The 576,716-nt window shown below is 39.8% G+C and overlaps 6 protein-coding genes and 1 long non-coding RNA gene across 13 annotated transcripts; 6 read left to right on the forward strand and 1 right to left on the reverse strand.

Annotated features, from left to right (window-relative positions):
- The first annotated feature begins 10,956 nt into the window (after positions 1–10,956).
- Positions 10,957–99,670, forward strand: LOC148122129 (protein crumbs homolog 1-like). The gene is made up of 9 exons (XM_087906650.1): positions 10,957–11,068; positions 11,389–11,448; positions 20,118–20,693; positions 21,389–21,587; positions 24,399–24,517; positions 27,109–27,304; positions 30,547–30,686; positions 34,962–35,144; positions 98,586–99,670. The coding sequence occupies exons 1-9, from the start codon at positions 10,957–10,959 to the stop codon at positions 99,668–99,670; spliced, it is 2,670 nt and encodes an 889-aa protein (XP_087762776.1).
- Positions 99,671–100,750: 1,080 nt separating this feature from the next.
- LOC125398242 (protein crumbs homolog 1) lies at positions 100,751–144,515 on the forward strand. The gene is made up of 7 exons (XM_087906651.1): positions 100,751–100,861; positions 103,650–104,321; positions 106,046–106,211; positions 109,206–110,112; positions 112,289–112,417; positions 115,763–115,889; positions 142,935–144,515. The coding sequence occupies exons 1-7, from the start codon at positions 100,751–100,753 to the stop codon at positions 143,148–143,150; spliced, it is 2,328 nt and encodes a 775-aa protein (XP_087762777.1). The 3' UTR covers positions 143,151–144,515.
- A 2,782-nt stretch (positions 144,516–147,297) lies between these two features.
- LOC125398329 (uncharacterized) lies at positions 147,298–149,535 on the forward strand. The gene is made up of 3 exons (XR_007231357.2): positions 147,298–147,542; positions 148,665–148,903; positions 149,315–149,535. It is a non-coding gene; the product is annotated as an uncharacterized LOC125398329 (long non-coding RNA).
- A 21,234-nt stretch (positions 149,536–170,769) lies between these two features.
- On the reverse strand, positions 170,770–387,237 carry Dennd1b (DENN domain containing 1B). Of its 4 annotated transcripts, none has more exons than XM_085688160.2 (23): positions 387,104–387,237; positions 380,784–380,848; positions 327,649–327,692; positions 308,716–308,765; positions 306,713–306,832; positions 295,428–295,497; positions 294,580–294,660; positions 289,177–289,236; positions 287,826–287,879; positions 284,551–284,661; positions 261,012–261,112; positions 255,366–255,411; positions 250,519–250,620; positions 239,164–239,289; positions 235,194–235,295; positions 204,637–204,727; positions 199,711–199,751; positions 198,666–198,734; positions 195,762–195,818; positions 194,808–194,915; positions 178,803–178,879; positions 177,523–177,739; positions 170,770–176,802 (listed from the first exon to the last, which is right to left on the reverse strand). In XM_085688160.2, the coding sequence occupies exons 1-23, from the start codon at positions 387,157–387,159 to the stop codon at positions 176,281–176,283; spliced, it is 2,370 nt and encodes a 789-aa protein (XP_085544286.2). In that variant the 5' UTR covers positions 387,160–387,237; the 3' UTR covers positions 170,770–176,280. The 4 variants fall into 4 exon arrangements, with proteins under 4 accessions (XP_085544286.2, XP_085544287.2, XP_085544288.2 ...); XM_085688161.2 differs by lacking the exon at positions 387,104–387,237 and adding an exon at positions 382,859–382,981; XM_085688162.2 differs by lacking the exon at positions 289,177–289,236 and having other exon boundaries at positions 387,104–387,235.
- Positions 382,882–390,434, forward strand: LOC125398328 (uncharacterized). Its single transcript, XM_087906461.1, has 4 exons — positions 382,882–383,567; positions 384,735–384,854; positions 385,578–385,694; positions 390,052–390,434. The coding sequence occupies exon 1, from the start codon at positions 382,882–382,884 to the stop codon at positions 383,377–383,379; it is 498 nt and encodes a 165-aa protein (XP_087762587.1). The 3' UTR covers positions 383,380–383,567; positions 384,735–384,854; positions 385,578–385,694; positions 390,052–390,434.
- Positions 390,435–495,933: 105,499 nt separating this feature from the next.
- Positions 495,934–500,830, forward strand: C5H1orf53 (chromosome 5 C1orf53 homolog). The gene is made up of 3 exons (XM_048430962.3): positions 495,934–496,194; positions 499,123–499,224; positions 500,693–500,830. Exons 1-3 carry the CDS (start codon positions 495,958–495,960, stop codon positions 500,762–500,764), a joined length of 411 nt encoding a protein of 136 aa, XP_048286919.1. The 5' UTR covers positions 495,934–495,957; the 3' UTR covers positions 500,765–500,830.
- A 4,221-nt stretch (positions 500,831–505,051) lies between these two features.
- Positions 505,052–527,559, forward strand: Lhx9 (LIM homeobox 9). Of its 4 annotated transcripts, none has more exons than XM_087906462.1 (7): positions 505,052–505,188; positions 505,430–505,501; positions 510,925–511,043; positions 512,822–513,024; positions 514,104–514,459; positions 519,909–520,111; positions 521,166–523,622. In XM_087906462.1, exons 2-7 carry the CDS (start codon positions 505,474–505,476, stop codon positions 521,421–521,423), a joined length of 1,167 nt encoding a protein of 388 aa, XP_087762588.1. In that variant the 5' UTR covers positions 505,052–505,188; positions 505,430–505,473; the 3' UTR covers positions 521,424–523,622. The 4 variants fall into 4 exon arrangements, with proteins under 4 accessions (XP_087762588.1, XP_087762589.1, XP_048286918.1 ...); XM_087906463.1 differs by lacking the exon at positions 521,166–523,622 and adding an exon at positions 524,062–527,559 and having other exon boundaries at positions 505,054–505,188; XM_048430961.3 differs by lacking the exons at positions 505,052–505,188; positions 505,430–505,501; positions 521,166–523,622 and adding an exon at positions 524,062–527,559 and having other exon boundaries at positions 510,382–511,043.
- Positions 527,560–576,716: the final 49,157 nt, after the last annotated feature.

Raw genomic sequence — 576,716 nt, forward strand, 5'->3', positions numbered from 1 at the left:
GCTCTCCTCCTCTCTGCCACAGGACAACAACTAGGATAATGCATGGGAACCTCATGTTCATTTCAGCCCCTTCTATCTCTGTGTTACTTGGTAATCTACTTTTCTTCACTTACACTTTTCAAAAATTTCATTTGTTTTATTCTATATAACTAAAAGTTAGATCTTTTACATCACACCATGTTATAAAAATACTTTTGTATTTTTGAGAACTTTGTAAATTAACATTATTTGTGTCACTCCTACCCAATTCCTCTACCTCCTCTTCTGCCCTCCTTGCTTGCTAAATTCATGATCTCATCTATAATTATTATTGTTACAAGTATACGCGCACAACATGCAAACACACATACACACACTTGCGCGCACACACAAAATCTACTAAATTAATTTAGCGTTGTTTGCATGTACAAGTGTCCAGATTGAGATTATGACAAAGGAACAGGATTGGTTAAGAAACACAGCTGCAGAGAATCAGTGACTGTGGAGTGTTGAACACTGACTGATACACCTGAAATGCAACCCCTACACTTAAAGTGCAGGGAAAGTTATGGAATTGTTGGAATAGTGAACAAAAGATTGTAAGAACCAGAAGCTAGTTGGTATCCCTTAGGACATGACAAGAAAATATACATATGAGCTTAAATATAAATATAGCATATAGTCTCCATGCTAGACTCACCTGAACAAAACCAGCATAGTGACATCACTTATTGACATACCAACATACAGGGGGATATTCCACATGGTCTCTCCTAACATGTTGAAAAAGCAACAGGTGGTCAATGGCTCTTTTTTTTAGAATAATTACAAATAAGATTTTTTGTAATGATTTTTATTGAGCTCTATATTTTTCTCTGAACCCCCTCCCTTTCAACCCTCTCCCAAGGTCCCCATGCTCCCAATTTACTCAGGAGATCTTGTCTTTTTCTACTTCCCATGTGGATTAGATCTATGAATGTCTCTCTTAGGGTCCTCATTGTTGTCTAGATTCTCTGAGATTGTTATTTGTGAGCTAGTTTTCTTTGCTTTATGCTTAAAAACCACTTATGAGTGAGTACATGTGAAAATTGACTTTCTGTGTCTGGGTTACCTCACTCAAAATGATGTTTTCTAGCTCCATCCATTTGCCTGCAAAATTCAAGATGTCGTTATTTTTTTTTCTGCTGTGTAGTACTCCATTGTGTAAATGTACCACATTTTCCTTATCCATTCTTCTGTCGAGGGGCATTTAGGTTACTTCCAATGGCTCATGAGAAAGGAAGAGTCCTGTTCCTTTGAAGCAAAGGCTCCCACGTAGGTTGTCAAATTCCATGGGACCCCTTTGGCCAAGAACTCAATTAGATGCAACTTAGTCCCAGCACTGGAAGCTTTGTTTGGTGACTAGAGATGGCCAGTTGGGACTCCACGTCACCCATTACTTGGAGTCTTTATTAGGATCACCTTCATACACTTTAGGAGGTTTCTACTGCAGTAGGTTTCCATACCACCCCTCAAATTCTAGCTGTCTCTCCCTGAATTCCCTCCCTCAACTCCGTCTTCCCTCCGCCTCCCTTTCTGTTTGTGGAGACAGTGTCTCTTGCTGACCTGGAACTCACTAACTCATTTGTCTGATTGGCCAGCAAGTCCGTATGTCCTCCTGGCTTTTTTGTGTGGTTTCTGGTGGCAGAACTTATGTTCTTCTGCGTGAACAGCAAGCAGTTTACATCTGAGTCATCTTTCCAGACCCTACATCTTTTACTTTCGATAATACCCAGTAGTCTCTTCACTCTTTAAATTACAATCTGCTGCTTCTTTAACACACATTATTACATACTTGACACCTACACACTAAGTCCAACAAGGATAATTTTTGGCTAAAATATGTTGCATTAAAAATAGATCGTCTATGGAAAGAGACTCAAATTACTCAAGAAATTAAGGTAAATTACAGATTCTGTGTTCAGAGCTACGTACGGAAAAGGCATTCATGACTTAAAGAACATCAGATCATAAAATGAACTTAGATGTTGTATGTTAGCTCAGGAAATAAGATTGGCAAATTGTTACCATTGCTAGGTGGAGGATGCTTAAGGAACAAAACCCAAAGTTTTGTTTTGGCCTGTACAAATATGCACACATTCACAAATAAATAAAATCAGCTCACATTTCAAGATATGTGTGTAATTATATGGTAAATTATGACGTCTGGAAATTTTAAGACTAGATAATAATTATTGGCGTTAGGGTAATGACATACATTGTATATAAACTAAAAGAGAAAGTTGGAGACTGGGAGAAGAACAGCTCTATTAGATATGTAATAGAATACAGTACTCTTCAAGGGCTTCCTGTGTCCTTTAACAGCCTTTCTCTTGCATTAACCATTGCCATTTTCAAAGGACTACTGCTGGATGTTTGCCATAACCCCCTTACTGTCTTTGAAAATCAGTATTAATTGTATGGAGAAACACTGCATTCTTCTTAAAATTAAAATGTTCAAATACAAGGCTAAAGAAAGCATTTAGTATATCAAAGCTTTGCTGTGCAAACATGAAGATCTGAATTCAGATCCCAGCACCCAAGCTTTAGAAAAACAAAAGATAAAGGCCAGGCATGGCTTGTGTGTCTCTCACCCTAGCACTGTTGCTCTGGGAAGAGGAGGACAGCTGGGGCTTGCTCGCCATTGTTTAGCTTCAGGGTCCTTTAAAGATCCTGTCTCAAAGGAATAAGGTGAAGCGTGACAACAGGATACCTGATGCCTTCCTCTCACCTCTGTATACACAGTCACACAGTAGTAAGAATACACACACACACACACACACACACACACACACACACACACATCACATGTACAAATGTTCAAGAATCTCTGCCTCTCGTAAATATTCTTATTTGTAAATACCTTGTTAAAATTTCAATTTAAATATTCAGTTTTTATAACATGGAAAAAGCTACACAATGCAAGTAGCGAGTTCACTCATCTTAGAAAGTAATGCTTGCTACGTAGCTTCTTAAACTGAGCAACAGTAGAGTAAGAACTGATAGCGCTCTCAGTAGTTTAAGGCTCATTGCTGACACCTTTGAAACTGAGTTACATAAAGCAAGGCCAACGGTGGCTAGAAGTGAACCATACAGTGCCCATTCTGAACACTAGTAAAGCGTGCTAAGAATCTCCAACTTCAGGGAATCAAAGTAGAGGGTGCGGCAGAGAATAAAATTCAGCTGAATTCAAGGTATAACCTTCAGCTGCTCAGCTAAAATCCTTTCATTTTAGTTGTTTTGTCTTGACAGAAGCTCAGACAGCTAAAGAAGATCCTTGCAGCATTATTTGCCCCAGTAAAGATATGGAAACAAGCTAAGAGTTCACAGATGGGTAACGATGAATGGTGAGAAGAAACCTGGCAAACACACAGGGTAGGGTATTATTGTCCAGTCATGAGAGAGGAAACCTTGGGAACAATGTTAAGGCGTTATGCTATGCAGAAGAAGTTCTTCAGGGAAATTAAGATAATGTCTGATCTCACCTGCATGTGGAATCTGAAAAAGCTGAACCCCAAAGCAGAGTTCTAGGAATTATCTGTTAGTTAAAAGATTCATGTATTTTGCGTGAGGTAACCCAGGCCCAGAAAGTCAATTATCACATTTACTCACTCATAAGTGGTTTTAAAACATAAAGCAAAGAAAACCAGCTTACAAACCACAATCCCAGAGAACCTAGACAACAATGAGGACCCTAAGAGAGACATATATAGATCTAACCTACATGGGAAGTAGAAAAAGACAAGATCTCCTGAGTAAATTGGGAGGAGCATGTCGGACCTTGGGAGAGGATTAAAGGGGAGGGGAGAGGCAGGGAGGGGAGCAGAGAAATATGTAGAGCTCAATAAAAATCAATAAAAAACTGTTCAAAAAAAGATTCATGTTCTAAGTTAGATAAATAACTTTGGGACCAAATGCATAGCATAGTAACTTCAGTTGGTACTATTGGATTATTATTTGAAATTTTTTATAGAATAAAATGTAAATGTTCTTGCCACCTACCTACACACACACCTAAACACATACACACACATGTACTCTAATGTGCATGCACAGACATTACTAACTAGATTGTAATAATCATTTCATGGTAAATTCATATATCAAAAATTATAGTATTCGCCTTAGATACATGTAATTTGTTTATTAATTATACCTAAACAAAATTGAAAAGAGCCACATGAATATCTAAAATTATATATGTTTTTAAATAAAATATGTGACTATTTTGAATAAATTTGGGAAAAAAGGCATTTTCTTAAGCAAGACAGCACACTCTGAATTCACAAGAGAAAACTACTATCAAAATATTAACTTGCAGGCTCTTTTCCCCAAAAGTGACCAAAAAACAACTCAAATTTCCTTTGGCAGAAAAAGGTAGATGGTAGGTGGAGACAGAAGTACGTTGCTTGTTCAGTGCCAATGATTAATTTCCGAGGATTATTCATTCTATGGGAAATGTTTACTTTATAACATTTCAATAGAACAAATGCCATTTCCTATCAGTTCTCTAACTCTAATTTTATAAAAATCTAAGTTAAATAATATGCATAGAGTAATAAATGCTTCAAATATTCCTTACTATTCACCAAGGAATGCAGCTCTTAGCCTAAAGCTACACCTCAGTGTCTGCAAGATCTAAGACATACATCCTTCATGCTGGCACCAAGAACTTTTCATACCATCTGTATATGATTCTTTCCACCAATAATACTTGGAATTTAGCTCATAATCACTTCTGCACAATGTCAGACCTTAAAAGTACTACATGCCTGTGAACATCAGAAGTTATAATGAAAAAATCCATACATTCGTTCTTTTGGCTTTTGGTTTTAATATACAGACTCTATGCTGAGAATCAGGACCAAGAGATTGTGAGGTGCGCTTGCTGTATGTCAGTTAACAGGAGAGTGAACTACAGGCACAACAATGCCAGGCCAGGGGCCTGGAATTCCCTCCCAGTAACAGGCAGGTCCCTTGTGTTTCCCCAACTATCTGCTCTTTTTTAGTTCTGCGTTCCTTAAGTCTGTGCTAGCTCAGTCTGTAGAGGGCTTTGCTCTTTGTGATGGATAGTAAAGACAGCTCCTTGCTATTCCAAGCTCATCATGGTCTTTATGACTTTTGACTTTAAGGGCTCTGGGGGCATCCTTTTCTGTAGCAACTGTTTATGGGGTTCTTGGTTGAGTAGTGTTTCTACGGTTGTTTTTAGAGTGAGACAACATCATTTATTTAAAAAGATTATAAAACAATGACTCTACTAAGTGATATGAAGAAAAATCATAACATGACCACAATGTCCTGTTGTGTTTCCCTCTCACCTCAATATTGTTTTTATCTAAATCCTGCAAATTAAATAGCTCAGTCAAACATGATGAGGGGGAGCTCTCATGAATTAACTAGCCTAGAAACTTGGGGAAGCACTTTTCACAATCTCACTAATTCTGTCCTTATACTAATCCCTAGAAAACTGTGTTTATTTCCAGTTTACATATTTGCTCAGCAGAGTTCGAACACAAAACCAAGTCTGCCTGGCATAAAAATGTGTTAACAACTGCTGAGAGAAGAAGAAGCTGTCCTCCCAATGCCAAGAGATCAGTCCTAAAAACAGACACATTTGAGCAACGCTAAGTGGATTCAGCAGTTCATCTATATGTCATGGGCTTATATACATATGTGAGGGGAGGCCTGTGATCCAGGGTCACAGCAGGTATGGTTATTTACATTGTTTGGAGCTATTACAGAAAAACATATCACCCAGGTGATGTAATCAAAATGGACAAAAATGTTTTGTTCACACACAAAATGGTGTGCAGCACTTGCCCAAGTTTATTGTTGATTATTTGATCATAGTAGCTACTTTGAAATAATCACAGAGGTGATTGTAAACACAATGTTAACACAGTTCAAGAAAAGCCAGTTTTAGAGAATTTCCTTAAAGCGATGCAAAATAAGCAGATAGGAATAAAAATGTTCTGAGATGTACAAAACCCACACATGTGAAGATGAATATCAGAAGGAATATTTAATTTATTTCCTCATTTAGGTCCTCAGTATGAAATATAATATGTGAATACAAATATCCAGACAAAGGCAGCGGCCAAATTTTTAGATTTTCAAAAAGAATGGAGTTAATAAAAATGATTTTCATATGCAGTGAGTCAAGTTGCCCAGTTCACTCCAAGTACCTCCCTCTTATTTCAGATACATTTTCATTCTAATTTGAGTAATCTAGGTTATTCCTCCTTAAATAAAATACTTGGAAAATGAGAACAGCTATATCTTTCTGTAAATATTCTATAATGATTATCTTGTAGGTAAGCTGGAACTAAAAGGTAATTTTTTATTCAGGGATCAAGTATTTGAATATTAGCCTTTGGTCTGCAACAGTGCTTTCCATCCAATGTACCAACTCGGCAGGTTTTCATTTACACCGGAACAATGTCTTTGACCTTTACTAAGCTAATGTCTTACACTGTTGTTATCATTGCATTATCTTCTCCTCAAATTGATTTTAAACTTTTTAAAAGTCAGTCAGAATTGTGCATACGCCTACAAATAAAAGATTTGCTGCTTAGTAACATATAAGGCAATCCATATAAAGAGATGAAGTCCAAAGTAGAGAAGTGAGGGGTGGGGAAGTGTGAGAGGGTGGGGGAGTGTGAGGGGGTGGGGGTGTGTGAATGCATGGATAGATAGATAGATAGATAGATAGATAGATAGATAGATAGATAGACAAATAAGTAGATAGATAGATATAGATAGATAGATAGACAAATAAGTAGATAGATATAGATAGATAGATAGATAGATAGATAGATAGATAGATAGATAGATAGATAGATAGATGGGGTGGGTGGAGGTGGGGGGAGTGTGAGGGGGTGGGGGTGGGTGGGTGTGTGGATGGATAGATAGATAGATAGATAGATAGATAGATAGATAGATAGATAGATAGATGGATGGATGGATGGATGGGGTGGGTGTGGGTGGGGGAGTGTGAGGGGCTGGGGGTGGATGGGTGTGTGAATTGATGGATGGATTGATAGAGAGACAGATAAGTAGATAGATAGATGTATAAATGATAGAAAAGATGGGCATATGTTTGCTTTAATCTGCATAAATCATTTTTATACAAGATTGCCAAAATTCAGCAGTTTATTAGTTTCAAACCTTGCATTTTTTGAGAAAGAGATGAATTAATTCAGTGTTTGTCAGAAGTTGACTTTCAACATGATACCATATTAGATTAATATTTTATGAGAGATAATCTTATGCATTTAACTTGACAAATTGAATACATGAGAAGAGACTATAAGGCATATTATTGGGAAATTTTCGATAATTTTGAATGATGACTTTAAAATGAAGGATATTTTATATTCAATTTTTAAAATACTCTAAATTTAAACTCAAATAAATGAAATGAGTCAGTATGCAAGTTACTGGGTGAACAATTTAAAAGTTCATTTCAAGAAACGTAGCTTTTCTCTGAAGAGTACAGAGCAACTCCACTGTTCTAGTGATGGCTCAGAGTGAGCCTTTCTCTCAATTTCCATCCTCATTAAATTTACTCTTTTTTTCTGTTTCCAGCAATATGTAGAAACAAAACCATCTTGGAGAGGGGATGATGGCAAATGGATGAAAGACTAGCTTCTTGTCATTTAGTGGTTACTATAGCAATAATCATGATGGGGGATTTCCAGCTGCAAGTGGTTTCTATAACAACGTGATAGGGTGCTTTTGAAAAGGACCAGAGGCAAATGGATTCTTCGTGAGTCTTTTAACCCTTTTATGTCACGAATTAGTATCCTCTTGGAAGACCTGGCTTATTTGATAAGACATAAAACTATCTCTTTAATTTTTGAGGATTAAACAATCAACGGTTTTATACAATCCTGGCTTGAGCTGATGCGATTTTAGGCTCCTTCACTTCTGGATACCAATAGCACCCATACAAAAGAAATCGAAATAAAACATAGACACTATGATTAAGCCGTACAGAATATTTGTGACAGATACAAATTTTCACTGGATTTTAATTTATTTATTTATAATTAATGTGAGTGTTGCACACAGTTATAGAGATCAGAAGCCAACTTGTAGAAGTCAGTCTTCTCCTTTCACGTGAGGGTTCTCGACATTGAACTAAAGGTCAGGCTTGGATGCAAACACCTTTACCCACTGAGCCATGTCACCAGCACAAAAAAGATACATATTTTATAATATTCACTAAACACGTGGAAAACTTCAAATAGCCTTCATAAAACAAGTTCTTAACCTTCACGTAGATTGTCCAAAGGTTGTGGGTGTAGTGAATAATACACGCTAGCATGGTGGCCGCACCATGATGCTCTGCCTTATGTGGAGATACTTCTGCTCTATGCAACTTAACTTCGCATATCTTATCACACCGTTCAGCATGCTCTAAATTATGGATGGTCCCTATCTGACTTACAATTCAGTAAAGTGTTGTGAAAGGGAATTTAGTACCTTCACTGAACTTACTGAACTTTAATATGGAAAAATAAGACAGAACAAAACAAAGGCACCCACCCATCTCATTTAGAAGCACTGTTTAAGAGATTCTAAGTGCAAGATCAAAGGATAGACAATAGACATAGGACACAGGAGTGGTTGGTAGTGGGCTGGATACAAATTTTGAGAGATATAATGATATAAGGTTTAAAGGTAATAATATAATCTGTTAAAGAAGATGAGAATGGCTTGTTTCTTTCAGTTCAGTGAGTCAGCTAATACTGGAGGTATTCACGGTGATGACTAAAATACAAGTTTCATTTAAAATACCATCATGTTAAATACTATTATTAGACAAAACTTCAACTAGAATATTCAATTTACAGATATCAATTTCGTAAATTATTTGCTTGCCTTCACCTTTCTTTTCCCATTAGCTTGCAAAACACTTTAAGCACAAAGGCAAATCATGGCCGTGGTTAAGATCGGGTACTTCTGGGGTGTGACTCCTTGTGCACTGTTTTACAACAGAGCCATTCCATGCCTCTATGTTTTTCTCTGTAGTTAGGCTGCCAATTCCACATATGATATGCTCTCTTCCAGCTCTCAGAAGGATGTCAACAGCCCCTGCATCTCCCTGGGAGCTCTCAAGCATCAGTTTTGCCTTTTCCCTTGAGTTTCATGCTAAGCAATGCAGTCTCGGAATTCATTACATATGCGTTTGCCTTTCCCTTCTAGGGGGAGTTTGCCAAATGGGTCCTTGTGAGATCAAGACCTGCTTTGCATGTGCGCTGTGCAGTTGTGCAGATGAGCGGAGGCATATTTGTGAGCACCAAGGCCCTGTTCAGACAGCATGTGCCAGAACTCGCCAGGCAGGGAGCCACTCAAACCCCTCCGAATCCTAACCAAACCAGAGGCACAGTGGCTTCGCAGCTGCTGTGCTCGGTGCCACGGAGCTTTTAGCTGAACAAAGAAAATGAACTCTGTTCAGAGTAGCTCCCAAGTTTGCTGGTAGCCACAGTAACCTGGGTTTCCCCCAGATTCCATCCACAACTTAGAGAGAGACCTGGCAGAAGCAGACCAGTCTCCCTCTGTTCAAGTGTAGTGAGCCATAGAGTGAGCAAAACCAATTTCCCCAGGGAAACCAATTAACCAGAAAAACAACAATCAGCGTGTATTCTCCGAACTATTCAGGACTCATAGGAGTATTCAGAGTGTATAATCAAGGACCAGAGAGAAAGCACAGTTTTCAAAGCACTTTTGGCCCAAACAGTGAGCTTAAGGACTGGAGTCTAGATCCCCAGAACCCACGTAGAAATCTGGAGGGCCACTTCAGGCTTCCGTAAGTACATATGCACATGTATGCATACATCCTTCCACACAGATGCTCACACAACTGTGGATATGAATGCATGCACTCATGTGCCACACATGCCCCCACACACAGAAGAATAAAATAAGGAGTGCAGTCATAACTGAATACATAGATCATATACACAGACACATTAAAAAAACCTAGTTCTTGAACTTAAAAAGTTAATTTTTTAACAGCCATGAAATAAAGAACCACTGAGGAAATACAAGATGACTGTTATGTGCCTTAGCAACCAAAGTCTTATGGCTGCTCAGGTTGGAAATACGCAAGACTGCAGTGACGTGGGAGATGTGATGCCTTGCATGCCATGCTCAGAGCTTCTGAGGATACCCACTATTTGAAGATATCTTACAAATGATTCTCATAGAACATGGGTTTCTGTTACTTCTTATACCTTTTGGAAGTCACTTGATTGCGCTTCTGCTTACTTGTATAACATGATTTTCCTTCTCAAGTCTTTGATGGGGTTAAAGACTAGACAGTCACGATGACTTTCCTTTCATAACTTAGCTAAGATATTTTAGGTACAAGGCTTTGACTCATCAGGATAGGACAGCTATTGCATTGATCTCTGTTAGTTGCCTATTCACCTATAGCCTGGACATTCAGTATGTGTTTCATACTTGATTGCTGTAGTTCTGTTTTGTGTTTGTTAGTCCCGTTTCCTTCTACTGGACAATACTTAATATTTGTCCTAGATTTAAAACCCTTTAGTTTAGACAAAACGGAGAAGTGCTGTGGGAATTCATTCAGCCAATAACTTTTGGTTGTACTGGACTTAAGAGCATGGTCTTCTGTTTGGGTTGTGATTGCTTTTAAGAGCAAAGGAACGGTTCTCTCTCTGTCTTGGGTGGTGGTGGGAGATCTGACCACAACTCCCATGGCTCGCAGAGCAGAGTACCATGGTGGCTCACTACCTTGTTGCTTATGAGTGTTCTCCAATAAATATTTATTACCCCCCTTTATTTCGGGCTCTCGTGGATTCACTTACCCACAATTACACCAAGATGTCTTATTTGTAGTTACAACAATAATAAAATAAAACATTTTAAATTAGAGAAATTTATGTCATGCACAGTCACCACTCGCGCATGATTCTTCTAGGCCTTCTACAAACACATGAGAACATCAAGAGCCACACTCTCTGGGTTATCAGTTCCTGGTCACATGTGGTTACATGTGGCTTTGAAAACACATCAAAGTGTAAGGTATGTATCAGATTTCAAAAAGAATACAAATGGCAACATTTTATCTCACTCATTTTTATAGTGATTATATACAGAAATGATTATATTTTTGGTATACTTGATTAAACTAAATAAGTTAAAATTAATTTTCTCCATTTTTATCTTTATATTTACTATTTATTTGTATGCGTGTGCACACACACATGTGTGCCGTGGCTTATGGGTTTGGGGACTTGGTCCTCTCATTCCACCGTGCAAGCTCCAGAGACTAAACTCAGGTACAGCAAGTGCCTTCATCGGCTGAGCCCTTTCCATGGTCCTGTGTTTTGTTTTCAGTGGAGTCCGCAGAGCTCTCACTGTATGCGGCCCCCGTTCACCCGCTGAGAGGCCGAGCCGGTACAAATACATGTTATTTTCGTGTACTCCTGGGCCAACAGCAGCAGCTGGGAGCTCCCTAGGAAAGCAAATGTCAGGCTTCAACCCACACATGCCGACGCTACGGCTTAACAACGTTTGCTGAGCTTCAGATGAACACTGATGCTTGGGAAGAACAGGTTAAAATAACCTTTTCAGTGCTTCTCCTCGTGGTTTTTTCTTCTTTACCAGACTTCTTTATTTTTAGATAAATGTCTTGAAGTCCCTTAGCATTCTGTTCTGTTACATATTAGATGCACAAAACCAGTGAGGTTATTTGACATTCCACATTTATAAGATGAATATACTATTTCTTCATTCCATAATCTTTTCATAGAAATTAAATGAAATTATAGGGAGACATATTAATCCCAAGGAAACCAAAATTTAGAGACATTTTATGTCAATAATAACATTAAATTTTTTATTATTTTGACTTTATTTTTCAGGATTTTTATGCATGGATACAGTGTGTTTTGATCAAGTACACCTTTGTTTCCTCCCTCCCCTCTAATTCATGTCCTCACTACCATTTTTTTTCACCTATGCTCTCTCTTTAAAAAAAAAAACCTACTCTGTTCACTTAGTGCTGTCTTATATGCATAGGTACAGAACCATCTACTAGAGCATAAGTAGTTTTTCTAAGGCCATAAACCTGTATAAGATTACCACTCCTTCCCCAAAGCCATCTATTACCTATAACTTTCCTGTTAGGGATGAGACTACAGAACTCCACGCTTGGCCATGTGCTGGTTTTACCTACGCAGATAGAGCTGTTGTGAGTTCACATGGGCACCGGCCCTGTCATGCCCATCAAACACTCTTTTGTTGTAGATGTCCACTGCTTCTGGCCCTTAAGTCTTTCATTCCCCATTTAAACACGATCCCTGTGCCATGTGTGTGTGTGTGTGTGTGTGTGTGTGTGTGTGTGTGTGTTGGGGGCTATGATACCTGATTTATATAGAGCAGATCACAGTGTCTTGTTCTTTGCACAACAACCAATTGTGAGTCTCAGTGTTAATCTACCTTCTCTACAAAAAAAAAAAAAGTTTTCTGATGAAGATTGAGAGATGCAGTAGTCTATTATAAAGATAATAGCTTGGGACCTGTTTAATACTATTTAACAGAATAATAGTATTAGACTCTTCTCTGGTGTCTGTGGCATAGTGAGTTGCAAACTTAGGGCCCAGTTAGAGCACTAGACATGAATTCTATATTGTGGGTGGTTTTAATAGAATGAAAACACCTTTCTTTCTTTTTTCTTTCTTTCCGTCCTTCCTTCCTTTCTTCCTTCTTTCCTTTCTTCCTTTATTCCTTCCTTTCTCTTGTCACTATTGCTGTAGTGGGCATATCTTGACAGGTCAATCATTTGTGCAGCTCACAGTGTTCACAAAGGAGTTACATTGGTGAACACCCCCCACCTCCGTAGTGTAAGTATAATCCTCTGGCATTATAAATGCCACCTGGTAGAGACGAAACATTGAGGTTAATACCAGCTTGTTCTCTCCATGTTCCATGTCTTCAATATGTGCTGTCTTCAGCAATGGGGTCTTACTATCAAATCCGGGAGGGTAAGCAAGAGGAACACAATGGATTGTAGTGTTGGCAGTCTATGGGTCCCCACTGACAAGAACTTAAAGAGAGGTAATCTATTCTAGGCACTGGGTTTTTATTTGATAGCTAAGGTGTCTAGGAAAGTCATTGCCCCACTACAGAGTGTCTTTGTTAACATTCCATATATACATTTCTGATGACTGTCTATACAATTTTAGTGTTTAGAAGGAATTCTTAGACTTCAAAGGGCTGATTTCAATGTATTGTATCAATTATGACTAGTGTTTTCTTTGGCCTTAATTATATACAGTAAATTTACTTAGCACATGGATAAGACTATAACAGTAAAGTAAAAACTGTTCATCTCTTTCAAGAGCCGAGGCAGTGTCTCTAAGCTTTTCTGATTATTGCTTTGCAATGGAAAATGATTTGCAGCTGTGTTTGCAGATCACTTTTTAAAACATGGTCTTATATACTGTAGAACGTTTGTTCCTTTTTATTAAGGATATTTTTAGTTATACAGAGAGAATCTCCACTTTTGGTCTACTAGAAGCAATGGCTATAATAAAGTGCAAGTCTATTCTATGAAGTATAATTCTATCATTATTAAAGTATAAACTGGTTATAATAATATCAGAACCTGGGACTGATTGGTTATAGATGGCAAAGACACATGAAGGAACCCTATTCAAATATTCATTGACTAACATTTACTAAAAAGTGATCTTCACAATTTGCATTACTTCGTCATTTCCTGAGGTTGGCAGAAGAAGAAAGGCACCTCCTATACAGTGTGCATGATTGTAGCCCAGGGTAGAAACCATGTGATGTATCGCCCAAACCATAATGACCAAGACCCAACCCAACCATATTCCTAGGTGTGCAGACTATAGATTGTGGAGCGGAGATACTTTTATTACACAGGGAAACTTACATCTTTGGATGGGAAGGAACGTAATTTCATTAGCAATCAGAAGATACATGTGAAAGCATATAGCAAAATGTTTATTTTCTTCAAGATATTCAAGATGTAGCCACAGGAAAGTTTCTCAAAAAAGCCATGAACTTTTTAAGGAAGTAATATTAGATTACAGACTTTGAGGTATGAGTGGCATCAGTGAACTGTGGCCACAGTTTCCTCAGCTGGAGCAAGGAAGCTGCACATGAGGGTTTGTCTGAGAGGTAACTGTAAACATGGAGGTGTTGGCCTCTACCTAGAGAGAGTATGGCATTTGCTTTCCCGAGGATATTGATGGCAATAAACCTGTACGTCTTAGAACTCTAAAAACACAAAATGTTCTTTTCGATATCATAAGTCACATTTCCTGAATTTATTTACTGGAGAGTGTTTTTATCAAGCACCAACTCTGTAAATTGACCTTCCCTAGTTAACAGAGGGCTGCTACAGCACTTGGGTTTGGGACTGTCCAGAGAAAGCAAATGGGATTGATTAAAAACTTTTTAATGCTTGACTTTTTCCAAGGAATGTTATGTATATCATTAATTCTGTTCCTGGTGATGAAAGCAGCAAAACTACCTAGAACTGGCATTGCGCATTTGTGCCAAGCACTGTTAGGTGTTTGATAATTAACCATTGCAGTGATTCTACAGAAGAGTACAATTTTTATGACAATGAGACTTAAGGCACAATTGTAACTACATGACAGAACCCATAGAGATTCAGTAAGTCGCTGAACCAAATTGTAAACCTAGGATCCAAAACCTGTGTGCTCACCTGTTGTACACATGACTGTGAGTTATCCCCATTAAAAGGACACCGAGGCACTGTGATAATTGTTCTCCTAGAGTCACAGAGGCGGAAGTTAGTTGAACCAAAATTTAAATCTAGCTAGCGAGTCATGTACCCATACTCTTCCCATGGCATTGTACTGGCCTCGATTTGGTATCTGAGACCACATGCTCAGAAATAACTGCATATATGACACTGATTGCCTAGCTTTCGGGGTGCAGCAGAAATGCCAGGGGAAGAGATTGTCTAAAAAGAATCCATCTCCATCTCAGTTTAACCATTCCTTGTGGATTCTGTCATACTATGGGTCAAAGCAAATGCTCTAACTGATGACTCGTTCTGCTTGATCTTACCAAAGGAGGCCAAAGTAAGAATTTCCTAGCAAGCCTTACATGAGAATTCAGCTGGTTTTGCTCCCTCATTCATTATTCAACAGTTTTCTGCTCCCCACCTACCATGTGCAAGTCATTTAGACTATGTCCTGAATAAAGATACACTTCCACCCCCATCCAGCCCAGACTCAGAATAGAATTTCATTTTCTGCAGAAAGTCAGGCTAAGGAGAATTCAGCAAGTACCCTCATTTTCATAAGTTAAAATTCTTAGACCTGTTGATTCTGGCTTGACTCTGCCAACACACTTCTGTCTCCCAGTCCGTTTAAACAGCATCTCATCAGTAAATGTTTAATCTTCTCTCTACACACATCAGAAAGCATTCATTACAGCCTGGTCATGCTTTCAAAGTTACTCTGTGCCAAACCTAGCACATCCCTTAGAAATGGGTTCTTTAAGTCCTTGGCCATATCCCATTAGTCTGAGAAAAACAAAAATAAATAAATAAATTCAGGAAAATTCATGCCTCTGAGCAATGTGAACCCAAATAAGTGTGCATATACTTACTACTGGGTAGTGTTTAGTTTGGCTAAATATGGGCACATTAAAATTGCTATTTTTGACCCAGATATGATATGTACATAATAGTTCCATCCATTTCCCCAACCGTCTTTCTGATGACAGAGAGTGAATTTGATGCTTAAACTCAGTATCAATAAAAATGAATGGCAGACATGATTAGAGAGCCCTACATCCTCAGAAAAGATCGAGAAAGTGATAACAACAGAATATTTATGTGAGCATGTTTTTTAATGAGTATTAATCATTACTTCTTTACATATGGGTAATGTGTGGTGATTATAGTTGGTGTTCACATACATGTGCATGTTTTTTATAAAGACTCATTAAAGAGGCATGGCTTGCATAATTCATACTCAGGAAATAACTGTAGAGCATGTTTTAGAATAAACAGATGCCAAGCACAACACAACTTGTTCTCGGTATAGTTAGTTAGATCATTATCACAACCTCATATATAGATAGCATTTATTTAGTGCTCAGTATGTTTGCCAAGGATTAAAGTCTAATTATGTAATCTCCATAAAGTTCCCTGAAACACAATGCCCTGCTCTGGTTTCGCAGAGGAGCAGACAGAGGCTGCTCAGGCAGACACAGGCTTGGGTTGTCCCATTGGCCCCTCTGCTTCGCTCTCTCTTTGTTGGTTAAGGGGAAAGTTAACAAAGAGGAGATAGTAAACAGTAAGCTGATAATTTTTTAGATAATTGAATATTCAAAAAGCATTTGGTTATCTGCTTCTTGTAAGAGGAGGAAAACCAGAACGAACTAAAGAGTAAATGTGTCAAAAGCAACCTCTGAAAAGATTAAACTGCTCCCCTGGAAAGAGTCATTCCTGTTTCACCAGGTGAATAAATAGGGTCCACATCACAATTCACTAAATTGCCAGTGTGCCTGGTTTTCATCTGAATTTAGTTACAGGATAAACATGCTGACACATACATGCAAAGAAATATGAGTCTTTAGTATCTTTAAAACTGATAAAATTCCTGTTTTTCTTTTTTTCCTATTTTTCAACAAACAGAATCATTTCATTTTAAGATGGAAATGGGAGCTGCAAAGATAGTTACTTATAAAAAATTACGGGAAATCGGGAAATGCTTTTTTTTTCCTTCTGCCACTGTTTTCAGCCTTTCCGACTACTCAGAGGAGTCTCCAGGAAGATGGGGAAAGTCTGTTGCATTCGCAGCAAGGGCCCCTTTGGTGCTTCAATTGGACCAGGTCTCCTGCTGATGTGTTCTTTGGGATCACTCAGGATGTCCTCTTTGAAGGAATTCTGCTGCTCTGAGAGAGACAAGGAAGGAAGGGCAAGTTTTAAAGCTCTCTAACAAAGAATTTTTTAAGAGCGCCAGTAGATGGCGAACTTTACTGCGAGGAAAACGTGCTGTAGCCTGCGGATTGTTCTGAACATTAACCACCCAGTGAAAATTTCTACTCGGTTAGAAAGCTAATATGAAAGTTAAACTCTTCACGCCCTTTTTCTTGGGAACTACATCCCAATGATCAATTTAAATCTTGTCAATGAGTCTGTTTCTAAAGCATAACAATTATTAAAATGACTTATTTTCACTGAGAGAATGTAGTGTGCCAGGTATATAAGAACACGTGTGACTTTTTTACTTCAAGTATCGTGGAGAAGTTGGAATGGCCATGATCCTTAGGTCACGGACAGCCATCCTAGGTTTTTGTCCTCACTCTGTTTCCTTAGCTGCTTATTTACTTACTCAATTTGTTCATCTCAATAAAGCATTAAATTAGCCAGACAGTGTGGCACATGCCTCTAATCCCAACATTTTGGAAGCAAAGACAGAAAGAGTTCAAGTCAAATCAAATGGAGTGAACTGAAGTTAATAATTTGAAAAATGGAATTCTCTTTCTGACAGATAATTGTTCTCATTAGTTCGTGTGTATATGCTGACTGCTTTTGTAGGAAAACCTGTTAGCATCTAGGGACACATCACAAACCTACACAGTAGACAGTATCAGTGGTACCTTACACAAGGAGAGGAAAGGGTGAGGCTCGGACCCCCACTGAAAGCATATCACGGTGTGCGCGGAAACAGAACAATGGGGGACAGGGTGTGGACTGTAGTTAGATCCACCTGGTTTGCTTTGCAAACATTCTATTGAATTTATTTCGGTAAGCCTTTCAGAATCTCCAGGGCTATGAGGAAGCACATATCTGCTTCATGTGCCAGAGGGGCACTCCAGGACAAATTCCTTGAAGTACACTGAGCAATTTTTTCTTGATTTTACTTATATTTCCTGAATGTTTCTTTCATCTTTAGATACATAAAGTACTGGTATTCTAGTTGGGCATGGTTGCACACACCTTTAAGAAGCAGGCAGATCTCTGTGAGGCCAGTGTGGTCTATATAATGAGTTCCTGAAAGGCCAGGACTCTGTAGATATAGAGACCCTGTCTCAAAGCAAAGCAAAGCAGTGCAAAACAAAATAAAAATTTTGGCATCCTACTGTGACAAAAGATGACTTAATTCTTCGAGAAGACACACACACACACACACACACACACACACACACACACACACCACTAAACTCTGTCGCTCCCGATATCCGTCACAGCTTTTTGTCATTTTGTAGCAGAGTGCTATTCTCATAAGTTGTAATTTACTTTTCTCTTCAGTCTGTGTGTTGATTTTACTTACCGACCTTTAATGATTTGATTTCCTTTCTTTTCTAGCTTTTAGCATTTCCCCTCAAATAAGCAGCGATGAAAGTTATTTTGTGTTTTAGGCTTGGTCTGTTTATTTGCTGTTGCCTCATACACAGAACGCTGCATTTTTCTTTTCTGACACATCCCTCATGAGGCTCCACTCTCCGGTCTGCTTAATGTTGATACTGATGGCACGTCTGGGGTGCTGGGATTTCTTTTTTAGTAAAATCTTCTCGTTTTTGTCTTGTTAGATTCCTGACAGGGTTTCCTAGAATGAATGTCTTCTTTCTTGGTTTCCCTGTCATTTTCATTCATGTTCCCCCAGAATCTTCCTGAAATTTCAAAAGAGTACATTTTGAATCTGTGAGTACTTAAATGTTTTCCTCTCATCAAACTAAATTACGAGTATACTTGGGCATATAACTCTGATTTGCAAATGACTTCCTCGTGTGTATGTGTGTGTGTGCGCGCGCGCACGCGCACGCGCACATGCACCAGCGTGAGTTTCTCACTACATACCTCAGGCTGGTATCAAATAGAGACCTGCCTCTGTTTACCAAGTACTAGGGTTATAGGCATCATAACACATGGCCTTCTCAGGAGTTCTAAAATGTTCTATATCCTCGAGCATGCAATGCTTCAGATGATAAACTAGAAGTGTATCCAATCAATTTAGACAGAGTCGCAAAATTATTGCTTTTCTTGGGGCTATTACTTCAGCTGTATTTTCAAAAATGGATTCTTAGAACAGAAAAGCTTTCAGGAAAATGAAGTTTGTACCCTTGGCTTCAATATAGTTTCAGTGGGACATTATCTCTTTTGGTCTGTGAAATGTATGTAGCTATTTTGTGTTGCTGTGTGATGGAGAAATGCTATGTGTGAAGACCTGGAATGTTTAATGCAGTGTATCACATTAGACAACCAGGATTTTTTTCAGTTTTTATTTTTCTATGTTTTGTTTCTTAGAGCGTAAAAGAGTGATGCTGATTAAACAGCTAGTGATAAACCAAGAAACAGAATTCTTTTAAGTATGTATTTCTGTTAAGCAACTAATTTGCAGATGATTTTGTAAGTGATCTAGTATTTCCTAAGTCTTCCATAAGAGAAGGCAGGCATCAGAATTCCGAATAGCTGGAGGGATTAGCAGTGTTTGGTTCTCATTATTCATCTGCACTTAGACCTGAGGAAAGGAAGACACAGAAGAAATGTGGTGAAGTCGTTTTTCTTCCTGTTCATGTGTGCATGTGTGCGTGCATGCATGCATGTGCGTGTGTGTGTTTGCAATGTGTACTTACGCATGTGCATGTGCACAAGTGTGAATGTGGGCACCAATGTGTAGGTCAAAGACAACCTCAGATGTTTCTCCTTAGGTATCGTCTACCCCTTTTGAGACAGGGTCTCTCATTGGCCTGCTACTCATTGATTAGACTAGGTTTACTAGCCAGTGAGTCCCAACGACCCACCTCTCAAGTGATAGAATTGTGTCTGCTATCAAACCTTGATTTTTAAATATGGAATCTGGGGGTTGAACTTGGGTCTTCATGCTTGCAAGCCAAGTACTCTACTGACTGAGGCATCTCCCTAGCCCCATCTTAGTTTCTTATTACAAACTATAGAAAACTTCTAGATGAATGAAAAATTAAAACTCAACATTAGAACATATCCAGTGATATGTTTCGATAACGAATATGTTTGAAAGGGTGCTCTTTAATTTTACTCTCAACCATTTGTAAATTTAATCTTGATATTTTATATTTCCCTTTAGATTCGTCTTGCAATAAAAACAATACCAAGTGCCTCTTGAATTCTTGCCCAGACAATTCTACATGCAAGGGTTTTCCACAAGACAACTGTTGCTCAGACATAGACAATGATTTGGACAAAGGCTGTGAAGATGTGAAGGACCCTTGTTTGTCCAGTCCCTGCCAAGGAAATGCCACTTGTGTGACTACTGCGGGAGAAAGGAGCTTTCTGTGTCAATGCCCTCCTGGGTACAGCGGGCTGACCTGTGACGCTGCCACCAATGCCTGTGGAGGAAACTCCTGCCAACACGGAGGCACATGCCATGAAGACCCTGAGAACCCTGTCTGTATCTGCCCTGCTGGATATGCTGGAAAGTTCTGTGAGACAGACCACAATGAGTGTGCTTCTAACCCTTGCCACAATGGGGCTGTGTGCCAGGATGGGATCAATGGTTACTCCTGCTTCTGTGTGCCTGGATACCAAGGCAGGCACTGTGACCTGGAAGTAGATGAATGTGTTTCTGATCCCTGCATGAATGAGGCTGTGTGCCTTAATGAGATAGGAAGATACACTTGTGTCTGCCCTCAAGAGTATTCTGGTAAGTGCAATGACATCAGTACCCTGAATATGTGGTTGGTTTTCCTTTTATATTCAATAATATGCATGTCTAATCACTTATGAAAATGGTCAAAATCTAGAAGGTACTAATAACTAGATAGAAAGCTTACTAAATCCTGAAAAACCTAGTGAATTTGCTGAGCTTGTAAGCATGTATCAATTTTTCAGTAGAAGCTCTACACAGCCGCAAATTTAGATTCAGTTTTCACAAATGTTAAGTAGTCTTGTTTTGTGTATAGATGCCATATTTAAATAAAACCTCACTATCAATTGAGGGATACTTAGGTTGCTACCATATCTTGAATATTGTAAATAGTGTGTCAGTGAATGAAAGAAGACAATGCATATTTATATATTACATATTATACATATTTTAAGCTATATATTCAGTAGTGGTATAACTAGATCACATGGTAAACTAATTTTCAGGGTTTTTTTTTTGAGGATCTTCAATACTGTTTTCTAAAATTCATAACATTCCAATAAAATAGAGGTCTCTTTTCCCAAAAGCTTCCCCAGCATTTACTTTTATGCATTATTTTGAACACTGCCAATATCACAGTTGTAAGATAATGTCACAGTTGGTACTCCTCTGTGATCAGAAATGTTGGAAATCTTTTCATGTATCTCTCAGTCACTTGTCTTCTGCTTCTGCCATATTTTGGATGAAACTAGAAGATATTATGTTAAGTGAAGTCATCCAGGCACGAAGGGCCAGATCTAGGCATGAAGGGCCAGTCTCCTATGTGGAATCTGAAACAGTGGACACAAAGAATAGGGTATTGAGCGGTGGCTGCCATCGGCTGGCAGAGGCTGGAGCATGGCTAAGGAAAGGGAAGATGTTGGTAAATGAATACCAGGTGACAGCTGTGGAGTAAGTGTTAGGGTTCTATTGCTTGAGAACTATATTTGGCTATTGTGTGTATTTCAAACAACCATAGGAAGAATTCTAAGTATTCTTATCACAGAACGGAAAACAGTAAATGCTTGTACTGATTGGCTTGATTTGGTCAATCCACAATACCTACACATATTTCAACATTATGTCCATAAAAATCTACAATTATTTCAATTGAAAATAAGTTAAAACTTTAAAAACAACAAGAATGACAAGTACCTTTGGATTCAGTCCATGGGCTTCATGGAGTCACTTTCAGGATCAGACAGTTCTAAATTTCTATCCCTTTTATTTCTTCAGTCCTGTCTTAGCCATAGGATCAGGAAGAGCATGAGCCATTGTTTTCATTTGTATACCCACTAGTAACCCCACCAGGTTCTAATGAATAGGCCACCTGCAGAAGTAGAGTAGCTATGTTCTGGTAGCCTATCTTGGCTCTCATCCCTGAATACCAATTATCCAGAAATGTGGAAGAGAAATGTTCAGATCCTATCTTCGGAGGGTCAAATTTAATTGATAATATCTAAGAATATCAAAGGGTGGGAGTCAGAAATTAAGTTCATGTGAACTTAACATAGAGACTTTGGTTGTTGGTTAACCTCAGAGCTGTCCCGTCAATACTGATGTTTGTGGCAGTCTGGACCAATTACCAGAAATCCCAGAGAAGGCGGGTAGAATCAAGAGAAAGTCAAACTTGATGAGGGAGAAAGAAGAGCATGAACACTCGACATGGATGCTCTTGTGTTCCCTGACTCTACCTAGATTTCCTAATGAATCTTGGAAACTGTTCCAGTGACCCAGCTGCTGAGTGCTGTATCTGAGTTTAGAGTGAGCATAAAGAACTAGGTTTACAGAGTGGAAAAAAAACACTGTGTGCTTGTGAGCTGCAAAGCAAGAAAAGGACGTAAATTTTAAAAGACAGAGAGGTAGGATAGGGGAAAAGAGCCACAGCATGTGGAGAGGGTTCACGCTGCATGAATCCTCTGTGCACTCTATTGCACTTCACGAGCTGTGATTCATTGGCTGTGAAAATGAGCTGAGCCTGAGCCAAACTGAAGCCTTAGGTGAGAGTCTGTTTGCATAAGCATCAGCTACAGTTCAAGCTCAAAGTAAGTGTTTAAAGGTTTCTTTAGCAAAAAGGACTTTGACCTGGAGCATTTGTCTAATTTTAGCTCAAGTTTATGCACCAAATCCTTATGTAATTGAGGTCCTCCTTATGTTGGTGAAATTAATAGTGTATACCTTTTACATTAAGATGCTTGCAGTATTAGAAAACAGTTTTGTAGTAGGGTAGGGAAAAGCCGATTGGATAATAAAACAATTGGATAATAAAAATCAAGTGAAAACATGTATTGAAATTCTCAGTGAAAGAAACCTATAGAAAAATATTCCATTCTTTCATTATAAGATAAATATTTGAGGGGCTATGGAGATGGCTCAGTTGGTAAAGTGCCTGACAGAGCAAGCATGAAAACCTGATTCAGGGCACCCAGGTAAACAAGTCTGTGCAATTCATAGATCTTGTCTGTAACCCCAACCTCCCTAGAGCTCCTTGGCTAGCCAAGTCAGCCAATCAGTGAGTTTTAGGTTCAGAGAGATCCTGTCTCAAAAAAAAAAAAAATGTGAAAAGGCATTCAGGAAGACACACTGTGTTGGCTTCTGGTCCCTATAAACCTATGCATATGTGTACATACATAATATATATAAAAACCACCTACATACACACAAAAAATAAATTATGAAATGATGATGAATGAATAAATTAAAAATAAATCATTAGTATATGAATTATTCTAAATTATTTTAAAATAAGAATGACATAATTTTAAGTTTTACATATAAGGTACACATTAAACTTACTTTTAAGCATAAGGCATATATTTATTTCGTAAATATAAATATTTCATATTTATTTTATTTCATAAATAGAAATGTTATATTTTAAGAATGAATGTTAGTTCACAGTTTAGAAAGTGTAATTTTAAGGTCTCACCTGGAAGAGTTATCGTGCTGATAAAGGACAGCCTTGACAGTGCCCAGGAAGAAGGCTCACTTACCGTTTTTCAAAGAAAGAATATTTTCACCTAGGGAAACGATATCTCTAACAAAAACATGCACTGAAATTTCCAGTGATACTTCCAACATAATGAACATATAATGTGTACCAACATCTCTCAAGCTTTAGCATGCATTCCACTCGCCTGAGGAATTCACTGTGGAAATACAGTATTTGATTTCACAGATCTGAGAAGAGGCTCAGATCATGCAATGATCATCAGAACCATGCAATGCTAATGTTGTTGGTACAGTGTCATTGTGACAGGATCTGGGCTCACCTAGGAGACAAGCTTCCAGGCACATATGTCATGGATTGTTTTGATAAAGATTGTCTTCTGACCATGCTTGTGAGGGAATATATTGATCAAGGAAATTGAGGTGGAAAGATCGATGATAAAGTGGGTGACACCATTTTGTGGGTTTGGGTCCTGGATGACAAAAAAAAAAGTTAGCTGAACTCAATATGTTCAATATGTTACCACTCTTTGCTTCCTGACTTCATATATAATGTGTCTAGTCATCTCAAGCTTCTGCTGCCATGATGGACTGTACCCTTGAACCGCAAGCCACATGCGCCATCCTTCTTTAAGTTGCTTTGGTCAGGGTAACTTGCCACAGAAACAAGAAAAATAGCTAAGTCAGCCACGCAAAAGCAAGTGATTACTCCCATGCCATCCACACCACTGTTGTACCAGTGGGTATGTCTTACCTGGCCACTCGTTACTGTAGCTCGCAGAGATCTTCGCTGGGTATGACTGTGACTGATGCTAATCACTATGAAAGCTGGACATTAGAAATGAAGCTCTCAGGTCACTTACAGCTCGATTTCCTCGTTTTCTATGACTCGGGTATGTGGTGTCCTCAGCAATAGGGTCTTACCGTCATTACTACTTATGAGATTTCTGACCTCCGTGGATACTCCACATGAAACATGTTAATCTGAGTATCCAAAAGTAATATCAATAAATGAGAGGAAACATTCAGCCTGTGTTGCTCTGGGTCTCAGCTAGCTCAGAATGATGGTTTCTAGTTCTCTCCATTTACCTGGGAATTTCATGCTGCCTTTTTTTCATGGCCGGATGATACCCTATTATGTAAACGCACTACATTTTTTATTATCCATTCATCAGTTGATGGGAGTCTAAGCTGTTCTCATTCCCGACTGTTATGAGCATAACAACAATAAGCATGGATGAGATGATATTTCTCTACTAGAATTTGGACCACTTTTTAATTAGTGTGTGTAGGTGAAATCTCAAGGAAGTTTTAATTTGAATTTTCCTGATAGCTCAAGACATTAAATATTTGAGATTTTTTTCTTGGCCATTTTATTTCATCCTTTTAGAACTCTCTGATGCCCACTTCTACTCTCTTGTTCAACATATTACTTGAAATCTTACCTAGGACAATAAGACAAGTGAAGGAAACGAAGGAGCTGTAACTAAGAAAGAAAGAAGTCCAAGTAAGCTTTATTGGCATTCTGGTTAAAATTTTGTTGTTGCTTGCATGTGTGAGGGTGGCCCAGAGTGTTCACAGCAGCAATAGAACTGAGATCTACCTGCACTCTGTGCATAGACACTCATGTCACAGACAAGCCTTAATAACTGTATAGTGGATTTACACAAGGAGCCCGTAACTAGAAAACATAATTCTTATTCTGAAGAAGCATAGAATGCATTAGGATCACATATATTGCATGGAATCTGAAATTTAGCATAATTAACCTGGAGCACAGCGATTTTCAAAGCATGGGCTCTGCAGATAATGGGCAAGGTGTTGAGGGTGCTTTGTCATGGCCATCCTTCCCTTGTCACATGCTCTCTGCCTGCTGCGGTGAGTGATGCGGTCAGCCTGTTGTGTGAGACCTGCTCCACACTGATAGCGTATGATGTGTGTTATCTAGTGGTGCAGAAATGTTCACACACTTCTCCAGTTGTCAAAAGGTTCACAATAAGGGACAAACATCTCCAAATGTGTATCATAAGTTTAGGACAGTCCTTGAGAACACATGATTTGTTTTAAATATTTGTCAAAGCCATAAATTGTCTTCCCTGCTTCTGTGGGACAGTACATCTCGCTTTACTGAAGCACCTAGAAATTCTGCCCTGGTTCACCAGCTCATTGTTCAGGGAGAAAGAAAATGATATCCATGCAGTTGCAACAAATATTCATTGAAAATTAGTTGATCATATCCTTTGTTCAAAAATATATACCAAATACCACAGAAAATAAGAGACTCTGTCACTGAAGAGTTCACCATTCTGTAGGCAGAGGAGTAAGAAATATGATAAGTACATTCATATTTTAGGGCATTTTGAGCGGATGGTGAGGCAGCACCAGAGGTTTTAATAGGCAGCTAAGTGTAATTTCCAGACTCTTGCTCCACTCAACCCAACTCTTGGGAAGTAGAGGGTAATGAATGAGGCATTACTAGTAAGGGCACATCCATGTAGGGACAGATCCATTCATTGCAAGCACACACAGCAGGGAGTGTGGCTTCCATCTGTTAGAAGCTGTAATTGAATTTTAAAGAAAACTTCACTTTTCTGAAAATGTTAGGAGAAGCTATTAAAAAACTTTCTGAAAATATTGACATAATATTATTTGTAGTTTTTAGGGATTGCATATTAAGTGGTGAGGAGGTAGGATGGTTAGGGACACCAGATAATGAATGCTGAGGGTCACAGAAGAAATAGTAAATGAGGGTGGACCTAATGCTATTGGACAATTCTCCATTTTTACTGATAGAATGTTTTTATTCTCAACAAAATAAAAGTAAAAAAAACCAACACAAGACATTACTGGAACATTTCTACTGAATTTTAGATCAAGGAAAGAGAACAAAATCAAGCCAAGCACTACCTCGGAGCCACTGTGGAGTCTCGCAAGTCTCTCAATGTTTCAATGCATGATTTGTTATCCTGGATTAGAGGCACAGTCGTACAGAGTGGGTAAGCACAGACAGTCCGTTTCTGTGCTTTTAAAGTTTCTATACAAATCAACCAGAACTCACAACTAGTGACTGCCTGTGCTCAGACACCAGTCCAGCCTGCCTGAGCTTTTACCCACTCTTCTGTATGCGGCCTAACCAAACCAAGTGTTTCAAAATAATGAAAGAAAATAAAACCAACAGTACATTTTAGTATTCCAACAAAAGTACAGTTACCAATAATTTTGCCCTAAAAATACCTTATTTGTTTCTACAGACAAAACCGCCACAAGCTGTTGTAGGCAGCAGTTCTCTCAGGCGACAGCTGCTCTGCTCTCGGCAGCTTCCCACAAGCACACAGAGTTAAGAGCAATTAGAGTAGAGGAGGAAAATTATTTTGGGTAACATAGCATTTGACAAGTGCTTTAGTAAATAAAGTATTGCCAAGCAGCTAAAATATTTTCACTTTGCTAAAACTTTTCTGGCTTCGTGCGCTGGCTTTTCTCAAAGGTGTGAACTGTGAGTTGGAAATTGATGAATGTGGATCCCAGCCCTGCCAACATGGTGCCACATGTCAGGATGCTCTCGGGGCTTACTCCTGTGACTGTGCACCTGGATTCCTTGGAGACCACTGTGAGTTCAACTTTGATGAATGCGCCAGTCAGCCATGTCTCCATGGAGGTCTATGCGTGGATGGAGGAAACAGGTAAGTGTTCTATGGATGAGTGATGGACTTCTAGAGACCAAGCACTATTCTACAACTGTTGCAGATTTCAAGTTCTCACAGCCTGCATTTGAGTTGCCAGTTACACCAAGTAATGAAAAGTTGCAGCATTTTGATTTACTAAATACATATATTTAGTAAATGTGTATGTGTGTGTGTGTGTGTGTGTGTGTGTGTGTGTGTGTGTGTGTATTTAGTGGACATCTGTCCTGAGTGAAGTTTTCCAAGACACTCTTCTAATGGTTGAGAGCTACATACATCATAGCAAAGTACCAACACCTAAACTCTATGTAATAAACCTGTTACAGACAAGGAAGATGCAAAAGCAAGGCTATCAATTGTTAAAATTGTGAACATAAGGTTTATATTTATGAAAATAAGCAAATAAATCAAATGGAAAAATAAATCCTTCCGAATTCTGCTGCAAGAGCACCAATATTAAATTGGTCTATCTCAGCTTTCCAGGTGTTTGGGGAATTGAATGAATTTATTAGAGAAAGCATAATTATCAAAAAGTATAACTCAATTCTCCTCCAGATATGAGTCTCTCTTTGGATTTGTGGAAAGGGCAACACTACATTATATCTTTGTGTGATAAATATAATTAATTTGTATAGTGATAGCTGAGTTCACATCAAATAATGTAGTCTTATAAAGAAATTCTTGTACTTGCTTAAGCTATGAATACAGACTTATTAAGTGCAGAACAATGTTTGATAGCATCGGACTAGGAATTCTCTCATTTGATAGCAGCCCTGTGGGAAGCATGGTTCCCAAATTGTAATATATGCCATTTCTTAATTTTAATAAGGAGTCTGGAGTAGAGAGATGTTAGACGCTCCCATGAGTTCATATCATTAATTTCTTGTAAAAGTAGAAATAAAATCATTTTTCCTCCTATTAATAAATCAGATATGGGGCTGAGGATTTAGTTCAGTGGTAAAGTACATGCCTAGTGTGTGCAAGGCCTTGGGTTCAATTCCCAAGAGCACACAAAAAAAGAAAGCCATAACTTACTTCAAATCTAATTTCAAAATGACTAGAACTCAAAATGTATGTAATGAAAGGCATGTGTGCTTCAAATATGTCCATAAGTTAGTCAATAAGATAATACAATTTTTGAATAGAGCAGAGAAGAGTGAAAAATTCCTTTTAAAAATATGAAGCACAATTTAAATCATATTCTATGTCTTGATTTGACTTTTCCTTGCAAACAATTAATGAATCTATGGAGGTTGTCTATACTCCTGGCGGCAGATAATTGGACACCATTGGGACAGGAACATTAGAATGACTGAAACTTCAAGGGAAAGAAAGCTCTCTGCCATGCGTACTGTTTTCTCTAGAACGCATCAACGCAGAAAACACAGGGGTTTTGGTTCTGATGGGAAGGCTGACAGGCTGGAAACCTTCACCCTTTATTCTCTGCTTTTTATTTTTTGAGACAGGGTTTCTCTGTAGCTTTGGAGCCTATCCTGGAACTCACTCTGTAGACCATGCTGAACTCAAACTCACAGAGACCCACCTGTCTCTACCTCCAATGTGCTGGGATTAAAGGTGGGCGCCACCACCACCCAGCTTATTGGTGGCATGATTCATTGATTTGTTTTACTGTTATGTCTCCTAATATCTAATTTTTGTGAGGATCAACCAATGTGGTTTGAGTTTATTTTTACACAATAAAATTAATATCATTCCTATAATTCACAAGGGAAAATTGATTCTTGCATACCAAAGGAGTTTTCAAATGCGATCTCCATTTCTGGAGACTTGGATGTACTCCTTTGATATAGAACATGTGTCTCTAATGTCTCACATAGAGTAGATTAGTACTTTTTAACAGCTTATTTATCATTAGCCTTCAAGTGCCATTTTTCTTTTAAGTATTTATTTATTTGTTTTCCAATTATGTGTATGTACATGTGTGTTGGTGAAATGTGAACGTAAGTGCAGGTATATAAGGAGGTCACAGGTATCAGATTCCCTGAAGCTGGAGTTACAGGTGGTTGTGAACCGCCTCACATGAGTACTGAGAATCGAACTCAGTTCCTTTGGATGCTCTTAACAACTGAGCCAACTTTCCAGTTAGTAGTAGTAGTAGTAGTAGTAGTAGTAGTAGTAGTAATAGTAGTAGTAGTAGTGTGTGTGTGTGTGTGTGTGTGTGTGTGTGTGTGTGTGTGTAAGAAAGGGGGTGAGCTAGGTGCCTGGGTTACAGGACACACGTGGAGATTCTGGAATGACAACTCCATGAAGTTCATTCCCTCGTTCGTCATTATGTAGGTTTGGGAATTGAACTCAGACACCCAGGCTTGCACAGCTAGCACCTTCATGTGCTGGGACATCTTCCTGGCCTTATTTTTTTTCTTAGTATTTTTAATCAAACAAAATCATGAACAAACTTTTACCTTGCAAGCTGCCATTTCTAGAGTCTTAAGTAGCCCAGTATATCTGCTTGTTGATAAATAAACACAGCTGTAGGGAATGGCTTACAAGTGTTCTATGATTAAATCATCCCCTCAAAACCCCCTTCTTTTTCACCTAAGTATGCAGATACATTTTTAATTTTCATAACACTAAATCCTTGAGAAGACATCACCTATATTAAGAGCTTACTATTTATAAAATTTCAACAACTCATGCCATCAAACTGAACTTTGAGATAGTTTTAGTCCATAATATTGGAAATAGGAAAACTAAAATATTCATGTAATTAAACAGCAAAATACACCATAATCACAATATACTTAAGAGCAGTTATATTAAGAAAAAAGTTTAATTTTTATAATAGACCTTATTTGGTGCAAATCATTACCTGCTAACTTAAAAAATGCTAATAATTATATTTACTATACCATTTAATAGTAACCTAGTACCCTGATATATAATTATATATATATATAAGAATTATATATATATATAATTCTTTTATATATATTTCATTATCACTATGATCTGATGACCTGAGTCTTCAGCTTATGTATGGTGAAACTGGCTTCCAAATAATGCTACATGAAGTTTTACTGTCATTTTTAAATCAATAATGACAAGGCGTTGTTATGGAAACACACAACCATTCAGATCTTCAGAGATAACTCCATTGTACTTTTGAGGTGAGTATGAAGCTATGCCATTGGGGTCAGGTTAATGAGCAAATAGAAACAGAATAAAGAGGGTTTATTTCAAGGTGAGCCAGAGTTGACATGATATTTTCGTCTACTATCTAGCTACCACTGCGACTGCACAGGTAGTGGATTCACGGGGATGCATTGTGAGACCTTGATGCCTCTTTGTTGGTCAAAGCCTTGTCATAATAATGCTACCTGTGAAGACACTGTTAACAGCCACGTTTGTCACTGCTGGCCTGGTAAGTGACAAATACTTTATCTTTTTTTTTTATTTTTACTCAGACTAGAAACACGTTGCTAATAGAAATTAAACTAAAAATTCTTTCCACCAAAGGCATTAAGCCAACACTTTATTCAGCTTTGCATATTATGTTGAATTCTTCATTGCTTACATAGTATTGATAATATACTCTAAACTGTGTTAGACAAGGGACCACAGTACCAGTGACGAGAACACTCTGGGTTCAGAACACAGCAATGGAAGGTTGAATATCACATAGCTTTTGTGAAGAAACTTTCACTAGGATGGTTTCTTTTTATCTACTTATTTCTAGACACCAGAATTACAAAAAAAAAAAAATACTTCAATGTGTTGACTCTCTAAGAGTTTGTCTTGTCTCTTGGACAATTCATGCAGTTAGTCAATCTCATAATTCATGTAGTTAGTCAATCTCTCATAATCTGGGGGAAAAAGACAGTAGTTGTGGGATGTGGAAGAGAGGGTGGGTCACTGTTATGGTTTGAAAGTAAAATGTCCCCCACAACACAAACTCAGGAGGATATTTGAGAAGTGGAGCCCAGCTGGTAGAAGTGGGGCTCAAGAAGTAGTTCTTCAAAGATCATTCCTAATCTTAAGTCTTTACCACCACATGTTCTCATGACCCCTGACTGAGACACTTTCCCCCTGCCTTCCCCTACTGTGATGGATTGAAAGCCTCCGATTCATCCAAAAGAACTCCTAGGTCTGTTACGTTACTCCTTCAAGTATTTTCATCACATCTATGAAGAAGTAACTAACACAGTGGCCAGGAAGGTCATGTGGGAGGTAAATGACATAGGAAGATTCAGCATGTTAAGAATATGGGTTTCCATCTGAAGTCACTGTGTAAATGGTGGGTTACCCTAGATAGAAAAGAATGTCTTTATACTGTATGCTTACTGTTGGATAGAATGAGATTTAATACTAGAAGTTACTTTATAAGTTAGAAAGGACTGTAAAAGTTGTGCTAAAAAACACATTGGCAAGCATCATGGCTGCATTTGTCTATAGCCCTTATTTCAAAAGTAAATAATTTGCAGAAGTATCCATCAACTTAACTGTTTATCACAGAAGTTTTCCTGAAACTCAGATATTATCGAATATGTGGAAAAAACAAAAACAAAAAAATAAAAATCACAATCCCAGAGGGCCTGATTTGGTATCATGTTGTTTCTTTGTACAGAGATTTATAGGGAAACTTGTTAAAAATATTGACCATGATCTTGACTGAAGGAATCTATTTATATCTGGTTAAAGAGAACAGCAACTAAAATCCCCCCAGAGTCTTGGCGGTGTGGACAGGACTGGCAAACACATAAATCAGCACCCCCCACACCCCACTCCCAATTGAATGAGATAATGCATGAGCCGGAAAAGCAGGGAAGGATTTATTATAGTTCTAAATCTCTTCCTAACTTGGCTGATGTGTGAGCTTGAGTCTTAGAATGCAAAGAATATTACAAACAGCCATGTTCTTTTTTTCAGAAAGTCCTGATGCATGGCAACCTATTGTGAGAACTACTGTTTAGGAACAGTTGAAAAGCATGTAAGCATGAAGCAGAAATATTTCAAAAGTGGGCATTCTTGATGAAGAGCTTCGGAGGGCTCTTTAAGGTGCTCTCCGTTAGAATTGTGAGGTCTCTATTTGACATGTTTCTTACTTCCTTGATCCAATGCTCAAGTTCCTTCTTCAGATTGTTGGGAAGGGTCCCAAGGGTTACATGAAATAAATATATTAGACTGTGATGCAAGAGGATTTATATTGTGGCTATTATTTGAAATAGGATCCACTCAGGTTTTTATTAGAGCTACAAAATGAGCAATAACATTGCATTCTCATTACTGGCTCATCAATAGTTAATTCTCTAGCTATGCACTGAGCCGGTTATAATTTAAGTTGTTGTCATTTTAACCATTAATTAGTACTATTTATTCTCACTCAGTCATTGATTGAAGGTCAACTATTTCTGTATTGCTGGGTAGCGGAGTGTTGAATAAAATACACACAGTCCTGTTTATGCGGAGCCGACAATCTGTTGAGGCAGTCAACTATACATGCAAGTAAACACATCGTTAAATGTTGTCAAAAGAGCAATGGAAGAAAAAGACTGAGGAACATGACAGGAAACGAGGCAGCTTATTGTGTGGTGATCTGAACAAGATAGAAAAGTATTGTGAGGTAAAGTCTGAAAACAGAGGAAGAGTTGACCAAGTAAAGGCATGGGAGAGAATTTCCCAGAAGGGAAGGGAGCCTTGTTAAGGCTGTGGGGTAGAAAGCATCCTCCGGGAGGAAGTGCCAGAGCTGGATGTGGAGGGGTGCTGGGATGGAAAGAGCCCATATACCGAGGGAGTGCTTAGTTGTGTTAAGGATCTTGAATTTTATCCTGTGTGAAAACAAGAAGTCAATGTTGTTAAAGTGAAAAAACGCGATGGTTTGGTTTTCAAATGTTGTGATTTAGGATAAAGATAAGGTTCTCAGTGAACTTACGGTGACATTACGGACGTCTCTTGTCTTGTGGGTTGGTGTCCCTGGAAAGACTCCATACATTTGTCTCACCAGCTTACAAAGTGGCTGATGCTATTTCCGTAGCCACCAACATCATGTCGGGTAGTGGCACACGCCTTTAATTCCAGCACTTGGGAGACAGAGACAGGTGGATCTTTGTGAGTTAGAGGTCAGCCTGGTCTACAAGACGTAGTTCCAGGACAGGCTCCAAAGCTACGGAGAAACTTTGTCTCAAAAAAAAAAAAAAATAAAATAAATCATGTCAAAGCAAAACAAAACTCCATCAGCGTAAATCACTCAATGTCAAGTATCTGGGATGCACTCATGACCTGTCACTTCTTTGGCTCTGCTTGCTGCAAAACACATACTGTCTCCTAGGCTCTGGCTGGCTTCACTGCACACCTCCTGCTGTCCTCCCTTGTCACACCACAGTACTGACATCTCCAGAATGCTGGATCTGATGCAAGAGTGCGACTCTCTCCCTAGTAGCCTCTCCTGGGCTTTCTTTGAGTACTCCCAGCCATGCCACACAGTGTCAAGCCTCAGCTGCTCTCTATGACCCTTGATGACCTTAAAACCAGTACCACCTGGGTGACTCTTAAACTGCCAAGTTCGGCTGCAGGCATAAGGTATAATCTTAGTCACCTCTGGAGCACAGCTTGAGTGTGTTGCCTCTCCGGAAACACTTCCCAGAGGATGTCACTTCCCATGATGCTCCTCTCTTGTTAGTCACCGCTAAGGTCTCAGTTCCAGCTGACCACCAGCACTGACTGTCCCAGAAAAGCAAAGATTTGACTTCAGTTGTTCTGGTATCTTGCTAACCTTCAGCCTTCAGTTAACCAGAACCACGGAGTATTAAAATAGCAAGCAGTCATTAAGAGACTTGAAAACTTCCCTCTGAAACTTCACAAGACAGGCTCTGTGGTCTGCATTTCGCTCAATACTCTAATATTCCAAGCTTACCCAGAACAGCCCACCAAGATTTGAATACTAAACAGCTCAGAGTTTCAAAGTCCTCCCATAATCCTCCCCAAAACAATGGAGTCAGGTCTGTCACAGAGATATACCAGTACCATTTATTCTACTTCAGTTACTTTGACCTTTAAGGAATACCTTAGGGTTTCTAAGGCTGGAATGAAACATGACCAAAGCAAGTTAGAGGAGGAAAAGGTTTGTTTGGCTTACACACCCCCATCTCGTCCATCACTGAAGGAAGAAGGCAGGAACCTGGGGGCAGGAGCTGATGCAGAGGCCATGCTGGAGTGCTGCTCACTGGCCTGCTCCTTCCTCTCTGATGAGTCTTAGTCTAGCTTGCCACAAATCTGGCCAGCGCAAGGGACTTAGGGTTGGCTCTGTGGATGCTGCTGACTTTTCAGAGATAACACTCTCTTTAAAAGGTTCGTTTATAATAGGACTATTTGCTAAATTGGTATAAATGGTTTTTCATGCGGTGTTCAGATTAAATCGTAGTTATCTTGAAACTCCCTTTTATTTCAAGTCTTACTAATGAAATCTTTCTAAAAATACTGAACAAAACCATACAATTTCTCGAATTTATTATGGATCTCTTATCCATTGCTACTAGGATCTATTTCCATGAGGCATCCTCTTATCGGCTTTCCCCGCTAGCTTTTTGAGGGTGGGCATCTTGCTAATTGGCACCAGCACAGTGGTCAGTCTCCTCTCAGACATGTGCCTGGCATTTCCCAAGCTTTGGCTCAGCAGTTTCTCTGAACTTTCACCCTGCAGGATACACAGGTGCCCTGTGTGAGACGGACATAAATGAATGCAGCAGCAACCCCTGCCAGTTCGGGGGTGAATGTGCCGAACTGTCCTCAGAGGCTCTGTACGGACACATTGCTGGCCTGCCTTCCTCCTTCAGCTACCTTGGAGCCTCGGGCTATGTTTGTATCTGTCAGCCTGGATTCACAGGTGAGACAAATGAAATAAATAATGACTCCTGGGCTTAATGACAGGAACGGATGTAGCTAAACAGTTAATGAGAAGACTTGGGCTGTCCCCTTCATGGTCTTGGCCCCTTTGCTGGTATTCTCACTCCTCCCACTCTTCAGCTGGACTTTGGGAGCTCAGCCCAGTGCTCCACTGCGGGTCTCTACCCCTGTCTCCATCAGTTGCTGGATGAAGGTTCTATAGTGACATTTAAGATAGTCATCAATCGAATTACAGGGCAAGGCAAGTTCGGGCACCCTCTCCACTATTGCTTAGAGTCTTACCTGGGGACATCCTTGTGGATTCCTAGGAATTTCTCTAATGCCAGGTTGTAGTAGGAGGCCGCTTGTTCATTCCAGGCTGCACAGGCCACGAAATAATCACTCGGAAACTATAGTATTTAAATCACTGCTAGGCCAATCACTTAAACACATTGCTAGCTAGCTCTTATATCTTTGGTTAACCCATCTCTATTATATTTTACCATGAGGCTAGTGGCTTACTGGCAAGGTTACAGCCGGCAGCTCACATCTTTCCCTTCTGGTAGCTCCATGACATCTTTTTGACTCTGCCTACTCTCTCTCTCTCTCCAATATATATATATATATATATATATATATATATATATATATATATATATGTATGTATGTATGTATGTATGTATGTATGTATCTTCCAGCCTAGCTATATTCTGTTAAGCAATTAGCTGAAAGCAGCTTCTTTATTCATTAATCAATAAAAGCAACACATATATAGAAGGACTTCCCACACCACCAGGTTTCTTGATAGCCCCATAATGGCTCTCTCAAACAAAATATCTCTTTCTCTGCTTTCCATATCTATCCTTGCCCCATCTCAACTATCCCATTACCTGAACTAATGGGAATTCACCAACTCCATGCTGGAAGGAACCAGCATGGAATCAAGCCAGACCCTCTGAATATGGGTGACAGTTGTATGGCTGGGGCAGACTATAAGGCCACTGGCAGTGGCACCAAGATTTGTCCCTGCTGCTTTTACTGGCTTTTTGAAACCCATTCTCTTTTAATGAATACCTTGCTCAGCCTGTATATAGTGGGGAGAGCCTTGCTCCTTCCTTGGAGCAATGTGCCTTACCCTCTCTGGAAAGTGTATGTGGGTGGGGTAGGGGGAAGGTAAAGGGAATGGGAGGAGAAAGAAGTGGGAACTGGGATTGGTATATTATTTTTAAAAAATAAAATAAAAAATAATATGAAAAAGGAGAAGAAGAAAGAAGGAAGAAGAAGAAGAAGAAGAAGAAGAAGAAGAAGAAGAAGAAGAAGAAGAAGAAGAAGAAGAAGAAGAAGAAGAAGAAGAAGAAGGAAAGAAAGACCTGGGCTGTGTAAACTTTGGTGCCATGGCACAAAGGGTCCACCTTGTGGGCATGAAAAATATCTTGGACCACGTGTAACTCTTTAACTCATGGGGGAAAATGTAAAGAAAGGGGATAGAAATGAATAAAATGGGAACCATTTCACAGAGAACTGCTGTCCATCTCAAATTCTTCACTCCAGAGGTGACTGAATTTGAGAATGTTTTATGGTTTCTTTATATTTTCTAGCAAAGTTATTCTTATGTATATGTGCATGAAGAACAATTATCTAGTTTCAAACAATCTTGCTTAACTGCTCTGCAGCTAAAGTCAGTTCACCCATCAAGCTTCAGTGGCAGCTCTGCCTCTGGAATCACCCACTAAACCCTGCGTGTCTGTTTTCCATTGAAAGAGGCACCTGTTTCTACTGTGCATCCTGGAACCTTCAGAACTTTTGGAACATCCCCTCGAATTGTTAATAAGTAGTGATTCACCCACAACTGCTAGATATTAAAGAAAAAGATAATCACAATCTAGATGTCTACCCATCTTTTCCTCCATAGATTAAATAGGTGCTTCAGGAAATCCTTTTAGCTGCTGTTGAAGATGTCTGGGAAAAGCTAATTTCTCGCTGATTTCTTTCTTTGTCTTTAGTTTTAGTCTTGCTTTATTTTTCCTTTTTTCTTTAGTTTTCAGAAGTTAATTTATTATGTACTTTCATGTTTTTCCTACCTTTGATATACTTAGTATGCCAATGAAATTCTTATTGCTATGACAACAAGCTGTGATTAGTTCATTCTATTAAAAATTATTTTGGTTCATGGTTTCAGTCTATGATGACTTAATGCCATTGTCTTTGTTACAATGAGGGAAGGCGTGGTAGGCACTGTGTGACAGAAGAGACTGCCTCACTTTATGGTAGCAAAAAATTAAAAAGGAAGGGAAGATCAGAAAGGAAAATCCTAGTGTTGTGTTCAAGGCAGTGTCCCTAATGACCAAACTTAGCTTCACTACGCCCCACCCTCTAAGATTTCCCCCACATCCCAGTGGGCCAATAGGTCATTGAACAGTGGTTATTATTTTAATATGCAGGTCTTTTGGAAATTGGATGCTCATCCAAACCATAGCACTCACATTTTCAAATCTTTGAGTTTTGGTTTTTTTGCCAGCTTTTGTAAAAATTTTAGCCAGTTTTTCATTGAATTTTCTATCAATTCCACATTCTTTCTTACTCTTAGAAAAATAATTTTGTATCTTTTAGTATTAACAAATTTTATATCTTTCATTGTTTTTATGAAGTTCCTAAATTTCCTCCCTGCCTCAACTGTTTTCACTCTCTTGTTCATACTGGGCAAATTCTGTTGTTTTTGTAAAACATCAAAGTAATTGCCCTCTCATCTCCTATTTATTAATCTTTCCATCCAAAGAATTCTTTCTTCCATTGTCTTTTGTGACTATTCAGTTCCACTTATGAGTGGCATGTTTTTAATAGTTTTTAATAGTCAGTTACATTCTTGTTATCTCATACTGTGGAACTCCAAATGATCCCTGCTGGTGGTCCTTGAGTGGCTTGTCATTGTTTCTTCACTGATGATTGGTGGGGTTAGAAAACGTGTGTGTGTGTGTGTGTGTGTGTGTGTGTGTACAAACACATACCATAAAATAGCAGGTTTCTATATCGCTTTCTCAAAGGTCTTTAGTGTTATTTCTGTCCTAATCAAATGCTGTGATAAGCATTCCCATGACACAATCATGTGGAACATATCTCTTGAGGAGACTCACGGTTACTGAGGTAGCAAAAAAAAAAAAAAATTACCCATCTGCTAGTCAGATTTCCCTACCCTACCAGAAACATTCTGTATCCAGGAGCCCATGGAAAGGATATTTACCATAGCACTGGAAGACAAAGATCATGGAACTGTGCCATAGTTCCTTTTGCTGAGGTCTTCCAGGTCTGATGCAAGTAAGGGAATTTCATCGGTTGTTGAGATAGAAAAAAGAAACAATCAGACAAGCAGTAGAGAAAATATTTGTGTTGATGAGGCCTAAAAGGTTTTAATGGGAATTACAAGAGCCCAAATGGCTCAGTATGTCAGTGTTTTATGTGAGAGCACTGTGCTGTATGAAAAATGGAAGAGGTTCTGTTGATTCGTGCTCGGTCCTTGAACTATCTTCTCCAACGTGAATTTGAAACTCATGACTTATATGTTAAGTGTTAATGGTTAATTTTGGTTCCTCAAAATATAGTTGCATGAATAGCTTCAACAATTCCCAAACCATCTCATAATGAAATCCCACCTTCAGCTGTAACTCTGGCTCACCAACTCCAATTAACATCTATTCCAACGAACAGGAACAGCATCAGTGTCTCTGGAAATCTACATCGTCGCTTCTGAGGCTGCTCCACCCATCTGCTCTCTGTGCAGAAAGAACTGAAGCAGGCAGCAGGGGATCCTGAACATCCTGGCTTCAAAACAATACTCAGGGTTCTTTACAAAACACCCGATGAGAGCCACCTGGCAGCGTGACTGCACACCGAGCACTGGCTCGCAGGTTCAACTGCTTTAGGCACGCTGTTGCTAAAAATGTATTCTTTTTCATTAAAAATTGAAGGCTGTGCCCATGTAAAAATCAATTTGTGTTCCTTTACCTAAGTCCAATTAAAACAGTCTTATAGGAACAAGCACCATCAAGAGCTTCACATAGCCATGAAGCAATAGGTTTATGACATAGTCAATATTTCCTGGTGAGTTCAAATTTCCAATAGAATTTGCTCATCTTCTGATGATATCTTAGGCTCATTGTTCTCAGAAATAGTTTTTTTTTTCTTAAAACTTGAACTTGGGAATATAGATTCTAAGTGACTTGAGTAGATTTATTTATTTATTTATTTGTATATTTATTTGAGTTAGGGACTGACTATGCAGCCCTGGCTGAACTAAAATTCACTATACAGCTTTATAGAGCAGGTAGGTCTAAAACTCATAGAGATATGCTTCCTGCTGCCTCCCAGTTGCTGGGATTAAATTGTGAGCCACCACAACTGGTCCTACAGTACCAATATGTTATACATGTATAAAAACCTAACTCAAAATTTCAGACCTTGCAGGCAAAAGTATAATCAAGTCATAAAAGAAGACCTAAAGTTATTTTTTCTAGTTTCAATTCTGTCACAATTTTTCTTTCTTTTAACTTTACTTAGTGTGTGTGATAAACATGTAAGTGTTAGTAAAAGCATACAACTCCGTATAAGTAATGCTCCGTGGCTTCAGCATGGACATTCTAACTGTGCAGAAGGTCACTGAGATGGATAAAGTTTGGAGCTGGGCAAGGGAATGGCTACCTTGATGTAGCTGTGTTATATCTTGAGTTCACTACAATCAAGTGACTATATTTAATTAGAGAATTTGAGAACAACCTTTGTTTCACTACCCTTATTTACTTAATAAAGACTTTCACTAGCTCTACCTACTCCATTTGCTTTGTCCTGTATCATGAAAGTTAATTTTATAAGCAAAATTTCTGACAGTATGTACCTTACATTTGTTCTTGTAAAAAAAAAATTTATCTTCCTATGTTTTCTGTGAAAATCAGAATGAGTGTACCAACTCTTTGTACACAGATTAATTGTGAAAAGTATACGTACTGAATGATTACAGTCACCTATAAAAATCTCAAAGCATAGGGAGAGAGAAATTCTGTGGGCATAATTTAGAAAACTAAATACATGGAGGTAGGGAATAGATCTCTTGGTGAGACCAGATGACAGAATCTGTAAACATGTTGTTGAACACCTTAGCCAACTTAATCAGGTGAGAATTCTAATGTCGTCTTGAAGCCAGTCCAGATAGGGGAAAGCTGGCGAGTAAATAATCAGCAGGCAGATGTCAACTCTGAGATCCATGTGTTGACCATCAGATCTGGGAAAATAATTATTTTTCTAAAACAGAAGAACACAACCACGACAATGCTTCTGCAGGAAGTTATGGCTGAAGTCTCGGCCATCCACACCGTGATACCACAGGCACTGCCTTCAAGGCTGAAAACCTGAACTGTGGACACTTCACACAGAGGTTTGCTTGGGGTTGCACACAACTTTAAAGAGCTTGAAGGAAGATGGTATTTTCAAACTACAACCAGGTGCTTCTTAGCGTGAAAAACTGAAGAAACTTTTCGAAGTCCGAGGATGCTGGGGGTCGTACTTTCAGATCGTCCTGCAAGCCCTCGTTAACCAGGCTTATTGCTCAGGACCTAGCTTGACATCTCTTAAAGCTGTCTTTAAGCATGTTAGTTATTTACAGAAACAGGCTTAGTGGCTACTGTTTGGCTTCACCTTCAGTTCTAAATAACCATTCTGCAGCACCTGCAGAATATTTTTTTTCCTAACATTTAACGCAGGACAAATCCTAGAAGCACCTGCTTTATATTGCATCCTCTCCATACTGCAATAAATGTAGTCATCAGGTCTCTATTCAAGGATAAGTTTGCAAAACCTTGGAGTGGCCGATTCGCTTATTGAGCTCTTGAATATCTCTTTCCGAAAACGTGTTTTGTTAGACCTCATGCTAGTTAGCTTTAGTAGGAATACTGCTACTGTTGATGCTGTGAAAGAAAAAATAGGGAAGAAAGGGAAAGGAAGGAAGGAAGAGGGAGGGAGGGAGGGAGGAAGGGAGGGAAAGAGAAAAGAAGGGAAGTAGGAAAAGAGGAAGGGAGGGAGGGAGGAAGGAAAAGAAATACTGAAAATAAACAACTTGTAATAGAAAAGGTTTATTTCATCTTCCAATTTGAGAGGTTTCAGTTCATGATTGATTGGTTTTATTGTGTTGGTCCTTGGTCAAGCCGCATGTCATAACTGTAGCATTCCTCAAAACTACTCTCCTCAGGATCAGGACATGAACAGCAGCAAAAGAGAAAGGCATGTGTCCAACCTGTAAGAATTTCTTTGTGTCTGCAGCCAGCTCACATAGATTTGCCTCGCTAATGTGTTAACCTAGCAGGACAATTGTGGTTAATCTCATTCTTGCAACTTCTCTATACCTATAAGCAATTTGAATGTGACTAAAGAAAAATTCACAGGGTGTCCACTGAGCCAAGTATCACTCTAAATGTATGACCCCCAAAACACAAAGGGACTTTTGTCACCAGAGCACGGACTTTTGAGAGTTCTGGTTTAAAGATGTCCCTTAGAAGCACTCAAGTTTCTGACATCTCTTCCCTCTTTGTTACTCGAAACAGATTATTGTTTCTTTTCTTCTTTCTTTGTTTTTTTTTTTATTCCCCCCAAGTGAGGTGAAGTTCAAGACAGCGTTTCTCTGTGCAGCTCTGGAACTCACAGAGATCCACCCCGCCTCTGCCTTCTGAGTGCTGGGATTACAGCATATGCCACCACATGTAAACCATAGCTCAGATTGGTTATTGTTTGTAATCTGAGAGAAGAAAACCACCCGTTTTTGTGTCCCTCCAACAAATGCAGCAGTCACTTCTTTTATTCTCCTTACACGCCTGGTGTCATTCTGTCACTGCTCTGTGAACGCTGGCAAAGCAACTAAGACTTAGATCAGAAAAACCAGGCTTAGCCTGGAACATGGGTGCTGCATTAGCTGCTCTTCTCCTTGTGTGGCAACTAACTGATCCAGTCAGCGACTGGGAAGACAGCCTTATTTCAGTTCACACTTCATGTTTATGGACCATCGCGTCAGAGCAGGCATGGTGACCGCCGCCTCTCTTGTGACACCTGGAACAGTCAGCGTGGCTTGTTGCATACCCAGCCTAGGCAGCATAGAGCACTTCCCCGGAACTGAGTTTGGGAGATGAAATCCTCAGGGCCTATGCATCAGGAAGCCACTGCTCCGAGTTAGATTCCACCTCCTGAAGCATCCCAAAATAGCGCCACCAACTGGAGGACTTCCGGTTCAAATCTGTGAGCCTGGGCGACATTTCATAGTCAATCTATAGCATGCACCACATTTGTGACAATTACTCCGGTACTCAATTTCCACAGAACTGACACTATACGTGCTTGGTAAATTTGGGTCCAAACCAAAGAAAACTGAACTGAGGAGTTTGGTTTCAGCGAGGCAACCTCCTTGTTGACCCACACAGAGACACAAACCACCCCTCAAATTGACTTGACAACCCCAACAAAACCAATCTCAACAAACTGCCTAGGTAAACAGTAGTCAAAAATTGCATTTTGGAATTCCCAGCAAGACTTACAGAGTTGTACAAAGCCTGTAATAAAGATTGCCTCTTCTTGCAATGCATCCCTTGATCCCCACATCCTATGACAATAATGTTCCTTGTGATACCCTCCTTAATCTGACTGGCAAAAGGCTATTCAATTTGACTAATGCTATTATTTAAATAAGTATATTAACAGATAACTATAAGCAACACAATTAGGTTAGCTTGTAGGGTTGATTTCAACTGTTTCCCACAGGACCCTGAACTCAGAAAATTAAAATCACACCAAACACAATAGTTGGTCTTATTTCAGATAACCAGAATGTAGTTCAAAGCCAGTGATACCCACTGGAGAATAAGGACAGTATCAGTAATCTCAGAGGCCATAATATATAAGCAATCCTAACTAATAGATTTTCTGTAGTCCAGTAATGGTTTCTCTGTCGACACAGTAAGCTAGATCAAGCCAAATTGAAAAGTAAAAGAATAGGTATATTTGAGCAAAGCAATTCCTGGGTGAGTTCTCCTGGCCCAAAGATTGAGGCTGGAGAAGGCACATGCCCAAACTAAAGCAGGGAGGTTATATAGCCTACAGGCAAGGGGTATAATGTGTCTGCTACAAGACGGGTTTGTGCTCAGATAGAGTCAAAAGCTGAGCACTTGAAGCAGGGACTTGGACTGCTGACAACTTCAGGTCAAGAGCTGCCAGAGCTGCCAGAGCCGCCAAGAAAGTGGAACTGAGCTTTATGGCACCTTTGTTGGAGATTCTCTGAGAGGGTGGGGTTGGGAGGGAGGGAGGGAGAGAGAGAGATGGAACTTCTCAGACCTTGCAAGAGTGAGTGGAGGTTCCAATCAAACAATATCATGCAAAGTAGAGCTGCTCTGCAGAGGGCACAAAGCTCTCCTGCTCACAGATAGCACTAGGGAAACCAGAAATGTTGATTAAACTCACGGGCTTTTGTCTTCCATGGAAGGGGTTTATTTAAAAAATCTGGTAATCTTTGCTATCTGTTTGGCCAGCCTTCACCTGAATTTCCCAGACTGTTATGTTTATCTCAGACTCCTGAGCATTGCTTCTCAGACAATAGAACCCATTCTTATGAAAGAGGTCTTGTGTACTTTGCAAAAAGAGTTTATTATTATGCTTATCCAAGACCTGCCCTCCTAGACCTTTATTCCTGAGCATTGTCTCTCAGTCAGATCAGTCAAATAGAATCTATCTTTTTTCTTTTTTTTTTCTTTTGTCTTGTTTTGTTGTTGTTTTGGGGTTTTTGTTTTGCTTTGTTTTATTTTTGATTTTTGAGACAGGGTTTCCTCTGTGTAGTCCCAGCTGTCTTGGAACTTGCTTTTTAGACCAGGCTGGCTTTGAACTCACAGAGGTCCTCCTGCCTCCGCCTCCATGGGATTATAGGCACATGCTACTACCACTGCCTGGCCAATAGAATCTATTCTTATGGAAAAGGTCACAGGTACTTTTCAAAAGGACATGTACTTTGCAAAGGAGTTTCAAAGTAGTTATGCCTTAAACTTTGCTGTGGTAACTGTCATGATGAAACCATTTTCCAAAGTTGTACTGCGTTTAAATATGTCAGAAAATAACTACTCAGGCCAGACTCTAGAACTATGACCCAATATTGGCTAAGTCTGGTGAACTGTATTTCCTTCTTGCCTCTCCTGTAGATTGCTACCCTGCCAGTCATGGTGTTTGTAAGGATACCCCTACCTCAAAGAAGAGCTGCTACCCTCTCCAACCCCTCACCAAGACAAAGGGGGAACACTTTACTTCAGGTTAGATAGAATTTGTTAGGCTCAGTTTAGCTTACTGCTATATTGGTTTGGTTAGTTTGATGCATTGAATAGTGGGACCAACTTTTATATGTGCATCCAAAGCTGCTCAGGCACCAGGAGTTGTGGATTCATTACGTTATTAAGACCGACATGAGCTTTCAGGGATCTGTTTGCACATGCACACAGTCGACAGGGAGGCAGATTCAGGACCAACTGTAGATGGAGTTTGGCTTGGAAGCATATTTTAGGATCAGCCAGTTTTTAAAAAGCTGCTCTGTTCATTTAGGCAAGGAAGGCAAGGAAGTCCACAGCAGTAATGGCAAATTTGACAGCTTCAGCTGCTGCCAGATTTACCTAGACGGTGCCATTGTGTAGCCGGTATACAGTGCTGAACCTGAGCAACAAAATGAAGCTAACTGTCCTTCCTAAAATGTCTGGGTTCTAAAGTGTTTGATCCTCTATTGCTGGGACAGTTGTTTTCCTTCCAATGCTATAAACTCAGTATGTTCTAGTTTCTTTAATTTTGTCTTTTTGCCAATCATTTTCTCTGCACTAGGTCTTTCAGCCAGAAAAGACAAATGCCAGTGAGAAAGCATTTGCAGGGCCTGGGGTATATCTTCTATTGTAGATCACTTGACTACATATGTGAGGCATTGCAAAAATTAAAACATGCCAACCAAAGATAAAGTAGAGATGCATTATATTTTTCACTTTAGTAAGTTGGGTCACATGGTAAAAGTATATCCGAAAATGTTCTTTCTTTTTTATTAACTTTCTTTTTATTTATCCTTTGTGTCTTTCACATCACGTCTCTATATCATATCTCCTGATCTTACCCATCTCCCTCCCCCACACAAAGTAAAACAAAATAAAATTTAAGAGTAGAAAGGGAAGAAAGGGAGAATCTTGTTATGGAAGCAACAGGGTGATATGATACAGTCGGGCACACTGTAAACCCTTTTCTCCATAGATTTTTACATGCAGGCTTCATCCCAAAGAATCATTGGTCTGGTTGGAGGCCCCGGGTCTCTGCTACAGCATGGAGGCTGAGCCCTCCCTAGCACTCTTTCTGGATATCCTGTTGCTGCCCTGTGGTGGAGATCTTACACCCCTGGGTTTACAGGACTGACCCCCTCCCCTCTATCCCCAGCTCTCCTGCTCTTATGACCTCAAGGCCTGCTCTTCCACCTGGTTGGTTGTTGATAGGGGTGATAGGGTAGGCATCGCACCTCTGCCCGTGCCACCAAGTGACAGATGAGAAATGGGGACAGCTCACCCATACTCACAAAGATGGGGCTGACTCACCCACACCTCTGCTAACAGGGTTGGTTCTATTGTTTTGTCCAGATGAAGTGCAGGGCCTGTTCTCCCAAGTGTTGCAGCTGATGGTGGTGGGGTTGTTCTTTATTTGTGTGAAGCAGAGTCAATCATGTGGACTCAACAGTAACTTCCAGGTAGCAAAGTCATAATTAAGTTTGTTTCTCTTAATCTCTACACACTGTGGGATTTCTGGATCAAATTGCTGTCATCCTTTAGGGAGAAAAAAAAAAAACCTTTCAGGCCTATGACTAGGCAAAACAGAATAATATATGTTCAAAATAAATGTGTATAATCCCTTGCCCTTTGCCCTTCTCATCTTGGTCATTTATTGGTTTTGGGGGTTGGAAAATAGGAGGTAAATCATTCCTGGCAATGGCCACATTGAATGTGATCTCTCAGCAGTTTGGGTCTATCTAAAATTCTATAGTGCATAGAATCCCTTCATTATCAGCACCATCTGTTGCACTCTGAATGCTTCCTGATTCAACCAGTGCAGAAATGTTGTCTGCTGGACGAAGCCCCAGGGATTGTTGCCTAATTCTACCATCATGACCCTCCCATGGACAGCAGAGTGAACAAAACCAATAAGCCTGGAATCTTACCCTCTGTCCATCAGTTTCATTCAGATTGACAAGTAGTGCAATGATGCGGGAGAATTGTCAGTATTCTGTCAGTCATATTTTAATAAAATGCTGATTGGCCAGGCAGGCAGTATAGGCAGGAAAACCAGACAGGAAGTAGAGGTGATGCAATGAGAACAGGAGAATTCTGGGAAGCAGAGAAGTTCCTCTGCCACTCCTGTGCAGACCACTGAAGAGGCAGCATGTAACTTGCCCAGCTGAGAAAGGTATGGAGCCTTGTGCTAACATAGATAAGAATAATGGGTTAATATAAGTTATAACAGCTAATAAGTAGCCTGACCTAATGGGCCAATCAGTTTATAACCTTATGGAGTCCTATGTGTGATTTTCTCTTTGGGATTTGCCGGCTGCGGGGTACTGGGCGGGACAGAAACCCCAACACGCCAGCCCCTCATGTTACAGTGCAATGGGAGTCCCTTGCTTCCCTCACTGTCACACACCTTCAGGAAAGGGGCGTAGCTTGAATTAGAGTCCAGAGCGTCTTGTTTTGTCTATAAAACCATCCTGAAAGTTGTCTTTGTTTGCTTGTTTGTTTAAAAAAGCCATGTCTCCATCAGCATGTCATCTTTGTCGCTAAAGCTTTTGGCCTGAGATTGATTTTTTTCTCATCTATAAGCAAATCAGTTAACCTACTGCTCTTGCTGGATGTTTGGTCAGAGACAAAGGACACCATTAGTTTAGTATTGCTGAGAGCATGAGCATCACATCTGAGGGGTTTCTTATTGTGTGCAGAGGTACAGGCAGGAGGATATGAAATTCAAGGCCATCCTTGGTTACATGGTGAGTCTAAGGCTATTCTGAACTACAGGAGACCTTGACTAAAGGGGGAGGGGCATATAGCCTCTAATAATTTGTGCACACCTTAATAAATGTTCCCATACTCATGACCACATGGACAGCACTAATTGGCCTCTACGTTATTAATATCAACAGCAATAAAATATGAAACTAGAAGGGAGGTAGAGTGGGTAGTAGGTGAATCTGGAAAAGGGTAGTTGTGTGTGGATATGATCAAAACACAAGTTATAAATGCAGGACCTTTTCAAAGATTATACTTAAACTACTGAATGGAAGCTTCAGGTAAGCCTCAGGACTCTTGAAGGCAATAGTAACCAAGCTTATAATGTTAGCAAAGCTTTTGCCCTTAGCAGTTAAAACTTTACTATGTCTTAGAAAGAGTCCTTCATCCTTCTAAGTCATATAATTAGTTGGAACTCAGAATTCTTGCTCCAATTATAGTCTATGCTAATTTTGATAAATTAAATTCTCTATTCCAGTTGACACGTCACAATTTGAAAAATGTGTTCTTTTTATATCTGATTGATCCTCGATTTTCAGAAGTGTGTAACACCTTAAGTTTCCCAGATTTCTTTCTTCCAATCAAGAACTTAAAGATTTACAAAGAGAAAACTCAAATATAATATAAATGCTTCTATTTTTGTGGAAAAGTCTTAGGTTAAAAAGAAATTTCTAAAATCTCAATTGGACCATTTTTATGATATTATGATTGTATTTTAATTGAATATTTTACAGGTGCTGTATTTATTCCTGGGAATATGATTCATATCATTTATATAAATTTTGTAGCCTATCTCTAAGTATGCTGCTACCTTCTGGCAGAAACTTTGAGTCAAGTATATATTTTTAGTTCATGGCTGACATTTGTCTTGGGTTGGCCTAGTGAATGTGTGCTGGCAGGTGATTCTGTCTACAATGGTTGAATGGTTAGCAGTCTCCTTTGGATGGTCTGTTCCTGGGTGGTGCCTGGGTGATCTCAGTTTGTGGTCCTTCCTGCAACCAGGTATTGCACAGGGTAAACTACTGAGACTCAGACCTCTATTAAGCTTATTATGGCTGGGTCCTAAAACACACACACACACACACACACACACACACACACACACTATAACACCAACAAACACCAACAAAATAACAGGAATTAACAATCATTGGTCTTTAATATCTCTCAATATCAATGGAATCAATCCCTCAATTAAAAGACACAGGCTAACAGAATGGATACAAAAACAGGATTGATCCTTCTGCTGCATACAAGAAACACACATCAACATCAAGGACAGACATTCACTCAGAACAAAGAGTTGGAAAAGATATTCCAAGCAAATGGACCCAAGAAACAAGTGCTTGTGGCTACTCTAACATCTAACAAAACAGACTTTCAATGAAAATTAATCAAAAGAGCAACTTTTTAAAATTAATCATACCCATCAAAGGAAAAATCCATCAAGATCATGTCTCAATTCTGAAGATCTATGTCCCAAACACAGAGGTACGCTTATTGGTAAAAGAAATGCTACTAAAGCTTAAATTACATATTCGACCCCATGATTAATAGTGGGAGACTTCAATTTCCCCAAATTAAAAGATACCCAGGTTTAATGGATGCCAGCACTCCCAGGTGGACCAGGGAAACCATGGAGAGAAAAAAGGGGAGACCATGTGTTCATTTTCTGGGGGGCAATTTAGATAGCCTGTGAGAGTGGTCTTGACCTTCCTTGGGGAGGGGTCACCATCGGGCAGGCTTTCTCAATGCTCCCTGGGGAGGAGTTACCATTTGGTGGACTTTCTTGGAGGTGGAGCTTGGATTGAGGCAACTCCCAGGGGAGGGAGCCTTGAAATGGAACATTTCATCCAACATTCCAAAAATGGATGCCAGGAGTATGGGGTGAAGCCCCCTAACTAAACAATCCAGACTCTTTGTATAAAGGGGTGCCAGGGAGCTGAGGTGGTGCTTTTAACCAAACATTTTAGACTTTCTTAGGCTACTTCCTGTGGGCATCGGGCGATGTGGGAGAGGGGAAGAGCTTGGAATTTGTGGGCTCATGCTCAGAGAGAGGTGTGCCTGGAGAGGCATCTGGTTTACTGCCATTCTGGAGATGTTAGGCAGATGGGAGATGAGAAAAAATATATTGTTATTATTGGCCCTATGAATGGGGTTAGCCATCGGAATGGTCATTAACTGCCAGAAAGAATAGGACAGAGAAGTGTCCTGGTTGTACATGTGAGGCTCGGGTGTATAAGCGAGATATACAGATATGCCCTTTTAAAACCAGATTTTAGTTGGTTGGTGTCCTTGAGCCAGGAGAGTTGGTACCAATGGTGAAGCCCCAGGAGCTGGTACAGGTGTTGGTGTTGTCTGAAGGGTCGTTTGTGAGTTGGTCTTGGCCCAGACAGCAGGAGTGACCTGTAAAATATGCTTTAAAATGGGTGGGGTTAAATTACGCTCTGGAGACTGTTAGTTTTTATCAGACCAGATTTCTTGATTAAGCAGCAAAACTTTTTAGGAACCTGAGGTATCTGTAAGACAACTGGAACAGAAACATTTTAGAAGACAATTAAAGGGAACTGGTAATCCTGAATCTCTGAAGATACACCTGAAACCTGTTAATCCTGAACCATGAAGCCTGTGAAAAAGGCACACCTGTTTGTATTTTTAGCAGGAAACTTAACAAAAGAAGTAATGAGCTACCAGTACCTTAAGTCATCAAACGCCATTAAACACATCTAAGAGGGATAAATGAGCAGAAATGAGACAGCTTTTTTTGTGACTCAGGCAATCCCAAGTCTCTCCATAATCCTTGGAGAACACCAGCCTTAGAAGCAGTGATTGCCATTAGCTGCTGAGTACAAGAGGCCCAAAGATTTTCCTGTGTGTGTGTGGAGGGGGGGTGGGGAGATTTAATCTACCTGTCTTGGCAATAAGAGATGACCGATTTCTGGGGTAGCATCCAGGAAGCTGAAGAGGTCATAGACAGGCTTTTGCTGTGTGGGTGGCTTTGCCATACCCAAAGGCAAGGCTCGAGGCAGAAGGTCTTTTGTAACCATGCATCTTCTTGGAGGAGCTACAGGTTGCTGTGGTAGTTTGCATGTCTCTGTGTTAAAAGTTTTTGTTAAATGCCATACTCCCAGATCTGTCAAGGCACTTGAGAATTGGGTACCATTATCTGTTAGTTATATTTAAACTAAAAATGTAAGTTAAATTTAGACATGTACTTTACCCAGTTACGTTACAGCTTACCAGTGGTAATAAATGTAAGAAGATTAAAAGGAATATTTTAATAAGTCAAAGAATACCAGCACACATGGGCACCCTTATCCAAGATGGCAGTGAGGTCAAAATGGAGGTTACCCATGTGTTTGTACTTTTCCAGAGCTGTTGTAATCTGGAGTTATAAGTTTTACAGATCTAAGAAACACGCACACACATACACACAGAGAAATAAAACAAGCATACTGTGGAAACACATCCACATACCCAGACATAAAACAAGCATACTGTGGAAACAATCACACACTCACACACACACACACACACACACACACACACACACACGTAAGCATGCTGTGGCTACATTATTTTAACAGACAGACAAAACTATTCTAGGAACCTGTGTCAGCTGATCAACTTAAAAATCCTGGTGTAGGCAAGTGGCAGAAGCCAGGGAAGCACAGAGGTGGTCCCATTAAGGACTGGATTAGCAGACATTGTAAGAGCGAACAAAAACAAAGGATGGAACACAGAGTGAAAGGATGGGGAAGATGGATCCGTTGTAGAAAACAAACAGTATAGAGTAACAGCTAGAGAAGCCGGAAGGGGAGCAGGGAATGGGCTTTTGGAGCCTTGTTTGTTTTTATGTTAGATGTTAGCCCCAATTTAAAAGGATTTTTGTAAAAGGCAGCCCAAGGGCGTTTGAAGATCAGGCTTTGAGTCACAAAAGCCTATTTTTTACACGTGTATGCCAAATTTTGGGACTCAAGATTTGCACAATTTTACAAATTTACACAATGCATCTACCGTGACAGGACTCTTGAATCAAAAGCAGGGGTCGTGAGAAATTAGTGACCAGACGCCTCTATCCACACAATCCCACCTCAGCGAGAACTGTCTCGCTGCTTGTGTCGGGTGCCTAGCACGGCCAGTGTCTAAGAAAGGACAGCCTGAAAATCGTATGGGTCCTGGGCCCTAGAGGCATGTACTCAAAAAGGGGAACTCACCAAGACAAAGCCGGTCTTAGCCTGGCGGAAAGCATGAGCAAGAAGGGCGTTTCCTAACCCGTAGCACTGGGCCAGTGGGAAAAACAGCCCTCCACCCCGGTGGAACCTCCAAATGTTAAGTATCTTTCCTGGTCAACAAACTTCTCCATCAACGCAAATAATCCAAATCAGACCAAATCAGAACGAACTAAAAGATACCCAGGTTTAATGACTGCTAGCACTCCCAAAGAAAGTCTGGAATGATTGGTTAAAAAAAAAATCACCTCAGCTCCCTGGCATCCCTTTATACAAAGAGTCTGATTGTTTAGTTAGTTATTTAAACTGCCCCCCACAATGAACAAATGGTCTCGCCTTTCCACTCTCCATGTTTTCCTGAGTCTACCTGGGAGTGCTGGCAGCCATTAAACCTGGGTATCTTTTAATGTGGTCTGATTTGGTCTGATTGGGATTATTTACATCACCGGAGAGGTTTGATAGCTAGGAAAAATACTTAACAGACAGGTCATCTAGACAAAAACTAAACAGAGAAATAATAAAACCAACAAATGTTACGAATCAAATGGACCTAACAGATAATTTCAGAACATTTCACCAAAGCACAAAAGAACATTCCTTCTTCTCAGCACCTCACAGAATTTTCTCTGAAACTAACCACATAATTGGTCTCATTAGATAAGTGAAAACTGAAATAACCCACTGTATTCTATCAGATCGCCATGGGTTAAAGCAGGATATCAACAACAGAAACAATAGAAAACCTATAAACTTCTGGAAACTGAACCAGTCTCTACTAAATTACTCCGGTAACAAAGCAGAAATAGAGAAATTGAAGACTTCCTAGAATTTAATGAAAAGAAATGCACAACATCCCTAAATTTGTGGGACACTATGAAGGTGCTACTAAGAAGAACGTTCATAGCACTAAGAGCCTTCACGAAAAATTTGAAGAAATTTCATACTAGTTATTTAACAGCACACCTGAAACTTCTAGAGGAAACCAGACCCAAGAGGAGTCAATGGCAGGAAATAATCAAACTCTGGGCTGAAATCAATAAAGTAGAAACACAGAAAACAATGCAAAGAATCACTGAAACAAAGGGTTGGTTCTTTGAGAAAATCAACAAGATAGACAAACCCTTATCTGTACCTTTTCTCACCTGGTCTGAGTGAAAATGGTTTCCAGGTTATCTATTGTTCAGGAAGGCATAGGATAACAAAATCAATTAAATAAATGAAGTTTAATGCAAGCTGATTTTAATGGAGAGGTGTGGATAGGTATGGCTGGAGTGGTGCCGTCTCGAATGGAGAGTGTGCTTCAACAGCAGTTCAGTCATAAGATGGTGCCCCAAGTGTTTGCGGGGTTTTCAGATCAGCCAGTGCTGCTTGCCTGATATCCTTCAGCTTAAGGCAAGCCAGGGCACTAAGGAAAGACCTCACAGGTGGCAATTAAGAAGTCAAACTGACTTGTCCCCCAATATCTTAGCCTACAGGAAAAATACATGTTAAAAGCAATGTTTACAATAAAAACAATATTAGCAGTGATTTAGCAGTTTTCTGATAATGTCAAATTCCTGCCACAGTGACACAGGGACTCCTATCTGCCTCACATGTGCTACAGACTTGGTCTCTAGCAGAGACTGGAGTGATAGAAACCCTAAGGGGAGGGAGCAGGTACTAGGATATCTTCCAGTCATTTGGAGGGGTACACTGGACACTTCTTACACCTTTCTTCTTCCTGACCATAAAGGAAATGGTATGCTTGGTGATGTGACCCAGTCATGATGTGTCATTGCAGGACCAGGACAGTGGCCAGACAATTATGGGCTGGAGCATCGGGACAGACAGGGAACAGCTCTCCTCTTTGTAAGTTGGCTATGTAAGGTTTTTGTTGCAGTGAGCGGAAAGCTGACTTACCCAGGATCCTGGAGGTAGCATCAAGGCAACTATATTCATACCCAGTGGAATTCTATTCTCCGTTAGCCAGTGGAAATGAGACTTATCCCAGGAAGTGATTTCTAAGCTCCCAGAGTAAAACCATTCAGATAGTGCTAGATCAGGCTGTCTGTTTCTACTTGTTCTTATGTTATTTTTATAAAGTATAGAATGAAGAGTCAGAGTAAGTGCTACGTGATAGAAATGTAAATCCAAGCCTGTTCTTCAGTGAAGGGTGGCAATTTGTAAAGTCTTTTGTGTCTTCCCTCTTTGTGAAAGCATATTGTTTTAACAAAGATGTGCCCTGGTGGTGATGAGAACACAATCTAGAACTATGAATGCCAGGTTCAGCCACAGAATTATTACTTCATTTGCATGTACATTTTCATGGGAACGTTCCCTTCATTTTTTTCCATATACAACAATCTCATTTTGTGATTTAGTTGTCTTAATTATGTCAATGATTTAATAACTAGAAAAAGAAACAACTAAACTGGCCCAATTTTCTTCTTAACAGCTTAGTTTGACGGGGCCTAGGGTGATTAAATTGGGGGGCAGCATCCACTTTGAGTCACCTATGAAACAAATATTCTGGAATATCATCAAAAGATTTTGAGGAGAATTGTTTTCTGAGCACCAAGGTGGGAGTTTGAACAGTGGCCAGGACCTTCCATTTATCTATTTCTGTGAGTGAGTTTTAACACCATTGACCTGGCCAAACTCCAATCCCATTCATTAAATCTTGCCTGTCTCAATCATCCTTGAAACTTTAATAAGGCCCTACATTTCTTATCCTAACCTACTTTCAAAACATCGCTTGGAGCAGCAATCCAGCTGTGGTCTTTCACTTAAGCACTAGACTTATCTAGCAGCTAAGGGCATCCCCCTGTTCTCATTCTCCCCCAGAAACAAGAAGAAGCTCAGTGATTTGTTCCAGTAATAAAGATTTAAATGTCTTAGATATACAGGTAAGAAAATCAAAATACTACCATCAATTTCGCAAGCATTTCTCATAGTACATTCGCTAGGGAAAATTGTCGAAGTACACCCTGAGCGCTTAACTTCAACCAGAGTTAAATTCCACAAAGCCTCCCAGAGTAAAATGTTACAAGAAATTAAAACCGGGAAGCATTCCACCAAGATGCTCTCTCCTGATCCTCTGAAGCCTTTCTGCTTTTGAATTCTAACTGTGGCTCTGGCATGCTTTGATGTCTGAACGCATCACCATATCAAGCTACACAAAGCAACCCAGCAGGGCTGATGAGGGCCCCTGAACCAGCACAAGTGTGTGTCTAGCACATCCATTCTCTCCTCCTGAACTCTCCTTGTTGGTGAGAATTCTTTAACACACAAAGACTGTTCCTAAAAACAGTGGGAAAGAGGAGCGATTCCTCAGCTCCTCCCTGTGTGGCGAAGACTGCTTCTCTCCCTGACCTCAATAACTCCCTGGAACATACTCCATTTTACAGTTTCTGCTGGTCGCAACTGATAACCAGATTCATTTACTATGTCAGACAGGAAACACAAAGATGCATCCCTGAAAAACATCTTGCCATTATAGAATATTCACCTCGGTACCTTTTCTGAGATCTACCCTCACACTCTAGTAGGAAAAAAATGACTAAAGAAATCGATAGCACTGATATTTGAAACATCACTTAGATGCTGGAGAGTCATTAGTTAATATAAGTTTTGTGAACGTTCATGTAAGGTATGCGAGCCACTCTGACAGACTCGGCTAATTTCTCATAGCTCGGTGCCTCCGTCTGGTGTATTCCCATCTTCTGTCTTTTAAGATGTTAACCTTTCCTGGCACTGTATACAGGAGAGGCAAGAGCAGTTTCTTGGGATTTAACAAAGAAATCAGGGGAGACAAAACTACGACTACACGGACCTCAGGCCCTGACTCTGTCTTTGCCAACACTGCCTGTCCTGCATCTTACAAGTCTTTTAGGTCATACTAAACACACTGGCATTAATGTCAACAACAGTATTCTGCTTTAAGCTACATGGTATTGTTTTAGTTTCCCCAATGGCAGCTTAGAAAAGTCTCACCACCATGGGAAATGCAGGCAGAATTTAATCTGTACACAACTGACAGTGTTTCCTTCATGAGATTTCCTTCATACTCTTGTCCTTTGTAGTAAATTCACTGCAATGGACTATTTCTTTTGGTCAAACCAACAACCTACAGAAAATGAATAAAGATGTAAGAGGATGTAGATACACTTTGATTTTTCAGGTGACAGCATAACTCACTGCAATGGGAATAAGGAATATTTGTTTTTAAACATAGAAACTGTCCACAGCCGCTTAGACAACTTTAGAAATTTACACCCTAATAGACAAAGTCCACACATACCAGCCAGTGAGATAATTGAACTCCTTAAAAATGTTCTCTTTAATGTGAAGAAACCAAATAATTTATGGGCTTTGGGGAGGACTCCATGGCAGATGTGTTTGATGCTTCCCAACTGGTCTTTCCTCCTGTGGCCATAAGAGGTTTGGTTTAATATCTAATTTGTAGTATGCTTAGTACTGGGCATACGAAGGCAAAGCAAATGGATATAGATGTAAGCTATGGGTGGCTGCCAAGAGAGTAAATGAGTCAATATATCTAAACACCTAGAGCAGCACCTGGTGTAGAGAAAGTGCACTGTAATCACCGGGATTATGGATGCCCTTTGAGGGAAGGTACGAGGGGTTCACGACTGTGCTTTCAATACCTTTTAACAACCTGGAACAGGCTTGGTAAGCAATACAATTTGGGATACCTAAGTGAAGAATTAATGGATGGATGATGTTAGTAGAAAAAAAAAGCAATGCATTCAACAATACTTATTCATTTAATTTACTGATTTGTTTAGTTTATGTTCTTAATGGAATAAGAAGATAAATGTTAGGAGAGATATGACAGTCCTACAAAGATTATTCAAAAATGGCCAGACCGTCTCAGAGAAACATCTTTAGGTAGACTGTCGTTAATGCTAAATGAGCGTGTTTATCAATTATTTCCAGCAGAAACTCTAAAATGGAGAATATTTCAAACTAAAATTGTCATTGGAAAAAAATAAAAACATTTATCCACTAAGCTGTGTAGTAACCAAAATGTCTGGACATGAACTCACAAATAGCATGGGAAGAAGAGTTTGTATTGGTCACTGTTCATGGCCTAGAAATGATTTACAGACAATGATTACTGCCCTTGGGAATGCACATTCTTTGGAGGAAAAACAAGAAGTACGTTCACAAGGACGTTGATCAGAGTACAGCTTACGGCTCTTCAGGCTGTAGGAGTCACTCAGTATACAGACCTACTCCAGTGACCCTAAAGGGAAAGTAGAATTTCCCTAGCAGAAGAACAAACTCGGAAGCTGTCCTGAAATCTGGGAAGACTAAGATGTTAGTTTTGATATCTAAATGGAGAGGTTGGTTCCAAATTTCAATAGGTCCAAAGTTAATGAATTTCCTTTAGTCAATGCCTAAGGTGGCAATGATAGCTATAGGAATTCCATATGAAACAATGCTAGTCTTGCTGCCCTTGGGGACAGATAATCTAGATGTATACTAACAAGTGCTTTCAGGAAGTTTTCCAAGCTTCTTATTTTGATCTTCACCAAAAAACATCAGACAAGAAGCACCCAAAACTAGCACCCTCTCCACTGCCTGCCTCTTGAAAATACCTTTCTAGGACTTGGTCCTGAAAGATTATTAAAATATGTGGACACTACATGCATATATACATACATACATACATACATACATACATGCATGCATCTCTACATATACATAAAATATGTATTTAATATGGTTAGTATATATTTCTACTTTCCAATAGAATTTTTCACTTAGCATGCTCTATTAAATTGCCAAAAAATACCTGTTATGCAAATATTCCTTTTACAAATTCTAGAGTTCAAAGTTGGCAAAAAACCACGGCCTGAGTAAGTGTTGTTTTTTGTTCTACTTTGTAGTGTTTGTCGGTTTCCTGAGCTTTGTTATTTTGTAAAATGTACTCTTTCTCTATGACTTCATGCTAACAAGTTGTCCTTATGTTTTTCAGTTTTCCTATTACTACTCACACTGAGGCTGTGCCTTTTCATATAAGCCTCCAAAAGTCCTTTATGCAAATAGAAAGTGAGTATACCAGATAAGCGGATGAATCATGAGCACTGGCTATTGGGCTTTTAAACCAATAAAAATCACAGCAGTCTCAAGTAAGCTCAATGAAGAAGCCACAAACAAAGTCTTTGGGCCAGACTCATCTGTTTAGTCGACCCAATAATTTTTAAAAACCAATATGCATGTTTAGAATTTGTAATATTTCAAATGCACACGTAGCCTCCTGACTCTATCATAAATGATGAGAATGGCTTACAGTAATGAAGTTCCCTGACAGGCTTTCATCTAATATTTAGTCTTCTAGAAAGCATATGAAGTACCCGAATTCTCACCACTTGAGCTTCTCCAGGGAGGAAGCTAAAGCTGAGAGAGAAGCAACAGTCGGATTTCTAGAATCAGACCCCTGGCTGAGGGCAAAGCTGATGCTGAACTTGGACTTCCAGGTTCCAAGAACTGTCTTCTAGGCAGTCACATTATCTGAAAAGCTCATCTGAAGGCCTAGATAGAGTTTCATTCCTGGCATCGATGGGCGTGCACTCCCCTGGGTGTTGGTGTGACCCGAAACTCCTGAGATAGCTACCTGCTATAGGCATTTCAGTTCATGACTCCTGCCCTAAATCTGAGGTTAGAACACCCTGTCTTGAGATAGGAACTGCGCACTAAATATCTCTTTCACATTCCATAGTTTTCATCTTTACTTGAAGTTAATTAACTCTTCGAGTCCCATAAGCCTACATAGCATCTTATGAAGTCCTCAGTGCTGACCGCAAAATGAACAAGCGAGAACTGAAGTCTACAAGCTGCTGGACTGCTCCTAACAGCAGGTTTCTATATATCATTCCCAATGCATTTCTCGCTTGACCGTTTGCATTTCTGGCTAATCACTCACAAGAACACCTTGAGTCTTTTTCATTAGAAGGTGGAGAGACTTTTAATAAAATGAACTTTATTCTGCACCTCAGAGGATAAGCAGGCTTTGAGGGATTTTCTGAGGAGTTTCCTTAGAGGAGAAGCTGTGATCTCGTCAACTAGTCGGCCCCGCTCATTAATTCAGGTAACTCACTTCTCGAAAGGAAATTCTCTCGAATGCCTGCCGCTGTGGCAACCCTTCCTTTTGCTCTCCCCTACATCACATCTTCAGGCCCCTGAGGCAGGCCTGGCACTTCTAAGGAGGTGAACTAGTTTTACAAGTGTGTGCTGCCATTTGATTCAATCATGGTACTGTTTCTCAAATTGCAATTTTTTTAAAAGCTGAATTTTTTTTCCCTACAATAGTATTTAAGTTGTAGATAGGCAGATGGACAGACAGACGGGCACTCATTGGAACTTCCTTCTCCTGCTTTCTTTGAGATTCTCTCAGGAAGCATGTTTATGACTTAAGTCATTTCACTGTGGAGCAGAAAGGACGTTTTCACATTTTCTTCTCCGTCACTGAAAACCAGAGAACAAGTTCTGTCAGTTCTGAGTGATAAGAATGTACAAGAACATGCATGTTACACATATGTCCTTGCTGGCATCTGTTGTCTAGTTTAGGGAGGCTTTCATTTTCTGGGATTGCCACCAACAATAGGAATTAAAATACCGAGAGCTGGCATGGACTGCCTGGAGTTTGTGGAGCCCCGTTGACCACCACCACCCATGAGCTGATATGTAAAATAGCTACTTCAAGTACTAAAAAAAATTAATTTCCTGTTAAGTAACCCAAAGAAGAGATCAAGACTTTTTAGAAAGGTATTATTAGAATCACTAATGTTTGGGAAACTAAAAGCTTCAGGAATTGAAATTGTAATTAAATTGGGTTTAATAATCTTGAAATTTTTTTGAAGGAAACTATGTCCCAAATACCTTTGTATGAGGATAGATTATCATTTTTGTGCTACATTATCTCCAAGTCAGGGAATGTTTTCAGAGCACAGATTACTCTAAGATGTCAAATTCTGGTTTTAAATACCAAGCTAGCAACTCCACCATACCCCACTGTGTAATCGAAAACAAGTAATTTCACTGCCTTGTGCTAACAGTATTTCTAATGACAAAGGGTCAAATGCTATGACACCTGCTAAACTCCTAGAACCCTTCTGGAATGTAGTAGGGGCATAGTAAATGTTTGTTATTGTGACTCAATGGATTTGTTCTCCTCTTCTCCTCTTCAAGGTGTACATACTACTGTTACCTTATCTATGAGGCTCAGTTACCAAGTTTGTATCAGTTACTTCTATGTTACTAGGACTACCACACAAGACAGAGACAACTTAAGCAAGTAAAGATTTATTTGGGCTCACAGTTTCATCATTTTTCAGTATGCTAGTGGGGAAGACATGAGAAAATGGGCCTGTCTGTGGTGAGGGTAGGCCATATAATGGAGGTTTATTCACATGGCTGTGGAACAGGAAGAAGAATGCTGCAGACACTAAGGGTGACAAGAACCTTCAAATGCCCACTCCTCGATGGAAACACTGAAATGACAATGCCCTGATGTAATGTTGCTTTTATTTGTCAGTTGTCCTCTCCCTGGATCTTTGGCAGCAGAGTCACCAAGAACACCAAGTCTATGTTCTTGCTCCAAACATGATAGCTAAAGCACCAGGTATAAGAAATGCTAACAAATTACAATCGTGGTCTTAATTTTTTGGATACTCACTTCATAGCTCTGTAGCTTTTTACTTCTCTTTATTAGTCTCCTCTTCCTATATTTTAATGTCTTTTTTTCTGAATTTAACAGCGAGATCTAATGTAATGCAGTTCTTGACATTTCTGTGCATTGTTTGTGGAGTTCCATTTGATTTTGGCATCTCGTACTGTAAAAATAGCTTTCCCTAAGACATGCTATGAATGATTTAGTAATGTTTCCAATAACCTTCAGCTAAGGAAAATTAGCAATTGTTTTATTTCTGTTAATTTCATTCGTTTTTTTTTAGAGGACTTAAAATTATCTAAAATGTATTTCCATAAATTTGAAAGTCCTAGTTATTTAAATTTTTATTATAAAAAGAATGCAAACTTCTTGAGCAAAACTTTGAAGACATCTTAACAATATGATATAAAAGACCTTGCCAATGAGGTGACCAGTCATTCATTGTAGGTTTATATATTTTAGAACAAAAATAAAACCTTTGAAAATTGTGTAAATACTTTCTCAAGAAACTATTTCCCCAGACAGGAATTAGAGAGAATAGTTTCATAGCAGACAAACACAAAGCAGCAGACACCAATTGCAATTAGAACAAGAAAATTCACCTGGCGACTAGACACACAATTCCTTTTATGGCATATTAGGAACATCCTGGTCTTTTTCTGTGGTAGTATTCCTCAAACAGCTAACATTCCAAAATTCCCATAAGAGCATGCTGGGGTCCAAACAAATGTGTTCTTGTTGTAGTGTCTTCAAAAAAGAAGTCTTATAAAATCCCTTGCCTTGTCTGCCAGTCCACCTGCTCTAAGGACTATTGATCCCATGGGCTGACTTCAACCCACCCTGAGTGCAGGGCAAAGGGTCTAGAGCCAGACTGAGCCTCATAAATTTCTATGGCTTCATATCATCCCTTCAGAGAAGCTTTTAATGATATCATTTTGAAGAATCTAAAAAAATCTCAAACCAAGTTTCTGCTATGAAGTTGTCACTGTAATGGAGGATGATTACATCAGAAGAGGCTCAAATGGGAAAAAAAAATGACTGTGGTCGCCTTGCAGTATCCTGTTAAAAAGCGAAGAGAGCACCATACATAACTCCACAGAGTGGTGGGCACCTTTGCCTCTGGCAGCTGCACCCAGAAAGTTTCTAATAAATCCCACTCCTGGGTTTTGCACATCTATCATGACCAACTTTTTCTCGGAGTTGAACTTCACCAGTTTTCAGAAGTGTGTTGCACTAATTGAAAGGCTTTCTGAGAGCTGTTGGTGAATCAGACTGCAGTAGAAAAAACAGGAAATCAGAAAAATGTCATGAAGGAAGAAGTAGCTCTTTGTATAACCATCCTGGGTTGGCAATTCAGGTGTGAATATACAATGCTGTTATCGCAGAAAGGAGTCCAGGTCTCTGTCTGAGAGGCACTAACCTATAGAGTTTGCAAGCCAAACTTGAAATCCTAATGTAGACATGGGTTTTAGTCGGCCGAAGTTGTGTGTTTTGTTTTGGCTTTTTACGTATGTGTTTATTTTGTAGGTTGTTTAGTTGTTTTTGATTTAGACAGTATCATGATATATAGCCCAGGCTTACAAAAAACTCATCATATAGGTTAGCCAAGACTTAAACATATAATGCCTTTGCCCTGCAGATGTGGGAATGACAGACATCAACCACACGTGCTGGAATGTATATAAAGAGCAAAGAAAGAGAATACAGTACCTGATCGTGCCAGAACACCAAATAAAAGATTCTTATCAAATGCAATTGGAGGTGCGCATGGGCTGCTGCTGCTAGTTCCTGTCTCCTTTCTCTACTATCCGTCTATACCCCAGGGGCTAATTTTTCAACATAGTGACAAAGTCAATACTCCAAACTACACGTACACAGTCATCTCTCCCTATCTCCAGACCATTGGTTCTAAGATATTTGCAGATACTCAAATCCTGACACAGTACTTACATACATCCTACATAAATCTATCTGTATGATTAAACAGTTTCTATGTCATCTTATAATAACAATCACAGTTGTGATTGTTACATAAATAGTTGCTATCCTATATTGTAAGGGAGTGATACAAAAGACATGTACTTATTAAATTCAGACCTCTCAGCGTATTATTGATCTGAGGTTGTTGAATCAGGAATGTGGAAATCACAAATATTAAGGACCAAATGTATGTGTGTGTGTTCGCACACACGCATTATATGACACAGAGATGTATACCTAACACTTATAAACAACTCACACATGCTTACATCTATACAACATATGGACATAAACACATCTCTAATTTCCTACTCTCAAGTGAGAAAACTCCCTCCAAATATCATTGTGTAGCCACAGCCTTTCTAGGTAAGAAAGTTAAGACAATTGCAATCAGAGGCAGCTGGGATAGCCTGGTACTGGGTAGCAACTGATTCTTTGACAGTAACTCTTTTTCCCAGTCAATTACCTGTGATACTCTGATTGCTAAAGAAATGGGGTGTTCAGAAAATAACAGAATTATTTACTTGCATGACAAAAATGTATTAACACTGAGAACTGGATAGGTTAGAAATGTACGTTGAATTTTTGGAAAAGTTCAAATGAAAACAAGTATATTTTCTCCTGCATTTGGAATTATGGTTTGGTGTACTCAGCTAAAACAATGATTTCTCTCATTACTGATACTGAAAGTTCGCTTCCAAAACTCTGACATCAGTGTTGTTTGCCAAGAAAGGACCACAGGCACTGTAAGAGGAAAGAGGAATGAAATGGAGCATTGTTTGATGAACCTGTTATTTTATAAAACATGAAGCTACACTGAATGAATCCATACAATCACAGAGAGCTGGTAATGAACTATAACTCAAGTACTCCATGACTCAATGAGACATACACAACTAGATAGAAAATGCGGGCATCTTCGGTGAACCACAGAAGCTGTCCTTGCAAAGAAATTGAATTCTGTAGGAAATAAAAAGACGAAATTAGAGATTTGGTATTCCATTCTCTGAAGCTGGCTCAGCAGCAGCCACTTAGGGAACTGTGCAACAAACGCAGGGTGTTTTTAGCCTTAGCCCCTGGTGGAAGAACAGACAGTGAATGGCAGCTATTGTTTCTCACACATCACATGTAGACTCAAAGCAGCTCACAGGTCACCAAATTGTGTGTCTATTCTACAGTATCCCCTTAGTTCTCTGAATATATCAAGAAAGGAAGTTTTCCACGAACTTAAAAGTATGGGCAGATTAAAAAATAGATTTAAAATTACAATTCAAATAAAAAAGAGGAGGGGTATGATCTCTGCCTTCAAACTTTGTTCTTTCTTCTAGAAGTAGTCATGAAAACTAATATTTGTATTATAAATATATGCTTGAGAAAGATGTTTCCTTCAAGTCAATTCTGCTGCCTCTGAGTTAATTCAGGATCCCAGTCTGAACTGCACTCTCTCATGGACCACACACACACAGAGAGACACACACGCGCGCGCACACACACACACACACACACACACACACACACACACACACACACAACCACCACCAGCAGCAGCAGCAGTGGAACCTAGCAACAGTATTAACTTTGTTCTCTATATTCTTTTTCTTCTCTCCCCCAAGCCTACATACACCCATCCAATACTGTGACCCATTTAGAGGTCTTTTATGTCTGAATCTGTCCTATTGTGAATCTGTAATTCTTTACTATCCAGGAGCACTTCTTAAAATGCTAAGCACTTCTTAAAAACTTAAGTTGTGCCATGTAGGGGTAATACAGTACCACCTGTTTTTTGCCCAGTCTAAACCTTAACTGCGCTGTTATTATGATAATTACGATAGTTCCTGCCTGAGATCAGCACAGTTCAGCATGGAGGAGCTGCTCCTGTCTCAGAGCCATTTGGTGCCCTGAGCCACAGCAGTTCCAGGCACACAGCGAGTCCACATTGCCATCAAGCAAACTGTAGCACTTTACTCACAAACCCCATTGAAAAGCTCTGTCTCCTGCAGGAGCCAGACAGTGATCACGATGGTGGCACAGCCCAGAAACTGGTATTTCAAAATCGCCACTTTCTAGTAGACCTGATCCCGCTGCCTACCTAGGCAGGAAGAGCGAGCCACGGGCATGGTCTCAGCTACTTTGTTCCTGACCCCGAGTGGGCACAGAAACATCCGAGCACACAAATGCTCCATAGCCGGAGTTTGCACTGGTGGCAGGGCCCAGGAAGCCTTGTTTTAAAATGGTGTGACTTTTTTCCTGCTGTTAATGCTAAGTCGGGAAAATTTCTCTGCGGCACCCCACCAGCAGCCAGCACACAGCAAAAAGCTGTGTTAAACTCTATATTTGTGTCTAGAATTCCTTTTAAAGCCCTCTCAGGCTTTATGTGGAGTTAGTCGACCACATTGCGGTGCCAAACTGTAGTGTTGAAGGAGGAACAGGAGTGGAGGGCTGCTTCCCACCGTCCCACCGCCTAGCTATCTTAGCCCCAAAATAATACACAGAAACTGTATTCATTTAAACACTGCCTGGCCCATTATATCCAGCCTCTTCTTGGCCAACTCTCACATCTTGCTTTAAGCCATATCTAGTAATCCATGTGTTACCATGAGGTTGTGGCTTACCGGGAAAGATTCAGTATGTCTGACTCTGGTGACTCCATGGAGGCTTTCCCTGCCTGCCACACTTCCCTTCTTCCCAGCATCCTGTTCTGTCTACTACACCCACCTAAGGGCTGCCCTATCAAAAGGCCAAGGCGATCTTTTTATTTAACCAATGAAAGCAACAGAAATACAGAAGGACCTCCTACACCACTCAGTAGCTGCAACAATTGTCTCAACACCAACTTCTAAACCCCACTGCACTAATCTTTACTTAGATAGTAAAAACTTCCACAAGATTTATGGTGGTTTGATTCTTATAAATCTATAATATCTTGTATACTACAAATATGATTGTTGTTGTTTAATGTTGGCATGTTCCCAGAGCGGCCTGCAAACCAGGCAGAGGCTGCCACCAGAGGGGTGTAGGTTCCCTGCGGAAGCGGCAGAGCTGGTCCCGCCATGTGGCTGGGAGAGTCAGGCTGTCGGGTGTGGCGGATAATAGTAAATAGACGTAAGGCTAAACATAAAGGTAAACATTTACTACTTAAAGAAGAGGGAGACAGAGAAACATAAAAACAGACATAGAGACACACAAAAGACACATGTGCACACGCCGAGAAAAAGGGACAGAAAAGGAAGAGTTAAGATGGTGACCAGGAGGTCAGAGGTGGCTGGGAGTGGGCGTGGCTTACCCTTAAAGGGACCAAAGCAAAAGAATAACAATGATGAAAATAATTACATCCATATTGACTAATAAGTTACAAAGTTACAATGTTCTAAATGTTCTATTATTTATATAATTATAAGGCAAACCCGTTTATTTTATCAGAAAATTCTTATGACTTTGATATTTTTAAAGTAGTTTTCTTTTCATTTCTATTTGTGGGTCTGAGTGAATGTGGCCACACACATATGACCGTCCATGCTGGCTACTAGCAAGCATGAGACCTCCTTAAACAGCAGCTAGTGACCCTTGTCGGTCAGCTGATATGAGGGCTGTGGACTGAACTCTGAATCTCTAGAAGAGCAGCGAGCAACTCATAACTGCTGCTCCAACCCCAACTCCTGCCCCAGCATTAATGACTCATTTGGCTTTTGCCCTTTCCTTTCAAGAAATATTTTCTATTCAGTTTTATTACAGCCATTTTAACACAGGGATACTATTTCTGAGACACTCCAAAAGTAGCTGTCGATCTCTATTTCTCCCGAATGGAGATGATATTCTCATGCAGCAGGAGTCTAAGCCGTTCAGAGAAATCCCATTTTACACCAGAGAGGTAAATGTAATTGGCTGAAAGGAGATTGATTTCCTCCAAGTCATACTTCCGTGTTGCCTGTCTGGGCTAATTCCCAAGGTTCCTAGAGAAATAAACAACACTTACGAGGTCATCAAGGAACCCTGCTGCTCCACTTAGTTTTCTGTCGGCCCTAGGATGGCGGTGCAAATACCAGTCTCATAAGGAGCAGGAAAATTGTCTCCCAGAGTGACCTAGGGTTCCAGTTTCCAAGTGAGGCTGGAATTGAAACACAGCTGTTAATGGGCATCTCCAGAACACGTGTAGCAGAAAAGAATATTTGAAAAGAAATTCTGTTCTTTCGTTGAAAATTACCTGATAATGTTATGTAATCCAACATTTTTCAAAGCAATGGGTGAATGAGATAACTCCCACAGGAAATTCTGCGGCCTTGAAAGCAATGCACATCAAATCTGAAACTATCTGAGGTAAAGAAAGAAAGAAATTCACAAACAGACACATTTTCTCACTTTGCATGCATGCATTTAGTGGGCTGCCTAGATGACCACATGGTACACACTGAAGAAATAGAAAAAAATTGTTTAGAGTTATCTGAAAACAAAAGTTATAAGCAGGAAAATGAAGAAATACTGTATAAAAAGTTAAACAGAGATTTTATATCACGTCTGTTATATATTGACAATTATTGTACATATGAGTAGGGTACAATGTGATTGTCAGCCTGTGTAAATAGTATATAATGATCAATTTAAGGGAAGTAGTGTTTAAACTTCTTAAATACATCATTTGTGCTGGAACACTTTGTACTTCTTTTTCTTTTGAGAAGGGTGGGGAGGGATGCAAGACAGAGTTTCTCTGTAGCTTTGGAGCCTGTTCTGGAAACTAGCTCTTGTAGCCCAGGATAGTCTCGAACTCACAGTGATCTGCCTGCCTCTGCCTCCCGAGTGCTGGTATTAAAGGCATGCACCACCACCACCTGACTTCTTTGCACTGACACAGCATCATTGTTATGTATAAAATACATGATAAATCGAACCCCTCCCCATGCTTAATTGCCAAGGAACCCAGGATTCCTTTGTGTTCCAAGTCTCCTTTCTTTGACCCTTTTCTCTTATGGCATCAACCCATTGGGTTCTACACACATTCATACACTGACATATACACATACAGGCACACACACATAGAGAGAGACAGAGAGAGCTGGTATGAACTGTTTATTTTGTGAATAATACCAAATCATTGCCTTGGGTAAAACGGGACATTGTTGCTCCATTGTAAAGGAATCTTGTGTGTCTGATTTCTCCAGGTGGCAGGTGGGAACCAATTCAGAAAAAGAAATAACTTGAGTGTTTCTTACTTTCCCATTGTTTTTCTAGGCTGAGGAGACAGAATTAAGTTTTGAAGTATAGTCAAGAAGCCACAGAGAACTAGTAAAATAGAATGACTCAAGAAAGGTTAACAAATCAGGTAAAAGTTGAGGGTTCAGAAATTATTTCAGAGGAGTACTTAGGAGCCAAGTTGGATGCTCAGAATGGTAATCTAAGAAGTTAGATACAGATAGGTGGGTTGAATGAGTGAATGATCTTGCACCAGCATTTTGTCAGGAAGAGTTATCCTCTCAACTTCCTTAGCTTGTAATACCCCAGAGCATTTTCCTAGAGTAGCCTTCCTGATGTCCATTCTCTTAGATTTCATTAGAGGGCTGTGTATATCTTGATATCTAAATGTGCCTATGTATTTCAGGAGAGAAGTTAAGAACATATTCAGATTATAGAACGTCTATGACCTAGGGTCAGCCAAGTTTCAAGATAACTGTGTGTTTCTGGGACTGATTTATTGTTACTAGAGCCCCTAATATTTAGCAAACATACTAAGGAGCTTGATCAGAGAGTACTGAAAGATCATCATCTTTACATCTGGAATGTTTGAGTAAATGGTTAATAAAGAGACAATCACCTCTGTGTTAATCACTTAACCAAAAATTTACTATACAATTAAACTTGGTTACTTAATAAAGAGTGTATAAATAGGACTGAGGCTTATTTCCCTTCTTAAAAAGGCTATACTTTTCAGAAAGATAAGGCTTAGGTATAGGAAATGATCATCACAAGGGAAGGCAATATGTGATATACTTTGCCCTACCATGTCAAGGTCCTTCTGAAAGTGAGACCACAGAACACAAGGCAGACAGATCTGAGGTCAAACTGAGATGATTCATTGGAGACTCAATGACTGAAGTGTGTCCATGAGGCAGCAAGGATAAGTGCAGTAAGTCACAAAGGGTGCTAAGGCAGTTTGAGCAAGAACGATCCTCTAGGTCTATCTATTTGAATGCTTGGTCCCAAGTGTGTAGAACTGTTTGGGAAGGATTAGGAGGTATGGCCTTGTTGGAGAAAGTATGTCACCAGGGTTGGACTTGGAGGTGTCAAAAGATTACCAGCATTTTCTCTCTGTCTACTTGGTTGTAGATGATGTCCTCTCAGTCATTCTTTGCTTCCCATCACGAGCTTTAGCCCTCTGAAACTATAAGACAAATTAAATGCTTTCTTTTAGAAGTTATCTTGGTTGTGGTGTCTTATCACAGCAATAGAAAACTGACTATGACAAGCATATCAATGGGTTAATTCAAAAAATTACTTCTTGGGTATGTAAGTATAAAAATTACTTCAGTGGGCAAGAGTGTTTTCTCTGCAGTGTAAGGATCCTAGTTAAATTTCCATAATCTATGTAAAATATTGGACATGGCTGCTCATGTCTGTAATCCCAGAATTGGGGAATAGACATAGGCAAACCCTAAGAGCTCACTGGTCAGCTATGCATAATTTTCATATCTGATAGAGACGTAAGAAACAGTCTAGCTTATACGCATGGGTGGGATTTGGCTGCCATGGTAAGGACAGAGATGTTAGGAAAACCCACTCCTAAGTGAGCACAGAAAGCCTCCTCTTAGGAATGAGATAGCATCAGGGATAATCGCTGGCATAGAAAATCAAGGAAGAGAGACCAACACAGAGATGAATTCCACGATGTTGGATCTGTTAAGCAGCACCATTATAATGATTATCAATGTTAGAAGATGCAGCAGTTTGATTTTGTTAGGCCACATGCATATGTAAACTAATACATTTATTTTAGATTTTACAATTTAGTGAAACAGAAGCTTTAGAATTTGTCACTATGATTTTCTTAATCCTATTGGTATCTGTTATACTATCACCCTTTCTGTCTATACTTTTATTAATTTGGTGTTGTTCTATCTTTCTTTTAGTTAGTTCGGTTATCAATCTCATTTGTCTTTTAAAAAATTAACTCAGTTCACTAGTTTTTTTCTGTAATTTCTTCTCCTTTTTCATTAATTTCTGTCCCAATCTTATTTTTTTTTCTGTTTGCTACTATGAGATTTGGTTTGCTCTTATTTTTGCAGTGCCTTAAGGTGCATCATTAACTTATTTGTTTGAGTTCTCTCTGATTGTGTGTGTGTGTATGTGTGTGTGTGTAGGCAGTATAAATGTTTTTCTAAGGACTGTCTCAGTTGTACACTGTAGGTTTTAAAGTCTTGTGTTTTCATTTTTTTCAGTTCTAGAAATTTTTGCATTTTCCTCTTGATTTTTTTTTTCACTGATTCACCCCTCATTTGATTCTGCTGTTTAATTTCTGTGGGTTTATATGCTTTCTACAATTTTCCCTGTTGGCATGTATCTTTATTCAAAGTCAGAAAGAGCAGGAACATCATTTCAGTATGTCTATATTTGCTGAAATTTGTTTTGTGTCCCAATAAGAGGTCTATTTTGGAAATTTTCCTATAGGATATGGTAAAAATCATGTATTTTTTTTTTTTTTTTTTTTAGTGTTTGGACAGACTGCTCCATAGATGTCTGTTAGAGCCATTTGATTTATGCTGTCACTTGTCTCCAGTGTTTCTCAGTTTAGGTTTTTTCCAGGTGGCCTGTGTTGGGGCTTACCTACAGTTTTGTATGCCCCAGGGTTTATTTGTGAAGCTCTGCTCCTTGCAGCGGGGCCCAGGAGTGAAGGGGTCTAATGAAAAAGTCAGGCTCAGCTCTTTGCCTTTGCCTCTTCCTGTGTGTGTGTGTGTGTGTGTGTGTGTGTGTGTGTGTGTGTGTGTGCTGATGCTGACACCTTCGTCAGCATCAGACTCCAGCTTCTACAGTCTTCCAGTGCGGACTTAGTATCAATCACGGTCCAGGGAGCACCACTCGTTCAGTGCTAGCCTGGCACTACTGAGGCATCTGGCCCCCACAACTGAGCATCTGTCAAGTTCCAAGCCTTTAACACATTCAGACGGCATTTCTTGGAGTGCCTAACTTCTACCTTGGGAGTCAGTTTAACAAACACCCCTTTTGCTGTTTATATTATATTGGTCATGGTTCTCTAGAGAATAGGCCTGATGCAATGAGATACTGCTACATGATAATAAATGTATTACCAATCTTTATACCAATGGTCAGTTGTAGTCAGTTATAGGATGATTGACAGCACCCGGGGCTGCTGATGTTGAGGATGTTGAACAGTCTTCTTTGGTGGTAGTGATGTGAACCAGAAAACTGTGTCACAGATTTTTAAAAACCAAAGTCACATGTTAAACCTAAAAGTCTATTCTTATTTTCTAGATATTTACTCAAAATAATAATAATAATAATAATAACAATAATAAACTGTGTACCTCAAACCTGTAGCTACATTGTTATCACTATTTACTCAAAAGTTTAGAACTCTGGTAGCAATTTTCTTCGAGAGGTAAGTGAGTCAGCAAATCACCTCACATTCTTACACAGTCTGCTGTCAATGGTGTGACATCTGAGCGAGTGACATGTGGGATGATAATGATAATTTTTGATGTTCTGGGAATAGTAAAGCAGGGAATGAAACCTGAAATTAGAGTCATACCTTTATGACCAAGGGAATGAGAACATCTAAGGGACCGGAAGAAGAAATTTTACAAATCTTAACTGTGATGGTAATAGTTTTACAGTGTCTACTTGTTTACACTGACCAAAAATTAATTGTATGTGCATTATATGTCAACAAGCTTGACTTTGGAGAGTATAATCTGGGCCTATGCTGTCTTGACAATGTTCATTCTCATTTCAGGATCTTGCCTTGACCTCATCCCAGTTCAGTTTCTGTCTCCATTCCTTTAAAATCAATTTCCCCCCAAGATCAAAGAAGACATCCTGATTGCAAAATTCTTTTCAGCTCTTAAGTTTGAGTTCTGATAACATTTGTCCCCATTGATAAGACCCTATTTTCAATACTCTTCTTTTGTCTTCCACAATACTAGTCTCTTGTTTCTCAGGCTACAAAGCTCCAGGACCCCTTGTATATTTCTATTTTTAGAAGTTCTTTTTTAGTCCAATTTTATTATCTATTGGTCATCTATGAGTCATTTGTTTTATAATTGTTTTTAAGGTAAGTCGAACATTTGAGTTTTTATTTCAGTCAAGTATCTAGACATGGTTTTGTGGAAGGATGCTTAAAAGAAATCCCACAGTAGCTCAGAATTGAGAAATAGACAGTTATTTATTTAGAGGTAGACTCACAAATCAGAATCTTCTGCTGAAATGGACATCAGAAACCAAACCCTGCAGCTGGAAAAGAGGCCGGACGCATGCTCTTCATAGGCATAAATAGCATAAGAGACCATGCCCCAGTGGGCAGGTAACCACTGGCTGTAAGACTTCCTACAGCACCTTCCCCTTTTGTTTAAATAAGAGAATTCTAAAACTAATACAGTAAGAACAAATATATTCAATAATTATCCTATCCTAACTAGGTTAAGTCTTATATAATAAATAACTTGGCCACATCATGAGAGGAAAGTAACCACAACTATCTAGTCTTCAACCCCATCAAAGATCTGAAAAGGGAAATAATATTACTTGAGTAAGCAGGAAGTGCAATCAAGAAACTTCCAAAATGTGCAACAAAGGACAGAGACAACTGGCTACCTGAACAATCACCCAAAGACTCATTTGTAACTTTGAAGTAACCAATTTTGGCTAAGGCCTAGAATAACTAACAGACCATTTTCAGAGACAGGATTTTTTTATAAAAACATCTTACCCTGTCTTGGCAATATTTGACAGTCCTGCTTATCCATTTCTGAATACCACGTGCCTTGTCAGTGGTTGAGGCATGGGTAGTTATTACTGAAGACCAGTTTTGGCAAGAAGAAAACAAACTCTAAGTGAAATGTCTTCAGTGCTCAGCATTCTCTCAGGAATAGATCGTTGCTGCCAGGAGCAATCATGTCTCACTTCAACAAAACCCTAAGTTATTTAAATGCCATATTCTACAGCTCTTTGAAGTGGTTGAAGATTACCTATCTATACAGAATATAATCTCTATATATCTAAAGAACCTGACTATTCTAACTATAAGTATGACAAACATAGATGACTATTGATCTATAATTCTTAATACCTATATAACTTAAAGACTAAGACTTCATATTAGAATATTATACAATAAACAAATGTGTTTATACAATAAACAATTGTATAATAGAGAATATTATACAATAAACAAATGAGGACAATGACCTCAAAATGTAAACAATGTATAAGTATCTTGACCAGAGGTAGAAAAGTACATTGCAATATGATAAATATATATATAAATATATAAAAATGTTTTAAGCAGAGGTAGAATTACAATATTCAATGTAATTTAACTTTATATCAATATACGAGAATCTATACCAATGTAATTGGTTATAAATAATAACTCACAAGTATTCACTGTATTTCTCACTATTATTATTAGTGTGAATAAGCTCATACTAATCTATTATCACATTCAATCCCCCTCCTTTTGTTTTCCTATGTAAACCAAGCTGACCTGGAATATTCAATTCTCCTGCATCAACCTACCAGTTGCTGGAGTCTCAGATGTGTGCCATGATAGCCAGCTAAAGCCGAACAATTTAAACAGGATGTTGCATTTGAATGTTTACTTAGCATCAGTTAAAGATTTAGAAAAGGAAAACTGAAGGAAGGGTTTGGAGATTATATGGAGAAATTACCAGACTCTAAACTAAATCCCAGTGGTGTTGGGAAGAAATTTGAAGAAGAGAACACATGCATGGAGCCAGAGAGAGGGAAGAAGAATTCCTGAATGAATGATGAGAATGTATGGCCAACTTAAAAAAATCTGAATAACAAAAAAGTCAGTCAAGAACTCAGTGCTGTGAAATATTAGTGTAAGATGTGATACATTTATTTATGCTGTAGAACATTTGTTTAATGATGCAAAGATGTGTTACATTCTTTTGTGTTGCATTTGTTTAACTCTGTGAAGCTGTGTTACTTTGCTGCCTAAAACACCGGATTGATCTAATAAAGAGCGGAATGACCAATAGCTAGACAAGAGAGAGGTTAGTTAGGGCTGTCAGGCAGAAAGAATAAGCAGGAGGAGAAATCTGGGAAGAGAATATCAAGGAGCAAAAAAAGGAAAATAGGAGGACTCCAGGGGCCAGCCACTCCAATACAAGGCAAGCCACAGAGTAAGAAGGAAAGACAGGCATATAGAAAGATAAACGCCCAGAGGCAAACAATTCTGGAATAATTGAAGTCAAGAAAAGCTGACTAGAAACAAACCAAGCTAAGGCTGGGCGTTTACAAGGAAAAAATGAGATTCCGTGTATTTGGGAGCTAGGTGGCAGGCCTCCAAATAGCTGGAGAATTAAAAAAAAAAAAAAAAAGCAACCAAAATCAGCATGAAAGGAGGGACATATTTTTAGGATAAGGTGAGGATTTCAGAATGCAAAAGAACTCAACTTGATAAACTTACCTTGAAAATGGGCAATTCTTTACCCCAAGGAAGGAACTGAGGTATTTTATACATTTTATATATATTTATATATATTTTATATATATTTATAAGACATATCAAAACAGCAAACATTCATGGACAATAAAAAAATAAAAATGTGCTAAGAACTAGGGTTAGGACCTGATAATGGTGAGAGTGTCTGTCTGTCTGTCTGTCTGTGTGTGTCATAAATATCTATAATTATCATTAGTGCATCAGTTAGTTTCTCTTTTTGTGATAAAACGCCACAACCAAGACAACCTATAAAGACTTTATTTGGTCTTATGGTTCTAGAGGGATGTGAGTCCATTACTATCACAGTGGAGGATGGCAGTGAGTAGCAAGCAGCTGAGAGTCACATCTTCAAACTGCAAGCATGAAGCAGAGACACTAAAAGCAGCATGAGTCTTTGGGCTCTTACAGCCGGACTCCAGTAACACACTTCTTCCAACAGAGCCACACATCCCTATAACTACCCCAAATAGTACCACCCACTGGGAACCAAGTTCTCAAATGCCTGATCGAATGAAGGCCATTTCTCACTCAAACAACTACAAAGTCTCAGGATTTCTCATGTCTGGGTGTACTTCAGAATGGCATTTTCTCCTCTTCACCCTCCCATGAAGGACTCACTTGTCCTGTCCTGATGGGAAATCTTGCTGGATTTCTCCAGTCCATCTTCAGCCCCTCCGCTGAGGCTCCTGGATGGATGCATAGCCTATGGCTTGTTCACCCCACTCCAGGGGACGCACAACTTCACATCCCCTTTGTTTCTTTCCTCTTTGTAGCCTTAATGCTTGTTCAGTGTTTGGCTCGCTGTAAATGTTTAAACAAGGTAAAAGATTTGCAGAGATAGTAAGAACACAGTTTTGGAAACCAAACATCTGAGTTTAAATTCTGACCCTTCTACCTACTATTCTGTATTTTTTTATTCAATTATTAATGTTTCTAATAACATGGAGGTTACAAAGCCATTGTCTTTATACCTACTACTATATGTGGGTTGCTTCATAACAGTGTCTTCCAGACTCTTCAGCTTAAAATAGCAGCTAACTGGTGTCTCTCTCACAGTCTTGTGAGACTTGGCTTAGCTGGGTCCTCCACCTCAGAGTCTTTAGAATTGCTGAGATAAAGGAGTTAGCCATGGCTGCAGGCTCCTCTGAAGACTTCACCAGCATGTTCCACTTCAAAGCACTGTGGTGGCGCTTCAGGCAGATTTGAATTCCTTAAGAACAGTTGGACTGAGGGCTTCAGTTCCTCCAGTAGGGAATGTTTTTTACAATAAGCAATGCCAAAAACAAGCCACCAGGGTGTCTGCTAAAGCAATGGAAGTCATGGTCTGTGTGGCACAAATCCAAGGGTCATATCTGTTTGTCTTTGTCATACCCTACTGAATAGAAGCATGTTGTCAGTTCCTTACTGATTAGAAGCATGTTGTCAGTTCTAGCAGATTCTAGTGTGAATATCAGGAAATAGGGAACATTAGCAGCTGATTAAAATTTCCCCATTGTGGGTGAATAGGAAGTAAATAAGACAAGAGGTTTAGTAAAACTCCTGTTATATAATTAGTATTCAAACAGCTATTGCTAACCCAGCTAACAGGGTGAAAGTTATGCAGTTAACCAGGTTTACCACTAGATGGTGGTAGATCCTTCAGAGCCTTCTCTTAGTAAATTAGGGTCAGAGAATTTGAGCATTTTTGAACCCAGCGTAAACCAGAATCAAAAGAGGATGTTCGTAATGATGAAATAAACAAAGGTACGTAGCACTCAAGCACCTAAATGAAACACTTTTAAAATTCCAATGTTTTTAAGGTGTAGTCTGCCTTTTCACTCCAAGATAGAGTAAACTAGGAAAACAATAAAACTACTGCTCACTTTGATATACAAGGTTTCTCAGCACCCAGCATTGACTTGTTTTTTATCCAAGAAAATAAGAAACTTTATATTTGCGTTTTACATATATTACATAATTTTGTTTGTTTGTTCGTTTTCGGTTTTCTTTCGTGGGTTTTCTTTCTCTTTGTAATAGTCCTGGCTGTCCTGAAACTCACTTTGTAGATCAGATTGGCCTGGAACTCATAGATCTGCCTGTCTCTGCTTCTCAAGTGCTGGGATTGAAGTCTTGACCCACCATCACTCAGTTATCTGTTGTATTTTTGTAAAACTCTCTGTTGAACATTGAGATTCTTCAGAAAGCATCAATACAAGTAATACTATTAGGAGTCCCTAGAATTACAATGTGTCCTTCTGCCTTTGTCTGCCCCTTGCCTCAAGACTCTCTCTGAATCTCCTTCCCCACTTTCCCACAACACATGGGCATACTGAAACTGAAATTTTGTTGTTCATAAGCTTGACCTCGTGCTTTTATAACATAGCATCCTATGACTGTTTATACATTCCATACAATGATTTATAAAGTATAATTTCTCTTACCGAAGCTTCTCAGTTTCAGGAGGTCCCATTTATTGATTGTTGCTCTCAGTGTCTGTGCTACTGGAGGTATATTTAGGAAGGGGCCTCCTGTGCTAATGTATTCAAGGCTACTTCTCACTTTTTCTTTTATCAGGTTTAATGAAACTGGCTTTATATTGAGACCCTTGATGCACTTGGACTTGAGTTTTGTGCAAGGCGAAAGATACAGATCAATTTGCAATCTTCTACATGTTGACATCCAGTTATGCCAGTCCAATTGTTGAAGATGTTTACCTTTTGTCAAAAATCAGGTGTTCATATATATATATGGATCAATGTCAGGGTCTTCCGTTCAATTCCATTGATCCTGTCTCTTTTTAAGTCAATACCAAGTTGTTACTATAGCTCTATAGCAGAGCTTTTAGATCAGGAATGGTGATGCCTCTAGAAGTTTCTTTATTGCACAGGATTGCTTTAGCTATTCTGGGTTTTTTCTGTTTTTCCATATGAAGTTGAGAAATGTTCTTTCAAGGTCTGTAAAGAATTGTGTGGGATTTTGATGGGGATTGCAGTGAATCCGTAGATTGCTTTTGGCGAGATTGCCATTTTTGTTATGTTGATCCTACCTATCCAAAAGCATGATTGATCTTTCCATTTTTCTGATGTCTTCTTCAATTTCTTTCTTTAGAGACTTAAAGTTCTTGTCTTGCAGGTCTTTCATTAGGTTTGTTAGTGTTACCCCAAGATATTTTATTTTGTGACTATTGTAAAGGGTGATGTTTCTCTGATTTCTTTCTCAACCCATTCATCATTTGTGTATAGGAGGGTTACTGATTTTTTTTTTAGTTAATCTTATATCCTGTTACATTATTGAAGGTGCTTATCAGTTGTAGGAGTTCCCAGGTAGAATTTCTGGGCCACTTATTATGCTATCATATCATCTTCAAAAAGTGATAGTTTGATGTCTTCTTTTCCAATTTGTATCCCCTTGATCTCCTTTTGTTGTCTTGTTGCTCTAGTTAGAACTTCAAGTACTATATTGAACAGATATGGAGAGAGAGGACAGTCTTGTCTTGTTCCTGATTTTAGTGGAATCACTTTGAGTTTCTTTCCATTTAATTTGATGTTGGCTGTTGGCTTGCTGAAAATTGCTTTAATTATGTTTAGAAGTGTTCCTTGTATCCTTGATCTCTCCAAGACTGTTATCATGAAGGGATATTGGATTTTGTTAAAGGCTTTTTCAGCATCTAATGAGATGATCATGTAATTTTTTTTCTTTCAGTTTGTTTATATGGTGGATTAAATTGACAGATTTCTGTATGTTGACCCAACTGTGCATCTCTGTGATGAAGCCTACTCAGTCATGGTGGATGGTTTTTTAATGTATTCTTGGATTCGGTTTGCCAGTATTTTGTTCAGTATTTTTGCATCAGTGTACATGAGGGAAACTTATAGTTCTCATCTTTGTGTGGTTGGGGTATCAGGGTAACTGTAGCCCCATAAAAGGAGTTTGGCAATGTTCCTTCTGTTTCTATTGTGTGGAATTCTTTGAGGAGTGTTGGTACTGGCTCTTCTTTGAAGCTCTGGTAACATTCTGTGCTGAAGTCATCTGGTCCTGGGCTTTATTGGACGGGAGATTTTTAATGGCTATTTCCATTTCCTTAGGGGTTATAGGTCTATTTAAATTGTTTATCTGGTTTTGGTTTAATTTTGGGATGTGGTATCTTTGCAGGAAATTGTCCATTTCTTTTAAATTTTCTAAATTTGTAGAATACAGGTTTTTGTAGTATGACCTGATGATTCTCTGGATTTCCTCAGTGTCTGTTGTTATATCCCCCTTTTCATTTCTAATTTTGTTAATTTGGATATTCTCTTTCTGCCTTTTGATTAGTTTGGATAAAGGTTTGTCTATCTTACTGATTTTCTCAAAGAACCACCTCTTTGTTGTTTTTTGTATTGTTCTCTTTGTTTCTATTTTATTGATTTCAGTTCTCAATTTGATTATTTACTGGAGTCTGCTTCTCCTGGGTGAGTTTGTTTCTTTTTGTTCTAGGTGTTCTATTTATTTGCTTGGATGGAATTTCTTCGGTTTCTTTATTAAGGCATTTAATACTATAAACTTTCCTCTTAGTACTGCTTTTATAGTGTCCCTTAAGTTTGGGTGTGTTGTACATTCATTTTCATTGAATTCTAGGAAGTCTTTAATTTCCTTTTTTATTTCTTCCTTGGCCCAGGGGTGGTTCAGTTGGGCAATATTTAGTTTCCACAAGTTTGTAGGCTTTCTAGAATTGGTGTTGTTATTGGATTCTAACTTTAAGCCATGGTGATCTGGTAATATACAGGGGGTTATTCCCATTTTTTTTGTATCTGTTGACGTTTGCTTTGTTACCAAGTATACGGTCAATTTTAGAGAAGGTTCCATGAGGTGCTGAGAAGAAGATATAATCTTTTATGTTTGGGTGGAATGTTCTAGAGATTTCTGTTAAGTCCATTTGAGTCCTGGCATCTGTTAGTTCTGTTATTTATCTGTTAAGTTTCTGCCTGACAGACCTGTCCAGTGGTGAGAGTGAGGTGTTGAAGTCTCCTACTACTGGTGTGTGGGTTTTGACGTGTGATTTAAGTTTTAGCATTGTTTCTTTTACAAATGTGAATGCTCTTATAGTTGGTGCATAGATGTTCAGAACTGAGCCTTTATCTTGATGGATTTTTCCTGCTACAAATATGAAATGACCTTCTTTATCTCTTTTACCTTTAGTTTGAAGTCTATTTTGTTAGATATTAGGATAGCTACACCAGCTTGTTTCTTAGGTTCATTTGCTTGGAAAATCCTTTCCCAATCCTTTACTCTGAGGTAATGCCTTTGAAGTTGAGGTGTGTTTTTTTTTATGCAGCAGAAGGATGGATTCTGTTTTTGTATCCAATCTGTTAGCTTGTGTCTTTTTTATAGAAGAATTGAGTCCATTGATATTAATGGATATTAATGACCAGTGATTGCTAGTTTCTGATATTTTTGCTTTTGTTGGTGGTGGTAGTAGTAGTAGTAGTAGTAGTGTGTGTGTGTGTGTGTGTGTGTGTGTGTGTGTGTGTGTTCTTTGGGATTTGCTCTGTTGGAATTATCTATTGCCTGTGTTTTTGTGGGTGTATCTAACTTCATTGGGTTGAAGTTTTCCTTCTAGTACTTTCTGTAGGGCTGGATTCATGGATAGGTATTGTTTAAATCTGGTTTTGTCTTGGAATATCTTGTTCTCTCCATCTATGCTGATTGAAAGCTTTGCTGGATATAGTAGTCTGGGCTGGCATCTGTGATCTCTTTGTTTCTGCATAATGCCTGTCCAGGACCTTCTGGCTTTCATTGGTTCCATTGAGAAGTTGGGTGTAACTCTGATAGATCTGTCTTTATGTGGTACTTGGCCTTTTTCCTTTGCAGCTTTTAATATTCTTTCTTTATTCTGTATGTTTAGTGTTTTGGCTACTATGTGGTGGGGGACCGTTTCCTTCACCTATTTGATTGCTTTTCCTTGGTTTTCCTTAAGGGATTTTTTTTTTTTTTTACTTCTTACAATTTTTTGTTTGCCTTTTTCTCCATTTCTTTAAGGGAATTCTTTGTTTATTCTTTAAGAGCCTCAATCATCTTCATAAAATTATTTTTAATGTCGTTTTCTTCTGCTTCGTCTGCATTGAGACGTTCAGGTCTTGCTGTTGAAGAATCACTGTTTTCTGCTGGTGCCGTATTGCTCTTTATGTTATTGAATGTATTCTTGTACTGTTGTCCACCCATCTCTTCCTCCAATCAGTACAGGTGGAGCCTGTGTCTAGGGTTCCCTCTTCCCCCAGTTGGTGCTGTTGGTGGCTGTGGCTCTGTTGATAGCTCCTCCAGGAGCAAACGGGACAGAATCTCAGGCGATCACTCCTCCAGGTGCAGGTGGGCCTGGGGCTCAGGTGGTTGGTCCTCCAGATGGAGTTGGAGTCACAGCTCTGGTGATCACTCCTCTTGGTGCAGGGGAGTCTATAACTCCAGCAGTTGCTGATGAAATGGGGCATCTCATAGAGAAGATGGCACTGTATGCTGGTTGGGACACAGGTGCTCTTTCCCAGAGGTACTTCTTAATATAGTTTCTAGAAGCCGCTGCCGTCAATGCTTCCAGGTTGCTACAGTACCTGCCACACTCCCTCTCTGACACTGCAGGGTCATGGTTGGGGCCACAGCCTCTCACTCTCTCTCTACTTAAAAGTTTTCCTTAATGGGGCCTTGGCTTCTGCCTGGCTACCTCTCTCTGATGCTTCTGGGTCAGGGCAGGGACTGGGGCCTTGCTACCTGTCTGTTTCACGCATTTACTGATTAAGTTCATATGTATGGTCATTAAATTTATGTGTATACCAATTAGTAAATAATATATTCATGTTATAATGCACTATTAATTTTGTTAATTAAACTTGTATATATTCAAACCTTTTGGCTTTTTTTTTCTAACTGCCAAGATGTTAATATTCTGGACTCCTTGTATGCTATTGCATAACTACTGGTAACTTTTTCTATACAAATAAAAATTTCTATGTTTTCTCCCCTTAAGACGTTTAAGTATTTCCTCAGTAAAGATTATACCCAGTGTGCCTTTTATCTTACTGGGGATTTATTTCTTTCTAAGTCTAAAACTTTGATGTTCATCACTATTGGGAAATTCTCAGCCATTTTATCTTTCAAAATCTCCTTCAGGATACACCTTATTTTCTTTATTGGCTGCTCTTGTAGCTGGTTAGATGGTAATGTTCTTTGCACCTTTATCTCCTGTGACTCAGAGCTGCTCTTTCTTCCCTGTCTCTGCATGCCATATCTGGAGGGCAGTCCAGGTCCCCCTATGCAGTACCTCTGTGTTGTCTGTGTCCAGACCATTATATACCTCACAGTTGGCCTCTTACACCAGTATTTCTGTTTCCAGAAGATTTTGCCCTCTCAACTTTTAAAATGATCTCTTCTACTTTACGATCCATTTATATTTTTAAATTTCTTAACTAAATAATCCACTGTCATTGTACATTTTTACATCTCTTGTTCGGGATTCATAATCACAATTTTGCTTCCTTATTTGTTCACTCGTTTTTACTGTGATCTCTTTTTCCTTAGAATTTCTTTCCTTTTTTTGAGTCTTATTTACTGCCTGGGCGTAAAGTATTTTTCCCAGAGTTTTGTGTTTCTTTGGTGGATACCTTAGACCCATGCCCAGTTTTTGAATGTGGTTTTGGTTTATGTTTCACAGCAGTGTGAATTCAGGATACACACAGAAAAAGCAGATTAGTAATTTGGAATCCTCAGGAAAATTTACGTTTCAGTTGACCAAAGGCAAGACTAACCTATGACCGCATACTTGTCCCTTCTGCTAAATTCAAAATATGTGCTTCCTCTCTGCCTCAAACTGGATATACTATATCAGCAAGGATTGTATTCATTTTCATCCTAGCAAGAGTCCATTCAATTGTCAGAAATCACATGATTTTATCTTAAAGATTTTTTCAACGTAAAAGTTTCCTTCTTATTTGATATTTTTTCATAGTCTAATTTGCTTAAGATGATTATTTTCTATCCTACATTTTTGTTTTTGCCAAACAGATGATCACATCCTAGTATTTTTAAATCCTCTCCTTTTGAAATGTATTTTAAACCCCTCCCCGTTGCCGGTGAGTTTAACCTTTCTTATCTAATTTCTTTCTCTGCCTTATTGGATTTTATTGTTTGCTGTATATCTTTTTTTTTATCAGCTTGTGGATTTTTAGCTCTACTGATGCTTTAGATAGTCCATGTTTTAGTCCCCATTAACTAATTTGTACATTTAAGTTTTAAAATGTTTTGACTTGCATTTCTTTCACTAGCAAAATGAAAACAAAATTATGTTGTTTGTGGTTTTCAGGCTGGGAGATGGAAGCCTCATAGTGTTTTTCCTAAGTTCTCAGCTCTTTGGGGACCACATGGTCTCTGTTAACAGAACCATCACTTGGAGACTGATTGATGCTTCAAAACTCTTGTTTCTTATATTTTTAAAGAATGACTGTCATAGCTGCGTGCTTTACTCTATTTTGTGGAATGATTTAAACAAAACTTCACATTGAACTGATCATAATGCTTATGCCTAGTTGTTTCATAATCTATGTACCATTATTAGATTACATAATGTCTTATATTCTAAACTAATATTCTGCCATTGATATGTTAGTTGTGATATGTTTTGATATTAACTTGTCTAATATAAGTATTTTAGACTTAGAATGTTAATTTTAGATACTAAGCTATGATTTTGCATTATTACTTATTAATAATAAGTCTAAATGAGTGTCATCCTTCGTTGATGAAACATGGGCACCCATATTCATGTGGGAGCTTCAGGTTAATTCAGAAAAAAAAATTCTGTTTTTTTTTTTTTTTTACCATTATTACATTCAACCCTTCTCATTTCTCATGGAAACATTCCCACTTTTAAAGTCCAATTTCTGTACTCTAATCTTCCTGTTCTCTAGATTAAACTTTGGAACAATTTTCAATCTTGTTTTCAAACTCAGATATAATTCTAAAATTTATAATTGAAATGTATCCTGGAAAAGAACATCGAGTACACTATAGCATTTAGCTTGTGGGGTCTCCTCAACTAAGCACGTGGTATACCCAGATCCCAGGTGGCAGCTTTCATAGTTGCATAATGCTTGCACCTCCAGCATAGCTTGCCTGGGTGGACTCTCATCAAACATCTCCTCTCTCCCACCATCTTTAATCTCAGCCTGTTATCTTTTATCCCACCATTTTATACATCTTTTCACATTATTTTCCAAGAACCAAATTTTCATGCCTTCTAAAATTTTCCGTGTGTTCCTTTGCAAATTTACTTTTAGCTTTTTTCCCTTTGGCTTTTTGGAGTTCTATTTCCTTTCTTTCATGGTGCACCTGGGATGGGCAGTGGAGACATGTCTTTCTACCAGAAATACTCCAACTATGCAAGTTCACACAGACCCACATATTTGTTTATCCAACCATTATGGACCTTGTCTTTCTATCTTGTAACAAACAAAGCAAAACAGAAAAAAAATGGTTTCTTTGATATGTCCTTCCTTCTAGAAACCAGGAAGTTGACTCTCCCCTCCATCCAAAGGAGTAGCTCTTCTTTGTTCTCTGTCACTGATTCATGTGACAGCCTATTTGACTTTAGGTTTGCTGATAGCCTTTGGAAAGTTCTTTGCTCCTAAGAAAAAGAAGTGTAAGTGAAGAAGCAAGTGGTACAGACTGTCTCTTTCAGTCATTCCATTCCATTTCACAGGGTGATGCTGAAACTCTGGTTAGTGTGGCAGAGGGTGATGGATAGCTATGGCCATATTCCTGATGTTGATTTCAAGGTCAAACATATCCTTCCTTGGACTTCTTCCTTATAAGAAACAATAAATGCTGTTATTATATAACCAGATTACATTTCACTTTTTTATTGGTTGATCTCAGATCATCCTAAAAATTGGATCTGGATCTGGTGAGGTTCTCCCTAGTCATTGCCAGGTGAATAAGTGATCATTGACCCTGTGCACATCACAAGCTAAGCAATGATCAGATCCCACGTGGCTCTATGAAGAAGAAGAAGAAATTTATGAGTTCTTCACAAATTTCTGGTAACTGGTGACCATCTGTCTGAATGTTGCTTGTCTGAAGTGGGAGCTCACATCTTTCACAGCTACTTCAAGCCAGTCCCACATTAACAAATCCCAACTCCACCTGGTTCAAGCCAATCCTACGCTAACAAATCCTAACTCTACCTATTCCAAGCCAGTCCTACACTAACAAATCCCAGCTCCAGCTAGCATTTTTTCCCTTGGTCTGGTATCTTCTTTAGCACTGCCTTACACTTCATAGAATACTCTGTCTTTTCTCCTGTTATTCCCACAGTTGACATTTCTAAGGGCACATAGGAAGAGGGAAATAATCCTCTACTGACCTCTAACCAGCAGCCACTAGCAGTTGGCCCTGTCTCTCATCCAAACTTCTGGGACTCTGAGCTTAGCTGAAGACTATTGAATGTGGCTATGGCTCAGTGCTGTCCCTAAGAGTGGAGGAAAGGTACTTCAGTCAATTATACATAAAAGGCTACTTTTAATATCATTGGCAGACTTTTGTCAGTTGTCATTTTTTGTGTCTTCAAATGTGTTTTAAAGAATGTAGACAGAGGATACTGAATAGACAATAAAAGCCAGTTATTGCTATTCACACTATTCATCCTTTATTCCTATTAACAATAAACAGATGTTTCTAAGACAACTACAAGTATTAATAAATGGTTTGGGGACATTACCACATCTGGCTCTGCCACTTTCTGATGGGCTTTTGGAAGGGTTTTGTGTGTGTGTGTGTGTGTGTGTGTGTGTTGCATGTGTTTGTGTGTATAGTCTATGTGTGTTAATGAGGATGTGAAACGTCTGGGAAGCAGAAAGCTGACAATGGATATGTTCTTCAATCAGTCTTCTTCATCTTCTTCTTTTTTGAGACAGAGTCTCTCACTGAGCCTGAACTTGTTGATTAACCTAGTCTTACTGCGATGACCTCCAGGCATCCGCCTGCCTCTACTCTTCCAGCTCTGGGGTTGCAGACACAAGCCTGGTACCCAGCTTTTACATGATATCTAAATTCAGGTCTTCAAGCTTGTACAGCAGTCATTTTACAGATGAGCCATCCGAGTCCCATAGAAAGTTTTATAAACCTTATCAGACCCAGCTTATTTGGGTTACCATCTACCTCACCATCAAGGTTATAAGAAACAAATGATGTAATATTGTGTACAAGATCTACTTAATAGCTGAAGCTATCACAAATGTGTTCATATATTTTGTATATTTTGGTAATATTAAGAACAAAATAAAGGTTTCATGAATATTCATATATCCATGTTTATATATTCTGTATATTTTAATGGGAGAGAAGTTAGAATTCCTGACAGACACGCTTCTAACAAATGAACATTGCAAGTGGTTCTTGCAGTGAGTGCGTTCTAGCGGAATTTTAAACTTTTTTAAACAATAGTAAAAGTTTCAAAACATTAAGAGAAATACATTACTTTGTAGAACTTTATATTTTCCAAAAACATTTGCAAATTGCCATATCCAGGTGTCACAGTACCACAAATAGATAGAGCTAAAGTATTTACTCTCATTTTTACACTGATAAAAATAAAATTAATGAGAAGTAAAGGCTTCTGGAAGGACCACATATTTTCTTGGAGTCATTGCTGGAACATTTCAGCTTAGAAACTCTTCTTCAACTTCTATTACTGAATATTTTTGTAAATTAATATATAGAATATTGTAAGTATCAAGTCAGTCTACATTATCAACAATATATCCAATATATTCTTGTCAATATAATAAGGATAAGATTATAATGAAGATAAAATGTGTAGAGGAAAATCCCTTGTTGCATTTTGATAGGTTCTGTTTATTATATGAAGGACACTCTAACTATTACTATGTTAATGGGCAATGCAGGATCAATGATATGCTGGAAGGCTGGGCTAGTCCAGTAATTTTAAACACATAGCTTGGTGAAACAGTTCCAGATTTTTATCAAGAAACATGTGTCTACTAGTTGTTTTTTAAAAATATCTCTGCCACAGTTAGGAATAGTTTAAATGCCAGCCCAGAGTCTGTTTTCATGAACCAGTACACTTAAGCACAAAGATAAAATTTGTGTCTCTTCTGACAGTTGTTTTTTTCTCCAATTGCATCTTCTTTGGTAATTTCCGAGTTGTGTATATCTTTGAAAACAAATCCATTGAAATTCTAAACCACATCCCTCTGAAGAATCACTTGGAAGCAATTGTGAGCATGCAGTGTCTAGGGCTGGAGTTGGCTTGGGGGGTTAGATCACTAATTGCTCTTCCAAAGGACTTGAGTTTTTGATTCTCAGCACCCACGTGCTGGCTCATACTCGTCTGTAGCTCTAGTCTCTCATCAGGAATTAGGCACACACATGGTGCACTTACCTATATAGTTAAAACAATCATAGACACAAAATCATAAAATAAATAAACCTATTTTTAAAATAAAATATCTGGGTTCAATCCATATTTACAACTATAGATTTCTAGGAAAGTGTCCTGAGAATCTGTAGTCTTAAATATAATACACATCAAACAATTCTTATTTTAAAAATATAAAGGTTCACTAATATAAATCATCTCCTCAAATAAGACAATATCACAAAATGAAACTTGAATCTTCAGGTGATTTATAATCTTGCAATGTCCCTTTATAGTTACAGTAGCCATCTATGGTTACCACATTTATAGGCCTTACACTGAAAACTGACTAACAGTTTCTTCTAGTGTATTTATATCCTGAAAAATAGTGGATACATTTTGTTTTAACTTTGGAAAATAATGACATTACTATGAGCATCCTACCAAAAATATAAAGATTATATGGTATTCTTGTATATTGTATAGCATGATATGCAATACCATATAGAGTAATACTATATAGAAGAAATTTAAGACAGAATTATTCATTCTTATAAGATTTATGGATAACCTCTGGTATTTTGTGTGTTTGTTTGGTTGATTAGGGTTTTTTTTTAGGAGAAAAACTCTTCTAGCAAACTACAAAAAGCATTATGATATAGTCTGTGCCGGGCTTATAGCTTTGCCTGTTCTACAACAAAGGCGGACATTCCTATAAGGATAGACATGAGCTGAGCCTGCCTTGAAAGGAATGTGGGATTTTGAGTAGTTTGAGACACAGAAAATTTTAAATATGTTTTAATTTTTATTCTACTGAAAAAAAATGTATATAGACCATCCCCATAGTAGACAGCAGAAAGTAAAGCTGAGATATAAATAAGAGCCAGGCCGTAGAAAGCCATGAGCATCCAGACTGTAGAAGGCTGTGAGCATCCAGACTGTAGAAGGCCATGAGCATCCAGGAGGTCCTACCAGGCCAACAATTCACGTGGCCTTTGACATGATTTTCCCGGCTTTGCAGAACAAAACCATGAATACATTTTTGAGAAATGACAAAGAGCGCTGCTGAAGAGTGTAAAGGCAGTTCCTGCTCTGGCCGAGAGGAAGCAAACAGCACTAGAAACTGCAGTACATACAACCCATACAAAGCGCGTTTTTGTAATCCACCAGAACGGTGTGTTTAATCATCCTCTTGACAAGGAGGGGGATAAAGGCCTCAGCAATGGCAGGGCTATCCATGATGACTTACTGATCAAAGCCCTTTAAGACAGCTCTGGTTGAACTGGGTTGAGTTTCTCGGAAATTACCTTTCGAAGTAACATCAACAGGAGTGAGCAGGGGCCTCGCTGAACTTCCTACATGTTAGTTCATAAAGTAACTAAAATCCCTTACCTGTTATCCACTGATTGGCACAATAACTTTTGAGGCATACAATCAAGAGCCATGTAGAAGTAAAACTCAAAGCTTTCGGCTCTTTTACCTTCCACCTGAAGGTAGCAGATTTTCACACAATGGATTGAATAAAATCTTTCCCTGGGTTCGGTATATTTTGTCTGAGCATCAATAGCATCAATATAGATCTGAACAAATATCTGTCCGAGAGAATGTATTTGTGTGTATCGTACCTTCAAATAGTGTGGCGACAAAGGCAAATATAGGAAAGGACACAAATGCTTCCTGCTCTGTCTGTACACAAAATAGAACCTGACACAGAGTAAATCACCAATAATAGCGGCACATTCCCCTGGAATCCTTACGGTTTTAGTGACCCACAGGAAAGAACCTTTGACATAACATTTTTAAAAAATGTTTTACTTTAACCATTTCATATTAAAATATTATATATATAAAGGATATATATATATATATATATATATATATATATATATATATAACTTTGCGTTTCTGGCTTAAAATGTAGCCGTCAATGATTAGTGTCCTATGCTATTCAGATAGTGGTTTGAACTTTTTTATTTTTTCCCTTTTAATTCATTTATTATTTCACTCCTTTCTTTTTCTTTTTTTGTGAGTGTGTGTAGGGGTGTTGTTATTACAGGCATTCAACTGTTGGGGAATGAGTTTGGGGGCCATATAAAAACTTTTAGTAGGTCTCCCACCATCCACCGTAGATCCGCGTAGAGTAGTAGGCAAAAAAAATCAAAAAACAAAAAAAACAAAAAACAAACAAACAAACAAACAAAAAAACTTTTGGGAGTCAGTTTTCTCCATCTACTGCCAGCCCCAGGGATTGAACTCAGATCAACAGGCTAGTGCAGCACACTCTTTTACCCACTGTGCCATCTCGCCATCCTCTGCCCTATTCCCAATATCCCTAACCTGCTGTGGGTGCTGGGAACTAAGCCCTGGTCCTCTGCAAGAACAGCTAGTGCTGTTAACAACTGACTCATCTCTCCAACCTCTAAATGTCTATAATTTTTAAAATATCGTTGATGCCAACACATCAATTTATTCTCCTGAAGATGTTTCACAATAGAGAACAAAAGACTCAGACTAGGAGCTAGGCTGACTGTGAACCCATTGGATCTGGCTCAGTGCTAGCTACTGGGAGTGGATGGTTCCTGTATTTCCTTCAGCATTTACAGCAAGAAGCACACATTAACGCTATCCATGACCCATGATCCAGAACCGGTTCCTTTCTTTAAACCTTATAGCAGCCTGCTATATAAATCATAACTTGTCCCTTCTTACGCACTTCAAAAACTATAGCGTGCATAACTATAATCGTGTTTTAGGATCTTAATATATTCAGCACATTTTCCACCTATATGTTAATCTTCATACAGAAATTATGACAGAATCCAAGGACAGGAAGAATTAATAGAAGCCACTGAACTCCATTTCTGCCCCCCTCTTATATCTCTACTATTACATCCATGCTGAATGACTTTCCTTTCTGATTCTGCACAACTTTGCCAGGAAACCTGCTCTCTCTCTAGACACCTGGCAATGCTTGGTTTCCTTCAACTCCTAGAAAATTACACCTAGAAACATAATTATAGCATCCTATGGTATCATTCCATTAGTGCCATGTTCTCACATGGAACCAAATAAATCATCAAATTCCATCAGGTGTACATTTGGCAGCAAAATGAAGATGCTCTGACTTGCTCTGGGATCAGCTTCTTTCAGGTTAACCATCCCCATTTTTGCAAATATTCCTCTAACTATGTGCATCTTAGAAAATTTACTATTCATATGTCATTCCTAGTGGATTATGTGTATTTCAATAGTTTGGATTCAAAATTGGCTCTAGAGTTAGGGAGATACTGACATTTCCCTTCCTTTGTCCCAGACACTGCCCATTTCTTGAATATCCTCACATAAAACACTCAAGACTCTGCTCAAGAGATAAAAAACATTTTATTTCCCAACAGATTCAGACAGAAACTGTTCATAAAATAATGTCCCAGAAGAGAGACTAGAAAAGAATCAAGCTGTGTGCATAAGTAATTGCATATGAGATGTATATATGTGGTTACATTATTTCAAAGCCACTTTACAGAGCTACATGTCACACTGAAAATACCACCACTGTCAGGACATTCGGATACCTTTTGAGTCTGAATTTTCTCTGTGTGTGCGCAGGCACCTGTTGCCTAGCTCAATAATAAATGCACAAAATCTCTATTTGCAAGAAAAACAGGTAACTGTTCCCTGCGGCTTGTGGAGAATGTCTACAATTAGCTACTACAATGGGCATGTTTTGTCTGCCTTGTATCCATCCCGGACTATCCCATAACCTTCTATTCTCTTCAACTGTCTTGTGCCCATTCATTGGTCTCTCCATATGTGTACTATACAGAGTAATTGGCATAGGTTCATATGAAAGATTAAGGTTTAACGTGCCTTAGTGACTTCTTCCACTACTGTGAGAAAATTCCCTGACTAGAGCAGTTTAATCGGTAGACGGTTAGTTTTGCTGCCGGCTCAAGGAAGAGCCCTTATAGTCGGGGCACCAAGGCAGCAGGCACTTGAGGCAGTGGTCTCATTGAATCCACAATCAGGAAAGTGCATGAATGTGTGTGCTGAGGTCACTTTCTCCTTTTCACACAATCCGAGATCCTAACCCAGTGAACAGTGCCACCCTAGTGGGCATATCTTTCAGTCTCAGTTAACTCGATCCTAACAATCTCCACAGGCATGCCCAGAGGTCCTTCTCCAGGCGATTCTGGATTTCATCAAGGTGACAATTGAGATTAACCACTACAGCATGCTTGGGTATTCTGTGTCACTTTTTCTGCCTTTATCCCTTTGTCATCATTTGGTTTATCTCTGTGCATGGTATCAAGTATACACAAGGACTTATTTGGATGTGTGAGTGCGTGTGTGTGCATGTACATGTGTGTGTCTGTCCAGGAAAAAAAATCTGCTTTTTCTTTTATAAATCTCTGATCTTTGTCTTTGTTAGATTTTTTGGTTTGGGGGGGTCTAAGGGCTGTTCTTTGATTTTTGATTGTTTTTATTGCTACAACAAGAAGCCTGAGAATGAATAGTAAACGAAGAGGTTTATCTCTTTCACTTCTGGAGCCTGGGAAGCCAAGACCACAACACTAGCACATTCTGGGCCTTGCTTATTGCATCATAACATGGTGATGTCATCTTATAATGACACAGAGCAAGCATGATAGTTTAGGTTTCTCCCTCTTAGGAAAGTCATCAAGAATAGGCTAGCCTCAGACATCATCTAATGCTAATTACTTCCCAAGATCCCACTTTGAATACCATTAACATGTGCCTGAAGATTAAATTTCACCATGTGATATTTAAGGAGATACAGCCAAATGATAAACAAGCCCGATCAGAGTTGGATCTTTTGTTTGTTTGTTTCAGTTTTTTAAAAATTTGATAGTCAGTAAGAATGTATTTGCTTTGTGCTGTTAAATTTATTTAAGAGTACGTTATTCAGAATTGGGTGGGGTAATTCAGTCCAAAACATACCAACTGCAGGTGCATGAGAACCTGAGTTTGCGTTTCCAGCACCCAAGCTACCACTGGGCACAGCTGTGCATCTGAAACCCGAGCACGCGGGCATAGTGCCAGCAGATCCCCAGAGATCTCTGGCCAGCCAGTCTACCTCGTCAGTGAAATGCAGCTTCAGTGATAAATTGTCTCAAAATATGATGAAAAGTTGTATAAGAAGACATTAAACATTGCTCTCTGGCCTCCACATGTACACACATGTGCAAACACAAGCATAACCGCACACACATACACAAAATTGTTTTTAATGCCATAATTGATACCTGTTAAGTTCTTCCCCAGCCATAAGACAGAATGGTTTGAGTCACAGAGAAAGTAGTCCGAGTGTGGATGCCTGTTTACCTTTCTCCTGAACCACAAACGTGGCTGAACAAGTACCCCATGAAGTCAGAATGTGTTCATTTCACTCACCAACACCTCTGCACCATGACAGTGACAGACAAGTTATACGGCTGATCTTTAAGCCCATTCAGTAAATCCCCTGCCTCAGGATATCATTACTGCCTTTGCTTTGCCAGCACAGCCTATAAGAAGAATCCATCCGTCTTTATGTCTGTACTGTGAGAAATGCACACAAAAAGGACCCCAAGAACCAGTGACTCTAGTATTTGTCAGTATCACATACATTTAAGTGATCCTGTCTCAGTAGGTTAGGTGACCTTGCATCTGTGAGGAGAGCTGTTCACTCACAGTGATAACTCAAATCTGAGAGTGCCACTCAAGTACAGTCATCCCTAGCACTCGCAGACCATTGCTTCTACACCCAATCGTGATCCCCAATCCATGGAGGCTCCAGTCACTGACTTGAGTTGGTGTGGTGCTTGCATACCTGCCAGCAGCCTGATGTCCTGCATGCTTTAAACCAGCTGTAGATTACTGATAATGATTACTGCTGTGTAAATGCTGGGTAGATGGGTGCTGCACAGTATCCTTGGTCAACAAGAATACAAGTCTACAGATATTCAGAACAGATCTCATATTTGTTCTGATCCCGTAGGACTGGGGTGAAGCTGGGAGAATTCCCAGAGGCGGCACTCAGGGCAAGCTACTTCCGCTAGTCTTGGGGAAAGTCTCCACTGCTTCCCTTCATCTTTCTCTCCTTTCCATTCTCTACCAGCGTCAACAGATTTGGGGTTGGCACGAATTTCTTCATCATACTCTGTTGTCTTGAGGGGATTGGTTTTGTTTCAGTGGTAGGGATTGAACCAAACCCCCAAAGCAAGAGGTGTAACAGAAGCTGATGACAGGAGTATTCCTAAGTTGGGAGCCAGCCAGGGCTACATAACAAGGCCCCAGTCTCCCAAAGAAATGAAACAAACAAAAGACGGACACAGCACTGTCTTCATTGGGAAGAAAAATAAAGTCAGGTAATGATTTTTCATAATCAGAATTTCTCTGCATCATAGTTTGTATGGAGCTCACCCATTTTCCAGAATAATGTTGCTTAATGTGGAGCACATACAAATTGACTAAAGAGATGTACAGGAGGGAGGCACTGTGCATCTTGCGAGGATCAGACCTAAAAATACAACAGTGCTGCTTTGGTAAGTGGCACAACAGAGTCTTACGTTAAGCCCCACTGATCCAGCTCAAGGGGAGCGAGGCAAAGCTGAGCCCTCACCTTCTCCTCCAGAAGCACACGTCCACACTTTTGGAAAGAGCTTAAAGACATCAGAAACAGTTTCGGTCAACCTAGTAGACTTGGGTTGGCTAGCTGTTTCCACATTTTATAGAAACATGTTTGGAGACAGGACACGACGTTTTCACATTTTCATGGCGATGCTTATAGGTAATTTGCTTTCTTCTTTTTATTTAGATAAGATAATTGGTATTGTTGCTACAGTTCTTAAGGCATTTATTTAACCAGTAATATTTAGTGCTATAACAGATACTATTGCTATATAAATGTAGAACTTTTGAGCAAGGGAAAGTGGATTTATTCATACCTCAACCCTTTGATTTTTTTATTTAATTACTTCTTGAATTAAAATACTAAGTAATTAAAATAGATTAAAGTGCATTTATTTTTGCTTTTATAAAAACAATTTTTCTACCATGTATTTCATCAGCAACATGACATACAGTGCAAATTATGGCAAAAGTCACTTTATAGACCAATATAAACAGGGTTTCACAATGTAGCCCACACTGTCCTTAAGGTCAGGATCCTCCTAATTCAGCTTTCCAAGGGTTTGGGTTACAGGTGTGTGCCACCATGTCTGACTCCCTTTCTATACATAAATGTTATGTATTTAGTTAATATTTACAATAAACCAGGTGGTGGGTATTTTTCTATCATGATTATTTTCAAATGAGACATAATATGCTACATTAGAATTTTATGTAAAATAAATAGTAAGATTTTAGTTAACTGAATTGATTTCAAACTATGCTAAACTTTAAGCAACTGCATTATTCATCAACACTTTTACATGATCAACCAAATAACTACTAAAACACCCCCAATGGAAAGATTGACTGGCAGGTGAACTCCCAGAAATATCACCCAATCCTTTTATTTTGATAGACAGCAGACCTTATCTTTGCCCAGTCAGTGAGTTAACCAGCAAAGGAATTTTCTATTTCTTTTTCTTTAATTTTTTGTTATCTTTTATTTTACTTTTACTGTATGAAATGGTTTGCCTTGCATGTATGCCTATTCACCATATGTGTACTTGATCCCTGTGAAGGTCAGAAGAAGGCATTAGATCCACTGAAACAGCAGTTATAGGCAGATAGGAGCCACCATGTGGTTGTTGGGAATCGAACATGGGGCCTCAGCAAGAGCAGCCAGCGCTGTTAACCACAGAACCATCTCTCAAGTCCAGAGAGAGAATTTTCATTGCGTTTTTCCCCACTTTTAGTTGACCAACCCCATCAGATAATCTGACCTTACTTGGTGTGATGTTTGTAGAACTGATCTTAAACAGACAGGAGCACACGTCCCTGTAACCATTCTGTTTTCCTATGTATCCTTCAGACTTTTAATGTCAAGACAGACTTTCTCTTCCTTTCTAGTTAAACAATGGCAAGATCTAATTTTTTATATATAGGAGAAATATTTTGGCAAGTTATTGGTATTTTGTGAAAGATCATACCTATATATTCTAAGTGCAATGAGAACTACAGTAACATCTATAAAGAAAGCACTGTCATTGGTATGCATATGCCGAACAGATGCAAATTAAGGCAACTCAGAATTTAGGGAAATAAGCATTCTATTTCGGGCCTAGAGGGTCTTGCTTGCCGAGTTTTAACGACTCCTGGCACATCTTCCTGTCTCTAGTTTCTTTCTCTTCCCTCATCCCTGTGGGACTGACCTTTGGAAGGGACCACATTGGTCTTCTAGCCCACATTTACCCCACTGCTTCCCACTGCCAAAAGTAAATAAGTAAATAAATAAAACAATAAAAGCCTTGTGAGCTCCAGCTCTGTGATCTGACTGCACTGGCCTAAGCGTTCTGACGTGATCTTCCTCCATGAACCTTCCATGGCTGCGAGTTTGCCAAACACCATCGCCGCTTAGGAATGTCTTCAAATTTTCCATCCAGGGTGTTTTGTTTCTTTGCTAGCTTGTGCACACAATAATTTTTTTTTTTATTTTGGTCACTCTGATTTATATTTGAAGTGTGGATTCCACCTTAGTTCCCTAAAACTTTCCAGGCCATCCTGAAGTGAGGCTGCTGTCACTTTTGCCTGTGTAGTTTCCTGGGATCTCCCCATGGCTGCCACTCTGGTGTGCAATGGCTCACACTGCCAGTTTGTTTTCATACATTTGTTCTACCTTCACTAAGCTCAGAAAGACCTCGTTGTCATTTCACGCTATCTACATGACTTCATGCAAGGTCTATATGACATCGCCATATCTTTATTTGTTTATTTGTTCACTGTCTGTGGTTCAAAGCCTTTACTAGAGCTTTTCTAAACACGGTCTGGTGGTGCCTGAGTTTGCTCTTTACAGAGTCTGAAACCACTGGGAGCCTGCTGTGTACGATGTGTTTTCATAAATGCCGTATTATTATACTGCAATGCCAGCAAAGCGTGGCCTTCGGCTTCCACATCCATCCACTTCCTGCAATGTTCTGTGAGAGTAAGGCACAGAACAGCACTTTGTAAATTTTAAAGAACTGAAAATTGAATGTTTCATTAATTGTTAAGATATTTTATGGTAGGTGCTAAACTAATTTCTAGGAGAAACTAAAATGCAGACTATTGTAATAATCAGCTTCAGGCTTTTCAGAGTCTAGATGAATTTCTAGGATAGATAAAGGTTCTTGGGAGCTAATCTGAAGTTGTGTGTCCATAAAGAAATTTCTTGTTTGTGTCTATTGTCTGTGTAGGGTCTTTTTGTGTAGCTGAGACTGTCCTGGCCCTCACTGTGTAACCCAAGCTTGCCTCAACCTCCTAAAAGCTAAGATTAGGAGTATATCCTACCAAGCCTGACAGAAATTTCTCTTGAAGAAATACTTGCTGGTTTCTATCTCAAATGTGTAGAAATCAAATTTGTGGAAAATTTCTTCTAATACAAAAATTCAGACCCCTGATGGAGTTAAATTTTTTTTAGAATACTCGTTGATAGTTCATCTTTGCTTTTAATGTACCATTCATCCTCTGAACCCATAAAACAGATCAGTTCCATCCAGCTCCGCTCTTTCTATCCATGGAGCATTTGTCAGAGGTGCCCTCAACACTGTGCTGGCATGGTGGGAGATTTTAAATAAAATTATAGTACCTCACCATTCTCACAGTACTTAAAATATTTTTTAATTAACAGAGCCTCTGTGAAAGCTTTCTGAGTAAGATAAAATATAAGTATGCTGGAAACCTTCCAGTCAAGGACCTAAATGTCTGGTGCATAAGTGCTGGTGAGTCGTGAAGAACTGTCATTTCCTAAATTAGTAAGCATACATAAAAGTATACTTTAGGTTTTGGACAAGATTTAATCCTTTATAAGATATTTGTTACTTTAGGAAAATCATTAATTCATTTAAAAGATCTATTGTCAAATGAATCTTTAGTTTTAAGGATTCTTGGGAATTTCAAAGTCAAGTATTAAAATAAGGCTTAGACTCTGATTAATGAATAAAACACACTTTCTTTCCTAGTGGAATTTAGAGTCTAATGAGATTCTACACTATTACCTGATATTTCTCATATTTACTTTATATTATTATTTCAAGACCTTTCCATTTGAAGAACAGAACAAATAACCATACTTTGTAAATTATCTTTCAGTGATCAAGTACTATTTGAACTTTGTCAGTAAGTGTAATTTTTTTTTTGGTTATTACTTTTCAGCAATGGCCAACACATACTGAGAACTTAGACAGCAGGCAGATTTGCAGTCATTTACAAGACTTAAATCAGCCTGTGAAAATCTTTGTCATGCAAATGCAATTTTTAAATTCCCATTTTATTGATGAGGAAAGTAAGATTTTCAAAGCAAAAGGAAGCAACCTGCTGAAGATCACACAGCCTAGCTGTGGTTTTCACCCAACCCTATTAAGATGGGAACCCTTGGACGACAAGTTCGTAATGAAGTAAAACCACAGGGAGGACAGTACCTAAGGAATGAGCCCACATTTGTATCTAGGGTCATTGCCAAAAGAAGACTTTTTCTCTTTTTGTTTTATTTTTATTATATATATATATATATATATATGTGTGTGTGTGTGTGTGTGTATGTGTAATAAGTATAAGTCTAACTGTACATATATGTAATATGTACATATACATGTGTAATAAGTCTAACTGTAAATATATGTAATATGTACATATATATGTAATAAGTATAAGTCTAACTATCCATATATGTAATATGTACATATATATGTAATAAGTATAAGTCTAACTGGGAAAATAACATATACTCATTAGTACCCAAAATGTCTAGAAACATACAATTAGCAGTTAAGATAGTTTCAGACTGAATTTAAAAGCATTATTTGGGGTCAGGCTGTAGAAATATTTTAGAACTTTGACGTTGGACTTGCTAAACATCAACTTCTTCTGCAAAAAAGAGCTAAGAACGTGTGCCTAGCAAACTGCAGATGATTGTGAACAGAAACCCAATGTGGATGAAGGTACTGGGGAGAACCATACAGTGCTCTACATGTGTCATTTTGGTTTTGCCCATTTGTATTTACAGCCACTCCTAAACATGGTCTGTCCTAGCTTGATGTCTGCAACAGAGATAAAATACTCACCAAAAGCACAGTCTGGGAGGAAAAGGTTTATTTTGACTTATAGATCATTGTCCCTCGTTGAGGGAAGTCAGGGCAGGAGCTCAAAGCAGGAACCTGGAGGCAGGAACCCAAGCAGAGACCCTGGGGGGAAAAGCTGCTTGCTGATTGCTCTTCATGGCTTGCTCAGCCTGCTTCCTTATAGCACCGAGGAGCACCTGCCAAGGAATGGGACAATTTAAATGGTACTGGGCCCTCCTGCATGAACTGTTAATCAAGAAAACGCCCCCACAAACTTGCCTACAGGCCATTCTGATGGAGGCAATTCCTCAAATGGAATTCCTTCTTTCCATGTGACCCTAGCTTGTACCACATTGACAAAAACCGATAAACATGATGTCCTGTTAGCTTGATTAAAATAGATCTAATAATTCTTTTATGGATAGTGTTCTATTTTTCTTGAAGTCAAGAACAAGATTTCAGGAAAGTGAAATAAAAGTTATCAAAGGGAACTTGCTGTAGAATAGGCATCTTGTTTTATATAAGAATGCAGAACAAAGAAGAAAAAAAAAGAATGCAAGAAGAAGAATGGGCCCTTTCATCTGCCTGAGGAACTTCATTGTGAAAGATGTCTGTGTGTGTGTGTGTGTGTGTGTGTGTGTGTGTGTGTGTGTGTGTATACATATATATCTGGTAAACTTTGGTTCTAGGGGTTATAGGATGGAACAACAAGAGAAAAAGCAATCATTATTTCCACATCAAGGAGAGGAAACTAACAGGATAAACAGGAACTGAAAAAAAAAATCCAGGAATTAACCATTTTTAACTCTAGGATCATTGCCAAAGCCGGAGTTTCCCTCTCTTTGTTTTGCTTTCACGCTAGTGCCATATGTATATTGACAATGGTAACTTGACTGCTGAAACTGACAAATGTTCTATTTCTAGAAGAATTCTAGTCTGTCGTGACTGCTCTTTTCACAGCATGGGTAGAATCATAGCACAGAATTTTAGTTTTCCTCAAGAATTACATTTTACTCCGTCACAGTTATAACCCTGAACTTGATCTGAACTTCTTGATTATATACAAAATGTATACGAAACTTTCATTGATGATTAGATTATATGTGTCTATGTGAGTGTGCATACATTTAACCTATTTATTAATGATGTGATTATATGTGTCTCTGTGAGCGTGTATACTTTTAACCTATTGTTTCTTATTGAACAGGAATCCACTGTGAAGAAGACATAGATGAATGTCTGCCAAACCCTTGCCAAAATGGTGGTATTTGTGAGAATCTGCCTGGGAATTACACCTGTCATTGCCCCTTTGATGACCTTTCTGGGACATTTTATGGAGGAGATGACTGTTCTGAAGTTCTCCTAGGCTGCTACCATCACCAGTGTCTCAACAACGGAAAATGCATCCCTCACTTTGAAAATGACCAGCATGGATTCAGCTGCCAGTGTCCTCCTGGCTATGCTGGGCCACTGTGTGAAACGCCCACCACACTTTCTTTTGAGAACAACAGTTTCCTGTGGCTCCCAAGGGGCTCCCACGCAACCAGACAGCCGGAATGTAACATATCCTTGCGGTTTCAGACTGTTCAACCAAACACACTTCTTCTTTTCCGAGGCAACATGGATATGTCTATGAAGCTGGAGTTGCTAAATGGCCGTGTTCACTTATCAGTCCAAGTTCAGAACCAGACAAAGGTGCTGCTATATATTTCCCACAACACTAGTGATGGAGAATGGCATTTGGTAGAAGCAACATTTGCAGAAACTATAACCCTAGCCCTGATTGGCAGCTCCTGCAAGGGGAAATGCACCACTAAGACTTCTTTTCCAGGAGAGAATCATCGATCACTATGCGCTTTTCAGAACGCTTTTTTGGGGGGCTTACCAGTGGGAGCAACCAGCAACAGTGTGTCTGTGCTTAGCATCTATAATGTGCCATCCACACCTTCCTTTATAGGCTGTCTCCAAGATATTAAATTTGATTGGAACCACATTACTCTGGAGAACATTTCGTCTAGCTTGTCACTAAACGTCAAAGCAGGCTGCATGAGGAAGGACTGGTGTGAAATTCAACCTTGTCAAAACAGAGGACGCTGCATCAACTTGTGGCAGGGTTATCGGTGTGAATGTGACAGGCCCTATGCAGGCTCCAACTGCCTGAGAGGTGAGAGGGTTGGGGTGCCCTGGAGCACTGTGCGTCGGAGCAGAGCCAGCTCAGAAACGCCCAGGCAGCGACATCTTGTTACGAAACATAAGGAGCCCTCAGGACCTATTCTGATGCTTGCTCACTAAGAGACAAAAGGAGACAGCAGTGACATGTAATGATTAGGAGGTTTCAGGGGACAGCTAAGCTTTACTTGGGCTGAAAAGTAAAATAGTAACAATAGTAATAATAATTTACAATAAGCTAATAGCTCCTGTTGAAATGGCGTTTCATCCAGTTGGTTAAAATGCCCTTAGAGCTTTGCCATTTGTTGTATATCACAAATGTATGGGAAATCTTGTTTGAATAAGATGTAATCTTTCTGGAGAAATGGGAGCTTGAGACACAAAATATTAGAGTCGCATAGTAGTCCTGTATCCTGTGCTTGGCAGCGTCTCGCGGAACATCCATTTCCTTGATTTCTCTCTGTGCAGTTTGTATTCTTTAAGAATTGTTCTTATGATTAGCAGGTTGACAAACCTCCACTTCTACGCAACAGTGCCTCTTCCAAGATCTTACTGTACAAAGCAGATAGATGTCTTCAGGAGAGACAGAAAGAAGGCATGAAATGTAATATCAGTAAAATCCGGGAGTTGGAATACACAAGTCGACCCTATTCCTCTAGCATATCAGTTTGAAGTGTATTTCAAATCCTTTACTTCCAGCCCCACTCCAAAGTCTGCCATGGATAGTAATCAATACATATCTGCTCACTTTTATTATTATTATTATCATCATCGTCATGCATTGAGAGGTCTGAGGGGGAGCCCTAACAAACTGCTTTGAAGTTCAGCTGCAATTTACTCCAACATTTCAGAATAAGTCCAAGTAGGACAGCATCTGGTAAATAGTCTTCTCTGTGTTAGATGAAGTCAAATGAAAACCAGCCGGAGCCTATCCCCTACTCCATGTTCAATGGCTAAAAGTTATTAGAAACCCTTCGCGGGTTTACCCCTCACCACAATATTCATTACAATCACGGAGCTGTCAGACAATGAGGCATGGCATGTGCCGCTCTACGTAATATTTTAAACGGCGTGGCAAGTTGTTTTGTGATTCTTTTTCAAGGAGAAAAGGTAAAATTATGCCGAGGAAATGATCCACTTTTTGAAGAAAAATCTAATTGACCCAAGGCAATATTTTTACTACATATACAAAATAACAAACAGATGCGGACTCATTTTGACTGGCTTCCAGATGCGGTGACCCGTGAGGTTAAGGCTGACCGTGGGCATGCTGACTGTCCTAGGAAACAGGCTCGAGAGATGCCAATCCAGTGGGTTCTGGTTTTCTTTATCTGTTTATTCTAACTTGGAAAATAATGAACTTTTAAAACCAAATTCCTGATTTGGCTACACTCTCCATGTTTCCCATAGTCTGATTATACCCCTATACTCACACTGAATGTGACTATATTCTCTATTCTCGTACTATTTGAAACTGTTTAACCCTATGTTTGGCATCAAAAGATTATAGTGCAGGAATTTCATAAAACCAATTCTTTCTGGAAGTTTTTGAGAAAAGTTTAAAGGGAAGTATATTTTTCATATCATCTCTGAACCATGAAGTTAAAATATTTTTTATTTGCTAGAATCTATGAGGGAATGTTTTCTGCATTTTATTTCTTTCGCACAGATACACAAAAATGCTTAAGAGCACAAATGACAACTTAGAGTCTGTCTGCTATATGAGACACACTAAAAATCTGGAGAGCGAGCCACCCAAATAATGAATTTTAAAGATTTATTTTATTGTTTTATTTTCTGTGTAAGTGTGTGGGTCTGGGTGTGTACTTATAGGTACCACATTAGTGCAGGTGCCTGCTGAGGTCTGAAGATTCCACTGGAACAGGAGTTAAAGATGGTTTTGAACTGCCTGATGTGGGTACTGGGGACCAAACATGGGTCCTCTACAAGGGCAACAAGTGTTCTTAACCATGTGAGCCACCTCTCTACTCTCCAAATAATGATTTTGGAATAATGTTTACCACTGGCAAATACAATGAAAGAAGACAGGCTGGGTAGAGGGTTTGCTTCTCTGAGTAACACAGAAGGTGGAACAATTGACAATATCTTGAAGCTGATCTCAAAAATCTTTTATGCCCCACTAGAGAGTATTGGGAAGGTTTGCATGGGTCCCTGATCTGCCGGAAGTGGTAACATCATATGTATTGCGTTATGTGTCAGAACAGGGATTCTGGGATGTTGTTCCGAAGGAGTGTATCACACACCTCCTGCTTTATTTGGAAAGTATCTATTTTTAAAAAGCAATACGTAGATATTCCCCTTCCTCTTTCAGGTTTGACAGGGCTTCATTCAGTAGCTGAATTTCTTATGCAAACCTCTGCTTTGAACCAACTTCAGGAATACAGAATTCACCATTCTATCTTGCCCCAAATTTCCAAGCAGGTCTTTCTTTCCATTTATCTGGGCTGTGATTTACCCAACGCTTTAATTTTCTCACACAGTTTTCAGGGGGGTGCTCTCACTTAAGGATTATAATCTCTTTTTGGAGATTCCCAAATATTTGAAGAAAACTATTTCATACCCAGCCACCACCCCCATCATCCAACATATATTGCTTTTCTCTAGTGCCTCTATGTGACATGGCCTTGAGACTTCATCAGCTGCCTACTCTTTTTGCCATTCCTTTGCTTCTTTCTAAATAATATGTGATCGTTGGTCATATTAACATCATATTAACTGTGTGGCACATTGTTTACACATTGTATTTTGTCAGTCATTGTCATTTGTGAGGCTACAGAGTTCTTTTTTTTCACCCTAAACTGATGAGTCACATTTAAGCACCAATGGTTCCTCTTTACTCATTAAATTTCATCTTACAGTCGTCAGTCATTAAGATTTATCAAATCATTTTTTCATCCATACATCTGTAGAACATGTCAGCAAAATGTATTAGAATCACATCCTCCATGCCCATGGTCAAGTCCTTCCTATGTGGCTTGTGGTATTTCTAAAATCCTGTAGCACATCACACACTCTGACTACCTGCGTGTGATTTCGGAAGAATAGGATTACTGGAGAGTCAAGTTTCTAAGGAAAAAAAGAAACCCATTTCTGCATCCTGTCTTTTATTCTGACCGACAAAGTGATGCTGCAGGCATCCTAGGATGACCAGCAGGGGCCCGGCCCCCTGAGTTTGAGGGATTTTTGTGCCTAGCCTCAAAACTCAAGGGCTTCAAGAGCCCAATTTTCTTATTAAGCATTTTATCCTATACAAAAGTGCCACAGTGTGTTCAGAGATGTTAACCTTTTCAAAGAGGTTATTTTATCTGACAGTACCTTTGAAAGCTACCTGTAGTTGCCTGAAGCAGGTGGTGTCCAAATGCAGATTCACAATGCAACGCTCCTATAGGAATCAAGTCAGAGTTCTGAAAATGTAGCCTTTTATGCAGAAGATCTTCAAACACAGATGGTTGTCTAAGCAAGATTCACTGTGGTTCAGCGAAAGTAAAATATGTCTTACTTTCGCACAAACCTCAATTTGTGATGCTATCTAACCATGATGGGCTATGATCTTTTTTTTCCTGGTTACAACTGAGATATGAAAACCCAAAGCAGCAATGTCTTTATGACAGTATTGTTGTCAAGCTCAGCAATAATTTCTGCATTGCAAATTCAATAGTCAACTCTCAGCCCTTCTCATACTTGACCTCAGTTAGTTACCCCAACTGCCTTGTCTCTCACTACTTGGGGTACCTTCCCCAAACTGAGCTTGCCAATCGTGTTGTTGATCTTTGTCATTAAACAGAGAAGTTCATGACACGTCTGCTTCAGCAGCAATCGCCTGGACAGTGTAGCATGCAGGTGCATGACATGCTCATGACCACATCTTTCTCTTACCCAGATGAAGCTCAGTGGTGTCTAATGTTTCATTGATTGGATTTAGAGAGGTGATGGGAATCCTTTTTAGGTGATCATTGCAGAAACTTTATTTCTTTTCCTTTGTAACTGATGGGCCTCTATGATAACCCAAAATGTAGTGATTTTTAGTATGAACTTAGAAGCTCACAAAATGAGGCAACCTTGCCATCCTATTGTATCATAGCCTGTCCGGAACTTGAGGAAGCGTCTCGTTGTGTATGCCTGTGACAGTTTCGTCTCCTTATCCCTTTTTACATTTAAATGTAAAGAGTTTTCTTTCTTTCTCTTCACCTATTTTGACACTGAAGCGTATGTAGCAGGCAGATTTGGTCAGGATGACTCCCCTGGATATGCCATCTTCAATCTTGATGAAAATTATGGACAGAACGTCAGCCTCTCCATGTTTGTGAGAACACGTCAACCATCAGGCTTCCTGCTAGCTTTGGGGAACAGGACTTACCAGTATGTGAGTGTCTGGCTAGAACATGGCAGCCTAGTACTGCAGACTCCAGGCCTTCCCAAGTTAGTACCGACATTTTTACTCAGTGACGGAAATGCCCACTTAATAGCCTTGAAAATCAAACCAGATGAAATCCAACTGTATCAGTCTTCACAAAACCTAGGATTCATTTCTGTTCCTGCACGGACAATTCAAAGAGGAGACGTCATCTTCATTGGTGGCCTACCTGACAGACAGAAGACTGAAGTGTATGGTGGCTTCTTCAAAGGCTGCATTCAAGATATAAGATTAAACAACCAACATCTGGAATTCTTCCCCAATTCAACAAACAACGGATACCGTGATCCAGTTCTTGTCAATGTGACTCAAGGCTGTCCTGGAGACAATAACTGTAAGGTAGGTCATTCATATTGGCTATACACATAGTGCATACTAAAATTATACTTATTAAATAATTTATTGTAACCATTCTGCTTTTGTTCTTGGTTTTGGGGACAGAAAACTCACAAAGTAGCTCAGGATGGTCTTGAAGTCACAGCCTTCCTTCTTCAACTTCCCAAATGATGGTGGGGATTACAGGGATATGGCACCGCACCCCACGGATGGTGGGGATTACAGGGATATGGCACCACACCCTGCGGATGGTGGGGATTACAGGGATATGGCACCATACCCCGCGGCACCATGTTATACATGAACAAAATGCTGATCACCCACCAGTCATGGAATATTTTTCATCTACGTTTCTCCAGAATGATTGGTAGAATTACAACAAACCATAAAAATGTGACATCGATTTTTATTGACATCATGAATATGTTATAGCCAACACAACTCCAGTCACATGCTTTTCCCTCTCCCCAAACGATCGACTTCCCTGATAATAATAGTATTTTAAGCTACAAATTCTTAATGGTATTCTATTAATTCTTTTAGCTAAACCAATTCTTTTTAGAAGATCCCACTAAATTTAATGTCACTGCCCAGCTTCTTCCATTAATTAACAACAAAGTCTCAGTTTCCCCTTGACAGTTCGTTTTAAAAGCCTTTGATATATGATTTCTCAGAGCCAATGCTGTCCTTCAAACACTTTTCATGTCTTCTAAATAGTTTTACACATGTGAGATGTTTAGCTCTTCATGGCCTTTTGATAGAAAAGAAGGAACCACACCAACATAACATGAGCGTCCATGAGTCCCAACAATTACAGTGTACAACATTCAATTTTAAGTATACATAAATGGACCACCATAATGCTCTTATAGTAATACTTTTCTCATAATTGAAATGATTTCATATGAATTAATCTGTTTAGTTATATTGAAAGACTACTATATGAAAGGGACATTGTTATCTCATTTATATTTACAGATGAAGAAATTAAGGTTTATAAAATTATGTAATATTCTGCGGTGTGGCTCAGTGGTAGAGTACATGCTTAGCAAGATTAGGGACTGTGTTCTATCTCCAAGAGTGTAAAGAAAGACCGGCGGGTAAACAATTAGGCAAAACCATTAAATAATAGATCTTGGATAAATGCAGAGCAGAAGGTAAACAATGACTTTAAACATGTTTGTGCTTTGACTCCTCTCTGAGTGGCTTTGAGAACTGAAATAAGACTGTTGCTGATGCAGAGGCAAGGCTAATGGGGAGGGAGGTGTTAACTGGGACATATAGGGTTAAGGACCAGTTCTCACTACTTCACTTGGTTATAGGATCTTGGGCAACTAGAGGCATCCAGGTATAACAATCTTCATAATCAGTGATAATAAATGTGTGCAAAGTGCCTAGTAACTCATACATTATGGAGAACATCATTCTATTTCAATAATCATCCGGTGCCATAGATCAGTTTATTATTTCTCCTCCTCTGTCATTCTGTTGTCTTTCCCTTTTATCTCGCCCCCACCTCTGTCTACTGCTCTTTCCTCTGCTCTTTTAGTAAGCAATTGGAAATGGTAGTATTCAGCTTTATTCTGCGTTATTAACAATGTGCAAAACGTTTAAAATGCAAAGATGTAGGGGCATTGGCATTTTAAAGTAACCGATGATCTCACCTTTAACATTTCCATATTTCATTGCCGTTGCTTTTTATCCCTTTGATTTTCTTCTTTTCTCAGTCCAACCCCTGTCATAATGGAGGTGTCTGCTATTCCCTGTGGGATGACTTCTCCTGTTCCTGCCCTACACACACGGCGGGGAAAGCCTGCGAGGAAGTTCAATGGTGTCAACTCAGCCCATGTCCCCCCGGCGCCCAGTGCCAGCTGGTTCCTCAAGGGTTTGAATGTAGGTAGCAGTCACAGCTGTTGTCCATCCAATTTACTTGGTACATTTCAATTGTCCAAGCCAGAGACAGTGAAAAAAACGAATTCAGGTTTAGACAACTTAGAGAAGCATGTGTGAGAAGTTTACAAAGCCAGGTGTGACCAATATCATGACCAGGATGATCTCTTCAATTCATCCTGGCCCGAGTTTCTGAGCGATAAAGCGGGCCATTGCAGCAACAAACCCAGGTCTTTGATTATTTCCATCTAATTTGTGAAGAACTAAGCAAATGATACCTGCCACCCTATGGTTCCTGGATTGTGTACATGGCCGCCAAAACCTAAAGCTTCCTCACATCTAAACAGGGAGAACAAGGCCTACCCTGAGTGTTTCTTTGTTTATGCCTTATGTGTATGGTGTATGCATTAGGTACAGATTCACTATTTGTAGTAACTGGTCCCCTCTTTCTGAATGTTTTCCAATCTAAAAATCACAGTCAAGACTTTGAACTAAGTACTGTGGTTTATGTATTGTCTTCTCTCTTAGGTCAAATAATTCACAGTCCAGATATAGACAATGCTCTGTGTTCAAATTAAATTTAAATCTCTTCTTGTTATTCAAAAATTGTGCTTTTAAAGATATGTTCTAAGGTCTTATGGTCTCCTATAGCAACAGAAAAGTGCACTGGGAAGATGGAACCCAGTAAAGCAGTCTGAATAAGGATCATAGTTTACCCTGAGTTTGCTTGATCTCCTGGTCATATGCAATGAGTGTTAAAACAAGATTTGAAATTTTAAAACTCTCTCTAGGTATTAGCATTATTTATTGAAGCAAAGTTCCCCAAAGAAAAAACAAGATCTAAAAGTATACTGAGCATTTTCCCCAAATCACGAGAAGTGGTTTCACCTTCACCAGCAGACTTGTTAAATAGATTTACAAAATGTGATAGACAGCAAAGAGATAATGAGATTGGTTGTTTAACCACTGGCTTTAAAAATACATGATAAGATATTTGTTTATGTTCCTTCCCTCCCAAATTCCTTCCCCAAATCTGGTAAGGAAAAAAAATAATTAACAGGGAAATTAAATGAGATATTTTTAAAATCTAGCCAAACCCTATATTCAAATTACAACACTTGAATTATTTGTTTTTTTCTCCTGATGTGATTTTTTTTGATCACTGTTGCACTTTCCAAAGTAAAAGGTAATGTTACTCCTTAGATCATTCACTTACTAATGCTCAGTGGACACTTACTGAAGGCCAAGCTCAGGGAACAACTGAGTGAACACTTCTATAGAAAGGATACCTGGTCCCATACAGCTCATGCACTGGAGCAGAGTTAAGAAACAAATTAAAAACCCAGTTTCAAAGGGCAACAGGAGTTACGAAGTAAATCAGGAATAGACTAGAAGGATGAGACAAGGAAGACCCATTTTAACATGCGTAGCCAGGGAAGCTGACATGCCAGCAGACCGCAACACTAGGGAGGTACTGAGCATGGGGACGTCTGGAGAAAGAAAATTCCAAGTTTAAGTTACAGAGAGTATAAAGGGCCTGGGCTGGGACAAGCTCCTTCATTCTGTGACCGTGTCACGTGAACGAGGAAGAGAATGTTATGAACTAGAAGTAGTTAAACAGGGGTCAGCTCCCACAGGCTTGGAGGGGGGTGTTTAGAACTTCCGTCCTGAACTAAGAAGCATTTTGTAGAGTCCTCTGCAACAACCACAGAAGTAGGGAAACTAAGCAGCCATATTTCGTAGGACCAATGATGGTGGCTGGTATAGAGCATGGCAAGAAAGGTCCCAACCGAGTTTTCAAGTCCCTGCTACTGAAAAGGGAGAACAGAAAATTGATCACTGGACTGAAACTGCAGAAGTCATTGGGACCTTGCCAGGAGCAATAGAGAAAACGGGAGATGAGAAAGTTGGAAGGCGTATACAAAGTACTAAGTTTTTATGGTAACAGAAACAGAGAAATGTGAGAGGGCAGTCAGGGTAGCAGCGCTATGGGGTCCTGTGGGTCTCTGCTTTAAATTTTCAGCAGATTTTACTTTCATGGGGGAAAATGGCAAAAAGCGAAGGGAAATGTTAGTGCAGGGGTAAAAATTGGGTGCACACAGGAAAATGAATGGTAGCGAAAATGAATGGTACCCTGCATGGGACTTGAAAGTCTGACCTCTTAAAGGAATATGGACAGGGTGTCAGTCCTAATGCTGAAAGAGGGTTGGCCCGGACACGGTTAATTAGGCTAACATGGTTGGTAGAAACCTGAAGCACTTCTGTGTCTTCTTTTGCCTCAAGGGTATATATAGAAGACTATAAACAGACATAGGGCTAGGTATTTTAAGAGCTAGAACAAACTGTGAATTAATCATGCTGTAGCAATTCTAAAAGAGAAATGCAGTAAGATTTTCAAAAGTGCTGTCTTTGGTGTAATACATGAATACAAAGTGCTATTGTTTTCTACTTTTTTCCCCAGCCACACGAAGTTACTTGGTTATAGGTAGCAAGTTGATATCTGGGCATGTAATTGGAGGGGTTTTTTTTTTCAGCATAAATCAATCCATCATTGTGAATGTTTCTGTTAACTGCATGTGGGTGCACTTAATCAGAAGCCAGGGTCCATTGTTAACTAATTAACGTGTCACCAAAACTAAATGTGTGATGTCTGTGTGTTTAGCTGTCTATTTTTAAAATGAAAATGAAGGCTTCCTTTATATAAGCCAATGGAAAAATAATAATTGACATTCCAGATTTTAAATGAAAACAAAATGGTACGGGTTGAGTTTTAGTATTCTCATTGGCGGGTTTCACACTCAAGCTTTATATTTTAGTGACCAAACTACTCACGTTCAGGGAATCTGCAGTTCTTCTCTTGTAAAGCAATGACAGCAAACATCTATAACGGGCACACTAGACAGCAACGAGCACAACACCTAACGTGTCAGTCATACAGACCTCCGCGATGTGAGGAGAAATACGAAGGAAGGTAACCGTTTCCCCTTCCCGCTCTAGGTATTGCAAACGCTGTTTTCAGTGGCTTGAGACAAGAAATACTGTTCCGAAGCAACGGGAACATTTCCAGAGAACTCACCAACATCACATTTGGCTTCAGAACACGGGATACAAATGCAATGATACTGCATGCGGAAAAAGAGCCTGGGTTTCTTAATATCAGCATTCAAGACTCCAGATTATTGTTCCAATTGCAAAGTGGCAACAGTTTTCATATGCTACGTCTGATGAGTGTGCAGTTGGTGAGTGACGGCACGTGGCACCAAGTGAAGGTTTCCATGGTAGACCCCCGGGCCCAGACCTCCCGATGGCAAATGGAGGTGGATAACCAAACACCTCATGTGACCAGCGCAATTGCTACCGGAAACCTGAACTTTTTGAAGGACAGTACAGACATCTATGTGGGTGACCAAGCTACTGACCCTACTAAAGGCCTGCAGGGCTGTCTGAGCACAATAGACATTGGAGGCATATATCTCTCTTACTTTGAAACTCTTCGCGGTCTCATTAATAAGCCTCAGGAAGAGCAGTTTCTCAAAGTCTCTACAGATGTGGTCCTCACTGGCTGCTTGCCATTGAATGCCTGCCACTCCAGCCCCTGTTTGCACGGAGGAAGCTGCGAAGACAGCTACACCTCTTACCGGTGTTCCTGTCTCTTGGGATGGTCAGGGACGCACTGTGAGATCAACATTGATGAATGCTTTTCGAATCCCTGTATCCATGGCAACTGCTCTGACGGAGTTGCGGCCTACCGCTGCAGGTGTGAGCCTGGCCACACTGGTGTGAACTGTGAAGCGGACGTGGACAACTGCGAGAGTCATCAGTGTGCAAACGGGGCCACGTGTGTCAGCGGGACTCACGGCTATTCTTGTCTCTGTTTTGGAAATTTTACGGGCAGATTTTGCAGGTGAGCGCAAAGTCTATGCAGAGTTCAGTCTTTTGGGAGCTCTGCTCCGGATTTTCCTTGTCAGGCCAGAAATATCTCCCCTTTAAATATCCACATGTGCTAAACAAGGCTGACTTGGAGCACTTGTGTCACAATTTGATCATGTGAAAATGTGATTATATTGTGAAATATTCTACAACCATGAATAACAGATTTTTAACCAGATAGTAAACACAATGTTTATGTTGCGATTTATAATACAACTTAGTAAAGGAAATTTAGGACATACACCAACATACAATCAGATGTTCTAGTGGCCTTTAAATAATGCTCAGCATGTCACTGATAGCACATTCATTCAGTTCACCTATTTAAAAAATCCCCCCCTTTTTTCTAAAATCGCATTCGTAGTTGATTGTTCTTGTGATCACTTTTTGCAGAAATTAAAAAAATAAGTTTTTCTTTCTAAGTCACATTGCTTTGGTGTCATTATTTTTACAACGTACACTGCCTTACATTTATCAAATAATTGAGTCATTGTAGGGAGGCAAGAAGGTTGTTATTAACAAATAATATATTCCAGGAGTTGGGCGAAAATAGCTGGAGTGGAGCAGCCTGTAGACATCACTTGAATTCAGAGGCAGAGTCTCCTGGCAGACGTTACAGGCAGCCATAACTATAAAAAGTTGTGTTATCTCCACAACACCTATTATTGTTCAGAGCTCTTAATGGCAAGGAACAGTGGGAAGTACTAAGTGCTTCAATAACAGCATTCAATAGAGGCTGTTTCCTGTGAGTCAACAGATTCATTTGCCAATAAACAGCATACCTGGTTAAAAGCAAGAGAAATTTGAGATCAAAATTAGGAGTCTTACACAGTGACCATGAATAAGAAAACATGTATGTCCTCCTAACAAGTTCTCTGAATTTTTTTCCTGTCTGATTCATCAAAGTCAAGTGTAAAGAATAAAGTTCTCCAGAGTCCCTTCTGATGAATGCCTCAGAAGCTGTTTACTAAGCTAAGGTGTGTATGAAACGGGAGGTTTGCATTGCTAATGACCTCTTTTAGAGCTATTGACATCCGTGACACTTTTGAAACATTCTTATGATATTTTCTTTTTGAAGTAGAATTAATTAGCTCTTTTGAAAAGACACGCCCTTACACCATCTTTCAGCTGGTTTCTCTGTGTTAGCTGCAGTACATGGCAGAACAAAAGTGAAGTTTCTTTCCATTCATTTCCCAGATAATTATTCTCTATCTGATCACACACACACAAACACATGCGTACGCGTGCACACACATGCACGGACACACACGCATGCATGCACAGACAGACATGCACACACACAAATATATAGAATACACATCCATGCATATACACACACACATCCACGCATGCATGCACACATACACACTCATGCGTACACACACGTGTGCGTGCACACACACACACACACACACACAGCCAAAGAACCTGAGCAACACTCTTAAAATCTGTATAAAAATCAGCTCTTTCAAGCCTAAGTAAGGATTTTTTTGTTTGGCAGTGTTTTCTTAGCTTTTAACAAGCTGTTCTTCCTTTTATGTGGATTCTTCAGCCCATTCAGCCTTGCTGCCATACAAGGACTCGCACGCTGAACTCACACGCAGTTACATTGAATCCTATACACAAACCTTCTGGACAGCACTTGGCTTGCACTATGCAAAGCTATGAGTTATGAGAGCGGGAGCAGGCAAGTCTTGGCAGGGCAACTGTAGTTCAGCTCTGAAAGCCAACGGAGACACCGCACGAGTGCCCGAGCACCAGCGTGTTCGCCTTGCTTTCCCGGCCTTTGTAGAGATGCAATTTTCCTGTGGCCTCCGTTGATTTATTAGAAAAGCAGCTGCAGACCTAGCTATGTGAGCTAGCCCCAAATTTACTGCCACCCCATGCCATAGATCTTATCTTCTGCAGGACCGGCGGTGGAGAACAGAAGATGGATGGCCATGATGGTTGCAGAAGCCTCCAGCAGGGGTTTTTCTGCTGGAGAACCTGGTGTTTGTACAATGCAGCAGCACGTGTGAGCGTTTCTTGTTGCTCCAGCCTCGGGACTTAATTAGCCTAACACTGACTACATATACAAACTTTTCCAAAAGCATTTTCTTGAATGAAATGAATGAGATAAACAGCTGTGGCCATTACTTTTATCTCTCTAGACACAGCCGATTACCCTCAGCAGTCTGTGGGAACAAGGAGGCAAATCTCACTTGCTACAACGGAGGCAACTGCACTCAGGTCCAGGAGGACTGGAAATGTGTGTGCCGGCCAGGTTTCACTGGAGAGGGGTGAGTCACACGAGAACTTCATGCGCAGGAGTTCTGAGCTAAAGAACAGTGGGATTGCCCAGAGTTCATTTGCTCCTCCAATTTTTCATTGCAGTTCCCACAGAAAATCTATGTTGAAATATAGGTCCAGACAGAATTTAAGCAACAGAAAAGAAGAAAAATGACAGTGTAGGTCAAAGTATAGAATATTTTACCAGCCGAGACTTCAAATAGGAAAATATGATTTTTAAATATATATAGTGTTTTATTATTCTTTCCTATAAGTACCTTCTGGATTCCCGGAGTCCTCCCCTCCCCTGACTAACTCTAACATATGATTTCAAAATATGATGATTTTTAAAGTAAAATAAAGCACACCTAAAAGATACCTCATATGATAAACTACACCCTAAAGTGTATGTACCCCTTCCAAGGAACTATTCCTTCCACAGAGAATCCTTCAACTCCTCACTTAGGGTCCGCCATTGGAATCGGACTATCTGTGACCAGCCTGGATGCAAGCCAAGTTGTGTATGCATTTGACTGGTTGGAGTGTGGGCAAGGGGAAGAGAGAGCATTCCCCCTGCTTTGATTAGATCTCCAAAGAGGCAGGGGTGGTGGTGGCATACACCTTTAATCCCAGCACTCAGGAGGCAGAGGAAGGTGGATCTCTGTGAGTTCAAGGCCAACCTGGTCTACAAGAGCTAGTTCCAGCTACGGCTGTTACACAGAGAAACCCTGTCCCAAAAAGCAAACAACAACAACAAAACAAAAACAACATTAACAAAAGATCTTCTAAGAGATATCCATCCCTCAGACAGATACAAACCAGGAGTCTACGGGCATAGGTATTATGTACGCAGATAAAACATAGCCCCTAGTTTTTAAGACTAATCCACTTACCTTACAATATTATCCCCACTTCTTAGATCTCTGTAAGCAAGATTTTATTATTTTCAGTGTGTGTGTGTGTGTGTGTGTGTGTGTGTGTGTGTGTGTGTATGTGTGAGTGAAGGTAAGTGACAGATTGATTGATGCTGAAATAAATATACGCAACGGTGAAGTTGAGCTGTCATCTAAGCATGGACTTCTCTTGGGAACGCTGCCATGAGGTCATGAGTAAGTAAGTGTTTGCTCAGCACAATTAAAATAAAATATAAAATGTGTTCCTCCATCTCCTACAGACTAGAGTAAGATACAACCAAGATATACATGTGTGTGTAAAAGGAAGTAGAGAAGTCACGTCCACTTTCCAGTCTGTTGCACTATGATGTCAGCTATTAAGTCAGCATTTGGTTGACCTCTGCTTCCACATCTTCAGCATATTATAAATATATCTTTGTCCCAAATGTAGAAAAGTCTTTACTATATTTAAATGCTGGTTGCTTCCTGGTTTAATATTAGGCCCACTAACAGCACCATGAATAGGGTTCATCCAATACCTTGAATTTGTTGCTGTTAATATTTCTATCTCCTCTAATACCTATCACTTTTCAAATTCATACTTGTCATTTAAAGACGGGGAAAGGGTTGCTAATTTTCATTTCTTTCCTGGGAGGACTTTCATCCAACTAAACCTTACTGATGAAAAATGGATTCAAACAGTGAATGTGTGTTTAATATATTCTGATTTCCCAAACACGTTGAGCAACATTCAAGAGCATGTAATGACTTTCCATATATTAGTTATCATCTTCTTTGTTTTGCTCTGTTTTTTTTCTTTGGGGACAGGGTCTCGTTTTTGCTCTGGTTTGTCTAGAACTTGCTACCTACATCTTAAACTTGCTGTCATCCTTCTGCCTGTCTTCCCCCATTGTTGGGATTTGGGGGGTGAGGCACTACATTCAGTATATTATTTTCTAGTAGTCGCTTCCCTGGCATTTCTCATGCATATGAAAGCATCAACTCTTTTGCTCAAAACAGAAATTAGTAAGGAAATGAAAGAGTGACAGAAAGAACTGGGAACGTTCAGATTAGTCCCCCAGGGCCTAGGGCAGCGAGACCTCCACACAGCCGAGGACACGAAGAAGCCTCCAGCTTCATAGTGTCATTTCATCGGGTCCAGATGACGGATGGTGTGAGCGCCGGCCACCCAGGACACAGAGTGCTTGGCGAGCTCCTGAGAGTTGTCAAGTCTGGCTGGGATCTAATCAGAGAAGCCTCTTCCAGCCCAGAAGCCAGGACCATAAAAGGCAAATAGGGTCTCAGCTATGCTCGGTATCCTGCTGGAGTAAGGAGCTGTTTTCCTTGGAAGGAATCGCCGGTTCCCTCACACCCGGGATCTCACAGCTCCTCCACCTCAGCCCTTGCATTCGAGCCCAGGGAGAAGTCTCGGGCACACACGGAAGTTTTACTTTGGGGGAAGTGGAGATTAAAATCAGTTTACATCATAAGCTGTTCCGCAGAGATCCTGGGGCTAAGATTTCACTAGTTTCCTAAAGTAATACAAATGTCATCACCACTGCTCTGCCCCCAGGCCTTAGCAGAGTGTTTGGCACAGGATTGGCAAGAACTATCGAATTAATCCATGGGTGTCCAGATCAAGGACTTGTTTACTATATATAATAATATTCCAAAAACCTAGGAGAACTGATTTGAAAGTGTCAGTAGACGAATGTGTTGTTTGATATATTCAACCTGATTTGAACATTACAATAATGAATACAAAGTATCAGCGTAACACACACACACACACACACACACATTTATCCCACAAATGTGTGTCGCTTTTGTGTCCGTGTGTCAGTTCAGAAAAAAATGTTCTTAGGAAAGGAGGCAGGCAGTGTCCCCGTAGTCACGTACTAGAATGGATGCTACTTCTTTGGGAAAAGTCTTATTGGAAAGCTGTTACTAGAACACTGAGTTCCGTGTTACTACTAGAACACAGTTTATTAGCAGGTTTCTTATTTTTATTCAGGTTGAAAAAGGTGGCATTTCAAAGGAAAGTAATTCAGTATCTCCCAGAATTAACCAAGTCTATCCTAAGGCAGAGATAGAACCTTCACCATCAGGGTTCCCTCTGCCCTGGAGATTCCAGGTTAGCAAAGTCACCCTGCCAGTGTCCTCCTAAGAAAGCTGACAATCATAAGGTAGCAAACTCAATAGCGTCCTTAAGGGACAAACAGGGCTTCGAAATATTTGCAGGCCTTTTATTTGAATTGATTCAATGTGTGTGCCCATGTCTGTCCATCTCTGTCCACAAAACTCAAAATGTATTCAAGGGTTCTGAAGGAATCTTTGAAATTTATCCAGTAATTTTGGTAAATACTCTGTGTGATGCTAGGAAGAGAAACAAACCATTTGCTCCACCTTACAGCTCCCTTGTTCACCCAGCCCTGGGCTTCTGCTCCTCCATTCATTTTAAAGGTGTGAAGAGGACATCAATGAGTGTGCTTCTGATCCCTGCCTGCATGGAGGCCTGTGCAGGGACTTGCTCAACCGGTTCCAGTGCATCTGTGACGTGGCCTTCGCGGGTGAGCGCTGCGAACTGGATGTAAGCGGCCTTTCCTTTTATGTGTCTCTCTTACTGTGGCAAAACCTCTTTCAGCTCCTGTCCTACCTCGTTCTGCGCATGAACGATGAGCCAGTCGTAGAGTGGGGTGCTCAGGACAATTATTAGCATGTACGCAAGCATCCCCGGGGATTAAAACACTGACTCACAAGAAATGCGGTCTCAGTATGGGTCTCCAGGAAATGAGGGACTAGAACCCATCTGGAGGATGAAACTGCATTTAAGCCTTTTTAAAAAGCACACTGCAGGCATTCTAGGTCTTTCTAAAGTGTTTTCCTTTTTAAAATGAAAAGTGTGCTCTTAATATAGCCAGATATATCTCATTATTCAGTGTACTGAGTCCTAAGGCCCTGTCATACTAAACACGTCCCTGTTGAATGGTTTTTATTGCGATTAGAAAATCTTCTCTCTACACTCCAGTTTCACGTGTCCCTATTTTCCTGGCTACAGTTTACCTCGTTCTAATTTGGTGTGTGCTCTTCCCTCTCATCGGTTGTATGTAACATGAAAATTTGAAAATATCTATGAACATTTTTATAGTCATGTGCGTCTTTATGCAAAGCTATTCTAATGAACTGTGGCCAGTTCTTTTCTACATGAAGAGGGGAGATTTTTTTTCCCCCAATAATGTGGGGGAAATGGTCACACTATCCTTCACTAGTATCGGGTCTGATTCCATGGGCCATCCTCCCTATCAGAAAAGAGCAGATAGACTTTTTCTCTATTTCCTTCTCTTAAAATTCCCCCTTTCCGTTATAATTGAAAACTTTCTGTTAGTGGCTGATAGATTTGTGGGGGTCTTGACTTTTCCATCATGTTTTCCCTGGCCAATTATTTATGCTAAACATCTTTGGAGGAGCATCATTCCAAAGGAGATGTTATGAGTGCTCGTTGAGGGGGAATTACGTTGACCCAGTGAAGAAACTCATGACACCACCAAAATAGCAGTGGCCCACAGGATGCCCTTCTGTAAGTGTGCCTTGGTTTGAAAGCATGAGGGGGACTTTTCCTATTAATACTATCAGTGCTCACTGACTCATGCCATGATTACTTGAAGGAAGTCCTTTGGCTGTGGAAATACCAAGGTGAATCTTATGCACAAGAAAAGAACAAGATAATGTCCTATGAAAGTAAAGAAACTACGTTCTTGCTCCATTGCTCACGAGCTATAAGGTAGCGGCCCTCACCCTGCGGCAATCGTCTCAAACTAGGAGAAATGTTGAGGTCTTTCATCCATTCCCATCATTTTCCTCATGGCTAAGTCTCTGTGTCCGTAACTCTGCTTCAGACAGCTTCCTGCAACATGAGATTTTGTGACCAGGAAGTTAGGCAAACTTTTCCAAAAAGCATTTGCATTCCTAAGTATTCGCAATAAGTGTTCAGTAGATTATAGTCAGAGACCAGATGTAGAGTTCATGTTCCCTCCCCTATACATATCTTCAACTGTGTGCTTACAGATCATTCAGAATGTGATTTCTTCCTCAGAGAATATAGGTAAGGAGTATTTATCCACAATGTCTTTCCCTGTACAGTTCTAATGCTTCCGTTGTCATTGTGATTGTCAATTGTTCTATTTTCCAACTGTCTTATCATTTGATAGCTTTTTACTTGATTCTCTCTGTTATCCTTATTTCTCTGTAGCTCACTATGTTTGTGTGACTTATGATTTCACACTTTTTCACAGAAAAATAAAGTCTTTTCTTCTGCATGTTCTATTTGTGATTCTCTGGTGACACATGTCTTTGTTTGCGTGGACTGTGGGTTCCACAGTAAGAGATCCACAAGCAGACACACTCACACAGGCACACAGACACACAAACAGAGACATACACAGACATATGCACAAACATACACACAGAGACGCGTACACAGAGACACACCAGGAACACATATGAATACTCATTTCTTTACTACTCTTCCGGCATACATGTCATTGCAAGTAAACACCATGATACCAGGGGCCAGGTTCCATGGACTCTCCCTATCAGCAAGGGATTCTAGAACACAGTAAAACCTCATTGGTTCTTACAGTTGCCTTACACAAGCTGGTCTTAGTTTTGCCTGGTCATGGGGAAGGATCATCTCACCTAAGGAACAAAATTTCAAACATTTGGTTATTCACACATTCACACATGTTCTTGTGGATCATATTTCCATGACAGATTGCATTTACTTTTATAGAAACTCATTTCATTTTTCTGATGTTTCATCTTTAACATGTGCCCCACTGGATTGTGATGGGCATTGACCATCTTCCTCCTTCGCGAGTGTATAAACAGGTAGCGGACTTAACTACCTCTTTCCAATGAAGAAAAGAAAAGTAGAGAAAACAGAAATTTAGAGAAATGCCATGTTTTGATTGTAAAGAGAAAAATAAATTCAAGTAGCATTGCTTCAGAAATCTGGGGCAGGACTGTGAAAAGACATTTATAACTACATCATTTATTTTCTCAACTACACTTTTTCAACACTGCATCAATGAAAGTCTTTTCCATTCCAAATTGTTCACTAAATTTTGTAGGAAAATCACTGACGTAGAAGTCATTTTAATTCTTCAAAATTAAAGCTCTTCTGGAAGTAGTACTACATACAATTTGAATTTAATAATTTAGAGAAGAATTCTGTTTCAACTGTTAATGTCAATTCCAACACATATTGTTTTATTGCACTTCATAACCGTTTTACCTACTCAATAAATGATTTTGAATATTTATGATATGCTAATCCTTGGCAATTCTGGGTAAACAACCATGAATTAGACATGATGCTTGTCCCAATATAGCCAAAAGGAAGAGAAAGTAGGGAAGGCGATAAATCACGAAGGACAATTCTTCAGCCAGTGTTGCAGTGTAAGTGGGTGCCTACCTGGGGCCTGTGCAGCAAGGGATTATGTCCAAAATTAAAGCTGGTTGTAGAAGATCAACAAGGCAAGCTTGACAAAGATTATGGTGAGATTTGAAGTAGGAACCTGGTAGGGAAGGAAAGATGGGGCAGACAGCAATAGTCCAGGAAGAAAGGTCTGGAAAGGTTTTCCAGCATTGCTGGAAAACAGAAGAAGAACATGGGAAGACTAAGCTGTGGAAGGAAGTGGAATCATGCTTAGAAGTCATGGAAAAATGATGGCTTTTCATCCTGAGGTTGTTGTGGAGTCTTTGAAATGCTTCAATCAGAAAAGTGACAATTATGCTTACATTCTCAAATTTCCCTTGAACTTCTATATAGAAATAGATTAAAGGACAGACAAGAGTTCACTAATAAACACACAGTGACAAGGCTACCGTAGTAACATGGACACACGGAAGGAGATTGTTGAATTAGCAAGTTTAGTATCAAATGAAGAGACGAGTTTCCAAGAACAAAGTCTGAAGCCACCTGACCTAATGATTGTTCGTGACAAAGTGCAGTTCTGTAGGGGTGGTTAGTTCAATATGATAAAAGCCATTTGGAAGATTAATCCACTGAATAAATGAATGACTATAAAGTTTTGGCAGACAACTGCAATATAATTGTATGTATCACCATTCCAGACTTGATTAAATCTGGGATTAATATGTAAACTTGAGATTCATACTGTAGGTATACTGAAGTTATGATTCCATGGACACCTATGCACAGCCCTTTGTGGTATTTGTTGTTCTGCAGTGGTACTACCTTAAACTGAAAGCAGTTCAACCTTGTCACCTGGATCCAATGCTTAGGGTCTCATCCCCTGCATGAACTTTATTAAATTCCATGGACTGGAGAAGCTATACAAGGAGGTGGAGCACTGGGTCTACTCAAGAATTTATCTGTCATGTTCTCACTCATCACTGGTCTCTTCACTCTGAGATATAGTCTGCACATTTTTCTGTGCACATTGATCACCCATTTGTAAAGAAATCACTGGTGGTTTCCTACATTCCATTACCACTGCAGTTTTTAGACATTTTGCTTTCTTACAAACCAATCTCTTCTTTTGTAAAGGCTGTCATTTTCACTGTATGACTATTTTCTACTTTACCTTCATATGAACCTGTGTCAGGACCTCTACAGGCTCTTCTGACATGACGAGAACTTGTGGGACTCATCCACCCATTTTTGTTGCTGCTGAACTTTACACAAAGCAGATTTTTTTTCGTCCTGTGATTTATTATTGCTGTTGGTGAACACAGCTGATGAGGGCTCCTTTCACCCCTGCCCTGGAGTGAGACTTTGTACAAAAAGTATACAAATGTATTGGTTTGAACCTTTGACTAAGGAGCTTGAATTTCATTGCTCTCATTTAGCCTCTGTTCATATTTTCAGTGTGGATATTCACAGCACAGGGGACGTGAACTGGTGTTCATAACTGAGTTTAGTGGGGACTCTTCATGGATTATTCCCTAGCTGCCTCTCCAGCCTCGGTTCTTCAACTTCCTGCCATTTGAATGACTCTCTCTCTTTACACTCCTAGTTCCTTCTCTTTCTTTCTCTGGAAAATTCCTACCTTCTCTGAAATCCAGGGTCTAAGAGAACTCCTCTAGGCCTCTGCCTCAGCAAAGGTTACTGTATTCTTTCTTCTTTTTATTTCTTTTTATTGCCTATGATGGGATCTTCTAAGCATATACCCCCACCAACAACATTCAACACTAAATTTCTCTAGGTCAAGGACCACCTAACACATCTGACACAATGATAAGAGAATTATCACTTTACAATAATACGAGGATCTTGAGAAGTAATATCACTTTATTTTCTCAGTAGTTTGGTGTTTAATGTGGATCAGTGGCTTTTCTTGGATGAAGCTTGCTATCGTAGCAAGTGAAGACATGTGAAATCTTTGAGAATGTAAGTGAGGAGCTATTCTTAGAAGCTTAACAATGTCACCAGGGTGGTAACTTTGTCCGTTTGTGTTTGTTTATCCTTTAGTTGTACATTATAATAGCTGGCTCAAATTTTGGCTAATTCCTGCACCTTGGCTGTTTTCCCAGAAAGCACACGATGAAGGGAAGCACAAACACCTGTTGCAGAATATTGACTTACACTGTGAAGGTGTGTCTTTGCCAAGGTGCCTTCTGATTGGTTTAATAAAGAACTGAATGGCCAATAGCGAGGCAGGAAGTAGTTAGGCAGGACTTCCAGGGACAAAGAGGACTCTGGGAAGTAGAAAGGCAGAGACGCTAACAAGATACAGAGGGAGTCAGACATACAGAATGAAAGGTTAAAAAACCACATTTCAAAATGTAGATTAATAGAATCAGATTAATTTAAGTTTTAAGAGCAAGTGGGACAAGCCTAAGGCTGAGCTTTCATAATTAAGAATCAGTCTCTGTGTTGTTGTTTGGAGTTTGGCAATCTACAGATAGTCCTACAAGAAAGCTTATTACAAATACCACTTCACAGCTCCCAGTGGTTACCATTGAAGTGTGAATAATAAGCTTGTTGTACATCAAAACAAAGAAAAGAAATAAGTCATCATAAGCAAAATTGAGCCAACATTAGAACTCTTCAGCAATGTTCCTGATTTATTTGCACCAAAGTAAAGTCCCATTCAAGAAACCTCCAAATAGAATCTGAGTAACAGTGCAGGAATCTTGATGAGAAAACTGTGCACTGACTGTGAGGAGCTGCATAGATGCGGCAGGTTTATAAGCACCGACCATAAACCAATTCAGCGTAATTATTAATATGGCTACACCTCAAAAATCTGGTAAGGTTTTGGTGTGTGTTACTTATAAGAGCAGAATGATGGGGTTGAATGAGAACAGAAATTTTTGCTCAACTGAAACTTGAGCCAAATAGCTGACCCAAATCGCCTGACGCTTAAGAAAAGTGTAAGATTGGGAAAGATACATTTGTGAATTTCAGATCACTAACACACTTGATCATTCAGTAGTGAGGAAATGTTTGAGAATGCAGAATCTCTTTAAGAATGTATTTTTAGGTACACTGATTTATTGTGCTAGTTTTTTGAAATCAAAACCCTACAGCTCTGTGCAATTTAGACCTCCAAATAAACCTTTATTCAGAGAAAAGCCAGCTAAGTTTCATATGCACACAGGAAGTCTGCATTGCCCCACAATCTATCATTTTCAGGCTTGAGTGGTAGGATCAGAACATGGGGGCAGGAAAGGATAGAGCCATTGGGAAAGTTTGTTTGGATGTTCTTTCTTTTTTTTCTTTATTAAATCATGTGGTAAAATAATGCTGTTAGAAAGATATTTCATTGTAAATTGCAAGAGAGTTCTTTTTGGAAGATTAAGTTAATGCTCATTCATCCTTTGTTGAAATCCATATTATATTATAAATATATTACAGGATCATTTTGTATGACTCAGTCCATTGTATGATACATGTCTAATATCTGCCAAGATGCTGCGTCTCCTGGGTTTTGAGTTATTGTAAAACAATGTATTAAAGAGTTTAAAGGGATTTTAGGAACCATCAAATCCAACTTATTTTTATGTAAAAGAGCAAAAAACTAATAATGGAGAGGGAATGCCTGAATTAAGTTATAAAATATTAAATCTCAGTGTTCAGAGATAGCAGAGCAGTTAAAAAAAACTTGTTCCACTTTCAGAAGGCAGTTCAGCCCTGTCACATCTATCTGGTGGCTCACAGCTTTAACTATAGCTCCAAGGTTGCCTCCACCAGCATCTCCGCATGTGGGCATATGCGTGTGAGCATGCACACACACACACACACACACACACACACACACACACATCTTTAAAATATTAGGTCTCCCAACCTTGCCTTCCATACACTGACATAGTAAATCATTTCTTCACCTTCCAGGCAGGTTGCAAATGAGGCTCTCCCAGTAGCCTAGAACACTGCACCACCTCTACAGATGAAACTAATTTTAAAGAATGAAAATAAAGTCCAGTCAACACTGGACTGAAAACATAGTCATTGTAAGGATGTTAAAACATCTTGAAGACAGATTCCATGAAAACATCAATCATCATTGTTTAATGTTTTTGGAGGGCAATTTTAAATTATATTTATGTACAGAAAACTTAGCAGTGTACATTTAACCCACTTTTGTAGCAAGTTCTTTGACCTTTGCCTTTTCCAACTTGGCAGTGCAAGCCACAGATTTAGGACCCAGAATGCTGCCTTCCCAGTGGGGACAGATCTCATCGTATCTGCGGTTATTGGTCCTGAGAGTTCCCACCAGTTTACCTAGAGCACCCTTGTCTTCTAAGTAAACCTGTGGGAAGACAACCATGGTGCATGTCTTACTGCAGACCAGTCACTCCAGCCTGGCCTATCCCCTGATGATGCAGTAGGGCACCCCACCCTGTGACACGGGGCAGGCCCGACACCACAGCTCAGTGGGGTCTGCATTGTGGACGATCACCACCATCTGAGCCTGCTTGTTTCCCACCAAAGGTGGCGACTGTATTGACCTCTGCTCAGAGGACAGGTGGTCTCTTCGTGGGGACAAACCCTTTGCCACCAATTGTTTTCTCAACTTGGACCAGCAGCCTCTGTTCTTTCTTCAGCTTTGTCTCTGGAGTGTAATTGTGGGCAAGATTAAGCAGTTGGATAGCTGTTCTGGCCCAGGGTCTGGGTGAACTGATCAATGGCAGGAGGTTCTTTGAACATCTTGTGAAGGATGGGCCTTTGCCAACTGTTGGCTGGTGTAACAGTCATCTGATGAAGTGAATGGAGTCTCTTTAGTGCTGGATGTCCTGTCCAATACTGAATTTGTTAGACCTTTTCTCAAACAGAGGAGGCACCCACATTTTGGCCTCTGGCTTCTTCACAACAGCAGGCCTACGGCCACCTTCTTCCCCTGGCCCTTATTTCCTCTGGGCATCTTTTTTGACTGTAGGAGAAAGGTCATTTTTTTTTAATTTTAATATCCTAGAATGTGAAAAATCATAAAGTTAAATCCAGCTTGATGTTATAAGAGAAAGGTTAAAAGACGCAAGAGATACAGGAATTCATCTCATTCATTTAATAACCATGATGAGATGCAGGTTATAATATCCATCCGTGAGGACAGTGAGATTTAGAAGGGTGAAGACTCTGGATTGAGGTTACACAGCAAGCAGATATCAGAGCAAGGCTTAGCATCTGGGAATGATTGGGAACAAGATACATAGCATCCTAGTATGCACCATTACTTGCGGTTTGGGGTACTGAACCTAAGGCCCCACACCTGTGAAGCAAGTACTCACACACTGGGATATATCCTACAGTATCTTTTCAGTTTGGATTGATTTTGAAAGAGTGTCTCAGTAAATTTCTCATATGGGCCTTGCTCAGACAAACCTCCTGCCATTCGGTTTGCTATCCTCCTGACCATTAAGCATCTGGGATCATAGACCTAAACTACTAGCTGGCTTCGCTGCACAGCCCCATAGACTGATTTCTAGGTAAGTTACTTTTCTAACCTTGTTTATTTACCATTTATTTGTATGAAATAAAAATATTTATATGAAATAAATGAAGCATACAATAAGAAAGCATACTTGGCTGAGAACTTTCACATTTGGAATTTAGAAAGGCGTGAACAGGGTTTGTAGAGAGCGATTTCTGAAAGCGGCCCTCTTTCCCCCACTAAAACACGCTGTGAAAATGTAGAAATGGGAGAGAAATGGGAGAGTTGAATAATCCATATATTCAACTACCCTAAACTGTTTTCAACTTAAGAAAGACTGAATTGATAACTCCAGATTTTTTCATCCTTATTTTAAATGAACAAATGGAAACACAAAGGAGGTACATTAATTACTCAAGTCTGTGCAGTGGGGGAGCATCATTCCTGGAGCTTTTCATTTCCAAATCTCATGCTCAAGAAAGAGTTGTGATCTCTGAAGTGAGACTCAGGAAGGGACATAGAGTGATGAGCACGGGTTTCCGTGATGTTGCCAACCAGACTGGGTGGCAGTGCTCACTCCTTTTCAGTTCAGCCCAAAAACTTTGTTCCTGTAGTATTAGTTGCCTAATTTCCAAAAGATACAAATAAAAACTATAGAGAAGAGAGGGACGAGAGAAACCAAATAGAAGAGACTTGAGGAATGAACAGACACATTTAATGACAGAGTCCACCTTTATCCCGGCTGCACAAACAACAGAGCATACTTAGAAATTGATTGATGGGTCAATCAAAGGAAACTTTTGAAGCCCCAGGATCTGAGGAGGTGGGCATTCATTGGTACCCAGTACGTACAGTAAGATGTGGGAAAATCTCCTTCACACCGTAAAGGATAAGCTTGCAGAAGATAGTAATTCAAGAGAATGAAGCAGAAAATAAAAATAAATGCAACAAGGACTTGGAATAATTTATGAATGACAGAATCATAAATCGCTTTTGAGAGGATAGAGTTGCGCTTAATTGCAAAGGCTGATGTCAAGGACAATGCCCACTGGCCCACATCCTCAGGCTCTTGCTGCAAACAGAGCCCTGGCCAGTGGCGCAGCAGTCTTGGGCTGTTTGGCAAAGTCTTGTGATCTGAATTTGACCCGCAGAAACAAACACCCAGAATGACATTCTCTTCAAATTATAGTTTAAAACAGCACTGTCACTTATCACAGAGTTTTCACTAATTAGTATTCAGGAACAAGTAAATATAGCACTGTATATTTGTCCAGGGAAGATAAATGGCCAGCAGGTATATGACAAGATGCTTAGGATCAGTAGTCATAAGAAGAGTGTAAATCAGTACCACAGCGAGAGATAGATGTACTTTGAGCACTAAAAATGTGTAGCCCTTCAGTCCACCTGCTCTAAACCAGTAAGAGCCAAGTAGTGTGACACCTTTGAAAACATGGTGTTTACTGTTTATAAAATCCTTGTCTCAGTCTTCTCTGCCTAGTGGAAGAATTTTATCGTCAAGATCTTCCAATAAAGGATTCTTCACTCAGTTCCTGCCATCCCCATTTGTGGTGTCTGTTTCCGAATTAGCTTCAACATGGCTCTGTTGTGCGTTTTACAGTACCAGTGATGCCTCAGGCCGGAATGGGGTCTCCTCAGAGCCGTTAAGTACATTTATCTTATTATCTACAATAGCCTTAGGAATTAGCCACCCCCTTTTCCTGATGGGAACCCAAAGACAGGGCAACATGGCTTCCTTATCCTTACAAACTCGGGCAAATCAATCGTGCCTGCAAAATGGCATGTCAGTGTGTGTTGGAGGATTGGATGGATGGATGATGGGAATGTGGTAGCAGTGTAGCTTTGCTGGGGTGGGAGGGCAGAACCACCTCACCAAGAGCATATTCAGCCCAGGACTTAAAAAATGAAGAGGTGTTTTCTTCACAAATATTCCTTGGATAAATATTTTTATGTTGTATGACTCTGTTTTCAAAGTGTGAATTTAAATTGTTTTTCACTGGAGAAATTAATTTGCAAATAAAATTCCGCGTCTATTATTAGAGAGAACTCAAGCGCATGCAGCGCCGGAGGCTCGTTAGATTGATAATGGCCTCTATTGATGATTTCGTTCTCTATATCTACTATTTCTGAGCACAGAGAAGGAAGAACCTGTGGGGCCACCATTAAAGCCATGGGCTTCCTTAGGGACCATGGAGCAGGCTTTATAGGAGGAGCGAGGAACCGGACTTTACAGTATAAGGCTGGAGCCCCTTGGCAACGGGACCGAGCAGCGTGCCAAGGAAAAGCGAGTGGTTGTGGGACACAAAGGAGGATCCAAAAAAGGCTGCTTGTGTTCATGCGTGGAAAGAGCCCCAGAGTCTCAAGATCTGGGGGCTGTGGATGGGGGTTTCTGCTCTTGCACCGAATGTGCTGTCAGTAAGCCCCAGCTGACCGCGTTTCACAAGTCTCACGGTCAGAAAAGACCCATACAACCTTTTTCCAAGTGCTCTCTCCCTTCTCCTCATTGCTAGCTCTAGGCCATCTTTGTCAACATCCACCACTCCCTGTGGGACTTGCTGACTTCCGGGCTGCAAGGCAGGAAGTCCAATGCCCTGTCCTTTCATATGGCTCAGACTTCAACCATTCCCAGCACTGTCACGGGCAAGGCAGAGAGTGAAGCCTCTTCCCAAAGTAACCATTTCATGGCGTTTCTTCAAGCTCTCTGGTAATGGGAATGGCGCCGGGAGACAGGAAGAGAAGCAGTGAAATAAAATGTGTAACCCTTACCATAGCAGTTTCAAGGAAACTATAATCTCGTAGAGAAAAAAGTAAGTAACTATACAATATATTCCCCCAAACTATCAATCCCTAAATTATGTTTCTGAGTCAAAGCACAATATAAGTTCGCAAAAACCTAACCAGTAAGAGTGATTGCATCAGACCTTTTCATGGAGGATATGGGAATTGAATTAGAGCATGAAATATAAGAAAGGTTTTTTGTTGTTGTTGTTTGTTTGTTTGTTGTTTTTTGTTTTTTTTACAGGACAAAAAGTAGAATCACTTTCAGGAGAGGAAAAAATGCCCTAAGTGAAGAGGTAGCGGGAACACTGTTTCCGCGGAAAGAGGAGCAGCGGGTGGACAGGCGTGAGTGGAATAGCACAGCTGGGAAACAAGAGGATGTAAATTCAAATAAACGAAGGGCAGGGCTAGATTATGACTGTAACCACTTAACCTTCGGTGACCATCAAGTCAGAAAAGGACGTTCTCACACCCCTGTAATCTAAGGTGGTGCTGTGTCTTCCTGCAAATATCCCTTTAGCTTGTGATTTGTGCTGGCTACCAATCACTTTCTAGTTAGAAGGGATCCCTGTGGGCTGGGATTCATCAGTTAAAGAGCATTGACTGCTCTTCCAGGGGACCTGAGTTTGAGTCCCAGCAGCCACACTGGTGGTCCCTAACCATCTGTGACTGCAGTTCCAGGGGATCTGGCTTTTTTTTTTTTTCCGGCTTTCACTGACAAAACGGCACAGATAACCCCAGAAAACACCCATAAGGCCTTAAATAAACAAGTAAATGTTTTAGAAGGGATCTCTTGGTCTGTGCCATCTACTGGATTACTTATTAGCGAGAGACATTGCCTTGAGTTCTGGAAGACAGACAGTCCAACATCAGTGCCTCAGAAGCTTGGGCATCTGGTGAAGTCGTGCTTCGGTGTCAGCAGACATTGTCTGCCCCTGTGGTGTCACAGCAGGAAAGGGGTCTCTATGCCGGCGGCACCCAGAAGCTTAACTGACATCAAAGGCCCCACCTAATATCATAACCCTAGGCTTTATGTAGGCTTCAGCCAGAAGCTTTAAAGGGAAGTGAGCACACATCACAACAGGATGTCTCTAGCCCAGATTTTAATTTTGCTAAAAAGATTTTCTCTTGGCATAGTTTTCTTACTAAGTCTTGCTTTAAATCTTTTTAAAAAAAAAGAGTTCCACTTGAATACTTTGTGAAGTTATTATTCATGACGTTTTCTATTTTTCTCAAAGGACCAAAACCAGTTTTGGCCTGGGAAGGTTTAGATATAATCAGATTAAGCCTCCCTTCAGGAAAGAATGAGCACATTTCCTGGATCAAACCAGCAAACAGAGTCTCAGGAGTAATAAACTAAGGCACTTTTCACTCATCATCCTGAAGAAGACAACAGTGAGAAACTACGCCTACTCTCTTGAGAAAATGGCTCCGCTGGATACCAAGTGAAGGATGGTTTGAACACATCTATTTTCAGAGCTAAGAGAGCCACAGATTATGAAGCAGAAGCCTTAGCTGCCCTAGCAGAGTTAGCCAGGCACAGAGTTCTGGTCCAGAATGAGAGGACTGGGGTTCTTCAGGTTTCTTTTCCTGCAAAGAGATGTGCATGATTCCAGGAAACATCTGCTACCCAGTCCTTCCTTTAATATCAACTATGAGTGGCCCTTTCCTTTCAGTTTCGCAACAACCAAGGATCAAAAAACGTCAACAGTATTCTCAAACTCATGCAGTACATCTACCCCTAAACTCCCTTACATTTTCTCCACTATGTAACTCTGGGCATCTAAGTTATACAGTGAAACATGTAGAGGTTGTTCCAAGTAAAAGTACCCTAGAACATTCTAGAAGAGTTGACATTTCTTAAGTGCAAAGTGCATTTTTAAATAGATACCCTTACATATACAAAAACATGTGTACGCCATGAGGCCAACAATGTGCAGGGAACTCTTCAAGCATTTCTGAAAAACAGTTCCCAAGGCAAATAAGCAACATAAATGGAAAGAGACTGCAAAATTTGCTCTATGCCTTCCTGGGATCTGGTAACTCTGTTCTACCATCAACTTCTGTGTATACAAAAACTAATCACCATTGGCAGTATGCAAATTATCCTAATTTGCTATTTTTTAAGGTTGAAGGTTGTGTTTGTTTGGCTGTTTAACTGCTTTGTCACTTAATTAAAAATATAAATACTCCCGAATTATAGAAACTAATATAGGCCCCTTAATTTAAAATTTTACTTTCCGAATCCTAAGTAATGCCACTGCATACATATCACACTCACCTTGGGAAGTGAGCTAAAAAAAAATTGTGTGCAGTTGTTTAATTAATGCCCAGCTTTGAGGCAGAAGCATTTGAAGCATTACACGCGATCCTACTCTGGCTGGGGAGGACAGTCAGCCTTCTTCTGATGGAAAAATGGCTTGCATTGAAGTGGCATTCTGAGATGGGTGGAAAGAGGGTCACGTATATAGATGCTGCTTACACGTATGAGTTTTCTGAGTAACTGGTCCATGTCTGAGGATCAGTACACACAGTACTATCGGTGAGCCCAGAGAATAGCAAAGATACCATCATCCATCCTGCTCCCTTGCCACATTTGTTCACCTCCGGAGTTCAGATTTTAGTCATAATCAGTCTTGGTTCAGACGTAGCGCTGATCCGGCCTTGTTCAAAGATCCAACAAGCCCTCTCCTCTGCCTGGCAAGCACAGAGAACTTCTCCCAGGGTATGGGGCTCAGATCTTTGTGTATGCTGGGAAGTGCCACTTGGGTTTGCAAAGCCATCTCATTTTTTAGTTCAGTTCAGAGCAATCTGAAAGACTGTGAGGCAGCACGAGGAGCCCGACCTCAAAGTGACGTGAACAGAAAGCTAGAAAATAGGCTAGTCAGGCAGGCAGCATGTCTACAACCTCGCATTTAAGAGGCTGAATGTGGAGGGCCAAGAATTCAAGGCCAGCCTGGGTGTCGAAGCAATTATTTCCTTCAAGACTGTGTTGTTTGTTATAGCTTTCCAAATATAGCTGCATATGGATTTTGAAAATATCAAGAGTGTTCTGTGACACAAATTTAGAAAACCAGAAGAGAGGAGAATTCAATTTTTCCTAAAGAAATTTAATTGTTTTCTTATATCTAAACAGTTAGATCCATAACATATTTTATGCATCTGATACTGTCTTCCTTGAGTCAATACAGGATAACTTTTTAAAAAGTCTTTCCATGGCAACAACTTAGTATTGCAATAGGCTGTTTAAGTGTGCTGTATGGAGCAGTGTGCTCGCCTCCTTATCCAATCAATTCACATTTTACATTCTTTATATACTTGATGAATGATACTGCTTCTAGTATCATTCATGCATAGTTATGCTCAACAACACTTGTATACTTTACATATTTTATAAATAATAAGACTTATCTACTTCACATGTAATGCAATGTATGTGTGTTTCCCCATAAATAATATTCCAGTCTTCCTTTTAACATTCCAGTTATAAAAAAAAATGGGAGCTACTATATAATGGTTTTGAAACCCAGTAGTGTCTCAAAGGGAATATAACAACATTGCCCTTCTCCCATGATCTTGGAAACCTTAAATCTTTTCCATAATGGGTCAAGTGTCAAAGGCACTTTTAGTATTCCCTAAATGTACCTCTTTGTACTGAAACCATAGTAAAGCACTGTAGGCAATCAGAGGCAAAGGAACCATGTGTTTTGAGGAACCAGAAATGAATGCTATGACATCCAAGAGGATTAATTACCTTTCTTGGGAAATTAGGAAATAGATGTATAATTTTTAATTATGCATACATTTCAAACTTTCCATCAAAGTCAAATTATGCTGATGGTAGTCAAACCTACCATCGGCATGGATTCAGGAACCTGCTGATGGAGTGAAAACACACAGTAACTTGTTAACAAGACGTACAATTATCTGCAGCTCCGCAAATAGAGCCAGAGTGGCATGTAATCTGCTGAGCTCAGGCAGCCATGGCGGGTGAAGATCTCTTTCTAGGCTTCCCAGTTAGTATTTACAGTTGGAAGCAATATATGGCTGCAATCTGAGTGCTGCACCTAAAAAAGGGAGCTGATGGCTTGATACTTTGTTTCCTGACACTGTGAAACACTGAAACAGCTACCTTCCTAATCACCGCCTGCTGTACCGTGTTAAGACTGGAGAGTAGCACATGGCTGCCGTCTACACGCTGCAACCCTAGGAGGTTTCTCTGCATTGTTTAGCTGTTTTGTTTCTTGATAGACGTGCTGGGTGTTAAAAGCATAGCACTGAAAGTTGTGAATTATGGGTCCCTTTCTTTATTCTGCTGCTAATATTTCAGCTTTTGTGCACACACACACACACACACACACACACACACACACATACACACACACTGTGAACTCCTTACTTCTCAGCCACCCACCGTGCACTAGGCACCTTCCTAGAACTCACCAACAAAACCCTCCCACCCCCCAGCCTGTTCTACTGAAGCTTGTTCTCACCTGTAAATCCCTAAAAGAATTGAGTAAAAACTGACAAGTCAGGAAGCATGACCAACTAAAAAAGTACTCAACAGAAGAGAAACTTGAAATATAAAGCAACCCTGCCACCGGGTAACCATGCCAAGCACTGCTAACAGTTGAAATTACAGGGTAGCTTTAGGTTGCATTCACTTAGTTTCCTACAGAGGATGCAGCTGCATGTGATTGAACGCATTCTGTGATTTGAATAAGACAATTTTCAGATTGCCAGCTGTGTAACTCTGGATAGACTGTTTAAATCACCTTTTAAACAGTCTGTATATTACTAAATTGTGAAAATTCAAATGAGATGGAATATATTCAAAAATGCCGGAATATATTAAGTGCTTAGTGTGTAATTAATGTCCCCTCCCCCGATTTACCACCTTCTGAAGTACTTCACAGGTAATTCCACAGTCAAAAATGTGCTGTGTGTTGGAAAGATGAATCATCTGGCTCAAATGCACTGGTAACCAAAGATGTAGCTGTGATTTTTATAGTAAAGATGGCATGCGTATCCTAGGCTCCTGAAGCTAAGAAAATAACCCTTAAAGTAGTAGCAGGTATCAGTAAAAGTGGACGATGAACTGAGTGAGAGAGGAGCAGCTACTAAAATCACTGAAGAGTAAAAACTTCTCTTCCATCTTGATGGTGTCTGCTCAGGTCCACCGCGCGAAGAAGAGGGGCTTGAGCTGAGCCGTTCTGTGACTCACTTTCTCCTGTGGAAGCTGCAGCTACGCCCCTGTTGCTAAAGCACAGCAGATGGCTTCCTTTTACACCCAGCGCCGTCAGTGGAATGTCAATGTGCCTCCTCCCCACACTGACAACACCAAGGCTGTGTGTTTAATCTGTGCTGTGCAGGCAGAATGACCCTGAAAAGAACACGAACTCCCAGCACGTTCCGAGAATTGGCATGTGTCCTGGTAAACAGGACTGGGAAGGATTTTTCAAACCCGGTGACTAATCACGGATTTCTTCCTGGGGTTCCTAGCTCAGCCACATCCCCTAGATGCACAATCTAAACGGTAATCAAATAGAAAAGTTACAGACCCAAGGGAAACACTTTCTAAAGGGGTAAAGAGGTGTGATCTAAGCTATGGGAATTTCTCAGAGCATGAATTGATTCTAAGTCCCTTTGGGGGAGTTAAGAATACAAAAAAAAAAAAACAAAAAAAAACCTCCCTTCAGATTTCAGATTATTTAACAACAGAAGGGAAATATTCTTTTTTTTAACAATTATTTTAAAATTCTGGGTGGGGGGGAGGACACAAAATGTTGGCATACCACAAATGAGAGAAAATGCTTTTAGCGATAAACTTATCCCAAAAGAAAATCCTATGTTTTGAGACTATTTCTAGCAAACTGTATCAGCAACATATGATGAAGGGCTTAGGTGCATTATTTAATCCCCTTAAATAGATCTCAGCTGAGTAGGAAACAGGGCCTGTGATCTTCATTTTATTCAAGCAGCCCTTGAAAATTAATCAGCGGTGAAGAGGTGTTTCCTTGGGTTTGTCCTTGACATGCTGTCTCAGAGGAATAGGGATCGTCTGTGTTCTGGCCCTTATTGACCAAGCCTCAGAGATAACATCTCAAAAGTGATGGAGACATTTTGAATATTCTAACTGCTGTACATATCTTGTAGTCTTGAAGACCCATAAATGTCAAATAATAATTTCAGCTACATTATAAGATCTAATTTCATAATAGGCTATTATATTATGTTTTAAACTTACAGATAAAGAAAGACCAGTTGTGATTTGGCAGTATTTTTAAGCTCATAGGAAATACTGTTAGATTTCGCCTTTGGTCCCCTCCAAGAAGAAATGCTTCCGATTCCTCGGTGCTTATGTAAACAGTGTATGTTCTCCACTGTGCGTTTGGACATTGAGGCCAACTGTTAGTAAGACAAACATAACTTTTTTAAAAAATTCTGCTAATTTTAGACTTTACCACCTTGATATTCCAACTTTGAGAAATTATTCTTTAGTTCCGGAACTAAATACAATTTTTCTTAAAATTAAAATCCTCATAATGTGAAGATTTCTATTCTTGCTGACTGGAAATGCAGGCCTACCCCACCTCTCTGCCCCACAGTGTCCTCCATGTAGATGCAAGTCTCGAACTTGGAAAAATAATGCCTGTGCTGTGAAAAGCTTCCCATTACAGCATCGTGCACATCCTTCGTCTTCCACACGACAGAGCTTAGAACTAGAAGTCTTATAATTGGATGGAAGTCGGCAGTGACAATGGAAATCGCCACCCCCAAGGTTATTTAAGGGAAGGTACAATGTATAGACATCCATCAATGAAACCCGAGCAGAATGGATTTTAGTTCTCTGTCTGCTCTTTAAAATAAGAATAGACTAAATGGCACAATAGATTATATAAACAAGGACTTCAATGACAGGCTGTCAAAGCTAAAGTTATACATTTTACATGGGTGACTTGACGCCATACTTTATCACCTACACCAGGGGAAGCCAATTTGATTCTGGTCAATAAAATACAACCTCTAGAGCTGAGCCTGGGGCAAAGCTGACACGGTGTGGCAGATTCCGACTATTTGACATCCACTTACTCTAGGAGGGGACACACAGGAATTGACACTTGCTACCATCTGGGGTGCGTCCCATATTTAGGTTCGATTTGATTAACAAACACTTAGAGAGATCTGCCAAGGGGGCAGCTGGCTGTCCTCCAGTGCTGTTCATGCCGTGGTAATTTACAGCGGGTCTGAGCGTAAGTGGGACTCGTACTTCAAGAGCCGGATTTACTGCAGTCTCACAACTGTTGAAAATTAAGCGACATGTGCTGCAAGTTAGGGCTTACTGGGCTATCTCATTAGAGGAGGCTTTTCCTAAGGCTTGGAATCTTTGCTGAATTACTGAGAGACTTATTTGAATGTAGACTTGGACCAAATAATTTTCTGATAAGTTGGTCATAAATCCTCAGTAAAATAAGCTTGGTGTTCTCAGCATATCTATTGGCTTTTTTGATCATTTTTATGGCTTTCCCTTTACTGGTCAAATTATCCTTATAGGCTTCTACAGCTCCTCTGACATGGATTAAGTCAACACAAACCAATAGACCTTCATTACTTTGGCAACTGGTTTTGATTTTGGGGCAATAAATACAATGACACAGACTAGACTACCTTTGCGGAAGGAATATGTGATAAGCCACGAGGATGCCAGAGATTTGGGCCCTTTTGTTGTTGTTCTGCACAAAGTAAAAAGAATGAATTAACAGCAGCTTTCAGCCTGCTGAAGAGAGTTGGGAGAAAGAAAGAGAGAAGAATGGAAGGAAGGAAGGAAGGAAGGAAGGAAGGAAGGAAGGAAGGAAGGAAGGAAGGAAGGAAGGAAGGAAGAGAGAGAGCAGGAAGGTATGAGAAAAAGAACAAGGCATAGGTTTTAGACTAAGACAGCAACTACTGTGTGATGTGATCCACACCTGCCTGCCCAGAAGAGGATTGGCCATCTGTGGGAGTGAGATTCATTGTGTAACGAAAGCACAGAGGGGTAGACAATCAAGCACGATCTAGAACAGCCAAGGACAGGGCAATGGAAGCAATTAGAACTGATTTGGAGAAACAATCTCCATTTTAAAATTAATTTTTAAAACATCACATTTCCAGTTTTGGGGTCTGTGCAGAAATGAAGCCTAAAGAAAATCAGAAGGAAATGGGATGGCAGGGACAGATTAGTTTTCACAATGATTAACCAAGCTTTTGAGAGTTTGCTGCCTTTGTTTAGCTCCCTCTGCATTTTTCCAAGTCAGTGTAGGTTTCGGGCTTCACACTTTTTCACCTAGAATTTCAACAAGTATCTTCTATGAAAATCAAATTCCTTCTTCAACTACACTGGTATCACACCTAGGAAATTTAAGTCTTCATATAGTCTTCCTATTTTGGTTTTAACAGTCATCCTAATAACGGCCTTAATTAGCCTCCCCCCACCATAATCCAGGCTACAATCAATTGAGCTATGTGCTGTCTTGTTCTGCAGACAGGGGCTCTGCCTTTCAAATTCACTCGCCACTGAGTATGTCCTTGCTCTTGAGCTTATATAGGAAATAAATCAACCCAATTATTGACCACTTTCTAAAATTTACATACTATGGCAGAGATAATCTATGAGGAAAATCAATTTTTAGAGAAGATTTCTTGGCACACGCACACACACACACACTCACACAAAACCAACAGGTATGAATCTGATGTTTCAAATAACTGGTACAGATCATTTACACCAGGAAAGAGCCAGCAGAGAATGTACATGAAGCTACCTTCCACCTCAGGAGGAAGAGGAAATAGAGCTGCCTGTGAAGTTTGTGAGATGTTCCACACTTAGGGTGGGTAAATACTTTCTAGCCAATAAGGTGCCGCTCCACTCCACTTCCGCATTTGTGGCTCTGCAGAGGGCCTCGTCTAACTTCAGTCTAGTTTCACAGACAAGGAAGAAACACCCCAGTACGATAGCCCACGCTTTTTGTTCTTTTTAAAAGAACAGGGTCATGCTGCTGCTTTCTGCTTCAAGTGCTTTACCTCATTCTCCACCTTCTTCCCCAATTCCCTTCACACCTGCCTCCAGCCTAACCTTCACCGCACAGACCCACCGGCATGCACACATACCCACTGCTACTGCACAGTGAGGATGTTTTCCTGACAGTGGTCACAGTTTAGTTCTATATCACCAGTGTCTTCTACGATTTCTGCAACTGAAGAGACAATCAGTAAAAAGCGTGAAAGAGTGAATGAATACATGAGGGACCCCACCATTAAATATTCTGAATTCTGGAGAACTCTTCTTGCGTGTGAAAATAATGTAGGAATGTATCAAACAGAGCATGGAGCGTTGCAAGTGTGTGAGTCAAGAGTGACTGATCAACCACTTTGTGCAAAGGGCTGCATTTTGTATTATTGGAAAGTTCCCGAGTAAATAAATAGACCGTTTCCTTACGGTTGTCACGGGAAGGCTAGAGCTTTGCCTAACTCACAAAGAGCGGCAGAACAAACGAGTGGTGTTCTAAAAGGGGAGGGCTGATGGACATCATGTCCTGCCCTCTGATAAAGCGGTAATGGCAGGAGCTGAGGATTCCTGGTGCTGAGGTGTCAGGTAAAGAGAGTTGCTTTGCTGTGAAGGTCGGTGCCAGCTAGGCTGTGGCCAGGCGCAGTGACCCTCACAACGCTAACCGGGACTCATGAATGGAGAAATTAGGTTTTAGGTGTGATGTGCGTTAACTCCCACGGGTGTCTGGGCTCTGAAAAAGTCTGCTTTTGTCATTTGTGTGTGTGTGTTTGTTTCTGTTTGGTTTTCTTTTTTCTTTCTTTGGAGATATACAGATATCAATTTGAGTGGAAGAGAAGGCGACTGGGGGATAAATTACTCAGCCCGGTTAGAGAGAGCCTTGACTAAGGCAGCTTTATGGCTGCGGGAATGAGGAAGAGCGCCAAGGTGGCAGAGGACTTGGTTGTGGGCGGGTCTGACCACAGAGTACCAGCGAGACGAAGTCGGGGTGGACACCTCTCAGTGTGGCAGCTCATAATGTGCCAAGCACACACTCCGGAGCGTGAGTCAGCAGAAGCGGTTTCTAAAAGGGAGCGTCGAGACCAGCAAAAGAGAGAGAAAGCTTTTCTGAGCCCTATACGGACCAAGGTACATGGTTTGATCGCTCGCCAAACGGAGATGAAAAGAAAAATGCACATCTCGGAAATCGTTGCTTCTTTATTTTTTAATCTTCAATAACAGTTCCTGCTAGTGTCACCTGGGATGTGAGGGGCAGGAACAATAAAGCTAAATCGAGAGCCTGTCTCTGCTGAAAGGCGACTCTCTTCATGTCCTCTGGGCAACTTAGTCACCTCTGTCATCTCCACCAGCACCACAGGGATTAATTACGGCTCTTCCTCATTGGGAGCCACAAAGCAAACTCTCCTTCTCTGTCGAGTGCATGTCGAGGTTTTGGTTAGATTTAAATCTCCAGAGGAGAAAGTTGGATGTTTGGCAAGTCAGTAGCTCGTGATGGGCAAGTACTTTATTCCTTCCTGTCACACGGCCATCATCAGAACCGTGTCGGTTCCGGTACTGAGGAGCAGAAGGGAAGAAGGAGGAGAAGGAGACCAAAGTAAGGCGAGCATTTCTACCTCGGCAGAGTTCCAAGGCAGCAGGAAAAATGGAGGGTGGACAGATGCCACAGCACTGTGCACTCAGAGTTAAAGCCAACTGCAAGTAAAAAGGGTGCCCCCTGGGAAGGACTCCTAAGAAAGTAACAAAATAGTCTCACCTCCCTCAGCAGCTCATTGGGAGATTTAAAGCTGTTTTTCTGTGAGAAACATCGGGCCAGCCCCCAACCAAGGTCAGAAGAAATGGTGAGCTAGTATCTTCAGCCAATAAATATGTAAAGCAGACTGTAAACTGAGTTTGCAGGGTTGGGACTATGTTTGTGCAGAAGAGAGATAATGTTTATTCACCAGGTCTTGTGTTCCAAGGCAAACAAGGATATTGTTCACACCACCAGTTTCCAGAGAGCAAAATATGAAAGCCATGTTCTTCAGACTTCTAGTTGCTTTAAGATTTTGCTTAAAATCTGGTTTTTGAAGGAGAAAAGAGGCAGGGAGCAACACAAGAGCTTCCGTCATAGTGCTCATCTCTGTACCTCCAGACAGTCCCAAGCACACGGCAAGCCCATACACAATCTTGCTTCGCTGAGTTCAGGAAGAAATGTGGGCTCTTTTCCTGAAAGTGAACAAGACAAAACAAGCCATAGTTGGGCTAATGGATGTGTAAGGCTACTGTAATTTTATGCTAGATCAGCTCTTGTTTTCGCATTTAATTCCCGTGTTTCCATACGGCTCCATTACAGACCCTTCTGCAGAGCCTGGCCTGAACACGCGTGGGAAGGCTTCTACCTTGCAGCTTGTGTCTCTCTCCCCTGTCCCATCTCAACCTTGTGGGGCTTTTTCTCCTGGATAGTCTTGATTTCAAACAGAGGAACTGGGAAGAATTGTGATGCGGTGGGAGTTAATGAGAAAGACTTGAAATTTTCGGGAGGGACTTCGAAGACTGCCAATTCCATTCTCACACAGTGCTGTGGGGATGGGGACCCTCACCACTTAGACGTTCTCAACAATCCCAGGGAGAGCTCTGAGTTTTAAGGACCCTAATGAAGGTGTGGGCACAGTTTAAGTCTCGGCCCTCTTCTACTGCCTGTTGTCCACCGTAGACTGCTCCTGGGGAGAGGGGTGCAGGGTCTCTGAGGCCGCTGTTTCTACTATTTCTTGAGTCTTCTATTCTGTAAAAGGGACATCAGGCTGAACCCCCTCCACGCTGTTCAAGGACAGTTCCCAAGTCTCCTCCTTTAAACTTTAAGCACATTCTCCCCATTCCGCTCCCCCCCCCCACCCCGCCAAACTGTAAAATGAACAGTATAATTATGGTTAAAAATTGGCAGCTGTCACAATAATAATTTAAAAAACAAAGTTCTGGCACACAGTCAGCATTGCTATGGAAACGCCTGTCTCTAGCAACTCGTGGATAAGATACAGTTCAAGGACTTGGGTCTGCGTGGGAGTGTTTGACCATCCATAGAGTGAGGATCTAATTGTTGCAAGAGGGATTCCCAAGAACTGCTCTCTCTTGAGTCTTAAAGCTGGATTCTCATCTCTTTATTTTAATTTGGCAAGAGAGTTGAGGCGATGCCTTCCTATTGCCTTTGATAAGAAGATACAGATAAATATTCTGACTGGTGTTTGGAAACACATGTTGAAAATAATTTTTATATTAATCACCAATTCTCATAATATTTTCTAGTTATTCATGCAACATTTAAATACACACATCACACACACCAAAACTCATGGCTAGGAACTGTAACATCATCTTTGATCAAGTGATGTTTTAACTTCCCCTCTTCAGCTCTTTCTGTGTGCTCCCACCTAGCTGACATGTAACTGAATTTCAAGAATAATTTGAAGGACTCCATAAGTCTCAGCCCTCTTCTGTTGCCTGTTGTCCACCATAGACTGCTCCTGGGGAGCATTCTGTAACATTTTCTAGAAGCCAAATAATGCAACCCCTTTTAACTATAGCACCTATTAAAAAAAAACCCTCACTATTCACTGGCTATGCAAGGCGAAAGGGGCAAACCCACAAGCCATCACTGCCCTACATGGCAAATCTCAGGTGAGAGGTGAGGGTAAAGTTGGGCCAAGGAAGAAGGGAGGATTCCTGGCATCATTTTCATATGATCCAGTTTGAGAGAATGACCTTTGTGGTGGCAACATCCATTTATGAATCTCCTCACTTGAAATTAAAGTTTGCAAGTTTTTCCCTCCAGAGCCTTAGAAGTATGAGATTAAGTTTTCATACAAATCCTTTATGGCTTCATAAGTTTTCAAGGCTCCGTCTAACATGTGCTGTTTCATGTTCTCCAAGGTGCTTTGGTCATAACTAAGCCAAAAAATTCAGGATGAAATGAAACATCTGTCTATTTTGTTCTGAAGGTAGAGAGTGCAATATAATCAGAGTTTAGTCATATATAATATGCACACTCTAAAGATATTAACTTGAGAATTGAATATAGATTGATAAAAATCTTTTAGAAAAATAATCTTATGTAGTTGACTTCTCTTAACCTGGATATACCATTTCTAGGAAATGTTGACAAGCAGTGTTAGAACATGCCCTGTCTCTGGGATTCTAGTCCAGTCCTTCGACTGTTCCATCATGCGTTCACACGCTATTGCAATTTGAGTTATCAGAAGATCCACTCGGGATCTTTATTTGTAAAGAATGATTGGAGAATAACAGAGCAAAGGGTAGCCTTTCAATCACGGAAACTAAAAAGTAGAAAGCCTTTGAGGCAACTTAAAAATGCCATTCACTTCGGCCCCATGCTAAATGTTGCTATTTGACAGAGTCAGGGGGATTCTTTCATCAGAAAATTTACAGGAGGCCTAGAATGACAACTCAGCTTTCTAGATGGTCTTCTCGGTCAAGGGGTATGGCACTCACGTTTATTTTTTATGTCACTAGAACTGGAGATTGTGGTCTGTAGTTTATTAACGCCTCCTGACAATATTACGTGTTAAGAACACATACCCATGCTTTGTAGAGTTTAGACTCTTTGCATTTCACTTAATCCCATCATTTTAAGTAGATAGCAATGCCCAGCTTTAGTGGCGAATAAGTAACTCTCCAGCTGTGAGATTAATGGCTGATAGTCACACAAATAAGAGGCTGAGCCAGGAATCAAACCCTGACTTCTTTCTCCAAACTCTTAACCATATCAGTGTTCAGCCAAGAGTGGCAGAGGGGGAGCCAGGGTTCAGCTCTTGACACCCTCACCTCATTTCTCAGGCTGCTGAGAGAACTACAGGCAAGGCTCTGATTCCTCACAGATCCCAAGGTAAGGGAAGCAGAAGTGCAGGCACTAAGAGGTCTCAGCATTGTTTCCTGCGGCCTCTCCCTATAATGTGTTAGGTCTAGGTGATCTTCTTTCAGTGTAAACCAGTCTCCATCATGACACAAAAGGATCTAGAGACATTCAGAAAACTGAAGAAACCCAAGCCAACCGATTTGCCTGCAACCTGAGTGGGAATGAGCACTCCTGTGGCGTTCATCCAGAACAACGACCATTTACTCCCCTAAAAGACACAACTGGGTGCAGACCCTCACTCAACAGCTTAGAACAAGGGCGCTTTGTCTTACCGCTGCAGAAAATACTGCCAATGCTTGCACGCTGGGGAGTGCTTCTGATTTTACCTCCTTGGCTCCCCTCTCTCATCCTTTTACCTCACCTCTTATTTTTTCACTAAGCTTACAGCAGGGTCACGTGCTGCCATTACTAATGGAATCTTTCCTTCCATGTTGTGTCTTCCCTTCCTTTACTCTCTCTCCCATGTCCCCTCCTTCATTATGGGAGTCAAGCAGACACAATGCGGCCTGACCCAGAGAAGCCAAGGTCATTCATTGGTGCTTCTGCTGTGACCCCAGGACAAACCCTGAATTTGGGTGACATTTGGATTGCTTGAGAGGATTTATCTTTGTAGTTTCATCTTTCACCAATTCTGACGTACCTTTATGTACAACTTTTGCTCTCACTGGAGGCTCTTCAATTCTAAAGAGTTTTTAAGTTTCCCTTTTAAAAATTTATTCAAATGGTTTCATTTGAGTGAATTTGAGTGAATTCCTTGCTTAAATAGCTGGATACTCCCTCACCCTTCAGAGAACAATCATATGCTTCACTTCACATTTACTCCATAGAGGATATACTCAATAGTCATGACACTTGTAATACACATTTGCAACATTCTGCAATTATATGTATATATGTGTGAACATGGTTCTCTTCTCCTGTCCACAGAAACTGAGATCTAGATTCAGCTTCGATATCTTTTTCTTTTTTATATTCTAGCTCCACAGAAGCCCACATAACTGATATATGCTAATGAGTGAATAGAAAACTATTAAGACAAAACAACTCCCTCCTCCTTTTGTGCTATCAGAAATATTGCTCTGAGCACATCATTTAAACAATCTGCAGAGTACTGCCGCTCTCCTTGGTGTCTCTCTGCGGCTCAATTGCAGATTCCTGTTACCTAGTGCTAAATCAATAGGTTGCAGCTTTGTCGAAGAGACAAACACTGCGATGGACATTATACCAACTTCTGAGTATAATAAAGCTGTGGGAGGTCTCGGGGTTCCACTGCTTCCTGAGAGGGCTCTTCCTGTGGAGGACACCAGGCTCCATTGCTTCCCAAGAGGGCTCTTCCTGTGGAGGACACCAGGCTCCATTGCTTCCCAAGAGGGCTCTTACTGTGGAGGACACTAGGCTCCATTGCTTCCAGAGAAGGCTCTACCGGATGCTTTCTGTTGCTTAGTGTCTGGGTTCAGCATGGACCGCAGTTGATTATACAAACATCACTTGTTACATCACATCAGAATCAAAATGACTGTGGAAGCTGCCTTTGGAAGTAGCCCACCAATCTTCCTTCTCTAGGGATCTGTTTCACGAGACCCAGATAATTTAATCTGCTTTCTTTTCCCCCCAAAAACTTTAAAGCAATTATATAAGTTTGGACAAAGAAAGGAACAAATCCTGAATGATGGTGTCCTATAAATTTAGGATGACTTTGCATGTATATGGGTTCATCTTTTTCCCTTTAAATGCAGGACTTTAGTCACTGAGATGACAAGGCTGAGTAAATACAGATATTTCACACACATTTTCTCGAAGCAGACCTTGGAGGCTAGGTAGGTCACCATTTGCGCATGATTTAGGAATAAGAAAAGTCTGGAATGCCTTGGTCTTGTTACACTAGTGAGAGGCACCAGCTCCATCGCCTTGGTCTTCGTCCCAGGGTGGTCCCACTGTCCTCATGTGCACCTTTGCTCTGGAACTCATACCATCATCCCTTCGATCTTGCAGCTGGCTGACAACTGGCTCGTGGGCATTTTCACTGCCGTCGGCTCAGGGACCTTGGCCCTGTTATTCATCCTCTTTCTCGCAGTTGTTGCTTCTCTGATGGCCTCCAACAAAAGGGCAACTCAAGGAACCTACAGCCCCAGCCGTCATGAGAAGGCTGGCCCTCGAGTGGAAATGTGGAGCCGGATGCCGCCCCCAGCCCTGGAAAGACTCATCTAAGGGCCTGCCTGCCGCTCCTCTGAGGAAGGAGCAGAACAAGATGAGCAACCACGTGGCCCTGTGTGGGCGACAGTTTTACATTGCTAGAGTTACTAACTTACAGCTCGGAGCCCACAGGGACTGTGGAAAGGATTTCCCTCATCGCCTTATAGACCTTCACAGGGGTTTCCCCTGCATCACGGTTTGCTTCTGTGAGCCATTCACAGAAATGTGTCTCTGTGCCACGGGTGACAGCCTCGGGATTAGCAAAGCATCTTCCAGACAGAGAACACTGTGTTGTAGAAAAACTCCCGAAGCTACCTTCGCCTTAAACTCTTTCCTGTACAATGCAGAGAAAATACTTAGTAGCCAGTACAATTTTCACCTTCCTCTTTTTATTTCACAGAAAAGGTGGGTTTTGTTTGTTTTTGTTGTTTTGTTTTGTTTTGTTTTTAGACAGTGTCTCAGGAGACCAAGCTGGCCTCAAAAATCACATGGACTTCCTCCCTCAGTCTCCTGAACTCTGGGTTTCCGTGTGTCTGATCATGGTCAGCTCAGTTTTGATTCCTTTATCATACAGTGAAAGATTCTAATGGGGCCTTGAGAGACAGATGCTCCCTAGGTAAGCATTACTGGATGGGTGTGAGAAATGGAGTTTGGGCACCCATTACTCTCATAAGTGCCAGGGGAGTGTGGCGCCTGCCTGCAGTCCTAGGTCTCAGAAGTAGACGTAGCATTGGTCACGGAGCCAGATGACTAAATCGCTAGGGTCGGTGAGTTCTGGCTTCAAGTGAGAGACCTTGACTCATTATAAAAAGTAAATAGTGAAAAAGACACTGTATGCCAATCTCTTGCTTATATATGTATGTGCGCACATTTATATGTGCACCCAAACATGGGAACATATGTACATACACACCATACACTAAAGCACCCCATACACACACATACACCCACATACCACACACACATATACACCCAACCCCCATAACCACGCACCCCCACACACACCCCAAGTACCCCAGGGCACACACACATGCACACACACACACCACTCTCTCTCACACACACACACCGCTCACACACACACACACACACACACACACCGCTGACACACACCGCTCAAACACACACACACTGCTCACACACACACACACACCGCTCACACACACACACACACACACCACTCAAACACACACACACACTGCTCACACACACACACACACACACTGCTCACACACACACACACACACACATGGATCTAATTGTGTGCGACAATGAGAAGTAAACTTTGGTCCTTCAGTTATGGATTTAGAGAAATCATGTGATGAATGCTTGTTTAAAACATGACCCAACCATAACAAATAAAATTGAAATACGCTTGTTCTCCTGTCTGAGATTGACTTTGTTGTTGTTTGGTTGCTTGGTGGTTTTTTGTCTGTTTTGTTTTACTGTGATTTTACAGGTAACTGAAGTAACTTGTAAGCACAGTTGGAGAACTTTGTGATGAATTACATCTTTTGCCTGAATCATTTAGCGTCACTACTTTTTATGAAGATATGCTTCAAGTCAAGACATTTCCTAGACAGAACCTAAGATAGTAAGAAAATTGTTCTTCGAGCCTGAAAGAAGAAGCACTTTCCTTCCAGGACTTGTGGTGACATCCAACAGTGATGATGCCTAAATGTAAGGACCCCCACAGTGAGATGGACCTGTGTGCAAAAGCATCTATGAGGTGAAAACATTGCATCTTTTATTTGTACAGTGCCTATGCTGTGGTGGCTGTATCTTATGTATGTTTTTAAATATGCATAATGATATTAGAGTATAATATAAATAAAATATATGTATTAACAACATAAGCTAAAAATGTAGAGATAAACTTTAAATCTAGAAGAAATCTGTCCTTCCCAAGTACCATTATTCCAGAAAAATCCCCCTGTCTTTTCATGTTAGCAGTTTTTCCACAATACTGTGCTGTCTGTCATACGACCAATCATTGGATTCTCTCCCATGAACCATTGCTTCCTCTAGTCCCCCCAGATCCCCAGTCTCAGGTGTCAGCCATGTATCTACAGAAGGGTTTTCCCTGTTTCCTGCCTCCTCTCTCTTCCCTGCTCCTTCCTAAGCTCAATCTCTTGCTTCTCCTTCCCCTCTGCTCAGACGCATCCACGTTGCCAGCACAGCAACAGATTAGAGTTTGAGCCAGCCTTCTACTTTTACTATTTATCCTGGCCTTCATCTCTCCTCAGTTCTCAGCCCCACAGTCCCTTTCCTGCTTTGTCCCCGTCGGTCTCAGCCCTGCTGTTCCTCCCACACATCATTTCTCTGCTCTCTGTTTCCTCTCTTTGGAATGTAATCAGTTGGTGAAATACCTTTTTCTCTTTTTAGGAATTTTGCTTTCACAACATGCGCCACCTTGAATAGACTTAGCGAAGGGGTGAGCAGTGTTCCCTGGATAAGGGAATGAGGGGCATGTCACTGCTGTTCAGCTGGCACTTGTCATGAGCAGAGTCCCATTTTACTCAAGATACACACCTTCCAGCTCTCCAGCTGACCTAGTCTTAATCTCTGGCTTCCTCTCAATATTCAAGGTTGCGTTCAGCAAAAATTCCAGATGATAGATTTCTGTATGTGGAGCACACAAACAGACACCTTTCTTTTTGCATCTCAATGAGATGACAACGTCTTCAAAGAGATTTTTGTATAAAGGACAATAGGAACTCCTAAAGAAAAAAAATTAAGCTTCTGAGTTTCTAAAGCTACAGACTATAAGCTGGTCTGGGGAGGTAACCCCAAAGGTACTAGCGTATGTTTAGGGAAAATATTTAAACAACCCAGCTATTGACCTTCCTTAAGAATAGTTTAATGTTCTGCAGTGATACATGTACATAGGTGCATACACACAAATCCATGTACAAGCAAGATAGTCAAAATACTTAACGCTGGATGATCTAAAGATTTAGCCTTATAAATTGCTCCAAATGATTTCTGGAAGGCAACTCTCACCTTATATGGAAAGTCTAACATCGTCGTCACAAGTAGTGCACCTTTCCGTTTAGATTGCCTGTTTTGCAGTTCACGTTAGGATGAAGGGTTTCATGCATTGACTGGCCTGCTGCTCAGCTGCAGTCACTCCCCGAGGGGTGGAGTCTCTCTTCCTCTTGAATTTGTGCTGGGCTTGTGATCTGCCCTACCCAACAGAACACCATGAACACGATGTTGTACCACCTTCAGGTTAGACACCAGAGCCTTGCAGCTCCGAGAAGGCGGCTCAAAGCCTGCCATAAAGCAAAGAAGTCTGTAGTAAAATTAGCACGTGAGAGAGAGAGAGAGAGAGAGAGAGAGATGCATAACCATGCTGGCTGAGCCTGGCCTCCAGTCGCCTTGCCTGCTGGGTTCAGTCAGATAATGACCCAAGTGAAACCAAGAAAGGAGCCACCAATCTTTACAAACTCCTAAAGCAACAACCTAAGGGTTCCCAGGGTTTTGCTGTGTGGTAATAGGCAACTGAGACACAACCACTCACCTCACAGAAAAATGGAAGACAAATGGGAACACTTCTGGGATTTGTTCCCAGCAGTTCATATTTATTTGCATAGAAACAACAATTAGTAAATTATTAAAGTACCACACATTTAAGCTCAATTTCACTCAGAGTGGTGAGTTTCTATTAAATCTAGTCTCAGGGCCACGTGGCGCTAAGGGTCACAGTGTCTCCAGCACAGCTGTGTGCAGACATTGGGCTCTGGTATAAAGAGAACGCAGCCAGCCCACTTTCAGCCCAGAGGAATTGCGGCCCTGGGACAGCGCATGTGAAAAACACATCTGGTCTGTGTTTACAAGGAGCGACAGAAAAGCTCCTGCAAGCGGCCTCTCATGTGGCTCCTGTGGTCACCAAGAGGACAAAGGGCATCCGGAAATGACAAGCGACTGTCACTTAAATCAGCTGTCAAACCTGCCCCTACTTAACTCCTTATGAGACTGCTGTGCAGTGGGTCCTCTTTCCTCTTGAGCAGAGAAGGAAAGAGCCCCAGAAGGCAGCTCCGTGCAGCCATGTTGTCATTATTAGAATTAGTATCAGCTGCGGTGATTGAGGAGCACCGGTCAAGGTGCACAGAGACAGAACTAGAGGGCGTTGAAGTCATTAGGATTCTGAGGACAGGGAGAGATCCTGACTGAGGTCTCGCTGCGGTGCCAGGTCGGTACTACGAATAAATGAAATGCATTATGTCGTGTCTAGGCAGGAACCTGAACTTCGAAAGAAGACTTCGACTTTTATTTTGTACAATTTAGGGCTTCAGCTGATGATTTGTTCTACCCAGGAGGCTTGAACTAATCTGTAAAATGAGAGCTTGTCTCTATCCTACAGGCTCATGGTGAAGATTACAGCTGAAATGTGCCTAGCGCCAGGTAAGTACCTGCTATTATTAGTTAATGGGCCATGTGACAAGACGAAATAAAGTCTGACTTTCATACTCTCTGTTTGCCAAGCAAGCATGCAACTCCTTCTTGCCATCTTCCAAACCACCATAGGAAGATGTGCCCACAAATTAGGCAGGCTTCAAGCTGTTCTAAACCTTCTATTGTTCCCTGGTAGAAGCAAGCCTATTAAAAGAAAGCACTTCTGTAAGACTGAAATCCCCCGTAAGTACCACATGCACAGGCTTCACAAAAATAGCCCAAAATAAACCAAAGGCCTCTGGTCTCCCAAGCCACACAAATAACTGCTGATAGCACACTTTAAAAAAAAATATTAATTAAAACTTTACTATAAAGAACTAACAAGCAGAAATTACACACCAAAATTAAACAGATCCAAAGTCTGCATACCTCAGTGGCCTTCTAAATGGTCAGAATAGCCATTCTGAAGCTGCAGAACTTCACATTGGATTTTATACTTTCAATATCAAATACATTTTTCTGCATGTATCCACTACTAAAGGAATAAAAATGGAAAAGTTATGACAGAAAACTAGAAAAACAATTGTTTTATATCTGCTTTTGTTATCTGGGTGCTCATCACTTGCATTCAATCCTTCCTCATCACCCAATATTTACCCTCCATTGTTCTCCTTTCTCCATGCTATAGTACATCCACATGCATACTGGTTATATACATGTATATGTATAAAATACATGTAGTCACATGCATATGTGGAGATACATACATGTGCTAGGATCCCCATGTGATCACACCACACGTATACTCTTACACACAGTAGTCACCTTTCTTTCCATGGCATATCACATGTGTTCTTTCACCCTCCCACCCCCTGCTCTCAAGTCTTTGTATCCCTTTCCGGGTCCCTTTCTAGTTTCCTGACCTCTAGCCCCACTCATGACCCACCAGTACACATACATAACAATTAAAAGCTAGGAGCCACACATGAGAGAGAGCATGCAGCGTTTCTCTTTCTGGGCCTAAAGTTACTTTGCTTGATCCAATACTCTTCAGTTCCATCCATTTTCCTGTGAATGGCACGACTCCAGTTTTCTTTGTCGTTGGGTAAAATTGCATTGCTTTTATTACAGCGTTTTCATAATTCATTCATCACCGGAAGGGCATCGAGGCTGGCTTCATTTCCAATTCATTTCCAGTGGATGTGCAAGTGTTTCTCTGGCAGGATGCAGAGTCTCCCTGCCAGAGTGGAGCACTAGGGTAATTCTGTTTCATTTGTGAGAAGCCTCTACACTGGTTTCCACAGTGGCTGCGCCAGTCCACACTTTGACCAGCAGGGAATAATGCCCTCTTTTCTGCATCCTTGACTGTGGTAAGATGGAATCTCAAAGTAGTTTCAGTTCACATTTTCCCTGTGGCTAAGGGTATGGAACACTTTTAAACATATTTAATTACCATTTGTGATTGTTCTTTGGAGAACTTTCAGGTAAGTTCATTCATTTATTTGTTGGCTGTGGGGTCTTTTGGACTTTAATCTTTGTAGCTATTTATAGTTCTGGATATTAATACATGTCTGGTGTAGATGCTAGATTTCTCCCACTCTGGGGGTTCTTCATTCATGCTTCCTGTGCTGTAAAGAGCTTTTCAATTTGTATAATTTCAGTTGTCCACAGTTGTGGTTATTTCTCCAGCTCTGGGAGTCCTTTCCAGAAAAATAACCTTGCCTATTGTTACGTTTTGAGCTGTTTTCCTGTGAACACTGGTTTCTGTTGTTGTTTTATAGAGTTGATGGCGGTGATGCTGCAGCTGATGACAGGGACTGTTGGGACTTCTTGGGTTTCTAGCAGCATCAACAGAAAGTATTGATTCACCTGTCCTACTTTCCTGATCCTCCCAGTGACTGATTAGTCAATTTCCCGCTGGATTTATGCTCTGTAGTGTTTGATTCACACCATGAAAATTTTGATTCTGAAGTAAATATGATTTTCCTAATCTCAGCCTACTTCCAATAAAAGTGAAACTCTCACTGCTTTGAACTGCATTGAGCGGTGATGACAAAAACGCGTGTTTCCCATTGTCGCCCATTCTTCTGTGATTTGGTACCCAGGCTTTGCTTTACGTGGTTCCAGAAGCCTGGGAACAACAACCGTCGAATGTACTTGGCAGGGCTCACCCAAGGACAGCTGCTTTTGGGCCCAGCCACAGGGACATTCCCTATGTTAGGCAACAGTCTCCCTTCAAAACCTGCCTCTCAGCCTACACATTCTTGAACGAGCAGGACTCGGAGTTGTTCATGGTTTGCAGAGTGAGCCTCCTCACTCAGAATGATTGAAATAAGGCAGACCTTAAATGCAAACATTCCTGTGGCTTTAAGTGTCTCTGAAATACATTTCCCAGAACTCTGTTTCCATCCATCCCTTTCTGTCACACATTTGCATATAACACAGCTCCATGGCTCGGCTTCCTGCTCACTGGCAACTCTCAGACAGCTGCAAAGGCTTTTGTTATGAGAGTAAACGTTTAGGAGAACATCTAGGTTAGCTTTACTACAACAGAGCTAACAGATAAAAGTGCCCTGTACTTGATTTATTGAGGGATGTTTGGTCTTTCTTCAAAAGGAAGCCATAGGTAATTTTAACTCCAGGATCAAGAAAAAAATGTTCTTTGAACCATTCACCTACAGAGTATAAAACCCTGTGAATGTATTTGTTTATTTCTGTTGTCATTATTATTTTAAGAGTATAATTATGTAAGGTCATTTTATGAAACTGTATTATAAAAGGAGCGGTGGGCTGCTTCCCACCACCCAGCTCCCAGCTAGCTTTACCCGAAATAATCACACAGAAACTGTATTCATTTAAACACTGCCTGGCCCATTATATCTAGCCTCTTCTTGGCTAACTCTCACATCTTAATTAACCCATTTCTAATAATCTGTATATCACCACGTGACTGTGGCTCAACGGGATGAGTCTAACCTACATCCTTCTCAGAGAGGAAAGCCATGGCATCTGCCTGACTCTGCTTCTTTCTCCCAGCATTCAGTTCTGGCTATTCCACCAACCTAAGGGCTAGCCTATCAAAAGGCTAAAGCAGCTTCTTTATTTAACCAATGAAAGTAACACATAGACAGAAGACCCTCCTACACCACTGTATAGTACTTTCCCCCCAGTTTTTTAAAAAGATCTTTACTTTCAAATGATGAGGGCACATTTATAACTACCATGTTAAATCTGATTTTTTTTTAAAAATAAATCCCCAATTAATCTTAATTTAAGTTTATTAGGGAATAAAACCCTTAATGAAGGATTTTTAGGTCAGGAACATAGATATCGACATCTCCATGCGAACCCAGGCTCAATTTTTCCTAAAAGCACTTATTTTTATAATTCATTGATGTTTACTACTATAGAAAAAAAAGATGGAAATCTATTTTGGTTAGTGATTGGAATAATATGTGAGTTTCAATTCATTGCCTTTCACTGCCAGATACTAATTGAATTTAACTGAGTCTGAAGTAACAGGATTTTAGTGTCTCAAAGAAAACAGAGGAAATGATAAAAGCTTTACAGATATTTTATCTCAAGTGCCCAGTGACCAGACTCACTCATAGAAATTGCAATTATGGTGTCTTGATAACATATTATATGTTTAGAATGAGAGGGCAGAAAGTTAACCTAAATTAATGGCATATGAAAAAGCCATAAGAAAATCTGATGCTTCATAAAGTAAAACTTAAAAACTAAGCTAATAACCTAAACCTACAATTCCTTTTTTTTTAAAGGAGTTTGAATGGAGTTATACTGTATGGATGGATAAAGATGGTTCTAGAAACCATAGGTAATTAAACAAAAATCCCAGTGCCAGGAGTGGGATACCTCTGTGTTTGTTGGCTAAAGAGACCTTTTACGGCCCACAAAATAATACAGACAAATGAAATAGAAAAATCAAGCTAAAACTGAAATGAGAGCTTCCAACCTGCAGGCTGGACCTCATCAGTGACAGAAGGCATTATGTCTGCTGCTGCAAGAGAATTGTTATCTCACTGGTCTTACTATCTGCGGACACAACAATACTGACTGGCCAGGTAAAATGAGCCCAGTGATGCAATAATGGTTATTGGACTAACCATTTATTTTTTTTTAAAAAAAAACATGGATTTGATGCCTACTCAATATGAAGAGAATTCTCATCTGGTACTGTTAACTGGTTGAAAGTCCATGCCTTGGGAGGTCACAGACTGCAGTGGGGGAAGCTGCTATTAGTATTTTGATAAGCAAACATGATGTGATAGTCAAATTCTAAATAATGACAGTGCTGTTGTAAGAGAATCTTCTTTTTGCAGTGGTCATTGGTGACTCTGATACTCATAACTGGTCAAAGGACAGACAGAAAATGACTGTTGAAAGGCCAGACATAAATAGGATGTCCATAACATTCCAAGGCTCTGGAAATGTCACAGACCTATCAGGAAGCACATAAAATCTAGAGTAATGATTCTCGACATATAGGTCATGACTCCCACAGGTGTCTGAAAGGAATAACAAAACACCCTACAGGTCAGATATTTACACTGTGATTCACAGCAGTACCAAATTATGCTTATGAAGTAAAAATGAAGTAATGTTATGGTTGAGGGTCACCACAACATGAGGAACTGTATTAAAGAGTCACAGCATTAGGAAGGTTGGGAACCACTGAACTAGAGGAATAGGCATGGGGATCGATGTGGAAAGGTGACATCCAGGAAAAACATGGTTGTAGCACTCTTGACCTCATAGCAGCTGATTATCTGCACAAGATCATGACCAACGTGAACCCGCTGACACCCTGTCATGAAAGAAGAGGCTCATAGGGTCCTACTCCTTTCTATGAGTTGAGAAGTAGCTAATGGTAGGTGGAGAGGGAGGGTCATTTTCTCTAGGAGTGTAGCTACTAATAAGGTCACATGGTCCTGTAACCAAACCCCCATCTATATTCCTGTAAAAAGTCCTGATGAAAATTATTGGGTCACTAAAAAGAGAGAAAAGTAGAATGGGGCTTGCCAAGAAGAAGAGAATGAAGGAGAGCATCCGCCAAAAGAAGGGGACAAGAAAGGCAGCAGGGGGATGTGAATGAAATATGTACTTGCGTGTCACAATGAAACCAGTTGTTATGAATAGAAACTAGCTTAAATCACTTGACAAGAGACATAAATAATTCTACCATCTCTCCTTCGAAGAAACAAGAGAAATACACACATATAATAAAAATCACATTTATTTATATTTACTGGGATTCTAGTGGCTTGTGGGAAGGTCATTTGCTCTTCCTAAATTCATATATTTAACACCTACCTCAAGAGATATCAGCCCTGACCACTAAAACAGAATCAGAGCTATCATAAAAATGTGTTGCCTAATAAATAATCTAAACTAACTTTAGAAAGGATGATTGGGTCCCTTTTCATACTGGCATTTGGTTTTCCTGGTTTTGGATCAAGAAATAAAAACCAGCAACAATAAAACCAAAAGAAAATTTTTCTAGATGGCAGATTGATATAGATTTCAAAATTCAAAGCAGGTCCCATCATGTTTAGAAACAAATTTGGTCAAAATTAATCCTCTTCCACAAAAGGGCTTGCTAAGAAGAGGCTAGATAGAAGAGTTCTCAAGGTTATGTCAACTGTTTCCATGAAGTACAAACTAGGTGTGAGGGATGCTGATGTAGTTTTCATTACCAATACAGGTTAGATATAAAAAGCTCAGTTTTTTTCTATGGTTTGGTGTGATCTGAGTGCTCACCAATGGCCCATTGTGATTTAAGATCTGCAGGGGGGCCACTTTGGAAAGGCAGCAGATATACGTGGGATAGTGCCTGGTGGGAGATACTTAGCTCACCAGGGCCATTCCCTGGGAGGGTTATGGAAGCCTGGTGGTGGAAGCTCTTCCTCTGAACAGTATACGGTGCAGCTCTCCGTATGGCTAAACTAGGGTTTCCCAGTTATAGATTTTGAAGCTCCAAAAGCGTGTGCTGATTAAACCAAAATTTCACTTCTTATATTAAGTTAGCTGCCACATTGCAGGAGTGCAAAAAATTAACTAATACAGTTCTTAATGTTAGCTTCTTTACACCCAAATTCAAGTATTTGCGATAATTAACTATTTAAAGCAATAATTGAGGAAATAGGGTAGGCATAAATGTGAACTTTCTGAATAACTATATTTAATTATTGTGAAATTTAATCCAACTGGGTTTTACAATTTATATGATAAGGGTTCCACATAGCTTATTTCCAAGGTCAAGGTTACTGGCAGCAAGGTCCCTACATGGCTGTACTGAGACTTTGGAAACATAACAGGTTAGTAGGTGGGGTTAATGTACATACTACAAAGTTGGTCCTTTTTGCCTTATTCTAAATAAGGTCTCACTCTGTAACCCTGAGTGGTTTGGAATTCTGGCTTCATACTCATAGAGATCCATCTGCCTCTGCCTTTCAAGTTCTGGGATTAAGGGGGTGTACTACTATGCCCAGCGAAGGCAAGCGAGATCTTATAAAAGACTTGTTTGAGCCTTGGATTCCTCAAGGCTTTATATCTCTCCACATGATACCTTCTGCTTGCATTCTTACCATTTGAATGCCATCTACCATGAGTTTTCCCCAAAACCAAGATACTTGTGCCGTAGTCTTCTGCTCATTGAGCACTGATTGCATAGCTGAGCTTCTCCTTTGATCCTTCACCATGAGAAAGAGGTTTCCGTGTCACAGGATTGTCCCTTTCGTCACACTCACTCTCCTCAGACGCTCTTTGGTCCAAAGCCCTTCCCATTGACAGTCAAAGACATGAAAGATTCCAGAAAAGTTCTCTACCTGTTCTTACACACTGAGCTTGCTGCCCCAGGAGTCCGCGGGGTGGCTAAGCAAACAACCCTCTAACTGGTGGCTTACGTGGGATGTGGATGCTGGAAGCTTAGCAAGAAGCTGTTCTTTGTGAGACTGTCTATAGGCCCTTCCAGCTACGTGTCTGGGAAGGGGTTAAGTGTCTCCATTAATTATCTCTTATTTTAACAGTCACCACTTGCCATCTCTAAAGAGGATGTGTCCTAAAGTTGTCTTGCTAATTACTTACTCTTAGATTCTTTTTGAAGTTTTGTTTTGCTCTATATACTTATTAAAATATTTTTTCACATAATATATTTTGATTGTGGTTTTCCCTCCCCTAACTCTTCCCTACCTCCTGACTCATCCAACTCTACAACCTTTCTTTCTTTGTTTAGAAAACAAACACAGACAAACAAATAAACAAAAATATAAACCACAGTGAAAACAAAGAAAGAAAAAGCTCAAAATATAAACACACACAAAGAGATACACACACACACACACACACACATAAAACCCATTAAAAAAAACACACAAAATAAGAAACAACAAAAACTGCCCAAACAAATCAATATTAGACAAAGCCTACAAAAATATCATTAAATTTGCTTTGTGTTATTCCTCTCCAGCTGAGCATGGGGCCCTGGGCCTTCCCTTAAGGGTGATTTGTATACATAGGGAAACCCCACTGGAGAAAACCAAATGTTTGCTTTGCAAACAGTTGCCAATTGGAGATAGCTTCTTGGTGAAGGATGGGAGCCAGTGTCAATTTTCTCCTGCTCAGCGCTCGGACCCCATTCCTGCTTGAACCTGTGCAGGCCCTGTGTGTGCTGTGAGTTCATATACCTGCCAGCTCTGCGGTGTCTGGAAAACAGTGGCATTGGTGTCGTTCTAGTGCTTACAACCTTTCTGCCTCCTCTTCTGCATAGTTTCTGGGTTCTGAGGAGAGAGGATTGAAGAAGACATTCCATTTAGGACTGAGTGCTCTGAAGTCTACTCTCTGCACACTGGCCACCTGTGGGTCTCTGTGTAAATTCTCACCTATTGTAAGATGAAGCTTCTCCGATGGTGGCTGAACAAGCGAGGCACTAATCTCCTGGCAAAGCAGATGGTCACTAGGAGTCACTTTATGGCTATGTTCTTTTAGCAACAGTAAATTTGGCTTTCCCCTGGGCCCAGGGTTTCTCTAGTCTCAGGTTCTTGGCCACCTTAAAAGTATCAGGTAAATTTAATGCTTGGTCATCTTTCTACCTCTTCAACCTAAAACAAGAAAGCAAACCAAACTATCTGGCAAACCTTGCTTTCTTAACTCCTGACCTCACTTTCCATGTATCAGATTGCTGACACGAAATCACCTGTGGGTGGGGCCTTGATAATCTAGGAAAACGTTCCCAAGCCACTCCTTAAACAATGCATAACTCCTAAGATGCCAGACCCTGGAGACTTAAAAAGTATGCTTGTCCTAAAATGATACTCAAGATGTACATCTTTAACAAGTCATATTTGGAATATAAAATATGTCAAATACAATATTGCCCCAATTCATTCTGAGCAGCAAAACTGTTTGCTTCACCCGTTTATGTGTATTTGCCAATCTCAAAACCATCAGAATGAGAAACAAACACAAAATGTCTTGCATTTTATCCCAAGCATAATACAATTGATTGATATCGAATTGATCAAAATCTTGCCTTAGAGGAAAAGATTGCACAAGCCATAAAGGCAGGTGTTTCTGAATGAAGTTGAATGGTTAATTGTCTTGAAAGGTTTTTGTTTTGTTTCTTACTGTCCAGAGAAAAAGAAAGGCTCTCATGTTAAGAGAGGGTATAATAAATTGAAAAGAAAGAGAAGGGAGAAGCCAATTATATAAATACTAGCCTGTTGACATTTAGAATGTGACAAGCGTAGAAATGTTTTTTAAAAAGTTCAATCTGCAACATAGGGCAGTGAAGACAAACAAGAAAATAAGATGCAGGTAATGAGGTTGAAATTTCAGCACTGCTGAAGACACCACTCAGAACACATCTGCCTTCCTGAGACAATATCACAATCTGATTTACAATGTACTTAGGGTCATTTGTAGAGAATTCTATCAAATAATTTAAATATAAATAAGTTTTAAATGACCTCAAATTTCTTTCCTGCCGTTAACATTTTCGAAATCATTAAAGAAATGTGTGAACAATCACTAGAACAAACCAAATGTCAGTTGCTTTCTCCATATTATTCCACTTAAAAATCACAATACATAATGATGTTTAGTGTAAGTACGGAGTTTCCTTAGGGTACCTTGCATAAAATAAGAGAAATTTTGTGTTGGGCGATGATAGTGCACGCCTTAAATCCCAGCATTTGGAAGGCAGAGGCAGGTGGATCTCTGTGAGTTTGAGACCAGCCTGGTCTACACAGCAACTTCCATCACAGCCAGGTATGTACAATGAAATCCTGTCTCATAAAACCAGCCAAACAAACAAACAAACAAAAAAGTGAGGCTTTGCATGGATACAGTGGTCCACATTTAGAAGACTTAGACCAGGGAAAAGGATGGACCAGATGGTGGTTTGATTCACAGTTTCTAGATCTTTTAAAACTACATGTCATAGAACCTTCCCAAGTTCTGAGAATCTTGCCCATGGTTAAGTGTCAGAATGAGTACAGAATTGGCTTCTTCTAGGGTTTGTTTAGAAATCAATCTTTGGCTTCTTGCTTGAGCTTTTCCCTCACATTTCCCCTGTAACTTCAGAGCTGAGGTTTACTGAGCTATTAGGAGAGCAACCACTCTCTTTTCATTTTCATTCATGATCTCTAAGGTAATGTGATCGATGCAATGTAATGTGGGGCTTTGCCAAAAGAAGAGGCAGTTCATTGATTGTACCTATGGGTTGTTAACCTAGAGGTATAAGAGCCTTCGGAAGATCCACCATCTGGAACTGAAGATGATCTATTTAATTCCACTTAAGACAAGGCTATTACATGAGTCTGATCCATTAAAAGCCAGAGATTCCAAGATGAATAAAACAAGATTTGGGTTTCCAAGGGAATACGGTGGGCTGAGTATCAACGTGAAAATCAATTTCGTGTCTGTGAAAATTCATCATGAACTCCATTTCCCCTCTCGTTTTTAACATAACAACTAGAAACACTAATACAGCATTTGCTCACTAGTATAGGGAAGGAACAAATAGAGCAATCCCAAGCAATGGGGTAATTTAGGTAAGGAGCTCTGGGGCTTCCTCAAAAATACATGAGTTAAAGTGAAGTTATAGTTGCCTGGACCTTAACCAGAAAGTGTTTGTCAATGTTGTCATCATGAATTCTCTCTTGTGTAAACAGTATACTTTTCTTTCAATCTTTAAATATGTTTAATATTTTAATCAAAATCTTAAATTGCTTAGCTTTCTTCCCACTTCTTAAAAGAGTAAAAAATGTTTTTAGTTCTTCTAAATCATCTCCACTTGGATATTTTTTTTCAAGCAGTCACATGTCCTTGAAAACCAAGCACAGAATGACTTTACTCCTGAGGGGTCCTAGAATCTCCACTTGGGAACTGTCTTTTCTAACATTTGTAAGTCTGGAGGCTTGCACTGTGTCCAGAACACCCCATCCACAGGAAGAGAAGAGTGGAATTTTTCTAGACCCAGCAATTCTTTTGAGGGTCTTGATCCGGGGTATAGAGTTGTCACACAGAACTGTCATTTATCAGGGCTGTATCTACAAAGCTCAGAAATATCCATAGTAAGGTTCAACTCATATTAAGTCTGCCAATACGTTTCACATGCACGCTGCTAGCACCATCTCACTGAACTGCCTTAAGTCTACTTGTCTGCTTGTCTCAAGCCTCGGTTACTTATTTTGGAAGTATTAAGGAAATATTTGGTTTTTCTTTTTTTAAAAGATGTTCTGTCTGTCTGCTTGCTGGCCAGAAGAGGGCACCAGATCTCATTACAGATGGCTGTGAGCCACCATATGGTTGCTGGGAATTGAACTCAGGACCTCTGGAAGAGCAGTCAGTGCTCTTAACCTCTGAGCCATCTCTCCAGTCCACTTGGTTTTTCTTGTTGTTGTTTGTTTGCTTGTTTTTAAGACAGGTCTCACAGTGTAGCCCTAGCTGGCCTCAGACTTGCTCTGTAGACTAGGATGGCCTTTATCTTACAAAGATCTGTCTGCCTCTGTCTTCCAAATGTGCAGATTAAAGATATGCCTGGATCTTGATTATAGTTTATTTAACAATATTATTTATGCTGATGAAAGTAATCAGTGCCTACTATACTTTTATTGAAATTAAATAGACTTACCTAGAAATAAGTAACTAAACGAGAAAATAATAACATAAAACTTAAATCAAAATAATGATATACTGGTACCTTCAGGACTGTAACTTATCAGGAGTTTGAATGGACTGAAAGAAAACATGGTTCACAAGCAGAAACATTGATATTAGTATGAGCCTTCTGAGAAAAGTACCTACCAGCAGAATGCTAAGTACTAGACTACATATAAATAGATATAAAGGATACCCCTACTGAAAAAAATCTAAATACATAATCATCTTTTAAAATGTGGACAGAAGTTATCTTAGAAAAGACTCACTCTAGCTTGTTCACTCCCTGCCATTATAACCAAGAAATTTGAACAGAAACCATAAAATATCAGGTTCTCTGCTTTCATGTGTCTTCTATCTCATTATTGAACCTGACATTTTATGCCTGGAGCATACTGCAGCCATGACTCAGCAACAAGTGACATCCTCTCTGAGTCGATGAAGGAAGGATGGAATCTGAAGAGGCCAAAGAATGAAACTACAATTTGTAGAGAAGAGATTGGGAGAGAGGAGACTTATGGAAATATTCAGAGAGGACCTATTAAATCTTTGCTGAAGAACTGCACGTGTATATAAAATATATTCTCCTAGGTAAAGAACTACAAGAGAAATGTAAACAGATCAATTCCCAGGTCTCATAAAAGGACATTAGCTTAGAAAGGTCTCCACGCAGAGACCTGGTGGGGGGAGAAGGGGATTGTCCGAAAGGCATAAGAAGGCCTACTCAAAAGAAGGCCTATATTGGATCTACAGTTGAGAACAACTAAACCCCTAATCACACAGATGAACAGCAAATTTTAATGAGCTAATGTTTTGTAAAGACCTTAGCTGCATCCCAGAATAAAATTCAAAACTACTTAACAGAATATAATGAAATCCATGATTGAAAACTATTGACATCTAACCATACATTGCCAGTTAAAAGGAAAATTTACTCTTGACAATATAATCCGTAGAAAAAGTCCTGAAATGACAGAGCTGATACAGTTTGCAGACAAAAACCAAAAATGACCCAGCTACTGTAAATATTTAAAAAAACAATATAATGCAAAAATATAAAATACGCAGATATGTTATAGAATATTTAATTATGTAAAGATGTGTTACATTTGCTTATGCTGCATTTGCTTAATTATGTAAAGATGTGTTGCTATTTTACCTTGCCTTTCTAAAGTACCAGATTGGTCTAATAAATTACTGAACAGTCACTAGGCAGGAGAGAGCTAAGTGGAACTGGTGGTGGGCAGAGAGATTAAGTAGGAGGAGAAATCTGGGCTCAAGAGAAAAGGAGAGGGAGAGATCAAGGGAGAAAGAGAGGACTGTAGTAAGGAGGTCGCTTGTTTGTTCCCGATTGCTTAGTCCAGAAATAATCACACAGAAACTATATTAGTTAAATCACTGCTCAGCCCATTCGCTCTAGCTTCTTATTCGCTAACTCTTACATATTAATTTAACCCATCTCCATTAATCTGTGCATCACCATGAGGTCATGGCCTACCAGCAAAGTTTCAGCACGTCTGTTTCCGGCAGCAGCTCCATGGCTTCTCTCTGTCTCCGCCCTTCTTTTTCCCAGGGTTCAGTTTAGTTTTCCCCACCTAGCTCTGTTTTTCCCTAAAAGGCCAAGCAAGTTTTCTTATTCATTAATGGTAATCACAGCATACAGAAGTGAATCCCACATCAGAGGAACATACCCAGGGCCAGCCAGGCAGCCGCCAACCAGCTAGATAGAATATGATGTACAGTGGAAAGAAAGGTAAAAAGCCCAAGGCAAAATGTGGATGAAGAGAAATAGATTAAATTATAAGAACTAGCAAGAAATAAGTATAAGATAAGGCCAAACATTCATAACTAACATTAAATCTTCATGCCATGATTTGGGAGCTGGTTGATGGCCCAAAAGAAAAAAATCTGTTATGCAAATTGAATTTATGAACAAAAGCAGAATATCCGAAACTAAAAAGATACTAGATATGATTACCCAATAATCACGAGAAAGCCTTGAATATGCTCAGTGGTCAAAGACTACAAAGTATGGTGGCAGTAGACTCTATGTCAACCTATGCAGGCTATAAGTCTGCGAAGTAACAGTAGTAAAGTACTAGAAAAAGATGCTAATCTGTAGGGAAAAAACTCTCAAAATGCATGGGAAAGTAAGAGAGACCAATGAAGAAAAAAATGAACTTTTGTTAGAGAAGGTGAGATCTTTTTATTGTCACCAAACCTGACCTCGGAAGAATGATGCAGAACTGCAGAAAGTTGCAAATGACCTGGAGAAAGGATCCTACGAGTGTCAGAGACGGTGGCCATGTATGCAAATATAGAAACACTATTCTGATTTATTAATAACTTCATGAGAAATTGTTTCAAGCAACAATAACAATAGCATTTTAAAAGTTTGCGAAATGATTAGATGAGTATGAAGGGACTGGATGACTTACTGTTAAAAACTCAAAATTTATTTTAAGTCCGAGAGTTCCTTCTGTGTTTTACACAGGGAGAGGATTGTGCTGGCCTATCCAAGTGCTGGAAGAATTAGATTCTTTTCTAATTTCCATGACCTGACCAGCCCCAGAAGATTGCTTAGGTTTCTAGTACCAGTCATGATTTCTCCCTGTTGAGTGGGCCTACAGTCCAATTACATGGCTGCTGGTTGCCACTGGTGTGTGAACACCACTTACTGCTCCTTTATAGATAGATATCTTTGCCACGCTGGTCTATGTCATGGGCCATAGGTGGTGTCCTTTGCATATTTTCTGGGGCTACAGAAGCAAAACACAGGAAAAGACTTTCATGTCAAACCCAGCTCAAATCATTCGGATCTTATGTCCTAAGTATGAGGCATCTTCAGCAATAGGGGCCCACCCTCAACCATTGAGAGGCAACCAAAGACTACATAGAGAGTACCTGGTATTTCCTTATTGCATTGTAAACCTTACCCTGTGTCTGCCAACAAGTGCAACTACAACCTGTCATTAACGAGGCCACTTTTTATAGCAAGAGGAGACCATCCCAGAAAAAGACAATTGGACAAAACGCAGAAATCAAGAGATCATGGGGAGCCTAGCCCCAGCAGATATGTGTATATATATATATATATATATATATATATATATATATATATATATATATACACACCACAGTTCCTGCATCTATGGCTCAGGAAACATTTTGGAAGAGGAGAGATAAGGATTGTAAGACTTCCTAGAATGCCAGGAAGTCTTCTATGAAACAGTGTCTCCTAGAAATGGCCACATAGACAAGAACATAACAGTGGCAATATCAATGGGCACGCTAAAGTGGAAGGGGAAAATTTTCAAAGGGCCCCACTCCTAGACAACAAACTACAGGCACCTAACAACTGCTGGCAAAAGGAACAGTAGTCGTTTCTAGAGATGAATTCCTCACTGGATGTCCAGTGCAAAGTTGTTATCCCTGAAACAATACACACAAAAACAACAAAAATGGACTGAGCAGGTTATATTTTTTATATCTGTGCATATGCATACATATGCATATATGTTACATATATATGTATGTAACAATGATCAAAGAAAAAGAGGTTATCAACTTGAGAGTGAGGGGAATATGGGAAGGTGAAGGAAAAGGACCTGGGAAAGACTGGAAGGAAGAAAGGGGGAGAAATAATGTCATTCTATTTCAATTAGAAATATTTTAAAAGAAGAAAAGAATATGATGAACCATAAGTTATGATAAATGCAATATAAAACAATCCAAGTTCAGACAAAAATAAGAAAATTAAATAATGGAGCAAAAAGAAAAACCAAATATGCCACTCTTACACTCATTCCCATCAGTAATTAAATCATGTAAAATATCTAACCACTAAATGGAAGACAAAGACCACTGAATTGAATATGAATAGATAACTCAGTGAAACTCATTATTAAAGGAAAACGGAAAAATGGGGTCTGCATTGGTCAGCATTCTATTGCTGTGAAGAGATACCATGACCATAGTAACTCCTATAAAAGAACGTGTTTCCTTGGGGATTGCTCAGAGTTTCAGAAGTTTAAGTCATCATGGCAGGGATCATTGGCAACATCGAGGTGGACATTTTGCTGGAGAAGTAGCTGAGAGTTCCACATCTGAATCTGTAGGGAGCAGGAAGAGAGAGAACCACTGGTCCTGGCTTAGGCCTCTGGATACCTCCAAACCCACCCCAAGTGACAGCTTCCTCCAACAAGGGCACCACTTCCTAATCTTTTCAAATAGTGCCACTTCCTGGTGACTAAGCATTCAAATGTGAGCCTATGTGGGCATTCTTATTCAAGGCACAGGGTCAGGGAGACTTGGCTAGGGAGAAAGAGGAAAGGCAACAGAGGAAGTGGAAGGGAGAAGGAATAAGCAACGTTAAAATTGTTTTTAAAGCCACAGGGAATTATTTTATTCTTACTTTAAATTACACACACACACACACACACACACACACAGAGAGAGAGAGAGAGAGAGAGAGAGAGAGAGAGAGAGAGACAGACAGACACACAGACAGACAGACAGACAGACAAGGCATGGGAAACCTCCCTTCCAGTTGTTGGTCAGGGAAGTTACACACACACACAAACACACACACACACATATCACAATATAGGTTATTGCCACTGCCCTTGGTTGCCTGCCAAAAATTAAGGATGAAATTGTACCTCAGAAGACCACACATTTGAACACAGGAACTGGAGCAACTGAGCTGGAACTGATTCAGAAGCCTCTTTAGATCTCACAGCACCAGAGGAGCTATGCAAACTGACAGGGAAGGAAAGCAATCTGTAGTCCTACCCTGCTGGAAAGCCGACAAGCCACATCAAAGATCAGAACAGCAAGCTATCGCAAAAAGATGTAACAGTGGCATTCATATCCCAGGGGTAACCAACAGGCATTTAATTTAAGAATCATTCTAAGATGTGACTCATGCCTGGTGCTGTAAACCTCACTATTGCATGGTTGGTGAGGCCATGAACTCTAGAGGAAAACCTGAAGTTCCCTAAACGGGCACAATTCCTAACTGCATTCTAAATACTTCATCCTATAGTCACATGAGAGTAGCTCTCATCCCTCATCAAAGAAGCTTCTTTTCACAGTAGATGGGGACAATTATAGAAGGCCATAACTAGTCAACATGCAGAGGACAACTGACTGTGGGGTACCTCGCCCCAACTGATTCTTCTACAACATAGCACCTACCCCTAAGGCTAAGAGAACATTGTGGAAGATGTGGCAGAAATATTGTTACAGGCAGAGGACCAGGATTTCCGCAGTGAGATAGTTCCTTCCTACCCATGACAGGGAAGTTGTACCCATGAAATCTCAACAACAGGACTGCCCAGACAGGGCCTGAGAAAATGACAATGCAACATGGTTGAGGGCAATCTCACAAGGCACCACCCTCCAATGAGGAGCTACAGGCAATGAATGGCTCCTGAGGGAGGGAGATTCAGTCTTCTCCAGAGACAACAGGGACGGCACCCCTAGAAGGCTATCCAGTTTCATCTGGAAAGATCAGTTCAGCCCAAAATAATATACACATGAGCAAAACTAAACAGATTTAGCAGGTTGTATTTATTAATTTGTGTATGTGTGTGCGTGTGTGTATGCGTGCGTGTGTGTGTGTATGTGTGTGTGCGCGTGCGTGTGTGTGCGTATGTGTGCGTGCGTGTGTGTGCATGCGTGTGTGCGTGCGTGTGTGCACACACAACAATTAGAGAGCCAGAGGCTATGAATTTGAAAAGGAATGAATGAGGAGCACAGACGTAGTTGGAGATGAGGAAATGATATAAACAGTGCCCATACATGAAACTCTCAATAAATGAATAAAATAAAACATTTATAAGAATTTGAAGTCTTTAAATAGAAAGACATAAATAACTTGAACATAAAAGGTCAGAATGTTATACATTGTTCTGACAAGAAGCAAACTAAGAGCAAGTGTTGGCTGTGATTATATCATATAAAATAAATTTTCAGAAAAAAGTATTACCTACATATTCAGAGAAATTTTTTTGGTGATACCAAATAGGGCAATTTGTCAAGATGAGATAAAACCCCAGGTATAAGGGATTTCTAACAGCTTGGTGATACACAAAGCAAAAATTGACAGAATTCAGAGGAGAGATTAAACAGTCTATAAGTTTCACCTGGACATTTCAACATTTCTTTCAATAACAAATAGACCAAATAAGACAGACAGACAGACAGACAGACAGACACACACACACACACACACACACACACACACACACACACAGAATATAAGAGATTTAAAGCTGGATGTATCGTGTATGTGTCGGTAGCCCCAGCTGTTCAGAAGGTTGAGGTTGGAGAGAAGATTGCTTAAGCCAAAGAGTTCAAGAATAGCCTGGGCAACACAGTAAGATTAATCAGTAAAGAAACAAAATTAAACATCACTGTTGACCAAAAGGACTTCACAAGACTTATAGAACACAGAATAATACACATTTTAAGCATACAAAGCATTCAATATGAAAAAAGCCACTATACATAAAAGTACTTAAATTATGTATACTATTTTATCTTATATAGTAGGATTCATTGAAAATTCAGTAACAAAGATATTTGGAGTAATCTTCAAATAATATGAATCTTACACATTTGTGAACCAGATGTAAGTTAGAAAATAGTATATTTTCAGTTAATAAAAGAAGCAGTGCGAAATGTCAATGTGCCAGGCTCTAGTTTAAGAGACAAAAATACACTATTAAACCTAAAATAAGCAAAGGGAAAGCTATCAAAGATATATTGATAAGTCTCTGGAAAAGGAGCAAGAGTCAGTCTCCTGAGCTTTCTATGGGGTGAGAGATACTTTGAAAATACAAGTACAGACCTATATACAGGCAAGCACACAGAAGGCACACAATTTTTATCTGCAAGCTCTCCTCTGACCTGCAAATGTGTGCTGTCACATACTCACTGGTATACCCATTCACACATATAAACAATAAATAAATGTACAAAAGAGATTTAAAATAGAAGAAAGACTCTCAGTTTCCATAGGCACTAAAAGAATAGTGAGCACATATATTTTTAGTAGTCTGATGTAAATAATTTTAAAAGTAGACACATTTCTTGAGAGGAACAGGTAATCAAAGTTCACTGAAAATCAGATGATCTAAAGGGCTGAATGTCTCCTAAGGAAACTGAATTCATAGTTTTAATCATTTTTCTCACAACTTGTCTTATAGTTACTACAGCAACTCCTATTAAGGAAACATTTCATTGGGGCTGGCTTACAGTTCCTAGGTTTAGTTCATTATCTTCATGGTGGGAAGCATGGAGGCATGCAGGCAGACATGGTGCTGGAGAGCTATCTGAGAGTTCTACAGTGGGATCAGCAGGCAGCAGACAGAGACTGCCACGCTGAGTGTGGCTTGAGTATCTGAGACCTCAAAGCCTGTCTCTAGTGACACACTTTCTCCAACAAAGGCACACCTCCTAAAAATGCCACTCCTATAGGGCCATTTTCTTTCAAATCACCACACAACTCTACCCTTAGATAGTTTTGCTGCTACTACTGCCGAGCCAAACCAAACATTCACTAATGAAACACAACCAATTCCACTCAACATGTTTCAGAAACTAGGGAGGAAAAATAAAACCCCAACACATTCTATGGTTCCTATGCTAACACTGATACTGAAACTGTGTATACACTGATAAAGTGGCAGAGACATCTCTCGTGGATGTCAGCACCAAAAGTCTTAAACAGATAATTAATACACTGAATCTAGTGAAGCATGTTTAAAGACAAGGGATTAAGTGCAATTTAATCTAGGGATTCACTGTTACGTTACTTTGAAAAAGAAGCATGTGCTTAATAATATTGATTAGTTAAAAGAGAGGAAATCTCAACCAATATGGAAAAAAAACTAGTTGACAATATTCAAATATTCACCATGTGTTGTTGCAAAGACTTCTCAATAGATGAAGACTATAAAGAATGTCTACAAACTAAGTCTAACAGCATTCTTAAAATATAAGGCTGAATATACACATATAAGAAAAAACATGCTAACTTTTACACTTTTCATTTGTGGACTTCAACTAGAATAACTAGAAAGGTTAGGTACCTAGTAAGAAACCAGGAGGAAAGAGGGGATCTTCCAAAGAAAGGAAAGTATAGAGTTATAGAGAAAAAAGGGAAACCAGAATAGGATTAAATGGAGAGTTGGTGGGTGTGAAACAAGAGAGAATATGGAGAGGGAGGACTCACACTGTAGACCTTTTAAATAGTCACACATGAAAGCCCACTACCACTGCTGTAGAGAGGACTTTGCACTCAATTGGAGGAGCAAGTAGTCCTCACCCGGGTACAAAACCTGCTTCCTAAGCCAGTGATCTGGCCGCAAGATACCCTGGGGTAGTAGCAGCACAAATTCAAAGTGAGAAACTACTGCACACCTAGTCGCGTTGCTAAAAGTCGAGTGAGCCTGGGGTGGTGATGCATACCTGTAAGCCCAGCATTCAGCAGGCTGAGACAGGAGGATCACAAGTTTGAGAACCTGTCTCAAAAAAGACCAAAAGGAAAAAAAAATGTGACATTCTTAAAAAGCTAAAGGAGAGTGAGAACAAATCAGTAGTCCCAGGCAAACTTAAACCTTCCAGAATATTCTGACCAAACATCCAGAGTCCTGGCTCACATCATATGCCAAAAAATTCACAATGGACACCTAAACACAATCCCCACGCACCCATGCCCAGAGCTCCAGCTTTCGTGAATGAGTCTTTGCAGTATGCACGAGGTCAGCGATCTTAACAGCGCTTTTCGTTGTTGTTTTATAAACAATAGCTTCTGAATATTTTTTATTAAGGATCTTAAAAACACAACAATTTCAAGTTTCAGTTGTCACTGGCTTGGAATTTCAAACGCTTTTCTGACGGTCTGTTAACAAGCACATCGCTTCTAAGGGAAGCTTGCAGAGAAAGGACAGCTATGACATCTGTTTCCAATGCTGGGGATTGCCTAATGGTTGCATACAATTTGGATATTTACCAAGTCTCAGGAAGCTTGTCTTGTATTTAAATATATTTTAAGTATTACGTTTGGGGAGGAAGGGTTGCCATATAAAGTGAATACTATTAGCGTATTTAAATATTTCAAAGTTAACATTTCAAATATTTCAAAAGTCCTAAAATTAAAAACTAGTTATTAAATATAATTGAAAATCACAATGTTTAAATGGTGATACACTATCATAGATAAGAGACACTCTCCATAGTTAAAGAAGATATGACTATAAAATAACAAAATAGAAGTGTAGAGGCTTGTGAGAGCTGTTGCCTGAACATTTTAAAAAAAAAAATCACGTGATAGATAACATCTGTGGGTATTCCGAAAGACAAGCTCAGATGTTCTTGACAGCTGTACACGGCAATAACCAGCTCCATATTATGCAACTTACAAATCAGACTTTTGCTCGTCTTCAAAATGATGTCCGCAAACCTGCTCCAGCAGGTATCCACATATTCTAGGAAGGGCTCCCTCTTCCATTTTTCAACACATGCAAGTAAAATCAAGCTTTTGGGAAAAGGGTGAAAGATCTCTCTCTCTCTCTCTCTCTCTCTCTCTCTCTCTCTCTCTAACACACACACACACACACACACACACACCAGATTAAGGTAGAATTAGTCACTGATCCAGGGAGTGTGAGAAAAGGAAAACCACCAGTAAGCCAAATAAAACTGTCTTCATACGTGTGTGTGTGTGTAGGAGTGTTGAGACAGGGAAGGAGCTGGGCAGGAAGGTCCCTGAAGCAGGATCCTGTGTTCTGTCCAACATGGCAATGCAATTTTTGTTTCCTGAGGCTTGTTTCAACTCACAGCTCCATCATGGCAGGGAACTCTTGGCAGCAGGAACATAAGGGATCTGGTCACAGCATGTCCAGAGTCAGAAGAACAGCAGCAATGAATGAGATTAATGCTCATTTGGCTTTCTGGACTTGCATGCAGCCCAAGATTTTCTAAGGAATGGTGCCCCACCCCTTAGCGCTTCCCATCTGTAATCATGATATGCCCAAAGAACCTTCTCCAAAGAGAATCTATCTTTTGTAGATTGACAGCACTGACCATCACAGGGCTGAAACCACATAGTGGGATTCACCAGCTTGGTTACTTAGTGCTATAGCACTTCAAGGATGTTGTTGATATATTTGTGCCTTAATTACTACATCTCTTTAGGACACCACCTATAGCATCTATGTCAGAAATTGCAGAGTCATATGTACTTTGTTTTATTTTAAGGTCTCCTAATAATACTGTTGGAAAAGGTTTGGGAGTTACTGAGTTCTTAAAATCTATGATTTCACAGTTATATTTTATACTTGAATATTCCAAATGATCGGAAATTTGAACTTAAATAGATACTCAGGAATATTTTTAATGCCCCAAATCACCTATCAATAGCCAAACACATATGGTTCTAGTAAATATTAAATAATTATAAGAACAGGCACTCCTGTACTAAGTAGAGAAATAAAGCTTCAGGATGAATAGGCCCAAATCAGTAGTAAAACTGCAAAGTTCTAATTTTGCCTTGCATGATATACTATACTGTTTTTATGTTACCAATGTCTCATGCTTCATGCGCGCACTTTTAATAGCCTGTCGTTCATGTTATCACTGGGCTTTGACTTTCTCAAGCCCATTATAAAGTACTTTGAGAGTACTTCCATTTCTCTACAATGACAGTGAAGACCTATATAGACTATATGACCATCTTCCATATGAAGACACAATTAAGTCCTGAGGATCATCTTGCCTTGCCAAGGTAGCCAGGGTTAGCATCAAAGTCTCTAACAGATAGAAGAGCTCCAGGCTTGCAAGTTATGTCCCTTTCCTCTCAGAACTTTGCTTTTCATGTTGAAACAAGAGAAGTTCTACATATTGTTCCTAGAAATTCTGAGCCTAAAGGGATGCATGCCTCTATTCCCACAAATGCCACCTCTGCTCTGTTGGTAGACTCATCTCAGCTCTCAGATGAGAGGTGCATCTTCTGGTTCCTGGAGCTCTGCTCTAGTGTGTTTCGATCTCATCTCTGGCCTTGGACCTTGAACTTGTGTCAGTCAACAAAACTCAGGCCCCCTGCCCTGAGGACATGGTGGCCTGAGTGTTGGGATTGAGTCCTGGCCTTCAGCTGCTCTTTCCTCCTAGAACCTTCTAATTAAGGTTACTAGAAACTGTGCCTAGTTTAGAGGATCTGAGGATGGGATTATCACCTGTTGGCCATTGACTGCGGTGTACTTAAGCCTACATGGTGTTAATCAAGGGGGCTTTCTGAACCAGCGTTTGGAGGTCCATGTGTTGGTCTGTCTCTCCGTGTGTATTCTCAACCTCCAGTCCCTTGCCCGAAGCTCATGAACTGGGTTCTAGTGCACAGAGTGCAGACAGGGGAGCGCAGTGTGCGGCACCTGAGGGCCTTTCAAGCCTGCAAGGATCCTCCTGATTGCTAACCTGGTGAGAATGGCCCAGGTCTGCAAGGCATATAAAGTGTGCCTGTGAGAGCCTTTCCACCAATGATCTGTCTTAACAACTCTGATAAAATCCCTTCCATTCAAAGTTTGAATAAATTATTATGCAAAGTGGAGAGTTTTGTAAGGAACCAGGTCACTGGAGGTGCATCCTTTGGGGTTACATCCTGCATTGGTCCCTTCCTACCACTACTGTGCTGTGCTCCTTGCCCTGGGGTGACCAGCCCCCACCATTCTGTGCCCACCATCACAACCCTAAGCCTTATCACAGATCAAGGTCCCACAAAGCTGAGGAATGCACGCTGAGATCCCTGAACCCAAGGGCTAAAGTAACCGTTCATCTCATCCTTTCAAGTTATTACATCAGTCCTCCTGCTGCAGCAACAAGAACTAATAAATGGTTCAAATCAGAACAGGTACCACTCACACAGGACAATCACAAAGATTTACATGGCAGCACTTAAAGATTGGAGATGGAGATGGCTGGGTCCGCAAAGCCGCTCTCCTGTTTCAGCATGGAGGACACTAGCAAGTAGAAGCGTCGTCACCACCACACAATGTTTGATTGTGACCAATTTTATTTTCAACTACATTGTTGGGTACTTTATGGCAATGCAGAGTTCATTTGACATTTAATTTTGCATATTTAAAAAAATTCCCAAAGCAATACTTTTATACAGAACATCTTCCCAATAGTAGTCAAGTTTAGAGATGATCTCCTGTAGCCTCAAGGATGGAAGAACAATGAAGTATACCTCAATGCTCAGTGTTTTTTTTTTTCTTCCCATATTGGTTACATGTTGAGCCAACAACTCTTCAGCTAAAGCATTAAACACAAACTTTGGAAACATTCAATTCAGAATCCGCCATGTGTGTGGCCTTTATGTCCAAAGGTTTCATGTATTTGTTGTTTTCGGCACAGTTAAGTTATAACTGATTTTAGTCTTTTAATTTTTGGTATATGATTATTAAAGAGTTCCCCAAGTTATCTATGAAAGCTACTCTATCTAAAACATAGTGGTTTACCACAGGCAATGCATCCAATACGCACAATGTAGTTGATTTGTTCTGTCTTAAACATCATGTACTCAGAGGTGGGGTCATGGATGGTCCTCATCTAAGGACTGAAAGAGAAGTTATAAAGGACTTACAGCCTTGACACATCAGAGAGGTAATCATTTGTGACTATACCGTGTGGATAAAAGAGTGCACATCTTCAATTACTTCATTTAACTAAAAATGCATCTTGAGAAACACTGACTCCGGGATTATAAAGCATTCCGTCAGCGTTGCTGTTCGGTACCTTGTTTTATTTTTGGTATATTTGCATATTGCATCCAGAGTTACAAATTTCCCACAGTGCTTTCTGCCTCATTCAAGTATAATAAAAGTAGAAATCTATAGAAGCTCTCAGGCTAAACAAACTGTACACCATACAAAAAATTAATTTACAGTCAAAAAGTATTGGCAATGCCCTTTATAAGCCTCAACAAAGACTCATCACAAAGGATGTCAGAATCTACATACATGGTTATCACATAAATATACCGTTTAGATTCACGTGGTGCAAAGTGGAGTTAAATGTGTACACAGAGAATCAGCACTTTGTACCACAACAGTTCTGTTATACTGTCAATACTAATCAAAGGTACATGATTTTCTTATTGCATATTTATTGTGGCTGAGGAAGTTAGTTATGATACAATAATGCAATCCCCACAATTATTTTAAATAAACAAAAACACTTCAGCTAACAATAGAAAAAGTATTTTTTTCTGAAATCACACAGAACATTGCTACATACAGCTTTAGGCAAATACTGAAAGCTATGACCTTAAGGCACCTGCCAGAAAGGCAGATGTGCATATTTATATGAACCAAATTATGCAAGAAAAATATTGCACAAAATCCTATATTTCAAAATAAAACGTTTCTGTCTCAATATACACAATTCCCTATTTCTTAACTAAATCATAACACCAACTGGCTGCTGCAAAGCCTCTCTGGTCCTTGAAGCTTTAAGAAACAGACAGTGACGGGGCTCTGGGCTGGACATGGGAAAGATGCTCACGGAGAACTGGGTTTCTAAACACGACTGCCTACATTAAGCAACGCTTGGGGAGTGACTACATTTAGGGGTTCATTTTACATTCCTGACCTTCAAATACAGTCTCAGACTCGAGAATCGCTGACACCAAAGAGTGGAGTTCTCATGAGAAAATTTACTCACGAAAGTGATGAACTTGTCCTGGAACTCTGAGGGGAGGTTGAATGGCTGTTGATTCCAAGCATGCTCAAAGCTGTCTGCGGCTGACTGGGAGTCTTCCCTTTGCTTACCAACCACTTGGTGGGTATTCCTGGGTCACATTAGACAGCAGCATAGGATCCCAACAACACTGTCACTTATGGCTTCAACTAAAATGAACAGGGCTGTTTCTAGAAAATGCTATTACCAAGGTTTCTTTTTTTAATGTAAAAACTGGACTCCCATCAACACGCATGACTGGGTCCCAGTCTATATATACCCTAAGTTATTGCTCAACTGGGGAAGTGACCACCCACCCTGCAAAGGGACACCATGTCATGTGAATCGTCAAAGCAAGGGATCAACCTTGCAGTGTCTCCAAATCTGTCCTTTAAAAGTGGGATCTTAGCAGCGTTCCAGTAACTCATGCAGTTTCCAGAAAAGTTACTGACTCTGTACTTAGAGCACACTTTAAAAGAGCAGCTGTTCCTGAAGGTGTCCTGGGTGTCAGCCCTTGAGCTAGGACCATCTAAGCAAGTACACCTCACTCTAGTCTATTATTATTATTATTATTATCATTATTATTATTATTAAAGTCACTATTATTATTTTAACATCTGCAGTTCCTTGCCCTTTTCAATGATTTCCCAGGGTAATTGCTTCTTCCCATACCCTGATATCCTTAGATAGTATACCTTCCTCCCGACTGGCACAAAAAGTCAATAAATATTTTCTCAACGAAGGAGCTATTAATTTTGAATCTGAAAAATAATCATGTAAGATAAGCTAAATTAAGTAATCACCAATATACGCCACTCAGAGCATCTTCACTGTAGCCAGCTGCAGCTCCTAGGTTTACCCCTCTACCTTTAGCCCCCTGAACCACCGTGGGTGCAAAGCCTACGTAGTACTAAAGACAACTTGTGGCTTGATTTAGAGGCATATAAAACGCAAGACGCTGAAGCCGGGGCAATGAGTTGTTCAAGTCTCTTGTAGACAAACAGCAGCTTGTTCGAAAAGTCTATTGGGGAGCTCCAGTTGGTTGGTGCTCAGCATTTAAAATGACAGCGCAGGCAGAAAGGTTGACTTTGAATAGCAGGGAACTTATAAATACTTGGTTTGCTTTGGGTAAAACAAAATATACTACTCATTTTTTTTTTTTTTGGTTTGGGTTTTTGAGACAGAGTTTCTCTGTGTAGATTTGGAGCCTGTCCTGGAACTCACTCTGTAGACAAGGCTGGCCCTAAACTCACAGAGATCCACCTGCCTCAGGCTCCCAAGGGCCAGGATTAATGGCGTGTACCAATACTGCCCAGCAGAAAACACTATTTTTGCTTTTTTCAGAACTCAGTCTATTGCCCCTTACTTCTTAATGCACCCACCATAACACTGGGGAGCTGCGATTAAAAGCTGACATCAAATACTTGAGGTTATAATGGTGTGAAACACCAACATGCAGACTTTTTAAAGAATAATGTGTACGATTTTGTTTCTTCTTTTTGACATGAGTCACTGCTTTGATTGCTACAGTAAGGCACAGATTGCTTTAAAGGGTCTTAAGACAGTATTTGTGAGTGGCTAAATGTTTCCAAATAGCCTAGTGTTATAGCGGACCATCTCATGGGCTGACTCAAAGCACAGATTCGGGAATCTGTGGCCATGGGTTTATCAAGGACATGGACCAGAAACCAGTGTTCTCTGTCATCCTTTAGACAATGCATTCCAAAGCAGAAAAAGAGACCTCACTTCACAATTCATGTTACAGGCTGTGCATTCTGTTCAGGGATTATGTAGGAATGCTTGCCCAGGAGTGGAGTCACTGCTCTGACTCCTCCTCTTCTTACTAAAAACAGCCCTGTGACAATGTGGGTGCCTCTCTTGATTATTTCAGTAAACTGGGATTAATGAAGGACATACACAGGCAAACCTGACAACCTTGAGCCACATGACTGTAAACTGAGGATCACACACACCTCTCTACGAAGAGCCTATCTCATAAGGATAAGCTGATCTCACTATAGTTGAGTGAACAATTACCACAAGGAAAACTACCTACATAGATTTTGGAATACAGTTCTTTTTTTAAATGACTTGTATAAATATGCACAATGTTAAACAAATCTAAAATTTTAGGTGAAATTATATTCCTTAAGTAAATACTTTAGAGTATGGCCTTGTTGAGGTTAAGTGGTTTTGCAACCTTTTTTTTTTTTAAAATCTAAAAACAGACAATTTTTGAAAAGCAACCATCGTGTTTGGGGATGGACAGAACACAGGCAGGGAGGGCACAACCAAGCTACCCCACACCATCAGACTGGTGTGAGAGATCTGTGTATGTTTTCAGATGTGCTCCAAAGTTAAGCAGTAACCGTGAGGAAGGAACTCTTCTGCCCGAAATAATTCCTTTGCGCCGGCCCTCCCTCCCTTCCTCCTGTCTGCCCGTAAGAGAACAGAAGGTATGGGGGAACAAGTTTACAGTGCAGAAACCCAGCAGGTGTTCAAAGTCAGCACTGCATGGAACAGGCTTGCAGCACACACTCTGTAAGACACTGTGAAAATGGCACTTCATTTCTCTGAGACTCTCCTTCCACCTCTAATCCCAGTGTAATAAAGAGAAAAATAACAGACAAATTCTAGGAGCCGGCCACTGGGCAATACATCTGACCAGTATTCCTGACATTTTCAAGGTTATCAAAATCAAAAAAAGTGAAGCCAGCAAGGAGAGGAACCCCAGCAGACACGATACTGTAATCTAGGACTCTGTGGGGATATTGGGAGAGAAAGGGGACGTCAGGGAAAAGCCACACTGTGGCAAACGTAGCACACTAACCTAAGATGCTAACAAGAGCAGAAACAGGGTCCAGGGTAGATGGGAACTTAGTACCACCTTTGCAGTTTTCTATAAACCTAGAACATTTCAAATATAAAGTTAATTATTTAAAAAAGCCAACACAGATAAGGCTATGGGCATCTTCATGGGGACTCAGATGCGAGAAAAACAGGGACAACTGCTTATTTGGACTCCGCAGGGCACCTGGCTTTCTTGAGGTGGACCACAGTCAGCACGGCAGACAGAGACCGGACACTGTCTGAGGGGCTTCTCTGTAAACAGAGACTTCAACTTCACATTGTAACTCAGCACTTCATGGGTTTCACTGAGTGGAAGGTAAATATACACATTTACATTGTTCGGAAAACATGGCTGCAGTGTCTTTATAAAAGCAAGTTAGTTCCACTAGAGAGCATTTAAACTTGAAAAAAAATGGTGAGCTTAATTCCACAATAGAAAAAGGCATTATTGCTCTGAAAGATAACTGCTCTTTCAAGGTCTGCATACGTGATCTGTATGTTTAACATAAGTGGAAGATTAAGGCAATTAGTGGGTTAACAGTTTTAACAGTTTCAGGCTATTTCCTTTTTATCAGTTTTGACATCTTGATCAGTTCATGCTCAACCAAATTAGTACAGTAACTACTGGTTATATGTATGGATTACATATGCACACTTAGTTTAAATAAAATGAACGGCATTAAGCACCAAATACTGGGAAAGCTTATGTCCAAAACACACTTTCAGGCTATATACAAATTAGTACCTGATTTAACAGCACAGTAGAATTCATTTTACGCTGGAAAATCAACAGATAACACAGCTCCATGAGATGAACAGACGGGGAAACATTCCAAAGGAAAACAATTAAACAGTAGTAAGAGTTTTCATTCCTATGAGTGATTCTGTTTACTGTACGCATCACAGGGAATTAATTCCACGTGTCTCTGGAGAAGCCAAGAGGCAAGGGACAAGTGACTGACCCTTTACTGGTACCTTAAGTTTGGTCTTCACTTCTATTTCCTTCTGAAATGTTTAAACCTTGTTGGAAGTGACACAATGACACAACCTCTTGGAGCAGTCCACCGCCTTCTGAAGGCGCCTCAGGCTCTTTTCCTGCTTTCTCCCAGGGAACAAAAGTCGACTGGCGGCTCCCTGCGCTGGGCAGCAGCAGACTCTCTGACGCCTGACTTAGTGTTTCCTTCACCTCGGCTTCTCCTTCACCCACTTGAGAAGCCTCGGGGGAAGCTGGCTGGAAACCCAAGCCTGAAGTAGAAGCTGGCTTTTCCACCACAGCGGGGTCACACATACTGTCGGCACAGAAGGGCTTTTCAGTGTTCTCCTCTTTCAGGATAAACAGAGACTCTGTGAACCCACTGGAGGAAACTCTCTTCCTAGGGGATGGAGGGAGGTGCTTGCCATGGAGCGCGCTGTCGTCCTGCCCAAGATTCCACTCTCCTTGATCACCAGAAGCACATAGTAGGGCCAGGTCATTCTCACTGGGAGCATTGGACTTGTTCTGGAAAGGAAAATAACACCTTCAGAATACTTTTAATAAATTACATTGATTCTTCAGTAATTTGATTTTTGCTTTGAAAGTAAGGCTCCTAGGATTCAGTCAGGAGTGTGAGTATGGCCCAGAGGGGAGCATTGGCCGCCTTCTGATTTGGATTCACAGATTCTTTCCAGCTCCATGAACAGGCATGCAGGGGAGTGGGTGGGCCATGAAGAACTGGTTTCTGCGTGTTAAAGCTGTCACTTGTCACATTCAGAGTGTGCACAGAGTGCACACTCACGGCTCTGTGCAGTCACAGTGGGGTCCTGCTCAAGCACTTCTACCTCACGCTTTTTAAAAGCACTTAATTCAGTACTTTTTTCTGTTCACTCTTAAAGCAGGAAAATAGAAAAAGAAAAATATTTTAACAGTCACATCCTTTACAGTTTTTCTTTAAATCTCTGGAATGTTTTTAACGCAAAAAGTCTTCACAAGGATAACTATGAGCAGCTGGCTGGAAAAGGGCATCAGCTAGTAGCCCCATAGAACAGTGGGTGAACACAGGGCAGTGAATACTGTGGCAATTTGAGCAGCTGAAATAATTCATAAGGATGGAATTTTTACCAGAGTTTGAAGTTGGTGTACCTTCCAACCTAGGTTCAATGCTTCTATAAACTAAGGTCTTGCAACCACAGCACAGGCAAGAGTGTTTTCATTTAACCCTGTAAGTTAAACTCAACTAACCGTAGGTTTGTAATCGATGTCATCCATGGACCTGAAGAAGTCCAGGCTCTTTGCAGCGGCCAGCTTGCCTTGATCGGAGCTGTGTGTGCTCAGCGTGTCCAGGATCTCCCCCAGCAAGTCCATCTCACCTGAATAAGGCGCCTTCACTTGAGCTCCAATGGAGTCGTCGCTCTCGTAAAAATAAGCAGATGATTCCTCGCCGTCTTCAGAAGACACCCTGGAAGGAGACAGGGGAGGTCTGCCTTTACCCACAACCCACACAGTCCAAGACCTAACAGCTCGCTGACTCCATGCAGTATTTTAGCAGAACAGTAACAAAGTCAGAACTGAAGGTGAGGGAGAGGTGCAAGCTTTTAACTAGAGGTTGAGGCAGGAGGATTGCAAGAGTGAGGCTAGTGTGGGCTACAGAGGGAAAATAGGAAGAGAAAGGAGAGAAGGGAGAAGTAGTGGAAAAGAGGAAATAAAAATGGAAATGAAAAAGAAAGAGGTGAGGAGAGGTTTGAGGACAGGGAAGGACAAAGAACAGAAATAGAAATTATAATTAGTCCATGGTCAATCTGTCCACAGTTATGCATATATCTGTTTCAAATACTGAAAAAACTTGGTATATGCATTAAGAACAAGTAAATACAAAGTCAAGGCTCATTAACCCGAAGCCAGACTATTCATCAGTCTCACCCTATGGAATTTGGGAATTTACTAGAAGCATTAGATTGAACACTTGGAAAGTTTGCAACACTCCAGGTTTACTTTCATATTTTCTATGGTTTTCCTTTTCTCATTTGTCTTAGATAAGGATAAATGCTCTTATACAAGCACATTTATTTCATGTGGAGAATGTCTAATTTATTACTAAAATTTAAAATTGCTAAAAACTGAAGTTTATATAATTTCCCTATTTCATATTAAGTAACACAGTTCCACATTTCTCTCCTGTGATGGTACCTTCACCTTAGGCCCTCCCTTAGCCCAATTTGTTTCAGAATGACTGTCATCACTGTCCCTCTGTTGCCGGCTGCTTTCAGTGTGGGAGTGAGAACTTGTGCTCCTGTGTCACCTTTTCACTCCTTGGACAGCTCCGTAAAACACTCTGCTTCCCAAGAATAAGACATTTAATGTCTGTCTTGCCTGCCCCTCTCCCAAGCCCCACCTTTCTCGGTGCTGCAAGGAGCACCATTTCGGTTTGCTGATGATCACTGTGAGGGAGCAAACCCGAAGTTTAGTACCTAACCTCCTGCCAGTGATCTGCACCAGACAGGACAGCCCAGAGCTGGACTCACTTGCTTGCTCGTTCAATGTCATCATCATCATCATACAGGGTACCATCGAGGCTCTTATGAGGCCTTCTCAAGTGTGCCTGGAGAGAAAAATTGACAACAAATTGAGCTAGTGATTTAAAATATGTCTCCCTAATAATTTAAAAGGACAGTGAGATTTTATAAGAAATACTTACAAAAGAAAAATGCTTTCAGAGCTCTGGAATGTCATTCACTAACATGACAAATTAGAATAAGGAGAAATGGAGGCACAGTCGTATGTTTTTAAAAAAAGAAAACTCAACACTTACCAAGTAATAACTAGAAATAGATACACACGGACAGTCACAGTTTCTGATGCCAGCCTGTCTGATTTAGTATCAGTCATACATCCAAATGGTAACTATCACATAATTTTAAGAACTACCAAGATTTTCCAATTTTATTACCCTACCACATCCCCCACAAGTCCTAAGTGCTTTAGAGAGTGCTTTCAATTCTAAATATGTATATGTTTAAAACTCCAGGTGGTTTATAATGTCACAAAAATGTAGGCTCTGGTTTTTCAGTGGTTCTGGAGTGTTAGGGCCCGAACTCCTGCATCTGTGACAAGTGCTCAGATGACACCAGTGTGGGGTCCGAGGAACAAGACCTTCAGAGCAGCAGCTTATCCTCTGTGCCTCAAGGCGCTGTACAAGCGGTTATTAGATGCTCTACAATGTAAGATGTTTCTGCTGATCGGTTGACTTGTGTGTATGCACATGCATGCCATAGTAAGCATGTGGGAATAGAAAGCCATCTGTGGGAGTCAGTTCTGTCCTTCTACCATATAGGTCTTGGAACAGAACTCAGATCTCAGGCTTGGTAGCAAGCGCCTTTCCCTGCTGAGCTGTTTTGCCAGTCCTAGCTATGTGTTTTTAACAAATACTTGATTTTACATATTTAGTTTATCTTATGTGTATGAGTATTTGTTGTGTGTATATGCACCACTGCATGCCTGGTGCCTGTAGAAGTCACAAGAAGGTGTCTGATCGCTGGGAACTGGAGTTACGAACTGTTGGAAGCCACCACGATGTTTTGGGGATTCGAACCAGAACCCTCCATGAAAGCAAGAAATGCTTTTACCTGCTGAACCACCTTTCTGGATCAAAGATTTCTTTTTAACACAACTAAAAATTGTGGTATCTACATATTTACAATTATTATTCAATCTTTTACATCATACAAACCATATCCGTATTTGATTTCATGGGTGAGAATCACAGAAGACAGTGCTGGCTGTGGTTGTCATGTCTCCAGTCTCCTGGAGGGCTATTTCCCCCACTTTCCTTTGTGCCAGCTATGTCTTAGAACATGCTATCTCAGCTCATTTCCTGGAATCTGGCATTTCATGTGGTGGCTTAGATTCCATTTCTGGCTAACTGGTGTTTGTCTCTGGCAAGCATAAGCCATGGTGGTGAGGTGCATTTTTATAGTGCACATTGGTAGACATGTGATGTCCAATTGTGTTAACACTAAGACACGCCTTTTGTGTGCCTGTCTTGTCCACTCATTTCAATTCCCTCCCTAAGTTTCCAGCTGCTGTTCCATCACCTATCAGAACCACTTTTCAATAAGGGTTGTATGATTACTATTTTATGGAATATTCCTGTTTTATTTGTTAGCATTTTATGAAGAACTTTACTATTTAGCACTATACCAACATGCAACGTAGACACACACACACACACACACACACACACACACACACACACACACACAGCAGAAAAAGTTCCAAATCTGCTCTTTTCTTTGCAGAGTAATGAGCCACTGCCCCAGAGGACTCTAAAGGGATGACAACATAAGGTTATTTTTAATATTGTCATGACTTCTAAATATTTGGTACATTTTAACCCACCATAGTTATTACTTGTGTTCAAAATAGACCATCTTTGAATTTTGACTTAAAAAGTCCTTGACTTCAAGATACACATCTTAAAAGAGTCACAGGTTAAAAGATACACTGTTGAGTTTTCCCTGAGAATAATCTGGTACAGGGCGACTGGCCTTGAGATAATTACTGTTAAAGCTATAAAGGGATATCTGAGGATTTCTAAAATGTTCTCTTTATTATTATACGTCTGAAATGTTTCAAATATAAACTTCATGATTTTTAAACTATTTGCCCTTTGACTCTTTGAAGCTGGCCCATGGCTTTTCTGACACGATCTCAGGAAAGAACTTTGGATTCTCCAAGAGGACCATGGCATCCGAAGATCGGAAGGTGGTGCGAGGGTGCTCTAGATCATTCAGCATCCTCAGGATGGTGAACGGTAACCAGGAATTTGGAGGCCTTGGTCACCCATTTAGAGAAGGAACTTCCTGTCTTTCTGTTTCATCTCCTCCAGAACTGAGCCCACCTGCTCATAAATGGCGGCACCAAGGGAACACACATAGAATAAGCAGTCATGACCTGCGATGTGGAGATGTGTGACAATAAACCTGAAAGTACGCCCAGAGATGTTTGATAATTTGTCCAAGTCACATACATCATCCCAAACAGGACCAGCAACAACACAGGAAGTGATGTGGCCTGCTGCCTTGCAGAGTCTGCTTACACCAAGATGCTCTCTCTAACCCTGGAGCTGCCTGCCTGGACCATAGCTCTCAAGGCACTCCAATCATTCCTTGTACAAACGCTGTACACTTGAGTGCCGTGACATCAACTTCAAGCGCAAATCTGAGGCTATTTCACATTTCCTACCTAGACAGTTTCCACAGAGATATTACTAACCAGTGTACTTTACAAAAGTTACTCATAAGAGTTAGAAACACATGAGAAACCAATTAATAACAATGTTCCTTTTTGCGGCTGTTAACCTCCGTCCACCGAACACACTGCGCTACTGCGGGCGCCTGCGCTGTCAGTGCCTGTGCTTCTGGTGGTCTATGTGCTGTCCTCTGGATGGTTTCTGTCTCGTCCAATTGGCACCTTCATGACTAACCTTGGCTGTCAACATAAGACAGGTGGGAAGAGGGAACAGAAGAATTCCCTACATCAGATTGGCCTGTGGGCACTTTGGGAGAGGGGTCTTAATTGCTTACTGATGCAGGAGGGCTCAGCCCACTGTGGGCAATGCTAGCCCTGGGAAAGTGGACTTGAACTGCTTAGGAAAGGTAACTGAATGCTGTGGAATATTACTTTAACTACACAAAGATATGTTAGTTTATGTTGTGGAATATTGCTTTAACTATGTAAAGGTGTGTTACATTTGTTTATGCTGCCTTTGTTTTACCCTGACTACTTGATTGGTCTAATAAAAAGTGGAACAGTCAATAACTAGTCAGAAGAGGAAAAGGTGGGGCTGGTGGGCAGAGGATAAACACGGGGAGAAATCTAGGCTCAGCAGAAGAGAATGAGAGAGAAAAAGAGTGAGACACCCAGAGCCAGGCAACCGCTGGACAGACAGACATAGAGTAGGACATACAGAATGAAAGAAAGGTAAAAAGCCCCAAGGCAAATACAGATGAAGAGAAACAGGTTAAGTTATAAGAGCTAGTGGGAAAAGCGTAAGACAAAACTGAGCATTCAGAACTAATAAGATGTCTCTGTGTCATGATTTGGGAGTTGGTTGGTGGCCGATAAGAAAGTCTGTTGCAACTGAATGTCTGCCTGGGAACAGCCAGGAGGCAGCATTGCTTTGGAATTATGCTCCGAGCTCCTGCCTTGGCTTCCTCCATTATAGACTGTTACCTGTGAGTGGAAATAAACCCTCGGCACCGCAACTTGTTTTTGGTTTACCATAGCAACTGAAATCAAACTAGAACACTTAATTATCTCAGTAAAATATGCCATAATTTTACCTTTTAATATTGGCTTATCCTTTGGAGCATGCAGTTGCTACACCCTGAACAAATGAGCATCTGTGTACATATAGCAGTTAGGGTCTTGTCTTAGTTATGGTTACTGGTGCTGTAATGAAACACCATGACCAAAGCAACTTGGGAGGAAAGGGTTTATCTAGCTTACACTTCCATATTTCTGTTCATTATTGAAGGAAGTCAGGAAGGAAATCAAGCAGGGCCAGAACCTGGAAGCAGGTGGTGATACAGAGGCCATGAAGGAGTGCAGCTAACTGGCTTGTTCCTCATGGCTTTCTCAGCTGCTGTCTGAGAGCAAGCAGGACCACCAGCCCAGGGATGGCCCTACTCACGATGGGCTGGCCTCCTGTCAATCACTCATTAACAAGTGCTCTGCAGGCCTGCCTGTGGCCTGGTCTCATGGAGGCGTCCCCTTAGTTGAGTTCCCTCCTATCCGATGGGCTTAGTGTCTATCAGGCTGACATCAGCCATCCAGCGCAGTTCTGTTGAGTATTTACCTGGCCGACACTAATCTCTTCAGTGTGCATAGTGCCCATTCACTCCCTCGATGAAGATTAAAGAATCTTTCTGTGCCAGCTATTAGGTTACATGCTGGGGCATAACAATGAGCAAGAACAGGGCTTGGGTCCTTGTGGATGTTAGTCTAGTAAATACAAACTAAACCAACTCTAATACACCGATAAGCATAACAGGTATGACTCCAGTAGCTTCTGCTAAGTTATCTATGCCATGGAAGAACTTAATAAGAACTGACCTAGTCCGAGAGCAAAAGAACCGTTTCCCCTGGGCTCCGGAAGGTCACAGGTGTTAAGCAGATGATGGGAAGAGACAAACACACACACCAAGTCCCTCCGTTGGGACAATTAGGAGAACCGTGAGAAAGTGCGCCATAACTTCTTCAGAACTTGCTTTGGTGCTCATGCTGGTTTCTGGGGCCATTAAAGCTTTCTGTTATGCTTTTGCTCACTAGGTGGCACACACACACTAAAAGACCACAGTATATATGGGCCTCAAGGGGTTACACAGAGGCCCAATACCTTTAGCAGGGAATGTGGGAGATGGGAACACAGGCAAGGGAGGCAGGAAAGAACCAATGCCAGATCACAGTCCCAGGTAATGTGAAGCAACAGAAAGCCACTGTCTCAAATGTTTTCTGAGTATGTATTAAAAGTTGGTACTGTACACTGGCTCTTCGAGTTCAGGCAGTAGATATAGGTTTTCTTTCCATTCTTAGCATTTCTTCATCTCACAGATATGCATCAGGCACCACTATATGCATTTTACTGCTTCCAGAGCATATATACAATCAAGGAAAAAGTATTTTCTCCACATGAGGAGCTACACACAAGTGGGCAACAGCGTCTCTCCTAGGATCCAAGTGTTCCACTGGACAGGTGCAGAGCAGGGGACGGGTGGCTCAGGGGTTCAGAGCAGCACTGTTCTCACAGAGGATCTGCATTCAGTTCTCAGGACTCACGCTGGGTGGCACAAAACTGCCAGTCATTCTAGAGGCAACCAACGCTCTGGCCTCCTTCACATGCACGTGCACACACACACACACACACACACACACACAATTAAAAACAGGAAATAAATAGTTTCAAAAGAATATAAGCAGGCAAAGCTTCCACTGCTTAAAAACAAATTAAAAATGAGATTTAGAACTGAACATCACAAATCTTAAACTTCTAGATTCTGAACAAATGAAACTGTAAAATATAATTTTGTTTCCACACAAATGTAAAGTACACATTTAGTGTATGGGAAAATTCACAAATTCAGAACTCATGAGGAGGGTTACTTGTTGTGACTGGGGAAATGTTAAAATATTGGAAAAGTAAGTCTACCAGTATGGAATGGAAACTGTTAGTGTTTCTCTTCCTAAAGCTGAGCCTACAGGTAGACTGGACAAAATACAGAAGACTGATGGAGACAGGAAATGCTTACATGGAAAAAACACAGTCTCAGAGAGAAGGCTTAAGTCACAACACCACAGAAATGAATGTCTGAAGAGAATGTCTAGTTGTACTAGCACCTTCGGGAAAACTTCCCAGACTGTAAACTGGCCCCAACCAAGGAGCCTGGTAAACGTGCAGTTACCCTTGTGACCGCTAGATGGCAAGCAATGCTAAAGAGGCTAAATGCAGCTTGATCTTACAATCTTAGGTGGGTGGGGGTGGGAGAGTTTGGAGTGATAGGATGGATATAAGCAGATGAAACAGAAAACAACTTGTCTGGCCTTCACAGAATTGAGATTCTGATAACACATGAAACATTTCTGAGACAGACACATCATGAAGCTCAGACTGGCCTTGGCTTCGCAGTCCTGTCTCTGCCTCCACAACAGGTGTGTGCCGACTTGCCTGGCTTACTACATAAATTTTTTTCTTTCTTTTTGACATGGCCTACTCTTTTTAAAAAGACTTATGAGTGTTTCTCCTGCCTGTATGCACATTACCTGCTGCCTGGCGCCTAAGGAGGTCAGAAGAAGACTTCTGATACCCTAGAAATAGAGGTCGGTGTTGTTAACTGCTAGGTAGGTGCTGGGAACAGAACCCAGATCTTCTGCAAGAGCAGCAGGTGCTCTAAACCACTGAACCATCTCTCCAGCCTTTAAAAGCAAGTATAATTTTTGATACTACCCCACTTTGTAATTGAGGCAACCAAAATCCAGAAATACAGTTTTGCTGTCCCAAAGTCTATACAAACACCTGATCACAACCCACTAGTGGAATAAAAATGTCACGGCACAGAATTAAAATGGCAGAGCCCTGAACACGCGCAGCAGTTTGATTATTTGCAAAGAGCTTTAACACACACTTTAAAAACCGTTTCCAGACAGTAACTGAAGTGCTGTTAAAGACTTACCGAGGGTTTGCTTCAGTGGTAGGCATTTCACATATGCTCGCTCCTTGACAAGCTTACTTTACCACACGATGCGCTGAACGCTTTCCCAGTTAGCATATGAGGAGAGCAAATGCTAGCAAGCAGTGACTTAGTAAGTTGTGGAATCAGAAAGGTGCACGGCTCAGGCTCTATTCCAAGCACATAGACTCCACAAAAATTTCTATTATAACTGTGCTGGGTGAGAGTAATCTGGGTGCCCAGCAAGAGAGAAAGACCTGCTACAAATGGCAGATCTCAACCTCATTTCAAAGTAGGAATTGTGCCAGCAAGATGGAGACACTAGTGCTCCAAGAAGGGAGGACACAGTGAGGCCTGCGGACCTAGAGCCTCCTGTTGGTGCACTTGGGAACTGGAAGAACTCACAAGAGAGTGAATGGATTGAGCTGGAAATTCCTGTTATTACCAGGTAAAAAGCCAAGGCCTGAGACAGAGAGTCTTACACTTGAATTCTTCCTCCATCAGGATGCAGAGAACTTCAGAAGAATGCTGACCCCATCCCAACAATGACAAAGACTAGATAACCTACAAGGTAAATCCTAATTCCTTTGGAATTCATGAAAGAGACCAGATCCACAGTAACCAAGTAAACATAGCTTCATGTATCAGAGCTGCCACAGAAGGGGGTTATAGGTGCTGAAAACTTAGTAAGTCATTAAATAAAGGACAAGTATGAGCTAACGTGTCAATTTCGAGTAGCTAGGAATCTCCAGGACTGGGAAGAAAGAAGTATTTGCAGTCCCTGGCTCCCCCACCCCCCAATCCTGTAAGGGGAAAGACAGGCCCTCTGTGGTCATTCAGTGGAGCAGAGAGCCTGCTGCACCATGCAGTTGTGATACTCACACACTTTTCTGTATCTTTAGTCTATATAAAACTACAGTCTTTCCAAGACTGATAGAGGAAGTGGAGAAGTAAACTCTCTACCAGTGGGAAGGAGCCCACACTGACACCAAGCTCAAGCCTGCTGCACTGGAGAGAGAGCAGGCAACTCCCTCCAGGAAAGTGATGTGCACCACAGGGAAGGGGGGGGGGTGGTGGCTCTAGTCTGAACAGGAATGTCCTCTACAGGCCCCTGTGTTGTAGACTTGGCTAGGTCGTGGGTGCTTTGTTGGGAGGTGCTGGAAATCTCAGTTGGTGAGGGCTGCAGGGAGGAAGTAAGCAAGGATGTGTGCCCTGGGAAAAGAGGGTTTATCTTTCGCCCCTTCTTTACTCTAAAGTTCCGGGGCTGCCATGAGGTGAGCAACCTCTGCCAGACCAACTGTACCTCAGCTGACAATTTATGACAGGCTCTACAAATTACCTTTTAAGGACTCTTGCACACAACTTCCACTAGAGGGCATGCTTGTAATCCAGAACCCACTGGATTCTTTTTGAAACAATTTTAATTATAACCAAATAGGAAGTTTGTAAGTAATACTGTTCCGACAGAAAAAAAAATAACATTTTTCCTAATTAACAATATGGTACCTGTATATTTCACATAAAACCAACTACAGAATAAACTAGGTTAAATCCAATGTGAAGAAAGCCTGCAACACACACTGCTATCATGTGTTTTTATTTAGGCAATACTTCTATGGTCACGTTCACTTAACTTTTTACAAAAAAGTTTTATCATTTGAAGTTTCTGAAAAGATTTTTTCTATTGTTTCAATCTAACAAGTTAGTTTAACAGTGTCTTCAACACTGAGCCAAATTAAACATAAAATTAGAAACGTTTGTTTATTGTGGTTTGCTATTTGTTGCCTTAAGAGCTGTTGGGCAAGAGGGGTGGCCGGCCCTGGAAAGCCAGTCACCTACCCAGGACTAATGAACTCATGAATCCTGGAGGGGAATCTACAAGTGACACTTTTACATCAGTGTAAACTCTAACTACACTCTACATATTTGTCCCTCAGTTCAAATCAAGGAAACTTCTCTTGGCAAAAGATAAAAACCACAACCAATCAAATTGTAGATTGTGGAGTCCAGTTCCTATGGACACATCTACAAAAGAGCTCCAGCACCCAAGGTTCAGGGAACACTGTGGAAACGGGGGCCGGAAGACTCTGGCAGTCACAGGTTCTGGGAGTTGGCTGTGGGACTGTGTCTCCCACTAATGTCAGAAGCTACACCCGTAAAGTCTCACCAACCTATCCACCTAAACATGAGTCGAACAAGGACAATGAGACCAGACATGACAAAAAGGTCAGGAAAACCATGAAGTCTCAACCCCACACCAAGAACTATGGGTAACTAAAGAACGCTGAGTGGAAGAATAGTCTTCTCCAGGGAAAAGCATATTGATTGGTTATCAATACCAAGTGGTCAGCACTGAAATCCTGAGTAACATCATACAGACTGAGCAGGTTGTATTTAGGAGAACACACGCACGTACGCACACACACGAAACATTGAGTAAAGGAGACAACAACTCTGAAGGAAGGTGGGCAGGGGTGTGTGGGAAGATCTGAAAGAAATAGGTAGTTAATTTGTCTTATGTGAAACTTATTTTACAAAACTAAGTATTCTGAATACTTATTGGCATATCGCTCCCCAACCCACACCATCACAATTGACTTTCTTGCCTTGCTGTTTACTTGGGAAGAAGCAAGTGGTTACTTCCCTCTGTGTAACTCTCTCCCTTTTTTAGAAAGAAAAATCTTGCTGTGTAATTTATGCTGGCTTTGAACTTGTGATTCTCCTGGTGTGTGTCATTACAAATGGCAGCTCTACCACTTCTTGACACTTCCTGTGTCAGCTGAATAGAAAGTGCTACCATTTATTACAGAGTTCACTGAATTCTTATAGAGGAAACTTTGTCATTAATACATTAGCAAATATTACACACAATTTCATATGTGTATCTGTTTTTTTTCTGGTTTTCTTATTAGCTACATCATTTAAGAACATCTAGTTTTTGTATTTTAGGTTATACTTAAATTATATCTGTGGTACGTAAAATATACATTTTACTATCTGCAAATATAAACTATCTGATTATCATATTCGGTAAAGAGGCAAACATGGTGGGATTTCTTTTACATTCCCATACACACAACCGTGACTGTGAAATGATTGGCTTACAGTCTCTGTGAGCCAAAAATCTATATGTATATGTACAGGTGTACATCTTAGGGCACATTTTTTAAAACAAAAAGTGTACTGCTTATCAATTATAAACTTGTCATAGATATTCAAATATGATAAAGATGGTTTGTAGAGCTGGGAGATGGGGGCGCACACCTGTAATCACAGAGCTTAGGAGGCAAAGGCCAGAGGATCTCTGTGAGTTCAAGGTCAACCTGGTCTACAAGAACTAGTTCCAGAACAGGCTCCAAAGCTACAGAGAAACCCCATCAAGAGCTAATGATCAGGCAGTAATTTAATTAATACGAGAAGAAAAGAAAAGAAAAGAAAGAAATGGTTTGTAAAACGTAAAAATTTAACATATAATGAAACACAGAAATACCAAAATTTCATTTTAAGTGAGCCTAATAGTAGAGAAAACATCTTATCAATCCCATTTTATAATGAAAACATCCTCACTACTTTTTTTAAGGAAGAACTATAAGTATGCCCACCAGTTTCACAGCATGTGGCAGTAACAGGACAGCAGACCCTGTTCCCTTTGGAAGCAGTGTGCTTGGGTGGAAGTCCTGACTCTGCTTATTGTCAAGCACACCGTGTGACACTACCCTCGGTGACGTCACACCGCAGAGGACAGGTCGGCCTGTGACGTCACACCGCAGAGGACAGGCCGGCCTTTCTCGGAAAGATTTATACAAACGATCTAGATGGGAGAAAGGGAGAAACTCAAGTGGACTAGCACTTGTCCCAGGCATGAAACAGTTAAAAGCGATACATGTGCCAAGGTTTTAATCAGGCTTTGCAACAAAAAGCTTCTTCAGTCCTCCACTTCCACAAGATTTTGTCACAGTGAAATGCCTTGCTTAGGGCCATCCATCTGTTAACAGTGACTCATGGTGTGGCTAAGTGCTTACGTTTGTCCACTAGTACAGTTAGCTGTGTGTGTGTGTGTGTGTGTGTGTGTGTGTGTGTGTTTAATTGTTAAACTAAGCAAAGAAAGGTTAATGTTTAAAGTGGAGCCTTGCTCAGGTTTATAGACTGGAAAGCATTATTGAAAGGGATTTCTCTATTATTCTTAAAGATTTCTACTGCATTTTAGACAATTTCATATGACAGACTTAGAATTAATGGTCTGATATTGTTCCCCAACTCTTCAGGATTCCATTTATATAAAATTGACAAAAGAAGGGAAGTACATGGGATTAAAACCGCTCTGCACCATGACCGATAGCAGTATTCTCACTGGACCAAACTGGCCCGATTTTCAATAAAATCAGAGAAGGCTCCTTTCCCTGGAGTCCTGTTAGGCTAGGGCGGCTGTTAGAACTGTCATCTCCGCACAAAAGGGAAAGGCCTGGGCTTTACAAATGTGAAGCCTAATTGGGAGATCTTCATGGCTGTACCCTTGACATTTATTTAAGCCTCATCAACAAAACAGAAAATAGCCATACTAATTAGCAGACCAGCACACAAATTACTATTTGTTGGAGGTGGATTATAGATTCACTGTCTATTCCAAAGACAAGCAAAGGAACGGGACAGAAATATCTAAATTCCTCTCCATGGTATCCAGATTATAAACTTTGTTTATGTTAAATAAGGATACATTCTTAGAATTCAAATGATCACAATTCATTTCATATTCTGAAAAAGAAAACAAGGTATTTCACTGGCAAGCCTTGGCGGGACCTGGAAAAGCTGCATTCTTCCCACACCTGGGTCCATGTCGGATAATTAAATGGATTCAGACTGGAATGAGACAAGTCTATCCCGAGTCATTTCTTAATGTAGCTGACAATAAAACAAACATCTTACAAAGTTATAGATAAGAGACTTATTCATAAAACGAGATGTATATTGCTTCTCAAATCGTATGCCAAAGTCAGCAGTCAGCACCCTACTTAGGATGAAGATGAATACCTTCTACTTTGGGGACCACAGTATTGTTAAGGGCTAAAGACAGGAATTTCACAAGAAAGCCAAATAGGGCCATTGTTACAAAGGACATGGCCCTCAGAACACATGTGTACATATGAACAGCTACCAATTGGAGTACCTATTATACTTTATTTATTAATGAAGATATTGTATTCAGTTATCTGCAATTTCTACAGCATACTAGGAAAATGATGTGAAATATTATTAAAAATGCAGAAAGCAAGAAAGAGGGATATGTTATTTTACTAAATGTCAAGAGCAAGTTCCTTTTTCAAATCACATTCAGTCTAGCTTTGCACTAATTTTTTCCATCATACGCACTAGGGAAAGATCACTGGGTTAATGGCAATGTATTGTATTTTGGAAATTGCTAAGTGTGGGTCTAATCTACTCTTACGCACCACACAAAGTTACCTGTGAAAGCAGTAGATATGGGAGCTTGTTTAAATGCAATAATTTTGCCATGATTCTGAATCATCACTGCAGGTCTGTGAGGCATTTTCTAGATTGACCGGGCCAACTGGCATAGAAGGATCCACATGACATGGTGGCAGCACCACTCCATGGTCTGGGGTCCCACACTGAATAAAAATAGCTCTGTAGCATCCCTCTCCCTCCCTTCCTGACTGTGGGTGTGACCAGCTGCCTGAAATCCCACAGCATTCTCTCCATACGGTCGGTAACTGCAAACCACGAGCAAAAAAAAACCCTCTTCCTTAAACTGATTTTTTGGGTGTTTACTCCTAGAAACAGAAAAGTCACTACTAATAAACTGGTACAAGTAGCGGTGTCATTGCTGTGATAAACCTGAGTATGTGGCTCACAGGGCTTTGGAACAGTTTTATAGGAAGAATGTGGAACTTGGGGCAGAACAGCCCTCGAAGGCTGTAAGCAGAGACTACCAGGCCGTTCTGGTTAGACACTGGAAGAGGAGTGCTGAAAAAATGTGGACATGGAGGATCAGCTCATGAAATTTCAGAAAGAAGCAAGGGCTCTGCTGGGGTTTGGGCTAGCGTCCATTCATGTGGTAACGACAGCAAGAGTCTGGCCACATTCTGCCTGTTTTCTGAAAACCTGAGTGTGGCTGGATTCAGAAGAAACAGACTAATTTGTGTGGTGGAGGAGGAAAGACCAAGGTAGAGTAGCATTCAGGCTGTGAGCCGCTCTTCCCTCATCTAGTGAAGATGAACGATACAGAAAATGAGCGGTGTGTTAAGAAAAGAGCATCAGCCAGTTTCATATCACAGAGAAGGCGAAAATTGCTTCAGATATCAATGACATAAAGAGAAACCTGGATTCTACACTGGGATAATGGAACTATTTTAAGGGTAAAACCTAATCTATCAAGATTCCTTGAGAAAATGCAAGTTCATTCGAAAGTAGAGAGACTAAACTAAGAATATCAACGAAGGGATTCTGTGCCCTAAAGGAACTACCTGGGGGTTCGCTTTCCCAGGGTCAGCAATGTGATGCTGATACCACTGGGATCCAAGGGAGCCAGGCTCCACACACGAATGCCCTCTGAACTTGGCAACTTTGCTCACTTGGTACTGGTTTTGCAGGAATAAAAGATGGAAGCATAAGGGTGTCAGGATGGTCTCACACCAGAGTTCTAGAGAGTTGCTGAAGAGAGGCATGTGTGGGGATTGAAGTTCCTGTAAAAATATCCTAAGGAGTCACTTTATAAACTAAGAAAGTATGAAATGCAGAGGATACCCCAGGATTTTGAAGATGCCAAGAGCTTGAGAAATTCACTGAAGAAGTGTGAAGATCAATATTGCAGTTGGTCCAATGCTATGTGTGCTCTAGATTACAGAGCTGGAGGGAAGGGGCTACTCAAATCTTTACCCAGATGATTCTATCATGAGCCCCAGATGCTGGACTTGAAGCTGCAGGATTTAGTGTCTGCTTACTACTAGGTTACAGCCTTGCTTCAGCCAGGTCATTACTATCCTGCCAGACTTCCTTTACGAATAGGTTGGATATTCTGTACCATTGCATATTGGAAGTACATTAGTTAAGAGATGGCCTGGAGTCTCAGATGAGAGTTGGATTTTGGAGTTTTAAATATCATGAGGCTGCTAAGATTTTATGGATATTTGAAGCTGTACTGAATGTATTTTGGATTATGGGACAGCCATAGGTCTATGGAGTCAAAAGGTGGAAAATTATGTTTTAAAATGACATGTTTGGGTGTCAAGATGACAAAATTTGGAGATGAAATGGTTCATATTGATTTCTCGAATGATGGTACCTAGAATCCCATGAAGATAAATTCTGAACATGTCTGTGAGGATTCTCTATACTGGTTAGCTTTTCTAGAATGGAACCATGCAATGGGCTGTGATCCCAGAGTGAACTAGATTAAAAAAAAAAAAAAAAAACCCGAGTAACAGGATTCTGTTGTCAAATATTTGTACACTGTGTTAATGTGTATTGCTGTGATTGGTGTAGTAAAAAAGCAGAATGGCCAATAGGCAGGAAGGATAGGTGGGACTTCTTGAAGAGTGAGGAAGGAGGGAGAGGAAGAATCTAGAGGTGTGAGGAGAGGAAACAGGAGTGCAAGATGAAAGAAAGGTAAAAAGCCACATGGTAAAATGTAGATTAATAAAACCAGGCTAATTACATTATAAGAGCGAGTGGGACAAGCCTAAGCTAAAGACAAGCTTTCATAATTCATAAGACGTCTCCATGTTATTATTTGTGAACTGACGGTCCAAAGAAAAATCCAACTCCAGCATTCCTTTCATTCTGTTTCCTTGCAATGCATGGAATGTGATCAGCCTCACACACCTGCCATCCAGAATTTCCTGCCACAGTAAACAGAACCCTCAGACTGTAAGGCAAAGGAAGCACTCCTTTCTTAAGGTGCAAGTCCTTGTCTGCCACTGATCTCTCATGAGCCCCAGATAAATGCTGCGACCATCCTGGCTGTGAACCTTGGCGGCTGTCATAAAAGAAATTTTGCAGGAACTCTGGATTTGACTCTAAGGCTGATTTCTAAAGGTGCCTAATAGACTGAAATTTGATATGCACGGTTCAGTTGGTCAAAACCTTCAGAGGCGCAGGGTGGTAGTGGCGCATGCCTTTAATCCCAACACTTGGGAGGCAGAGGTAGGTGGATCTGTCAGTTTGATGCCAGCTTGATCTACAAAGCTAGTGCCAGGACAGGCTCCAAAGCTACACAGAGAAACTCTGTCTCAAAATAAAAATAAAATAAAAAAAACCCTTCAGTAGCCTATTCTAAATACAAAATATGATATTACATTGCTATTTTTTTAGACACTTTGCCACTTTGGACAATATTTTTAGTAATATCAGCATTTGAACAGAAGTTTTAAATAACAACAGCAAATAAAATATCTAAATCTAGAGAAAACAGACATACAGTCCCAAGTTTGGCTTCATGACCTTTTAGGTTTACTATGGAGAAACGCAATGCACTTTAAGTAAAAGTGATCTTTCAACCTGTGAGTTTTTTCTAACTGGTGACAAATGATGCAGTACTCTTCCTCGGTCCTGGGCAGGGGAGGGACTTCCTGTCGCACAAGCTAATAAGAAGGTTCACTCCAGCGTGTTTTCAGACACAGTTCTGACAGCTCCTGATAGGTCCCATAAGTTGAGAATTATCTGTAGAGTAATTCACCCTTGTCTTTCCACACATTGTTTTAATGACTGGACGTCGGGGCTTCATTTTATGTTTGCAGTAAGCAGAATCTATTAATGTCCCTTGTCACATTCATACTCCACATAATCACACACTTAACTGTCTCTCGGACTCACCGGGCTATGAAATCTTTGAAGACATGACAAAAAAGAAGTTAGGTATTCTTTATGCAAAAGGCTTGGGAACGGCAGTGTTTTATATTTTGGACCTTTTGGGGGCTACAATATCTGTACATATATACTGAGATACCTTATAGACATGAACTTTCCTAACACCATATTCTTTGGACAGCTTCACACAAAGTCCAATGGTAAATTTAGCTCACATTTTAAGAATATTATGATAAGCCTATGCTTTGAATATGACCTGGTACATGAGATTATGTGTAGGGCATTCCATGTCTGTATCAAGATGGAATTTTCATATTAGAGAGATCTAGTTCTCCATTGCCAGCCATTGAGAGTACATTGCACTCCCTTGATCAATAATGCTAATTTTCTAATAAGAGAAATATTAATGGTTCAAGTTACTCCTAAAAAGTTTGTTAAAATGATGTGACCTGAGACTGGGGACACAAAGGGCATCCTTACCTGGGAAAGCTTATGCTTCTCTCTGTCTCCTCCCTTTTCACTGTGTAATGTGTAAACTGGTGTATACTGTACCAAATCAGAACAGGTCCCATAGTCTTCCTCATTGTCCTACACATGAAGAAAAGCAAAATTATTTTGCAATAATCCACTCTTAACTAAGGTTATCTGATTAATAAAGTATCTGTTAAACATGCAAAGAAAAAAATAAAACTTTAGCCATAATTTTAAAAAATCTTCTAAAGAAGAAATAACGATTTTTCAATAGTGTGATTTAATAACTTAAAAAATAATCCATACTTTGACTTGAAATGAAATTTATAAAGATAAATGTTTACCATTACTACAATGGAAGATTTTAAGTAGTTTGTTCTCAATTCAAAACACAATTGTTAATAAAACTGCAAGCATGTAATGTGTAACCAAAGCAAACACACAAATATGAAAATAGAAACATTTGTATGATACCTTCAATACTCATGGGTTCAAAATCCAATTACTGTATGTGACCTTTTATAAATTAGGAACATTCTTCAATGTAGTAACTACCATTGGAATGAACCTATAAAACCAAAGGGTGGCATTTCCTGATTAATTCCAACCCAAAGACTTTCTTAAAAATAGCTTGAAGCAAGATCTTCAGTAGTACTTTAAAGGCAATCACTTTTATGAAAACATATATCCTGTTAAAAGTATCTTTGAAGATCTTCACATTCTGTGATAAAATATGCAAACAATAAAGAGATTATTCACTGGATTTATATAGAATATCACAGAGTTAGTTGCCAGAGGGCTTGTTATAAAAATACATTCTTGAACAAAAGGAAAAGCATATTTCAAAATATGCTTTTAAAACACAAATAAGCCATTAAAACATAAATCTCACACGGTTTGTAGAGTAGGGACTGCAAAGTCATAAAATCAGGGTGAGGTAAGTAGCCCGAGAAGATGACGCACCTTGTGTTTCAGCCTACTCTTCACCTCGCGTAGTCCCAGTCGGGCGTGACTCTTTGCCTAGAGATGAGAGCAACCGCATTTAGCTTCACAGGCTTCTATTAGTGTTTACTAGATAAATATAAGTATATTTACTAGATATATCTCAAATATATCTAGGTTTTTATATTTTACTTTTTTGCTATCTCAAATAAGCATTACTAGTTATCCATATTTGTTAGAAAAGAAACAAATTACACCTCAACATTATTTTCAAGGATGCCATCTGGTTACTATTTTATTAAGCCTAAATTGTTGGTAAAAACAGGCCAATATGTGGAACACAGAAGACCCTGCAGCAGGAGCTGGGAAGGGGGTGTGCTCTCTTCCGGGACAATCTGCCCCGGGATAGCACACACTCACCCCTCCGGATGGAACTCCTCAGCACTGAAACAGCTATAAAATGCAATTTTTAAAAGGATTTATTTACCACACAATGGGTGACTACATTTATAACACAATTTTAAGCCAAGATTACTAGTACTAAACATTTATTAAAGTTTATTATTATGTGAGCAATGCAAATATTTACTGAGAAAGTAACTAAAGATGAATTCTTATAAAATCACACTGCCCCATAAGCTTCAGAAGCACAGAATATACATAACCATTAACTTTGAAAAGTCATTATTTTGAAGTCATCGTCTTGAGATCAGTATGTTCAAACGATGAAAATGGCAAAGCAAATACTAGAGTTCTTATGGGAGCAAAGGAAGGACTTTACCTTTTGGGGGATTAGAAAGAAAAGTGGGTAAAAAATGATCTGAACTAAGTTTATGTGGGAAGTCCTTCTGCATATGTACTTTTATTGGTTACTGAATAAAGAAACTGCTTTGACCCTATAGCAGGGCAGAACAGAGCTAGGTGGGGAAAACTAAACTGAATGCTGGGAGGAAGAAGGCAGAGACAGGGAGAAGCCATGTAGCCCCACCAGAGACAGACGCCAGACAGAACCTTGCCAGTAAACCACAGCCACATGGTACTATACAGATTAAAAGAAATTGGTTAAATTAATATGTAAGAACTAGCCAATAAGAAGCTAGAACTAATAGCCCAAGCAGTGATTTAACTAATACAGTTTCTGTGTGTTTATTTTGGGGCTGAGCAGCCAGGAACAAACAAGCTGTCTCCTACTACACCAAGTCTTAAAGGTGAAGTGGTGTCACTAGCACAGTAGTCGGACAGCATGAGAAAGGACAGAAAGTCAGAGCGTAACAGTGTGAACTCAAGGTATAAGGAACAGCTAACGGGCTTTAGAGACATGCTAGCCTGTAAGGGATGGGAGAAAACGCAGCAGGACACAGGCGAGGCTGTTCTCCCTGTGTCTTAGTTGTTGCACTGAAGAACATATTTCATTCCTGGGTCATTGCTGCTATTGTCACTGTTATCCTCCAAGCCGAGAGGAGTCTCTGAAGAAATATGGAGATGTAAAGCATCTTTTAGGAAACAGATGTTACCACACACAGTTCTGCTTATTTTCTCCTCAAACAAACAAGGAACGTCTAAAATATACTGCAGGAATTAATGCAGTTTTCAAGCTAGTATCTCATTGTGAACTGCTTCAAAATTTGCTAAACATTTTGGTGATAACTTTTAAATAAAAGGAGGAAATATTTTTAGATTATATAAAGGAAATACTTTTCTGTACAATATTATTTTAATAACAAACTTTATTTTGCTCAATATGCACTCTAAATATTTTGTTAAACATATTCTAAAAATAGAAAGCACAGTTGTAGCAATAGCCCAGAAGCTAGAGTGCTTGTCACACTGTCTTGAAGACCTGCATTAAATCACTAGACCCAAGTAAAAGAAATGAGGCTGCAGACTCGTGAAGACAGAGACAGGCAGATTCATAAGGCTCCCTGGACAGACACCTGACCTAGCCCATTGGTGGGCTCCAGGTTCCAGTAAGAGACCTGATTTAAATTACAAAGCCACAACTGGTCAAAACATTCAGACTGTGCTCAGTCCCACTGATAAATCTACAACACACCCGCTATGGCCAAGGGTCATGGAACATCCTGGAAATATTGTAAGGGTCAGAGAACCAAGACAGAAAGTCTGCTATATGACAATTTCTTCTATACATGATAGGGAAGATGCACCCCAAAAATTTCAACAGTTGCTAAACAAGATCTAAATAATAACTACACAAGTTGATATGGCATGTGGATGCGGAAACTTTCACAGGGTTTCACTCCAAGCAATTCCCAGCAACTGAGAGGGAGAGCATCTGTCTTCTCCAGGAATGAGATGCCTGATAGGTTAGCTGACCTCAGATGGTCATCCCTAAACACAGGAGCAACGCGGAATGAACACAGAAGTTGTATTAATAACACATATATGTTAATATATATAAATATTATATATATGTTAATATATAAATATATATATTTACACACACATAATAATTATAATTCAGAATCAGGAGGACATCAATTTGAGGGGAGTGACACCAGAGAAACTAGATGGAGGAAGTGATGTGACTACGTCAATTACATATGAAATTCTCTAAAAAAGAGCATAGAAAGTAATTATAGACTAACCTTAAGAAAATTCCATTAAAAAAGAAAACAGAAACATGCACAAGCACACACAAGCATCTGCACGCATGTGTGCGAGCGCGTGCCTACACCCATCCACACCCACACCCACACACGGCTCCTGATGATAGAGAATTGGAACTGACACTTGTCTATGGACATGTGCACACACAAGCTGGAGAACCTTGGTCACTGGCACTCATGGAGACATCCTCCCTCCCACACATGGATAAATAGAAAACACTTTGAATTTACATGTCTACCTTCTAGACATACGTGTAACTGTACTAGCAAAAGTTTGAAATTCAGAGAGGAAACTTACGAATTTGTAGGCGGTCCGTACAGCAGGGGTGGCTTTGGTCACCGCTGTGTTGAACAATGCACCTCCTTTCTGAAAGAAGAGAAATGTTTTTAAAGACTTGTATGAAAAGCATTGCCAGGAGTACAGAAAAATACTTTTAAGTTGAAAACCTGTACAATTATTTCCAGTCCTTATAAGAGTTTGTATTTTATATTAATTTAAAACAGGGTCTAAATATGCTACTGTGTTCTTTTAGTTGGTGTAAAGCATCAGTTAAGAGTCCGGTCATTTTATCACTGAAGTCTGGCTAGAAGAGTAATGTGGACAATACTGAATATAGATTTAAAGTTTTCAGTAAAAAGAATATCATGTTTATCAGCTGGTTTGATGTGGGGCAATAAAGAGTTTTCCTGTTTAAAAAAACATGAAAGAAAACTATGTTACCCAATAATCCTCATCTCCTCCCGTCACTGCACCTTAGTGCGCTGTCGGCACTCTGTTGCTGTGACACCAACAAATGTCGACTTCTAGAGGACAGGATTTATTACATCATACAGGCTGGAGCCCGTCATCAAAGGAAGCAGGAATCTGAGGGGAGGAAGCAGCTCACTGGCTCCCTCCCAAGCTTATATTCAGCTGCCTTTCTTAAACCTTCCAAGATCACAGTGACCAGGGTGGCTCTGCCAACAGTAGTCAATCGCTAATCAAGAAAATGTCAGACAAATGTGGCCAATATAAAAGTGGCCCTTGCACCATTGAGTTTCCCTCCTCCTAGGTGTGTCAAGCTGTTAGAAACTAGCCAGCACACTGGTGTTTGGAAGGATAATACAAAAAGAAAGGCAGATGTTTAAATAAACTAACATTTTATTTATCTGAACTAAACATTTTCATTTTAAAATTTCCTTTACAATTATCAACAAACTACAAACAAAAAATATACTCAAAGTATGATAAAATATACACATTTCAAGTTAAATGGTGTTAAGTGTAGCCAGAGTACTTTCTCTGAACTTTTCTCCACACTTCCTAGAGAAGAAAACCGATATAACCAAAGGCTGACGCTTACCTTGACTGTATGCATCCACTGTTGATACGACCTCGGGCTCCCTAGAACATATAAAGTTAGATGCCAGGAATCATTGCTGAAACGTGAACCTAGAAAGCAGAGTTGGCGCCGCTGGCCCTGCTGTGAAGGCAGCACGGGGTTCTAGGACTGAGTGGGCAGTAACAGAGCAGTCAGGACTCACACCACAAAAGCACTGTTCCTAACTCACACTTGAAACTAAGGCTTTGCTATGTTCTCTTTTTTATATTTGCTTTTCGACAGATAATAGAACCTTAAAATTCAGCATGTCTATACTTTTAAAAATAATTTTTTAATGTTTTATGTCCATTGTTTTAAAATATATCTGTTTTATACAGATAGGTTCACTTAAAACATTTCAAATGTGAAGAAGAATGAAGAAAAACACTGAAATGTAGAAAATTAGGACAAAAAAATTGTTTTGTATTTCTTAAATAGTAAAGTACACTAAAAGGCACTTGTATTTCAACATAACTAAATGGCACTTTTATTTTCAAAAATATTCTCTAACTTTCTGAAGAAAAAAGAAATCACTAGAAGAAAACATGAAGAGAGCAAACATCATAATTAAGAAAAACCTGACCTGACAGAATTACTTCCGACAAAATCTGACAATTCAGGCTGGGAGATACTCAGTGGGCAAAATACCTGCTGTGCAAATACAAGGACCTGAGTTTGATCCAAATACAAAAAGCCAGGTGTGGTGACACACACATAACCCTAGTGCTGGGGTGGTAGACACAGCACATGCCTCTGCAAGACCCAGGCCACTTAACCACAGTACATGGTGAGTGACAGATAATGCACCAGAATGTCCTTCGGCTTCCTCATCCACATGTGGGACCCACCCAGACCACTGAGACACACAAACATGCACCCAAACTCTGTCAATAAACATATTTGCTTGTGTATAACATTAATCATTTGGTCAATGAGGTGAAATTATTAGTCAGAAGAGAAAGGCATATCTGGTGCAGGAGAGATGGCTCAGCAGTTAATAACACATGATTCTTGCAGAGGACCCAGGTCAATTCCCAGCACCCACATGGACTCACAACTGTCTATACTCTAGATCCAGGTATCTATCACCCTCTCCTGTCCTCTACAGGCATCAAGCATGAATGTGGTGCACATAACCACATGCAGTCAAAACACTCATACAAATAAATAAATACAAATAAATTAATTACCCCCAAAAAAACTTAGAAGAAGAAATACACATCTGACACTCTTTCAAACCAACTGACTACAGTTAGATTTTTAACTACCTTCTTAATTTTTACAAATTTTTACAACTCTTAATTTTCTAATCTCAAAAATTATAAGGGTAAAAGTCATTATTAAAAATAAAGTCTCAATGGCTACTCAGTCACTCTTGCACAAAGGACCCTCAAGACACAATGTGTTCTTTTTATATGGTTGTATCTCTGTTTTAAAAAGAAAATACACCAAGAGCTAGAGAGATGTTAAAGGCACCTGTCTCTAGAGAGATGTTAAAGGCACCAGTCTGGTTATAGCTAAGACTGAAAAGCCAAGTTTGATCCCCAGAACCCACACAGTAGTTGGTGAGAACTGAATCCTACAACTTGTCCTCTGACCTACACATATGCATGCACACACATGCACGACTGGTAAATAAATGTAAAAATTGCCATCATCTTACTGCTATGTTCAGCAGTGCTAGAACAGCTGCTACCTGCCTGCTGCAGTGGTATCAGCTCAAAGTTGGGTAGTGTGATCTCAGCCTGGGGGTTTCTTGCTATTTTTGAAACATTAACAAAAAATGAACACTGAAAAGTGTCTGGTTCTAGATTAATTTTATTCTTCAAATCTCTCCCGAACTTAAAAGGAAAATAAAGAATGAACTTATAATTTGTTTTTTTTATTACAAATTGTTATAAAGAGCGCTTGCTGCATTTGTTCCTTTTTATTGAGAAGGCAATCCAGGTCACACAATAGCATGGCTTGACCCCACAGATTTAGATATATAATTTCCCTTGTAAAATGGTGAAAAACTTTCAAGTTATCCTGCCAATCTATTTTTCAAATAAATTTTAATTTTTTAGCAATAAAAGCATATCTTTCACCCAGATGATCTTCACTTTTTTTTTTAAACTTTTGAGACAGGGTCTCATCTAGCCCAAACTGATCTCAAATTCTTTATAAACTGAGAAAGGCCTGTGGCTCCCAATCCTTCTACTTCCATCTTCAAGTGTAGAATCACAGGTGTGTACCATAGTCTCATTAGTTCATATATCCCTTACTTCTTTCTCACAAATGACTGCATGAATATTCATTTAGGACCTGTACATTATTTATAATTGTAATGTATGGTGTTTATTTTCCCAAAATGAACTCAAAAAAGTAGAAGGAAAACAGAATAGTATGATAACAACTTAAGAGTCAAGAGTAATTGCCAACCTAGAAAAAAATACTCATGTATCAGCTACAAAGAAAACAGCTGTGGTAAAACCTCATCGTAGTTACAGGAGGAAATTAAATGTCTTCCTTAAAATTCTACGGTTACGTTCACATTCAGCTCTTTATAGGTTGTGAGATGTTTTCATCTACTGTACATTGTCTGAGTTGCATTTCTCTACTGTAAAGCATGCAAAACAGGCAGTCCCATGAGAACGATGGGATCTCTGGTTGTGGCCTGGACCTCTAGAGTGCAGGGCTACCCATGGAAGACGCCACTGGGACTAGTTCCATTAGCAACCAACAAAATTAAGAATCAGGTATTTTAAAACCTGGTTCGTTGTTTCTTCAACTTTGAAACACTGCCTCTAGGATTGCTTAATAAAAAACAGAACAGACCACTTAAACAGAGGCTCCCTCTGGTTTCAAGTGATGATTATCTTCTAAAGGAAAGGGGGTGTTGAAAGTCAGGACTGTGCAAAGAATACAAGTCAGGAAAGTAGTAAAGGCTGGATTGATGGACGTCACGGTAGCAGGTTAGACCTCAGGCAGCAAGGAGAGGGAAAAGGGAATGAAGGGGCTAGAAAGGTTAAGGGGGAACTGGAGAGCAGGAAAGAAGGAGCATGGGGAGGGACAACTAACAAGACTTCTGGCTAGGAATGCCACAGTGAAACCCTCTACCATAAATGATTCCTAAAATATACTTAAACAGAAAAGTTTAAATAGAGTCACTTTATAAAGGGGCACAACATCTTTACTAAACAACACCAAATAAAAAGAAAAAAATGAGTAAGTCCTATTGCTTATCTTTGCTATTTGAAATCTCAATGAATCAAGCATTTTTTCTAAGAACAATATCTAGGTATTTCTAAGGCAATTTAAAATACAAACAAAAATAACACTTGACTGACATTTTTATTTTTAAAAATACTTTCACATTCACTCAAATTAATAACTATAGAAATGAATTTTCCTTTCGATAAACATTGCTCCCTCAGATTAGAAAGTGGGAGCTGGAAATCATTTTAATCATAATAAAAACCAATAAACAACAGGAATTAAGTAGATCACTAAGTCAGATGCTGACCAAGATCATCTCCTCCTGTCCATATTTAAGCACTATGGATTTTAGTTAAAATAATATTAACAATAAAATGAAGTAATTCTTCTTTCTACTAGTGGCCACCTTTATCCTTTATTCCTACAGGTTCTGGACTAGCAGATATGACTACAGAAGTTAAGTGTACGAAAGGATCACAGTTCTACCCATTACTGTCACAAGATGTCATCTTCAGTTCTACAAAAGCTGCCAGCCTCGCAGTCATAAAGATAACGAGGCAGCAGCTATGTAAATACTGAGTAGATGCCTCAAGCAATTTGTCCATAAGCTGACAATATTTTGCTTGTCTGAGTTGAAAAGTGAAAAAGCATCATTTTAACTCAAAAGTTCCATTGAAGCTAAATTTCTGCCCATGAGCTGAGAAGTGGGAGCTGAATGAATACACAGTCAGCTCTTGCTGAGTCAGTGAATCCTGTGAGGGGCTGCACTTCTGCCAGGAGAAAGTCTATGGCCACCAAGTTCATTTGCTCTCTTCTAAATGAGCAAATTCTCTTCATCCATTTATTTTAAGTTTTATAGCTGACAATACGTATCATATAAGGATAAAGTTAAGGTGTAAAACTTGAAGCTATGTACATATTATTTTTATCTTTTCAAATTTAGTAACTATTTATTCAAACATAGACTAAAAACCTGTCTATCAAAGCAACCAACAAAGAGGTCAAAACAAACACCAAGCCAGAGAGAGAAGACGTGGTATTCAAGTGGGTCTCAAAAATAATACAGAGAAGGGTACTCAGCAATCCTGTTTGGAAGAATCACGGAGGCACTGGAGGAAAGTCCTCTGATGCTAGGACTACACAGTACATCTGCCGACAACGTGTCAACACATGGATCATTCCTTGCCTAGATGATGGTAACACTGGATATTTACACTTGGAAACTATTCTATGCTTGGAATGGTAAAAGTAGAACTTTGCAGACTAGAATTCGCAGTGACTCCCACACAGCATGTGCTGAAACAGGAAGTAAGCACGAGGCAGTCCAGTGCTTTCTCTCCACCACACTGCAGAGCTCTACCCCAACCAGTCCCAGGTCCAAATCCAGACTCAGCCACAGCCACAAGCACTACTAGAGAAACTACTATTGGTGGGAAAGGAAAAAGGATGGAAATTAATTGGAATTCTGTTGTTTATTCTCAATAATACTAAGAGATTATTAGAGCCAATAATTACCAAATTATGAGGTAATCTTCCTGCCTTGATCAAGAAAATAAGCCCATAGCACAGCTCATATAAGACAAAAATTGTACATAAAACATTGTGTGTTTGGGAGAAAATGATTATTTATAAAAATACAAATATCAGAGATAGACACAAAGATCAGATGTTATCTAGAAAATGAATAATCATACTCAAAATTGTCTTTACCTCCGGAGAAGCCACCCGCAGTGATCTCTTCTTCGAATATATCAGAGAAACCCCTTCCTGCATTAAGCTTTGCCAATCGACCATCAATAAACTGAAATTTAAAAGTTTCAAATGTTAATTTTCATTACAAATTAGAATTACTTATAAATACAGAAAAGTGAGGGATATGGATATAATAAAAATAAGGATGTCAATAACAATCACAGGAATCATAATATTAACAGTTTATATAAAAGAAAACCATATAATACATGTATTTTGTGTATAGATAGACATATACAGTTTTAATGAACTTTTCTCATTTGGGCTGACAATGTTCCCTCCAAGAGCCACAGACCACATAACAAAAAAACTACACTACCAGTCATGAGAAGCCATCTTTTGAGTTGTTGACGAGGCTTGTGCAAGAGACTCCCAGAACATACAGCCTAACAGAATTGCCTTTCACTGCCTCCAAAGTTGGAAGGTAAGTGCTTATTGCTGAAGACACCATGCACTTCAGACACAGGGCAAAGAGATCCCTGAGGTGGAACCGACTTGAACTTATCTTCCCTCTCACAGTATCAGAGGATGCCATGTAAACTTCCAGAGGAGAGAGATGACCAACACTCTGCACAGCTATGATGCATATGGACCACATTAACAAGAAGCAAGGCATAATAAGGGTGCACTAATAGCACACAGATCATGCAAATAACAGCTCTCTCACGGTTAAGATCCACTCAATAGAAGGGAAATCTTGCCTAGTACTGAAAACTTAGCTAACTACCAGTGCTAGTAAAGTCATGGATATTGGAGGAGACTCTACAACCACTAAGCTACTAAACCAACATGATTCTAACAAGTCTATAAACATCTGTCCTTATACCCACAAATAAGCATAGTTCTCCTCATTTAGGAAACTTCTCTTTGCAACAGATGGAGACCACTGAAAAAAAACTACAACCAAATAAAATGAAGAGTTGTGGAGACCAGTTACAACCGATACATCTTACAAAACAAGTCCCACACCTAAGGCTCACATAATATTACAGAAGATGGGGATGGGAAGGTTTACAAGCCAGAGGATTAGTAAATTTTCTGTGAGACTGTGTCTCTTAGTAATATCAGAAGCTACACCCATACACTTTCACAAACATGACTGCCCAAACATGAGCTGAACAACAACAATAAGAATGGACATGCCATAGCAGGTGGGGAAAATCCCAAGAAGTCCCAACTCTACACAAAGAACTACAGGCAATGAAGTAAAGCTGGGAGTAGGGAAGGTGGTCTTCTCAAGGGATGAGAATACCAATTCTTTGTTCAGTGCCAAAAGATCAACCCTGAAAACATTCTGTGATGGTCTGAATAGGCCACTACCTATACTCACCCCATAGACTCCTGCGTTTGAATGCTTGGCCTATAGAGAGTAGTAGCACTATTAGGAGGTGTAGCCTTGTTGGAGGAGGTGTGTCACTATGGGGGTGTGCTTTGAGGTCTCATATGCTCAAGCCACACCCAGTACAGGACACAGTGCACTTCCTATTACCTGGGAATCAAGATGTAGAACTCTCAGTTACTTCTTCAGCACATGTCCGCCTGCATGTCACCATGAAGGTAATGGACTACATTTCTGAAACTAAGTCAGCCCTAATTAAATGTTTTCCTTTATGAAAGTTGCTGTGGTCATGGTGCCTCTTCACAGCAACAGAAACCCTAACTATGACACATTCATATAAGTAACATTATCAAGACTTATATTTACATTTATGTGTGTGTGTGTATATATATATATATATATATATATATATATGCCATGAATTTAAAGGAAAGTGGGTAAGGGTGTATGGGAATGTTGGAAGGAGAAAAGGGAAAGGAGAAATAGAATTATAATACAATCTCAAAATAAAATTTTTTAAATGTTACTCATAAAAATACTAATAGCATATTTTATTGCAGAAATATGCACATACATGTCATACACATACACAGAGACACTCAGATACACACACACAAGAACATTCTCAAGCAATACAAAGAGTAGGCACTTGGTGAACAGCCATTTTTACTTCAGTCACAAGTGCTTAGCTCAGGCTCTCACTGTCCTAAAGCCAAGTGCAGCAGTGGACACACGCTTGGTACAGTCAGTATCCCCTAATATTACCCTAATAATATCAATATTCACCAAAAAACATTCCTTGTCTAAACTATGGGGTCCTTAACAATAACCAAGTATCAAGAAATTCTAACCACTCAATAATAAAACAAATATAGTTTTGGTGACACACAACATAATTGTGGCTGAAGGATCAGTTTTAGGATTATTAGCTTAAATATCAAGGAAAGCGCACACTGCTATGATTTGTTTAAGGTCCCTTTAGATAATAGTTTTCAGTGTTCTTAAAGAAGAGACTTGAGTGAGAAGTGCAACTTCCAAAGGCCCCTGCACCACCTTTTTAATATGCAATTGCCCTAGATAGTGCACATCTGTTCAAGTGAGGGCAATAAATATATGAAGGCCTTCAAGTATTGACAGTATTGAAAACACTACAGATACTGACAGATGACCAGAGCAGGGAAATATCAATAACATATATTAAACACACACACACACACACACACACACACACACACACACACACACAGTTGTCACTTGTTTCATTCTGCTTGTTTATTTATAGTTTGTTGTGCTAATAATGACAGTGAAGGGTCTCTAAGGCTGTCCTGTATCTTTCATGCAAGGGCATATCATGAAATATTTTAGTTTCTTTTTTGAAGATGTAAATGGTAATAGTGAGTTTTAATATTTATTCCAAAGTTAACTCTCACTGCAATTTTAATCTCAGAAATTAAAATTTGTTTGTTTTGTTTTTTCAAGACAGGGTTTCTCTGTGTAGCCCTGACTGTCCTGAAACTCAATTTGTAGACCAGGCTGACCTCAAACTCACAGAGATCTACTTGCCTCTGCCTCTGCCTCTGCCTCCTGAGTGCTGGGACTAAAGGCATACACCACCACCTCCTATAGAAATTTAAATTTTAACTGAATTAAAATTAAATAACCCGACTTTAAAAAATAATCTCACATGATGCACAATTATTCTATTTGTGGAGGTAAAACAGGAACTTCACTGAGAGGAGCAGCACAGAGCAATGCAGTTTTCCCCAGGCAACAGTTGGCAATAATGCTTTAGGTTTCCCAGCTACAATATACAACTTTCAAGAAAAACTTTTAAAGAGAAATTAAGCAACAATGGCAAATAAGTTAATGCATGATGTTAAAAATAAAGTGTAGCCATTTTTATTATACAATCGTTTTTATCACAAGTGTGAGATGACAGGTCCAAACAGACACAGACTAAAATAGTAGTTTTGGCTTTTTATATCTTGAGTTATTCTTAAAATCTAATACTTTGAAACAGAGACGAAAGATTACCCATTTTATGCCTTCATAAGTAGAGCATGCAGAAGGTTTCCTATGGTGTAGATGCACAGAGTGGGCATGTGAAAGCCAGCATCAGAACTCAGCTGCACAAGCAGCTTTATAATCTTTGCCTACCTTTTTTACCACTAAGATTCTCCTTTTCCAACAATTAAACATCACTAAGTTTTGTGAGGGTTAACTAACATAGTACTCAGGAAAAATACTAAGTAATAAAGTTTTTTCTTCCTATTACCAGTGTGTTTCCAAAGTTAATTCACCATGGGTTTCCTGAGAAACAGGCTATTGTGTTGCCCATGTATGCATCTTCAATACCAGAGTACTGCAAAACCGCCCAGCATACAATTATAATTATGCTTTAGTTTGCTGCTAGTTGGAAAAACATAGTGTCTTGCTCTGCTACTGAGCTATGGAAACAGACTCAGACACACAGTTTAAATGGAATAAAGCTGAAGGGATAAAGAATACTAAAAAATGTTAAAGGTCATATATTTTACTTGGCTTTAAAGGTCCATAATTACATCTATATGGAGAATCAACATTTTATCTTGGGATCAAAGTCAGTAATATAATGTTGATGTCTTCACTGTATACAATAAGTGATTAATTTGAAAATAAGACAGTTAAAGACACATTTAAATTTTCACTTGCACGTGTTTTATCACAGAAGTATAAATCAAATTAAAGTGACATAATTCCAGAGACTAAGAATTGTCTTTTAAAGGATAGGGTGAAAGGAAAGTGATAAATTTAAGGTAATACATTACTGGCAAGGAGAATCCACTAAGGCATCCTTTTAAAGGACTTAATTTGTCCTAAAAGATTAAAAGTATAAGACTTTTAAAAAGGCTTTTCCTTTTTGTTTATGGGACAGAATCCATTCATTTTATTAAATGAGTGGAATAGTTTGAGTAAAAAAAAAAAAGACAGAGAGAATCCCAAAAATATCTAGGGATTGTGAACTTCTGGGCATAAGTACCTCGTTTATGTAAGTAAACTGGTGAATTAAGCCAGCAGAAATGAATGACTTGGTACAATGTCATGTGCTATCACTGGCCATGCAAACATCCTGCCATCGACAATCCAACACTTCTCTAAGTACAGAGTAGACATTTCACACACACATACACATTATAGATATAGATACACAGATGCTGGCAGCAGGCACGGGTAGAGCCTGGTATTAAGGAAGGGGAGCGCTCAATGCGACAGCTGCCCAGACTTCTTTATTAATGTGTATTTCAACAGCAGCTCTTCCTTCTTCCTGACTTGATGTGACTTGTGGTCACCCTACTGGGCTATCTCTACATGTTCACAAGGCAAGAAAAGGAACAGTTTTAGGTACTGCTGCATACAATTATGAACTTAAAGAAAAGAAAAAGAACTAATTTCTGTTGAAAAGATGAGTTCATAATCCATTGTTTGAGTTACATTGATTAGTTTATTTAGCAAACATGTATTTTCAGATAACTGGAAAACAGTTTTGAGAGTTGTTTTTGATTTTGTTTTCCTGCTCATAATGAAAGACAAGTAACACTATCCACAATAGTGACAGACGGAGCATGAAATAAGGAATGAGTACATCTGTAGAACAATTTGAAAGCCTTTTATATCACGGCACTCTGAACTGTATCTCTTTAAAAAGTAAATTGTAAAGTGCTAAACTGACACGGGGCTAAGGAGACAGCCTGGCAAGAAAAGTGTTCTCTAAACGTCACACACCTGCACTTAGGAGGCAGGCGGATCGCTCAGAGTTCCAGAGTGACCTGAGCCACAAAGCGAGTTCCTGGATAGCCAGGGCTACACAGAGAAAACCTGTCTTAAAAAACAAAGAGGAAAAAAAAAAAACCACTACACATGCAGGAACACACATGACCACCACCACCACCACTAAACAATAACATCAAAGAAAGTTGGTTTCTGAGAAGCAATGTCTTTAGCTGATGTCTGGCCTGCATACACACCCACCCCTGCATAAGAACTCATAGATGCCCAGTTCTCAAGACAAGCGAGACTATGTATAAGATAAGAACAGTTTCTATCTAAAGCCACAACAATGGCAAGAACTGGATTTTGTTAACCTTCCTAACATGACATGAAATAGTGAGGCAGGTTTGAAGAGAAACAAACATTCTTCAGCAGCAAACGAGCTTCTTGCCCTCCTTTTGAAGCTGATGTCACTAAAACCGTCTAAACCTTTATAATCTTCACACACCTGTTTTATAGAAAACTGGTTCAAAGAAATCACTGCTTAAAAGTCACTTCAGCAAGTCATCCTACTCATGAAAACCCAGCAGGGAGAAAGAGGTCATAAATTTGCAAAAGAACAAGGTAGGTATTTGAGAAGGCTTGGGCAGAGGGAAAGTTAGAGAAAGTAATTATGTTATGATCTAAAAAAAATAAAATAACCCAGAACTAGAACTTCAAAATACAATTAAACGTCCAATGAATTGAAAATGTAATTCACTTCAGAAATTAGATATCATGGCAAACTTTTTCCGCAAAACTGTTTTGAAAATACTGTTCTGGTCACATTTCAGATTGCACCTGAAACAAGGATGCGCTGCTGAGCTGAGCAGCTCCCAGAGGTGCACACACACTCTCTACTACCAAATTCTCACTTGGGGAAGTTCCAGAACAAAATCCAAAAGCAAATCATTACTAACATTCCATTGCATTTACTGTCTACACAGTAGAAATATTTAATTGCAATATTGCAAACTATCTATAAAAACTGTAAGGTAGTCAATAATTTAGACTTTATGATTTTGATATTTAAAATATAGCATTTGATTTGGGTGGGGGATTATAAAAAATCTTTGTGTTAGGGATAGCAGTTACCAGTGCAGTTATTTAGAAAGTGTGGTGGTTTGAGTAAGAATGGCCCCAAAAGGCTCATACAGTTGAATGCTTAGTCACCAGAGTATGGAACTCTTTGATAGGATTAGAAAGATTTCTAGTGACCTAGTTGGAGAAAGTGCATCACTTGGGGTGGGCTCTGAGGTTTCAAAAGCCTATGCCAGGCTCACTCTCTCTCTGCCTACAGACCAGTTACTGCTCCAGTGCCTGCTGTGTTTTGCCATGTTCCCTGCCAGAACAATAAGGACTCAACATCTGGAACTGTAAGTCAGCCTTAGTTAAATGCTTTCTTTTATGAGAGTTGTCATGTCATGGTATCTCTTCATAGCAACAGAACAATGACTAAGACAGCCGATCAAGGTGGATAGAAGGTGTTGCTTTTTGGTGCTGATGTGATCATCCTGATTTTGAATCTGGGCCACAGACATTGAAGCCCCAGAGGAAACAGATCCACATATCCTCATTCATTTGCCTGTTGTGGGAGCTCCTTCTGCTTCTTCAGCCTTTAAGAGACCATGCCCAAATGGGCCAGGCAGTGATTTAAATAAAATACTTTCTGTGTGATTATTTTGGGAGTCTGGGCGGCTGGGAAACGAACAAGTGGCCTCTTACAACATTTGCCCTGGAAGAAAATTACCATACGTCAAACTTTTACCTCTTTGTAGATACCTCTCAGGTACCAAGACAACTAATCTAGCACAACTAAGGCCTTGAGAGCTGGAGAAAAACAGTGTTTCAGATGAATCAGAAGTTCTTAGTAATGAATAAAAGCTGGTTTTGTGAACCTACCCTAGGGACAAACTCTCAGATCGATAATGGTGTCCTGCCTGCAAGATACGCTAGTGCAATGCAGGCACAAAGCTTGAGGGAGTCACCACCAATATCTGACGTGATGTAAGGCGCACTCCACATGACTGACCCTATACTCATCACTGCTTGGGTGACCAAGAACTTGAGACTACATAGTCAAATACTGATCAAAAACAAAAACAAAAACAAACAAACAAACAACAACAACAACAAAAACAATGGAATGACACCCAGTGACATTCTGCTATACTCATAGTTCAGGACCATGTTCAGTGACCATCAGAGAAGCTTCCTCCTGAAGTAGATGAGAATAATTGAGACCCATAGTCAGATATTACATAGTGAATGAGAGACCTTGCAACACTCAGTCCTAAATGGGATGTCTCCATCAAATCCCTCCTCTCAGAAGTCAGGAAATGCCACAAAAGAAGAAGTAGGAAGAGTGTAACAGCCAGAAAGAATGGAGGACACTGCTGTGGGATAAAGTTTTTGTACACTGTAAAGACTTTGCCACTCATATTGGTTTAATAAAATGCATACTGGCCAGCAGACATGCAGGGAATATATCTCCTAGGTGAAGCAACAAGGTTAGAAGAATTCTAGGACAAGAAAAGGCAGAAATACAGCTGCAAGCCCGAAGCAGAGGAAGCAAGATGAGAATGCCTTACTGGGAAAAGGTACCAAGACATGTGACTAAACACAGATAAGAATTGTGGGTTAAATTAAGTTGTAAGAGCTTGTTAGTAATAAGCCTGAGCAATAGCCAAACACTTTTAAATTAAACACAAGCCTCTATGTGTTTATTTGGGATTAAATGGCTATAAGACCACAAGGGACAGAAACTTCCATGTACAGGACACCAAGAAAACAAGGTCCTCTACATGAACATGATCAAAGTGCACATGAACACACAGAGACTAAGGCAGCAGTAGAGGGTCTGCATGGGTCTGCCCAGTATTTTCACTGGAATTCCTGAGCATGTAAATGAGTAGATCTCTGGTTCTTTTGCCTTCTCTTGGACTCTTTCCCTTTTACTGGCTTTGTTGTCCAACTCTGAGATGAGAGCTTATTTTATCTCATCATATTTATATAAACTGAGGATATAACCACACCAAGGTACAGTTAAGAGGAAGGCTTTTACTGTAGATATAAGGGAGAGTACAACCAGAGGCATCTGAAAGAGTTCAGAGCAGACAGAAAGTAGTAAACTGAACATGGCGCCCAGACTGGACTGTGCCATGAGAGAAAAGAAAGAGTTGGGGGGGGGGGTACTTGAGCAAGAGGAATAGACAAGGAGAGTGATGACAAATTAGAGAAAAGGGCAAGAGAGGAAAGGAGACCAAAAGAGGAAGACAAGAAAGGAAGTGACATAGCCAAAATACCAGGGTTATAATGGAACTGGAGGGAAGGGACGGCCATGAACAGGAGAAGTTTAGGGTATGGGGTACTTGTGACAGTAAGAAAACCTGGAGGCTAGCATGTGCTTTGGTGCTGACAGGCACCACAGACAGCCTTTGGATCGTGATAAGGAAATGGCTCCTTTGACACAAGGAAATGGAGCCAGAATTTGGAGAAGTAGAATTTCCTTTGGACCTGACAATATTTTACCTTTTTTGTATTTTATTATTATTATCTCTTAGAAACTTGATATTTTCTAATGGGAGACAGAAAGGAAGTGAGTGGATCTGAGCGGAGGGAAGAGGATCTGTGAGGAGAAACTATAATCAGGATACACTGCATGTGAAAAGAGCCTATTTTCAATAAAAAAAGGAAAATTAATATATACTAAAATCTTGGGGTTGAAGAGATGGCTCAATGGTTAAGTTCACTTGCTGCTCTTGCAAGCACATGGTGGCTCACAGACATATGCAATTTCAGTTCCAGGGGATCTTATGACCTTTTTTAAACTCAATGGGCACCACGGTCATACATGGTGTATATACATATGTGCAGGCAAAAATTCACACACCTAAAATGAATTTTTTAAAAAAATTTAAAAATATTAATTATTTAACTAATCTGGAATAGTCATCTTTCCATATAAAGCTTTGGGCTAAAATGTTAATGAGTAGTACAATTTAGATATTTCTTCCTACAAATGCTTAGTAAACCTTGACAGGTTACTGACAATGACACATGCTACAATAAGTTAAATTAGCAGATATTTAGAGATAACCACTAAACAGAAAGTGGTAATTTAGTGTCTGCTAATATAAGCACCAACATAAGTTGATCACATCAGCACCAACATAAGTTGCATTTACATAAGGGATAAGGCAGACCAGCTTAGAGCACAGAGCAAAGAAAGAAAACGTGGGGAAAAACGGGAAAAACTCTTAAGTTTATGATATAGTAAAGCTTGGCTAATGAAGTCACTGCACTGTTCCTTCGATACCATGGCATGGGTGGACAACACTGGAAGAGAATAAAGACCCTGACTATAAGCTAACAGGACTAATAACTGAAAAGAAGTTACAGAACAACCAAACTACCCCCACAGTACACACGCCAGCTGACAGGCAATTCAATGGTCTCTAGAAGTTAGTTTGTCAAGGTTTGTATTAACTAAAGCATGAACAATCAGTTTATCCACTCATTTAAGAACTATGAGTGTTTACTATAGCCCTCGCACTTTGCCAGATGTCTGCTCTGCTGTAATCAGAGAATTAAAAAAAAAAAAAAAAACAGAACCGTTGTGATGTTTCAGTATCTCAAGGCAGTAGGCAACAACAGGGTACAAGACACAGTGAGTTGCCTACAGTGTTACAGGTGGTGGGTACTGAAAGAAACAGGCTGGAGGAGGCTGGAGAGGAGAAGGATGTGAATGCTAGATGCCGGCTGGTCAGGGTAGGGTATCTGGACAGTGAGCAAGTCTGATGGGGAGGTGGACTTCAGGCAGGTGGAGAGGTAAATCAGTATGAGGAACAAGCATGATGCAGTAGGGCAGGGATGTACAAGGGTCAGTCTGAGGCTCCCCCATCTGAAGTATGAATAACCTATGGCTACCCAGGCAACACTCAGACTCTCCAAATCAAACAGGGTCTCAATATTGTCAAATCGTCTATTTTTCCCTGATATTTTTTCACCATCTATTTTTGTAAGTTGTGTATCTTCTTTCTACTTCAATGTCCAGACATTTCCCCATTTCCTCTAGGCTGATGATTTTAGTTGCTATTTCACCAAAAGGAAAAAAGAGATCTGGTAGAGAAAGACAGTGAGTCCAGGAGACAGGAGCAGTTGTTATGAATCTCCTGATTTTACCCACATCCCCATGTCCATCTGGGCTGCTCCTTACAGAAAAATGCAGAGCTGGCACGCTTGCCTCCATGTCGTCTCCCTTTGGGCCACTATCTTTACCTCCATAGCAGCAAAACCTCTGTGGTTCCAACCCTAGTCCTCAGCTTTATTTGATTAACACTATGAGCACTGACAGTTTGGCTCCCGTTGAAATTCTTTACTTGCCTATGAAGCCAAGATCTCTCCTGATTTCTGCCCTACATCACTGCCTGCCTGCTCTTCTTTTGCTTCCTTTGATACTTTTCTTGTCCTTTGCTCATCTCTCAGTCTGATGGCTAGAAAAGCACTGCTATTTGTTGATGACTCCCAATTCTCTATCTCCAGTCCAATTTCTCATGTGCTATGTTCATCTGTTTGCCTACTCAATACCTTATTTGCATTTCTAATCACACCGAACCTAACATTTCTGAAACATAATTTTTGTTAAAAAACTTTTAACCACTATCTCCTGCAGCTCAGTTAAGTGAGCTGTCCTGTCCAGTTTCTCAACGCAGAAAGCATACGATGAGCATTCTCGAATACTTAATATTTAATACTATGTCTTCTGGGATCTCTGCTGGTCTCCTCATCAAAACAGATGCAGCATCTGGCCAGGTCTCATTATAAATTCTACTGTCTGTTCCCCACTGCAGTCACGTGTCGGATGGATTATACAAACACCCGGAACCTTTTGTGCTTCTGCCTTTGGTTACCCCACAGAGAGGACGCTGCTTAGATACCACATTTTCCAGCAGGCATGCCCAGATGACACCATTTCCAATGATGCAGACACGGATGTGTATGTAAACACTTGTGTACACACCCACCACCCTCACTTCTGCCAGTCCTATTGCCCTGTCTCGTACTGAGCTGTTTATTTTCTACAGAACTTACCACTTTTAAAGTTCCGCACATTTAGTAATTTTGCTGCCTCTCTCCTCTCTTGAGGAGTGGAATAGGTTCATCCCTAATTTGCTTTCTGAGAAGTCCCACCCAGAACACTACCTAACATACAGGGACCATTCAAATTACACAGCGGAATGGGGGAATGAAGAGACTTAGGTGGCTGTGTGTCTTTAAGAGTACAAGTCTCAATTCATTAGAGATGAGCTTTAAAAGAGGAAGGCATTTGAATTAGTAATTTTGAACACAAGATTCAATAACTTGCCTGTTTCACAGACTCTCTATGGCTTTGATGGAGGAAGACTGAGAACATTTTGAGGAACACATTTTGAGTGCTACTTGAAATCAGCCAGAAAAAGATGCTAAAACTGTACCCTTGTTCCTGATACGCTGCTTGCCCCTGCAAATTCTTCTGCACCCAAGTCAGTATCTCTCTTTGTCTCATTTGCTGTTTTATTCTTTTAAACACTGTTGAATACATGCTTGGTGTAGCTACTGTCTCTCATGCACTCACATGTCCAATGTCACCTGGCGCTGCTCCTGGTTGTGAATCACACACCAGGAATAGCTGGCATGGAGAGTTAGGACCATTCACTGTGTAGGTTAAAAGCTTTTAAAATCTCCCCAAATCTCTAGCTAACATAAAAGGAAACTATTTGGCTTCTGACCCATCCCTTCTATCAGACAGCTTACCAAGTCAGGAGAAGAGATCACAATATACAGAAAGCTAAGATTCTCACAGACTTTCCATTTCAACACACTACAGAAGAGACTTCAAGCTTGAAACTGCAGGCAACTCTCAATTTATAATACTATAGTAGTTCTACTATATTCAACTTCACAGATGTCTTTCTTATATACTAAAATGCCACAATATTTTCAGGCCTATTCCATATAGTAGGCAGTTTTAGTTTCATTACTACTAAATACATATTACAATATTAGATATAAGGATACAGAAGTACTTAACATAAACCATACATAATCCATATCATTAAAGAGTCTATAACTCAAAAAAGTCAAACAAAAGAAGAAATGTGATATGGCACAAATCCAAAACTGCTAAGAGGAGAAGGATTTATGAAAGAATGGGAGGCCCAAACAGAAAGAGGCACTAAATCTTAAAGAGTGATCTGGGTAGTATCGACTAGACACAGTGTATTTGGAGTAGAAGAGACAATACAAGCATTCATCATTGGTTTGTTACTAGCATCCATGGTTTCATAGACCCACGACATGTAATTCACAGTCACAAGCACTGACAAGTTATTTAGCTGCTGGATTTTGCTTTAACCTCATAAGTGTAGCCAGATTACACATGGTTATCTTGAATACTAAAGAAGATTGAAAGAAGTACTCAAACCCCATGGTGGTGGTGGCACACGCCTTTAACCCCAGCACTTGGGAGGCAGAGGCAATCAGATCTCTGTGAAGTTGAGGCCAGCCTTGTCTATAAAGCGAGTTTATGACAGCCAAGACTGTTACACAGAGAAACTAAAATCCTTCTCTTCTGAAACCTCTTGAGCCAGCCCCTCCCCAGTTCAAATCACCCTAGGTACCAAGGTCTTCCATGATTGAACTAATATGGTCCATTAAGCGTGCTTAAAGCATTCCACTGCTTTCCTAACGCAAAGTATCAAAGTCCAAATTTTGGCAGGCTCCAAAACTACAAGGAAAAAAAATCAATGAGACAAAGAGTTGGTTCTTTGAGAAAATAAACATAATAGAAAAAAATGCTATCTAAATTAACTAAAAGACAGAAAGAATATCGAAATTAACAAAACAGAAACTAAAAGGGGAACCTAATAACAGACACTGAGGAAATTCAAAGAATCATTATATCATACTTCAAAAACTTATACTTCATAAATTTGGAAAATCTAAAAGAAATGGACAATTTTCTTGACAGAGATTACTTACTAAAGTTATATCAAGATCAGAGAACTATGACACATAAGGAAATAGAAGCAGTAATTAAAAGTGTCTCAACAACAACAATAACAACAAAAGTCCATGGCCAGACAGTTTTAGTACAAAATTCTACCAGACTTCCAGGAAAAGCTAACACCAATACTCAAACTATTCAACAAAATAGAAACCAAAAGAACACTGCCCAATTATTTGATGAGACCAAAGTCATGCAGATACCTAAACCATACAAAGACTCACCAAAGAAAAATAATTATAGTCCAGACTCCATTATGAACACAGATGAGAAAATACTCAATAAAATACTTGCAAACTAAATCAAAGAACACATCAAAAAATAATTCACCATAATCAAGGAGGCTTCATGCCAGAGATGTGGGGGAAGGTTCAATATAATTTACCAAATAATCTGTCAATGTAATCAACCACATAAGCCTGAACAGGAAAAAAACCCACATATTCATCAAATTAGATGAAGAAAAGGCCTTTTTGGAAAATCCAATACCTCTAAAAGTCCTGACAAGAACAGGGATACAAAGGACATATACAAACATCATAAAGCCAATACACAGGAAGCTGATAGCCAACATTAAATTTAATGGAGAGAAACTTAAAGCAATTCCATTAAAATCAGGAACAAGACTAGTTTACCCACACTTTCCATATCTATTCAATATAGTACTTAAAGTTTTAGTGAGGGCAATGAGACAATTGAGAGAGATCAACGGGATATAAACTGGAAAAGAAAAAGCCAAAAAAATCACTATTTGCAGAAGATATGGTAGTATATATAAGTGACCCTAAAAGTTCCACCAGGGAAACCCTATATCTGATAAAAAGTTTCAGTGAAGTGGCTGTATACAAGCTTAACTCAAAAAAAAAATAATAATCAGTAACCCTTCTGTATAACGACAAATAGACTAAGAAAGAAATCAGGGAAATAACACTTTCACAAGAACCGCAAATATAAAATATCTTGAGGTAACTCTAACCAACCAAGTGAAAGACTCATAGGACAAAAACCTCAAGTCTTTGAAGAAAGAAATTCAAGAAGATACAAGAAAATGGAAAGATCTTTTATGTTCATTTATCAATAGGATGAAAATAGTGAATATCCACAGAGTCAATGCAATCAGCCTCAAAATTCCAACACAATTCTTTAGAATTTAAAGGAACAATTCTCAAATTCATATGAAAAAAACTCAGTTAGTTAGTTAACACAGTTATGTACAATGAAAGTAGAGTTGAAGGGATCAGCCCTGATTTCAAGCTGTACTCCAGAGCTGTAGTAATAAAACCACATGGCACTGGTGTAAAACCAGACATGTTGATCAATGGAATTAAACTGTAGATCCAGACATAAATTCACACACCTATGGACACCTAATTTTTGGTAAAGAAGCCAGAAATACACACTAGGTAAAACAAAACAAAATAAACAAACAAAAAAAGACAGCATCGTCAACAAATGTGCTGATCAAACTGGATATCTGCACGAAGAAGAATGCAAATAGATCGTTCCTATCACCCTGCACAAAACTCAAGTTCAAGTGGATCAAAAACCTTAGCAACAACAACAAGAAAAACCAGATAGACTGAACCTAATAGAAAAGAAAGTGGAAAATAGTCCACAGTCACCCTGATACTTAAACCAAACAAAACCTCAATAAAGAGAAGTACAGAGCAATTTCTTTTATGAATATTGATGCAAAAATACTCAGATACCTACAAACTGAATCTAGGAACACATCAAAAAGATCATCCACCATAATCATTCCCAGAGATGAAGGGATGGTTCAACACATGAAAATCTGTCAATATAATCACAATATACACAAACTGAAAGGGAAAAAACCCCATATAATCATCTCATCAGATTCTGAAAAGCCTTCAACAAAATCCAACACCCCTTCATGATAAAAGTCCTGGAGAGATCAGGAATACAAGGGGCATGCCTAAACAATAAAGGTAATATACAGCAAGCCGATAGCTAACACCAAATTAAATGGAGAGAAACTCAAAGCATTTCCCCTAAAATCAGAAACAAGACAAAGCTGTTCACTCTCTATATATCTACTCAATATGGTACTTGAAATTCTAGCTGGAGCAATAAGACAACTAAAGGATATCCAAGGGATACAAAATAGAAAGGAAGAAGTCAAACTTTCACTAGTTGCAGATGATATGATAGTATACATAAATGATGCCAAAAATTCTACCAGGAAATCCCTATACGAAATAAGCACCCTCAGTGAAATGGTTGGATACAATATTAATTTTAAAAAAATCGGCAGCCTTCCTATAATCAAATGATAAAGAGGCTAAGAAAGAAATCAGGGAAACAACACCCTTCACAATAGCCACAAATAATAAAAAAATCTTGGTGTAACTGTACTCAAGTAAATGAAAAAACCTGTATGACAAGAACTTCCAGTCTTTGAGGAAAGAAACTGGAGAAGATAACAGAAGACAGAAAGATCTCCCATCCTCATGTATCTGTAGTATTAACATAGTAAAATGGCCATCTTACCAATAGCAATCTATTGATTCAAAGCAATCTCCATCGAAATCTCAACACAGTTCTTTACAGATTCAAAAGAAAAATAACTTCACAAGGAAAAATAAAAAAAAAAACCTCAGAATAGCTAAAGCGATCCTGTACAATAATAGAACTTCTGGAGGTATCACCATCCCTTATTTCAAGCTCTAATATAGAGCTATAGTAATAAAAACTACAAGATATTGGCATAAAAACAGACATGTGAACCCATGAAATCGAAACAAAGACCCAGATGTAAATCCACACCCCTATGGGCATCCAATTTTTGATTAAGAAGCTAAAATTATACAATGGAAAAAAGAAAGCATCTTCAACAAACAGTGCTGGTACAATTGGATGTCTAGATGCAGAAGAATGCAAACAGATCTGTATCTATCACTCTACACAAAACTCAAGCCCAAGTGAATCAAAGACTTCAAAATAAATCCAGATACACTGGACTTGATGGAAAAGAAAGTGGGAAATAGCCTTGAAAAAATTGGCACAGGAGACAACTTCCTGAACAGAACATCAATAGCACAGGCACTACGATTGGAAATTAATAAGTGGGTCCTCATGAAACTGAAAAGTTTCTATGAGGCAAAAGATACCATCAATATGACAAAACTATAATCTACAGAATGGGAAAAGACCTTCATTAACCCTACATCTGACAAAAGGCTAATTTCCAAAATATAAAAGGAATTCAAGAAACTAGACATCCACACACAATTAATGCAAATGAAAACAGGGTGCAGATCTAAACAGAATTCTCAACAGAGGACTCTCAAATGGCCAGGAAGCATTCAACACACTTAGTTATCAGGAAAATGAAAATCAAAATGACTCGAAGATTCCATCTTACACCTATCAGAACGGCTAACATCAAAAACACAAGTGACAGCTAATGCTGGCAAGAATGTAGAGCAAGTGAATACTCCTCCATTGCTGGTGGGAGTACAAATTTGTACAGTCACTTTGGAAATCAATAAGGATGATTCTCAGAAAACTGGGACTCGATCTACCTCACAACCCAGCTATGGCACTCTTGAACATGTACCCAAAGGCTATGATAGCACAGGACACTTACTCAACTATGGTCACAGTTACTTTATTTCTAACTGCCAGACAGTGGAAATAATCTAGATGTCCCTCAACCAAAGAATGGATAAAGAAAATGTGGCGCATCTACACAATGGAGTATTACTTGATTAAAAGAAAGTGAAAGTATGGAATTTGCAGGCAGATGGTTGGAACTAGAAAAAAAACCATCCCTAGTGAAGTAACCCAGATCCAGAAAGACATGTATGGTATATAATCACTTATAAGTGGATATTAGCCACAAAGTACAGGCTAACTAAGCTACAATCCATAGACACAGAGAAGCTAAGTAACGATGAGGGCTTGTGTGGGAAGGAGTGCATGAACCTCCCTGAGAAGGGGAAATAGAATATACAGTGCAGGGGGACGGGACAGGTGGGGGAACAGGAACAGGAAGGATCAGGTGGGAGAAGGATGGAGGGAGAGAATACCTGGAGAGACAACTGGAATTGGGCTGTACCTTGGGGACAAGTTAGAAACTTAGTGCAATGGAAATTCCCAGCAATCTATGTGAGTGACCCTAGCTGAGACTCCTAGCAATGTGTCTACAGAGCCTGAACTGGTCATCACTGGAACCAGGCAAGACTTCCAGCGTCTGCTCTGTGTCTTAGTTAGGGTTTTCTATTGCTGTGAAGAGACACCATGACCATGGCAACTCTAATAAAGAAAAACATTTAATTGGATGGCTTATAGTCTAGAGGATCAGCTCATTATCATCATGCTGGGACATGGTGGCATACAGACAGACGTGGTGTTGGAAAGGTAGCTGTGAGTTCTACATCTTGCACAAGCAACAGGAAGTGATCAGTCTCATTGGATGTGACCTGAAAGATATATGAGACTTCGCCTCCACAGTGAAACACTTCCTCCATCAAGGCCACACCTACTCCAGCAAGGCCATACTTCCTAATTGCGTCACTCACTTTGGGAGCCATTTTCTTTCAACCCACCACAAACTAGAACACACCAACCCAGCCATAAATCCTTTGCCCTACAATTTGTCCTATCTGCAAGTTGTGTTGGGGTTAAGATGGCACAGAAATTGAGGGAGTTTACAATGACCTGTCCAGATTGAGACCCATTCCATGACACTGCCTAGAGGGCCAGGACCCAGAGGCTAGAGAGCTTAGAGATTTAGGATAGAACCCAACACGACTGGCAAAAACAAAGAAAAAAAATGTCAATGATGATTCCTAATAATATTCTCCTATTCTCAAAGGTTTGGTGCCTACTCCAACTGTCATCAGAAAGGCTTCTTCAATCAACTGATGGAAACAGATGCAGACCCACAGTCAGACATTAGGTGGAGCTCGGGGAATCCTGCACAAAAGGGGGTAGAAGGACTAAAGGAGCCAGAGCCACAAGAAAACCCATAGAATCAACTAACCTGCTGCACAGGAGCATACAGAGACTGAGCTAGCAACCAGAGAGCTTGTAGAGGTCTGACCTAGGCCCTCTACATGTATATGAGAGTTGTGTAGCATGGTCTTCTTGTGGGACTCCTAATGGTGGGAGCAGGGCCTGTCTTGGACTGTTTTGCTTGCTTTTGGGATCCTTTTTCTCATACCGAGTTGTTTCATTCAGCAACTTAATACAAAGGAAAATACCTAGAATTACTGTAACTAGATATAACATATTTGGTTGATATATAATAATAATAGTAGGCCTGCCCTTTTCTGAACAGAGACAGAGAAAGAATGGAAGGGGAGAGAGGTTAGCAGAAGATGGGTGAGGAACTGAGGTCAGGATGTAGTATATGAGAGAATAAAAAAATATACAATGTTGTATTTTATAGGTGTTTTAAAAAAATACAGTAGACATTAGATAGTGACCTCCACACTCTTTAAAAAAGTACACAGTTTCTTGCACTAGGCCCACACAATACTGGCCCTGTAAACAATCTGCCATGGAAGAGGAAGGGACTCCTGTGGCCCCACCCTCTACACACTGTTGATGGTTTTGGGAGAGCTATGAATATATGACTGAGCCCACTGGGCTCCAACAGATAGCTTGAAATGCATCACCATACAAATTACCCTGGTTAACCTCGGTGAGTCACAAACGAACAGATGTGAACACAGGAGAGGTTTGTGGACAGAAGGGGTGGGCCAAAGTGACAGACAGATGAAAGAGAGCTGTCGTGACAGTGGCCAGTATGTGTGTGTGAACTTGTCTAAGAAAAAATTGAATAAAAAATGAACTCTATTTGGCAATAGGCAGGTACTTGTTATATAAAAAAGTTGAGTAAAATACATGTTTATATTAGCTTATAAAAGATAATAATTTCAGATGAGTGATAAAGGACAAGTTCTCAACTGAAACCTTCCCTGCTGTCTTCTTGCTCAGGTGAACTAGCAATGGCATTAGCCAATTGGGGGGTGGGAGGGGGTGTCTATATAAATTAGGGATCCTTTTCTAGTAGTCAGATTTCTTAACAGCAACGTACACTGCCAGTCAAGAGGGGCTACAATCATGGAGAGGCCTTAAAGTAAAAGAATAAACTTAGATTTTCAGATTTAATATGCTAAAAACCAGCCATGATCCTAACCTTGGAAAGCACATAAAGAAAAGAACTTTTTTACCACTAAATTTAGTAGTAAATAATACACAAAAAAATTCCTTATTAGTAGAGTATTAAATAAAGACAAGAGACTTAAGGTAAGGCTTACTCCTCATAAATCTGTAACGTACAAAAAAAAGATGGTTATGTTAAAACTGTAGATTTGAAGAATTATTTCTGGGATTCCATCCAAATCTATTATCTAAACAGGAATTAATCCAAATGGAGCCCACTGTCGTCTATCTAAGCTATGTGTTTATTCCATAGTACCATGAAATATAAGATACAAAAAGCATCTGAGGCTTAGAATTCAAGTTTAATTTGCCTCACAGATGGGGAACCAGAGGCCCAGAGGGATTTACAAGTCATAGGTCAGTGAAAACACAGCCCATTAGAACCTAGGTTGGAGACATGACACAAAAAAAAAAAATGCCTTCATAAGATGCTTAGCAAAACTAATATTGAATTTAAATAGTCAATATCAATGCTAATGATAAAGTAAAGCAGGTAGCAATTGATGCTTTGTTTTAGAAACTGCTTAGCTGTAAGCTAGAAGTGCAAGGATGCAGATGCACACAGGGTGTTTCTGAGAACTACTTTACAACATAGTTACCACAGTTCATGACAATTCAGTACTTATTTCCAACTTGCTGAGTAAATTTTGTGTGTGCTCACTACCAAAAACTATATTGGATTATAGTTAGCTACAGAATGTGGTCATCCCCCACATTCTGCATATGGTTACCATTATGTGTCAAACCATCATAGGAATCCCTTCAACATTTAGTCACAGTAATTGTAGTTCCAAATCAAATATAAAATACTAAGAAGTTGATGAAAAGGTTATCTGTGGCTCTGTTTCAGCTAGGGATTCTTTTGCTGTGATAAAATACAATGGCTAAGAGCAACTTGAGGAAAGGCTTTATTGCATCTTACAATTTGTAGCCCATTATCTGGGAAGTACGACAGGAGTCTTTTTCCGAGAACACCGAGGACCAAGCCCAGAGGTGGCTCCACTCACAGTGTGATGAGGCCTCCCACAGCAATCACTCATTGAGAAAATACCTATAGACTTGCGTACAGCCCAATCTCATGGAGGCATTTTCTCAAGTGAGGCTCTCTCCTCTAACATGTTTGTATTTGACCAAAAAAAAAAAAATTAAATTGAGCAGAACAGCCTCTTACGGATAAATCTGTTTCCTTTAAGTTTAACAACTATATTCTTCTTTAATGGGATTTAGTTATACCGCTGTAATAGACTTTGCATTCTTTAAGGTTGCTATTCCTAAATATTTTCAAAGCTCATTTTCCTTATTCTAAATACATAAATGTGGATATATTTTATTCTATTTCTGATGCTGATAACACTAAGACCCTCCGAGTCAGTGTCTACTCCTGAACCTGCTGTCATTCATGCCTTGTTTTCTTGTCTGTCCAATGATGTTAAGAGTGAACTTACCTTAAAACTTTATGAAACAGACAAGGGCAGCCCTGTCTTTTATTTCAGGTCAACTTTTTATCTAGTACCCCACCCAGATTTCCCGGGAAGATGAATGCTGGTCTTTATGTTTTAGCTGCTGCTTTTTAGATTCCTTCAGTAAATCAGTTTTCTGGCTCTATATCGCCATATTGCCAGAAATAAGTTCACATTAATTATTTCATTAAAACTGCATGTTACTGCTGTTCATACAAGTAGTGTTAATATAGAAACATAATTACTGCTAAGAGAGGCCCTGAATATTTTTAGATTCCTAACAGATACAAATTTCTTATGATGGCAACAATCCCCATACCAAGGACATACTGTTCTGTTCTCTTCACCCTGACATTAATTTTTTTCTGTGTGTGTGTGTGTGTGTGTGTGTGTGTGTGTGTGTGTGTGTGTCTGTCTGTCTGTCTGTCTCTCTCTCTCTCTCTCTCTCTCTGTGTGTGTGTGTGTGTGTGTGTGTGTGTGTGTGTGTGTGTTTGTTTTTCAAGACTGAGTTTCTCTGTGAAACAGTCCTCGCTGTCCTGAAGCTCGCTCCATAGATCAGGCTGGCCTCAAACTCAAGAGATCAACTGCCTCTGCCTACCAAGTACTGGAATTAAAGATGTGTGCCACCAAAGACCAGTCAAGTATTGTATTTTTAAGAGACAAAACATGATACAATTTCTAAACAACATATCTGTCAATGTTACTTTATAAGACATAAAATGGTATAAATTTAGATGATGGTACATTTATCTGTATACAGTTAGTCAAGTTGTCTTTATGATGGTTCTGCTGTCAATGACCATTTTCATTTCCATGAGCATTTTTAAAGCTCTTACTACCTTTCTTTTATGAATTTATGTCTGTGTGAGGTGTGCCACATGTGTGGGCTGTCTGAGGAGTTCAGAGGGCTTCAGATCCCAGGAGCTGAGGTTACAGGCAGTTAGGAGAGCTGACTAGCCTGATGCTGTATGAGCCTTCTCTTCAGACTCACAAACACAGGATTTCTAACCAAACTATAGTTTCATGACAATAATACATATATTTGTATTTTGTAAATGTAAGTTCTTTAAGAATGAGGCTGGTAATAAAATTTGCTGAGCAGTTAGCAAGTTGTTCTCATAAACTTCTTCACAATTCTGTAAAATTCATGGTAACATTTCTATTTTCTAGAAAAGGAAATATGTACTTATGACAAGATTAAGATTAAACCAACTAAACATGACTATTAAAACAGAATGCTTTTAAAATAAAACAGAATGCTTTAAAACAAAATTTATTATGCTATATTAACTTTGATGAATCTACAGACCCTCATAGTCAAAAGGAAGCACCAGTAAGAGACCGTCAGGGAGGGAACTCTTGCTGAACCCCGAGTCAGATAAAATCTGACCCTTACAACTCATTTGGATTATATTCTACTGTATGTCACAGAGCATACTCTAGTTACAGATTATTTTTTAATTTGTCAAACTATAAATAGCAATAATTCATCATCACACAGCTTTCTTAATTTGAAGGTAATTTTAAATTCTATGCCATTTTCTCCACAGTTTTCTTAGTTTATCTTCTCAAAGGCATTGCATGTTTGGATCCTAGCCTTGAACTGTTTACAACATGGTGTAGGTGAGAGTAAATGCTACAATCACAGAGCTAGCATTATTCTTAAAATTGTGTGTGGAATAAGAAAATCAATTAGTAATAATTAAATTTATATCATGTAACTAGAAATGAAGACAACCTAATGTAAGAGACTTGTGACCACACAGGACAAACAAAAACCACTGCCCAAGGCTGTCGAGATGGTTCAGCATTTAGAAGCACTTTCTGCTCTTGCAGGGGATCAGGGTTCAGTACCTTGAATCCACAGGGAATCTGACCACCCTTGGCTTCCAAGAGCTCCTTTAATACATAAACTAACATAACCATACACGTATTTAGGAGATCCTTCTTTCTATGTGTTGCTTTCATTGGTTGAATAAAGAAGCTGCCTTCGCCTTTTGATAGGGCAGAAACTTGGGTAGACAGGGAGACAGAACAGAATGCTGGGAGAAAGAAGGTGGGCAGAGAGAGCAAACATGGAGTCACCAGAGTCAGACAAGGAGAATCTTTCCTGGTAAGCCACGACCTCGTGGTGATACACTGATTGGGTTAGATTAGGATGTGAGAGTTGGCCAAAAAGAGGCTAGATATAATGGGCCAGGCAGTGTTTAAATAAATACAGTTTCTGTGTAATTATTTTGGGTGTAAGCTAGCTGGGCTGCCAGGATGCGGCCCGCCGCACGTCTTACTACAACATATAAACATTGAGAGAGGGGAAGGGTGGTAGAAAGAGGGAGAGAGAGAGAGAGAAAGAGAGGAGGCATGTGCCTGTAATCCCAGCACTTGGAAGTTATGGGCAAGCAGATCTGTGTGAGTTCAAGGACAACCCGGTTTGCTTACCATGCTCCAGGCCAGCAAAGGCTACAAAGTGAGACCCTGTCACAAAAAACAAAAGACTCCCTCCTACCCCATCCCCGCTTTCAGCCAGGAACCCCTTCCCTTCCTCTCTCCCTTTTTCGGGGCATAAAATCCTCCAACTCAGCCTGTGTGGGTGCCACCAGGACGGGGCAGTGAGTGCAAATGGGAGGGAGTTCCTTTGTTTTAATAGCCTGCCTGCAGCAAGGTAGGACTGCAGGCAAAGTGATTCCTGGCCAGCAAGGGGCACTAATCCTGGAGCAGAAGACCCAGCGGAGGGAAGAGCCATTGGAGAGCATCTGAAGGAAGAGATGGGCAGGCTCCAAGACAAGAATTCCTCCAACAATCTGAAAAGCAACATGAAAACACCAGATCCCAGCGATCCTACGACAGAAGGACTTGAACACCCTATTCCGGAAGAAGTGGAAAACAGTGTCATTATGAAAGCAATAGTCTCTTAAACAGGGTATGAATAACTCACTTAAAGAAATATAAGAGAAATATAACAAAAAGATTGAAGAAATGAGTAAATTTGTAAATGATACCCTGGGAAACCAAGAAAAAAACAATCAAACAGGTAATGGAATCAGTTCAAGAATTGAAAACTGAAATGGAGGCAATGAAGAAAACGCAAACCGAGGGCGGGCTGGATATGGAAAATCTAGGTGAACAAACAGAGACTTCAGGAACAAGCATAACCAATAGAATACAAGAGATAGAAGAACGAATCTCAGATTATGAAGACACCATAGAGAAAATAAATGCTCTGACCAAAGAAGACAGCAAATCTAACAAATTCTCATCACAAAACATTCAGGAAATCTGGGACATAATAAAAAAAACAAATCTAAGAATAATAGGGGTAGAAGAAGGAGAAGATTTGCAGATCAAAGGTCCAGAAAATATATTCAACAAAATTATAGAAGAAAACTTTACCAATCTAAAGAACGATATTCCTATGAAGGTTCAAGAAGCATACCAAGAAGAACAGCGAATAGACTGGATCAGAAAAAAACATCCCCTCGCCATATAATAATCAAAACACAAAGCATTCAGATTAAAGAAAGGATATTAAGAGCTGCAAAGGAAAAAGGTCAAGTAACTTATAAAGGTAAACCTATCAGACTTATACCAGACTTCTCTATGGAAACGATGAAAGCCAGAAGGTCCTGGATAGACGTACTGCAGAAACTAAGAGACCATGAATGCAAGCCCAGACTACTATACCCAGCCAAGCTATTGTTCACTATCAACGGAGAAAACAAATTATTCCAGGATAAAAAGAAATTTAAACAATACGTAGCTACAAATCAAGCCTTACAGAGAATATTAGAAGGAAAATCACAACCCAAGGAATTCACCATTCCCAACACTGCCCACAATAACTCAGACATCTAGCGACCCTTCACAAGCACAACTCAAAGAAGGAAAACACATACATTCTACTACCAAAAAAAAAAAAATGACCGGAGTCAACAACCACTGGTCATTAATATCACTTAATATCAATGGACTTGATTCACCTATAAAGAGGCACAGACTTAGATATTGGATACGAAAACAGGATCCAACATTCTGCTGTTTACAAAAAAACACACCTCAACCACAAAGACAGACACCTACTCAGAGTAAAGGGTTGGGAAAAGGTTTTCCAAGCAAATGGACCTAAGAATCAAGTGGGTGTGGCCATTCTAATATCTAACAAAATCGACTTCAAACTAAAATCAATCAGAAGAGATGGAGATGGACATTTCATACTCATAACAGGAACAATTCATCAGGAAGAAGTCTCAATCCTAAATATCTATGCCTCTAATATAAAGGCACCCACATATGTAAAAGAAACTCTTCTAGAATTCAAGGCAGTCATCAAACCACATACACTAATAGTAGGAGACTTCAACACACCTCTCTCACCAATGGACAGGTCAATCAGACAGAAACCTAACAGAGAAATAAGAGAATTATGGGAGGTATTGAATCAAATGGACTTAATAGACATCTATAGAACACTCCACCCAAATAGGAAAGAATATACCTTCTTCTCTGCAGCTCATGGAACCTTCTCGAAAATTGACCACATACTCGGTAACAAAGCAAACTTCCACAGATACAAAAAAATATTAGTAACCACCTGTGTTTTGTCAGATCACCATGGATTAAAGTTAGAATTCAATAACAATGCTACCCCCCAGGAAGCCAACAAACTCATGGAAGTTGAACAGTAAACTACTAAATCACCCCTGGGTCAAGGAAGAAATAAAGAAAGAAATTAAAGTCTTCCTTGAATTTAATGAAAATAAAGACACAACATACTCAAACCTATGGGAAACTATAAAAGCAGTGCTAAGAGGAAAAATCATAGCACTAAGTGCCCAATTAAAGAAAACAGAGAAAGCACACATTGGAGACTTAACAGCACACTTGAAAGCTCTAGAAAAAAAAAGAAGCTGATTCACCCAGGAGGAGTAGAAGACTGGAAATAATCAAACTGAGGGCTGAAATCAACAAAATAGAAACACAGAAACAATCCAAAGAATCAATGAATCAAAAAGCTGGTTCTTGGAGAAAATCAACAAGATTGACAAACCCCTATCCAAATTAATCAAACGGCAGAGAGAGAACATGCAAATTAATAAGATCAGAAATGAAAAGGGGGTCATAACCACAGACACAGAGGAAAATCAGAGAATCATTAGATCTTACTACGAAAGTTTATATGCCACAAAGTTGGAAAATGTAAAAGAAATGGACATTTTTTTAGATAAGTACGATATACCAAAGTTGAACCAAGGACAGGTGAACAATCTAAATCGACCAGTTAGTCGCAAAGAATTAGAAGCTGTTATCAAAAATCTCTCTAGCAAAAAAAGCCCAGAACCAGATGGTTTCAATGCAGAATTCTACCAGAACTTCCAGGAAGAGGTACTACTTATACTCCTTAATATATTCCACAATATAGAAACAGAAGAGTCATTGCCAAACTCCTTTTATGAAGCTACAGTTACTCTGATACCTAAACCACACAAAGACACAACCAAGAAAGAGAATTCAAGGCCAATCTCACTCATGAACATCGACGCAAAAATTCTCAATAAAATACTGGCAAACCGAATCCAAGAACACATTAGAAAAATTATCCATTATGATCAAGTAGGCTTCATCCCAGAGATGCAGGGCTGGTTCAACATACGCAAATCTATCAATGTAATCATCATATAAATAAACTGAAAGAAAAAAACCATATGATCATTTCATTGGATGCTGAAAAAGCATTTGACAAAATTGAACACCCATTTATGATAAAGATGTTGGAGAGATTGGGGATACAAGGATCATACCTAAATATAATAAAAGCAATATACAGCAAGCCGACAGCTAACATCAAATTGAATGGAGAGAAACTCAAAGCCTTTCCACTAAAATCAGGAACGCGACAAGGCTGTCCACTCTCTCCATACCTCTTCAATATAGTGCTTGAAGTTCTAGCAATAGCAATAAGACAACATAAGGGGATCACGGGGATTCGAATTGGAAAGTATGAAGTTAAACTTTCGTTATTTGCTGACGATATGATAGTGTACATAAGCGACCCCAAAAACTCTACCAAAGAACTTCTACAGCTGATAAACACCTTTAGTAACGTGGCAGGATACAAGATCAACTCCAAAAAATCAGTGGCCCTCCTATACACAAAGGATAAAGAAGCAGAGAGGGAAATCAGAGAAGCATCACCTTTCATGACAGCCACAAATAGCATAAAATATCTTGGGGTTACTCTAACCAAGGAAGTGAAAGACCTATTTGACAAGAACTTTAAGTCTTTGAAGAAAGAAATTGAGGAGGATACCAGAAAAAGGAAAGACCTCCCCTGGTCTTCGATTGGGAGAATCAACATAGTAAAAATGGCAATTCTACCAAAAGCAATCTATAGATTCAATGCAATCCCCATCAAAATCCCATCAAACTTCTTCACAGACCTTGAGAGAACAACAATCAAGTTTATATGGCAAATCAAAAACCCAGGAGAGCCAAAACAATCTTATACAACAAAGGACCTTCTGGAGGCATTACCATCCCTGACTTCAAACTCTATTACAGAGCTACAGTATTGAAAACAGCTTGGTATTGGCACAAGAACAGAGAAGTCAACCTATGGAATCAAATAGAAGACCCGGATATTAACCCACAAACCTATGAACACCTAATTTTCGACAAGGGAGCTAAAGGTATACAATGGAAGAAGGAAAGCATCTTTAACAAATGGTGCTGGCATAACTGGATGTCAACCTGTAGAAGAATGAAAGTAGATCCATATCTATCACCATGCACAAAACTCAACTCCAAATGGATTAAAGACATCAACATTAATCCGTCCACTTTGAACATGACAGAAGAGAAAGTGGGAAGTAGTCTACAAGATATAGGCACAGGAGACCACTTCCTAAGTAGAACTCCAGTAGCACAGACAATAAGAGAAACAATGAATAAATAGAACCTACTGAAACTGAGAAGATTCTGTAAAGCAAAGGACACTGTCAGTAAGACAAAAAGGCTACCTTCGGACTGGGAGAAGATCTTCACCAACCCCTCATCAGACAAAGGTCTGGTCTCCAAAATATACAAAGAACTCAAGAAACTAGACACTAAAACTCTAATTAACCCAATTAAAAAATGGGGTACTGAACTGAACAGAGAATTCACAACAGATGAACTTTGAATGGCCAAAAGACACTTAAGGTCATGCTCAACCTCCTTAGCGATCAGGGAAATGCAAATCAAAACAACTTTGAGATACCATCTTACATCTGTCAGAATAGCTAAACTCAAAAATACCAATGATAGCCAATGCTGGAGAGGATGCGGAGTGAGGGGAACACTCATCCATTGTTGGTGGGAATGCAAACTTGTGCAGCCACTGTGGAAATCAGTGTGGCGATTTCTCAGGAAACTGGGAGTCAACCTCCTTCAGGACCCAGCAATTCCACTCTTGGGAATATACCCAAGAGATGCCCTATCATACTACAAAAGTTTTTGTTCAACTATGCTCATAGCTGCACTATTTGTAATAGCCAGTACCTGGAAACAACCTAGGTGCCCCTCAATAGAAGAATGGTTAAAAAAGGTGTGGAACATATACACATTAGAGTTTTACTCAGCGGTAAAAAACAATGACATCTTGAATTTTGTATGCAAATGGATGGAAATAGAAAACGCTTTACTGAGTGAGGTAACCCAGACCCAAAAAGAGGAATATGGTATGTACTCACTCATAAGTGTATTCTAGCCATAGTTAAAGGTATTTGAGTGTATAATTCGTGATCCTAGAGAAGCTAAATAAGAAGGTGAACCTGAATAAAATCATATAGTTATCCTCCTAGATATTAGAAGTAGATAAGATTGTCAGGCAAACTTGGGTGCACGGGGGGTGAGGGGGTGGAAGGAAGGGGAGATGGTTAGGGAGAGGGGAGAGGGAGAGGATTGGGGATGTCTTGGGGGAATGGGAGGGGGGAGGGAGGAAGGATGGTTATGGGAGCAGGGAAGTTTATATCTCAACTAAGGGAGCCATTTTAGGGTTTACAAGAGACTTGATTCTGGAGGGGTTCCCAGGCCCAAGGAGAGGTCCCCAGATTGTTCCCTGGGCAGCAGAGGAGAGGGTGCTTGAACTGGCCTTGGCCCATAACCACACTGAGGAATATTTTGCATGTCACCACAGAACCTTCATATGGAGATGGATGGAGATAGAGACAGAGACACATATTGGAACACTGGACTTAACTCCCTAGGTCCAAATGAGAAGCAGAGGGAGGGAGATCGTGAGCAAGGAAAGCAGAACCAAAGGGAGCCTTCATCCGATGATGGATGGAGATAGAGATGGAGACCAACATTGGAGCACTGGACTGAGCCCCCAAGGTCCAAATGAAGAGCAAAAGGAAGGAGAACATGAAAAAGGAAGTCAGGACCGCGAAGGGTGCATTCACCAACTGATGCAAGGGGACTGATCTGATGAGAGCTCACCAAGGCCAGCTGGACTGTGACTGAACAAGCATGTGATCAAACCGGATTCTCTGAATGTGGCTGACATGGGGGCTGACTGAGAAGCCATTGACAATGGCACTGGGTCTTGTTTCGTCTGCATGGACTGGTTTTTTGGGATCCTGGTCTGTTTGAATGCTCACCTTCCTGGACCTGGAGGGACGGGGGAGGAACTTGGATTTCCCACAGGGCAGGAAACCCTGACTGTTCTTGGGAATGGTAAGAGAGGAGGAGAGGGAGTGAGAGGAGCGGGAGGAAGTGGAAATTATTTAAATAAATAAATAAGGAAAAAAAAAGACCCAGTTTCCCTGAACTAAAATATCTGAATTTTGATGTTAATCTTTGCTATTCTGAAATAGCAATTAGATCCCCTGAACAAAACGCAAGATATAGACTATAATTATAAACTGGATTACACTGTTCTAATCTCGGTCTGTTCAGCAGATCCACTTCTGTGGAAGTATAGCCTTCTTTAATGCATCGTGAGTTTATCAGCTTTTCCTGAGACATCTGAAACATTTTCCTTTCATTTTTGAGATCATAATATACTTACATCATTTCTCCTTCCCTTTCCTTCTTCCAAACCCTCCCATATGCTCCAAATAATTATACCATTTCTCCCTTCCCTTTCCTACCCTCAGACCCTCCCATAGGCCCCTCCTTGCCCTCTTTCAAATTCACAGCCTCTTTTTTCATTAGCTATTGTTGCATATATATGTGTGTATGAAGATACACATATCCTGTTCAATATGTCCAGTGTGACTCATATATGACCTCAGGGATGACCTTTGGCACTGGATACAATTGTGCTCATCCCCTGAGAAGACCATTCTCCCCTCTCAGCAGTCCTCAGCATTTCAACAGCATGCAGTACTTCCAGAGTGCTCCGCCTTCTGTTTACCACACAAAGAGAACTTCCTGATTCAGAAAAGGCTTCTTTCAGGACACAGAAATTTTTACTTGGATGCAGTTTCAGGGTGGTAGAAGTGTGTTGAATGACTGTGTTCTCTGTACAGTTCACTGTGTTGTACTGTGCTGTGCTGTGTTGTGCTGTGTTGTATTGTGCTGTGCTATGTTGTGTTGTACTGTGCTGTGTTGTGCTGTGTTGTGCTGTGCTGTGCTATGTTGTATTGTGCTATGTTGTGTTGTGCTGTGCTGTGCTGTGCTGTGCTGTGCTGTCCGGGCCCACTCTCACCTGTTTAAATAGCTGAAGGTTGACTGCAGTCTCCAGGAACTGTCTCATCACACTGGAGCGGTGCCTCACAAAGCTCTCCTCACAGAAGGTGATGGGCTCACCCTAGACAGAGGCAAAGATTGTTGGGACATCAATAAAAGGTCACAGAGCATTAGTCTTTTTAGCAGACACATTGAGGGTCACGGGGGGGATATGAGATACAAAATCAACAAACCAACCCTACACAGTGGCCCTGGCTAATATATATATTTCATGATCATTGGCTAGTTTTCAAATAATGGAAGTTTTTTAAAAATTGTCTTCTCCTAATGATTGCAAATGCAATTTGACTCAATATTCTGTGGTCAGTGCACTTGGTAATGGTCTTCATGCTAAGCGAACATCTGAGAAGAGTCTAATGGGTACTCTACAGAGGCCTCCTTCTCTCCATCTACCAGGACTTACACTCCACAGCCGAAGACTGCACTAGCTCCAGTTACTTCATAGGGCTACAGTCATCACTTGTTGGTTGATTTCTCCCGGTGCTGATCCCCCAACACTTCAGAAGGCTACTGGTCTACTTGAGATATATACAGATAAGTGGTGATACCTCATGGTCAAAATGAAAGTGGAGACTAATGACAATTTATTCACTAGAATAAGATTTGTGCAATCCTTATGCTGTAGTACAGAGTTAAAAGCAGGCTGGAATTCTGAAAAGCTATCAACTGTAATTCAATTGTTAAAGGGACTCAGAGCTCTTATTATAGGATTCTGGAAGTAAAATGCTCGAAACTGGCCCTGGCATAGATAAAAGGATGAGTTCTTTAACATCAAGCTTGAACTGAACGGCATGAAAAAAGGAACTTTGGTTGGGATCTTTCTGTAAAATTTTACTTGTGTGTTCTATGTGTGCACCTGTGAGGTGAGAGAGATGCTGGGCTGTCAGGGGTCTTCATCTATTGCTTTTCACCTTGTTTTGGAGACAGACTCTCTCACTGAACCTGGAGATCACTGATCTCCATGTGCCCCAAGTCTTCTACCCAAGCTATCATGATAGGTGGAGCACACCCAAATTTTGACGGAATGCTGAGGATCTGAACTCAGGTCCTTCTGCTTGTACAGAAAACCCTTTACCCTCAAGCCATCTTCAACCGTAATGTGCTTGCCTTGTCAGAGTTCATAAGTAATAGGAATAATCATGATAGTCTGGAATCTTCAAAATGATAAGCCAAAATACAAACATTTTGATTTTGACATTATTTTATGTGTATAGATGTACCTGCATGTATGTATGGCTACTATTGTGAATAGTGCCTGCTGAGAGCAACAGAATGCATTTAAGGCCCAGGAGTTGAAGGTGCAGGTGGCTGTAAGCCACCATGTGAGTATCTGGAACCAAACCCTGGTCCTCTGCAAGAGAAGAAGTGCGCTTAGTTGTTGAGCCATCTCAACAGCCCCTAAGATGCTTTCCTTCAGAGGCTGTCATCTGTCTGCGCATCACCACTGTGAGGAAGTCATCACCGAAAGAATTGGCTGCACTCCTGTCACTCTTCTGAGCACGGTAAGTCACATGTAGTTTACAAAGAGTTTCAATGTGATCATGTCTTCAGCTTTGGTGTGTACATAGAATTGAGTTGATTAACACCAGGAAACTTTTCACCAAACTGCGTTTTGATTAAATATGCCTAATTTAAACTACTCAGGGTCAAACTCCCCAAGTCCAAACCAGTACTAGCTGTTAAGTCAAGATGAGCCAAGCTGCCTTCTTGCTTCCTGCGGATCATTACTGTGATGGCTATGGAGGTTACAAAGACACACATACCATTCTCCACCCCTCAGCCCCTAGCCCCACTGCATGGTATCATCTTTGGCTATGTATTGATTTTTGAGGCCAGGCTGGACTGAGAAGCCTTTCTTGAGGAGAGATGAGAGGGAAGGATAGAAGAGGGCAGGGTAGGGAAGGGCAAGGGAGATGAGGCAAGAAATAAGAGCAAGTGCATGCTGCGCATAGGGACATTGAGAATATGACTTCACCTATCAAAGGATACAAACTCATTTGAAAAACTTTCATTTAGGAAGAGAGTGTCTGAAAATCAAATGCCTAAACACAAAATGCTCCTATAGGGCATCATGCCCAAAGTCACCTAGGAAATTGTTTGCCAGGTTCAGTCAGATGGGCACTCAGTGATCACTGTACCAACGGCTCATACGACCCCAGACATCTCTTATGCTGGTAGGAGAACTGGTGTCAGACACAAGGTGCCGAGTATAAAGACGGGAGAAATGTAAAAACTATGGAGGCTTGCACCACTCACTGCAGGACGACACTCAGTAAAGGCAGACAATTTGCAGCCTAGTAGAAGGTTTCTGTTCATCTGGACATAGAGATCCCATCCCCTTCATCCTTTTCTCATTTTCATGTCCTGTCAATGTGTGTGTAGCTTTACTCCCCACCTAGGTCCCTGTCACCTGGCACTGCCATAACAGGTTCCCAAAAGCAACAGGACCACCCTCCACCTTCCATTACCTTTTCTTTTTGGGGGGTTAGGGGTGGGGATGGGAGTGGGTTTCACAGCAGGGTTTCTCTGTAGCTCTGCAGCCTGTCCTGACACTCACTCTGTACACCAGACTGGCCTGGAACTCACACAGATCTGCCTGCCTCTGCCTTCTGTGTGCTGGGATTAAAGACGTGCACTGCTAACACCACCTGGCTTTTTTGTTTCATTTTATTTTCATAATTGATTTTGCTCAGGTATTTTGTTTAAGTGAAACAAAGCAGGCAGATGAATTATAAATACTAGATATATGTATTTATCTAGAGATAAGAGGTAAATTATCCACTTAAAAACTTCTCCTAGTAGCTCAGAGACCCTTGAAATGCATGAGAACTACATGGTGGGAACCACTAAGACTGGTTAGAAAGCATATTGCATATCTGTATTTGTTATTTCTCATAATGTTCAAGAGCTCCATAAATAAATTTTGAAAAACAGGCCAGGATGGTATAAAAATTCTCACTTTTTAAATATTCTACAGAGTAAGGGTTAAAGGTAGCCTAGCAATGGAATTATGTCAATGGCAGGCCTCTGTGTAACTTCTTATTAACCCAATGTTAATAATGTTTAACCCTTAAAATGTATATATCTGGAACAGAGATAGGAGCTTGACACCAAACCCAAGAACCTGAAGCCAACTCTTCAGGACTCACACAGTGGAAGGAAAGAAGCAATACCCTGAAGGTCCCTCTGACTCCTACATGTGTACTATGGCACATGCATGCCTAGACACACACACAAAACACAAATGTAAAAATACATTATAAGCTTAGTCATTTGGTCATGGAATGGTCTCATAAAAATTGTTTGTAAAACCTGTCAAACAGCTTTTAATGACTACTGCAGAGAGAAACAAATGCACTTCACTTGTGCCATTTTGGACCAGCTAAATTCTTAAATATAATTCAATAATCTTTTTAGGGAAGTAGAATAAATGGCAAGATGGACTAAGACATGTTAAATAGGCAAGCACATTTCAGAAACTGTTATAAACCAGGAAGAAAAAAATATTCAAATATGGCCAAGATTTAAAGTGCTCATTTTCTTTCCTTCCACATTCTATCTGCCATAACTAAGCTATTAATTATGTTCTCCTATCCCATGAGTTTCTTGGTGATTATAAGATCAGTTAAGTGATTGTAAGTGCTTGAATATAATTTATCAATTCACTCAAAAATAAATAACCCACTTCTAGAACTTTCAATAGGTGACAGGCCAAAGATCATGGGGAATACCAGCTACGAGTAATGATGAGAGCTAAAGCGGAAGCTGATGAACTGGAGCAAGAATACGCACTGAGGCGCTTTTTGCTGACTTTTAAACAGCAACCATGATACTTCCTTCACTTATAATATAAAGATGCTTCCTTTTCCTTGCTTCATTCAAAGGGGCCATAGAAAATCAGTTACAACACAGATTAAACGAATGCTTACAGGCTTGTATCTCAGAGCATCCCTATAGGATCCGAACAAAGCCGCCTGTGCCCTCAGAAAGGCCCGAGCCACTCCATCTCCTGTAGCCGTGGACTGCTTCTTCAGCTTATTTTTCAAGGCCGAGACCTGCATGGCAGAGAGGAACAGTTAAATTAACACCTCAGAAATTGGTACAGCAAGGTACGAACCCAATCAGCAGGCAAAGCGCAATGTCTGCAGGTCAGCCAAAATTCATCCTCCTCCCTGAGAGCTTATCTTTTTAGCTGCACCAAGCACCTGCTGCTCTGCTAATTGAAAGGAGAGCTGGAGAGGATAGTAATGTGCTAATGCAAATTGGTTTATGCTCTCTTTTTTCCCAAGGCCTCTTGACATAAATAAGCTTTAATTATTTACAGTAAACTGCTTGTGCGGCACTTTCCTGCAGATTTTTAGCAATTATAACGTGTGTCTACTTGTTTAGAGATAAAGCTGGTTCAGTTGCATTCGTTTCTGTTGGGCATTGTTATTTGTTAGGAGTCCTTCAAGATTATTTACAATTTTATTTTCTGTTTGGAAGCGTCATTTGCATAAGTAATTTTCTCTTTTTATCATTATCAGAAGGAAAGAAAGAAAAGATAAAGTCATACCGGCCCCATCACGAATGGGAACTTATATAACGTAAATGTTATTTATTGTCTCATTTCAATTTCACCACATTCTAAGAAAAACATTCATTTTATCGCTTATAAAAAAAAATTGGGACAAAAGATAGGAACAAGTTTGCTTTCATTGTGTGGCTACTCAGAGCAAAGCTGTGATACAAATGCAGGGTCCAGGATGTCCCGTTGCCATATGCTAGACGGCAGCTCCGGATCACTGCCACACCAACCAGCAAGCAGAACAAAATATTCATGTTCTGCAAACACAGAAATTTTATACGATAACATGAAAAGTTTGAAAAGCTGTTCAATTGCTACACTATTTCATGCCTAGTCTAATTTCGGGTGCTATGCATTTTAGAAGTGGAGTGTAAGAAGCTAGTGGACTCAGAGATGTAAATGACCTCATACTCAGGATGCTATCTTTTTATTCATTTCATTAACTACTTTCAATCAAAATAGAAAACCATAGTCCATACATTTTAAAACAGCAAATTTCATACACATTTTTTATTGATACATTTTAAATAGGAAGATGTGAGGTTACATTCTATTTTCTTATGGAAATAAAAATTAATTTATAGACAAGTTTTAACTAGACTGCTCCCTGAACACAACAATATTACCTATATAAACTAGTAGATAATAAAATAATGCCAATTATCCTTTAAATATGTGCAATGGGGAATATTTTTATTTCTTTGTTCAAGCAGTCCTGACTACTCTTGTAGATGATGATTGTAATTGAAGTGTGAACCTAATTAACAACTAAACTTTGAATAATGCTAATGAGAAATGAACACAGCATCAGAGGAAAGACCAGCTCTACAGGTGATAAACCTTCACAGTAGTGACATTTTCCAGTGTAAAGTCACAGTTACTGTGATCTCATCAAAGAAACAGACCCCCATTGGGTCCAATTATAACTATAGTTTTGAAAAATTATTGAGTTATGGTATTCATAATCTATGCAGAAAGGCCTTTGTGGTATAGGTCTTCTCCCCATAGCTGTGATCTTTTCAATTTATATCCAAGCTCCACAGATTCAGATAAAAGTTTAGAGCCTAATTCATTTGACCAAAAAGAACTAAACCAGATTCATTTCAGAGAAAGTTTTATTATTAAAATCTAAACTCAGTTTATGTAATACAAATATCCAAACAATAATGCAGTTCAAACACACTTCAGATTTAATGTCCTTTATTCCGATTTGAAACAGTACTTTTCTAGATTTAAAAAAAATAGAAAAAAATAACAAAATATATATTCTTACTGTTCTTCCAATAAAGATTATGATATAAGGTATATGCATCGAACGGTTAAGAACATTAGAAGAACTAAAAGAATGAGTTTTTTCCATCTTTTCTACAAAAAAATGAAACAAAAACTTTGCTTATTTACAAAAGTTATGCCTTGTATCTTTGCCAAATAAAGTTCTTCAAGTTGTACTTTCAAAGACAACAAATGGAACTGTCTGGACAGTCAGCACACGCTCACGGAATGGGGAGCGTTACAGACTCCCCAGCCTTCCCTTCACCATGCCCTGGACAGAGCAGCCTTTATCTGAGCTATTCCAGAGAATTAGTCCCAGCAATGAGCCCTTCCCGACCAAAGGAAGACAGCACCTTCACTTCTACAGATAGTCACATGGTGATCGTCTAGAAACTCTTTTAGTATTCAGAATACAAGAAAGAAAAGAGATAGCTCCTGTTCTGTAAGTATGCTTTCCAAAACGGCAGCCATTAGGGACACAAGCCAAAGAACGTCCCCATCCGAGTTCACACCTGCTCCAAGTATAAAGAAAGCCTCACATCTACAAGATTCCTTACACAAAGAAACTCATAACGAATTTTATGATGACTAGATTTTAAAGCACTGTTCTGAGCAGAGAAGATAAAACACATCATCACACCAATTTTGCCTATTCTTTGAATTTATGAATGAGGTTTCTAGGCAACTTGTGATGACCTATATGGATCTCAATGTGTTTCTCTAACCTTATATAAATGTATTAGACACAAAACTTCCTAGTAAGAAATGTGCTTTTTCTTTGCTTGTTTCTATATTATTTCATGTAGTTTCTTGGCTAGCTCTAGATTGACACAACTGTCACTAGATCTGATTTCCAGAAGCCAGAAGGGCAACTGAATTCAAGACTTCTAAGTGTGAATATGAGTGCTCAATAATAATCTATCAAAATGAAATTGCTTTTAAAAATCCATTTTAGGAATAAGTGTATTAAACTAATATAAACTGACTGTGTCAAACCTTGTTTTCACTGGCCTTTAGATCACTGCCGTAAATCGGCAATGGTTACCATTGCCCTTTGGTGCTAATTAGCTTTTAGCAGTTTTTAATCTATAATCTGATCGTGTCTCTTCTGCACCCTTTTCAGTACTTGCTCTTTGAAATAATATTTTCTACTTCTGTTCCAACCTTTGGTCATGGGTTGTTATCAGAAATCCTGTTACACTGAAAAAACGCAAATCACTTTTATCCTTAAGAAAGTGAGCTATACTGACCCTTCACTTGCTAAAGATTATGTCACAGCTTTTATCAAACTTTAATTTTAGATCATTTTCTGCCTCTAAATATATTTTCCATCTAGTTATATATACATAGGTCAAAAAATCATTAATGAAAAAAACTTTCAGAAATAGACACTTTCTCTCCTTGTACAAGGACAATTTGAGCATTCACACAGTCATTCACAGCATTAGAAGCAGGAAATTTTTAAATTTTATTTATATATCTGTTTGTTGTTTATTTTTCGAGACAGGATTTTGTTGTAACTTTGGAGCCTGTCCTGGAACTAGCTCTTGTATTCCAGGTTGGCTTCAAACTCACTTAGAACCACCTGCTTCTGCCTCCCAAGTGCTGAGATTAAAGGAGTGCACTATCACCGTCCTGCTTCAGTGACCGGGTTCTTATAGCAAGAACTTAAAAAGAGCAGAAGACCTGGTCTTATCAACTAGTGCACAAAATAGTGTGTGAATCCATGGCCAAGGAGCAGGCTGTTCACATTCTCCTCTTAGCAAAGAAGTGACTATGACTAAGAAAAATCCACAAATAAACAGAGCAAGTGGGCACAAGTCGAGTGCAAGAGTGTGTGTGTATGATAATGATGCTGATGGATACATCTGCAGGGTGTTTTGCAGAGAAACAGTATTTTTCTTCATTTCGACAGTATCATTGCAATAAAGAAAAATAACTACCTTACCTAGAATTTCTGATTTTATTTTTAGAATCATGGTAAACAGCAAGAATAAAAGTGTTCTGCTACAACAGTGATCAGCATGACATGGAGGCCCTAAAAAAGCAACAGTGACCAGCTCAACATGTTGACCCTAAGGGAACAACGGTGATCAGCAAGGCATGGTACCTTAAGGGAGCATAAATGCCATGCATACTATGGCTAACTACCAGGGATAGTTAAGTTACAGATAGTATAACCCACACCTCACTAAAACAGCAGAACACCTAACTACATTCTAACTACTAGTTATAAGTGTTATTCTCACCTATCAACAAGGAAACCATTACAGAAAACCACATTTCATCAAAATACAGAATTGTGGGGCCCATTCCCAACTGACACATCTACTAGACAACTCTTGCACCTAAGGCTCAGGAATCACTCCATAAGAGAGGACAGAGCGATTGTAAGAGCCAAAGGAACAGGGAGTTTCCTGTAAGATTCAGACTCCTACAAATATTAGAAGCTACAGCAATAAAGTCTTGTCAACATGAATGCGTAAACAGAAGTCGAGTAAGAATAATACCAATAGGCATGCTAACATGGACAGAGGAAATCCCAAGCCCTCGACCCTAGACAAAGAACTCTAGGTGATTAAGTAATGCTAAGTGGGAAGAACATCATTAATTATCCAATAGCAAGTAGTCACCTAGGAAACACACAAGTAACACTATATGGACTGAGAAGGTTATATTTACATATACAGAAGTACATACACACACGTATATAAATGGAACCATAATTTTAAAAAGAGGCATACTTAGACACACTAAGCAGGCCACCGTTATAGGACATGATGAATTTAGCTGTGCAATGAAAGCCTTATCTAAGTTTTCGTGCTGATAAAAATGGTATGTAAGCTTGATCAAAGTCATGTCCACTTCAGCTGTGTCAGCCCACATATCTTGTTAATGTTAGTCCCAACTTTTGAATAATACATGAATAACCTAGTTATTTCCCTTGTGACTTGGTGTAAGAGCAGGCAAATGGAATATGAACTGGGTTGTGTGTACCTTACCTGGATTTCTCCTTTCTTAGGAAGTAGAGAACAAATAATGAACAGGTACCTTAACCCTGGAATTGATGCCATGCCTTAAAGATGGAAGTTCCCTAAAGTTCTCGACCGTTTTCTTTTGAGTTATTATACAATAAATATTTTTTAACATTTTGTAAGTATTTTTTCTTAATTTTGGATACTTAATTACAATATTATGCCCTTTCCTCCCCTCCCTTCACATGCTCTCCCAAATACTTTTCCTTGCTCTTTTTAACCCATGGCCTCCTTTTTTATTAATAGTTGGTATATGCATACATGTTTATGTGCATATATAATGTACGTAATAATATATGGAATGTATATACACATTCCAATTAATAACCTGCTCAGTCTATACAATATTTCTTATATCTGTACTTTCAGATATGGCCATTTGGTAATGAATAAAACAAATAAAAAGTTTGGATCAAAACTGCTGAATTTTTGTTGTGGTATTTTAAGCTGTGCCCTAATTGATTTATCACTTAAAGTAGAAACAAGAAGTATACAAAAGAATGTATGAGTCATATAAAATGAAAACAAAGAATAAACCCTGGCTTCTATAGTTGCTTATGCTGGTGAACCTGAATTTCAGCACTCAATTGAGCTAACATATTATAAGGTTCCTGCCAGGCCAAAAGGGAACAGTCATATTAATCCAGAGAAGAACATTGAGCTCTTAAAACTCTGCATTACTATAAAAAGGCAATTTCTGGGGGACTACAGAGGTCAACACTTTACTTTTCCTGCATCTAAGCCTAGAACAGGCCTATCTCCCCGACTCAATGAACTAGGGCTGTCATGTCAATCTCTTCAAATGCAACTGTTCCTTTTCTTTATAACATCTGTTGACATCTATAATAATACCAGACCAGATGAACCAGTCAAATAATGTGTGCCTTTAAACTGAAATATGTGTTTTCTTATTTGCCATTATATTATCAGCTCTCAGTATGATATGGGTACACAGTATGTGCTTGATAAATACATGCTGAACCAATGAATGCCTCAAAGAGCAAAACCACCTGTTCCGGACATGATTTCCCTTAACTCTAGGCTGCTCAAGCAGGGCATCTGCAATGGGCGTCAGGATCATAATTCACTTCAAAGTTCACGAGTCCTTCTGACACAAGCAAAGTTTAGAACAGTTCTGAGGACAAGGCACTCAGTATTGCATACCACACCACTGTCTTGAGTATGGGAGCGGCAAGGCTTTCCAGGAGTAGAATAAACGGTAGACAACATTAAAAGATGAAAAGGAAAACGCACCATTTCATGCCACTCCTAATTAGCAGATCAGGAAACAGAAAAGTATGCTGCTAATACAGCACATGGGGAGAGTGCAAGAGAGAGAGGCGGCATCTCTGAAAAATGGAAGGCTGGAGGAAGCCCATGGAACTCATGAGCTCTTACAGACAGTAAAACGGAGCAATAAATTAACTTTATTAAGGACAAAATAGATATAAAGAGGAGAGTCCCAAAAGCTTGGGCTAGCTCTTATTCAAGTGAGAGAAAAGTAGAGTTTTGAGATATTCTCAAGCACATCTAAATTTGGGGTGTATTTCCTTTTCCCTTTTTTCATATCTAACTCTTGTATACTGAAAATATACCATAAGAGAAAGTAGGGAAACAGTAAAATAGCAAACCAAAAATTTACTTTAGAAATGATCATATCTATGAAAATAGTCATTTAAAATGACAATGAGTTTTCACAGAAATTAGAATACCATCGCAGCGAGGGCTTTTCCAGTGAGGTGGGAAATGAAATGTTACATTGTAGGAAAAAAGTACAGAATATTTTGGGTTTCTTTTGTTTTTCCATGATGAGAATCAAATAAAAGTATCCTTGCATAATATTCTGGATGATAACTACACAGAGATTTGTAAAAGCAAACTTCTGCGTCAAGATATTAAGACGGCGTAACTGTTCCTCTGCACTCACTCATCCAGTGCATACCACTCTCAAAGCACATTACAGAGCCTGGCGAGGCAGAGGTGTGGAGAATGGATGCCAGAATGAGGATGGGCATCATAGCCGTCTGCAAGGACAAACTGAAAGCAGATTCGGTTCCTCAAGTCTGCTCTATACGTTAAAGGTTCTCCATGCTGTGCTGTGGTGTGAAGAGTGACAGCACGGCCCATCCACACCATCAGGACCACAGCAGAGCTGGACACGCCTGGAATAGAAACCATAGTCTCCAGGCACTACCTTCCTATAACACACACTCTGACATTTAACTCGCTAAAGCCTTCACGTTAAATTAGAGAATCGAGTCAGTTAATTAAACATTTATTGATAAAATCCATGGCCACAAGAAATTAGTTTATATACTTTATAATTTTAAAATCCTCTAAAATAGTCAATTCTTTTCTAAACTGATTTCCAAATACATAAACTCTCTTACGTGTAGCTACTTAAAAATTTAATTTCAAGTTTTTGTTTTGGAAGTTTTCTCTATTTCCTTAGGTTCCTTGTGAGTTTGGTGACTATCCCCTTTATATAACAATTAAATCATTAGCATATTCCTTCAAAGGATATTTCAAAATGTCAGTGTAACAAGTGTAAGGGTTTACAAAAGACCATTTATAAAAAGTGTTTCCTAATACTTTAGAATTTACAAGATTTTATACCAAAACCTAGCTATTCTATCACAGTGTGGCCCTAAGCAGTCATGGAAAGGTCCACAGGAGATGTTTGACAACTGTACTTAACTATACTGATTATAACACAGAATAACATGTAAAGGTGGTAGGCACTTTCACTAACTTTAATCATACAAAACAATTATTTTCTAACAGGAGTATTTGCAAGATAAAAATATCTTTAAAAACTGAAAGATTTTAAATCAAATATAACATGTTGCTATTCCTCTAATAAGACAAGAACAGCAAGCTGCTTGAGAATGAAACTGTAGATATGTCTACCCATTACTCATAAATGTGTATCCCACTTCCTGTGAGGAACTATGGTCTTCTCTTTGGGGCATAAAAACAAAGATCAGCCTTATCCACTAAAGCTCTAGCTATCAACAGTATACTTCCTGTGCCTCCGTTTGTCTACCAAAATAAGAACAAGTTCTTTAATAAGAATTATCAAAAGATGGTTTTGCAAACACCACTTGCCTGTTGTAATGAATATTCTAATACAAGGAGCTTTATCAGATGTCAGTCAACTCTCAGCAAGTTTCTTCTGTAAGACTTGGTTTATAACTGCTTCTCTTAACATTCTTATGAGAGCATACTTCCGAAATCATACTATAATTCTAATTATTAGCCTAATTTTCCAGCAAGTAAATAGGTTACCTTCTTACTTTATGAATAGTAACATTTCCCAAATTATTGTAAAGTATTAATAATGACAAAAATCAAAATGAGTGGTAAAAGTAAGAAATACAAAGTTTTAAGTTGCTACATAATTAAACTAAATCTGTCTATAAATATATGGAATGAGGGATTTCAATAGCTCATTTTCTGAAAATAAATGAAATCATCTGAAATTTACCATTATATATAATTTAACTTTCCTTCCCGTTCTCATAAACACACAACCAGAACAGTAACTTTGATTGATGATTACTTGGCCCTAAAGTTTACTCTTTTATTTCAAAGTATTCCAACTACATATGTTTGAAAATATCTACATGGCATATTACTAAAACAAAATCACAATACTTCCACACACAAGCTGCAAAAGAGTTTCAATGTGTCAGTGTCTTACAAAAGTTTTTCTATGAAATAATACCCTTAAAATCATTCCCAATAAAACATCTAGATTTTGTTTTGTTTTGATGATCCAAATCTACAGTGAAATGATGAAATCAAAAGCCAAGTGTTTCTGTCAGAAAACAGGAAGAAAGGTGTTTTTTTTTTCCCTCCCAAAAGGAAAACAAAGGATTCCTGAAGCATGCCCTGATTTATTTTTCCAATTTTAAATACCTTAAGAGCAGCGGAAGTGCTACTGGCGTGGTAGTATTTCTAACAGTCAATAAATCTAAAATATTATGTGTGAATATTGGAATGAAGCCATTAAGAAGATTACAGCATGCAACGCACCAGAGGGTCCACAGGAAAAAAGAGCTAGTAATTCAGGACAACTGTGACCACTGACCTCTGGGCGGCCGCGGCCACTGGGCAATGTGACACAGTAATAGAGTGCACATGCACACAGTCACCCAGCCCGTGAGCATAATTTAAATGTTATGGGGGATGCTTTCAAAAGAGCCTCCTTTTAAATCTCAGTTAACTTACTAACTAATCAAACAATGCCAATAGTAATACCTTTCAAGCTTCAAAAATATGTATTAATGTAAATCACACATAAAAATTCAGTTATCATTCAGGATTTTATCAAATCTTATTTAAAACATTTGCCATTTTAAACTATGTAGTGCTCTAAAAAGCAGCCTTGAAAAACTGATGAAAATGAGAACTTTATTAGAGATGAGATGAACAATTGTCTAAAATATTTTAGAAAATCACCACGACTTGAAAAGACCTCTTATTTTCAACACACAGCCCTTGCTCTATCTCAGATCTTTGACTCGCCGAGTCTTCAGCTGTCGGCAGCACCTTTGCAATCCCCTGCACTAGCTGCCAATGCTCCTTTCCCTACATGCACACAATGGCAGTTAGTTTAATGTAGTGCTAAAAAAGAGCACGCTGATTCTTCTGTGCCCTTCTCTATGTGTATCCATACATATGTGAACGTCGCTTAGCATTCCTATACATTTAAATCAATATCTTAATTACAAAAGAAAAAAAAAACTACAAGCAAAGTATTTCTCAGTTAAAAGTGATTCCCACTATGTTGAGACTTCAAAGGCTCAATCCAGGAGCTTGGTGCAACTAATCAGATTTTAATATCATGTAGAGAAAAGCGGAGTTCCTCTCACTCTTTTAGTAAACATAACAGTAGGAAATGTGTATGCCATAATTAAAATGTTTGGAAAAGCTGGAATTCTATTTTCGTAAGGATTTCTCCACCCATTGAAAACTACTGGGATGGATTTCTAAATACATAGTATATCCTTAATAGCAGTCCAGTCTCTGCAGAATTCATGACAAAGCCCCTGGCTGCATTAAGCTGAGAGAAAAACAGTGTCTGCTGGTATGAGTTTGGATGGTTTACACACGATTTCATTGCAGAAAATACACAGCTCAGTCTAATGAGCTTAAAGGTCAGGGACTGATCTGGTTATTGATAAGCATAAGCATTCTGGCTTTGATATTAAATTCCCATTTTCCTATCATTATCCATAGGAACAATCTAGGCTAGTACTGATGTATTATTTAAAGTTGAGAGTTTTAAATTCACCTTCTAAAACTCCTTAATAATGAAGAAAATAGAGAAAAATATATTGCAAAGTTTATTTTCAATTCTCAAATTTTAATAATGTTGAGAAGAATGAACACTTTGAGGGTTTCTTTTAAAGAAGGGAGCTATTTTAAACTTATAACTATGTTATAAAGACATATAAATAGTCATCAAACATGTACAGAAATAGCGCAAGTTTGCAATTTTGCTCTTTATTAGAGAACACAAAAGTCAACAACGGCAATTTTACATAATTATTTAATATGAAATACAGAATATATCCCATTAACACACACACACACACACACACACACACACACACACACACACACACACACCATCCACAAGATCAAAGACCCGAAGAGAATTGGCACTTAATTTATCAGCTTTACAGACAAAAGACAGTTTTCATCGTTTCAAAAGGATCAGATGTCTTTTATGACAAACTGGGTTTGCAGTTTAATTTACAAATAGAATTAGAAGTAAGCATTCTTTGCTCTGCCAAAGAAGATGACAAACTGTAGGTTTTCATTCTCGTGGCCCTCAGCAGGACAGGAAAGATTAAAATAAAACTGAAATAATTTAGAGAAAACAAATAAATGTTTCAGAAAGTTGAGAGAGATCAAAGTCAGAATTTTCTGACCCCAACTGTACAAGCATTTCTTATTATATTGACCAGTGCCATCAGATCATTAATTAAAAGGAAAAGCGCTGGCAGGTGGCAGGGAAGCAAAAGCCGATAATTGGACCCTTCTTCTTCTTGCCTTCAAAAACTCTCTCGTTCTTTTGCAAGACATGCCACCAGGCAGACAGAATGCCTACTTTGTAATACAATGATTAAGACGAGATGAAGGGATTCAATGTTAAAGAAACTGTGTAATGAATGCATCTAGCTTTTTAATTATGATCCTGTTTTTACAATAAGGAATATGGCATTCTATTTAAAATCTCCACTGCCAAAAGGTAAAATTTTAAAAATAGAATCTACATTGATTCTTCTTAAAACCCTTGTACAGACCAACTTTAAAGGTTCAGATCCAAAGTGGAAAACAGTAACTTGAGGGTCCACCAACAAACATTCTTGCTCACCACAGATATCCCTTGGACTTACCACATCACTGGGTAGGTTGCTCAAGTCATTAAATGGTGATTCTAAAGTGTTTGTATCAACATTTAACACAACCACATCTTCCAATGATTTATTTTTCACTCTCTGTTTAAAAAACACAATTATGAAAAGATCTCATTATATTTTTTGTACAAATTTATGATGAGTTTGGAAACAAAAAATTATCTTAGTGCATTAACCTTGGAAAAATTAAAGAGAGAAATTCAATATTATAAAATAATATAAATAACTTTGCTTTCTGAGAAAGGAAATTTAACTATAATTCATCCAAAATTATTTTATTATTATGCTTGAAGTAAAAAATTTCCTCATCTAATATTAATTAACATGTCTGCCAAACATTTAGCACAACATTTATAAAATAAGCAGAGGTACTTAAAAATATAAAAGCTGTAGCTTTTATCATTTGAATATCAATCTTATAATATGGAAAATTGTTTCCAGGGTCAAACCCATATTAGCATAAATACATTGAAGAGAGAGATAAACTAATAACAATGACTATAGTACTGAACTATATTTTATGTAAATAAATGTTCCTATTTGGCCATGCCAATATGCAGGAGTGGAAGTGAAACAAGTAGATGATGCAGAGACTGCTAATATGTGAATTCGTATGTAAAGGGCAACATTTATAATGCCAGCATTGGGAGGCAGAGGCCATCCTGCTCTCGATACTGAGTTCCAAGACAGGCAGCGCTACAAAGAGAAACCCTGCCTCTGAAAAAAATCCAAAAACAACAAAACAACAAAAAAGAACAAAATTTAACAGTTCATCAGATTGACTTATCTTTCCATGTTGTTGGAAATTTAGTAAAATGGTATCTTAATAGTTTTACAAATAGGTAAGTTATAAAAATGGTATCAAAATTGTCATAGCTGAGAGAATAGTTTATTTTCTGTTTCACATACCTACTTAAAACACCAAGCTCTACTGTGGCAACATTCCCCAGGGTAATGATGTACTCAAGCAATAAAATCCAGCCATGAAATCCAGAATTCCCCGTTCGGACAGCTCAACTGGCAGAACCGGAAGGTGGTAATTTCGGTTCAGCACTTTTAGTTAAGTGCATCAGTATAGTTCTGAAAGGGGGGAGGTCTCTCTAAGTATCTTTGGCTGTCTAGGAATATTATTTAGGCCAGGCCAATCTTGAACTCACAGAGATCCTCCTGTCTCTGCCTCCCAAATGTTGTGATTAAAGACAAGCTCCACTGGCTAAATGTTTCAATTTTAAAAAAGTTTAACCAATTATTTTCTTACAAGTTGATTTGATTAAAGTGCCCCTGATCCATTTTGGATTTCAAATCTTTTGAGTATTCAGATAAATGTTAAATTTCCTACAGAAATGGTGACTGAAGATGAGGAATTTCTATGGGTTTAAAAATCCAAAACATAGGCTATATATTTTCAAGTGATACTGAACCTAAAACCCTTCTTGTAAAAAAGATTATAATGAGTAAAAATTCAGAATTAAAATATGGCTACCTCTAAGTTATCAAGAAATCATTCTGGTGATATAAATGACATTCTAAAGAGATGTCTAAAATTAAGGTCATTTTCTTACTTTTTCATGCACATGTTTAAAAGGTCTAAATGCATAACTCTATCATCATGCATATTATCTATAATTTTAATAACAATTTATAAGCAAAACATATAATGCCATTTGCTTAGAAAAAGTATGTATATGATGAGCATTTAACTTTCTGTGATGTTCTCATGCTGGAAAAATTGATATAATTCAGAAGACTAAAGCTTGTTTTTTCTGATGGAAACGATTTGTTCAAATACTTTCAGATAAGGACTATTTGCCACCAAGATATTTTTGATGACATTAGAACAAAAGACTGAATAATGGTATTAAAACGATATGTAGACCTTTTGAATCGCTTTTCATTTAAGGCAGATAATGACTGAATATGAAATTTTGTTCAAGGGACCACTCAATAAAAGTTAAAAGATTTTGTTAATTATCAGTAAATAAACTGAAACTGAAATAAAATAAATCTGTATAAGCAAAAGGGGGGAGTAGGTTACAACTTAACTATCTGAAAATACTGATATTAGCACTCTATTTCTTCTGTCTAAATCAAGTGTCAGCTGTGTCTTCCTGACCGAGGCATGCAAGTCAGAAATAGAATTCTTTCTCAATCTTTTATTTTTAGATCTCATATGTTTATGGGGTAAAATTTAAAAGAAAACATGAAAATAAAAATGTTTTTACAGAAAACAAGAACGTAATACTGGACACACGGTGCTGAGTGTGGAAGTGTCTCACCCTTGTACACACTGTACATACAGTATGCACACTAATGGATTGGAATGGCTCAGGGCAGCAAGCAGAGAACCTTACGAAAGGGGAACAACACTGCAAATTAGTCTTGTATGGATGAAAACAAACAAGTCCACCCTTGTGTCTGCAGCTTCCAAGTTCAGTTACAGATCAGCCAGCACTAACTTCACCCTGAAGACTGGGAAAATAAAACTAGTTTTCCTTATTTCAGAAATAAATTTTTACTTTGAAAAGACAGGTTTTCATCATTCTTTACTCACAATTATGTAAAAAGAAGTGAAAGAAAACTTCAAAGAACATTAATTTCATGCTTTAGAACTTGGAGGATTTTATATAATTAATAATATTAGCAGAGACTGTAATGACCAAAAAGAAAACAGGACTTCTTTATTTTTCTCCAAAAATAGCTGCAATTGCTAGACAAGGGCAAAAAGTTACTCAGCGCTGTCTCATATATTAACTATAGAAAGATCTAAATTCCCTTTGAAATATATCTTAAAAATAAAATGGAAAAGATAAAAATTTTAATTTGAAACTGTTAGACAGTGACATAATGAAGAATGAATTATCATCTGAGGTCAGATGAGATCAGGCGCCTTCAGGGTAGTATGGCCGTAGACCATTGAATTATAAATTTTCTAAGAATTATTTTAAATTTAAAATTTCCTTTTAAGTGGTTAATAAGTATGTGATAAATTAAATGATATAGCTAATGTACTTTCTCAATCATCATAATTTGAAAAAACCTAATTTATTCATTTTAAAGATTGTAGAAACATTCTACACAACCAAAATAAATGTAAAACTACTAGGTACTCTGTCCAATTTTAAATTATTTTCATCTCTATAAGTAAATACATTATAAAATTCTGTGTGATATTAATGCATTTAATATGGAAGTCATGAAAATCAAAGTTTGTTACTTTTAAGAAAAAATACAAACAAATAATTTCATGAAAGTCAACCTGAGAAACTCAGGTTCTCTACTTCCTGATCTAATCACAGGGTAAATACCGGTATGCTCGCGCCTCATTTCATACACTGTGTCCTTGGCTTATAATAGTTTCTTAAAATTCATAAGATAGAAGGAGTCACCAATTTATCCCAGAGACTTCAATATTAAAAACCTTTTAAACGTACTAAAATGCATTAAAATCTTTACTTCAGTAATAATGGAACAAGAGTTATTGCTATTGCCCTAGAATTTTGCAAAAAAGGGGGGAGCCCCAAACTTGAGAACAGGTAGAATTCTATAATCAAAGCTCTCTCAGGGATAGGGCTCTATCTTAGTAAGAATCTTCTCTAACCATAGGAAAGATTAGTGTTGGCAACTAGCAGGAAAATCATGCCCAGTTCATCAGTGTGTTCATTTGCAACAGTACTGCACTGTTCACATTACTCTGTACAATCAGCAAAAGATAAATGTGTTTGCTTGAAACGGACATCAGCAAGCATACCACCACTCAGTTGGCTCGACTATCACGTTTTAGCCTTTTGGTAACTTATACGTCGTCATTTTTTTCCTTTTTTTTTCTCTCCTTCCTTCCTTCCTTCCTTCCTTCCTTCCTTCCTTCCTTCCTTCCTTCCTTCCTTCCTTCCTTCCTTTTGGTTTTTATTTGTTTTGGTTTTGAATTTAGTTTTTTGAGACAGGGTTTCTCTTTGTAGCCCTAGCTTTCCTGAAACTTGTTTTGTAGACCTGGCTGGCCTCCAACTCACTGAGATCAACCTACCTCTGTCTCCTGAGTGCTGAGATAAAAGGTATACACCACCGCACACACATGCCAATCATACATGACATGCTTTCTGAAAAGCTTATTGACTGCAACCCAAGTGTTTAAAGTTTAAGAAGTTTCAGTTTATGGATAAATGAAGCAATAAAACTCATTTTGAAATGAGATAACAGTATAAAACAACAACAACAACAAAAAAAACTACTAAATTCATCTCCGACAGCAGGATGGAAACTTTGAACTGAGAAAGTCTACACCTGATCTTCTCTTTAGTTCTACTGGGCACGGAAGTCCCTGCTGCCTAGCACTGTGGGACTCCTTTCTTAGTCTCTTACAGACTAGCACCACAGAAATGAGCCACCACACTCTGGTCAATAAGTTTATCACTAGTATGTTAAACTCACATTTTGCAAATCAGCTGACAAACTGGATATAATGAAGTAGTGTAAAAGAAAACTGACTTGGTGACTCATAAGCACACAAAGTTTAATTACAAAATATTGTACTAAATGTGAAATACAAAAAAATCTCAAGTTGCAAAAAATCAGTGGTTCATTGGGGAACAATTTTAATACTGAAAACTGACCACATGACTTGAAATACAACCATTTCCACAGGTTTCATGCCACCACATGACAAACAAGTAGACTGCACAAAGTGAAGGGATTTCATTGGCACCTTCTGAAGATGACCCCCTGAATACATCCATTATCTCAGCATTAGTCAAGTAAGCTTTAAATAAAACTTTTATCTATTATTTCTAAAAAATTAGTTTCATAACTATCTTACTGAGAAAGATACTCACCTCTATGAGACTGGAGTGTATTCCAATCAGGTATGGCATTGGGGCACTAAATTAAAAATATATATGTATGTATAGATTCACATTGTTCATTAAAACTGAAACAACACAAAAGCAATTCAAATGCTTAAAAACTAACTTCAAGTGCTCAGCTCCATCATTAGATGTTACAGATACTCAAAACCAGTCAATACATAAAAGTTATATTTCATCTTCTAGACCATTATTATTTAATGTTTCTTTATATAAAAATCTTAAAATCATTTATTATTAAATCAAAAGTTCTATACCTAAATAAGATGTTTTATTTAAGAAGATTATCAAGGTGTTGGTCATACTGAATCATTTCCATGTAACTGATAGCAAATGTATTCTAAAAATTCACCAAATGAATTTACATTTCTTTTATACATACTCCTGTTCAATTTGACTATCTGTTATTTTAATGAATCGTCATGGTTTCGTACCTAACGAGTCACTCACTGATTACTGTGTCAGTCTATCCTGTTGTCACTATTCTAGAACCAGTGACGTAGACATAGCAGGTCCCCTCTGTGCTCCTGTCCTCGTGCACCTGCAGGTTCATTTCACTTTCATTCTTACTAGGACAATAATTTTTTTTTTCAAGGCAGGGTTTTTCTGAGTATCCTTGGCTGTTCTAGAACTCAATTTGTAGACCAGGCTGGCCTCAAACTCACAGAAATCTGTCTGCCTCTGCCTCTGCCTACTAAGTACTGGGATTAAAGATGTGACCACCTTTGTCACTAATATAAGAACTTTAATAAAAAAAATTTCAAATCTAAGAATAGGTTTGAATTAAGTATTTAAGGCCACTATTTTTGGAGCATATCAGATCCAGGCTCTTGGACAGAAACTTAAATATGGTAATAAACAATGAATTGGGATATATTTCCTCCTGGACCTTATGCTCCAGCAGAAAATAAAGATACTGAATCATTTTAGTATATAACATAAGAATTAGGAAAGTGTTAGAAATAGTTGTTAGTAAATACAGAAAGAAAAGTATTCATCTTGAAATCTGAAACAAAATAATCAACAGAAAAATATGAGGAGAGACAGACGTCTATGAAAATGATAAACAATATGAAAACACATAACTATTTTTAGAAACACATTTTAGGGGATCCTTCCATAGCTACCTCTTACATTTAACACCAACCTTTCCTGCTAAATCACATCCTGTGTCTCAAAGGTGTACGTAATGCTCTGAACAGTACTGTCATTAAACAGAACTGCTCAGGCTCCCGGACATGAACTTCACTGCAGAGAAGCAGTGATAGACAATACTAATAGATACCCTGACTGGTCCAGAGGTCTCAAAGCATTTCAGAAAGTTCCAAGTACTGTTAGTTAAGGATGACTTAAAATAGTCTATATATCCAGAATCCCAGAAACCACGAGTCATGTTGTTTCTCATTACTGTGTACATGCAGTATTTCATTCCTGTGTTAATTCTCACTCCTAGTTGTCTTTGCTTATTGTAGCCTTGTTCTTTTACATTCTTTTACAATGTCTATACAACTGACCATCTGGGTGGCATTGGTGTGATAGCTTGTAAGCTTCACTTGACTACTCACATGCCTTGATTTCCTTAGGAACTAACCGATTTTCCACCTTAAGAAGGAAACAAACAAGTGTGGACTGGTGCACTCTTGTAGGCTATTGCCTTAGTCTAAGGTCTTGTCCCTGGGTTCCTTCTACAATTCCACAGAGAACATAAAATGCACATCACTTCCCAGGGCTCCAAGCATAACTTTGGACAACGGTCACAAAACAGCCCGCCAACTCTCAGTATCTTAAATATACCACGTCCATGAAACATCAAAGATAGTATGTGCGAACACTGTGCGAACTTTCAGATCCTCTGAGGTTTACAATATTTTACCAATGAGGTTTATAATGCCAAAAAGTTCACAGTATCTTAAATTCTAAAGAATATTTTAGTAAGAATGCTAATCAAAATATTCAAGCCTTGTAAAACTAAGAAGTATATCCATCTTACAAATGATGGACAAACACTGAGGAAACCAGCATTTCATAAAGCAAAAGTCTAAACTAACAAATAATTAAAAAAAACACTTTGAAATGTTTCTGAAAGCTACTTGCAATCTGAGATACAAATAATATGCTCATATAAATTAGTCTAGAATTCAAATTATGTAGTAGCAGACTTCTATGACAAATTTAACAATGTATCAACTGAAAAGTCTTTCATGGTATCATTGAGCATGGCTGTATAGTCAATTTTTTTTCTACTTAATTTGTAGCAAAATCCTAAACTTACAAATGTTTAAACTGAAAATACTAGAAAATAATTTTCTAAAATCATTATGATATCTGACAGAATACAGTGTTTATAGATTCAAATGGGTAAGTGTTTCTTTCCCACAGAACTTTACGTATCCTATTGTGGCATAAGCCAATCTCAGGAAAAGTCACTCTGCAATCCCAGCTGGGCTATCTATTCCACTTTGATGAGGGTGCTGGTACATCAGTAAGTGCTTAATGGTGATAAAAAATGCTCCATTATCCATGTATACGGTTGTCTTCAAGCCCTACTGTCTGTGATATTATTTTAAATAGGCAGTACAGACGGCTCTAAACAATTTCTTCTTTGTGGTAGAATCTTTAAGTAAAATCACCTCATTTGTTCCTTCTTAAGCTACCTACAAAGACGCTTACCTAACATATACTGCATTACATCAATCACAGTAGTCTGAAAGAATATCATTTTTATTTAATTTTTTAGAACCTAGTGTTATAGTTTCAAAGACATAATCTAGACTAAATGACTTACTTAAGCCCTGCCTGAACAGATAATAATCTATGATAACCTTGGTGGCCTTATAGCCACACTTACTCCTACATGCTTATTTATGTTCAGACAGTTTTGAAGTGTCTGACAATAGATGGACCATACTCGAGTACTGCTGCTTTGCTTGAGTAAGAGGAAAACACAGATGCTATCACTTCCACCTAACAGCTTTCCTGAACTTAGCAAGAGCGCTGTCCACCCATATCTCTCTGAGTGATTCTGCTATAGCAATTATGATTAGTATAATTATACTATACTCAGATGTGTGCATGAAGGTGTGCAGAGGTGTGTGTGTGTGTGTGTGTGTGTGTTTATTTCAGGAAATAAATAAGTAAAAAAGCCTATTTACTGAATTACACAGCATAGCTTTCCAAAAGGTGGCCACTAAATAATGGAAGGGTGGGTGGGTGGGTGGGTGGATGGATGGATGGATGGATGGATGGATGGATGGATGGATGGATGGATGGACCAACCAAAAAAGTAATAAGAGTGTCAAAGGACCAAGATGTGATATTCATCTATGGTCACAAGAGGGCATTATGGTTCTCCAAAGTCTATGGCACATCACTAATATGAGGTGCAAACACAGAAATGTTTTCTTGATCCATGAATGGTTCTGGATTTGCAACATCCCAATCACTCTGAAAAGTTAACCAAGATAAATGCAATCCCCCCAAAAATGTGGCCCCGTTTGGAACTAAAGTAAGTTTTTTGTTCAATGATTTTGAGACTGTAGGTTTAAATTACATTTTTTTTTCTTCAGCATGGATCAATATGATCCTAATATCAAGGACATAAATTGAGGAGAATGGTTTTCCCTAGGAAACTGCTTAATCTATCATATTTTCTGACAATAGGATGAAGTCACATAGATGGATGGAGATCCTTTAACAAAAACTGAGCCAATCATATGACTTTAAGGTTCAGAAAGTTTTCAAACAATTCCTTGTTTAGACACCACTGCTCTACTCTGAACCAGGGAATACTGGCACGGAAGCCATTGGAACTTGACCTAAACACTATTTCTAGCATTAGAATCAAGCAAGCAATAAGAAAGAAAGGAACGGAGTGAGAAGTTTCTTTACTTAGAGTGGAAGTAGAAATAAAGACTTGATAGCAGGGTCAAAAACTATTTCTGGAAATAATAATACTACATGGAATTGAACTTAAAGGTATGTTATTACAAGAGGTCAGAACATTTTAACAGAAAAAATATGATGCAAGTAATATTGCAAAATGTGATTCTAATCATATAATTAGTTCTCAAAATGACTTTAATTGTATAATGCTTTTAGAAAAGAGAACTTTAAAATAAATATCTAGTTACAGAACACTGTATACAGAAATCTATGCCTTCGTCAACATAAACAAACTGCATTCTCTGCCTTAAAATATGAAAAATATTTAAAATATGCTGGTCAAAAGGAAAACTCTACAAAGATAACAGAAAAACTTACTTATTGATACGGCTTTATATTTATATTTGTACACATTACAGTTCATAATATAATGAAAGTACATCCTGAAGTCTACAAAACTATTTTTCCTTTCGAAGTTCTCCAAGGCAAGAACAGCAGTGGTGAGTCACTGCCCACCTACTTCACAGCATGGGCAATACTGTTACTACACTATGGAAATACACAGTACAGCAGTGTAATCAATCTGGACAAGTACAAGCATTGTTCTGAAAAGGGCTAGTTCCAGAAACTTAATAAAACACTTACCACCCCTTTGTATAAGCATTGCATATTTAAATAATCACAATCTTTAAAGAAATAATGAAAATTTAATAAATACATTAATTCAAAAGGACTTTAATTTTTTACTAATACCAGCTTTGATATAAGAAAATCATCGATGCAAAATGATCTCTGTGTCTGTGTGTGTGTTTGTATCTATGTATGTGTATCTGTGTGTGTGTGTGTGTAAAACATGAATTTATACAAAGGCATGATTCAGATAAAGAAATCTCAACAAATTTCTTAAAAAGTAACTATGCCTGAAGGTTATTACATGGTGAAAACAATTCTTTAGCCTCGAATATCAAAACTACAGCATTGGGGAATCTAGTTCTTGAGTGGCTTCTCTATACACAATCAAAGCTTCTTCTTTGGAGTCTCCTCCTTGTCTCGCCTTACTATATAGGAGCCTTGCTAAATTCCAGTCAGAGAGAACAAGGAGGCCATTGGCCATTGTTCTAGTTTCTAGTGGCCTGATTGAACTCAGATTACTGAGCTCACTGGGAGCTGTTTCTAAAGCCAGCCAGTTCTCACAATTGCTCTCACACTTTCCATGCTGGTTTTCTTGGTTGCTTTAGGCTGACACTTTGCCTCATACCAGACTCTCAAAATTTCTTGTACTAGAAGCAATCACTTCCACAATACTGTTTTCAGGGTGCTGCTGAGAAGAGAGGAGGTGAAGGAAAAGGGTGTCTATCCCAGCCAAAGGTATGAAAGCTTGTCCTCAAAGAGCCAATAGGATTATGGGTAGATTTGACAGATAAACTCTGATACCTAGGTTATTGTTCTCTGACACTAGAGCCATTGTATAATCTTTGAGCTACAAAATAAAATTATATTTAATACTTACACATCATTTTCCTAAATGACCACAAAAGAAATTTGCAAAATTTAAAGAAATACATCTGCCAAATCTAAATTTTTATTATCTTTAGAATGAACTATTTTGATGCATATAAAAATGTTCTTTTATACTTAAAACTTATCTGAGAGTCAAGTTTCTATGGTTTCTTTAATCTATACAAGACTCTATTGGTAAAACCCAGATTGAGGGGTCTGGCAAGGCCGGCTTACCAGCAGTAGTCCAGCAGGTGTGGAGGAAGCACGGGGATGTAGATATGCTGCCAGTACATCGGGTATAGCAGAGCGGCAGAGCCGTGGAGACAGGCAGTTAACTGAAATTCACAGAGAGGGAACAATAATGAGCAGCTGCTGACCCTCTAAAGAAAAAGGCATGTTCAAGGTATCAGAGATGAGTGATCATCATAGGACAATTGACGCAGTGACATAGCACACACTGTTTTTACCAACTCCACATGTAAAAGCCTGTGTCTCTATGGTCCTTCGGAAAAACACACAAATAGCAAAATAAGTTTCTTGGGAATCGTATGCAGATTTTATATTCAAATTGAAAATATAGTTAAGGTAAAATTTTGTACCATAAATAAAAGTTGAAGTGAACAAAATTAGTGAGTCTCTTAGAATATCTTGTAGGAAGTGACAACTTGTGCGGCACAGTTTGCAATCACTCAGATTAATACAGCACGGTTAAATATGGAGAGAAGAGAGGCTGAAAGCTCCTGAGGGATATCATTAGGGCAAATTGCCAAAGAATGAAACATGAGCCAGTCAGGAGAGTCTGGAAGCTGCAATAATACCAGGGGACTTGAATGTTCGACAGTTGGAGCTTCAGTAATGTGTGAACTGTGGGTTATGGTATCAGGAGACTCTGTTCACTGACACATAGAATGTCACTATTGACCAGCGAGCTGCCCAAGCTTGACAGCTGTACTACAGGAAGCCAAGTATATCATAATTTCATATTTAAACTGCTCATTCCAGATTAACATTTTGTTTCCTAGCTTTAGATCACAGCGGATGCAATTACACTGTTGCTACTTTAGAGGTAATTGCCATTTTAATTGTTGTGTTTGGGCAAGCAGTTAATTAAAATTTTTTAATGCCTAACAAAGGGTACCACTTTTTTCTCCCTCCTAACTAATCCTCATTCATATTTCTTTCTGTGTGGCTTCTTTCTTAAAAATTAATATAGTATAGTTTTTACTGATTGAAGTAGTAATTAAATCAGTGTTCTTTTTCATTAAAGTTTCACTATCATCTCTATTTCAAGGTTCTCAAGCCATTTTATTTAACTTCAAAGTAAGAATTTTTTCAAAAAGTGTACGAAAACACACTACAGACTTCCCATAAAGAAATAGCTCCATTTTTTTAAAAAAGAGGTTAAAATATAAACATAATAACTACATGGAAAACAATACATGTGCACAGAGTAATCAAAGTCTCACTAACAGCATCATTTTTCTACTTGTAAGTGCAAACAGGCTGCATTCAACCAAAAATTAATTAAGAATTAAGGTAATGTAATCAAAAATAAAAACACTCCAATTTTCAATCATCTTTTTCATGTATATTATGTATTTTCCAGTCAGGATTTTTTGTCAAGGTTAAGTGACAGACAATGCAGTTTGACTCACATTTCCTATCTGGTACTGACACAGGATCTCAGTGCCCTGCATACAAGCTCTTTTAGTCTATCACAGCACTCTTTCAATGAATATTTTTAATTCCTTAATTACAGCAAACATTATGGTACTAGAAAACTTTAAATCCGTGCATTTAAAAAGTACAGACCAAGCATCTGATGAGGGCACAAAGCAAGCTGGAGCCTCTCCAGTTCTCCAAGAGCTTTCAGACACTGTTCAGAACGAGGCATTTCAAGGTTTTCTAGGTTAAGAAGTTATGTCCCTTTGAAAGACATAGTTATGTACTTTCTCCACAAGAGAACAAGTGACTTTGTAGCATTTCATTTAAAACTTTAGAAGGGGAAGCTTTCCTTTCTTAACTGGAGAAAGCCATGTGAAGCAAAAGGAAACACTCATCTCAAAATGAGGACTGCCAGGAGGGCAAGATTTCACTGAGTTCGCAGTGCAAGGCAGTCACCAGATGCCCTGGAGCCATGACTACTCACGAGCTGGGCATCCCTGAACATGTTCCTTGACATTCTCCAAAAGCAGCGGCATTAGGTGGCAGGGGATGGACTGGCTTCATGGAAGATGGCTTCTAAGACCATAAACAGCTGAGTCACAAATCTCTGCACTGCCTAGTATTAGGCAAGTGATACCTTTGCTAATCAATCCTACCAGAGGAGAATTAAACCATACAATCCTTGGAAACTTTCAAGATACACAGATGGAGAAGAGGAAAAGGAGAGAATATAGGACAACCCCTTTTTCACTACTGCCTGCCTTAAGAAACCATCCTGGGTGAATAACCTACCATGAGGCTTATTCATTCATGATACATCAAGTTCAGATTTAGGTGGGTCGCTAAGAAATTAGACTTTCATAATAATCACAATTTTGATTGGAAAATTAAACTTATATTTATGAAAAAAGAAAACTAAAGAAGACCCAGTATTCAGTATTCACCCAATGGTACCCAAGAGCTATGAAATTTAAAAGACTGAGCAATTAATATAGCATGAAGTTGAAGAAAAATAGCAAAGTTACAAGTAAAGAAAATCAATTATTAAAAAATAACTGTGACTAAGAAACTAAACAGACATGTTGTATGAAATCTAACACCCAGTTTACCAGTCACAGTCAAAGCTCTGAGACTAGCAAGCTGCGTGGCCTGATACCTGCTCACATCACTTGGTCTCAGGTTCCTGATCTTTAACATAAGAAGTGTACAGTAGATCATATGTAAGCACTGTATGTACAAGTTAAACACTCGACTTTTAGATGACATCAATTCTAGTATTTCATATTCTTAGTAAAAGATTTTTATCCAACCCAGATGGTTCATAGTATATATAGTCTACCAAATCCAAAGATTAAATATAAATGTCTTAAAGCCTATTACTAACTATGAAATCAGAAAAATCATAATATTTATTTGCTTATGTACCTTTTACATGCTATCCCACATCCCACTAGACAACAAGAACACAACTCTGAGCACACGGACACCCTGTTTTCATTAAGCTTACATATCTTGGGAAAAGCTAACAATAAGAATATCATACCTTGCATGTTGGGCATCTTTTTCTAAAATACCCAAACCCCAAAGTCCTCCCATACTCTTTTATTTTTTTAAATGTCAATATGGTACTAAGTGGAAAACTCCACAGCTGATCTCACATGGCAGGTTCCAGTCAAAATGCACGTGAACAAAAAATAGTTTAAAATTACCTTCAGGTTACATGTCCAAGGAACATATGAAGCTTCAATGAATTCTGTTTTGATTCTGATCCCATACTCAAAATATTTCATAACATACATATAAATATTTCAAAAATCAAAATAATCCAAAACACTTCTGGTTGCAAGAATTTCAGACAAAGGATCATCAAGCTGTCAGTCAGAATGCTATAAAGAAACCTACAGCAGAGTAAGGGCAAAAAACAGAAGCTTTTGTAGACAGAGGACTGTAGAATAACTCTGATAGGACTGAACTGAACTCAGATGAAGTAAGAGAACAGACTATTGTGGAACTGGGGAGAACATCCTCAGCAAATGAGACACGGCGATCAAAACCTTGCCACAGAAGGGTACATAGTCTCTCCGCAGAGCAATGGGGGCTGCTCAGGGCAGACAGAACAAGTGCAGGTGGCAAGAAACGACATCAGGCAGGAAGTGCAGTCTGCTGGAAGTACAGCAAAGATACCAGGTCTTTCCACAACTTTAAGAAGAGTGGGAATCATATAAATACAGCACTAAAAATGTGAAAAATAAGAAAAGAGCACTGTTACAAGTTTTCTACCAGGAACACTGTGTGAATTAAGAAAATGAAGAGGAATACACACACACACACACACACACACACACACACACACACACACACTAATAATATATGTGTGAGTCCCCAATGACTCACATTCTCCATTATACTACCAGAAAACATTTATTAAATACTTAGACATAAACCTACAAAGTATGCGGAAGAAGTATAGAAGGAAAACACTGTAAATCAACTATGAAAGAAAGACAATAACTAAATAAATTGGAGTATTAGCCCATGCTTATGAATAGAAGGCAGTATTTTCAAGATGTGCACTCTTACAAAATTGATCTAGAGTCAATGCAACCAAAATCCCAGAACATTGCTTCCTGTATTTCAATAAGCTGACTAATATCTACATGAAAAAGCAAAATCCAGAATAGTAAGCATATTCTTGAAAGAGAAAGGCAAAACTGGAGGGTGGGTACTTGTAGTCAGAAGCCACTTGTTCATTCCCGGCCACTCAGTCCCGAAATAATCACACAGAAACTGTATTAATTAAAACACTGCTTGGCCTATTAGCTTAGGCATATTTCTAGCTAGTTCTTACATCTTGAATTAACCCATTTCTATTATTTTATATTTTACCACGAAGCTCGTGGCTTGCCGGTACAACTTTGTGTGGGCATCTTTCTCCTCTAGCGGCTACTTGTTGTCTTCCTGACTGCCTACTCTCTTCTCCTCTATCCACTTGGAATTCCCACCTTGCCCTATTCTGTGCTTCAATAGGTCCAAAGCAGCTTCTTTATTAGCCAATAGTAATAAAATGTATTATTCATAGCATACAGAGGGGAATTCCAGATCAGATACTATTTGGTTTCATAATGTGGGTGTAAGGCTGCAGTCACGAAGACAGGCTAACACTAGTGAAAGCATAGACACATCTACAGCACAGATGTTCCAGAAAAAGACCCACAAAATAACATATAAACATAAAATAAACATAAACTTTAACAAAGAACAAAGAACCAAAGACATTCAAATTAAGTAAGGGAGGTATTTTCAACAGATATTGTTAGAACAACTAGACATTGGAACACAAGAGAGCTGACAGAGAAGCCAAGGACAATGGCACTGGGTTTTGATTCTACTGCATGGACTGGCTTTGTGGAAGCCTAGTCTGTTTGGAAGCTCACCTTCCTAGACCTGGATGGAGTGGGGAGGACCTTGGACTTTCCACAGGGCAGGGAACCCTGACTGCTCTTTGGACTGGAGATGGAGGGGGAGGGGTATGGAGAAGGGGGAAAGAAATGGGAGCAGGTGAAAATTTTTAATAAAAAAAATTTGCTGGAAAAAAAACGTAAATTGAGGTAAGTCTTACATCCTTTACAAAATGTAACTCAAACAGATCACAGACCTAAATATAAAATGCCAAGTTATAAATATCAGAAAGATAATAGAGGAAAAATCTATATGCCCTGGGGCTTGACTTTTAGACATGACACCAAAGACATGATACATTTCAGAGACTTGAGAAGGTAAAATTAAAAATAAATGTATGTTCTAGGAGTTGAGGATACAGCCTGATGGCAGAATACTTTACCCATATGTGCAAGGTCCTTGGATCAATCATTAGCACCGTAAGAAACAAACGTATAAACAAAAAGATAGAAACTTATTCTGTAAAATATTAATGGAGTGGAAGGAAGAAATGGAAGGGGTGGAAGAGAGGAAGGGAGAAAGAAAGCGAGGACTAGGGCTTACTGACTAGTAAACAGTAGTGAAAGACATGCCTGAAAAAGGGCTGTTGTCACACTTAAGCAGAGTTCTAGACCTCAGCAATAAGAAAACCTAGTTAAACATAGGCTTAAGACCTCAACACACTTCACCAATAATATACGCAGATGGCAAGTGAGCTTACACTGTCACACATCACCAGGGAAATACAGACTCAAACAATTCACCACTATCTCTACTGATGGCCAAAGACCCCAGCACTGACAATGCTGAAAACAGGTGCCGCCACAGCAGCTTCCAGTCATTTCTAGTGTGGATGCAAATGAAATGGCCACTCCAAAGGACAGTTTCCTTTTCTAAAATCCTTGTTAAATTAAAATAACTATTTTACATTTCATTCTCTTCTCTATTGTTCTAGGATGGCATGACAGTTTATTAGAACTACAATAAGAAAATATTTTAGTATAGACAATTTAGAGGCATTCATTATCAGAAGTCTGGAGGCTGAAAAACCAAGCCCAAGAGCTGGCAGGTTCACTGTCTGGTGCTAAGTGGGTCTCTGCTCCACAGGTGGCACCTCTGTTGCAACTATACACAAAGGCAGTGAACAGACAGCTCCCCTGCACCTCTTGCAGGGTACTAATCCCATTCAGTTTCTAACAAAAGTACTGTTTCACTGACAAGGTCTATGTATGAAAGTGGGGAGGGATCCCATTCAGATACATAGGACAAACTTTGATAGCTCGTTTCTGAAAATCCATTCTCCCCTTTTTCCATCACAACTAAGTTCGTGGAAAGCTTTAACCATGTCACAGCTGGTCACTGTGCTAGCTAGCTTCTCTTACATAGCCAAACGACTAAACTTTTCTTGTTTTCAACCTTTAGATTTTGTTTTGTTTTGTTTTGTTTTTTGTCTATCAAGAAGCTGGAGAAATTCTTTTCATCCACATACTTCACTGGAACCGGAGCCACAGTAATGCATCAAACATAAATCTCTACCTTCAAGATGCTAATGTTTTCATTTTCTTCTACAATCCATACTTACTGTAACATTCATCTCTGCCCAACTCTTGGCTTTTTCGATCTGAGAAAAGTCAGATCAGGAACTAAGATAGAGACCACAGAGAAACATCATTTACTGGCTTGCTTAACCAGCTTTCTTACACAGCCCAGGTCCCCCAACCTACGGATGGATGGTACTGACCTCAGCAGACCGAGCACTCCTACATCAATTAACAATATGCCAACAAGCCAATCTGATGGAGGCAATCCCTAATTGAGACTCCATCAGAAAATTGGCAGCTGAAGCTAACTAGGAGAATAAGGAGTTGTGTCTGCATTGGCAGATGAAATGGCTCCAGGCCTTTAAAAGACCCAAATGTCACTAAATCTAAATGTTAAGAAGGGTTGATCACTGGGTGCAATGACTAGACTCAGCAGACAAAAAGAAGAGGAGGCACAGAGGACTAGAAGAGGAGCCAGCAGTGTCTCTCTGTATCTCCTGATACTTGTCTCATAAGGAAATTGAGGGCTGGAGAGATGGCTCAGTGGTTAAGAGCAATGGCTGCTTTTCCAGAGGATCTGGGTTCAGTTCCCAGCAGTGACATGACAGCTCACAACTGTCTGTAACTCCAGTTCCAGGGGATCTGACACTCTCAAGGAAACAAACATGCAGGCAGAATATCAATGAATATAAAATAAAAATAAGCTAAAAAAAGGAAAATATCTCTATAAGGAAATTGAATGAAAACAATCAGGAACAAAACAACAAAACTCCACATCACAAACATGGATATCCTTAATAAATGAGTTTGTATCATTCTACCAACAAAAAACTCGACCATCTTAGGTTCTAGCTGAGTATGAAAATAGATGATGTTCCATTGATGGAACAGATGGAAATGGATAGAGAATAGAGAACAGTTTTCATTGAGGGACAGTCCTACACTTTCTATTTAAAACTACATGAAAGCCAAAAGAATCCCAAACCAGACCAGCTCATATATTGAACGAGAAACAATATTGCAATATAAGTTAACAGAACTCAAGGGGTTCAAGATTTACTAATACTTTTTCCTCAAGTCATTAACACTGAGATCAACTTGCTTAAAAATTAAAATCCTGTAGCAGGAAACAGATACACAAAACTCATTTGTTTAAAAAGACAGTCTACATAGAACTCAGCCCCTCACTCATAAAACACAATTTTTAAGTTAAAAATTGTAGCTTAATTTTTAAAAACTCAAGCATTTTATTGATGATCTCAACATCAGACATGTGGTCAGGGTCACAGGTGTTTGGGAATAAAGTGATGGAAGTAGCTGAAAAAGCAAAACAGATTTTTTTTAAAAAAAAAAGTATTCAGAGTCTCGCAGATGGAAACACTGAAAACACACTTGGGGAAGAAGTGAAAGGTACCATTTTATGTATTCACTCAAATTTCCTTTTGTTAAAAGCCTGCTGTGTATTATTACCGCCAAAGAGCCAGTCTCATGAGAGTGATCACACCTAACGAGAAGCCAGCCTCACAGTTGCTCAGGAAGCTTAGACTAGATCTGCTGCAAGATCCAGCTAACCACTCTTGGGAATACACCCAAGACTATAGAGACAACAGTTCAACCATGCTCACTGCTGCTCTGTTCAAAGTAGCCAGAAGATGAAAACAGCATAGATGTTCATCAACAGATGAATGGATTAAAAAATGTGTACATTTACACAATGAATATTGTTCAGCTGTTAAAATCATGTAATTCTCAGGTAAATGAATAAAGCTAGAAAGAAAACCATTCTGAACGAGGTAGCCCAGACCCAAAAAGACAAATATGATACTTACACGCTTATATGTGGACGTTAGGTGTTATGTCTGTGATAAGCAAGCTACAATCCATAGAACCACAAAGATTAGGTATAAAAGAAGAAACAGAAAAGGGAAACAAAATAGATAGTTATAGAGGGATGGAGGGAATGGAATGAGAGGATAAAGTGGGTAGGAGGAATGTTAGGAGGAGGAGGAAAGAAGACAGGGAGAGATAGCTAAAATTAAGGACCACTTGAGGGGTAATGTGAAATTATATACAGAAGCAGCTTTGTAAATTATATAAATATATGAAGGCTATCTAAATGAAATTGCCAAATAATGGAGAAGATGGAGTCCCAAGTGGATATCTCTTGTCACCAAATGAAACTTCCAGTACCAGAATTGGGTTACATGCAATTGAACTCTTGGCCAAAGGGGTCCTTTTGGAACCCCCAAATAACCCAGGTTGTTGCTAAAGCTATGGGTTATTCTGTACTAACTGATGGCAAGGCCCCATTGCTGAAGACAACACTTACACAACTCACTGAACATGGAGAATTGAAGCTGGTACCCACATAGAGCCTTCATCCCTATGGACTAGTGTTTATGGCACTGGGAAGTACTCTAGGCAATACCAAAGGAAATAGGTAGGTACTAACCTAGCTACAAACGCTTTGATCTGCAAGAGTGACCTGACTCTAAGATACATTGGCGCAATAGTGGCATAAAACCTGTGGGAGTAAGCAACCAATATGTGATTTGACATGAGGCCCACTCCATGAGATGGAACCCATTCAGACACTGCTCACGTGGCCAAGAACCTGAGATCAGATAGGCCAGGGACCTAGGGGAAAAGGAACTACTACTGTTTGCTAAAGAAATGTAGCAATAAAATGACTCCTAATGACATTCTTCTATATTCAGCAATCATCAAAGAAGCTTCCTCTTGCAGTATGTTGGAAGAAATACAGAGGCCCAACCAGATAATGTGCAGAGTGAAAGACTTTGAAACATTCTATCCTAATTGGGATTTCTCAAATCCCTCACCTCAGGGCTCAGGGAACCCTGCAGAAGAAGGGACAGAAGAGTGAAAGAGGCAGAGGGATGGAGGATACCAGGGAAACAAAACCTTATAAATACAGCAGGATTGACACACGCATGAACTCACAGACTGCGGCAGCATGCAAAGGGCCTGCACAGGTCTGCACCAGATGGGGTCCCAGTGATGCGAAGAGAAGTGGATACATGTCCCAAACCTAATCCAGAAGCTATCTCCAACAGATAACCACTTGCAAATGAAAAATTAGTTCTATCCAATAGACTCACGCTGGAACGCTACTACTCTTAAGGGAAGTACCAATGTCCAGCAGTAGATGGCCAACACAAAGCAAACTCAATGGCATCTTTGGAGGCTCTTTGTCTCATAATGTTCTGTCAGGGCTTTGTGTGTGTGTGTGTGTGTGTGTGTGTGTGTGTCTGTCTGTCTGTCTGTCTGTCTGTCTGTTTTTTCTTATTTATTTATTTATTTATTAAAAACTTCCACCTCCTCCCCTCATCCCATTTCCATTCCCCTCCCCCTACTCCCTCTCCCCCTCCTTCTCCAGGCCTAAGAGCAGTCAGGGTTTCCTGCCCTGTGGGAACTCCAAGATCCTCCCCCCTCCATCCAGGTCTAGGAAGGTGAGCATTCAGACAGACTAGGCTCCCACAAAGCCAGTCCATGCAGTAGAATCAAAACCCAGTGCCATTGTCCTTGGCTTCTCAGTCAGCCCTCATTGTCAGCCACATTCAGAGAGTCCAGTTTGATCACATGCTCCATCAGTCCCAGTCCAGCTGGCCTTGGTGAGCTCCCATTCAATCAGTCCCACCGTCTCTACGGGTGGATGCACCCTTCGTGGTCCTGACTTTCTTGCTCATGTTCTCCCTCCTTCTGCTCTTCATTTGAACCTTAGGAGTTCAGTCCAGTGCTCCAATGCGGGTCTCTGTCTCTATCGCCGGATGAAGCTGTCTGTCTGTCTTACAGTTCCTCTGAATATTTACTATGGCTTCCTGTTTTGTTTTGTTTTTTATGAAATTCCTATGTGGACAAAATTGTGTTTCTTGTGGTTTTTCTTTGGCTCTTTTTCTTCTGTCCTATTCTGGTTTGGTTTTTTTTTTGTTTTGTTTTATATTAATTATTATTCTTTAGATATTGGTTTTCTAAGGAGAGAAAGAGAATGTGTAGATTCTGATGGGGTGGAATGAGAAGATCTCAAGGATTTGGAAGAGGGAAAACCATAATTAGAATACACTGCATGAAGAAGTCTATTTTCAGTAAAATAAAAGTAGAGGAAAAAAAATAGAGTCCGCCTTAAGGATTTTGCTGTCAAGAGACTGGGTAGGAGAGGGTGGGTGGCATTTAATGCCAATTATGGGCATGGGAAATAGGCAATGAATGTTATTTTTTAATCTAAAATATTAAGTAGCTATCTATAACAGGCTTAGCCTCGAGATGAATGACATTAGTAGTCTACGCAGAAGAAGAATGTGATCACTCAAACGAGCATGAGAACGAGCAGAGGAAAGAAACTGAAACTTTCAAGGAAGTCAGACAGAGCTCGAGAAGAGAAATGCAGTTCAGTACTAGGGATGATGCTGTACTAGAAAAACAAAGATTTATTTGGTTTTATAAGACCGTCATGGGAGAAGGACAAAAGTGCATGAAGATTGAAAATACATAGAGAGTCAGAAAGATTGATTTAACTATACACTAGCTTCATGAGGTTGGAAAGTCTGCCCTATGTTTCAAAGATCCCTTTTTATCTGTCCACTTAGATACCAACAGCACTTACCACATAATAATTAAATCATTTTAAATTATTTGTTCATAAAGCAGACTAAGAATATGCACTGTTACAGAGATGATATTGATAACATCATATGCAGATTAAGAGAATATCATCGTTCACTACATACTGTTAAAGGCAATGTTTGTGGGTAGTGACAGTTTCCTTAACTAACACGATGGGCAGCTAGAATGGAGAGCAGGGGAGAAAAAGAATTACAGAAGCAGAATCTATTTAGGTCTGTGCTGGGAAAGATGCATGAGTGGATAAGGCCATTTGCCAAATCAGTCCTAAATAGTGTAAGTGATTAAGGAAAAAAATCTGAGTTCTCTTTGAAAATGTGAGCGCAATATCTACAGTCAGTTGCATGGAAGTTTAGAACCTGAAGGCACACATCAAAACTGAAATGCTGCCAAACTTCAAAATGTGTGTGTGTGTGTGTGTGTGTGTGTGTGTGTGTGTGTGATCAATAGCACAAAATTAAACCACTGTTCTATATATAAAATAATTCAGTTAAGAGAAATAATCCAAAATCAATTTTGTGGTGACCAAGCACTGTAGGAACAAAGCTGAGAGAGCCTGCATGGCAACTAAACACATTTCTAACAGTTCCACGGCCGTCACACTAACCTTCTGCTGTGGGAAGACACTTTCAAAGGCAAATGGGCTAAACTCTCAGCCAGAAAAACTTGCATACTTCCCTGGGAAAGGGGTAATTCAGAGAGGGAAAATGAGGTACTGGTATTTAAAGGCCTCAACCTCATGCAACCTGCACATATGCCTTCCTGCAAAGTATTTCACAACCTCCACACAGCCGTTTCTACACTTAGTCACAGTCATGTAACGATGACTGGAAATACACTGACAAGAATGGCAGTATACATGTGTCAGATAATACCTGCTAAGCACAGACATTATCCAGTTTTGGGGAACTGACTTGGATTCTATTGATTGTAGGATTTAAAATTTTTTTAAATTGTTCTTAGAAGACCTTTAAAAGGAAGTCCAGATAAAAATTTTTAACTGTATTTCTCTGCTGCTGTCTTAAAAGCACAAGGCAAAGCCACTTCAATAACTTCAGTCAAGAATCAAACCACTGGACACTTTGTTCTCGCAGCAACTGTTCAATCTTAACCTCCTAAAAGAGTTTCTGCGCTTTAAGTTTCAGTGAAATAAAGATACACATGACTCCACTAAGAGACAAAAATAAATATGCACAATGCAGATGAGGATGTTAAAATGCATTGGACTCCCTTTAGTCAGAGCCTAGAAAACCACTGTTTAATAGCTGGTTTTCTGGGGATCACAAGATGCGTTTCTGCATATGCCCTTGATGGAATTAATGAGAAGGTGAGAGAAAAGCATATGCTTAAACGCCTGGGGGCAGCTATCACAAAGAAGAACATACAGTTTATTAACACAATTCCAGCACTCGCAGCACACCGCTTGCTCTAAATAGTCCAGAAATAATATGCATATATAATCAATTCTCTGTAAATGATGTGCATACATCATTAAGAGGATGATACTTTCCAACTCTATGTTGGTCAAAATAGTGCTAACATTTAGATATCTGCTTTAAAGAGATACACCCCCTTTTACCTGCTTCTACAAACCATAAACGTACACCCTAGTTAACATATTACTGACAGGATGATGAGAATGCTCCTGTCAGATACTGGCCAGCTGGGTGTTTGAGACAAAATGCACAGCCCCAGCTGACTAGTTAGAGGAACTCTGGCGAGGTACAATTACAGAGGCATATGACAAGGCTTCACGCCTGGCTGATTTGAGAATCCATGACATGGCTTTTAAACAGTGGTCCTCTGGATCTACGGTCACAAAACAGCAATAAGTCAACTAATACAATTGTGTAGCATCATGGCGTATTCCTCTGCTTTGAATATATGAGACTGTGCTATGATGTGGTGCCACTCTACTAGGATTCACTCAGGCTTAAAACATGAGGTCTGCCTGCAGCATGCATAAAATCAACTAGCTTGTTAGTTTAGGACTGGCAGAAGTCATCCTGTGTACTTGGCAATGTACACATATAAGAATTCAAGCAAAACCGATGATGTCTTAACTCATTTAAGTTAAAAATGTAAAAATATAAGAATACTAACACTATACCATGCTTCCACAAATGGGAAAGGGCTCATTAAAAGTACTTAAACACAAAAAAAATGGCAATTTGTTTACATAACCTAAAACTAAGTATAAAGTTTATACTTTGAAGGCGTAAGTCACAGACAATCCCACACCAGTTTGGAATTATGATTAATATAATGGTTATTTATTCAAAGGGGAAAAAACTTACAGATTACCGTCCCAGACAACAGCCCCTCCGCGCGAACAGGAAAGGAGTCCAGGGGCCGGAAACAGAGCCGGAAGACAAAAAGAGAGTGGAGGACAGCCGCTGCTTTTTTTAAAGGGAGAGACCACGCCCCAATGGGCTGGTAACTCAGCGGCGATTGGCTGAAGGAACTCCCACAGCATCTCCCCCTTTTGTTTAAGTAAGAGAGTTCTAAGCCTACTACGCAATTATATACAATAAGTACAAACCTACGAAATTATATACAATAAATACAAATATCCTATTCTAACTAGCTTAAGTCTTGTATAACAAATAACTTGGCCAAGTCATGAAAGGAAAGTAACTACATTTATATAATCTTCAATCCCATCGAAGATCTGAGAAGGGAAATAATGTTATCTGAGTAATTAGGAAGTGCAATCAAACAACTTCCAGAACATGTAACAAATCGCAGAGACAACTGGCTACCTGGACAAACACCCAAAGTCACATTTGCAGCGTTGAAGCAACCAACTTTGGCTAAGGCCTGATGTAACTGACATACCATTTTCAAAGGCAAGAAACTTCAAAACTATCTTACCCTGTCTTGGCAGGATATGACAGTCTTGTTTTATCCATTTACGGATATTCTGTAACTCTGTCAGTAGTTGAGGTATGAGCATTTCTTTACCCAAAGGCCAGTTCTGCCAAGAAGGCTCCAGGTGGAGTGTCTTTGGTGCTTAACATTCTCTCGGGCATAGATCAGTGTTGCCAGGAGTGATTGTGTCTCCCTACCATAGAACTCTGAATTAGATTAAAGGCCATTTTCTACAGCTCTTTGAAGAGGTTGAAGATTATCTATCTATACTGAATATAATCTCTATATATCTAAAGAACCTGATTAGTCTAATTATAAATGACAAACTTAGATGACTGTTGATCTATATAATTCTCAATATCTATCTAACTTAAAGACTGAGATAATAAACAAGTGTGCAATAAATGAGGACAATGAGACCTCCAAATATAAACAATGTGCAAGTATACATTGCAATATGGTAAATATATATCAATACATAAACAATATATAAGTATCTTAATCAGAGGTAGAAGTGTACAATGCAATATGGTAAATATACATATATCAATACAATATATATATACAAATACATAAAAATGTTTTAAACAGAGGTAGAAGCATGAAGCATGCATGCATAAAATAGTCAACATAATTTAACTTTGTATCAATATATAAGAATCGATACCAATATGTTTGTCTAAAAGCAATAACTCACAAGTACAAATCTATTTATCCCATAATCCAATTATCCCTCCTTTTTTTTTTTTTTTTTTTTTTTTTTTTTTTTTTTTTTTTTTTTAGGATTCCTGTGCTTATAAAATTCCTCCCCCAACCCTCAACCGTATACTAATTATAACCAACCCCTAAATGATGTCCCTAAACCCAAGGACAAACTTTATTGGGAGAGGGGACGTCGTTCTCTAGAATTACTTCCAGCTGTCATGGGGGCGACGTTCTTTCTGGGGGATCCTGTGAAAGTAAAATGATGGTTAAATTTCAAGATCAATGTCTTTTAAAATTGCAAATAGTCTCTGAGTATTTTGTGGAGGTCTGGCCAGAATGTTGTACAAGATGTGCACCATTTCAGCACGTTGGAACCGTCTTGTGCAGCTGGTACCCAAAACAGGTCTTGTAGTAGCGCTATCAGTATCATGACGTCATATCAACCAGGTGGAGTTGTTGTTATGGGGCCCCATCTTCTTCCTGGAAACTTCAAATGTCACTGTAGGAAAAACTCATTGTTCATTGTGGAAAACTTAAACATTAATTATATAGACATATACATGAATACCTATATTCAATGAGAGACATGATAGATATATTTAATGAAGGTATGATAGATATGAAGAAAAGTAAAGATGTTTTCTAAACTCATATTTCTTTCTGTCCCATATCATGGCTCTTGACATGAGACAGAAACTCCAGAAACTCTGGGTTTTTCTTTAAACAACAGGCTTGGAATTAGAGAGGGACTGAGCCAGAGTCCAACTCTAAAACCAGCTCTATAAATTTTGAAATATGATTTAGTATATGGTACTTACAGAACCTATTCAGTTTTCTTGATAGTCCCTATTGGGCCGTTATTTTCCATCTGTCAGTATTCAAATATCCAGGGTCCCTTGAACTTTTCAAAGATCAGTGTTTTCCTGTGGAGATAAGAACAGAACCCTGCCCCCATTCTATATGCTTTTCTTACCACCTGTATGGTTATCATCATTGTAGATGCTGTCATTTCTCCTTTCCAAGAGGTTTCTCCTCTTCAAATCGAACCTTTATTAATTTTGATGGTATCCACAATTTTTCTTCTCCTGTGGAAACAAGAGCAAAACCCCTTCCCCAACGTAGCACATCTCCTGGCTTCCATTGAGAGGTCAGCACGTCTTTGAAATAAACAGGTTGGTTTAGTTCAGAAGTTTTTTCCATTATCCAATGCCTCTCTGCTGCTGTTGTTCCTTTCTCATTAGCATTAAGAAAATTCAAGGTTAATAAAGCATTATGCAATCTATTTCTGGGGGTATCTTTCGTCCCTTTCTGTTTGTTTAGCATATCCTTTATAGTACGATTTGATCTTTCTATAACTGCCTGACCTGTAGGATTATTTGGTATACCTGTAACGTGTTTTATATTATAATAAGCAAAGAAGCGTTTCATTTTCTTAGATACATATGCTGGACCATTGTCTGTCTTTATTTGTGCAGGTATACCCATGATGGCCATAACTTCCAATAAATGTGTGATTACCGAATCAGCCTTTTCTGAGCTCAGGGCAGTTGCCCATTGAAAACCTGAATACGTGTCTATGGTGTGGTGTACATATTTTAATTTACCAAATTCCATAAAGTGGAACACATCCATCTGCCAGATCTCATTCCTTTGAGTACCCTTTGGGTTACTCCCTGCAGGCAACGGTGTTTGATTATAGAAAGAACAAGTAGGACATCTCTTTATAATGTCCTTAGCTTGTTGCCATGTAATGGAAAACTCTTTCTTTAAGCCTTTACTATTGACATGATGTTTTTTATGAAATTCTGAGGCCTGCAGAACGCTTCCAATCAATAATTGGTCAATTTCAGCGTTACCTTGTGCTAGAGGCCCAGGCAGACCGGTATGGGACCGGATGTGTGTTATGTACATTGGACAAAGCCTATTCCTAATTATGTCCTGTACCTCGATAAACAATGAAGTCAACTCTGTGTCATCTGGTATGAATTCAGCGGTTTCAATATGCAAGATAACTCTTTCTGCATATTGTGAATCTGTAACTATATTAAGAGGTTCTTTAAAATCCCTTAGCACCATAAGAATGGCATATAATTCTGCCTTCTGGACAGAATTATAAGGGCTTTGTTCCACCTTACTCAATTCTTCCAATTTATAACCTGCTTTCCCTGATTTATTTGCATCGGTATAAAATGTCCGAGCTCCAGTTATTGGAGCATCACGTACAATTCTAGGAAGAATCCAAGAAGTTCTCTTTATGAGGTTAAGTCTATCACTTTTGGGATAGTTGCTGCTAATTTCTCCCAAAAAATTAGCACAAGCTCTTTGCCATGGTTCATTATCTTCCCATAACTTTCTTATTTCCTCAGTAGTAAAAGGCACTATAATTTCTGCTGGGTCTATACCTGCTAGTTGACGAAGTCTCAGTTTACCTTTTATAATTAATTCTGAAACCTTTTCTACATAAGTTTTTAATTTTTTACTTGGTTTATGAGGTATAAATATCCACTCTAAAATAATATCTTCCCTCTGCATTAAAATCCCTGTAGGAGAAATTCTGGAAGGCAGTATGACTAGGATGGAACTAAGATTCGGGTTGACCCTATCCACATGTGCCTCCTGTAATTTTTCCTCAATCATTGTCAGTTCCTTTTCTGCTTCAACTGTCAATTTTCTGGGACTATTGAAATCCTTATCACCATCTAAGGTTTTGTTTAAATGAACTATTAGATCAGGTGTTATCCCAACAGCTGGTCGTAGACTGGAAATATCTCCTAACAATCTTTGGAAGTCATTAAGAGTCCGTAACCGGTCTCTCCTAATTTGTGCCTTTTGTGTTCGAATTTTCTCTAACCCTATTCTGTAGCCTAGGTAATTAATAGAATCTCCTCTTTGAATCTTTTCAGGGGCAATTTGTAATCCCCACCTAGGCAAAACTTTCTTTACTTCTTCAAACATACTTTCCAAAGTATCTTTATTTGAATCAGATAATAAAATGTCATCCATGTAATGATAAATTATGGACTTGGGAAATTGCTTACGAATTATTTCCAGTGGCTTATTAACAAAATATTGACACAATGTGGGACTATTGAGCATCCCCTGTGGGAGGACAGTCCATTGATATCTCCTAGTAGGCTGAGAATTATTATAAGTAGGCACTGTGAAGGCAAATTTTTCTCTATCCTTTTTTTGCAAAGGTATAGTGAAAAAACAATCTTTCAAATCAATAACTATAAGAGGCCATCCTCTTGGTAATAGAGAAGGCAAAGGAATTCCAGATTGTAGCGGACCCATAGGCTGAATTACCTTGTTGACAGCTCTTAGATCTGTCACCATTCTCCATTTACCAGATTTCTTTTTTACAACAAACACAGGAGAATTCCAAGGGCTGGTTGATTCTTCAATATGGTTAGCATCTAGTTGCTCTTGTACCAGCTGTTCCAAAGCCTGTAACTTATCTTCAGCTAGAGGCCACTGCTTGATCCATATTGGCTTCTCAGTTAGCCATTTTAAAGGTAGGGCTGTTGGTACCTCTAAAGGTTTGCTATTGGCTGTGTGTTCTTGTACAGCCTGAATGGCTGGTGACCTTTTTCCATAATACCTCATTATATCCTTCCCAGAATTGTGAGTTCCTGGAACTACAGGAATGTTAATCTGGGTATTCCATTGCTGTAGCAGGTCACGGCCCCATAAATTTATTGCAATATTTGCTATATATGGCCTTAATCTTCCTATTTGCCCTTCAGGCCCTATGCATTCCACCCATCTTGTGCTTTGTTTTACACGAGATAGGGTTCCAATTCCCAGGAACTGAACATCTACCTCATGAAGAGGCCAATTCGGATGCCAGGATTCTGGAGTAATTATACTTACATCCGCACCTGTGTCTAATAAGCCTTCAATAAAAATGCCATTTATACAGACTCTTAGCTTTGGTCTTTGATCGTTAATATACGTTTGCCAAAATATACGTTTACTCTGTCCTCCTGAATTTTTTGACTCATTCTCCACATGTAATTCATCATTTAGACCAGTATTACTTTTTACGGCAGACATTGGAGTTTTTAATTTTCTTGGTGAGACACATTTTCGACTGTAACTGGGAATGACTGGGCCACTTTTGGCTTGGGGGCCTGCGAGAGGCCCCTCAAGGAGTTTCCCGATGGTATCGGGTTGCCTTGTCTGTCTGTTGTTGACCTGCATTCGTTGGACCAATGTCGGCCTTTACCACATCTTCTGCATATACCTGAAGGCTGAGATCTCCTACTTTTGTCATTCCCAGAGGAGATATTATTCCTAGGATTTCTTTGCCTGCAATCCCTTTTCAGATGTCCTAATTTACCACAATTAAAACACCTGGTAGTTTGATGTCTCCTCATAGCTTTGGAAATCGCTTCTCCTACCCAGGATTCATCGTTATAGCTAAACATCTCAACATTCATTGTATGCTGTATCCATTCTTCCATTGGTGCTGATCTAGATCTTAAAGGCCCAATTATCTTTTTACATTCAGTATTTGCATTTTCAAAAGCTAGAGATTCAAGAAGTATTCGTCTAGCTTCTGGGTCTGTTACCCCTATGTCCAGAGCCTTAATTAATCTTTGCACAAAGTCAGTAAAGGGTTCTCTCTGTCCCTGCCTAACCCTGGTATATGATTCGACCCTTTTTGCTGGATCTTGTATTCTATTCAAAGCATTCAAGGCTGCTTTGTGACATAAGGACAGCACTTCTTCATCATAAAGAGCTTGGACCTGTGGATCAGCATATGCTCCTACACCAAGAATTTGATCTTGGGAAACCTCCACACCTTTTGCTCTTCCTTGCTGTTCCATATGTTTGGATTCTTCTCTGAAATAAATTCCAAACATCAAGGAAGGCCCATCATCTAAAACTGCAGACACTAGCTGAGAGAAATCATGGGGGGTAGCTCTGACATTAGAAGCCCAAGTCCTTATCATTTCCTTAACAAATGCAGAGTGCAAGCCAAAGTTAACGACAGCTTGCTTAATTTCTTTTAAATCATTCATTGCTATTGGTGTCCATCTAGCTTCTTTAACTCCCTTTGAGCCTTTGGAAGTTAACCCTTTGTCAGAATAAATTACAGGGTATGTTGTTAGGACCCTGGGTAAGCCAGTTCTAACAGCTGGTGGTGGCATTGTATCCTGTCCTTGTGCCTTCTTACTCTGTTCACCAGCTCCAATAGTTTCTTCAATCATTTCTAATCTTTTTATCATTGTATCCCTTAAATCCTGAATCTCCTGACCTACCCGTGTTTCTAGTAATTTCACTAAGGTATCAGTTTTTTGGTTCCCATTCTGGAGGTTCATTCTATCTGTTACCTTATCAAAACTTTGTGGTAACATCTGAACGTCAAATTCAACAGCCTGTACCCTTTCAGGTAACTTCCTAGTACCCTTGGACATGGAGTCAATTTTGTCTATCATAGTATCCACTTGTTCAGATAACCCCTGATTTTCAATAATTTGGCGTAAGTCACAGACAATCCCACACCAGTTTGGAATTATGATTAATATAATGGTTATTTATTCAAAGGGGAAAAAACTTACAGATTACCGTCCCAGACAACAGCCCCTCCGCGCGAACAGGAAAGGAGTCCAGGGGCCGGAAACGGAGCCGGAAGACAAAAAGAGAGTGGAGGACAGCCGCTGCTTTTTTTAAAGGGAGAGACCACGCCCCAATGGGCTGGTAACTCAGCGGCGATTGGCTGAAGGAACTCCCACAGCAATACTTCATGAAAAGTATAAATTATTTTAACTGAAAACAGTGTGTGGAGGGAGTCATCGCAGGCTGGCTGATTAGCTACCACAGGAGAGCATGAGGTACACCAGCAACATCCAAGGTTGACGTCCATTTTAATCATGGAAAATTATGATTGACAAAGATAACCAAAGCAAACAAATTTCACAAAACAACAATAAAATTATGAGTGTTAAGTTGCTTTATCATATATATATATATATGTAAAATCTAATCAGGAGTTATGAAACACAGATTCATGCATTAATGTCAACTATAACAAAGTATCTATGGCATATGAAAATTCAAACATGTAAAATGAACCAAGGCAATTATTATTCTTCCTTTGTGTGTTTTAGTGATTTCATTAAACTCTTTTTAAAAATAGTTTTCTTCTAATTTATGTTATAAGACCTTGACCTTAAATGTTACTATGCATGTAATTTATTGCAGTAATATCTATTCAGACTGCATCTATAAGAAAATTGTTTAAGGTATCAAAGCCATTTCCCCATTTAAGGGATTGTGAAAGCAAATTTGAAATATGTTTATTTTATCAGTCCCACAGTCCCCGCAGTAAGCCAAACAACAGCTGTAACTTACAGATGGTACCTCTAGTTTTCATGGGTTGCCATAAACAATTCAGGAAAGCATTCTGTTTAACAACAAACTTTATTACAATCCACTCCTTTTTGTTTGTTTGTTTGTTTTGTTTTGTTTTTCAAGACAGGGTTTCTCTGTAGTTTTGGAGTCCATCCTGGAACTAGTTCTGTAGACAAGGTTGGCCTTGAACTCAGAGAATCTCCTGTCTCTGCCTCCCAAGTGCTAGAATTAAAGGCTTATGCCACCATTGCCCAGTTACAAATCACTTCTTAAAAATCACAAATCTTGACTGTCAATAAAGCTGTCTGAATAGTCACTGAAAATGTATCCAGTGCAAATATCAATCATTTCCTATATGTGTGTCTCAACAGCAAACATAGCAGATCAAGATAGCTTTTCTCAAAAAAAAAAAAAAGCTTTTCTCATTTCACATGTGAAGAAGAAGCTAAGTTAAAGAAAGGTTACTGCATCATTAAGAGAGGGCAATAAATTAAAACCAAGAAAGATAACAGTATTTTCATGAACCTATATTGGGATTTGCTTTGTTTCCTTAAACAGCAGTTTCTCTTCCCTCACACACTCACTACCAGCTTTACTCCAGTCTGTTTGACTTCCTCTTCCTCAGAGAGGCATTCATTCCATCCACACACACTTTACACAAAACACACACCAGCCATTCACCTCCCAGACTGTACACACACATTTTATCTTTTACACAGTACTACACATTCCATATGACATAAGAAATGCTTATTTGTCCAACTGTTTATCTATTTCATCCAGTTAAACATAAGCACACAAGCTGGTCTTGGTTGTCTTATTAATGGATTCACAGTGCCTAGGAAAGTGCCACACACAAAAACATTATACACATGAATTACTTCCTATAAAAGAGCTCATATTATAATCTTTGTCATGAGAATAATTTCCATTAGAAATACTGTAAAATCTTGAAAATTTTTAGGAGGAACAGCAGGAAGGGGATAAAGATAAAGAATGAAATGGTTGCACACCAATGGCAAACCCTGCGTGGAAGACTAAAACATTAAAACCCCACCCAAATCATTCAGGTGGATTCTTCAACAGCTCTTTAAAACTCGTGAGATAAAATAATTACTGGAACCAGTCACTAGTACTTATACTGTGGTTTATCTCCTCTTATCTATCTTTAAATATCTTTAAAATCATATAATATCTTTAAAATCTAATTATTCTCAAGATAAACATTTTCAATTTGGAAAACATAACAATATTATATACTTGATATCTCAAATTTGTATGAGTTCAAGTCTAGGGTGATGGGTGTGGCCCCATACAAAGAGTCAGGACCTATTTTGTCTCACACTGTGGCTCTCCAACAGCTTTTTGGTCTTGGGTTGGTGATTTCACTTCTCTGAAAACTCTTGTTTCTTGGGTTATTTTTTGCTTTTTTTATATTTTATGTTTATGAAGTTTGCATGCATGCCTGTGTGTGTACTACATGTGTGCCTTATGCCCATAGAGGCCAAAAGAGGGCATCAGAGACCCTAAATCTGATGTTACATACCACTGTAAGCCACCATACAGATGCTAAGACCAAACCCCAACCCTCTGTATGTATAGGAAGTGCTCTTAACCACTGAGCCATCTCTCCAGACCAACAAAATACCTTCCTTATGACTAAACACTAAGTTGAAAACCTGGAGGAATCTTAGAACTCTATCTAGTCTAAAATGCTACAATATTTTAAAAGAATTTTATTCTTATTATAAGAGAATAAAACATTAACAGTAGATTTTTATTTTATATGGAGTAAATTTATGAAGAAACAATTTAACATGGTTTTAATATATCACAGATTACTCAAATCACCTAATTTATTTTACACATTTTGAATCTGAAAATACTTAAATTTTATATTTAATAAAGAAAATTAGGAACTCTAGCAAAATACTTCTGAATATTCTTCTATGACCTAAGAACAGTCCTTTCTAGTCCTGCCTTTCCCACAGTAATGAAGAGCTTCCAGAAGAACACTGAAGTGGCTGCCATAAAACCTGTGATTTATAAAAATGCTACTTTGATTTTTAAGTTATTAGCAGTCTGAAGAGCTCCTCCAAACCAGAATTATTATAGAATCTACTTCTAAGCCCCATAAGGCAACAAAGATGAATCTGCTATTACCAGGTTAAGAGAGCAGCTATTATCACGGGCCCGCAGTTTCCTTCAAGTAGCTCCAATGGAAAAAGCCACAAGTGAATAATAAAGACCTCATAATAGCTCTGAAGAGTTCTCTGTGTGATGAAGGCACTAAAATGAACTCCAGAGACTTTAAAGGGGGGGGGGCACCTCATCTCCTGATAAGGGAAAATAATTAACCTGACTTAATGCATCTGCAAAGGCTTCTATAAATCAGACTTTTATACTTCAAGAGCCAGAATAAGACCATATATCAAAAATATGTAGATATTGTCTTTTAAGTCCATGTAGCACAGCTCTAAACCTGCAGGCGTTTTCAGGTCTTTTTGTGAAGCACTCAATATGTGTTAGTCACAGGAGGAAGTGTGAAGACTTACAGTGCTTAATTTGCTGGAGGTAATAATGATGCGCCTCTCGTGCAACATGCTGGCGTACAACCGCAGCATGTTGTTCACGTCCACAGCAACGAAGTACTCTGTCAGGTTTCTCTGCACAAGAGAAAAGAACTGTTTGAGCTACAGTTCACAGAAATATGAGACAAAATGTTTTATAGGTGTACCCGTCATAAAGTTCAAAAGAAGATATTGTTAAAAGTGGCATTCATTAATGATAGTTAAAAGTGATACTTGTTGGCTGCCACATAACATGCCACATTCTACCATCATCTAAAACATCGCCTTCTCTATACAAGTATTTCTCAAAGATGACCACAGGATGGATCCCACACTTCAGTCTCCCTCGGCACACCACCATTTTCCCAGCTCCAGCCGAAGCCTACTTAACCATTATCTTTCGAGCACGTATCCAGGGACCCAGTTTTAACCAAATACTACTGGTGATTCACATATATACTGATGTTTGTAAAACTGCTACTCTGGAAAAATATATTTGAATTACTTCAAGTTTATCATTGCCTCTCCAGTGCCTAGGCACCCATTGGAGGAGAAGGATTTATAAACCATCCTTTGTTTCCTTATTAAAGAAAATCTCTAGGTTTTACCCCTCTTCAGGCTTCCTTTTTGTTACTATAATCAAATATAACTGTGATGCTCTATATTGATTCCTCAATTGAATACACGTTAGACTTCCACTATAAAACAAAGCAGGGTGAGCTACATTAACAGTGCTACTTACTACCTGTCCTCAGGAATTACTTTCAACTTACTGTTTAAAAAAAAAAATAAAAACCTTAAGCATTTTAGAAAGCAAATATTCCAAAGCACAGAAAGTATAGAGTATGGTGGGCAAAGATCTGAAAGGCTGAATTGGGGTGTGGGGGTAAGAAAGTAAGAAATCTGCCTGTTTCTTCAACTTGTAAAAAGCAGGGATCTTACAAGACAAACTGTCAATCATAGCATCTCAAATGAGTAAAATCTGAAGTTTCAGCGAGTGGTATTCAGCCTGGTGGGAAGAGGCTCACTTCCCACTGTCTCTGAAGCTCCCTTTACCTCCCAACTCCACTCCACTACACCATTACCTTTAGAACATGAAACAGAGCTACTTTTGTCATCACAAAAACATCCCAAGTGGAGAACTGCCACCCAGTACCCAGCACTGCCAGATGCTTCTATTCTGTTTCTCTCAACAGGACAACGGGAAGTATGTCAGTGATAACACAAAATTTTATTCTACTATGTTCTCGGTGTTTAATGGAATATTAGCTTCTTTAAATATTGGAAAATGATAGTCTCTAAAGATCAAACTTGAGCTCTCAAGATAGCTTAGCAGGTAACGGCGCTTGCCTTGAAGCCTGACGACCTATTTCAATCACTGGGACCCAGATGGTAGAAGAAGAGGGTTAAATCTCATAAACTGACAACTAACCTGCACAAATTCATTCATTCATATTCTCTCTCTATCTCGCCCTCTGTCTGTCAGTCTTCTTCTCTATCACTCCCTGTCTCCCCTTCTCCCCACTTCTCGATGTGTTAAAAATTAAAAACTAAAATGGAAACTAGTAGTCATTTGCTAGTGAATTAACGAGAAAGAAAAAAGAGAGTAACTCTGTATGAGACTTCTGAGTGACAAGGTCATGGACATCTGAGTCAGGATCCCAGGTCCATCAGGTACAAAGGTCAGGGATTCATCATGAGACCTGAGAGCTGGGATGTACAAGCTCTATCCTGAGCCACAGTGTACAATCAAGTTTATGCAAAATCTTTTGATAGAACTTATCTGAAAAACCCTTTCAGTCGAATTCATGTCATTGGATGTTTATAGAGTTTTAATTTGATAGTCTTGATTTGATCAGAAAGTTTACAACTGGGGGCTTGGGAGATGGTTGAACTTGTAAACACTTGCCACCCAAGCATGAAGACCTGACATGAGATCCCCAGTTCCCGAAATCCTAGCGCTTGAGAGGTGAGCCAGATAGACTTCAGGAAAGACTGGTAAGCTCCAGCGCAAGCCTTTCTCACAAAACAAGGTGGAGAATGACAGAACACCACTGTTGACCTCCATTCTCCTCATGTACTCATGTGTGTGCATACACATGTATACATACACATGGCTACTCATACATATGAAAACACAAGGAAAATTTACATTTTTTGAGCTATACTTTTTTCTCTGTTCCTCTCCCTTCCTCTCCCTTCCCCTTCAACCCTTTCCCATGGTCCCTATGCTCCCAATTTACTTAGGAGATCTTATCTTTTTCTACTTCCCATGTAGATTAGATCTATATATGTCTCTCTTAGGGTCCTCATTGTTGTCTAAGTTCTCTGGGATTGTGAATTGTTTTTTTTTTTCTTTTAAGTCTAAAAAGCCAATTATGAGTGAGTACATATGATATTGGTCTTTCTGGGTTACCTCACTCAATATGATGTTTTCTAGATCCATCCATTTGCCCGCAAATTTCAAGATGTCATTATGGGAAATTTACATATTTATAATTGCCAATCACTCACTATTCATGTTTGAGAAAGTAAATGTTATAATGATTTGAAAACTATACGGAAAAATAGTGCACATCTCAAATACATACACCTGAAGGAAATCTTCTAGTGATTTTCCGTTGATTTGATAGTTTATAACTGATTTATTTTAATGTTCTAAGAGAAACTGAAGCGGGTATTTTCCTTTCCCTACAGTTATCAAATGGCATGGCAGTACATCCACCATTTCCACTTATCCATGAAAGCTTAGACAGGAAGTACTAACTTAGATAACGCTCAAGAAAAACAAAGTATTTCCAGTATAGCATTATTACTTTTTACAATATCTTCAATTCTAATAAAATGCCTACTGCATTAAATTAAAACCAGGAAATCAACAACCGAGACACTAAGATTTAAACAAAGCTACAAAGAGGACATCTAAAACTCAATGATCCATTTACTAAAATAACTATAAAGGTGGAACATTTTCCTGAAATCTTTGTTCCCCACTGGGAGAAGCCACACCTCTACACCGCCTCACATTCAGATAGCCAAGGTCAAGAACTACCTGTGTGTGGAGGCCCTACCCAAACATCCCAGTGGCAGACATTCTTTTCTCCAAATCAGCACAGGCAATACAGAAGGAATAGTAGGGAAAGAAAAGGAGAAGTCACCATGGTTCCTTACTCTTTCCTAATTTCTCTGCAGAGAAACAGTGGGAACAAAGCTAACATTTGTAAGATGAAGACATTTTAGAAGAATTCACAGACACTTACACTCTCCGGGATCGTCGGGAGTCCAGTTATGTCAGGGGCAATGAAACAGGAGTGCTAGGAAGCAATGATAAAGCACAGAAGGACAGAAAATTAAATTTTCATATTCCATATAATTTGCAATAAGGAACAAAAAGAACACTGACAGATGAATGTCACTGATGAATAACCTGAACTTGAACGTGACAGAATCTCACAGGAAATGGCAAATACAAACAACTGTACTGTCCCATGCCAAAAGCAATGGTCAAAATCAGAGGCTCTGAAATTGGACATTAGCAGAAGAAGAATCTGCGTAAGTAATAAAACCAAAAAAAAAAAAAGAATATATTTCCAAAAGGTTACACATATAGAAATATACCTATGAACATGTACTTCAAAACATATTTAGGTAGGTTAAAAAAGATAAAGGTATGCTAATTAAGAGTTCGTAAAAATCTACTGACTCCTGGGTTTCTGTGATAAACGATAACAAAACTTTTGTAGCAAGTGCCTTATTTAAAAAAACAGCAGTAAAAGTAATCTTTATAAGATGGTGGCACATGCTTTTAATCCCAGCAGTCTGGAGGCAGAGGTAGGTGGATCTCTGTGAGTTCAAGACCAGCCTGGTCTACAAAGCAGGTTCCAGAACAGCCAGGGTTACTGATACACAGAGAAACCCTGTCTTAGGGAGAGAAAAAAGCATTTGCTATCCAAAACTACAAACTTTTTTATACACCAATAAATAAATATTAACTTCCAGAATAAATAAAGCAATATTATAAAAATGTCTACATGAAAAGAATGAGTCTCTAACCCCCAGTGTCCCCAAAAATGGTCCCCCATTTTATTCACCCAAATCAAAGTGCAATCATCAATCTGCTTTACTTTTTATTCATACTTTTATTTTCTGTTCATATTATGCTCCAAAATCATTTTAATATCTTTATCACATAGGAATATATTTAATCTTGTCTTATATCTAAAGATTAGAACAGAAACTTTCAGCATTTCAGTATTTAAACAGAGCTGAACAAGCACGATGCTGTTTCACACAGTCATAATTTTCCAGGGTGAAGAACAGTAAGTCTCAAGATGACCTGGTGACAAAGGAGAGAAGTGACAGGGCCGTGAGCACGGCATGCACTGCAGCACACTGCTGAGAGGGAACATGCAAGCTTATGCCTATTAAACCCTTTATCTGGATGTGCTTTTCACGTTATCTCCTTTCATAAAATTAAGGAAAAAAAGAAAGGACAAACAGAAAACATTCTAAGTGATTATTTTTAAATAGTCCATTTTCCAAAGAACCAGAGTGAATAAATCAGAAAAAAATCAAACAGTGATTTGAGAAGCCAGGGTCCTGGTCACTCACCGGCATCAGTGAGGGCTGATCTTTCAGAACTTGCTCACTGGCAATAAATAGCTCTTGGTTCTTATGAGAGAAAAATGAGCATTTTACTTTCATGGGGAAGCTTACCTGTGTGCTGAGACAAACCCATGTTGCTACATTACACAATGAAAGCACTAGAGTGACATTCATTCTGCAAGACAGTCTACATTCTGACCTGCTAATCTATTCTGGAAATGTCCTGTACAAAGTTTTGCACTGTGAGTACAAAGGCAGTGGATATTTAATGATTTTTTAAGTACAGTTTTTAAAAAAACAAAAATATATACATATTAACTTTTCATAAAATCTGCAGTATTCCAGGGATCAATAATCACTTCTAAGACTTCCAATAAAGACTTCAATAAAGATTATCAATTTTAATCTGTGAGATAAAATTATCTCTAAGTCTAGTTCAATACAACTGCTCTAGTTTTCAAACTTCCAATCAGTAATAGACAGAACTAGGTACATAGTAATCTGCTGTTGACTACAAAATAAATTATTATTGAACTTCACACAAAAGCGATAAATAGATTCTACTAGTATATTAGATAACTATACCTTGGAAACAGCTTCATAAGATTTGAAAGCTATTATAGACTATCAATTCATAACTGGCCAACAGGTATATAGAAAGGTTTTTCACATCACCAAGAACTAGAGAAATGCAAATAAACGCTCCAATATGCTACTTTATTCCTGCTGTAGAATAACCCCTCTGTATGCTGTGAAAATGTTTTATTACCATTGGTTAAAAAAGAAGCCAGGCAGAACAGAAGCAAGCGAGAAATCTAAGCAAAGATAAGGGAGAAGAAGGGTGGAGTCAGAGAGATGTCAGCAGCAGCTGGAGAAGCAAGACGTGAGGTGAGGTAGCAAGCCATGAGCGTTGTGGTAAAATATAAACTAAAAGAAAGGGGTTAATTTAGTTGTAACAGCTAGTTAATAATAAGACTCAGCTAATAAGACAAACCGTTTGTAATTAATATTAAGCCTCTGAGTTCTAGTTTTAAAAGGGCCTCGGGACCAGACAGGACAGAAGAAGCCTCTGTTTACACACTCCAGTGCAGCAAACATGATCAAGTAGATGAAAAGTAGAAAGCACCAAAGCAGCTGTAAAGAGAACACTAATACATTGCTGGTGGAAATGGAAACATGGGAAACTAAATGGAAGCACCTCCAAAAGGTAAAATTTAAACTGTCCTACTGATGCAGCAACCCCACTCTTGAGTGTGCACTTGAAAAAAAGAACACGAGTAAATCTGCATAACATCTTCACTACAGAGGCACTGCCCCCTTGTTTATGGAAGCACTGCTCACAGTAGCCAGGAAATGGAATCGACCTTGCATTCCACCATTACATATACATTCTAAAGGTAATTTTATTTATACCCATGCACAAACATGGCAACTACTATGTAGCTATTAAAGTGAAATTTTGTCATTTGTGATAATATGGTTAGGTTGGAAAATGTTACACTAATTAAAACAATAAAAATAGACACATGATTCCACTCATATATGCAATAAAAAAATTTGAACTCATAGAATTAGAGAGATATCATAGCATACTCCATCAACAAATAGTTATTCTATTAAAAATAAAATAAAAGCTTGGAGCACAGCTCAGTGGTGGATGGCAGAGTCCTGGGTACCATATCAAAACAAACAACACTACATAAATAAGAGCTGAATGGAGTACATTTTGTGAAGAGTTATTTAAATTCATATGATGATGTGTGTTTGTGTATATATACACATGTGTGAGGGTGCCTGTAGAGTTCAAAGGAGGGTATCAAATCCCCTGGTACCAGAGTTACAGGCAGCTGTGAGGCACTGATTTGGATGCTGGGTACAAAATTAATCCTCTATAAAAGGGCTGTTACCTGCTGAGCCATCTCTCCAACTCCAGAGTACATTTTTACTGCTTTGTAATACCCTATGACACTGGCTTCCATTTCTTTATTAAGTATGTATATTTTAATTGAGCACGTAAGTCTTGAACTAAGTATTTGTATTGCTTTATAAATATAATAGATTTTTTTAAAAAAAAATGTCTTCTTTTCATAAAATCCAGGCCTCTTTTGATGTCTTCCACTTCTCCTACCTCTCTATTACATTCCGACTAACCATGACAGTTTCTGCATTATTTGGAATTCAATGACCTGTGAGTCTTGAGTTCCTCCTTACCTGAACTTTTCTCTAGTTCTCACCTGATTTCCTTTCTTTTTCGTAATAGTCTGTCTGGGGGAGCAGATCAGACCTTTTTCTTTATGCCCCCAATAAACTATTTAGATAGCAACAGCTATGCCTGCTGAAGACTTCTCAATCTGAGTTCAAAATTCCATGTTCTCCTGGGCTTTTCATTCCATAGTTTCCAGTGAAAAATTGATTCTATGCACTGTGTAGTTTGCAGCAAAGAAAACATGCAAAGAAGGCAGCAAAATTTGAGGCAAAAACAAACATGGTCAACTGTGTGGTGAGAACTTCATAAACAGAAACAGGACAGCTTCTAAAGCCAGCCAAACTCCAAACAGGCTTTGGAGTGAAAAGAAAGGTTTGCGTTCACTTAAGATTCTAACCAAAACAGTAAGAACAGAGTGTGCTGGGGAATATTATTTTCAGGTGTGTGACTTTTTTTTTATACAGCATTTGTTTAACTCTGTGAAGCTGTGATTCTTTGCCTGTCTAAAACACCTGATGTGCTACTAAAGAGATGAACTGCCAATAGTGAGGCGAGAGCAAGAATAGCTGGGGCTAGCAGGCAGAGAGTGTAAACAGATGGAGACCGATGACGAAGAGAACAAGGAGAGGAGGACATCAGAGGTCAGCTACCCAGCCAGTCACAGAGTAAGAAGGAAAGAAAGGGATATAGAAATAGGGAAAGTTGGATGGTGGTGGTGCACCCTTTAATCCCAGTACTCAGAAGGCAGAGGCAGGTGAATCTCTGTGAGTTCGAGGCCAGCCTGGTCTACCTGCCTCAAACAAACAAACAAAAAACCCAGAGGCAAAAGGTAATCGGGATAATTTAAGATAAGGAAAGCTAGCAAAACACAAGCCAAACTAATGCTGGGCATTCATTACTAAGAATAAGCCTCCGCGTGTGTGATTTATTTGGGAGCTAGGTGGCAGGCCTCCCCAAAAAACAAAAGAATAAAATGTCACACAACAAGAGTGGAATAAAATAGTAAAACAGGAAAGCAAAACTTGAAGTAAATCTAAGAGGATGACCCTGAAAATCTAACCCAAATACTTGGAAACTGTATAAAATGAGGAGTTACAGGCAGATATGGTAGCTACTTAGGAGGCTGAGACAGAAGCATTGCAAATTGGATGCCAGCCAAAGCAACACAGTAAGGCTCACAGTCAGAAAGCACTACTCTGTCTCAAAAAAATTTTTAAAGGTTCTTGGCTACTTTAGAAGTGTCAGGAAGGGATCCATCTCATGGCATGGTTTTCCTTAGGGAAAACTTAAAACTATTATTTTGCAAAAAGATCTTAGCAATAAAATAATTCCTAATGACATATTGATATAACCATAAATCAAAACCTCGCTCGACCCTCACCAGGGAAGATTCTTCTTGCAATAAATGAGAAGTGACACAGAGACCTACAACTGGACAATGTACACAGAATGAGAGACTTTGGAACACTCAGTCCTAAATGGAATGCAGTTGTCAGAGCCCTCCCCTCAATGTTCAGGGGTCTATACAGCAGAGGAAGCAGAAAGATTGTAGAGTAAGACATGATGGATGGATGACTCCGAGGAAACACTGTCTTCCATACCCAGCATGACTGATGTACACATGAACTCAGAGACTGTGTCAGCATGCACAAGGCCTGCACAGGTTCAAGCCAAATAAGACCCAGCACTGAGAGAGGGAAATGGACTCGAAGTCCCACCTCTAACCAAGAAGCTATTTGCAACTGACATCTACCAGGAAAAAGAAAATTAGTTTTCTCCAATGGAGTGACACTGGGTACACCAACCGCCCTTTAGGGTGGTCCTCATGCCTAGCTGTAGTTGGCAAACATAAATGAACTCCACGGATTTCTTTTGGGTGTGTTTTGTTTTGTTTGGGGTTTGTTGTGGTTGTTATACTTGTGCTGTTTGGTGGTTAGTTGGTCCAGGTTTTGTTGTTGTTATTGCTTCTGACAAAAAGAACATGAAATTGGACATGTAGGAAGGCGGGAGAGGATCTGGGAGGAGTTGGGAAGAAGGAAAAATTTGATCAGATACATGTATGAAAAATGTAAATGAAAACAAAATTTTAAGGGCAGGGGTCTCCATGATGGAATGGTAACCTAGAATACCTAATGCCTAGGGGACCACTAATTTTTTTTAAGTTACAAAGTGAAGAGTTACAATTTTTTAAACAGAGAATTAATAAGAGTTTAAGGAAGTTTTTACTCTGACGGCTTTAGAAGACAGAACTAGAAGGAAAGACTCATTTAGGTAGAACTGCCAAGAAACTGAATGGGAGTACAAACACTGGGACTTCAGAAATGGAATAAGAGAGCACAGCTAACCATGTAGTGCAGGGCATAACAGGCAAGAAGACAGTTATTTCCAAAGAAAGAATATGAGAATATAATTTCATTATCACTCAAAACTTCAAAAAGCCTCATGTGAACAAAGATTAAAGCTGAATTTCCTCAGTTTTCTTCCCCTATTAATTTTTCTTCTCTTTTGAAAAAGAAAAAAACACAACATATTTGCAAGAAACAATGAAAGTATCATTAAATAAATCTATTTTATTAAAAAATTAACAAAAGGTATGAATGAAACCTCCACAGTTATCTACAACTTTGGATATTTAAAAGTTCCCACGGTACAAATCCTGGCATATCAACCTAAGCATATAAAAGGGGCAAAGTTCACTGAAAGTCTCCACAGAAAATTGGCACCATAAGCTTGTTGTTCACACAAATGCTGGTCACATTCCAGGGTTTCATAACTAACCTGGAAGGTATGTTCACATGTAAGAAAAGACAGGACATTTTAGCTGGAATCTTCATTTTTCATGTTACCATGCAACTTTCTCTTCTGAAGCATGCCTCATTTCAGGAGAGGTATTGAGTATATGTGCATGTATGTGTGTATACATGTGGGTATGTGATTTTATTATGTATGGATTTCATTTTGAAATCCAATGTTCCTTACAACCAAAATACTCCCACAGATTTGCCTACTGTCAGCACATAATAGCTTTTCTTCAATTTAACAGCTATAATAATATGCAATACAAGTTATATGAATCAAACCATGTCACAAGTCGACATTAGCACTAAGCCAGGCTAACATAAACATTAAAATTTTCCTGGAAATAGGGTGACTTGGCAAATGCCTCCTGGATTGTCTCCAAAAAGAAGGTATAAAGTACATACCACACTCAAGTTGACAGGCATGTTTGCCTTCGGTACTGGGTGATTATAGAGTGATTTGAGAGTTTCATTCAAATCATCTTCCTGAAACAAAGAAAGAATCATTTACTAATTAAAATACATAGGAAGCAAATAATTAAAAGTATCCTTGTGCATTACTACTAGGAATGTAAAATGATTTAAAAAATAGAATGTATGATCTTTTCTTAAATAATGAAACACAGAATTATCCCAATATTCAGTATTTATACCTCCAGACATATCTTAAAAACAACTGAATGTAACTACCAGAATAGGATGTTTTGTTTGAACTTGGAGCTTTATATATGCCTGGTAAAGCTCTCTACCACTTACTACGAATGGGTTTAATGAGAGAGGAAGCTGAGCAACCATCTATGTTCAGATGTCTTACAATACATACAAGGTAGATGCAGCTTAAATATCTACTAAAAGATGAATGAGTAAATAACTTGTAGTATAACTCATGCAATGAACGATCCACCAGCTTTTAAAAGGTAGAGGATTCTAGGAGGTGGCACATCAGTGGAACCTTGAACATATTACATTAAAAGAAATAAGCAAGGATAAACATTAGTGGGTCCACCTGTGTGGGACCCTTCTGCTAAGAAGGCAAATATAGATATCATGGCAGGTGCCAAGGAAGAGAAGAAAAGTAAATAGCAAACTATGGTTTAATGAGTGAAGCATTTGGGTTTGTTCAGGTATGTTGTATTGGTGATTAAAAACAATGTGTGTGATAAAAAATTATAATCTTTGAAATGACAACACTGCTTCTTCTATGCTATGTATATTTAAACACAATAAAGCAATAGAAAAAAAGGTCAGCTTACCAGTTCCTTCGCCAAGTAATCTGCCAGAGTGTTGAGAAGCTTATAGTACACTTCAAACCACGGCAAGTAACTGGAAGGAGAATTTACAGGTATGTAAAACACCTGGGGTTTATAACTAATAAATAAGCCGGGAAATGAAAACTGAACTGATATTCCTTGAAACACATTGATCCTGGAGAAGAGAAAAGAACTAACCCCATGTTTTCTTTACTAATTCCAGAAAATGTGTAACTATTATTATAGTAATATTAGCTATATATGCTTCCATCTTAAGTCAGTGGCATCTGCAAAAGAACTTAATCCTATGTCAAAGCAAGCACTGCATAAGGGTATCAACAAGCTAACTATAAATCTATGTCCAACTGCAGCCACATGTCACTTTATTGGAGAGAAGTGAGACCTTAAGAAATGTGCCCTTCATATGAGTGTCACAAAGTGCATTTGAATAAATTAAGATGTTGGCAATGTCACAAGGCCACCACTGTACAGTGGTCTATTACTACTGACTTGTACAGTATACAGCACATACTTGAATCGCTTTAAAAATACTTCCCAGTTGATACATAATGCAACAGAACCACTTACACAATTAATTCTTCAGAAACTATGTAACCATCATTAAAAATAAGGCCTTAAAAATAGCATACAAAACATTTTCAATGACAAAACCAATTATGATTTAAAATTCATTTTGATATGTAAAACTACTCTTTACTTACGTATTTGCGTATTATTTGCTTTCATTATTTATTTACTTATTTATTTTCAAGCAGAGTCTTACTATTTAGACCACACTTATTTTCTAATTCAGTTTACTACTTTCTATTTCAATACAAATGAACAGCCTAGGGCCAATGAGATAGCTCAGTGCCCAGACAGAGCGCTTTCCATGCAAGCATGAGAGTATGAGCTCAACTCCTGGAACCCACATAAGAAGGAGCAGAAGTGACTCCCCAGAAAGTGCCCTCTGATGACAGGCACATGCCCACACTCCTGCACTTATACACGGTAATGGTGGTTTTTAACTAAATAAAGCATGAGATACATGACGGCAATGTATGTTTATAATGAACAAATGGAAAAAACAGACTATGCCACAGAAGACAACTTTAAAGAGCCTTTGTCCCCTCCGGCGATGAATAAAGAGTGTGCTAACAAGCTAAACTTGAAAAGATGACTATTGGAAAACAAGAAAGAGGGAAGGCAGGATAGCCTGGGGGACCCTTAGCTCAATTCCTGGGATCACACACTGTTGGCTGGAGAGAACTGAATCCACAAAGCTATCCTATGACCTCCACACACACTGAGAGCCACCACCACCACCACAGGAAAAACATTTTGGGTGGGGGAGAAGAGTTTTCAGAAATTATAAAAGATGAGGGGGGAAAAATCTCAAAACATGGAAAGACAGAGAACAGCATAAGAAAATTTCCTGGAAACTAGAATAAAAAAACAAATGAAGAGCTGAAGAGGAAAAGTACCACAACACCAGCCTGGGTCAGGCCACTGAACAACAAACAGCAGCTCCCAAAAGAAAGAAAAGGGAACATTTCTTACAATATTAGCAAAATAGCCCCCTTCTGCAGACCTGAGTCTTCTGACTGAAGGTGTGATGACGTGGGAGATGAGGAAGCCACACTTCAGTTTCCCATGAAACTCAAGGATAGGAATAAAAAAAAAATGGGTGTTTCCAAGAAGACAAAGAGATGAGAGACAATAGGACCGAACTCCTCAATACAGACCCTGCAAGTGAGATGGTAAAGGCTTTCCAAGCAGAAGGAAGGAGGCCAAGTATAAGGGCAGAGTAACAGCATGCTCAGCCATTCCAGGATTTACGAATCCTCCTCCTGGCTTCAGATAATATGGGAAGCCATGAAAGAATGCAGGGGCATGGGAAACACAATAGAGATCGCAAAGAACAAAGGAGTCCAGAACCTAGGGTGTTCAAAGGTTTAGGACCCAGTTTGACAGGGAATGCGCCTTCGAGCAAACGTTGGACAGGCTCACAGTAGGCATGTTGATGCTTTGTGTGGGAACCTAGAAAACTCTTCATATATGATACCTCTGAAATCAATTTTGGATGTGAAAATCAGAAATATTAATTAAATTATTTAATGCCTCAAGCCCTAGTTTTCAGATAGCAATTCAACCATGCCTTATTAAAAAAAATACAATAATAATTCTTCATATTACAGCTTTTAAACAACTCAGTATAACATGTATTATCCCGCCATGATTTTTCTACTCACTATTCGTCTAAAGTCACTTGTTCCTCAGGTGACACCTGACAGAGAAGCAAGTGTGCCAACTACAAATCTCCTCTACTCCCTGCCCCCTCCTCCAAATCCAGTCACAAAACACCCAGGAATCCTGGGACACAATGAAAAGATGAAATCTTCAAATAATAGGAAGAGAGGAAGGGGAAGAAATCCAGGTCAAAGACACACACACACACAAACCTTTTTTTAAAATAAAATCATAGAAGAAAATTTCCTAACCACAAGAAAGACAAGCCTATCAAGGTACAAGAAGCATACAGAACACTAAATAGACTGGACCAGAAAAAAAATTCTCATCAGCATTTACTTGAAACAAAAAACATACAAACCAAACAAAAACAACTGGGTGGAAAGGGCTATTAAAAGTTGCAAGGGGTGGCCTTTCTCTTTCTCTTCTGGTCCCAGGAACCATGGGTTACCCTACAGACATGGCCAAGACTAAGAACCACACCACATAAAACCAGTCCCAAAACGCATCAAGAAACCCTGCCACAAAGACAGGATTCTCTTAAGGTGCATGCTGATTGGTGCTTATTTACGTTTTTCTGATCATGTCTTTCTGAACGCAAGCAACCTTCCTTAGGTTGTCATTTTCTTCGTTTTCATTCATGTAAATAAAGTGCACTGACACAAATGAAAGGCTGTCGACAGCATTAGACTGGCAGCCACCCCATTCTTTCAGGTCCTCAGATCCCAGGTCCAGCAGGCAAGATCTGCTGAGGTCAGCTGAAAAATCGAAAGGGTTTTGACCCCAAGATCCTGAGGAACATGTGCTTTACCAAGAAGCACAACAGGAAAGGAAACAATACAAAGGCACTGAGTGCACATGCAAAGGCCATTAAGGCCCTTGTGAAGCCCAAGGTGGTTAAGTACAACCACACACTTAGCCTTCTTGCTTTCATTGCTCACCTCAAGTTTGGGAAGCAGATTCTTAAATACATGGCCAAGGGTCATAGACTCTGTCAAACAAAGCCCAGGGCTCCAACCAAGACAGTGGCCTCAGCTCCAGCTCAGGCTCACAAAGGTGTCTGAGTTCTCTGTGAAGGCCCCATAGAAAGATTTCCATCTGCCAGTGTGAAGACAGACAGACTGATGTGACACACCTACACACTATTTCAGAAGGCCAGTGCCCTATGCTGTTTTTGCAAATAAACTTGAGGCAAGATCTGTATAATAATTTTAAAAGGGTGCAAGGGAAAAGGAGCAAGCCAAATATAAAGACCTATTAGGATAATACCTGACTTCCCTGGTGAGACTCCAAAAGTCAGAAGGGTCTGCGTAAATGGAGACTATTCACTAGTTTCCTGGCCACCCAGACCCAAATAATCACACAGAAACTATATTAACTACAACACTGTTTGGCCAATAGCTTAAGTGTATTCCTAGCTAGCTACTACATCTTAAATTAACCTATTTCTATTAATTGTGTATTACCACGAAGCTGTGGCCTACCAGTAAATTTCTGGCATCTGTTTCCTTTGGCAGCTACATGGTGTCTCCTTGACTCTGCCTATTCTCTCTATATATTTCTATTTGGATATCCCACCTGGCTTTACTCTGCTAAATCACGGGCAAAAACAGCTATATTCATCAACTAATAAAAGCAACATATATACAGTAGGATATCCCACATCATTTCCCTTTTTCTCTTTAAATAAAAAGGAAGGATTTAACTTTAACATACTAAGATTACATATTACAAAATAGATACCAAGCAAGAATTACAGTTACAATATTTCTTTGTGAGTCTAAAGTTGTATATCTAATTTACCTTTTATCATAACTGAGGAAAACTGCAGAGGCAAAAGGATCTCTGTGAATTCAAGGCCAGTCTGGTCTACAAGAGTTAGTTCTAGGAGAGGCTCCAAAACTACAGAGAAAAGAAAAAAAGAAAAGGAAAATTGTAACTAAAACTATTTGTATTCAACTCTTCAAAGACCCCAGAAGGATATATTATTACCTAAGATAATGGGACGTGCATTGTAAGCAACTTCCAAAGTTCTAAAATTGACAGAAACATCTCAGTTCCTTCTGGACAGATGTTCTATACTTTAAGAGACCGCAGAGATCAGATAAGATCATTATAGTCAACAAAAATGTTCACTCACAATAGATAGAGAAAGAAAGGCATTCCAAGATAAAACCAAATTTAAGCAGTATCTATCTATAAATCCAGTCCTACAGAAGGAGCTAGAAGTAAAACTTCAGCCTAAGGAAGGTAACCAAACCCAAAAGAACATAGGAATAATCTCAGAATAGCAAATCAAAAGGTGGGGGAGACACATCACAACAAATAACGGGAAGCAACAAACACTGCTCTTTAAAAACTCTCCATATCAATGGTTTCAAACCACCTCTACCCCACCTTTTACCAAAAGACACAGACTAATGGAACAGATAGACAAACAGGACCCATTCTCCTGTTATGTCCAACAAATACGCCTTAACCCTAAGGGCAGACATCACTTCAGGGTAAAAAGATGAAAAAAAGTATTTCAACCAAATGAACCTACAAAGTAAACAGGTGTAGTCATTTTAGTATCTAAAAAAAAAAAACAGACTTCAAACCATAAATACCCAGAAAATATAGGGAAGGACATTACTAACAATCAAGGGGAAAACCCACCAATATGAGATATCAATTCTTAACATCTATGCCCTAAACACAAGAACACCCAAGTTTATAAACGAAATACTACTACATCTTAAATCACATATTTATCAACATACTGAGAGTTGATATCACATTCTCACCAACTGACAGGGCATATGGACAGAAACTAGGCAGAGAAATATGGAGCTACTTTATGTAATAAAACAAATGGGCCCAACAGGTTTTTATGGAACATTTCACCCAAACACAAAAGAATATCCCTTTTGGAAAGTGGGGGGAAAGGTACAGCTCAATTAAAAACAATAAAGTATAAAATTAAAAAAAAAAGAATATCCCTCCTCAGCACCTCATGGAACTCTTATCTAAAATACACAAACTCAGATAAATTCAATAGATACATAATAATACCCTGTGTTCTATCTGATCACTACAGATTAAAACTGAATAAAACAGAAATCTTAGAAATTCATAGAAAATCAACAACTCACTACTGAATGAAAACTGAGTAAATAAAAAATTAAGAAAAACATCCTCGAATTGAGTGAAAATGAAGACATAAAAAAAAACCCAAACATTTGAGACATGATGAAGGCAGTTTTAAGAGGCAAGTTCATAGCACTAAGTGCCTACATAAAAAATCTGGAGCAATCTCATAGCAAAAAAGAAGGAGTAGACAGAAAAAAATAATTGAACTCTGGGCTGAAATTAATAAAACAGAAACAAATAAAATAACAACAACAACAAAAATGCAAAGAATCAATGAAACAGAAGTGGCTCTTTAAGAAAAATCAAAAAGATTGACAAACTTAGCCAAATTAAATAGAAGGCAGAAAAAGAATATTCAAACTAATAGATGAAAAGGGGACATAATAACAGACTACCAAAGAAATTCAGAGAATAATAAGAACATACTTTAAAAACCTGTACTGCACCAAATAGGAAATCTAAAAGAAATGGGTAAGTTTCCTGATATATAACACGTAAAAAAGTTAAAGCAAGATCAGATAAACAATTTAAAATGACCTATAACCACTATTAAAATCGAAACAGTATTAAAAGTCTCCCAATCAAAAAGAGACCAGGGTCAGTAGTGCAGAATCCTACCAGAGTTTCAAAGAAAAGTTAAAGTTAATAATCCTCAATTTATTGCCCAAAAGATAAACAGAAGAACATGGCCCAAATTTGCTTCAAGACCACGGTTACCATGATACCTAAAACACATAAAGGCCCCACAAATTTCACTTATGAACATAAATGCAAAAATACTCAATAAAATACTTGCAAGACAAATCTGAATAAAATACTTGCAAGAACACACCAAGAAGATCATCCATGATCAAGTGATCATATCGTAGAAATTCAGGGATGGTTCAACATACATAAATTAATAAATGTAAATTCATCATACAAACAAACCAAAAGAGAAAAACCACATGATCATCTCATTAGATGCAGAAAAGGTCTTTGACAAACTCCAACACCCTTTCAATTCAATCCCCAAAGCAATTCCAACACAAGTCTTCACTATTTTTAAAGGACAATTTTCTGCTTTATATGAAGAAGAAGAAAAAATAGGATAGCTAAAATAACCCGGAATAAAAAAAGAGCTGCAGATGGCACCACCATTCCCTACTTCAAGTTCTACAGAGTTATAATAATAAAAGCAGCATGGTACTGGCACAGAAATAGGCAAGTTGATCAAAGGAGTCAAACTGCAGAATTGAAGACCCAGGAATGAATCCACACACCTATGCACACCTTATTTTTTTTTAAATAAAGAAGCCAGAAATACACACTGAACAAAAGACAGCATCATCAACAAATGGTGCTAGTCAAAGTAGATGGCTGCAGCTAGATCCATACTTATCACCCTGCACAAAACTCAACTCCAAAGTTCTCTTTGTTCACAATGTACTTCTGAAATAAAAAGACACTCAGACTTCTGCAAGATCATTCCCTGACACATCAGTAAGTACTATAACAACAAAGCACAAAGTGAGGACATGTGTGGGTTCTCAGTGATGAGCTGCTCATTACAATAAATCATTCATACTTTTTAATAAAAACAGCACTCCTATCTAAGTGGAATTGGTCTGTAAAGATCCAGACATGCTCCTAAGAACAGTAAAGGCATTTCTGCTGCAAACCCACAGCCATGCAGAGCAGAGACTGCAGACTGGCTATCTGCAGCTGCAGCCAACCAACCCAGGGCTCTGTTTTCTACACCAGCAGTTTTGTGGTTGTGCTTAATCTAATACACTGCTAGTTTCTAAATCTCAGATAATACATTTGAAAAATCTTGTTTCTCTAGCAATGTTAAGGACTGGACTCTAGCCACACATTTCTCTAACAGAGCCTGGGGCCAAGAGGTGTTCCCATGCTTTCAAGGGTAAGAAATACTCTCGTGGGTTTTAATTTGTGGGTTGTTTGGTTTTTTTGTATTTTCTTGGCTAATTTCTAAGCAATATTTATTCAAAGCAATCTTCACAAACATATAAAATCTAAATAATTACCAGTAACTTAAATTTTCCCCTATTTTTGTACTTCCAAACATACTTAAAATATATTTTCTTGCATTTTTTTGATAACCAACCACAAGAATGCCAACCAAAAGAGGAAAATGAATCTGCTTTCTCATATGAACGTTTTAAAAGTAAAAATGTAACCTGATCAACAAACGATGTGACTGTTATGAATTTGTAAATATATAAATGTAAAACAAATTACTCCTCAAAAAGCCAGTAGTCTAAGATTTTAAGACTATGTCCTAAATTCCAAAGAAGACAAGAGGCAAAAGACAGATGCATACACCCAATCAGAAGCTCATCTGGTGGCGTCAGAAGACTCTGCCACATTTGGACTTCCACTATAGTGCTAATAAAATTTTTACATTCAAAAGGCAAAGGTTAAATAAAGGAAAGGAAATGCTTTTTGTCGAACAGTCAAACCACCACTACCAGCCTGAGTGATCAGCAGGAATAGGAATCAAATAAAAGGAGGGAGCCGGCCTTTCCTTAGGAAAATCTCTCAAGACTAGAGGCTGCTTGTCCGCTAGAAAATTGACACAAAATGTGCAAAATTGAAACATTCTGCTTCTAAGGGGTTTGTCTAAAGGAAGAGTGTGAAGCCTTCAAGTTTGGTATGAGTTACAGGTAGCAAAGAGGGCTACAAAAGCCTTAACCATAAATCTGCCTTCCTCATTAGAGTATTTCATTTTGAACCCTTGGCGACATTTTTATAGTTGTAAAATTACGGTAATGAAATTAGAGAGGAAGAGTATGTCTTGAATCTTTGCTAGCATATGAAAGCAATTTTAAACATAGGTAATAAGGACAAGTTAGTGATCTAAGAACAGCTTTGAAATCTTGCTAAACCAGGACAGACACTTCAGAGAAAGAACTCTAACACCACAAGCCTCAAATTAAATGTCATTTTAATATTACACTGGACTAAATTTTAACTGTTCTTAAATAAGATAAATAGCAGTAAAAAAACATATTAACTGCCAAATAATACGATAAGATAATTCTAGGAGAAAAGCAACACATGGTTTTAGTAGCATGTGTGCAGTACCAACTTATCAGGAAAATAAAAATAAAAGTGATCATTGATTAATCATGTATGGTATTTCTGCATAGGAGAATATTACAGTCATCAGAGCTCTTATGAACTACTTTATCCAAGTATCTTTCAAATTATAAATACTGCTAATAGTCATCCCTTAATTTGATAAACTGGACAACAATATGTTGTATATGAGGAAATAGAGGGAGGGATGACTGATACTAAAGAGCCCTAACTTTGAAGGACAAAGATGGAGACACCTCAGCAAGCCTGAGACATTTTTCTAATCCCAGAGGAAAGCAAGGCTATTTTAATAAAAAAAAAATCCAATAACCAATGATGCTCACTACGAAAGGCTATCTTATTAACATGTTTTTTACTTCTAATTTATTATATTCACAGGTAAAAGTACTTCTAACTCAGGAGTCAAAAAAACATTCAGCTGTTCTGCCAAATGCACAAGTTTGAGTCAACATTATACTACAAATTAATGACAAGTGGCTTACAGATACATATATATACATACATATATATACATAATTTAACAAGAAGCATATTTCATGCTTTATATTAATATTTTTAAATAATGATAGCTTTCCCAAATTTTAAAAATATAAGAAATGTATATCAACTATGGTAAGCATATAATAATTACTTTGGCTTACTAACAGGTTCAATATATTCAAAATATTTGAGATTAAAAACAGGACACATTTCAAACTCTTTGATTATAAATAGTATCATGAAACAAATTTAAATAGAATAAATTTGAAGGACACAGATTCAAATCTAAACAATGAAGTCTATAACTTGTTCTCAAATGGATCATTAAAATAATGGGTCATTAAAAATAATAGGGAAGACAGAAAGAGAAAGTATGAGGAGAGAGAGGATGGAACTGATGGCTCTGGGGATGCACACACAGCAGCTCACTGTACTACCGGAACTCTCTGTAAATTTTGATTTTTAGTGGAAATTTTCAAAAATTCGTAGAAAACAATTAGAAAATACATATTGTCATCGGGAAAAATCTAACCTTGTAAGAATACATAAAAAAATATTCGCTCCTTTAAACTTTAGCTTAGAAACAAGGATAAAAGAGACTCTATTAAAACTCTCCATCCAACTCCATCCAGCTATCTAAACAATCTTCCTCAGCTAAAGCTTTCAACATATGGACAAGTTGTGGCATTGCATGTCTTCAATTCCAACACTCAGAGACAGAAGCACGCTCATTGTGAGTTTGAAGCCAGCCTATTCTACATAAGGAGTTCCATGTCATACATGGCTTGCGGGGGGGGGGGGGGGGGGATCAATCTATACTTTGAAACATAAGGTTCCTTTGGGCAAAACATAAGTTTTAAGTAATATTATTACCAAGAATAAAAAAGTGATATCTCAATGAAAAGGACACATATTCTAAAATAGTTATCCATTTTGAATAAAGAAAAAGTTATTCAGCTCCAACATTTGTTTTATTAAACAACAGAACTCACTATATAGCAGAGACTAACTTCAAATTTGCAACCCTCCTGCTCCTGCTTCGAGTACTGCTAATACAGACATGTACTGCATGTCTCTCAGTGACTGACAGATACAGCTCAGTAGAAGTCACACATTTTATACCAAGGTACTCTGGTTTGAATGACATGTCCCCCATGGTTCAGGCGTTTGAACACTTCATCTCCAGTTGGTGCCTGTCTTAGTAGTTTTAAGAGGGATGGCCTTGCTGAAGAAAGTATTTCACTAACCCACCAGCATTCGTAGTTAAAACTGCTGACACCATTCTGAGTTGGCTCTCTTATCTCCTGGCTATGGTTTGAAATGTGAACTTCCAACTGTCCCTGCCATCACGCCTGCTGCCTGCGGCCATGTTCCCTGCCATGAGGATGAAGAGCTCTTATCTCTCCAAAACCATAAGCACAAGATAAACCACAGCAATAGAAAAGTAATAATATGAAAGGCTTCTTTTATATGTTCATCTGAAAATTGAATACTATCTTTCTATAATCATTTCTACTGAGTCTAGAATTGACAGTTTCTATAATATACATATACATATGTATGTATGTATATATGGACAAAGAATTCTACTTTTTTTATAGGCTATATCCAGATTCTTTGTTCACCACAACATCTTACAGGAACTCTGAGTTTAAGCACTTCTTTTTCAACTTCCAACAAATCACAGTCCTTTGCAGGAGGGGACTATGAAATCATCACATAACTAAAGCCCTATTATTTCCAGCTTATTGTTTCCACTGGGATAGGTAGGAGCTGCAATTAGCAGATATCGCCATTTCTTAAAAAAATTAGGAATATAAATTTTATAAAAAAATCCCTAAAGCACATAAGGTTAACTAACATCTTTTAAACTTTTATAAATGCACAGTGGCTTAACAAAACTCTATAATTTCTTCTACAATCACAAGTTTGCAACCTTTGCCTTAAAACAGAAATTCATTCACTGAAAAAAAAAATCACATGAGCATCAATGGCAGAAAAGAGCATTATGCTAACTTTATTAAGTGTTATCCTGTTTACACAAATCACAACTCACATATAAATATTTAATTTTCAGTGATAAATCTACAACACCTTATCTGTAAAAGATATAGTTCTTTTAAGAAAGTTCTAATGTTATTAGTAAACAATTTGCTCTGTCTGTGGAAATTATTTCTCACTTACTTGGATTTAGACTGAACAAGTACAGAAAATAAATAATTATAAAAAGTTACTTTGTTTTGATTTTTTGAAATCCCAAGCATGATAAAGCAAAAGAGAAAGATAATTTATTTTATAGCCAAGTTTTGATTATAATTACTCACCTAAGAATACATAAACAAATTCTTCCTCCTGATGTGAGTCTGCAGAACCCAAATCTCTGCTTACTTTCAATATCTGTCAGTACGAAGGTAAAGTGCTGTCCGACTTGATTCTGAGATGCCCTAAAATAAAACAACATCACAGCATTAAATCTGTGCTGATTTTTTTTTAAGATAAAAAGCCTGACTAGTATTTACATTGGTTCCCCTCCCAACACTGGGTTCTAGATGCTGCCCTGATGAGAACTACAGGTGCAAGAATCATAATCAACTCAACCAGCTCATGAGTCAGGAGTCCAGCACTGCAGTAAGCTCTAACGGCTCATGGTTGGAGCAGATCAACAAATCAAATGCCTCACTCGGAAGTCAATGCTCATCTCACATTTTCAAAAGAATAAGTTACCCATAAAATACATCATGAAGTTGGAGCCATGGTTACTCATGCTGCAGAAAAATCAATAAATTTAGTCTCTACACTTATCTCTAGCATCTCTCTCATCTAAGGTATTCTGCTTTTCCCAAATTGTAGCTGCTTGGACAGCAAACCATATTGCCTCATCATCTGATGGTAATTGCCATCATGTTGAATTGTCTCTTCTGTTGACATTCTTACCCAATGTAGTACCATCTCAACAAGCACGACTAGTATTTTTCTTAGTATTATCTTTTAGAACTATCAATACGCTACAGAATCGAACACCAACTCAAAAGAATACACTTCCTACTAAAGAAGCCTATCTGGGTTTTACCTGATTTTGAAATAAATAGGCTAGAACTCAATAGCATGTGCCACTTCAGCATAAGGAATGATATAAAGTCACTAGACAAAATGTTTATCTCTGCTGAAAATGTATCAACAGACTTCCAGATACTGGCTCATAAAACCAGAATAAAACTTGAGGTTCTTTGTCCCAAAATAAAATACTGATGACATATAAATTTGGTTTTAAAATAAACATATGGATTTTTAAAAGCTGAAATGTTACTGCTAGTATTCTAAAACTGCAAATTATTTGTCACAAATGCCAGCTACTAAACAAGTACACATCTAAAGGACCAGGGCAAGTAGAAATCTAAATGGACAGGGAGTTTTCTAATTTTATAAATTTCAAATAAATCCTCTAGTGATTAACATATGTTCTAGTGTTCAAGATACCCTCTTGTAGTTTTTCTCCCTTTATTTTGTTTTTACTAATTTTGGAGTAAGACAGAAGAACTAATACTCCAGAAAAAAGTTAAGAAAATATTTTTTCATCAGCAATATTTATTAGTAGTAACTAGCATATACTATTAGATCACTTTACAATCTATACACTAAAATTTCAATCTCAGTCCCACTAATCCTTGGCAAAATGTCTCCCTAAAATAAATTTTCTTTTAAAAATTTTGTATGTTACACTCAAATAAAACTAATAATAGTGATAAATCACATGAAATACAATAAATATCATTATGTCCAGGGATAGCTATTATACTAAATTCCAACTACAAACAAGAAGTTCACTTAGTATTTGCAGTGAAATATAAACACAATGAAATTGTCAAAGTTACTGGGGAAGTTTCCCACAGCTACCGCAGTAACACCCTGTTCTATGTTGCTGTTCTTGGGAGACAACTGAGTTCACAACATCACATAGATGCTTTTCCAATTAGGGTGAACTGGAAGTGAAAGCAGGGTACAGATATCTAGTTTTAAAAGACTATCCGAAGGTCCTCATCAATGACATTTTTTTCTGCTAGTTCTTATAATCTATACCTGAAGAACAAAAAGAAAGAACGAAAGAAAAAAAAAAGAAATATAACCTGTGGCCACCACTGCTTTAAGACCTCCTCACTGGCCACGGCAGAGGAAGGAAAAGAATAATCTGAAACACATTATCTAACTATCTAATTCTGAACCTCTCCTCTTCAGTGTGTGAACAGAAAACAATGAAGATATGTGTTATTTTCTTACCATGTGTGCAATGGAAGCATAAAGTCATCTTAATTATGAACTTATACTATACCTTTCCACATCAAAGGGAAAACAGAACTTGGGCACACTCTGCAGTACTTCCTACAAATGCAAATTCAAAAAGAGGATGCTTTAGAATGTTTTTAAATGCAGTTCAAACTTTTTTGAGACATTTTCAAGGAGTGGATGAAGTATTTTTAAGACAAAGGCACAGGTTCTCAGACTGCAATAATTGATTATTAAAAAGGAATTAAGTGTGTGCTTTGGCAGATTGCACTGACAATGCCCGGAAGCCCCAGGAGGGAAAGGCCTGGCCTGAAGGGTATTAACACCCTTGGCATCCCCGCTGGGATCCCCTTCAACAAGGCCATATGGATCTCACAAGAAGCACTGCACCATATGGGCAAGCTGTGTCTGCTGCTACTTGTACCACAGGCTAGCCACAGGGACTTTTCACAGATTCTGGCTCAAAAATATAAACGTTGTTTCATTTAAAATGCAGGCAGAGAAAAGGGAATGGATTTGGCAGCGGAATGAATTACTGAGAAGTATAACAACTCTGCATGTCCCAAACTCAAATGTTTTTCTTAATTAAAAACCTCTGTATAAATTCTAAAATATACATTTGCATGTTTAAACACTTTCTACTAAATTTATCACAAATAGTCCTCTTAAATGTGTATCTTAAAATAAGTATCTATTATAATATAGTTAAATAGTAAAATATTAATTAAATATTAAAAATGAATGTTTTATGAAAACAGGCACAATCTCATTAAAAATCTAGAGATAATATTTATTAAATTACAATAAAATGCAAACAATTATTAGACAGTAGGAAAAATAAGAAAAAAAATGTTCTTCGATGTAGCTGAACAACACATTAAAATTTAATTTTGAATCTAAAATTCATCTATAATTACAGACATCATAAAAATTAAAGTTAAGTGATCTCATAAAGAAGCAGAAACTAAAAACAATGCCTGTTAAGAAACAAAGGAGCAAGTATCTTAACAAAGCAGTCACTTCCACAATTACATTTTACCAGTAAAATCAGACAGACCCAACAACATAAACCTTCTATAGAAATACATTACTAAGTATTTTTAAGTGAATTTCTTAATTTTAAATACACACACACACACACACACACACAGAGCAATTATCAGTTTAAAATAAAATCTTGTAGAAATTCAATAGCAATACCTAAGAAAGCTTCCCGAGAGCTAACCCACAGAAGCGTAAAGAAAAGCACTGTATTAAAGGAAAAGCATCCCAGCCTTATGGCAAGTGTGCAAGCTTGATCAATGTACTATTCAAAGTCTTAGCTCAGGTCTGTGTGGAGAGAAAGTTATCTTACTCTTTATAATATTCTGCTAAATGAAATTACAGAAGTCATTAGACATGAAATAAATGACTGAAAACAGCTTACTACAAATAAGTACAGTTGTTTTCATTTGACTGTTGCTTAATTGTTACCTTGTGTTTGTGTTATATAACAGGAAGTCATTTACCGTATGTACTACACCTATACAGAGTTGTAAGATAAACTCTTGCAAAATTACCCACATAAACCAGAAACAGTAAAAAGCATTCAAAGTCATTGTCTACCTCTGAATATATGTAAATTAGCTGTATATTTCACATTCATTTTAATGCTCAAATTAAGGAGGAAGCCTCTCACTTCGTTGCTTAATCTTTCACAAACACCCCCTCTTTTCCATAAGCAACATGCATGCAACACACTTCTGCAAAACAGCCTCAGCTCGCTTCCCAACTGGCAGCAGCATCCCTCAGGGGACAAGTCTTTAAACCTCTTCACTCTTTAAAATTCAACCAGCCAGCAGGTCTATAGACAAGTGTATAAACAGTATAGGGAAAAGCCTCCTCTCAGCCTCTGTCAGTGACAGAGCGGCTGTGCTGCTGACTGTTCTCCCCTGGCAGTGTAAGCAGGGGGCACAAAGACCAACAGCTCAAATCCTCCGAGTTCCTAGAACTTAGTGTCTTCCCTAATTGTAGGTGCAATATAAACTAAAGTGACTTTAAACAGAGGAGGGTGACGAGAGGGAAAAGCATTCAGACAGCTTTTGCTCTCTGAGTCACTTTAGTAATAGTGAAAATATCTCTACATATATTAGAACTAAATGTGAGGTTGTATATTCCCATTCTCTGTCACACGCAGCTCCTTCTAGACATGTTAGACAGGATAGTTAGATTTGCCATTCTGCTGACCGCAAACAAGTTGACTGTTTCTACAGAAACTTCCTTAACCAAGAAAAATTTGAGTTTCAAAATATTTCTAATTAAAATATGTTATCCTCACACAAAACATCATAATTGCTAACATATGTCAAAGATAAAATCAAAATAACAAACAGAATGAACTAGAATATAAAATTTTCCAGAGCAAAGTACCAATGGGCAATAATGGACATTTTATACATGTTCCAAAATAAGACATCATATTAATGACTGGAAATAGCTCATGGAAACTTTTCTTGGGTGTTTGTCCCCCAGAATGTAGCTCACCTATACCAGTGGTTCTCAACCTTTTCTAATGCTGCGACCCTTTAATATAGCTCCTCATGTTGTGGTAACTACAAACCATAAAATTATTTTCGTTGCTACTTCATAAATAATTTTGCTACTGTTATGAATTCTAATGAAAATGTCTGATATGCACAATATCTGATATGCAACCCCCATAAAAGGATCATTGACCCAAAGGGGTCATAACCCATGAGTTGAGAACTGACCTATGGGCTTGCAAAGAAGCCATCTTTGTGAGAGAGAAGAGTAAATGCTAGTATCAGATGAACAGTCTACTCAGCCCAGAAAGCTGCCATGCAGCATCTAAGATGAAATAGGCTCTTAAGAAACAATCTGAAACAATCTACTCCTTTTGTTGTTGTTGTTTTGTTGTTCTTTTGTTTTGTTTTGTTTTTCGAGACAGGGTTTCTTTGCAGCTTTGGAGTCTATCCTGGAACTAGCTCTTGTAAACCAGGCTGGCCTCAGACTCACAGAGATCTGCCTGCCTCTGCCTCCTGAGTGTTGGGATTAAAGGTGTGTGCCACCACCACCTGGAAAGAAACAATCTACTTTTAAAAAATCTAAAATCTACAATGACAACGGTCTTAGAACTGTTTTAGAAAGACTGTAAGACAAAACACACCACTTCTGCAACCTATTTCCCCTTCCACTTTCCCCAGCACTTCCTCCTGAGCAAATGCAAGAGCTTACTGAAGCTCCACACTTCCTTCTTTCCTGTTCTGCTTAGGAAATCTAATATCTACACCATGACTTCAACTTTATGTATTCTAACTTCTTACAGCTTAGGCAGTTTTATGAAGTCCACAGTGTTCTTTCTCTCTCTCTCCCTTTCTCCCTCCCTCCTCTCCCCTCCCCCTCTATACACACACACACACACACACACACATATAATTTACTTTCCTACATCACTTTCGGAACAGCCCAACACCTCACATTTAGGATGTTTACAACTGAAGTTACAGTGACACCATCCTCTCCAAAGACACAAAAACCAGAAATACAGCAATCATTTATACCCTTCCCCCGAGATGCTCATTTATAATCAATCATTCACCAAGATCATTAATTAAATTTCATAATTATCTTGCTTTCCATAGCTGCATTTGACAATGTGCCTCTTTCAGTAAACCTCCAAGCCTCCACTCCTGAGACTTTATCCAGCAGGAACAGAAATACCCTCAACTGGAAGAGATGCAGGATGGAATGGTTGGGTCTCCTCCTCTGAGAGTCAGCACGCCCAATCTTGAAGCTTTACTGTGGGTAATCACTGCTCCTCCAATTAACACTGTAATAAGTGAGCCTAGAGCAGAGTTCTACAGCAGGTTGCAAGATAATAAAGAACAGCTGAACTCCCAAAAGCAGAGATGACGTAGATTCAGTGAGGGACTATTAACTCAGCATCTCCCTCCAGGAAACAGGATTGTCTTTCCTGGTCTACTCTAAGCATGCTGACTTTTGTCCTTTCCATGCAGTCGTGGAAGGAGCCATGAGCATTCAGAATGCACATTACACAAGGACACAGCAGCAGTAGCCAGCACCCAGTGAAGAAAGCAACTCAACTCTCACTTTTCCATAAGCCCACCATGTGGCATCTAGTTAGGCTCTGAGCCACAGCCCCCTTCCGAATTAATCATGGAAGGCAGACCAGAGACAAGCTAAGAACAACCAGAATCCAGACTCATTTGCTTTCAAATAAAATCTTAACACAAGTAATTATAAAGATTTTAGTGAACTAATGTTCATAAGGCTCTCCACAATAATAGTATACAAATAATAAATTCACGCTAAAGTTTTAATGTACATGTAAACACAGTATTAAATGAGAATAGATCTCAAATATCCATAATTGTATTTTATTAAAAAAAAAAACTTCCAGAATTATTTTTACAACAAAGTTCTACCTAGCAATTTTAACTCAAATTTTTCAAAATTGAAAGTTTTCTAAAGATAATATTTGAATATAATCTCAAGAAAATAAGAAATAATAACATGTAGGCATTCAATCTATCTGTGCTTTATATAAGGGAGCAATAAATTCTACCAAAATTTATTTAAAAAATCAAGCACTACTCAGCCGCAACAGTTTGGGTAACAGAACTGAGCTCAAGCCCCACAATGTGCACTGAGATGTGGCAGGGCATCTCCGAGACGGCCAGAGAAACTGTGGGACACACTTCATCCTCCATCTTCCAAGGGAAGACAGGCACACACTACCTGGGGACTCAATCAGGGATATACCTTATTACCAAAGAGGCTAGAGGAAATTACAGAGAGCCTCCGAGTCTTTTTAAGAAGTTTTCAACATACACATTCTATTTTCTATTTAAAACCTGAGAAAAATATAATAAACAGGATAACTGAGCCCAGTATGATATTTTTCCTCTTGGTTTTCACTTTTTTTTCTGTTTGGCTATTTTAATTAGAAATTAAACTCATCTTTACCCCTCCTCAAATCAGAGAAGACACACCAAATCTGCTTTCATATTAATATTGTTTAGATAGTTAATTCGAATTAACTTCACTCTCAAAACTTCAAAATAAATTTTTATCATTAGAAGACATGAGAAAGTTCATGAAGCAGATGAAGCCAGTGAGGAGAGAGCTATGTGGAATGTATTTAGAGAGTCTGCTTGTGAGATTCTGTCAAATTGACACAAGCTGGGGCCATCTGGAAAAAGGAACTGGAACTGAGAAAATGCTTGTGTAAGCCTGGCCTGTAGGCAAGCCTGTAGGAGTGTTTTTTTCTCCCTTAGTGATTGATACGGAAAGAACCAGTCCACTGTTGGCAGTGCCATGCCTGGGCTATATATTTAAGAGCAAGCCCAAGTCAAGCCAACCACAGGGAGCAAGGAAGTAAACAACACTCCCCAGTGGTTTCTGCTTCAGTGTCTGCCCTGACCTCCCTTCACGGTGGACAACAAGCTGTAAAATAAAGCCTTTCCTCCCCAAGTAGCTTAGGGCATGGTATTTATCACAGCAACAGAAAGCAAATGAGAACAGATATTGGATGGGTGTCATTCGTATACAATGACACCTCTGCAGACTCCTGTCACTTTAGATTGATCTAATATGCAACCCAAAACATGTTCACTCACAAAAGGAGATGGGTACTGTACCTGCCAATAAAAGGTATAATTACCTCACAGGCATTTAATAAGAGAAGCTTTCAAAAAGTATGACAGTATACGGAAAACAAATGAGGATCTAGATATTTTATCAAAAAAATCTGTTAGAAAATAATCTTTCATGTTTGGAGTTTTTTTTAACTTTTCATAAAAGTATATACTGAGTTTCTTAAACTTAGTCACCCCATTCTGGCCACCCTCATTTTCATCCTCTCCCCTCCTTTGTTCTCCTACAGTTTCATTTTTGCAGTCATGAAGATTGGCTTTATTCACTTAGTACAATTTCCTCCAGTCTAGTCTACCAGCCTGAATTGAACATTATTATTCTTCTCAATGACTGACAAAAATCCATTGTGTATCTATACCATGTTCTCTTTATCCAGTCCTCTGCTGATGCATGCATAGGCTGGTTCCATACTTAGCTACTGTGATATTGCTGCAGTATATACTGATACATGTTACCACCACCGCCTGGCTTATTTAAACGTTTTTGAAAAGCTGCCATACTGAGTTCCTGAGTGTCTACCAACATTCCATTCCATGAACAGAGTGTAAAGGCTTTCCTTCTGTCCGCACCCCCACACCCTCAACACGCGTTGTCATTTGTTTCCTTATTGAGTACAGTTCTGACTTGGGTGAGATGGAATTTCAGAGAAGTTTTGACGTCTGACTCGAGTGAATGCAGCATCCTCATGGATTTACTAGGCATCTGTATCTATGGACTCTGCATATTTCATTTGTCAAGGTATTGAGCTGTCCTCTTAATGTTTCGCCATTCTCTATATATTCTGGTGCTAATTTTCTCTCATATGTATATCCTGAAGAGACAGTTTCCCATTCTATAGACTGTCTCTTCACTGGATTAACAAGTTCCGTTGCTGGATAGATTTCTAATTTCATGAGGTCCCATTTGTTGACAGTTGTCTTGACTAGAGATCAACTGGAGTTTGTTCCAGAAAGTTAAGCTCCTGGTTTATACCTAGAGCTTGAAATATTTTTCCTTTTCACTAATAATTTAAGAGTTTTAGGTCTTACACTAGTATCTTTGATCCATTTGGACTTCATTTTTGGAGAGAACCAAAGATAAGACTTTAGTTCCATTCTTTGTGTGAACATCAAATTTTCCCAGTGCCATTTGCTGAAGAGACTGTCTTTCAACTATTGTGTCTTTCTGACATCTTTGTAAAATTCAGGCAGTTATAAATGTGTGAATTTACATTTGAACATCCTATTGAATTCTACTGGTATGTGTGGTCTGTGACAATATCACTGTTTTGTTGTATGGCTCTGTCGTTTCACGTGAGGTCCCACCAGCACCATCATTTTGTCAAGATTGTTTAAGCTTCTGGGGGTCTCTGTGCTTCTGTACAAATTTAAATATTGTTTTATTTCTGAGTAAAATGGGGTGTGCATTGAATCTCTAAATTATTTCTGTTGAGATATCTGTTTTCATCATATTGTCTTTCCCAATTCAGGAGCATAATAGGTCTTTCTATCTTCTAGTATCTTCCTCAATTTTTTCTTAGATGTTCTAAAGGTTTTTATTGCTGTTGCTGCTGCTGTGGTTGTTGTTGTTTTGTATGTGTTTTAAGACAAGGTCTCAACTATGTAGATCAGGCTGGCATCAAACTCCACCTGCCACTGCCTCCAGAGTACTGGTACTGAAGGCATGTGTCAACAGGTCCAGCTAGGTATTGTAAAGTTTTAATTACAAATGTCTTTCACTTCATAGGGTAGGTATATGCCAAGATATTTTATCTCCCGGGTATAACTACTGCAAAGGGAGCATGTCCCTGGGCTCTTAGCATGCTTGTTATTGGTATAAAGGAGACTATTGGTTTTTCTTTATTTTTGCCCTGTTATTTTGCTGAAAGTATTTATCAGGATTTCCTGGTGTAGTCTCTTTGGTCTCTGATGTAGATGTTAATCACTTGCATATAAGGACACATTCTGCCTTTCATACCTGCATTACTTTACTTCCTTCTCTTGTCTTCTTACTCTTGCTAAGACTGAGCAATATATTGCAAAGTAAAGTGAACTCCACCCTTGTCTTGTTCAATTTTCCATGATTGCAGATCAGGTATAAAGAACTGGTAGGTAAATCCCTCACATATTCAGTGGTGACTCCAGAGTGGAAGAAAGGGGTGACTACAATTCAGTGTTAAAAGAGAAAGCATGACAAGGGTCCAAAAAGCTGGATCTGCCTGGGTCAATGTGAAAGCTGTGCTAGTCGAGCTATGCTGGAGAGTGTGAGGACTGCGTGGACGTGCACCCCGTTCCTCCAGTCCAAAATCAGTACTGAGCATGGGGGAAGATTGGCCAAGAAAACACAAACATAAGCTGAATAAGGACAATCCAGGATCTGAAAACTGAATTCAGAAGAGACAGAATTATTGAAGAGAACTCAACCAGAAATGAAGATAGAATTGAAAAAAATCAATAGCCCAACTCTAAACTCAGGGGGAAAACCTTACAAGTAGAATGGATCAAGTAGAAGAAATAGCATCAAGACTTGGAAATAAAGTAGAGGCATCTGAGCACATAAGCAAAGAATATGAAAAATTTTAAGCACAAGAAAGGAACATGCAACAACTGCGAGACATCATTAAAGAATCCAAACCTTCAAATTACAGGAAAAAAATGAAGAATCTCGAGTTATTATAGAAAGCCACAACTGGTCAAAATGCAGAGAATAACTAACTACGGGTGCCTAGCCCCAAATGATACACTTACAACACACTGCCGACACCCAAGGCTCAGGGGATAACATAGAATAGAGGGCAGAATGATAATAAGACCCAGAGGACCTGTTTCCTATATAAGACAGAAAAGTAGAACCCAGAAGATTCTAGCCCTGAACAATGGTAACAACAGGGACATGCCAGCATGGATGAGGGAAGTCCCACATAGCCCTATGCCTAGATGAAGCGCAACATGCAAAGAATAACTTCTGAGAACTGACCAGTCAGTCTTCCCCACAGGCAAACCCTCAGATTTGTTATGCAATATTGAGTGGTCAGACTTAAAAATCTAACATATCCTCCATACTACCTGAACTCAGCAAACTGTATTTACAAATTTATATTAATATATGGAAAAAGAATTACAGAAAAAGAAGCCACGACTTTGTGAGGTAGTTGGGGAAGGGGTAGAGAAAGAAGAGGAAAGTGGAAAATGATTTAAAGACAGTGACTCAAATATGAAGTTCTCAAAAATATAAGTAAATATTTAAGATAAAAAGAAATTTCTAATATCTTCTTGATGGAGTGGTCCCATAATAAGCATGCCATCTGACTGTCTAGGTTGGAAGTGTTTTGTCAGGGAGCTGATCATTTCTACCTAACCCGCCTGCTACTTTCACTGACAGTCTTGGGATAAGCTTTTACACCTCTTAGTCCTAAGGCAGCCTCGCAATGATGGTAAGGCACATTTCTTAGAGACAACAGAAAGACAAGTCCTATCTTCTCGACCAATCTGCTAGCTTAGGCCTTTTAACATAGGAGTTGAGACTGTTAATATTCACTTATTAAAAGGTATATACTACTGTCTCATAAACTATTGATTTTATAGAGTTTTGTGTTTTTCTTTTCCTCATTATTTAACTACTATTCCAGCACACTTTACTCTTCCTCTAGCCTCTGAGTATGTTTATCTTCTCAGTCTGAAGACGTACTTCAGGTATTTTCTGAAGATCAGGCTTAGTACTCATGAATTCATAGTTTACTATTATCATGGAAAATCAATTCCTCTACAAGTATAACAGAAAGGGCTTTTGGGGGGGATGGGGTAGTCTTGGTTAGCAGTTTCTTTTAGAATTTGGAATATATCCTTTCAAGACCTCTTGTATTTCAGATTTTCTGCACCTAAATCTAGGGTTGCTGTGCTGGGTATGTTATGTGAGTTGGTTTTACTTGAAGCTATCAATATACTTCCTTTGTACACATTTAGTATTTTAACTATAATACAATACGGGGAGTTTGTTTATCCAGTCTCCTCTATATGTTGATTTGAAATGCCTCCTGTACCTAATTTGGGAAACATTCTGCTCTGATTTTACTTAAAATATTTTCTATTTAGCATTAAAACTTTTTTTTGTAAGCTCACAACTCCTAGATTTGTTATTTCTAAAAGTGACAACATGTCAAATGTGATCAGTTCATACTTTATTATGTTTTTTGTTATCTGAATGCTGTAATTCCTCTACTTGGTCTTCAAGTTCTAATATTCTGTGCTCAGCCTGATCTATTCTACTGTTGAAGTTTTCCACTGACTTACTGAATTTTTCATTTCCAGATTTTCAGTTTGGTTTTCTTCCATATTTCTATTGCTTTACTGAATTCTACTTTCATATCCTGTAGTGACTTCCATTGTTGTTTTCTTTGTTGTCACACAGAAATCATTTTTTGTGTCTTCTTTGATTCTCTGCGGGTGTGTGTGTGTGTGTGTGTGTGTGTGTGTGTGTGTGTGTTGGCCCATGTTTCATGCACTCTCTTTGATTTCTTGTGAATGATTTGCCTGAGATTTCATCTGACATTCACATTGGAGGCCATTACTGTGTGATTAGTAAGCTTTGGAGGGGCTGGACTGCCTGGAGTTTTCACACTTCCTGTGTTATTCTCACTGAGATGTGCTCCCGTGGGATTATGCCACAGAATAAATTGGTTTTAATCACCTTTATTTAACGGAGATGTTGGCAGTGTTCAAGAGAATCAAGGTTGTAGTAGGGCTGAGATATTATTCTGTTCTGCTACACTATGGTAGAACATCAGCATTATCATGAGAGAATATTGTCTTCGAAAACAACCAGTATCAACGGGTAGATCATTATGGAAACATAGTCATAACCAAAAAATAAGCATACTTAAGTGCTCGTCATTTAAGAAATAAAGGAACACTGATCACAATGTAGCATACAATAATATTCGTTACTATGAATGAGTGGGAAGCAAAAAGGGAAAAAAATCAGAGCAAGACCAGTAATTAGTATTGTATTGACAAAAAAAGGTACAGAAGTCTATGGCTATAGTACCCTGATCTCTTTCATCTGATCTCAGAAACTACCTATGGCCAAGTCTCAACAATATTTGGAGGAGAGAAAATGCAGGAGGAAAGTGAAGGGGAGAGGTACTGGCAAGTGATGACGGACACGTGGCAGTTTTGCCTAAAGGTAGAGTGAAAGGACTAGTCAGAAAAGAAATGCAAACTAAAAATAACTGGAGAGTTGGTACAGTGCACGTGAAATAAAAGAAGGGAGTTACAGCATTAATTAGGAATGGGCAAGAGGAAAAGACAGTAAGTGTGTCAACCAAAAGTAAGAATGTATAACAAAAACCTTTGAAAATAAGGTAGTTGGAAACTACAACTTTAGACAAGCTCCAGCACACCAGGAGACGTCTCTTTGTTTCCTGCTTTCATGGTGCAGGGAAGAGCTATGGACCCTGCTGGAAGAGAGAAAACACCGCAGGTCTTAGCAAGTACTGGACTTGCATAGCACAATACTGACCTGTCAAATACCACGCGCTCACTGATACAATGCTGTACACTGTTATAGGGTAACTAAATGCTTTCTGATTGGAAATGAGGCCTGCTCCACAGAAGGAAATTTCATGGCTGGTACTATAATATAAATAAGTATTTATATTCACAGTCTAGGGCTGTTCTCAACCTTTTCTAAAGAGCTTCTTTTTGCAGTGGGTAGAAAGTAATGATCAGAGTTCTGAGCATAAGAACTGAGCATGAGTGCTCAGTGCTAAATGGGACAGCCAGCTGTACACACACGCGTGCACCAGCGTGTGCACACACACAAACACACACACACACACACGCACGCACACACACACACGTTCAGAGAACATTGTGGGAAAAGAAACAGAAAGAACATAAGAGTCAGAGGAAAAAATGCTATGAAGTGCTGTCTTCTGGACATGACACAACTGTCACTCTCAGGAATTCACAGCAGCTGTGCCCACCCCAGGCCCCACCTTTTACTGAGAAGCTATTGGCAATAGCTTGTTTGGAGGAAAGGAGAATCACTTTTTTTTCCTGAGGATGTGACCACTGACCAGTAGGTTTCCCATGCTCTAGTCGATGGCCTCATGCATTCGCAAATGGGCAGCTCAACTTGACTAAGTGAGCTAGCCAAAAAAAGCAAACAAACAAACAAACAACAACAAAAAAAAAAAAACATGAGGTTAGAGGTTCGGGCATGCTACAGGAGATATGAGGGAAGCTGGAGGGAGGAGAGGAGATTACATACATATTTCATTGTCATCGTACACATACATGAGACTGTTTAACTGGGTATTAAATAAAAGATGAAAGTAAAGAGAGGGCTGGAAAAGAGCATAAACTACGAATACAGTGCAGCTTGCATGCCAATTCCTGTCTCCAGTCTTCAGGAATTCCTTTCTGAGGTTTACAGGTGTCTGTCACACACCTGGGCATTCCTTTGTAAGGCTGTGTCACAGATACTGGTAGTCCTTCAATGTTATTTGGTGATCCTTCCGAAATAAGTTAGTGAATGCTGGCTGGCCCTGACCTCAGAAAAGTTCCCTGGGGGTTGCCACACATAGGGTTCCATCTTCATGGGTCAGATGGTGAATGTTGGCGCTAGCCCAGTGTGGTCCTTCCCAGTGTCCACCTATGCTCTTCCTGGTCTCCAGTACTAACTGGGTCTTTACCTGACTGAATATTGTGTTTCTTACTCTAAGATTGCGCTGTCTGAGGACAATCACGCTAAGTGAAATAAAATGAAGTATCTGAAACAGCAAAATTTACCAAAGCAGAAAGTGGAATGGTGTTCACCAGACTTGGGATAACGTCCACGTGCATGAGCTGACTAAGTTCTAGAGACACCCCTATACATTGTGCTCATGCACACAATAGGTGTAAAGTACTTCTTCCTACACAACAGAGACACTAGAGAAGACTGCAGATACACCCTTCACCTTATCTATTTGATTTTTCCTTAGTGCAGTTTGAACAAACAGAAGAAAGTCACCATGTCTCAAGCAAGTTCCTAGCCTTCAGTTATCATCCTAGTGCACAGGCGAACATGTGGAAACACCTGATTTAAATACCCTTTCTCATTATTTGCTTCTTATATACCAAGCGCAAGAAGCACGGGCACGAAGTTCTACATCGTCTGGCTCAATTACCTATGTATCTGTTCCTCAACACCATGTTTACACACTTCACGGTAACTTTCCACAGTTCTTCAGAGCAAGGCTTGTGCTTTAGATTTGTGTTACTTCTCCATGCCTAAATCTCAAAACGTGGGGTTTATTCCCTAGCTGATTAATAATCTAGTCAAAGTGTTTTGCTGTTAACTCCAAAGAAGCTTTCTAAATTTTTGCAATTTACAATGCAAACCATTAAATGGTCCTAGATAGTCAGCAGGAGTCTCTAAAATATAAAAGAGGAAGGAAGTTAGATATACATTACCCATCACCTACAGAACAAAACAGTTAGAAAAAGTCATAGCACATAAGGTTATCAAACTAACTTTCTCATTATGGAATCACAAAAATAGGACGGGTCTGTAGAATCAGATATCCTTGTTGTTAAACCTCACCTCCCAGACTCTTTTGCATTAGTGAATTCTGTGTCACCACCTTACCTGGAGCACACAGTTAGACCCCCCCCCATAATACTTGAAGGGTACATACACTAGAAAACCTAGCACAGTCAAACTGGAAGCACACAGCCTAGATGCTGTGGTCTTCTTCCCAGAGTCTCCTTTCTACACTTGAATGCTAACTCTTCACTAGTATTGAGTTTCAAACTGCACACGCTTGATTTTCTTTGTACACAAGTGTATCAAAAACTAACTAAAGCTGTATGAATGCCTGTGTCTATGTTTTGTGAAAATGACTGCTATACTTCATTGTTGTCTTATTCTAGGCAAATAGGTTTAAGATAAAAGTATTATTATCAATCAGTACAAATCAAAAAAAGTTATAATCACTATGGAAAAAACACAATGGAACAACAATTTAATGGGACATTAAATTGTATAATATTTGGATAGCTGTTTAAATAAAACTGAATAATTTATATTTTAAATAATATATTCAGTAGTACAATTGTTAAAGAAAATATATAAGAACCAGGAAGCTGATTTTTGCAAATAGGTTTATAAAAAAAGGGCCAGAATTAGTGTTCTCCTTAGTATTTATACTGAACATCCTAACATTATATTTCTCAAGATTTAAAGTGTCTAGCATATGTAAAGTCTATTAAAATGCACATAACTTATCTGAATCAACATGAAAATATACCTAATAAATATTTCTATTCATCTGGCTCTTTTAGTTCTCTCTTAATATACAAATGCATTTCTTTTCTCCAAAATACAGCAGCTGGGAATGAAAGAAAGATTTCAAGTGATCATTTTTACATCATATTCCATCATCTTTCATTGGTTTCTCTGAGCTTTCCTTTGAGGGAGCCCCTTTCTTTAAAAAGAGGTTTCTTTTTAGATCAATCTATATTTCCATAATCCACACTGCAGTTTCCTCCTCTTCTCCCCAGGGTGGACTAACCCCCACACCCCCAACTATGGCTTACAACTGTCATTAAGCCCTACAACAATAACAAGACAACAAAAGAGAGGGTGGGTATGAGGCTAGCTAGTACCATATGCTGACCAAGCTCAGCATTTTTAGCTGCTATAGAGAAGTTTGAAACTTAAATTTTTTAGTAGTGAAGTGTCTTCACACCACTTGTTTACAGAACTATTTCAGGCAAGAACTTTAAACACTGAGAAGCAACAATACTTCATTTTAAAAGCCTGTCTGCTGAGGATGTGTTGAGAAAGGAGCGAGCAGTCCCAAAATACAGAAGGGTACAATCAATGAGTACTCATTCTGCTCCTCCCAGGCCCCATTCTGCTTAAATCTGAAGAACTGTTTAAGACTCATTTTTAAAGTGGCATGCAGATATGAGCAGGGCTGATTCCACACAGCCTTGTGAGCCCAGGGCTTTATAGCAATTTTAACAGGCATTATTTCCATAAAGTAAGATCTAGATAGATTACTGTATCCATCTTTTGTTTCATACTCAACTAACTTCGACTTCTTTTTTTTTTTTTTTAAGTGAAACAAACTTACATGTAGAGTTCTGACCTGCCAGAGCAACAAACTCTTCAACTAAGACTCCACACTGTTAAGTCTGTTTGGGAGAGCCTATATGACATCACTATGGAAAAGTCATTGGTCCATTCTGCTTCCCTCAAACACTGTGTAGAACTTTACTTTTGTCAATAAAAAAGCTTCTGTAAAAGACTTGGATTTATTTTGACTGCATCACATATGACTTTACTTCTCCAGGCCACCAGAGTAGGGTCATGTCTGCCTATCTGGACTAAATCATTTGTAGAGTTAGAGCAATTTCATTAATATAAAAATAAATATAATTACCCTACCTCTAGAAGCTCACTAAAGTAAAAATTTTCATCCTTCAGCAGAACAGTTATGTCATTTTTAATAGGGTTTCAAATACAAAGTTAATGTTAAATGCATTGTAATATTCAAATACAATGCCAAATGTTTCTTAAATACTTTTTCACTACAAACTTGTGAGAGCATGTTAGTTCCACTGCCAGCAAAGACCCATTCCATAGAACAAAATTTAGAAAATATCGCTGTTTTTTCAAATTAGCTTCCTACTGTTGGCAATGAAAAATTTAAGTTCAACAATTCAAATATAAAACACATTTACAGTAACTTAAGAGTGTAGTTATGTTTTATATTTAATTTTCCAACACTGTACCTGCAAAGGAACTAAATCACATCTTTATAGTAATAGTTGACAATCTGATTCTCTTCTTGATACATATGAAAAACATAGCCCTGTATATTCCTACCAACCTGACAAGACAGAACTGGTATTCTAACGCTACCAAGATAGTTGCAAAATGTTTGGAATATGAAACAAAGTAAGCAACTAAATATAATTATAATTTTTATATTAACCTATTCTCTTTATAAAATCTTATATTTTTAAAAATTAATCATGTTGTCATAGAAATGGGCTTGTACAAACACATGCATGTGTATGCACACACATCCTCATAAGAGCAGTGAAATAAAATTGACTTTCACATAAAAAATCAGCTTGTGACTGTACCAAGCACAGAAATTTTTAAACATTAATTTCTGAATAGTCCATAGCTGCTCATAATTATTTTGTTATGCTAAAATCATTAAGTTATTGCCAAATAACTTAGGTCGTCATAAGTGACATACTAAATAAAACTACAAAATACCCATATATCAATACTGCTCAGTTTTAAATCATGAAAATCTTTGCATTATCCAAATTTCTTTTTAAGTCAGTCAGGGAGAGAAAAATGAATGAATATATAAAACTCTAAGTGGTCACATGTTTAAGAGACATTCCTTCTAAACCGCACAGTGAGACAGCTACACTTGGTTGAACATAAAAGACAGTGTGAAATGCCGAGTCTGACTGTCAGGCAGCTAGCTGGCAGCCTCTACAAAGGAAAGCCCTAAAAGGACACAGCTGAAATGCACACGTGAAAATGTCTTTCCGATGACACACTTAGATTATAATTTAAACTTTCCAGATACTTCCTACATGATTTGCTACTGAACGGCACGTTGCTAACGCGGCTGCAGTAACTGAGGCATGTGGCCTTTTCCAGCAGCCTTCTCAGTACTTTTATCTATGGAAACGAAAGGGAGGAGGAGGAACCGTGGTCAGGAACTCATCAGGAGGCAGTGGCGAGGGCTCTAAACTTCAAGCTGCAAACTCCTCATCAAAGCCATATCTTTCATTCATACTTTAATGAAACCCCATTATATTTGGCATAGCCCTTGAGCTCTTTCTAAACAGAGCTTTATACAGAGCTCTCGGACCAGACTTCCTAGAACATTAATTGCCTGTTTTTCCCACTGTGGTCAAAATACCTTATCATGTGTTTACTCAACTTTATTTAATATGTCACTCACTCAACTAAATAAACATCTATACACACTTTATTATGTGACAGCCACAGTGGTATGTGGAAACTAAACAGAAAAAAAATGAGAGGGGGGGAGATGACAAAGAGGAAGGAGGATGGCTCTTGAGATACAAAAAAATAAGCCATGGAATTACACACAGGTTGTTATAGAAGCTCAAGAAAGTCTCAAAAGAATTCATTTTCAAGTTGGGGTTTAAGATTAAGGTGAAACTCAGCAATGTAGTAGCCTAAATAAGACCTGGTCCATAACAATAAAGTCAACACGCCAATGAGAAAGAGGGAAGTCTTATAAAGCCCCACTACTAGATTAAGAGCTATAGGCAATTAATGACTGCTAAGAGAGAGAATCCATCTTCCCCAGGGATGAGCCCCTGATATGTTATCCAATCCCAAGTGGTCAGCACTAAGAACATACATATAAGCAATGCTAAACTGACTTGGTAGGTTGATACTGTCATATTTATATGCATATATATTAATAATAGTAATTAAAGAAAACAAATAATATATGAAAGCAGAAGGAAGGTTTGGGGGTACAGCCAGGGAAAGTGGAAGAGGGGAGCAGAATGAAGCAGGGAACTGAAGATGATCAAAGTGTACTATATATATTATGAAATGTCATAATGAAACCTATCATTTTGTACAATTACTAAATGCTAATAAAAATCTTAAAAGACTGTGAGGATGCTGTCTTGGTGGCACGAGCCTGTAGTCCCAGCACTCTGGAGGCAGAGGAGAGGTGATCTGTTCCAGGCCAGCCAGGGCCACACAGGGAAACTGTACTTGAAAAGACAAAACCAAAGAAGGTGAGGACTAAAGTGCACGGGATCCTGGGGTTCATGGGCATCACCGCCACTTACACGGTGAATTGCTCCTGCTTTAGACTAAATACAGGAACACTGGCAGATGCATTTTATCAAAATACACAAAAAGCATTTTATTAACCAAGAGGGACAGCAACAAGTGATCACACTAAAGTCTGCTCAGGTGGACAGGCAAGTATGCGTCTTCATCTGTGATCCCACAGTTAGGCCTCCCTAGGGTCCAAGGATTCTAAGGAACAGTTTTTAAAGGGAGAAATAAAAATAATGTGTTGAAAGGGGACATGAGGATGCTTGTAGGGCAGTAGACAAAAGACAACTGAGGAGATAAAGAAACAAGCATTTCAGACCGGTACAAAGAGTCCAGAATCACTGGAGAACAGAAACACACTTAGCTTAGCTGCTTATGTCAAAGTCATCCCCTCACTGAAGGGACTTACTTAAGAATATTTACGATATTTATAAATCCATCATTCACTAAAGACTAAAAGCAACTTAAGAATAAATACCTTTTTTCTTTCAAGTCATGGTCAAGGGCAACAGACATGATCAGTACCTAACATGCCCATTTAATTAGTTCATTCAAGTTAACTCCCAATTTCCCATCTTTCAGGTTGACACTCTAATCTCAAAAATTATCCTTTCACAATATTCAAAATCATGCATACTATTTCTGAATGAATACTTGTAATGATATACTTTTATGAGATTGACTTTTTGCAAATTGTGGGAATCATACCTGAGAGCTGAAGGGATGAGTTGGTGAAATTACTTTAACAGTGATACAACTGTTATCTCACTTCTTTTTAGGCAAAAGAATGGAACTTATTTATTAGGTATCTGGGGAATTGCACCAAAACAAATTAGTGCAAACTAAAATTCAATCTCAAAATGATATTCCCATAACAAAAAATTTAAAATATTTTTCTATGCACTTACATCAAACTAGTTGGGTTTTGGTCATAGTAAGTATTAAAGGAGCTACAGAAGACTAAAAAATGCCAACCAAGAAATTCGTCCTGTAGTTTCCTTCTGACGTTTTAGCTTTCTAAGAAAATAAAGTGATAAAAATTATTCAGAAATAAGGAAATATTCCTAATTCAATTTCTAAATGTAAGCGATTCCAGAATCACTGTGACAAAAAATGATTTATATCATTACACTTCTTTCTAAGTATACAGAAATAATGTGTATATCCAACCAAAAATTAATAGGGTTAAGTTTTTATGACTGGGAGCTTTTATTGTACCCAAATGTATATCCCCTAGATGAAAATGTAGAACTATGTTGAGACCATAGACACCCAGCTGCTATGGTTCTCACTGTAAGTACTTTGTAAATCACCTGCAAGGTCACTAAAAACTCTTCTGTATATTCTCCACACTTTGTCTTTCTCAAATTTTATCAAGAAAAATAATTGCAGCTATTCATATACAATATCAGGAGTTCACAGTAATAATATAGTATTTCAATTTAAAAAGTTTTCAAATTATGTTCCCAACCTGGTCTCCAAAGTCCTCTGGGAATTTCCACAATATCACAGGACCTGAAAACAATTGACACACGTCGTTAGAGGAAACACAGGAAGATGCCAACATTCTTAAAGTGATCAATTTTGATATTTTAACAAATTTTAAGGTTAATTTCTCTATATTTTATAAGATTAAGTATCTTGACATTTAGGCTTAAATAATTTTAGCAACAGAATCAAATTAAATTCATAACTTAAATTCAAGCTACTAAAAATCATTCCTTTTAGCAATCTACCTGCATGCCTTGGGGTCTAATGTAATACAATACATTTTCAATTTAAATACTTATAAAAACACAAGTTATGGCTTGAAATAAAACATAAAAGTAGTAATTAGTAATAATAATCAAACACAGTCTCAGAGACTGGACCATGAAGAATATACGATGTCAATAATTAGCTTTGCTTTATTCAGTTTTAAATGTTCATATTTAAACTCTTATTCTGAGTAGTAGGTAAGCTACTAGGTAGATTTAAGACAGTCTTTTAAAAATAAGTTTGATTTTGCAATCTATTTCAGGAAATAAATGTGATTTCTATGTGTGTGGATTTCTAGATACAGTATCAACAGCCTTAGAAACATTCATACACCTTGCTTACTTTCACATTTCTCAAACTCCTTTTTTAAATGTGGTAAAGGATAGTGTTGTTGGCTTTGATTAGTACTAGTAAATCTTTAGGTCATGTATGTATTTCTGTCAAAAACAAAGCTGAATATTTCCAATGAGTTTTTAAAGAGTAATTAAGAATGGATTAATAATATCTCTGGAAAAGTGCTGCTGAAACCCATGATAGAGCCAACACACCAAGTGCTGTCAGTCTCAACTCCACCCCAAGTAAAGAGCCTCAGGAGCCAGAGACTTGATTTTGTGTATCCAGTCAGTGGGCAACTACAGCTCAATTGCACAACTGCCACCATCTTATGGTGCATTTTTAAAACTAAAAATCAGGGTGTAAAATTTCTTAAACGTTAATTCCAAATTCCAAAAGACGTCTAGCAGCATTTTAAACATGAGCTGGCTACTCTAGTACTTCCACATGGAGTTCAAATAAGATTGTTTTTCACTTGTAAGCAAAACATGCTTTCCACAAAAATTTTAATTAAATAATAATTAAGGAATTAAAGCTTTCCACATAAATCAACACAAATAAGCAATGCAGAACATCTTACATAAAACAAATCATTAGAAATTTATCAAGGGCAACATCAGATGCTTTGTCTTCATTCATAAAAAACAAAAGTTTACATTTTGGAAATTAATATGAAAAACATCAAAGATCAAGTGAAAATCCTCAGAAGAATTACCTTGCAGATCCTATAGATAATTACATCCCAAATTGTTTAGGTTAGTGTGGCACTTTTACCAAAACTGAGAGATCATAAGACAAAAGTACACAGGACAATCTTCAGGAAGAAAGTATGACAGTAAATTAGTGGTAATAAAAACAAATCATCACAAAGAGGCAGGCAAGTCACACAGCATGGGATGTGCTTCAAGGCAGATATTTAACTATCCCTTTTCATCAACCGCAACTTTAGAGTCAGTTGCTGTTTCAGAATATGAGCAGTTTCTTAGGCCTATGTCTGACCTCGGGATATTTACCAGTTGCACAGCCCTACGGTTTGGTTTTACTGCTGGCTGCAGACAGCTAAATACGCTTTGGCTGCCTCGCTTTTCACGCACCCCTTGCTCATTCATTCATTTTTTTCTATACACTACATTTTCACAGAAGGAAAACAAATGACTATATGAAAGGTTTATTGGATTAAACATCTAGTGGAAAATATCCTATTTATTTTCATTAAATAAACCTCATCCTTCAGCAGCATGCAAAACTGCATTAGACTCATGTGCACCCACATTCTGAAATGGATTAACTTAGTTACTGCTTATGTGGTTATATTTCAACTACATGTTTGTAGCAACCTTTCAGAGTACCACAAAGGAACAAAAGACCTGAGAAAAATAATCTGATTTTGTCATTTCAAACAAAGCCTGAATTTTCTCTTCCCTGAGGATTATTCCAGATCCTCATCTGATCTGTCAGGGCCGATTTTATGCTGCTCTTAAGGGAGAAAGGATAGGAGCTGCTGGTGGGGCTGCGAAGCTGTGACAGGGACCCTGTGCTCGTCCCACCAGTCAGAGTCCATGGAGACTCCATATCCTCCCTACCCAGAAGTACCGCTGCTGACGGGAAAATGTGTCACTTCATCCTCAATAGTTACAGCATAAGTACACAAATGCTTGTTAAATCAGCAATCCTGCAGAGTCAAAATTACTCTTTGCACATAAGCACAAATGCTTTTAAATTCTGATTTTTAAATATAAAGAAAAATCCTTTAATTTGATAGTTCATACTTTCTAGCCCTTAATATGAAGCAAAAATTAAAATAAAAATACTAGTGTGGATTATATTAAACAAAAAAATCACAGGATAAAAACAATACTTCCTAATTCCCATCAATTAATAAAATCTCTTTGATTCTTGGGAATTCAAAGATGAGTTAAATATATAGTTTCTTTACTATTATGCATCTAGAAAACCAGAGTTCCGACACTATTTACTTCAGGAAAAAAAAATAGAACATACAATCTTTGTATTTTGCTTGAGTACATATTTGTTTTGTTAAATATACATCTATTTTTATTTTATGTGCATAAGTGTTTTGCCTGGATGTGTGGATGTGTACCACAAATGTGCCTGGTGCCCAAGGAGGTCAGAAGAGAGCAATGACTTCCCTGAAACTGGAATTACAGACAGTTGTGAACTACCAGGTGAGGGTTGGGAACCAAGAAGGGTCCTCTGCAAGAGCAGCCAGTGCTCTTAACTGCTGAGCCATTTCTCCAGATCTCTGATTATAGCTTTCTCCAAGCTTGAGTCATTCACATTATAGAATGATGTTTATGTCCAAAGAAACTATGGCCAAAGCATGAGACATTCTTAGCCTCCTCAAATAGCTGGCTAAGTAAGACTGGCGCTTTCCTGGCTCCAGAGAGCTTAACTTGGAATATTTCCCAAAAATAAATACTTCTGTGGACCATCTAACTAAGTTCCACCTATTTAGTTCAGAACTAAACCCACTGTTTCCTTACTCTTCATAGCACTCATGGGAAGAATGTCAAAGACTGGGTTTGTGCAAAGCATTCTTCCAAGCAAGGTTACTACTTGACAGTTCAATTCAACTTGAAGAATCCTTCACTTGGTAAATTCAAGAAATGCTGCTAATGAAGGAATGTCTTTTGAAAATAAATTAATAGACATTATTAAATAAAAATTAGTAGCTTTTTTGAAAATGTATGATTTTTTTAACTTGTTCGCCTATGGAGATACCATAGCAAAGTTAAACAGGATCCCTACCATTTACAGAAAAAGAAGCATTAAACGAAAAGCATATATAGACAGGGTATGGTAGTGTACACTTTTTAATCCCAGCACTTAAGAAACAGAGGCAGGTGGAGCTCTATGAGTTCAAGGCCAGCCTGGTCTATGTAGTGAGTTCGGGGACAGAGAGACCCTGTCTCAAAAAAAGAAAAAGAAAAGAAAGTGTGTGTGTGTGTGGGTGTGTGTGTGTGTGTGCGCGCGCGCGCGCGCGCCTGGAGAAAGAAAATACATGATAATATCTTGAATAAAAGAAAAGAGGGTATCCTTTCTAAAAAGTAAGCAAAATTTAACATAGCAAGAATATAATGTAGCAGGGAGATATCCTAAAGAGAGGGCTGGGTTGGCAAGAGGAGAAGTGGCAGCAACCAAAGGAGAAAGAATAGCCAAATTGGAGGGCAGCACAACTGCCATCTTGGGCATCAAGGGAAGTGACATTCCCTTAGAGATGAATAAAGAAAACAAAAACTCACAAGTGCTGCAAGTCATTGAGAAGTGATGGCTGCAGAACAACCACCGTTTAAAGGTGCACAGCCATAGAAAGACCAGCAGGGCAGAGAAAAGAGGCAGACAGAACCTGGGCTACGCACTGGGCAAGAGGTCTGTGTCCAAGAGAAGGAACGAAACAAGGCTGTACACGCTGAGAGCAGAGACAGAAGATTCAGCTAGATGCCCTTTTCTTGGATAACAGTATGTATCTGTGCAAGCTTACAGGAACAAATGACCTAATGGAAATCCAGGAGAGAAGAGACCCAAGATCACTACGAAGGCAGGAGGAGTGGGGCCCTCATCAAGACAATGGCCTAGGGCTTAAGCAAGAGCAGAAGTGTCTTCCCTCCTCACAGAAAAATGATGCGGGGAAGCATGGTTCTGAGAGAATCTGAGGAATTGATGTGGAGGGTTGTATAAAACCTGCTGCTTCCTCCCCTCACTCTCATGCTATAGGAAGCTCTCTGAAGTCAGCTGAACAAGGAAGCAGGAATCTACTGTTCAAGTAATAAGTATTTGGTGTAGATAATGATTTATTTTCACATGGAAGGCCAACAAAGTAGGATTTTCCATCATAATCCAACAGCCAATGTTGGAAGGACATCTGGTAGATTCAGTCAACACAAGGTTTCTGTCAGCCACAACTGATGAAAAGAGAACTTAAATGTATGAGTAATTATTAACGATAAATTAGTCATCCCATACTAGCTTTAAAAGGTGAACTTTTTCAGTAAAATCCATCAATATTGCATATTATTACCAAAGCATACAAAAACATTTGAAAAGGTGTCTTTTCATACTAGTGACTATTTGAAAATTGCAAAACCGAGAATATGAGTAATGGAAGCATATGTGAAATAACAAGGTGGGGTGCAGTGCTACTTCTGCTCACAGGTAACGTGAACCCTTGCGTCACGCTCAGTGAGGGGACTGAAATCCACCTGCTCAGTCCATCTTCCCCCACTCTGAGTTAAAATGAAGAGCAGCCTCATCTGCCTACCTAGGTGTATCACATAAATATCCTTCATGTGCAAGTAAGACATACTTAAAAGCATAAAATTAGATAACCAAAGTTAAAATTATAAATTTAGTCATATCTGCCAAATATATTTCAAATTCATAATCATTGCAATTTATATCCAACCTGATGAGAGAGGATTTAAGAACACTTTCTATACAGTTATTTAGATCCTTGTTGAAGCTGCCAGAGGCCAGAACAATCAGTATCTTACATTTTCCCAGCATGCACCACAGCAAAGCATAACTTACAGCACTAGTGAGGAGCTAGCACTCATTCTGATAGTTCAGTAATGCAAAGCTGTGATTCACGCACCACACACCCACTCAAAAAAACAGTATTATGAACTATATAATATCACACATTTTAAGAACATAACCAATATTGGAAAAAAGAAATTGATTTCTGAGAATTCAAATTAGAGAATATTCAATCTTAACAAAACACTTAGTCAGATGTTTGTACAAATTATTTAAGTTAACACATGAGAGGTGACAGACAAGCCACTTACCAATGTGTTGTGTCTGAGCATAACACATTGAATACATCCATTGAAATTCACAGGTAAACAGGCAAAAATACTATGACAATTAAAATTCATATTTCAAAATAGATCATTAATACAAACTTTTATTAACTTCTTAAAGGTCTAGTGAGCAGTTCTCTCAACATAAGTGTGCAACAGAAGTGTCATGAAAGCTCTTCTTACAAGTCAGATTGCTGGATCTCACACACACAGAACCTCTAATCCAGCATATGTGGGTCTAACAAGCCCCATATGCTGCTGTCTCTGCACATCCCGTAAGGACCACACCTGAAGAACTAACAACAGACCACATCCATCTCACAAAGACTAGCATTAAGAAATTTAATATTTGTTAACCATAGATACTCTAGGCTGTGTCAGTACTTTGGAATCCCTTTCCTTTTAAAGAATGACTTATGTGTGTCTATGATGTGTCTATATGAGTGTATACAAACACACGCACACAAAGGCCAGAAGATGGCGTCAGATCCCACAGAGCTAGAGTTACTGATGTTTACAGAATGCTCAGCTTGTTATTTGTTACAAAGGTGATGATCTCCAAACTCCAACACTCCTGATTGGGCAGCAGGCGCCTGGTGTGGGAGAATTGTCTGTAATCTGTCAATCATATTTTAAATAAATGCTGATTGGCCAGGCAGGAAGTATAGGTGGGAAAACAGGACAGGAAGTAGAGGTGATGCAATGAGAACAGGAGAATTCTGGGAAGCAGGAAGCTCCCTCCATCATTCCTGCCCAGACCACCGAAGAAGCAACATGTGAGCTGACAGCTGAAAAAGGTATCAAGCCATATGGCTAACATAGACAAGAATTATGGGTTACTGTAAGATGTAAGAATTAGTTAACAAGAAGCCAGAGCTAATGGGCCAATCAGTTTATAATCTTATGGAGTCCTGTGTGTGATTTTCTTTGGGGTATGCCAGCTGTGGGGTACCGGGTGGGACAGAAACCCCAACAAGCAAGCAGGCCCCCTCATGTTACAGGCGCCCTTAGTCCTAGAGCTGTCTGTCTAGCTGTTAGAGTCCCTTTTAGTATGTGCAGATACACAATATACATGTGTCTTCACAGAGCTAGGAAAATCACCATCAATCACAAGTAGACCAGGAGATGATTCAGTAAGAAAAACACTACCAAATGTTTGGAAAAGCCTATCATGATAATAAATACTAACATCATAATTCTATTTCCAGGCCCCAGTGAAAAGAATCCCATCAAAATTGTTGAATTGTTTAATGGTATTTGGGGCTATGTAGTTTTAGCAGCAACCATGGAGGACTACAATCTTACAGGTATACATCTACATGCATATGCTAACAATCCCTCTATCCCTAATGTATATGTACAGGTATTCCACTAGAGCAGTGGTTCTCAACCTAATGCTTCAACACTAATACAGTTCCTCATGTTGTAGTGACCTCAACCATGAAATTATTTTTATTTCTAATTCACAACTGTAATTTTGCTATTATTATGTATTGTAATGTAAATATCTGTATTTTCTGGTGGTCTTAGTTGATCCCTGTTGAACGGGTTGTTCAACAGTTGCCCCCAAAGGGGTCATGACCCACAGGTTGAGAACCGCTGATCTAGATACTCAAGAGGGATCTTTCTGTACCTCAAAGTCTCAGTTCTGTGAGGAAATACTTTTTGATATATTTTCTTATGATGATTTATTTCAAGCAATTTAAATGAACAGCTCTATTTCAATAACCTATAGGATAAATGAACAGAGAAGATAACTGTAGACATGAAAACCTGTTTTCATTATTTATTTATATTTTCAAGAAAAGTTCATGCTCTATAGACAGTTTTCTGAAGGAAAGATAGTCTTTTTCCGCATGTAGACTTAGAGTTGTGTGTCCTTTGTCTCTGCAGTCAGACACTATTGCCGGGAGGACCAGAGTACAGGTGTCTTTGCTTCCCCTGCTGCCCTGCTGCACTCTACAAAACACAGCTCTTTGCTCACTCACAGGCCGTGGCTTAAAATACACTCACAAGGTGGGATTACTTTATTTTTGCCTATGATAAGATATTTTGAACAAACCAAATCTTAAATTGTTAATGCAATGAAAAAGTCTAAACCCTACAGACTTCCTATAGCGAGTACCTGAATATAAAGAAACCTAGAAAAGGACATTAATTACCAGTAGTACTCAAACACTATTTCACTATCATTAATATAATTCTTCACTTAATAATATGTTTAAATTATGTATATAGGATTTGAAAAGAAATGAAAACCTTGTTTTAGTATGTTTCATACAGCCACTTGTAAAAACAGACACACTTGTATTTATCACTTTACGTACCTGATATACATATGTTAGAGCAATTTTAAAACGTGTTCAATTTTTCACCTTCTTAAAAATGTACATGAGCAACTGTCACAAGAAGTCTAGTTCAATGTCCCCTTGCTGATGATCTATTCTAAACAGTCACATTGATAACCAATCTACTTTTGTAAAATATTTTGGGTGGTTTTGAAACTCCAACCATACAAACCAAAGTTTAATTTTTCTAAATGTTTCTTCTAGAATGATCTAAAATTTGTATCACAATTTGAAATGGGGATGCTCTTTTTGCTTATATATTAGCAAATTCCAACTGGGCAAAGGAAAGAGGACTTCAAAGAACCTTAAGAAAATATAATCCACCATATAACACATTACCTACATCATTTTGCTTCCTCCATTCTTTTTAAACAAGCCCTATTATGATAAAAAGAGAACCCTCATCAATCACCTGATAGAGTAATTCCAAACTTAACCAAACAGGGCTAATGGGTGAGAATTGAATTGAAAACACCTTGACAAAGAAAGCAATTTCTTTTCTTCGCACTCCTCTGAAGCTGTGGGTGATCATGGTAATCGAACCATCAACAGTGAGGGGCCATCTGTCCCAAGGGCCCTACAGGAGAAGATTTTTTTAAAAAAAACCAACAAACAAAAAGGGAAAGAAATGCTGTACCACAGATGTTCAGTCTTGATTAAGCTATGACAAGGAGCTTACAACCGAGAATCAATGTTTTGACGTTTTTCAGATACCAATCATTAAAAGCCAACACAAAAGTTTTTATAAGAACACAGAAGAAAAGGTGAAAGATGCTTTGTGTTATGACCTGGACAGCCGCAGCTAACAGTACAGCAAGGCCTTATCACCTACTTTCCTGACTTCCTCAAAGGTGAGAAGCAACACTTTAAGTTAGAGCGTTAGTTCTTTGTGATTCTTTGTACACAATATGACTTTAAAAGGTACATTTTACTAACAATATTGAGTATACTTAATTCTCTGAACTAGTGAGAAAAAATAACTTGATCATTCAGAAATACAAACTTAACATATCATAAGGCACTTTCATTTTATTCATAATTATTTTAAATAATGTTAATATTACACCAAAATATTATGAGTTGAAGCACAACCTTGGTCAAGGGCTTTCATATTTATCACAAAGGTTACAAAGTATAACACACTCTCACACTATTAGACATAACAGAGTTTTAGTCATTTTAAAATAAGCAAAAGTTCATGATTAGAATAATTAATTATAAAAATGAATTTAAAAGTTATCAATCTGAATATATGTTTAATATGCAGAGAATAATTAGGGTAGAAACCGCACCCATAATACAATATCACCAGATTAAACACTCTGTACATTTTTGTCTCGAATACTTTCAAGTTAGAATCACACTAAATGGAGAATCAATTTAACAGTGAGATTCAATAACAAAGTTACTCTAAATGAATTAATTTTTCACGTCCTTTATCTTTGTATTTGTCAAACCTGGGCCTATGCTCTGTGACCTCAGGCACGTGGCAAATCAGGAACAAATGCCTCTGGAAAGAGTCAATTTAGATCTTGCCAAATGCCACACCTCATCAAAGGCTTAAGATACTAAAATAATTGAAACATCATGTACAATAAACACAGGATCAATTTTTATACAATAAGAATGATTCAAAACAAAATACATGCAAACAGTAAGGTTTTTTTTTTGAAAGGTGAGCTTTAAAAATCAGAACTTTAAGAAATATGACCTCAATGACTAGACTGCAAACTGGCCTGGCACGATGACTCTGGGGAAAAGAGACGGCCACCAAGACTAACAACCTGCGTTTAAACACCCACATTGTGGAAAGAGGAAACTGCCTCACACAAGCTGTCCTCTGATCTCTGCACATGTGTGATGGATGTATACACCCACACACAAGGCAGGCAGGGGGACTAAACAGATCATATATATATATGTATGGTATGCAGAAGAGAGATACAGTGAACCAAGACAGACATCAATGAGAGCAAAGTTAAACAAGCACAGGGAGGTGAAAGGAAGAGACAGAAGAGGAGGAGAGAGAGAAAGAAAGGGATAAGAAAGAGGGAAAAGAGGAAGAGGGGGAAGGAAGAAAGAAAGGCAGGGATAAGAGTACGGAGGGGAAGGAAGAGAAAGACTGAGAGGAAGATGGACAGAAGGAAGGGGAAAGAGCTATGAAACAGAGGAGAACAGGAGGGAGATGGAAGGGGTTATGTTAACTGTCCTAGTCAGCACTGTCGCTGTGATAAAACACTGACCAGAAGCAACTTGGAGAGGAAAGGGTTTATTAAGTCTTCCAGGTTATTGTCCAACATTATGAAAATCCGGGGTAGAGCTAGAGAAAGGAACCTGGAGACAGAAACAAAAGCAAAGATGCTGGAGGAACAAACAATGATGACTAGTGCTCTGACTTGCTCAGTTATTTTCTTATACATTACAGACCCAAATGGCCAGGAGTAGCTCTGCTCACAATGGGCTGGGCCCCAGCCCTTCCACATCAATCAGTTATCGGGGGAAAATACCTCCTCCCCACACACACAAGACAGTTAGATGGAGGTGATCTCTCACGAGGTGGCTCTAGTTTGTGTAAAGATGACAAAAGAGAGTCAGCACAGGGACAAATCCACTTCAAATTCTAAAGAACTAGACCAAAAGAGAGGGATGTGTACAATGGAAAGGAAGAAAATAATATGAGAAGGATTAAAGATTACCAAAACTAATGAGAGACACAATATTCAGAGTGAGGAACCACAAAAGTCAAGTAGGATTTCCAGAAACAGCTAAAGACATCACAATGAAATTACAAACATAAAAAGCTACTTCCAAAATCTTCCTAGAAAAGAAAAAAAAGATTTTATTTATAGGTCTGACAGCATACTTCTTAGCAGCAGCAATGAAAGACAAAAAAATGGAATAAAATACTCAAAAGCTCTAAGAAAGCATGTTTTGCATGTTGTACAAAAACTATATGAACAGGAATACAGCCAAAATATACTTTCAGAACAACTGAAAGGGATAAGCATTGCTAATAGATATAAGCAAAAGTCAACAATATGGCAGGATACAGAAGCAATTTGCACAAATGAAGAGTTTTCTATGTACCAACAACACACAGAGTAAGAGACTGTGGAAATACTACCATTCACAATAGCCTCAAAGAATCTCTAGGAATAAACCTAGCTAAGAATATGAAATACCTCTAAAATGAAAATGTCAAACCTCTCAAGAAAGAAACCAGATCATGGAAAGGCATCCCATGCTCACGGGTTGAGAGAAGTAACTTTATGAAAATGACCTTTTACCAAAAGCCTCTTACAGATTCAACGCAATCTCTACCAAAATCTAAATGCACATCTCATTCATCACAGAAATCGAAAAACTAATCCTAAAATTTATGTGCAACCACAAAAGACCCCAGAGAGTCAAACAATTCTGAGCAAAAAGAACAATGCTGGAGGCATTACCATCCATATCTTAAGATATATTACAGAGCCATAATTAAAAAAAAAATATGGTACTGGCACAAATGGTGATGCAGACCAATGAACAAAATCAAAGACCCAAACTGAGTACACATAACTTTAGCTATTAAATGTGGACAAAAAGAAGTATCTACAACAAATAGTCCTGAGAAAACTGGATATCCATATGCAGAAAAAATGAAATTAGACCCTTATCTATCACCATGCACAAAACCTAACTCCAATTTCCATCTGTTGAAAAGAGAAGTTTCCTTGAAAAAGAAAGTTTGTAAGAGCCAGAGATAGTGATGGCTCCAAGGAAACAGTGTCTTCCAGGCACAACATAACTGCTGCACATAAGACCCCAGAGACTGTGACATCACACACAATACCTGCACAACTTCAAGCCAGACAAACAGTTCACTGTGGAGAAGGAAAAGCAGGCACAAAGCCCACCCCGAACCAAAAAGCTATTTATAATCGATGCCTGCTAGGACTGGGAAAAAGTTTTCCCCACTGAAGTGACAGTGAATATATATACCAACCACACTACTGGAGCAGCTGGCCAACACAAAAGGGACTGCATGCTTTTTTGTGTGCTCTTGTTTTGGTTATAGTTTGCTGTATTTTGTTTGTTTATTTTCTTGGGTTTTAATTAGTATTTATTTGTTTGGGAAGAGAAAGAAACAAGACTTTGAGTGGGTAAGGAGGTAGGGAAGATCTGGGTGAAGTTGAGGGAGGGAAAGGAAAATGGTCAAAATATGTTGCATAGAAATTTTTTAAAAATTAATAAATAGTGTCATCTCTCAATCCTCATCATAGATGTTTCTTTTTGCAGCAGATGGCAATTAACACAGAGAACCACAACTGGCCAAGCTGCAGAGAACAAGAGTCTGTGGAGTACTCAGCCCTAAAAGTAACATTCATATCACGGCCTCTCCTCCCAAGGCTCAGGGGTAATGGCAGAGAGAAAACAGAAAGACCCTAAGAGTGGAGGCCTTAAGTGTCTACAAGGAAACAGTGTTCTCCAGACACAACAGAACACATATGAACTCCTGGCAACTGTGACAGCACACACAAGACCTGGGAAGGCTCAAACAAGTCAAATCCTGCATGGAGAGGAGAAATGAACACCAAGTTCCATGCCCTAGCTAAGGAGCAATTAACAACTGGTAGCTACCGAGAGAGGGAAAGTTGGTTTTCTTTAAGGGTGTGGCCCTGGCAGGTCTATGACACTCCAGCAGAAGGCCACACACCCAAAAGTGCATGGGCAGCAGGAACAGTGCTTGATGGTTTAAAAATCTAAAGGAAGTCCCAAAGGTGGGTAGGTAGGGAAGAGGGTGTGGATCTGAGAGGAGTCGGGGTGATTATAAGAAAAACGCATTGTATGAAATTTTCAAAAAACCTATTTCTAAAATGAGGAAAAGATAACTTTGGGGAAAACATCTTCCTAGAGGGTATTCAGAATTGTCTTGAACTGAAAGTGGGTATATATCTTTAACCCTTGAGGTCAGCATTATGACTGTTAAGCATAATGCCAATACTTACAACAGGATAATTTCCTAAAAGTGGGGGAAAAACTAATAGTCTGAATATGCTTACTAATAATTAAATCCTAGGACAATTTTTACCCATTTCCTTAAAATATAATTATTAGTTATTGGGGTTATAATTTAGGAGTCAATTGTGCATTCAAATAGAAAACAGCCATGGCTTGGAGGCAACTGGACCAGTTCTACCAATTCCAGGATGTCTACCAATGACATCCTGTTTAGGAGGTCAGCTGACCACGTAAGATGAACAGATAATCAGACATCATTGGAGACAGAAGACCCTTCCCATGTGTGCCAGGCTCCATTATGTTCCACTGAAGCAGGCATGTCTGCATAGCTCTCCCACATACAGAGGGACTGCTCCAGGTCTGCCAATCTCCCTCATAATGGTCCACTCCACATGACAATAGAGCTAAATCTCTCTTGTAAGAATACAATCCTTTGTTTCTCTGCCTAAAATGGTAAAATGAAGAATGAGTACTTCCTGTGGGTAATTTAAAACAAACATAGCGGTCTACAGCTATTTCCCTCACCAATCATTTCCTATATGTAATGTAGTGTTCTCAGCTCTTGTCTGAAAAACTACCCAAAAGACATCACTTTTAAAATGTGACCCCTTGGCTCCAGTGCATAATTAGTAGGCACCAGGTTTTTAGTTTTTCTAAAACTTTCTTCTCCAAGAAAGTTTTGGTTGTTTTATGTTTTGTTTTGTTGTTGTTGTTTTAATTTACAAAATGATCCCTTGACTCCCATGCATACATTGTTAGGCATCTGTAATTTTTTTTAACTTCCCCAAAATGAGAGTTTGCACTTAGAATCACTGCCCTAATCTTTCTGTAAAGAAAATTTCTCAAGGCTGAAGAGATAGTTCCCTCTAGAGCATTTGTTGCCCTTGAGAGACTCCCGGTTCAGTTCCCAGAACCCACGTACCATCTGTAACTCCAGTTCCAGGGGATACAACACCTGTCCTCCATGGACATAAGGCACATACATGTTGCAATTACATGCACACAATCAAACACTCATCCACATAAAATGAATCTAAAAATAATGTTTTAAAGAAAGGAAAATATGTTCTCAAACCATTTGAGAACTGCATCCTCTTCATATTTCAAGTACTTACTGATACCGATACTCAAAACCGAAGTGATACACAGACACCACCGGTGCCGCACTCCACCGGCTTCAGAATGGACAGACAGCATTTGAGCTTTCAACTGTTCTGGTTAGCAATGCTAAATTGTCTAGTCTATGCAGATATGCAAAAATGTGAAAATCTCCCAAATCTGAAACACTTCTAGCCCCACAGAAAGCAGAGTGCTTCCACAGACGCTCTGTGCACAAGCAAGCATCTTCATCCCAAGCTGGCATTTGCCCCACTTTAGGACTCAGGGGCCTCTTAGTATCTGAAACTGTATCACGTTCACCTCACTTGAGGAATGGAAGCAGGCACCAAAACCTGTAAGCCCAGAATCAGCTTTGCTGTGCCTTCCTGCCTTCTTTATCCTCCATATCTAATCAGCCCCTAATCACATTAGTCCTCTTTGGAAACACAGCTCCCATCCATGCCTTCTCTTCTGCTCACCCCACTCTAAAGCCATATTACCTGACTAGTCTTCCAGACACTTGGCTCCTCTCACCCAGCTGCAATGAAGTCAACCTTAAGAGTATAATATGCTCTCTACAGAAAAAATATTCAGAGGCTCCCTACTGCTAACCTGAACAAAAGATCCTTAAGGACCAAGTCATTGATGACTCAGTAAGATATTCAATTTTTAACAATAAATAGATCCATATATTAAGACCAATTAATTGGTCTTAAGACTCTACACTTTCTGATTCCATCCTTCCTATCTAAATGCATTTCACCACACTCCAATAAAATGTCTTATCTTTCATACATTATTCCCAATTCTGAGGATTTATTTATACTCCTACAGACAGTGAAACCCTTTCTGGAAATGTTATGTTCCTTTTTGCACATTTCCCTGAGTCCTATCATTACTCTGGGTTTAGGCCATGAGGCCTTCCCAAGCCCTAAAAGGCAGCCTGTATCATTTGCAGGCATGTTCATGGCCTGAGCCAGCCAATGTAAAATACTATACTGCTTTATACAACTAAACGTCCTGAAGACAAAAATCATGTTTTATATTCCAAATGTTTGCCTCATAAGAGTAATCTTTTCAGTTTCTTAATTGAAGGTTTTCTTCCTCATTATCTTTTCAATGGATTTATATAATTCCTCCATAAATATCTATTGATTTAGCAGAAATTTCATCATTTTATTTTAATAATACTCAGACTGATCTAATATAAAATCTGATTATGATTTAAATGGAATCAAGAATAGTGGTATGCTGAATGGTTTCTCTCATCTCAACACCAATTTAGATATCTCTAGGAAGACAAAGCTCAGCTGAGAAAAATATCACTATCAGAATGACTGTAGACAAGTCTGGAGGGTGTTTTCTTGATTAATGATTGATGTGGGATGGTGCCTCCTCTGAGCAGGGGGTCCTAAGGTGCACAAGAAAGCTAGCTGATCAGGCCATGAGGAGAAAGACAGTAAATAGCGTTCCCCCAAGGCTTCAGCTTCAGATCCTACCTGGAGGTGCTACCCTGCTTTCTTTCAATGATGAACTGGAATGTGGAGGTCCAAGCCAAATAAACGCATATTGTCTTTGGCTGTGGATGCTCATAGCAGTGATAAACAGGTGGGTAGCAGAGAGAATGTTTTGCATATCTTCAGGGCATCATCTAAAGGTAACAAGTACATCGGCAAGGGAACGCCACGTTACCAGTTGAGAAGGCACCACACTTCATGAAAGAAATGGGAAATAAATAGTACCTAAAAAGAAAGTGTCCCTTGAACTTGTCCCAAAGTGTTTTAGTTAGCCTTGCAACACATATCACAGTAGGATCAGAATCAATTGTAAGATCTTGAATATCACTGAGGTTACCAAAGAACTTTACTCAGTGTAAAACAGAACAAATGTGTACCATGCTAAAATTTAAAACTTATAAATTAGCAAAATAGAAATAAAAAAGAAGGAAAGAAAAAAGAAAACCCAAACATATATTTTACTGCACCACTTCCTGTGCTGTAATGTTTAACACTCCGGACTCTGAAGCCAGCAATCCGCGCTCCTATCTCGGTGGAACCTGTTCCTGGAGGAAGAGACCTGATCAGTCATCCTCATCAACGCAGACCATGAAACCCAATATAACAGCCCATGCTGCTGCTGCATTGCCGGGGGCATGTTTCTTTTCATGTTTCATACATTTTTCTAATCATCAAAGTAATAACTTTATGTGAAAGAGACTCTAAAAGAATGGAAGTACAAAACAATGTTTCAGCATCATTATAAAAATAGTTTTGACCTCAAGAACTGAAGAACTGTACCTCACAGAACCTATATGATGCACTTTGAGAAGCCCAGAGGATGTAAAATCTCCTGAAACTCAAGTTGTAGGTAGTTGGGAGCCACATGATGGAGATGCTGATAACTGAACCTGTGTCCTCTGCAAAACCAGTGAGTAGCTCTTAATCACTTAGCCACCTCTCCAACCCTAATAATTTACTACAAAAATATATTCTTTCACCCGGTAGTGGTAGCACAAGCTTTAAACCCTAGCACTCAGGAGGCAGAGAAAGGCAGAGCTCTGTGAGTTCAAGGTCACCCTGGTCTACAAAGTGAGTTGCAGGACAGCCTGCACTACACAGAGAAACCCTGTCTTCAAAAAACATAGAGACAGATCGATAGATTGATAAATAGATCAATCGATAGATAGATAGATTGATAGATGATAGAGATGAGATATATAGATACATATATTTTATAGGCAGAAAAAGTAAATGGCCTATTTCAAGGTTAAATATATTTAGATTATTTTTATGTTCCAACATGTTTAGATAATGTGAATAAATAAAGTAAATCTACAGAAAAGGCAAAAATGTGGCAGAAGACAGAGCCCATGCCATTTCTCAAAGCAACAGGTATTATATATTCTACTCAAATGAATTGTGGGTTCATTCGTGAAAAAAATAAATTAGAAGAAAGACATTTTTATTTGAGTATTTTTATTATCTTTCAGTTTTGTGTGTGTGTGCGTGTGTGCGTGTGTGCATGTTGGCATATGCACAAAGAGCCTTCAAAGTTCAGAAGACAGTGTCAGGGGTTGGAGAGATGGCTCAGCGGTTAAGAGCACTGACTGCTCTTCCAGAGGACCCGGGTTCAATTCCCAGCACCCACATGGCAGCTCACAACTATCTGAAAATCCAGTTCCAGGGGATCTGACACCTTCACACCAATGGACATAAAAAAATAAAAATAAATAAATCATTAAAAAAAGAATTTAAACAGAAAAAGAGGAAGAAGAAGAGAGTGTCAGCTCCTGGCGCTGGAGTTACAGGCTACTGTGAGCCACCCACCACAATTGCTGCAAGAGCTTGAGGGACTCCACAGTTGAGTCACCTTTCTAACCATGAAAACATTCTTTAAGATTAGCCAAAAAGGAACTCAAAAGACTACAGCCCTTTCAAGCTTTGACTGTTTGCAGACCTAAGTTCAGTTCCCTATACCAAGATGGCTACGTGCAACGATCTGTAATTTCAGTTCCAGGGGATCTGACAGCTTTTTTCCTTCTTTCAGCCTCCTCAAGTACCAGTCATGCACCAAGTACACATATATACATGCAGACAAAATACTCACATAAAATAAAAATAAATATTTTTAGAAGCTAATCAAAAAGGAACCACACATTTCATTTTTTTGTAATCTGTTCTAATGGCTCTTAGAATCAAAATAAGGAGAATGCCTACAATTCTTGCTGATTCTAAGGTTATACTTTAAAATTAAACGAATAGGCATGATGCACATGCTTATAACCCTAACACTCGTGAGACTGATACAGGAGGATTGCTGCAAGTCCATTTCTACCCAGACTACATAAAGTATTCCATCCAGGTCAGCATGGAATATGCAATTAAATTCTCTCTCAAAACCTCAGAAAAAAATATATAACAGATGATAACAAACCATTTTCTTTCAACTTAATATTTTTAAAGTTAGAAACAAGTTGTTTAATTATAGTTGCTATATATGTATTTTAGTTACCTGACAATTTGAGAAGTCTGAATTTAATAGACCTTTATATTTATGAAAATAAAATATCTCCAAAAAGATTAAAATTGACTACCCTTAAGGAGCATACTGCTCTCACAAATGGTAATGATCTTATATGGTAACATTGTGTGGTGGCTGGAATCAGAATGGTCACCACAGGCTCGTATATTTGAATGTTTAGTCATTAGAAAATGGTACTACTTGACAGGTGTGGCCTTGTTGGAGGAAGTGAGTCACGAGGGGTGGGCTTTGGGTTTCAAATGCTCAAGCTAGGCTCACTGTCTCTCACTTCCTGCTGCCTGCAGATGCAGATGCAGAACTCTCCAGCTACATCTCCAGCATCAGTCTGCCTGTGTGCCACCATAATGACAATTAAGCAAACCCCACTTAAATGTTTTCCTTTGTAAGAGCTGCCATGAAAAAGAAAAGAAAAGAAGTAAATAAATAAGTAAAAGAGCCACCATGATCATAGTGTGTCTCCACAACAACAGACCACTATGACACCTGACAATCAATGGAATGGGCGATTCATATCTCACAGGACACTGGCCACTGGGGAGTCTGAGAAATAGCAAATTCTGCTTTATTCAATGGACTTCCTCAGGGTGGTCACAGTCAAAGGATAAAATGATTAATAAAAGAATCAGAATGAGAAGAATCTGTCATTTGGAGCAGCAAAGGTAATTACACACTCATTAAAAACAAGCAAGTAAGCTAAAAATTATGGAAGAACATAATACAAAGAAAATTCATTGAGATGGAATTTTAAAAATCCTTCAACTCAGTTGTTTGCTGATTTTTCTCCACAAAAGAGAACAATAAGCTGCTATTTGAGCAAGATGATCTAAAGAAGTGAAATTATGAAGAATAAACCGTTTAAAGTTTAACACTTTAGGTCGTGTTTAATTATACCATCAAAGAATTCCTTAAGAATTCACAGCATGGTAGGAAGAAGGCTGAGATCCAAAGTCTGACTCCATCTGCACACATCACACTCTACTTCAGCAGCAGCGTGGGATCGTCCTCACATGACTTCATCTCTTGGCCTTGATTTCCATCGTATAAAGTACTTGCAATAATAGCACCCTCCTTGAAGGATGTAGGACGAGGAAGGAGGACAAGTATGAGTGCATGCACGGCTCAGAACAGTCACCAACACCAAAGAAGTCTGGAAACCATGTTAACCATCATTAGCAGGTGTAGTAGGAGGCAGCTTGTTGGCTCCCAGCTGCTCAGGCCCGAAATAACCACACAGAAACTGTATTAATTACATCACTGTTTGGCCCATTAGCTCTAGCTTCTTAATGGCTAAGTCTTAAATCTTCATGCAACCCATTTCTAGTAATCTGTGTATTGCGATGTGGCTGTGGCTTACCGGGTAAAATTCCATCTGGTTTCACAGGGGCAATATGGCCTCTCTCTATACTCCGCCTTCCTTCTCCCAGCACTCAGTTTAGTTTTCCCTGCCTAGGTCTATTCTTTTGCCCAATCACAGGCCAAGACAGTTTCTTTATTAACCAATGGTATTCATGCATACAGAAGGGAATCAAGAAGGCACTATTGCAAGTCAAGAATTACGATAAGAGGTAAGTACACTAACCTGACCATGGTGAATGGAAAACAATGCACTGACCAAAATGATAGGGCCTGCCATTTCCATCTCTGCACACATACACTCTTCCCCTCATCAAGGGCCTGACAAAGTCCGGCCATTTGTTTTGTACAGTACCATAATTTCATATTTGTTTTATATAATAATCCCCTAAAAAAACTGGAGGGTGGGGGTTGAGCAGAGAACAACAGATTATAGCCCAGACTAACCTGAAATTTGTATCTTCCTGCCTCAGTCTAAGTGCTAGGATTGCAGGTACATGCCACCAGATCCAGCTCCCCTAATGAATCTTTGTTATTTACAGCTTTTGGCTCTGATTCAAACTGAGAGCATTACACTGTGGCTTTACCAGTTGGCCCCTAACTTGCCCACTTTAATATCACTCCTTTCCCTTTCTCCTGTATTCACCCTTGTCATTACTAACAGCCAGCACCATCTCTCTCCTCCTACCCTCCCCTACAGCCTTTATCTCATTTTTGTTAGCATATACTCAAAACTGCTTAACCTGTAATCTACAAGCAGCTATTATCAGGAATAATTTACACACTTTAGTGTTGCCAAGCACAGAGCCCAACTGTATGAAGCCTTAATTATTGGCAATACTCCTATCTATGAAGGACCTATATTGTCAGGATTATAGGAAACAATTAGTTCATATTGGTCTAGTCATAAAAACAGGGATTAGCATTTAAATTATAGCAAATACAACTTACATATAACTACATTTACTAGTATGCAGAATATTAATATAAGTTCAAAAATAAGTCTCCAGATCCTTCCATGGTAAAGTTACAATTAGTTTCTCCTTTGAACTATACAATAATGGTGACCTCTAGGAGACTTTTGTATTAACAAAGTAAATGCCAAAGGGATACAGACCAATTCGGGGGCCTAGTAATATGACCAAATGTATTTCTGTGAACACAAACCATCATATTAAGCAAAGCAAGGTACACAATGAAGAAAATGGGTAACAGGGCTTTCCTCCACCACAGCAAGCAGTAAATAAACAGAACCTGACCAAGGTCAGCAATGGGCCTTCTCGGAAAAGAGCCAGAGAATGATTCCACATCCAGTTCTGTGCATCATACTGCACTCTGCTGCCCATAGTCCTCCAGGTAAGAAGGTAAATGACTGCTTTAGAATACTGAGTCAAAAGTCACACTTGGCAATCTGCATTTCTTTTAAGATTCAAGTGCCCATCTCTGACAGTCACCCACTTGACCTGCTTTTAGGAGCTCAACACACAGACTTGCAACAATGTCTCTCCTCCTTCTCTGCCCTACTAGCATATTCCTGCTTTCTGCGAGATTTGATGGTCAGAGGTTAAACTGCTAAGCCTTCACCTTCCAAGAGACACTTTTCCCTTCCCATAATGGGTTTTCACAGTGCACTGCAGTCAGATTAGCTCCTCTCCCAAGAACAAAAGCTCCTCCTTTGTCCCTGTTGTTTGGGCATGGAGTCCCTACATCAGAGGAGGCTGCTCCTACTCAACATTCAAGATAATGAAATTGCGAAGTCCAGGAAGTGCCAAGCCTCTCCTTGTCTAGACTCTCATCCAAACAGCTAGCCAAAGAGAAAATCCTGTCAAGCACTCATCTGAAAATTAACTAAGGTACCCTGTTGAGAAGCTGATGAAGATGTTATTTGACCACAGGGTAAAACTTTCCATTGTTTAACACAGAGATAAGAGAAAAATTTGAGTTCAAGACTTTAGCAGTCTCAGTTGCCAATACCCACATTGGTCAGGCAACATATTTTCTAACACACAGAGCCCTAAAACACAGGCTTATTATGTCATTCCTATGCATTTAAAATTCTGCCTAACCAAAGGTACATTCAAGAATTACAGTACATTATCTTTTACTTGCAGGTTTTACAATAGATATTTCTCGACCAATTTTTTTATTACAATATTTATCACTGAAGGGATTATGGTCAAAATGCAGGTCAAAAAATGTGTTTTTTAGATAAATATTAATTTATAAAAGCTAAACAATGGTAAAATAATTAAACAAACACAGGAATTTAATTAAAACTTAGAATTTGAAATGAAATACTGGGCAACCCATAATTACAAAAACAATTTATAGATTACTTTTAACTAAGATAAGAACACATTAAACAAATCAGGTCAAAGGAGGTAGTAAAAGAAGAATTCACTTAAGTATGTCAAATCATAAATGAATTCAGGAAAATCTACTATACAGTGAGAAGGATTGCCCTTCTTCAGATATGATCATACAAATTACATCCACAGCAATAAACAGTATTTAAAATTAAGTCATGACTGCATCCATAAAAGATACTATTTGAAAGTAAATGTTCTAAATGTGGTTAAATAATCTTTTACCTGATTTCAAAATTGTCAAACACAGTATGTTAATTTAAAAACTAAGCGTTATGAAATAATAAGGACAGCTTAAAAGAATGCACATGAATAGTAATTTAAGGATGACATGAATGCAAATTAATTATAAATTAAGAATCAAACCATGGCATATACAGTTATATAAACTGATTCCCCAAGTCTTAGGAAAAGAGAAACTTTTACTGTAATTATTTCAGGAGGTAATGAACATCATAATTAACACAAGAAACAAATGTATTCTTAGGAAATCATTAATGTTTATACACAATGTATGTCTGTCTTATAGAAGCAAGTCTTCATTTTGGGGTCATATGCAAACCTAAACCTAGAAAAGAAAAGCATTAAATTTGAAGATTACACAACCAAGCGTGCACACAATGGTGAGCAAGAAATATTAAATATTTCAGTTCTGCTGCAAGAAAAGGAGTCTATAAAAACTGAATATAATCCGTAAGAAAATATTTAACAAAACATAATTAAATTTGGTTAAGACTATGATACATGAATAATATAAAAGCTAACAAAATCAGTGGCTGGAGAGATGACTCAGCGGTTAAGAGCACTGGCTGCTCTTGCAGAAGACCAAGGTTTGATTCCCAGCACCCACTGGGTGGCTTACAACAATCTGTAACTCTAACTCCAGGAACTCTGACAATCTCTTCTGGACTTTTGCAATCACAGCATACCTATGGCACACAAACATACATGCAGGCAATCATCCATTCACATTAAAAATAAATGTTTAAGTTACCAGAATGATACAACTCTTACAACTGTAAAATTGAATGAGTCTATACATACATACATAATACATATGTATATCATTAAATATCTTCTCTTTCCATGAATTATCTCACCTACGGAAGATGAAGAAAGATAACCAACTGACTTGACTTCTCCATCGACACCACTCTAGACACACTGCTGCATTCCTATCATCTCAGCTACGAGACACTGAAGTAGGATCATCACTTGAGTCTAGCAATTTGGAAAACAACACAACCAAGATTCCATATCTTTAAAAAGAAATCTACATATTCATTAAAAGCATAATGTTGTTAAGGACCTTAAGTAAAAGGAATTTTTAAACACTGCCAGTGGGAGTGTAAATTAGTACAGTCAATATGAAGAACAGTGTGAAAGTTTCTCAAAAAAAAAAAAAACAAAAATTAGGCTGAGAATGGATCTCAATTTAACAAGCACAAGACCTTGAAGTCAATCCCTTGTAGCCCTCCTACCACATCAATAATGTCTAAAAGTTTACTATATGATCCAAAGGAAATAATATCAACATAGTAATAAAATCAATATAGAAGAGGTACCATGTCTATTGCTGCACCATTCATGGTAGCTAAGATATATTATCAACTTAAATGTCTGTCCGCAGATGAATAGATAAATAAAATGGAAAAAATAACAAAATATAATTCATTCAGAAGAACAGATGGAACTAGAGGATACTTTATTAAATGAACTAAGGCATACAGAAACAAAAATACAGTATGTTATCTTTCATAGATAGAAGCTGGAAAATCCAAGTGTAGATTATTGCTTACTAGAGGCTCAGAAGGGAAGGGTTCAGGTTACACGGATGGAGGATGGATAAGATGTACCTAAATACTGTTAGAATGATGCCTTCTGGTTCTCTGCAGAATAGTAAGGGATCGGTTCTTCACAGTAATCTATCATATATTTTACGAATAATTACAAGAAGCTCTAAACAAAATAATCATAAAGAGACAGACATGTTTATGGCCTTGATTTGATTAATGCATATTATATACATGAATTAATATTCCAGGTTTTAAAATTTATGTTTGCTGTTAAACATAAGTCATTCTGAGAATAAACAAAGAATTAATGCAGAAAGTGGACTAGTGAGAGGAGAAATGCAAGATGAAGGAGGTCTACAACAGAAACTGCAATAGCTTGATAGTGACCAGCAGTTCACATCCCTGTGGACATACGAGAATGCAATAGCGTGATGGTGGCCAGTCCATATTTCAACAATGGTGGCCAGCAGTGCACATCATAGCGGACATTAGAGAAAGCAACAGCATGGTAGTGGCCAGCAGTGCACATGGCCATGGACATCTGGCATTTGTTAAAGCTTCATCATAGTTTTATAGTTTATCTACTATAAGTGTAACTGAACATTTTTAATGAGTTGAACTAGAATCTGAAGAGCTAGCCCCACCACTCTTTCCTTGGTAATTTTTTAATTAATTATTTAGAGTGTGTGTGTGTGTGTGTGTGTGTGTGTGTGTGTGTGTGTGAGTTCCTGCAGGTATGTCTGTAACCACTTTCATGCAATGCCTGTGAAGGCCAGATGAAGGTGTTGGGTTCCTTGGGACTGGAGTTACAGATAGTTTAAGGAATGTTTGTGAATGCATTCAAACCCAGGTCCTCTACAAGAGCAGTCAATCCTCTTAGAGATTAAGCCATCTCTCCACACCCACTCCTTTTTAATGTTTTTAAACTACTGAAATATGCAGCAACTTACATTTTGAAATCAGATGTAGAGTTTGCATGGGAAGTGAAGGATGACAAATGAAAGTAAGGGCTAGTGAGATAGATGCTCAGCACATAAAAGCAAGACTGAGAATCCCCAGGACCCACATGGTGGAAAGAGAGAACCACTGAGTTGCCCTTTAACCTCTACATGTATTCCATGAACACACACACGATTAGACAGACAGACAGACAGGGAAAAATTTTTAAGCAAAAAACAATTAAAAAAAGGACAACAAAGGACTACTTAGAGCCAAGAATGAGCTATAGATGAGTGCTCAGATACCTGGACCTAGAGTGAGCTACTAAAGGCATGTGACGCCTCAGTTCAACACTACAGACATGAGTGGCCAAACGTATGTTGACCTTCCTAAGGTCCTTTCCCTTCTTCCTCAGCACTTGATCAATGAGTAAAAGCTGCAGTTTCCAAACTCCTTCACGGACCAAGATTATCACGGACCAAGTCCTTAACAAAGGAAGTAATATATCAAAGCTGCCCCTGTCTAGCCTTAAAAGAAATTTCTTGTCTGAAGTACTCCTCTTGCCTGTCATGTGACTTCAACTTAGACAGAGTTAGTGCCTTGGCTTTGACTCTGCAGACAAGAATCAAAGCCTAGATAATAACAGAAAGGAAAGAAACATGGAGCCTTGGACAACTTCACAGAACAGCACCCTCCAGCCAGACCATCTGCTTTCCAATCCCCACATTCTCTCAGGTCTCTATTTGGAGGATTTCCATTCCCAGCAGATTGGCCATTATTCTTTAGAACACAGATTAAAAATGAATAGAAAATTTTGAAAGCTGATTTAGAAAAACAGCTTTAGGGATTATCCTCGAACACACAGAAGAGGAAAAAGGACCAGAAAAAAAAAATCAAGCTTCAAAGCTTACTCTCGAAACTAGCATAACTTGGATTCTAAAGTTACGGTGTGTCCTGGTACTTTCAGAACAAATGTTTCAAGTTCGTACAGATGAAGGGATGGGTGGATGGATGGATAGGTGGGTGGGTGGGTGGATCGGTGGGTCGGTGGGTGGGTGGGTGGATGAATGGATGGGGGTGGGGAGTGGGTGAATGGATGAATGGATGGGTGGGTGTGATCGACAGACTTTCCTCTCCAATAAAGTGACATGGGGTAGAAAATACACAAGATACAGATAGCACTCTCCTTAAAAGCATAACCTTGATAGTGTGTCAAATGGAAATATCACTTCTTCATATCAAAACTGAAAGATAAACTTCAGCATTTTTGTATGTATTCATGCACATGTGTTCACATGTACGTAGAAGGTACAAGTTGATTTAAAGTGTCTTACATGATCACTGATCACTCTCCACGATAGATAGATAGATAGATAGATAGATAGATAGATAGATAGATAGATAGATAGATAGAGATCGATAGATCTTGACAGGGTCTCTCCATGAACCTGCAGCTCTCTGATTCACACAGACGGGCTATCCAGCAAGCCCTCAGCATTCTCCTGTCTCCACTTCCCCTGCACTGTGGTATCAGGCGCGCACACCACTACACTGGGTTTAGCTTTGTTGTTTTTACATAGGTTCTAGACATGGAATTGAGGTCCTTAGGTTTGTGACACAAACACATTAATGTCAGCCATCTCCCCAGCCCAAACCCAGTTTCTTATCCCTACTTACACAAGATTCAAACTTTAAACTATCAGACTTTATCCAGGTAGGGTGGCACACAGGAAGCAGAGACAGGCAGATCTCTGTGAGTTCCAGGCAAAACTGGCCTACACAGGGAGTTCTAGCCAGCCAAGGCTAAATACTTGACCCTGTCTCAAACAAACAAAGTTTAGGGGCAGATTTGACTCTTATCTGTTAGTCACTCTATCTCTCCAAATGCAAGGAGGCAGAGTGGCCCCACCCTCTCACGTGTTCTGCAAAAAGACTGCTTCAGTGTTTCTCTTAAAAGATAACCTGGCTTTCAAGGTAGGAAAGTAAAAACACAAAGTTCAGTCCAAGCTCAGTTTTTTTCTCAGTCTTACTATCAACCCTACAAAAAAAAAAAAGAAAGAAAGAAAAGAAAAAGAAAAAGAAAAACCCATTAGTGTATTAGTGTAAGTTACTTTTCATAGAGTAGGCACACCTCAGGTTAGAAGCAGTGATCAGAAGCACTGCCCAGCAGCTCACATTCACTTTAGCACAGACTATGTCACGTTCACTTATCAATGGATATTAGACTTCTACTAATAGAAATGTACATCAGAAACTGAAAGATAGGTGAGCTATCAATCCCTCTCTCTAGAATTCAAAAACATTTTTGAAATAGCTTAAAGAGTCAAATTTTGCATCAAAGAGAAACTAAAATATCTATCCAATCTATTTTGAGAGTCAAAGTCATGAAACGGTTTGCACTATTACTATACTTTATCATGAAATGGTAAGTCCTACACATGTCATACAAATGATCCTTGGTACTGAGAAGTTTACTGCTGTGACCTTTGTCTATAGATGTGCTTACTGAATTCCGCCCAAGGCTCTACTGCTCTTGTGTACTTCTTTTTGTCACTGCCATATTTGTGCTGTGTTCCTCATCCTGAAAACAGTTTCCTCATTTAATGGTGCCAAGCACACACCCAGCCCTCCATTCTTTATCCCCTTGAAACTACTGCACAAATGAAATGTCTTAATATAGTAATTCCTCGTTATTTGTGGCATTATTTCCAGAATATCCCACAGATAGCCATGGATGCTCAAGTCTCTCTTATTAAATGACATAGATTATCATTCTGCCAGTCACCTACCTTGGAGACAAGGTATACTATTAGATTGAATTTTATGTCATCACACTAATTACTAGATCCCTGAATTTGTACCTGGGTCTTGACCTAACCAAGTCTGAAGACTGGCGCTGTAAAGCACTTCTGGAAAATAGGTAAGTGATAATCATCTTCACTTGCCTATATGATCTCCAAAAACTATTCCCTGCAGTTCTGAAGGAAAGGAAAGCTCATGTCTAGGTTAATACATAAACCCAGTGGATGGAAAGATAAAGAGCCTCTGTAATCTGGAAACAAAAGAAGCCAAAGCTTTATACATAAAGACAGTTTTCTCTTTAACAAAAAGCCTCTGTTTCCTGAAATTTCTCAAAGCTACAAAGAAAAAAGGATAAGGGAAGTCAATCACTATCCTATGTTTGGATAGAGCTAGCTTCTTTCAATCAAGACCAAACATCATTGGCTGATACTAAATAACATCTGCCATGTCCTCTTGCTGAAGCACTAGCACTCCTTACAAATGCTGAGCTAGACCAGCCAACATGATTCAGGTGTATACTCCTTATGACTCAAGGAGTACATAAAGTGATTATAATACTGCCTTCTATAGGATACCTATAGCTATTGATAAACCTACCAATAAGATAAATAATCATTAAATCAGACTTGAGGAATGTAATTTCTTTTTTAATATTCATTTATTATGTATACAGTGTTCTGTCTGCATGTATGCCTGCAGGACAGAAGAGGGCTCCAGATCTATTACAGGTGGTGGTAAACCACATGTGATTGCTAGGAATTGAACTCAGGACCTCTGGAAGAGCAGTCAGTGCTCTTAACTGCTGAGCCATCTCTCCAGCCCGAGGAATGTAATTTCAAGTAGATGCTAATGTTAAAGCATTAAAATCAGTATGAAAATAAACTCCATATAAAAATGTGTTAATGAATAATCTTCAACAATAATTTTTATTGTATATGTGGCTCTTTTCCCCACATGTAACATGTAAATTACAAGCATACCTCAGTGAAGGTGAGAAGATAATATTAAAGTTGGAGTATTATTACTGGAGGTAGCATTGCTTGTGAGCCACAGTGGGATGCTGGAAACCACACTCATGTCCTCTGGAAGAACCGTAGGTAGCCTTAATCCCCAAGCCATCTCTCCAGACCTTTAATTAGTTGGAGGAATTTTTTTTATTTGCTTATTTTCTTATTTTTTGGATTTTTAAAACAAGGTCTCGCAATGCAGCCCTGGCTATCCTTGAACTCACTACACAGACTAGGCAGCCTCTAAAACACAGAGATTTACCTTTTTCTGCCTCCCAAGTGCTGGAATAAAAGGCATGCACCACCAGGTTGCTGTGGGACAATGATTTTACCCTGTAAACATTTGTTTCTTGTACTTGTTCAATAAAATGCTGATTGGCCAGTAGCCAGACAGGAAGTGTAGGTGGGGCAACCATGCAGAAAGTAGAGGTGGGGCAATGAGAAGAGGAGAATTCTGGGAAGAGAATTCTGCAGTTGGCAGAGGCAGTCACATCTTGCTTCCTCTGCAGCTGCAATCAGTTTATAACTAATGTAGACCTCTGTGTGGTTTCTTTGGGACTTAACGGCTGCAGGACAGGGCAGGACAGAAAACCTCAGTCTACACTGGGTTTAGCTTTTAATAAGTTTTTATATAGTAGTTTAAACCTAATTATCCAACTGAAAGTTAAAAATACAAATCATAGACCAGAAATTTATCTAAAAGTACCTTAACTAAAACAAATTAGGCAATCTGTACAGATAAGAGATAGCACACTGTTTTAGTCCTGGCTCTTCTATTCCATAATCCTGAGACCTTGGCATCAAAGAACAAGGAGCTTTACTTTCTCAACAGTAAAAGCCTATAGCTGCAGAAACTGACATAGAGTTATTGAAAGGTTCAAAATTAACTTAAGATTTTGTATGTAAAATCCCATTTTGCTCTGCAAGCTACATTTAAATTACAAAAATAAATATGATATAATGCAATACAGTGGCATTATTTCAAGTAGACAAAGAACATGAAACATGGCTGTCTTCTACTTGTAAGGTAAGCTTTATTCTTTCAAAACACAATTCATATAAGGTTATAGTATCCACAGTAGAGGGTATGCTTGGCAGCGGTCAAGCATTTGCTTAGCATGTGCAAGGCCTTGCATTCTACCCCACAAACAAACACATGGCTCCGTGTCCATCAGGCTGCACTGCAGTAACTGGAGCCAGTGTCTCCTACAGCCGCCTTAGTCTGCATCACCTGGACAGTTACAAGAGTCTTTGGACTCTGGTTCATCACTTATGCTTCATCCTCAGATCTCATTTTCTGGAATACTACCCATTTCCAAAGTATCTATTGTATACTATTCTGAAGAATTTAAAAAGTGATCTCTAATTTTAGGACTATTCGAATCTAGATAGCACAATAGTGTGCATTCACTTTTGGTATAAACTAGCCAACCCACTCACTATAAGCAATATAAAGAAAAACTAAACAAACTTTTACAATACATGATTCAAAATATTTCTAATGAATCAAAGGAAAAGTTCAGAAGAATGAATAAACAGATTAAGATTCAGTGAAAAAATACAAACTAATCAAAAGAACCAAAAAGAATATCTAGCTCTTAAAACACACACACACACTATTTGAATCAAACAAGTCATTCTACATGACAGCTACAGAGTAGATCAGAGAAGCTGAATACTGACTACCAGAAGTTACACAAACTAAAGAACAGAGCAAAGGGACACTGAATAAACAAAGAACCTTTGGGATTTGTGAGAGTACAACAAATAATCTGATGAACAAGAGCTGTGTATGGTCCTAAAGACAAAAAAGAGAGGATGAACAGAAAAATGGTTGGAAAACTAATAATGATCTATACATTTACAGATCCAAGAGCCCCACTCAGAAGAGATAAAAGAAACTTAAACAAGCACACAACAATAACTGTACTGAAAAATTCCAGCGAAGGCAAAAACATTGAAGGCAGCAGGGGGTACACATTATCACACAAGGTCATACTGACTGACATTTCTACCAAGGCACCAGTTGAATTATGGCAGACATGGTGACACACACTGTAAACCCAGCGCTTAGGAGGCAGAGGTAGGAGGACCATGAGTTTCTAAGGAATGCAAGATGGACTCCCCAGTGAGGCCTTTCTCCTATTCCGACCAAAAATCAACTGGTACATTCTTTTAAACTTGTAATAGATGACAAAATGGCAAATTTCACTCTAACCATATCAATATTGGCACCAAATATAAATGTACTAAATAGTCACTAGCTGTCAGGCTAGGAAGAAAAGCAAGACAAATATATGTTAACTCATACATGAAAATAGTTCAGATAATTTTATAACAGAAATAGAAAAAGAATTTCATGTGAACACTAATCACAAGAAAGCAGTACTATTTATATAAAGTAAACAGAGACCAAATATATTACTAAAGACAGACAACAGCATATATTAAGAGCCAGTTCATAAAGAAAATACAACAGGTGCTAGGGCAATCCTCAGCTACCTACTACTACTCGGGAGGCAACGACAAAAGGATCAAATTTTGCACGCACCTTGGCTACAAAGTAAGTTCAAGGCCAGTCTGGGAACTTAGTGAGAGCCTGAAATGAAAAGGTGGCAAGGCAGCTAGGAATATAGCTCAGTGGCAGATCACCTCACCAGCACCCACAAGAAGAGAGGATAACAATCGTAAGTGTGCATCTCACAAAACAGCTTCAAAGTACGTGGAACAAAACTAAGACATCTGAAAGATGGCAATCAAATTCACAATCACATATGAAATTCTAACATTCTTCTCTGGGTTATCGAAAGATACTAAAATATCAGAAAAGTCATAAAAGATCTGAAGAATACTACCAATCAACTTTACCTAACTAACATTTATACACTAGTGTATCTCCACAACTGTGAGATATAAATCCGACTTATGACTTCACCAAGAAGAGCCACATTATAAAGACATAAAATGAAACAAACATTTCCAAGCAGTAATGACAGAATATATGCTCTGACTTAAATTAAAAGAGAATTTACAATCAATAATAACAATATATCTGAAAAAATTAAAAGTTAAATGCTACATTTCTAAATAATGCATCTATTAAAAGTAAGTCACAGAAGAAATTAGATAATATTTGTAAGCATATAATTATAAAAGCAAATATCCAAAATATTGATCACAGTTGAAGCACTGACTATATGACTGTAGTTAGATTACTGGTTCTCAACCAATAGGTTGCAACCCTTTGGGTCAATTGACTGTTTCATGGGGGTTGCCTAAGACCATCAGAAAACTCAGACACTTACATTACAGTTCATAACAGTAGCAAAATTATTATCATGAAGTAGTGATGAAATAATTTTTTGACTAAGGGTCACCACAACAGGAGGAATTATATGAAAGGATCACTATATTTGGAAGATTGGGAACCAGTGTATTAGACAAAAGAAGACTTAAAGGTGGTGTGGGAGGTCCTTCTGTCTACGTGTTGCTTTGATTGGTTAATGAATAAAGGAACAGAGCTAGGTGGGGAAAGCTAAACTGAATGCTGGAAGGAAGAAGGTGGAGTCAGGGGACGCCATGGATTCACCACCAGAGATAGATGTGCTGGAACTTTGCTGGTAGGCCACGACCTCGTGGTGATATGCAGATTAATAAAAATGTGTTAAATTAAGATAGAAGAGTTAGCCGATAAAAAACTACAGCTAATGGGACAATCAATGATTTAATTAATAAAGTTTCTGTATGATTATTTCAGGGCTAGGCTAGCTGGATGGCCGGGAACAAACAAGCAGGCCCTCCTCCTACATAAATGTCAGTGTGCTCAGTTTCCAAAGCAAAAAGCCTAAAAAAACTAAACTCAATATGAGTAAATATGAGAAAAAATGAGCAGAAGTCAGTTAAGCAAATAAAACAATTACATATAAATAAACCAAATCTTTACTTGGTTACCTAAAAATATTGATAAAGCTGGTTAGCACCTAGGACATACTATTTCTTTTAAAGAAAGAGATAATATACAAATTATCAATCTTAGAAGAAAACTGGAGCTTTCCAGTCTCTACAAAAATTAAAAATAGGAAATAATACTAACAGCTTTGTCCCTGCTAATTTTAGAATTAAGTGAAGAAGAAACTCCTTAATGAATGTAAATGATCCAAAATGACACAGGAAAATTACAAAAAAAATGAATTTTCTATTTCTCTGTTTAAGAAATTGAATTCATAATTAAGATTATTCAGAAGAATTGTGTTTTAGTCTTAAATGTTATATCAATTTAATTCAATTAATCTGAATTTCTCTTCATACTTAAGGTGTAATTGTAATGAGACAATTTTATCAAGAAACACACAAAACATCTTCTGATTTCTTTCCTGTGTTCAATAAATCTTTGGTAAAATGCAAGAAAAATATGAATCTAAAAAATTAACTTAGGGCTAGAAAAATGTTTCAATAAGTGAAGCACACGTTATGCAGCTTGGCTGTGGGGTGCATACTCACAACACTGTAGACCCAGTGCTGGAGAAGAGGGACAAGTGGGTCTCTGGGCTTGCTGCCAGAGGGCCTAGCCTACAGTGGGGTCCAGGACAGGAAGAACTGTAGTCACACAAAACCAAAAAGCAAAGCTGAAGAAATGACACTGGTGGTAGTCATCTTGCCTTCACAAACACCCACACACAGGTACACTAATACATATGAACACACATATAAATACACACACAAAGATCAACTTGGCTGAAAAAAATTAAACTTAAAAAAAACACAAAATCAAAAAATGTTGAGAAATCATTGGTTGGTAGATACACAAGGCTGTAATATATCAAATGACCAGAGGACAAAAACACAAATGTATCAAAAATATCAAGAGAAAAATGGTCAACTTTTACAATCAGCAAAATTTTCAAGAGGGTAATATCTTTGAAAAAGGCCAAATTCTACAAACTATAAAAATATTCCAAGTTGAGAGAGAAAGCTAAACAGAAGAAGCCCATACAATTGTTTGGCCCATGTCTTTAATCCCAGTACTAGGGAGCCAGAAGCAAGTGGATCTCTGAGTTTGAGGCCAGCCTGGTCTACAGAGTTAGTTCCAAGAAAAAAACAAAAACAAAACAAAAAAAAAATTGTTAGGCCATGATTTGATATTCTTATGTGTGATACTATAATAGTTCAGTTCATTGCAAAAATTGTCAAAACACAAAGAACAACAAACAATATCAAGATTGACTCTTCAAGCACCTAGGGAACTTTATATGACAGTGATGTCTCAATAGGAATGGCCAGACAGCATTTTAAGTCTGTTAAAGCCACAGAACACATCAGGAAGAGTCTGTATGGACACTGGATGACAATGCTTCTCCTAATGACTCTCTGGGACAGGACACTGAGTGAGTAAACCCATGTGTCTGTGGGAAAGGCAGGCATGGAAACTGACTTTCCATAAGTTTCAAACTCAGCCTATGAAACATCCAGTCATCGTTTCCTGAGGAATGTTAAACTGCTCTAGAAAGGAACAATGAAACGGTTTGGCAGGCACAGGTGCTACCGCAGCCTGATGACCTGAGAGTTTGATCCCCAGGACCCACATGACATAAAGAGAAAACCAACTCCCACTGGATGGCTTTCGAACTCCACGCATTCTATAACACAATCCATGCATGTAACGCATACACATAAGTGTAATTTGTTTTTAAAGTAATATTTTCCATTTAAATTTTTATGGTTTATGATAGTTATCCAACTAGACTTTAATTAATAAAAGTATATTTAAAAATAATGTAAACATACAACAGTTCTTTAAAAGAATTCATGCCCTTTCTTTATTCATAAATATAACCTGTTCAGTCCATATAATTAAAAGTACTATTTTTTAAAATAATTCAAAAACTGTCACTATCAAATAGTCTAAGCTGCTTTAATACCGATTGACTACTGAAGCATTTTTACATTACTGAATTAAACTATTTCTCTAATAATATCTTAAAACCAGTGGATGAAACTTCATGAGTTGAGAGCACAAATTCACTGGGCTCTAATGAACTGCTGAACTGCCTTGTTAATGTACAAAATAGTAAAGTCACTCCTAGTAAATTCTTGTCACAGCTAATCTCAATGCATCTCTCAACCCTCATCCAAGAAGCATCTTTTGCAGCAGATGATGATCAACACAGCGACCCACACTGGCCACAGTGCAGCAAGTCAGAGAATGCAGAGTGCTAAGTCAGAAAGAAATGACTATAACTTACCTGCCCCTCCCCAAGGGCTCACTGAGTATAAGAGCCTGAGGCAGTGGCTGACCCGTGTACAAAACCTGTGCAAGCCCAAACCAGACCAAATCCCAGCATGGAAGGGAGAGGAGAACTGGCATACAATCCTACTATGGAGCTAAAGGCAACTGTTAGCTGCTATGGAGAGGAGAGACCGTTTTCTCTAAGTATAGTCCCTGGTAAATCAACCACTCTCCAGTGGAAGACCACACATCCATAATGAGCAACACAGACTGGTCTTGAAAGGGTTAAAAAAAAAAACCAGGTAAAGTTGGTAAATGAGAGGGCTTGGATCTGGGAAAAGGTGGGGGAGGGGTTGAGTATGAGATCTAAACATATTATAAGAAACTCTCAAAGAACACATAAAATAAGTAAAGGGGCATACCTTTGTGGAAGATAAGCAGACTTTCAATGACATTCCTAAGAATTTATTTAAATAACAATATATATGCAGTGAGATGTGTGAATGCTCAAACAACAGGGTTCTAAGAGCAATTCAATCCCAAATGCATTCTTTTTTCCATAGCCAGACAGGGCCTGGCACAGTGCTGCAGGCTTTTAATCCCAACTCGCAGAAAACAGAGACAGGCAGATCTCTCAGGCTGAAAACAACCTGATCTACATAGAGTTCTAAGCCAGCCAGGGCCATATAGTGAGACCCTGTGTCAAAACATACAAACCAGAACTGGAAAGATGTCTACACAAACCTGTCAGTGAAGATGAAGTCAATTCATGGAGAGACGAGTCAATCTATGACAATAGGCAAGATTAAAGCACATTTATTCAGAGATTTTTATATAAAGGTTTAGCAAGGTATTAGCAATGACAGTCTCAGTGTGAAGAAATTTAAAGTGATTTCTAGTCTCTTCTTATTATCCTCCTCTTTTGTTTGAATTGTGTATCATGGACCTAGATAGGTTTCCTTATATTGGAAGCATTTACACACACAGATCAACATAGACACATACCAGCACCAAAAGGTCTCTGACCGACCTTAGTAAGAACAAGTTCGTTCTACTTAAACTCATTCAAATGACTCATTTGGGCCATTCATAATTTACTCAATTTTTTGATATAAAAATCTATGTGTTCAAATTAGAGTAATCTTAGAATTTAAGCTTCCCAGTTATCTATGTGAGTCTAGTCACTTCATGTTTATATACTTCAGTTTCCTCAAGAGATTAATATCTACCACATAGTTTACATGAAAATCAAGTGAATTATTACTATGAACAATATTTATAAATTTTAGCAGTAATAAGTAGTATACACTTATGAGCAGCATACTGCAAAATAGGGGGATGTGGAATTAGATAGGATGTCAAAGCAATGAAGAGAGAAAATATTTGACTTTTGAAATCGGGCAGAGGTATTAGTAAGAGATAAGCATTACCATGCATTAACACACACCCATACATATGACTTCAAAGAACAGAGCATCAAACCAAGCAAAGAAAATTCAGATGCACAGACATTATTTACTGAAGTTGAAAATCTGACTTCAAGAATTAGAACTAGAACACCAACACAAATACAATTACAATACAGAACTGGAGCTTCCAGGGAGCAGCATGGCCAAGCAATGCTACATCCCAGGAACAAGAGAAAGCCTGACCCTACTGCTGCCACAGGTCATCTGCATTACTGCCCCGCCCTAGGGCTTGGCCACTCATCTGTGCGCTCCTAGAGCTCACTAACACTGGCTGTCGGGAGAGACATGTCTGCATGGGGAAGCTCCTGACTACCACCAGACTCACTCACTGGAAATTCCAGCTCGATCCAGATTTTCCTAAGCATCCTACTTTCTGGATGAGAAGCTCATGCAGAGTAATGCAATCTTCAGCTACACCATTGGTAAGCACAACACGCAGACAGATACTAAAGAGTGGACATCATGGAAAACCAAACCATGGACTTCCATTTACAACTCGAATGGCTCTACTACAGTTGAGAACGCGAAAGCCTGACACCTCAGTGCTTGAAACAGCTACCTAAATACTGCATTCTCCTGGGGGAATTCTCACCATTTACAGGAGGAAAACGCACCTCTGTGCTCTTTCTCACCTAAGACATCTAACACTAGAACCCTATGTTTGAGTCCAAGTGCCTGGAAGAGTTCCCAAATCTGAAAGCTTTTGGTGCTACTTTTCACTTTTTTAGAGAAGACAACCGTGTGTCTTCTGTCTGACCACTTCTACAAGATGCCCATCAATAACAAACAAGCCAGCCAAGTGGGTCCGCAAGTGATTTGTCACACAAGAGACACTTGCATTGTTTGTTTTGCTCCATCCGGTTCCTGGGACCTACACTCTGTCTTTTCTGCTCCTCTTAATAAACAGCACTTGCATTGTGGGGGAGGGTGATTTGAGTCATCACAACTGTATCAGAGTTGTGTCTGCAACAAAAGCAAAGTGAAGCTCCAGCACAGATTGACTGTGGGAATGGAGCTGGCTGTGTGCCTCCTGCTGTCAGTCACAACCGGATGGGAGAATTCGGCCTTTGTAGCTACTAGACGCAATGATGCTAGCACAAACATATTAAACATAAAATAGTCAATTGAGGTACCACTTCCTCAATGTTGAGTTTATTGAAATTGTGCCAAAAGTGAGAGAGTGAGAGGAAAAGAAGTGACAGGAGATAAATCTTCCATCACCTCCCTTATCTAGCATTAATTAAAAAATAAAGCTGAAGGCATTTTTTTTAAATCTGAAAACCCCCCAAAACACATGTAGTAAAACCAAAGGCAAAGGCTAGTTCTGATCCCGCATTTTCACTGTTTGAGAACAGCTCTTCTACATTACTTGCTTGGTAATAAGTAAGTATTCAAATAAGAAATGGTCAAGTTCAGCAAGCCTATTAATAGCTTCAATCAATTAAAAAAAGGTACCATCTAGTTGCAATTACTTGTTTCTCAGGTACTCTGTCTTTAATGAGAGAAGAAGTTTCATATAGTGCTTTAAAGAAATATAACTGGCTGGTAGTGGTGGCACACACCTTTAATCCCAGCACTCCAGAGGCAGAGGCAGATGGAATCTGAGGTCAGTCTGGCCTACAGAGTGGATTCCAGGACAAGGGATACACAGTGAAACCCTGTCTCGAAAATGAAACAAAACTACAATGAAAAATCTAACTAATTTAGTAAGCACTAAATTTATTTCTATCTCATAAGGTGCACACTTTCTTTGGTAGCTGGGCATACAATTATCTATACATTCCCTTTAGCATCCAGTGACAATTTAAAAGATGACCTGAAAATAAGAGAGGAAACATAAGGAAAAGGTAAGGGGACTCTGGGGAGGTGGAGGAATGGTGGGAAAATAGTAAAAGGTGATACAGACAGGATCAAAACATGATATATGCATTGCAGAACCAACACAGTAAAACCAATATATTTGTGTAATTAAAATGAGTTATCAAAAATAGAAGCATTTTTATGTTCAGGTAGATGAACAATCAATGGAATAAACATTCCACTGAATCCAAGATAATGATTTGAATGTCTCAAAATGAATTGGTCATTGAAGACAAGACACACGCCAATAATGGGAGAAATGACAGGGAACGGGTGATCATTACAATGTGTCCTCCCAGCAAACTGACAGAAGAAAACCAGCCTTTGAGAGCTGGCACACAGTCCAACCAGGAAGCAGAGGAGCAGATGGAGTCAAAAGAGGAAAGTGGACAAGAAGGAGAAAGCGAAAGCAAACTGAGCAGTATTGAGAAGCCCACACACCATCAGCAGCAGCCCAGAGCCTCTGCAGGCCAGATATGCTTTGTTGAATTATACTTGAGGAAACAATAATAGCTCTTCCAAAAAAAAAATGCTCTGTTCACATATGTATACAGGAAGCTTTCTTGTCAAATTATCTTTGAATCACCAGCCCCCAAATAATGACACTGAGACTAATTATTAATTATGAAAGTTGGGCCTTTGGCTTAAGTTTGTTTCCAACTAGCTCTTATAACTCGATTAACAGGTATTTTTAATCTATGGTCTTCCATGTGGCTCAGTTACCTCTTTTAGTCTGGCACATCAGATTTGCACTGAGTCTGCTGGTGAAATTCACATACCTGCTTCTTCTTCTTCCTCTCTCCCCCCAGAAATCTCACCTATCCTCTCCTGCCTAGCTCTTGGTCATTCAGCTCTGTATTAAACCAATCAGAGGTGTCTTTGGTAAAGTCACATCATTACTGTGTAAACAAATACTTCACCGCACATGTGAATGAGAAGTGGTGTTGCCAAAAGGATAAACAGAGGATACAGTACCAGCCACCTTACCAAAGACCTCAACACATAAGAATCACTGTACTACACTGTCTATTAACATGGGAAAAGGGCAAGGTCCCGACCATAAAACTTTCAGAATGCAGTTAGGATGAAAGTACAGCTTGTAATGTGCATGTGTGCTTGGAATTCCAGTACAATAGATGCGGAGATGTGGCTCCCTTAGACTCCAATGTCAGCCAGTTAGCCTAATCTGTGAGCCCTGGGCACCACAGAGAGAACAAGATGGATGACTCCTGTGACATAACACCCAACGTGAACCTTAGGCCCTTACATACACACACACACACACGAACACACACACACACAGTAGACCAATTATTTGAGTGGAAAGAAATGCGGGGCAATGCAATGATGTCTCAAATAGTTATCTGGTTCCAATCATAGAGACTCTAGAATACTGGATTAAATTTGGATTTTATTCTGGATCAATGTCTCTTAGCCATAAAATCTTCCATACTCTGCTTAGAATAAAACTGTAACTACTAGTAGACACTGGAAGGCCCTGGGCTAGACAAGACTGCCACATACTTGGTCTGCATATTTACAATAGTCAGTTCCATCTATGACAAGCTGTTAGGTTCCACAACAGCAACACAGATGTCTAGGGAAACCAGAAAACTCCTCTTCACAAATGGCATCAGACTAGTTCTCTTACTAAAAAATAAAGGATTATCTGAACTAAGCAGCTACATGACTGAGAAATAGAATCTTCTGTCAATCATGATTAACAAATTTAATCATCTATCTTTTTGTAGATTTTAATGTCAAGGCCAGGGCTTTCTTATTGCTAGATTTGTTTTCAACTATTAGAATATGCTCCCTTTACACTGACAGCTTTATTAATGAGAAAAAGTGGTATTAGTGGCCATATTTACATGTGTAATTATTACTAAATTTTATTAATTATCTTATATTTTAAAAAATCACTAAAAACAAATAATTATAAAATTCTTATGTATTTCACTGAATATTCTAGGCCTTAGCTTAACATAATAAGACATAATTAAATAAATGTAATGCACCATTATAATTCCTAATTTTTATTGTCATTGCTAAATCCTGCAATTCTCCTCTGTACAACACTTGGAATCAAAAGCCTTCACTGATGTACTGTGATGATGTGGAACTTCCCTCTGTATGCTGTGAATATGTTTTATTACCATTGGTTAATAAAGAAGCTGCCTTGGCCTGTGGCATGGCAGAATATAGCCAGTTGGGAAGAGAGAGGAAGAGAGAGAGAGAGAGAGAGAGAGAGAGAGAGAGAGAGAGAGAGAAAGCAGAGTCAGAGAGACGCCAAGAAGCTGCCGAAGGAGACAGACACCAAAGCCTTACTGGTAATCCACAGCCTCATGGCAATACATAGATTAATAGAGATGGGTTACTTTAAGATGTAAGAGTTAATTAATAAGAAGCCTGAGCTAAAAGACCAAGCAGTGTTGTAATTAATAAAGTTTTTGTGTGATTATTCGGGTCTAGGTGGTTGGGAAATGAACAACCAGTCTCATTCTATACTGTGACATTAGATCATTTTATATTAAATATGTATCTATATATATATATAATACAGAAAGGGAATTATAAAAGAAATGCATCTGTTTATATTATGATGAAAATCCGTGTTTGAAACTGTGTGTGTGTCGTGTGTTTGTGTTGCTGCTACTCCTATCATTCCTCACAGCTTTCTGATAAAAAAGAGAAAGGGCTTTAACTGCTCTCATTTTAAGAACTCATTTTAAGGCTCAAAAAGCTTATTAAGCCAGAAATCTAGCCCAAATTCTTCCAACTCCATTCTCACTGTGGAGTTCTGCCATCCTAAATTAGAATAAAATGGCAGCGTAAGAAAAACTAGGTTCTCGCCAAAGTGACTGTGAAGGAAACAGTCCAGTGTGTGCCACTCAGGGGACAAAGACTGCGAACAGAAGGAGCGGACAGCCCTGCCCCAGGCCATTGGAGAAGTTCTCTTTCCCAGATGTGACAGAACTACTGCTCTTTTCTATGGCACAGACAAAGAAAATTAAGAAACCTACAACTGAGACATAAGGATACAGTCTCAAGCAAATTAAATTTGTTTGGCAAATATAAGCTCCATGAACTTTTACTAAATTACCCACAGAAGAGTGTATATCAATGATTTAACAGAATCTTACTGCAAAGATAATTCCTAGACCCCAATTAAATATTCAAGGAATATTCAAGAAAGTTGTAAACAAATCCAGAGGAGTAGAGGTTGATGCCACGAGGGGACAGGCTTGAATTTACTGTCTTCCTTACTACAAACCACAGTGCAGACTGAACATTCCCAGTCCAAAACCCTGACACCAGAAATCCTCAGAAGTTTGACACCATGATCATCAACATGACATTACAAATGGAAAATTCTCATGCCTCTAATCCCAGCACTTTCAGGACTAAAACAGGATTGCCATAAATTTGATTCCATACCAATTCAGGCTACAGTGTGAGTCACTGTCTCAAAAAAAAAAAAAAGGTATAAACAACAAGGTTTATGTGTGTGTATACATACACATATATATATAACTTCTATCACTTATATATGAATATATTAATTTATTATGAATTAATTTCAGTTATAAATAAATTAAATCTCATTTTAGATCTTGGCCCCATTCCCAGATACTGCATAAGTATGTATGAATATATAGACACACAAGATATTGCACGTGGATAAATATATGTATATCTAAAATCTAAAATGAGGCTTAGTTGCTTTATACATAGCCCAAGTTTACACACATACACATGAAAATACTCCAAAATTTGAAAAACTCCAAAACACAAAACAGTCCTTCCCAAGTATTTCAGATAAGGAATATCAACCTCATTAGTGTTTATTTTCATAGAACTCAGCCAATTACATCAGACCTTTCAACTGAAACCCTCTGAGAACCCTATACTTGTATTATGTCTTGAATCTCAATTTATCATCATTCATAAAAACTTCCTAGCTTCTCAATATTAACTCTTGGAAGCCTGAAAACTTACATGTATATGGAACTCCCATTTTGCTGCTAGGATTTATACCTGTGAATTTTTTTTTTTTTCTTTTTGGCCAGGTGTAGAGGAAATAAAGGAAAGGTATGCCCTGATGGAGGCATAGCATTGGCAAACACATACTAGCATGCTGTATGCACAAGGCCTACTGTATCAAGTGCTAGCAAAGGAAGGAAAGGGGGAGGAAAGAAGAGGAAGCACAGAAGGGCAGGGCAGGGCAAAGCCACGCGGTAACTTCCCAGTTACATTTGTTCCATCTGAACACAGTTAAGTGGCAATATCAAATATGATGATGGCAACTTCTTGCCTCTGGCAAATTCCCCTTGCAGCAAGAAATAATTAACTTCTTAGCCCGGAACAGATTAGAGTCTTCACCAGCCTTTTCCTGATGCTCCCCAACACTAGATGGAGGACAAGGAAAAAGCCAGTTAGACTTCCATTAAGCCGATCCTTCTTCCAAGTTGGCAGTTTCCACTCAAGTGACTACACTCTGTCACACAGATAACCACCATAGAGCTTAAAAACAAAATAAAATTTCTCTTACTATAATGTTTAATGGTACAATTTACAAGACTCTTCTTCGCCACTATATACTTGAAGTTCATAAAAACTGAAGATATGCCATGAAAGGTCTTAGAAACACACACACACATTTTAAAAAAATGAAAGTAAAACAAGTTAAAGGACTTGGCCAATGTCATGCACTAGCCACTAGTGCAGTCAGAATCAAAGGTATGGTGCTACAGTGGATTCTGGGGAGCCACACCTGTATTGCAGACCTTACTCGGCAAATGATGCACTTTATGTAGAATATCATGGATTCAATTATGCTCCCCAACTATTAGACTAAAATCAGACAAACATTTACAGATTCAAATCCTGTGTCCAGACAAGTAGGGAATTTTAACATTACTAATTTTAGAATAAGCAGTCAAAGTCACTACCAATACTATAATTGCCATTAAACACTTGGATGTTATAATTTTTTCCTCACAGTTCCCATCCTCCATCTCTTCTTTAACACATAATCTTGATGAAAGTACTATCCAAGAATATACTGCAGATATTCATCATGAAGTCACACAGCAGCAACACAGCAAGGTCCGAAAATTCAGTGTTAAATCCTTTGTGGTAACAAGTGTGTGTGTGTGTGTGTGTGTGTGTGTGTGTGTGTGTGTGTAAAACATAGTTTACTAAGTCAAGTAAATTAAGTTCATTAGTTGCTTTACAACTATTATAAGGACTATTTTGATTTACAGAAAAAATATGTAATTATTCAGGATCTTTCTTTTTAAACTCCCCAAATAATTATACAATTTTCTCTTCTAAAACGGGACCTGAAATATTTGGATTCTAACAAGAACTGTTTATAATTCCTTCTACACCATTCTTATGCATATTATCTCAGGAGCAACCATACACAGACCCTGAAAATACCTGGTGCTCCTGAGCACTCAAACACACCTGGGGGCTGGACAGATTGCTCAGCCGAAGGAGGGAAGCTCAGGTAACAGAGTGGCTCAGGTGCCACCTCAAGCACCTGCATTCCTGTGTGCATGCCCACATACAGGCATATACATGCACATAGTTAAAAATAATAAACCTTTACAAGCACACATACACCTGAACTGAGGAAGCCTAAATCCAACTAATGTTAGGGGCACAGGTTAGTTTTAAACACCCATAAAATAACAGTCAACTATGTTTTACAGCTGCTCAGGTAACAGAATCTTAGCCCGCCTAACTGTAATTACTTGTAAATTTGAAGACCAAGCACACCCTTACACTAGTGCATTTCTTCTACCAACCCCAGAGCTATCTACTTCTGAGATGACTAATTTCTGGAAGCTTGCACATGTAACAGAACACCACTGGATGTACTGCACTGATAGCTGCGTGCTCTTTTACAGGTTCAAGTGATAACTAAGAAGGAACTGAAAGAGGAAGGGCCCCATCTGATCTTTATCATCTCTGCCTACCAAGTCAGCCTGCGGTTTATCAACAGTTCGACTTTAAAGCATCTTCCACAGAGCACCCATTTGATGTGATGATAAAAATCCACAACCTTTCCGTCCTTTACATTGACATTTTCTAAAAGATTTAAAAATCTCCACCAGGCTTGAAGTATAGGACAACCTTTTCCTAATTTCACCTTAATAACAGGAAACAATTTAACAAGTATTGATGGACACCGTTCATGACATCTTCCCAGAGTCTCAAGAGAGGCAGGCCCTAGACCTCAAAAGCTGAAAACCCAGTGGACAAGATTCAGGACATCAGTGACCTAGTGTAAAACAGACACTGAAAGATTATTCAAGTACCTGTTTTCATTGCTTTTTAGTTCTGTAGCTTCATTCTTCAAAACTATGTTTCTAAAGAAGTTTAATGATCAAACACTATTAAATTCTCAATATCAGGTGAGGATTTCCATTCCTTTACCAGCCCAGAGGCTGAGGAAGTGGCTCAGTGTAGGGTTCAACCCAGTGCAGCTACAAAAATGCACTAAATAATAATAATAATTTTAAGAGACAGTTGCCTGGTGCTTTCCTCAGTGGTATCACACACACTGAGTCAGAATGTAAGCACGGGGCATCTGGACCAAGGCAGGTTACACTGCTTTAGCAGGGGCCATTCCTTAATCTTCCCTTTAGATGCAAGGGCTAATGTCAAATGCAATCTGTCTCCTCACTCAGAATCATTCACCAAAGTTTAAATATGAAGGAAAGCTCAAAATAATTTGAGGAAAAGATAATCACCTGACATGCAGCTGATGGCTGGGAAATGTCTATGGCCACACCCTCCCTCACCTGGCAGCTCCACTGCCCTCTCTCACACACATGGCGTCAGAGCCCTTTCCCACAGGAGAGCTGCACATCACAGCCTTGACTGCACCACTACAATTTAGAAGTGACGCACCCCATTCAGCAATGCCATCTGCTTTTCATCGGGGCCTGACTGACATCTAGGGCCTGGAAAACGCACTGAAATGAATGAGAAGACCAAACAAGTGTGGTGCTTAGGCACATCTTCCTATGACCTTGCTAACGTCATAACAGCACTCTGGGACAGTGAGATGGCTCGACCAGCGAAGGTGTCTGCAGGTTGTGCTGTGAGCTCCCCTGTGTGCCACAGGACATGCATTCATGCGCACACGCACTCCAAATGATAAATGGGGTAATTTTAAATTTCAATAATAATAATAATTCGAGCCACACCTAGAATTTATTAGGGATTTTCCAAAACGCGTGGCTTTCTAAATATCACTGTAAAATATCTCACTAGTGTTAAAGAACTGCTTTAAGAGAAGCCCAAGAGCTTAGGCTCCATGTCACAGAAATAAGTCCGAATCCCAGTTCTACCTCTGGACAATGTGCATCTTAGGGAAATGATTTAGCCTTGCTGGGCCTCCATTTCTTTATCTTTCTAAAAGAAAACAGTCTCTACCTCCTATAATTATAGTACAGACAATATGGATACACAGACACTTGTGATATTTCCTAACATAACATGAACGCCAAGTATGGTTTTTAATCACTATTTCTATAAAACATCTACCTTGAAGTCTAACCAGGTAAATGAAAATATAATTAAGGGTCTTTATGACGCTACAGCTTTGTTTTATTAGCTGGGAATGTTATGTATATAACAAAATGTAATAAATTTACTGCACAAATATTCTTAATATACTTACATACTTAATAAAGCCATTAACTGAAAATTAATACAGTAAGACCAAACTAGAATGCTCCCTTATGGCAAACCACATCTATTCTATTTTTATTGTGTTTTATTTCATTGTTTGACTGTGCTAAGATCAACCCAGGGCATCACACATCCTAGTAAAGTACTTACCACTGAGTTACATCTGCAGCTCCAAACTGCATCCTTTTAATTAATCTGAGTTTACAATGCTTTCTTTAGAATTAAAATGGTCCCTTGAGAGCTATCTATCAATTGTTCACACCTCACTGTGAATTTAATCATTTAAGACCTTTACACAACACGTGCCCACTTGGTGTGTTATTTGAAAAGTGGGAAGAAGAGAGGTAATTTTATAACAAAGTTGCTCAGAACTGACTCAGTCCTAGGCAGCAGGTAACTACCCAACAGCCCCACGGGAAGAGAGTAGCCGATTCAATCCTGGGCAGCAGGTAACTAACTGCCCAACAGCCCCACAGGAAGAGAGGAGCCGACTCAATCCTGGGGAGCAGGTAACTACCCCACAGCCCCACCGGAAGAGTAGGCGACTCAATCCTGGGGAGCAGGTAACCACCCCACAGCCCCACGGGAAGAGAGTGGCTCAGACTGTTTAGACAGTAAAGTCGCGGTCTCTCTGGAAGCTTCAACTTCTCTTATTCATTCTGCTGTCCTGAGCATTAATATCACCCAAAGCCTCACACATGCTAGTAGAACACTTACGGCTGAGTGTTTACCTCTCAGAGCTCAATTCAGGGCCACCATGGACAAGTTTCTCCACCAGGTAAATGACTGGTGCATCACACAAGGAAGAACTAATACACATTCTTCTATAGATAAATTCAAATTGATACCTAAAATAAATCAACTTATCATTAATCTATATACAATTAAGACTCTAACTTTGCCTGAAACATCATCCAACCTTACAACACAGGAACACCCCGTATCTTAAGAACTTCTCAAAACTATCTTGAATCATTTCTAAATTGTAAACAACAGGCAACAAACAAGATGGTCTGAGCATTCATAATGTTCCTTGAGCACAGAGCCAAGACCTGAAGTTGTGAAAAGCTTTGGAATGTTAAGCACTCATTGCAGTGGGAGAGTCTATTAGAACTGACGATCTCATTGTTACCTAAAACAACTAGACCACTTGCTTAAAGTAGCCCCCAAATAAACTGCCAATAATATCCACATAGTTAAAATGTATACCACAGTAGGTAAAGTATTGCCTCTAACTCACAAATCAAACACACATATTTTCAGGGAAGACAGGAAACAGCATGAAAACATAAGAAAAGTCCCCCAGTTATAGACTATTGTCACAAGTATTAAAAGGACACATTACCTTGAAAATCTAGGGGAAAACATTCCAAGGAAAAGCCTGAAAAAAATTGCTGTGCTGTGCCAGCTCAGCAATGGTCATGGCAGCCCCACAGCACAGCACAGCACAGCACAGCACAGCACTGTAAATACAAGAGCACCAGGGGCCCTGGGCCCCCCATCACAGTGCAACCCATAAAAGTTCAAAGACAAGGAGCCACCTCAGACTGCAGTAGCAGCAAAAGACATTTAAAAAAAAAAAAAAAAAAAAAAAACGCAGGTAGTAAGACTAGGCCATGGAGTATGAAATGCAACTGAACACTGTCCAAGTAACAAGGAACACATGCACAACAGTGCTATTTACCTCTGGGAAGAAACCACAAAGACCCACACAAATATAAAAGAACACCCTTAACTATTTGCTACTGGGGGGAAAATGGCATATTCCAAGAATATGATTCTAAAGAATCACACTAAATTTTGTTCCTAGTTAGTATCTATGGGAAAATGAAGCAGTTTCATTTTCTTGAGCGATGTAGTATATAAATATTTCCAGTACAAGTGGCCCTCATTTCTCCTAGATCATCTGGTGGAAAGGGCCTTGAACAGCACATGCTAACCAACATAAACCAAGTATGCAAGACGAATGTGCCGAGTACATTTTACTACGAACTTTCTGCTACTGGGCAACAGTGTCGAACCTCCTACAGCACCCTAGTGTGTCTGTTACTCACCAGCATCCTACTTCCTGCTGACCAGATTCTGGGATGTGAGAAGAGGAAGGAAAACATGAGTATTTAATATGAGAAACCTAAGCCCAGGGTATACCAGAGCAGCTCAGTCAGCGTTCGTGCGTGTGTGTGTGTGTGTGTGTGTACGGTAGAGTGCCAGGATGCAGGATATAGCGCTATGCCCACTATATACATACATTTCAAATGTCCCTGCTACTGTCACACCAGGTTGTGTTTGAAATCACTTCCACAAGAAGTCCTCTGAATTGGCATCTGCTTACCCACTGCCACCACACATTCAATTTCCATACCTTTTCATTCGGTATTTATCAAGGATGTCAGACTCCCGTGAGCCCTCTCCTAAGGAAAATAACTAATGTGGTTCACGAAACTACCTTTATAACTAGACATGACAATATTAAGCTCTTTACAAACACTCTAAGTGACAAAAAGCTGTTCTTAGCAAACTACATCACATTATAAAGAAAAAATAATCAAATGCAGGTTAATAAATGTCTCCTTATACAGGGCATGGGGAAGACTAAATTATTTGATTTAAGATTATGATTTAAGAAAATTCATGCTTTCAACTGTTAACATGAGTTAGAGATTTAAGACGTAGATGATTAAAAGAATAGTAATTCAATAGCAACTTGGATGATCTCATCAAAGGAAAAAAACTATAACAAAGGGACTTGATCCTAAGAGAAATAATCAGATAATGATATGGGAATAGAGTAAGCAAGGTTTGCTAAAGATGAGCTTGAACTGTAATAACTAGACGTGTAGATCCAAGAGTCATTTAGTATGGAAACATACGCCTCATAAGTGAAGAGGGCCCCAGTCTAGTCAATCTATAAGGAACTATACAAGGAAAAGCTTAGTATCATTTAAGAGAAATTATAATGGTTTCTTTAACTTCAGAAAACACTGTATTTTTTGTTTAAAATGACCTGCTGCACATGTCATTAGTACTCTATGCCCTCCTGTTAGAACACAGGCCACAATGAGTTTACAAATGGCATTATGCAATGGGAGGCAAGACAGAAGTGATTAACCTCAGAACATAGGGATACCACTGTAGACAAACTTGCTAATTTCTCTGTGCTTTTGGTTTCTTCATGAGAGTAGCACTTCCTATCCCATAAGATTTTTGTGAGACTTAAAGACCTAGTACATTTGCTAAAGCCCCCAGGAGGCTTGTGCCTGCCTCCAAGTAAACACAGCACAAATATGAGCTGCGGCTGCTGTTACTTCTTACCACCAGTTAGCAACAGGGAAAAAAGAGAGGACAGAGTCCCAAAGCCACCACCCAAAACAGAAGCCCATAGTGAAGGCATCTTGTACTAAGGAACAGTTAGTTTTCATTTCCTTGAAGTGTCCAATCTTGTTGGAGAAAGCAGAGCAAGCAGAGTAACGTAAGTTTTGTTATTAGAACTGAGGCTAGGCCAGCTGCCGTCTGTACTTTCCGGCCTCTGTGGAATGTGGGCGAGCAGGAGGGTGGCAAAGGCAATGAGTCTGGCGATCCACCAAGAACAACATTAAGTTCTAAACTGTGGCACTGTGCTCTGGAAAGCTGGTCTACAAGCTACTGGAAGACTGTCTTGCCAGGAAAATCTTCTTTAAAAAAGAGGCAACAGCCAACATGAAGACATGGCCAGAAACAATTCTATTAACAAACAGGGGACAGACTAGAGAAACATCACCAGTTCCTCTCACAGTACACATCAAATCTGTAGGGGACTCCAAACAAAACTTATTTTTCAGTATGCTAAATGTGTTATAGGGGACTGGAGAGACAGCTCAGCGGTTAGAAGCACTGGCTGCTCTTCCAGAGGACCGGGGTTCAATTCTCAGCATCCACACGGCAGCTCACAATTATCTAGAACTGCAGTTCCAGGGGATCTGGCACCGTCACACCAATGCACACAAAATCAACAAATTAGATAAATTTTAAAAATGATGTTATGTTCAGAAACAGTAATGAAATGCCTTGAAATAAGTCCAGACAGCAAGCAACTAGATGAATATCTGCCATGTCAAGTTGTAGTTCCCCAGTTAATTCATTTCCAAATGAACTAAAACAGTTAATAACTTGCTTCTGGGGACTGGGGAGATGGCTCAGTAACTAAAGGCTCTTACTGCTCTTTCAGAGGACTCAAGCTCAGTTCCTAGCTCCCCGGTTAAGGGGCTCACCATTACCTGGAACTCCAGCTCCAGGGCATATATCACCCTCTTCTAGCCTCTACTGGCATCAAATACACACACACACATACACTGATATGAAGAAATACACATTTTAATTTTATTTCTTATTATACATGATACTTATGAAAGATTTAAGTTCTCCATAAAAAATGAGTGAAAATCATGTTAAATATTTTAACATGAAAATTAAAGGCGCATTTTCTGTATGATAAAATAAGCAATCAAAAAAAAAATAAAATGACATTCTGAACAACCCTTTACAAAGAATACTTCAACTAATCTTCTAATATCTATTCCTTTACAATTAATTATTAGGCCGATCACAATACCCACTCCACAGTCCTCCATCTCTACAGGGTCAACGATGTCCTTCTAAGCAATGGTCACAGCCACGACAACTCTGGCCACTGAGGTTCAAGAAGACATTTTTTGAGAAAAGTTCTGCCTCTAAAGAGAGAGTCAAGAAAAGCCAAAGGTTTCTCCTCTTCCAGCTGCAGTCATATTCAAGAAAGCAGGCTTCCGAGGTCTAGGGATAGACATCTCGAAACCACAAGATATCTAGGCCTTTGAATGACAAGATCTGTAATTTCATAATTGAGAGCTGATGACTCACCCCATGGATTTTCTCTTTATCAGACTTAAGAAATGTCCTTTTAATCTTAGGGCCAGTTTTATACTTGTAATTCCTAATTTATAAGGTTGGCTCTCTTATAAGGATACTCCCAGACAAGACGCAATCCAGCCCAGAGTCTATCCCAGTGGTAGAACACACCCCATAGACAAGTCGAAATCCAGCCCAGTCTTCTTAAAACAAACCAGCTATTGACAATTACAAGGAAATGCTCCAATACTTTTCAAAGAACTTCCATATTTGTTCTTTTACTATTTAGCAATAAAAGAGGTAATTAATAAGATATTATAGAAACACCAAGCAACTTGGCACAAAATTTTACTTTTAGATCCCACTTAGTTATATGTGCCATGACTTCTTAGGGTACAAAAGGTTATAACTTCATGGAACCTAAAATATTCATCATGTTTAAATGATGCAAGGCATCGCTGAAGCAAAAAAAAAAAATGGTAATGTTTGGATGTGGCTGAATTTAGCTTTAAAAAGCCTTCAAGCCAGGTGCAGTGGCACACCCCAGTCCCAGCGCTAAAAGGCCAACTGCAAAGCCCGCAGACCTGAGGCCGGCCTGAGCTGTAGCAGTGAGAAACAGTCCCAGAAAAAAAGCGGGGGGGGGGGGGGAGGAACAATTTTAAATCTTTAGAATTTGCTGCCAGGTAGTAAGCTAGTGTGGACACGCTAAAACTGAGGCTCCAGCTCAGTGGTTCAGACTTTTGTAAATTAACACGTGGTACTAATTCAGTCCCCAGCACTGTCCAAACTGTGGATAAGGGGCGGGGGCACAAAAAGGAACCTTGATCTGAGGTAGTCTTGACAATTCTCTGAGACAGGCAGATGGTTCAGTGGGTAAGGTGCTTGCCTCACAAATGTTAAGACCTAAGTTCAGAACCAAAGTTCAGCGAGGTGGTACACATATGTAATCCCAGAGCCAAGGGGAGATAGGAGGTAGAGTCAGGCAAGGCCTCCAGAACACGAGTGCCAGCTAGCCTGGTAACCAGAGTACCTGTGAACAACAAAGAAACCCCGTCTCAAACAAAGTAGACAGTAAAGGCCAACATTTGAAATCCTCATCTGACTTCTACATACACACCAGGCCAAGTGTGTGCTGGCATTCACACACTAATGCACACATATCACATATACAAAGAATGGACTGACCAGCTTGAAGAGAAGCCAAAATTGCTTGTCTTGTCCACTTACGATATTCTCAACTTTGCCAGACTGTGTAAACTGTAAAACACAAACGAAGATGTCTCTGGAAAGCAGTGATTTCACAGCAGCAGTAAGGTGAGATGGCAAGAAAAGAAGTCAGTAACAGCTGTGCACTGGAACAACCAGTCAGAAAACGCAGACAGCAGACGGAGGAAGCAAGGATGACACCAAGAAGGCCTTACGTGAACCACAGTTTAACACATGCGCAGACCAGCTGTTACATGAAGCACTTTTATACTTTTATAAGACTGCTTTGAAGAACACACATTTAAAATGAAAAAGCTCCCGTGTTTCCCAAAAGAATTTACCCTGCTGTATAACACATCAGATGAGAGCTGCTTCACACACCTTAGCTTAACAGTGAAGCAGGTCTTCTAAGGTCAACTCATTTCAAAAGCGCGCTATCAATTCAAGCAGAGTCTGGAAAATTAACATACGCATGTGTGTGTGCACAAGAGACACAAGTCCAAGCTGCACAGAGGACTTGGCTGTGACTGGGGGACCCAAATGTGCAAGCTCTACCACGTGGAGGACAATCATGGACGACGACTTCTCTACTTGGAAGACGTTACTTGGAACCTAGGATTTCTTCTTGCTAACTGGCAAACTTGATCAGAGCTGTAGTTCCAGGAGACCAGAAACAAAGCTCACAGAAGGTCTGGGGCCAAGAATGTATGTGATTTCCTACCTAAAATTAGCCATACCCATTTCACCACAGCTGGGCTGGGCTCCTCTATTTTAAGGTGTGCAGCACCAAATTACTTAAGAGTATGTAATTGCTGACTAATCTTAGGACTAAGAGTGTCAGCGACTTCCCACCCAGGCTTCAGGATGGCTAACTGGTCTCCACAAAGCCCCACACTTAATGGCCTTGCCATCTAGGGCCTAAGTATACCGCTAATGAGCCATGTACTAAAAACGTATAGTATGTACAAAAATTAGCAAAAAGAGATGTTCCTTTGCCTTTGACTGACTATGCTTCCAAAGACACACATGCTATAGGAAATGAGATTTTAAAAAAAAATGGACAAAAGTCACAATACTTTAAAAAGTAAATATTTGTTTTCTGGAAAATTGTATAGAACCTTCCAAGTTATGTTACACGTGTTTACCTTCCCAAGTTCTGTGCAACTGGAATAAATCCAACAGAAGGAGCTATTCAGTACATTCCAGAATGTATTCCAGTACATTCCAGAAACACCAGAAGGAACTGGTGAAGGTACCATTAGTACTTGCAGAAAAATTTACAGTATTTTTTTTAATAAAGCTGACTTTCCAAACACAGATGAAAGCAAATGAAATGAAATGCCTTCTTACCATGAACAAGGCCAGTTTTGTCAACAGAGAGCAAAACTGAGCTGTAAGTTAAAACCCAAGCTGCCCAGATAACAACCCTGATTTCTACAAGCCGAAAGCCAAGACCTCGCATCTATTTTATTACCAGCAATTTGAGATCCTGGAACAGACTTCTGGCACTATCAAGTTCCCGATACAATCATGCAGCGCAAGAACACAGCATTAACACTTGTTTTGACACACTTGATTACAGGAGGAGGTAAAAGAACACATACCTTCATTTTCAGAGGCATGACACTTCACTTTCAACACCAAATCAAAAGTTCTTTCTGGATTTTCCCTAAAATAGAAAGACTCTGGTTATATTTTACTTTACACAGCATGTAAGCATTATCTATATGGCTTCTGTACAAGCATGCCTCTGTACCTGAGGGCTTTTGTGATACTAAGAATTAAACACAGAGTCTGTTCACGCTAAGGAAGATCACCATCCCGATATTTACTGAGTTCTAAATCTAATCCTGTTCCTGCTGCAATGGCTTCTATGAGGCTCCCTGACTGTGTAACAGAAATATAAATGAAAATGTTTTATCAGTTTATTAAGAGTTAAAGTTCAGACTTTGGAGCTCTGGAGCTGGGAGCAAAGTATTTCATTGACCTCTGAGATTGCTTCTTCTCCTATAATGTACCCCGTCTGCATCACAGAGGAACTGTGACGATGAGACATCAATTAATATGAGAATGTTCGTTAGAGAGTAGTAGATTTCATCCTATTGACTCAAAACCGGAAAACCAGTGCACTCCTACTAAGCATGTTCTCACACTGGCATAATTCTAAAGCCAACTCTTGGCTTTCCTCCAAAGAACCTGCCGTAGGGAGAAAGATGAGATCCTAATCCCACCTGCATGTTCTAAAGACGATCACAGAAGAGTGCCCCGTAGACAGGATATTTTCCTGGGGTGTTCTTTATTGTTCCTAGGCATGTTTAAAGTAAGAAGCTGTTCACACACTCCAAGCTAACCAAACCTAACAAATTATTTTCTTTATATCAACTATCTTGATAAAATTTGGACATTTGCCTCCTCATTAAATTTCCCCACCTTTAAAAGTTACTAGTTTGGTTTCTTTTTCTCCCTAATTTCTTACGCATTTAACCTATTTATTAAATTCCAAAAAGTGGACTGAAATCTACTGAGGTATTTAAAGTAAACAAAAATATGCTGCTGTAACGTCTCTTTCCATGAGAAAGTGTAAGATTAAGTTTGGGAATATGGCTCAACAGCACAAGCCCTAGAGTGCCTGAAGCCTTGGGTTTGATCATGATGGGAGGGGGAGAGAAGGGAGAGCTGTTGAAGTAAAAGACATCACAATGCAAAAAAGTGATGACATATATTTCAACTACTCCTGCTACGACTGGTACCGTTCTTAATATCTACTTTCTTCAATATGTTATTAATGTAACATTAATAATTATTAATTACTTCTCACGTCTAAATAAACATTGATTTTAAATATCAACCAGAGAAAAAGACAAGCCATATAAATTAATTTACAAATATACACTTCCTCATCATCCCCACTGTTAACTTGTTTCATGGGCATAAAATGGGCTCCCGTAAACTTTTTTAATATCCCTTCATAATACAATTAATTGTCCAAAAAGTATGCTTTAAAAAAAAAAAAGACTCACACTGCACTTCATGGTGCCTAACACCAGAGGAAATATTCTAAAATGCATAAGGCTTCTATTTCCATTAGACGTTTAAAATTGGTCTTAGGTAGAAAAATTCGTGACTTAGTTATACTTCTCTGCGATCTAAGGGGCCTCACGGTAGCACAACAAATACAGAGTGAGGTAGAACGGAATGGGATGGGGCGGTAAAAGACGGCATTTCTTCCCAAAGTAAAGTTTCAGGAGACCGGATCACCCTTCTATGAGACATCTCAAAGCAGAGCCACCACCGTTATTCAAATTGCTTTTCACCTACTCCCCAGAAGTAAAATGGCCAATGATAAAGAGCCACCTTGGTGCATCTACCACTCCGCAAGCGGCGCACAAGGAGCGGTTGTATAAACAAACGCCGCTTTCATTTTACGTGAAGGAAAAGCATCAGAAAGCATCCCAGGCCACCCTGGAAAATCACCCTGAAGGGAGCAACGGCGACCTGGGTCGCCGGGCGAGCGGTTTCATAACAACCGCTCGCAGAGCCGCCCGCCCGCTGACCGGGCCCGGGGAAGCAGGGTCGCGGACCCGGCAGGCTTTGCGGCCTAGCGCCGACCGCCGCGCAGCCAGCCGTCCCGGGCAGGCCGCACCCGAGACGGCTGACGCCGGGCTCCGCCGCCGCTCACCTGGTCCTGCGGTCCATGGTCACATGTCGCTGCGGGGCCGCCGTCGCCCCGCGCCCGCACGCCCGCACCCCGCCTGGGACGCGCTGCTCAGAGCGGCGGCCGGCCCACGGCGCCCTCCGCGGCCTCGCGGGGACAGCACCGCGGCGACGCCGCCCCCGCCCCCGCCCCCGCCTCCCGGTTCTCGCGACCCGGCCCGCGGCGGCGGCGGCTCGGCCACTTTCCGCGAACCAGGAAGTCGTCGGGAGGGGGAAGGGGCGCACGGGGACGCGCCCTGCGGCTGCACCTGGCCGCGCGGCCCGCGGGCGGGACCTGCCCTCCTGCTGTCCTGGGCACCGGCTCCCGCTGCAGCCGTCCTGGAAAAGCACTTCTGTCCCCGGGTTCCCACATCACGACTTCCATTCATTCCAAGTTCAGAGCTCAAGTGGGTGCTACCGCTTCTGCCTCCCTCCAGCTGTGGCCCGGCTAGTGCTCTCGGAAAGCCAGAGCCGCCCCCTCCTGATTCAGGAATGTTCAGACTTTAGGCACCTGCTAAACAGCTCTGCCAAGTAGCTCAAGGATAGGCTCCAGTTGCCTGCCTGCACAGATGGGAAACACATTCCAGCCGCAGTCACTGACGCACAGCCAAAGACTTAACTTTTGAACACACAGTGGCAGCCCCCCTCGAGTGTCGTTCTAGGGAGTTGAGAAGGCACCATGAAGGAAGGAGGAGGTGAGTGAACCCCAGGAGTCCAAAGCATGTATTCTGTAAGCAGTGATAATAAACATTGGCTCGGTAAGCCCCACACCTGGTACAGGTACCTAAATCACACCTCACAGAGCAAGAGACTGGGTCTAAGATAAGCAGTGAGCAGTGGCAAAGCTGGAATCAAATCAAGCCCGTCTCTTGTTGAGCCTTTACTGTAGCTTCTTATTGCTTCTTCTGCCGTTCTTGGGATCTGCTAAGAAGACATTTAGAAAGATGTATGGTGAACATTCAAAACGTTGTCCACGGCTAGAGACTCGCTAGGGTCTGGGAAAGGCCTTCTCTCAGCTAGCATTCACTCTTGACAAGGCTGGAGTGACTGTCATCCAATGGGGGTTGCTTCGGACTGGGTCCACATAGAAGGTACAAGAATGAGGAAATCGAATGTGGTATGAGTCATGAGACATAAAAGTCAGACAAGCCTTGGCAAAGAAATAGGTTTGATCTTAAACTTTCCTGTCAAAAGTGATGTTACCACCAGCATAGCGAGACACAAATTTAAGAATAAGATCGAGATCCCAATGTTTCTGACACACAAAACAAAACGGCACTGTATTTGTGCATAGGGTGTTGTCATAACTTGACTTGGTGTGGGATGTTTGACTTCAGTTTCTCGCTTCCTACATTTGTAAAATGGGGATTGTTCCTTCCATGGCGTGTGTCATGTGTTGTTCAAGTATAAAAGCGCTGTGCCACTTGTGGAACATTTGGAGGAGTCGCTCCATGAGTTTCAGTTTCACAATTAGGCCAACTACACCATGTAATTTTGATTTTCCCATATAAAGTTCTTTCCTGCCTAACAAGTTAGCATACTCCAAAGACTTGAAATAAATCCTGTAAACTAAAATCCACTTCTGCCACAAGTGTGACTGAATTGCGTGTCTCTCCTTTTGTTATAATTAATTCTTCTCCAAAGAAAAGAACCCTGCCTAGGGGACCCGTCTCATGAGTTTTTAGTCTGCGGTGAGAAAACAGTAGCAAGGATTTTCACCATCCGCTGTTGGGATTGTGTAAAGTGACAGTCATGCCACCAGATAACATAAGAGTGTTGCTTATGCAAACTACACAAAGTGTATGAAAACAAAATGCCACACATATATAACCCATGCCAATCCTTTTTTAATCACATTTCAGGTCAACTACCACAAGGAGTTTGATATTATTGGATTTAGCAAATAAACACAGGTGGATACGATTGATGTGCACAATTTGTCAAAAATTACTGAAGCAAGAAGTTAGGAGAAACCTATCATGGTATGTTGATTGAAATCAGTGATATAATTTTGGTAATGCTTGCTTCATATAACACAGTGTTATTAATAGAGAAAAAATGCTTAGAGTACACAAACTTTCAAATTGGCCACTACATTTTCCCATGATCATATTTAAGCAATATTATTTCCTACTTGACAATAACATTTTTTAGATTATAACAATTCAAGAACAAGGTATATAATAGTATTGTCAAGGAGCACATACCAGGACCGGGCTATAGATCAGTGGTAGAGCACCGGCTTGCCACCTATAAGGTCCTGGTTTGATCCCCAGCACAGGAAGGGGAGAAAAAAGAGAAATATGTTTTTCAGCTCATGGATGTGACCTTGATGATGAGTGTGTTGATGTCTAGTGAGTTTGTTTCTGCATCACACAATTCAATAATGGGAAAGATGAGTTACCTATTAATTAGATGCCCTAATATGTTGATAGGACTGTCTACTTCAACTTACAGTTCTGTTGTGTTTGCTTTATATACCTTGTGACCATTTTATAATAGATATTCCAGTTTATGAGTACTGAGTCTATCTAGAAGAGTGAACCAGTTCTCATATTTTATGTCTCTCTTGCCCTCGATGTTTGTTTGTTTGTTCGAAATTGTGGTTTCCTGGCATTTTTCATCCTTTTAAAACACAGCTGCTTTCTAAACCATTATGTTTGAACAACTTTTCTTCAATAACTGATTGTGTCCGCTTTCCTCAGGCTACACCCAAATGCTCTCTGCTTCGTAGTTACTACCTACTCGTGACATGAAAGAACCCAAGTCTGGGTCACCTAGTGAGCCAGTACTCTGATTCCCAAAGTACCATAACCACAGAGGTAAGCACTTATGTTTTATCCATGTAGCAGTGAGCCTTAGAAGAAAAACTTCTAGTACGCTGGAGTACTCCCTGCCAGTCCCTTCCCTCTGGAAAGAAAAGAGAGGGAAACTGCTATGAACTCTCAAAGGTCTTCAGAGAATAATTCCATCCCGAAAGCTTCAGGTATAAAGTAGTCCAATCATCTTGGCTCTTAGGATAAGTATCTACTACATCTGCTGATAAACTGTGTTTGTCTCAGCCGTTTAATGTGCTTTCTGCTCGTTCCTCCTGTTCTAGGCCCCTTCTTCTTCAGCTTCTTTAGAAGCAATGACATTCTTTCTGTTTTCCTTTCTGGCCTCCTACTGTAACTTACAGCTGGGAATTAATAGACTCTATTCATTAACTAGACACATACTGTCCGTGGGCCTCCTCTGTGTGTATCAGAGTTTAAGGTTTCAAAGAACTAACTTAGAATCCAGGTTTTAGAGGTGCCCTGCTCATCGACTGTGTTTGGCACATTTCCAACCAGTCATTCCCTAGAATCTAACTCTCCATGGCTTCCTATTATTATTCTTAGGTTAAATTTAATTAGTGGCATTCAGATATTCATTTATGATGAAGAAAATTACTTTCAATAAACTACTCAACAAGTCAAATTTCTTTTTAAAATTTCCTTAAAAATGTTATTTGTTGTCTGGACATGAAGACCTAGCCCTTTAATCTTAACACTAGAGAGGAAAAGACAGGTGGATCTCTATGAGTATGAGGCCAAACAGACTACATAGTGAGATCCTGTTTCAATTTTTTTTTAATTTCCTAACTTGAGTTTTACTGTTAAATGAGACAGTGTTGACAAGAAAAACATTCTCCTACTGTTCCCTTCATACTCTACAGGAGTATCATACATTTAAATCTAAAGGTAAAGTCTCCTTCAACAAACATATGTACTATTAAAATAGAAGCCAGAGGGGAGAATGAAGAAGCAGTATCTTTGCCAAAACCATTCTTTTCTGTGTTGATTCAAAAGTCACGTTCAAAAGTACCTTCCAATTTGTAGACAAAAAATACCACAGGCAAATTCTGATGTCTTTATTACCAAACCTGAACATAAGCAAATAATTATAAAATTCAAATGATAAATTATATTCATTTAGCTGTTAAACATTTAATAAAAATATTCTTGCTGGACAGTGGTGGTACATGCCTTTAATCTCAGCACTTGGGAACCAGAGGCAGGTGGATCTCTGTGAGTTCGAGGCCAGCCTGGTCTACAAAGCAAGTTCCAGGACAGCCAAGAATATTACATAGAGAAACCCTGTCTCAAAAAAACAAAAACAAAACAAAGAAATCTCAAAAACCATTTAACAAAACATCTTCTTTCCCCTTCTCCAAGCAATGTGTCCCCAGCTGTAAAATAAATGATCCTACCTCTGACCAGCTTCTGCTAGTTCACGTTCATCTTCATTCCTCGGCCTGCCAGACATTGGGAAACTTGCTCTGAATTAGGAGCCGAAGGAAAGAGAGTAGGACCGGTAGATGGTAATCAGAGGACTTGATTTCTCCCGGCACTCTGAAAAGTCTTGCTTGCCTTCAAGAAGCAGTACAATGAATGTTTTGGTAACCCTGTGCACTGCATGGGCAGCAAGCTCCTGACCCCACCCACGAGCTACTCCACATAAATAAAACATCATCATTGTGTGACAGCCCAGCTCACACCCATTGAATGTTTCAATGGAATGAGTAATCACATCCAAAGAGCAATGTCATTAGAATTTACTGGAAGGATTCAGAAAAGGCTATCTAATATGATACTGATGATGCAGCAAAATCAGTGACCTCTATAAACAACCATAATCCTTATGTAAAAGAAAAGTTCCTGCTGGCCAAGGTCTACTTTCCTAAAATTTAATCACTAGACAAACATGACATGCATATCAACACACGGGAGGGCTCGGGGCGTGGGGAGCTGCAGTGTGTCAGCCCACAGACCTCAAACAAATAAACAGCAGGGCAAAAATGCCATTCTACAGCACAAGGCCCCTTGACAACAAAAGAGATTCACAATCCCATCATATTTAACAATCCCATCATCTCCTTCTACTACAAATTAGACATGATAAAAAGCAAATAAAGTCAGGGGTGCTCCTGTGTGTCAAAAGTATGGGCATCCCCTTATCTCCCTACTGTTGTCTGGAGTCATAGACCCACGACCTAGACAATATCTCGTAAGGTAGGAAAACTGCTTGTAACCTTCTGTGGGAAGACAGGAAGGCAGGAAGGCAGGTACAAGATCTTAATTCCACGGGGAAGCATTTCTTTTCTGTGTGAAAAGGCACTGTCTCGCACACTTTCCTTCATTCTCTGTTTACATGGAGAAGTTTCTTGCCATCTTCTTGGGATGGCCAGCAGGGACAGCTAAGCTTGCCTAGAATGGGAAGGAGGTTTGTAGGATTCATGATTCAGCCTGACCATCCCTGGTTTCAATAGTGTCCTTGCATCAGTGAGAACAAACAGCACTTTCTGCCTGCTCCATGGATGCTTCCCCAGGCTGCCCTTTACTTCCCTCTTGGGTAGGGTTATGTATCAGGAACAGTCCACACAGCATGTGCTGTGTCCTCAATTCTGTGGTGACATAAAGCCATCGATTGCTACATGATCCTTTCATTATCTGTGAGTTCTAATACAAATATGTTGTACTTCTTCTTTGAATAAGCAGGTAGGTATTAATTCTTAAGTAACGTACACATGGACTTCTGTGGCAAACCCCACCATTAGGATTGGAAGGGAAGCTTTAAATCTAGTGGTCTTCTGCGGAGTGACTCACGCTAGCAAGCCAACTGGTAAAACCACTTCCAATCTGGGGAAACAAAAAGGCAGACGTTTTGTTGTAATAGTTGAGTCACCGGACCAATTCACGCACAAAGACTTCATGCACACACCAGAAGGACAGGCTTTACCACATTTGCCTTTAGGCTTGCCAAGGGCTTGGTGATCATTTTATAGGCCGAGTCCCTCCACAGTCCTGTGAGGTGAGGCAGGTTGTGGAGAGAGCAGGTGGCATCAAGATGAAGCAGGAAGCTCACTCTCCCGCGACTTTTTTATTTCTAAGAACACCTGCGTGGAGGAGTGTACGCTCCCATCCACCAGAGGCACCCGGAAGAAGGAGTTAGTCCACGTTATACCAACAGAACCATCTTTGAAGAGCCGTTTCCTTCATAAAGACACTCACTGCTTATGCAGTAAAACCTTTTGTTTCTGTTTTTGCAGTTCTCAGTCCAAGTAGCAGGGTTTAAAAAGCATTTATGTAAGAAACTAAAAGATGCATTAATCTGCTGTTGTTACTACTCCATCCTTATATTACAGAAATTAATGCTTAATTCCAAAGAAACTTTCTTTGTTAATCCATAGAGAAGCTGATTGTTAGGGGAAAACTTTACTTAGAAACTTGAAGATTTCCTGGTTCTTAAGGATGAAAAGGAAAAAAATAAAGAAGACTCATGAACACTCTTAAAAATTGAAAATAAACTTTGTGGCTATCTTTTTAATGTTCATGTTGATACATATTCTTGATCTGAAACTATTGAACATATAAATTTTAACAATTAGACTGCAATCACATGTTGGCGGAATTATGTTAATGGATGTTTTTGCTTGTTTGTGGAGAGCGGAGCCTACTCAGAAGGAACAGCAGCCTGCATAATCAGGTGCGCGTTACTGGTTATGTGCAGTGTCAGGGTAATGATCCGAACTGACTGACGGGCACAGTCACTAGCCAAACCTTGGCTGTTACTCTTCGCATATTTTGCTGTCTACTTTTGTTCCATGTTTCCTGGTCTGGCTTGGGCTATACTGTGTAGTTGTCTTTTCCCTCCCATGAGTGAGCAAAGACTCCAAAGATATTTCTCCTTTTGTTGTAAACTACCTTCTGGTTTTCCTGAATTCTGTCACCTCTCCCAGGAGACTTCCTGAGTCCTGGCTCCCATCAGTTTGTTTTGCCTTGACTGAATAGCACATACTGGGTAATTTATAATAGAGCTTGGCATAGAGGATGGTTCTGGAAGCTGGAAAGTCCAAGAGACTGATGCTGATATTATGGACCTTGAGGGTCATTGCCTGTGCTCCAAGAAGTCGTATTCAGTCACCTGTCCTCTATAAATTAAAGGAGCCAAATTAGTAGTGGAAAGCAGGGAGGGAGGGGAAGATTTTTTTTCAAGGTCGAATTGAAAAAGGGGTCTAAGAGGTCAGCAATCCACACACACACAAGTTTGTGGCAGGAGGGTGGTGTTCACGTAGAAAGCAAGAGCTATGCATACCTAATGTGGCCAAGGTGTGGTCCCCAGTCTGACCTTGTCTCACCTCCTGGTCTCTCTTTTCAGGTTAATCTCTGCTGCAGTGTAATCTGACAACTGTAAATTTTTTCCTGGAGACAAGTGACTTTTCTTGGGGACAAATTCCTCTTCTGAATGCCTTTGGACTCTTCTTCTTCCTGCAGGAGGTTCTTAGGAAAATCCTGTTTTCTTGAGTGCTTCCTATAGTCTGTTCACCAAAGAGTGGTTCAAAGTGTCTCCTTAGGATGTGTCCATATCCGCCAAACAGGCTGGTTACATTGTCGTCTGGTAACAGCCATCTTGATGCTTCATAACCTGGTGGTAGCCACCACCTATTGAGAAAGAGCAAATTGTGTCCTCTAAACTATTGCCAGTTTTGTCCCTAAGGACTTACTTTATAAGGGTTTACAATCTATAAGCAGAGACCAATGGTAACCATGTAAATGAATATATAATAAAAATGTCTTACAGTAAAAAAAAAAGTCTTACAGTAACAAGTACTAACTACTAAAGAAACCAATGAATCAGCAAGATGGGCAGCAGGCTCCTTTGCCTATAATACATGAGGCAACATCTCTAAGGTATGGACATTTGAACTGCCACTTGAAAGATAAAACAACTGGCAGTTACATGAAATGATACAGAATGAGGCTTCCTGGCAAAGAGAACAGATATGCATGTTCTAGAGGCTCAAGCAAGACTGGTACATTTAAGAAACGCCCAAGTGTCTAGTAACAGTTGTATGGTACAGTGTAGGAGGTGAGAAGGGTCCAGACGGCACGCGGGTTTTATATGCTGTCATAAAAGCTGCTTTTTACTTGACACTCCGGGAGAAACTGCTAAGCATGCGGCAAAGCGTGGAACTCAGAAAGATATTTAGGAAACTACTATGGAAGAAGAATAACTAGTCTGCCTTGTCGGTCGGTTGCAGGGAAGAGAAGTAGTCTAATACTAACCAGAAGAGGCATCGGCCAGATGAATTACCTAAGAAATAGGTGCCCATAGGTGTAGACCTAAGAGAGCCATGGCTAGCTCTGTGGCCGTTTACTAAGGGGCAGAGGTGAGGGTATATGACGGTTAGGTGATGAGTGAATCAGCCCAAAGTTTACTTTAAGCACTAGAAGACCGATATGCCTTAGACACCCCAGTAGCTATGGCAAGTTGTCAAGGAAACCAGCCTGCATCCTCCCAACCTGTGAACCCTGGCTATTTCCATCCTAACCACCTACATTGCAGGCAAATATCTGAAATATTTTTGACTGGCACGCTTTTAGCTCAAGGACATACTGGGAACGTGACTGGAAATTCTCAAGCTTGGGTGATTACAAATTTCACCAATCCCCTTGAGTTTGTAATTCATTGCCTCCCTCCCCCCGAAAAAAAAAAAAAACATGGAAGAATGAAAAATAAAACAACGTGTACCCTAAAGCCTAAATCACAAAGCAAGAATGCATGCAGAAATTCAGAAGTGAAGAGTACGTTACTTGGACCATAAAGGTACTGAGCGGCTGTCTGATGCCTGGTCAGCATGTGGGAGGCTGAGCAGGAGGACCCCAAGTTTGAGACCAGCCTAAGTTGCAAAGCAAAGCTATCTGGAACAGGAAAACTGGCTTTGCTTGTCTTGCTCTCGAGAACACTGATGTATAGACACTGTAGAAGGAAGCATGGCTTGGAGGCCAGGAAGAGATCTATAGGATTACTAAAAGGATTTAACAGAAAGCTCCCAATTTATCGTGAAAATGGACATGCTATCTTGTGAGCATGAGGAGAGAAGGCCCACAGCACGTATGCCGACTGCTGCAGTCAGTGTCTGTAAGGAGTAAAATGCAGAGGCAGTTACAGCACAGCCTTGGCTGACACACTTTGCGCTTGACTGGCCAGTCAGACGCTGGCAGGTGCCAATTAATTAATAAGACAGAAGCTCCTTGGATTGAGGGCCTCCATTAGTTCGTTTGGCAATCATAGAATCAAGTTCAAGGGTAAGTACACAAAACACAATATTAACGCCACCAAGTACTAAGGTAAAGGTAGATGACGAGTCACCCTGAAAGAAGGAAGTGGGAGTTTCTATTCCTTCCCCTTTTCGATGTTCTGCAGGCTTTGGGAGCGGGGTAGTTGTTACTGTTGTGTAGCCAGGACTTCACTCTACAGCTTAGGCTGACCTGGAACTCATTGTGTATCTGAAGCTGGCCTCAGGCTTGCTGCAGACATTCCAACCAACTCGTAAGTTAAAAAAAGAAAAACACTTTCAATGTTAAAGGTGCTTAGTTCACTGGATCTGTGACATTCCTGCTTAGCAAGATAGGTCACGGAACTGGTCAGTTTTATGCCTGCAACTGGGTGGCTGACTGAAGCTGCAGCTGGCTGCTCCTGCCGGGTGTAGGAAGAGAAGATTGTACCACGCACAGCTAGGCAGGAAGCTGTCGATATTCAAATGCTGACACGTGGTTTCTACTGAAAGCATTTTTTATTTCATACCACAGTAAAATCAGAACTCACACATCAAACCATCTTAAGGCAAGGGATTGTCTCTATTTCACATCACGAACCTTTGAAGCCCTGCTGATTCATCTCCCTCACCTCCCAGAGTGGTCAGAACGCAGCCACCAGAGAGCTGACGAAAGGAGAGACTAGGTAGTAGAGGCAGCACGGTGGGCAGAATGAGGGTTTCCAGGACTTCCCTTCCCATAGAAGGCTCAGTCTGAACTGACTCCTGCACATCCATGACCTCACAGCAGCTACAGTAAGAGACTATAGGTGGGGCACGGACGGAAGAAAGCGACCGTCATAGTTCCTGTGTCTCCCCACCCCCCAGCCCACAGAGGACAGTGTAGCCACAAACGCCTTCTCTGGGGAGAATGACCAAGGAAGCGGCCACTCTGCTGTTCTCTCCTGCACCTGGACTGTCCCCCCTGAACTTGACACCATCCAGCATGGAGTCAGGCACCAGGCTTCCTTGTTGATCCAAGTCCCATGCTTACCCGAACACCAACCAGGTTTCTGTTTCTTGGAGTTAAAGAAAAGCCACAGTTATAAGCCTGCCACCACATCCCCAAACACCAGGCTCCAAAACCACTTCACACACTGAGCCTCCGCGCCCACCCCAGGGTCTGGCCACCTCTCACTGTCCTGGGCTTTGCCACTTATACAGATGCAGGCCCACCCCCAGTCTCCAGGACCTCCCAGAGCCAAGTCAGCCCAACAATAGGTGTCACCTCTCCTCCAGTGCCAGTTGGTACACCTGGTGTCAAACAACACACCAACACCCATGAACAAACAGACCTCAGGGCTGCCAGCTGACAGTTCAGTTCCTAATGCCCTAGACCTCGGTCCAGGCCAATAACCGAATCCATGGTCCCAAGCTCTAGAAAAGCCCTCAGAGACTCAGGATGAATGCCTGTTCTTACACCACATCGACCCCCACCCCAGCTCCAATGGACATAGGGTCCACTAAGGGAATTCTAGGCTCCTTCCCTGCTGGTCTCCGTGGTGATAGACTCCAGGCTAGTTCCCATGACTCTGCAAGACCCATCAAAGCCTGCTCCAGCAGACCTGCAATCCAGTCCCAGTCTTTTGAAACTTGGCAAGCACTGGGCCTAAAGTTCCAGGAAGAACCTGCAGGCCTGGCTTCCAGGCTAGCCACCTTTGTCCACAGTGTCACAGCTTACCCTGTGAAGTCACCACAGCAACAGATCAGCCCTCGGACATCCAAGTACCCATACTGGCCTAGTAGACCCAGATTTCTGGCCTTCTGGGCAATCCTAGTGTCTGCCTGCCCCCGTGGACTGAGGTATGTGGTCCCTCCAGTAGACCAAGGTTTCCGACTGACTGTCACAAATCTAGGCTTCAGCTTGACTCTAGTGAATTCAGTTACCAGGCCTACCTACCTGGTGACCTTGGTGCCATAGCAAGCTTTCTTGGGGAATCTTCCAGTAGGCCTACCCAGCAACTATACCAGATAAGTTTGGATGGACCAGAGTGTGAGCCTCCACTTTTTTCTTCAAATAGGCTTACGGTTGTATCACAGACTGCTAACAAGAAGAAAGGGGTGATATGCTTTCTTTTCTAAGGCTAAATGAGTGATCAAATTACTAATTACTGTCTCTTAAAACTAGAGATTTGCATGTCAGACATTGTGGGAGGAGCTTGTATTCTCAACTATTCTGAGGTTGAAATAAAACCCTGAGTTCAAAACTAGCCTAGTCTACACAGGGAAAGAAAATAAATATTTATAAATTCCTTACATTGTGCTGGATATTAAGTTGCCAGAAATTATTCATTTTATAATTGAAATTTTGAATTCTTCAACCAAAAGTTCTTATTGCAAGTGTCAGCTTTTACTTCATTTAAAGGTTAAATAACATTCCATTGTTTAATACTCCAGAGTTTCTTTTCTCCATGGTTGTTGATGCAGGATTAGACCAGCTCCTTATCATGGTGCAGATGTCTCTTTGATAAACCAGTTTTATCTCCTTCGGATATAGCATGTGATTATATTGCTGGATTATATAGTAGTTCTAGCTTGATAATTTTTTAAAGCTCCAAACTACTTTCCAAAATGTGTATACTAATATATGTCCCCAGAGGTGCTCAGGGGTTCCCTTTGCTCTGCCTCTCCATCAACAGTTGCTACCTTTTGGGGTTTCTTTAACAGCCTATCTGATAGGTGTCTTGCTGTTCAAAAATGCTAATATCTACACATTTTACAAAATAATGTTTCATCATGATACTGCCATACATGCATAATTGCGTTTTAATATGGTCATTCCTCCCTATTACCCTGACTTCCCATTCTTCCTTGCGGCTCACCAACCCCCTTCCCCTTACCAAACAGTCTCTGCTTTACTTGGATGCTTCGCTTTTTCAGATTTCATTATGAAAGAAAGCTGTGCATTCATTACTTTTCCTAGTCTGTCTTTTTTCAGTTAATATGATCTCCATTTCTACACATCTTCCATCAAGATACATGGTTTTATTCTTTGTGGCTGAACAATATCCTATTGTGTATATTGTGCGTATCCTTTCATCTACTGATGGGTGATGGGATTGACCTGACCACTCAGCTATTGGGAATGTCTCAGTAAAAAAGAGGATGCAGGGATCTCTGCTGTTTGCTATCTTTGATTGATTCATTGTGGTTTTGACTTGTATTTTCATGACGGTTAGTGGTGTTGAGCAATAGTTATTGTTGGCTATGAAAGTATGGTTTTTGTGTGTAGGTTGTTTTATCAGCTTAAAGAAGACATTCATAGCCATATGGTGCTTTATATAAGCCTCATGATAACCACAAAGGAAAATCCTGCCGTAAGGCACTATGCAAGTTTCCAAATGAGGGAAGCAACCAATATCCCTACCCAACTATGATGCCTATCAACCATAACGATGACCAGCATGGCACCATAACACTAAGAATGCAGTAGTGGCCTGAAAACCTTGGCACTCACCAATAGCTCTCTAATTGAACTTAATATTCAATCAAAAGAGGAAAATCATGTTTAATGCTAGTAACCTAGCTAACCACACAGCACTAAAGAAGTAATGGATCTCAGAATTAAGCCTACAATCCCACTTTACTAAACCAGCATAATCCCTAACTACATCCTAAACTTTTGTCCTTCTACCCATAGGTAAGTATAGGTCTCACCTCCTGTCAAGGAGATGTCTTATCAACAGACAGAGACCATTACAGAAAACCACAACCAATCAAAATGTTGAGTTTTGGAGCCCAGCCACATTGGGCTCCAAAGACCAGGGGAATATAGTAGAAGACAAGACACAAAGATTTTTAAGAGGAACAGAGAGTTTGCTGTGAGGTTGTGTCTCTTAGAAGTGTCAGAAGCTACAACTATAATGCCCTCTCAACTTGACTGACTGCCTGCCTAAACATGACCTAAACAAGATGATGCTAACGGCTGTGCTAATATGGATGGGAAATGCTCATGAGCATTCAGCCCCACACAGAGAGCTAAGCAACTAAAGAATGCTGCAAACAGATGGGCTGTCTTCCCCTGAGAAGAACACATCAAGTGGCTGTCCAATACCAAAGGTCAGCCTTGAAAACATATACATACAAGTAACATTACACAGACTGAGCAGGTAGTATTTATGTTTTGAGGAATGTGTTTATGTGTGTAATAGCAATTAATGAAAAGGTGGTGATGAATTTGAAACAGAAGAATCGGTATATGGGCAGGTTTCAACAGGGAAAGAGAAGGGAGAAATTAACTAACTATAATCTCAGAAAGCTAAAAATATACTACAGAAGATATATAAGTGATGAAGAAAAAGGAATGAAGCTTTTTACATAGAAATCATCATTAATGAGCCAGTCAGTAGGCAAGTTTCCTGCAGGTAGGCTGTTCCAATACCCCCATCCCATCTAGCAGACCCTTTAAACTACAAGTCCCACTCTGTCCCTAAGTGCTTCTATAGCCTGCAACCTCAGAGGAACTCTGAAACACATGCTGCAAATTCACAAAGAGGACCAAGAGAAGAGTGACTACCCACCCAGCGGGACATCCCACTCTCTAGACACTCCACTTTGGACAAAACCCCAGGCCCCTCCCCAACCTGCCTCAGCTTCTTTAACCAGCCAGCAAGCAAGCTTCCTGCGGGCTGCAAAAGCACAGAGAGAGCCAAGAGAGAGGACCAAGAGAGGAACCCTGAAGCACAGGCTGTGATTGCAGAGTAGACCAAGAGAGCAGGCTGAGACCTCAGCGGCTCCCTGAGACACAGAGAGTAGCAGTACACAGCAGACCAAGAACAATTCCCAAAGACACAGAAGCCACTGGAAGGATTGGACAAAGAGGTAAAGACACTGCTGGCATCAATTGGAGGAATAGATGGGTAGGCTCCAATGCAAGAATTCTTCCAACAACCTCAAAAGCAACACAGGAACACCAGAACCCAGTGGTCATACAGCAGGAAGGCTTGATCTTCCTAACCCAAAAGAAGTAGAAGAAAACAATTTTAAATACAATTTTTTTGAAGATGATAGAGACCTTTAAATAGAAAATGAAAAATTTCCTTAAAGAAATGGAGGGAAAAATGAACAAAAATGAGAAGGAATCAATAAATCAAGAAACCCAAGAAAATCAAGAAAAAACAATCAAACAGGTGAAGCAAACAGTTCAAGACTGAAATAGAGGCAATAAAGAAAACACAAACCAAGGAAGTAGTGGAAATGAAAAATCTGGGTAAAAGCGGGAACTACAGAGGCAAGCATATCCAACAGAATACAAGAGATGGAAAAGAGAATCTCAGGTGTTGGAGATAGAGGAAATAGAGTCATTGGTCAAAGAAAACATTAAATCCAACAAATTCTTAACACAAAACATCCAGAAAATCTGTGATACCATGAAAAGACCAAACCTAAGAATAATAGGGGTTGGAGAAGGAGAAGAACTTCAGCTCAAAGGCACAGAAAATATATTCAAGAAAAATCATAGAAGAAGAAAACTTTTCCAACCTAAAGAAGGATATCTTTGTGAAGGTACAAGAAGCTTACCGAACACCAAAAAGACCAGACCAAAAAAAAAAAAAAAGTCTGCTCACCATGTAGTAATCAAAACGCAAAACATACAGAATAAAGAAAGAATATTAAGAGATGCAAAGGAAAAAGGTCAAGTAACATATAAAGGCAGACCTACTAGAATTACACCTGACTTCTCAGTGGAAACCATGAAAGCCTTGAGGTCCTGGACAGATGTGCTGCAGACACTTAGGAGACCACAGATGCAAGCGCAGACTACTATACCCAGCAAAGTTTTCAATCACCAGCGATGTAAAAAACAAGATATTCCATGACAAAACCAGTTTTAAACAATACCTATCCACAAATCCAGCCCTACAGAAAGTATTAGAAGGAAAACCCCAACCCAAGGAAGCTAACTGCACCCACAAAAACACAGGCAACAGATAACCTCACAACAGCAAACCCCTAAAAAGGTAAACACATAAACACTACCACCAAAAACTAATAGGAATTAACAATCACTGGTCATTAATATATCTTTTTATCAATGGACTCAATTCACCTATAGAAAAACACAGGCCTTAGAAAATGGATACAAAAACAGGATCCAGCCTTTTAGTGTATACAAAAAACCACTCCTCGACCTCAAAGACAGACATTACCTCAGAGTAAAAGGTTAGGAAAAGATTTTCCAATCAAATGGACCTAAGAAATAAGAGGGTGTAGTTATCTTAATATCTAACAAAATAGATTTCAAACAAAAATCAATCAGAAGAGATGGAGAAAGACAACTTACGCTTATAAAAAGAACGACCCATCAAGCTGAAGTCTCAATCCTAAACATCTATGCCCCAAATATAAGAGCACCAAATATGTGAAAGAAACATTACTAAAACTTAAATCGCACATCAAACCCCACAGACTAATAATAGGGGTCCTCAACACCCCACTCTCCACAATGAACAGGTCAACCAGACAGAAACTTAACAGAGAAATAAGAGAAGTATCAGATGTCATAACTCAAATAGACTTAACAAACACTTAAAGAACATTCATTCCACCCAAACACAAAAGACTATACCTACTTCTCACCACCGCATGGAAACTTCTCTAAAATTGACCACATACTCGGTAACAAAGCAAACCTTAACAGATACCAAAAAAGTTGGAATAACCCCCTGTATCTTATCATGGTTTAAAGTTAGAATATAACAACAACACTAATTGCAGAAATCCCATAAACTCATGAAAATTAAACAGTGCTCAGAACCACCCCTGGGTCAAAAAAATTAAAGACTTCCTAGAATTCAACAAAAATGAAGGTACAACATATCCAAACCTATGGGACACTATGAAATCTGTGCTAAGAGGAGGTTCATAGCACTAAGTGTCCACATAAAGTGAAGAAATCTCACACCAGACTTAACAGCACACCTGCAAGCTCTAGAACAAAAAGAAGCAGACTCACCCAGGAGGAGTAGAGGACAGGAAATAATCAAATTGAGGGCTGAAATCAATCGAATAGAAACAAAGAAAACAATACAAAGAATCAGTGAAACAAAGAGCTAGTTCTTTGAGAAAATCAACACACTAGAAAAACTCTTATCCAAACTAATCAAAAGGCAGAGAGAAAACATCCAAATTAACAAAATCAAAAATGATAATGGGGACATAACAACAGACACTGAGGAAATCTGGAGAATTATTAGGACATACTACAAAAACCTGTATGCCACAAAATTGGAAAATGTAAAAGAAATGGACAAGTTTCTGGATACATAGCACATACCAAAACTAAATCAAGACCAGATGAACAATTTAAGTAAACCTGCAAAGAAATAGAAGCAGTCATCAAAAGCCTCTGCCCCCCCCCCCCAAAAAAAGCCCAGGGCAGGATGATTTCAGTGCAGAATTAATACCTATACTCCTCAAAGTGTTCCACATAATAGAAACAGAAGTAACATTGCCAAGCACTTTATAAGTTTCTATAGCTACCCTGATACATAAGCCACACAAAGACTCAACCAAGAAAGAGAATTACAAACCAATCTCACTCATGAACATAGATGCAAAAATACTCAATAAAATATGGCAAACTTCATCCAAAAAAAATCATCCATAATGAGATCAAGTCAGCTTCATCCCAGAGATGCAGGGATGGTCCAACATACAAAAATCTATCAATGTAATCCAGCATATAAATAAAGAAAAAAGGCATATGGTCATCTCATTAGATGCTGAAAAAGAATTTGACAAAACCCAACACCTCTTCATGGTAAAGGTCTTGAAGAGATCAGGGATACAAGGCACATATCTAAACATACTAAAAGCAATATACAGCAAGCCAACAGCCAGCATCAAATTAAGTGAAGAGAAACTCAAGCAATCCCACTAAAATCAGGAACAAGACAAGGCTGCCCACTCTCTCCATATCTATTCAACATAGTTCTTGAAGCTCTGGCTAGAGCGATGAGACAACAAAAGGAGATGAAGGGGATACAAATCGGAAGGGAAGAAAGTCAAACTTTCACTATTTGCAGATGATACGATAGTATACATAAGTGAGCCCAAAAATTCTATGAGTGAATTTCTACAGCTGATAAATCCCTTCAGTCATATGGCAGGATACACAGTAGCCCTCCTATATACAGAACATAAAGAAACTGAGAAAGAAATCAGAGAAACATCACCCTTCACAATAGCCACAAATAACAAAATATCTTGGGGTAACACTGACCAAAGAAACAAAAGACCTGTTAGACAAGAACTTTAAGTCTTTGAAGAAATTAAAGAAGATACCAAAAAAATGGAAAGATCTCCCATGCTCTTGGATCGGTTGGATCAACATAATAAAAATGACAATCCTTGTTAGAACGCGCCTTCCTGTGGATATCCACACCTGATTCAGGCACACGCCTTCCCGAAATCGGGCCCACGAGAATGGACGATTGTCCTGAGGGTTAAAAACAGACACACACAAAAAAGAGACCTTTGCTCATTTACCAAGAGTAAATGGCAACTTTATTAAACTCAAGTCGGGTATTTATAGAAGTGGGCAAGCGAGATCAGAAAGGGCAAGGCCTCCTCCCAACAAAAGCAGGAAGGAGAATAAAGGCCCCAGTAAATGAAAACTCCTCCCACCCAGAGGGTGCTGGGGAAACTGGCCTCTGTGGGAGTTTTTCCCCAGGCAGGTGGTCGAGGGTTCAAGGCAATGTCAGACAGGTTAGATGGGCTTAGTGCCTGAGCTTCTTTGAGGCAGGTTTCAGAAATTACCATTTTAAAGTAAAATAGATCCCTCAGGCTAATGTACCAATCTGTAGCAGAACCAAGGACAGAACTAGCAGGAAGCTTAGCTGGTTAGCGTAAACATTATTTGCATCCAGTATTTTGGTCTCAAGGATCAGGGAGGACAGGGTCCCACAAATCCTTCCAAAAGCAATCTATAGATTAATGCAAAAAAATTCATCAAAATCCCAAAACAATTATTCACAAAAATTGTAAGAACAATAATCAACTTCATATGGAAAAACACAAAACTCAGGAGAGCCAAAACAATTTTATTGTACAATTCCTGTACAATAAAGGAACTTCTGGAAGCATCACCATCCCTGACATTAAGCTCTATTATAGAGCTACAGTAACGAAAACAGCTTGGTATTGGCATAAAAACAAACAGGTTGACCAATGGAATCAAATCAAAGGCCTGGATATTAATCCACACACCTATGAACAAATGATTTTTGACAAAGAAGCTAAAATTACACAATGTAAAAAAGAAAGCATCTTCAACAAATGGTGCTGGCATAACTGAATGTCAACATGTAGAAGAGTGCAAATAGATCCATATCTATCCCCATGCACAAAACTCAAGGCCAAATGGATTAAAGACCTCAATATGAATCTGACCACACTGAACCTGACAGAAGAGAAACTGGAAAGTAGTCTTCAATGCATGAGCACAGGAGACCACTGTAGAGGACCGCAACCACATTCGCCATTGCAAGATGGCGCTGACATCCGGTTCCCCCGCCCGGTGAACAGGAAATTTGCGCATGTGTTGGCAAATTTCCAATGCTGTAGTCCCTGCCTCTCCCGAGGCGTCATCTGGGATGATGGGCAGCTGACCAATCTGAGAGTGACACGTCCGAGGCGGGGACTGTTTCCTATAAAAGGGCTGGGTTCGCCTCACTCTGGGTCTCCGCCATGTTGGCTTATGCTCTCACTCTCAAGAAGCATTAAAAGCTGTTCTGCAGAAGGATCCTACGTGCCCTGCGTCGTTCTTGCTGGCGAGACAGTAGCGCGGGACAGACCACTTCCTAAATAAAACACCAGTAGCACAGACACTGAGAGCAACAATAAATAAATAAATAAATAAATGGGACCTCCTGAAACTGAGAAACTTCTGTAAAGCAAAGAACACAGTCAGTAAGACAAAAAGGCAGCCTACTGACTGGGAAAAGATCTCCACCTGAAGAATCCAAGAATAAGACTATAAAAAAGTAGACTCCAGAAATAAGAATGTAGGAATAAAGAAATATAAAAAAACCGTAAGCCTAGGAGAATGGGAGCAGATTGTCAGCAGCTTTCTCAGCAGCTTAATGATTAACTATTAACAGTGGGTTACTCAGCTTTACAGAAGGGGCTCTCTGCAAACTTAGGGGCTCTCTGCAAACTTAGGGTCTCTCTGCAAACTGAGGGTCAGCTTTTACATAAGCCACCTGGCCACTCATGACCAGAAAATGATGTGAGATGAGCTAACTTTTAAATGACGGGATGTACATGACTTTTAACTTTTTGGTTTTATATTGTCCCATACTATTCCCTGCTATGCGAAACTGGCATTGTCAGGAGAGGTGCAGAGCCTGGGTAAACACTATCAAGGAAGGCCAGGGGAAACAATGGACTAAATACAGCCACTAATTTAACTGAAAAACTCTGGTAATGTCAATTGCAAAGAAAGGCAGTTTGTATCTGAGTTTTACCTTGAGATTGTAAAAATTCTTTTGTTATTGCCTAAAGCTAGGTATAAGAGGAGGAGTTCAAAAGCTGGCCTTTGCCACAGCCTCACAAATCTACCCATGGCTGTGGTCTCAGCTAGCTGGTAAGCTTTTTGTGCCCCAAGGAGAGTCTTTTTTAATTTTTTATTTTTTTCCTGAAATAAAGTTTGCTTCTGGTTTATTAGACTTTGGTGGTTTGTTCCCATCTTTGCATGAGCCCCGTGGACCCAACACACCAAGCCCACATCAGACAGGGGACTGATCTCCAAAATATATAAAGAACTAAAGAAGTTAGACATCAAAATTCCAAATAATCCAATTAAAAAGGGGTACAGAACTAAACAGAGAATTCTCAACAGAGGAATCTCAAATGGCCAAAGGACACTTAAGGAAATGTTCAACATCCTTAGCCACCAGAGAAATGCCAAAAAAAAAAAACAGACTCTGAGATTTCATCTTATATCTGTCAGAATGGTGAAGATGAAAAATACCAAAGATAGCTTATGCTGGAGAGGATGCGGAGTAAGGGGAGCATTCCTCCATTGCTGGTGGGAATGTAAACTTGTACAACCACTCTGAAAATCAATATGGTGGTTTCTCAGAAAGTTGGGAATCAACCTACCTCAGGACCCAACAATACCACTCTTGGGCATATACCCAAAGGATGCTCAGTCATACTACAGAGACATTTGTTCAACTATGTTCATAGGAGCCTTATTTGTAATAGCCAGATCCTAGAAATAACCTAGATGCCTCTCAACTTAAGAATGGATAAAGAAAATGTGGTACATTTACACAATGGAGTACTACTCAGAAGTAAATGCCTTTAAGGCATTTTCTTAATTAGTGATTGATGGGCGAAGGCCCAACCCATTTTGAGTCGTGCCATCTCAGTGCTGGTGGGCTTGGGCTCTATAAAAAGGGAGATTGAGCAAGTCCTGAAGAACAAATAAGTAAGCAGCACCCCTCTATGATCTTGCCATCATCTCCTGCATTTAAGGTGCCTTCCCTGCTTGAGTTCCTGTCCTGGCTTCCTTCGGTGATGGACGATGATGTGAAATGTAAGTGAACCCTCCCCGACTTGCTTTTGGTCATGGTATTTTATCACAGCAATTGTAACCTTTCTAAGACAGCCAGTCAAATATTCCTTATTAAACAGACATAATTTAATTTACAAAAGAAAATTCTACTGAAGAAAAATAAGTAAACTAAATGAAAAATTTTACATATTAAGTTCTATTTATTTTTTTAAGTGCTGCTTAACCTTTGTGTAAGCTATTCCCCATCTCTACTTAAACTTGCTAATTACCCCTACCTTCCAGCATGCTCTCAAATTCTTTTCTGAGGCATTATAAGGATCTGGCTTTACCTGTGTGAAGGACCCTAAGGGGGAAATTCCTCAAGCTACTGGTGGCAGTGCTGGGCCACACCTCCCTGACACCACTAACCAAACTATCAAGTTTCAAGAACAGATGAAAAATCAGTAGACTGCAGCACCATCACAATATAAAACCCAAAAGATAAACAGAAACCCTTCTGCCAAGAGCAAAGTACACACATCCTTCAGCATCTACTGGTCATTCTCCAGGGAAGCTCAGGGAGTATCACAAAGCATGTGTGAATAATTCAAGAAGATTGAGGTCATGTAAACTATCTTTTCCACATGGGAAAGTCTGGAGAGAAGAAAGGGAAAAGGGAAATGATGTAATTGTAGTTCTCAAAAAAAGAAATAATTAATAAGATAAACATCTCTACATATTTTAAGCATATTGTATCTACTGATCTGTCCATACAAACTCCTACATAACCAGCTTTTGCAGTAGAATCCCTCTGAGTTTAAACAATTTTTGAGGTTGGAGAAAACAGATGTTTTTGCAGTTTTGCTAGTCTGTCCTGATACACTCCAAATCTGGCAACGTGCTTTTTACAGAATGTCTTTTCAAACTGGTCTTTGAAAGCTTGCACAAATTTTCCATAGGTCAATCAAAGCGCTATACCTCGTGACTTGACAAGAATGTGGCGTCTATCTACATGTTGAACAGTCTTCCTTCCTTGTAACTTTTCTTTTGGAGAAGTTTTGTTTTCTTTTGAGACATTATAAGAATTGATAGAGGGGTTAAAAAACAAAACAACAAAATGAAAAAACAGTGAGGGAAGGCGGTGGGGAGACAGCTCAGTCTTAATCAGTTAGTTGAGTGTTGTCATTTCAAGCGAGAGGACCTGAATTCAATCCCCAGAGTCCATAAGAAAATCCCAGATGTGGCATTTGTAATCGTAGGTTATTTTGAACCACATGTGTGTGGCCGCTGGACCTTAGGTTGGTTCTTTGTGTCACAGCATTTGTAGCTGGTTTTAGTATCAATATAAAAGCTAGCATCGTAAAATGATTCTGAAAATACTCCGCCCTTTTTGATTTTGCTGGAAGATTATGAGGAAAAATTATGTTAACTCTTAAGTGTTTTGTAGAGTTCTCAGGTGATGCTATCAGATATCTGGCTTTTCATTAATGGTAGATATTCGATTGTTGATCCTATCTCCTTGCTCTGGCCTATTTAAATGTTATTTACTGACTCTGTCTTCAGAGGTGCAATCTTTACATCTCTGTGATCTCGGTTGTAATTTTTCCTTTTTTATATTATTTATTTGACTGTTCTTTAGTTAGTCTAGATAAAGACTGTTTATTTTGTTTTATCTTTCAGAAAACTATTAATTTCACCCATCTTTTCTGTTGTGTTTATACTCTTTATTTCATTCATTTGTATTTTAGTCTTTATTATTTACTTATTTCTGCTAATTTTTGGATATAGTTTTCTATTCTGTTTTTTGCCCCTTGAAGTATGAAGTTAAGCTGTTTATTTGACATTCCTTCTAACTCTAAGATAGGCATTTATGGGCATCAACATCCCTCAAAATTACCTTCATTACATTCCATAAATTTTGATGTTTCTATTTTTATTTGTTGCAAGATTTTAATCCTTTTTTTAAAAAAATTTCTCCTCTGATGCAGTGATATTTTGGGGATGGTATTAAATTTTTATACATTTGTAAAATTTCCAATTTTCTTGTTGTTTTTTTAGTTTTATATCACTGCAGTTGGAAAAGATAGTTTACATGACCTCAATCTTCTTGAATTATTCACACATGCTTTGTGTTGCATCCTGAGCTTCCCTGGAGAATGACCAGTGGATGCTGGAGGATGGTCTGTGTTTTGCTCTTAATGGAAGGGTCTCTGTTTATCTCTGGGGTCCATTAATTTTGTGTGTGTTAAAACAACATTCTTTGTTGTCAGAATATATATAATGTAATTACTGATGGTGTCCTATCCATAGTAGGGAAAATAGACTTATAAAATTGACAGATAATGGAAGGGTAACCCAAACCTCTCATAGAAGGAGGCAGAACTATACAGTGTATCAAGGAAGTTTGGGGGTAAAAGCATTAAAAAGGGATAATGGCATCAAATAGTTAAGATCTTGAAGTCTGAATCTGTGAGATGGCTCAGCAGATAGAGGGACCTGACACCAAACCCGATGACCTGAATTCAATCCTTAGAATTGACTCCCAAACAAATTGGTCTATGATCTCCACACATGGACAGTGGCATATCCACTCCCTCTCATATGCACATAATAAATAAATAAATATATGTAGAGTCCTTTAAATATTTTTTTAAAAAGACTATGAAGGTCATGAGGAGCAAGGGACTGATTCATCACCACTTCCAAAAACCCTGAAAAGTGTTGATGCAGATGATGGTGAAATCCTTTATGTTTTGAAAGGAAGTCAAGGCCAAGGGTGGAAAATATTTTATGAGTCATGGCATATTATCAGGACGCTTATGCTTTCAAAAAAATTTGTGCCAGAACTTGACTATGAGCTAGGGCAAAATTTTTAATACATTTTTAATACATTTCAACATGTATTCTACGAACAGCAAAATCTATGTAGCCTTGATTTTCAAATTGATATAAGAAATTAAAGACAGAATACTTTAATTTCTGGGGAAATGATAGTTTGATATGTTTTTAACTCTACTTTCAATCCATGTAAATATTTTACTGCCAGTTTTCAAATGGACACATAGTCCTGCAACCTGACATTGACTTACAGGAAATTTTCTTATGTCTCTTTATGAGATTTTCCCTGTGTTTGTATAAATATCTCTCAGTTCACTACCACACCCTATCAACATAATTATTGTATATAGTTATTGTACTTATTGTATATAGTTTTTCTTATATTAATTATAGCCCTCTTTTTTATTTTACACAAAAAGGGGAAGTGTAGTGGCATTTCATTTGTATTTTAATAAATAAAGCTTGCCTGAAGATCAGAGAATAAAACAGCCCCACTGGTCAGCCTTACAGACCAGGCAGTGGTGACACACACCTTTAATCCCAGTCCTAGAGAAGATTATAAAACGACTCTCAGACACAGTCTTATTCTGAGATTCCTAGAGGCAGGAGCATTATTTTTTGACTAATGTCAAGGTAAAAGCCAGTAACTAACTGCTTTGTTCTTCAGATCTTCAGGTTGAACCCCAATTTCTCTGTCTGAGTTTTTAACCAAATATGCATCACATCATAGCTTCCTTGTTGTCCCTACATCATGAGTAAATAAAATGAAACACACACAGAGTAATCAGAACCAAAATATCTGAGAAGCACCTTGAGCACTCTCTGAGAACTGCAGCTATGTCTGTGGAGCCAGATACTAGTACATGAGTTTCTCAAATACAATGTAAAATACCTCAGTAATTTTATGATGTCTTCTTTTCTTTTATAATAAAAATATCAAAAATGAAGGTTTTTTCCACTGAAAATAGGCATGTTCTTTATTAGCGATCTCAATTTGGGACCTGCTCTCACACTTTAACAGTCTCCTTAAACGGGATGCCATATAACTAGGATTACTTTATGAGCATAGTTTTTTTTCTTACCCATAGAGGCAGAACATGAAAAATATATACTACCATTAGTGATGATGTATTTAGTGTATGTATGGTGTGACAAGAATATTCCTGAGAAAACACAACACACACATCTACTCATGCCAGAAAGGGAGCCCACAATCAACCAAAGTGTAGATACCACCAAAGTCCAACTTGGTGACCCAATGAGTTTTACTGGCATTACTTACAGGAGTATGGGAGAGGGATTACTTAGAGGAGTAGAAAAGACTCTAAGGCAGCTACATCACCAAAGCCTGTCCCAGAATGGGGAACAGTTCACAAAAACTGGGTATCAGAGCATACTGCACAGCCTGAAGGCCACTCAACAGGTTGAAGAGTGTCTTTTCCAAACGACTCAGTTGATCAAAACCTCTTTCAAGCAGTTCTGCTGGATTCTGCGTCTTCCAGGCAGTTAGTCTGATCTTCGCCTCTTCTTTTCATCTTATCTTCTCCGAGTGTAATTCTCAGCTGTCTTTATTGCTTACTCTTGGGAGGGAGGAACCTAGTAAATCTAGTCGGTTCAGCAACTTCTGAAGCTTTGAATTGCTTAACTTCTGACTTAAGGAATGTAACTTGAAGATAGAATGTTACAACTTTAAATGTTTCAATCTGAGAGGAGAGTGCTATACAAGAGTGTGGCCTAAAATAATTTGTCTTCCTCCAGTGAGGCCCAAAGAAACGGAAAGTTTAGAGTCTTTGTAAAAGATCAGTACCCTTGATGAACTTTAATGCAAAATTCCCCAACAAGCCTGGCAGTAGTGGTACCTGCCTTTAATCCTAGCACTTGGGAGGCAGAGACAGGCTGATCTCTATGAGTTCGAGGCCAGCCTGGTCTTCAGAGCTCCAGGACAGGCACCAAAGCGACAGAGAAAAAACAAAAAACACACAAAAATAAAAAACAACAACAACAAAATAATGTAAACCAAATTTAAAAGGCTACTAAAATCCTTATATGCCACAATCAAAAGAGTTTTCTCCCTGGGATTCCAGAGTAACTGATATGCTATTCAATAAATGTTATATACCACAGTACATAATCCTATATATCATATTACAATTCATAAAACCATATCAGTAGATGGAAAATCGTCTTTGATAAAATTCATTACTCTTTCATGGTTAAAAATTTTTAATGGCTGGGCAGTGATGGTGCATGCCTTTAATCCCATAACTGTGGAAGCAGAGGCAAGCAGAGGCAAGCAGATCTCTGTGAGTTCGAGACCAGCCTGGTCAACAGTGCAAATTTTAGGACAGTCAGTGCTACACAGAGAAGCCCTGTCTCAAAAAAACTGAAAACAAAAACAAACAAACAAAAAACTAAGAAAATTCTTAGTGAATTAAGAATATAAAAAAAGTACCCCAGCATAATAAAAGTGTAGCTGACAAGCCCATCATTAACACTATACCAAACAAAAGTGTTGAGGAATTTTTTTCTCTAAGGTCAGAAACAAAGCAAGGGTGCCCATATTTTCCTCTTCTATTCAAGATATTGATGGAAGTCCTAGTTAGAGCAAATTTATGAAAATAAATAATCACATAAATAAAAAAACACAGAATAAAAAAGAATAAAATTGACTATTAACAGATTCTTATGAAAAACTCTCGAGATTCTGCTGTGTCTGTCCATTTTGGCTGTTATAACCAAGTATCTTGTCCTGGGTAGTTTCTGAGTGATGGGTATGTGTTTCTCTTAGCTCTGGAAACTAGAGAGTTGATTAACAAAATGTAGTGTATTGGACAGTTTGCTTTCTGTAACCAACACAGAACCTCGTTGCTATAGATTCATCAGGTAGAAAACAGGAAGGAGAATGTACCAGGGCAGTCCCTTCTGTCTCTTCTGTTCATGTATGTGTAGCCTTTGTTAAAATGTTTTATCTTGACATATATTCACATGTGTATGGTCCAATATGGTAATTTTATACATCTGTAATAAACAGCAAGGCAATTAACACTTCCTTCTTTTCCCTTGCCATCTTTATATATTGAAAACCTTTGAGTTCTTTGGGTTACTGCCAAATGCGGAACAAACTGTTACAGACCATAAAATCTTGTCAACGACACTTGCTGTAAACTGTAGTGACCCTCTTGTTTTAGAACATGCGCTCACATATCTGCCTGAACTCTATAGCTCTCACAGTCTTGCTTTTCCCTGTTCTCCCCAGTCTCTGGTCACCACTGTTTGTCTGTTCACTTCTGTGACTTCAGCTTCTTTTTCCATCACAAATGAGTGAGAATACATACTATTTGTCATCTGTGTGTGGTGCATTTTACATAACACAATGGTCTCCAATTCCACATGTCACCACAAACCCAAAGACACTTCAAAGAAGGCTAAGCCAGGACATGAAGAACTGTACCTTTGTAAGTTAATCAGCTCAGCAAGTGCCACCTCTTGCTATTTACTATCCCGTTGATGGTTAATTTTCAACATGTGAATTAAGGAACTACATTGTGAGTGTTCTATACCTGTGGCTCTCAGCCTGTGGGTTACAGTCCCTTTGGAGTCAAATGACCCTTTAATCAGAGTTGCCTAACACCATCCTGCATATCAAATTTTACATTATGACTTGCTGGGCGCTTCCTTCTCAGGGTCCCCCGGCGTAGTTGTCAGGGTCCCTCAGCGTCCCGGGGTTTTGAGCACCAGTTGCGACGCGCATCCTGACCAGCAGGAATAAACGCCACTAAAAACGAGAATTCCTTCCCTGGTCACGTCTTTATTCGGAGCATTTGATTGAGGAAAATTGGGGGAAGGGAAGATAGAGCAGGGACAAAGAAAAGCTTAGAGAGAGCAAGTAGAGCCCAGAGGCAGCTGCTTTTAAACGGTGGAGAGGCTTGAACGCTGTCCTGATTGGTTAATGCCATTCTGCTGGACTGAGCATGTGCAAGCAAGGGTGCAGGCAAGGGTGCTCAGCCCCACGTGGCTAAGCCAGGTATGGGCTTGTATATCTCCAAACTGCAGGACCACCTGTGCCTCCAGGTGGCTTCCTACAATGACTCATGAAAGTAGCAAATTTACACTTATGACCTAATGATTGAAACAAGTTTATGGGTGGGGGTCACCACAACATGAGAAATTGTATTAAAGGGTCGTAGCATTAGGAAGATTGAGAGCCACTGTTCTATACCAAAAACTGTTAGAATTAGTGAACAAATTCAGCTATAAAATCATCATATAAAGCCACTATCATTTCTATATAGTAATAATGAAATACTTAAAAATAAGAAAAAAATCCTATAAAGAATGGAATTAAAAATAATCTGTAAATAATAAATTTGGCCAATGAGATGGAACAATCTGTATACTGAATATTGTAAAACACTGATATAAATGGAAGCAAGCACAAGCAGAGGCTTCTTTTAGAACCAGAGAGAGGCCATTACAGAGATCTGCAATTGTTCAAAAGGCAGAGACTAAGTGACCTGTGTGGCACCTAGCCCTACCTAACTAGTACATTTACAATGAGATCCCTAGACCTAAGGCTTCAGAGCAATCATGGAAGATATGGTCGAAAGATGTTAAGAGTCAGAGGACCAAATGCTTGTGGCTAGGTAGTGTCTTCTAGACATGACTGGGAAGCTGCACCAATGAACCCTCAAAAATACGATTGCCTAAATAAGACTTGCACAATGACAATATCAGTTGATATATGTCTTAGTGTTTCTACTGCTGTGAAGAGACACCATGACCATGGCAACTCTTATAAAGGAAAACATTTCATTGTGGTGGCTCTCTTATACTTCAGAGGTTTATCCATTATTGTCATGGTGGGAAGCAAGGCAGGACACAGATAGATATGGTGCTAGAGAAGGAGCTGCGAGTTCTTACACTTTGACTCACAAGCAATAGGAAGTGGTCTGTCTTGCTGAGAGCAGCTTGAGCATATGAGACCTCAGTGCCCACCCCCACACTTCCTCCATCAAGACCACACCTCCTCTAACAAGGCCACACCTCCCAATAGTGTCACTTTATTTGGTAGCCATTTTCTTTCAAACTACCACATTCTACTAGCTGGCCCACAATGGCATATAGCCATATCATAATGCAGAAATGCATTTAGTCCAACTTCAAAAATCCCCATAGTCTATAACAGTCTCAAACATATTTAAAAGTCTAAATTCAAAGTCTCTTCTGAGATTCATTCAGTCTCTTCACTGTAATCTCCTAGAAAATCAAAATTTTAATTATAAAAAAAGATAACATGCTTCCAACATATAATGGTATAGTATATACATTACTATTCTAAAACATGGGAAAGGGGCATAGTGAGGAAATACCAGACCAAAGCAAGATCAAAACCAGCTGGGCAAACTTCAAACTCTGCATCTCCATGTCTGACGTTCAAACATTCTTCAGATCTCCAACTCCTTGTAGTTTTGTTGACTGCAGCACATTTCCTTCTCTTGTGCTGATTCTACTTACTCTCTATTAGCAGCTTTCCTCAGCAGGTAACACATGGCTCTGGCATCTCCAATGTCTTGGGGTCTCCAAGGCAACCCAGGCTTTACCTTCACAGCTTAGCATGATGGCCTCTCTAGGCCTCCATTCAGAAGTACCCCTGACACACGCCTGGCCTCAGTGGCTTTCCTTAGTCATGGAGAAAGATTTTATAACACCTTTTTTCTATCCTTGATGCTCAAACCATGTGACCAAAGCTGCCAAGTTATGTTGCTTACTGGGGCTAGAACATAGCCCCTTGTTCTATTACATCTTTACCATCTTTCTGTTTTCAATAGTTTCCTTCACTGCCTAAGCTTGGCTGTCTGAAACTTGCTCTGTAGATCAGGCTGGCCTTGAACTCAGAGATCTTTCAATTGCATCTTCACCAGCTTTTTCTTTCCAACGATTTACTTCACTGGCTAAGCTTTGCTGCTCTGGAACTTGCTCTGTAGACCTGGCTGACCTCAAACTCAGAGATCTGCCAACCCCTGCCCTCTCCCTGCTGGGATTAAAGGCCTACACCACCACACCTGGCTCTAAACTTTTCCTTACTTCCTTTTCAAGTTGGAAATTCAGCTGGGTGGGATCTTGGCCTAAGGTCATCACTCCCTTTATTCTATTTCTTAATCTGTTTGTGTCTTTGAACACAGGACTTAGCTCCAGTACACTTCATTCCTGGTACAGCTTTTCTCCTCAAATTGTTCTACATCTTGTATTTTTTTTCTTGCTCAATTTGCTCCTTTTCATTATAAATCATATTAGAGTTACATGACAGGATCTCTACTAAACTATTTTGACATTTCCTTGGTGACAGGATTAATCCAAAACTGTTCACTTCAGTCTCAGGCAGACTCTTTGGACAAGGGCAAAAATCACATTTGTCACCAAACTATCACAAGAATAATCTCTAGGCAATTCTTGGAAAGCTCTTGAGCCAGTCCCCCACAGTTCAAAAATCACTCGTAGCACCACTGTCTTCTATGTTCCTACTAGTATAACCTATCATACAATGACTAAAGAATTCTACTGCTTTCTAAACCAAAGGACAGAAGTACAAATTCTTCCAAACCAAAACATTACCCAGCCTATCAGAGACATACCCCAGTTCCTGGTAACAACTTCTGTCTTAGTTAGGGTTTCTATTACTGTGAAGAGACACCATGACCACAGTAACTTTCATAAAGGAAAATATTTAATTGTGGTGGCTCTCTTCCAATTCAGAGGTTTAGTCCATTATTATCATGATAGGAAGTGAGGCAGTATTCAGGCACACATGGTGCAAGAGAAGGAACTGAGGGATTTTACATCTTGACTCACAAGCAACAGGAAGTGATCTGTTTCACTGAGTGGGTCTGAGCGCATGTGAGACCTCAAAGTCCACCTTTACAGTGACAAACTTCCTCCAATAAGACCAAACCTAGTCCAACAAAGCAGTACTTCCTAATAGTGCCACTCCCTTTGGGGGCCATTTTCTTTCAAACCACCACAATATGGCAACAAGGATGAGGGGATTTTATCAAGGCAAACCTATAGGAGCTATAGGCAATCAACAGCTGCTGAGAAATGGAGAATCAGTTTTCTCTATGGTGACTTATGGGATAGGTTATTCCATAGGTTCTCAAACTTCCTAATAATTGCAATTCTTTAGTATAGTTCCCCATACTGTGACCTGCGGCCATAAAGTTATTATCATTCCAATTCCATAACTGTTCTTTTTTGCTACTTTTATGAGTGTAATGTAATCTTGCATATCTAATATGAGGATAGTCTTTAGTGACCCCATGAAAGGGTCATTCAACCTCATGACCTGCAAGCTGAAAATCATTCTCATCTATTCTATTCAATCCCAAATGGTCAGCCCTGAATATACGCACATTTTACCAACACTTAAGGGACTCAGTAGGACGTGTGTGTGTGTGTGTGTGTGTGTGTGTGTGTGTGTGTGTGTGTAAGAATAATAAAGAAGAGGTTATGACATTGAAAGGGAATAGAATGAGACCAAAGAGGGCTAACTAAGGGGAGTGAATGCAGTCCAGAAAAGTCATAAATATTCCCAAGAAACTATGCCTGCCCTGGTCAAAATGACCCACCAGGGCATCCAAACAACATCTACTTGCTTTAAACGCACTTGTAGGTATCTGATTAACCTCTGTTTTAAAATTCTTGTCTGCTAACAGTCACTGTTTTAAAATTCCCTTATACCCCAACTAACGAATTCAAAAGTTGTATACTTTTACCCAATTTTGAATCATCAAGCCTTGTGCCACCCGCTTGCAATTTTTCCCTTTAAAAATCCCTTACCCTGAATCCTGGGGCCATTCTCCTCCACCCACTGTGGCATAGTGTTGGATTACAATCCCAGTTAGCTAACTTGTAATCAATAAACCCCAGTGTGTTTCCATTGGATACCGGCTTTGTGATGCTTTTGTTTGGGGGTCCCATGACATGGGCATAACACTAGCAAGAAGCCAAACACAATAGATCAAATGGACAGAACAGAGGGTTCATAATAAGTTTACACATTTAACAGATAACTAACTAATAGTAAACAGAAAATCCAACAATACTCAATGGATGTGTTGGTCAGGGTTATTTAGGTGTACAGAACTGAGGGAGTGGCTCTCTCTGTATAAGGGCAGCTTATTAAAGTGGTTTATAGGTTGTGGTCCAGCTAGTTCAGCAAGGGCTCTCTTCCCATGGAAAGTGGACGAGGCTTGATGTCTCAGCTGGGCTTCAGTATACAACTGAGTCCTGAAGTAGACTCTAACCCGAGTGAAGGAAGAGTGAGGACAGGTGGGCAAAGAACGATTTTATTTCTTCCCTTGTCCTGTGTTTAGGCTGCCATGCCATGAAAAGGTGTGGCCCAGATTTAGGATGGGTCTTCCCTCAAGTGATCTGGAATTTTGGTAGGTCTTCCTACCTCACATGATCTAATTAACTAAAAATTCCTCTTAGGTGTGTCCAGTGACTTGAATTTTGAGTTAATTCCAGATTTAGTCAAGTTGACAATGAAGAATAACTGTCACAATAGGAGATGGAAAATAATATTTGCATGTGAAGAATGAAGTAAGGTATTTATCTCATGTCACATCAGGACAATGACTAAGTAGCATACATGAAACTAGAAGTTAGACATTCCTTGAAGGAAATGTAGGGAGAAATACTATAAACATGAATCTGGGCGATATTTTCTGGATATAACCCCAAAAGTGTAGGAACCAAGGCAAAATGACAAACTTCTGTGTAAGCAGACATTTTCTGTCCTGACCACTGTTCCCAAATACCCAGTAGCTGCTTCCCCAATTACCACACAGAAGCTTATATTAACTATAAATGCTCAGCTGATAACTCAGACTTGTTACTATTTGGCTCTTGCAACTTAAATTAACCCATTTCTATTAATCAATGTATTGCCACATAACCAGTGGCTTTACCTGTCCTCTAGCATATCTTGTTTCCTGGGTGATTGGCTGGCAGCTCCTGACTCCACCCTCTTCCACCCTTCAGTCTCAGTTTATTTTTTCTGCCCAGCTACCAGCTTGTCAGCTTTTTATTAACCAATGAAAGTAATACATATTCATGGTGTAGGAAAGAATTGTTCCACACCACTTCTGCAAAGCAAAAGGACACCCAACAACATGAAGAGACAACTAGGAAATAAAAACTATTTGCATGACAAACGTTTTTTAGGTATTTATGTAAGAAGTACATTGATTTACCAAGTAGCTCATTAGACAAAAACAAGGAAAGCCAACTGAAAATGGACAAAGGGCTTAGATTGCTCTTTCTCCAAATAAGATGTATGGCCAAGAAGTATATGAAAAAAAATACTCAACATGATTAATCATGAAGAAAATATTAATAGAAATGACTGTGAGATGTCACCTCACATCTAATGGGTATCATCAAAAAGACCAAAGATAGTGCTACTGTTTGCTATTATTTGAATCTGAAACATCTCCCACAGGCTCCAATGTTTGCACACTTGGTTCCAAAGATGATATCACTGGTTTATGAGGGTGACATATGGAAGACATATGAGGGTGACATATGGAAGACACATGGGGAGACTGCATGATTTCTGTCTCTGGTTCCAGCGGAGTGTTCTCTTTCTTGGTTTATTCTGGGCACACCTATAAGGGATCATTTAAAGTAGGAAGACTCATCTAAATTCCAGATCATTCAAGGAAAGACCCACCCTAAATCTAGGCAGCCTAGATAAAGGACAAGGAAGAAAGAAATATTTGTTTTTTGCTTTCCTGTACTCACTCTGACTTTACTGAAGCTAGAGCCTACTTCTCTGGGTTTCTGACAGGTACTGAAGACCAGCTAAGGCATCCAGCTTTGTTGACTTTCTATTGGGAGAAACTCATGCACCATGCCTTCTCTGCCATGGTGGACGGTGAGCCAAAACAAACCTCTTCACTCTTAGGTTGCATCAGGCGGGGTTGTTCACAGAGTGAACAAATTAACACATACTTGTCAACTGTTGAGGAGAGTATGAAGAATGTGAATTGATACAGGGAATATACAAAATAATATGGCGATTTCTCAAAAAAAACATAGATCTACTTACAGTTGTGGGTATAGCTCAGTGGTAAAATTAATGACTAGCACGTCTCACCTATATTCATCACTAACACACCGACCATGACAATACAACAGAAAAATCCACCATATAACTCAGCAATATTACTTCAAGGTGTACGTCCAAAGAAAATAACGTTAATATGTCATAGAGATATTTTCATTCCTACATTCACTACAGCATTATTAAGACTAGCTAAGGTACAGAATCAATCTGTGTCCCTTAGCAAATGAATAAAAATAAAGAAAATATTATATACGTACTGGGATGCTGTTCAGCCTTAAAAGTGCAATCTGGCAAGTTAGGATAAAATGGCAGAACCTGAAGTACAATATGAAAAACAAAAAGGGGAATAGCGCTTGAGTCTACCACGTTTGGATAGTGGAGGGAATTGGTTCATGTTGGTCAGTTACATAGAATGGGTGATTTCTGTAGGTCAATTGGACAGTATGGTGGCCACAGTTCATAGTACTATATGTTTGACAGTGGCTAGTAGAGCAGACCTCACATATTCTTGCCACACTTGATATTTTGACTTCATTGTGGCTGTCACTTCCAAAATGTATAGGTTTACCAACACATCACATTGGACCCTTCAGATAAATTCTATGGTTGTATGCCAGTTCCAGGTCAGCAAAGCCAGAAGGGGAGAGGGTAGGAGAGAGAACTGTGTTATAAGAGGACAGGAATAAGAGTTTGCAGTTATGAGCATATTCATTGCCACCTTTAATATAGCTGCCAGTCGTGACCCAGTGAGACTTTGACTTCAAAATATAAGAATATATGTCACCTCTTATGACAGGAAGCTTTTAGTCAATGGGTTATATTCTTGTTCATTTTTTTCTTTTTCTTTCAGTAAGAAATATAGTAAGATTCTTCTCGGTTTCCCACTGTGTCCCAGTATAATTTGTAATAATATTTTCTTTTAGCATTTCAGGGTTGGATGTAACAAGTGAGTATCACTGCCAATGAGAAAGAGAAGGAGAAAGGAAAGTATCCCAAGAGCCAATCGTGGTGTCAAGTGACTTACTAGATATTCATATTTCATCTTCCCAATCATTAGATGAGTTCATGTTTTCCTTCATTACAGGTGAGTTTCAGAAAAGTAGCTTTCATGAAGTCACACATGGGCTGCAAACCTAAGTCTTCTGAATCCTAAGCCATCAGAGCACATTTTCCTATGTTGTCTTTGTCAGGGTTTCTAGTGCTGTGAAGAGACCACAGCAACTCTTATAAAGAAAAACATTACATTGGGGATGGCTTAAAGTTCATGGATTTTGTCCATTGTTATCATGGCAGGAAGCAAGAGAGCATACAGGACGAGCTGGAGAATGAGCTGAGAGGTCTTACATCTTGACTCACGGGCAACAGGAAGTGGTGTGTCTCACTGGGCATGACTTGAGAATCCATGAGACCTCAAAGTCCTCTTCCACAGTGACGCACTTCCTCCAACAGGGCCTCATCTATTTTCAACAAGGCCACACCTCCTAACAGTGCCACTCCCTATGAGCCTATGGGAGCCATTTTCTTTCAAACCACCGAGCATGTTCAGCACCGACTGACTATGTGAATCAAAGTGAAGCAAAAGTAAAGAAAAAAATTTAAACAACTCTGAAACGCTAACCAGAACTGTTAATTTATTCACATTTTTCGAAGCCACAAACATATAAATTGTCCGGTTAAAGCATTTTCAGCACAAAACAATGAGATTCAAAACCAGTTTTCAAACAATAACGCCACTGTCGATTCTCACTGCAGTGTTCCCAAGTCCCCAGAGCGCTGTCCGCAGAGTCTCTTGGTGCTGTGAGATTCATGCTTCCCTTTGGTTTCTAATACAGGATTTGAAAGCATCAACTTCATTTTCTCAGTTTCCATGTCTGTGTCCTAGCAGACAACCCCACCTCTACCCCATTATAAACCCTTTCCTCTCTTCCTCCCCATCCCGCAAGTTCCGCCCCAGCCTCTTTGGCCTGGTATTGGTGTGCAGTAACTCTCTGTTCCCTGTTTTGTTTTGTTGTTTTTTTTTTAAACCCAGTTTCCAATTGCTTACGGCATAGCTAGTCTTTGCTTTATTTTAAACATATAACAATTTCAACAATCCCATCGATAAGCACATTAAATAAAATAACTATACTTTCTGTTTATTTAGATATGTTCCCTGTGTAGTATCCAAGGAAATTTTGGAACCATTTAATATTCGATATTTACTAACTGAATCTCACAATGGTGTGATGACCGCTAGACAGAAATAAGAGAAAAGGGTAGATTGTCTGTTGTTGTTACTCTGGATTTTGTTTGTTTGTTTTGTTTTATTGAGACAGGGTTTACTTTGTGCAATAGTCCTGGTTGTCCTGGAACTCACTCTGTAGACCAGGCTGGCCTCGAACTCACAGAGCTCCACGTGCCTCTGCCTCCAAGTGCTGGGAGTAAAGGCGTGCACCACCATTGCCTGGCTCATTTTGGAATTCTCAAGACTAGATTTTAGTGGTAGAGATGTGGTTCAGTGGCAGATTTTGCCTAGCGCATGCAAGACCCCAGATTAAGTTACTGCCACACCCTGTGCTGTCATACATTTATTTATGTTGGGGAACATTTGTTTAATAATGCAAAGATGTGTTGCGTTCTTTTATGTTACATTTGTTTAACTCTATGAAGCTGTGTTACTTTACCTGTCTAAAACACCTGATGTGTATAATAAAGAGCTGAACGGCCAATTGCAGGGCAGGAAAAAGGATAGGTGGAGTTGGCAGGCAGAAAAAATAAATAGAAAGAGAACACGAGAGAAAGGAAGAGAGATCAAGGAGAGGAAAAAAAAAAAGAGGCCAGACACCCAGCCACAAAGCCAGCCATGGAGTAAGAGTAAAAGTGAAATATACAGAAGTAAGAAAAGGAAAAAGACCAGAGGCAACAGGCAGATGGGATAATTTAAGTTAAGAAAAACAGGATAATTTAAGAAACAAGCAAAGCTAAAGCCAGGCATTTATAAGAAAGAATAAGACCCCGTGTATGATTTATTTGGGAACTGGGTGGCGCACCCCTCAAAAATCCAAAAGAGTAAAACAACCAACAACACCGTTCCAAAAAATAAAAAAATATACTTAGGTACTTTAATAATTTGAAAATTATATATATATATATATATATATATATATATTCATATCTGTAAGCAAGAGGTATATATTATCAGTCAGCTAGTTTAGATATTTACCACTGGAATGTCAGATTACCTACGTATATCCCCAGAGCAAGGTTCTCTACCTTTACCTTCCAGACACTTCCCCAAACTTAGCACGTCATTTGTTCATCTATTCAACAATATTTCTGAGTACTTACTTTCCTAGCTTTTTTTAAATTTTTTTTTTGAGATAGAGTTTGTCTATGTAGCCTTGGCTGTCCTAGGTATCACTCTGTAGATCAGATTGGCCTTGACTTCCTGTAGTCCCCTCTGCCTCTGTCTGTAGTGCCATTACTAAATGAGTGTGCCACCATACCCAGCGTGTCTCTGCACTACGGGCTGTGCTGACTGAACCATGTGACTTGGTGGCGTGTGTTCGTTTGGTTTAGTAAACATGCGGTCGCATAGTGCTGTGGGTTGTACCCCTCCCACAGCTGCAGATCACCTTGCCCTCGCTCACACCTACAGCCTTCTGGCTGGCGCATTATCTCGCAGCAGCTGTGGCTAGGGTAGAGGAAGAGCTGTCAGGAGCCTTTTCTGTGTTAAGTGGTGGGGATTCCCCCCACTGTTCGCTCTGAGCTTCTCCCAGGGTGTCGTTAATGAAATTTAGTCTCTTGTCACATGGGCTTCTGAACTGCGCAGCAGCTACTCCCTCGTGGTTTTCACGGGTGGTCATGAGTTCACGGACACAGTAGCTAAACTGTGATGTTGAAGACTTAGTTAACTGGCATTCCTCAATAGCGCTTTGACCAATGCAACCAACAGGAATCAGATTTGCCTTGACCTGGTGCTTATAGGAAGCCAATCTTTCTCTTACCAACTAATGTATCAAACAGCTACTTTTCCTCAGATTTTCACAACGCTGGACTTTTCCCTCCACTTGTACTTGCATGCAAGCCTAAATTCCCCATGCAACAGCACACGAGGAGTCCAGCAATCACGATTTCTCAGCATGCATCTACACTGGCAGGCCTATCAATTAGCACATGCCCGGCACACCTGTTACCTACAGAGATTCAGACCTACATTTAGAGTCTTCCTGAATGCATTTTTCCCCCACTGGACAGGCTCCTTGTACCTAGCCAGAGATTTCTATTCTATCAGCTGGAAAAGTAACTATGCAAGAGTAAATATATAAAGTACTGGATATGACAGTCATGGTATTTCCTAAAGATAAAAATAGTTCTGTTGGCACTGACACCATTTCTGGACTGAAAAATCAGAATTCCAATGCTAATTTTTACTCCAAAATGATTTTTGTTGTTGTTGCTAGGGTCTAAAATACTTCTGTGGAAGATATTATCCATTTAATACTTTTAAAAATAGCTCTGATAGTAAAGAGCTAAGACACAAAATAGCAAATCATATTAAGGACTGGGATAACTTTGGAAATTGATTTAAATATTTTTTGAAACATAAAAACTTTACCATACTCAGGCTGTCTTGGGTCGTTTTGCTCCACGGATCCTTTATTTTGCATCTCTATCAAGCCTCTGTCTAAGCCCCAATTAGCTGCTGTATCCCGCATAATCATCCTATCAGCATCCTGAGCTACACAATGTAATGTATGCAACCCAGTACAGATTCAGCTTCCCTCTGAGCCCCTAGAATGGCACAGTCTAAGGAAACATCTGGAATCCTATCCCCCTCACAAAGAAAGGTTTCTCCTCCTTCAAGTTCAGTCACATCAATCCACATCAATCAATGTAAAATCATTAGTATTGGTCAGTACCAACTAATTAGAAGAGGTTCTTAGTTGACTTGCTAGGCACAAAAATGTGAAAGAAGAGTTATTAAAATATACTCATTAAATGTCAGTACTAGGACCTTAGATGGATTCCTTCCTTAGTCATATACCCAGAGGTAACAAGAGGATAACAAAACAGAGCTCGTCAGTCCGTGCTACCTTGTGGTTTATAATCCCAAAGCAAGCAGTTCGCACCATTTACAACTGTCCAGGGGCTCCACATTATGCATCTGGTTTCAAAGTTTAAGGGTCATCATAGTTAGTGTGGAGTAAGAGGGGATCTCAGCTATATGTGAGGATGGGAAGAGGAGAGTTGACCTTGATTCACTTTGAGAAGAGCAGCCGGCTTTGGTGAAAGGGGAAAGGTGAAGAAGTAAAAGGAGACAGTAAAGGGAAGAAATGCTCTGAATCCCTTTTCTTTCCTTCTACTTCTTTTACAGTTAGAATAAATACAAAATCAAAAATAGGTGGCACAAGAGCACGTCCAACACACAGAAATCAGTGACACTGGTTCTGGCCGGGAAGCTTCTTTTCTGGCTAGATTTCCTCATGCTCAAAGTGCTATGCATACTACCAGGGGAGAAGGGTGGTTATCAGCCTTACCCAGATGTAAACCCTGAGAGCTGAAGTAAGAACTGGTCAGACAAAGTGTGCCTACTAGTGCAATGGTGGCACAAAATGTTACAGGCATAACCAACCACTGTCTGATTGAATTTAAAGCCCTCTCCACTCGATGTCTGGTATCATTAACTGAGCCCCAAACCTATGTCTAGGTAGGTTATAAGCCTTAAGGGAGAATTTGCTGTTGTTCTGATAAATGGATGTAATATTAAACTGCCCCCAACTTCTTATCTTTATACTCTTTATATGAGTGCATCTTTCAATCCTCATAAGAGAAACTTCTTTTTGTGGTAGATGGTGATTAATACAGAGAACTGTAAAGGGTCAACATACAGAGAATAAACTCTCTGGAGCGTTCAGACCTAAATGGTACATCTATATCACACTTTCCCCTCTTCCCAAGGCTTGGGAATGGTCATGGAAAGAAAAAACAGAGAAGTTGTGTGAGGTGGAGGTAGTGGATGACTATAATGAAACAAAGGTTTCTATACATGACAAGGTCATGTCACTCACAATGGCTGTGACTGCATAACAAACTCACCCAAGATGAAAGCAGGCAAAAGTTTCACTATGGAAGAGGGAGGGACTCCTGAAATCTCACTCATAGATGAGGAAGTATTGGCAACTGCTGGCTGCTGGCAGAGGTAAAGTCTATTTTCTTCAGGCATGTAGACCCTAACAGGCTACCCATGCTCCACAGAGAGACCTACAAGGATGCTGGCAGTACTAAGTGGAATCAGTGTTTTGTTTTTTTTTTTAAACAGAGCACATGAAGTTGGGAGGGGAGAGTAGTAGAGGGGATAGGAAAGATATTGGAGGGAAGTGAATTGGGGATGAGTTTGATCAAAACACATTATATATAGGTGTATAATTCTCAGTCAATTGAATGAAAAAAAGTAGTCCAAGTCAGAAGTTCAGGGCAAAGAGCAGACTGGGACAGGATAGAGAAGTGATAGAGAAGGGTAAAGGAGATAATTCTATGGGATAATGTTTTTGTACACTGTAAAGATTTGTCACTTATATTGGTTCTATACAAAGTTCATTGACCAGTAGCCAGGCAGGAAGTATAGGCAGAGTGACCAGACAAGGAGAATTCTGGGAGAAGGAAAGGCAGAAGCACAATCACAAGCCAGACACAGAGAAAGCGAGATGAGAATGTATTACTGAGAAAAGGTAGCAAGCCATGTGACTAAACTTAGATAAGAATTATGGGTTAATTTAAGTTGTAAGAGCTAGTTAATAATAAGCCTGAGGTAATAGACCAAACAGTTTATAATTAATATAAACCTTCATGTTTTTTTGTTGTGTGTGTGTGTGTATGTGTGTGTGTGTGTGCGTGTGGTGTGCGTGTGTGTGTGTGTGTGTGTGTGACTGAAAGCTGCGGAACCAGGTGGGACAGAAACTTCTGTCTATAATTTTGCCTGTTGACCTTGTTGAACTTTAAAATTTTACCTCATATCCTTTGGAAGAAACTAAGTCAAAAAAAAAACCTGAAACCTCAAACATATTAAAACAAAAACAGGTGATATTTGTTTATTTCTTTTATTCTCTCTTAGAAAGAGCAGTAGCCCAGTATTTGAAAGGAAAGGGGAATGGTGTGCTGGCTGCTTACCCACTGTTGTCCGTCAGATTTCCAGAACAGTTAAGTCCAAGGCCCACCTTTCCTATGTCTGTATCTTTATCTCCATTACACTCATATGAGTTATGCACATGCACAAAGTCAAGTACCCCGCCCTCTTCCATCTGTCCCCTGCTCACTGGGACTTACTGAGTCCCAGTGTGTAACCCCAAATCACACTGCTGACCTCTAGCTCTCAGGGTTGAAGCAGTTAGAGGAATTGTTCTCTCTAAAAAGTCCCGTGAATGCGGCAGAAGAAAACAGTTTCTCAGTCACATGGCCCCTCAAATTGGCGTTTAAAATGGAAGAAACAGAGAACTAAAGAATACTGTCACTTAAACATAGAATAGACAGTAAAAACATATCCTCCTTTCATCACCAAATTCTGCTACAGTAGATTACTCAGGAAAGGAGAAAAATGTATGCCATCCTTCAAAAGAACAGTGCTAGAAACAGAAAGGGCAACTGACAAAGTCCACTGGAGAAAGCTGCTGTTCTCCATCCCATCTCCCGACAGGACACTGCATGTCAGTCTCTTTATGTAGTATTTGCTTCACTTTGCTTTGCTGCATTAAATAAGATTCAACTAAACTGTGTCTCTTTACTGAATTCTTCCATTCAAGATGACAAGAATCAAGGTTAAATGTCTACCTCGTAACACATGAAACAAGACAAATAGGAATTCCTATCTGAAAAATTCATTGACTCCCTGGAGCAGTCAGCCCTAAGGACTGAAGCACACCAGTCCTGGGTGATCATCAGCTCAGTGGTTCTCAGCCTCCCTAATGCTCTGACCCAGTAATTGAGTTTCTCGTGTTGTAATGACCCCTGACCATAAAATTATTTTTGTTGCTACTTCATAACTGTAATCTTGCTACTGTTATTAATCATAATGTAAATATCTGACATGCAGGATATCTGATATGTGACCCCCCACCAAGGGAGTCATGACCCACAGGATAAAAACTGCTGATGTAGGGGGAATAGACTTGAAGGGTGGGGAAGACATTCCAAACTTAACAGGGAAATCACTAAAAGTTGTCATACTGAATGCTGCAACCTCTGGCTCCATTTCCCTACAGCAACAGCTACCGGAAGAACTACCCTCTAGGCAGAAAAGGAAAGATTGTTCTCTAGGAAAAAAATTGATTAGCTCAAAGCAAAAAAACTACAGACAGACATGGTCTATTTGGACACTCAGAGAATGACCTCATGGTAAAATCCAAATGTGGATGACTCACATCTGAGTATATAGAGCTTCTAATTGGCTTGGTAGTGTCTAATTCATATCATCCCCATTATCAGATTGCTAAGGATCATCCAATTAAAAAAAAACTCTCTAGCACAAAATGTGAAATGAGGGGACCAATTTTGAAAAGGACTGGCTAGATGATGCACAGGACAGAAGCCCTGATCCACAGAAGCAGGCATTCCAGGGGGACATGCCCCAGATACTGACTCTTGATGGCGGTCAGCATTCTGGAAGCTTATTAGCGAATGTTATTTTGGAAGGAAACATGAGCTGTAATGGGGTCTCAGTAAAGGTGTTAGGGCTTACACAAGGTTCATGGGCTGGAAGCTTAGGCTGTGAATAGCAAAAACAAGAAATGGTGGATTCTGTAGGAGGTGGAACCTCCTGGGATATAATTAGATCAATTGGTTTCACCCTCAGAAAGGATTAAAGATCATGCTATAAGAGTGAGTTGATTTTCAGGGACTTGATTAAGTTCAATGAGAGTAGCTTGCTATAAAGCGAGACTATCTTATGCTTGGTCTCTCCTGCACATGCCTCGTGCCCCTGGCTGTTGGTCCTCCTATGTGATGTCATTCACTATGTTATAATACATACAGAGCATGAAAGTCATGCCAGATGGGTTACCTTAACTTGAATTTCTTCAGCTTCTATAAGGAAAAAAAAAAACTTCCTTACCTAGTCTCAAGGATTTGTTCTAACAACACAGATCTCTTAGTCAATCCTATGAGGAGCTCTGACTGTGGCCACAGCTCCAGCTGTGGGAAAACTTGGTGGTGCTGGGGGTGACATCTGGTTTTGAAAGCAGGAAAGATGCAAGAATGAGGGCTCCCTGAAGAGCAGTTGAGGCCAGGCACTGTAGAGCAAGGTTGGAGTCCGTGAAGAGAAGTTCTGGAAGAACCACCACAAGAATTGGCAAATGTGAAGTGTAAGCTAGAGTGTAGACCTTTGCGTTGACAGAGGTTTCTGTCACAACCGGTCTCGCAGCCATTCAGTCTCAACAAAACACACAGAGGTCTACATTAATCATAGACTAGTTGGCCTAGTAGCTCAGGCTTCTTATTAACTAATTCTTACATCTAACAGCAACCCATTATTCTTGTCTGTGTTAGCCACGTGACTTGGTACCTTCATCAGTGAGGTATTCTCATTTTGTGTCCTCTACATCTGGGTGATGACCACAGACTGCATCTTTCCTCTTCCCAAGAGTTCTCCTGTTCTCATTGGTCTGCTTCTATTTCCTGCCTGGTTGCCCTGCCTCTAGTTCCTGCCTGGCTATTGGCCCATCAGCGTTTTATTAAAATACAAACAACAGGGTACAAACCATTGTCCCACAGCACCCTTGAGTGTTGATGAAGATGCCAGGACCAGGAGTCATGGTAGAGATCCTCAGATGTGGAGTGGAGCCAGCCTGTGCAAGAGATAGAAGCTATGTGCATTGTAGATTGCAGGACTAGAGGAATGGAGACACCTGGGCCTTGGAACTCATGATTACATTAGGTAGATGAGATGCCAGACATAGAGTATCAAAGAAAACATGATGTTTTTCTCTACTTTATCTTTTTTTTTTCTGTTACAGTTTTTCCCCTTTGGAGTGAGATTCTTTATTCTGCACTGTTGTCGAATCCTTACTCTTTGCTATCATCTGTTGGAAGTATGCAACTTGTTTTTGATTTTGTAGAAGTTCGCAGTTAGAGTCTTAGGTCTTTTAAAGACTTGGAACTGTCAATGACTGGAAACTTTTAAGGTTCGTCTATAGTAGTGGTTCTTAACTCATGGGTTGCGACCCACTTGGGGGTGTCAAATGACCCTTTCACAAGGACAGCCCAAGACCATCATCAGAAAACACAAATATTTAGATTATGATTCATAATAGTAGCAAAATTTCAGTTTTGATTTTATGGTTGAAGATTACCACAATATGAGGAACTATATATATTAAAGGGCTGCAGGATTAGGAAGGTTGAGAACCAGTGGTCTATAAGAACTTGAAAAATTGGACTGATTTTATTTTTTTAATAAGGTGGCCATGAGTTTATGGGACAGGGTTTAGGACTTAAAGTTATATTTTTGGGTGCAAGTTGATAAGAAGTGGAGTTGTGATTTAGTTTTAGTTGTCAACCTGACACAATACAGTCAATCAATTGGGAGAAAGACTTCAAAGAACATCTGTGTATGACTATCTTACTTATATTAATTGAGATGAGAGGACCCTCACACTGTGAACCTCCCTATCCCCTGGGCTTGGAATCCTGAACATTATAAGACTAGAAAAACATAAGCTAAAACCTAAGAAAACATAATGCATTGCTCTCGACTCTGAATGTGACTTCACTGGACTGGGCTTTGTAGCTTCTGAAGAGACCTGTAATTGCAGACTGACTCTGTCATTGCTAGGAGGCACAACCATTTCCATATGAAATGTCCCCCCACTTGTCATTGATAGGAGGTGTAAGGGTCTCCATATGAAACGCCCCATGGGCTCCCGAGTTTCCTTCTTGAAATCCAGCTCCTGGTGTTACTTTAGGAGGTGATGGAAATTTCAGGAGGTGATCCTTGCTTCAGGAAGTACTTCACTGGGAATGTTCCTGGTCCATTCCCGGCTCTCTACTTCCTGTCTGCTGTGACATAAAGCAGCAGCCTCCTGTCTCCTCCACACACTCCCCTTTGCCATGGCAGCCAGCTTGCCTCAGGCGCCATATAGTGGAGCCAGCTGATTTCAGACTCAACACGGATGAAACTGTCAAGCAAAATAACCTGCTGCTTCCTCCTCCTCCTTGAAGTTGTTTGGGTCAAGTAGTCTATCAACAAGAAAAGAAACCAATGCCAGAGGAGAGAGAGCCCTTTGTTCCTGAAGGCACAGTTCACCCAAGTGTCCACCATGGAGATGTCAAAGCATTAAAATTAAGACATTTCAGACTAAACCCTAGAATCTGGGAAATACATAAAATACAAGAGGTGAAAGGAGATACTTAGTAGGGTGGGAAAGGGGTCTGAGGGAATGGGGCGGGTTCTGCTGTTATTGCTAAAGGCTTGAAGTTCTACAGCACATTGAAACACAGCGCTTTAAAGCAAACCTTGTCCCCCCCACACACACTTTTTCCCTGAAATTTTGTTTTGTTTTGTTGGGAGGTGAATGGGTGAGATGGGCGAGATCAGGAGGCATGGTGTGAATGACACAAAGGATAAATGAAAAGAGAGAAAAATAAAGTAATCATGAGGAGGTCGCTCTGTAGCTGTTTGATGAAGTAGTATTTTCTGAAAAATAACAAAACCATGTGATTCTTACTTTATAAAAAAGGGCCACTAAAGATAATTTCATCCTGGAGGGGGGGGAGTTAAAACTTGGGCACTTTTGAATTTTAAATACACCTAAGGAAGTGACCCTAAGATGTGTATCACTATAACAGCCACAATCCTGAATCCTACTAAGACCAGCAGTCACAAAGTAGAAAGGGGCAGAGATAAAGTTTCCTGAAAGGACAAAAATGAATTCTTACAAACATGAGGCACAGTAAGGTGGGCAAGGAGCTCCACCGCAGGCCAGGGTGATGGCTTCACAGATGGAAGCAGGAGGTGACTCCATAGGCTGGGGATGTGAAAAATCTCAGTACCCTGGGTGGATCCCCAGCACTCAGCAGAGGGGTCCCTGCCTTTTTCTTCAAGATAAGGGGCTGAAACAGTGGATCCTATGTTCTGCTCCAATCTGACTTTGTGATGAGAACCAGGGAAACAAAGCCTGCCCTGGAAGTTATCCTAAAAATTGGGACTGGAGAGAAGGCTCAGCTGTTATGAGTCAAAGGCTAAAAGAAATGGGGTTCAGTTCCCAGCACCCACCCAGTAGCTTACAACCTTCTGTAACTCCGGTTCCAGGGGATTCAGTGCCCTCTTTTGACCTCCCCCAGCAGCATGACTGCATGTGGTGCCCATACATCCATATAAACAGCGAGTACTCTTCCCCACTGAGCTATCTCCATGGCCCCTAATGCCGCTGTTAGTCCTTTTCGTTTCTCGAAGCCATAAAACTTTGCACACTTAATCCTGGGGAAAACTGTGATCTCTATCATCATTACTACATCATGGACCACAAGTCTCCGGGATCTCTGCAGCCTTCCTATGGAATGAGGCATCCGAAGTAATCAGGAGCCACCACTAAGGTTAAGCTCTCGAGCTGGTTTACTGTGGCGTGGTTGAGTACAGCAGGCTAGGAAGGCAACGTGCTGAACTATCCGCAACTCAGCTGACTGCCCCGCCCATGTCTTAGAAGCTCCACCTCCTCTCCAGAAGATCCTGGGAACCGTTCTCCTGAGAGGATTCAGCAATATCAGTCACCAAAATGAGTGTCAGTGTTTCAAACAGGGAGCAGCATTCACAAACTGGGATAAAATCCAAAGGAGGGCTTATTTACAAAGTGACTCACTGTAACAGTACGGCGGTGTTGTGCAGCCGCAGAGAATAGCACAGTACCCAGTTGTAGAAGAAAGCTCCAAGCTCCAGGGCAAAGGGGATGAAGGGGGAGATTATCAAAACACAGGGGAGAAAGTTATTCTGAATAGAGCAGTGACCTTCAGAAGAGGGTCCCCACAGGGAAGGACGAAGGTTATCAATAGTGAAGCCCTTATTTTCCTGTGAAGACTTAACCACTGATTAACCGTGCTGGCACCCAGAGGGCAAAGGTGCCTGTGATTTGATGCTTTTAAAGTTCAGCCTCCCAGGGTAAGAGGCAGGGTGAAAGGTGGTGAGTGGTACGAACAGGCAGATGGATGGTACCCCGCACACCTCACAGCACCCAGAATTCTGACAACTGGCCCCTGTAATGAAGTAGTTACTCTCATGGTTCCTATCTCATTAAGGCTTCTCAAACTGAAGTGTTTGGATGCTTTCCAAGGGTAGTCGAAGTGATTTAACAGCTCTTTTGTTGACTTCTGTTCTGTACCTAGATCTCCAAAGTCCAGTGTGATGATGAACCTCCCACTTAGCAAAGATAAGCTCATCTTGCCAACCCTCAATTTCTTGTTTGTTTGTTTTTGTTTTTTGAGACAGGGTTTCTCTGTGTATCCCTGGCTCTCCTGGAATTTGCTCTGTGGACCAGGCTGAACTCAAACACAAAGATTTGCCTGCTTCTGCCTCCTAAGGGCTGGTGTTAAAGGGGTGAGCCACTACCACCCTGTTCCCAAATCTTAATGATAAAGCACAATAAATTTCTTTCCTCTCTGTCTTTTCTTGCATGTATCTCTGTTAAGATGAAGCCCATTAGAAACAAGATATTGTGCACAATGTTGTGATGTTACTATTAGTTAAAAAAAATGGTTGGTGGAAGGGTGACAAGGTTTGTCTTTTGATAATGAATTATTCTCCTACTCAAAATCAATACCTATGTTTTACTTTCTTCTTTGTGTGTGTATATATGTGTGTGTGTGTGTGTGGGTGTGTGGGTGGGTGGGTGGGTGTGTGTGTGTGAGAGAGAGAGAGAGAGAGAGAGAGAGAGAGAGAGAGAGACAGAGACAGAGACAGAGAGAGAGAGAGAGAGAGAGAGAGAGAGAGAGGAAACCAAACTTTAGGCTTCATACATGCTAATAAAGTGAAGTGCTATACCATTGAGTTATATCTCCATTCTTAAAAAACACTTTTAAAAATGATTTATTCTTACTTTTGTGTGCATGTGAAGGTTCTTTTGTGAGTATATGTGCACCATGAGCAATGCAGGTGCCCTTGGAGACCGAAGAGGGCATTGTCTCCCTGGAGCTGGAGCTACAGGTGGTTGTACACTCTCAGGTTCTGGGAACTGAGCTAGGGTCCTCTGCAAAAGAAGCACCTCTTTTTAACTGCCGAGATGTATCTTCAGCCTAGGTATATTTTAGATGACAGTCACATACTGGCAGTGACTGTATTTTGAGAAATGTGTCCTTGGGGATCTTATTCATCCTGTAAACACCACAGATCCCACTTGCATAAACCAAGAGGCTATGACATCACTAGGTGGTTTGTTCTTCTGAGTCTACTGTAGCAGAGGCTGCCATCGGCTAAAACTATTATGAGATGCATGACTTCCTATTGTTGCATACTAAATGATGAAGAAGCACATTTTCATTATCACCTTAGCTCCTGACAAAAGCAACAAGTTACAGGAAGTCTAAATTTCCATTTAATCCTGACTGCTTTACATGCACAATTGCCTCTTCATAAAAATGTGTATTTTTATGAAAGTGCATATTAAATTTGGATTTTTTTCTGACATATTTTATGCTCTTGCTGTAAGATCTTGGTTTACCAACTCTACATGAAAGGAGCTTTTTATAAACTTAATGAGCCAAATATGTAACTATAATTTTCTGATGAAAATATAAAATGAAAAACAGAAGTACAAGGAAATTGCATGTATTTCTATTTTTCCACATTTTTCTTATAAAACAAGAGGTTGCATCAGTGAAACACTGAGACTAGAAGGAAAGGAAATTCACGTCTTGCTAAGACCTTCTTGGTATCACCCACAAAATAGAAAAGGGTCTTTAATAATTGTACCAAGGTTCCGGGAGCATTGGGGTGCTTTTCAGTACTTTACATCTAACATAGGGGAAAGAATCAATACAACTATTGGCTAATATCTTAGACATACTTATTTTTCAAGTTACAAAAGTGATCTAAACTTATAGTATATAACATGATCATGGTCTCAATACATTCATCAGATTGTGGAATGGCTAAATCAAGCTATCGGAAGAATGCATTACATCAAAACTCATTTATTTGTTAGCACACTTAAAATATATTCTTTTTGCAATGTTTGAATATGCAGTTGTGAAAGTAGTTTTCAATGATAAGTCAGTTTTTACTTTGTCGTGAGGTTTACAATATGTAAAAGGATTAATAGATATTGTTGATAACAAAATTTCATTTTTCATATACTTGATCAAGTAGGCAATGTCTCAGCACTTCCATCAACAAAAACAGGTTAGACTGAAACTGACAAGTTCAGGTTAAACTTTGTTTCATTCCAGGGAAATATTATATTTACACAAAGACACATCCAATATTAAAGTGTCTATTTCTCACTAAGAACACTATTTCTATATTGGTACCTGATGGCAAAGGCCTGTAATCCCAGATCTTCAGGGGTTGAGACAAGAGAATCCAGAGTTGAGGTCTAACCCCAGCTATAACATAACCATCACCATAGTGAGTTTGAGGCCAGCCTTGACTACATGAGATTATGTAAAGCAAAACAAAACAAAGCAAAGGTTTATTTTCATTTAAAAATTCACTCTTTATCTTTAATAACATAATTGCAAAATCTGAAAAAGTAAAATATAGCTATGTTCCCACTTAAAATATCACCAGTCATAATATATATTTAAAATATTTTTACTTTGAATCTGAAAAATTCTAGGTACAAAATCTAGATAGAATTTCAATACCAAACAAATACTCGCTACTTAAATGCCAGATTATACAAATCTTGCCACAAAGCAGCATAGTGTGTCCAGCAAACTTGCTCTGAAGCATAAGATACATTGCACTATGGGAAAATTGTAAATTTGAATTTAATGAGAGCAAAGCAAAGAAGTTCATTCCAAATACAGAAGAAAGGCTTATTTGTATCTTTATTAGATGATGGTGGGGATCAAACTGTCACGTACTTATTTAAATTCCATTGTGCTCATCTTTGAACACCTGATATTTGACAAAAAGGCAAAATATATCAAATGGAAAAAGGAAAGCATATTTACTGGATATCAACATATAGAAGAATGAAAATAGACCCATATCTATCACCATACACAAAAGTCAAGTCCAAATGGATCAAAGACCTCAACATACAGCCAGCAACACTGACCCTCATAGAAGAGAAAGTGGGAAGTACACTTGAACGTATTGGCACAGGGAACAACTTCCTAAATATAACCCCAGCAGCACACACACTGAGAGAAACAATTAATAAATGGGACCTCCTGAAACTGAAAAGCTTCTATAAAGCAAAGGACACGGTTAACAAGACAAAATGACAGCCTACAGAAAGGGAAAAGATCTTTACTAACCTCACATCAGACAGAGGGCTGATCTCCAAAATATACAAAGAACTCAAGAAATTGGACACCAAAAGATCACATAATCCAATTAAAAAAAAATGGAGTACAGTCCTAAACAGAGAACTCTCAACAGAGGAGTCTAAAATGGCTGAAAGACACTTAAAGAAATGTTCAACATCCTTAGTCATCAGAGAAATGCAAATCAAAACAACTCTGAGATTCCTTCTTACACCTGTAAGAGTGGCCAAGATCAAAAACACTGATGACAACTTATGCTGGAGAGGTTGTGGAGAAAAGGGAACACTTCTGCATTGCTTGTGGGAATCCAAGCTGGTACAACCCCTTTGGATGTCAATGTGCCGATTTCTCAGAAAGTTAGGAAACAACCTTCCTCAAGACCCAGCAATACCACTTTTGGGTATATATCTAAAGGATGCTCAATCGTTCCACAAGGACATGTGCTCAACTATATTCATAGCATCTTTGTTATAGCCAGAACCTGGAAATAACCTAAATGCCCCTCGATCAAAGAATGCATAAGTAAAATGTGGTACATTTATACAATGGAGTACTACATAGCAGAAAAAAATAACAACAGCTTCAATTTTGCAGGAAAATGGATGGAGCTAGAAAACATTATTTTCAGTGAGGTAACCCAGAAACAGAAAGACAATTATCACATGTACTCACTCATAGGTATTTTTTAAACATAAAGCAAAGAAAGTCAGCCTACAAACCACAATCCCAGAGAACTTAGACAACAATGCAGACACTAAGAGAGACTTACATAGATCTAATCTACATGGGTAGTAGAAAGTAGAAAAAGACAAGATCCCCTGAGTAAAGTGGGAGCATGGGGACCTTGGGGGAGAGTTGAAGGGGGAGAGGAGAGGCGAGGGGTGGGAGCAGAGAAAAATGTAGAGCTCAATAAATATCAATAAAAAAAGAAAAAAATTCCAGTGTGCTATTTTTATGAGCATGAGGTAAACACTTTCAAAGGATCCTTAATTTCAGTATGCCAGCTGGCATCTGCTGCTGTCTTTTAGTTATGTTGAAAAGTTTAGTTACCAACAGAAGAATGATATAAAGATGTTGGTGTTTTGGAAACTCTCTCTGAGTAAGAAAACAAAGGCAAGTGAAGTATTTTGCCTCACAGCAGTGATTCTCAACCTCCCTCATGTGGCGACCCTTTAATACAGTCCCTTGTGTTGTGGTGACCCCCCCCAACTATAACATTATTTTCCTTGCAACTTCATAACTGTAACTCAGCCACTGTTATGAATCGTAATGTAAATATCTGTGTTTTCCGATGGTCTTAGGCGACCCCCGTGAAAGGGTCCTTTGAGACCCGGCGAGAACCACTGGCTCACAGCTTTACATGGTGGTCTGAGTGAGTTCGGCAGCAAGAATGCAGGAGATGTTTCCCACTCTCTCATCCCTTGCAGGCCTATGCAGCAGGACTCAGCGAGTAACAGCAATTCTCCATGGGAGAGGGTGTAATTCCCCGGCTCCAAGCCATAGAAACCTAAGCAGAGCGAAGGAAGTCAGGGGTAAGGCTTGAAGAAGGCTTCGCAGAGCATCGGTGAGCCTGACTTGTCCATCCCTAATACTGAGGAATACATGATGAACAGCTAAAAAAAAAAAGCCAAGTCTTGGATTACATATTAAAAAATTAGGCAAAGTTTTGAAGTTAATTATGCTGACAATGCTTTCTCTTCAACATTCTGTCTGGCTCCTACCCAATGTGATGTGAGGGAAGTAAAAAAAAAAAAAAAGGAAGTGAAATTTAAAAAATTAGAAACTGAAAAGAAAAAGTTAATCTGTCATTATTCACAGATGGTGATTGCGGACTTTAAAAATCCCAAAGATCCTTCAAAACAATGAGAAAGAAAAAGTACCTTGCTGGATACAGATTACTATACAAATGTGTTTGAGGATATACATCAATGATTGGGTGAGATTTTTTATTAGGCTTCTTTACAGAGGCTAAGGGAAGAGATACTTCTAGGAATGTGGGCACTCCTTCTCCAATCTGCCACCCCTGCAAGCCTTACCCAACACCGAAGATGACTTCCCCATTACCGCATAGATGGAGCATCATCTCAGTGCTCCCTGGTCTCTATTCTCTAACCTCTCCCTCCCTCCGGCAGCGAGCAGCTGGATATCCAGGCAAGAATCTCGTGCTCTATTCCACCTGTCTATGCAGGGCTGTAAACCATGGACCAGCCGAGCTGGGATGATCCTAAGCTGGACTCTGCAAGATGGCCGACACTTGACTCAGAGGATAGTCACTTACGATAAGTAGCAATAAAGAAATAAATCTAAAAATAGACATTAAAGGATATGATATTGAACACTACAAAAATATGATGGGAAGAAAAATTTAGTACCCAAACCATAAAGAATGTATTTTTATTGAGAGACGCACTATTATTAAAATGTCAGTTGTACTCAAAATTATACAGTCAATAGAAAAATAGTGAGATGCCTGAAAAAGTTCCATTTTATGGTATTTGGCAAGTTGAGTCTTTAGCAAAGACTCTAAAGAGTAATTGAGAAATTTTGTAAACAGGTACAGATTGGGCTGGGGAGATGGCTCAGCGGGTAAAGTGCTTGCTGGACAAGCATGAGAGGCTGAGTCTAGACGCCCACTACCCACAAATATACTCTGTACAGTAGTTCGGTTCTGCAACCCAGTGCTCAGTGGTGAGAGATGTGTGGATCATGGAAGACAGGGCTTTCTAGCCGGTTAGTCTTGCTAAGAGAGTGAGCACCAGGTTCAACAAAAGACACTGCCAATAAATAAAGAAAGTGACTTGGGAGGCAGAAGCAGGTAGGTAAATGCAAATCTAGGGCTAGCCTTGTCTACACAGCAAGTTCCAGGCCTGTCTCAGGAAAGGATTTATAGTTCTATGCCTCAATGTTTACCATAAAGTTACGGTTCTTAAGATATTGTGGTATTGATTCGAAACAAAATAGCCAAAATAGAGAAGCCCAAAACTGACACATTTGTATGGTCATTTGATTGTAAGCATTTTCCAGCAATGCAGTAAGAAAATGTAGAAGTCTCTTTTTAATGATGATGCTTAAAAAGACGGAAGGAAATGAACTTTGCCCTACTTCGTTACCATGAATAAAAATAAACTGATTCTTATAGCGTTAAACCTACACAGCGGAACAATGATGCTTCTAGTAAATGTAAATGTCTGATTTATTTGGTATTGATAACTTCTGAAGAGAAGAAAAAAGATACTAGGTAAAAAAGAGAAAGGTAAAAATTAAAATCGAGAATTCTGAATCAGGTTATTAATCCCAGCACCAGGAAACAGAGGTAGGAGGATCTCCGTGAGTTCAAGGTCAACGAAGTCTACAGAGTAAGTTCCAGGAGAGCCAGTGCTATCAGAGAAGCCCTGTCTCAAAAAACCCAAAAACAAAGCAAAAAAATTTTTGAAAAACCCAAAAAACAACAAAAAAGTCAGTAGTTCTCCTTTATTAGAAGGCTTAAAAAAATAGATCTAAATGCACATTGAGGAAGATATACACATGTGCATATTCACTGGATATGTAACATAACTATATTTGATATAAATACATATTTATGGCTAGCATACATTTTATATACATACATATTTATGGCTAGCATATATATGCATATCTATGTGCATCTCTATGAGGTATGTATGTCTATATCTAACAAATGATTCAATAATCAAAACACTTAAAGCTTTAGACTCATTAATTAGTAAAATAAACACAAAAGGTAAAAGAAGGCATTTAGCCAGATGGTAGTGGCACATGGCTTTAATTCCAGTACTTGAGAGGCAGGTGCAGGAGGATGTCTTTGAGTTTGAGACCAACATTGTCTACAGAGCAAGGTTCAGAATAGCCAAGGCTACACAGAGGAAAAGTGTTTTAAAAAACCAAGAGGAGAGAGAGAGAGAGAGAGAGACCTTTAAATAAATGGTCCTTCTCAGAAGAAGTCCAAACAGATAATAAGCACATGAAAAAGTGCAAATTAAAAACAGAAAGTCACCATATGCATATTATAAATCTAAAATTATAAAAATACTAACCTTACTAAGTGTGTTAGTGTGCTTGATGTTACTGTGGCAAAATACCTACAAAGTCTTAAAAGGATGTCAGGTTTCCTTTGACTGACAGTTGCAGAGGTTTGGGTGATCAGTTTCACCCATGTCTAGGGGCCTCTGGTGAGACAAAATCATGACAAGGAGCATGTGGTAAAGTAAAGTTCTCCATCTTGCAGAGGCCTAGGAACAAAATTACTAAAAGGAAGTGGTTGAGGTCCAGCGTTCTGATCCCACTTCCTCCTCTATGCCCTCCCCTTTTAAAGACTCCGCCACTTCCCTGTCAACTTGTGGCTGGTGGCCCAGTCTTCTAACACAAGGCCTTTTGGGGGGCATTTCAGATCTAAACTGTAGCAGTATGGGTTGGTAAAGGTTTGTATCTGGGGTTTCCACACATTTTGTGTGAGACCAACTTTAAATGAGTACTATGGAAAACATCGTTAGCAACATTGACTGGAGCAAAACCTGCCCAGTCTCCTCCAACTTCAAAAATCTACAGCTAGCATGCTGTACTCTCGGGACAGCAAATGTGCACGAAAGTCACACCTTTCATCAGAGCCAAAATCCAGAAACATTCCAAAATCCATCAGTAAGAATCTGTGTAAATAACCTTCTGTGTCCTGTAGGAGAATGTTACTCAGCAGTACAAAAAAATAAGCATTCTGTATGCAATATAGATGATCCCATAAACGATGACTGAGCAGAAGAAGACAGGCACAAAGAGCTCATTCCGTATGGTTCCCTGTGGAGGGAAAGATGACTGGGAGAAAAACACAGAAGGCCTTGGATTACTGAGAATGGTCCAGCCTAGAGCTAAGTGGAGGTAACTTGGTTGTGCGCCAGGGTGAATTCATGAAGCTATCCTGTTAATATCTATGCTCTTCATGGCATTAATAGCTGAGATGAAAGATTTTAAAGTACCAGTGCTTGTTTCTGATTTCTGCAATTTATTTTTTTTATTTTTGTTTATGTATGTCTGTTTTTGTCTGTGTGAGCACTAGTCACGTGTGTGTAGGTGTCCACTGTGGACTGCCCAGCCTGCGTGTTGGAACTGAATTCACGTCCCCTGGAAGAAGAGCAAGCATTCTTAACCCCTGAGCGATCTCTCTGGTCCTCTTTCTGTTTCCTAAGTGCCGCAAAGTCATCATACACGGGGCCACTGCTTGAGATGACAGAGGGCTCAATCTGCAATGACAGGTGTGCTCCAAAAAAGCATAGCCTTTTAAATATGCAAGAGTGCTGAGTTACTTACGGACAACAATGTGCAAGCCAGTGTGGAACAAACTTCCATTCACAACACACACACGGTCTGCTTGACATTTTCAGGCCTAGTCTTAACTCATGGAAAAGGAAATTCTAAGTATGGGATAGGGAACGGAAGGGAATATCTCCAGAACAGTTCATTAGGGTTGAGGGACTAACCTGCTTTAGAATTTCTCTTGACTATGCACAGCTCAGAGAACATCACTGAAGAGGAAGTAGACTATAAGAGCAAGAGGATGGGGGGAGAACGGAGCACCGACAAAGTCTACCGGGCATGACACAGCATTGTCCTTAACGACTCACTGCACGTCCTTGTAGGAATCTGGCCAGTCAGAATTTCCCTATGGAGATCTCATCCCTCTCAGAGGGAATATTGACAGCTAATGGCTGCTAGAGGCAAGGGTGGCTTTCTTTGCTGAAGAAGCACTGCTAAGTTGTCCACACTTCAGGGAATTCCCTCCCACCCAAGCTCGTGCACACAGCTTTTGTAAGCAGAGGCCCCCAAACAAAGGGAAGACATGGGAACAGTAAAGAGGCTTGCTAGGAAGGGTGTCGTCAGGACGGGACGGGGGGTGGTTATGAGAAAGGGAAGTGGGGTATATACTGAAATAGTGTATATACACATATGAAATTGTCAAAGAAAACAGGGTTAAGAGAAGTGCTCACTTCAAAGAGTGGGCTCACACGGCCAAACTGTGCGAAGATCAGTGAATAGTAGAGAGAACCTTTCCATCTTTCCAAGATGGTGAAACACACAACGTGACCACATGGACAGAGCAATTGTGGCTTCAGGATAGATTTCTATACCACCACTCCGACATATTTCACAAGCTTCCAAGTAATGAGTTTCTACAACTTTCCAGGCTGGTCCTACTTTCAAGCCACCATGAAGATCTTGCATCAGAGAAGACACATTCAACCATTAGGGTTACCTTAGATGCACACATTTCTCCAACATCTCATGAACACTTGAGCATCCAGACATCGTTTTACCTGTTCATCCACGACTTGAATTCTCTTTCATGAGTCAATCATCTGCCTTTGGTGTCAACCTCTCCCAGATGTCATAAGTACCTATAACAGCTTTCTCCCAGCAGGAACCTGACTAGACCCTGGGTCATTGAGCTGATGATTATGATTGACTTCATGTGCACATAGCTTTCTTTCATTTGAGTGAGTTTGATACAGAGAGGCAGTTTTTAAAAAGAATGCAAAATTTAAAACTCAAGCCCTTACTGAAATGTTAGTTTACTTGGGGACTTGGCTCACCTCATCTCTCTTTTCAAAGCAAGTAAATACTTTATAGTTTCTGCTCCTGACTTTCCCTCTCTTACTAACCTATTTATATTCCCTTGAATTCGCACATTTTCCTTCTAGCAATTAACCCTGATACGCTGTCCTCTCCTGTTACTTCTGACCGAGACAAGCAAGTCAACAAAGGGCACCTGCAACAGCCTGTCTAGCATCTCAGAGCTCTGAACTAGGGAACAGCAGTACCTGGCAGAGTTCACCTCTGGCCATCTTGTAAGGAGGATACTGTGGCAGTCCTGTGAAGGGGGGACGTCAAAGGGGCTGTTAAGATATTATCCACCAGTGTGGATATGTAAGAATCATGTACTAAATGGATCAGCTACTTTCTGCAGCTCTTTTGTAAAACTGTGCATTTATGCACACACATCCTACTTCTGTCTTTTACAAAGCTTCCACTATTGTCACTCATGTGAGCAATAGATAGGTGTTATCTAGAATCAATGATTCTATCGTGGCCCAGGGTTAGAACACCTCCCACTTCAAGACAAAGTTTAAACATTTCTGTTTACTGTGTCTAGAGAAGAAGACAGTGTTTACCCTCCTGGAAAGTCTTCTTAGATGAGTCTTTGCCGACTTATTCATTTTGCTTCAGAGGCCCCAAGAGGCCCTTACATCATGGAGATTGATTTCAACACAAAACCCTAGAATCAGATAATCCTCAGTCAGATGCCACCAGGCTGCTGCACCGGGGTAGGATTTAGCCTGGAGGGCTGTGACTATCCAATTTTAGTAATGCAATCTCACAATCAAATATCTCCTGGTCTTTCAGCCGATTCCTGTGTTTTCTTATAGTTCTAACTTTCTTACTTATAGTTCACCTGCTACAGGTCTCTTTGATGGGTTAGGGTAGAGGGCACTGTGTTCTGTTGAACAGGAAGGATGACAGATAACAGGATGTAAATGAAAATGTTTTTAAGAAGAACAGAAAAAGATGAAGCCCAAAGAACATTTATAGCTTCTGTATTTATTTATTCTCATACTTTTTCTCTACATAAGTAATGAAATTTAGTGTTTCCAATATGGATAATGATATTAGAAACATACTATCAGGGAGTGATCTGTGTGTGCCTATTTATATGTATAGGCATACATGGCCATTCCCTGATTTTATATATGTATATGTGTGTATATACATACATATACACGTGTATATGAATGAGGATTTCTAAAAGAAAAAACTGTAAGAGCATAAAATGTATTGAATTCCTTTTCCATTTTATTTTTGAGATTATCATTTTTAAGTAAAATAAAAGCAAAGTCTTAATGAAATGGTGGTTTTAATAATGTAAATACTTTCTATGGGTTATCGCTACTGATTCACTTATTAGACTACATTTTAGAAATCAAAGAAGGACCCAAGAATTACTAGATGCTTAACTTTCAACACAGAAAGTTCCTCTTATATTGGATATTGCTGCTCTCAAAAAGAGCAAGAGTGACCTGAGAATACCAATGGAGCTCTGCAGGGGTTTTGCTTCTTTTATGAAATAAAGGTATTGTTCTGGTTAGTTCTCTGTCAAACTGGCAAAAGCTGGGACCATCTTGGAAGAGAGAACCTCAATTAAGAAAAATGCCTCCAGGGGCTGGAGAAATGGCTCAGCAGTTAAGAGCACTGACTGCTCTTCCAGAGGACCCGGGTTCAATTCCCAGCACCCACATGGCAGCTCACAACTGTCTGAAAATCCAGTTCCAGGGGATCTGACACCTTCACACCAATGAACATAAAATAAAGATAAATAAATCAATAAAATTTTTAAAAAAAAGAAAAATGTCTCCAACAGATTGTCCTATGGGCAAGACTTCAGGGGCATTTTCTTGATTAATGATTGATGTGGAAGAGTCCAGTACACTGTGGGTGGTAACACCCGTGGGCAAGTTGTCCTGGGTTATTTAAGAAAACAGACTGAACAAAGCCTTGAGAAGCAAGCCAGTAAGTGGTTTGCCTCCATGGCACCTGCCTCAGTTCCTGCCTCTAGGTTCCTGATCTGAGGTCCTGCCTTGACTTCCCTTCTTGATGGACTGTAAGCTATGAGATGAAATAAATCTTTTCCCTCTAAGTTGTTTTTGGTCAATGTTTTATCACAGCAAAAAGAAACCTGACTAGAACATGTATCAAAACAAAATAAAAATAACAAATGGGAACATGTATTTATTAGAAAGAAAAAAGCTTTATAAAAGAAAGATATGCTACCACTAAAATAAATGCTGTTTTTATAAAGTATCTTACAGAAGTACTTGGTTGAAATTAAACTATGGTCGTTAATAATACTGTATAAGAAAATGTAACATGTAGCAGCTTAGCCATCTTTGATGTAAAAGTAAAATTGTACTAGAAAAAGGTTGAGATTTTATAAGGAAATAAACATGTATATACAAGTTTTGTTGTTGTTGTTTTGTTTTTGAGACAGGGTTTCTCTGTAGCTTTGGGGCATGTCCTAGAACTAGCTCTTGTAAGGCAGCTGGCTTCAATTTGCCTGCCTCTGCCTCCCAAGTGCTGGGATTAAAGATGTGAGTCACCACCACCTGGCTCATGTATACAGTTTTGAAGAACTGAGTTTTCAAAATCATACAACATTGTATTAGTTTCTTATGGTCATTTTAACATGTTACCACATACTCCATGGCTTACTGCTGTACATATTGACTACCTTAGAGTTCAAGGCTAGAAGTTTAAGAAATATCTTAGGGTCCAAAATTATGGGTGATGAGGCTATACTCCCTGTGGATGCTTTTAGAGAAGTGGTTTTCAACCCATGGGTTGTAACCCTTTGAGAGTTGAGCAACCGTTTCACAGGGGTCATGAAAGACCATCAGAAAACACAGGTATTTACATTTCTATTAATAACAGTAGCAAGATTACAGTTCTACAGTAGCAGAGGAATAATTTCATGCTTGGGGGGTCACCAGAAAATGAGGAACCGTCCTAAAGGGTCACAGCCTGAGGAAAGTTGAGAACGACTGCTCTAGGAGAAAGACATCTTCCCTTGCTGATTCCCCTTTTTGTGATTATTTGTGGTATTGGTAGTCATCCCTTGCCAAGGGCTCCACCTCTGAGCTTCATTCTCAGCTCCTTTTGAAAAGTGTAGAGCAGTGGTTCTCAACTTTCCTAATGCTGCGACCCTTTAATACAATTCCTCGTGCTGTGGCAACCCCCAACCATAAAATTATTTTCATCGCTACTTCATAATTGCAATCTTGTTACTGTTATAAATTGTAATGTAAAATCCGATACCCAGGATATCTGATATGCAACCCCCGTGAAAGGGCCGTTTGAACCCCAAAGGGGTTGCGACTCACAGGTTGAGAATGACTGGTGTAGCGGACCAAGCTCTTGTGAGGCAAACACTCTACCGTGGAGCTATACACTCAGTCCCTGAAGGGGAGCTACAGGCTTCTTTGGCTGTTCAGGGTGGTGGTGGAAAAACGGTTGCATTCTGTTGTCCAAGTCTTTCTCTTCAACTGGGCTCAATAGACCGTTCTGCCTTCCAGCGGGTTAGGTATTTCTCTTGGTGGTGGTTACATCTTCCTTTTTGTCAACTTGAAACAAGCGAGAGACATCTGAGTGAGTGAGGGATCCTCACTTGAGAAAATGTCCTCATCAGATTGACCTGTGGGCAAACTCGTGGGGCATTTTCCTGATTGATGATTGGTGCAGAAGGGTCCAGCCAACCATGGTGAAGCTGCAGTGCATAAGACAGTAGACTGAGCAAGCCAGGGGGAGCAAGCCAATAAGCAGCACCCCTCCATGGTCTCTGCTTCAGCTCCTGCATTGGCTTCCCTCAGTGAACTATGACCCAGAATATAAAAAGCTATTTGTCTTTCATAGTCTTTATCACAGCAATAGAAACCATAACTAAGAGATGCTTTAATGTCTCCAATAGCAGTAACTACCATTTCCCCTTCTTTTGCCTTCTAGTGGCCCTCTGCATCCCTTAGTTCACATTTTCAATTCTCTTCTCCCCCTCTTCCTCTCTTCCAGTCACTCTTCTGTATTTGTTTTCTTGTCTTTCTGTCATCCTCAATGGCTCTAATGTCCCTCTCCCCCCCCTTATAAAAACCCGTGTGACTATATATAGCCCCATGTGAATGATTTATAATAATTTCTCCTTGGAATGATGTCACCTCCTCATATCTGCATCATCTCTTTGGCCCTTAACATCTCCACTTGTTCCGGGGATTAAGATAAGGGTAAGTTATGGAAAAAGAGACACTACATCAGCCCACTACAGGTAAAATCGTATTTTAAGCTTAAATGTGATACAATATTTTTTTTTCATCAAGCACTCTAAATTTCTACAAGATTCTATTTTAGATTTGTAGGTAAATCATACAGTTTATGACAAATATCATGACACGATCCACATGTACCATGATCACTCTAGTCTAAAACCTGCATCCAACATTATCCATGTTAATAATAGTGCAGCATAGCCATATACTCAAATATTCACAGAAGTGATATTCATCAGAGCACCAAGCTAGAAACTATTTATATGCCGTCAACAGTTGAATTGATAAATTGTGGTGTAGTCCTGCTAGGAAATGAAGTATAGCAATAAAAATACCTAAATCTAAGCAACATGGGTGAATCTGCAAAACATTATGGGGGCCACCATGATTCGACTCCACATATAGACACGTACTATGTACATGTTGTTCTATGTAAAGTTCAAAGATCAGCTACTTGGTTTAAGAGATGTTGACACTTAGAGGAGATGGGAACTGAAATGGGATGGACTAGAGGCTTCTGAGATTCTGGTAACGTCCCATCTCTTGACCTGGACAAATGTTGCTTGAATGTATTGTCTAAAGTTCACAGGGCTGTGCATTGATGATTCATGCATATTCTGTCATCTCTTTCCTTCTTAGGAAAGCAGATACGGGAGCTGCATCACAGGTAAAGTGCTTGCCATCCAATCATGTGGGCAGAGTTTGCATTTCCAGAAATCACATAAAGCCACATATGTGTGGTCTGCCTGTCATTTCAGTAGAGGCCGAGGCATGGAATTTTTGGAGTAAGCTGGCTATCAAGACTAACTGAAACATGGATTCGGCAGAGGTTCTAAGTCACTAGGTCAGATGGAGAGCCAGCCATCTACACACGCACGCACACACACAAGCACATACATGCCCCTAAAAAGCAATGCTCTCGTTTTTCTTAAAATATATATGAATACAAATAGAAACTTCTCTCGGGTTGTCAAAATGCCAAAAGTTATTGTTAAGGCTTTTAACACTATTTTTCTATGTTCAAATTATATGCATTGTATCAAGAGAAATGAGCAAATTAGCTATTGCAATTTCACACTTGTCACAAATAGAGCTATAATTAAAAATATATCTTAAATGTGGCATTATGGAGAGTCTAAGGACTTTAAGGTATTAGCAAATAAAATTAGAAAGCAAGTTTTCCCATTTGAATCTGAATATTAACAACTGTGATATTAATATTTTTACAGTAAGCAGAGGGTTTTTTTTAACTAAGCAATAGTTACCTTTGCTGAGCTTAACCGTCTTTTAATCGCCTTTACTTTTTATTATTTCACTTTGTTCTTTAAGTGTTTCATACACACATGTAGGTCTTGCTCCTTGTATTTCCCTCTCCTGAACTGTGTACTTGATTTTTTCTAGTTTGTTTGTTTGTTTGTTTTGTGCTTCACTAGTTTAACAGAGCTACCTGTGTATCCGTAGGTGCAAGCCATCCATCATCTGAAGGCAGTGATTCCCCCCATAGCATCCTTCAGCGGCCAATACTTCACCAAGGAGGAATACGCCCCTTGAGCCCTCCTGCTTCCTTGACTGATTACTACTGTCCCAGCAGTGCGCAGGCCCAGTGTAGACAACCAGAGCTGTTGTGATCCCATAGCTGTAATGGCCATGCTTGTGTATTTAACATCTGTGACCTGTCAAATAGACACTGCATATCATTTCTGTGTGCAGATGAGGAAGATGAGGCATACAAAAATAAACGACTTGCATAAAATCAGATAAACAATTCACACAAGTATGATAAAAAATGAAGTCGATGGGGCTCCAGGATGAGCTTCAAATGCAGTGTGTGTGTCCCCTCATTCAGTCTCAGGCTCACAGACTATCAGCACACACCTCTTCTTGATGGGAGGAATTAAGTTTAAAGGTTCAAACAGTAATATATATGATCTTGGGCACATCGAAGTCCCTCCTAAGTAGAGGTAGCATACACGACACTGATTTCAGGTGCTAAGCGAACTGGACATTAGAACTATATAAAGTGCAGTTTTCATGAGCCCTGGCACATGGAGCACAGAGCTGAGTCTCTTCTGTCACTGCCAAAGGCTCTGAACAAGGCACAAACAGGCAACAGCAAATCTACCATTAGATTAAGCGGGGGAAACCTGAAACCTTAAGCCAGTGATTCTGCATTTTGTATTCTTTGTTTTGACCCAGTCTCCCCATCTGTAAACTTTGCTTTCAATATTGATTCAAGTTCTGATCCCTGTCAGGTTTTGATCTTCTGGACTTTTGATTTACCAGTGTTTGAGGATTTTTTATTCAAATGCAGTCAAACAATCAAAGAGGAACTGGCCCAGAGAGAGTGTTTTCATTGAAATCGCTGTAAGTATTCTCAACTGCTCTAAGTCAGTGTGGAGAAAAGTTTCTCTAGACTTCGCTTCTTGTCCGCCTTTCCCACTCTCATTCTGGACAGCTTCCTCCCATTCATTTCCCAGTCCTTTCCCATTCACTCTCCACCCTTGTAACCTCCCCCTCAAAAGAGAATAAAAATTAAAAATTAAGATAAAAATAACAAAACAGAAAGCACATCTTGGTCAAGCCTTCCGGGCAGCACCTGCTCCTCCGTCAGCCGCAGCCTTCTCTCATGCCAGTCACAGCTGCCGCGGTATTTGTACCACTCCGCTCCTCTGACCTGCCTCTCCATCACATATTCGTTTACTGTAGTGGCGCTGGGTACTGCCATGTGCCATTCAGTAAACACATATGCCCAAACAGCTTTCATTTCAATGCGTCGTTGATCTAGTTCAGGGCCTCTGGCTTCTACTACACCATTGAAACTGGACGATCACCATAACTATTCTGGGGTATCCTGCCATTACCCAGAGTCGTAGAGATCCCTCGACTATGGTTCTGCAGGAACGGCCCCTTCACAAGCACCAACAGTTCGTAAGTAGGGTGGTGGCTGAGTTGGTGGCCAGTGAGGGGTGAGATGGTGGGGCCAACACTCCTGTGTCCATGCCACAGCATCAGTTGCCTCATTTTCTAAGCCTCTTTCTGAACAGAAAAGAAAATTACCTGTCAAAAGAATTACCTTTTGAGTAAGCCACCAAAGCAGCATAGAGGATTCAAAACAATAAACAAAAATCTCCCAATTCCTTACACGAACTCTTTAAGGTATGCACATCAAAGGGACATATTAATTGGGTTCTTGAAATATTTTTTTCCTCTCCTCAAGCTAAAACAAAGTCTTCCCTTTTCTGTCAGCCTACCAGCAAAAAGATGGCTCCCCATTTACTGATAAGTAAGAGCCGTAAAACAAAACCCAGGAAACTCTGGTCCTGCATCCTTGACAGTACCCCAGCTAATGACATAATTTCCAATTCAGGCAGTTTATTAGGCCTACAATATACCAGACACATTCTGGAATTTAGAATTCATACAAGCCACATTAGAGTCTACTTTTAGGTAGCCATCTATACATTGTTGTTCCTCCTTGCCATTCTGCAAAAACATCATCAACTAATTATCACTATAACAATTTGTTTTGCATCTATTTCCTCTCAGAGGTTTTAAGCTTCCCCAAGGACTGGGTTTCTATGTAAAATGTTGGGTTTTCTACCACCAATGTCTAGCTCGTGTCCAGGCACAAGAGCAGACACACGGGAAATACATTTGAATACATGAGTTGAGAAAAGTAAAATGCATAACAAATCCTGAATCCTAGGGGTCAACTATGTCCAGCAGCATATTGTTCAAAGACAAAGCTATGGCTGGAATTCCAACGTCAAGAGGGAGGGAGTGAAAAGCAATACCTTGCTTATGGCCCCTCCTGAATTGGCAAAGACTGAGTGTGAGAAAGAACACAGAGACAGAAGTCAAAGTTCTCAGGTATAAGCCAGGTGAGGTGTGCTGTTTTATAGTCTGTCTGACTGTCTGATTGCCCAAACCTTAACCAAGCATCAATGATGTTATAAAGATGAACCCTTTCTATTCAGAGAAAGACCCTGGTTGTACATGGTATGTTTGCTATGAATAAGGTCGAATTTATTAACCAGGCTACCTACTGTATATGACCCAAAGAGAATAATCAGCCACTTGCAGTAAGCTTTACTGTCATTTGCTTCGGTCCCACCAAGGGGGCCTGATCACGGGGGTTCTTGCTCATTAGGCTAACTTGCTGTGCTGGTTTTATGCTGAAATATGCAAATGTTTAAAGCGCATACATAGTAGATTCTTAATGCATTATATTTTTTATTTTGGAATTATTTCACAAAAAATACATTTATAACATTTTTAAATAATAGAGATGAATGTGAATATATGACCCAAAACTATGTAGTGGGATTCCCCATATTTGGAGAAATCTTGGGGTCAGCATATGCACAGTGCAAGGGTTCAGTCCCATTCTGGGAAAACCTTATCTCTGTTGCCACGGTAACTCCCCTGCCAGGTAAGTATAACACAAAAGAAAAATCATCATAGTTTTTTTTTTTAAAAAAAAAAAGGAATGAAGGAAGGAAGGAAGAAAGAAAATTCCAATAGATAATCAAAGAAATCTGATATTTTCTTGTAGCATGCATCCTTAAGTTGGTCAGCTATGACTGTCATTGAAGTCATGCAACTGTGAGCTAGGAATAAATACAAGGGTAAAACACCACAGAGGAGTAGGGGGAAGACATGCCACACTCAAGAGTTCGAGCCATTCTCATTCACAGTAATAATTGCCAAAAGACAGGGTCATTTTCCAAGAAATTTATGTTGTTTGGACTTTCTACTCCAGCTGGCGTATTGATTTCATAGCACACGGTTCCAAATTTCGGCTCCAACTCATTGCTCTTTCTGTCCCACACTGATCACATAGGAGGGTATTGCAGAGTCCTGAGGGGACAGAGGGAGAAGGAGCAAGGAGGAATTCATCTTGACCCTGAAAAGCCCAGTGTTGACTCACATTTTTTAGGGTGGTATAGCCATTTAGACACACTGACTACAGATACTCCCGGCTTCTAGGTTTTTTTTCTACACAAGGGAAGACAGGCTGTTTTTGCAATAACCTTTCTCACTTCTGCCCACGCTGGTGGCTCCATTCCATGCTTTAAATCATTGTCTTCATGAGGTTTAAGTAAACGCTCTTCCAAAGCACTTCAAATTCAGTGGCATATTGTAAATCACATGCTGGCTTTTTCAATTGCCTGGACATTAATTTTGAAGATCTTTGGCTATTTTTTTTAAGTGCAGCAGATTTGTGGCCAAAAAAAAAGTTGGCCAAATTTTCTACATTTTTTTGCCAAATTCTGAACTTTAACTGTAGAGTTTCTATTAATCTCAGCTTTAGCTTAATAGATGTGCTCTTTACTGAACTGAAAACCAGGGAGTCTGTGTAGGTCTGACCTAGGTCCTCTTTATATGTATCAAGATTGTATAGCTTGTTGTTCTTGTGGGACTCATAACAATGGGAATGGGGGCTATCTCTAATTCTTTTGCCTGCTTCTGGGGCCCTTTTCCTACTATTGGGTTGCATCGTCCAGCCTTGATATGAGGGTTTGTGCTTAGTGTTACTGTGACTTGCTATACCATGTTTGGTTGATATCCCTGGGAGGTCTGCCCTTTTCTGAAGGAAAAGGGAGTAACAGTGGTTCTGGAGAAGAAAAAGCAGGGTGTTGGGGAGGGTCTGGGAAAAAGGAGGGGAGGGAAATCACAGTTGGGATGTAATATATGAGAGAAGAATAAATAAAAAAGAAAAAAATAGATGTGCCCTTGGATGCTCAGCAAACAGTCGTTGCCTTTTGGTGATTAAGGTGTCACGTTTCAGACTCTTCTCAGGTCGTCCAATGTCCCACCATGACTACAAACTCAAACTATCCCTGTGGTCTGCTAGCAGTCAGAATTATAAAATGGGATGGTCGCCGAGCCCACTTCTCGGTCCCGTGAAATGTCTTCCCCGCTTGGGGTCAGTGTCCTCTTCAACATGGCAATGCTGTCAGGCTTCGTCTCTCATACCTTTGGCAGTGCCCAAGTGCACACCCTTCACCCTTGTCAGTCACAACAATGGTTTCTCCTTTTTCCTATACTGAGTATTCATTTTGAACATTGTTTGGTGTGTCAGCTTAGGTAATCACACAGCCCTGGCAAGGCTGTCCTGTCATTGATGTCCCCTGCTTTGTTTTACATTGAAGTCTCTCACCTACACTCACCATCCTCTCTACCACAAAAACTACAGATAAGCTGTAGATGACTAGAAAGATGTGCAACACAGCAGTGAGCTGCCAGGGTCCTATTGGGTGCTAAACACGTTAGTATTCTTCTTCTTCTTCTTCTTTTTTTTTTTTTTTTTTGCCCTGGTCTAATTTGTTTTACGTGACTGATTGCTGACATTCCGATAAAATGCCCCCAAAGAAACACTGTTATGCAATCTACTTTGCAGTTTACAAAAAGTATGTTCTGAGAGGATTGGGGAACTTGGGGGAAGTCATAGTGAGACAATAAACTGGGAGATAAACTCATCTGTTTTCTGAAACTAGATGAATGACTGTGGACACTGGGTTAGGTTCTCATGTTGGGAAGATAGGATCCTAGTGCTTCTTATTAATACTCTGTGGACAAATCAAAATCGGAGCCCCACAGGCCGCCTGGCTCAAGGTCACTCTGTCACTTGAGGAATGCTTCTGTGTCTCAGCTTCCTCTTCTATGAAACAGTGGGAAGGAGGGTCCTACCTTACTAATATTAATATTAAGTGGGTTTTCACATGTATGCATGCATACACACACATACATAGTATCAGTCACAGAGATGACACATAAATGCTTGCTACTGTAATGCTAATACCGTTGTTGCTGTTTGACCTGGGGAGAAGAAGCAGCAAGACACAAGATAACCTAGAGAAAGAGTATAGTCCGTATTCAGATAACGGGGTTCTGCAAGGCTTCATTTTTTATACATTAACTCTCTTGATGCCAGTTCTCTATCTAGTACATGCAACAAGGCTAATTCATGTACAGTAATACTTTTTCCTTTAAATGAGATAATAATCACACAGTTAGGGATGGTGGCACATGCCTGTAATCCCAGCACTTGAGAGGCTGTGGCTTTCAAAAGGATCATGAGTTCAGGGCTAGCCTGTGCTATATAAGGAAACCCTGGCTCTCCACCATCCCCAAAAGATACTAATTATAAAAAACTTAGCACTGTGACTACAGGCAAAGAAAGTCTTGAAAGTTAAATTGATACAAGTATCATCATTCTGCTATTTTATTTCTTTGATTATAAAATGGGCAATTATTTTATTTCTCAATGAAGAAAGAAATATTGCTAATTAATGATGAGCTAAGAAGATAAAATGTGTTCTATTTTTCAGATGCATAAAAATGAAGTAAAAATATCTTAAAGCAGATGAAATGTACTAGTTTTGCTACATAAAGGGTCACAAAACAATCCACCACGGCACATCCAGGAGCTTAGAAGTGGAGACTACGTGAATTGATGGTTAAAGCACAGTCAGCCCTTTGGATGGTCAGGTGTTTCAAGGCCTTTCTAAATTTTAGGCCTGAGTGCATGAGAGTGTTATGCTTGTTGTCACAGCACTGCAGCAGGCTACTGAGAACGTAGTCTTTGCTTAGGTTCTTCATCTTCCCCAATATCTTGACAGGAGCGTCTCAGCTAAGCTAAGTTGTTGGTGGAAGGTCACTGCTATATATTGTTATGATGGCCTGTTCTCAGGCATCTCTGTTTTAAACTCTAAACTGACCTGAACATAAATAGCATTCTATATTTCTTTCCTTTGGTGGCGTATTCTTTTTTTAAAAAAAAAAAAACTACAGGTACGTAAAGGTTTCCTTTATTTCCTCTGAGTAACCATGAGAAAAGTTTCTCTTTTCTCTGTCTGGTCCTCAGACCCTACAGAATAAATTAAATTTTGGGGGAGACACTGCCAGGTGTGCGATGTGTACAGGAAACACAAAAAGCAATCTTTGTTTGGGGGAGACTGAATTCAGAGGCTGTGGCCCTGACCTGGGAGACCCGGAGCAGTGCTAGCTCCTCTCCTCCAGCGCGTCTTCTGATTAGCTTCTCTTTGAAGGCTGGCTGAGATGGCTACAGTATCTTTCCTCATTCATGTCTAGAAGATTTTGGGGTGTTAAAAATTTACACATGGAACTAGGACCTTTGCAATACTAGATTCTAAATCATCACTGTCACTGAGCTTGGCCTAGAACCACACCTCATCAGACACACATTTCTCTGTGTCATAAGGGATTCAGAAACCAGCTAATTTTAAAGTCTCACAATGTAACGATTTCCTTCTTATTTCTACATTCTTCACTCAGTATCAATCTAAATGGCTTTCAAAAAAACAAAACAAAACAAAAACAAAAAAACTGTGCCTTCTTTTATTTCCAAGAAATGCTGGCGCATGCATGCCTAGTCCAATTTGTGAACATATGGCTCTCCTCTTCTTGCCACTATAGGGTGGAAAGGGCCAGTTATCAGAGATCAAGGAAAGATCACAGAAGAGGGACGCGTGTGGAAGAAGGAGAAGAGCAGGCATGTGTGCTTGCACAGTCTTTCTATTTATAGCTGCAACACGTAAATGTCTCGTCCAGCCAGCAGGGACATAGTTGGTGTCCAATGGAGAGTCCTAACTACTAGCCCAGTGGTGGAAGACATTCTCCCGCCCACACAACAGGCACCTCTTTGTTCTATTTTGAAGTAATGGGAGCAAGACCCTTCATTACCAAAATAAATGAATGAATAAATAAAGAGAATAAAATCTCTCTGTAAGTAGATCCAGACAACAATTATTTGGATATCGTGGTCCTTCCGAATAAAACAGAAGATACGCATCCATTTGGCCACACCAAGTTAAAGTAGAATACAGTAGAATTGGCCACAGCTCTCCTGCTAAGTGTCTCCAACCTTGATTATCATTTGCAAGATGGAGAACAGGGACCATCCAACTTGGTTATTAATTGCCTGCTGTTTGAGAGCAATGCTGGCCAACTATAATCAGGTGAAGGTTTGCTTGCCAGAGTTGATCTGGTGCTCAAGCTTCCTCCATGACTGAACTAGCATCAGAGGGAACTACACTCATAAATAGGCTTGGTGGCACACTCCAGTAGTCAGAAATCTATCTTCAGAATTTCAAACTCAAGTAGAATTGTGTGCAAGCTTTACTGTGATAAAATCAGTGATTCCCACACAAAACCCAATGGAGTGTCAGAATAAAACTTTAAACTGATGCAGGATAAACCCTTCCCTAACTCGCTGGGTGGTGGTGGTGCACACCTTTAATCCCAGCACTTGGGAGGCAGAAGTAGGCGGATCTCTGTGAGTTCGAGGTCAGCCTGATCTACAAAGCAAATTTCAGGACAGCCAGGCTGTTACACAGAGAAACTCTGTCTTTGTGTAAAACCAATCCCCCCACACACACCATTAAAAGAAAACAAAAACAAAACCTTCCCTGACTCATAGTCATGAAGATTGTGGCAAGTGGGGTTCCCAGGGAACAGACTATGAGACGGAGTTATTTGTGGGTATAATATGTAAGAAATGGGGAAGAATGACTGGGGGTGTCTGTTAGATCAGAATGCAGAACCAATAAGGTTTTTGCCCCTTGAGAGGGATTCCAGAACCAAGAATGTCATCCAAGGAATCTTATGTAGGGTAGAAATGACTTGCACATTAATGACCTCGTTGCTCAGTCATTGCCTGAGAACCCCTCCCTGTTAATAGCCTAAAGATAATCTAAAAGCAGAGATGGACCAGGCTAAGGTAACAGCTGAACACAGCTAGCCACCCCCACACTTGCGTCTGACAAATGGGAACATTTATGAAAATGGTTCTGAGTGGTGCTTCCTTATTGACTACAAAGATATTCTCTTGTGTTTTCTCTCAAAACAAAATGCTTCTCCTTCATGATAAGTATATCTTTGGTGTGAAATTGTTGAATTAGCTTCTGTCACTGAAATCATCCATCACTTTTGAAGAAATTTAATGTAGCCTCATAAGAGGACATTGGATATTTGACGGAATAATAGACATTGAGCCCTGATTAAAGGTACCTTAAATTTAAGGGTTACACGTAATGCAATGTATGCATTATGAGCTGGATCTCATTTTTGAAAGTCTAGGTGATCAGCAAAGTGATAAACTCATCCCTGATTTGTGACAGTTTCTAACTCTTATTGTGTAAATCGTTCTAACATAGCTGATCTCAGGCAGACAAGGTGAAGGCACCTGAGGAAGAGGAGGGACGAGAAGCCCAGACACACACGCAGCAGCATGGAGTATTTCCTTAACTGTTACCATAACAGCAAACAGCCTCAAGCAAAGACAATTTTCGTGCATTCAGTGAAATAATTAGTAAGAGGTTTGTTTTAAGTATTACCTTTGTTGCAATATAGTTCACTTAATTTTAAGTCTTTATTATTTTAATATTAATAGACCTTGTGTTTGAAAGCCAGCTCGCTAACGTCTTAGAAATTTAGAAATAAAGGGAGCTCAGGAGGCAGTTCAGGGGCTCCTGTGGAGGACCTGTTCATTGCCCAGCACCTACCTGGTGGCTCACAAATCTCATTTAACTCCAGCTCCAGGAGATCTGATACCCTCTTCTGGCCTTTGTGGGCACCTGCACACACATGCAACACCCCCACAGATACACACCAACACATAAAATTTTTTTAAATGCCAACAGGGCTGGCATGAGCAAACTCTATTACAACACTGCCATTGGAAACATCGCCTGTTAGGAGTAACTTCGGCACATATGTAAAGACTTGGGTACAAGAATCTGCCTGCAGTGCTATCCATAGGTGAAGAAACTCAAATTGACTCCAGTGTCCGTAAGTACAAGGTTGATTAAATAATCTTCAAACAGGACAATGCCAATTAGGTCCTCATGTAGCACCACAGATCAGTCTCAAATGAAAGCTGCAAACAAATGTAGCCAATGCGACAACCAATATGTAAACATTTTAATAAACACATACGCAATTTGAATCTACTTTATAAAAGTATGCATACTAAGTTAAAGTGTAAGAACATGAAGCTCACAAGCTCAGAATCATCGTTAGCTCGAGGGAGGGAGAGACGGGGGTGGTAGGAGTTTAGCTATTACTGTAACTTTTTATTTATTTAAAAAGATGGGAAAGATCACATGATAATGTGATCTGAGAAACAGGAAAGAAAGACAAGAGAACAACCACGATTGGCCCTTGAGAGAGGCGCACGTGATGTCTATAAAATATTCTGACTGACAAAAGAGAATGCATAACCATGTCCATGTCTAAATCCAGATCTCACTGTTAGTGAATACAGAGGACTAAGAAAAATGTTAAATGGAGCTGCTCTGAAGCAATGGGCAAAACCTAGAGTGAGTTTCTTCATCGAATACATTGCAAGCGAGACGTAAACAAAGAATCCTCAGACTGAAAGGGGAGAGGTCAAACATTTTCATTCTGGTAAAAGCAAACTTACAAATCACAAAAAAAAAAAAGAAAGCAGGAAAATTTGAACATTAATGGATACTCCAGCACATTAAGGAACTGCCATTAAATGGTTTAGGTGACATGATATTGTGACTATATTTTCTACATAAACCTTATCTCTTAAGATTCAATGCATAAGAACACACACGTGATGTGAAAAGATGGACAATATTTCCTTATAAATAGTCTAGGGATGTCAAAAAAGTGGGTAGTGTGTGAATGGGATAAGATTGTTGTTTTTCCTGTTTTCTAGTTTTCTGTAAAGTTTTCCTTTTTTTAAGAAAAGAAGGAAGAGAGAAAAGGAAAATAAACAACAGAGCAAATGTTAATTAAATCTAGGTGGGTTATTTGGATGCTCACCTTCCTGGACCTGGAGTGAGGGGGGAGGAACTTGGACTTCCCACAGGGCAGGAGACCCTGACTTCCCTAGGGGACAAAGAGGGAGGAGGAGAGGGAGGGGGGGAGTGGGAGGGCGTTGGGAGGAGGGGCGTAAATGGAAACTTTTTATAATTTAATAAAATTACAAAAAAAAAAGAGAGAGAAAAAAACAAAAACAAAAACAAAAAAATCTAGGTGGGTTAGCATTTGTTCTATCTAATGGTGTCATTTTCTACATATATCTGTTTCAACAATTGCATCATTTAAATTTTAAGAGATTTAATTTGCTATAAATATCTCTGCAGTGCCCCACATGTAAACTATACCCTGGCTATATTTCAGCTACGGGATCCAGTCTCACTGCAGGAGACAGATAAGTTATCAGTCTTGAGCCTGGGGCTTCCCACAGCCTGCTCCTCAAATGTGCCAGACGCTTTTGATTTACCCTCCTACCAGATTCCCTCAGCCTCTCCTCCGATAGCGGACAACTATTATCTGGTGCCATGAGTCAGACATTAACCTCGCATGCCTACTTGAACAAAAAACCCTTGGTCCTCCCAGGAGCCTGGGTGGTATGATGACCACTTCCCCTCCAAGTGATTTACTGTTTGCCCCTTGGGGAAAGTCAAAGTTACAAGATTCATCCGTCAGTGATATCATCCCCCAAATGCAGCATGCCTTGCTCTTGTGAATGTGAAAAGGGTAGAGCCGCATTCTGTTCTGCTTGGGTGTTGGTATGCGGGTTGCTCATAACGATCCTCCACCAGAGGCTTTCTGTAAGCAGGTGACCTATTTCTAAGTTCAGGCAGCCATTCAGCAACCAGAACAGAACATTAATGCCTGTGTGTGTCACTCTGACGTGTTCTCGGGCCACTGAAATATGGCTGAGCCCTTCCAAATACTTTGACATAACTGGATGTTCTCCACCGAACCCACAAGCGCATATTCACTGGTACATATTAAAGACTATAACTCACTCTCGTTGATGGTCATTCACAAAGGAGAAGCTAAAGATCTTCAAAAGCAAGTTAGCTAAAAATCAAACAATGCTAGTCAGAGGCTGAGAATGGTTTCTAGAACCTTCTGAAGACCTTGTGTTTAACTTCTTAAAAATGGGAAATAGTGTTCCCCTGACCTTATAAACTTCTGTGCCAAATTCCATGTATTTTATTTTGACCAATAGCAGCATTAAAGAAAATCTCTCTTTAATGTACAGACGCTGAGGGGCGGGGGAGTCAGAGTGATCTCCACATAAGTAACAACTAAAGCAGTACAAAGATGTCCGGGTTGGGCTCTGATAAATGATTTACTACCGAGGCAATATGTGGTTATTAAGGGCATGGACTTTGAAACGAGAATGCTACATTCAGATTTCAGCTGCGTCATTACTAGCAATGGACCTCGAGGAAACCACTGAGTCGTCTTGTGTTAGAGTCCTTGCTGCCTTAATATGGAACTAATAGTACTTATCCCTTATGCATGCTGCATAAAAATTACATAGCTGGAAAGCATCTAGAACTCGTGATAAATGAGGAAACCCAAAACTTTGAGATGTAGTAGTTCAGTTTACATATTGAGAGGAGGCTGACGACAAGACGGCTCAGCAGGTAAGAGCGATGACTGTCCTTCCAGAGAAGATGACTTCCATTCCACCACACACAGCAGACAGCTCACAACCACCTGTAACTCCAGCTCCAGGGGATCTGATGCCTTCTTCTAGATTCTTTGGGTATCCAACACCTATACACACAGACAGACAGACAAACAATCATACATACAAATAAATAGAAATGTTAAGGTATCTACGTTAAGAGATACTGACCCAAAACTGAAAGAGTTTGGATAAAAGTTAGATTTAGTACCAGGGGACTGACACACTCATGCACACATTCAGAATATCTGAACTTTATCATGCTGTGCTGGCTTGCATTCATAAGTACGTCTCACACCCTGAGAATGAGTGTTAATTGTTCTAGGATTAACCTTGAAAACATCATGAGTCATAGCGAATCCTTTCAGCACAAGCCGAGAAAGATGAACTGTAAGTGATCCACGCCATCACAGGACGTTGGTGTTCAGAACAGTCTTTCCTTAGCTACTCATCTGGAGTGTGTCTTTAATCAGTACCCATATTCATATAAATTCTATGTGAAGGCAAAAGAAATGATGAAAATTATGACTTGACATTAAACACTAACTAAAATATAAACATATAAACACAGTAAATATGTACCACTCACCAAACAAGCAAAATATTATCCTGATGAGAATGCAATCACAGGTTTGACAGTTTAAAAAAGTGAAAACTGTAAAATGGGGGAAAAAAAGCCCTGGCGACACAAAATATGCAATTATTTGAATATGCTTTCGTTTTTTTTAAAAAAAAAGTACTACATAAAAACCACAACTAGATAGGCAGTAGTAGGCTAACTTGGAAGATAATTATCAAATAGACTTCCATAAAGTATTGTCTTTTGTTCATCAATTATTCCATGTTTTCTTTGCTGCCTTGAGGAAAAACGAGGGAGATAAAATGTACCATGTCTCTTTAAGGGTCGTTGCTCAGATTCCATCTTCTCTTCCCTGTCCCCGCAGCACCTAAGCTAAACACAGGGGCTTCCTTAAATATAAGCAGACAAAATACATAAATAATTCCTTTGTTTCCAAACCTAACTTTCTGCAGTGAATATCAATACTGAGTGTATGAATGTTGTCAGCACAAAGCTTAGGGTCCTGAGACCCCTTCTAGGTGTGCTCTTATATTTGCGTGGGCTTAACATCCATTATTTTCTTCTTAGGGAGCCATTGATGGAATTATCTCAGATTTTCAACGAAGAAATATAAAATTCATAATAACAAGGAGGCAGATTTTTTTCAAGCACACTTTACGGTTTCAAACTTAATTATAATTATGGCACGATATAAATTCATAAATTTTAAAGGATAGAATTTAAGTCTAAATCTTCCCCATTCCCCCTTTCAGTAAATGCTGAAATTGCAGGCAAAGCCAGATGCAAGCAAACCCTCAGTAGAATTCGAACACCAGGCCTTTCAACATATCAAACATATTCTCCTCAGAGAAATGGCATGAGGAACTTTAAATAGGCCTCAGAAATGATGACTGAAAATATGAGAAATGTGTAAGCTTAATTTCTTTCTTCCGTTAGAGGAACTAAGGCAACGTGAAGCAGAATTAGAGGCATGTAACTGATTGTGGAGAAAAGCATTTTCCTGTTCTTCGTGTACAGCTAATTTAAGCTCTCACGCATCAGCATTTGTATTAGATTTACTCGGTGACTGTATATGTTTATAGGATCCTTCTTAGGAACACTGGTTTCACAAAGACCCCTTGGGTCCTTCAGGAAGCAGACGCTGATGCCGCGTTTGAAGAGCCAACAGTTTATTGGGTAACAAGACCCATGAAAGATCAAAAGATGAGGTTGCAGAATTGGGCAGGGAAAGCCTTCCAAGCATCGTGCTGATCCGACACTCGTGAAAAGAAACGGGGAAAGGAAACAGAGTTTGGCAGGGAGCTCTCATGCCAGAAGGCAGATCTGGCAAATCTTCAGCCACTGCAAATACCGAGCTTAGAAAAATATTGTGTTAGAAGAACCCATATTGGGCAGGAGTGACAAGGCCTTAATCTCCCTTAGTGCTCAATTACTGGCTGGACACTGACCAAGAAGATCACGATGAGGCCCAAAACCTAAGCGACAGCCTGAAGGTGGGGCAGCTGAGGCAGACCTCTATCTGCATTCCCTTCGGCAGATTTCTCTTTTTTCTTGAGGCTAGATCAGAGAAGCCCCTGGCTTTTGTGTACAGAAAAACTTGCAGCTCGGAGGTTTACTACTCCCCGCCCCCGCCCAATTATCTCACTCTCCCAGCCTTCTGCAGGCATGGCCCATCAGCCCTGCCTACCTGAGTGCCTTCAGACTTTCAGTTCTTCCCACTTAGGCTTTCTCTCAAGCTGTCTCAGGCTACCACCAATCAGAAGTAGCAAGGCAGGCATCTACGTTGTGGGTTCAGAAGACCGTTTTGCGGGTGGATCTACACCATCCCTCTGAAGTAACAATGTAGTCAGAGCCTTTAACTCGTAAGTCATTTTATATCCAGCCCAATGGCAAATAGAAAGCAACACTTCCTATATTACCACGTTTCTCCTCTTTAATGGCCATGTGCAGTCACTCAGAATTCTTACTGATGCATTAGGGTTTCTGACGGTATGCTGGTAAGGGCAGCGGCTTACTTCGTTGAATGTAAGAGATGTGTTCCCTTTTCAAAGTTTATCATTTCGGGTTATTCCTAGAGTGGCTTCTTATTTGAACTCAGTGTTTTCCAGGCTGTGTATTCAGAGAGGCTTGCAGGCTCAAGAGGGTTAGGAAATCAAACTGGTACCTCATAATAAAGAGGCAGGCAGTAGTAACATGAGGACAATGATGAAGTGGATATCACAGTGCCTAGACTAAAGCCTGCAGCTCATTGCTACATGGCAGGATGGCCAAGCTTTCACATTGCAACAGAAAATAGCAACACATATTTTAGTGGCCAACGTTTTTGCAAGGTCGTCTGCGAAATTATGGAATATAAAATGTGCATATTTTTATTGTATCCTTTAGAAACTATACCGAAGTATGTATAGAATAGCAATTGTACATTATAGTTTAAGCAGTGGAAAGGCAAAGGGTTATCATAATGAATTGAACATTATTAATAAAAGATTTATACAAAATGAAAAAGTATATATAACCATGTCTGTCAAAACATTTTTCTTTCTATCTTTCTTTTCTATTTTATAATTTTTTTCATTTTTCTTTTTTCTTCCTATTCTTTCTCCTTGAGACAGGATCTTACTCTGTGGATCATGTTCTCCTGGAAATCACTATGTAGACCAGGTTGGCTTCAGACTCGTGACAGTATGTCTCCCTCAACCTCTGGAGAGTCGGCTCACAAGTATTAGCCACTTTACTAGGTATAGCTAAGCATTTTTATCTTTCTTCCTTCCTGTCTTTTAAAAGTCTCTCTCTTTTCTTGAGTGAAGCAGTTGAGTTTTTCCCTTTAAACCATCTACATCATAAACCAACACAGGAGCTTGCCTTGGAGCTCACCTCCCTGCTCCCCTTGAGTAGTGCCATTTAGTCAGACAAATGCAAGAAGACTCCTGGGTGGAGAAAGACATGGCAGAGCCATTTATTTGATTTAACTGTCTTTTACCTTGGTTTATACATAACTTATTTATATCAGACCCTCTAACAAGGAATACCGTATCCCAAAACTCCTCGGCTCTCAAATTCAAAGCCCACAATGCCAGTGGGATAAAACGAATGGGGTTTAAGATAAAGTGGAGAAGTAGTGGTCTTAAAACAGCCAAGGGATGTCCTAGATGAGCCTGCTCCAGTGTTGGAACTTGAAGGGAAGGGAAGCCATGATTCTTTCCACGTTGCTGCAGTCAACTGTTGCCCTGAGGACAGTTACTTTGGAATCTCAGATCAAATCACTAAGAGCCCCAGGCAAGATATATATATACTGTAGTTTATGAGTATGTATGTGTGTGTTCCTGAGTGTACATCTTTGTATAATGTGCATGCGAGAGTCCATGCAGAACAAAAGAGGTGTCCCCTGAAACTGGAGCCAGTTGTGAGCGTCTGTGTAGGAGCTGGGAACAGAACGTGGGTCCTTTGCAAATGCAGTAAGTGCTCTTACCTGCTGAACCATCTTTCCAGGCCCCAGGTAAACTTTTTTTCCCTAAAGGAAACACATTTCCTTCCCTTGGTGCTTTGAAGGGACAAGTTCTTGCCCTAGCATCTAACATGTAGATCGCTCTTGAGTCTATAAATTGGACCCTCAAAGGCGGTACACTCTAGAACATTTGGAGACATTTTTAAGAAATCGCTGGCCACACATGTGAGGGCCCACAGACGTGGGCCTGTTCCACCTGTCTAAAGGTCAAAGAGTTTAAGCTTATCTTTGCTCTTCCAAAGTTGTTGACAACGGGGTGCGGCTACAAACGAGAGACCCTGACCTAGGGTGTGGTTAGTGAGCATTTTGAGTATGAAGGTGGATCCTCTTCCGACTTGTTATTCCTGTTCCTTAAAGGAGATTGACAGGAGGTTCCAGGATTTAACTGCCTGCAGGATACTGAGTCTATTCCTTATATCATGCTAATGAAGTCTGTGGCCTCCCCACTCCCCTTCTGGAGTGAAGTATATAAGCATGTGGAAAATAAATGTGGGTCATTCAGTATTCACTGAATTTCCCGCCTGGTGCTTTTCTGTCTGTCTTTTATTTCTCTCATATCTCTGTTCCTTTGGCTTAATAATTCTAATCCTTGCACTCCTACTCTGGAACTTGTAATTTTGTCGAGGCTGAACCCTGACAGATGTCGCTCCAACGGGTAGCTTACAACACATGTGAACTGGACACCATTACTAGTCATACTTAGAAAATGTTTTAACTTTAAGTCATTCACAAGGCTTAATTACAATAACAGAATAGCATGAGAAATTTAGTTCAATAAATGCTTGCTGAGACTCTACTGTGTATAAAGCAATACTGTGCATGACAGGATATAATTAGGTAAAAATCATAAGCAAAGATTGGATGCTGAACTCAGGAAACTTACTCTCCAGAACTTATTTTCAATTAATTAATATGTTGTTTAATATGTGGTCATTAGCAGCAAATATCTATTTAGAATTAAATGTACTAAAGTTATGCAAGAATTAAAACAATCTTTCCCATCGGAGCAGCCATGTTTTGAACGGTATCTAGTCACGCTGACGTCATCCTAGAAGCTCCACCCACCGGCAACACTGAGCTAGAATACAGCGGAGGTGGTGCTTTTTCACTCTTTCAAGCCATAAAGCATCTGCCATAAACACTCAGCTCTACTGTTTCCATGTTAGACAAGAAGCAATTAAATGAACATGGAGATTCCCATAGAACTATTTATAGAAACTGATAGCAAACCAGATTGTCCTGGGGACTATAGTTTGCTGACCACCACCTAGAGAAAGAGCCAAGCACAGTAGAAGACATGTGGAACGTGGGAACATAGAGTAGAGCAACTCCCTTGCGGGATGATTTTGCTATGTAGTCACTTACTTTTATGGTAGGGATTGAACCCAGGACCTTGCACATTTTTGGCAAGTTATGAGCAGTTATGTTCCGTTAATCTTTTTTAAAGATACAGTTCTGGGGAACTGGTCCCACGGGGGGCAGCCAGTCCCACGAGGGGTTGCAGGGGGTGACCTGAGACCTTGGTGGGTCCCCCAGGCCTTGGCGAGTTCCCTGAGGCCTTGGGGGGGGGGTCACCCACCGTGGTGGGTGGGAAATCTCCGTGGGTGAGAGATAGACAGATGCATCATGCAGAGAGAGTTCAGGTATAGAGTTTTATTTTGTCGGTTATGGAGGGAAAAGGAAAGGGGGAAGGGGAGAAGGTAAAGAGAGGCAGAAAGAGAGAGAAAAGAAAAGTTAGAGAGAGGGGGGAGAGATGGGGGAAGAGAGAGCAGAAGTTACTTCTTCAGGAGAAAGAGCACTGGCTGGAGGAGGTGGAAGACCCCCTTGTCTCAGCAGAAGGGGAGGGTTGGGAGTGGGTGGGTCTTGTCTCTTAAAGAGCAGGGTACCCAGGTGACAGACCAGCCAGCAGATGATAACACTCCCAGCTCCCTAACTGCTTTCAGATGATTTGTTGTATAGAAATAGATAACTGAAACAATAAAGCATTTTCTTCATTCTTTTTTAGGTTTTATTTTTGTTTTTCAAGATAGGGTTTCTTGGTGTAGCCCTAGCTGTCCTGGAACTCATTCTAAGAGACCAGACTGGCCTTGCAAGTTCCAGTAACATCTTCAGTGAGTTACATAAGCAACTTTCTCAACCCCAAAGGACAGAGTAGTTAATGTATCATACTCCAGTGTTCAAATGTGATATCCTTTAGAGCGCCTCTTTGAACTTCTCTGTGCAAACCTGTCAATCTCCCCTTTAATGGTTGTAAACATTTTAAAGTCTCTGTGACTGCACATTGGGTTCTAAGTATTTCCACCAGATCTCATCCTATGGAGGCACGCAAGCTGAATAACAGCAAAGTTTGTGAATCCTGAATCCTCAACGACTCAAACAAGTTTGGCATCTTGCGGGAATGTAATAGAAATTAAATCGGTACCTTGATATTAACATCGGTGCCTTTACATTCTCCACATTTAGCATTTTCTAGTCATTGTTGGATTCAGGTATGTGGGGTTCCTTAGCCCTTGTTTACGTCCTTCCGACAGCTCAATAGTACAAACAGCCCACTGAGAAGGACAGCAGAACACTTAACGTTATCTTATTGCAGATTAGTGAAATTCACTAGTTTTATGCTATAATAGTGCCCACAAAGATGTCTCCAAATCCCACAAAAAACCCATGCTCATTATATGCGGTGGCATCTATGACATGGCAGATATGCAGGATGGCTTGATAAAATATTCATGTCCCGGGAGTAGGAAGCTACACCCACTGACATGCAGGTATCTGCCACCTTACTAGGGATCCAGTGACACAGAATATTTCTGTATATTCTCTCAGTGCCTGCAATAAAGTAAATAGCAATGCTTGAGAAACAGCATTTGATCGGGCTCAACAGATACTATATTTAAGCATACTGTCCCCAACCACTTGGCAGATTCACCAAAAGACCAAGAGCTTTGCGCAAGTCCCAATGACGGTGAAACCTTAGCAAAAGTCCAATGCAGTGGCAATGAGGCTTCAATGATATTCAAATGTCTATGGCTAACCATGAGATTTCTAGTCAATTTTGTCTGCAAAATCCTAATGCAAAGTCATCTTTCAGCAGCAATAATCCTCATTTGAGAAACTGCTTTTGATTTGATCTGTTCTTGGCAGAAAATGAAAGTCTGACTTTGGTGGCAACAGGACACCATTGTTATCACATACTCGGATCTCCTGACTTCTGTCACAAGAGCGGGTATTTCCAGTGCATTGCCACATTGATGCGAAAGTAAAGTACGTGAGTTAAAACAAAGGAAGCACTGGAAAGCACAGGAAAATCTGCACCAGCAATTGATTTTCCCATCCTACAGGTTCACCACCTCTGTATTTTGCTCTGCCAGCTCTCCTTCAATTTCTACTCCTGTCTCCTGGGGAGTTTCTTATTTTGAACTGATCAGAAAGGGACAGTCACCGTTGACACTTTGTTTATCTGGTTTTGAGACAGGGCCTCACTGTGTAGCTCTGGCAGCCCTGAAACTCCCTTTGTTGACCAAGCTAGCCACTGACTCACAGAGACCCCCCCTGCTTGGTATGCTCCACCAGCAGCTGAGGTTTTTGCATGCTCTTTAAAAACATGGTGAGAAAGGATAGATGCCAAGCCCTTTTGATGGTTTATCTTATGGTCCGCTCTGCCTTGATGATCAGCTAAGCATGGCAAGAAATCTATGATTGTCTTTCTTCTAGCTATCACCTTCCTTTCCAGGGATTTTTCAGGGCCTTGTTCCTCCTGAGGTAGTGGTCTAGCCTGGAATCTCGGTTGGGATTTTCCAGACAATGGGTTAGATATTTGTATACAACATTCTTCCTATTATTGACAATTCAGATCCTGATATTTTAGAAGCATCAGTAATTAAGAAAGGAGTGCTTCTTTAAGGTAGACAAAAATGATACAACCACCCGGGTCGTCAGATTCTGCTTGCCATTAATCCAACAGATGAAATTTATTTATTCTTGGTTTAGATGATTGTTTGTGAAACTAAGAGAAAACTGCAAAAGTGTGACCCCGTGACAAAGGCCTGTGGGGTACATGGGAGGCCTTGGGTTTCAATTCTAGGCAGAAATAAAATAAGATGGGCTATGAAACTACACAGGTGGAAAGACCCAGAGGAAAACCTGGCAGATGGTCCATTTCTAAGCTAAAAACAAATATAAGTTAGCTAGGCACAATGACAAACACCTAGCGTCCTAACTATGTTTGGGAAGCTGAGGCCAGAGAACTCCTTGAACTCAAGAGTTCCACACCAACCTGGTTACACAGTAGATACAGTCCAAATAATACCAACAAAGAAAATCAGTGATTTGAATTCAAACTATAAACTGAGTGTTGGGGCCACATTAACTCATCAATGTTAGACAACTAGAAAACTAGGTGCTATTACAGGAATTATTAATTTTCAGACATTAACTGAGAGAAAGAAAATAAAAGAGGCCAAAGAGACTAGAAGAAAGTGTGTGTTTGTGTGTGTGCATGTGCGTTTGTATGTTTGTGTGCATGCATGAGTATTTGTATATGTGTATGCATATGTGTTGTGTGTGTATATGTGTGCGTGTGTGTGAATGTGTGTACTTGTGTGTTTGTGCGCATGCATGAGTATTTGTATATATGTATGCTTATGTGTGCGTTGTGTGTATTAGATGTGTGTATTAGATGATGTTATAAATATCTTGCTGGAACTTTCTTTCACAGTTATCAACATATCCTAAGCCTCTCAACTATAAAAACTGAAATCTAAATCATTGTTTGAAAGTCACTTACCATTCCATAGTAAGAGTACGCCACATTGAATTATCACTAAACAGACTGTAGTTGTTTTTTTACTGACACAATCAATGCTATATACAAGAAAGATTTTTAAATGGACCCTTCAATATTGTTGTTTATATTTCTACAGAAGAAAATTTGAAGTGCAGTTGGTAATGCAAAGAGAATTTACATTTTAAATTATTGTAGACACTAGTAATAATTGTGATTTTTTATTCCCATTAACAATGTATCACAATGACCACTTTCTATGTGTTTGGGCCTCTGACATCATAACTGGTTTGCTCAATGAGGACAGCACATGGTTGGAGTTAAGTGTGGTTTTCTTTGTTTTACACTGAGGTTCCCAGTACCTATAGGAGATTGTAAGCTAGAATGGTACCACCCAGAAAAAAGGCAGGTAATACTGCTATTGCCACATTTAAAAGATACCTTGATATTTGAAATAAAATGATAGAAGCACAAATCTCTGGGGCTACAGGAGAATTTCAATGCTTAAATCTTCCCTATAAATTTCCTACCTGCTTTTTATCCTACTGCTGCTTAAACTTGGTAATGATGTAGACCATACAAAAGTAGATATTTTTATCATACTCAATAATGATAAAGCGAGCCTGTATCAAACGTATACTGATACGTTTGCTGAGGCAATTGTGTTTGCATGGTGGGAAGTATCTCATTTAATCTTATCAAAAACCACATAGGGGAGAATTTGCAAGGATGTCTGTTTCACAGAATAAACCTAGGCACAGATCACACAGTTGGGGAGTGGCTGGGTGGATAAGAAGTCCCAAGGAAACCATAAGCACCCTCTGCACTCTACTGCCCCCCAGAGACAGGTTTATAAAGCTGTGACTTGTATTCACAAGGCTGAACTTCCCTTCCTGGGGATTTGCTTCATTGCCCTTGCTTCTACCACTCTTATTTTCATGACGTATCTTAAAGTCTTTAATGTAAGATAATACTAAAAATATTTTAAAGAGCTATGGGGTGCTCCATTAGCTTTAGTTCTAAAAGCCATAGGTGTTTAGTGGAAACCTCACCAATGACCCCACCCAATGGCAAAAATGGGAAAAAAGGGATTATTTCTCTTGCTAATTCCAGACTCTAAGACATGCAGAGTATGAGTCTTTATAGAAGATAGCATTAGGCTTTGAAAGAGGAGAGACCAAGTCCCTGACGTGAAAACATAGCCAACAGGAAAGATGAACAAAACACTATTATATTACCCAAGTTTCAGTCAAATCCATCAACAGAAAGTTCACTTCTGAGGAGACTCCCAGAGAACAGCTCAGATACCTAGGGATTACATCCCTTAGGGGCAGAAGGACAAGTGAGAGAAGGGAGAGAGGGGGCAGCTCCTGGAGGTCAGTTTACCAATGTGTACGTTACAGGAATTCAGAGACAGCAGAGAACACGGTTGTGAAAACCACCCCCTTGTTTGCACTTCTCACAAGGAGGGAGTTAGTGAAAAGTCAAATGAAAGTGGACAAAAATCTACTGGGAAAATGAAAATAAAATATGAAAACATGAGCATGACCACAATGAATATCTGCGTATGGAGGTTTCAGTCTCCTATAGACCGTGTATACAGCAAGCATACATGGCTGTGAACCTCCCCTTCGTGCTTTTATTGCTAAAATAAAAATGAGTTAATTTCCCTTTGTTGAACTTTCACTTTTAGAATTATGTTTTCTTTGTCCCTTGCAGTTTCTGCTGGACTAGATTAACTTCAGGAACCACACTAAATGCTTCTGTTCGACACTAAAAACCCCCACACAGAAGAAGTGAGAGTCGTGGTCACCGTGCTGGGTGTGTCTCTCAGGGGCTGAGCCCTCCCTTTGACCTCTGGTTTCAGGAGAAAAACAGGAGCTGTGTTCAGCTGTTGTGGATTGTTCTGCTTGTTCTCCATCTTGGTTGCCGATCGTAAGCAGGTTTGTGGCATTTCTAGATGATTCAGGTCTATGTTTTCAGAGCAATGAACTTCTAAGAACATTGTTAAACCCACCTATATAATTTTATAACTGATTTTCTTTGAACTTAATTATTTATTGAATAAATTTATGGCACTTAACTGGATACTCTTCCTTTCAAGTTTTCGAATTTTAGGAGACGTTCAGGAACTCTTAAAATACAGAGTCTGCCCACGCACAATGGGGCAGAGATTTCCTGCTCTACCAGAGACCTCGCTGGCCAACAGGAGTCCACATAGGCCCTCGGACCTTCTCCACTCTTCCAGTTCCCCTCCCACTATATTCCCAATCCTTTCCCCTTTTGTATCACCATGTCCCAGTCCTCAGCTTGGGTGGAGACCCCCTACTTGACAAGGGGCCACACCAGTCACCAGAATTCAACCCCCAGCTATGGCAGAAAATCCTTACTCTACCACAGTCTGCGCAGACCAGAGGACTGGAGAGGAAACAGAAACCAAGGGAAACAAAACATCCGTCCTATGAATGAACCCTGAATTTCCATTTGCAATAATTAAATAAAATTAACCATGGGTCAGGAGGCTGAGTTAGCATCTATTGATAGAAAGTAATCATAGAGCATCAGAGGACATCTGGAAGAGAGAAGAAGGAAGCACCAGAAAGAGTAGGAAGGATTTGGAATGGTGTGGCTTTCTTTTGTTGGGAGGCGCGAGCAAGGAGAGAAAGTTAGCTAGGTGTTACTCAATCTCTCTGAATCAACAGGTTTTCACCCCAGTCTTTATAAAGAAAATGATAGAGATTTAGTTAAAGGCACCTTTAGTGGCAGCGGCAAAGTTAGTGCCTGCGGGAACAAATTCCCACGTGGCTGCGGCCTGAGCTGCTGAGCTGCTGTCAGAGAAGCAGGCCAGGGGCTGCGGGAGTCACAGTTGTTGACTGAAATAACAGTAGATTAAGAAAGCCACTGTGCTGAAATTGAAAACAAGACCATCCAATAGAGACAAACTCAGAAATCAACACTTGGACCTATAATCATCCCAAACCCAGATGCCTAACGCCAGTGTAAGAACACAATCAACAGCAGCCAGGACAGTATGTCACCAGAGCCCAGCAATCTGACTACAGCAAGCCCTGAATATTCTAACAAGCTGTAGCTCAGGGAAACGACCTTAAAACTAACTTCATGGAGATGACTGAGGTGCTAAAAGAGGAAATGAGCAAAACCCTTAAAGAAAGCGAAGAAAAGGCAAGCAGTTGAAGGAAATGAATAAAACTGTTCAAGACCTGAAAATGGAAATAGAAACAATAAAGCAAACACAACTGAAGCCATTGTGGAAATGTAAGCAAAGAGAAACTACAGATGCAAGCATCACGAACAGAATACAATGGATGGACGAAAGAGTCTCAGGTGTTGAAGATATGATAGAAGAAATAAATACATTGGTTAACAAAAATGTTAAATCGAAAAAACTCCTGGCACAAAAAAAATCCAGGAAATCAGGGACACTATGGAAAGATCAAATGCCAGTGGACAAACAATAGGAATAGAAGAAGGAGAAGAATTCAAGCTCAAAGGCCCAGAAAATATTTTCAACAAAATCATAGACTTTGCCTATAAAATTACAAGCAGCTTACAGAACACCAAAGAGATTGGACCATAAAAGAAAGACTCCTTGTCACATATTCATCAAAACACTAAGCATAAAGAACAAAGAAAGAATATTAAAAGCTGCAAGGGAACAAGGACAAACAACATATAAATATAAACATACACATACATATACACATAAATATAAAGGCAGACCTATTAGAATTGCACTCGATTTCTCAAGGGTGACTCTAAAAGCCAAATGGGCCTGGACAGATGTCCTGTAGACTCTAAGAGATCACAAATGCCAGCCTAAACTACTATATCCAGAAAACCTTCTAATCACCAAAGGGGAACAAGATATTCTATGATAAAGTCAAATTTAAATATTATCCATCTAGAAATGCAGTACTACAGAAGGTACTAGAAGGAAAACTCCAACCCAAGGACGTTAACTAAACCCATAAAAACCAAGGAAATAATCTCATATCAACAAAACCAAAAGAAGGGAAATATACACACACCACCACCATCACCATCAATAAGTACAATAAACAGGGATTAACAGTCATTGGTTATTGATATATTTGAATATCAACGGACTCAATTCTCCAATAAAAAGACTCAGACAAGCAGAGCTTCAACCTGCTGTGGCTCTGGTGGGCTCCAATATGATGTGCAAGTATATAGTGGAGAAACGGAAGAGTAAGAGAAGAGGGGGTTCATGTACCATGGAGGGAAGAGATGTGACCTTGATGAGGAACAGGCAGATGCAAATGGCCTGCACTGCCACCTGAGGCCACATGATGTCTGGACCCATGTTGTTGTTGAGGGCCATTTCTGGGTCTATGTTGATGTCTATGGCCCATTTTACCTCCAAGGACCATGGTGGTTTCTGTGGTCAAAGCTGCCACAAGAGGCCACATCTGAGAACCTCACTGCCACTGGGACCATACTGATCGGAGTGGCCTTGAAAACCCTGGCAAGGGAGATGAGTTTCTGAACAGAACACTGGTAGCACAGGCACTAAGATCAACAATTAATAAATGAGACCTCATGAAACTGAAAAGCTTCTATAAGGCAAAGGACACTGTCAATGGGACAAAGTGGCAGACTACAAAATGAGAAAAGATTTTATCAACTTCTTATCTGATAGAAGACTAATATCCAAACTTAAGGGATCATATACCAGAAAAACCAAATAATCCAATTAAAAAGTGATGTATTCACCAACGATAGCCTATGCTGGAGAGGATGTGGAGAGAGGGGAACTCTCATCCATTGTTGGTGGGAATGCAAACTTGTGCAGCCACTGTGGAAATCAGTGTGGCAGTTTCTCAGGAAACTGGGAGTCAACCTCCCTCAGGACCCAGCAATTCCACTCTTGGGAATATACCCTAGAGATTCCCTAGCATACTACAAAAGCATTTGTTCAACTATGTTCATAGCAGCACTATTTGTAATAGCCAGAACCTGGAAACAGCCTAGGTGCCCCTCAATAGAAGAATGGTTAAAAAAGGTGTGGAACATATACACATTAGAGTTTTACTCAGCGGTAAAAAACAATGACTTCTTGAATTTTGCATGCAAATGGATGGAAATAGAAAACGCTTTACTGAGTGAGGTAAGTCAGACCCAAAAAGAGGAACACGGTCTGTATTCACTCATAAGTGGATTCTAACCATAATTAAAGGTCTTTGAGCCTATTATTCGTGATCCTAGAGAAGCTAAATAAGAAGATGAACCTGATGAAGATTATTTAGCTATCCGCCAGGAGGTAGGAAATAGTCAAGAATCCCAGGTAACCTCGGGTGCATGGGGGGGTGGTGGTGGGAGGGTTGTTGGAAGGGGAGAGGGTTAGAGAGAAGGGAGTAGGGGAGGAATGGGGAAAGCTCGGTTGACCGGGACGGGGTGGGGGGGATGGAGGAAGGTTGAATATGGGATCAGGGAAGAATATATTTCAACTAAGGGAGTCATTTTAGGGTTTACAGGAGACTTGATTATATATGGGATCCCAGGTCCAAGGTGAGATCCCCAGATTGTTCTCTGGACAGAGGAGAGGGTGCCTGAACCGGCCTTGGCCCATAACCATACTGATGAATATTTTGCTTATCACCATAGATCCTTCATCTGGCGATGGATGGCGATACAGACGGAGACCCACATTGGAGCACCGGACTGAGCCCCCCAAGGTCCAAATGAGGAGCAGAAGGACGAAGAAAATGAAAAAGCAAATAAGGACTGCGAGGGATGCTATCACCCACTGATACAAGGGGACGGATCTAATGAGAGTTTACCAAGGCCAGTTGGACTGCGACTGAATGAGGAAGTGATCCAACCAGATTCTCTGAATGTGGCCGGATTCTCTGAATGTGGCTGCCCCGGAGTCTTTCTGAAAAGCCATTGACAATGACACTGGGACTTGTTTCCTCTGCATATACTGGAGTTTTGGGATCCAGTCTGTTTGGATACTCACCTTCCTGGACCTGGAGGGACGGGGGAGGAACTTGAACTTCCCACAGGGCAGGAAACCCTGACTGCCCTTAGGGACGAAGAGGGAGGAGGAGAGGGAGTGGGGGGAGTGGTTGGGTGTTGGGAAGAGGGGCGTAAATGGAAACTTTTATAATTTAATAAAATTACTTTTAAAAAAAGTGGTGTATTCAAATGTCCAATAAACATTAAAAGAAATGGTCAACATCCTTACCATCAAGATAAATGTAAATCAAACTACTTTGAGAGTCCATCTTACACTTATCCTAATGACTAAGATTAATAACAAAGTGAGCGCTTATACTGTCAAGGATGTGGAAAAAGGGAACATTCTTCCATTTCTGGTGGGAGTACAAACTTGTATAACAACTATAGAAATCATTATGGCACTTCTTCAGAAAACTGGGAATCAATCTACCTCAAGCTACAGCTATACAGCTATATCTTCAAAGGATGCTCCATCCTACCACAAAGACTCTTGCTCAACTATGTTCAGAGCAGCTTTGTTCACAATATCCAGAAACTGGGAACAATCTAGGTGTCTCTTAACTAAAGAACAGGTAAAAAAGATGTTTTACATTTAAACAATGGAGTATCACTCAGCTGTTAAAAAAAATAGTATCATGAAATTTGCAGGCAAATTTATAGAACTAGAAAAAAAGTCATCCTAAGTGAGGTAATTCATACCCAGAAAGACAAACATGTATGCATGCACTTATAAGTGGATATTGGCTGTTAAGTAATAATAATCACGCTACAACCCACTGATCCAGAAAGGCTAAATAATGAGGGCTCCAAGGGGGACACATGGGTCTTCTTGGGAAGGGAAAATAGAAAAGATTTTGCAAGTACACTGGGGGCAGTTGTGAATGGAAACAGAAGGGATTGGGAGGCAGGGGAACGGGGTGAGAAAGTATCAAGAGAGATGACTGGAACTGAAGGACATTTGGGGGGGACGATGTGGAAACATAGTATAATAGAAAGTCCCATGATTCTGTGGGAGTGATCCTAGTGAGGACTTCTAGCAATGAAGGACTCAGAGCCTGAATCAGCCGTTCTCTGTAACCAGGCAAAACTTCCAGTGGTGGGACTGGGACAACAAGCCAGCCACAAAACCTTTGACCAGCAGTCTATTCTGCCTTCAAGATGTGCTGGGGTAAAGGAAACACAGAAGTTGTGGGAGTGGTCAACCAATGACTGGTCTAATTTGAAGGCTATGTCATAAGAAGGAGCTAATGCCCAACACAGCCTGGATAACCAGGAGCCGGAGCCAAGATAGCCCACAAATCTATGATAGGAAAAAAAATACTAATAAAATTATTCCTAATGATATTCTTATATACTCATATGTAGATGCCTAATCCAATCATCATCAGAGAGGCTTCTGCCAGCAGCTGATGGGAGCAGATGCAAAGACCCACAGCCAAACATTAGGCAGAGAGAGAGAGAGAGAGAGAGAGAGAGAGAGAGAGAGAGAGAAAGAAAGAGAGAGAGACCAAATTGAAGATCTCTTCCAGTCCCTCCCCTTGGAACTTGGGTGATCCCCACTGAAGAGCAGAAGGAAGAATTATAGGAGCCAGAGTGAAGGGGACACCAGGAGAACACAACCCACAGATATCAACTAAGTGGGCTCATAAGGGCTCCCAGAGACTGAAGTGGGAATCATGGAGCTTGCATAGGGCTATGCTAGGCTCTCTGCATATATGCTATGGTTGTTAGCTTGGGGTTTTCGTGGGACTCCTAACAGTGGGAGTGGGGGTATTTCTGAACTCTTTCATCTGCTCTTGGGACCCTTTTCCTCCTACTTGGTTAGCTCACTCAGCCTTGATATCAAAGTTTGTGCCTAGCCTTACTGTATCTTGTTATGTCATGTACAGTGGCTATCTCTGGAGGGTCTGCTCTTTTCTGAAGAGAAATGGAGGAAGAGGTCTTGGAGAGAGAGGTAGTCAGGGGAGGGGGACGGAAGTAGTTGAGGGAGGGGATATTGTGGCCCTTATGTGCTGAAAACAAGAATAAAGTAAAATAAATATGGATTTTGTTTTAATAAAAAAATACACTATTTAATTTATTTTTCACATTTATCTATGTATTGCTTGTACATCTCGATCAAAGTGTTCCCTTCATTCTCTTCTCCCTGCCCCTCTCTTTATCTCCCTCTCTCCCCCACCCTCCATCCACTCCTCCTCCTCCATTTTTTTTTTCAGAAAAGGGCAGACCTCCCAGGAATGTCAACCAGCCATGATATATCAAGTTGCAGAGTATACTTATTTTAAACTTCTAAAATACCATATAGATAAAACAACGATCAATAAGTATTTCAGGAGTTTGTAATTATCAACACAAGATTGTAGATTATATATGTAGACTAAGACTTTTACTCATTTTCTGTGTGTGATCTTCGCAGTTACATGCTGGAGTTACCAAGTTGCCGACAGATATATTAAGTGCACCATGGAATGCCTTTCCCTCTTCTCTCTTGAAGAAATTTAGAGTTAAAACAGCTTCAGTTCTGAAAAGTTGTAGTGTGTGTATAGATAGGTGATTGGAGATCCTTGATGGGAATGGCTGTTCAAATCCTTTTGCCTATTTTCTTTTGTTGTCTATTCCGGTTATGCTAAAGCTTTGTGGGGAAGTTGGTTTTTTGTCTGTTGACAGCTTCATGCGTGTGCATAATGAGGCGGGAGACCATGCTAATATCTGTGGTCCAAGTTAACACCAGAGGCCATGGAAACATCAGTGGTCTGAACTGCCACCTAAAATCAGGTTGATGTCTATGGGTCAGGCTCCCACTAGAGACCATGTTGACGCTTGTGTCTCATCTTACCCCCAAAAGCCATGTTGACGTGTATGGCCCGTGTTTCCACCAAAGTCCATGATGATATCTATGATCTGTGCTGCAGCCAGGAGACATGTTGGTGTGCATGGCCCAACTGTGAATGGGGGCCATGTTGATGTCCGTGGCCCATGTTATTTCCAAAATCCATGGGATATCCATGGTCTATGCTGCCACCTGAAGCCATGTTGATGTCTATGACCTGTGGTGTAGCCAGACACCATGTAGAAGTACATCATCCATGCTGCTGTTGACTGTAAAGGAGGAAGGAAGCTTCTTTTGCAGTGGTATCACAGTGAGAATGAGAAACATAGAAACAGTCTAGACAGGAAATCATTGACGGAAACTCTTAAAAACTGTGATAGGAATGTTGAAGTGTAGCTCTTCACAGTTGATGGTTTCTGATGGGAGTAAGGGTGGGCAACACAAATTGGACTTCTTTATTTTTCTTTCTCTTTCTTTACTTCTTTCTTTTTTTTCTTTTGTTTTGGAGGAGGTTACAATGGTGGTGGATAGACCTAGGAAGACTAGGAAGTGAATGTACTTGGGGTGCATTATGTGAAATTTCCAAATCATCAATAAAAATATTACATTAAAAAAGAAAAGAAAAGAGATTTTTCTCTGATACATACATCTTCACCACAGTTTCTCCTCCCTCCACTCTTCCTAGCTCCCTTACCTCCTGCCTTCCCCGGATCCACTTCCCATTAGTTTTCTCTTCAGAAAAGAGCAGGTCTCTAAAGGATGACAGCTAAACAGGACAAAACAAGATACAATAAGACAAGGTAAAAGCCCTCATATCGAAGCTGGACAAGGCAAACCAGTAGGAAGAAAAGAGTCTCAAGAGTAGGCAAAAGAGTCAGAAACACACCCACTCCCACTGTCACGACTCTCACAAAATAGCAAGCTAATAGCTATAACAAATATGCAGAGGACCTGGTACAGATCCATGCAGACTCTGTGCTTGCTGCTTCCGTCTCTGTGTGAACATTTGAGCCCTGCTTAGTTAATTCTATGATCTATGTTCTCCTGATGTCCTCCATCCCCTCTGTGTCCTGCGATCTTTCCTCCAACTCTTTCATGAGGTTACTCAAGGGGAGGGACCCAGTGGAGACCTCTAATTTAGACTCTCTCTCTGCATAATGTCTGACTGTGGTTCTCTGCACCCATTCCTTTCTGCTGCCAGAGAAAGCCTCTCTGAGGATAACTGGACAAGGCACCAATCTATGAGTATAGCAGAAGATCATTAGGAATCATATCATTGGGGTTTTGATTTTTTTTTTGCCAGTCATGTTTGATACTACCCTAAGTCTTTGGCCTATCCACCCTCTGATTCCAGGTCCTCCAGGCAGGGAGGCAGTGTAGGGCTTGGGGTCCCTCTCATGGTGTGAACTTCAAGTTAAACCAAACATAGGTTGGTCATTCACATAAATTCTGAGCATCTATTGCTCTAGCACATCTTGCAGGCAGGACAGATTGTAGGTAGAGGGTTTTCTGGCTGGATTGGTGGCCAGCAGAGAACTTTCTCATACCAGAGACTAAAATGTAGGATTGAAGGCTCCAGGCCAGCACCAGCTCAACCTCTCTATGTTTAATGAGCTGTGTGGAAGTTGTCCTCAGCAATGAAGCCCTGATGTCAGTTTTCAGAGAGTGGCCTTATGCCCTATCATCAGCCCTGGTTGTTTAGGGATCTCCACAGGACCTCCTCAGTGAACACTTGACCAAATATAACCGAGTCCCACCACTGAAAGCCTTGCCTGGCTACAAAAGATGACTAGTTCAGGCTCCATATCCTCCATTACCAGGAGTCCTTGCTAGGGTCACCCTCATAGATTCCAGGAAGTTTCACCTAACTAAGTTTCCACATAACCCTCCAAATATCTCCCAATTCCAGTTTTGTCTCCCTGCTCTCTCTCCCTCCAGCCAGCCCTCACTACCTGGTCCCCACCCACCTCCTGTCCACCCTTAGATTCTATTCTGCTTCCCCTTCCCAAGGAGATCCATGGTCCCCCAGCCACCCAGAGTTCTCCTCATTACCTAACCTCTCTGGGTCTGTGGTTTGAATATCATTTATTTAATAGTGATATCCACTTATAAGTGATTACATATCATATTTGTCTTTCTAAGTCTGGTATACCTCACCCAGGATGATTTTTTTCTAGTTGGATCCACTTGCCTGAAAATTTCATGATGTCATTTTTTTTAACCAACTGAGTAATATTTCATTGTGTACCAAAAAACTCCTTTTTGTACCTCAAGAATATACCACAGAAAATGTACCACATTTTCCCTATCCATTCTTCATTGAAGGAAAGGTAAATTGTTTCCATTTTCTGGCTATTATAACCAAAGCCACAATGAAAATAGCTTAGCAAGTGTCCTTGTGGTAGGATGGAGCATCCTTTGAGTATATTCTGGGTCCTGAGGTAGATTGGTTCCCAATTTCTTGAGAAACTGCCATATTGATTTCCAAGAACGAGGACTGTGGATTCTCAGCACTCATATAAAAGCCAGACATGGTGGCGTAAGCCTGTCATCCAATACTAAATTAGTGGACTTGTTCATTCCCTGTGAGTGAGCACATTTCTGTCCCTCCTTTGGAAGTTTCCACAGTGGACCAAGTAGTAAATATTTCAGACTTTAAGGACTCTGTTTCAAATAATGAACTTCACAGTGACAGTGTTAAAAACAGATACAAGAGAGAGAAATTAATATGTTCTAGCCTTGTTACATCTGGCACAGCAGCCCAGTGAGGCTTGTGGTACCTACAGTAGTCTGTAGTCATTCTCTAGAATGGTAGAAGAAATGACCCCTGCTTCCCTTAAGTCTTTAATAATGGCAACAGTCAGCACCACCAACCCTGGGATGTATTACTATTCTGGCTAACACGTCTGTAGTAAGCACAGTAGTTGAAGGGTTTGCATTTGAGTTTTACCATAGTAATTGCTCTTATGCCACAAGTAAGGGACCTGATGCCAGAGGTACTCTTGTCTCAGTACTGATAACACATATGTGATCTGGAGGAATGATCACTGGGAAAGTCTTCAGGCCCACCATGCCTGAGGCCACTTAAGCAATGGATTTGACACACCCAGTCATCTTTAGATTTGTTTAGATTAGATTTAAAGCTTGAGCAGATATTGCTGCTGGCTTCTACTGGCTACTTGACAGTTGTAGCATTTTCTTTACTTTTCCTTTTTTTAAAAACAAACAAAACAAAACTGGGTTTCTCTGTATAGACTAGGCTGGCCTGAACTCACAGAGATCCACCTATCTCTACCTCCCGAGTGCTGGGATTAAATCCATGCACCACCACCACGTGGCTCACAGCAGAACTTTTTGCATCTTTTTGTTGAGTAATATTTTCTATTTTAATAAGTTTCATTAAAATTTAACCATGTAGGAAAGGACCTATGTGTGGTTCCCAAGGGAAGAGCCTACTGCCTTGTGGGAAGAGCCTCCTAAAATATCCAACACAAAACCTGCTAGCTCATGTTAGGCCAAGGCAGGCCTCCTTTTGGCAAGCTTTGAAATCCCATGGTGATCTGTAGGTTTGAAGATCTTGCCCACACTTTCAAAATCCATATGCTAGGGCTCCAGATTTTCTCACCTACACCGACTTAGGACCAGACCTTCCTGGACACACATTCTGCTGGACCTGCAATCTTTTGCTCATGTATGTCCATCTGTGTAAGACAACTGTCCCTTTGTAAACCACTCTGAAACCCTTCTGGCTCTCACTTGCAGTCTTTAGTTAATTGTTCTTCGCTTCTCATTTTCCTTCTATAGTTCAGCAATAGTCAAAACTGCTGTCTGTAAGACCTCCTCCATATTTCCAATACTGAGTCCCCACTCTACAAAGACATTCTCTTACAGTGAGATGTCTTCCTAGGTTACTATGATGAAATCTTTATAAATTAGGCTACCACTTGGCCTTCCTATGTCTCACCAACCCACAACTAGAATGACATTCTCTTCATACATATAATACTGAGTAGCCCAATCAATAATCTCTGTCTTAAACAGAGTATGGTGGACATACATGTAATCCCAGCAATCAAGAGGCAGAAGCAGAAGGATTGCATCAAAAATTCAAGGCCAGCCTCTTTTACATAATAAGTTCCAGGCAAAACAAGGTTAGATAGTGAGATCTTGTCTCAAAAAGCAATTACTTCCTGTTTCCTGAATGCTATGTGTGTTAGCTTGAATCAGATTGGACATGCAAGGTATTGAGGATGAGAATAGCCCCATGCTATAGCATTTTCTTAGCATGTATGAAGCTCTGGGTTAAGTCTGAACACACACACTGGTCCAACAAGTATAGGAAGATAGAAAATAGGAAAACTGATTGGGTAGGAAGAGCAGTGGGCTGCATTTAGCTTCCAGGAAAGGTTCAGCCAGGTCCTTAAGAATTCCTCTTAACAAAGTGGGTTGTTTTCATGTTTCTTTTTCATCAGTCACCTGGGAGGGTCTTGTGCTCCACACGGACCAAGAAGACAAGAAGGTAAGCTGAACTTATCTAACCATTTTGATTCTTGCACAGAGATTTGATTAGCATGTTTTATGTAGCTCACAATAAATAATTAGGGAGACTTCTTTTATCAAATAGAGAGAGAGTAAATGGGAGCTATAAGAATTTTGCTCATTTAAGGTTTTGATAATCTGATTTTATTAAGTGGCAACTGGGAATAATTCAATCATTTCCAATATAGTTTATGAGAGCTTTTGGAGACTGAATTATAACACCAATTAAGAGAACACTTAAAATTTTAAAAAACAGAAAAAAATTGGTAAATGTCTATATATGACTAAGAAAAGTAATTCATATTTTTCCCTTTTTTCTTAGGGGAACAAGGTTGAGGTTAATGAAATACTATATATCTCATACAACTAAACCAGATTAAACATCTAGGTGTCAGTTTAAGTTAGAACGCAATTTAGTGACTAAAAGTACACTAAAGAAATTTCCTGCAAATTTTTCCCTTGAACGTTTAAAACCAAAACATAATAAGATTAATAAAGTTACTTGTGATGGCTAAGCTTTCAGGGAAGCTGCTCTCCTCACGACTTTAAGGAAATAGAATCTGCCTAGATAGATCCCCACCAACAGATGAGTGAGGGATAGTGAAAACATTATGTATACATACATACAATGACATTTATTCAGTTAGAAAGAAAAATAAAATGATTAACATTTCTGGAAAAAATGGAACTGGAAAAAATTATATTGAGTCCAATGAAAGGAAAGAGGACCACAAAATGCTGTCACTACCATCTAGGCATGACATGGCTGTGGCAGTCATTAACTTATAGTAGCTATGGTTGCCTGCCCTACATAGGGCTTGTAAGACTGAGCTAATTTAGCCAGAGTTGGGGGAAGGGCTTATGGGGCTCTTCCTGACTCAGAGCAGATAATGATGGTCTTGTCTTCAATGATGGAGGCATTAGTGAGTTACTCACAATGCAATGGGTAGTTTTAAGCCCCATGCCCATGCTGGTAGCCCTGGTTAATGCCAGTGGGTAACAAAGCAAAAGCAAAAACGAAACAAGATGTAAGAGTGGAATGGGAATTTGGGGAAATGGGAAGGAAGGGATCAGAGATGGTGGAAGTATGTATGTAGCCAGAATGTATTATATACATGTATGACATCATCAAAGGATCAAGTAATAAAATAGTGACAAAAAACTAGTAAGATCATTTACATATACAAACAGAGGTGAATTTAGCTAAAGTGAGAATGAGCAATGCAGGTAGCCCTTCATTTCCATGACTTTCACAGATACAACCATCCACTGATCCAAACATTTGTGTGGCTGGAATGATGGCTCAGTCAGGAGAGTCTCTGCAAAAGCAGGGGAAAAAACAGACATGGTGGCTTATGCTCCTAAGTATAGCATGGGGGTGTAGAGACAGGAAGATCCCTGGGACTCTCTGTTCAGTCAGTTTAGCCTTCTATCTCAGTGAGAGACCCTGTCTAAAAATTTAAAGGTCACCTGAGGAACATCTAAGGTTGACCTCTGGTCTTCACACACATGTACATGTGCCCACAAGTATGCACACAAAGATGCATTTATTATAAACATGCACAGAAATGACTTCTTGTCTTCCCCAAAGCAGCACAGTAAAACAATGATTCACATGGTGTGTACACTGTATTATTTAGAGATGACAAAATATATAGAATCAGTGCAGGCAGATGCTGCATAACTCTCTGTCATGAGCTTGAACGTCGGTGGGTGTTTCAAGAACAGCTCTCCACCAGATCCTGCATTTCCATTATTGGAGGTTTCCATTATTATCCTTTCTTGCTGTGTGTGGGTTTGTGTTGTTGTTGTTTGTTTGTTTGTGGCCCTCGTGTGCTATATTTTGCTTGGATTCCTCATATGCTATACGTGAGGAATGTGGATTTGTTTTCATCAAAACTGTTGCTACATCAATTTTATGGGATTAAAAAGTGAAGTGTATAATTCTCCAGAATGAACTTACTTATTTTCAGGTCTCTAGGGCAACCTGAGGGGGGTTCCAACAGTCTATCACAAGATCTTGTTACTATCCTAACTTGGATATTCATGGAAATATATGACTTTCAACCCAAAGCTCATTTGCAAGCACAGCCCTCTTTGTCCACGTTCAGGACAGTGCAAACACAGACAGGCAGGTTTCCGCCCTTCCTCTGGAGGAGACTTACTTCATAATCCTCCCTCTTGCTAATGTTGGGCCGTGACAAAGTTAGAGTCAGTGACCTAGCTCTAATTCAGGGTGGGGCTCACTGAGTGGCTTGACTTCACAAAGGATGTGGGTACAAGCTATTCATCTGGCAAAGGCCATGTTCTAGGTCCTGGCTCCATTCAGTCGCAAAATCCTAAATAATCACGGTCATCAAGATGATCAGGTGTCTCCAGCACAGCTGTAGTGCCAGAGACAAATACAGGCTCTTACATTTGGTTCAGTTTTTAGGTGTATGTGCCTAGATTTATCTGTTTGTTTTTGTAGTAAAACAAGTAAACAAGTATGGTGTTGTTTAACGAGCGGGCTATTTTGTAAGTGGGTGTTTTAAAAGATATTTGCAACACTATATTCCAAACAGAAATTCCTTACTATCCCATATAGGAAAAGAAATCATGTATTTCCCCATGGGCTCTAGATAGAATTACTTCTCATGGTCACTGGTCACATGTTTGTATAAATCTATCAACAGCCAGAAATGTGGAGTTTCCAAAATTGACTTAAGACTTGGCAGTCTCTACCTCAGGGACACATGGAGGAGGGGTGGACAGTGAAATACAATTGGGGAGCAGGGAGGGAATCACCCTCTGCGAGACAGAATTGCCTGTCTGAAGCACGGATAATTTAGAGGAGACTGAGGAGACGAGTCTGATTAGAGCAGGGTTTGACCTGGAGAGCAATAGGACAAAAGCTCGGAAAGGTTTCGCAGGGGTCAAAGTGTGGGAGCCCGGCGAATGCTCAGCTAATGACTTCAAGTAGCAGCACTGAGGATTTTTGAAACAGAAAATGATAATGAAAATGGTTTGTAAGTTAAGTCAAGAATGGTACCTTTTACATATAATCTTGGTACTTGGGAGACTGGAACAGAGATGGATTGGCATGAACTGCCAGGCCAGAATGGGCTACACTGTGACAACCTAGTTAAAAAGAAATAAAAAATTCCTCCAAAGGAAAAAAAAATATCTAAAGTATTTTAGTACTGCCATGTAAATGTTACATTTTTGACAACAGTGTTAAGTATGAGCCAGAGAGAGGAGAGTAGAAGCAGTAATCTTGTAAGCATTTTGAGTAATACAGACATGACGAGATAATAGATTCAACAATGTTAGGTAGCAACAAAAACTCAAGGGAAGGAGGCAGGTTATTAAAAAAAGGAGTAAGTAGAGTTTGATTGGTTAAATTGGTTGTATAACAACCAATTGTACTATTCAAATAGCTAAGAAATGGAACCACCTTAGATGTTCAACCGATGAATGAATATAGAGGATGTCAGATGTATAACTCAATGGAATTCCCTTCTTCCACAACGAAAAATGAAAATGGCATTTGCAGGAAAATGGATGCAACTGGAGTATTCTGTTAGGTGAAATAAGCCAGATTCAGAAAGACAAATATTACATGTTTTCTTTAGTAAGTGAACTTGAGATTTAAATGTGTACCTCTCCTTCTCTTCCCTTCTTCTCTTGCACAGTGTGTGTGTGTGTGTGTGTGTGTGTGTGTGTGTGTGTGTGTGTATGTTATAATCATGAAAGGGGAGAAACGGACCTTAAGGGAGGAGTGAAGGAGAAAAAAAGAGAATAATGAAATATACGCTACATGGATCCGAAAGAGAGGCACAATTTGAGGGGAGGCAGGAGACCAGCAATAGAGGGGAGAGGGTAGAAGGCAGGAGTTGGAAAGAATGGTGGATAAGAACAAAATTAAAACAATTATGTTCATGAAAACAGCAAAACAAAACCTATTACTTTGTATACTAACTTTAAATAATAACCACAGTGATTTGGTACATTTTAATATATTTGATAGTATGATAAAAGGCATGGAATTTGGAGTTATTGGCTTCCATTTCTAGCCCCACCCTTTACTGTGTATCAATCGGGCAAACCATTAATACCTTCTATCCTCTGTTCCCTCACAGGGAAGTGGAGTTTTGTGCTTACTGCCTGTCTTCAAATGCTGAAAGAATTAAATGATGTTTCCTAATGCAATTCAAAAATGCTGCAAAACTAGTCACATAAAATAATCTAGTTTGGATTTTACAATGGAAACCAGTAGATGTCGATTCCCTCCTTCCTTTCTTCCTTCCTTCCTTCCTTCCTTCCTTTCCTTCTTTCTTCTTGAGACAAGTTTCTCTTTATAATGATAACATATCTGGAACTCCCTCTGTAGACCAGGATAATGGATATGTTCCTTAAAGATGTCCTGCCTCAGAGAAGATCATGGGTGAAGTGTCCCATCATTCTTCATGTCATAAGAAAGGTATGAAGTGCCAGGAGGTGGTGGTGCATGCTTTTAATTCCAACACTCAAGAGACAGAGACAGGAGGATCTCAGAATCTGAAGTCAGCCTGGTCGACAAAGCAAGTTTCAGGACAGCCAGGGCTACACAGAGAAACCCTGTATCAAAACACGAAAAAGTGGGGAGAAAAGAATGAAAGAAAGAAAAGGAAAAAGAAAATAAGAAGGGTATGAAAATCAAACAGTGATATGGTACATCAGGAATGGGAGGTGCCAAGTGGGGACCTTTCCTAGCTCCCTTGTATACAGATGGTGGATATACCTTGCATTGTCACTCACAGGCTATAGAAGCTAACCAACTTTTGGTGAGCCTGAAGGGGGAATGAGAACAGATGCACTAAAGAAAACGGAAAAAAATCCTGAGTTTCTGGATCACCTTAAGAGGAAAGTAACCTGAAGGCGTGACCACCAGAAGCATCAGAAATGGGTAGTACATACATGACAGCTAATCCTTCCTCTTTCCCTCCAGATTTACATATGTGGAATTTGTCATTTACAATGTAGTATTTTCATATAAATATACAATTAACAATTTGCTAGAGATTATTTTAATTATAAAGCCATCAGCAATATGCCCACCACCTCACATTTTCTGCAGAGTGAAAGTATTTAATATCTACTCTAACGAGTTTTAAATATGTGGAATTTTATCAACAATAGGTGTTCTTCTAGGACCTTCTCATGTTTCATAGCTGAAATTCCATGAAAGCTACTAGTGCCTCCCATTTTTCAATCTCCTCAGCCCCTGGCAACCATTGCTCCACTCTCTCCTTCTTCAGTTTGATTATCTGTCATTGTTCCTTTGCTTGATGCTTACATATGAGGTCTCAGTGTGCTGTGCAGGCTATTCTCAGACTTCTAATCTCTGGTGATCTTCCTTCTTGAGTTTCCTAAGTAACTACGTGCAGACCTGACTTGCTCATTTTAGGTAACTCCTATGAGAGGCATCATCGTTCTGGTCCATTGGATTCTACACTTACCATAATATTCTCCAAATTAATTAATATTACAGGATCTCTTTTTTTGAGTGAACAATATTTTTAGGCATTTTCCCTCGCTGGGCATTGTCTTACCTAGATACGATCCTAAACTGGCAGTAACATACACTGATACTCTGAGGTCGACAAGGGGTAATGTCCTTGGACACAGCAGGAAGCCAGAACTGAAGGATGAAACTAACTTTGTTCCCGTTGCCATCACAAAGCCACCTCACCAATACAAGATGCTATACCTATCTCCAGTCGTCCTGTTCTGTAAGACTGAATCAACATCTAAAGCCTGCTGCCTCTCCCCTTCTCTTCCTCTTTCTTCCCCTTTCCTGTTCCTCCCATCTTTCCCCTCCCCTTCTTCCTCTTCTGTGGTTGTGATCGAACCCAGGGTCTGAGTCATAGCAGTTAAGTATTCTTCTTAGCTGCATCCTCATTCGTAATGTCCTTGGGTAAATATAGGTGGCCTTTGTTATTATTTATAAGCAAAAGTTTCCAAATTATATCATGTATTAAAGCTCTTTTCTACTAACCTCCCTCCTGCCTGCAAGTTGTCATTCATAATGCTATCAAAAGCATAGACCTTCTTTATATTCACTATTAATACTTGTGATTCCCTTGTTACCAATCATTTAAAATTTAACTTTTGCTATAGACTTTTCCGCACCAAGTGATTTTGTAAATGGCTTTATTACATGCTGAATATAGGTTTGTTAAATGATGATATAATTTAACTTTTTATAATTAAGTTAATCTGGAATCATAAACTGTAATCTTTTATCACTGTACAAATGCTTTAACTAATGGAAAAATGTGTTTAAATATACATATATAGAAAACATTTATCATTTGCCAATAAAAACTGATAATCATCCAACCAAACTAAGCCTCATGGGTTTAATGGTTGGTGGTAAAGTAGGCAACTAAACTATTAAGCATCAAAGCACAGACATGGGTTTTCCAGTGCAGTAATAACAGCAATGCAGTGTGTGCCCGGCACACTCCTGGATGTTTATATGCTATCTCATTTAATCTCACAATAGCTCAAAGTTGAGACATTTGACACATTTCACAGAGGAGGGATCACACTCTCACAGTGTTGAAATAATCGGGTCCCAGGCTGAGAAGGTAGGTATAGGTTCAGAGCCAACTGCAGGTGTTCAAGGCTTCAACAATTACATTTTTCCACATGTCATGCTACCACTCAAGAGTTTATTTATTCATTGGCTATGATTTAGGCACTTTTTTATTTATTCTCTCTCTCTCTCTCTCTCTCTCTCTCTCTCTCTCTCCCTCCCTCCCTCCCTCCCTCCCTCCCTCTCCCTCTCTCTTTCTTTATTGCTTTGTTTTTTTAGGCAGGGTCTCACTTTGCAGCCTTGACTAGCTTGCAATTTGCTATGTAGATCAGGCTGGCCTCAAACTTAAAGATGTCTGCCTGCTACTGTCTCTGAGTGATGAAACTAAAGGTATGTGCCATCACACACAACTCAGTCACTGTTCTTAAATTCAGAGTAAAATTGTAGACAGAATGAACATATTCGTATTATTACTCACAAACTTTAGATCTGGTTGATGACATTACACAATTACATTCAAATAGTTCTCAGTTTCAGAACTCACTGTGTAGATATAACACATATTCTATAGTGTTCAGTTAGTCCTGATGCTCTGAATTATCTTTTATTATTGACCCCATAAAGTAATGGAAGCAATCTAACTCATAAGTATGCTGTCCAAAGTGTGTCATAATGAAATATCATCAGATATGGGGATGATTCTCAATTGCTACAGTACTTACCTAGAATGCATGGGTTCCTGGGTTTGACCTCTAGCACTTCATTAAATCTAGAAAGGTGGTGCACACTTGTAACCCAGTGGAGACAAAGGTTCAAGGTCACATCTAAGTACACTGAGAGTTCAAAGCCAGGCTGGGCTATAAAAGTGAGACCTTGTCTCGAAATAAATAAACAGGGAGAGAGGACTCAGTGGTTAAGGGCACTCACTGCTCTTGCAGAGGACCTGACTCAGTTCCCAGCACCCAGATGGTGGCTCACAACTGTTTCTAACTCCAGGTCCAGGGGATCTGAGGCTCTCTTCAAGCGCACGCATGGTACACATACATAATGTGCAGTCAAAACACTCATACACACAAAACGAAATAAACAAATCTTCACAAATAAATAAATGACGAGATACGATCAGGCAGGGCAGCTAAGGTGCTTGGCGTCTTGAGTGAATTATACAAACATGACCATCCTGCAATTGAACTGCCGGAGGAGACTCACAGTCCACTGCTTTGGCAGGTGCAGCCGCTTTACACCTGTGCAAACCCGAGCGGGGCTACATGTGCTGGGCTGATCACTGAGGCATAGCACTCCCTCCCACCACTGGGACGATATTAACATGTGTCATACTCAGTAGACTAGTCGTACATGTCAATGTCATGGGTATTTGACCTGAAACTCAGTGTGCCTTTCATTCCAGTCATGGAACAGTGGCCATGCTTTCTCCCTCAGGCGGCAGCAAGAGTGCAAAGAACAGCTCTCTGATTTGTATGCTGCATTTGTGGGCTTAGCCAAGACGCCTGTTACAAGCGTGCTGTTGCGTAGGAAAGCCCGGGAAACAGTGCCATCCAGACCATTTCAAAGCACACATCGAATCCACGTATTTTAGCAATATAAAAATTATTGCTTTTGTCTTAAACCTAGCAATGCTCTTTCGGGAGGTTCCACGCTAAGTGGACACAGTGGTAGGTTTTATTTCTAATGCTTGCATAACAAAAGGGCTAGAAGTAATTAGTGTGGATATTCCATGTGACAGTGATTGTGTGCATGCCGTTTATAATTGGAATGATTGTTCAGGGTTAACAAGGCTTCTCTTCGCCGTCAACATGTACTTCGTTCGGAATGCGGCCCGTACACAGCACTCACCATTAATTCAATGACCGTTTCAGGGGAGCTTACTAAGGAGATTGCCAAAGAGAATCACAGTTACTTTATTATCTTTGTGTAATATGTCTCGAAACAATAGCCTAAGGAAAACTGATGTGTTGGGAAAACCCAAAGGTAATTCTTAACCATAATGTATAAGAAGGAAAGGCCCTTGTATTACTTCTTGAGGAGGTGATTTGCAAGTGGGATTTGCTGCCATTACTTTTTCATCCATTCGCCAGGTCAGTTTTCTCTCTCTCTCTCTCTCTCTCTCTCTCTCTCTCTCTCTCGCTCTTTTTTCAGAATTTCTTATGTGTTTGTGCCACTACACATAAAAAAGTAAGTAAGACCATATTTATCTCTGAAGGCCCGACAGTAAAAGAGTAAGGAAAGAAAAGTCTCATAAACAAGATTATGTAAGAGGAGCATGCATGAAGTCGTGCTCTAGATATTAGCGGAGTTGTAAAGAAACGCGTGCACACCTTGCAGGAAAGACTGGGAACCACGAGCAAAGCGAGCTGACAGAGAGGCTACCAGAGCAGGCACAGGCTGGGGCCCAAGAAAGTACAGGTGCAATAATGCCACCCAAACAAATCTGACAGCCCCTGGTGATGAATCTGGGGTAGGACATGTGTGTAAAGAGTTCAGTATCTCAGCCCAGTGGGTACCACAGGAGGGTATTGAACTGACCTCTCCAGTCATCTGAGAGACTCGAAGGAGGCGATGGGGGTAGAAGCCAGGCTGGTCTTCATTACAACAGTCAAGAGGGAGGGAGGACAGGGAAATGAAACGGTTAGATTCCTTTATGTTACATGACCGGTCTGTGCTCGTCCGGGATAACAGGAACCCCACGGAAGGATGAGTCAAGTGCAACAGTGCTCCAGGCGGATGATGCTGATGGATCAGCAGCCTCTGCGAAGTCAGCAGAGCTCACGAACAGAAATGGCTAGAATTCCCTGAAGAATTTTCTGAGACCAGCTCTGTGAAACAATGTGTGCTTTTCAATCTCTGATTAAATGGGGGAAAGAAAGGAAAGAGAGTCCCATAGGCAACCTCAGGGGCATGTAACATTTGCTCTCAATCATAGGAATTGATGTTGAAGATGCAACTGCATGCGGCATGGCACGGCATACCACACCATCCAGCTATGTGAAAAACACTAAGTCCATAACTCAGCATCCAAAATGACCGAATATCACAGGCAGTATGTGGACAAGAAGAGTGTTACTAGCTCTGTGTTCCAGCGCTAATTCTCCACTCACAGCTCAATAAATTCATAATTAAAAACATTATTTGAAGAGGCAACAATTTAGGGGATCATGTCAGATCTTTGATAATGTATGCGTGTGAAGTGTCACTGAAATAACCCAGTTACTTGGCAAAATTTCAGATTTAGTAAACCATCCCACTTAGGTTTTTAAAAAGCATTATTTACATAGTAAATATTATCTCTATTCATAGTAATATTATGCATAGATCATTTAAAATTCCAGATGACATTTTTGACCAGTGTTTAGGAGAAAGACAATAACTTAATTATGCAACCACAGGTCTTCTAGCCATTACTGTTTCATAGTACTACAAAAGTTCATGGTGGGCTCTCGAGACGGGAAGACAGAAAAGGCATGCTCCCTATTGTTGGGAGTGTTTTGAGCATGCAATGCCAAAACTAAAAGGGCATGTATAATAAATGAGAGGTCAAGGAAGGACAACCAGAGTAAGCCAGAGGAACAGTTAAAAATTTGTTTTTAATTTTTATTTATTCTTCTCTCATACAATACATCCTGATCACGGCTTCTCCTCCCTCCACTCCTCCTAGCCCTCTTCCTCCTCTCTCCCCCAGATCTACTCCTCCCCTTCTTCCATCAGAAAGGAGCAGGCCTCCGAGTTCCATCAGTCCAACATGGAACAACAGGATAAAATAAGACCAGACACAAACCCTCACATCAAGCCTGGATGAGGCAACCCAGGAGGAGGAAAGGGGTCCGAAGACAAATTTCAAGATAAAAATTTAAATCCTAAAATCACTGGGTAGGCTGATGAATTTATCTTGTGTTTGGATGTCACACCATAGTAGATATTTATTAATTATAGCCTCAACATTAATAAAGTCCACTTTTTTTATTTCTTGTTGGTTTTTCAAAACTTGGTTTCTCTGTGTCGCCCTGGCTGTCCTGGAACTTGTTCTATAGACCAGGCCTTGAACTCACAGAGATCCACCTGCTTTGTCTCCTGGGTGCTGGGATTAAAGGTCTGCATCCACTTAATAAAGTCTGCTTTCAGACAGTGATAGGAGTTGCGCACAGGTTTAGATTAGTCCTGATTGGCTAAGCATGAACATGATGCTGATTGTATGAAATAAAACCCTGAGGGATCATTTTCAGAGGTGGCTCAAGTCAGAAAATGTTAGACGCTTACTGAAGCCTGGTAGTCTAGCTATGCCCCACCCACCCAAACGCTGCTAAACTTACTGCTTTCAAAAGCTAGAAGTACTAATACAAAAGTACTAACAGCTAAGCTTGCATACAAGGTCACACACTTGATAAGCTTGAAATCAAAAGGATGTAAAATGTAGAGAAGAAGTCCGTGTAGGATGTGTTCTCGTGAAAAAGACAAAGGTAAGAGAAAGAGTGGTGGGTAGGACTTAGATGGTCTGTAAGATTGTCCCCCTCCAATTGCCCAGCCAGAAAGGAGAGGAAGGGAGGGGATTTGCTTTCATTATGGCTTAAAACTCTCCTCTGCATGCAGGCAGCACTCACATCCATCTGAGCTGATGGCAGCTTTCACATGGTTATAAAATAAACTGCCTCACTTTTTATCCTCTGAGGCTCTGGTGCTCTATTTATGAAGCAAGCGTTTAAAATGTTTTCATACAGTGTATTTTGACTATATTTCCCTTCTCCCCAGCTCCTCCCCACCTCCCTACACACCCAACATCATGCCCCCCCCTCAAAACAAAAACACGAGAAACAAGATACCCCCATAAAAATGAAAATCAAAACAAACAGGCTAAAGACTAATGAGACTTAAAAAAAAAAAAACAGAGTCAAAACAAAAGAAAAAGTTCACAAAAATACTACTGAGTTCATTTTGTGTTGGCCAATGACTCCTGGACATGCGGTCTACCCCAGAGTGTGGTTGATTCACCCAGGGACCCTCCGAAGGAAAGAGTACATTTTCCCTTTATCATGGGTATCAGTTGCAGATAGCTTGGTTAGGGGACCCCATGTTCACTTCCCTGTCACAGAGCTGGAAACCCATCTGTGCTGAACCCGAGCAGGCCTTGTGCATGCTGACATGGTCTCTGTGAGTTCACATGTGAGTTCAACCTGCTGTGTCAAGAAGATACTGTTTTCTTGAAGTAATTCATTAACTTTGACTCTTACAATCCTTCTGCCTCCTGTTCTGCATGAATTCCTGAGCCTTGATGGAAGGGGTTTGATAAAGACATCCCATTTAGGGATGAGTGCTTTAAAGTCTCTCACACTCTTCACTTTGAGTAGTTGTGGGTCTCTGTGTAAATTTCCATCTACTACAAGAAGAGGTTTCCCTAATGTGGGCTGAGCAAGGCAATGATCTATGGGTTTAGTAATATGTCATTATAAGTCATTTTACTGTTATTTTCCCTCAGAAGAATAATAGTATTAGGTTTCTCCCCCCCACCCCAGTCCCATGATATATCTAGTCTCAGGTTCCTGGTCACTTTACAATATAAGAGATGAGTTCCATCTCATGGAGATGGCCTTAAATTCAATCAGAAAGTGGTTGGTTACTCCCATAACATTTGTGCCACTATTGCACCAGTATATCTTGCAGGCAGATTGCTGTTGTAGGTCACAGGATCTCACTCCTATGGTAGCATGCAGAGTGGCTTCCAGTACTATGAACACTAGTCAGTAGGGGTAAAGATTCTAGTTAAGCACCAGACTGATCTCTGTGTTCAAAGATGTAAGCATTATCTTCAGCAATAAGGCCTTACCATCAGGAGAGAAAACAATAACCCTGTAAATAGCCTGTGATGCTTAGGGGGTTCCATGGGATACCCTTTAACAATTATTCAACAAAATTTAACCTATTCCTAGCAGTGGAGGTTTTGCTTAGTAGCATAAGATGTCTGGTTGGGTTGTTGTCTTCCCTATTATTTGGTGACTCTATTTAAAACTCTTTCACATTAAATAGGGACAGGGATGGGTAAAGGAAGGAATGGGGGAAGGATAACTAATACTAAAGGTCATTTGAAAAACCATCTGGAAACCTGAAGCAAGGAGATTTCTTTCTCACACTAATGATTGAAGCATTTATTTAATTATTCCTTATCAATAAAAACTCGAAAGTCAGATGTTAGGGTAAGAACCTGAATAATCAGAGAAGTAGCAAAGGAACAACCAGTGACCTCCTCTCTCCTTCCTCGATCCAAAATGGCTGAAAATCTTTTTAAGCCCCTCCCTACTATTTCCTTTGTCTTCAGTCAAATATGTCCTCAGTTTTCCAAACTTTATGGCTAATTTTATTCAGTTAGTAACTAACTTTGCCCTCTGATTCAAAGTAAACTTTTTTGGTAGTCCTGGGAGTGCTGTGAGAAAATGGTCTGTACTCTGTCACTTATATTTTAATAAAACGCTGATTGGCCAGTAGACAGGCAGGAAGTATAGGTGGGGCAATTCTGGGACGGAAACAGGTGCATTCTGGGAAGAAAAAAGACACAATCTGCAGTTGTCATCCAGACACATAGGAAGCAAGATGAGAATGCCTTGCTGATAAAGGTACCAAGCTACATGGCTAACACAGGCAAGAATTATGGATTAAAATGTAGAAATTAGTTAATGAGAAGCCTGAACTACTAGGTCAGCCAGTTTATAATTAAAGTAGAGCTCTGTGTACTTCTTTGGGACTGAAAGACCGTGGGACTGGGCAGTATAGAAATCTCTGTCAACATGAAAGTGTCTGAGTACAATCAAAATATCCCACAACAGATGATCACTACTAAAACTTCTAGGAGGCCAGGAGCTTTGCTTAACCTGGAGCTGCATTGCAAGGTCTGCTTTTCTTCATAAGACAAGAATGAGAGTCTATGATACCCTAGGGTCTGTTTACAGCCATTTTCCATCAGTAAGAAAAGAGACTGTGTAGAAAGCAAATTAGCACTGAAACAGAAAATGGAAAGAGCCATGCTCTGGTCAATTCATCAAATGCTAAATCCAGTTATGCTCCAAGATTATTTATATAAACAGTCCTTTTATTTTAACCAGTCTCAGTTTGTATGATGTATATATGTTTGCATATATGTGTGCAGGTATATGTGTGTATATGTGTGTGTATAATCTTGCAACCCAATATCTTAACACCCCTATTTAAAAATTAATGTAGGCTGGGTACTGGTGGTACACGCTTTTATTCCTAGCACTCGGGAGACAGAGGAAGGCAAATCTCTGTGAGTTTGAGGTTAGTCTGGTCTACAGAATGAGTTCCAAGACAGCATGGCTGTTACACAGAGAAACACTATCTCAAAAAAAAAATTAATGTAAATGGATTATAGGGGAATACACTTCCCTGAAACCTACCCTCAAACATGGCAAACATGTTTTAATGTCAACATAAACACCCCGAATTTGGGGAAGAGTTATAAAATCTAGCCAATATCCTGCTTCATGAAAATCCAGCTACAATAGCTTCATAATAACACAAGAACTTCACCTACTTTTCTTGAACCATGACAAAACACCATGACCAAGGCAACTTATAAAAGAACGTGTTTAATTTGGTGCCTCACAGTTTTTGCGCTATAGGCTATGATCAGCACGGTATGGAGCATGGCCACAGGCAGGCAGGCATGACTCTGGGTTAATAACTGAGAACTGACATCTGATCCACAAGCATGAGGAACAGAGAGACAGCGAGAGAGCTAACAGAGAAGGGTGTGGGCGCTTTAAACCCCAAAGTCCACCTTTAGTGTCAAACCTCCTCCAACATGGCCACACATCCTAATCTTTCCCAAAGAGTTCCACCAACTTGGCACCAAATATTCAAACATGAATATTTTTCATGAATATTAAATGAATATGTTATGAATATTAACATGAATGAATAACATGGGACTGTTATTCTTTTGCGATGCCTTTAAGAACTAACCACGCCCACTTCCAGTCACTTCTGACCTCGTTACCATCTTGGCTTTCCCTTTTTTGTCCATCTCTTGCCGTGTGCACATGTGTTTTTTGTCTCTCTCTATGTTTGTCTATGTCTCCCTTTTTTAAGTAATAAATGTCTAGCTTTATGTATAGCCTTATGTCCATTTACTCTGCCGTGCACCACATCCAGCCGCCTGACTCTGCCGCTCGTCCGCCCAGGGACCATGCACTGCTCTGGCAGCAGCCTCTGTCTGCTCGCAGGCCGCCCGGGGCATCCCATCATCATATATTTTTTTTTTAAAGAACAATAGGGACCATTCTCATTCTCATTTAAAGTCCTACCTTCTGAGGTTAGACTTGATAATTTCATTGTCATACAGTGTTGACTACTGTGAACGGAGAGAATCTGAAAAGAAATGGACACACACAAGAATGAGCGAGGAGCCAAGCCCAGCGGGGCCTTTTCAAACAAGAGGTGTAAGGAAAGGTAACTTGACATTAAGATCAAATAAAAATTGAAGACATATTTTCTCAATATCTAAATGATGTCATAATTAAACTAGCAAAGTATTTGGGAATTATTAGTAGTGAGATATTTTCTCATCTCTTTTAATTATATTTTCAACTTTGATTATATTTTAAAGATGTATCTGTAAGAATGCAAACAGTGGTAACATGTGAGTAACACAAAGTGCATCTTCAGTTTGCATGCCCATAGGCATTGACTAACCAGGATGATTTTTTTTCTTAGACTGTATTTCATTATGACTGGAACTCAGTATAAAGCCCAGACTGGTCACAAACTCATAGCCCTCATGCGACCACCTCCTAAGCATTAGGACAACAGCTACACACCACCAGACCTGCATCAAGGTGACTTTTAAAATTGGGAATAAAAGAGACTAAAGAAAGGTTCTGTGTATTCAGTGATCTGGAAATCATTATTTCTCTGATTTATTACTGTTCTAAATTTTAAATAATTTCAGATTCATGAGTTGGAAATATATTAGACAGGTTCTAATCCAGTTTAATCCAAAGCCTACATCCACTACAACATGAAAACCAGAAATGCAATATTGGAAGACTGTGTGTATAGTTCTATGCTATCTTCCCACATGTAAATTTGTGTAAACTTCACGGTCAACTCGAAGAGCTACTACGTCACGACAAAGATCTCTCTTGCTCAGTCATTTTCTGGTCCCTTCTCTCTTCTTGGTCCCTTCTCTCTTCTTTATACCTAAGATCACTAACTAATTCAACACCCCTTCTCTTGAAACTCAGGTTACCGGTCCACGCTGGGCATGGTGTTAATTTAATTAACACATGAAATTATTTCCTGTGCTTGTGCTAATTCCTTCAAATGAACTTTGTAGGAGTGTGGGTGTAACTTTGTCTTTCAGACAGGCTTTTAGGTTTGATTTTGTGAAAACTTCTCTACGTGAACAGCACCTTTTCTTAGCGTCAGACTTTTCTTTGAGTTTCATTCTAGAGTGAGCCAGCTAACTAAGTCACCAAGTTTGTGCTTCTAGCTTTATTCCCTCCACACAAGACCAGCAAACAAGCAGCCTTCTCTATATGGGTTGAAGGTGCTTAGTAACACGGCTCACTTTCTATTTTTTAAACAATTATGATTATGCTATAACCTAGCCTGACGGGAAATGAAAATGCTCGCCCTTTATCTCAGAAGAAACACAGCAGAGAATTTAAGAACAGAGAACGGGAGAGGCACCTTCTTCCAGTCTTTAGGGGCATGTTTTTCTCTGCAAAGGGGCAGACTGGAGGGAACTGGAGACTAAAGGACAGCCGTGCCACCCCCTACCCCCGAACAGGCCCCGCCTCCCCTATCCGCCCCGCCCATCGCCCCGCCTCCCCGGCGTCGCTACACCTCCCACCGTGGCGGCGCCATGGCGGCCTGTGGGTTGGCGGTGCTGGCCAGAGCGGCGCTAGGGAGGCCATCGCCTCGGGTTGAAGGGTTCCGACAGCAGCCGAGCTCAACGCTCAGCTCGGCTTCCGAAGGAGCCTGCGGCGGCCCCGCTCCAGGCTCGCGGGGGGCGCCCGAAGGAGAGCCGAGGCATCCGGCGAGCCAAGAGTTAACCGCTGCCGAGCGGCTCATCGCCGGGCTGCACCAGGCCGCCTGCGCGGTGAGGCCCGCTCCAGACTGCCCCGCGGCCTCTGCGCCTGCGCGTGCACAACCCCCAGAACCCGGAGGCAGCCCCGGGCGGAGGGGCAGGAGTTGTCGGTCCTCGGCCTCCGGCCTGGGGCTGGCTCGGCGTCGTGCGTCTGCTGGGAGGGTCCTGCGAGAAACCTGGCCGCACTCTTGCGTGAGAGTGGGACTCGGTTTCTGATCAGTGTCCCAGCTAAAGGCTTGTCTTGGGGTGTGTGTGCTCTCGCGCGCCCTCCGGTGTGTGAGTGTGTTGGGTGGGGAAAGGGGTGTTAAGGAACCAAAGATGAAACACTGAGACATACAGATATGTTGCCTGAGTCGCTGCCGTGCAGTGACTTTCGTAATGAAAACATAAGACAGACGCATTGCATTTTTGCCTTATGTCCTCACATCCTTTGTCCCCAGTCCAAGTGAGCAGAGGAAATTACTGTCGGGCAAGTTTGCATTTTTCCCTATGCATATTCTTGAATATACCTTTTCTTTTCTTTTAAAGATTTATTTATTTATTGTGTATACAACATTCTGCCTACATGCATGCCTGCAGGCCAGAAGAGGACACCAGATCTCATTACAGATGGTTGTGAGCCACCATGTGGTTGCTGGGAATTGAACTCAGGGCCTTTAGAAGAGCAGGCGGTGCTCTTAACCACTGAACCATCTCTCCAGGTCATGAATAACCTTTTCTTCTGGTTTGTGGATTTGACAATTGTTTTTCACCACTAATATCCATCCTTATCTCCCTGAAGTTTCCGGACAACTCAGACTACAAGAGTTTGAAGATAGCATTATTCTAAGTTTTATAAAATATAAAAGTGGTTTGTTGTAAACCTGTGTAGTAAGCTCTTTGTGTGGCTGGTACTTGATAAGACCGCTGAGTGTTATTTCGTTTGGTTTGACCCACAGAGGTAAAGAGGAAAACCTTGACCGTTTCCCAAGGTTGGCATCCCTCCCTTGACAATAGTAGGCCCTGAGAATCTGCTGACCCTTTCAGGGGTTGAAAGTAAATAAAGATTCATCAAGAGATTATTGGCAGTATTTGATTATTCTTGCTCATACTTTTATTTTAAATAGAATACATGCAGTTTGTCCCCACTAGTCACCATATAAGATAAAACCCAGAAGTCTCATTGTTTTCAGAACATGTAAAGACTTGATTAGTCAACATGGGGGAAGAAAGGAACTTGCTTTCCCTGGGAAACCCACGACTTTTTCATCACTGTGGGTTTCACAGATTACATGTCAGTCCAGGAGACCCTATGTAAAACTCAAAACAAGCGTGATAGTTCTCTTTCCCACAAATCTGAGCTCCCAAGCAACAGTACTTCTCCATACCTCAAGACAGCTAGCCCTCATAACTCTTCCGCTGCAGATTGTATCATCACCGGACGGCTTGCTTCCCAGTCACTGCCCGCTTGCCTCGTCTTTGTTGCCATCATTATCATTATCTGAGGCTCTTTTAGTGAGGACCAATTGTGTGTAGGCAGTCAGCAAACTCGGAGGCACACCATATACACACAGAGAGTGCATGCGTAGGGGCAGCTTGCCAGATAATTGTCCCCAGGAAACACACGGAAGCTACAAAAAGTGAAGGCTGCTCAAGACTTGGCAGTGTTTTGTCTATTTGTCTTCAAACATGAGCTTTGTGGGGATGGGGAGTTGAAAAAGAAGTGAGGTCCGGGAAGTGGGCCATTCTACAGTAGTGTTGAGTGCTCCTGGTGTCATATGACCCTGGGGATTTGGGAAGCCCTTGAAAGCATCATTGAGACTTGCTGGATTCTTAGTACTGTGTTCTATCTGTGTAGAAATGCCTTAGAGCAAACCTAGACTTGGACCAAAATTAGTTGGTCTAAATGTCAACCATAATGAGTGATGTCATTAAATATGACACTGAACAGCTGAAGATGTTCATGACTAAAAAAATGTATGGCATAGCTGGTAATACTTTTTATCCAGCATGTTGCTGTAAGCTTGAGGCAAGCCTGGACGACGTAGTGAGTTCCAGGCCAGGCAAGGCCATATAGTGAGACCCTGTCTCAAAAACAGAAAAGAAAAAGAAAAATGTATGTCTAAAGACCTGCTGCATATTTCATGCATATTTTAATGAAAGTCTACATGCAAGAATGGTATGCTGAGCTACTGGAGGTGAAAGTGTTACATGAAAGTTTATAGGGAAGTTTCCTCTAAAATCTGGAGGCTAAGAAGCATCATTAAAGTGATACTTGTGCATAGGTGGAAAATGTTTCCGTCACACTTGAAGTTGTATACTGGAAGTTGCTTTTGCTCAAGCTTGTTAAACCAGTGCGTGTTCTCGTGGCAAAACAATACTTTTTTCATGTAAGACTAGAGCTAGCTGGAGGAGGGGAAAATAGTGTGGACTGTGTAGCGGAGTAACACATCATGAAGGTATAGAAAGTGTTCAATAATAGCAAAGGTAAGGCTTTTCTGCACGGGCTGTTTGGCTTTGATTAGCACCTTTTCTGTGAATTTAAATCATTATCCACATATTGTAAGTACTGAAATTGTAACTGCAACTTCTGAGTGAAGTTCATTTTCAGCCTCTTGAGCTCTTAAAATCATCTAAATCACTTGTTATTGAGCTCGTTGCCTAGAAGCAGGATGAAAAGTATCAGAGAGGTGGCTACATAGTTATTGCATACAGAGGACTTCTTGTTTTTCCATCAGCTTCTCATTTTACTCAAGCTGTGTGCTTTTCCCTTTAATCACATACAGTTAGATTGTATATAACATTGAAATGCATTCGCTCCTTTATTGCAAATGCCACTAGATTACTGGGAAAGAAATTTAGTATTACTCTTATTTTTACAGTAGTTTTGGACTAAAAATATTACTAGGGAGGTATGATGAACATTAACAAAGATTAATACGTTGTTTTATTACTCTTCAGGCTGGCCAGCTAAGCTATGTGGACCCAGCTACGGGGTATGTGGTGTTCACAAGGCTGGCCCACTTGCAGAGAGGTGCCTGCTGCGGTTCTGCCTGCAGACACGTGAGTAACAGTTCTCGAATTACCCAAGCAGTTTGCTGAGCTTCTGTAACTTCATAAATACCTATTATTTGAACAACAAGTCATATAAAAAAGCTAAATAGACCTAGAGTGTGCTTTTCACTAGCTGTTTCAGCAAAGGACAACGAAGCTGTTAGTACCAACACAGGACCTTTAAAGTTAATGGAATTTTGTACCATTTCATTGCAAGCATCAGCTCCTCCAAAGGCTAAGACTTGAAATGCAGAGTAACTCTTTATTGGGAGGAAAGCTTTCACAAAGTCTGAAAGAAGTTGTCTTCACTAGGCAAGCACAGAGGGCAAGAAGAAAATTCAAAAAGAAAGAAAGAAAGAAAGAGAGAGAGAGAGAGAGAGAGAGAGAGAGAGAGAGAGAGAGAGAGAAAGAAAGAAAGAAAGAAAGAAAGAAAGAGAAAGAAAGAAAGAAAGAAAGAAAGAAAGAAAGAAAGAAAGAAAGAAAGAAAGAAAGAAAGATGGATGTTGGAGCTCAAGTCCTAGAAATCCTGCTATCTTAAGAAACAGACATTTGCCCATCATTGGGACATGGATCTCGCTGAAATGATAAGACTTCCTCCCCTTGCATTCTACTCCCTGCTTCACAGCCCCCCCTTCCCTGGACAGGTCTCCAGTACTGGTGCTCTACTTTCAGTAGTTCCTATCCTCTCTCTCTCCCTCTCCTCTTTTTCTCCCTCTCCTCTTTCTCTCCTCTCTCCTGTCCTTGTCCTTACCTGTTCCCCTCCTCACTTCTTTCCCTGCTTTCTTGTAATCAGTGTTTAAAGGAACTGTGCAGCTATGTTACTCCAAAGTTAGTGTTGCAAGTCTGAGTAGGCTTATTTGGGAGACTCATATCTGTGTTTAATGGTCAGAGTGAATGACTATTCCTTCCTCTATTCTGAGCAAAGAAGAAATCAGAGGTTTTTGGTTTTTTTTTTCTATTGTGAGGCGCACCACCGAGGTATACTGCTATTCGATTAAGACTGTAAGCAGATAACAACTGTTTATAGAATACTTTGAATGTTTTTCCTGCAAGAAGATATTATTTCCTTTTACTAGTCCACTTTCTCATTAAAGACCAGACATAAGTACACGTATGAACTGTAGGCAGTTTTAAATGTCAGTCTTCACAGTTATGGATACTCCCACCTATGCCACGAGCCGTTCCTAATCAAATGCATGACAACATGACAACGTAAATGTAGGACCTGTAGATTTTGTAAGAATGGGGGTTTGACAGTAAAATTCTTGAAGTTGGAAGGATATTCTTAGGAAATGGTTCTTGGACCCTAATTAGGCTATTTACCCAGGGTCCCATTGTGTTGTTTAGTAACCAAGGTATGATAGATCAAATGATCTAAAATATTATTAACAGCCCCCTTTCCCATCATGAGACATTGTACATTCCCACAATGCCTGTTAAATAATTTGATAATAATTTGTTGTCCTTTTTTTTTCAGTGTCCATATGGCCAAGTCAATGTGAAAGATCCATCTAAAAAGAAGCAATTCAACTCCTATTTTTATGTTTGACAACAACTTTAGCTCTGTTCTGTTTAATTGAACTTATGTTTTTGAAAATAAAGTCTTAGCCTGGAATGCTTATCTGTTATAAACATCTGAACACTGATTTAGTATTAAGTACAAGTATTCAAACAAACATCCATAAAATGGACATTATTTTCCTTGCTTTTTGCTGCATGATCACATGCATATGTTGAAGAAGAAAATAATGACTGTCCTATTACATGAAAGTAGCAGTTGGGCCATAGGAGTAGCTTTGGGTTTTCCTTAGCTTTGCTTCTCCCAATGTCTCTCAGTGCAAGGAAGGTTGCTGACCACTAGCAAGTACATTCTTTATTATTCTTCATGTGTATCTTCAACTTCAGGATATAATACCATGTAGTGCAGGATGTGAACACCCAAGAAATACCACCCTCATGCAAGAGATGCTCTCATTGGCCATCTGCACTTCCAGTGTGAATCTCAGATCATTTTGATATGAGGGTCAGACCACCAAAAATGCCTCCCTTAGCCCAGCCTTCATTCTCCCTCTACCCAGTCCTCTCCATTTTTTTTTTTTTTTGACATTTCTGAGGCAAAGCTACCTTTGAACATCTTTCTTGCTCTGCATACCTTTTGTCCACTGTGGTGATTCCCCTGTCAGAGTCCAGCCTCTAGTGAGGCAAGATCTCCCAGGGTTGTTCTTTTCTTACCTTCTCTGCTTCTGTTGCAGGACAGCAGCCCCTGGGAGGCCCTTTGTCTGCCAGTGGAAAAGTTATGGAATAAAATGAGGCCGTTGCCCAAGAACTGGCCCTCAGACATGAGCCACTCAGAGATTTTCAGGTTTTAATCAACCAAAAGGTTCTAGTGCCTTCTTCAATATTTGTCCCCAAATAAAATCTATAAAATATGTGAAAATAAATTTCTAGTGATTATGATTTTCTTTAATTACTACTTTGTTATTTACATACTTTACATGCCTGATATTAAATTGTTCCCAAAGCCTGTTGACCACATTGACAGCTCAGGTCTCCCAGTCCTCTGACCCTGGTCTCTAGAAAGCACCCCCCAAGATGCAAGTAATGTGCCTGCAACTTCCTTGGATTAAAATGCTGCTATATTGGGCCTGGGATTGTCATATCCACAAGTTATTCTGAGGAAGGAAGTAGCTGTGCTTGTGAACACGGTTAATTTTTTCAGAAAGTCATAAAGATTCCTTGCAGCCACTTTCTTTCCCATTCTTAGGTTCAGGAACAATCGCTCACTTCGACTCTTTAACTAAAATTGAAGATTAACCAGATAGTCTCTTGGGTGGTAAATGGGGGATGATGATGTTCTAAAGAAATACAGTCTAAAAAGGTTATATTTCTGAAACTAGGAAAGGAAGGAGAGATTAAGTTGAAAAGGAGTCCTACTTAAGAGTGTTTAGAAAAAAGACCCTTGGGAGATATAAGAAGCTCCCAGGGAAGCCTTTACTCCCTGGTTGCTCTTTCTTCCTCTTCCAAAAAACTAGCCATCGTGGAAGTTGGCAATTCTTGGGATCTCAACTTGCAGCACAGTTGATATGCTGGGTCCAGAGAGGGGAGGCATTTATTCTTGGCTACACCTGATGCCAGGATTTGAGGTCTGCAGTGGTTCTGGAGAGATGCTTCTGAACGTGGTATAACAGGGATGGGAGCAGGGCAGGTGCTCCCACAGTAAACACAATACTGCCACATAAATGGTCTTCGCCACAGAGGGTTTAAGCTATATAGTTTTCACACATTGTAAAGTAAAAACTCGGCTCTCTTATTGGGTGCATAGATAGAAACACATGCTGATGCTCAGAAAAGCAATGTCCACATATAAATCAACTCTGGTATAGCTCCACTCTCAAGGTTTCTGGAGCCTCCTTCTGCCCCTGGGCACAGTAAATCAAGAGAGACTGATTTGGGGGTTGTTCCTAACACAGAATAATCCAAAAGAAACTAAAGTTACTAGAGCAGGGGTGGAGATGGATTTCTGAGGCTAGATCTTCTCTCAGCTGTAAGAAGGCCCTCCTTAGCTGGGAGTAGTGATGCACATTCCTCTCTCTTTGGGAGCTGCACTGTCCCCACTGATTAAGAAGGTCGAGATGAGAAACAAGTTTATCCTTTCAAGTGAACCGTGAAGTTCCAAATAGGGTGTTTGGAGCAAATGAGATCCTAAAAGTTTTCACTGGCTTTACCAAGGGCCTTTGTTTCAGCGAAGTGCTCCCCCCTCCAAAGGCGTCTGCAAAGTCCTTTGCGCAACAAGCTTCTAACATCAAAAATCGGTGGGGCTTTGATTCGCCTCCAGACAAGATTGGGGAAAAAGGCTCCCTACCTGATGAATGACACTTACCACGCTGCATCCCTCAGCTGTTAGAAGTGGCAGGGTCCCAGGTCAGCCCCAAAGGAACCTCGTTCTCCCCCTCATCACCCTTCACTGCTCACTTACATCAGCCACTTTATCTTCCCTACCTTCCACCGAAGGCTAAAGCTTGGGAGCTGACATGTGTCAGCGGCGGAGAACGTAAAACCCTGTGTTACTTTTGCACTATCCTACAATAGTTAAGATGTATTTCCAGATTTCAAAATGATTCCTCTTTGAGGGGGGATTCTCCCTCCCTCCGTCCCTCCCTCCCTCCCTCCCCTCCTCTGTACTCGTACCTTTATCAAACACCTGAAACGGATATCCAAAGAAATTAAAAGGCCCCGCATAGGACAGAACCCAAGAGTTTCTAGAGCTCGTTCACTGATTTTTATATTATAAAGCTGAACTCAAGAGTCTTGTCCCCCTCCCCTTCCAGGAGGGTACAATAGAAAAAATAAACTAGGTGAGCCTGGAAAAGTCCGGTTCTGTAAACGGATAGAACTGACTGACTGACCCGAGGGACTAGGTCACGAAGCCTAGTGTTCCCGTGAAACACGCACGGGGCACAGTCAGTCTCCAAGGCTCCGAGCAACATTCTGCAGTTTAGTGTGCAGAGTGAGCGTGCGGGGGAGGGGTGGCTTGGATTCATCATTCCCGAGTCGTCTCTTAAAGCCCCCAAACTGCGGAGAGCTTGTGGGACTGGTTGGCTTCCATCCCCGCACAAATCCGTAATTTTTGCTGGTGGCTTCGAGGCACACAAATGCCTTTAACCCATCCAGCCCTTGGCCCATGCCAAGTCAAGGAGCGGCTAAGACTACGGGGTCTTTGGGGAACAGACTGGAGTGGGGGAGGGCGGCGCCGGCGCTGACCGGCGTTCTGGAGCTGCCAATCTCTCCGCTCACACCTCCTTCCCCACAGGCGCGGGAGCCCAAGCTAATCCCCCGCCTCCCCATCTCCGACTGCGAGGGGCGCCCTGGGTGGGGAGTGGGGTAAATAATTGGCCAGAGGTCTGGCTTCCGATTCTTCTCTACAAGCGGCTCGAGGGAACCCGGGGCTACGCAGTCCTAGCGGGATCTAGACCAGGTAACAGGGTCCCCGCCGGTCCCTGCCATAGCAGATAGCCGTTTTTGAGCGCCCAGGATTGAGTGCAGATTTTCTTCTAGAAGGTTTTTCTCAGCTGTTGCTCTTTAGTAAGGACCCAAGAGGGGCAGGTGTCTTGGGGCTTCTCGCAGACGGGTCACAAAGGCTGCCTTCCAGTGCAGAACGCTCTCCAACTTGCTGGGTTTCCGATGCGGGACTTAGAAGCGTCGACGGTGAACTAAGGATGGAGAGAAGAAGGCGGGGACGGTGTGTGAGCAATCAATAGCTTAGCCCAATTTCCCCAGGAGCTACCACCCGTTCACCGTCTATGCAGCAGACACCAGCTGGCGGCAGCATCTTTTAGGTACCAGTTTCAGCAAGTCAAAGGCAGGCTGGGGGTCCGGGAGGCCAGGGTACACTGCGGGGCTCCAGGACCCCTCCCCCGGCTGCGCCCAAGTCTCGGGATGCTCGTGGCTTTATGAGGTTCCCTTGCCGCCAAGTCTTCCATTAACACCTCCTCGGATTATTGAGAGGCTGGCAAGGCCGAGCGCGGTCTCGGAACGGTTGTTGGGGTACTGGCCGGAGGCTGAGCCCTCGGCCATCCCCCCCCCCTCGCCATTTCCGATTTGAGAAAGCATAAACAGAAAATAAAAGACAGGTGGAGGAGGCTGAAGGTCAGAGGTGAGAGATTCAGGTCAATACTGGGGAGAGAAGAGAGGAGAAAAGGGAGAGGTAAGTAAAGAGGGAGAGAGAGAGAGAGAGAGAGAGAGAGGGAGGGAGGGAAGGGAGGAGAGAGAGGAGGGAGGAAGGGAGGAGAGAGAGAGAGAGAGAGAGAGAGAGAACGAAGGAGCTTCTTTATGTTCATTCAGTGGGCTTGTTTATTTGATTAACAGAGTGTGACTGCGGGGACTGTCCCGCACCCCTGACCACCACCTCTAGCCACCACTTCTCCCAAGAACCAAATTCTTGAGAGGAACAACCGACACCACTGGGACATCAAGGTAACATCCTTTTAGGTTCCGCATAGTGGGGAGTGCTTTTCTATCCTTGCGGAGGGAGGGGGGACGGGGGGGGGCGCTCCCAGCCCTGGAGCTCAGGAAACAAGCTCAGCTTGGCCGTAATTGCGTGGGTCCCCGAATCTCAGAAGACAAGAGGTTAAGACCGGCCCCACTAAGGGAAGGAGGTTCTTGGGGGAGCCCAGGCAGTAATGTCTAGCTGACACACCAGGTTTTCTTCTGACAGTACAATCGCAGTTCTCTGCGCGATCGACCCCTCTGGCGTTAAGGATGCTGAACGGCACCACTTTAGAGGCAGGTGAGTTCTCACCAGATTCCTCGCTATTTCTTTGCCGCTGTTTGCTTTGGTCCACGTGTATTCCAGGTGTGTGTGTGTGTGTGTGTGTGTGTGTGTGTGTGTGAGAGAGAGAGAGAGAGAGAGAGAGAGAGAGAGAGAGAGAGAGTCACTGTGAGTCCATGAGTATGCCTTTATTGAGAGGAAGGATCGTAATTGTCTTAAAATTGAGTTTTGCTTTGGAGACTGGAAAACATTTTGGTTCAAGACTTCCCAGAACCTGCCCCCTCGACCCACCCGCACCATGCTTTGAGTCTTTTCTTGAATACCATTGACTTTCCTTTCAGTCTAGGATCAGGGCTCTGGGCAGGGGCCAGAGTGTCTTAGGGCCTGAAGAAGCACAGACTCTCGGTGGAGCTGCTGGAAGCAAGTACCTTGAAAGTCTGAAATGGAAACTGGTTTTATTGACATCTTGTTGTTGTTGTTGTTCATCCCTAATCCATTGCGCTGTGTAGAATTCATTATTTACTGGGGAGACTCTGAGGGCCACCGGCAGAGCAAGCTTCAAGTAAAGAGACTTCATGTTTCAGAAGCGCGACCTTCTAGATGAGAAGACAGCCCTGTTGGGGTGGAGGTGGGGACCTAGATTCAAGAACATAGGTTTGAAGATAGCGAACAGTTGACATGGGCCTTTGTGGCTGCAGGTGCTCCTGCACTACCAGGGTGCAGATTTGCCCGGCCCTGACCCCATCCCGGGAAGACGTCTGTCCCTGAGAGCAGCAGGCAACAGTGCGGGTGCAGCAGCTGGGCTGCGGCCAGGCAAGCCGTGAGCAGGAGCAGCGTCTCCCAGGCTGCCTGGTTCCTGCAGTCACAACTCTGAAGTCTCACTTGCATTTGTCTGGAAAAAGCTTTACCGATAGGATTGAATCCGAGGGACTCTCTGAAACAGAAACAAACTGAACCTGCCAGCATCATTTGGGGGAAGGTTTGCTCACAGAAAGATCTGTCTCAGAGAAAGGCTATTCAGAGAAAGGCTTGGGGACTTGCCGCCCATTTGCTCCCCTATTATCTGGAGAAGCCTGGTCATTCAAGTCTGGATGGTGCTACCATTGAAAACAGGGCTCCTGGCTCCTTATCACCTTTGACTTCTCTTGGCTGCTGAGATACCCGGCATATGTTGAAACTTAGACAAGATCTTCAAAGCTTTGCCTTTCCAAACAACAGTATTCTTAGGATCTGAAGAAATAGTCTAACTTTAATGACCAAACTTGCAAGCATTAGATAATGGTCACCAAAATCCAGGTCTAAAGAGACCTTGAGTCTCTTACAGCTAAATGACGGGCTGGATTATTTTCTGTTCTCAAGCCTAAAGCTATGCAGCTGTTTGGGCAACCTATGACATCTCCACTTTTCCCCTCCTGGCCTCTGAGGAGTTAGACTAAGCCTAAAACCTTTTCCCAGTGAAACTGCCAGGGTCCAGACAATGGCCTGTCAGTCTCCTCTGTCCTCGTGGAAATGCTGGTGGAAATGCTGTATGTAATCGGGTACACCCTAAGTCTAAAATCTGTCTCATTAGAATCCAGAGTCCCACTCAGCCGAAAGTTGTAACAATAGCCCCATGAATACACAGGGAGCAGAAAAGAGCACATTAGATTGCCTATGCTGGCAGTGTGGGGGAGGGGTGGGCAGTGCCAGGTCAAGGCTCTGCCCCACTACCTCTAACTTTGGATTTAGAAAGACCCCAGGTCCTACTGGGAAAGTGAGCAGACAGTCCTCCCACCATGCACCTGTCCCATTAATGGAGGTGAAGTCTCTAGCATTGAACTTGCCAGGGCTCTAACTTTTACGAAGCATGTGCCAGCCCTTCAGCCTGAAAGAAAGAGAACACTTTCTGGGTAAAAGGTTGCTTTTTTTTTTTTTTTAACCTGGCAAAGCTGCCAGGATGTGTTTCCTATTTAAAGCACTTACAGTTTTTGGAGTGAAGAGGAGAGGGGAGATGGGCCCTTCAGCAGTTCTTAGGACTCTTGGACAAAAGGTTAGCACATTCTTGTGACACATCTAATTCTTGGTCTCTCTTACCCCTCTGCTCCTTTAGGGCTTCTTTTTAAGGAACTGTGAGAGGAGGGTGGGCTGGACCTATGGGAAGCTATTTCCCCAAAACTAACTGGGACCTCCCAAACTCCAGGACCCCTGCCCCATTCCCACCTTTCCAATGACTTCCTGCATTCTCAGAGCAAGAAAAATCTTGGCAGTTCACTTATTTGTGGAAGTGGCCAATTCCTGAGGGCTCTGGAACTTAGAACCTTAGTTTTATAAGCAAGACCAGTCCTAGCTTGTTTTCAGCTAGGAAGCTGATTACTGGAGATCCTCTACTGGGCTGGTCCTTATAGATGATTTAAAGATCTGTACAGAGGAAGTGGATTGGATGGATGGATGGATGGATGCAGGCTTCCATGATGTCATTGCCTAGCTTCCCTAGTGACTCTTCCCAAAGCTGTGACTTTTTTTTTTTTAAAAAAAAAGAGGTGTTTTTAAGCTTTTCCTTCACGAAGTCCGGTTTTTTGTTTTTGTTTTTGTTTTTGTTTTTGTTTTAATGCTCTTGCTTAACAGTTCAGGACCAAAACCCAAAAGCAAAAATCAATTCCAAACACTCCTATTTGAAAATCAGGGAGGATGTAGGGGAAAAACTAGGCAAAGTGGATGACAATCTTGTATTTACTTTGTGCTTCTAGCATCCTTGGGTTTAATTGAGTAGTTCTTTGGTAGTTCTTTGGGTCCTGTCCCCCCCCCCCCCCTTGGGCCCTGAGTCAGTTTAACTGCTGGCTTGTGTGAAGGCAATCTGCCTCTTTGTGAGAGGACCTGCTGTCTCTGAAAGGGCCCCTGCCCCCAGTCCCTCCTTGGGGCCCTTCGCGTGTGCACGTGGGTTTGAAGAGCTCATTGATTTTCATCCAAAGGGGCTAATTACATTACTTACAGTAAATAGCCGTCCTGCTGTCAGGTGGGGCTGCCAAAATGGGGGGGGGGGGAGTGTTTCTCCAGCTTAGTTCACTTGGTTGGCTTCATTTTTTGTGTGAAATTGTGTTTTATGAGCTGTATTCTGGTACCCAGAGGACCTTAAAAGCGTCCAGTCTGCAAAGAACATTATTTTGACCCTGAGGGAAAAAAAAGGTTGGGAAACAGTGCAGGCTTGAGTTTCATGGAGGAGGCGACCCCAGGAGCCTCAGAAGGCGAAGCTTTGGGACAGGAAGTTAAGCAGCTACACCAGGGTGGTTTCCTCCTCTGCATTCCTTCTCCCCCTCTTTCTCTCTTCCTTCCTCATTCACTTCCTTCCCTCCATTCTAAGCCGCCCCCTCTTTAACATCCATCCTTTATTCTTTCCTTTCTTCCCTTCCTCCGATACCCATTTCCCCCAGTTTCTTCTCGACTTTCCCTCCAGATTGGGCTGAGGCTCCACGTGGACTGCCAGTGTGGAAGGAGGCGGGCCTGCTCGGTGCCGCTGCGCTGGGTATCTAGACTGAAGCTCCAATGACCTCCGGCAAGGCAGCCGTATGGTGGGGAAACAGAGGCTGACGACCACGAAGGAAGGGATGAGAGCGGCCAGGCTTTTCTTCTCTTTCTGATTAAGTTCCCGTTGCTGGTCCTCGCTCCACAATCCTAGGGCTTTTCTGGCTGTTTCAGTGAGTCCACAATATCAGAGTATTGTGGGCACTTTTTAATGGTACCAGAGGGAGGAGAAGGGCCGCGCTAGCAAGAACAGAGGGCGACTGAACAATACCATCTCTTGTGAGGAGCAGTCTGTCGTCCTGCCTGTTAGTTCTCACCTCCCTGCCTCCACCCTGAGCCCCTTTCACACCCACCGAAGTGTGCCGAACGCCAGCGGCCAATGCCTCATCCTACCCCGGTCGGGCGCCCAGTTCACCCGAGCCCTACACCAGGTGACAAATTCCAAACGGGACGGGACACTACAATCTCCATCCACTAGTTTACCTTCGCTCTAGAATTAGGTAAAAGAGTCATTTTTCCATGGTCAAGATTTTGTTGAATATCCAGGTCTACAAAACCATCTCCTGAACTCTATACTCAAAAATTCGAAAATTTCAGACTACGTGTGTGTGTATAATATATATATATATACATATATATATATATATGTGTGTGTGTGTGTATGTGTGTGTGTGTGTGTAATTTTTTCTCTCTTCAAAAGTAATACTCGGAAAGTAGGTTCTCCACGCCCCTTTTCACTTGGAGGACGCCTTGGAGCTTGGTGGTGCCTCCTGCCCTCGGGGACATGAGGCGAGTAGACTATCGTCAGAAGAGTGTTTTCAAACGAGTGTCCAGAAAGGGATGGGGAGGAAAGAAGTAAACGTTAAAAACCCCCGTTTCCGTGAAGTGCTTCTAAGACTGCGGCTTCCACACGTTCCTGGTGACAGGCTTTGTGAACTGGGTTTTTGTTTGTTTGTTTGTTTTTAAAAACTCTACGAGAAGGAAACAAGGTTTGCAGTTCATCTTTTATGTATCTGGGCTGGGGACTGATGAACTGGGAGCAAATGAGGTTGACTCTCCCTCCAGCTCCGTCTAGGACTCAGACACTAAGGGCTCCTTTAAAACACGACTGTTGAGAACTCTTGGAAGGATATGTGCTTGTGTGTGTGTGTGTGTGTGTGTGTGTGTGTGCAGGCGCGCGTGTGGGATGGGGGTAAAGGCCCCCTCCTTCTGCCTCCCCCCAGCCCCCCACCCCTTTGTAATGTTTGTCCCTGCTTGCCCATCACCAGGGGGTTCAGAGGAGTATGACAGGTCTTTGTTGTCTGAATAAAAATCCGTGGCAGCTCCGGGGAGAGGACTCCTCCTACTAAATTATCAAAAATGGGCTGGCTTTAGTCTCTTAACAAATTGGACACAGCTCCGGCAGGAGCAGTCCCTAACCCAACCTACAGGCACTGGGAACTTGCAGGCAGCCGGGGACCGCTGAATATAGCACTTCGTTTTCTTTCTTTGTGTTCAAAACTATTTTTCTTTCTTCCTCAGATTTTGTTTTTCTCTCCCCCCCCCATAACCCCCGTGGCAGTTGTTTCCCATTAGTAACTCGATCTCTCGCTCAGTTAAGATTCTCCTGCTATCCCCTCCTTCCGCGTTTGTTTGTTTTCTGTACATCTCCTTCTGGGAAACGCCGGACCTTTTTTCCCCCCTTCCCCTTCTCTTTTTTTTTTTTTTTGTTTTTAATTTTTGCCCGGGTCTTTTCCCCTCTCAAATAGATCTATTTCTACTCTGTCGTTTTCTTCTTTTCTCTCTTGCCGCTGTCCCCACGCGTCTCTACGCTCTTTCACCACACAGCTTGGTGCTGTCCCTTTTGCTTCCTTCACGCGGATGAACTGAGAGCCCCAGGCGTGTGTTTATGGAAATAGTGGGGTGCCGCGCCGAAAACAATTCGTGTCCTTTCCGCCCCCCAGCCATGCTCTTCCACGGGATCTCCGGAGGCCACATCCAAGGCATCATGGAGGAGATGGAGCGCAGATCGAAGACCGAGGCCCGTCTGGCCAAAGGCACTCAGCTCAACGGCCGCGACGCGGTAAGGACCAACCCCAGAGCGGCGATGGAGAAACTGCGAGTCTCCCTCCGGCCTGCCCAGGCTGGGGGTGGTGGGTCGCGGGGACGTCTGCCTGGGAACGTTCGCTAGGTTTTCTCGAGAGGTCTGCTTGCTAGGCAAGGAATCGAGGTATCTGGGATGCTGCGGTCCTGAGAGCACCAGTTTTTATAGCGGCTGGGCGCGAGAGAGCAGGGCTGCAGGATTTGGAAGGAGCGGGCGTGCTCCCTGCCAGCCCCAAACTCCAGTTTCTAGTGACTCGGCCGCAAGGCCGGACCTGTAGTCCAGAGGGGTAGCCTTGGTGCAGGTACTAAGGGACCGTTTGCCAGCACGGCATACCGGACAGACTGGAGCCGTGGGACACAAGTCTCTGGGATGGAAGACCAGACCTTCCCAGCAGTCCCCGACGCGCTGGTCGGTTTCCAATTCTTCGAACGCGAGGAATTCAGCCCCCGAATCCAGAGATTGTTAGGGCCTGCATGCCGCTTCAGCTACCCTGGTCACAAAATTGCGTTTCTCTTTCTTATGGAGAGGTTATCTTATGTAGCGGGAAATCAAATAAAAAAGAGGAGCGGCCCCCTTGTCTAAAAGCAGAAACACGACCGAACTCTACAAATCTAAGAGAAGCAATCACCTACGACTGCCGGTTACTATTCTTAAGAGCAGTCACGTCTTCGTGAAATTAATAGTAATCTAAGCATTTCCCCTGTTCACTTATGGACTGGAGGGAGAAAACTACAGAAGTCCGCGGAAATGATTCCGGGCGAACAGGGCTGTGAAGTGCTTTCATATCACAGCGGGGACTGTAGCTCAAACTGACCAAGAAGGTTCTAGCCGGTCGGCGAGGTTTTGGATCTTGTTAAAAGTCCACTACCGTCGTTTGCACCATTAATACAGTGAGAACCCTCTATCCGAGAAAAAGGCGAGACTTAACCTTTCCATGTCGCCAAAATATAGTAAGGGAAGCCCGGATTATTTCTACTAGTCTGAAGAAACGATCCAGCGAGTAACTTAGTTTCATCTTTAGCGGCTATTTTATTTAAAAATAAAAAACAGCAACCAAATTCGACTGGGATCCTCAGAGTGAATTTTACCATCTTTGCTAGTCTCAGCTGGGACCTAAGTAAGAAGCTTAATTTGGGAATCAAATTTTCAAGAGAAAGATTTGTGTTATTTATGCTGGCTAGAGAAAAGACTGGATGGGGGTCTTTCCTTCGGAATAGGCGCTTCACTTCCTTACCGGAACAGGGAGACGGCCTTGAACTTACAGAATAGAAACATCTGCTAAGCATGTCCGAATCACAATGCCGGCCAAATTACTTCACCAATTAAAATTCAAAAAAATAGAACTATAGTATTGCTTGTATAAAAAAAATCCATGTACTTTAGAATTTTTTCTACTTCTCGATATCAGCTTTGTTTTATTTTGTGTATTGTTTCAGTTTGAAAGTCACAAACTTTTAGCCTTAACTATTCTAATTCTGGACCACCTATCAAAACATTCTCTAGGCTCTGAAAGTCCGGGTGCTTTTAGGGTTACAGGTCCAGGAGGACCGGAATGTTGGTCCAGGTAATCCCCTAAGAAGGGGAACTGGTTGTTGAAAAGGGAGACATTGGGAAAGTTTCCCCACTTTTGCTTTTGTGTGCTGTGGCCCCTGGTAAGACCCGCTCCTGCGCTGGGGACTCGCTCTGCTGAAGGCGTCCCGGGTTGTGCGGCTGTGCCCCACGCCTTCCGTCAGCTTTGCCTTGTGCTTGCTTCACAGGGCATGCCTCCTCTCAGTCCGGAGAAGCCCGCTCTGTGCGCCGGCTGCGGGGGCAAGATCTCCGACAGGTACTATCTTCTGGCCGTAGACAAGCAGTGGCATCTGAGGTGCCTGAAGTGCTGTGAATGTAAGCTGGCCCTGGAGTCCGAGCTCACCTGCTTTGCCAAGGACGGCAGCATTTACTGCAAGGAGGATTACTACAGGTACTCCCTCCCCGCCCCCATTCGCACACTCCTCTGACCCAATAAACCTGGTGGAGCCACCTGCGGGAATCCAGAGTCGCCTTTCTTTCTTTCTTTCTTTCTTTCTTTCTTTCTTTCTTTCTTTCTTTCTTTCTTTCTTTCTTTCTTTCTTTCTATTTTTGTTTTGTTTTCCCCGTCCAGGGTAAAGTTATTTCTGAGATGGGGGAAATTCATTACATATGCCTTTGATCTGTGTGCACCCCTCAGCAGCTAGGATGGGTGAGAAGGATCCCAGGGAGTAGAGAGCTTATTGGGGTCCCAGCTCTTCCCAGCTACACAGCTCAGCTGAGAAAACTGGGAAAAGAGAAAATGAACAGGTCTCTGGCAAACAAGACTTTTGTTCTGTTTTCTTGGTTCCTACCTCCTTAATGTGAATTGGTCAACTTGCCTGCCATTGGCAGGGGCAGAAGCAACCAAGTGGATGGCTAGGATCCTGTAAATGACTATGAAAATGTCACACAGGCTACTGCTCCCCAGGCTAGCCAGAACCAGAGAGAAGAAAACAGAAAACAACAAAACAAAACAAACAAGCAAACAACAACAACAAAACCCCAGAAGCTTGGGAAAGATTTGAGCCTGTGGAAATGATCTTCTTGCCCTCTAAATAAAAGCAGAAGGGGTGCTGTCTTTCCCCTGCAGAATTGCCATTTTCTGGGCTAGCCAGGCACACTCACATGTACAAGAGTTAGGTGTGATACTCTTTTGTCCTCGGTAAGGCCAGGCTTTTCTTTTGGCGTTGCAACTTAGTATTCTTTCATTAGCGCTGTGAGTTGGCCAGTTCAGAGTTTTGTTTGTTTGCTTTTTAAATTACGTTGAAGCTAAGTTCCCCAGTTCTACTGACTTCCACATTAGAATGCTTTTGTTCGGGTTCACCAGAACCAGAATAGGTCACTGTGCAAATAAAACTGATAGCCAAAGTGAACCTCAGCCAGCATTCCCAAGTCAGTCTTTGGCCCCTGCAGACTAAGCCCTGGTGCTGCGAATGGAAGATAGGTACTGCTTGCACCAGCTGGAACTCTGACTCTTCTGTTTGCTTCCAGAAGGTTCTCTGTGCAGAGATGTGCCCGCTGCCACCTTGGCATCTCCGCCTCTGAGATGGTCATGCGCGCCCGAGACTCTGTCTATCATCTGAGCTGCTTCACCTGCTCCACTTGCAACAAGACCTTGACCACGGGAGACCATTTCGGCATGAAGGACAGCCTGGTGTACTGCCGTGCACACTTCGAGACCCTCTTGCAAGGGGAGTATCCACCTCAACTGAGCTACACGGAGTTGGCAGCCAAGAGCGGAGGCTTGGCTTTGCCTTACTTCAATGGCACTGGCACGGTGCAGAAGGGGAGGCCCCGGAAGCGGAAGAGCCCAGCTCTGGGAGTGGACATCGTGAATTACAACTCAGGTGGGCCCTTAACCTTACCCACCCCGACAGCTCAGATCTCAGAGTGCTGGAGGAGGATTTGGCAGAGCCGGTTCCTTTTTCAGGACCCCGGGACCCAGTGGCCAAGACAGTGCTTTGCCTAACATGACCCTGCTCTCACCACAAACCCTTCTCAGTCTGAGCAAGAGAAAGGAGAGAAGTAAAGAGGATGGAAGGGGAGAGAGGATGGGTTATTGAGCTTGTGAAGAAAAAAAAAATTATAACCATGGGGCTAAAGTGACTTCCCCCAAACAGGCAAAGCCAAATCCTTGTTGCCCATTAGTTAATGAGCCCATTAGTTTCTGGCTCTCAGTTGGAGCAAAACAGCCCCAGGGCAATTCCTTTGTTGGAGCCAAATTATAGATCCTGGAGGAGGTTTTCCTAAATAGTTAATGGGGGGAAAGAAAGACTTCAGAGCCCAGTTCCACTCTGTCTGGAGGGGGCAGAGGCTGTGGTCACCAGCCCAAAGTTAATCAGCAACATAGTTGGCAAGGGTATTGAAAAACTGAATCTCTGATCCTGGCAAAGAGAACTGTTGGGTGGGACTCATTCTGCACAGCTGAGACAGTTGTGTCTCTGGAGGGTCAGGGTAGTCACCCAGCCTACTACTCCCTGCCTGATATGTCATCAGGTCCTCTTGACCTCCGACACAACCCCGAGGAATCTCCTGGTCCAGTCCAGTGGGTTGCTCAGTCCTATGTCAGGCTGCTTGTTTGCCTGCTGCCAGCCTTCTCTCAATGCAAAACAAAGCGCAGACAACAGCTCCCAAAGACTTCCTTGCGTTGGAGAAAGCACCCATCCATCTGCTTCACACCCGTGCACCAGTTTCTTCCTGTTGATAACCTGTCTCCTCTTCCCATCCTGGAGGTCAGGCTCTTGGCGACCCTGAAGACCTGAGCTCTTAGAGTAAGCACAGAGGGGAAGTGGGTCCCAGAAAACCTAGGCTGATTTTGGGAACGCCCCAGGAATTGGACTGCTCTGATTTCCCATGTCCTGGCCCAAACTGATTTAGGAACTCAACACACAGGGGACTTGGACTGCTGGAAGAGATGCACTGGCTAATCGTACATATCCAGCCCTATGCCTGGTTGTTTCCTGGGATTCTTTTTTAAATTTAGGGAATCTGGAATCTGTTTTGGGATGGAGCAGAGAGATCGAGAGAGAAGAGACACACAACCCAAAAAGGCCTCAGTTGTCTCTATCGAATTCACATCTGGGCAGCGGCTGGACCAAGGGAAAAGAGCCAACATAGAGGCTAAGGGCGGCTCTGTGTTCTGTAGCAAGCACAACCCAGGGGTTGGCCATGGGCATTTGCGGCTTTGCCTGGCTGCACCCTGCCCCCCCCTCCACCCGCGCCCTTGCTAAGCTGGGGCAGGGCTTTGCCTAGAGTCCAATTGCCCACTGCAAACTCTATCATCTATAATGCATAGTCCTCAAGGCAAAACAGGCAGGACACTAATTGTTCTTTGTTAATAGAAGATGACAGTGGAATTTCCAACCTCTCACCGAGACCTGACTGTCCTACTGAGAGAGGAGAGGAGGGGAAGGGAGGAGGTCTGGAATGGGAAGGGGAGGAAGGGACACTGGGTTTTATACAACCGGTGGGAGAGAGAATGATGCTGGCACCCCATGAAATCCAGAGGGATGGGGATTTCTAGTTAAACTGGGAGCAAGTTCGGCTCTTGGCTTGCTTTAGTTAATCTAATTAGCTAAATTTGGTTTTGCCTTGGATCTTTATGTTAGATGGTTCCAAGAAGCTTTCAGAGTAATAGAATTTAGCTTCTCTTAGTTTTTACTTTTTAAAAAGACAAATAGAGAAGGCAAAAAGCTGCTTAGGTTCTATGTTGGTTCTTTAGGGCTGCTCAGTCTCTGAGTACACTATCCTGTTCCTGAACAGCAGAAAAATGGCCCAGGCTGCCCAGTCCACTGTAGCCTCTTAACACCCTTTCCTGGATGTCACCAGAGACACAATCAAATCGAACACATTTCTTTAAGATTATAAAGATTGCCTGGAGAAACTGGTTTTAAGTAATCTAAGCAAAAATCATCCTCATTTACAAAAAAATTTATGATTCTAATGTCAGCTTGTCACACAGTCCAATAGGGCAGGGGCGGAGTGAGGAGGGTGGGTTAGCAAGTTTAAAACATATTAAAATTTAGAACATACAAGTCACCTACATTTTAAGCTCATTGGTTTTTAGCATTATTTAGGTTTTCTCTTGCTATTTCTCCTGAAATGTAAAGCTTCGCAAAAAACAGCATTAATGGGATCCAAGTAAATTCATACAATGAATTTTTAAAAAGGTATACACAAAGCATATTCCGGATCCAAAGACTGTCAGAGGTCAGTTAGTGCTTGCCGTAGTTTAAGCACTTTTCAGTGGAATGCTCCTAGTTTGGTTTCGACTTCTTTGTACCTGTTCACCAAACTATTCAGGCTGATTTTTTTTTTTTGGAAGAAAAATTACCTATTTATATTTAAGATAAAAAGATCATTTATCTGAAATGTTGGCTTGAAATAAGGACCTGCAGAGGTGAGAGGATTCAGTCTAGGGTAGACAGGTCCTGTTTGGATAACTGACCATTAACTATGAAACTGGATTTCTGCTACTTCTCACTCCCACCCCCAGGTTCTTTCATCTAAATCTGCACGACTTTTCCTTGTTAAATTAGCCTGGCACTGACCCCTAGTGGTCTCCTAGGAATTAGTTAATTCTCAGAAGGTTTGGAACCCTTAGAACAGAAACTCATTTTAGATAGGTGACCCTCTCTCAAGCAACTGGATGTAAAACATTTTGCTCTTCTTGTTATCTTCAGTAGCAACAGAGGCATAGGCTCAGGTGGGGATTTGAAGCAACTTAAAGAGAGTTATTTGTTCTTATAATTCAGGGGGAAAGATCCCTAAGGCTTAGAAATGCTGGGAACACAATCAGCTGCAAATTTACATAAAGCTTTTGTCATTAAACACAAGTAATTTAGGGTAAGCTGCTATATTGTGGCAGAAATTGATTTCTCTATCAATTTGCAGAATGTAGGTGCAAACATAGCCACATGAAAATCATATATTGTAAGAAAGACCTGGTATCTCTGTTCTTACACACTGAATTGCCATGCGGTGGCAAACCCAGTAATTCTTTCTAATGCACGAAACCACTGTACTGAATTTGCAACGAGCAAAACCAAATACAGAGGACATATTTAGAAAAGCAATCTCCTCGAATCTTATTTTAATTGCTTTTTTTCTCTTAGATTCATTTCAAATGATGAATAGCTAGATAGCTAAGTTGGGAATCATATTTATTTCTAGGAAATGTTATCCTGGGAGAGGTGGAAATAAGTGTGTTATTTAAGCATCACGTTGAGGCTCTTGACACAATTGATGTGTTGTTCAGGAAAAGTTGCTCACATTGGCTAGGCACACTCTCTCATTTAAAGAAGCCTCCAACGCCTGGAATGTGCCTCTTTGAGCAAGTTGCTGAGGGTCTATTTGTAATCTGGATGTGAAATATGGCTCAGTTTACTGGAGATATTATAGTTTTATAGTCACAGGATGCTGTTTCATCCATTTGAGGATCTCGCAGTGCAATTCTGCAGACTATTTGAAGGTGACATATCCCCGCTGGGATGAAATAGGGCAAAATGTAAAAGATACTCTCTTTGTTACTTGTGGGTATATGTTTCCATTCTGGCAGGCCTTAGAATCTTAAGACCAAAGTTTGGCAGTATCTGTCTGACTTGGGTACCAGCTCAAGGTGATTGGACTTTGTATTAGCATGCACGTAGGATGTTCCTGGTGAACAAAGGGCTGGGAGGGTGTACTTGTGAGTTCATGGTCTTTTTGTTTGACTTAGGAATGCACAGGAGAATATGATACAGTCCTTTCCCCCAGAAAACTCACGGACACCTGCTCCTTTGTTTGACTGCTCTCTTGGGTGATTTCCCACCTTTGTGTCTTAGGATACACAAAAGTTGATAATTCTTCATTTTATATATTTGGGATAATTTCTCATTAAATGAGATTTATTTGCAGTAGATTTCCTGTCTGATGACCACAAAACTGCATATATGCTGAGTTCTGAGCACATATATGCTTATCCACATGCAAATAGGAAATTCTGAAGTTCTAACCCGAGCCTGGCAGGCAGATACCATTTTCTAAAGCAGGAGAGGGCTAACATTAAAAGATGACTCACCCCTTTAAAGATTTAAGCTTTTCTTTCAGTATGACATGATCAGATTGATTTGAAATAATGCATAGAAGCACAGGATGGTCAGATGTGAAAGTACCCCAGATGAATATATGAAATAAGGGCCCAAGAACCAAAGACAGCTCTGTCCTTGAATTGCATAGGTGAGTAAGCCAGGAAATATTTAGTGAAATGTTTTCATCTTGTAGTCATGTCTTGTGCAGAACAAGGAAGTGGCTGTAAATATGATGAACTTTCACATCCTGAGAAGAAGGACTTTTCCCTGGTTTTAAAGCCCGATTTACTTTGCTCTTGGTGTCAAGGAGAGTTTTGCAAGAGCAGAGAAGATGTTGCCCTCTTACTGACAGGCTGGTCAGTGGTGCAGGTCATACCTGACTCACACACATCCACAACACAGGAGACCAAGCTGGGTAGGAACCATCATTATGTCTCAATGGTGAGCTGCGGGGAGTGCGTCAGGCAGGAGCGAATGAGGAGACTGGGATCATTTTCTTTCAGAAATATTTATTAGGCTAACTCCAAGGAAAAGGTGTTTTCTTCCTGGCATAGCTCAAGCTAACCAGTTGTAGCTGAAACTCCTCAAATGCAATGCTCTCATATTCTCTAAGACATTCAAAAGTGTCATTTTCTCATGTCTCCTCGTTTTTCCTATCATGTTCTTTTTCCCTCTCGAGGAAGCACCACAAACATAAGAAATTCTTTAGATTATTCCTTGGTTTCCTGTGTGCGTACACATACTGTGCTGTTAGATAACTTGAAACTTCAGACCTGAAATACATTCGCCACATTTGTCATGTAAAGAACAGTGCCTTGATACAGTACAGGACAAGGCAGAAACAGGCAAAATGGCACAAAAACCCATGTGAATGTGGACACCTGGGTGCAGATCCACATAAACTTCTTCTTCTTCCTCCTCCTCCTCTCCTCTTCTTCTCCTTCCTCTTCCTCTCCTTCTGCTTTGAGGTCGCTCTTACTCCCTACATTTTCTGGAGCATCAATCAGGGAGAAAAGGCGTTATCTTCTATTTTCTGTTATGTAGATCAGCAGTATCCAAATAGCCTAGTTAAGCTGACTATAGCCATTGTCTTCTAGTCTGGATATCACTCACCGTTGAGTTGACAGCCTTTTGCTTTATGATGACGGTAGTATCGCATGCCTTTCATCTTTTAAGCTGATGTATACGTTTCCACTGAGCAGTTGTTTGTCCACTGTTTCTGCAACAGGTTGTAATGAGAACGAGGCAGATCACTTGGACCGGGACCAGCAGCCTTATCCACCTTCCCAGAAGACCAAACGCATGCGAACATCCTTCAAGCACCACCAGCTCCGGACCATGAAATCCTACTTTGCCATCAACCACAACCCGGATGCCAAGGACCTCAAGCAGCTTGCTCAAAAAACAGGCCTGACCAAAAGAGTCTTGCAGGTAAGCCACGTCCATCGTTGGCTTTGTATATATGTCCACCCTTCCCCTCGACAGTGACTAGCTCTCTTCCCTAATCACCTGGGGATAGATATTTCCTCTTCGGCTTCCTAAGAGTCTCCTTCTGTAGTTATCTTCCTACAGGGGCTTCCTGGAGAGTACTCAGGGAGTCTGTGAGGACTCACATTTTCCCTCCAGATGGAGAGCTGGGCTCCAAAGTTTCATTGCTGTGTAAACGGCATTACCTTTATTTAAACAAGTGTTGCCTGTAGAGATGTCCACTCACATTGGGTTTAGTGCACTAGGGTCTAAGGATCTGCTGTCCCATGTCTGCAGACTCTTGGCAGCCCATTCATGTTAGGACCTTCCAAATTCAGGTGGCCTGCCCCCCAGTACCCGAACAGTCGAAGGTCAGACTCGCATCTCAGCAAGAAGTTGGAGCTGTTTTTCTGTTTTACCAAGCCATTATTAAAAATCTAGCGTCCTTCTGGGTGTTGAATTGCTTTTCCAGGCTTATAGTAAGAATTATAAAATGATACAAGGTTACGGCTAGTGACCTGTGATCTCCCCCTCAGTGGCAAGTAGCAGACTTCTTCTGTTCTATGGCTGTTTGGGGTCTGTGGCTGGGAAGAGTATTTCTGCCCATAGAGCATTTGTCAGGCTTCGGACTAGCAAACAGCTTAACCTCTGGTTAAGCTCCCCTCACATGAGAAGTTCTTAGTTTGAGACACTTTGGTGACCCTGCTTTTCCCTATTGAGGAATGGTGTGCATTCCCCTAGTCTCCATGCCTTTGTTTCTGTGGTTTCCCTGCTCCAATACTAGTTATCCTAAGTGGCACATTTAATGCAGCAATATGTACAGTAAAGAGAAAAATAACTCTAGTCTATTACTCGAAGTAGTCTATTTTGAAAGAAGTAGAAGAAGTCCACTTTCTTTCCAAGAAAAAATGATATTTAAAAGGAGAAATAGAAGAAAGGAAAAAGAGAAAAAAGGAATAGAGCAAGAAAAAAAACTTAAAAAAAATCGATAAAGAAATCAATTGGGATTGGTTTGCAGGTTTGGTTCCAAAACGCACGAGCCAAATTCAGAAGGAACCTTTTGCGGCAGGAGAATGGGGGTGTTGATAAAGCTGACGGCACGTCGCTTCCGGCCCCGCCCTCAGCAGACAGCGGCGCTCTCACTCCACCCGGCACTGCGACCACTTTAACAGACCTGACCAATCCCACTGTCACTGTAGTGACATCTGTGACCTCTAACATGGACAGCCACGAATCCGGAAGCCCCTCACAAACTACCTTAACGAACCTTTTCTAACATTGGTTTTTTTTTTAAAAAAGGATTCTTCCTCCTTTTATTTTTATTCTAATATTATTATTTTATTATTTACGAGATTTTTTTTTTCCCTTCTCCTAACCCACAAGATGTTTGGGGAATCAATAGCAGCTTGGTGTGTAGCATCTACACCACTTGGCTATGAGTTTACAGTATTGTCGCTTTTAAGTGAACGTATTTTGTCTACACGGTGTACTTGATCTTTTTTTCTTTAATCAGGTGGTTTCAGTTGGTAAGGGGAGATTTTGAATCATTCTAGTAAGTGCCTCTTAAAATTGTATGTTACTTGTTTCCAGAATCTCGAAGGGAGAAAATGGATGGTATTATGTTGGGCAAATCATATCCCTGTTTCTGTGATCGGGTTATTAATGAACCAGACACTTAATAAGTTTTCTAAAGTCTTACAATTTACAATTTTCATGCTAAGAAATTAAAAACAAATGTACTATTTCTGTTTTTTTTTTAAACCTGAACTATTAATTCAAGTGAGGGATATGATTAAACAAAACATTAACATCAATTTTAAATAGCAACAGTTAACTGGGTGGGAAGTCTAACTCAGGAATGTAACTTCCTGTTGTTAGGGCTGCACCCCCACTTTTTTTTTTTTTTTTTTACTGTTTTTCGAAAGTGAAAAAAAACCCCATAACAACCTTAAACTCCTTGTGTATCCATGGGAATTACACTTAAAATGTGAAATTCTGTACTTTTGACCTCCTAATTTTAAAAAGTGAAAAGATAATATTTTTTTTAGCCAGTCTCTGAAACTGTCTTTTTCCTTAACTTTTCCCCTAGAGAAATGGAAATAAGCAAAATACAATTTTTTAAGAAGTAGAAATTGGCATAATTTAATTAATAATTAATTGGCTTCAGCTGTACCATGATATTGTATCTGGCATTCTATATAATGTCTTTTTTTTTTTAAAAACAACTTAGTAAATGCATACCAACACTGAGAATTATTGGGTTCTTCCTTATTTTGTTTTGGCAAGGGTTGATTTATGTGTAAAAAATCTTTTTAATATTACAGATGTGAAGTTATGAGTCTTAAAGTAGATAAACTCAGAAGCCTTGTGGATGCTGATCTGACTATATTTCCTAGTTTACAGCAGCATTTTTTTTCTTTTAATTTAACGTGAAATCTTAATGGTCTGGGCAGTGGTGAATGTTCATCTACCTGCTTCTGTTGTAGTTAAAAAAAAAAAAAACCAACCAACCAACCAACTAGATTGTGGATTTCCTAAAATAATCAAGAAGAAGTCAAGATCTACGTCTTGCTTTAGTGGATTGTTCAGAATGACTTTGCACATACTGTCCACTCTTTTGCACCCTTTAATCTCCTCTGGTGGTCGAAGTGGCTATTTAATAGATTTTAAAGGTGCCCTTCTGGCTGTATAAATGTGTGGTTACATATTGACAGTTCACTGCCCACATTAAAGTGCATTATTGTAACTTTTGCTCAGGGTCTTTAGAAAATTAGCACAGAAAGTAGCTTATTTTTTAAAAAAAAAGATGATGGAAGAGAAGTTAACACTGTAACAGAAGAAAGTGTGATCGCCATTATATATTTAGCAAGTGTGGTCATCTTCTATGGAGCTTAAATCTTGACTTTTCATATTTCTCTTACATTTTGGGCATTTACCACTAACCAGACCAAACAACCTTCTTAAGGCTGAGATCTTATTAACACACTTTTACAGGTAAAATATCGATACTTAGAAATTTTGTTCTTTGACAGAACAATATATGGTACTACAGACCTACTTTATTAAGTAGACTAATTATAACTCAGTTCTCCTATGTGCCTTATGATATAACTTGGAAATAAGTTTGTGAAAAATCAGGATATATGTGTTGTTTGTTAAATTAACTGTTTTAAGCCCTTTTGACACCTCACTAGTTTTGTACTGTTTTACCTCTCATTTCTGAAACTCTTTTTATGGTGTATCCTGTTAGAGGGGACAAACATGTCATAGAAAGCAGTTGTGCACTCTTTCAAATATAGTTGATAAATTCAATAATCTTATATATTGAGCTTCGTGTTTATAGTACAGTAAGTGGTCTAGCAAAATTGTCCATGTTCCTTTGTTTATTGATAAATGCATTGTATAGAAACTATTTCCCCTAAATATTTATGGACCAAACAATTGTGATATATCCTATTAAATTTGTGTGAATAAACCATTTTGAATCTAAGGAGTTTTATTTCCCATCAGTTTTACTTGTGTTAGCATACTTTCAATATTTATGTGTAAAAGCTAAGAAATAGCAGCACAATTAAAAAATTCAAACAGACAAATAGTTCTTAGGTTCCCAAAGTTCTGATTCATATCAAATACACACACCATTGTATATAATTGTGATTCAATCTTGAATTATCCTTAAATATTCTTGTTTATAATAAAAGTAATGCCCCACTGATTTGACTCAGTTCAGTTTTTAGAATAAAAATAAATTAGCTGATTCATAGTTGCATGAAAAGAAATCTTAAAGATGATTACGATTTAATATCAGGTCTATTGAGCTCTAGTGGATATTTGTAAATCTAAATAGAAATTGCAGACCCCTAAAAGCCAAGTTGCTCTGTAGTTAATAAATTGTCACTATGATTTTTTTTCAGGGAGAACAAATCTTGGGGCATTACAGCCAAACATCCCGACGTTTGAAAATTCCCTAAAGTATTAAAAGAAGGGGAAAAGTTTGATCGGAAATCCACTGCAGTGAAGACAAAGACCCTATTAGGTTATGATAATTATACACTTAAAAGTTTATTAACCAAAAGAGAGAGAGAGAGAGAAAGAGAGAGAGAGAAAGAGAGAGAGAGAGAGTGACTTAAGTGTCATTTATTGAATGTTAACAAAACTTCTGTTCTTTATGATGTCTGACACAAATGAAGGCTTAACCTCATGTGGTTTAATAAAAGAGCAAGATAAACCACGCAGAAAACCAGAGCAACCTGGCAGTAATACGCCCTCCCCACATTTGGAGAAAATTATTATTGAAACAACTCCACACATTTGTCAAGCACAATAACTGTAAAATAAAGTCCCAAAACATCCATTTCATCTGCTTGCTAATGTGTATCAGTCCTATCTCTTAATGTCATTTTCCAATTGTAAATTCAGAGGATAACTTTTGCTCATTACCAAGAGTGTAGGGTTCAAACCCAGCGGTTTTAGTACAATTGTCTATACTTCCTTTCTAAACAGAAGGCCCTGCATGCACTTTTGCATCTGTCACCTCTAGTGTACATCTCTGTAATGATGACTTTGCTGTTTCCTGTATGATAAATAGCTTTCATGAATAAACATTTTATTTGATGCAAATATAGTTAACTTTATGTTAAGCACACATTGTTGAAATTAATTTTGAACACTGTCTTAAAGAGTCAGGGCATGAAGTACATTTGCAGCCTGTTATGCCCAAGGGAAAAATTTACAGACTAGAGAATTAGGTGAAATTATTTTCTTTGATTTTAACTTTTATGGCTTATTTTCATTTATTTATATTCAGTTGGCACATGGATGAAAATAAAATAGCAAGCCCAAATTACAACAAAAGAAACATCAGAATAACTTATTATGTAAAATTCCAGCCACCTTTTTTACATTCTAGGGTAACGTTTATAGATTCTCTGTGAGTTTACATGTTCACTATGCAATGAACAAATTTATTGAAGTATTTAAGTATATTCTGAGCGCTGACATTTTTGTTCTTTGTGTAGTTCAGGTTGCACAGGTATCAGAAACAAAGGATCAATTGGAAAGAAGAACAAATATTTAGGAATGAGGTTTCTTTTCATCGTTAAAGGGAATACTTGAAGAAAGAATTGTGTGAAGCTCCTTTTACTTAGCTCTAGATCCAAAGCACATGTTAAACAAATTAGCATATAGAATAATTTCCAGAAAAAAAATTCCTTATGAAATTTTTATTATGTACAAATAAACCCTATGTAAAGGATGTAAGTTTTATGAATGATAGACATAAAATATCTCACTTATATTTATTTTCAGAACTTTGAATGTTTTCTCAAACACTTTCATTTTCTGAATGCTAACCAAGGAAAACAAAAGGATGAAAGGACAGGTACCAACTTAACTAACAATGCACCCAGAATGCACCATGCCAAGTGCACTGCTTTGAGCCATCACGGAACATGTTAGTGTTGTCAGTCACTTGGATGTTTATGGCTCATCGAAATCTCATCCATAGTGCTAGCAGCCTGAATGGGTTTTCCAACACATTTTCAGCAAGCGTGTTGAAACCTTGGTCCTGTAGGCTTTGCCTTCTTTTCCTGTTCTGTCACCTAGGGCAGTTTCATTTTGAAATATTTTTGGAAGCTTGCCTGGTTTTTTAGACTTTTAACTATCTGTCTGGTATGTGAAATGCGGGAAGAGACCAAAGAGAGAAAGAACGTAGCTGAATTAGACATCTGAAAAAAATAATACAAATTTGAAACAGGCATGCTTTTTAAAAGAAGAGAAAAAGAACACTAATTATGTGAATGGGACGTGGAAAAATCACGTGATGCAGGCTTGGAAGGTCTAACACACTTTCCTATGAGGTACGACAGTCTTCAGTCTGGGCAACTACACATTTATTGTTTGGCGTAGATTAGAAGACTGAGGATATTTTAGATGGGTGCAGGGCACCAAATTATAGCTTCTACCTCCCCAGATGCCTAGATGAATATAACTTCTGGCAAATTGATCCTAGGAACACAAACTCTTACCGACAATATCTGTGAACTTTGGTTAAATACCATTGTAATATTGACTTACATAGTAGGTAGGCTTTTGATACTTCAAATAGAGTAAAACTTCATAACACAGAAACCAAAGCAAACAACTCTTAGAGCCTTGGTGATTTTCATTACCTAAAATGCCAATAGCTTTACTTAGCAGCATCCCAGTGGGATTTACTGTACAGTTTTCAGAGTGACGGCTCTTTTATTAGGCACATATAAGGTAGCATCGTTTTCTATCGCAGTATGCCTGCAGAGAGCACTGCAGAGTGGTGGGAAGCATCAGAAATGGCAAGTGCTGGGACAAAAACATGGCATTCTATCATCTTAGGCTTTTAAGGAAAATCAAGAGATAATGCTGTTGTGATGAAAAGATAAAGTTTTGAATAGAGTTTTGTTATTTCATTTTTAACTGTGTTACTAGCACAGTTAACTTCACTTGGAAGAAGATGACAAACTGTGAAGGAGACTCAACACCTTTTAGACTTTATGGTTGCTGGCCAATAAGAACACTGGGGCTTAGTCTAGACTAAGTAAATAATGTTGAATTTTTTTGGAAACTGTGCATATAGAGAAGTCTCTATGGGCCTATGGATGAATATATTTTCTATTTCTAGTAATGAGAAGTCAGTTCTGAAGACTGACATGAAAAACAGTAACAAAACAAAAAAAACCTCTGATGTACAATTCTTTGCTATACAGATAATGTAACAAAATTGGAACCTAAGTCTCTTTAGCTTTTGCTATTGATTTGTGTGCTTTTTGGTCTCACCTATTTTGTCTTTATGGTATTTTTCAAATTATTATGAGTTCCCTTATTTTCAAAAATAAAATCCCCAAGTTAAAATATTCTTTATAATGCCTTCTGGGAACATTCCCATTTTATTTTCCTGGATTTCGTTGCAAAAAGAAAAATAACTGTGCATGATGCTCAAAGAGTCTGTGAACAGGAAGTAAGCGGCAAGACGATTGCCGGGATTCACTTGCTCGTTAACTGTGTTGCAAAATCAATGTTTCAATCAGACACCATCTCCCGCTTGCTACATTTCTCTGTGAGCAGTAATAAAAAACAAGAAATCAACCCCAAACATTGGCAAGTTTCGCTTCTCTTGGATTGTTGATTTTTGCTTCTCTGTGTTACATTTTATTTTGTGCTGAAATGACAAGAAACAAGCAAGGATAAAGATCCAGGCATCAGGGGGGAAGTTCTGATGTCTGTTTCTGTGTCCCTTCAGGGGTCACTTGTTAGAAGCATCAGGAATGTTTCTTTCCTTTGGACTCTTTCTGTTTACACGTGCATGATCTCATAAATGACTCTGAAGTGTACCTGGATACCTTTTATGGTTATTTGAAAATAAAATTTGCTTCATATAATGCCTGAATGCATTGATTTTTTTTAATACTTTCACATAGAAACAAAAAGTTGATCTTTTGAGGATGTTTAAATTGTTATTTATGGCAAACAGATGAAGAAATTCCAAGATAAAATTGCCTTTACTTCATAAATTTCATTTTCCTCTTTTCCTTTTCCAAAGTAGCAAAATCCAAGATGAACTGTTAGCTTTGCCTTTGACCTTCAAGGCTTCTGAGCGCATGTGATTTTTGAAGAGCACAGAGGTATTTCAGAATTTCAAAAACAAAAACAAACAAACAAACAAAAAAACAAAAAACAAAAAAAACCTGCTTGAATTCTGAGAGCAAGAATACTTTCTTAAAGGAAAAATGGTGGGAAATTATTTTCAGTGTAATATTCATAGCATTTTACCCAAGTGAACTAGATACTATAGACAAATTTTAAAGAGTTACAAAGGGGTTGTTTTTTATAGATAAAGGGGGCATTTATCTATACCAAAAATTGGGATAGCTTACTTTATAAAATATGATCACAAACTTGCCTTATTTTTTTGTATGCACTTCAATGACAAGGGTATGTTTATATTTCCAATGGTACAGATTAATTATTTACTAGATTTTTCTCTTACATTTAACAATTTTATCCTGTTGAATTTTGTGTGCATGTTTTGAATATTTTATTCATATCATCTATTTAAGCCATCTATTAATTAAATGCAAAGCAAATGTAAACAATGGCAATTATTTGATTCAGCTGCAGTGACAAGTGTACTTTTTATTGAGTAAGCAGTGCTCATGTTCTTACACATTTGGTGACAGTAATTTCTGGGTTCTGTGTAAGTCACTTCCTTCTTTCAGCTTGACCATAACTTTTCTTTTTATTAAAATTGCTCTCTTGAACTATTATTGTATTCAACTAAGTTCGACCAATGTATGCATTTCAGTATAAGTAACAAAAGGATTTTTTTTTGTTTGAAGAAATAGTTTACTTGATTTTACCTATTAAGGAGGACAGCAGAGAAAAAAGTTCTATCACAATTCTAGCAGTATATTTTGATTTAAAGTTAGCTTTATTATTATACTAAAGTGTTCACACATCAATGAGTTCATTATTACACGTGAAAGACATTCTTTTCCTTTTTCTTTGGTTTTTTGAGACAGGCTTTTTCTGTGTAGCTTTGGTACCTGTGCTGGAACTCACTCTGTAAGCCAAGTTGGTCTTGAATTCACAGAGATCTGCTGCCTCTGTCCCTCACCTCCAAGGCTGCGATTAAAGGCGTGTGTTACCATTGCCTAGCAAAACACAAATTTCTTGATCTGTGCATGTATATGAACCCTAGAAATACTCATTATGGCATGCTAAATGTGCATACTATACAAGAGAATTAGATCTAGAGGTTAACCAAGGGACAGTTCACACACATGCAACTTTAATAGTATAAATACCTATCACACAGTGGATCATGAGGTGCTTGGTATTTTTTTTCTTCAGTATTTTCCAGCCAACTCCTACTAGATAATTTACTTTTATTTATGTATTTATTTTTTTACTCAGATATGCATAGAATCATTCCATGTGCCAGAAGGAGCCTTACTAGACCGACTAAAATTCCTTCCTTCCTTTCTTCCCTTGCTCCCTCTTTTCCTCTCTCTCTCTCTCCCCCTCCCTTCCTCCCTCCCTCCTTCCTTTCTTCCTTCTTCTCTTTCTGAAGCAGGTCTCATATATTCTAGTCTGGCCTCAAAATTGATATGTAGCTAAGGATTACCCTAATCATGCAATGCCCCTACCTTTGCTCCCAGGATGTTGGAGTTACAGGCTTGCATCCCAGTTACAGGTTTGTGGTGGTTTGAAATAAAGTAGACCCCATAGGAATTGGCATTATTAGGAAGTGTGGCTTTGTAGGAGTAGGTGTGGCCTTGTTGGAGGAAGTGTGTCACTGTGGGGGTGGGCTTCGAGGTCTGCTTTGCTCGAGCTATGCCCAGTGTGGGAGACAGTTCCCTTCCTGTTGCCTGCGGATCAAGATGTAGAAATCTCAGCTCCTTCTCAAGCACCATGTCTGCCTGTGTGACACCAGGTCCTGCCATGATGGTAATAGACTAAGCTCTGAAACTGTAAGTCAGCCAAATGAAGTGTTTTCTTTTCTAAGAGTTACCGTGGTCATGATGTCTCTTCACAGCAATAGAAACTCTAAGACACAGGTATTATGTGTGTAGTGCTGAAGACTAAACCCAGGGCTTGCCAGTGCTACGGAAGCACACACTGGTGCAGCTGAAGCTCTGCCCATTAGCTCATTTCTTAAAAGAGAAATTACAAAGCGAGTTGTGTATTGTTTCTAGTTTAAACACCATTGCAGTCTGTTTTGCTTTGTGTTGGGCATCGAACCTAGGACCTCACATGTGCTAGGCGAGTGCTCTCGTACTGAACCATAGGTCCAGCCTTTGGTAAGCACCTATTTGGAAGAACATGGATGTCAGAAGTTTCTGTTTAGTTTCTGCAGGTATAGTTTTCTTTCACTATTGGTGAAGCAAGTCATTGCAGCAGCATGGCAAGTGCCATTTGTTCTAAAGTGTTGTATGTTCCAATACATTTGGAAGGGTTATGATTGATGTTAAACAGAGATGGTTATTATTTAGTAGAATTTTCTATAACCTTTATCCAGCACATCACTTACCATTGTTTTCTACTAAATTCTTTGACCTGACTTTGAGCTTCTCTTCTTTTTTTTTTTTTTAATTTTATTGAGTTCTACACTTTTCTCTGCTCCCCTTCAACTCTCTCCCATGGTCCTCATGCTCCCACTTTACTCAGGAGATCTTGTCTTTTTCTACTTCCCATGTAGATTAGATCTATTAGGGTCCTCATTGTTGTCTAGGTTCTCTGAGATTGTGACTTGTAGGCTGGTTTTCTTTCCTTTATGTTTAAAAACCACTTATGAGTGAGTACTATGATAATTGTCTTTCTGGATCTGGGTTACCTCATTCAATATCATATTTTCTAGCTCCATCTATTTACCTGCAAATTTCAAGATGTCATTATCTTTTTCTGCTGTGTAGTACTCCATTGAGTAAATGTACCACATTTTCCTTATCCATTCTTTAGTCAAGGGGCATTTAGGTTGTTTCCAGGTTCTGGCTATGACAAATAATGCTGGTATGAACATAGTTGAGCACATGTCCTTGTGGAATGATTGATCATCCTTTGAATATATACCCAAAAGTGGTATTACTGTGTCTTGAGGAAGGTTGTTTCCTAATTTTCTGCGAAATCACCATACTGATATCCAAAGAAGCTGTACCAGCTTACATTCCCACCACCAATGTAGGAGTGTTCCTTTTACCCCACAACCTCTCCAGCATAAGTTGTCATCAGTGTTTTTGATCTCGGCCTTTCTTACAGGTGTAAGATGGAATCTCAGAGTTGTTTTGATTTGTATTTCTCTGATGACTAAGGATGTTACGCATTTTTTTTTAAAGTGTCTTTTAGCCATTTTAGATTTCTTTGTTGAGAGTTCTCTGTTTAGGTCTGTTCTCCATTTTTTATTGAATTATTTGTTCTTTCGATGACCAATTTCTTGAATTCTTTGTATATTCTGGATATCAGCCCTCTGTCTGATATCTGTCTGTGGGGTTGGTGAAGATCTTTTCCCATTCTGTAGGCTGTCGTTTTGTCTTGTTGACCATGTCCTTTGCTTTACAGAAGCTTCTCAGTTTCAGGAGGTCCAATTTGTTAATTGTTTCTCTCAGTGTCTGTTTAGGAAGTGGTCTCCTGTGCCAATGCATTCTAGTGTACTTCCCACTTTCTCTTCTATGAGGGTCAGTGTGGCTGGTTTCATGTTGAAGTTTTTGATCCATTGGGACTTGAGTTTTGTGCATGGTGATACATATGGATCTATTTTCATTCTTTTACATGTTGATATCCAGTTATGCCAGCACCATTTGCTAAATATGCTTTCTTTTTTCCATTTACTTCTTTGTAAAAAAAAAAATCAGGAGTTTGAAGGTGTGTGGATTTAAATCTGGTTCTTCGATTCGGTTCCCTTGGTCCTCCTGTCTGTTCTAATGCCAGTACCAGGCTGCTTTTAGTACTGTAGTTGAGCTTCCATTCTTCTTGCACTGTGAATCCCATCTTCTTTAGACTAAGGGATCACTCCTCACAGCATTCTCCCTATCTTAATTCACATCATCTCTTGTGCCAGATTTTACATTCCCATGCCTTGCTTCTCTTGAGAGCTGTTTCCCTGCAGGCCTTGCACCTGCTCCTTCCCCCTGCAGGTCTGCTGACTCAGAGCCAGCCCACCAGTCAGGCCTAGGAGCATCCCTGGAAACCACATTCCTTCGTAAAGGCTCAACTTTCTGTAATGACTCCAAATATATATCTTGAGACATTTCCTTCGAATGTCGCTGCTATTGCTTAAAGGGCGAAACTCAACTCATGTTTACTCTTCAGAAAATGTCTGGACTTTTTCATTTTGTTAATGGCATTTCCAAAGTTTCCTGTAATTATCCAAAGTAGGAGTAAGCAATTACTCCCTAGTTTTCATCTCCTCCTTTTCCCTTTTTAAAACTATTTCATGTCCTATTGTCTCTATCCAGTATCTTTGACCTAGGTCATAGTCTATCTGTGCTTGGTTGTTCCTCTTTGTAGCGAGCAAGGGAAGCCCCAGGAGAGTGTGCATTGTTTGGCATCAGCACAGCCATATGGCTTAGCCCCATGAGAGTGTCAAACCTTTCCCTGGGTTAGGCTCAGAGGGAGACTCAAGGTGTACTTGGGTGTGAGTGTGAATGTTGCCTTGTGTGCAGAAAGTGATCACCCTGGATATTTACGGCCCGATTACTCCGCTCAGAGACTGCTCTTACTAGATTAGCTAAACTGGCCTCCTTGTTCAGCTGTATGCGATAACTATGCCCCCTTCCCTTTTCAGCTGTATAATGACCACGCCTTCTTCCCTGTTCAATTGCATGTGATAACCACGCCTCCTTTCCTGTTCAACTGTATGTGATGATAACCACGCCTCCATTTCTGTTTAACTGTATGCTAGTAAACATGCTGAGCTTTTAGGGTGCTATCGCTTCTCCATCAGCGAGCCTAGGCCACCTGATCCCAGTTTTTTGGTGTGTTTATGTGTTTGCCATTTCTTCATCCTGTCAGTGTTCAAAGTAGGCCAATCCCTGAGCCATGAAGGACACATCACCTATCACAATCTTAAGCACCTCTCACCATCTTAATCACTGGGGCTAAACCTTCTCCAGCTTATGGGAAGGCACTAGGAAACTGTATGGTTTGTTCGGGTAGTGTGCTGCTCTATATCTCCACTTTCTGCTTCTCCATGACAGTACAGCCAATGGCTAGAGATTTTTTAGTAGGTTAGCTATAAGGGGTACTGAATACCTTCTTTTACGATATAGTATTATGTAATGCGGGGGATGGCCAGGAGTCTGGTCTTTAGGGATTGAAAAGAAGCTTGACTTCTGGTGGGCTGCATCCCGCCTGGCTCCCAGTCATTGAGCTAGCTTAACTCCTGAAATAACCACACAGAAATTGTATTCATTTAAACACTGCCTGGCCCATTAGTTCCAGCCTCTTATTGGCTAACTCTCACATCTTAATTAACCCATGTCTATTAATTTGTGTTTCACCACTAGCTCATGGCTTACCAGGAAAGATTCAGCATGTCTGACCTGGCAGCTTCAGGGCGGGCAGCTCTCTGTCTCTGTCTCCTTTCTCCCAGCATTCTGTTCTGTCTACTCTGCCTATCCAAGCCACTGCCCTATCAAAAGGCCAAGGCAGTTTTCTTTATTCAACCAATAAAGGCAACACATAGAAAGAAGACCCTCCTACACCAGACTTCAGTTATTTGGAAAACGTGGAAAACTTTCCAAATCTATGTTTAACCAAAATATCATCAGCCAAGAGTTAACAAATAATTTCTATCACAACCAAGATGAATACACAATACAATAAAATACAAGGTTGGCTTGAATCCTACTGCTTCAGGGAAGCTTTGAGTCACAGAGGATCTCCTAGGAGTGTCCTCAGGTTCTTAAGGCTACTGCTGTGGACAACATAGAGAACAAGCAAAGTAAGTCAAGGTTATTTCTGTTTCCCTCCATCTGTGGCAGACTCCATGAATAAGTCTCGTGACCTCTGGACAGACAGATCTGGGTTCCTATTCTCCCTCTCTCACAGAGGTTCTAGTGGAAGCCTTTGTCTGCCCACCACACTCACACAGCGCTCTCTTGTGACCTTGCCAGCATTTGTCATTGACTTATTTTTGGTAGTATCATTCTGAGTTGAGATAATCTCACAACACAGTTTTAATTTGTATTTCCATGATAGTTAACAATACTAAGCAATTACACATGCTTATTGGCCATTTTGAGAAGTACCTATTCAAATTATTTTCCAAATTTTAATCGGATTCATTTTTTTTTGTTAGGTTGTTGAGTTCCTTGAATTTTGCTTTGGATTTCTAATTTTGTTTATTTGGGCATGTTCTCTTTTTTCATAGTTAAATTTGTCGACCTTGTGTTTTCAACGATCCATTTATCTTTTGTACGGCTCCATGTTTTTGTGAGCTGAGACCTTTTATTAGGTTATTTCTGCTCTGATGATTGTTATTTCTTTTCTTCTTCTAATTTTAGGTTTGGCTTATTCTTGGTTTTCAAATTTTGTGAGCTACATTGTTGTTTATTTGAAATATATTTCCATTTTTCTTTTAGGATATTCAATTGTGGTGTATGTGTGTATACACAAACTGTTGGTACTGCAGAGTCTGGAGTTATCTGTTCCCTTTGGAGCTGGAGTTGCAGGCAGTTAGTTATAAGCTGTGAGACTTTCATGCTGGGAACTGAACTCAGGTCCTCTGGGAGAACAGTATTTGCTCTTAACCATGGAACCATCTCTTCAACCCACTTTTTTCTATTTTCTGAAATGAGGCACTGATGATTTTAGTCTCCATCCCACTACGGATTTTGTTTTGTCCCTAAGTTTTTGATATGTTGCTTCTCCCATTTTATCTGTTTTGAGAAGATTTAAAAAAAAATTCTCTGACTTGTTCAGTGTTTCACTTTTCCATTGAAAAGCATGCTGCAGTCTTGTGTGTGTGTGATTTCTACAGTTCCTTTTGTTGTTGATGTTCAGTTTCATCCCATCGTGACCAGAAAAGACAAAGAATATGATCTCAGAGGGTTTAAACTTGGTAAGTGTAGTTTGTAGCCTAATATGTGATATATTATGGAGAAAATTCCATGTTCTGATAAGGGAATGTGTATTCTGCAGTTGTTGAGGAGAACATTTTATAAATGCCTGGTGATTCCATTAGATCCACAGTGCAGTTTAATCCTCATGGTTAGTTAGGATTTTTTTGCTTGAGTGATTTGTCTGTTGGTGGGAATAGGAGTTTGAGATCTCCACTGCAAGAGCCTCTCTCTTCATTTAGGCTTAATAACATTTGTTTTTATAAAATTGGGTGCCCTGACATTAGGTAGGTTTATAATTCTTAGGTCTTTCTGAGGAATTAACTCCTTGATCTTCCTCTAGTGACTCTTTGCCCTTGTAGGTATCATTAAACAGAAACTCCTTCCTGAGACTTTCGGGTCCTTGTTTTCTGACTCTCTTGCCTTTCCAGTTGGTTATGCATTCTTTTCCAGCACTAACTGCCCTTCTTTTTATCACATACACCAATTCCCCCTGTCCTGTTCTTATACACAGTATTGTCTCCCACTACAAATCACTTTAGACTACTTTTTCATATACCTGAAGCTATCTTACAGATTCTTTTTCTTCTTGCTATTAGTCTCTGTCAGGCTCTTTCTGTGTACTTCAGATGGCTGGAACTCACTCTGTAACCCAACAAAATTCAAGATATTCCTGCCTCAGTGTTCCAAGGGTTATAGGGTTCTAGCATCATGCCCAACTCCAAATTATTTTTTCATTACATGTTGCATATGGGATGCTAACGATGAAAGAATTAGGAAAAAATCATCAACAATCCCCAAACAATTATATATCATCCATATAAAATTTCTAAGTTCTATCTCAAAATTGTGGTCACATTGTCAAAGCTTGTAGTCTGGTAACTACAGCTAAACATGCAATCATTGCAAACTGACTTGCAATCTCAAGTGTTCACTGTATATATATCTTTCCATGAATATTGTCCTCATCAATACTCATTATAATTAATGCATTCTTTCCTGCCCTCCCCATAACACTGTGACATGAGTCATATTAGGCCTTTATCCTACGTGTATCACAACTCTAATCATTTTCTAAGGATTTCCAAACATCACATCAAACAATTTTTCTTTTCTGAGGCAGAGGCCCATGTTGTTCAGGCTAATATTGAACTTGTTGTGTAGCTAAGGGCAACTTGAACTTCTGATCCTTCTGCCTCTACCTCTCTTGCTCGAATGACAGTTGTGCACCAGTATACCCAGTTTTAGGTGGTACTGGAACTCTAACTCAGGGCTTCAAGGATAGTAGGCAAGCCTTGTGATAACTGAGTTGCTATAGCTTCCTTGAGACAGAGGAGGTGATGACACTTATCCTTCTTTATGATGTCTCTGACACCAGTAAGTGCTTCACTGTGCTAATAACCTTCATGGGTGGAAGTGAGAATGTTTACCATTTTTACTCTACTTGAGGAATACAGTGACATTGCATTCCAGTGACTAGTCCTAGTGTCTTTGCAGGAGAAGCAAGATCTCTTAAATCTTAAGATTTATGTCCTAAATCTTAAGGGTTTGTGTTACCTAGTAATTCTTTCCATTTTTTTTAATGAATTCTTACATCTATAGAGCTTCTGGTGACCCCCTGGAAAAAAGTAAAAGACTCAAAGAATCGTTAACTAAGTCACAGATGGTGTCAAGACATTCTTTACTACTGAGTCACCATGCCTTCCACCAATGACAGAGGCATTTAGGAGTTATTTGTTGACATCTCTGTTTTTCATTCACGAGCATTGATTTGAGCACTAACTGCACATTGGTCTCAAACTTTAAGGTGTGCAAGCATCGCTGTGAGGTCCCATCTTAACTGAGAATCTCTGTGCTTGGGCAGGTACCTGTTGGGTTCTTTCCCAGCCCTACAGCAGCTCGTGGCTTATGCAACCCATTGTTTTTCAAGTCACTGTTGATTTTGCGCTATTCACATGAGAATACCGGCATTAATTTCCTCTACCAAATTGGTGCTAATCGTCCTTATTAAGTGTGACCTCTTTGAGATACATGGTGACCAATATAATTGGTCATTTCTGCATTAATAGAATAAATATGACCTTTAGATAAGTATGTGAGGATGTTCTAGCTGTGGGGATGAATGAACAGAGAATGAACTTTAAAATAAGAAGCTCTGAAGTTTTCTTTTAGACAAGTGAACTTTTAAAATATAACCAGACTTAAAGATAGGAATATTTTAAAATTCTGGCTCTCAGTTTTTTCTTTCTTTCTTTTCTTTAATTTCCTTTTTTCCTTCTTAAGAGTGCTTGTTTGGTGAACTTTTCCCCAGAGAGACTATATAGAACATATAAGAAAAAGACTGTTTTGGTGGAAATAAGAGGGTGTGAAGAGAAGAAAGCTGTCGTTCTACCATTCTGTCTCTAGACCTTTTATGCCAAGCATCTGTGTACAGGGTCCCTCATCATCCGGACTGTAGTTTCAATGTTAAATATCCCATGCAGCTATATGTGTTTCAACACTTGAACCCGAACCAATTTCTTAAGGCTATGGAACCTTTAGGAGAAGGATCCTCACTGAGGGAAGTAGGGTCACCGGCCTTCCTAGATGAGTCCCATCTCCTGGCCACTCTCTGCTTTCTGTTCTAACAAGAAAGGGTGTGAGGACTCGCACACTCCCTCCCTAGACAGTTGCCTGAGGCATGCTTTCCCTCCTGCTGTGCAATTTCCCTCCACGGTGGCTGTCTCCTCTCCAACTGTGAGCCAAGATAAGTTCTTCATCTGACTTGCTTCTGGACAGGGGTTTTGTCACAGCAAGAGGAAAGTTACAGATCTAACTCCCAGCCGAAATTCCCCAGACAACGGACTCCTGCCCATTCGCCCTTCTCACGCTTGCCCATTTTGCCAGACATAGATGCATCTCAATTTTAGGCTCAACGTAAGAGGGCCAGTGTATATAGTTCTGTTGGCTGATAACTGATTCGGACACTCAATCCCAGAGTGCCAATTAATGAACTGACACACCTGTGGGAGGTGTCTAGGGGTTTGCTCAAGGATTGAATTATTTTCAATGTTTTTATTACTGAATTAGTTTCAGGACGGAGCTGTCAAGTGAGTCACCCCTACAGATGGCACAAAGCTGAGAGGGACAGAAAATGCAGTGATGGCAGAAATCAGAATAGAAATGATACTAGCTAGCAGAATGCTGATCTGAACCTCTGAGATAAAATATGGGAGGAAGAAAGCGGATAGCATCATGCAGACCCAAAGTTTCCCCTGCTTAGATGAGCTACAGCAGTGATATTGAACGACTTTACCATGGAAGGCTTCAGCATTTAAATGGTTGTCAATGTTTTCATATGTAAGAAATATCCCTGCTTGCTGTGGGAGAGAGACAATGGGGAGGCCTGCTCTTTCTCCCCCTCATCTTTCTCGGTGACCTCTATGGCGGTTCTGTGAAAGGACCTGGAAATTCTTAGGCTCTGAGTTGAAGGAAGGAGGGAAAATAAAAAGAAACAAGGACTGATCACAGAGAAACAAGAGCATATTAGGAAAAAAAACTGATAAATTTGGGTTGAGGGCAGTCTCCGTGTGAAGCAATGGTGTGATGTAGCTGTTGCTCTGAACGTGATACTTTATTTGAGTCAAGTCCGTAGGATAGTGAGACTGGGAAGGACAATCTCTCCAGGGCAGCTACACAGTTACAGTGCTTTATAGCATCATGATCTTCTGAAAGTTATTATTCTATGTTTCTCATTAACATTTTACGATTGTGTCATAGGCATTCCCCTGCTATGTAATTATTGTTTGTAAAGACTGTAAATCATACCATAACACAAAATATACCACTGTGGTGGTTTGAATGAGAATAGCCTTATAGACCACAGTTTGTATACTTGGTTCCCAGTTGGTGTAGTTATTTGGGAAGGATCAAGCAGTGTGGCCTTGTTGGAGGAGGCGTGTCACTGGGGATGGAGTCTCCTTTTCCTGTTACTTCCTGCTCTGCCTTGTGCTTATGAATGTGATAGATATGAGCCCCCAGCTACTGCTCCCATCCAATGTCTGCCTGCTGCCATTCCCCCCGCCATGATGGTCATGGGTTTTAACCCTCTGGAACTGTAAGCCCCTATAAAGTCTTTGTCTCATAAGTTGCCTTGATGATGCCATCACAGCAATCGAAAAATAGCTAAGTCTACCTAAGGGATAGTTGTTACAGAAATTACAATGGCATTGAAAAATAAAATTTAGAAGACTTTTTTTTCCTTATTTATTTATTTAAAAATTTCCACTTCCTCCCCTCCTCCCAATACCCTCCCGCTCCCCCCACTCCCTTTCCTCCTCCCTCCTCATTCCCAAGAGCAGTCAGGGTTTCCTGCCCTGTGGGAAATCCAAGTTCCTCCCTCCTCCCTTCAGGTCCAGGAAGGTGAGCATCCAAACAGACCAGGATCCCGAAAAGCCAGTCCATGCAAACGAATCAAGACCCAGTGCCATTGTCAATGGTTTCTCAGTCAGCCCCCATTTCAGCCACATTCAGAGAATCCGGTTTGATCGAATGAGAGCACACCAAGGCCAGCTAGACTGGGACTGAACGAGCATGTGATAGAAGACTTTTAGAAATTAAATTGAAATGCATTTAAAGAAACATTTTATACCCACAGAATGTATACTTTTAGAGGTATACATAAGCCTAAGGGAAAACAGCCATTCAAAAACTGTTTTCTTAATGTTTTATCTGTACTCATTTCTATACAATATACATTGATAATCAGAACATCCAGGTACTTAATTTGAAAGCCCACTAGTATAAAGAAAATAACTACTTTTTTGTATGAGGCTTTCATTTTTTTAAAAAAAAACATGTGTAACAAATAGCAGAGACTGTGCAAGAGGTGAGATCATAAACTAACAAAATATTTTTAAGTATTTTGTTGGGAAAATATCTGTTTTCTTCCTTTTGCTTGCCATGTCATGTATATTGTAAAACTGAGTAAATAGCTCCAGAAATATAAATGTTTTATTAAAATATCATAGCAGTGGAAAAAAGAGAAGTAACTAAGAAAATTGCAGGGTTATCCCCCCGCTGTTGGATGCTTGGCCAGGAGTGCTGTGTGTAGTTGCAGAGGCTGTGCCTTGCACAAAGCCAAGTATATTGCTCTCAGAAACTATCATGCATGTAAAAAGCTATTTCTTCCTTTTTATTTTCCAGTTTCTAAGGTTGCCTACTATTTGAACCTCTAAGATGTTCACCTTTAAGATCAGATGTATGACAATAGTTCAGTGGGAAAATGGCATGAATGGAAAAAAGGTGTGTATCCTTCAAGGCTTTAAAGGAGTCTTTTAACAGTAGGTGTAGTTTAATTTTCTTGTTGGTCCATGTGGTATGAGAAAATGAGAGATGGCTGAGCAATTAAGAGAGTGCACTACTTTTTGCAGAGAACCCCAGTTTGGTTCCCAGCACCTAGACCAGGTGGTTCACAGCCACCTGTGACTCCTGCTCCAGAGGAGTCAATGCCCCCTTCTTGTCTCTGAAGACACCTGTTCACTTATAGCATTCATTCATATAGACACACATACATGTAAATAAAATAAATATTAAAAATACTCCATATGCTTATAAATTCCAGTGTTTTACAACCCACCAATGAGGGGATCCCAATATTTTACAACCCACCAATGAGATGACTTCCAAGTCTGACTTTCTAATTAGCAAGACTGTTTCCATTGTAGGGCAGGCCTTGTTTATTGTTCATTTTTTCCTCTGAAAAGCAAGAATTTAGATTAGTACACCAATGCATCTTTCAGCTTTGACATTTTACTATTTTGTCATAGTTTCCAGTCACTGGAAAAATATTTTAAGAGATAGAGGTTATATTATGTAGCTTATTACCTTTTAGTTGAATTTATCCATCCATATTAGAGTCATTCAAGTTCCTCACGAAGATTCTAGATCAGTGTTCCCCCAAGTGTGACTGTGAGACTACAAGAGATTCCCAGGGTATGTAGCCCCCTATTATCAATTTATTTATCCATAATTTCAAGATATAATTTGCCATTTTCAGATTAATGTGCAGAATACAAGTTTCATGTTCATTTACAGATTCCATCATACTTCAAGATGTAGTTGACCAGTATGTGTCTGTGTGAGTCTGTATGTGCATGTGTGCAGTTGATGTAATGCAAAATTAGACAACTCACAATTATCTGGTTTTTTTCATCAACATACCACAGTGTTCTTGTGGAAATGGCAAATTTCCTACATGCTAGGCAAGCCCTCTACCCAATATCCCTAGCCCTAGTCAAAATTTTTTGAGAGGGTGGTACAAAATTTTGTTCTTCACCAAATGTACATCCCCCTGAGATCAATTTTTTCTTTATAATCTTTATTCAAAATAACATAACAAATTAGAAATACTGCCAGATATTAGATCCTCTGGGAATACTAAAGAGGTGAAGGGGAGCCTGAGATCAAAACATTTAAGAACACATGCTTCAAAGAACACATACCATGGCAGCCAGATGTTCTCCTGCAGACCAGTTGCTGCTACTGCTTTCCCTTGGCCCTCTACTGTTCTGTCCTCATTTGCTTCCAAGAGGAAGACTCATCAGCAACTTGAAAAGTAATTATCCTGTAATACTCTTTGGATAACTACTTATTATTCATATGTGTGCAATACAACTTCAAATAAGCTACTTATTATACATATGTGTGCACATGTGTTGCATGGTGTGTGTGTTGCATGGGGTGTGTGTGTGTGTGTGTGATGCACACCATGAAACAGGTGGATCAAAGGATATGTTTGTGAAGTTAGTTCTCTTCCTCCACTTTTATATGGGATCTAGAGATCAAATTCAGGTTATCTTTACCCACTGAGACATCTCTATAGCCCCCCCAACTCAGTTTACACTAGTTGCTATAGAGTCTGAAAGCTATGAGGGGTATATGAACGTCTTCCTCTCTCCCAGGGACCTTTGTTCACTGGAAAACAACTTATAAGATACTTTTTCTCTCTCTCAGAAATGATTATCTGATGTGGGGCTCCCCTCTGTATGCTGTGGACACCATTGGTTAATAAAGAAACTGGATTGGCCTCATAGGGTATAGTAGAGCTAGGCAGGAAAAACAAAAATGAATGCTGGAAAAAAGAAGGGAGAATCAAGGAGAAGCCATGTATCCCCCACTGGAGACAGACACAAGATGGAATTTTACCCAGTAAGGCACAGCAATGTGGTGATGCAAAGATTAATGGAGATGGGTTAGTTTAGGATATGAGTTAGTCAGAAATACGCTTAAGCTGTTGGCCAAGCAGTTTTGCAAATAATATGGAGGTGTGGGAGAATTGTCTGTAATCTGTCAATCATATTTTAAATAAATGCTGATTGGCCAGGCAGGAAGTATAGGTGGGAAAACCAGATGGGGAGTAGAGGTGATGCAATGAGAACAGGAGAATTCTGGGAAGCAGGAAGCTCCCTCCACCATTTCTGTCCAGATCACTGAAGAAGCAACATGTGAGCTGACAGCTGAAAAAGGTACAAAGCCATATGGCTAACATAGATCAGAACAATGGGTTAATATAAACTACAAGAGTTAACAAGAAGCCTGAGCTAATGGGCCAATCAGTTTTATAATCTTATGGAGTCCTCTGTATGATTTTCTTTGGGGTATGCCAGCTGTGGGGTGCCGGGTGGAGCAGATGCCCCAACAAGCCGGCCCTCATGTTACAATATGGTTTCTGTGAGATTATTTTGGGGCTGAACACCTGGGAACAAAGAAAGAGGCCTCATACAACAAATTGGCACTCCAACATGGTTAATTATATGCATGTAAAACCTGAGAAAGTTTGGAATGGAACTCCAGACACACAAAAACCCCAAAGTTTAGCCACATTTGTTTTTCAACTGGCAGCATGTTGCAGCTCCCTTAAGACAGGTCTTTCTGATTTGGAAGTAGCAGAAAAAAAGCCTTACAGCTTTGAAATGGAAGTTTCTTGGGCCATGCTGCCAGCACAAACTCTGACTCTTTCTGGAGGTCTGGCAAAGGAACATTTAAATGGGGTCTGTGAGCAGAGTGTTACAATTTGCTTAATGGCAACTCAGACCTGTTGCAACCCAACCCTGGATCTGGGGTGGAGAGAATGTCTCTTCGAGACAATGAATGAACCTCTTCCGACATGTTGGACTGGGAGGAGCCAAAAGGCAGGGCAGCCTGAGTCATAGTAATGTCACTTAGCTTTTTGAGAAGCAGTTCTGGTCAGAAAAGAATTACAGATATGCAATAAAGACAGATTCAAACAAAAAAGACCTCTAATTGGGTCACAGTGTTGGATAAATGTATGTAGGCTTGGGAGAGAAAAAGAGTATAGTTATAAAAAGAAGTAAATGATTTTTTTAAAAAATAAAACAAAGTCTTTTAAGAGACAGAATAAGCCTATAGAAAAAGTAATAGAGTAAGAAAAATAAGTCACATAAAGATGGAATATACACAGAGAGTCTGAATTATGTATATTATTGTGTTTTCTTTGAATTTGTTGACTGTGAAGGAGCTAAGTAATCAACTGTTGACTGAGGTTTCTGTCCTGCCCAGCTCCTGCAGCCAGTAAGTCCCAAAGAAATCCCTGAGAGGCCTACATTAATCATAAACTGATTGGCCCAGTAGCTCAGGCTTCTTATTAATTAATTCATAACAAACATGAGTCTATAATTCTTTTCTGTGTTAGCTACATGGCTTGATACCTTATTTAGCGAGGCAGTCACATCTTACTTCCTCTGCATCTGGGCCACAACTGCAGACTGGACTTCCCTCTTCCCAGAATTCTCATTGTCATGCTTCTACTTCCTGCCTGGTTGCCCTGCCTCTATTTTCTGCCTGGCTACTGGCCAATCAGCATTTTATAAAAAATAATACAAGTGACAGGATAAAAGACCATTGTCCCACAGCACTCCACTCCCCCACTTTTTTCAAAACAAGAACTCTGAATCGAATCTTCCTTGTTTAGCTTTCTTCCTGATCATTATCCATAACAACTTGTAACCAACAATCTAAACAGAGGAAAATATCCATAGTCCATCTTTTTGGAATGTGGGCATAGTTTTCCAGGATACTTCCTGCTAATTGGGGACACTGATAATCTTATGGGGACCTAAAGAAAATTTAGAATTATAATCAAGTCCTGACTGGAGTATCCTGTGAGGCTTGATCATTTCAGGCAACAGTCTTGAATCTGTTTTGAATGTAGAACTCAGACATCTGGGCCATCTGTTCCTATTGGACATTTCTCAGAGGGTCTTTGTTTATCAAACTTGATTTTTCTTAACCTGAAGTGAATCCACAGCCTCTCATTTCCTGTGGAAACAAAAGCAAAACCTCTTCTCCAGAGTAACATACCTTTTGACTTCAATTTTTAAGTCAAGGTATTTTCAAAATACCTATCTTGGATTAATTCAGCAGCATTTACAAACAAATATCTTTTAGAGCTTTTGTTCCTTCTTCAGCATTCAAACAATTCAAAGAGAATATAATAGGATATATTATTTTCTGTATGATTCTCTGTATGTTTTCCATCTTTACATGGCTTTATTTTAGACTGTATTTCTTTTATTTTTAATTTTAATTTCTGACTTTTTGAGACAGGGTTTCTCTGTGTATCTTTGGCTGTCCTGGAACTCTGTAGATCAGGCTGTCCTTGAATTCACAGAGATCTGCCTGCCTCTGCCTCACAAGTGTTGGGATTAAAGGTGTGTGCTACCACACCCAACTCCTTTCTTTCTTTTTTATTTTAAGGACTTTATCCTTTTTTCTTTCTCTTTTCCAAGCCTACATATATTTTATAACATGCTGTAAAACAGAAGAAGAGGTTTTCTTTGTCTTTAAATCTCTCTTTACTGTATATCTCTCTTTTTATGACCACATGAGTCTTTAATTTACTAAGCAATATGTCTAGGATTAAAGCTGTGACTTTGACATTTGGATTCACCCCATTTCTTAGCTTTCTGAGAGTCTAGCCTCATGGCAGAGGTACTGGCTGGAGCCATGTTTATTGCCACAACTCTGTGGTGTTTCAAGGTCCTTGCCACCACCAAAAAGTATGCAGTCAGCTTTTCATGAACACCATTTAAGTGTTTTGTAGCAGGATCTCTTAAAAAAGCTGTAAGGTTTTACAGCTAAAGTCAGGAAATCTCTCTTAAACGAGAGCTCCTGCCTCTAGAAAGCAGAACCCACTCAAGAAAGTACTGCTATCAAGAAGCCATGCTTAACACTGCTATTTTGTGTCTAGAATTACTTCCCAAGCTCTCTCAGGTTTTATGTGGATGCAGTTATCCTGCTGACTATGCCATAGGAGCGGATGGCCCAGATGTCTGAATTCTACATTCAGAACAGATTCAAGATAGCTGCCTGAGATGATCAAGCCTCATAGATATTCCAGCCATGACTTGATCATAATTCTAAAGGTCCCCATAAGATTATCAGTGTCCCCCATCAGCAGGAAGTATCCTGGAAAACTATGCCCACATTCCAAAAAGATGGACTATGGATATTTTCCTCTGTTTAGATTGTTGGTTACAAGTTGTTATGGATAATGGTCAGGAAGAAAACTAAACAAGGGAGATTTGATTCAGAGTTCCTGTTTTAAAAAAAAGGGGGGGGGGGGAGTGCTGTGGGACAATGGTCTTTTATTCTGTCACTTGTATTATTTTTAATAAAATGCTGATTGGCCAGTAGCTAGGCAGGAAGTATAGGCAGGGTGACAGCAATCAGACAGGAAGCAGAAGTGTGGCAATGAGAATTCTGGGAAAAGGAAAGCTCAGTCTGCAGATGTCACCCATACAGAGAGGAAGCCAGACACAGAGCAAGCAAGATGTGACTAACTCACCAACAAAAGGCACCAAGCCACATGGCGAACACAGACAAGGATTATGGGATAAAATAAGTTATAAGAGTTAATAGGAGGCCTGAGATACTAGACCAATCAGTTTATAATTAATGTAGACCTCTGTGTGATTTCTTTGGGACTGAACGACTGAGGGACCATGTGGAACAGAAACCTTAGTCAACAACCAACATATGTACTTTAAAGGTATTTTGTCTTCAAAATTTGGGTCTAAGGATATGTTGCTTTGGAAAAGAGGTTCTTTGTTTGTTTCCACAGAGGATAAGAAACTATGGAATCCTTACAGACTAATGTGGTTTGATGAATCAAGACCTCCAAAAGGTTGCCATTACCATCCCCCAAAATTGCTTTGCTTAACAAAAAGCAGGAAGCAGTTTGGAGAGAACTACACCCGTATATCCAAATATTGTCCTTAAATGTTTGTTTACATTTCAAGAGAAATATGCTATAGAGATTTGCATTGGTATTGATCTTGCTCTATTGATACAAATTTTAGGTCAATCTTATTATATGTATATTTCTGACCTTGATTAAGTTATTGTGATTGTACAGTTCATCTAAAAATGTAATGGATAATTAAGAAATACAGATTAATAGATAATCATCTATAATATTCAAAATTGTAGTCATTCTAGTTAGGTTTTCTAGATATATAGAGATATATTTCAGTTAGATAGGTATTCTTCAAATCTTTCAGAAATCTTCAGAATATGGCATTTAAAATGTTTTTAGAAGTTAGGACTTCTCATAACTTGAGACACATCTGCTCCTGGTACCATCAATCTACTTCAAGAGGATGATGGGCATCAAAGAGGGTTTTCATGGAGTTTGCTAGACATTTGGGCAAGAAACTTCTTTTGCCTGGACTGCTTGATGGTATTCTATATGAACTGGATATGCAGGACCCACAGAGAAATGACTACTTATTTGCCTAAAGGTAAGACCATCCTTCGTGGTTCCTGTTTCATGAAAGAGTCTGGCAGACATTCTGCAGGACAGTGAAGAAAGTGACTGACAAACTGCCAATAGAGGTGGAACTGTTTTTGAAATTTCTTGTTTTGTGGAAAAGTCTGCTAGATACTATGGGCTTGTAGGCTGAAGACGGATGTCCCAATAGTACAGAAGAACTTTGGGTGACTGTCTAGGCAGTGAGATGTCAATTCTGTCAATTCTGTCAATTCTGGAGTTTTGGAAATTGCTTACAATGCTCTTCCTGTTTACTTAGGTTATATCCTTCTGGGGTCTTTGATGGAGTTGAAGAATATACAGTTATAGCTTTCCTTAGTTATGATGAAAGAAAGTAATATAAATATTGTAACTGTAATTCTTGCTTGATAACTGTTTTTGTTCTATGTAATTTTACAATGTTAAAGTTAAAAACCTTCCTTTTTTATTTAAACAGAAAAGGGGAGGTGAGTTGGGAGTCCCCTCTGTATGCTATGAATACCATTGGTTAATAAAGATACTGGCTTGGACTGATAGGGTAGAGTGGAGCGAGGTGGGGAAAACTAAACTAGGAGAAAGAAGATGGAGTCAACGAGAAGCAATGTAGCCCCGCCAGAGATAGACACTGGAACTTTACCTAGTAAGCCATAGCCAATTGGTGATACACAGATTAATAGAAATGGGTTAAATTAAGATATAAGAGTTAGCCAATAAGAAGCTAGAGATAATGGGCCAAGCAATGATTTAATTAATACAGTTTCTGTGTGATTATTTCAGAAGTCTGGGCAGCTGGGAAACAGACAAGTGGCCTTCTAACAACAATTATCCTCTTTAACCTTCACAATTCAGGCATCAGAAGAGGATGGAAGAGGTAGGACAGAGAACATAAAGAATTAGAAGCTTTTACTTTTATATCATTTCCTAGTGAATTCTAGAAGATTTCTGGCCTTCCGGGCTCTCCATCTCCATCCATTTTCCCTTTTAGAAACTTTTCCAAAGCTGTCCTGACTCAGTGTGAAAATGGTATCACCTGGACGAGGTAGAGCCAGGCTGTGCTTGACCCTGCCAGGGAACAGGCAGTGGGAGGGGAAACAGAGGCCTTTTATCAATGCCATAGGCAGAACTCAGGCCCCTTCATTCCCAATCAGGTCACCAGTAATGAGATCCTGAAACCTTTCCCTGGGGTTAGCCCCTGATGTTATAGCTCGGCCTGACACAATTTGGGCTCATCAAATGGAACATGTAAAGAGAGAAAGTGACAGCCAAAGTTTTGAGAAAATGCTGGAATAGTTACTCTAGGACTGCCTGGGAGGAAGGTTAGAATTAGTGTAACATTGCTATGATATGTACTCATATGTAAAATGGCCCAGTTATGATTATTTTCATAAATGGACAAATTAAAACAGTTTATAGAATCCATTCATCCTCTACTAAACAATCTACGTATGTCTGTTAGGTTCCAAGGTCCTCCCCAGCCTTTTTATCACATTTGAATAATAAAAATTTAAATTCAGTTAGTGGATGTGAACCCACTTTCTCTACAACCAAGGTAAGACAACAGGACCCATGAAGGAAATTTGCATCATAGGTCAGATAGACACTGTAATGAGTTGAAAATACGAACTAACCTCAATATTTCCTGCTAACCCTCCTTCTCACCCCCTGCAACAGCCTTTTAGATATTCTCCATTCATCCCTAAGCTACCACTGAACCCTGCATCCCTCTCTAAGCAGATCACAGTCCAGGATCTGTTAGCTGGGACTACATCAACTTTTTTCTAATATATCGTAGCTTAGGGATACCAGGCGTCAGCCTTTCTTTGTTCCCTCATGGAAGAAAGGTCCGCCACTCGGATAAAGCCTTTCCATTGGTGCCCTATTTTTTCTAGTGTTTCCCGGAGCCTTCTTACACACGTCAGTTTTGCAGTTGGTCTACTGGTTGTTCCAAAGTGCTTATTATTTTTGGGAATGGCACCATCGCTCTTCCATTACTCAACCCTGAGAACCCTAGAACCATCCTTGACACTTTGTTTTCTTTATTTGTAATACCCATCAGCCGCCAGTTCTGCCAATTTTTACCTCCTTTTTACCCCCGTCCCCAAATCTCTTTCCCTTCTGCACCATGTCTATGGTCTAGGCAGACACCTTCCTTTTTCTTCATTGTAGCAAAAGTCAATGTCTTCCCAAATCCTCTCCTTCCCTGTTTGGCTCACTTTCCCAGTGGCATCTGTTCCAAACACAGCTATTGCCGGGGAATGCAAAAACCCACCCATGCTCCCGTTTAAACATTTCTTCAGCTTTTCTCCATACTTTTATAAGGTCATGATTTTTTTTTCATGTGGTGGAAATCCACCTTTAATTAGGTTCCTCCTGACGTGCTGAGCTCTGACCTTTCTGGTCGCAGCTTCCAATAGCACAGGCCTTGCACAGGTGTTTCTCGCAGTCAGGAAAGTGCCGTGGTCCCTCATCACATGTTAATAAACAGTCATCCTTCATTTGTAGCCCAAGTGGCACTCTTTTTTTCAGAGGCATATCTCAGACATGATCACTCCATAAGGTTTCCTGGGTCTTTCTGTGCACAGCTTATGACAGCTGCCATTTTATATTTATTCATGAGATTGCTTAATAATATCTGTCTCTTCGCTAGCCTACAAATGCATGGGAGCAGGGTCCATGTTCTTATGCTGTGTGTACCTAACCTAATGCCAGGCAAGTCGTAGGCAATCCATAAATATTTATTGAATGAATAAATATTCAGGGGGTTGTTTTAGGTGCTCTAGGGCATTGGTTCTCAAACTTCCACAGTCGGATCACCCAAAGGCTTGTTAAAGCACAGATTGTTGGGTCTCCAGCAGAATTTCTGATTCAGTAGGTCTTAGGAGCCACATAGAAATTTGCATTTCTAACATGTTCCAAGGTGATGCTGACGTTGCTAGTCCAGGGGTTAGCATGGAGAGCCATTGCCTTGGGGGAATTGGACCAATGAGGACTGCTCTTTTCAAGAAATTTACAACTGCACTCTGGATGGAAATTGTAGATGAGACAACTTTTAAAAAATAGTATTTAGACACTGAGGGAACTAGACTGAGAGAGGACGAGGTGCTCACACGCTCGTCTACCCTTGATGCCTGCTATAGACTGATACATCAGAGTTGCTACTGGTTTTTGAGGAAAAGAAATATCATTTCAGACTGAATAATTAGAAGTTCAGAGGTTATAAAGTGGGTCTTAAAAGAGACTTAGCAGCATTGGGGAGATGCCTCAGGATTTAAAGTACTGGTCATAAAAGCAGGAAGACCAGTGTTCAGATCCCCAGAGTGCACACAAATGGATGTGCTGGCTCACCTAAAACTGTCCCCAGAAGACAGAGGCAGTGAGATTAGCCGAATTAGCAAGCTTTCGGGTTGGACTGAGAGACGTCTGGAAAAGAATAAAGGTAGAGAATGAGAAAGATTCTTAGTATCAACCTTAGGCCTCAAGAAACATTCATACACATGTGCTCATACATGAACACACACACACACACACACACACACACACACACACATACCCTAGAATACTCATGCAAAGAAAAAGAAACAATTGGAGCTTAAGGATTAAAGGGTTAAATTATCAGGGCAAGTTAGTATGTACAACTATGTGAGAAGCAGAACAATAGGTCAGAGGACAGGATGCAGACAATGTGCCTGGAGACCGAGGGGATGAAGTGACCATCTTAAACACGATGACTGTTGTAAAGGTAGAATATAATATTAGGTAGGAAGCAGTGAGATGCTCTGCATTGGCAGTAGTAGCATAGGAATGGGCAGGATAGTAACATCTGTGTGCATGTTCCCAAATTGTATTGGTTTTTCACCTCCGCATATTATCTGTCTCATGAATAGACGAACAATGGTTCAGGAAAAACCAAAGGCTACTTCTATAGTGCAGCAGGTAGCTCATGCCAAAATGCTACAGTCTGTGCTATGATGTCTGCAGGCCCAAATAGGCCAGAAGTTTCATAATGCTTGGTTCTCTGTGGATAGAAGTAGGTCTTGGCACAAGTTGTCATGGCCTATAAATTGTGTGTGTGTGTGTGTGTGTGTGTGTGTGAAAAGTGCTACCAATGCCCCCATTGTCTGCACACATTCCTCAGTCATTGTCTGAGCTGTTTCCAGAGATAATTATAGAACATTCAGGGCCCCAGTAGAAAGCTCACTGCTCACCATGGAGAACTATGTCTTGAAAAGTAACAAGACAAATGGCACTTGCACTGACCACGTGGCAAGGCTCACACCATCTTGCCTGCTGTCATCTTGGAAGACATGGAAGCACAGCTGACTGTTTTTGTGCAGTAGCAGCTGCTGGTTTTAGAGCTCATCAGTTTCTGAACAAGAATGTCTTCAGTATAAGGAAATACAAACACTCTATTAAAATGGATTTGAATTCTTCAGAACTTGTTTTTAATTGATTTTATTGTGCTATATATGTATATATATATATCTTTTTTTTTCTCTGCTCTCCTCCTTTTCTCCCCTTTCCCATTCTGCCCTCTCCTGTGACCCCCATGATCCCAATTTACTCAGGAGATCTTGCCTTTTTCTCCTTGCTACGTAGATCCATGTATGTTTCTCTTAGGGTCCTGTTTGTTGTCTATGTTCTCTGGGGTTGGGGACTGTAGACTGGTTTTTCTTTACTTGATGTCTAAAAGTCATCTAAGAGTGAATACATCTTATATTTACATCTTATATTTGTCTTTCTGGTTCTGAGGAAACCCTGATCCAGAACTCTTTTTACTGACTAGAAAGTTTTTAACATAAGATTTTCCCCACATTTTGATACTGGTAGACAGTAAATATTGCGTTACAGAATTTGCCAAAAGTTCATACTCACATCACACAAGTAAGAAAAATGATTTTTTTCTGAAAGATTTCAAAAAGTTCATTGTCCATGAACGATTAGGAAAGCAATATTTGATAAAGTAATTCTGCCTTGCCACTGTCTTCTAATGCTATATTGCTCTGGTGACTGGTGACTTTGTCTCAGTTTAAAGCATGGTGATCATACAATCCATGGATGATGGACTATACACCTGTAAAACAAAGAAGAAAATCTTGCCATTTATGTCAACAAGATAAACCTGGAAATCAGAATGTTTAAATGAAATAAGCCAGGTACCAAAAAACAAATGCCTCCCAACTCTGCTCAAGATAGAATCTAAAGAGCTGAGCTCAGGAAAACAGGGTGGAGTAGGAGTTTGGAAAGTCTAGAGGGGATGAGTTATTGGCTGGTGGGTACTTACAGAGACAGACAGACAGAAAGACAGAAGAAACATGATTTTTTTGTAATATTGCATAGAAGGGTGATTATAGTTGGCAGTATTGTATGGACCAAAATAGCTATGAGAGAGAACTCTGAAGACTCTCATCACGTGTGTGTTTGTGATGTAGGAGTGTCATCTGTCTATGTGTTACTTTCATTGATTAAATAAAGAAACTGCCTTGGCTTTTTGATATGGTAGGATTTAAACAGGTGAAGTAGACTGAGCAGAATGCTGAAGAAAGAAGCAGAGTCAGACAGACGCCATGGCTCTCTGACCCGAGATGGACGTAGGTTAGAATCTTCCCGGTAAGCCATGACATCATGGTAAACACAGATGAATAGAAATGTGTTAATTAAGATGTGAGAGTTAGCCAAGAAGAGGCTAGGTATAATGGGTCAGGCAGTGTTTAAATGATTACAGTTTCCGTGTAATTATTTTGGGTAAATCTAGCTGGGTGGCAGGATGCAGCCCGCTGCTCCTTTTACATATTTGCGATGCTAGGTCATCAAAATACCTTGAGCTGATCGTCAAACAATGCACACATAAACAGAACTGCTGAACTATGCCCCATATATATGCAAAACCATTATTCATAGTTCCAAAAGGGCTGGCAGGTGTCATTCTTAATTTACTCCACAAACAAGTTTTGAGGATTTCCTTTGTGTTTGGTACTGATCCAGGTGCTGGGATATGGCAGCAGGTAGACAGTGTGTCCCCCACTTTCAAGATGACTTTGTTCTGTTTATTGTTGACTGTGGACAGAGAACATGCATGCTAGCACAGGTCCAGAATAAAAGTAGTTCTGAGCCTGGTGGGCACGGGCCCGTGATCCCCGATTCTCAGAGTGACTCAGAGAGCAGGACTGCAAAGTCAAGGCTTGCCTGCGCTAAAATGTTCAAGTCCAGCTTCGATACTTTAGAGTGATTTTGTCTCAAAATACAAGTAAAAACAGGGCTGTGGGTACAACTGAATTCACGGCTTCCCCGGCACGAGCAAGGCTTTAGGTTCAAACCCCAGGACTGCAGGTAAAGAGAGCAGGGTGTGCCTGGTGACTGAATAGTAATCATGAGAGGGAGAGGGACTCGGCAGGGCTGAGGAGAAGGGAGTGCTGGGTGAGGAAGGCTGAACTTCAGAACTCCTTAGACAGCCATCATGAAAGGTCCTGGCAGGGCACTGGGAATGTGATAAATAGTTTTCTGGCAAGAGATCCTAGCCTGGGTGGTTTCTGAAGAACAGAAATGAACAAGAGGAGGCAGAAAGTGAGAGCCAGAACAGAGAAAGTCAGAGCTGAGATCATGCGGGGTTTCGTACTGTACTCACTGGAGGGTTTTCTTTCTGCAAAGCTCCAGAGGGAGCGAGAGTATGAGAAGATATGGGATGCAGGAAATCAGTGTCTATTTTTCTGTGTGTCTGTGTGGTGGTACTGGAACCTTGCCTTCATGATTAGGCAATGTCTCTATCGCTGAGGTAACTGTTCAGGGCTAGGATTTTAATCCCATCATGGTTGGGTTGAGCCTCGCCTGAAATGGATGGTTGACCTGTGAGGAGCTTTTTGTGATAATCTAGTCGAGAAATGCTGGTGGATTTAACCAGGCTGGAGCAAAGAAGTGGCAAGAAACTGTCGTGCTTAAAATATTTTAATATACTGAAGGTAACGGACACGTTGAGGTGCTGTGGGATGTGGATGAAAGAAATAGAGTTATTCCAAGAATTTTAATCTCAGGAGCTAGAGAACGGTGACACCATTAACCGAGGTGAAGCTGTGGGAGGAGACGTCTGGAGCCTGGGGATGGGACAGCAGGGTCTTGGTTTTAGGTGAATTAAATTGGAAACAGCTCTTACGTAAGGGTATGCAGTCCCTCAGAAGGAATGACTGACAAGATGTGCCTTTCCTGGTGGGTAGCTTTTCTCAGAGATGAGAAATTGAGAGTGGAGGGTCTGCAGGGTGGGCTCTCAGGAAAGTTGAGAAGGCCTGGGGCTGAGTGCACTGAGGATCATAGGGAGCTCATTCACGCCAACAGGAGCACGGTAGTGTTTGTCCCCCAGCTGCAGATGGCGACTGGTGGTGAGGGTGGGTGCTTGCACGAAATCGCTCCTGACTACAGTTCTCTCAATGGAAAAGGAAGCCGAGTGAGATCTGGGAGAGAAAGATGTTGGACGCACAATGAAAAGATCCTAGGAAACACTGGTCCAGACTAGCGGCATACAGGGACTTGGCAACGAAGGCAGGATTGCTGCCAACCGGAAAGGGCCCCTCTCAGGTTCCGGTCTACAACCCCAAGGGGCTCAGCAGGTGCAGCTCGGATTAGGCAGAGAACTGGAGCTCTGCCAAGCAGGGAAGACAAAGTGAGAGAGGGTCCGAGTAGTGAAGGGTCTGACCAAGGGAGCAATTACCATGACGGACCACTAAGGCTGAGCTGTTGGAGGAGAAGGGGTGATGACAGGAAGGGCCGTGGGACTTCGGAAAGGTGGTAGGCTCGACAGAGTGAGCTTTCCTTGGCCAGCAAAGGATTGTGGGGGAAATGGTACCAGAAGAAGCGAGTGTGTGGGAGACTGGAGCTAGCTGCCAGGGAATAGTTCATAAAACAGACTGTGCCCACTATGTCCCCAGTCCTGGAATTCAGGTAAAATCTACCAACTAATATGAGTTTGAAATAAAGCCTGAAAATACCCCCAGCAGCTACACTTCCTGTTTATTACAATTTCCACAAAGTCAAGCTCATAAAGAATAGTAAGGAATTCCTAAGAGTTAATAACAAAACCACATGCCTGGAAGCAAGTTCAAGGTCGGGGTGCAGATGGCTTTAGTCTCCCACCAACTCAGACCTCCAGAAGCAAATGCCACCACCGAGATGACCTGCTTATTTGGAAGCTCCAGAATTCCACCAGGTAACAGATTTTGTGAAACACTCTTTTGGATTGAAGGCCTTGCAATGTGTTCTTTTTCTGTCACGATTAAGAGAAAGTCAGCACGCCAGGCATTGGTGGTGCACGCCTTTAAAGCCCAGTACCTGGGAGGTACAGCCAGGCAGAGCTCCAAATTTGAAGCCAGCCTAGTTTCCTGAGTGAGTTTCAGAACAGCCATGACTATAGAGAAAAACTATCTCAAAAAAAAAAAACAAAAACAAAAATCAAACAAACAACAAACAAGAGAGAGAGAGAGAGAGAGAGAGAGAGAGAGAGAGAGAGAGAGATCAGCGTTGTCTATTTTATAGCCTTAATTGTGCTAGGCAGTTTTCAGTTATGGCTTTTTATATGTAAGCAGTTACTTGTGAGGATGATAAAATAGATGTGAGGGTTAGAGATGGTTCTGGTTAAAGGCGAGCGGGAAGTTTGAGCTCAGGCCATTCAGTAAAGGGATCTCCAAGGCCTGCGTTCAAGAGTGAAGGAGAGCAAGGATAGATTGTTTCAAATTTGCTTTATTTGTTGCCGCAAAGGAGGTCCACAGAAACACAGAGAATCTTAGGCAAGCAGAAAGAGAAGGAAGCCTTTGGAAAGAAATATGTTCTTTTTAGGTGTTGTATTTCATACGGTGGGAAGCAGGCAGAAATGATCAGATGGCTGAAGGAGGCAGGGCTCGAAGTGTTATAATAGACTGAGTTTAGGAATTGCCACAAAGTAGCTTCCGGGAAAAATGGAGTGGGCGCACACAGCCAGCTGGATCCAAGGGGTTGGAAATAGGAGCTAGCACAGTGTTACCAACAGTCACCAGCTGTCTCTCCCCTTCCAGCCACACAGGGCTTTCTACCTTTGATTCCCTCTCTCCAATTCCGTAATGTCTTCTGTTCCCCTTCTCTGGGATTTCCATGTTCTGCCTTCCTGTCCATCATCCTTCTGTAGCATTGAGTTTTTGCTACTCAGTGTGGGACAGCCATGTGTGTGCCCAGCCGCTCTTTGAAATGCAGTTCTGACATCAAAGACCCAAATGCCTGATTCTCCCTTTGTCCAAATTCTAACTCCTAGAGAGAAATTCTGATACAAGCCATGATGGTCCAGGTGGGTTCAGATGGTTCAGGCAGAAAAGCGAATTCCTCCTTCTGTGCATGGGAAATGGAGTTGTCTGGGAAGACTGGGGGCTGGGGTCGCGTCCCTGGAGGGAGAGGTACAGAAGGTTTTATATCACGAGGCTGATTTCCACAGGACTCTCATGCATGTGTAGTTGGCACGGTGTTTTGTAACTCTGTGTTCCTGTTGACACGTTGTGCCTGAGATGACGGAACTTGGGAAATACCATTTCCCATAGTTAAATCGCAAGTTCAAGACTGCCCTACTGGCGAACGCATTATCATTCTGTTACATCCGACAGCCCTTAGTGACCATGAGGCATGACTGCCCAGTGCTCCCTGCTCATAAACTAGGCTCTGGTTCCCCACTACATCCATTTCTCTCCAGCACACGGAAATGGAATTATGGTGACATTAAGACAGAGGGCGTTTTTTTTTTCTTTTTGAGAACATTAACACCACTTTAGTAGCTATGCTATTAAAACGTATCAATCTCACTATATCTTTAAATACTTGAGGAAATTTTAGTACAAAAATATTTCATCACATCTGGCCACAAGCCTATTTGCTAGTGTATTGCTGTGGTAGGAGTATGACAAATGAAGAGAAACATCCATATTCTCAGGGAAGTATTCCACATTTCATAAGCAGCTAAGAGGGTACTCGCTCAATCCACGGCTATGTTTCTCGGCATCTGTTTGGGCTGGGAGCATCACACATGTGTGAAGCATGTTGTCTGCTGTGTGTCAAGTATGACTCTCTGGGGGCTGAAGCTATTCACACATCCTCCTTGTTGGGAGCAAGAAGGAGAGGAGAGAGTCTTGTTATTCTTTTATTTTTTTGTTTTTTGGAGACGGGGTTTCTCTGTGTAACAGCCCTGGCTGTCCTGGAACTCACTCTGTAGCCCCAGCTGGCCTCAGACTCACAGAGGTCCACTTGCCTGTGCCTTTTGAGCACTGGGATTAAAGGTGCGCACCACAACTGCCTAGCTGAATCTTTCTTTCTTATTAGAATGTTTGCACTAGGTACTGTAGCGCACCATGCCTGTCTGTCCTCTGTGTGCCACCATACAGTTCATGAACCGGGCAAAAGACTGGAGATTGAAACACACAAAGACACACAGAAGAGACACAGGTCATCCTTGAAACAGGAATGCCCCAAGAATGCCCCCCTATATTGTGTCCAGGGGCAGTTTATATAGGGATAGCCACGCCACGTCCCAGCCAAACACACCAGAAACCATCAAGAACTCCTGGTGGTCTTGTGCTCAGAGCAGGGAAAACAAGTTGTTTACAAGAAATTCAGGATCTGGGGGTTCACAACTCCCAACGAGGTACATTTTGAAAATAAGATTCGCTCTCCTGCTACCCCATCCCAGCTTTCGGCCTGGAACCCCTCCCGTCCTCTCTCCCTTTTTCGGGGCTTAAATTCCTCCATCTCAGCCGGGGTGGGCACCGCGGGTCGGGACAGGTGGTGAGTGCAAAGGGAAGGAAGTCCCTTGGTTCTAAGAGCCTGCCTGCAGTGAGCTAAGACTGCAGGCAAAGTGATTCCTGGTTAGCAAGGGACACTAATCCAGTAGAAGAAGACCCAGCAGAGGGAAGAGCCATTGGAGGGCATCTGAAGGAAGAGATGGACAGGCGCCAAGGCAAAAATTCCTGCAACAATCTGAAAAACAACATGAAAACACCAGATCCCAGCGATCTTACGACAGAAGGACTTGAACGCCCTATTCCGGAAGAAGTGGAAAACAGTGTCATTATGAAAGCAATAGAATCTCTTAAACAGGGTATGAATAACTCACTTAAAGAATTAGAAGACAAATATAACAAAAAAATGGAAGAAATGAGTAAAGAAATGGAAGACAAATATAACAAAACGGTTGAAGAAATGAGTAAATTCGTAAATGATACCCTGGGAAACCAAGAAAAAGCAATCAAACAGGTAATGGAATCAGTTCAAGAATTGAAAACTGAAATGGAGGCAGTGAGGAAAACACAATCCGAGGGCCGGCTGGATATGGAAAACCTAGGTAAACGAACGGAGACTACAGAATCAAGCTTAACCAATAGAATACAAGAGATAGAAGAACGAATCTCAGATTATGAAGACACCATAGAGAAAATAAATGCCCTGACCAAAGAAAACAGCAAATCCAACAAATTCTCATCACAAAACATTCAGGAAATATGGGACATAATAAAAAAAACCAAATCTAAGAATAATAGGAGTAGAAGAAGGAGAAGAATTGCAGATCAAAGGTCCAGAAGATATATTCAACAAAATTATAGAAGAAAACTTTCCCATCCTAAAGAGGGATATTCCTATGAAGGTGCAAGAAGCATACAGAACACGGAATAGATTGGATCAGAAAAAAAAACATCCCCTCGCCATATAATAATCAAAACACAAAGCAGTCAGATTAAAGAAAGGATATTAAGAGCTGCAAAGGAAAAAGGTCAAGTAACCTATAAAGGTAAACCTATCAGACTTACACCAGACTTCTCTATAGAAACCATGAAAGCCAGAAGGTCCTGGATAGAGGTACTGCAGAAATTAAGGGACCATGGATGCAAGCCCAGACTACTTTACCCAGCTAAGCTTTCGTTCACTATCAATGGAGAAAACAAAATATTTCAGGATAAAAACAAATTTAAACAATATGTAACTACTAATCCAGCCTTACAGAGAATACTAGAAGGAAAATTACATCCCAAGGAATCCAACATTGCCAACACTGACTACAATAATTCAGACATCTAGCGACCCTTCACTAGCACAATTCAAAGAAGGAAAACACATACACTCTACTACCTAAAAAAAAAAAATGACCGGAGTCAACACCCACTGGTCATTAATATCACTTAATACCAATGGACTCAATTCACCTATAAAGAGGCACAGACTTAGAGATTGGATATGAAAACAGGATCCAACATTCTGCTGTTTACAAGAAACACACCTCAACCACAAAGACAGACACCTACTCAGAGTAAAGGGTTGGGAAAAGATTTTCCAAGCAAATGGACCTAAGAAACAAGCGGGTGTGGCCATTCTAATATCTAACAAAATCGACTTCAAACTAAAATCAATCAGAAGGGATGGAGATGGACATTTCATACTCATAACAGGAACAACTCATCAGGAAGAAGTCTCAATCCTGAATATCTATGCCCCTAATGTAAAGGCACCCACATATGTAAAAGAAACTCTTCTAGAACTCAAGGCAGTCATCAAACCACACACGCTAATAGTAGGAGACTTCAACACTCCTCTCTCACCAATGGACAGGTCAATCAGACAGAAACCAAACAGAGAATTAAGAGATTTATTGGAGGTATTGAATCAAATGGACTTAACAGACATCTATAGAACACTCCACCCAAATAGGAAAGAATATACCTTCTTCTCTGCAGTTCATGGAACCTTCTCGAAGATTGACCACATACTCGGTAACAAAGCAAACTCCCACAGATACAAAAAAATATTAGTAACCACCTGTGTCTTGTCAGACCACCATGCATTAAAATTAGAATTCAACAACAACGCTACCCCAAGGAAGTCAACAAACTCATGGAAGTTGAACAGTCAACTACTAAATCACCCCTGGGTCAGGGACAAAATTAAGAAAGAAATTAAAGTCTTCCTTGAATTTAATGAAAACAAAGACACAACATACTCAAACCTATGGGACACTATGAAAGCAGTGCTAAGAGGAAAGTTCATAGCAATAGGTACCCAACTAAAGAAAATGGAGAAAGCACACATTGGAGACCTAACAGCACACTTGAAAGCTCTAGAAAAAAAAGAAGCTGATTCACCCAGGAGGAGTAGAAGACTGGAAATAATCAAACTGAGGGCTGAAATCAACAAAATAGAAACAGAGAAAACAATCCAAAGAATCAATGAATCAAAAAGCTGGTTCTTGGAGAAAATCAACAAGATTGACAAACCCCTATCCAAACTAATCAAACGGCAGAGAGAGAACTTGCAAATTAATAGGATCAGAAATGAAAAGGGGGATATAACCACAGACACAGAGGAAATTCAGAGAATCATTAGATCTTACTACGAAAGTTTATATGCCACAAAGTTGGAAAATGTAAAAGAAATGGACATTTTTTTTTAGATAAGTACCATATACCAAAGTTGAACCAAGACCAGGTGAACAATCTAAATAGACCTGTTAGTCGCGAAGAATTAGAAGCTGTTATCAGAAATCTCCCTGCCAAAAAAAGCCCAGGACCAGATGGTTTCAATGCAGAATTCTACCAGAACTTCCAGGAAGAGCTAATTCCTATACTCCTTAATGTATTCCATAATATAGAAACAGAAGAGTCATTGCCAAACTCCTTTTATGAAGCTACAGTTACCTTAATACCAAAACCACATAAAGACACAACCAAGAAAGAGAATTACAGGCCAATCTCACTCATGAACATCGACGCGAAAATTCTCAATAAAATCCTGGCAAACCGAATCCAGGAACACATTAGAAAAGTTATTCATTATGATCAAGTAGGCTTCATCCCAGAGATGCAGGGCTGGTTCAACATACGCAAATCTATCAATGTAATCCATCATATAAATAAACTGAAAGAAAAAAACCATATGATCATTTCATTGGATGCTGAAAAAGCATTTGACAAAATTCAACACCCATTTATGATAAAGGTGTTGGAGAGACTGGGGATACAAGGATCATACCTAAATATAATAAAAGCAATATACAGCAAGCCGACAGCTAACATCAAATTGAATGGAGAGAAACTCAAAGCCTTTCCACTAAAATCAGGAACGCGACAAGGCTGTCCACTCTCTCCATACCTCTTCAATATAGTGCTTGAAGTTCTAGCAATAGCAATAAGACAACATAAGGAGATCAAGGGGATTCGAATTGGAAAGGATGAAGTTAAACTTTCGTTATTTGCTGACGATATGATAGTGTACATAAGTGACCCCAAAAACTCTACCAAAGAACTCCTACAGCTGATAAACACCTTTAGTAACGTGGCAGGATACAAGATCAACTCCAAAAAATCAGTGGCCCTCCTATACACAAAGGATAAAGAAGCTGAGAGGGAATCAGAGAAACATCACCTTTCACGATAGCCACAAATAGCATAAAATATCTTGGGGTTACTCTAACCAAGGAAGTGAAAGACCTATTTGACAAGAACTTTAAGTCTTTGAAGAAGGAAATTGAGGAGAATACCAGAAAATGGAAAGACCTCCCTTGTTCTTGGATTGGGAGGATCAACATAGTAAAAATGGCAATTCTACCAAAAGCAATCTATAGATTCAATGCAATTCCCATCAAAATCCCATCAAACTTCTTCACAGACCTTGAGAGAACAATAATCAAGTTTATATGGCAAAACAAAAATCCCAGGATAGCCAAAACAATCTTATACAATAAAGGAACTTCAGGAGGCATTACCATCCCTGACTTCAAACTCTATTACAGAGCTACAGTATTGAAAACAGCTTGATATTGGAATAAGAACAGAGAAATCGACCTTTGGAATCGAATAGAAGACCCGGATATTAACCCACAAACCTATGAGCACCTAATTTTTGACAAGGGAGCTAAAGGTATACAATGGAAGAAGGAAAGCATCTTTAACAAATGGTGCTGGCATAACTGGATGTCAACCTGTAGAAGGATGAAAGTAGATCCATACCTATCACCATGCACAAAACTCAGGTCCAAATGGATTAAAGACATCAACATTAATCCGTCCACCTTGAACCTGATAGAAGAGAAAGTGGGAAGTAGTCTACAAGATATAGGCACGGGAGGCCTCTTCCTAAGCAGGACCCCAGCTGCACAGACAATAAGAGAAACAATGAATAAATGGGATCTACTGAAACTGAGAAGCTTCTGTAAAGCAAAGGACACTGTCAGTAAGACAAAAAGGCTGCCTTCTGACTGGGAGAAGATCTTCACCAACCCCTCATCAGACAAAGGTCTGATCTCCAAAATATACAAAGAACTCAAGAAACTAGGCACTAAAACTCTAATTAACCCAATTAAAAAATGGGGTACTGAACTGAACAGAGAATTCACAACAGATGAACTTCGAATGGCCAGAAGACACTTAAGGTCATGCTCAACCTCCTTAGCAATCAGGGAAATGCAAATTAAAACCACTTTGAGATACCATCTTACACCTCTCAGAATAGCTAAACTCAAAAACACCAATGATAGCCTGTGCTGCAGAGGATGTGGGGTGAGGGGAACACTCATTCATTGTTGGTGGGAATGCAAACTTGTGCAGCCACTGTGGAAATCAGTGTGGCGGTTTCTCAGGAAACTGGGAGTCAATCTCCCCCAGGACCCAGCAATTCCACTCTTGGGAATATACCCTAGAGATTCCCTAGCATACTACAAAAGCATTTGTTCAACTATGTTCATAGCAGCACTATTTGTAATAGCCAGAACCTGGAAACAGCCTAGGTGTCCCTCAATAGAAGAATGGTTAAAAAAGGTGTGGAACATATACACATTAGAGTTTTACTCAGCGGTAAAAAATAATGACATCTTGAATTTTGCATGCAAATGGATGGACATAGAAAACGCTTTACTGAGTGAGGTAAGCCAGACCCAAAAAGAGGAACACGGTATGTATTCACTCATAAGTGGATTCTAACCATAATTTAAAGGTCTTTGAGCCTATTATTCATGATCCTAGAGAAGCCAAATAAGAAGACGAACCTGATGAAGATTATTTAGCTATCCGCCAGGAGGTAGGAAATAGTCAAGAGTCCCAGGTAACCTTGGGTGCATGGGGGGGTGGGAGGGAGGGTTGTTGGAAGGGGAGAGGGTTAGAGAGAAGGGAGTAGGGGAGGAATGGAGAAAGCTTGGTTGACCGGGATGGGGGGAAGGGAGGAAGGATGAATATGGGATCAGGGAAGAATATATTTCAACTAAGGGAGTCATTTTAGGGTTTATAGGAAACTTGATTATATATGGGATCCCAGGTCCATGGAGAGATCCCCCAGATTGTTCTCTGGACAGAGGAGAGGGTGCCTGAATCGGCCGTGGCCCATAACCATACTGATGTATATTTTGCTTATCACCATAGATCCTTCATCTGGCGAAGGATGGCGATACAGTCGGAGACCCACATTGGAGCACCGGACTGAGCCCCCCGAGGTCCAAATGAGGAACAGAAGGAGGAAGAACATGAAAAACGAAAACAGTACTGCGAGGGATGCTATCACCTACTGATACAAGGGAACGGATCTAATGAGAGTTTACCAAGGCCAGTTGGACGGGGACTGAACGAGGAAGTGATCTAACCAGATTCTCGGAATTTGACCGGATTCTCTGAATGTGGCTGGCCTGAAGTCTTTCTGAAAAGCCATTGACTATGATACTGGGACCTGTTTCCTCTGCATATACTGGATTTTGGGGATCCAGTCTGTTTGGACACTCACCTTCCTGGACCTGGAGGGAGGGGGGAGGAACTTGAACTTCCCACAGGGCAGGAAACCCTGACTGCCCTAAGGGACGAAGAGGGAGGAGGAGAGGGAGTGGGGGGAGTGGGAGGGTGTTGGGAAGAGGGGCGGAAATGGAAACTTTTATAATTTAATAAAATTTACTTTAAAAAAAAAGAAAAAAAAAGAAAATAAGATTCATGATTCCTTCTTTTTGTTTGTGTCTTTCATGGTTTGCGTTGCCTCTTGATTCATATATTTATTTTGCCAAAAACTTTTAAACACTGATCTATATTTTGAGATGCCACCTTCAACCAAGAGGCAAGCTGTGAAATTCTTTACTGTGTTCAGATTTAAATTCTTGGTAATTATTTGGTTTGGTCTTGATGGTGTTGATATGAAGCCATTAAAAAAACATTTAAAATATTGCTTTGTGTTCAGCAGTAACTCAGCATGTCCTAGAGTGGAGAGGCCTTCCTCTTATCCGAGGTAGTCCTTCACCAGGTCCACCAAGATTTAGGAATTATTCCACCAAGATCAACATTTTTATAGACATTTTAATATCCTTCTTATTATTGGCTTGTGGGTAGTATTGCATGGGGGGAACTGAATAGAGCCAGGGGTGTGGATTTGACATGTGACGCAATCCAGAGTAACACAAAGACTTTTCATCCCTGCTCTGGTAAGACCTTGGTGTACATAGGCAATGAGATATTCATACCCCGTGGAAGTCTGTCTCCTACAGTGAGAGAATGTGATGTCCGTGGGGGAAACAGGCAGGATACACCCGGGACACCTCACTTCCCTATGTTTAGCTGGTAAACCTGAACGATGCTGCAAGCAAAAAAAGGCCTTAGACCATTTTTTGAAAGGTTTTGTTTAGGTTTTTGGTACGTTCAAAGACACGTGCAACCATTGTTACCTTTAATTTCATTTAATTTTTTATTCATTTTACATAACAACCAGTTTCCCCTTCCTACCTTCTTATTGCTTCTTCCCCATCTCCCTCAACCCACCCCCTATCCACTCCTCTGAAAGGGTAAGCCCCCCGCACCCCCACTCCCTTGGGGAGTCAACAAAGCCTGGCACATCAAGTTGAGGGAGCCTAGCCCCACCCTCCCGCATTAAGGCAGAGCAAGGCATCATACCTAAAGGAATAGGCTCCAAAAAGTCAGCTCATGCACCAGGGATAGATCCTGGTCCCACTACCAGGGACCCCACAAACAGACCAAGTTACACAACTGTCATCCACATGTAACGGGCCTAGTTCAGTCCCATGCAGGCTCCAAAGCTGTCGGTCTAGAGTTCATGAGAACCTTTAATTCTATAACGTTTTAATCATTTAAAATTGTTTTAGAGTAGCATTTTATTTATTTATTGTGTGTGAAGGTATGTGTGTAGTTGTTAATCTGTGAACTATCTAGATGGTCCCTGGTCATTTTAAAGGGAATATCTGTGCCCTTTAGCATGTTATTCCCTCCACTTGCCCCTCATAAGCCCCAAGCAACCATTAATCTTCTTTCTTTTCTATGAATGTATCTTCTCTTAACATTTTGTGTAAATAACATCAGACAGGGTGAGGTATTTGGTGAGCAGCTTCTCCCACTAAATATGCTTTTAAGATGCCGTGGATTGCATCATGGCTCAGTGCTCTCTTTCTTCCTATGGACAAATGACATTACGTTGTGTGATTCTACAATATTTGGTTTACTCACCCATCAGTCAGTAGACATTTGGGCTGTCTACTCTTTTGCCTAATATAAATAATGCTGCTGTAACAGTTGTGTGCAACTTTCTGCAGAAACACATACCTTCATTTCTCTTGGGCATACACTTAGGGGTGTAATTTCTAGATCCTGTCTTTGCTTAATTTTTGAAGTAATATAAAACTTTTCCAAAGTAGCTGAATTGTTTTTGCAATCCCATCAACAGAAAAGAAGCCTACCAGTTTCTGTTGTCTTCACCGGCACTTGGGCCCTTGTTATGATCTGACTTTCTGATGCTTATCCTAGCGGGCATAAAGGGCTAGCTCACTGAGACTTTGATTGACGTTACTATTACTAATGCTGTCAAGCATGGTTTTATATGCTTATCACTCATTTGTGTATCTTCGTCTTTTTGTTTTGGAGACCAAAAGATTCCTTTTCTACTCTAGGTCCAAATCCCGGCAAGTGTCTATTTGTACCCACAGTATGAGGCTTCTGGTGTTTCTTCTCAGAATTGTATTCCCTGAGGTGACTTTCACAAATATTTGTTGTGAATCTATGGTTTGCTCACCACCCAGAGGCAATAATAAATATAAGATGAAATCTCATTGGGAGGCATTAAATTATGATTTCATTTTATGTGATAAACTCAGAGCTATTTTTCAACCAGTGTTTCAAGGAACATTTGCACCTCATAACATGCTAAAAGACAATTCACTGAAGAAAAGTTCTGCCACATAAAGAACTTCGAAAGTCACTAGGTTAACTGCTTTTCACTGCAGGACTTCGGGAGATTTTCAGGTAATCAAGCACAGCTTCTGCTGCTTTGGGCTGGGAAAATAGTGAGTGCTTAAAAACAAAACAAGGGGCTGGAGAGGTGACCTAGTGGTTAGTAGCACTTACTGCTTTTGCAGGGACACAGGTTTGCTTCCACGATCCCAAAGAATTGCTTACCACAGTCTGCGATTCCTGTCCCAGAAGTTCTGATGTCCTCTTCTGGCTTCTGCAGGCACTGCATACATGAGATGCCTATGCACGCAAGGAAAACACACACACCAAACCAAACCTTATAAATAATTCTTTCAAAAACCCCAGATAAAAAAACATTCTGTAGGTGAAGAGCTACCTCAGTGGTTAGGAACACTTGATGTTCTTGTAGAAGACCTGATGCCAATTACCAGCAACCACATTCAGTTGCTCCTAACCACCTGCAACTCCAGCTCCACGGGATCCAGTGCTCTCTTTTTGACTTTTCAGTAACTCCCACACAGTGGTATGCAGTGCACACACACACACACACACACACACACACACACACACACACACACCCCACAATCTTAAAAAACCCTCACAATCTTACAATTCTTTTTTTTTCTTTTCAAAAAAATTATTTTTTTTATTTTTATTCAAATGGTTATTTTGCTTTCTTGGTTGTTCATATACCACATACATGCACTGTCTGCAGAGACCAAAAGAGGGCACTGTATGCCTTGGAACTGAAGTTACAGACAGTTGTGAGCTTCCATGAGGATGCTGGGAATTGAACCCAGGTTCTCTGGAAGAGCAGCCAGTGCTCTTACTGCTAAGCCATTGACCCAGACCCTGAAATCATTTTATAAAATGTTACAGTATGTGCATTTAGTCTGTATACTACAATTTCTGAATCCTTTAGATTATCTCTAGTTCATTTTTAAAAATTGTTTTTATTGAGCTATATATTTTTCTTCACTCCTCTCCCTTCATCTCCCCTCTCCTTTTACCCTCTCCCATTGTCTCCATGCTCCCAATTTACTCAGGAGGTCTTGTCTTTTCCTACTTCCCTTGTAGATTAGATCCATGTATGTCTCCTTAGGGTCCTTATTGTCTAGGTTTTAAAATTCTTTTAGAAAAAAGTTCTTAGATTTATGTCTAAAATATACTTGTGAGTAAACACATATGATATTTGTCTTTCTTTGTCTGGGTTACCTCACTCAATTTGAAGTTTTCTAGATGCATCCATTTGCCCAAAAATTTCAAGATGTTATTTTTTTCTGCTATGTAGTACTCCATTGTGTAAATGTACCACATTTTCCTTATTCATTCTTATTAAATGGTGGATTACATTGACAGATTTTTATATGTTGAACCATCCCCATGTATCTGGGATAAAGCTGACTTGATCATGGTGGATGATTTTTCTGATGTGTTCTTGGTTTGACAGTATAATATGAGTAGTTTTGCATCAATATTCATGAGTGAGATTGGTCTGTAATTCTCTTTCTTTGTAATGTCTTTTTGTGGTTTGGCTATCAAGGTAATTGTGGCCTCATACAAAGAGTTTGGCAAAGCCGGGCAGTGGTGGCACACATGCCCCCAGCACTCGGGAGGCAGAGGCAGGCAGATCTCAGGGAATTCGAGGCCAGCCTGGTCTACAAGAACTAGTTCCAGGAAAGGCTCCAAAAAAAAAAGCTACAGAGAAACCCTATCTCAAAAAACCAAAAAAAAAAAAAAAACCCAAACAACAACAACAAAAAAGCAAAAAACAAAAATACCCCCCAAAACAAAGAGTTTGGCAATGTTACTTCTGCTTTTATTGTGTGGAACAACTTGAGGAGTATTAGTATTAGTTCTTATTTGAAAATCTTACAGAATTCTGTGCTGAAATCATCTGGTCCTGGCCTTTTTTTGGTTGAGAGACTTTTGATGACTATTTCTATTTCTTTAGCAGTTATAGGTCTATTTAATTTGCTTATCTGGTCTTGATTTAATTTTGGTAAGTGATGTTTTTTCAGAAAGTTGTCCATTTCCTTTAAGTTTTTCAATTTTGTGAAGTACAGGTTTTTGAAATATGAACTAATGATTCTCTGGATTTTCTTTATGTCTGTTGTTATGTCCCCCTTTCATTTCTGATTTGGTTAATTTGGTTATTGTCTATCTGTCTTTTCATTAGTTTGGCTAAAGTTTGTCTGTTTTGTTGATTTTCTCAAAGAGCCAACTTTTTGTCTAATTAATTCTTTGTATTGTTTTGTTTCTATTTTGTTGATTTTAGCTCTCAATCAGATTATTTTCTGCCATCTAGTTCTCCTGGGTGAGTTTGCTTATTTTTGTTCTAGAATATTCAAACGTTCTGTTAACTCACTAGTGTGGGATTTTTCCAGCTTCTTTATGTAGGCATTTAGTGCTATGAACTTTTCTTTTAACACTGCTTTCATTGTGTCTCATAAATTTGGGTATGTTGTATGGTCATTTTCATTGAATTTTAGGAAGTCTTTAATTTCTTCCTTGACCCATTGATGATTCAGGTGAGTATTAATTTCCATGTGTTTGTGGGCTTTCTGGGATTAGTGTTGCTGTTGAATTCTAATTTTAAGCCTTGGTGATCCTATATGATACATGGGCTTATTCCAATGTTTTTGTATCTGTTGAGGTTTGTTTTGTTACCTAGTGATGGGGAATAAAGTGGTGGAACCAAGTTAGGGTGTGGCTTTCTGGTACCTGGAGAAAAATGGGCACATGGCCCAGGTGCTCTCTCTCTCTGTGGTTTCCTTGCCACACAGCTGAGCTTGGACTTCTCATTTTAGCTTCATGAGTTTTCCCCTTGTAATAAATAAAAATATAATTGTTTATCTTTTAGCTAGCCTGGTTATTTCCAGAATTGAGTTAGCTTCTGCAGTTGGTGCCCAAATCGTAGGGCTCACATCTCCATTGGCTCTAGTCAGTCGCTGTCAGGCACCATGCCGTTCATTTGGGTATAGAATTCCTGCACAGTGGCCCTGAGTACCCGCTAGACACAGTCCTTCATATTTTCTCATTAAAAGTCTCAGCTGGTTTCTGGGTCCTGTTTTCTGGCACTCGCTGATGCTCAGGCAGGACACGGGCTTCCCCAGATGTCTCTGTTCGGCATTTGTATTCGTGTGGCTGCTAACAATCAGGGAACTCTACAGAGCACACTGTCTATGATTTACACTAAATAACTGTTTATAATTGGAGCATATCTTTTAGCATTTAACGCTAAAATTCTGATTCAAATTGGCCGTGCAACTACAAGTAAGCCGTGATACTTACTGGCAAGCAATGGTTCTTGTACCTACTCCAGCTCAAACTCAACAACAGGTAAGATTTATAATTTAAAATATAAATATAATTATAAATTTATAATTTAAAAGGGCAAGATGATGGTGAATTTAACCATCCAGGAGTTCAATAGCCTTTTAACTTATACCATGTACAGTGTTATGCAAGATTTATATGTTTTCCCTCCTACATCCCACTATTTGCTTCTGGGGATTAGCTTTGTTCTTCATATTTTCTCCTTAAAAACATGGTTTGATAATAGGGCCAAGAATGAGGCACTGGTAGAAATGATACAGTCTTTATAGACTGATAATAATCAAGTAAAAGGGAAATTCAGCACTCTGGAGAAGGATACAACCAATTTGACAAACAGAATCCAGTCAAATGAGGCACTTTCAGAAATTATACAGTCTTTACAGGATGATAATGAACAACTTAAAGGGAAATTCAGCGCTCTGGAGAAGGATACAGCCAATTTGACAAACAAATCCCAGTCAATGACAGAGTGTGCTGAGATATTGTCTGAGAGAATTCGTACTGTTGAATGGATTAAACAGACTCTGTCGAAGGGTTATGAAGATTGACTGATAGAATGTCTCTCCAGGAAGGTAGTGTGCACGCTATAAAATTATGTCCAAGGATGAGACCTTATCGTTACTGGACAGACTTCACACCTTGGAATTCTCAATGGGAGCATTAGAACAGAACACCAGATAGGAGATCCAGACTTTATAAAAGGCAGTGGTAAAAAGATTTGAAAAGATTGAAGAATTTATTGAATTTGATGACCAGGAACAAAAGGTACAAAGGCAAAATGTAGCCTCATCAGTACATACTAAACTCTGGGATAGCTTACTCAGAGTTATACCTGCTTTTCTGGTGATATCATCAGAAAGAGCATCTGGCACCAAATACCCTAAGGTAGTCAAAGAATATACATGGTAGCACATATGCATGACTGATCTAAAGGAAATTAAACAAGCAATTGTAGCTAATGGAATACATTTGTCCTTCATTAGGGAAATGGTCAAAACGTGGGCTTCAAGCAACAAAGCAATGCCACAAGACTGGACTCAGTTAATTTTAGCAGTCCTAGAAAATGGACCGAAGTTGCTTTGTACATATTATTGGAGAGAAGAAGCAAAACTTTTAGAGCAACAGGGAAAAGCAAAATGGCTTGAGATTTCCCAAGATCAAATTCTGGGTGAGAGACTTTACTCTGATCCTCAGGATCAGGCTCTTTACGATGAACACACTTTGTCCCTATGTAGCACAGGAGCTTTAAATGCTTGGGACAGGATTTTGGACCCAAGAAAGATAATTGAATCATATATTAGGGTTAAGCAGGGTCAGAGAGAATCCTTTAGTGACTTTTTACAAAGATTAACTAAGACTGTACAAATAGGGGTAACAGACCCAGAAGCTAGATGTGTACTAATTGAATCTTTGGGTTTTGAGAATGCCAACTTAGAATGCAAGAAGATACTTTGATAGGGGAGTTCAGCCAATCATATTTTGTTATCGGGGCGTGCCGCCCTCAGGCAAAAGCCTGCCTATAAACCTTACAAACGCGCTCCGCTAGCCCTCTTTTCGCCTGGCTCCTGTGTCCGGAAGGATCGGTTGGATTCTGGTGTAAGCTGTTGTAAGTCTTACTTCTGTTTATTAAAGCTATATATTTTATATCAAGATAGTCTGGGGACTTTTCTTTACCAATCACCCTGCAGCTTCAATACTTGGGTCTTTAAAGGTCAGATCAGCACCAATGGATGAATGGATCTTGCATACAATGAATGTGGAGACACTTGACTATAGTACTGAAGCTTGGGTAAGAGAAGCAATTTTCAGTGGTATGAGGTGACATCAAAATGCCAAATGTTTTAATTGTGGTAGAATAGGACATCTGAGAAGGGATTTTAGACAAGGAATTCGTAGGAATAATGTCTCTTCTGGGAATGGCAAGAATAGGAAGACTCAGCCTTCAGGTATATGTAAGAGGTGTAGAATAGGCCAACATTGGACCAATGAATGTAGGTAAACAAATGACAGACAAGGCAACCTGATACCATTGGGAAACTCCTTCGGGGGCTCTCACAGGCTTCCATGATGAACGTGGTCCAATCATTCCCACTTACTGTGGAGAATGTATCTCGCCAGGAAAATTTAAAAATCCAGTGCCTCCTGTAAAAAAAAAACACATACTGGTCTGGATAATGGAATAGATGTGGAGGATTGTAGAAGGCCGCAGCCATACCGAGAATGAGAACGGTGCCACAAGCTGCCAGGTCAGAAGGCTTGCAATGTACCTAAAACTGTGCTGGTCTCTGAGGGTAAAATGGCTCTGGTTTCATTTGGCTTTGCTAAACGATGCTGACTTCAGGCAGGGCTGGTCGTATTTATCATAATAAAAGCGCAATTAAGGTTTAAATGCAGTAAACAGGCAGTACCGTATTACATCTACATAGTGTGACTTAAGTTTTTAAAAACTGCTTAGCATTTTAAGAACTCAAGTCCTCCTAAAAGATTGCTGTGTATACGCTTGGCTTGTCTGGTGTTTCGGGTTCCGCAGGGAGATGGATGCAAAGGGCCCTTGGACTTCGGGGTGATTGGGTCGTTGGCTGGATCTGTGAGAGTTTACAGCCGCTTTTGCTGTGGCACAGGTGTTGAGAGTTGGCTAGTAGGGAAGCGGCCCTGTTCGCCGCCTCTCCCATTGGCCCCTTGAGCCGCAGGCTCTGGCGCGGACTTTGAGTTATTGCCGGCCTGTGCAGCCTTGGTCTGGGTGTCGGCTCCCGCCACACTCCGCCACCAACACAGCCTCAGACCTCAGAGAACGAGGCTAGCCCCGCGGGGAAGGCAGGGGCGCCTGGGGGTGGAGCCGCCACTTCTTGGCTTGGGACACAGGGAGCTGCGCAGCGAGCAGGCCCAGGGCCGCACACAGCCCTTGGAGGGTGGGCGGGCTCTGGAACCCGAGGCCACTGTACCGGCAAGGAATACAGGAGCCAATAAATCTTAAATCTAATATCAACAAACAGGGCCTGGGTTTTTCCTAGGCGCCACTGGGGCAACACGGCCCATACCGTAAAAAACAGAGATCCCCATATGGGTTCCCCAATGGCCACGTCATCTTAGGACTCCAGGCTGGAAACAGGAAAACGGTTTTCTCATTTTTGAAACAATAATCTCATCTGTGCCAGATTTAAAATGGTTTAATTCTAAGGCCTACTATAATGACACAGACAAACAAGATTGCTCTTTAAAACAGAGACCTATAGGTCTCTAAGTTCAAGACCAGCCTACTTCCAGTACTGACTATGCTAAATTTTTACACTGAGTTTTTTAATACTCTTAAATGTTATTTTGGGAGAAGAGTTTATGTTTTTTTTTTCTAGAAATGCTACTATTCATGCTGTGGATTCATCTGTCCAGAGGCCTGAGGACAAAGCCTCTGCTATGGAGCTGTCTGGCCTGATTGCTGCGGAGCTGGCGGGTTCCTGAGGGATGGTCCAGCTCCTGCCCTTGGTCTGTCAGTTATTGCTATGTTGTTGTTGTACATTGCAATGTTGTTGTTGCTATGCCATTGCTATGCTGCTAGATTTCCCCTTGTTTTGTCAGTTATTGCTTGCTATCAGTTTCCCTTATCCTGTCAGTTATTTCTGCTAAACACTATGGGTATCTTCAAGATAGGTTACAAAATGCCATGGTTATTTAAATTAAAAATTGGATAAATATCTATTTAAACAAAAAGGGGGGGAATAATATAAAGGAACTGCCCCCGATGCCAAGAATGGCCATCGCCATGGCTCTGTTCACCATAAATTTTTTAAATCTGGATGATAATGGCCAAAATGCTACAACACGACATTGTTCGGATCCGCAGCGGCCCAAAGATTTGGTTAAGTGGAAAGATGTGCTTTCTAATGAATGGAAAGGCCCGGATCCCATCTTATTGAGATCCAGGGGAGCTGTTTGTGTCTTCCCACAGGATCAAGAAAGCCCATTCTGGCTGCCAGAGCGATTGACCCGAACAGTGAAGAGTGATCCACAACACACGGATTCGCCTGAGGACCTGGCTGCTGTTCCTCCTGCCATTTTGAGGATGGATGACAGAGTACCGATGGAGGACACTCTCAGCTTTCCCGAAGCTGTTACCAGTCAGCCATAGGATGGCGGTGTTTCCTCGATTTTTTACAACCAATAAGACTCTGGGCCCCCTCCCCCTACCGTCCTAGAGATGATTTATAAGCTTGGCCGTAGGACTCCAGTCCTGGGCCGTGTCTCTCATTCCCCTACTTCAAAGAATGGGTGGGGGTGGAAATGTTTTGGAACAGTCCTATGCTATGGATTAGTGTTTCTCCTCTGGATGGTCTGCTGACTCAAATCCCAAAATCGTAGGGACAAAGTGGTTATTGCACAAGCGTTGGCTGCCCTGAAACAGGGGCCTCTACTGATGTGTAGTTATTTATGTTAAAGCAGTAAGGTTTAAGCCAACCAGCTCCTGCACCCCTAGGACTGTGGTCCATTGCACAGGGTGGAGTGCTTGGCTTAGCTAGCCCTGAAGGTTGTTGAGCTGAAGAGCATCGCACAGAGAATGGCCCTCTCTGAGAGATAAGTCGCTTTGCTTAAGGGTTTCCTGCCATATATTCCCTTTCCCAGAAAATTGGCAAAGGGCAGGCCGGATAGGTTCCAGGTGTCATGAGCCTAGGGACAGATTCCGTGTAAGCCCATTTTTATGTTTTCATTTTGGGAAGTGCGACCTCTATCTTTACCTTCCTAGGGAGTTGCCTTTCTGCAAAGAAGTAAAATTAGGGGGAGATGTAGAAGGCCGCAGCCACATTCTCCATTATCAAGATGGCGCTGACATCCGGCTTCACCACCAGGTGAACGCACATGTGCTCGGTAATTTCCCACTGAGTCCCCGCCTACTCCCGAGGCATCACCTGGGACTGGGAACAATGGACCTATCCAAGAGTGACACGTCCAAAGCAGGGTCTGTTTCCTATATAAGGGATGGGTTCCATCTTATCTGGGTCTCCGCCATGTTGGCTGATGCCCGCTCTCCCAAGGGGCATTAAAACTTTACTGCAGAAGTATCCTATGTGTACCGCGTGGTTCTTGCTGGCGAGACGGTAGCGCGGGACAGAGGATGGATCAAACACTCCAGTAGGACATAGGAAACATATATTCTGGTGGACTTCTACAAATGATCAAAGACCAAAGCTAAGAGTGTGTATAAATGGTATTTTTATTGAAGGTTTACTAGACACAGGTGTGGGTGTAAGTATCATTACCCCCAGAATCTTGGCATCAGAATTGGCCTCTTCAAGAGGTAGATGTTCAGTTTATGCAAATTGGAACCCTATCTCAAGTGGAACAAAACGCGAGATGGGTTGAATGCATAAGGCCAAAAGGACAGAGAGGGAGGCTATGTATAAGTATCTTGTTCAGAGATAAGAATAATACATAATGCAATACAAAAATATATCTTAAAAGTTGTATCAATGTACAAAATGTCCTAAACAGAGATAGAAACATGCATATATACAATCTAATAGAATAACTTTGCATATGTGTACAAATATTGTAAACAGAAATAATAAATATAATTTGAACTTGTATCAATATATAAAAACTATACCAATGTAAATTATCCATAAATAGCTCCCAAGTATTTACTCTATTACCTACTATTATTATCCCCCTTTTTTTATTTCTGAACCTACATAGCTTCTACCCCCAACCCTGTACCTTATACAAGTAATAATCAACAACCCCTAAACGTTGTTCCCAACCCTGAGGACAAACATTTTTGGAAGGGGGACATTGTTCTCTAGAATTGCTTCCTGCTGTCATAGGGGCAATGTTCTCTTTATGGGATCCTGCAAAAGAAAAGTGATGGCTATGTTTTAAGATTAATGTCTAGTATAGTTGCAAATGATTTCTAAGCAGTTGATAGGGTTTTTTTTTCCAACAGTTTTATTTGGAGTTTTGGCCAGAACATCATGAGAAGGTGCACCACTTCAGTAACTGGTACCCCAAACCTGCTGTTATAGGAGTACTATCAACATAATGATGTCATCTCAACCAGATGGAGTTGTTGCTGTGGGGCAACATCTTCTTCCTGGAAACTTTTAATTGTTCCTGGAAACTTCCTGGATTTTTTGATTTTCCTAGTGAGACATGTTCTCCCCAGTAACTGGGGATGATTGGACCACGTTCATCATGGGGGCCTGCGAGAGGACCCCCTCAAGGAGTTTTCTGATGGTATCAGGTTGCCTTGTCTGTCATTTGTTTACCTACATTCATTGGTCCAATGTTGGCCTATTCTACATCTCTTACATATACCTGAAGGCTGAGTCCTCCTATTCTTGCCATTCCCAGAAGAGACATTAGTCCTACGAATTCCTTGTCTACAATCCCTTCTCAGATGTCCCATTCTACCACAATTAAAACATTTGGCATTTTGATGTTACCTCATACCATTGAAAATTGCTTCTCCTACCCCAGCTTCAGTACTATAGTCAAGTGTCTCCACATTCATTGTATGCAAGATCCATTCATCCATTGGTGCTGATTGGAACTTCCCTTACATTGCTACTCGTTTCTCCCATTCCAGACCCTTCCCCACCACATTAACCAACCAATAACTGATCTGAATTAAGGCCCACTCCACATTTGGAACCCATACCTAACACTGCTTGGATGACCAAGAACCTGAAACTGAATAGCCCAGGGACTTCTAGTAAAACCAAATAATACTGGTCTAAAAGATGTAGGGATAAAATGACTCTTAATAATATTCTACTATTCTCATAGATCAGCGCCTCTTTTTCAGCCATCTGCAGACTAGCTTGCTTCTTCAGCAGATGGGAACAAATATAAAATCCCACAGTCAGTCTACAAAGAGTGAGAGACTTGGAGCATTCAACCCTAAATGGGATGTCTCCATCAAACCCCTCTCTTCAGAGATCAGGAAATCCTGATGTCTGAAATTCAGAGATCCCATGGAAGAGGAGGTAGAAAGAATTTAAAAACTGGAGGGAAGGAATACTCCAAGAGACAAGACCCTCAGAATCAACATGAGCAAAGGATATATGAGGTCAGAGACTGAAGCAGTATGCACCGAGTATGCATGGGTCTGCACCAGGTCCTTTTTGCGTATATTATTTTCCAGCTTAGTGTTTCTGAGGGAGCCCTGAGAATATGAATGAGTGGGTCTCTGACTTCTATATTTTCTCTTGGGCTCTTTTCATCCTGTTGGTCTGTCTTGTTGGACTTTGATGTGACAGTTTTTGTTTTATCTTAAATTTTATTTTGTGATATTAAAAATGAATGAATGAATGTAAACCTAGCCATTAGGGTAAAGCTTAAAATTTTTACTTAGGAGGATTTCATATAGAAATGAGGCTAAAAAGTTGTCCTTATTCTTTTTTCTTCTTCTAACATGCATTAGAGATGAGTGACAAAGGCATTTTTCCCAAGAGATAAGCAACTTTTTTCTTTTCTAAACATTCATGTATCACTCACTTATCATATATTTATGAACAGAATGAGCTGTCAATTAAAATATTATTTATTAGTTTATTTTCCTTATAAACCTGAAATATAAAATAAACATTGTGTAGACCTAAGAAAAGGAAAAGAAAGAAATCAAATAAAAAGTCCCAGTCATA

Source organism: Myodes glareolus, chromosome 5 (assembly GCF_982192425.1).
Source record: "Myodes glareolus chromosome 5, mMyoGla1.1, whole genome shotgun sequence".
NCBI lineage: Eukaryota > Metazoa > Chordata > Mammalia > Rodentia > Cricetidae > Myodes > Myodes glareolus.

Coding starts and splice junctions, on each gene's coding strand:
- LOC148122129 (XM_087906650.1), top strand. CDS start 10,957: ATGATTCTTCTAGGCCTTCTACAAACACATGAGAACATCAAGAGCCAC. Junction 30,687..34,961: donor CGTTTGTCACTGCTGGCCTG/GTAAGTGACAAA, acceptor TTCACCCTGCAG/GATACACAGGTGCCCTGTGT. Junction 35,145..98,585: donor CTGTCAGCCTGGATTCACAG/GTGAGACAAATG, acceptor CTTATTGAACAG/GAATCCACTGTGAAGAAGAC.
- Dennd1b (XM_085688160.2), bottom strand. CDS start 387,159: ATGTCTGGCAGGCCGAGGAATGAAGATGAACGTGAACTAGCAGAAGCT. Junction 327,693..380,783: donor TCATGCCTCTGAAAATGAAG/GTATGTGTTCTT, acceptor AATTGTTTTCAG/GTCCTGTGATATTGTGGAAA. Junction 235,296..239,163: donor ATGCTCTGAGATACAAGCCT/GTAAGCATTCGT, acceptor GCCTCTGTCTAG/GGTGAGCCCATCACCTTCTG.
- LOC125398328 (XM_087906461.1), top strand. CDS start 382,882: ATGTCGCTGCGGGGCCGCCGTCGCCCCGCGCCCGCACGCCCGCACCCC.
- LOC125398242 (XM_087906651.1), top strand. CDS start 100,751: ATGCGGACTCATTTTGACTGGCTTCCAGATGCGGTGACCCGTGAGGTT. Junction 100,862..103,649: donor GAGAGATGCCAATCCAGTGG/GTTCTGGTTTTC, acceptor ATTGTATCATAG/CCTGTCCGGAACTTGAGGAA. Junction 115,890..142,934: donor GTGAGCGCTGCGAACTGGAT/GTAAGCGGCCTT, acceptor TCGATCTTGCAG/CTGGCTGACAACTGGCTCGT.
- Lhx9 (XM_048430960.3), top strand. CDS start 510,870: ATGGAAATAGTGGGGTGCCGCGCCGAAAACAATTCGTGTCCTTTCCGC. Junction 513,025..514,103: donor TGCAAGGAGGATTACTACAG/GTACTCCCTCCC, acceptor GTTTGCTTCCAG/AAGGTTCTCTGTGCAGAGAT. Junction 520,112..521,165: donor TGACCAAAAGAGTCTTGCAG/GTAAGCCACGTC, acceptor ATTGGTTTGCAG/GTTTGGTTCCAAAACGCACG.
- C5H1orf53 (XM_048430962.3), top strand. CDS start 495,958: ATGGCGGCCTGTGGGTTGGCGGTGCTGGCCAGAGCGGCGCTAGGGAGG. Junction 496,195..499,122: donor TGCACCAGGCCGCCTGCGCG/GTGAGGCCCGCT, acceptor ATTACTCTTCAG/GCTGGCCAGCTAAGCTATGT. Junction 499,225..500,692: donor GCGGTTCTGCCTGCAGACAC/GTGAGTAACAGT, acceptor TTTTTTTTTCAG/TGTCCATATGGCCAAGTCAA.